Source organism: Vipera ursinii (assembly GCF_947247035.1).
Source record: "Vipera ursinii genome assembly, chromosome: 1".
NCBI lineage: Eukaryota > Metazoa > Chordata > Lepidosauria > Squamata > Viperidae > Vipera > Vipera ursinii.
The window spans coordinates 288,162,668-288,668,961 of NC_139512.1; the positions used below are offsets into that span (position 1 = coordinate 288,162,668).

Sequence of the window (506,294 nt, forward strand, 5' to 3'; positions counted from 1 at the left end):
CATATGTGTATATACTGTATAGCTGCACAAATGGATATGGAGATAAATAGGAAGACAATAATTAATCTGCGGGTGGCACAGGTAGGTTTAGTTACAATGCAACTCCTCCATCAGGGAGAACCAATATCCATAAACAACTCCCAAGCACCAAATGAATTAACAGAATGTGGCTTAGGAAAAAGAGATATGACTGTGATGCTAATAAAATTTGGAAGCATTCTAGAGACATTTGTAGTGTCTAAAAGGATACCCCTTAATGGCTCAACTTTTGTCCCTGTCCTCTAGGCCTCCCTTGTACTCTGTTAATTAACATAGTGTTACTGTTGGTGGAATGTGACTCCAACAGTTGGAATGGTAGTGGAAAACTCACACTGAGACAAGGATGACTTCTCCCTGCAAGAGCAGATCAAGAAACCTTAGCATGGCTGATACTGGCATTACAGATCAAAGTGCAAGAAGCATGAACCCGCAGGAATACACAACAGTCACATTATCATTTATAGGCATAGAGGACACCCACAGAATTTGTGAATTTGTGGTTAACTGAGGAGACTAAGACAGAATTATAAAGGCCATTTACAAAAGATCAGAGCTCTTTTTTCATTATTCTTGACTTGGCTTCTCCCAAACAACCTACCGAAAGTGTTATGTCACAGCGGCCATCAAGTCAGAGATCATCTTCAGCCTTCAGCTGAATGTATGCATTTGTTGAGGTTGACAGCCTGGTCTCTTGAAGGGCAGAAAAGTAGCATATCACTTATTTTAACAAAATATACTTAGCTTTAGGGAGTTCCTCATCAAGAAGCAGATATCACATTACTACTCTCCTGCCAACATTAATCCATGGACACCTGCAGCAGAAACAATTTATGTCCCAGTTTGAGGTTCTATAAAAGCCAAGATCCTGCATTATCATGCGTTCTGCTACACAGGTCTGCACTGAAAGTGTGGACTTTTGCAAGAAGGAGGTGTTAGCAGAGCAACATCAGCAGATCTGCAGGGACTTATGGAGAAACCTCGTGGGCTGAGCAATTTCTGACTATGTCCCAATTCTATCCTTTGATTGAAAAGGCATCATTAAATATTATTTCTATTTCTAAATATCATTAAATATTATTTCTATTTTGATATCTATCATTAGATATCATTTCCTTTAGAAAGAGGCATAGGATGATGATCAGAGCAAAAAAACCTCTCCTGCCATTTGTTTGATAGGGTCTTTCTCCTCCCCAAATTCACACAATTCATTGAAGAAGAGTGAGGCAATGTACATTAACCTACTCCCACACTCTCTCCTCCCCTTGAAGCCACACAGTTCTTCACAGATTCAGGTCAGGATATCTGCGTGTGTTTGATAAGCTCAACAGGTCAGATTCCAAATCATGTAAAAACATCTGACAGCCTTCAGCAAGAAATGTGAAACTTTTTTTTCCAGAACATTGCTTTTAGACATACAAAGCTTGCAGGGGAGCCTGTTGATAAAATAACTTCATTGGCTCCCTGACTAGTACAATCCAGGTTCAAACTGATAGTATGGATATAAGTTAAAAGTAAAGATTCCTTCAAGCAAAATTCAGCTCTAGTGATTATAGAGGCACTTAACTTATTTTGGATGATACCATAAAAATAATTTGCAATTTGTTTTTCCAGAATTCATTTTTTTTTCAACTTCCCAGGCCTGGGGTTCCTTGGTGATTTATCTTTAATTACTCAGTCTGCCGAAACTCACTTAATTTTGAATCCAGATCAGGATGCTCAGGTGCTTCCACCTGCTGAGAAAGCCTTTAAAGAATATGAGACCAAATTAACATCCAAAACATCTCAGCTCAGCAGCTATAGCAAGTACCTGCTCTCTGTACAGAAGCAATTCATGCTATGCTTCTCCTGCCGTATGGAACTATCTCCCCTCTCCAATATGCTACAATAGAATGCTGGTACTTAAAACTGATTATTTTTTTATTATTATTCTGTCACATATTGTCGAAACTGCTTCAGGGTTTTTGACAGACATGTTTAAATGCATAAATAAAAAGTAACCCGAAGAAACAGCTACTGCTGTGAGGAGAGTAGTCAGACAAAACCTTTACTTGGTTTACATTCATAAATTAGTTATACGTAAATACTGAACAGTCTGAGTCTTGTTACAAATTACAGCTCTCACATTTTCAGTCTTTTAACAATTTTAAATCTTCCAGTGTTTCAACCATTTAGCTTAAGATCTAAAAAAAAACCAGCCATCTCTTGGTGCTGAATGATATTGAAATCATATCAATATTCTATTTTAGAATATTTGAGTAGTACTTTGTGAAAGGCAGTCACTGGATTTTCAAACAGATCATATTTCCTATGATTTTAATCAAAGCAGACATTTAAAATTCATAAATTGGAAGGTGAAACGAAATGCCTCTCAGTTATCATTGAAAACATAAATGGAGTGAATCTTTTCACCTCAGCTCTATACAGAATACTTAGGTTTAAGTGTACCAGTTAACCTGAGAAATAAATACAGGTGAAATTATTAAGAATCAGAATCTATTAATGATGTAAATAAAAATCAATGCCAGCTTAATGGCATGAAATAAAGTTACTGAAAGTATAGGGATAGGATAATGAAAAATCCTCACTTTCTTGCCTTACAAATTTCTTTACAGATCCCAACTGCTAAAATAAAGTACCTCTTTAAGAAATGTTCCCATGGAATGCTTAGCCAACAAAAATCTCTTTTTAGCTTAAATATCTTATCATTCTTTGGTTTTGCACTTTATAAAGCATTGCAGTTTCTCAAATCAATACTTTACAGTCAGGAAAGATTAAAAGTTAATAAAAAGGAGATTATGGCATTATTACTGTGTCTTGTTCTCATAGGTTGATAGAATAATTTTCACAAAGTTTTTTGCTAATATACTTTTTCTGGAATGTTTCTTGACTTCATTTTTTATTAATTTCCATTTGATCAATGTGTGGTGTACATTTATCTGATTCACCATTGACTTAAAGGTCCAGGTGCTCAATGCAATTTAAGGGCTTAGAATGAATTTCCAAACATTTTTATTTATTTACCAAGATTGTACGTTTGGATGCTATTCTACCTTTTAAGGACTGTAAAGCTGGCAGATTGACAGGTGAAAGAGAGCTCAAGTACATATGAACATTTTTCCCTCCAAAATATAGTATTTTCGTGGCTTTTTCTGCTTCAAATACCGAAGACACCATCCTGTATTTTGCAAATGCAAAGAAATTGATTTCTCCCTTGTAATAGGACACTTGAAGATTTGAGCACAGTCAGAACCAGTGATTGAAAGTGGCTAGGTAGTATAGCAGCAGGTAGCCACCTGGTCACAAGAGCAACTACCTACTCAGCAGCTCATTACCAAAGAGGGAGGGCAGAGGCAGCAGTTTGGAGAAAGACCTCAGCCTGGAGGTGGCCTGGAGGCAAAGGGCATGAGTTCCTAACCTGAATACAGTATATCTAATCCAGATTGCTTTCCCACAATGAGCGTGTCAAATATGAACAGTGTTCCTTCAGCCCTTCTCTTCTAAAATTTATTTCCCAAGCTCTGGGCCATGACATATATACAATCTGAATAATCCTCCTGGGACTGGAGCTATCACTTGTTAAAAAAATTGGGTTATTGACTACCCTAAGTATCTTTTAGTTCACAACTTCAGCTGTTTCTGTCTTACATAGCTACAGCACACTTTCCCCTCCCTGTCTCTATTCATAGGGAGCTGCAAACAAAACCAGTTCCATCACACACATCTTTGCATTTATAGCTGAGCCAATGGATCGCTTTTCTACTTTCAGCAATTAAGTGTTTAAGTTAAAACATCCGATATAATGAGCCATGTAGTTTTGTTGCATGGAGGGCAAATGACAGAAATGGCAATGCTGAAAATAGGGTAAGAGTAAGGCTAGGAGTAGAGGGCACATAGTGGAGACTGGGGAATGTCCTGCAGATGCCTACCCAGAGTTTGCAATCAGAATATTTCAGAATTTGCTTGAAACACATAATTGCCCTTCGAATATTTGCAGTAAAAAGAATGATTTCCAATCAATAGAAGCACAATTTGCAAGTCTATAGCAGTGTTTTTCAACCTTGGCAACTTATAAGATGTGCAGATTTCCAGAAGCCAGCATGGGTTGCCAAAGTTGAGATACACTGTTGTAACATTTGCTAATAGCAACTATCTCCAAGTGTGCATTTTATATATGACAAAATCCATTCTGAGGATCTCATCAGAACATGGGTGTCAAACTCACCACGTCACATGACGTGTCGCGATTTATTCCAAAAAATTTTTGCATTGCCGGAACTGGGGTGGGCACGGTGTCTGTATGATGCAACTGGCCTGTGGGTCGGCAGTTTGATACCCCTGCTGTATAACATATCTCAGTTAATAAACAAAGGATTAAGATATGCAAGTCTCAATGCCCTTCCTCACTCAAACTTCCAATAAGCATAGGTAGAAATGCTGCTAAAATCTATTGGATTAGATCGTATTTATATAATGTGAATAAATGTTTTAAAAACATGTTTCATGGAGAAACAGCCCTTGTAACCTGTTTTGTGCCCTCAGGGATACCCATTTGGTACTCAAATGCAGTATAACGGACTACACTTCACTCATTCTACTTAAAACATCTGTGTGTATCAGACTAAACAATGACAAAACTGTATATAATGTGATTGAAATTGTATGAATATTTTTCAAGTCTTCAGGATAGTTAAAGTTTTAACTTATTTGAGTTAAAGTTCTCTCTTTTTTTGAAATTTTGTATAACTTGTTAAATATTGTGCCACTGTAACTTATTTTTGTTGCCATATACTGACACATGCTCATTTCTATATGAAATGTATTGATTATTAATTGCTTCAGAGGCAGCAATAAAACATTATTACAACATATCTGCTTTTCATTAAAATCCTTATTTAGAAGAAACAACATCTTAAACTTGGAAGACAGTCTGCTTGGTTGAGGATTTGTTTGTTTGTTTTTTACACAGTCCAACACTGATGATTCGGATTAGGTTTTAGCTACTGCCTTGAAAAAGGAATTAAGCATGTATATAACCTTATAATACCTGCAAGCAATAATGTAATTTCCAGGTCATGGGCAAATTAACCAATCACACTAAGCCTGCCTTTCTTAACCATGGTTTATTGAATGAGATAGAATAGTTCAATTGGAACATTGTGCTAGGGCCTAGGCCATAAACCACTGTCTACAAGACAAAATGGCTAGATTCACCCAACAGGCTAAAGCTATTCATACATCTATGAACCTAGACATTACAATAATATGGCTTTGCCCTTCAACATCTTGTCTCAAAGTCCAACCATCCAGAGATACATCATTTCCTATTCTTCATTCTGTGCAGCTACAACACCATCAATTTTACTCTATAATCAGAAAGGTGCTGAAAAATTCATTTCCATGATTGAATGTAAATTGCTGGACTAGGACATCTATTTTTATTTGTTTTTACCTTTCACAATAAGAAGTCATAAAGCTCCTTCAATAACCTCTTTGATTCTGACCTTCAACCTTTTCTGATGTCTTCACCTTCTGTGTTCTTCAGTATTACCAAACATATATTGTTTTCTACTCCAACATTTATTCAAGGGAGCAGTTGGTCTTTATTTGGCCCAGAACTGATTGGGGGATTTTTCTTATATTCTTGCATTAGCTGATATTCATACTGTAGTAACTATTTCCCAATCCATAATTAAAATATACCTATTTTCTATTATTATTATTATTATTATTATTATTATTATTATTATTATTATTATTATGTTTATTGTGTTTATTATGTTTATTATGTTTATTATGTTTATGTTTATTATGTTTATGTTTATTATTATTATTAGGTTTATAGCTTGCCTTTCCTCCAAGAATTCAAGGTGGTTACCATTCATTTTATCCCCATAATAGAAATTCTATGATGTAGGTTGACTGATTGATTCCAAGTCACCCAGAGTATTTCCACCAGGTAGACTAAACAGTGGAGTAATATCTATGTCTCCTTATTTCTAGTCCATCACCTTAAACCACCTTAACTAACTGAAACTAATTGAAAGACTTTTTCCAATCCAAATTTCATATTCTGCATTACCTATGGTTTGAACTTTCTGCTCGTAGCTGTCACTAAAATGGTCCTCATTAGATTATTTCCCTTCTAAACAAAAATATGTTTTGATCTACATATTCTTACAATATTAATTCAATATTGACCCAAGGAACAACTTAGACCAGATTTCCCCCAGCCTCCAGATGTGTTCATCTATAACATGACTGGTGGTCATGTTATTTATGGAATATGGAAGTTGTAGTCCAATGTATCTGTACAGTGCAACATCTAATTAAACAGCACTAAATTATGGGATTAGAAAGATGGGCATAAAACATGGCAATTGCTGGAATATTTTAATAGCTTTTTTATTCCTATGATAAATTAACAGAGATACAACTTTGAATGCCTGCCTGTGCTCTTCCAGTTCTAATATTTGCAATTCTGGTGACTCCTTATCCCACTTTATAGGAGGATAGTGTCACTTACATTTTCTAGGCCAGACCATAATGCCCATTGTGCTTGAAATGCTGGTAATATTTTATTCCAGAATTTAAACCATATGGTCAAGCATCAGAACCAGAGGACAGCCCTGATAGGTCATATAAACTAATTAATGGACCATTTAGTGCAACACATACTGTAGGCTAGATAGGCTGCAGCAGTGCCTGTGCTACAACCACAGTGTTATGATCTCTGATAATTTATGTGTTTGACAATGAAGGTCTCAGGCAATTAAAACATTCATTATTCACTGTGAAGTGTATCGCTTTTAAGACTAGGGGAATTTTCAACATATCCTATCAAACTACAAGAGCCACAAAGTGGCAACCTTCATTTGTGACATGAAGATGGACAGCAATACAGAAGTCAGACACAGTTACTTTAAAGAGTAAGACAGGTGATATATATATAGACATGCCCACTGGGGGGAAAAAACTTTTGTGAATTTAATTTTAGCCATACTATGCAGCTAAATAAAAGGGACGCGGTGGCTCAGTGGGTTAAGATGCTGAGCTTGTCGATCACAAGGTCGGCAGTTTGGCGGGTCAAATCCCAAGTGCCGCATAACAGAGTGAGCGCCTGTTACTCGTCCCAGCTTCTGCCAACCTAGCAGTTCAAAAGCACATAAAAATGCAAGTAGAAAAATAGGGACCACTACAGTGGGAAGGTAACAGCGTTCTGTGCGCCTTTGGTGTCTAGTCATGCCGGCCACATGACCACAGAGACGTCCTCGGACAAGCGCTGGCTCTTCGGCTTTGAAAAGGAGATGAGCACCGGCCCCTAGAGTCGGAAACGACTAGCACGCATGTGCGGGGGAACCTTTACCTTTACCTTAGGCAGCTAAATAGCATAAAAAATCTCCCATCAGAATACACAAGGAAATAAATTTACACCGCATCCCTCAAATTGCTGCTTTGGAGATAATTGTTAGCTATATATTATGATATTCCTCCAAAGTGAGAATGGGTGAGGGAATAATTTTGTCCTGAAACATTGTTCTTTCTATATTGTTAGGCTAGCTCCCAATTAATAAGCAATAAGGAAAAATAAATTATACTAATTGAAGTTGATATTGATTGTGAAGCCTGCCCATTTGCTGTGGAGAACTATTGAAGACATCCTTTGCGTTCTTGTACCTCTGATTCTATAAGAGCAATATTCTAGCAACCTTGGCACATTTCCCAGTGGGCCTAAGCACATTTTTCAGATTAGATCTGTAGAATTAAACTAGACTAAGTAGAAATATCAAAGTGTAAATATCAATGTGTCTTATCAAACCTCATGCCACCATTTAGGATATAAATAAACTAAAAATTGGGAGAAAAGCTATGTGCATACTGGAGTTCAATTAGGAAAAAATAACATTAGGTATACAGTGCTGAAGACCAGTGTTTCTCAACCTTGATAACTTTAAGCTCTGTCCACTTCAACTCCCCAAATCTGGTTGAAAAACACTGCATTAAACTCTTATTTGGAAGTCCCAAAGGTGTTGTTGGTTTTTTTACATGAGGCAATTGGACTTTCTTGTGTTTCTTTTGAAGATGTTTCACTTCTCATCCAAGAAGCTTCTTCATCTCTGACTAGATGATGGGGAGTGGAAGGATTTTGTTGCATGCAATATAATGCTTGTAGTGTAATATTGTGTTGCTTGCAATCCTTCCACTCCCCACCATCTAGTCAAAGCTGAAGAAGCTTCTTGGATGAAAAGCAAAACATCTTCAAAAAAAGACAAGAAAATCCAGTTGCCTCCTTAAAAAAAACACCTTTTGGACAATCATACCTGGATGACTGAGAACCTCCATAGACACTCTTATTTGGAAGGGCTTAATTCGATTCACGCTGCACAGTAATAGATCACGGACACTAGATGTCAGCATGAGAACATGAGAGGTTTCCAATCAACTTTGCTCTTTAAGCAACGCTTATCTAAGTTCCAAGATGAACTTGATGAAAATTCAGAAGCCTTGTTTTAACTTCAGCCACTAGGTGGTGGCAGCTGTACACATTATATTTTTATATTTTTCCACTTACAAGTTCAGGTAGTCTTCAACTTAGGGTCACAATTGAGCCTCAAATTTCTGTTGCTAAGTGAGACAAGTGTTAAGTGAGTTTTGCCCCATTTCATCACTTTTCTTGCCACTTTTAAGCGAATCACTGCAGTTGTTAAATTAGTAACATGGTTGTCAAGTGAATCTGGCTTGCCCATTGACTTTGCTGGTCAGAGGGTCACAAAAGATGATCACATGATCCTGGGATGCTGCAACCGTCATAAATATGAACGAGTTGTCAAGCGTCTGAATGTAAATCACGTGGTCCTGGGGATGCTTCAGTGGTCATCAGTGAGAAAAATGGTCCTAAGTCACTTTTTTCAGTGCCGTTGTAACCAAACAAACTGTTGTAAATCGAGGACTACCTGTGTTTCTACACATGCCAAAGTCTCAGAAGCAAAAGATATACCTTTTATCATACCGTAACAATCTCAGATCCTCATTTATATCTCCTTTCTTTCCAAGAAAGAAATAGGCACGTTGGTTACTAAAAAAAATATCATTTAGTGTACGATGAGAACATGACAGTAGAGGGGTAAACAACTACATATAATTCACAAATATTATATTCAAAATTATTTATAATTATTATAAATAAATAATAGTTACAATATTGTCAAAGCAATGCTTTATCAGAGAAAATGCTTTTTTGCTTCCTCATTTAAAAAAAACCTGGAACGTTTTTTTAACTAATGGTGCTTTTTTCTTTTCTTTTCTTTTTTATGAATTGGTCCTTCCTTCCTTCCTTCCTTCCTTCCTTCCTTCCTTCCTTCCTTCCTTCCTTCCTTCCTTCCTTCCTCTTTCCTGGTTCCAGTGTTTTTTTCACTTGTCAAACTTTCTACATAACTATTTCAAGATAAACTCTTAGTAATGCATACTATAATTTTATTTATAGCTCCCCCCCTTTTCTGGCATGATTCACTTTGGTTTACCAATAGTTTTTTTTAATCACAATATAAATTATCTTGGCTTAACAAGAAATGAATAACTAAGGAGAGGACACAACACCTTAGAGCAGTCATGTCAAATTCGTGACGTCACATGATGTTGCGCAACATATCGGGACACTTTTGCCATTGCCGGCAATAGGGTGGGCGTGGCTTCAGGATGACACATCTGGCCCGTGGGCCAGCAGCCTTAGAGAGCTTTACAGAGAGAAAATGATTAATTGTCTTCCACTCTAAGAAGAAACTTGGTGGGATGAAACCCACAAATGGAACTCACAGCTAGAGGGATTTAAATTATGTAAAAGAAACAGACCAAATAAAAGAGGAGGTGGAGTTGCTCTCGATAGAAGAAATAACTACATCTCTACAGAAATAGAGCATAACAATGATGAAAACTGTCTTGAATGCATTTGGGTCAATATAAAAGGGGGGGAGAATGACATTGCCATAGATGTATACTAGAGGCCGCCCAACCAAACAGAGGTAATGGATGAACTTTTTGCTAGTCAGCTAACTAAGGTATGTAGGAAGCATATCACAATAGTAATGGGAGACTTTAATTACCCTGACATCAACTGGGAGACAAACCCTGCACCAAGTGGAAGATCAAACAGATTCCTGACAAACCTAGCAGACAACTTTGTCTCCACAAAAGTAGAGAAGGGAACTAGGGGATCAGCCATATTGGACTTAGTTCTCACTAACAGAGATGAAATTATAGAAGGCACTGAAACCACAGGAACCTTGGGGGGGGAGTGATCATGCAATATTGGAATTCAACATTCTGGAAGCACAAGCAATAAAACACAGTCAAACTAGAGTCTTGGACTTTAAGAGAGCTAATTTCAACAAACTTAGAGAGAGCTTGGGAAGGATTCCATGGATGAGAATCCTCAAGGGGTAAACAACTCAAGAAGCTTGGGAAATTTTGAAAAGTGAGATTATAAAAGCCCCATCTAGCACAATACCAACAAAGAAGAAAAATAAAAGAAACCAGCATGACTTCATAAAGAACTCTCTGATAAATTGAAAGACAAAAAGGACAAGTAAAAAAAGTGGAAAGAGGGACACATAACTAAGGCAGAACATAAGCAAATAGCTGAGCCTACAAAGATGAAGTGAGGAAAGCTAAGGCTCAAAATGAACTAAAGCTTGCGACCAAAGTCAACAATAACAAAAAAAAAGCTTCTTTCAACATGTAAAAAAATAAACAAAAAGTTAAGGAAATGATTGATCCATTAGTGCAGGGGTGTCAAACACAATTTCATTGAGGGCCGCATCAGCATTGCGGTTGCCCTCAGGGGGCCGGGTGAGTATGGCCAGGGTGGGCGTGGCCTACTGGCTGGGCGTGGCTAGAGTGCGTATGGCCTACTGGGTGGGCGTGGCCAGTTCTACATCGTTCGCATCAAGGGTGCCTATGGGGGCCTGGGCAGGAGTGGGACAGATCTGAGGGTCTCTGGCGGAAGGAGGATCTCTGGGCCAGGGCCAAGGCAGTGGGGGCCGTTCCCTCACTGTTTCCAGGATGGCTTCAGGGGCCACATGAAACCACTTCGCGGGCCGGATCTGGCCCCCGGGCCTTGTGTTTGACATGTCTGCATTAGTGGAAGAAAGTGGCAAGAAGGTGACAAGCAACAGGGAGAAAGCAGAACAACTCAACTCATTTTACACAGAGAAAAAAAAACAGTCCAACCTATCAAAAACAGTACCATGAAAAACACAGATTAGAAACACAAGTTAAGATGGGCAAGAAAATGGTAAGTGAGCACCTGTCCACCCTAGATTAGTTCAAATCACCAAAACCAGATGGACTGCACCCCAAGGATCTGAAGGAACTGGCAGATATGATCTCAGAAGCATTGAACTATATCTTTCAAAGATCCTGGACCACTAGGGAACAACCAGAGGACTGGAAAGAGCTGAAATAGTTCCCATCTTCAAAAAAGGGGAAAAATGGATCCAGGAAACTGGTTGACTCAAGGTTGACTCAGCCTTCCATCCTTCCGAGGTAGGTAAAATGAGGACCCAGATTGTTGGGGGCAATAAACTGACTTTGTAAAAATGCCGCTTGGGGGCCCCCGAAAGCCCTAATAAGCAGGTATATACATAGAATGAAGGCTATTGCTAAGCACATTGTGCTTTAGATTGTAAGCCGCCCTGAGTCTTCGGAGAAGGGCGGGATATAAATAGGATTTAAAAAAAAACAAAAAACTACAGCCTGACCTGGGAAGATCTTGGAAAAGATAATCAAGCAACGAATCAGTGAACACCTAGAGGCAAACAAAGTCATTACCAAAAGCCAACATGGGTTTGTCAACAACAGATCATGCCAGACAAATCTTATTGCATTCTTTGACCAAGTGACAAAATTAATGGACCAGAGGAATGCTGTAGAGATAATTTACTTGGACTTCAGTAAGGTATTTGATAAAGTAGACCACAGTCTACTACTTGATAAGATAGAAAAATGTGGGTTAGACAGCATCACCACCAGATGGATCCGTAGCTGGCTGACCGGCTGTACTCAGCATGTGGTCATCAGTGGAACCGCATCTACATGGAGGGAAATGTGTAGTGGGGTGCCCCAGGGCTCTGTTCTAGGCCCAGTGCTCTTCAACATCTTCATCAATGATTTGGACGAGGGGATAGATGGGGAACTCATCAAATTTGCAGACATCAAGCTGGCAGGAATAGCCAACACTCCAGAAGATAGACTTAAGATACAGAAGGACCTTGGCTGTATAGTTGAAGCCTGAGGACAGGGATTTTTTAATTTTACTGATCTGTAAGTCACTCTGGGAAACTTTCCAGCTAAAAAATGAGATGGAAATACTTTGGATTGAATTAATATAGGTATGAACTAGGCTGAATTGCAATTGATAGACTTGAACATTGGGCGCTATCTAACAAAATGAAATTCAATGGTGAAAAAAGTAAGGTTCTACATTTAGGCAAGAAAAACCAAATGCACAGGTATAGTATAGGTCAGGGGTAGGCAAACTCGGCTCTTTTATGATTCATGGACTTCAACCCCCAGAATTCCTGACTCAGGAATTCTGGGAGTTGAAGTCCATGAGTCATGAAAGAGCCAAGGTTGCCTACCCCTGGTATAAGTGTTACCTTGCTCAATAGTAGTAACTGTGAGAGGGATCTTGGAGTTCTAGTGGACAATCACTTAAATATGAGCCAGAAGTGTGCTGCAGCTGCCAAAAAAAGCCAACACAGTGCTAGGCTGCATTAACAGAGGGATAGAATCAAGATCACATGAAGTATTAATACCACTTTACAATGCCTTGATAAGGCCACACCTGGAATATTGCATCCAGTTTTGGTCACCACAATGTAAAAAAAAAGATGATGATGAGTCTCTAGAAAGAGTACAGAGAAGAGCAACAAAGATGATTAGAGGTCTGGAGGCTAAAACGTATAACGAACGGTTGGTGGAATTGGGTATGTCTAGTTTAATGAAGAGAAGGGCGAGGGGTGACATGATAGCAGTGTTCCAATATGTTGGGAGCTGCCACAAAGAGGAGGGACTCAAGCTATTCTCCAAAGCACCTGAAGAAAGGACAAGAAGCAACAGATGGAAAGTAACCAAAGAGAGAAGCAACCTAGAACTAAGATTTTTTATGACAGAACAATTAATCAGTGGAACAATCTGCCTCCAGAAGTTGTGAATGCTCCGACACTGGAAGTTTTTAAGAAGAGACTGGACAGCCATTTGTCTGAAATAGTATAGGTTTCCTGCCTGAGCAGAGGGTTGGACTAGATGACCTCCAAGGTCCATTCCAATTTATTATTGATCATCGCATAGTCATCCAGATGTTCAGACTAGCATTTTTGTCTACCCATCGAGTCCTTACCAAGGACCTGGGATAGGCAGATGTGGATGTTTGATGGCATTACAAATATCGTCGCAGGATGGAAGCAGTTCCTAGCAAGGCCGCTTTTGCAATTGACTAATGGTGAATTTATCAATGCCAATGGTGTGCAAGTTGTTTTGGGATTGCACCCAAGGCGCCTATTACTATTGGTACTACCTTTGCTTGCCTTTGCCACAGTCTTTCTATTTCTATTTGTAGGTCTTCGTATTTTGTTATCTTCTCCAGTTCTTTCTCGTCTATTTGGCTGTCTCCAGGCACTGCCAAGTCCACTATCCAGATGATGATGATGATGATGATGATGATGATGATGATGACGATGATGATTATTTGCTAATGGCTTCTTCCACAAGCATATTTAAAAATTTGGTTTGTCAAGATGTTGCAGTCTACAATCAAACCAGCTTTGCTTAACTAATGGTGAGGACAAGTAATATTGCTGGATATGTTTTTTATGGTCTATCTGCTATTTACTTAACTGTTTCTTACAATGTAATACTATTAAGTGTTTTTAGTATTTTTGCTATTCAAGAATATTTAATAGAATAGAGCTTGATATAACAGCAATCAAGTTCTATCAATAGTACAGCACATCTGCATTGCAGCTGGGCATGATGTTCCGCATAGTATTAAAAACTGGTAGATTTGCATTCTTCTTCTTCTCCCCCCACCCTTTTTTTTGGGGGGGGGCTGTATAGTTGAAGCCTGAGGACAGGGATTTTCTAATTTTACTGATCTGTAAGTCACTCTGGGAAACTTTCCAGCTAAAAAATGGGATGGAAACACTTTGGATTGAATTAATATAGATATGAACTAGGCTGAATTGCAATTTTAGCATAGAGCTCTACCATTAGTTACCTCTTCTTGTATTCCAGGACCAGCTTGAATGTGTTAGTCTTCTGACACTTACACATCATAGATTAATGAAGGGTCACTTATGGGTTCTTTATGTTTTTGATTTGATGAAAGCAGTTGTGTTTTTGCCCTCAAGCTTTGCTGTTTTTGGTTGTGTGTATGATGTCATGACACATGTCCAAAAGAAGTATGTCATTATTGTTATGTACTGGGCTTGTGGTGTTACACCACATGCGTTGCTGGAGCGGCTAACTGCTCCCCAGTAACCTAGACTAGCTGTCTCCGGTCCTGTAATTGTCTAGCCCCAGGCAGCAAGAGTGGGTTCAAACCTATTGGCTGCTGCCTAGGGGCTAGACCACAGGTCTGCAACCCGTGGCTCCGGAGCCACATGTGGCTCTTTCAGCCGTCTCCTGCAGCTCCCAGTCCTCTGCCATGTGCAGTCCAAAAAAAAAAAGTGGGACTAAAAAAGTTCAACCAATCAATTCAAATATGCAGGGTAGGTGCATATCTCATTTTGGCTCCACTCTTCAGTCAAATCCTGTTCTGTGCATGCACGCATGTACGCACATGCGCACACATTTTTTGCAGCTCCCAGTTTTTCCTTTTGTGAGGGAACCGGTTCCGAGTGGCTCTTTCACTGTTTCAGGTTGCTGGCCCCTGGGCTAGACTATATATAGTGGCTGGTTGAAGCCCAAGCTTCAGTACAGTTCTAGCAAGAAAAAAGAATGAGTTATCTTGTACTCAGCCTTGTGTCTTCCTTCCTGCACTGTTAAGCTCACGACTTAACAGTGGAGACGAAGGTGGGATCCTGCTTCACCGATTAAGAGCTGAAGTCAATGAGGAGTCAGCAGCACACGCCGGAGGGAAGAGGCATTTCCCCCCTCTCTAGGCTGGCTAGTAAGTCACACTAGCGTTCTCACGCTCAGCGGATACATTCCCTGAGCCTAGAAGAAGGATCCAAAGATCACAGGAAGCTGAAGGAAGAATGCTGAAGTTTGGCAAATTAAAAGAATTTGACGTGAAGCATCCGGAAGAATGGCCATCTTACCTTTCGCAAGTAGAAAACTATCTGAGAGCAAATCAGATCACGGAGGAAGGCCTGAAGGCCACCACATTGCTTTGTGTGTGCAGCCCAGCAACCTTTGACCTGGCAGAGAATCTTTTCGCGCCAACGCCCATCGAAGCAGTGTCATACACAGACCTTAAAAAGAAGCTAACCAGGCACTTCCAGTCCAAGATGTCGGAGATGGTATGGTGATTCAAATTTGACCAAAGAGTGCAGCTACCTGGGGAGACAGCTTCGGAGTTCATTGCAGGCCTTTGCAAGTTCTCAAACTTAGAAGCACTACTAAGAGACTGGATCGTCTGTGGCCTTCGGGACAGAACACTTCAGCAGAGACTGTTTGCTAGACCCAACTTAATGTTTTCCGAGGCACAGGATGAGGTGATGGCTGACAAAGCCGCCGGAGCGCAGTGCAGACAGTTCAGTCTACCAAACCTTCAAAATTTGAAGATTTGGTCCATCTGGAGGTTGCCAAATGCGCTGGAGAACCGTCAGAAGAAGAAGAACCTGAGTTCAACAGACTTCAAAGGCAATCCAATACACAAAACCACAGAAACCACCAGCAAGAGGACGGTTACAAGACAGTTCTCTTACCAAGATGTAAGGGGTGCAGAGGCAACCATCTTCGCGTCAATTGCAGATTTCACTCAGCCACGTGTAGAGCTTGCAGAAGAACAGGCCACATCACGGTGGTCTGCAGAGCCCTCCAGAGAGACCAGCCACCCAAACGCCAGTTGGAAGAACCAACTAGGAGAGGTACTGGGGCCCAGGGTCCAGTTAGTGTGGGATTCTGCAGAAATCATAGAAGCGTATACTGCACCGGGGCTCGATGCCCCCTCAAACCCAAACTTAAGCTCTTGGTAGAGCTACAAGGAGTTACATGTAAGATGGAATTGGACTCCGGCTCTGCAGTCTCAATCATTTTGCAAGACACATTTGACTTCGTGTGTAGGTGTACTAACAATTGGGCTAAACTAAGACCCTCAGATATCATTTTAATGGATTTTCAGAATGCTCACATTAAAGTTAAGGGTGAAGCTACATTATTGGTAAAATTTAAAGGGTTTCTGGGGCACCTGGATGTAATAGTAGTAGGGGGCCAAAGAACAAGTTTTATTGGACTTGATTGGTTTGATGCCTTAGGTATTCAGATTACTGCAATAAACCAGACACAAACTGCAGACCTCATGTCAGTGTGTGAAGAATACGCGGATGTATTCGATTCAACCCTGGGGACATACACAGGCCCACCTATTTCTTTTAAGTTAGATTCTAACATTGTTCCAATTAGGGTTAAATCTCACAGGGTCCCCTTTGCCTTAAAACACAACATTGATTCTGAAATCAATAAGCTTGTAGAACAGGTTGTGTTACAGCCTGTTGATGGGGGGGAGTGGGAAACTCCTATTGTAACCCCACTGAAGTCCAACGGGCAAGTTCGCATTTGCGCTGATTATAAATGCACATTAAATAAGGCCCTCAAGCAACACGCTTACCTGGTTCCTGTAGTCAACCATATTTTAGCCTCCTTGCAAGAGGGAACCATTTTTGCTAAACTTGATTTAACACAGGCCTATCAGCAATTTTCGGTTGATGAGGCCACAGCCGTGGCTCAAATGATCATGACTCACAGAGGGGCATTCAAAGTTAAACGCTTACAGTTTGGAGTCAGTGTTGCACTGGGTATTTTCCAAGGGATTATGGAACATACACTTAAAGGCATCCAGGGCGTCTGCCCTTATTTCGATGATGTTCTTATTGCAGGGGAATCCCAGAAGTGTTGGCCAGAAGGCTCAGGGCTGTTTTGCAGAGGCTTCACGAAGCAGGCTTCAAATTAAAAAAGAACAAGTGTAGCATTGGGGTTTCATCAACAGAATTCTTGGGGTTCCGAATTGATGCTAACAGCATTCACCCTGCTGATTCTAAAGTGAAGGCCATTAAGATGGCTCCTAGGCCCAAATCAAAAGGAGAGCTTCAAGTATTTTTGGGTCTCCTAAATTTTTATCATACATTCCTACCGCATAAGGCAGCAATAGCAGAGCCCCTCCACAGGCTACTTGACAAAAAAGCTCCTTGGAAATGGACTAATTTACATGAAAAAAGTTTCCAGGACTTGAAAGCACTACTGTCTGAAAAATCCACTGTAACAGTTTACATAGAGTCTAAACCTATATGTCTTGGATATGATGCATCTCCCTATGGGGTAGGGGCAGTCTTAAGCCACATAGAGAAAAATGGGAATCAGGTTCCTATAGCATTTTACTTAAGGACCTTGTACTCTGCTGAGCGCAACTATACCCAGATTGACAGAGGCCCTGGTCATAGTTGCTGGAATTAAAAAAAATTCATGATTACTTATATGGCAGGGATTTCACTGTCTACACTGACCACAAATGTCTATTGGGACTGTTCACAACAGACAAACAAACCCCTTACATACTATCTCCAAGAATGTTGAGATGGTCTATTTTTCTGTCTGTATATAAATTTAAACTAATTCACAAACCAGGGAAGGAAATGGGCCACGCTGATGGCCTCAGCAGACTACTACTGCCACTAATGGATCCAGATCCAGCTCCTGCTGCTAGAATACTGTCCATACAGGACATACCTGAGTTTCCCCTCCATGCAGGGGACATTGCTGCTGAAACTGCCACAGATAAAATACTTAATAGAGTGTTGTCATGGGTATACACTAGCTGGTTGGAAAAAAGTCCAGGCTCTGAATTTCAAAGTTTTTTTGTCAGGAGACATGAGCTGTCTGCACATAAAGGGTGCATTTTATGGGGGAACAGAGTCATAATTCCCACTTCCCTTAGAAACAGGATCTTACAATCCTTACATGAAGGCCATCCAGGCATTGTCAGAATGAAAGCCTTAGCCAGAAGCTACATTTGGCACATTGTTACAGGTAACTGGAATCACAGATTGGCATATTTTTTTTACTCTGCCAGCATTCTACATCCTGCACGGCCACAGGTAAAAGTCCTGCAGAACTACGTTGGGGGAGGCGTTTGATTACTAAACTGGACAGGTTGCATCCAGACAGAGCGGCAGCAGAATCCTCTCGACCAAAACCCCCGAGGGGGCTGCAGGGCCAGGAACTATGGTCAAGGGAATTTATGGGTTCCTGGTCAAATAACCAAGGCATCCAGACCCCTATCTTATGAAGTGGGGTTGGAGGGAGGGCGAGTTGTAAGAAAACACATTGATCAACTCAGGAAAAGGTTTCCAGAATGGCCACTAAGTGAGGACTGCATCATAAGTCCCTCCCAAGGTCCTCAAACTTGCGGCCAAGCCAGCCCTCACTTGAACCACCAGGGTTTTTCCTTCTCAGTGGAGATGGAATCTGAGGAAGAACCAGGTAGCACGGTTGTAGCACGGTTGACAAAGCGAGCCAGCCAAACCTCAGCAACCGCTGTGTCTACTCTGCAGAACAGACTGACTCTGGGGTGGGCCAACCTGGTGAGGCCAGCCAGAGCGTTTCAACTCCCCTTGACACTGGAGCACAAAGGGACATGGGTCTACCCAGCCCACTGGGTAAGCTGGTAGACCACAAAGTGATAGGAACTCCAAGACATTCCTCTAGGCCACACAAGCCTCCTGCGTACCTCACAGATTACATTGTACAATAAAGTGATGCATAGTGTTGTAAAACTGTACCACTAACTATAGAAACTTGTGCATTGTGAAACTGCCATTACTGCAATGTAAGCCTGTTCATGAGACGTTGTTTAATCTCATTGTGGCCACAGTGAACTTATTATTATTTATTATTTTTATTATTATTTTATTATCACTACAGTTGTATGTGAGTTGATTAATAAGTCTTGACAGCTGTCAAGACTAAATCACGGTTGTCATAGTCTGATCTAAGGGGGGGACGGGTGTTATGTACTGGGCTTGTGGTGTTATACCACGTGTGTTGCTGGAGCGGCTAACGGCTCCCCAGTAACCTAGACTAGCTGTCTCCGGTCCTGTAATTGGATAGCCCCAGACAGCAAGAGTGGGTTCAAACCTATTGGCTGCTGCCTAGGTGCTAGACTATATATTGTGCCTGGTTGCAGCCCAAGCTTCAGTACAGTTCTAGCAAGAATAAAGAATGAGTTATCTTGTACTCAGCCTCGTATCTTCCTTCCTGCACCAAAGAGCTCACGACTTAACAATTATAATGGCACATTATTATTTTCAGCAACCCATTAGAATACCCTTTATATGTAGAGGGTATATTTAGCCATGAAAACCAGCTGGGTGACCTTGGACCACTCACTTTCAGCCCAAGTCACCTGATGGGTGTGTTGCTGTGAGGAAAATAGAAAGGAGGGTGTGTTGGAAATATATGCCACCTTGAGTTATTTGTGAAAATGATAAAGGTGCAATGCAAATAAATAAAACAGAATAAAAAATATTACTTTGTGTGGGTATCCTGGGCATGGAAAGTCACTGGGTGATTATTTGGGGCTTGCCTTTCTTTTTCAAAGCAAAATAAGTTTCAATATAGCTGTTCTGGGGATAAGATGGAGACCCTTGCTCACACTATGTAAACTGCAATGAACTCCTAGTGAAAAGGCAAAGGTTCAGTTTAAATAATAATGACAATGAGAAGAAGGCCTGGCAATGGCTAAAAGCAGGAAAGACAAAGAAAGAGACAGCAGGGCTAAATCTAGCTGCAGAAGATCAAGCCTTAAAAATAAATTCATACAAAGCCAGAATTGAGAAGACGGCAACAAAGAGCAAATGCTCTCATTAGCTGCTGCAAGAAAATCACACAGACTGATTACAAGTAAAGGTCTGGCAAAGTAGTAACAATGGTATATTGGAATATTTGCACGAAATACAATTTGCCTGCAAGCAAGAACTGGTGAGACCACATAATAAAATAGTAAAAAATGAAGAAGCTAAAGTTCTTTGGGACTTTAGAATTCAAACAAACATTTGCCACACAACACCCCAGACTTAACAACTGTTAATAAGAAAGGCAAAAAGTAGTGAAAGTTGTGATACCTGGAGATAAACCTCAAATAAAAGTAAAGTGACTGTGGTAAAAGAAAGCAAAGGTAGTAGAAATACTAATAGGTGTCTTGAATGAATCCCAGAAAATCTGGACCACCACTTGAACACCATCAGCATTGACAAAAATCATAGTCAGTTACAAAAGGCAGCTTTACTTGTAACAGTTACATGCTATGCCAGGGGTCTTCAAACATGGCCCTTTTATGACTTGTGGACTTCAACTCCCAGAATTCCTCAGTCAGTCTTATGATGACATAAGACCCCTGTCTTTATGTCATCACACAACAAAATCTGCCTATTACAGATCCTTGAGAAGGACGCAACAGGTGGACAAAAATGTCAAATCTAATCTATGTGACCAACCACATTAATATAGACATGCTAGTTACAATAGTTATTTAAAACAAATAGGGAAGCACTTTTCAATGCGATTCAAATGAACTTCCAGAAATGCAATTGGAAAATAAAAATCCAAGCAGATGTTTCAGTTGGCTTCAGTAAAGTGTGTGTTCTTTGTTCATAGACCCTTTTTTCCAAATCTGTCATGATAGTTTCATGATTCTGCACCAAGTACTGGATGTTTCCAAATCTCCATCACCACTAAGCAAATTCAAACTGGCAGGTACAGCTGCATGCTACCTATTTCAACTCTGTCACACGGCAACATTTACGACTGAATTTGGTGCAACAAATCTCTAGGTACAGTATTTAATACAGAAAAAATTAATACAGAAAAAGAGTGCCATAAACTGCCAGGAGAGAATACTTGCAAATATAACTTCATAGTTTATGAAGGAAAATAATTCTTGCTTTTTTAATAACCATAGCTGATGTATAAAACAAAAAAGTATTAAAACTTTTGTATATCAAAATATAGTTAATATTGTGATCTATGGATCTGTTGTGATCAATGAAATACAGGCAGAATGAACCTTGTTTTTTGCATGCTGCTTTTTAACAATATACACACAAGGTAAAATTAGGCTATTGCAACTATTTGGAACAGGGTGCATCTCATAACAAAGATAGAAAATAAAGGCAGAACCTTATTAAATGTATAGGAAAGTTATATAAGTGAGGGGGAGAATTATCCACATGGAAACAATGATTGACATTCTTTTGAACATTAGCATATTGCTTAGATGAGGCATGGATTCTCAGGGGGCCACTGGTTAGGGTAATCGCATCTATGTTTTCTTATTCATCTCTTTTTCACAGATGGTACATGTCTCCTAAGAGACCAAGTACAGATGTGCAACTCCAATCTCTTAACTCTTTCATAACTAACCATTCCTTTTAGTATTAAAAAGTCCTATTCTTCGCATCAGTATCAGAGGCCATTAGTAATCAGCTGGGGCTGAGGGAGGAATATTTTTCTAGGGCTGACTCACCCTCCCACAAGGATAGCAGCATGATGAAACCCTAAGGGACTGAAAGAGGATTGATTGCACATCTCCAGATAAGAACCATCAAGAAACAAGTTATATGCTTTCTATTTTATTTCTGCATTATTTCAATTTGCTATGCATTGCTTTGGAACAGTTTCATCAAAAAGTGGGATAAGAAATAATAGAATAATAAACATGGTGCAGCTCTTTCCCTGAGTCCATACATCATACCCAGCTATGAGTTCTTTAATTACAATTTGCTACATAAACCACAGTTGATAGCTTTATACAATATGCTGAACCATAACACATGAACTAAAACCATCTGTAGTCCATCTTAGAGATGAAAAATTGGGCTGGGTGACTTTAGGCCAGTCACTCTCAGCCCAACCCACCTCACAGGATTGTGGTTGTGTGTAAAGTAGGAGGAAGAAGGGACATGTTCATCATATTGAGTTATTTATAAAAATAATAATGACAGGATAAAAATCAAATAAATAATAATGGTTGGGTTCCTACATTGGGATAAGGAAGGCAAAACCAATCAAATTACATGATGATTTAGCTCAATCAAGTCTTAGTAACAAATTAATCCAAATCAGGATTAGGAACATGTTTGAAAATTGTCAGGCTGTTACAAGCTTGTGAATGGTTACAAACACTAATGTTGATGGACCCATTATCAAATTCTGTGATTAATTTTGAAAAGGGAAAGGAAAGGAAATGGGGGGGGGGGAAATAAACAGTGAGCCTTTGTGAGTGCTCCAAAGTGATTAGAAAGCTGCATCTCTTGACTTCAATGGTTCTATATAAGCTAACACAAAGAAAAGTTGGAATACACTTCTCATGCCCATCTGCCAATTGTTCTACACTGTTTCCCTTAAATTTCATGTGGCCGGGCTTCTCCATAAAATTCAATCAATAAGGGAGGATTCTGAATCCACTCCACCAGAACCATGGAATTCACAGATTTCCCACCCAACTTAGCTCCATTTCTTACCTTGACATGGGAGGAGACCCACAGAATAGGTCAGTTAGATCAGGAGTCCCCAAACTCTGATCCATGGACTGGCACTGGGTCACAGCATGCCAGAAACCAGTCTGTGCAAACAAGCAAAGCCCCATCTGCGGGATGTAAGACAGTACATAAAACCACACCTCCTCTGGTCCACAAAAAAACCCCTCTCCACAGAACTAGTCCCTGGTGCCCAAAAGGTGGAGACCTCTGAGTTAGATAAAAATCTTTGTTGCAGGCAAAACTAACACCAATATGAAAATACTTGTATCCTACTTATAGCAAGAGCATTTGACTGATTTTTATGCCCTCAGTAATTTAATCTAATTTTCCACCCACTTTCTCATGAATTAGCAGATTCTTGGTATGACAGTCGATGGTCTTTAAGACAAAGATTTTATGCTTGCATAACTTCCATTGCTGGGCCTAGAGTTGCTGGCTTTCACAGTCTGTCAGCATTTATTTTAGGGGAGATCATATTTTGATGAATTTGGCTACCATATGAACTTGTTTAAAAAAAAACTAGATTTCCAGGGGTTGAATAATTCCATTCTTTGACAAAGTAGCTTCCAAATCTAATTTCTTAAAATGCTTTGGAGTATGAGGTTGGAAAAGGACAGAAGTACTCTCTAGGAGATGAATATAACCTGTGCCAGAGTGTTAATATCATGTAAATTATGACGTTGTCTAACACTTCTTCTCTTTATTTAAGTGAAATGTCAACATATTTCTTCCTTTCATCATTACAAATATATAGTTGATTTCTGCTTGGGCTGTAGCAAATAGGTATGGAGGGAGCACCCAGCTTCTTTTTTTTCTCCTTAGGTCTTAATTGTTTTAAAAAGCATTAAAAGAATCATGCTAGTTCAGAGTAACTGGATAGATTCTGCAATCACAATGATTGGCACAAGCTATGTGGATAATGAGCAGAAAGAAGGGAATGGTACGTAAAGCAGGGTGCCACCGGTCAGAGAATGTCGGCTGGTGGCCCCCAGGGGGAGGGCCTTCTCTGTGGGCATTCCGGCTTTATGGAACCAGCTGCTGGTCAAGCTCTGGATGGCACCGGACCTTCGCTCCTTCCGACGCAGTCTGAAGACCCATTTATTTGAACAAGCTGGCCTGGCCTGATGGGGGATGTTAGGGTTTTTAATGGGGTTTTTATACTGTTATTGTTCTTATCTGGGCGATTATTTAATTCTTTTTAATTTTTGTATTCTCTATTTATATGTGCCCTGTTCACCACCCTGAGTCCCTTGGGAGAAGGGCGGTATACAAATACAATAAATAATAATAAATAATAATAATAATACAGCAAACAATGCAAAAAGAAGAACAACTCACATGCTAACAAGCTGGGTAACATTGACAACTAATTGATTTTCCTTCCCTTTTATCTTCAGAAAGTGGCAAAAGTTAACACACACAACCCCTTTTGTTTTGTTTTGTTTTGTTTTGTTTGAAGTCCACACATTTTAAGGATGCCCAGGTTCAGAAACACTGGTCTAACCACAAATGTATTAAAAGACGCCTCAAATACTGCAGGGCATGCTACTTGTGTGCTTTATACCTATAGTTCTTATCCTTCTTGTTGTTGTTGTTGTTAGACTTTTATCTTGCCTTTTTAATATGCAACTGAAGGCAGAAAACATGCTTAATGCTTCTTCCTCTTATTTTTCCTCACACCTCACAGTGAAGTGGGTTGAAATAAAATCATATAGAAGTAAAAATAGGACAATCAACAGGAGACATAACAAAAACTTATTGAATAAAAATATACAGCTGTTAAATGGATGCTAAAAATAAAATAACTATTATCTACAGTGTATTTTTTTGTTAACATGATGAGTAGTCTCATTAATATGCTATATAAGCTGTCATTTCTAATTTAATATTATGTGTGAACCAAGCTACTAAGGCTTCCAGAGTAAAGTATGGCTAAAATAAACTCTGATCTGTGAACTATGTTTCTGTTGGTAAAAGAGCCAGTTTGGTCTAGCAGTTAAGGCATCAGGCAATAAATTAGGACAGAGCTTTTCAATCTTTTCACCAATTGTACCACTTTTAGGATATGGCAATATTCGAGTACCACCTAGCAAGGTGTCAACAATTTGCATTATGACTGTTCAAAATTTCAATTGCACTGAAGTGACTTCTTACCCGTTTTCACACTTATGACCATTGCAGCATCCCCAGGATCATGTGATATATATTTGGATGCTTGGCAACTGATTCATATTTATGATGGTCACAGTGTCCCAGGGTCATGTGATCCCCTTTTGCAAACTTTTGACAAGCAAAGTTAATGGCAGGGCTGCTGGTGGCCAAGTGCTAAGGCATGACTTCCTTCAGACCCTCCCTCCCTTTCTTTCCAATCTCCCTCCCTCTTGTCTTCTTTCCTGTTTCCCTCCCTCCGTCCTTCCCTGCCTCCCTCTTTCTCATTCCCATCTCCTTCCTTCTAAAGGAAGAATTTGAAACCCATGCCCATATTTTCCCTCTTCCACATAATTATCGAAAAAGGAAAAGCCTCCAGAGACAGAAAAGACAAGCCAGTGAGGGAACTAGCTTAAAAAGGCACATTCCCCTTTAAGAATTAGCTACTGGCTAGAAGAAAAAGTTAAGGAACCGGCACTTAAGAAAAAAAAACGGAAAAAAACCCACAAACGTTGCAAGTACTGGGTGGTGGCTAAGGCAGCCTCCCCAAATGGCTCCATTCATAAGTAAATGAATGCTACAGGCAAAATCCATTCAGGACAAAAATACTTCAAAATCCCTTGCAGCAAAACTTACAGCTACCAATAGCAGAGCAATAAAATTAGAACCAGTAACCCCTCACCCCAAAATCCAATATGAGCCATCAGCTACAATAGAAATTGTCAAACACTCCTTAAGAACACAAAGCCCACATTGCACAAATCCCAGAACTTCAAAGTCACAAAATCACTCTCCCAGTTTGTTGTTCAGCTGATCCAGAACTGAACTGCTGAAATGGTACTTCACTTCTGCAAATAAACATCTCCTCTTGAGCAGCCAGAGCAGCCAGCTTCCTCTCGCTTATTTCAAATGGCGGTGCTTCATTTTTTTTTTCTTTTAAAGGTATAGCCTCCCGGCTGGAAAGCAAGCCCCCCCCGTTTTTCCTTCCAACACTTCCTTCCTTTCCATTTCCCTCCCTCCCTCCTGTTCTCTACCTTCCTCTTTCTCATTGCCATCACCTTCCTCCCTCCATGCCTCACCTCCAGCCAATGCTGCCTTTCTTCATTCCTCATGGAGGGCAACACCTCCCCTGCTGCATTTCTTGCCTGTTTGTCGCTGCCACCTGTCTGCGTGCCCGGCACTGATGACTGCCACAGAAGTTGTAGATCAGCTGTTTGATCTCCTCTCCTCTTTCCCTCCCCTCTTCCTTCTTTTCCCTTCAGTGCAGCTCCAGCTGACTCATCTTCCCAATGCTGCATCTTTTTCTCTCTCTCCCTCTCTTACCCAAACTGCCTCCTTTTATAGCCTCTCCAATCTCCATCCCCCTCCTTTCTCTTCTGGGTGAGCCAGAAGTGCCGATCCTGGGGCCTTTGCCTCACCCCAGCCACCCTGCAGCTTCTGAGGACTCACTCACAGCAAGTCCTGAACAAGCGGTTTTGGCTTGTTCTCTCCCCTGCTTCACTTGGCTGGGCTGGGCAGGACCAGATACCACCTGCCAGGTGCCAATGTACCACCACATACCACCAGTTGAAAAGCCATGAATTAGGAGACTAACAGTACTAATCCTGCCTTAGATATGAAAAGCAGCTGGATGAGTATCTCAGCTCAACTCAACTGACAGGGTTTGTGTGAGGCAAACAGAAAGAAGTATTACCGGTATATATGTCCCCTACCTTGAGTTATTTATAAAAATAAGAGAATGAATGAATGAATGAATGAATGAATGAATGAATGAATGAATGAATGAATGGTAGGGCAATGTAGAGGGCAAAGGAACAATCTGAATGACAGGAGGAAGATTCTATGTGCTCCCTGAGTTTGTTTTCTTGCAGACATTTCATTATCCAACTAGGTAACATTATCAGTGGTGATGATGTTATCTAGTTGGGTAATGAAACGTGTTCAAGAAAACAACCAAAACAACCAAATTAGGGAGTACCTAGGACCTCAACAGTTCAACCTTGAAGTAGAGTAGAGAAAGAAGGCAAAGGTCAGATAAAAGGGGCCTAAGCCCAGACTAACAAAGGAATATAAGTAAATGTCTCAGACAGTTCCTCCCCCACTTGTTCACATGAAGATAAGGGAGGGAGGGGAAAGCACATACAGATTTTCAAGACAATTAGTGCAGTTTTACAATAAAAGTAGCACAGACGTACATGGCTTTGATTTCTTAGTCCAATCTACCTTGAAGGACTGACATACAATGGAAAAAAAATGGTGATCTTATTAATAATTGGATCTTAGAAGTCAGCAGAAAATCACTGGGCCAAGACAAACTGAACAATCCTACTTTGTGGCAAAGGATGGTATTTTTCTTTTATCTTCAAGAGATCTTTAAAGGCTAGTGCAGTCTAGTGGTTAGAATATTAGGCTGATAAGTAACTTGAGGACAATCAGTTTCTCCCAGCCCTACTCAACTCACAGGGCATAAAATAGAGAATCTCAAATAAATTGTTCTGAACTTCTGAAAGAAAATTTGGTTATAACTCTAGCAAATTCAAAAATAAATATTTTTCTTCTAGGACGCCCTACCAGGTACAGCACTATTAAGGTATAGTGAGAAAATCCAACTTGTTGGATTCTCATGGCTGGGCAGTGTTGGCCTCTGACCTTTTCCTGAGAATTTTAGTTTCCAAACAGACTTGAATGTCCAAGTGTACCAATGAAAGGCAAGACAAATAATATTAACATATTCATTCATGAATGCTTAACCAAGTGTACCGAGTCAATTCACTCAACTGGCTTTATGCAACACAGTGAACCGTAAACTAGCCAACTGTTTGTGCATTAAATACAATTAACTATTGTATTTTCTGACTTGCAAGTTCTTTTTATAGCTTCATGTCAATAATGTCAATAGTTTTAAAGATCTAGAAACAGCAGGATGTGTATGTTACTACATAGGCAACAGTTAGTGAAAACCTACTTTTAAAATAAATTGTTATTGCATCATCATGAGAATCATTCAGGTGATACTGATGTTTTTCCCCAATTAAATGATAGCATTTCTCTAAAAGTATTTTTAAATGTGAATTCTGTGGAAATGTGAATCAATAAGATGCACCTGATTTCTTTGCTTTTGTATTAGATCAAAAATGACTTATATCAGTTCCCTTTTTACCTCGGCATTTTTCTGACTTTGGCTGCAGGAAACCTGAAGAACAAGTGACATTCACTGTGTTCAAATGAGACAATTGCCCATGGTAAGTCAAACCATATTTAGCAAGTTGTCTTGATTTGCATGGTATGCTGAATGCAGTACAATATTCTCTGGAATTGGCTCCTTGTGAATCAGACTGCCCCTAAATATGATATAATAAATTCCTGAGCTGAAACTAGTTTTAGCATTATAAAATAGAAATTTTCTATTTATAATAATTTAAAAACCTCGACTCAGAGCAATAACCTCTACTATGATTAACAGTTCAGACAAAGACAATCATATCAAGTCTTTCTTTAATATATAATATGTTTCCTAATTATAAAGTCTTCATGAGGAATGTCATTTAATCCTGCCAATGTAAATTTTGCCATTGTTTTTGGCATGAATTTATTAAAATATTTATTATTAAAGACTGTTTCAGATTGTCACATGAAATTACATATAGGCCTTATTTTTAAAAAACAAAGGAGAGTTCTAATTTGACTAATATCTATCAGAAAAAAAAGAAAAAGATACCTTACATTTAAAGCAAGTTGTTCTTTGATAACAAAAAATACTAAACAGAAGCTAAAGAAACCACAGGTGAGTTTACAAACAACATTATCCATTTTGGGTTACAAGATTCTACTTAATTTAAGAAACAATGTGAAGATTACTACACCTTAATATATTGTATGCACTTGTTTGCTCATGCTTTACTTTTTTTTGTATGAATCAACTGATTAAAACCAGCTAATTGTGGTTTATTTAATAAAACATCATGAGGAACTCCGCAGCCTAACATAGTAAGGAAAACAGCTGCTGATAAGTGAAAAACTGCAGATGTGTTTCCTTTGGTGCAGTCTTTATAGCCTATTTTGGTAGTCTGCACTTGCTACAAGTAATTAGGTTGTGAGAAGTGTGTGTGTGTGTGTGTATTTGTGTGAGGGTGGTATCCATCCTACTAAGGAATTACTTGAGTATCCTACTAAAATATCTGCTAGAATCTAAGCATGCTTCAAACCTCAAACAAATTTAGCTAAGTATAGCTTTTTGCTGTATTTGGCTAATTTCTATTTTTAGTGCTTTGTTGCTGTGCTGTTAAATTCATTTCAATGTGATATATGCTTGCAGCATTTTTTCTTTTCTACCTTGTGTTTTTCCTTTCTTGATTACTGGGTAATAAGAAAGTTAATATCTAGAACTATGAAAAAGGAAGCTATGTTCAAAGCAATGTTTGTATTATTTTGGCTATTGGCTCATAATTGTTTATACTATAGGGAAAGTGTGGGTCTGCTTAGGCTTGGCTTCATTCCAGGATATGCTGGTTTACCTATCCCAGGTGAAGGCAACAAAAATGACGAAGCCTTTTCCTGTTCCTGCTCACTCCGGGAAAGGGCAGTCCAATCTAAAGTAAAAATGACCAGAAGGAAGATTACTACCTCTGGGTTGAAAGGCAGAGCTGTTTCTGTGAAAGCCCCTTCAACATGTAAGTTTGATGGAATGATGCTTCTCTACAGTTATACATGTGTATTCTGAGAGTGAATTTAAAGGATTAAGTGTGAACCTGTTAAGAACCAAGAATATGTTTTTGCCGAACATTACAGTGGTACAAAGTTTTTCATTACAATCAACAGAAAATATTTAACAAAAAAAGTTGAGAATTGGGGGTACTGTTAATAATATTCTTTAAACAGAGGGATTAGGGGAAAAATAAACCTTTTCTTCATTCCATTCCTTTTGTGTTTCACTTGGTATTGATGTTTTCCTAAAATTCATCTCCCCAAATGTTTAAGAGAGCAGACCCTCTCTATGGCTGCCCAATGTTATCTGTGTATAAATGCTATGGTGTAACTGAGGCTCCAGTAGCATCAGTAATTTAGAATTAAAAGTTATTTAGTTAAACTAAATAAACTAAAAAAAGGTTTCAAATGTTCATTTGAATAATCTTAAGCAAGCTTGTTACTATTGATGATGAGGTATTGCAACATATTTGCTGCCTTTAGTTCAGATCTTCTCTTAATGTCTATTGATAGCTAGTATTCCTAGTTGTCTTCACCAGAATCCCTATTTTCTATGATCTGATTCACATAAAAACTTTATTAGGATACATTTTAATCATGCTTTGTTGAATAAGCCATTGTGGCTTGTACATAATGCTAACATAAAATTGATGTTTTATAAATTACACTAAATAAGAAATAAACAAATAATATTGGTGTGATTTGTGAAAAAGGCTATTATAATTTGTACTGAGAAATATTGCATTTGCATAGATCAAACTAAAGCATAATAATTTTTGTTGCATAAGATTTTTTTTACTCAAACCCACAAGAGATGCAAGACTTAGGAGTGTGGATGTTTCTTAGTCTTCGTGTTAAAGAATTTGTCTTTGGGGATTTAATGGAGGGAATTGGTAACCATGACCACCATAGTTAGCTGATATCAAGAGAGCTTATTGCCCAAGAAAAGAAGCACCTGTTGGTAGAATATTTATATACTGTATATCAGGGGTCTTCAAACTTGGAAACTTGTGGACTTCAACTCCCAGAATTCCTCAGCCAGCCTTAAGTCTTAAAGTTAAGACTTAAAGTTGCCAAGTTTGAAGACCCCTGCTGTATATGATCCATCTCTACTCCTCTCTATTTGCTCTATCAATTTGGAATGTTAAGAGTCTACTACTATGCTGAATATCAAAAGGTCATAGCTGTTGATTGTTCCTTCAGTTCACTCCAGTTTAAGTTAGGTAAAAAGTAACTGTTGAGGTCCCATTTCTGGTTTTAAATCCTTGACTGTAAGTTCACAGTAACCCAGGGAGATAAAAGTTTAATTTTTTGCTCTCAGCCCTTTTGTTTCAAAAGAGAGTAGTCTTTCTACATGGTTGTGTGCGTATTTCACTGGAGTTTTTAAAAACCAAAATCTACCCAAGTGAGAACCTTTGTATTTATATTAATATTTTAAGCTTGTGCTCACATAAGCTTTGATTCTAACCAGTTATTCAGAGGGATCTTAACATCAAATTGATATTTTATGCTTGAGCCTTTACACAGCTGCACACAATAAATGCAATTAATCAGCTGATCCAGAAATCATCTCCTCTTTTACTATTGCACTTCTTAAGCATTTCTACTCAGAAATAGTCTGACATTTTTTTCTTCAATGAAAAAGTAATTTTCAGCTTCAAAAACCTGTCTTCCAAGGCCTCAGTTTGTTTATTATGTAACTTTACTGAAACAACATTGATTACTCTTCAATCAACACTTACAGTAGTTTAGTAAGGTCAATTGAAAATATACCAAGATTGAGGATATCTGTTCACTTCTGCTAACTAGAAAGCTATATAAAAAGAATAGGCCTTTCTCTTGCTTAGTTGCTGTCTCTTGACAAAATATCAGTTAAAAACAAAGCATAAAATAAAATAAAATAATCAAGTTTACTTTTAAGGCTAAACCTTTATAGCTGGATATACATGCAAGTTACTGATCCTGTGTCATAGTGTAGATGAAATCTCGACTCTCAGGAAACCACCACCACCACCAAAAAAAGACCTGGTATTGCATAGAAGCCTTAAGTCAGGGGTCTTCAAACCTGGCCCTTTTATGACTTGTAGATTTCAACTCCCAGAATTCCTCAGCCAGGCATGCTGGCTGAGGAATTCTGAAAGTTGAAGTCCACAGGTCATAAAAGGGCCAGGTTTGAAGACCCCTGACTTAAGTGGTCACTGCCTTTTTTCTGGTTTTGAATGTTTTTATGATCAGTAGTCTTCACACAGGACTACATTATTTTATTATTTCTATTTTAAAGCCTATGCTTTCTACACTAACTCGGTGCTTCTTATTACTAGGAAATACATATCATGTTAGGATAGCAGAAGTAAATTCCATTTTAGGCATTGTGCAAAGCAGGGCTCCTGAAAGTTGTTTAAACTAAAAGTCCAAGATCATTGAGCTGCCCTACTGTCTGTAGATTTACTTTAATTTCTTTAAGCTATTATGCTAACATCAATTTCAGATAAAGTTGCAACTCTTTAAAATCAGATTTCAGAAATCAGCACATTTTATGATTGGTAAGCAGTGTAACTTATGAATTTGCAAATAGTAAAATAATATTAATCTGCAGGATGTTCATGTATATTGATTGGAGGTTTTGTATTAACATTTTTATTATATGCATATTTATAGCAGCGTCCTATTAAAAATGCATATTTAACAAAAAAAACCAGCCTCCTATTAAAAACTGGTGTCTGACCCATCGAAGTCAGGAGAAATGACTCTAAAATGGTCAAAGTGAGCATGGATATATTTTTCAAGTCTGCTGCTAAACATTTTAAAATTCTAAAACTGGGTTTTTCTACCAGTTACAACTCTCAGGAAGACTGCTGTAAGATAATGAAAGAGATAAAGTTTAGTTTGATTTGCATGTCAAGTTTTGTTTTTTCTTTTTTTTTCTTTTCAGATACATTAATTTAAAATAATGTAATTCACAATAAGCAATATCTGACAATGTGGTGTTTGTACAGGAAGGATGAATATGCACAATTATATTTAACAAGCCATATCAAACTTTAAATGTAGCTTTTATAAAGCTTGTGGAAGCAACACAGTATTGTTAGTGTGGAAATCTTTGAGATGGACCTTATTTTCGATATTTTTTTTTTGGTTCATGTTGGTATCATTTATTTTTGGTACCAAATATGCTTATTCTCTCTCATTTTTTAAGGGATAATGAGTGTGTGCTGAATATTGATGAGGCTTTTCCCTTGGAGGATATCACTATTCATATCCCCTTGGAATACAAATGTCTTTCTGAGTGGTCAGTTAGACCAAACCCCTCAGTAATCTATAGCATCATTAACCTGTAGCACTTCTTCCAAGGAACTATTGCACACTTAGATGCTGCTGTTTATATATTTAAAGTACAGCACTGTGTGTCTCCATGTGTGTTAGAATTGGTATGTTTGTGTTTCAAAGGGAGAAAATAAATGGAGAGCTGATTCTCATAAAAGCAAGAGGAAATTAATACTGTTTACAAAAAAAAAAAAGCTTGACTGAATTAATCAATTTAACTGTGCTACAGAAAGCAACATAATGTCCCAGATTTCCTGTTGAATAACCAGAAAGTTGGTATGGATCACGAGGTTTAATATTGTTTTTTGTCCCCCTTTCTTTTTTGTCCTTTTCTTCCTTCTCCTCTTTCCCAACACCCAATTCCAGGAAAGGGAAGTGTTGAAGCCCTGACTCCTGAGGCACTCATGTCACAGACTGACCTGCGAGTTCACAATGCAGGAGACAGAGGCACTGGGAAAGAAAGTTCCTGCTCTCCAGACACAATTCTTTCCATCTAACCAGAGCGAGAGCCAGGAGGGGAGCCGACGAAGGCTGAAAAGGCAACGATACCAGGAGCTGCCATCGGAAGGAGCTGTCTGCATCTCTCAGTGCTCTACTGAGCATGTCTCAGAGGAGCCTTATGCTGGCAGCACATTATGCAAAAAGGCAGCTCGAGCAGCCGAGAGAGAATCAGAGCAAGCCTTCGCTTCCCTTGCATCACCACCGGTCGAAAACAACCCTGGATTACTTGAGAGGGCCTGCCTGCCTGCCCAGGTGAACGAAGCCAAGCACCATGGCTTGATTCCTGACGCTGCCCGACCGCTGAACACCATGGGGAACCAAGATGGGAAGCTGAAGAGGAATGCAGGTGATGTACACGAAGGCGGTGAGGATGCTTCTGGGCCCAGGGATGCTGAGGGCACAAAGAAAGGAGGGGGGAACAGAAAGACCCTGGGCAGGCACGGGAAAGGGGGAGAATCGAAGAAGAAGGGCAAGTGTGAAGCCAGGCCATCTGTGTTTTCCAATCTGCGCATCAGGAAAAACCTCTCCAAGTCTAAAGATGGAACCAGCAGCTCGAGAGAGGATGTTTTAGAAAGCCAGGCCGGGCACACAGGAGAGCTAGACAGTGCTCACTCCATTCTCACCAAAACTCCTGATATAAGCATTTCTGCAGATGAAGGGGGTCTCTCAGATACCGATGCAGAGCATTTTGAAAACACAAATGAAACTCGCCCTGCAGCTGCCGAGCCACAAGATGGACAAAGAACCAGCTCCGGCTCAGATACGGATATATACAGTTTTCATTCAGCCACCGAGCAAGAGGATTTGCTTTCTGATATTCAGCAGGCAATTAGACTGCAGCAGCAGCAGCAGCAGCAGGGGACAATTAACATTGGAGCTGAGCAGCAGGGCACCAAAACAATGGTCCTACACATGGCTAATTCTCAAGCTACCCCATTAGATTTTGAAAGGTTTCTTTCACTCAGCAGTGACAAAGACAGTAGCCCGGATACCGAGCAGCCAATCTCTGCTAAATCAGAAGTCACAGAGTATGGCCCAAGCTGTCAGCCTGAAGTGTCAGAAAAGGCAAATGGAATGGGGCACTCCTGCAGCAGTGTGTTTGAGATGCAGGGAGCACCAGAGCAATTGCCAGCAGAAGAGGAACAACCCTCTGGGGAAGGAAGGGACCTCTTCTCTACTCCCAATGCTGCAATTACAGAACAAGGGACTCTGCTGGGCAGTTCGGTCTTTAATTTCCCACCCCCGGCAGGGGAGTCTGAGACCGAAAGAGTTGCTGTTGAAGGTACAGGTGGCAGAAGAGAGGCTGAGCTGGCAGAGGCAGGCGGGGATCAGGTTGCCGTGGCCATTGACAGGAAATGGAGTTTGTCCACTAGCAGAGAAGCCACGGAGGAGGACTTTTCTGTGGAAATGAAAAATGGGGCTTCTTCCTCAGAGGATGTCGCCAGCAGTCCGGTGCACACTCCGAAATGTTTTAAATCGTACCCTTTCATCAACCCCTGCTACGTCAAAACCACCACTAGGCAGCTGAGTTCTCCGAACCATTCGCCCGGCCTATCCCCCTCGCAGAGCCCCCTCTTTAAGAGGAGACGGGAGCCCTCTCGATTGAAAGAGAAGGCACCAAGCAAGAAACAGAGATCTGCCAGTTTGGCAGGGGCATTTAGCCGTTCTGCAGACTGGACTCGTGAGGTTTCAGATCAGTCCAGTGAAATAGGTCAAAAGTCAGGCTCTGCGGATTTTTTGGAGCACAGGCAGACCAGAGATGGTATCCAAGGGGAAAGAGTGCCTTTGAATCATTTGAGAAAGTTTTCAGGCATGTCACCACCTACTGATGCCTTCCCTAATGTATTTCGAGGTAAGTGTCCCATATAAACAAACATTGCTGCAGCTTCATCTCTGAAGCAGAAACATCTAATCATCATCATAACTTCTTTTCTCTTGTTGGTGTGACTTCCATTTACAGCTCAGCTGAGATTCCAACCTTTGCAAATGAGTACGGGAGTTCTGTATTTCCAGTAGAAATGAGTGTAATGTTTGTTGCAAAATTCCTCACTAAAGCATGTTAAAAATACTCATTAGGCAAGTGATATAGTACATTATAAGTTGTATGCATCAAGGCAAGTAAATATAATTTCTAGGTTTCTTTGGGCCTTTCCAGACCTACTGTCCTCTAGATATATTGGTGAGTTCATAATGGCCAAGGATTCTGGTCCTGGGGAACCATGATGTCTCAGGAGTCTTGGGAAATGTAGTCTCAACCCAACTAGAGACTTTCACTTTGGAAAAGAGTGAGCTATTGTGTCCATAGAACAACTTGTTAATAATGATAATTTATTTTCTGTATTGACTGTAATAGGCAAATACTTTGCAGTTTTGATAGATGTTTATTATATTCTGGATCTTTTGTAAATTCATTTTAAACAGGGATTCCTGAAAGTGTAAAAGTGATCACAGTTAGCCAATATATTAATGGTTTAATCTAGACAGAAGCCTAACACTTCATCTGCTGAGCCAATCTGGCCTTTTGCTGCCACTTACACAAATAATATATTTCTAAAGTATAATACATTTTATACCTTATTGCTTTCTTACCTCTTTCTTTTAATACAGATCATTGTTACCTTTAAAAAAAAGCTAAAATAACAGCAAAAGGAAATTAATAGTTGTACCCAAGGCTGGCCATCCATCCATCCACTGATATCATTTCTGAATCAGGGACCCCTACCAAGTTGAAGAGGGCACTGAATCTCCTCCAAGCTTACAAAGGTTGAGGTGCTGGATCCCTCTCTGATACCCACCATCTAACAGCTACTTTTTCTGTCCCAAATACCTCTGGACCTTGCCTACATCCAGCATTCCTTGTGATCTGATTGCAATGCCCATGAAATCTCTACAGAGGATCAGAGAAAGGAAGAGACCAAGGCAGTTGAGTCCAGCACTTAATTCTGCGCTAGGTTTAGGTTTAAATAGTGCTTATTGGATAGAGGGTGACAGGGACCTCCCAATTCCCTCCACTTTTTCCAAAGCCAGGACTGGTAATGGATAGTGATGTATTAATAATCATAATAGTAAAGTTGGAAGGGACCTTGGAGGTCATCTAGTCCAACCCCCTACTTAGGCAGAAAACCCTATACCATTTCAGACAAATGGCTGTTCAGTCTCTTCTTAAAAACTTCCAGTGTTGGATCATTCACAGCTTCTGGAGGCAGGTTGTTCCACTGTTTAATTGTTCTAACTGTCAGGAAGTTTCTCCTTTGTTCTAGGTTGCTTCTCTCCTTGATTAATTTCCATCCGTTGCTTCTTGTCTTGCCTTCGGGCGCTTTGGAGAATAGCTTGCCTCCCTCTTCTTTGTGGAATGTGTATTCTCACATTCCTTTCATGACTCTACTAGCACTTCAAGGACTTGTGTGTTGAGGAAAGAATCCAAAGACATTTTGGTAAAAGAAGTAATGTTGCAATAGCCTAGCTCTGTACCTGTCAGGCCAGCTTGTATTTTTCATTTTTTTTTAATTTTTATTTTAATTCCATTTATATCCCGCCCTTCTCCGAAGACTCAGGGCGGCTTACAAGCTTAGCAGTAGCCTTCATTCTATGTATATGCCTGCTTATTAGGGCTTACACACACACCACAAGCGGCATTATTACAAAGTCAGCTTAATTGCCCCCAACAATCTGGGTCCTCATTTTACCTACCTCGGAAGGATGGAAGGCTGAGTCAACCTTGAGCCTGGTGGGATGTGAACCTGCACTAATTGCAGGCAGCTGGTGTTACTTAAGGAGGCATTAGCCCACTGCTCCACCAATATTGTAGTGCTGGGGGCAGTAAATGCTATATTCCACTATGGTAGGATCCTCACTACTCATCCAAACATATTGCATATTGACACCAATATTGGGTTTCTATTTGTGTGTTTTTTCAATCTAGCTTTTTATTCTGAACATTATCCATTAGGCAACATGTGGTTTTTAAGGTGCATTCGACACTTTGTTAGGCCACATTGGCTCATGTTGAATGCACCTTAAAAACCATATGTTGTCTCCTTATTCCAATCACTTGCAAAGTGTTCAATCAGTGAATGAGTTGGTTTGCAATAAGGAGAATTCCCCAGATAGAAGTTCTTGATATCTTCAGGACTGCCTTCTCCCAATCCATCCATCCATCCATAAGGTCTTGTAGAAGATCTTACTTTAAGTCCCCTCATTTAATGACTGCCATTTTCAAGAGCCTTGGAGATGTGCCTTTTCAATCACTGTCACTTGTCTTTGGAGTAGCATTTCCCCAAAGTCCAAATCTGCTAGGTTTTAGAAAGGCCATCCAAATCTGTTTTTTTTCCCCAATGGACCTTAGGGGAGGGAAGGTTGTGAATGTCTCCTTTTGTAATCTGAAGTTTATAAGGGGATTCATAAGACTTATCCATACTATAAAGACATTGCCTGAATTTGTACAAGATTCTAGGCTATGATTATTGACAAGTTAGTGAGCCATATGAAGACAGCTACATAATGGTAAGGAGTGTGTCTTCTTTAAAAGTATGAGTCACACACTGAAACAATCACATTATTATCATAAGCTGAGCTTTAGCATGTGTGGAAGTTTATTAAGCATACAGACATAATGGGTAGAAGATAACGGGTAGATTAGAATTAATAGATAATGGGGCTGTTCAATGTTGCACAGGGCCCTGTGTAACAGCTGTTTAAGATAAGATAAGATAAGATAAGATAAGATAAGAAGATAAGATAAGATAAGATAAGATAAGATAAGATAAGATAAGATAAGATAAGATAAGATAAGATAAGATAAGATAAGATAAGATAATCTTTATTGTCATTTTTTTACTGTGGGCACAATGGCACACATCAAAAATGAAATTTAGTTGTCCGCTCTCAAAGTGAGACACATACATGACACACACCTAAAACATACTACATACAACATATGTATATACCCACACCCCTATATATACATAACAATAAAATATTAAATACTGTCCAACTTGAATATATAATGGAAGGTGGAAGCCTGAGAGTTCAAAAGGTTAATGCTGTATGGAATGAAACTATGTTTGAATCTGGATGTTCTGCTACGGATACCACGAAGCCTCCTCCCAGAAGGTAACAAGGAAAACAGGTTGTGAAGAGGATGAGTAGTGTCCCAGATAATCTTATGGACCCTGTTCAAACAACGCTTCTGTGCTATGTCCTGGATGGGAGGGAGGGATCTGCCAATGATCTTTTCAGCCATCCTCACCACTTTCTGCACCGCCTTCCTGTCTGAAGCAGTGATGCTTCCAAACCAGACTGTGATGCTGTATGACAGGATGCTCTCAATCTTAAACTTGCAATCTTAAACTAAATAAGCCTTCTGCTGTAAGTGTGTAGGTATCGAGGATACCTGTGTGAACCTGGAAGAGGGGGGGAAAGGTTAATTTAAGGATTTTCAGACAGGGACTATATGTATATGCCCCAATCTGAAGTGTTGCCTACCCCTACTACATCATTGCAACTGCTTGAAAAGAAATCCAAAAGAAATGTAAGTTTGAAAAGCAAATCTTGATATAGGTTAGAATTTGGCATACAGTAAATATGTTGTGGCAAAACATATGCTAGTATCAAGGAGAGTAGCAACTTCCTGACAGAACAATTGATCAATGGAATGACTTGCCTCCAGAAGTTGTAGATGCTCCAACACTGGACATTTTAAAGAAGTGATTGGACAACCATTCGTCTGAAATGGTATAGGGTTTCCTGCCTGAGCAGTAAACCCTATACCAGAGGGTTAGACTAGAAAACCTCCAAGGTCCCTTCCAACTCTGTTATTCTGTATCCTGAATAAAAGTTGCAGAATAATAAAAATCCCAATCAAAATTTCTAGTCATATAAAATAGTTGTCTCTAGAATCTCAGTATGAATCCTTATTCTGGGATTGCTTTCCCAGCTATCAGCCACCACTAAAGTCCAATCCTTCAGCTTACTTCTTTTCATTTTGGGCTGTGATTGATTCATCCTATTGCTTCCACATAAGGAGGCCAGAGAATGGACTAAGCAGGGATGGCCTGGTAGTTTAACTTGTGGGTGACAAAAACTCCTTCAGCACTCAGAAGTTTGCATAGATCATTCAGTTATTTCTTCTTAACACTCTCTCAGACGGAAAATGTTCAATTTTAATCCCAGCAGATGTCTGTTAAGTAGGGAGACCTATTTTCTAAGATAGCTGACTCTCTTTTCACTCATAAAAAGTCTTTGATGTTTTGAATTGAGCCACTAACTTGTATACTTTGCATTTTAAAAAGCTGCTTCACTATCCCTGCTAGCTTTTGTCATGCTAAAAAAGCATTAGCACAAGACATCTCATGACTACTTCACTTTCAGGCTTTTAATCTACTTTCTTTTCCTTCCAAAGTTTCCCTGTTTCCAGCCCCCACAGCCCCACCCCCCCACCCCCACCCCCACCCCATCTGACCTAATCTCAATGGAAAACTATAGTACATTGTCCTTTGCAGCAGAAGTTCTGTCCTCTACAATAAATAATTGTGAAATAAATAATTATAAATAATTAAATTAATTAATTTTGACAAGAGGCTGATTTGGCTTTTCAGGTTATTTATTTTATTTATTTTATTACATTTATATACCACCCTTTCCCGAAGGACTCAGGGCGGTTTACAGGGTGATTAAAAACAAAAATACAAAAGTTAAAAACAATTAAAAAATTATATCCGTCCCTGAACAAATAAAACCCCAGTTAAAATTAAAATTAAAATTCTCAGCCTGGGCCAGAGAGCTCGAAGAGCCAGGTCTTCAGGTCCCGGCGGAATGAATGGAGGTCGGGGGCAGTCCTAAGCTCCACTGGCAGCTGGTTCCAAAGGGCAGGTGCACCCACTGAGAAGGCCCTATCCCTGGGTGTCATCCGCCAGCAATCTCTTACCAGTGGCACCCTGAGAAGACCCTCCCTGTGGGAGCGCACAGGACGAAGGGAGCTTGATGCTGGCAGCAGGTGTTCCCTCAGATATCCCGGACCCAAGCCATTTAGGGCTTTATAGGTCATCACCAGCACCTTGAATTTCACCCAGAGGGCAACCGGGAGCCAATGCAGCTCGCGGAGTAGAGGTGTTACATGGGAGTATCGGGAAACCCCCATCACAACTCGCGCGGCCGCATTCTGCACCAGCTGAAGCCTCCGAGTGGTCCTCAAGGGCAGCCCCATGTAGAGAGCGTTGCAGTAGTCTAAATGGGAGGTCACGAGCGCGTGAGTGACTGTGCGTAGGGCATCTCGGTCCAGATAGGGTCGCAACTGGTGCACCAGGCGAACCTGGGCAAAAGCCCCCCTGGTCACAGCTCCTATATGGTCATCAAAATTGAGTCGTGAATCCAGGAGGATGCCCAAGTTGCGAGCCCTATCAACGGGGGGGTAACACCTCACCCCCCCATCGTTAGAGGTAGAATAGTCTGGTTAGCCTGAGATGCCGATATGCACAGCCACTCAGTCTTGGCGGGATTGAGACGAAGCCTGTTTCTCCCCATCCAGACCTGGACCACCTCCAGGCAACGGGACATCACGGCAAGGGCATCGCTGGGTTGGTTTGGGGTGGAAAGAAAAAGTTGGGTATCATCAGTGTACTGATGATACCCCACCCTGAAACCACAAATGATCTCACCCAGCGGCTTCATATAGATGTTGAACAGGAGGGGCGAGAGAACCGACCCCTGAGGAACTCCACAAACGAGAGGCCTCGGGGCGGATCTCTGCCCTCCCGTCAACACCGACTGCGAACGGCCCAGGAGATAGGAGGAGAACCACCGTAAAACGGTGCCTCCCACTCCCAACCCTCTGAGACGCCACAGTAGGATACCATGGTCGATGGTATCAAAAGCCGCTGAGAGATCTAATAGGCCCAGGACAGAGGAACAACCCCTGTCCCGAGCCCGCCAGAGATCATTCACCAGCGTGACCAATGCCGTCTCCGTGCTGTATCCGAGCCTGAAACCCAATTGGTATGGGTCCAGATAATCAGTTTCCTCCAGGAACAGAGGAAGCTGATGCACCACCACGCTCTCAACAACCTTCGCCAAAAAGCGAAGGTTGGAGACTGGACGATAGTTATTTAAAACAGCCGGGTCCAGGACAGGCTTTTTGAGGAGGGGTCTCACCACCGCCTCCTTCAAGGTGGCAGGAAAGACACCCTCCTTCAAAGAAGCAGTTATTACTGCCTGGAACCAGCCTCGTGTCTCCTCCCGGGCCGCATAAACCAGCCAGGAGGGGCACGGATCCAACAAACAGGTGGTGGTGCTCAGCCTCCCCATAATCCTGTCCACATCATCAGGGGAAACAGGATCGAACTCAGTCCAGATAACATGCTCAAGACCATCCAATTCCTCCACATCAGACTCTGCCCAGTCAGAGTCCAGACCGGTCCGGATCTGAGCGATTTTGTCCTCCAGATGATGACTAAACTCCTCGGCTCATCCCTGTAAGGGATCCTCCCTCACCTCCTGGTTAAGTAGGGAGCGAGTCACCCTAAACAGGGCGGCCGGGCAATTATCTGCGGACACGATGAGGGCAGCGAAGTAATTAGACTTCGCCGTCCTCATCACCGCAAGATAAGACCTTATAAAGGTTCTTAACTGCAATCAGTCAGATTCGGATCGGCTGGACCTCCAACCGCTCTCTAGACCCTGTCTCCTTTACATGACGCCATTTTGCTAAAGACAAGATGAAGTTTCCCTATACATTCCATTATAGAACACAAACAGTAGACCCAAGGGAATCATTCAATATTTTTTTTGAATAATTTTCTTAAACATTAGAATTTCAATGCTGAAAACTAATGCAAATTAAACGAAAGTTAGGGGGGAAATGTATGTGAATGGAAATTTTGGACATTTAAAGGTAATTAATTTGGGGAGAATTATGAGCGAGAAGAATGATTTGAATACCGAGGGGAAATTAAGCTTAAATAAGAATTTTGAAAACAGGACATATAATGACTTAACAAGATGACTTTTACAAATATACTTGAAATAAAAGAAAATTAGAAAGAGTAAAAGGTGCAAAGGGAAAAAAGGGAAGATGTGAAAAAAGAAGAAAAAAAAGGAATAGTAAGAATATTGTATACATATGTTTGTGTTTTTGTGTGTGTGTGTGTGTGTGTGAGAGAGAGAGAGAGAGAGAGAGAGAGAGTCTTCCAATCTTCATCACAAGTATAAACAATTTTAGTAACTTTTGACCTCTTAAATTCTAATATTCTTTCTCTAACCTATAAGCAATCTATAAAACACCATCATTTCAGTGCTGGTCTTACCAAAAGTCCATTAAGGGTTATCAGAAATAACAATATATCTACAAATATGCTCCTTTATTGGGAACAATATATCTATTTTAATCTTGGTCAAATAAACTAACTTTATATTCCTTCCTTTTAATTGCAGCAATCTTAATCCTTAGTCTACTCAAAAATGTCAAAGAACTTGATTTCTTTTTATTTCTTCTTTATCCCTTCTGACAAGATTCTTCAAAGCTTTAACAAATCTCTCTTGTTTGCCCAATTTTGAAAAAAATATCCAGGTCACTCTCTTGGTTTATTGTTTGTATGTCCCTTGTAAATATTAAAATATCATTTGGTTTCTTTTATATGTACATTGTAGCATCTTTTTCCTATGCCATTTTTGTAGCCTGTCATTTGTAAATCCATTTTCAATTGAGCCTCTGTCTTGTTAGATAAAACTTATTCATCTCCCATAATATCTTTTAGACACAGTCTATCCATAGAGGCATATATCACTATTAACATTGTTAATATTAATGTCTGACTTCATTTTTCAGAAGTGTCCTTCAATTTTTTCATTGGTAGAATATTTTGTGCCATTCTATTCTCCTACAAGAGTCACAAAACCTCTATATGTTTGAGGCTAGTCATTTTTTCCCCTCAAATTGATATTATGGTTAGCAAGCTGCCTCTAAAATCTTTAGGCCTACTAAGCATCCCTTTATCCTTGCATTCCTTCACAAGCAGGTACAAATGATACACATTATTTGTTTTATATCTTAAGCTCTTTCTGCCGTTTGTGGAATGACAGACATTTCAGAGTTTGTTGCTAAGATTTTCTTTGGTCAGAGGTCATACCCAAGGTTTTTGGCACTAAATCTGCCATCTTCACATTTCAATCCAGTTGCATAGCATGGCTTCTGGTTTCTTTGCCATCAGATAAGGACTTCTTTATGAAAAGTTGCATTGCTTTGTGTGCCTTGCTATACCCTCAGCTCTGAGCTCTATTTTAACCAATAACTGATTGATGATCTATCCCTATTCAGTGTTTAAAGGTCTCAGCTTGATCTCCCTTCTGTATCCATCATCACTAAGACAACCACAATTGAACTAAGTCCAATACCAAAACCAGGATTTTGGCTTCCTTGGTTGTACTATAGCAGATAAGCTATCTGGCAGAGACACACTGATTATTTAAATGAGAAGAAGAATAGCTAGATTCAATGGATTCCAAGTGCAAGGCAATGCTTTCACTGCACGCAATTGACATTTTCTATTGCACATTTTATAGAGTTTGCTTTGCATGTGTGATGAAAAATCTGCTTTTGCAGTTGCTATATGTAATTTGAAGCATCTCTGTTCAATTTATCTGCTTTTCCCCATGATGTTGGAATGAGCAAATAGTGGCCTAGTTTGCAGTGCTTTATAGCTGGGCTTTCTGCCATGTTACTTTTAAAATAGCCCAGCCCATGTGTTTCTTTCTGGGTAAGGCTTTTCTAAACCATGACGTAAATGGTAATGAACAGCTGCAACTGCAGTTTTTAAAGGATGTTCAACTAAGGTGTGGATTTATGTAACTATGCAAGTGAGATATATATATATATATATATATATATATAAGCTCTTGCCTATCTTGCCTTCTTATATATATATATATATATATATATATATATATATATATATATATATATATATATATATATATAAGAAGAAGTGCTGATCAGCTGGAATGTTGCAGCATCTCCAGGGTCTTGTGATTTACATTCAAATGCTTGGCAACTGATTCATATTTATGATGGTCACAGTGTCCCAGGGTCATGTGAAGTGACCAAAACCTGCTGCAACCACCCAGCAGAGGGAGGGAATAAAAACCAAACACCCCCCACCCCACCCCCACTGCCAATCCTCAACAGAAATGCTCACAACAATGAAAACCTTGGACAGGAGGAAGAGCGCCACTGGGTGGGCAGGCAGGTGTCTTGCTCGGCTGTGGCTTGGGGGGCACTTTTTTCAGTGCCATTATAACTTCGAACAGTCACTAAGTGAACTGTTGTAAGTTGAGGACTACCTGTACTTCATCACTTTTTTCCTTTTTTTTTTTTTGGTCATCAAGTTTTTGACACCTTGCTATGCGACTGGTGGTACTCAGATGTTGCCATATCCTAAAAGTAGTACAGGGGGTGAAAAGGTTGAAAAACCCTGGCATAGAGAAGATATGTTTAGAAAGAAATATTTTTTTTCTTTTTTTGAATAGCTAGTTCACCAGTCAGCCTTTAAAACCAAACAAAAATAGGGCTTAATAAGACACAAAATTAGCTATTCTAGGAAAATATATTCATAGTTTTAAAAATACTGATAGGTTTCAGGCTGGTGACTCTTTCTATGCTAAAAAAAGATAACCGCTCTGCTATTTCAGCAGTGCTATCAACAGAAAGCATAAAAGCTGCTATTAAAGCTCATTATAAACCCTTGCTCAGTTGGACATTTGGTCCACCTTCAACAAGACAGTCAATGAACTATTGAGGTTAATGTAAAATAATCTTAATGCTCTGTCTCAGACAGGCAGAAACACTCCAGGCACATAAGAGGGAAAATGTATTTTGAAAGTGAAACAGAGAAGCATGTCTTGAAGTCACTTCCAAGGTGAATGGGGGAATTAATGGCATGCAATGTCATCCATTCCTGCCCTCTAGAAATGGTCCCTGGCTAGTTTTAGCAATAGTCCCTTAAATATTTTACCAGTGACATCCCATTGAAGTGTTAGTGGTACTAGCATGGCAATTCACATAGGAATTATTTCATGTGAACAAAAATAAGAGGAGTGCTAATTAATAAACTGGAAACAATATGATGGACTTGACACATTCTTAGTTACTGTGGGGAGGGTTAAGGGGATATGTTAAATCACTGCAGCAATTCCTTGTAAAGAAAATTAATTTGTATCCTAAAGTTAAATAACGGTATGGGCAGTTGTGGGGAAAAATAGGAAAAGGAAGTGCTGCCTTCAGTTCCTGAATAAAAAGAAATATAAATCTAATAAATGGATACTTCCTGTCATCTTCCTGTGAAGATGGAAACATTTCCCTTCATCAGTCCAGAGAAGCCTGGCCTTCTACCCACCACTTCCGAGAACCCTTCTCATCATCAACACTGCCCCCCCCACACACACACACCTGAGTCCACTTGCTTCTCCCTTTCCTGGCAGCTGCTGTCAGGTGCATCCAGTCAATGTGAGCTTCAGCTAGAAAGCTAACAAAAGCAAGCTTTCTTCAGGTTGACCAGAAACAGGATCTGCTCTTCTTGGGGGTGGTGGGGAGGGGAGAGAGAAGACCAAGCTTCTTGCGAGTAGAGGGAGTATCAGGAGGCCCATGTGCACCACTGACCCTAGCCAACTGAGGCCTTCTGGTCTGCAGTAGGTTTCTTCAAGCCAATGGGCATAGTCCACTGAAGCCTTCCAGGCATGGTGGGGCAGAGGAAAAGCTTCTGACAACCACAACAGGGCAAACTGGGATTGTGTCAGTGAGCAAGGCACCTACGTGGATTACATGGGCTCACTTGTGCACATAAGTCAAGAAATACCTGTATTTTCCCAGTTTGGGCAGTAGACTCCTGAATTTTTTTTTCCTTTCTCAATGTTTCTTTGCATTTCTTTTACTAAAGTTTAAGCTGTTTTTTGTTTGTTTGTTTGTTTTAATTAGGACAAAACTTCTGCTTTCTAAGTGGCTCCACTAGCTTCCTTTGTGTCTCCCCTTCAGATCAGCTGTCATCCATAAACAGGGATGGGGAAAAAGAGAAAAGATTTGTCAGGCAGGCTCAGCCACCAACTATTACAAAATGTGTGTCTGTTCTGCCCAAACCATACATAACCAGCCCTTGTCTGGGGAGTAACAGGTTTTCCTAGTGGATCACAAACTGGACAATATTATACAAACATTTCTTCAATAATTACAAAAATATTTAAAAAAAAAACAGGCTGGGCAACATTTAGTCTTGGAGAAGTAGACCATACTATTGGATGAATCAGCTGCTTCATTGTTTTTATCACATACAGAGAAGCCATTGAAAAACCTTAAGGTCAAATCCATCAGAATGACTCTGTGTTTCTATATGCAGATGGTAAATAGTATTTATTTCCTGTTCTTTTTATATTTAGAATTATAAATATAAAGCAAGTAGGGATAAAAGAAGGTATTCAGTTTGCCTCTTATTATCAGTTCTCTGGGTTCTAGAGCAAATCAAGTATCATCAACCACAATATGTTTTTTGTTTTAAAGTTGGCAAATCAGTTGTCACTATATCCCTTAGTAATCAGACTTTAAAATCTGTTACCAATCTTTATCTGGTGGGTTTCTTTCCTTGCCAATTATCCAATGTAAGGCAATGACTGTGAGATGGGTTTTAAAAAATCTTTATATAGTATTTATTCAGAGTTGAATGATTTGACTATTAAATGCAAGAATCCTTCTGTGAAACCAGGTAAGGGCAGAGAAATTAATAGAGAATACTCATAATGATTGAAAGATGTTCTTTTTTTATATATATTGTCTTGAAAACAACCAAGAGAGTTAGAAGGGTTGTTTTGGGCAAAAATGTAACAAAAATAATATACCGGTACATTGTGTTGATTAGGAAAGGCACATACAAACATTTCCATTTTTTCTCTCTTTAATTTCCTATATCATAAAAGGAAAACTCCTGTTTTTCACAACATATTTAACATCTATGTGTTTGGCCTGGGACATTTCTGTTCAACACAATTTAAAAAATTTACTCTCTGAGATGTGGAAGTAAAAATACAAAGAAATGTTTGCTACAGCTTGAATTTTACAGTATGTATTACTTTAGTTAAACAGATGCAGCTATAATTAAACAGATGTTCCCATAGGTTCGCCCATCCATCAAACAGATGGTACATTTGTCCCTTAATTGTATGCTGAACTTCTGAATGTGACTGCTATTAACACTAGAGAAATACAGAATGGTTCTGATATATTTTACTGTGCTTTGTAAAAACACACTGGTCCTTTAAAAGGTAAAAGGTAATTGCAGTTCAGTCTCCTGAAGTTTCTAACAAATTTGTATTTTAGCAAAAAATGGATCAAATCAGTAATTGCTCTGAGTGGTATCAAACTGACATTCTTTGGAAACTTTTACATAAATGCAGCCATTCTTAGGAGTCTGGCAAAAAGTCAAAAATGCTGTATTGTGGCCAGATTTGCATACTAAATTTGTGAACAGAGTTGTACAAAGGATTTACTTGTTTAAGAAATAACACTGGCTAATATATGTCTTTCAGCAACAGCCAGAATTTAGGTGTGAAATTTGGATAGAAATATGTGAGTTCATGGATTTAGAAGTTAAGTATGCTGTTTGCTGGATATGACACATCCATTTTCTCTTTTAATGGCATTTAGATTCTTTATTTCAGCTTGAATAAACAGTTGCGTCATATGATCACATTACTGAACAAAAATAAAGAAAAGGCTGTTTGGGGCTATTTTCAAAGAGTTTATTCTTCAAAGCTGAATTATCCGTCACAGCTATTTTTAAAAAGACAGAATCTGGGGATGGCAAGAAAGAACATGTTTAGTCATTGAGGCTATTCTTTAAATATTCTTCTGGTTCTTTATGAGGGGAAGAAATGTAACACATTCAGTGAAAAATGAGGAAGTTATACTTTCATATGCATTATATTATCCGCTCACATAAACTTTAACATATTGACATGTTCAAATCCGCTCTTAGGAAAACAACTTGCTGTGGAGTCAGTGCTGTAGAAAGATTTTTGACTTCCGCTTGTTACATAAACCAGCATTGTACAATATTGCCATTTCCTTGGAAATTGTCCAAGGAAAGCATCTGCCCTCAGTCTATTCAGTCTCTTAAAACAACACGTGGAATGAGAATAAAACTCAATGGACCTGAGGGTAGCCCAGCATCCTCTGAGGGGAAGATTATAACCAAATGAACTTTTAAAATCCTAAATATTCTATATTAAGCTTTGGCTTGTGGTCTCTTGTAGTAGCCATTTGAAGATACTCCTTTACATCCTATATTGAAGGAAAGGACTACTAAAGAGCTTTGCACAAACCCTATTTTCTGTGTGGGGGGGGAAACTCTTCTTCACTGAAATTGAATTATGCTTTATTGCAGACATGTCAAACACAAGGCCCGGGGGCCGGATGCGGCCCTCGAAGTGGTTTCATGTGGCCCACAAAGCCATCCTGGAAACAGTGAGGGAACGGCCCCCATTGCCTTGGCCCTGGCCCAGAGACCCTCCTTCTGCCAGAGACCCTCAGATCTGTCTGACTCCTGCCCAGGCCCCCATAGGCACCCTTGATGTGAACGATGTAGAGCTGGCCATGCCCATCCAGTAGGCCATACGCACTCTAGCCACGCCCACCCAGTAGGCCACGCCCACCCAGGCCATACCCACCTGGCCCCCTGAGGGCAACCGCAATGCTGATGCGGCCCTCAATGAAATTGAGTTTGACACCCCTGCTTTATTGTAACCATGGCCATCACTTACAGTGCAAAACCTAGAAGTGGAACATCTTGGTATCTGCTCCACATAGCATCCAGTTTTTCCCACTGTATTTTTATTTGATGGAGAATCTTCTTGTAACTTTTGGTATGATATAATGGCATGGGATTTTTTGTTTGATTTATTTAAAAAGTTTGAAAAAGTACAATAATGACTTGCTGTATCAAGTTAAATGGCCATGTCGAATTTTACCAGGTATAAACCATATTTTCTGATTATGTTGAAAGACAGTAAAAAGGTACATAGAGCATGATGGATAAATGTGAGAATAAAGGGAGAAATCTTGAAATTGCTTTTTTATTTTGAGAGAAATTCAAAGGAGTTTAAATATGAAACTATTCAAGAGAAAGACTTATAAATTTGTGGAAGTCTGGTTTCTGTCTTCTTTAACATGTGGCTGACTTCAACAATGCTGTTCAGATTATTGAATTTAGTTCATTGACTGTATGATTTTATTAAGATTGATATCATATAACTACAGATCAGAGGACTTCTGCAAATCATCAAATAAAAGAATTACACCTGTAAGAGTTTATTTATTTATTTTATTTTATTTTAATTCCATTTATATCCCACCCTTCTCCGAAGACTCAGGGCGGCTTACAAGTTTAGCAGTAGCCTTCATTCTGTGTATATGCCTGCTTATTAGGGCTTTCACACACACCCCCAAGCGGCATTATTACAAAGTCAGCTTAATTGCCCCCAACAATCTGGGTCCTCATTTTACCTACCTCGGAAGGATGGAAGGCTGAGTCAACCTTGAGCCTGGAGGGATGCGAACCTGCACTAATTGCAGGCAGCTGGTGTTACTTAAGGAGGCATTAGCCCACTGCTCCACCAAGGCTCTTTGTGCAGAAGAAGAAAATAAACACACAAAATTATGATTAATTCAGAATGAATTAGGCAAATGAGATTCTTTACATAAAAAGAGTAAGTTTAAGTTAAGTTTATTGAATTTCTATAACGCCCTTTTCCCATAGGACTCAGGGCGGTTTACAAAGTATTTAAAAACATCAATACAATACAAAAGTTAAAAACAGTTTAAAATAATTAAATTTGATCCCTGAAAAATATAAAACCCCAATTAAAAACTCTCAGCCTGGGCCGGAAAGCTCAAAGAGCCAGGTCTTCAGGTCCCGGTGGAATGACCGAAGGTCGGGGGCAGTCCTAAGCTCCACGGGCAGCTGGTTCCAAAGGGCAGGCACACCCACTGAGAAGGCCCTCCCCCGGGGAGTTATCCGCCGGCAGTCTTTTACCAGCGGCACCCTGAGAAGGCCCTCCATGTGGGAGCGCACAGGACGAAGGGAGCCATGTATTATATATGTTAGTTATAAAAGCCAAAGCTTTATTTTTATAGATATTTATTTTATAGATATTGGCTGTGAACATTTCATTATAATGTACATATCTTGCATGATAAACGTCAGTCTCTAATTGGGGGACAAAACTCCCTATCCAAAGCCCTGAACTCAATAGACAATGCTGAAACTAAGCTTGATGGACCAATGGTATAACTTGTTCTTGTGTTGTTGCTTTTCTTGGTATTATTCTATATTGCCTTTCTACTAATATAAATGTCAATGGTTAGCAAAAAAACAACACTAACTGGATTACACTAACACAAGACAGCAGACAACTGAGGGCAAATCACACTATATGCACATTCCAATTAGTGGTGAGATTCAAATATGTGAACAACCAGTTCTCTGTGTGGATGCTGCTTCCAGAAGTCCATTCTGGGCCTGGGCAACAAAAAATTAGCTACCGGTTCCGGTAGCCGAAGTGGTGCAAACTAGCTGAATCCCACCACTGATTCCAATTCAATTTGATTCAGGTGACCCTGAGGGCACAGCTAAACCCCCCAAGTGGCTTTAAATTCTCTCAGAGAGAGTGCTAATGATCACATGATTGCAAAGAAATAAAATCTTCCCACCCCACCCTCCATCCTATGAGAATCTATCCTTCCATCTGCCCAGCATCCAGTCTTAACTGTCAGTACCTATCCTTCCATCCTCCCATCAGAACTGATGAAGCTTCTTGGATGAGAAGCAAAACATTTTCTTCTTCTTCCTCAAGGGAAAAAAAACAGTCCAGTTACCTTTTGAAAAATGTACCTTTGAATCATTCCAAAACAGTTAACAGATGGGCTCATCCAACATCTTAGTTTTTGACAGTTTTTTAAGACCTTACCTTAGAAAAGACCAATATAAATATAGACGTTTGGCTCATAGTGATTTCAGTTTTACTTCTGATTATTGGTTTTATTCTGCTTATCATTTGCATTTTTAATTCCTATAAGCCACCCAAATGTTATGTGCATAGAACTAAAGGAAAAAATAATAATAAATAAAACCCTTGCTAAGAGAGCTTCTTGTATTTATATAATTCAAGGACACTCTATGAACCAAGGCCTATAAATATCTGCAGGTCAAACCCAAAGTGATTATTGAGGGGAAAGAATGAAGTATTACCATGAAAAACTGCCCTAAGAGCTTTTGAGAATTAGTTAATTCTTACCTATAAAGCCCTACATGGCTTAGGCCTGCGATATTTGCAGGACTGTCTGCTGCCAGGAACGTTTTCCCATCAACCTGTGCGCTCACACAGAGAGGGCCTCCTCAGGGTGCCGTCGGCCAGACAATGTTGGCTGGCGACTCCCAGGGGGAGGGCCTTCTCTGTTGGGGCACCTGCTTGGTGGAATCAACTCCCCCGGGAGCTCTGGATGGCCCTAGACCTTTGGTCCTTTCGCCGTGACCTTAAGACATATCTTTTCCAACAGGCAGACCTGGACTGATGATAATGGGGTTTTTAATTATGATTTTAAATGTTTTTATTGGTTTTAGTGGGACTTTGACACAATTTAATTCTTTTTTAATATTTGTATTCATTTGTATTTTATTGTTGTTAGCTGCCCTGAGTCCTTCAGGAGATAGGGCGGCATACAAGTCTCATTATAGATAGATAGATAGATAGATAGATAGATAGATAGATAGATAGATAGATAGATAGATAGATAGATAGATAATAGATAGATAGATAGATAGATACAGCAATAGCCATCAGATACAGTAAAATTTAGTATTGGGATCTAACATCAGTGTAACTGCAGAGATTTATTTACTACTTTGCAACCAAAATAATTATCATTGTTTAGCTGGCAAGGAATTATTCTTAATTTCTTATGAATATGTACTTCTGACAGTGCAGGACACTTCAAATACAAGAGAAATATAAAAGCTCTTTGTGTGAGAGAGGTTTAAGATGCTAATTTACATGGTAATTGCAATCATCTCTTGATGTTATAAATATCTGTATGGCTGTTCTGTTAGTACATGGAATGAATTACCAGAAAAGAATTGCTCCTTATACGGTCTAATAAAAAGGAAGTAAGCAAAGTAATATATTGAAGCAAAACTTGAAATGGACAGCTTGAGAATAGGATTTTCCTAATTCAGTGCAATTGCTATTGGTTATTACAAGAATTGTCTCAGATTAGTTGATTAAATGCCATTAATTCCATGTCCACTTTTAGTGACTGTATAGACCAGACATGTCAAACACAAGGCCCGGGGGCCGGATCCGGCCCGCGAAGTGGTTTCATGCGACCCGCGAAGCCATCCTGGAAACAGTGAGGGAACAGTCCCCACTGCCTTGGCCCTGGCCCAGAGACCCTCCTTCTGCCAGAGACCCTCAGATATGTCCCACTCCTGCCCAGGCCCCAATAGGCACCCTTGATGCCAACGATGTAGAGCTGGCCACGCCCACCCAGTAGGCCATATGCAGTCTAGCCACACCCACCCAGTAGGCCACGCCCACCCAGGGCACACCCACCCAGCCCCCTGAGGGCAACCACCATGCTGATGCGGCCCTCAATGAAATTGAGTTTGACACCCCTGGTATAGACATACTTTCTCCAAGTCAATATGCCAACAATCTAGCTGTCTAGGTTTCTTCAGTAGTACATTAATTGCCTTGTAATGAATCCATTCATCTTGCTGTTAGGTGTACTTTTTTATTTTCTTCCACTTTTCCCAACATTATGAAGTTTTCAAGGATTGAGACTTCAGGTAATATAATCAAAGTATGATAGTCTGAGCCTGATAATTTGTGCCTTGACTGAGAACTTTGGACTGATTTGTTTTAAAAACTATTTATTTGTTTTTTCTGGTTGTGCTTGGTATACTTCAAAACATTTGTATTAAGAGGCTGGCAGGCTCTCTGGACCAAATATCTTTTCTGCTTTCTTGTACCTTTTTTGACAGCTTCTATGTATTAGTGCTATATTGAATTTATGTGCACATGCAAGCATAAATTGAACTTTCTGCTGTTTTTCCAGCAAAATCAGACTAATCCATTTGGGTAAATTGAGGTTTATTTATAAAAAGATCGGCAGACTGGCAAGTTAGCAGGAACCACATCATGTTTCCTGGGGGGAGGCTCAAGAATGTCATTTGTTATTTTTGCACTTTTAAACCAACACATCTGATTCATTTTCCTAGATTAGTAGGTAGGTTAGAGAACTTTGTCAGATTTTGCTGCTCAAAATCCTCCAACATTTGTGCATATTTTTTTTTAAAAAAATATTTATTTTACTACTTATTAATTAATCTAACTTATATGGTCATCTAACTGGACAGTACAAGACAGTGCATCTATTTAAGCACACATATTTTTAAATGTTGCTTTTTGTTAAGATGGTCAAGGGCAGGGGTAGGCAACCTCGGCTCTTTTATGACTCATGGACTTCGACTTCCAGAATTCCTGAGTCAGATATGCTGACTCAGGAATTCTGGGAGTTAAAGTCTATGAGTCATAAAAGAGCCAAGGTTGCCTACCCCTGGTCAAGGGCAATGAAGTTAGATATATCATTATATGTCAATTTAAACAGTTCAAGTTCATCGAGAGCTAAAATCCTGGCAGAATTCTATTGCAGTGCAGAAAAGGCATCCTCTGGTAAGTTGTTGCTACCATCCAACTGCTCACTTCTAATCATACTCTTAAGAGCTTGGTAAGCTCAGAAAATGGCTGGCCAGTAGAAGAAAGTTGCCCCCTATAAGAACAGTAATATTTTGTGATAATTATACTTAACTTCTTTCTCTTCTTCCCCCACATTTCACTGCCAGGAAAAACTTTTGGGAATGTGTCTATAAATAAGCTTGATGCTTCTTCCAATAAATCTTCCCAGATAAGCGGTAGGTTATAGGTTAAATGCTATTTTACATTTAAGAATTTATCATTGTAATGAAGAATTTAAGTCTTAGTACCCTGTGAGCTGGCAGAAATTTAATTAAGTTATGAAAAGACAACGCTATTTGCTGAGCATTCACATCACAGCGCAGCAAGCTATGGAATAGCTTGTACCAGTAGCTAATATAATCCTCCAGTCTACATCCATGTGCCCATGATGCATGCAAGAGATATAACTGAAGTGAAGGACCCCCACATGGATGATGCAGCAGCCTTAGATCCCCAAATTTAGTACTTAACTCTCTGAAGTTGCTTCTCTTAAAGTAGCACATATTGTACCAAAATGGCCTATCCAAATCCAAGAAGGTGTTATCTGAATCATAGTGGGGCGATGGTGTTGATGCTTATCAAATGGAAGCTATTTGAAGAGGGGCTGTATTCACATGTAGTATCTGAAGAGTTATAGATAATATTTTCTACCTGTCAGATTGTGTGCTTCACAGATGATGATAACTCTAGCCTTCATTCATTCACTTTTCCTTTTCCTTCAGGGCGAACTCTGCTAGAAAAGCTCTCCAGTCAGCAGGAGAATGCACCCCAAGAAGAAGCAGAGAAGCTTTGTTCTTGGATCATTGCAATGGGTCTTTTGCTCCCCTTCAGTGACTGCTTCAGAGAGCCAAGTAGTCAGAATGCACAACAAAGTGCACCAGCGTTTGATGTAAGCCATACCTTAAACTCTTGTTTCTATTTAAGAGATTTTATGACAATTTGCTCTTTTTTTCACATTTCCTTAAGTAACTCTTAAGCTATTCATTTTGGGTTGTCATTTAAATGTCTATAAGATACCCTATTTTTTAAATTTTTATTTTGTACTATCTACTCCTACTTGAAACCAACGTAGTTTTTTTCCAGCACAAATAGTCCTTGACTCACAACTGTAACTGAGCCTGGAATTAGAGTTGTAAGGTGTTATTATTGCATGTTGAGACATCATACGATCAGACCTGATTTTTTGACATTTTTATAGCAGTCTTTAAGCAAATGCCACAATAGTTAAACAAGTGCTGTGATTATTAAGCAAATCCATTTTCAAAAATGGGTGTTTTTGTGAAAAACCAGAAGTAAACACCAGAAACTAGCAAAAAATGTCACAGATCATGGTTACATAACTGCAGGATGTAACAAACAATCAGAAAAGGTGACTCAGCTGCCAAGTAGCCCAAAATGCAATTATAAAATTATTTTATAATTTTATAAAATAAAATAAATAAATAAACTTGACTACTGATACCAGTATGTGTGTCTGTGCAGCTGTCGCAAATTTGGAAATGGATCCTAAATAGTTCTGGGGAGGTCCATCCTATCTTCAAAAGTTCACTAAGTGACTAGACAAAAGTTGAGGACCAACTGTATATTAATGTATACTAATGTATATTATTGATTGATTGATTGATTGATTGATTGATTAGATATGCCATCAAACAAGGGTCAACTTTACCAATCACAAAAATAGGTTTTCTCCAGGATGATCTGCTCCCAAGCCTTTCCCACCATTCTAGACTTTTCCAAGAAGTTAGGTCTTTGTATAATGTATCCGAAGTAGGATAATTTGAGCCTAGTCATTTGTTCCTTAAATAAGAATACAATTATCCATTTGTTTGTTTTCTTGGTTATCCGTGGTATGCTTGGCAGTTTTCTCCAACAGCAGCATTCAAAAGCTTCAATGCTGTTTCTATCCTGCTTCTTCAGAGTCCAATTTCCATTTCCATAGGAAATTGTTGCCTGCACAATTTTGATCTTTGAAGGGATAGACACATAACACATAACTTGTATCTTCTAGAGGTCTCTGAACTTCTTTGTTAAGTTCTTTCCTAAGATCTTTATCTTTCTTGGCTTGGGCTTCTTATCTTGGCAATTTCTACAATTTGTTCTAACATCCAATCTGCTTTCTCCTCTTTCAGCAGTCTCTCTTTATATTCATAAAATTTCATTCCATAGTTTCTCTGGTTCACCATTATTGACATACGGGACCAAGTGATCCTTTATGTTTTCCTTGAAAGGGATAGGTATATGCTCCAGTAGGTATATACTGTGGAAACTGGTTGGCTTCCTTCTGCTTTAGTTTTATCTGGAACTTGGACATGAGCAATTTGTAACCTGTTCCATAGTCAGCCCCTGCCCATATCTTAGTTGTTACAGTTAATCTGATTTCTGTGGACTTTGTCTGGTGTTGTCCATGTATAGTTATGTTTAAAAACAGTGTTAGCAAGAAATTGGCAGATATTAACAAATTGTTCTTCTGCTTTATTTCATGTTCCTAGGCCATGCAGTCAATTATATTTAGTAAATTACTTAATAAGTAATAAATAATTACTTAATAATTAAATGGAAAAAAATAATTATAAAGTAAAGATTACAGACATATCTGAGGCTATCACAACATTTTGCAGTGGTACCTCTCAATGCACTCCTTTTAGAAATCTCCTTAGATGTTATTTCAGGTAAAATGAGGTTTGGTAGTAGGTGTTGTAGTAGTAGTAGTAATAGTAGTAATAGTAGTAGTAGTAGTAGTAGTAGTAGTAGTAGAAGAAGAAGAAGAAGAAGAAGAAGAAGAAGAAGAAGAAGAAGAAGAAGAAGAAGAAGAAGAGGAGGAGGAGGAGGAGGAGGAGGAGGAGGAGGAGGAGGAGGAGGAGGAGGAGGAGGAGGAGGAGGAGGAGGAATACAAGACCAGGCTCTGTCATCAACCAGTCAATTTTACTTATAACATAGATTCCCAGATATATACATCTGTGCCATCTGTTAATACAAATAGAACAAATCAAGACATATTTGTAGAAAATGCCCTACGAAAAGCAGTCTGTATGTGCACACCAAACTTTATTACATGAATTCAAGCTCAAAAACCAACCATAGCTGGCACAGAGAAGTTTTTTTAAGTTATTACATTTGGCAGCAGGTGTCTATGGGTTCTGTTCATATTTTTAGGTCTATTTCATGTTGAAATCCTATAATGTGCTGGGAGATGAAGGCACATTTCTTTTTTGAAAGGCAACCTGAATCTCAGGATCCATGTGGTGTGCTCACATTCTGCATTCCTGCCTGAGAGACACATACGTGAGTCATGGTATTCTCCTTCTAATAGGGGATTTTATTGACAGGAACCTGTGACTCATCCCAGTTTCCCTGTCAGCTGAGTCACTGGCAGACTCTGAGTATTATCCAAGAGACTTCATGTCTAAGGAACAGCATCCACTTTTCTGAACATTGAGCAAGAAACTATCAGTGTTATGCACGTTGAAGGTTTATGTCCAATTGCTTGCAATAAGAACAAGTCTGCAGCAAGAGCATGTCTGTTATCTTGCCTTTCTTTGCTCACAAATAGCATGGAATGGAACTTTCTGGATATGTCAAACCACCGTACAGTACTTAGGCCAATGTAGGCCCATGCCTATTTAGGGTTCTGTTCTAATATTTTGAAATATTTCCTTACTTTGGAGATAAGCTGGGATATTCTGAGATACTTGATTTTGCAAAACTTCATTCTACTCTCAGTTTGCATTCTTTATATTAGGTATCAAAACAAATTTTGGGAAGGCTTTGTGAAGTAAACATTTTAGTAGAATGCACTGCTAAATTTTTCTGAAAGGAAAACCTATTATTTATTAATCAAAAATAAATGTTTAAAAAATCAGGGAGGCTTTTTGGAAATGACATTGTTCTTCTGTTATACCTGGCACTTTTTATTATTAAAAAAAGAACTGGAAAATATTCAAGAAAATTCAAAGCAAAAGAAGAGAAAATAGAATTTCTGTAATATCTGTCCTTTAATTTCTCATAGTACTTTATATTTCCTTCCTTCCTTCCTTCCTTCCTTCCTTCCTTCCTTCCTTCCTTCCTTCCTTCCTTCCTTCCTTCCTTCCTTCCTTCCTATTGCTGACTAAAAGTCATTGTAAGTTCCTTGCAACTGTTTCAAGTGATTAAGTTTGAATTGACTTAATTCAATTTTTATCACGTTAAAATTTTAACTCTTAAATTTTCCTTGTTTGGGGATTTTCCAAGAGCTGATAGCTGTTGTGAACAGAGAGTGCGATGAGTTAAAATATCTATGTTGATGCTAACTGCGCAGTAAGATTTTAGTTGCTACTTACTTATTCATAAGATGAGTCTGCCTACGTCAGTATAGAAACAAACAAGATAACAGCAGTCCTATAATTCAGCTTGGAGGGCTCATCTGGTTTGCTCTTAATGTAAGTACTCTACGGTTTTAACTGATAACATTGTAGTTAACAATGAAATTTCCTATCAATAGGAAGTAACTGTTTTGTAAACTAGAACAGAGGTAGATCTCTGAGAAAATTAGAACTGTTTGGGTAAATGTAATGGGAGAAAGCAGTAGCTGTATTGATTTGAAACTGGATGCACTCTTCAGATTCTGCAGGCAAATACTGTGCCTCGCCCTTCTAAGATAGCTCTGCAGTTTTAAACCAGAAGTAGACATCATTGTGAAAGAGGATATATTATATACATTTTGTCAGCAGCTGTTTACTGAGCAATTAACTTGCAAGGCTAGTCTGCTTAATAACAGATGAAAAGTTTGTATAGTTATAATTATTGTGTTATTATTGTTATCGAAAGTTTTAAAGAAAAACTGGATGGTTCATATATATTCAGTAAATTGTCAGTAACAGTACAGACCTTTTTTTCCCCTTGTAAACCAAAATGACTTCTGCAGAGATATTCAAAGGTAAACTTCTGTCTGATTTATCAAGATAAAGAACGGAAAGGAAGACATAATATATAAATTTCATAGTTAAATTTACAATTTAAGGCTATATAAAAATATACCATAGCTATATTGTATTAAGAATTAATAGTTTTATTTATTTATTTATTTTCAGCAGCTATGCGGGATTTTGTTTCCAAAACTTTTTGGGTGCACGAGCATGAAAGAGGTTTTACAAAGTATAAAGGTTACCATTTCCAAATACCTGCCAGTGCTGCTGGGCAAGGAAAATAGAAATGGGCTATCATGTGAATTTCAAAGATGACTTTATAATTTCTTCCCAATTAATCCCAGATTAATTTATATAACCCTTTAAGATATCCCAAATGCAGGATTGTAAAAAGGGAGTTTTTTAAAGATAAATTTGAATATAATTTCAACTGATCTTTCCTTTCTAGTAATCTAATATACAAGGTACTTGGGATATAACAGTCACATTTTCAGCAATTATTACAGAAATGATAATTATTACAGTTTCAATACTTTTTAAAGTACTTATAAGTTTATAAGTGCTTTACAGTTTTCAGCATTGGTAAGTTAAATTAACAAATCTTATCATGGCAGCTTCAGCAAACAAGCTGACCAATATTACACCTTAGTCTAATCTCAAATATCTGTAGGCCAAATTCTAAGATAAAGTTGTCATTCACAATTTACATGCTTTTTAAAGGACAATAAAGAGTTCATTTTAAATTTTCTGTTCCCAAGGTATTGTTCCATAGCAACATGAGGATGGCACCGTGTTTATGAACTAAATTGACTGGGCTGACAAACAACCCAAGCCAATTCCTTTAGATGCTTTTCAGTTCAGTGTATGCCATTCCATATAAAACAATTTAGTTTTAAATGTTAAGGTATAAGTCCTCTACCCTGTTCACAGGTAATTGGGATTCCCCTGAAGTCTTTCTTTGTACAAGATCAAGATAATTTTGTTTGTACAATTAAGTTCTCCAGAAATGTTGACTTAAAATATTTCATTTAATATTCTGATGTTATTTATTAGGTAGATATAAAGATTAACTTTTTAATACTTCTAATTCAGCAAATATAGAGCCAAGATTTTTCAAGAATTTTTTTTAAAAATAAATTGAAATGATTTCAAGGTTTCATGAAGTAAAATGTGAAAACAAAGTCTGGAGTAGCACTGCATTGTTAGAGAGAGATAATAGCTTTGAAAATGCATAATGTTGGTATTTTATTTTGGTCTTGAAAATACAGCAAGATCAACTTTATACTTGGGCAGCAGTCAATCAACCCACTCATTCGTCAGATTACACGGAAGGAAGATTTCCAGGGAGAACTCCATCAGTGTGGCCAGCACCAAAGCCTCCAGATGAAGAACTGAAAGTGCACCATATAAAGAAAGGTAAGTGGATACCAGGACATGGAAGTTATGGTAGTAACTACCAAATCTTTAAGCCTGTATTTAAAGCCAATGTTTCTATTAATTGGAGGTCAGAAAAAAAAGCCAATTCTATCTCAAAAGTTCTTCCTGTGAAGAGCAATATGAGGAAGGAATGCAGTGAATGCTGCTTGGAGCTTCTGAAAGTAAGGCACCACAAAAATCAAATAAAGAAAAGGTGGAAAGTAAGTTTTGTATTCACACACTCCAGATCACACAATATATTTTACATGACACTGTGAAATTATTTTCCCAAATTTCCATTATAATTTTCCACTGGGTAAACACTGTTAATTTTGAAGCTTCAGCAAAAAAAGTTCATTTTAGGGAGAAGATTGAAGGGTCTTAATAGCAATTTGCCAATTTTCATTACTTTTAAAAAAAAAAGTTTAAAATTCTTCCCGAGTTTATTTGCAAAACAACATCAACACAACAAAATAAAAACCAGTATATTTGTCACTGATGCACTGACAACCTATCAAGAAGTAACAACTTATTGGAGGGTGGTTAATGGAGGAGGGTGGAGCTGAGTTTCCCCAATCCTGTTTCACTGTTCAAACTATTGTACCTATTCGGCTCTTACTATTCATGAGCAATTGGCAAGTTTGTTTTATCTTTCTCCATTTTGATTTTATATTGATGTCCTGTTTGCCTCTAAAACTGGTAAATTGCTTGAGGTGCAGTTAGAGGCGGGACAGGGCAAAAGAGAAAAGACTTGAAGAAATGGTGAAGGAGAAAATGATGATGTAATGATGAAGGTAAAGTTGAACAGAACTTTTAAAAAATTATATATTTAAAATAATATATCAGCAGTATCCCCCTGGGTAATGGATTTTGGGGGAAATGATTTTGGCATTCTTTCTTTCTGCTTCCATTTGGAGGAATAAATGCATTTTAGAGTAATATATACAACAATGATTCAGGTAGATTAATTTCTGTGAAATGAGTGCTGTGCAGAGCAGCAAACAGGATTGAAAGTAGTGACTTTCTGCTTCAGGTTTTGTTTGTTTTTTATGATATTTTTGAAGACAAGTATTGGACTTTTTATTTCACCTTTCCACCAAGTGGTATTTTGTGTCTGGGCATCCCCATATTTAGTGGCACTCAAAGGCTTCAAAAGGTTAACTATCTCTGATATGGAGGTTGAAATCGTCATATGATTTGTCCCATGTTTGGGGCCTAGCAAGGTAATCTAAATAGTTAACAAGCATTTGACACATATCTCCCCTTGCTTCTCAAGCTAACAAAGCGAGAGAGATCCTGTGGCCTAGAGGTGAAAACAACTGCCTAATGTGCAATCAGCCCAGGTTCGAATCTCAGAAGGGTATGGCTGACTGATGAAAACTAATAAGTTTGAAATGCATATCAGTCTCCCTTAATTCTTTGTTAGCAATTTACACAAATATGAGCTGTCACCGGTGTGACTACTGCCTGTCGATGGCCTTCAGGATAGGCTGAAACAAAAAATAAAGATTTGTCCCATGTTTGGGGCCTAGCAAGGTAATCTAAATAGTTAACAAGCATTTGACATATATATATATAGGGATAGGGCCTTCTCAGTGGGAGCGCCTGCCCTCTGGAACCAGCTGCCGGTGGAGCTGAGGACTGCCCCCGACCTCCAATCATTCCGCCGGGGCCTGAAGACCTGGCTCTTTAAATTGGTTTTTAACTTTTGTATGGTTGATTTTTAACTCCCTGTAAACCGCCCTGAGTCCTCAGGGAAAGGGCGGTATATAAATGCAATAAAATAAAAATAAATTATATATATATATATATATATATATATATATATATATATATATATATAATTACACTATAAATTTTATAGAGACATTAGTTCAACCTACATTGTGCTCCTAATAGATAAATTCCCTGGGAGGCTAGATACATTTTACATGAATCTTCTCCTTTAGGATTTAAAATATTGTGCATGCAGTGGGTAATTTTTATGTGGGTGCAGGAAAAGTAACAAATTATTGTTTAAAATATTACCGTACATTTGGTTTGATACATCTTAATCTGATTGTTGGTGGATATATCATTTTTATTCTTACTTTACATCTGTTGCTGTTTTAGATTTATCATCTGGGTATCAACAATATTAACATAGCAGAGTAGACTAGACCAGAACAGAACAGAACAGAACAGAATAGAATAGGAAGGGACCTTGGAGGTCTTCTAGTCCAGCCCCCTGCTCAGGCAGGAGAACCTATACCATCTCAGACAAGTGACTGTCCAGTCTCTTGCTGAAAACCTCCATTGATGGAGTGCCCATGATTTCTGGAGGCAAGCTGTTTCAGGTGCTTTGGAGGATAAGGTGACCCCCTCTTCTTTGTGGCAGCCCCTGCTGCTTCCTTTTCTTCCTGCCCATAGTCAGTGTGTGAGGTGGATGGCTGTATAAATTGTACATACAGTATAAAAAAATATTTTAAAATAATCCTGGATAAAGGATCCTAAGAACAATCAGTACTGATTTATTCAAAATATCAAATCTAATCCCTCTCTTATCTCAAAACTAGACAAACAATATTTCTCCTTGGCATTATTTATTTATTTATTTATTTATTTATTTATTTATTTATTTATTTATTTTATTTTATTTTATTTTATTACATTTATATACCGCCCTTTCCCGAAGGACTCAGGGCGGTTTACAGGGTGATTAAAAAAACCAAGATACAAAAGTTAAAACAATTTTTTTAAAAAATATATATATATTTGCCCCTGCGTAAATAAAACCCCAGTTAAAATAAGATTAATCCTCAGCCTGGGCCAGAGAGCTCGAAGAGCCAGGTTACTTTGCTTTAATTATTAGTTAAATAAGGGGGAGTCCCATTCACACAGCTTGTTCTCATTCTTGGAAGACTTTGAGAGGGACACACCTGCAAAGTTCTCACTTTGCAAAATGAAACTTTGTTTTTATTTATTCTCCATAAACTTCATGCTCCCATGATAGTATATAGGCTTCCTGTCTTCATTTGCTGAAATTACAGTATAGTAATTAATCTGTAAGAACAGTAAAAACTTTTTGTTGGAGTTGAAGGGGAGAAAAAATATCACTGAAAAAGTTTATCTATCTTGAGACAGTTTTCATTTTGTACAGGTAAGGCTCTGGCCTATAAAGACTTTCAACCTTCCACCTGAAGTTTGCCATACCTATGTGTCAGTCTTCAAGTCAATCTTACCTCCTAGTGATTGCCTAGACAAGTCCTTGCAGTTTTCTTGACAAGGGTTGTTTTTTTTAATAGTTTGCCTTGTCCTTTTTCTAGGATTGAGAGTATGTAGGATTGAGAATGTGTGAGGGGTCCAAGGTCACCCAGCTGTTTTTGTGCCTAAGGCTCACCTGATACCTTCACTACTGTACCAGCTCGGCTCTGTACCATACCTGGGGAACTGTTTATTGAGTAATGCACCTGTGCTCCTGACAACTAGGAGCTTTTAGCTTTTGAATTGCTTTGCCCTAGAACAGCGGTAGGCAACCATGGCTCTTTTATGACTCGTGGACTATGCTGGCTCAGGAATTCTGGGAGTTGACGTCCATGAATCATAAAAGAGCCAAGGTTGCCTACCCCTGCCCTGTTTCCATTTATATTTAAAAGAAATACTCAAATGTCTTTGAGTAAATTTGTCCAGTTATCTATTTAGGCTAATTAAAGTGAAATTAATCATCTACAAATTCTTTGTATCCAAATTTGTGCATGTGTGTATATATCATACAGTATGTACCTAGGCTAGCCAGAGAACAATATTGAAAATATCAGGTTAAATGGAGTGGAACATAAAGCAAATTACATCATTGTCATCATCCTTCCTGGAATTTTTTTTCAACCTGGCAGACCATATCTACAGTATTTGTTGTTGCTTCTCCATGTACAAATTGGGTAGGTGTTGCTACACTTTTAATAGTTTTAGGAGGAGAAAAAGGAAGATCAAGATCCTCTTTTCAGTTTTATTTCTGATTTCTTTTCCCCATAGCTACTTAGACAATCAAGAGTAGCTTGGTAATACAAACTGGATTTGCTGCCCAGAATCAATTGGATTAGATGAGTGGCTATAGAAATGGAAAAAATAAATTGTTAAGAAAGAATCATACGGTATATTGATTTATCTCTTTAGCTGATATACTACACTCCATGGGCATTGTTGTTTTAAGACTGCTGTCAATGCTGCTAACATTGGATGTTCCCGCTTTGACACTTTGACAACTGATGGAAATGCAGCCATTTTCTCTTCTCCTTTTCTATGCTTTTTCTTGCTTTTAGGAATCAAGTACAGCAGGGAGGGGGGTTCAAATGAAAGCTCAGCTAGCCATAACAGTAACACTGTGATGGGAACCCAAGGACAAGCTGATAATGCTTTAGCGGGTTGAGGAGCTCAGGAGGAAGCACAAGCTTTTAACTAATTGGAGAATGTGATTTATGACAGTTTATTGAGGGTGGGAATTGTACTTTGTTACTTTGTATCTGGGGGAAGGGAATTTAGTTTTTGGGTTCAACTATGTAGTGCTGATACTTTGTTCCCCGAATAAAATGTTCTTTAAGGAAGAATTTTGCCTTGATGTTCTTTTGGTGGGTTTCATCTATCAGAACCATGACAACTGCAGTGTAGATGTTCCTGCATAGAAAGATAAAAAACCTCCTTTGTTCTTGTTAGTTGTGAAGTCATGTTCAACCCATCATGAACCCATGGACAATGTTCCTCCAGGCCTTCCTGTCCTCTACCATCTTCTGGAGTCCATTTAGGCTCACGCCTACTGCTTCAGTGACTCCATCCAGCCACCTCATTCTCTGTCATCCCCTTCTTCTCTTGCCCTCAACCTTTCCCAGCATTAGGCTCTTCTCTAGTGAGTCCTTCCTTCTCATTAAGTGGCCAAAGTATTTGAGTTTCAACTTCAGGATCTGGCCTTCTAAAGAGCAGTCAGGGTTGATCTCCTCTAGGACTGACTGGTTTGATTGCCTTGCAGTCCAAGGGACTCGCAGGAGTCTTCTCCAGCACCATAGTTCAAAGGCCTCAATTCTTTGGCACTCAGCCTTTCTTATGGTCCAACTTTCACAGCCATACATTGCAACTGGGAAGACCATAGCCTTGACTATACGCACTTTTGTTGGCAGGGTGATGTTTCTGCTTTTTAGTGTGCTGTCTAGATTTGCCATGGCTTTCCTCCCCGGGAACAACCGTCTTTTAATTTCTTGGCTGCAGTCCCCATCTGCAGTGATCTTGGAGCCCAGAAAAATAAAATCACTACCTCCATTTCTTCCCCATCTATTTACCAGGAATTGAGAGGGCCAGATGCCATGATCTTGGTTTTCTTAATGTTTAGTTTCAACCCAACTTTTGCACTCTCCTTCTTCACTCGTAACAAGAAGCTCTTTAGTTCCTCTTCACTTTCTGCCATTAGAGTGGTATCATCTGCGTATCTTAGGTTGTTGATATTTCTCCCAGCAATTTTAATTCCAACTTTTGATTCATCTAGCCCTGCCTTTCTCATGATGTACTCTGCATATAAGTTAAACAGGCAGGGTGACAGTATACAGCCTTGCCGGACTCCTTTCCCAATTTTGAACCAATCAGTGGTTCCGTGTCCAGTTCTCACTGTTGCTTCTTGACCTGCATATAGGTTTCTCAAGAGACAAATAAGATGGTCTGGTATTCCCATCTCTTTAAGAACTTGCCACAGTTTGTTGTGATCCACACAATCAATTGCTTTAGCATAGTCAATGAAGCAGAAGTAGATGTTTTTCTGGAACTCCCTAGCCTGTGCCCTGCTTCATTTTGTACTCCAAGGCCAAACTTGCCTGTTATTCTGGTTATCTTTTGGCTTCCTACTTTAGCATTCCATTCCCCCATGATGATAAGGACATCATTGTTTTGGTGTTAGTTCTATAAGATGCTGTAGGACTTCATAGAACCGGTCAATTTTATCCTCTTCAGAACCGGTGGTTGTGGCATAGACTTGGACTATTGTGATAGTAAATGGTTTGCCTTGGATTCGAACTGAGATCATTCTGTCATTTTGGGGATTGTATCCCAGTATTGCTTTTCCTACTCTTTTATTGACTATGAAGGCTACTCCATTTCTTCTGAGGGATTCTTGTCACCCATTCCTGTCCATTTTAGTTCGCTGATTCCTAAGATGTCGATGTTCAGTCTTGTCATCTCTTGTTTGACCACATCCAGCTTTTCTTGATTCATGGATCTTACATTCCAGGTTCCTATGGAGAAAAAATCTTTACAGCATCGGACTTTCCTTTCACCACCAGATACATCCACAGCAGAGCGTTCTTTCGGCTTTGGCCCAGTCGCTTCATTCTTTCTGGCACTACTAGTACTAACCCTCTGCTCTTCCCCAGTAGCATATTGGATGCCTTCCAACCTGAGGGGCTCATCTTCCAGCGTCATATCTTTTTGCCTTTTGGTACTGTCCATATGTTTTTCATGGCAAAGATACTGGAGTGGTTTGCCATTTCCTTCTCCAGTGGATCACGTTTTGTCAGAACTCTCTGCTATGACCTGTGTGGCCCTGCACGACATAGCTCATAGCTTCATTGAATTACGCAAGCCCCTTCGCCACGACAAGGCAGTAATCCATGAAGGGGAAAAAGCTCCTTACAGTCTGGGAAAATCACATGTAGCCTGAGTGTAGCTTAAATCATTAGGCAGCTAACTGCAGCAGATGCATCCCTGATAATGTCACTATAGAGCTCTCTTCTTTACCTCATTATTAAGTACTTCAGGTTTTATGGTTGTGGGAATAGTGGAGATTTTTAGAATAAGCAATGGAGTAATTTAGGATGTATGGTCTTCCATGTTAATTTATATTACTTCATCACATAAGTGTTTGATTCTGCTGTATTATTATAATAGTTTCCAAAGAAGCATATATTCTTTTATTGCAGGCAAAGGTATATATTCTTGAATTCCAAAAACTAGAATATTTGTTACAATTGTTTCTCCCTTACAGTCCCAGTCAAGCAAGATTGTGTGTTTGTTTCTTCCTGAAATAGTTATATCATTCACTCCTATCCTTCAGCCCTTGTTGCTTGGTCTTGCCCCACATCATGTAGGTCGAACTGACTTCCCTTACTCTGGGGGTTAATGATATAGATCAGCAGTCCTCGACCTTTCTGACTCTGCAGACTGAGCAGTTGTGGGCAGGAGGGGATGGTTTCACATGCGCAATCTAATCCCACACATGCACAGATGGAACTTTGTGAGCTCACCCTCCGCTTGTCCAGACCGGTTCTCAATGGGCTGAAACTGGTAGTGGGTCACGGCTGGTACTGGGCCACGGACAATGGTGGGATTCAGCCAGTTTGCACCACTTCGGCATAACTGGTAGCTAATTTTTTGTTGCCCAGGCCCAGAATGGACTTCCGGAAGCGGCATCCACACAGAGAACCAGTTGTTCACATATTTGAATCCCACCACTGCTCTTGATGCTTGGCTGAGTTTAAAAGGTTTAGCTAACATATCGGCTATATCAGTAGAACAATGCTGTAACTTTATCAGTTTATCCTTTACAGCCTCCCTGACATTGCAATACTTTATATCTACATGTTTACTTCTGCTTCTGATGCGTTCTCCCATTGCCATTTTTATACACACAACATTGTCTTCAAATATTGTAGAGTGCCTTGTACATAAATATTTATTTATTTATTTATTTATTTATTTATTTATTTATTTATTTATTTATTATTGGGACTTATATGCTGCCCTATCTCCTGAAGGACTCAGGGCGGCTAACAACAATAACATACAATAAATACAGAAGTTAAGATAAAATTAAAATTAAAGGCCCCTGTACAATAAATTAAAATTAAAATAAATTAAAAATTAGAGTTAAAAAATTAAAACCATAAATTAAAATCTTTGTCAGTCCAGGTCAGCCAGGTGGAAAAGGAGTGTTTTGAGGCCGCGGCAAAAGGACTGGAGATCTGGGGCCATCCGAAGCTCAGGGGGGAGCTGGTTCCACAGGGCTGGCGCTCCCACAGAGAAGGCCCTCCCCCTGGGGGTCGCCAGCCGACATTGTCTAGCCGATGGTACCCTGAGGAGGCCTTCTCTGTGTGAGCGTACTGGGCGATGGGAATTCGTTCCCGGCAGCAGATGGTCCTGCAAGTATTCTGGGCCTAAGCCATGTAGGGCTTTAAAGGTAAGTACCAGCACCTTAAATCTCACCCAGAGGGCAACCGGTAACCAATGCAGCTCACGCAGGAGGGGTGTAATATGGGAGTATCGGGGTGCTCCCATCACTACCCGTGCAGCCGTACTCTGCACCAGCTGAAGCCTCCGGGTGGTCTTCAAGAGCAGCCCCATGTAGAGAACATTGCAGTAATCTATACGGGAGGTAACGAGTGCGTGGGTGACTGTACATAGGGCATCTTGGTCCAGAAAGGGGTGCAACTGGCGTACCAGGTGAACCTGGGCAAATGCCCCCCAAGCCACGACTCCAATATGATCTTCAAAACTGAGTCGTGAATCCAGGAGGATGCCTAGATTGTGTGCTCTATCAACGGGAGGTAACATCTCTCCTCCTATAACCAAAGATGGAACCTCTTGGACTAAACGAGATGCCGGTATGTAAAGCCACTCAGTCTTGGCCGGGTTGAGCTGGAACCTGTTCTTTCCCATCCAAATCTGTACTGCTTCCAGGCAACGGGACATCACATCGAGGGCATCACTGGGTTGGTTCGGGGTGGAGATGAAAAGCTGGGTATCATCAGCATATTGATGATACCTCACCCTGAAGCCACGGATGATCTCACCCAGCAGCTTCATATAGATGTTGAACAGGAGAGGTGAGAGTACCGACCCCTGAGGCACCCCACAACTAAGGGGCCTAGGGGTTGACCTCTGCCCCCCTGCCATTCCTCAGACAATGCTATGAATTCAGCTTCAGCAGTTGACAGTGCTACTGAAGGTTGTTTTCTGGATTTCCATCCAATTAGAGTGCCGGCAAACAATATCACAAACCCTGAGTATGATTTTCTGTCCCGCATATCATTTGCCCAGTCACTAGAATTGTAATGATAAGTCACCAGGTGGCCTTATTCTCAATACTAGGTCCATTGCTCCTATTAAATATCTTAATATTCTTTTAATACCCAACCAGTGTTGTTGTTTGGGTGCTGATTATATTTTATAAATACAATAAGCTATATTATATCTGGCCTTGATCACTGGGATAAATACAATAAGCTACCAATAGCTGCTTGGTATACTTCTTGGTCACATTCTGTGCTGTTTTCTCTTTCTACATCATTTTGGAAGCTTGGTGTCGTAGGAGTTAATACACTGTTACATGCTAATACATCGTACATTTCTAACAGCTGTAGAAACAGTAATGATTAGAATAGAACAGAAGAGAAGAGAACAGAACAGAATAGAATAGGAGCTGGGAGAGACCCTGGAGATCTTCTGGTCCAGCCCCCTGCTCAAGTAGGAGAACCTATACCATCTCAGACAAGTGACTGTCCAGTCTCTTGCCCTCTGGTGCTTTGGTGAATAGTTTGACTCCCTCTTCTTTGTGGCATCCCCTCAAATACTGCAATACTGCTATCATGTCTCCCCTATTTCTTTTTTTCTTTAGACTAGTCAAACCAAAATCCTGCAGCCGTTCTTCGTATGTTTTACTCTCCGGGCCTTTGATCATCTTAGTTGCTCTGCTCTGAACTTTTATAAATTAGCTTATTAGTTATATTGGGCTAAGTCTTATTTTCTCTACCTTTGATATAAGTTTTGATATGGAGTGAGTTTCAGCTTCATGTATATCTCAGCCTGTGTTCATGAAGTTACATTTCTTTCTTCATAAGCTTCTTGGGATGTGTAATATTTTGAATTGTCTTTTTATAATCTGCACTACTTCAGGCAGAGGGCTATTCTCTTTCAGCTCAAACTGTCTGAAATATTGTGTTTTCATCTTGATTGGTTAAAAATTGATTTGCAAGCTTCTGTGTTCTTGGCAGCTTTGTAATGATCTCCTTTCACATGGAAGGTCTGCATGTTAATACTTACAGTTGAAAAGCAGAATTACATGTTATGCTTTTGTTGCTTTATAATAAAGTTTTATTTTGTTTATCTCTTATGAGGAAAGAGATGAGGAAAGAAAGGGCTTCCTAACAGTGAGGACAATTAACCAGTGAAACAGCTCGCCCTCAGAAATCGTGGGTGCTCCATCACTGGTTTTTAAAAACTTCCAGTGTTGGAGAATTCACCACTTCTAGAGGCAGGTTGTTCCACTCATTAATTGTTCTAACTATCAGGAAATTTCTCCTTAGTTCTAGGTTGCTTCTCTCTTTGGTTAGTTTCCATCCATTGTTTCTTGTCCTACCTTCAACTGCTTTGGAGAATAGCTTGACTCCCTCTTCTTTCTGGCAATCCCTGAGTTATTGGAACACTGCTATCATGTCACCCCTTCATTAAACTAGACATACCCAATTCCAGCAACTTTTGTTTATACCGTATGTTTTAGCCTCTAAGAATCTTCTTGTTGTAAAACTTTAATCCCTTTCTTTAACCATGTCTCATTTTCAACTATGAAAGCAGCTCCAGTTCTCACTTTTTTTATTAATCAGTACAACAGGGTTATGTCTGATGCTTGATACTTCATCAGATGACCTGGAAAAGATAATCATAAATCCCTAAAACAAAATACACTTCCTATGGGAATAATTTAAGTAAGCCATCATACTAAGGCACTAAGTCAACTCATAAATGGAAGGAAAATAATACACCTTAAAATCAAAGAAATTTATGTGTATCTAGGAGATATAAGCATTTCAAATTAGTTTGATATTTAGAAGAATAAAAAGAACTTTTATGTTTACTTCCCAATCCAGAACCTGAAGTTGTTGCCGAAGCAACAGAGACAGAAGATACAGAGATTGTTCAACAGATACAGGTATGATTTTGCTAGCGGAATACTTAACTATAATCAAACTTTCCATATTTAAACTATTATTGCTAAAGACAACACTTTATATAAGAAAACTGATATGCAAGATTAATTTTGCAGATGGTAAATGGAAAACAAATCTCTTGCAATGTGCAAAGTACAGTCCTTGGTTATATTTGTTAGCATAACATAATTTGGTTTTAAGTTTACTCTTCAGAATCGGCGATAGTGCTAGGAATATAACTTTGGGCCAAAGTCCAAGCCCAAAAGCCTGGAAGGGGCCAAACCATGCTGAAAGCAATAGGAGGTGGGATAGCAGCCTGCAGCCGAATATCAGCATGTGGGCATCTTGACTGTCCATCTCCCCCTCCCTCCTCCCCCCACCCTCCCCCATGTTTCATCAAAAGAAGGTTAGCTTCATATACTTACAGTTACAGAGTCCATTTTACTGATTTTGCGTTTGATTATTCTACTCTATGATAGCAGTGTTCATTCTCAAGGAAGTTTGCTTAGCATCAGGGTGGTAGAAACAAAGTTCACTTTTTTGTAATCCCTGTATTGTGATGTAAATGAGTTTAAATAAAAGAAATCACCCCTGCAAATGTTTATTTTAATTTCTAGTCAGGCTTAACAAGCAGTGGTGTCATTGGTTCTGTCTTTTACTCATAGCATATTCTGAAGGAGAAACTTAGAATGGCACGATGAGCAGAGAAGATAATTGGGCACACATATAGCTCGTTTTACTTTATATTCTATCAAAACAATTATGTTCTAAACCTAAACTGAAATACAGTAGCTGCCTTATCATCCAGAATGTGTTAATGGCAAAATACTTAAGTGACGAAGAGTCTAAATATGTGAATGGTAATAGATGCTAAGGCAGTGCCTATTAGGAAAAAATATTATGGATTTGGGGCAGAAAAAAGGGTCTATCTGCCATTATTAAAGCAGTCCCTCTTTCTTCCATGTCATAAGATGTTGTGTTTGTGTGATGTCCAAAGCTGCCATTTCCAATCATGCACAACCTTAGAGGGTATTCTGTATATTTCTTTCATCCATTTTATAAAGCAGATTTTAAATGAGTTCTGTCTTTGTTTGGTGCTTCCCTAAACATTTATGGGCTGTACTTGCTAACTATCTTTACTTTGGCATTACCAATTCAATATTAACAGCAACTAGCTGTATATTTGAAAATATTTACTTCTACAAGCTTTTAGCTTTTCTTTCTAGCTTTCCCATCTTTTTGGAAATGGATGAGGTAGAGTAAAAAAGAGTGCAATGTCCAATAAATCTTTATAAAGGAAATTAGTGATCAGAGATTCAGGCAGAGTTAGTTGAGATTATATTCTTGAATGTGAACATTCTAAATCTGTATATACTTGTAATATTCAGTCCTATATCTGGATACCTAAAGCTGGGCACCAGCTGGCAACATGTTTGCATAGCCAGGGCTACAATGCCAAAACACCTGTTTTGGAGATGTCAGAACTGACCATTGTCTCAACCTCATACAGCTAGGAGGGATGTTCCAGAACTTGACTCATAAGGAACCCAGGTACAAGGGCAAATCTTATAGCCCTTTTTCCTGACTCCCATGCCCTTTGGAATGCTCATCCCACAGCTGGGATATTGAGGAAAAAGGAAATTGATATTTGTATTTACACTTATTGGAGAAAAAAAGGGGATTACAAGTGAGTAAACAGGCACACAATGGGGAAGACACATTGAAAGGAATGCTATAGTGATGAGCCATTTAGGGGGAAAAGAAAAGTCTTTAGTGTGAAACTGATTAGGAATTTGTCAGTTTTAGGCATAGCTGCCGCCTGCAGTAAATTCTAATCAACCAGTTAAGATCATAGAGCTGAACTTGTTAACTTGCAGCTAACACTTTTTAGGAATACACTGGGCTGCAGAAAAAAGCAGCTCAAGAATAAATATCTTGTTTAGGCAAGCTCACCATTCTTTCTGCAAGAGGAGAGGGAGGGAAAAAAGACACAGGACAATCTGTACTAACTGACTGTAATGGCAAACCTGTGACCAAGAGAGAGCACTCCAAGATCATAATTGTGGGCATTGGTCGTAAAGTTACTTTTTCATCACTTTCATAACTGCATATGGTCGTTGTCAGAGGTAGTCACTAAATGAAGACTACCTGTATATTGTTACTATTATTAGATACAAGCCTTATTATATACAAGCCTGAGGGCTCTAGAAATTAATGTGTATCTATGAAAGAGCCTGGGTCAAAGTTTGCAAGGCTGTACATATGCAAACCTATCACCATACATTTTAAAACAATTTTTTAAATGAACATGTTCATTTAGTCTCATGTACAATATCTGTTAATTTTTCATGAAGACTTTTCCCCACTTTTCCATTTTAAAGACAGGGGAAAAAACATTCAGATATCAATTACTGCAAGCATGAAATTAAGAGGGTGTGAAACATAGCCAGACAGGCAATAATTTGACTTTGTTATTTAATGCTAGATATTAAATAGGAGAAAACAATGCTCTAGGAGAAAAAACAGAACAGCAATTAGAGGAAAGTTCTTTTGAAGATTTTTCATTTGACTTGTGAACTATGGAATGTGTTAGAGTCTGATCTCTAATTACTTAGATAAATTTCTATTTCAGTCTGATGAGAAATAGTATACTGAAGGAAATGCATACATGAAGCTAGAGAAATTATTATGGAATGTAATCAATTGGATGTTCCTTGTAATAAGAGAGGTGAAGAAGATGCAGCCCAGATCCCAGAGATAGCACCATTAAACATCAAATATTGAACATTTCTTATTATAAATCTTTAATGAGAATTTCCATTGCATTCAGCTTTTCTGAATCATCTTATTCTCTGGACACAGTCGCATATTCCATAGTCACAGATGTGAAATTTAAAAACATTTCCTTTATCATGTAATTGCCCTCTAGAAATCACGATTTCATATTGGAAGCATAGGCTAAGGAAAAACATCCTTTTCCCAAAATTTATGCTCTGGTAAGCATAGGACCCTTTCTCCAGGACTAGGAATTTGAAACAGGGGTAGTTTGATACTCCTCCTGCTTCAATGGCTCTTGCCTTTCTTTTTTACACTATTTCAATTGACACAAGAGAGTGTTGCCTTTCCCACAGCATTAAGTGCTCTTACAATAGAGCAGGGGTGTCAAACTCAATTTCATTGAGGGCCGCATCAGCATTGCGGTTGCCCTCAGGGGGCCGGGTGGGTATGGCCTGGGTGGGTGTGGCCTACTGGGTGGGCGTGGCTAGAGTGCATATGGCCTACTGGGTGGGCGTGGCCAGCTCTACATCGTTCGCATCAAGGGTGCCTATGGGGGCCTGGGCAGGAGTGGGACAGATCTGAGGGTCTCTGGCAGAAGGAGGGTCTCTGGGCCAGGGCCAAGGCAGTGGGGGCTGTTCCCTCACTGTTTCCAGGATGGCTTCGTGGGCCGCATGAAACCACTTCGCGGGCCGGATCTGGCCCCCGGGCCTTGTGTTTGACATGTCTGCAATAGAGTGAATACCAATTTTCATTCTCCCAACCCATTTGAGTGAGTCCTGGACTTTCTGCAGTATCTACCATAGTCATTCTTGAATGAAAATTGGTGACTTTGAAATGGCCCCTTCCCCTTCTTCCTTCTCCTGACCAATAAGCCCTTTGTTCTCTCTTGCTATAGCAATAGCTATGGCTGAGCAGTTGCAGCAGAGGAATTGTATGCTCACTGGGGAGAAAGTTGCAAAGCTCTCCTACAACTCTGAAAAGAGGCCTCACAGTACACAGTTGTGTATGTTTTCACCCACCTGTTGCTCTTACTCAAGGGATTCTAGCAGAAATCTCTTGTGATCACACCCCTGTGGAAATCAGCTTCTTTTTAGAATTATGGATTTGAGAAATTTCCCATAGCAATCCTGCTAATAGGAGAAAAAATTAACCAAGGCTACTGACAATTCATTCAGTCTTGGTGGTTCTTAAAAGTATATCGATCAACATGGCCTCAGATGACAAAGCCAGCATCCTGACTGCTTGTTTTTTTTGCCTCTCTGTATGGATTGTTGTACATGTTATTTATCTAATTGCTGAGGTCTGGAAACGCAGTTTATTCTGGAAATTTATCAAAATATCATGTTCAGAGAACATAACAATTCTTTATTATTTTAGATCTTCCTTCTCCATAAGACAGACATTAGTCAATGCTATGCTATTTTTTGATCTTGGATACTTTACCATAGCCTTGGTGTTGAGTTACTACTGTGGATCAAAGATTGAGACTGCGGCTTGGATAGAACCTTGTGTTGGAAACAGATTTCACTATTGGAATAAACAGGAGAAAAGTTTAGAGTTGCAATGGAGCAGTTCTTCTTCCAGAGGAAAGATATGTAAATTTAGCATCGATGTTTGAACAATTAATAACTATAATGCAACTTTTTCTTCCACCATCCTATTAATTTTGAACACAAGATATACAGTATAGCACAATTAATCAAATAGAATAGTCTGATTCTGCAATATATAAACTTTTTATTGTTAAAGCTGTCTGTAATTGTATATTATGTAAATATTTTCCTAGGGGTCTTATTTTTTTAAGGGGAATCCCTGTATTATGTAACTGATATTTATTTTAGTTTTTTTAGTTGAGTCTCAATAACTTATATTTATCCTCTTAGTTATCCATATGGTGCTCTACAAATTCAATATATGTCCTGTGTATATGTGTGTATGTGTATGTCTCTGTCTATCATCTATCACATCATAACATTTCAAGTACATGTTAAGTTTGATACTGATTATAAATACGTATCCTATTGGAGCCCAGGGTTTCTCCACTGAAAACTGAACACAGACATATCTTGCAAGATTTAATGATACATTTTTCCAAGAATTTGAAAATAAAAATATTCACTTTGGAAATCCAGATTCAATGCTCAGTGCATTTTTTTAATACAATATGAAAAAAAATCCCAGGATAGTGTGGAAATCTTTTGATTAGATTACTATTTTTAGACTAAACTTGAAGACAGGATCTGTATTATTATTTTTTAGCACTTACTTGTATGGAACCTAAACCTATTAATCGTGATCATCTTCAACCAGACAAAAATTCATAATTTTGATTAGATTTGTGCCAAGATACTTTAAATGGGTTTTCAGGATGTTTCAGAAATATTGTATTTACTAGATGGCATGAAAATATAAATTATGTCTGTAGTGTTTTCTTTGTGCTTGTATCAGTCAAAAGCTCCTGTGGGCCTCTCCCCACTGCTAAATTGTTTTCTACCTAGGATTGTTTTGGCAGAACACTATACTTGCATGAGAACGTTTGTCATAAATGTTTATCAATCCCTATCCTGCTTTTCTAATTGGGGTCAGCTAAACAATGGCATTCTGAATTTACCTTATAACTAGCTTGAGCTGAGCAAAGTTTTGCTGAAGCTGCTCTGTGGAAGTTGTCAATTCATTCTAAATGCATTTGGGAACTATGAGTGGTGGGACAATTGTTGAATTTAAAGTAAATTGGGAATGTTTTGTAGATGGAGTGGATGGAGGTTTGATAGTGCTACACAACTGATTTGGGTTCGGTCTTCTGCAAAAAAGTATTTGTTCCTTCAGGCAATTGTAAAGAGCAAGTAAGGAGTAAGCCTATTGGAATATTGGAATTTAGGTAAAACATTTGATAAAGAGTATTGTGTAACATTCTGACAGCAGGCCATTGAAATATGGATTGCATAACAATTTTGTCATTGTATAACCTGTGTGAAAATTATACTCAGAGTGGCTTTTCCTCAAAGTGGAGTGATCCATAATAATAGACATAAGGTAACAGGTTCTAACTGAATGTTAGAAAACTCCTTAAAAAGAGGCATTGCAATTAGTTTCCCAGACAGGTAGTCATCTCCCTTAGTTGGATATATTCAGGCAGAAATTAGCCAACCATCTTTCAGGGATCCTTTAATTTGGATTTCTTCATGACCCCTTCCAAGAGGGTGATTCTTTCAGGAAAAATAACCTTTCCATCAGGTTAATCATTGTACAACTCAGGGATGCTAAGGGTTATTAAGCAAAGACAGAAGATAACATAAAGCCAGGCATTAATTTCCAAACAGAAAGCATGAGATAGGTAAAAGGCAGTAGATAAGCTGTGGGCAATGAAAAGAAACAAGAAGCCAGAAATGACAATTATAAATAAAACTGTCAGGCCAGCAAGTTTCAAATAGACTTGAGGAGGAGGAAGAATCGGGTATCCTTACAAAGGCTCATGGTATTCCATGGTAATTATGATGATTGTGCTGTGCTTCAGATTCAAAAGTAAAAAGTTGCCTTGAGCATGCAGGAGGCACCTGGTTGCCAATTTTTAAAGTGATGTCATTTACCCAATATTGTATAAATACTTTAAGAAGTTGTGGGCAGCTACTACAATTGCACCCCTGCATGTTTTAAAGTACTTTTTTTGCCTTCCTGCTGAAGCATTGTACAGCCCTAAGAGTCACTAGGCTTGCTAGAAAGCTTTCTTGATAGAATACTACCAAGATGTTTTAATCTTTAATGTGATACACATTATGTAAATTTAGTATTTTAACCTAATATTTGGAGCTATAATTTAGAAATAATTTCTTTAGATGTTTCATCCTATTTATTTTGTGAGGTCAACCTTCTTCCTTAAGATTCCTGAGACCAACCTAAAACCAAGGCAAAACAACAGAGAGGGCCACAATTTAACAGAATATATTTTCAATAAGTGGCTTTCTGTAGAATCTCTACTCAGGCACTAGGTGGCAGTTGTACATTTCAAAATAAGTCTTGCAGATCCAGCCAAGTGTTTTTCTCCTATCAAACTTGTTATTTTTAGTGGAGATATTTATTTATTTGAGACAGATATTAGTGGTTGTCTGAATTGCTGCAGTGGTGCCTCCATTATGTCATCACAACTGACCAGCTTTTCTTGAAGTCTTATAGCTGTGTAGTCCCACATATATTTATTGCCCTTCATGGAATAAGGTCTGAGAATACTTTGTCCCATAATACACATTGATTTGTTTACTTAACTGTATTTAAAATTACTGGGCTGGTGATTTAATGTTTCCTTATACCAAAATAATTAATTATAGACAACAGTAAATATAATCAACTTGTCATAGAATTTTAAAAGAAAGGAACTTTTTTTTAATAAACATACAAATTGTAATAAAAACACTGCACTTAAAAATTGCATCAAAATGGAGACCAGCCACTTATAATCCCCAAAGCCTTTTAAAGTAGGGAAGATTTGGGCCATCTTACACAAAGCAATTGAGGGAAAGCAATTTGACATTTATGGAACCCCCCAAACATATTCTCTTTCTCTTTATTTTTAATTAAAGGAGATGAAGATTCAGCAAGTAAACAGTTTCATACAGGAAAAGCAATCCTTACAGCTTGAAATTAAATACAGGTTATGTGAATATAAGGATCTTACTAGGTTTAATAGAGCTATGAGTAAACAGAATCCAAATATTGTAAGAAATCTCGATCATGTAGGAACTTTTTACCATACATCTCAAATCTGAAAAACTCCATATGCTATTCCATGTTTGCAGTGGTGCGACTCAGATATGTGAACAACTGGTTCTCTGTGTGGATGCTGCTTCCAGAAGTCCATTCTAGGCCTGGGCAACAAAAACTTAGCTACCGGTTCCGCTGAAATGTTGCGAACCAGCTGAATCCCACCACTGCAAGTTTGAGATGTAGGAGGTGATTTTAATTTCATACACTGATGATAAAAAGCACTCAATACTTAATATACTCAATGTTTACAGAGTACCAAAATAAAAAATAATTTATTCCATAAGATTTGTCCATTTAAAAAAAACATTATTTTAAGGGAAATATTTTCTTTCTTGTAACTGCAGTGGCAATATTTTACTATCTTAAAAGATGGATGCAAATTATGTAAAGTATGAAAGAACATATTTTGACATACAAACCAGGGATTGTAAATTAGATTCTATTAGGTGTAATTACTTGAAGAGCTATAATTATATTGGAATAGCTGTCCTCTTTTGTGCCAAGGTGTTTGTGTTTTCAGTGAAACTTTCCTTAAAAAAAATTGAATATAGGAAGAGGTCTTTGTATATAAAAAGCTATAAATACATTTATTATCAAGGTCCCCTGAAATACGTTAAAATGTGTGTCTGTGTATGTGTATGTGTGTACAAAATATGTCCTTGAGGAAAAAATAATTGTACAATAATTAGTTTTTCCTATAATAATAGCCTGCTACTATAAAAACTGGTATATTGCATTTTCAAGAGGAATTTTCTGTGCATTAAATTGTTAGAATTCAGTTGCCCAATGGTAATTGTTATAAATACAGTTGGAGAACTTGAAGAAGCTGATAGAGATACAAAAAAATTCTCAAAATGTTGTTTTCCATTTGGAGGGTTTATTTTTAAAGAACTTCTTGCCCTAGATCATCTCAATCCTAACAAGATATGGCAATAAGTAACAACAATAAATTGCTAGATTTCTAATAGCTGTATCTGAGTGTTATTAGATATCTGTATATTTGTTTTCTTTTGGTGTGTGTGTTTTAATAGTTCTTAAAATAGCTCGTTCCATGAAATATGAATTTTTCCAGAAACTGACATATAGGAAGTGAATTTTGGGTTAATGCAAAACTGATGGGTGCCATGTTGCAGCTGTTCTATATTTTGCATGGATGCAGATTGAGATGTTGTGAGGTTTCCCATCTAAATATTTCTAACCATTATTTTGAAGCTGCTAACATAGTTAACACGAACAAATTCATTGTTACATGTGTAATTTGTTACATGTATTGGGGTTTTTATTGTGGATTTTTATATTATTCTATTGTTTTATCTCGGGCTCCTATTTAATTCTTTTTTAATTTTTGCACTCTGTATTTTTATATGTGCCCTGTTCACCGCCCTGAGTCCTTCGGGAGAAGGGCGGTATACAAATATAATAAAATTAAAATAAATAAATAAATAAATAATTCATCTTACCTCCAGATTTTTTAGGAAACGTGTTTAATAATCCCTGCCTATTTAATTCATATAACAACAAACTTGAGTTATGGCTCTAAATCGTTCACTGAGCTACTGTATATGGTCAGGTTGAGACTTGAACCTGCGTTTCTCTGATCATACTCCACCACTTTAACTGCCACAGCGTACGGCCAATGGCCGTTTCTTTTATTTATTTCCTTTATTTATCAAGTTTATCTGCTGATCCAATACTGCTTACTATGAGGGGGTTATATATCCTGTCTTTTATCAACAATGTTAAAATGAAATATAACAATTCATCTAATAAATGTATTAGCCACAAAACAATAACATTTATTAATAACAAATCCATCACCATTGCAAGAGGAAACAAACTCATAACATATCCATCCACATGATTTGTTGGACAGTCAGGATGCAACTACCGTAAAATTTAGCGGGGATGGGGTCAGTCAGGTGTTGGAGGGAATTTTATTCCAGAAAGAAGAGCTTCATTTGAGAAGTGAGTCCCCAATTGAAAATACAATTGTAGATGGCAATTCCCCAAAGAGAGAATCTAAAGAGAGCCCATTCTTTTTTTTTATTAAAGAGTTTTACAAAAAAAAATTTACAATGCATATCCCCAAAACCCACCCACCCCAAACCACCCCCTTCCCCCCCACTTCCCAGAGCTGAATACAGGGTTATAGATATAATAATCATATTCTAACTAAGATTATCCATTATAAAATTAACCAAATTCATAGCTTTAACTCCCCTTTAACATAGATATATTCAAATTATTAAAACATAATAATAATAACTTAAACAAAAATATAATCAATACTAATACTAAAATTAATAACAATCTAAAATCTACTCATAAGCTAAATGGAACTTTTTAGTCCCATATTTATTCTAAATATAATCTATCCATCTCCTCCAAACTGAAATATATCTTTCTTGTGAGTGATCCTTCAAATAAGCAGAAATCTTAGACATTTCTGCAAGATTGTACCCATTCTTCTATAGTAGGCAAACTATCCTTCTTCCAATATTGTCCCACCAGTAACCGTGCTTCTGTTATCAAGTTCAGCATCAAATTGATTTCTTTAGTATCACAATCTATAACAATACCCAATAAAAACAATTGTGGAGAAAACTTTATCTTTCTCTTAAAAATCTTTTGAATGTTCCACCAAATTTTAATGCAAAAAGCTTTTATATTTCTACAAGTCCACCACATGTGAAAATAGGTAGCATCTAAACTACCACATCTCCAGCATTTAGACTGTAGGTTAGGATACATGTTAGACAACTTTTTGGGATCCAAATGCCATCTATAAAACACCCATTCTTCTTCATTTTATTGGACAGATAGGTTCAATATGGAGTACCTTAAGTTCCAAAGATACCCAGATCCTGAGTCACAAAGGGCTTTAATACTAACAATCACCACCATTAATCTCTCCAATTTAATTTTTTTACTTCACTTCTTAGCCTGAAACCAAAATGCTGTTGGGATTTCTCTTTGATTTCTGCTTTATAGAAATCAGAATTGTCAGCTTTGATTTCAGTTGACCTGAAGGAGCAGAAATAATAACACATCTTTTCTACTGGCTACAAAATTCAGTTTAAAAAGAACAATGCTTTTTACTCAAATTGGGCTTTACTTTCTACCTGCTGAATCCAATTTATATAATTATGGATAGAGACATACTGTACCTTTGATTTGATTTGCATATAATAAAAACACGTTAGCATTTATTTTACATTTTATATTTTGAAAGTTAAATTTTTCTAATCAATAAACATGAATGAATGGTATAATATTTAAATTAGGCAGATTATAGCAGAATAATTCAGTGTGAGATTTTGATGAATTGATAAGGCAAAGGAGATGATATATATAAATTGAAAAGGGAAGGGATGATTTAAAAAGTAAATAACAAATGGGTAATGTTAAATATTAGCTAAAGAAAATATAATATCAAAATGGCTAGTTTTTATTATTTTGTAAAAGTAAAAAGTTGAGGTTTGATGTTGATATTCTACTTTACTGCACCAAAGGCAGTCGCCTTTTTTTCTTTTTTCTTCCTTATCTCACTTCTCCACTCCCTTTCCCCTTCCCTATCATTTCCGCTATTTACTTTTGTACTTTCATTGTATAGCATATTATAAACTAATAAAACTTTTGCCTAAAAAAAAGAAAATATACTATACTGTAAATCATGGATACCTCAGAATCATTTATTATAAGAGACATATGTTCCTAATATTTCTTTATTAAGCCTTCATGATGGAAATAATAGTAGTAATAATTTCCTTTCCCAGAGACACTGGTAAATCTCTCTGGAAATGGACAAACATTTTGGCAGTCTTAAACTCAACCTTAAAGTGTTACTGAGATATAAATAAATCTATCAAGGGGTGGAAGGGCTTGGCAAGTGAAGAGCTCAGAAACAATGTCTTTCGGAAATTCTGCAGATTTACAAGTTAGGCAGTTCTGAACTATTTGCAGGGCAACTTAAAGAGAGCCCCAATTACTTCAGCCACTCTGTATGCCTCTAGCCCAGGGGTAGGCAACCTCGGCTCTTTTATGACTCATGGACTTCAACTCCCAAAATTCCTCAGTCAGAATAGCTGACTGAGGAATTCTGGGAGTTGAAGTCCATGAGTCATAAAAGAGCCAAGGTTGCCTACCCCTGCCCTAGCCTTTCCAGTGAGTCCATCATCTAGTTGTACCATGTAAAACCATGTAAAAACACAAGAAGGGTTCTGCTAAAGCGGGCCTATGGCCAATCTTATTAAACAGTCCATGTGACCCACTGGCCCAACAAGTTAAATTGAAGGTTATCGGTCAAATGATAACTCTGCTTCCATTAAAGACATTAAGAGTAAACATTTTTTTAATGTAATGCCTTCTGGCTTATTGGGATGTTTTACAATTTGTAAAAATTCACCATAAAAAAAAAGAAGTGACACAAAAGAAGTGATCATTGTAACTTACCGTCACTGTAGTGTTAAAATTACCATGAGATTTCTTATGATGAATCTTGATTCCAACCTTCATGTGTTAAGGTCTCCTGTAGAACTTAAATTACAACAAAGTTGCAAAATTCCTAATCTGGGTTAAGGATCTTTCAAAAGAAGAGTTCATCACAACCAAAAAGGATGAGAAGAGGGTAGCTTTCTATTGCCTTTGCCACACGTAAGAATTAACAGGTTAGACCAGGGGTAGGCAACCTCGGCTCTTTTATGACTCATGGACTTCAACTCCCAGAATTCCTGAGCCAGCTTGGCTGGCTCAGGAATTCTGGGAGTTGAAGTCCATGAGTCATAAAAGAGCCGAGGTTGCCTACCCCTGGGTTAGACTAATGGAATAACAGAGCTAGAAGGGATCTTGGAGGTCTTCAATCCGTTCTTAGATTATAAAAAGAATAGGCTACCTTGCTTCTTTGCTCCTCATCTACTTTTCAATACAGAAAGATATAAATTGTTATCTTACTTTATATAGTTATCTGCCTATAAAAAATTTACAAGCTACTTAACAGTGAAAGGCTCTTGGTGTTCTCTGAGCTTGGTTGTTTTCCTGCAGATGTTTCATTAACCAAACTATGTAACATCATCACTGCTAGTAAGGAATGGGTTTTGGTCTGTTTATATTCTAATAGCTTTCTATGTCATATGAGTGGAAGTATTCTTGGAGGTTCTTTGGTTGGATTGTTTACTGTTAGCTTGATGGCAGTTCCTTGATTGGAATATTGTTTACTTCTTGATTGTTGGTCTGATGTTTATCTTGGAGTTAATCTATGCCAGGGGTCTTCAAACGTGGCCCTTTTATGACTTGTGGGCTTGAACTCCCAGAATTCCTCAACCGGCATGCCATTCCACCTCTGGCAATGTGAAAAAAGTTGCGATACGTCATGACACATCACGTGCCGCGGCAAGTTCGACACCTGTGGCATAAGCCAAAATGTCAACAGGGACTAAATCTAGGACATCATAAATTCAGACATGGAATTATCATTTCTGTTTTATAAAGAAAATATATATCATTACATCCCCAAACTGGGGAGTATTAATAAGTAAACTTTACTGTGAAATCTATTCATTTTCTATTTAGGGTAAAGCCTGATTATACAATTGTGGCCAAGGTAGTTTTGCTGCAAAATTTGACTTTACCAACTGTGTTCAGTTCTTTCTTGGATTCAAGAAACACCTCTGTTTGACTCTAAATGACAACTATGAATTTCTTTTTATTTATTTTTTTAGAGCCTGATTTTATACCAAGAGGAACTTAGTACACTGTCCGTCTTTAATATCATTAAAACACAATCTGTAGTTGTACAAAAAGGTTATGGTTCCATGCTTCCATGCAATACATCTGTGTTATGTTTAGATTAGTTAATTATACATAGTATATAGTTAGTGATACACAGTCTAGTCTAGTGTAAGGATGGCATGGAATTCTTAAGTGCCATATTAGAGGGAAATTATTAATCCCTTTCATGTCACCTTTATAAACAAATTCTAGATTTCATTGAACTACAAGCAAAAATGCCATTAATTTATTCTGCAAAACAGATATATTTGCAGGTATTTTGTCCAGTATTTCACTCTTTATAAATCTTTGCAGAAAATGCATTTTTAATCTTAATGTGTACCTGAATGAGAACTTTCACTTTTTTGCATATGTGACAGATTTGTGGTATCTTATATAACAGACTAAAAAGCTATTGGATTACTTAAATCAAAATAATCTGCTTTTCCAAAGAGAAATAAATCAGTTTAACTTTTTGATTATACAGTATAAGTGGGTATTGAATATTATTGCTGTTAAACTTTAAAAGACTTTGATATCTGCAAAAGAGACTTAAAATCAACTTTAATTTTAAACAGACAAGAGAAACTGTCTTCAATCAGAAATACCATCTTTTATGTGTCTTATTGTTTAATAACAATTTCTTCATGTTGGAATTGGTTTGTACAGATGTTATAAAATTAAAGGATATAGTCAATCCAGTGTTTTCCTCTTTGGCTAAACTCAAAGGAAAAATTCTATCTTTCCACAAATGAGATTTTTAGATAGTATAAACTGAATTATTCTTTTTAGTGACATTCTAAACGTTATCTCAGAGACAAGCCAATTTGTATGGAGAAGGGTACTGACTTGTTTTTTCTTGAAGCAGTTCTTTCATCTGCTCAGTGGATGGATAGATTCAGAAAAATTAAAAGAGGCAGGATGTTCTCTCTGGGGGGAAAAAAATCTTGGAGAAGATTTGGGACTAAAAGTATTTTCCAACCTGTTCCCACCCCAAACATTTTTTACTAAACTTTTATAAGCATATTTTAAATTTGATATTTATCTCAATATAATATGTGTTCAGACTGATCTGATGTTTCCATACTTGGCTTGCTGTTCTGATGAATCAATTAATAGATTGAATGCAATTGTGTGAACTAGTGAACTTCAACAGAATTTGATTATTAGCAGATGTGTGCAATGGCCTTCCTTAATTGTTATATAAGACATCCATTTCTATCATGTACTTAACCATGCCATAAATACAGTATTACTGTCCCTTAATTTAATATCCATATTTTTGCCTACATGGACATTTCTGGGTTTCTGGTTTGGCACTTCAAACGGCGAGACAAATTCTCTGCAAAAAAAGACAATGCCTTGTGAAGGAGCCTTTCTGTCTATACAGTGCCTTTGGGTTCTGTAGAGGTCTCCTACTAGCCTGATTTTGTCTCTACTTCTCCAGACAAGCAATGATCCAACTTCAGTTCTTCTTAAGAGTTTGTGTGGCTTTGGAAGGATATAAGACAAACAAGCATTAAAAACCACAGTAAATGAAAGCACATAACTTTTGTGTTTCTGGCATGTTCCAGTGACATTAATATTGCAGAGACTGACTGTCCTTATGTCTCCATATCAATGGATCATACACCATTCTTGGGAGGTTTATCTTGGATACTTTTTTTAAGTATACAAACAAAGGATAAGCAGCGTTTGTATTCCAGGCGTGTATTTTGTCTCCTCTGTCATTTTGCTGTTCTTTTCATTATCATTCTCTCCCCCCTCCCTTTCAGAAATAATGATGTAAGTAATGAGGGGGCATACTAAACATTTTTTTCTGTGTATAATGTAAAAGAAATTCCATCATTAATGTTGATTGTTTATCTCATTTATTACGTTAAATTGAAACTGTCAGCCCATAAACATTCTTGTCTTTGAAAGCATCCTTCTTTGTTAAATGAATTCCCATAAGCCTGTGATTTGCTTATAATTTTGTGGTTATGAATTCCGGAAGAGTAATCATGTACGTCTGCAGCACAAAACATGCTGTGGTGTCAAGCCCAACTTCTGTCAAATTGGGATGAAGAAGTGAGGGCAAAGTTGAACAAAAGAAAGAGATAGATACTGGGAGAAGCAGAAGCAGAATAGTAATGTTGTTTGGTTTAACAAGTAGATACTGTATAATATGCCTACTGTATAATATGCTAGAGTAGAGGCCCCCAACCTTTTGGGTAGCCGGGACCGGTTCCATGGAGATAGATTTTTCCGCAGACGGAGGGGGCATGGCTTTGCATGCTGCCAGCATCCTGCAGATGGGGCTTCACTTGTTTGTGAAGCCCGGTTTCTGGCATGCTGTGGACCAGTGCCAGTCCATGGACCAGGGGTTGGGGACCCCTGTGCAAGAGGTCTTCAAGAAAGGGTGGACAACCATTGGTCTGGGATGGCATAAGGACTCATGCCTTGGGCAGGAGGTTGAACTAGAAGACTCCAAGTTCCCTTCCAGCCTTATGCTTCTATAATTCTTAACACACTGTGTGTGTGTGTAGGGAACATTCTCAAGTTCTCTGCTATCCAACTATGGGTAGTGATGATGAAACTTTTGCAAGTGTTCCTTCAAACCCAGGTAACAAATTCATTGGTATGGAACAGGTACTTGCTCTGAGGAAAAGTTCCAGCCATACCTGCCACTACTCTTAGTGGATAGATCACCATGAAGTTTGCTACATATAAGAAACCTTATATACAGAAACCTTATGTGATCAAAGGAATATGTGAACAAGTTGTGATCAGCTACTTTCACATGGGTTTTGGTAGGGAAAAAAAACCCAGTACAGTTAACTACTATCTTACCAGGAGCCCTGGTGGTGCAGTGGTAAGAATGTAGTATTGGAGTTCTGTTTTGATGGGGCTTAAGGTTAACTCAGTCTTCCATCCTTCTGAGGTCAGTAAAATGAGGACCCAGATTGTTGGGAGCAATAAACTGACGTTGCACAGCTGCCCAGAGAGTGCTGTAAAGCACTATGAGGCACAGTGGTGGGATTCAAATATGTATGTAAACAACTGGTTCTCTGTGTGGATGCCACTTCCAGAAATCCATTCTGGGCCTGGGCAACAAAAAATTAGCTACCAGTTCTACCGAAGTCAGCTGAATCCCACCATTGATGTGGCGGTATATAAGTCTAAGTGCTGTTGCTATAGCTATTTCTGAAATGCATGCTACAGTGAACAATGGTCCCTACAACGCTGACCATTTCTGCTTGTAGATGTTACAGAATGGGCTTGATTTTTCTGAATCTTTCATATTACACCAATCAACTTTATAATTAGCTGATGTTTCTTCATATTTCTTATTTTGTGTGTCTTTAAAACAAAGTGATCATCAATGTCTGTACTTCTTCCTCAAATAAGCAAACAAAGCAAATGCAGCAACAGAAAAACATCCATGATTTTAACTGGAAATTTAATGAATGAATAAACTGGCACAAAACGTAATTGGAGAAACAAACTAAGTTACCCTTTAGTCTCTTTCCATTGTACTGCTTAGAGCTGTAGATAGCTCTTTTTTGGCTTTTTCAAACATCCCAAATCAAAGTGGCTCCAGTGGTAAACACAGCCTTATTTTAGCATTCTTGTGGCCTGTTATTTGCTCCATGGGATTGATCTCAAGTAGCTATTGCAGCCTTGTTAATCAGTCAAAATCAGCTGTACCTTTATGGAAGAGCAATGCAGGTCTTTTCCTATTATACTCTTCCCAGATTTGATAGTTAATGTTTATGCATTGGTGCTCTCTATTAAACTTGGTGAAATCAGTCACAGCGAAACACCAAAGACAAATTGCATTACATCTGTTGTTCTGATATTGTGACTGAATTTGGGGTGAATATGATCAGGAAGGTGAAGGTGTTAAGAACAGAGCAGTCAACAACATTCTAAGCCACTTCCCAACTGTTTCCTCCATAGGGATGTACTGTAATAGGGAAATTTTTCTAGTTTTTTTTCTTTGCAGCCAAATCTTGTCTATTTTTGAAATTATTTTCCAGGTTTCCTAGCTATAGTAAATTTAATTCCCTTCTATTTTACTTTTGGAGGGCTAATAGAATAGAATATATATCCCTTCAGATAATTTTTTTCAACGTTTAATTGGGTTGGAAAGAATAAAAAGATCTGGAAGAACTGGGTAAAACATGCACAGAAATTGTGGCAAGACAAAGTTAAATTCAACATTCTGAAACGGTATATTTAAGCATACATATCTATATTATATTATCTATAACATATCTATACATGACCCATTTGCACATGACTTATTTTTTAAAATAAAAGTGTGAAATATAACCCACTCTGAGTATTTAATAGCATTAAGGCTTTCAGAATGCATTAAAATATTCACACGCTATATATTATCTTTACATGGTTAATCTCTGTATACATCAGGCAAAGGTCTTATTTTCTTTCTGCATGTTGACTCTCCTTTCCTGTTTCCTAGGAAAATGTTTCAATGAAATCAGAAATGCGGGCAAATGAAATTCAGCGACTTGAGCAAACCATACAGGATTTAAAAACCAAAATTGCAGAGCTAGAGAAACAGTTTCCAGCAACTGAGGTGTTGGTTTCAAGCAGAAGCGTGCGGAATGAGACAGAACAGCCAACTCATGAAGGATTACCTAACAGAGATTTTCAAGAACATGAGTTGTGTGCTCTAGTTAAAACTATAGCTGCAACATCTGTGCAGACATCTCCAACAGATGACTGTTTAACACACATAATGCCTTCCGACAATACACTGCCACAAGCACCTCCCCACCTCAAAGGGGATCCAGGTCAAGGGCCAACTCAACAGTTGCCAGCACTTGAGCCACAACCCACCTTTTGCTCTGAAATAGCTTTAGTTCTGTCACCAAAACGGATTTCAGTACAGCTGGATGCTTTTCAGGAACAATTGACAATGCAACAAACTTCATGTTTGCTTCAAGAGGAATCTGTGCCATCAGCTCCCCATCTTCCTCTGAGTATGGAGACTGTAACATGGAATGAGCATTCCCCATCTTTACCTTCTCTCATCACTTCTGCTCCTCTATCTACTGACACTGGAATTTCCCTGCCTGAGGCAGGCACCCCATTTTTATCTTTATCAGTGTCACCTTCCTCATCCCTCTCTGCCTCAGGATATTTAGGGTCCTCATCTGACATAGTACCAACCTCTGCTTCATCATTCCCTGCAAAAAGGACTTCTTCCCCATCATGTCTGACAGGAATGGACATGATACCACCTATCCCTTTATCTCCTGCAAGAATCTCATCTATGCCACCTTTGCCTACTGCTGGACTATCTACTGAGATTCCATCTCCACCACCTTTTCCTGTAACTGGAGTCCCACCTCCTCCACCTTTGCCAGGACCAGTTACTTCCTTTTTGCCCAGGATAGTGCCACCTCCTCCGCCGCCACCCCCATTGCCAGGCATGGGAGTTCCACCTCCTCCGCTGCCACCCCCATTGCCAGGCATGGGAGTTCCACCCCCTCCGCCCCCATTACCAGGTATGGGAATGCCATCCCCTCCGCCCCCACCTCCATTGCCAGGTATGGGGATGCCACCTCCTCCGCCCCCACCTCCATTGCCAGGGATGGGAGTTCCACCTCCACCCCCGTTGCCAGGTATGGGGATGCCACCTCCTCCACCCCCACCCCCATTGCCAGGCATGGGAGTGCCTCCTCCTCCACCACCACCACCACCACCTCCCCCTTTGCCAGGCATGGGAGTGCCACCCCCTCCTCCACCGCCCCCTTGGCCAGGTATGGGGGGACCTCCTCCTCCTCCTCCTCTGCAAGGACTGACAGTGCTGCCTCCTCCACCTCCTTTGCCTGGGGCGGGAGCTCCTCCTCTACCTGGAATAGGTGTGCCACCACCCCCAGCTCCTAGTCTTCCACAAGTGTCTGGGTTTCTTCCTCCTCCTTTGCCAACCGGTTTATTTGTAATGGGAATTAACCAGGAAAAAAGTAGCAGAAAGCATGCAATAGAACCCTCTCGACCCATGAAGCCTCTTTATTGGACAAGAATCCAGCTTCATAACAAAAGGTAACAATATGTTAAAAATGTTGATCTCAACCTTTTGAAATGCAACATCATTTTCTCTAGAACTGTAAACCCAGTAAGCCATTTGTATGTACATGGTTCTTTCTGTAGCACTATAAATTCAGAACTGTAGCTTAAAATGCCTTTTCACTGTATTGGTTTTTAATTCTTTGTGAAACAACTGTTGGGAAGAAATATTATCCTAATATTTTCTAAAGGTAAATACTACCATGTGGTATAATCTTACCACATAGTTCTTGGCAGGATAGCACTTATCTTTCCAATGCAACAATGTGTATTATTATCCTGTCTTAATCAAATGTAATAACATGGGTATGTTTGGATTATTTTTTTCATGTATATCGGCTTTTCTCAAGGACCAGTTCATACTCATCATGCCTCAGTACTAGATTCCTTTGGGGGGGTGGGGGGGTTCTTACCTCTTTCTACAGTCATATGAAGATAACCTATTGTGAATTGAGGTTTATGTGTGCATGGCTAAACTTTAGCAGACCTAAACACATGTCCAGATGGTGGGTGGAAATGAACCAATAACAGACTTGTTCCATGAACAATCTGGACAACTCCTCCCTCCCACAAAAAACCCCCTTATTACCATCACTTGTCTGAAAATATCCAAAAGTTCCCATGGGTAGCAAGTTTGAAGATTGACACGGGAAGACAAATGTATGCACACAGTAGAGAAGCAGAAGTGTTTTGGAATTGCTAGAAGTTAGCTTGAGTGAACAAGGATGTGTTCTGTTTATACATTTTAGATCTGGTGCTCACTTTGGGATGCAGTGTTTTTACCTCCAAATGAGAAATGACAGATATTGAATAAGCTGATCTGTTTTTGAATTTCACTCTCATGAAGAAGACCAAGTGGTTTTAAGGAAAGGATAATTTACACATGCTCAAAAGTTTACTACTGTTTTATAAGCTTTATATAGCTTAAGGAACAAATCTGTGTTATAGGCCTCCATAATACCAAACTTTGCATCATTGTGTCATTTTGCAGAAAAAGCTTTTTCTGCGTTAAGGCTTTGGAATAATAAAATTTCACAGACTTGTTCTATAGGGATGGAGAGCAACTTCAGTGAGGCTACTTGAGACGGGAGATTTCAGATGAGGGCTGTACGTGATAGAATCTTGTACCTTCTATTTCTTTTAGTGGCTTGTTGATTCTTGGCATTTCTGAAATGTAAATCTCTCATCCACTATCTAAGTGGAATTTGTGCCCTCAAATTAATATTTCTTGTGCAAAGTAGAGAGCCAAGCATATTTTCAGAGAAATCACCCAGTTTTTAACTTACATATTACCCAGTTCTTTACTTTCACATTAAAAATAAGCTCTAGGCTTATCAAGAGAAAGTAGAAAGTCAAAAGGTCTGAAGAGGAGAATTAATGGCCATGAAAAGGACATTGTAGCTCCTAATGTGGGTGGATAAGGCTATTACAAGGCATGGATGGTTCTGTATATGACCATGGTATAATGGGTGAATTTTCAAAATGCTTCATTAGGTGGTGGTGGTTGCTGCTGCTGCTGCTGCTGCTGCTGTTGTTGTTGTTGTTGTTGTTGTTGTTGTTGTTGTTATTATTATTATTATTATTATTATTATTATTATTATTATTATTTGGAGAAACAGTAAACTGAAGTGAGAACCAATTTGGATTTCCCTTTCTTTCTGCCCTGGTTTAATTTACTACTATGTGCACAATTCCCTTTCCCCATTTTTATAAACTGTTGGCAAGCTCTCCTATATCAATTTTATTTTCAATGGGATCAAAGATAAAGGTATAACTGTGCTAGGAAAATCTCAAGAAATTGGGAGGCAAAAAATCCTTGTTACTCAATATGATTTTTTTTTCAGATATAATCTGTGAGCTATGCACTAGTTGATGGTGCATATTGAAAGTTATAGGAAGTCTTAATAGTTATCATTATCAGACAATGCTTTGGGTAAAGCTCATGCTATATTTTCTGAGAGTGTTTTCTTTTTGTTCCTCTCCCTTAATTATATTTTGGCTTACTATTCCACATATTATTTTTCTCAACTATTGTAATAAGCATGGTAAGCGACCTTCAGTATGAATCTGATAATTTATAAATTATAGCATGTATATCTATTATCTAAATATAAATATAGATCCCACTGAAAAGTACTATTTATATGTTGTGCAGGAAATTGGCAGCATATTTCTTTTATGAATCAGAAAGTTTCAATATTTTTGTAGTCCATTTTCAATTGGAAAAGTGAATGTTAGCAGTGAAACTGATAATTCATCTATCTTCATTCCACCATTTTGTGACTATTTAGTCTGATGTTGTCCTACATAGGTCTTTTGCTTAACTTTAGAGATTCTAGTGCTTCACTTGTGTGGGAAAAAATTGAAGAGCCTTCAATAGATTATCATGAATTTGAAGAACTGTTTTCTAAAACAGCTGTTAAAGAGAGGAAGAAACCTATTTCGGATACCATCACCAAGACAAAGAATAAACAAGTGAGTATTAAATTGCATTTTTCTTTAGTGGGAATTGGAAAACTTTGATTAAGTCTACTGGAAGACAGCAAGCATGAACAGGAGATCTGTGAATATCTCTTGACTGCTTCATGCAGCAGTCTGAAGGGAGAAGGATATACATTCAGCGGAAACAAATGCTTATGAACAGTGCCATATTGAATATATGTATTTTTTTAGAAATGGAGAAGAAATGTTAAAATTAAAAATAAAATGTACAGGGCAGAACAGAGAGAAGATATGATAGGCTGCTCAATATATAATAGCAAAAGATAGGCGAGGAATGGAATGGAGAGGGAGATGAACCTCTTTTTGCATTGGTTCTTGGCTCTAATCAGCTTCAGGGTACTCATGGATAAACTGAGAATTTATTGAGGCTTCTCATAGCATGGGCAATTGAATAAATCTTGGAAACTAATAATAATTCCACAGTTTTTCCTGCTTTTAATTGTTGGAAACTATTAATGAAATATTTATATTTTACTTGATTTTGGTTTTAACTCTTAGTTTGAGTGCCAAACTTTAGAAAGAAATGGTGTATAAATCTATAAATCTTTGCTATTCAGACTTATCAATGTATTTAGTCTTATTCAGGATTTAGTTAGCAACTAGAACGTAAGGTGACAATGTGTAAAGAACTAAGAATTCTCATTTTTTACTTGATTTTACTATTGTTAGACAATTGTTGGTCAAAAGCACTTTGCATATAACACTGATATAATTACAGTTAGTGGAGAAACATAAAGTAACATTATACCAATAGATGAAAGAGCTGAAGGATCAAGCTGAGGAGAGATTCTGCTGGAGAAAATCAATGAGATTTTTAAGAATCAGCACTGACTTGATGACACATAATCAGCAATCACGTTGATAGATTGCTTGAACAATTATATTCTTCTTTTTGAAATACTATTTTCCTTTTAATATTCTTTTCTCTTCTCAGACTTAGAATATCTTGTGACTGCTAATGCCTGTTCAAGGGATCAGGCAGATGACCAGTTTTCTATCTAAGATTATCTTAATTGATCCAAGGCCATTCATAGATAATTTACATCTAAATGTTAGAAACACAGCAAAAAAATATCTTTTGTGTTGAGTTAACATTTGACATTGTAATAATATATATGGTGAAGTGGAATTCTTGGCCAAACATAGTGTCTGGCTTTATCAAGGTGGTAAGCACATCATTAAATGAACACTCATGGAATTCATTAATTTTGGGGACTGGGATTTCTTTCTAGGAATTCTAAATTATAAAGATGCTTATTTACATTTATGCATTGAAACTATAGAACAACTGGAAATAGGAATCAGAATGTAGTATTTCTGTTTTTTTAACATAGAATTAAATAGGAATTCCAACTAATATGAGCATCTATACTTCCATTAAGTACACAACTGACATTGTTAGAACAGTTGCTGAGCTTTCAAATATATCTGTTTGTGTAGAACTCAGTTTTGCTTTATAGAGTTTTTTTTAAAAAAATATAGTATTAAATAATTTATTAATTAAGAAAGGTGCATTTTTCCATTTCATTTATGATAGGGATGGCTGTATATTCAAATAAGTGTGTGTAACATTTTAAATTTTATTTAACATGAAATTTAGAAACACAAACTTCTGCAAACAATAAAATGATGGCTACTGAGTTGTGTTTTGCAAACAGTGATTAAATAGGCAGGCAGTAGTTGTGGTTAAACATTAGGGGCTGTGGTTTCAAATGTCTGGCAGGATCTGTTTTCTTTTGCAGTAGTAAGCATTTTATTGTATTATTTTAAAGCGTATTTTTAAAAAAACTTGGAGCAGAATATCCTGAAAGGTCTCTAAGAGGACATGTTTTCTACAAAACAGGTTTATTGAAAATGTAATTGAGTTCTGATAAAAATATGAATGTGTGTGGGAATATGGCACTGAGGTACAATACAGGTAGTCCTTGACTTACTCCTACTACCTAGATAGTACTAGGTGACAACATCTAAGAAAGAGACCTGGAGCAGGGATGCTCTATCCAGCTTGGTAGAGTAGGCAGATACCCTCAGGGAAAGGTCTGTGCCATGCAGATCTTTAAGAGTAATAACCAGTCCCCTAAACTCCACCCAGAAAGAAACTGGGAGCCAGTGCAGCTCCTACAGCAATAGCAGTTGTAATTTCCAGCTGTTCTTTAAAAGTGGTCCTATATATAGTATATTACAGCTATTTAACCAGGAAATAACGTAAGGCATAAGCGACTGTGAGCAAGGTCTCCTGGACCAGTGTTGAGCAGAACCTGGCAGACAAATCTGTGCCAACTGCTCATTAACCATGCAAATAATGCACTGGAACTATATTGAATATCTTTTTTTAAGAAAAAAGATAACAATAATAATAATAATAATAAGTTGGAAGGGACCTTGGAGGTCATCTAGTCCAACCCCCTGCTCAGGCAGGAAACCTTATACCATTTCAGGCAAATGGCTGTCCAGTCTCTTCTTAAAAACCTCCAGTGTTGGAGCATTCACCACCTCTGGAGGCAGGTTGTTCCACTGGTTAATTGTTCTAACTGTCAGAAAGTTTCTCCTTAGTTCTAGGTTGCTTCTCTCCTTGACTAGTTTCCATCCATTGCTTCTTGTCCTGTTTTCAGGTGCTTTGGAGAATAGCTTGACTCCCTCTTCTTTGTGGCAGCCCCTGAAATATTGGAACACTGCTATCATGTCACCCCTCACTCTTCTCTTCGTTAAACTACACATACCCAATTCCAGCAACCATTCCCTATATGTTTTAGCCTCCAGCCCCCTAATCATCTTTGTTGCTCTTCTCTGTACCCTTTCTAGAGTCTCAACATCTTTTTTACATCGTGGTGACCAAAACTGGATGCAGTATTCCAGGTGTGGCCTTACCAAAGCATTGTAAAGTGGTATTCCCTGACCATTTGTCCTGTAAAGAAGTCTGCAATCTGATAATCACTCCTGTTATAGTCATAGAAATAATAAAGTTTATAAAGATTTTCTGCTATATCTTTTACTAGTAAAGTCCGGATTCTTATGCTCTAATGAGCACCTTGGTTTTCTAAGCTTAATCATTTTTAACATTTGCATATCACATTTACAAATATTGATGCTGTATAAATGGTCAAGATATTGGCTTGTTCTTTTCTAATAAAATGCTCCAAAGGAAGAATGTCTAACAAAAACAGTACTGAAAAAGTGATGAAATGAGTCACCACTTTTTGGAGAGACTTCCCCATCCCAGCCATAATTCACCATGACGGTACCATGAGGAAAAAGTTGATCCACTATATTTTAGATGTTGCCCTGGATGTTCAGAAAAATACATATGGGAAAGAGTGGCATGTTAAGATATATGTTGTTTAGGATTCTTGATCAAAACTAAAACTCCAAACTCAGTTGTAACTAATGAATTTGGAATATGATACTAGCCTTCCCCACCAATTCAGTGTGGTATAAACAGGGGCTACTTTTTGTAGCAAAAAAGGACATTATAATGGTACAGTGGTACCTCAGTACTCATCATTAATTGATTCCTGGAGGCACGATGAGTACTAAAAACAATAAGTACCAAACAAATTTTTCCCATAAGGAATAATGTGGTGAGTCACAAAGCAGCAGACATCAACAAGTTCTAGCTAGTCCGTTGAGTATCAAACAAATGATGAGTACCAGGGCAAAATTTTCAAGCATTGAGTACCAAATTGATGAGTTTCAAAGCAGATGAGTACCAGGTTACCTCTGAATTGCCATATTTCAACCTTAAAGATGTGATTAAAGATGAACTATTGCTCACAGTTCTTGCGTCAATAAAATAAACACTGTTTGCTGGAGAATATGCATGGGAGGTTGCCCAGTTTTCTTTGTGATGGATGGGATGAAAATCCTCATGTATACAGAACAGTCTTCCAGTCATAGATAGTAATTAGGAAACCTTTAGTATGCAGTAGTATGAAACAGTTCATAATCCAAAGTATCATTGCATTCAGCTCTATGCATATAGAGCTAATACCAAGCCTAATAAGAAAGAACAGTAATTCATGACAGCTGAGAAAAGGAACATTTAAATATTGCAACATGTCAAGGGAGGCATCACAACAAGAATTAAATTTTAGATTTAGAAGGGGGCCGCAATGCCCACCCCTGTGTGCATTAGTGTTTTTGGCATCATGCCTTTATTTCTATGTGATATTATTGCAAAAGGCAATACTATAGTGTTGTGGATGAGACTTTTAAAGATTTCTCCTTAGGATTTTTTCTATCACTGAGTGAAATGCTGCTAGTTTTGTAACTAATAATCAGCTATGTTTAGTTTTTTACCTAAACATAGTTAATGATATTCTGCACAAGAAATTTAGTTTAAAATCAGAATTTGAAAACATTTCTTCACTTGCTTTGGGTATTTTTAAAGCTGAGCATTCTCTGATTGTTTCTAATTAGTGAAATGTTTAAATCTGTCTTGCTCTGTCTCTTGTTGTAGAACATGATGCTTATTTTTACTTATTATTGTATATGTGAATCTAAACAATATGAGAAATCTTTCATCCAATGTCATACAAAGAAGCATTAACAAGAACAGTTCTATATTAATTAGGGATTAGTTCTTTAAAACAACACATGTAATGTATTTCTTTTATCCAGCCAATTGGAATGCTGCAATTTTAATGACAAAAATACGATGAAAGTTTGCTTCAAATACAATTTGAAGACCTCTGTATAAAAAAATGTCACATGAGGCAATGGATATTGGGTAGGGTAAGATGGTAGGAAAAGAGAACAAAATGTTAGGAAGGGCCATTATTTTATTAACAGTTCAAATTTAGAATAGAGAGTAGGCATTCATAGACATAAGAGTTAGATGCAGTACCAGATAAGCCATAGAAAAATATTTGTTATCATATAATAACACTAACTGAATTGCAAAGAATGGAAATACATTCTTCGTTGCTGGAAAAAAAATTCAAACTAAAATGCTGCTTACTATTTGGGGGTTATTTTAGTCACCACTGTTGAAACATTTGGTAGTAGGTAGAAGAGAAAAAAAAGAAAAAAAATGGGACCAAAGTACTGTTTCCAACTAAAGGAATGTTAACTAGGCATAAGTAGTGGGACTGGCTGAAAGGCTTTGTGGGAGCCTGCCCGGGGAGAGCTCGGACAACTGCTGCAGGTTTTGGGCGCAGTGGGCATGGATCAGGCAGAAGGAAAGAAAAAAGAGGAAATAAAGGTGGTGGGGTGGTTGCTGTTGTTGTTGTCAGGGAGAGACCAGGTGAAGTCAGAGAAGGATTTGAGGTTTTAGCTGATCCCTCTCTTTGAAAGAGAGGGAAGGAGAGAGTGAGAGAGAGTGAGAAGGTGGAATTTTATTGCTTTCTTTCACAGGGGGGGATATCCTGAGCGGAGGAGGAGAGAGAGAGAGAGAGAGAGAGAGAGAGAGAGAGAGAGAGAGAGAGAGAGAGAGAGAGAGAGTTGTTGGGGTTGCTAAATTCAGATTTTAACAATAAAGAAAAGGGGAAGAGTCTGTGAGTGACAACAGAAGAGAAAGAGGCTGGTCGCTACTGCTTTGGAGACTAGCGGCCACCCGAACTTTGATTACTGTTACTTGTACAAGTTACAGACATTGTGGCAGTTGCTCTCACAGGGCAAGCTGTTACTGCAGAATGCTGACCATCTTTGTTCGTGCTCCCAGTGCTGCCTGGAGCTGGGGTTTTCCCCACTCCTTTGTTTCCAAACAGTCACTTGACTATTGCTGCTATGACTGCTGGGGGCTGTTGAACCCCGCCAAGCATTGACTATCGGGGTTAGGGGCTGGTCATCTTCATTCCTGAAAGCCCCCCCCCTTGATGATGAGAATCTGCTACCTCCTCGCTTCTTGTGAGCTCTCGCTGAAAAAGACACTTTATTAACACCTCGAGAGCGCAGCTACTGAGTGCAACGGAGGGCCTGGGCTTTGGCATCCTCTGAGGGGGTAATGCTACATGTGGGGGCTCATCCAAGATTCCCTTCCTTCCCCCCCCCTCTTTAGCAAGGGAAGGTCAATCTCATGTAGGGATATGAGGCAGGCGAACAGAATGGACTCTAACATGGCTATCAGGTGGTGCAAAGAGCAGAATAGTGAAGTAAGGATGAGTGTAGTAATTGATATTCCTGGTGATGTTTGGTCAGAGGAGCGAATTTTACAGATATTGAGGGTTCTTGTCCTGGATCAGAGGGTATATGTGATAGATATGAGGGTGATTCCCCCCATTTTTATGTACTGCTGGAATGGAAGAAGAGTATTCCGGAGTGCTTCCAGGTTGAGAGTTTGCAACTGACAGAAGAAGTCAGAGTAAGGGTGATTCTTCCGACTTTATGGGGCATACCTTCGACCAAACCAAAGAGAAGTGTGCTTCCTTACCCATCGGGATAGCGGAAGCAAGGTTCACACAGGCAGCGGGAAGTTTGACTTCCATCCAAAATCTGATGGGGGCGGTTTATTGCATAGGAACTGGATATAGGAAATTATGTACTTTTTCAGGGATGCAACTGGTGCCAGAAGAGGAAGAAGAGTATGAAGCTTGGAAGGAGCAGGCAATACAACAGTTGAGGAGTGGGATATACTGGACACCCAGAAAAGGCAACGAGTTAGAGAGAGTTTAAAGGGCCCTACTGCAGAAGCTATTAGAAGTTTAACATTGAGCCGGGGACATTTTACCTTATTGCATGATGAATTTGCATCAGCTGAGACAGTCTCTAGCTTACTGTTTCATTTGGAACACATGTATCAGAAGAGGGGTGAGAAGCTGTCTGAATATATAAGGTGCCTGAATAGACTATTATATCAGGTTGTGGAGGGGGGGATTAGATCCAGCTGAGGTGGAATAAGCCAGGATAGAACAACTCTCCTGGGGTGCTTGGGCTTTAGACCGTGTCTGGAAGCCGAAGCACCAAAGCTAAAGGGAATGCTTGGGAGTCAAAGCTAGAGGGAATGTTTGGGGGTATCACAAGCTTATAAGGAGAGTGCGGGCAACTGAGGTAGTGGAGGAAGCTAAGGAGGTGACAGGCGAGTTGCCGGTGGGATGGCTTTTACGCACAGGAGTGGGAAAGGCTAGGGAGAATGATGATCGGTTAACAATGTTGCAAGCCCAGATACTGCATTTAATGAAGATAATGGCTTCCTGGACAATAATGGGTGGCCTGCCCCCAAACGGAGGTTGGGCTGGGCCAACTGATGGGGGAATGGGCCCATCTGCCCTGGTTAATAATTCAATGAGACCAATGGTTTATTACAATTGTGGGGCTGTGGAGCATTATAGGCATGCATGTACAAAACTGTACAGAAGATCAGGGAACCCAGTGCAGACAGGAAACTGTCAAGGGCCCCAGTGAAGGAGCTAGCTGGGTGCCTGGTGATAACAATCAGCCCCGACAAGGAAACCCTCATTGAAAATGGTAGTGATGGGAGTACCCCCTTTAGAGAGGAATCTCCACCCCCTTGAATTGACAAGCTGGAGCCATGGGGCCCCAGCAACAGTCTTTGGAGAATCAAGTGCAGATTGTTGAACCAGACACTGGGGTTCCTACTACTGGGGTTCCCTGGCAGCTGGTGGGCTCTTCTCCAATGGTGTCAATGCAGGTGGAAGTTAATTACACTAAGGCCCTTTTCGATTCGAGTGCGCAAGTCTCATTATTATATAGGGATTTTATGACAAATATTTGACATATATGCCCATACAGGAATTGATTGATTTGAAGATAAGTGGTATTGGGACTGAGAAATTTCTCTATGATGGATATTTACCTGTATCGTTAACATTTGGGCCTTCTATTGCTGGGTATACGGAGACCTTTGAGACTCTGGCTATTGTGCGCACTTGTCCCCCAGGAGTTAGTCAGGGTTCACTGATTGTGGGGATGAACACCTGTTTGGTTAGGCGGTTACTCACCCCAGTTGTTCCCTTGGGGGATGACCCAATAGGAGCTGGTCATCTTCGTTCCTGAAAGCTCCTCCCTTAACAATGAGAATCTGCCAGCTCTTCACTTCACGTGAGCTCCCGCTGGAAAAGACACTTTATTAACGCCACAAGAGCACAGCTGCTGAGCGCCGCAAAGGGAAATGGAGCTGGGAGGGCCTGAGCTTTGGCTGCCTCTGAGGGGTAACTCTACACATACTTAGGATGTCTCTGTTTTCACACCATGCTCAGGTTCACGGATTCATTCGTTCATTCATTCGTTCATTCATTCATTCATGCATTCATTCATACTTTGTATTTCTAGACTGCCCATTTCCTTCAAAGAGGTTTAGGCCCTTGTCTTTTTTTTTCTTTAGATATGTACTTTACATCGTTTACATTATTTTAAAACCACGAAGGTACTTGTTTGTCTATTAAAGATGTTAGAGTCTAAGTCCAAGCAAATCTGAGCAGCATTGTCCATTAAATGTCTAGTATAACCTTTTAATTAAAAAAAATAGAAAACATCTCAGGGACTTTTTTTTTGAACAGGCTAATGAATACTTGTTTAAAAAAATCAGGGAAGATTTATAAGATGGCTTGGTCAACCAAGACTTAAAAGTAGAGTACACTTACATCTGGTTGCCATTACTGGACTTTTGCTGACAAAGATTAATTGACACAGCATTTGGACTTTGCTTTTCTTGTTTTTCTAAGAGATATTATGTGTAGAAGAAAGAATATGTGTCACTTAGAGATGGCGATAAGCTATTAAAATTGTTATTATCTGCTGGAATGAAATGGAAAACTACCTTTTCTTTTTCTTTCCCTCTTTCTTCTCTGTTCCTTAGTCACATAGCACCACCACCACATTTCCCCCCCATCTTTTTTGTACTTTTCTGTTTGAATTTTTTGTAATTTGTATTGAGATATATATATATATAATAAGGGAAGTGGTGGCTCAGTGGGTTAGGATGCTGAGCTTGTCGATCAGAAGGTCAGCAGTTTGGCGGGTCGAATCCCGAGTGCCGCGTAGCAGAGTGAGTGCCTGTTACTCGTCCCAGCTTCTGCCAACCTAGCAGTTCAAAAGCACATAAAAATGCAAGTAGAAAAATAGGGACCACTACGGTGGGATGGTAACAGCGTTCCATGCACCTTTGGCATCTAGTCATGCTGGCCACATGACCATGGAGATGTCCTCGGACAAGCGCTGGCTCTTCAGCTTTGAAACGGAGATGAGCACCAGCCCCTAGAGTCAGAAACGACTAGCACGCATGTGCAAGGGAACCTTTACCTTACATAAGTAAACTAAACTTACAGCCCTGTGACCTACTTCTGAGCTTCGATGTCATATCCCTCTTCACCCAAGTGCCAATCAAAGAAGCCTTGACAGCTATCCTAAATAAATACAACCCCCCAAAACACATCCTAGATCTGACCAACCACTGCCTATCAAACACATACTTCATCTACAATGGACAAAGATACAAACAAATGGAAGGAGCACCCATGGGATCACCCCTTTCACCTGTCATCACAAACCTCTACATGGAACACTTTGAAACCCTTGCTCTAGAAAAATCCAACCACAAACCCAAACTCTGGCTCAGATACGTAGATGACACCTTCGTAATGTGGCCACACGGCAAAGAAAAACTGGATGACTTCCTCACACACCTCAATAGCCTACACCCCAAAATACAATTCACCATGGAAACAGAAGCTAACAATCAACTTCCCTTCCTTGATGTCTTAGTCTACAAGAAATCCAACGGCTCCCTAGGACACACTATCTACCATAAAAAACCACACACAAACTGCTATCTGAACGCACTCTCACACCACCACCCAACACAGATCAACTCCGTAGCCAAGATACATCTCCAGAACAAAACACCTAGCTGACAAACAACACTTAAAAACTGAACTACACACTCTCACTAATGTACTAACAGCCAATGGATTCCAAAGAAACATGATTACCAACTTAATCCGAAGGGAGACACCCACAAAAACCCAAGACAGAGAACAAGAAAATGGCAAAGCCCTCCTCCCATACTTAAAATGGACCACAGACAGAATCAGCAAGATCCTTCAAAAACACAACATCAAAACAGCATTCTACACAGACAGAAAAATATCCACCATCCTAAGAAACTCCAAAGACATAATTGGGTTAGAAAACCAAGGAGTATACAAAATCCCATGCCCCACCTGCCCCACCACATACATCAGACAGACCAACAGAGGAATAAGTGCATGCATTGAAGAGCACAGGAACTCACTCAGAAAGGGAGAACAAACTTCATCCCTGTTCCAACACTTTAAAGCCACGGGACATGAAATTGATTTAAAAAAAAACCAGAACTATCGCCAAAATTGAACATTTTAACAACAGAATAATCAGAGAAGCCATCGAGATAGAAAAACGCCCCCACAGCATGAACAAATGAGATGATACCTCTTGCCTACCAGCCATTTGGAAACCCACCTTGATTGACAGACGAGTCCCAACCACCAAGAATGATACCAGACCCAAACTCATGATAACATCACATGACATCACCACCACACAACCATTCAAAAAGCAAATCCGAACCCACAATGATAACGACGCACAACCACAAAACAGAAACCTAACTACAGCTGCAACATCAGCCACTTTAAACCCCTCCAAACCACAAAATAAGCAAACTGACACCCACTATAAAAACATGGCACCACCGCAAACACGGAGCCAAACAAAAGCAGCACAACTCACCAGTTCAGGTCTAAGGCTGGCAGCTGAGACCAGCCCATCCACTCAAAACACATCCCCACCCAATCAGAACACAGCCCCCATTCAAAACACACTCCCACCCAATCAGAACACAGCTAACCCCCCACCCAATCAGAGCACACCTCCACCCACAGAACACACCCCCTCTGGCAGTTTAAAAAAGAAGAAAAAACAGCCACTACCACACACTTCTCCCAGAAGAACAAAGCTGAAGCCTGAGGATGACGGATGAGATTTCGTTGAAACGTTGCCCTGATACCTCCAATTCTACGTGGGGAAAAAACCCGAATGACCAAATGTATATATATATATATATATATATATATATATATATATATATATATATATATATATATATATATATATGTAATTATCTGAAAAAATGATAGAAGACACACATCAGCAATTCACTGCTGCAACTGGAAAATTATTACATAAGACTGTTAATTGTTGCTCGTTGTTTTTCTTGGCTGCTCCAGTATATATGTTATTTGTACTTTTCTAATACAGTTTTTATCTTGTTTTTAAGTTTTATTAGCCACCCAGAGTCAGGGATTTGAGAGGGGCTTCCATACAAATTGAATAAACAAGCAAGCAAACCATTTCTTTGGCTATTCCCATGTACATAAATGTGATTAATTTTAATGACTGGAGAGACAGCCAGATGCAACCTTAGCATGTAATAATCAGTTTAAGTTTGTATTAGAATTCCTGTGAATTCTATCTAACATTTAGCAATGGTAGGAAAAGCCCAGGGCATATGTGTCAATGTTCCAACTCTTAAAATGTTAAGATTTCACCAAAGTTATGTGACAAATTTTAAATTGATACCAAGGAAGAAATGAATTTTAAAATTCCATATTCTGACAATTATTGCAGCTACAATAAATATTCTTTGTTGCTACAGAAAACAATCTATACTATCTTAGCCTGAATGTAGAATTTTGAAGTATGAGAAAAGAAACTCTCATAAGGTTAAGGTCACTATGTTAGAAAAATTGCATCATTTAACCTATTAATGCATTAATTGATGATATTTTTATTTTTTTAAAAAAATGTATTATGTAAACTAATTTTAAAATCGTATATATAGCTAGGTAATATTTATAGTATGTGGATAGCAGGTGTCTACAGACGTATTCATTTGATGCTAAGAATGCTGGTAGTTGTACTGATAGTTGTACTGAAGGTACCAGAGTTAAGATGACACTACCTGTGATGGAATGTGTGCTTGGAGAAATAGTGAAGAGTGGTTTTGGCAGAACAGAACTTTCCCAGGGAGTACATTCCATCAGAAAGAACTCAAGTTAAAAGACTGAGCAGTCCTGAGCTGGATGGGCGAGTGCAAAGCCACATCCTAAAATCTTTCAGGCTATACAGTGAGGCTGTACTGTATCTAGTAGTTTAGAAGGTTATGGCCATGGTAGTGCAGTGATTAGAATGCAGTATTGCAGATTAACTCTGCTGACTGCCAGCAGTTTGATCCTAGCGGGCTCAATCATCCCATCTTTCTGAGGTCAGTAAAATGAGGACCCAGATTGTTGGGGGCAATATGCTGACTCTGTAAACTGCTTAGTCTATAAAGCACGGTGAAGTGGTACATAAGTCTATGTGCTATTGCTATTTAGTCTGGCAATATTCTGTCCATTAGGTGGAGCAAAACAAGGCTTGGAGATTGGCTGGATTTATGCATCGTGCTAAATCAGATTGTTTAACCATGCTTTATTGAACAAAACACAGTAGCCTATTTAACATGTAACACTAAATCACAATGTTAAATTCACATCTGTTAAGCCAAAGCAAATACACTTCATTATGATTAACGTTATACAAATGTAGAACATTGGTAATAAATTTGGGGGAATATCCATTTAGGGGAAAAAAAGTACTATGTGCCCATTTTGCCAGATTTTGCAAGCCTGAGCACAAGTATTTATATTTGTCATTTTGTATGTTACTGTTACATTGTAAACTTTGAGTTGTTTTATAAAATTATAATCAACTAATAATTTGGTTAGTTAAAATGAATAACAGTTCTGAATTACTATCTCAATTACTATCTACATTTACATTTCTTCCCAAAAGAATTTATTTCAAAACAAATTCTGCAGGAAGTTGCTATTATTTTAGAGTAAAAGGATGCGCTTTCTTTTTCTCCAAGTGTTTAATTATATAACATCTGCATTGCATTATGTCTCCTTAAGTATTTGACTCTTTTTGCCTGTGTTATCTGTGCGAGAACAAATTTGGCATGTCGTTTGTTTACTGATCAACAATAAGGGCCACTCAACATCTAGGAACTTGGTCATAGAAGTTAATGTTCTGATAATATCTCGGGCTTCTTTTATATTTTTAAAAGTTGTTTTTAAAACATTGTTCCAAATTCTTAACTTAAAAAAGGAGATCTGTATTGTGTCTGAGATGGTTTGATCTTGAGGCGATTTGAATAGCAAACTTTTATAGTTGCTCAGTTCAATGGCGTCTCCCGTCTGTAGCCTGTAGGCTTGTGTTGCCACAGTTAATGGCTTTGTTTCATTTCTAATTGTGGGAACAGCTTTAAGCTTTATGCTAATATTCATATTTTGAGAATTAGCCATGTATTGTTGCAGCCACTGTGCTGGAGGAAAAATGATACTGTAGTATTCATTCAAAATGTTTTTAATTTCAGGAAACATTTAACATTATATTTGTTGGTGACAAAAGCAATTACTATTCTACAAAGAGGGTTTTTTAATTAATTAGGCTTATAAAACTTTTTAAACAACAGATGAGAACTAAACATATACAGCTTAGTTTGTATAGTTTTATAAGAGATCTTTTGCTATCCACATATTATTTTATGTCCTATAAACAAAAGGTTTGTTTTAAGAAATGTTTTTGGCCTTCAAAGAATATGAGAATTTTATCTTCACTCTATTGAATAATTATAATATATCACTTTTTAAAGAATATAAAAAGCTGTTTTATGCCATATCAGGGTTTTATTTTATTTTATTATTATTTTATTTTATTTTATTTTATTATTTTATTTTATTTTATTTTATTATTTTATTTTATTATTTTATTTTATTTTATTTTATTTTATTTATTTATTTTATTTATTATTTTATTTTATTTTATTTCATTTTTTTATTTCTTATTGTGTGGTGTTAATCTACCCAGTATTGTCTTTGCTGATATTTGTCATCTTTCCTATTACCTGTTACTGCATTCATTTAAATGGGGATGCTGGAGACTGAAGGTGGGATCTTCTTGAAACAGTGCAGCTGTTGCACAATTGCACGGGATAGCAGCCCATGTCTGCATCAGCAATAATGAGAAGCAATAATGAGGAGTGCCAAGAACTTGTAGAAGGCTGCAACTATCCAACCCCTAAGATGTAATTTGTCTCCTCTCTTTATGTTTTTATGTGTGGCGTAATTTTTCCCCCTCCTTTATCTAATGAATTTTATTTTATGTATGTATTAAAAGCACCCAAAGATGTAATAGTAAAATATATTTGAATTTTTTTGGACTGCTTTAGGCTGAAAGGTCACCAAGCTTGAGCTTTATTAAATTATCACAAGGTATCATTTCTTTTGGTTTTATTTGCATGTTTTTGACAATTCGTCATCTTACTGTTTGCTTTCCTATTATTCCTGCTTTTTCTTCATTGCAAGAAAATAGAATTGGACAGAGCAGTTGAGGACCACACGTCCTTGCTCAAGGCAGAAATCCAAATTAAACCATTTTGGACAGATAGCTTTTTCAACAAACTTGATAGGAGAAGTTGAATAGAATCTGTTCTAGTATGAACTGTTCTTACTGTTCGGAAACATTTTAACCTTTAAACATGAACTACTTCCTACAATTTAAATCCTTTCCTTTGTCCTGGAAAATAGGTCACAGTGAATAGTTCTTAACCTTTTGTGTGACATCATCTCAAGTCTTTGAAGATTGCTGTGATAGCTTCTCTCAGTCACCTTTTCTAAACTCATCCAGCACCAGTTTTTCAGAATCCTCTTTCAAATCTGGTGCCCCCAAATGAACACAGTATTTTAGAGAGACTGAAGCACATCAGCGTTGACAATTTCACTTTTCAATCTGTTATGGAGGATATGGGTTCACTTAGATCAACTCTTACCAGAAGCTACTTCTGAGCACAGTTGTGTGATTATAGCTGTTTCTCTACCACCATTTGCATATTTCTGCTTGAAAGTGTTTGAATTCAAACTTTAACTACTCTAGAATGAACAAGCCCTCTCACTGACTGATGATGTCTTCTATGAACATTTTGTTTTAATGGACTCCAGAAAGAGCATAGTACTTGCTCGCTTAACATAGCCACTGAATTTTTAATGGAAAAGAAATCATTGCTACATTCCTGTTTACTAACCATTTTGGTACGTGTTCACTCACGGTTGGCAGCCTCATTTAAATTTAAGAAATGTCATGTCTGGAAATGATTTTTGTATCATATGTTATCTCTTCTCTACTAGTGAGCATCTTTAACTCCGGAGCTCTAGGCAATGTTGTTATATATTTGTAATTTTTTATTTGATGTCAATTCACAAGAAATGCTTATCCAACTACTAGAATTCACATTTGGTTTTTCCTTTTCCTTTTTCTTTTTTTTAAAAAAATCATGGTTTCTTTCCCAGTTCTTAATCTTAGCTGTTCATAATTATCTACTTTATTTTTCCTTTGAAAACATTTGTACATTTGTCTGTCTGTTTCCTTTTACAAATGGCCCAGCATAATTATTAAACTACATTTAGAAATATACTACTTCCAACAAATAAAATAAATGTGTAACCCTAAAACTTCTTGTAAAAATAAATCCTTCATGTTTCTGAAAATATGTCAGTGGATGCTCAGAAGATAGCGTCCTTGAGGTAAGCTAAACCTCAATACTTGTGCTCCCAAACACATTTATCAGGAAGAAATGAAAGCCAGGGATTGGGAGATGGTGCTATGCCGATTCATCTCTGCCAATTTTATTTTTTATAGCTGTCTTTCATCTTGTCCTTCCATAAAACATTGAAGACATAGCTTTTTTCCATAGACATTTGGGTTAGATGGAGAGAAGAGTGTTGTTGTTGTTGTTGTTGTTGGTGGTGGTGGTGGTGGTGGTGGTGTGTGTGTGTGTGTGTGTGTGTGTGTGTGTATTTAATGTCTGGGGATGTCATTTATCCTTGGGTACTGGGAGTAATATGTAGTGAGGTTTTCTATATTTTAATCTTTGTAATCCATCCAGAATCCCTTGTATGAGATGGCTGGGTATATTAAATTAAATTCTCATCTGAGTGCAATGGGCAGAAGGAATAATCCTGAGAAACAGGAGGAAAAGCGCACTATCAAAACAACTGTAAGATAAAAGAAATCTGAGTCTCAGGCAGAAATGTAACTTGAGAAAGTGTGGTCTTATCTAGCCAGAATGAGTATCTCTGTCTCTTTTCTTCAATTTCCCTGCTCTTAGCCATTGGTGAGATCTTGTTATCTGGTTTGCCTAGTTGTTGTATTTTTAATCTATTGGCCATGTAATAGTTTGCCCAGTGCTTTTTTTTGTAAAAGAAAAAGGTGCCGGAACTCACACATGTCATACAACCTGCCTTGCCTACCCTATAAGGTTCCATCCAAAAAAGGTGCCGGAACTCCGTTCTGAGCGTTCTATGAGGAAAAAAGCCCTGAGTTTGCCTTACCTGGTTCTCTTTTCTCCTCTTCATTCAGTCTTTCTTGTAGGCCAGTTTGGTCTCTTTGGTATTTTATAAATCATCATGATGCTTCAGTGCATCTTCTTCACTGTCTTTCAGATATTCTTCCACTGACTTTTTAACTTCTTCCACTGTTTGGTGTACTTGCAACAATCCAAGCCCTCCAATGTTCCTTGATAAATAGAGTCTGTCAACCCTGCAGTGTGAATGAAGGCTATGTTTCATTGTTATTATTTTTCTGGTCTTCCTATCTAGGGCTTTTAATTCTGCTTGAGTCCAGTCCACTTTTCCAGCTGTATATCTTACGACTGGAACTGGCCAGGTGTTAATAACCTTGATGGTATTTCCTTCACTAAGTTTGGATTTTAAAAATTTTCTTCATTCTAATGATATACTCACTTCTAACCTTCTTCTTGATTTCAGTGTGCTTGATGATATTGGCTTGAACAGCTGCCCAGGTATTTGTAGTTATCTAGATTCTTGATGTTATTTCCACAGAGCATCTTGATTCCTTCAGTTTTCACTATTTTACCCCTTTTGATGATGAGGGTGGCACATTTCTCAGTCTAAACTCTATTGCAATATCTTTTGCAACCTTCTGACAAGCAAAGTCAATTGTTATTCACTTAACAATTACAGTATTTTACTAACTTAACCACTGCAGTGAGTCACTTAATATCTGTGGCAAGAAAGGTTGTAGAATGGGACAAAACCCACAGCAACTGTCTCGCTTAGCAACAGAAATTTTGGATTCAATTGTGGTAATAAGTCGAGGAATACCTGCATATGTTTTTTTTAAACTTCAGCTTTTTTAATTCTTGTTGTTGTTAGTTGCAAAGTCATGTCCGACCCATCGCGACCCCATGGACAACATTCCTCCAGGCCTTCCTGTCCTCTACCATCTTCTGGAGTCCATTTAACCTCATGCCTATTGCTTCAGTAACTCCATCCAGCCAGCACATTCTTTGTTGTCCCCTTCTTCTCTTGCCCTCAACCTTTCCCAGCATTAGGCTCTTCTCCAGTGAGTCCTTCCTTCTCATTAGGTGGCCAAAGTATTTGAGTTTCAACTTCAGGATCTGGCCTTCTAAAGAGCAGTCAGGGTTGATCTCCTCTAGGACTGACCGGTTTGATTGCCTTGCAGTCCAAGAGACTCGCAGGAGTCTTCTCCAGCACCGTAGTTCAAAGGAGGTGGATAAGAATTATCCAAGCTGCATTCTCGTTATATTTCTTTAGTTGTCCCACAGCTGCAACCAGAACTGTACTGTTTCTTTTTTGTCAAATGTTCACTGATTTACTGCAGTCCCTCCATTAATGGGTTGGTAGAAAAGTTACTGATTTGATTGAAACTGGAGATTCTACCTATAGCATGCAGTTCAAGCTTCATATCTGCTGATCTTCCTGACTGTAGCAGTTATTTGCTGCTTTATTATTTCTGTGCTTTCTTAATTTTACTTGTTTCTAGGTGATATTTCTTGATCAGGTATTCTTTGGTCATCTTCTTCAGCTTCTTTTCTTTCATCTGTTGTAGTTTACGTGCATCTGATCTTAGTTTGTTTATCTACTTTTCTAGCTTTAACTTCCATTTCGGCAGTGCAGTGTTTGACTTTTTTTAATGTTTGTTGATTTTGTATCCAGGGTATTAAATTATACCTACAGCCATGCTGTATATTAGTTGGCTTGTTACTTACAGTGACCTGCTGCTTATACTTGATGTTACAATACAGACATCTTTTAATACTTGTGTTAGCTGTTTCTTTAGGGCAAACTTCAATACACACAACATTCTGTTGTTTTTTGTACTGATTGATCTGATCAGTTATTCTTTGTTTCAATTCTTTAATTCTTTTTACTTAGAAAGCTATGTTTTTTCTGAGGAGAGGGCAGAGCAGAGGGTGCCTGATTTGGGCCAGCATGATGATGATGATGATGATTGTTTTTTTGTTTTGTTTTTTGTTGTTTGTTTTTTTATCCCATTTATATCCCGCCCTTCTCCGAAGACTCAGGGCAGCTTCTATGTATATGCCTGCTTATTAGGGCTTTCGCCCCCTCCCCCCCAAGCGGCATTTTTACAAAGTCAGCTTATTGCACCCAGCAATCTGGGTCCTCATTTTACCTACCTCGGAAGGATGGAAGGCTGAGTCAACCTTGAGCCTGGTGGGACTCGAACCTGCACTAATTGCAGGCAGCTGGTGTTACTTAAGGAGGCATTAGCCCACTGCTCCACCAAGGTTGATGTTACATTAGCCAAGAGATTGCAATGCTATTGCAGAGTATCAGTTTGACTGCCAATGTACTGCCAAGGTCTGTTGTAGGACACACTCGCACATTTCCCATGGTACACATTAGGAGGGCAAGCTGGTCTTGCACCAGAAAAAGAGATGAATGGCTCCTCCTGCAGAAGCATCCTAAGACCCCTCCCTTCCCTGGAGTTGCCTCATAAATAGGCGCCGTAAGTGAAAAGGGTAAGAGCTGGCAGGAATCTGACATTGATGTGCTGGCCTCTGCTCCATTAAGTGACTATAAATTACTTAATTTGAGTCAAACTTCATGTTGCATATTATATTAATTATAGCAATGCTATTAACTTTCATATTTTATACAATGTATATACTAACCATGGAAAATCTCCAGAAGCTCCTGGGATTCAATAAAATGAATGTCATTCTGTCTCCATTATGACTGAAATAAAAATCAACTCTACCATTAATTGCATTGATATGTAATGCAAATAAAGTTCTACAGTAGGGTGAGGATTTGTTATTAAAACAATGGCAACAGAAAAGATTTAACTCTCTGTTCCATAACTGGCAAAATTGCTATGAAGAGGTGGTGCTGAAGATGCTATTTATATCTGTGTAAGTTTGCACATTAATTATTTTCATATTTAAGCTTCATAGCATGTAATGGAACTAACTTTTAGATGACACATATATAGAATTGAACTCAAATTGTGCATTCTATCTATGCAAGGGGACCTGTAAAACACAAGGTGTGGGAGAACTATGGTAAATTATGTGGCCAGAAGCCTGGTTACATAGCCAGAGAAAAGAGAAAGTATTATATTAGCCAGGAAAATTAAGGGTGGAAATGAAAGCACAGAAAAAAAAATTACTGGGGAGATATTTGGATAAACAAGGAATAGATATGAACTAACTACCAGATTTTGGGTACTCTTTAGAATTAGAAGAAGTATGGAATACAGATCTGAAGGAAAGAAACAGGCTAAATTAAGCCCAAGCAAGATAGAGTTGCTGTTAAGGTTATCTATTGACAGCTATTTAAGAATAGGCTGATATAAAGCTGGCTTAACTTTACTTACTTGGTTCTCATCTATAGTTCCCAATGATACTGGAGGGCAATATTGAGTAGGCTGCCATAAGGCTGAGTCCTGGGTTCTCTTCAATGTGTGGATTAGAAAATACAGTGGCACCTTCATACTCAACTTCTTTGAAACTCATTGAATTTGGTAATGAATGCATTTTGATATGAACATTTCGTCGCAGTACTTATAGTTTGCTTGGTACTCAATGCACAAGCTAGAACTTGTCAGCATCAGCTGTCTTGTGACTCTCACTAGATTATTCCTTACGGGAAAATTTTGTTTAGTACATATCAGTTTTGGTACTTATCATGGCTCCCAGAACTAATTAATGATGAGCATTGAGGTACCAATGTAGAAGAGATTATTACCAAATGTGAATTAAAAATTCAGTGGGATAGCTGTTACTGTAGAAGACAGGAATAAAATTTGATAGTTTACAGAAACGGGCTGAAAATAATTAAATTCAACAGATTAAATCCTTTTGGGAGAGAACTAGTATCCAGCTTGGCCATTGTATCTGGCTTTCCAATAGTAGTTGTAAAAGATTTATAGAATAATAATAATAGCTGGTAATAGATTAAGAATTGGCAGCAGATTGAGATGAAATTTTAGACTGTACTGTGTTTACAGATCAGTAATTTCCAAATAATAGAAAATAATAGTTCTGCTTTACTCCGCTTCACTCTGCGTTAGTCAGACTGCATGTTGGATATTGTGATTAATTTGGGGCACTAGACTTTAAGAAAATTTCAACTGAATATACCAGATTCATGGAATCATAATAAGGGTGATCAAGGGATTAGAAACTATTATAAAATATTAAAAGATAGGAAAGGCAGATCATCAAAGTTGCTGATAGTATTCTTCAGCTACTTGAAAGTTTTCTTAAAGAAGGAAATCAAGACTTACTTTCCATTCTCCCATAGCAAAGGACACAGAGTAATGGATTTAAGTTATAAGAAGCAAAATTCTGAGTGGATCACAGTAACTTCTTCCAGCTCTATTATTCTATGAAAGCTACATTCAACATGAGGGTATTTGAGAAAATTCTTTAGAAATTGATTTTAAAAAGTTCTTGAAAATATAGATAGCAAAGAATAACATGTGAATTATATGTTGCATGAATATAGATCAGATTTACGTATGCTGGTAGTGGAGTCCTAACTGAATTACAATTTCCATCAGTCAGTTATATTAGATTGATGAGGCACTTAAATGTGGGTAAAATATTATTTGAAATATATTGATTCACCTCCCAAATTATTGTTTACTTGTTTGTTTATTATTTATTATTTACCTGAAATATTGATTGCTACTCTTAATTCCAATGAGATCAAAGCAGTAATAGAAGTATATTTTCATCTTGTGGAGGTTTTCTTTGTAATAGAACATTTAGCAATTTCTTTAATATATTATGCACACATTTTCTTCACAAAATTAAAAGCTGTCAGATGTATTATTAAACTGAGTCAGTAACCATCATTTTACTATAATTTATTCAATATAATTTGTGTGTTACAATGTTAATATATATTGCTAGTCCATGTATGATAAGCCGTATGCTAAATTAATAATAATAATAATAATAATAATAATAATAATAATAATAATAATAATAATAGTACAAATTTATGATGTGAATGCTGGGAATGCATATTTGCTAGCTATTATTTGCAAAATAATACCTTTCTCTTTTCCTTGACAGGTTGTCAAATTATTAAGCAACAAAAGATCACAAGCAGTTGGTATATTAATGTCCAGTCTTCATTTAGATATGAAAGATATACAGCATGGTAAGCGAGATACATTTTTAATTAAGTGGCTTCTTATTTTCCTCTTGAAAATAATTTCTTGGTGTTTTTTTTAAAAAGAACTTTACATTTTACATTTAATTAATATATCTAGATATTTCAATTATCTTCAGTTTATCTCTGAATCTACCTCTTCATGACTAATTTACTGATAATAAATAAATAATTTATTTATTCTCTGATATGTTTCCCCCTGAAATGAATAGTGACTGGACCACAGGACAATATTTTCTTCAGTTTGTGCAGGAGTGATTCCTACATAAAACACAGCATTGCTGATTGCAGCTTTCAAGAACTAGCACTGGAATTTAAAAGTCTGGTGACTTTTAATTATAATTATCATTTTGCCATTTAAAACTGAAGTTTCATTTGCTTTATTTTGCAATAAATACTTTTAAAATGTCCCGAAAGCATGATTTTGGAAGTTTGACATCAATATGCATTTTTGGAGATGTCTATAATTTCTCCCTCCCAACTGACATTAAAGCTAGCTTTGTAAAAAGGTGAAAAGTGGAGCTATATTTATATTTGGAGTATTCCTCTTGCCTCTTAAGGCCTTATAATAGATTTAAAGCAGATGGAAGAGAGCTGCATAGTGCTAGCTTACCTATTAAATAAATATGGTTTCAAGTATGTTGCAGACTTCATAAATCATAAAAACATCTTTCTGGCTTTTCTAACCCACCTATTTTTATTGTGAATTCTATTTGCTTTTCTTTGGTGGAATAAATTCAACAGAGTGCAAATGTTAGTGCACCCTGTCAGTCTGTGAGCAATTTTTAATTACAATTTAAGTTTTTCTTATGTTGTTTTCATGGTTACTAAACTTCCTCAAGTTGAAGCATTTAGGCTGGTAGTCATAGATCGAGGCGCCAGTACTGGCGCCAAGAAGTACTTGGTATTTCTAAAACTGGCAGATGTAGTTCAGTTAAGTCATAGAGTGAAATCTGAAAACAATGATATGGTCTTTCCTTCAGTCAAATATTCAGCTTGGTTTGAGTTAATAATGAGAACCTTATGAACAAAGGAGTCCGCCTAACATCTGTGTCTGTGGTAAAGCCAACACAAGTTGATTGAAAATTTGCTTGCTTAACATGCAATGCTAACAATAATATGGCATGAATGGCACTCATTGAAGAGGTTAGGATTAAGTGCAAGTAATTGTTCTGTCCTACGAAATTTCCTGCAGTGTTTTTTCCCCCCTCACTTGAGCTTAGTACTTAGCTTTTGGTCTTGATGGGCATATTTAGGAAGAACTTTTTTTTAATTTATGTTATTTATTTGTTTAATTTTGTTAAATGGAGTGCAGCAGTAATACAAGGCATTTGACAAGGACTGTTCACAAGCTGGATTTCTGAACATAGAAAAATATACGGACTGTAAATGAGAAAATCAATCCCAAACAAATTTATCCATTTTCGTGTGTGTGTGTGTGTATACACATATATACATATACATACACACACACATGTGCGCACACACGCACACACATGTGCGCACACACGCACACACAAAGAAATTAACCTGGCATATTTATAGTTTTATAGCTGGAAGATTCCTCCTTTCCCAAAAATTTCAGTGCAGAACTGCTGTTCCTGATCTAAACCAAACACTACCTGTAACTGCATATATAGAGATAAATGAGTATCCATTTATTCTTTTCCTCACATTAATTTTAAAACTGGAAGGCTCTGAATAATTTCATGCCACTGGAGATGTATTTAAATATCCAACCCTGCAAAGTAGGACAGGCTTCCAGACCCTTTTGTTCTGTGTTTCTGAGATCTTGTCATTCACTTGCTCAATGTGAACCCACCAAAGTGCAAACTGAACAGCTGCATTTGTGAAATATACTTAGCTCTTTCTTTTCTACACTTTTCTATTCTTTCCTCAAGAAGCAGGTAAGTGTGTACAACCAGCAATCCAACCTATGACTTAAGACTGTTCCACCAGGCTAGGCAAAAACACAAAATCAACTCCATTTACAGTTTAAATAAAATGTAGGTGTAGATTTTGCTAACTAAAATTTTCTAGACTTTGCTGTGTAAATTCATCAGACTGTTTAATCTATAATTACACTTATAGCCTTTTGAAACTAGTTTATCCAAGAAAAGGCATTCTAGTTAGGTGAGAATACAGCAGGAAGGAAATTCAATTCATATTGGAGGTCATGTAGTCCAACCCCCTGCTCAGGTAGGAAACCCTATACCATTTCAGACAAATGGCTGTCCAGTCTTTTGTTAAAAACTTCCAGTGTTGGAGCATTCACAGCTTCTGGAGGCAGGTTGTTCCACTGATTAATTGTTCTAACTGTCAGGAAGTTTCTCCTTAGTTCTAGGTTGCTTCTCTCTTTCCTTAGTTTTCATCCGTTGCTTCTTGTCCTGCCTTCAGGTGCTTTGAAGTATAGCCCTCCCAGGGAAGGCCTGGGATGTCACATCAAATTATAGAAAAAATATCCCCGCTTGCTCTGCTTCTTGAACAGTTTGTTAGCTAAGACTTAAGGTAGTTTGGGGAAAATAGTGAAAGACTGTAAAAAAAATTCAAAGAATGGGTATGGACAGTGTTTCTAAGGTGTTTTGGGAGAACAACAATGTATTCCTAATAACATGAAGCTGTTTTCAATCCACTTGTTTTCATTGGTCAAATCAGAACAGAAAAACCGTAAGTGAAGAGAAAACGCTAGCAGATTCCTCTTCAGGTACCACATTGAAGCAATTAGAAAACAAAGGACTAGAAGGCTTTTAGATGAAAGAGGACATGTTTAAATAAAATAAAAAATCATTAAAGGTACATCTACCTTTGCCAATATACAGTACTTTTGTGAAAATGAAATTTCAGTTTATATTCCAATCAGAATCATATGGGGTAAATATTATTCCAGCTCTTTCCTTAACAATTCCCCCCAGACATTAGCAAAATATGTCATCGTATAACAATATATACTTCCTGCTTAGGTTTATAATTGATGTTTTAAGTGCTGGGAAAAATTACAAGTATTATTAACACATGTCTTATTATTTATTGGATCTGCTTTTTAAGGAATGTCATGTATTCCTTATTTTAAAAATGTTGGTGTCCTATCATTCTGAAAACATTCATATTGGCTAGGAAACCTTCAGTCGCTCAAAATTGGTCCTATGGTATCTTTTCTCCCAGGCACAGGATCTGAGGATAAGAAGTTTATGCCTTGAAATGTCTGTGAATAAGCCTTATTAATAAACTAATCCAACCCATTGCCTAAGGATGAGGCTGAACGCGGGTCATGCCACTGAAGGAAATGGCTTTGAAATTGCTGCATGTTTTCATAAAGCAGGCAATTAGAGGTAAACAGTAGTTAATGCTGAACATCACATTTTCAGCATTTCATGGTGGGATAGGATGAAATCTTTCCCTGAAGATTTTCAGGGATGAGTAGAATTTGAAGAATGCTTAGAGCGCAGCTTTATCTTTGTAATATTTGTTTTATAATTGTTCTACACCTATATATAGGCAAACAGAGTCTTGTGAAAATATATAAACTCCTAAAGAACAGCTGTAAAACAACTCTGTATCAAGTTCCTAAGGAGTCAGCATTACAGGAACCAAAACTGCACCTCAATTCCAACTGAGCTCAGCTCCAGCTGAAAACTCCAAGTGTTTTCTGAATAGCCAATTGTGAAACTGGTTCCACATCTTTTCACTGAGACAATATTGTCATGGGGATATTTGGGTCAGGAGATTTGTCTAGATTTTAAACTGAAGGAAAGTGGAATATTTGATTATCTCAGAGTTCTGATGCCTTTTAAATAGAAGATGGGACCACTGTGTGTGTGTGTGTGTGTGTGTGTGTGTGTGTGTGTGTGTGTGTGTGTGATTATAGGATCCAAAGAATTTCAGGTCTGATTTGCTACTATTGCTACTTCTTCTGGGACTCTTTCCACCTTTAAGAAGAAATACACAGTCACTAAATCCTGGTTAATAACTGTGGAACATGTTTTCATTGAGGCTATCCCTGTACTTTGTTCTATTCAGTTTTCCCTCAATCCTGACCAGCCTCCCCATCCCTGCTGCTGAAAAACACCCCCACAACATGATGCTGCCACCACCATGCTTCACTGTTGGGATGGTATTGGGCAGGTGATGATTGGTGCCTGGTTTCCTGCACACTTAATGTTTGGAACTGAGGTCAAACAATTCAATATTGGTTTCGTCAGACCAGAGAATCTTGTTCCTCATAGTCTGAGAGTCCTTCAGGTGCTTTTTTGCAAACTCCAAGCAGGCTTTCATGTGTTTCGCACTAAGGAGAGGCTTCCATCTAGCCACTCTGCCCTAAAGCCCAGATCAGTGGAGGGCTGCAGAGATGGTTGTCCTTCTGGAGCTCTTTTCCATCTCCACACAGGATCTCTGGAGCTCAGTCAGAGTGACCATCAGGTTCTTGGTCACCTCTCTTACTAAGGCCCTGCTCCCCCAATTGCTCAATTTGACTCGTCAACCAGCTCTTAGAAGACTCCTGGATGTGCCAAACTTTTTCCATTTGGGAATTATGAAGGTCACTGTACTCTTAGGAACCTTCAGTGCAGCAGAAATTTTATTGTAGCCTTCCCAGATCTGTGCCTTCCAATAATCTTATCTCTGAGTTCTGCAGGCAGTTCTTTTGATCTTGTGGCTTTTGCTTTGTTACAATATGCATTTTCAGTTGTGAGGCCATGATTTGGAAAGGTGTGCGCCTTTCCAAATCATGCCCAATCAATTTAATTTACCAAAGGTAGACTCCAATCAAGGTATAGAAACACGTCAGCAACTATCAAGAGAAATGTGAAGCACCGGAGATGAATTTCAAGTGTTGTTGCAAAGAATCTGAATAGTTATGCCAAAGTGATATTTCAATTTTTTTCTTTTTAACAAATTAAAGACATATCTAAAATTCTGTTTTCACTTTGTCATTATGGGGTACTGAGTGTAGATTAATGAGAAAAAATGAATTTCAACAACTGTAAAATCAGGCTGCAGCATAACAAAAATGAAAGAAATCTGAATACTTTCTGAATGCACTGTACTGTATTGCATCCTCATCAGATAAACTATATTACTGATGGATGTGAAGTCTTGGCTCATGAAACATTCTAAGACATTGGCTGGATTCTGTTAAAATGGGGATTAAATGGGGCATTGTGCCATATGGAAAATTCATGTAAATAGATTATTTTGTGAATCCATATAGATTATGTTTCTTTGTTATTGTATTTCATAATAAAGGAAAATCTTTCTTGTTCATTATCATTTTAAAAATCAAAAAAAATCTTTTTTAAAAAATGTGACTTCAGTAGTTACTTTTATTGAGTATTATTTATCTCTCATTAGACTGTCCAGCTGTAACACCCAATAATGGTCACCCAATCATGGTATTATATATGTAAATGATGGGGAAACATACCATTCTAGTCTGGAGAACAGATGCAAATTTAAGATACAGTAGATCCATCTGAATAGATGTGTGCAAACCAGTTAAGATTGATTCAAGGTTCAAAGCTTGCAAATTCTGATTTGAATTTGAATTTCAAAAGCACCCAGGCTTTATTTCAATTGGTGCAAGATGTGATTTGATAAAGTTTCAGTCGCAGCATTTATGGGGGAAGCATCAAAACGCCTGCAGCTGTTTTAGTTTTTGGCAAAATAGGAGAAAAATGGTATATGTTTTAGAAGACTTTAACCCTGTTTAGTTTCAGCCAGATAGCTTCAAGGATTTTGCTACAATCAGTTTTTAAATCATTTTCTCTTCATTTTCTTTAAGGTGGAAATAATAATAATATCCAAATCATAAAATAAATAAGTAGGAGGGATGCGGAAAAGAGAGCATAACAATTTTGCTCAGTAAATAGTCTGTAAATGGATGTGCACATTCCAAACATGATTCGGAAGAAGCATTTTGAATCTTGAGCAAATATGGCTTGTCTTTATTATTCTATTAATCATTAAAATAACACTCCCTATACCCGTAGGGGGGGGAGAGTCCATTTGCTTTAAGGAGTTTTTCTCAAAGGTGCATTTTCAAAAGGCAACTGGACTTTTTTTTTTGATTGAAGATGTTTTCCTTCTCATCCAAGAAGCTTCTTCAGTTCTTCTTCAGTAGAACTGAAGAAGCTTCTTGGATGAGAAGCTAAATGTCTTCAGGCAAAGCAAAGAAAGTCCAGGTGCCTTTTGGGAAAAAAAAACATCTTTTGGACAACTGTGACTTGGATGACTGAAAATCTCCACAGACTTTAAGGAGCTGATTCAATTTATTTGAAGGTGCCACAGGTTTTTTTTCAGGCTCATTGGACCAATGTGGAGAGTGTCCAATTTCAACTAAAAATAAAATTTTCAAAAATTATTGCAAAAATAAGTTCTTGCTAAAGACTTAAAAGACCACCATCTTCAGGCTTCTAATCTTTTTTAAGCTAATAATTTGTTGGCACAGTTCATTGTCCATTTTCTGGGATTAAAACATTATTTGCTGTTCTTCACAGTAAATAAGGCTCTCACTATAAGACAAAACAAAGACCAAAAAAAGACTATTTAAAATTCTGTTTTGGTAAAATTGTAAGAATGAGAATAGAATTAAAAATCTGAACAGCTACAGACTACTTCACAGAGCTAAATGGAGTTATAGAAAAGGATAGAATACATAGTATCCAGTGGTGGGATTTAGCCAGTTCGCACCACTTTGGCAGAACCGGTAGCTAATTTTTTGTTGCCCAGGCCCAGAGTGGACTTCTGGAAGCAGCATCCACACAGAGAACCGGTTGTTCACATATTTGAATCTCACCACTGATAGTATCTCCTCATGTAAACCTATCTAAAAACAGTCTGACAGATTAGTGAGATACCACCAATAGAGCAGCACTCCCCTAAATAATAGAATAGAATAGAATAGAATAGAATAGAATAGAATAGAATAGAATAGAATAGAATAGAATAGAATAGAATAGAATAGAATAGAATAGAATAGAATAGAATAGAATAGAATAGAATAGAATAGAATTCTTTAATGGCCACACAAGGAATTTGTCTGCAGTACATAAGATCTCAGTGTACATACAAGTAATAGTGATAAATCATGACCATAAACAACATAAAAATACATTCATCAAAAATCATAAAATACAACACTTCATCATAAATCTTAAGATGCAACCCTTAGTGATAATCATAGAATACTAGCTAAGCAAACATAAATCATACTAAGATACTAAAAAAATATAAATTGTAAGATGCAAGCAATGAAGTTATAGTCATAAGAAGATAAGGTTACATAATAGTAAAGATGAGGAGAATAATAGTAATACAGCTTTACTAAGTAGTTTGACAATGTAGGAATTAGTTGTTAAGCACAGTGATGGCATGGGGAAAAAACTGTCCTTATGTCGAGTCATTCTGGTGTGCAATGCCCTATAGCGTCCTCTTGAGGGAAAAAGTTGAAATGGTTTATATCCAGGAGGTGAGGGATCTGTAGATATTTCCACAACCCTTTTTCTTGCTTGTGCAGGATTCAGGTCCTCAATGGAAGGGAGGCTGGTAGTAATTGTTTTTTTCTGCAGTTCTAACTATTCGTTGAAGGCTGTGTCTTGTCTTGTTTGGTTGCTGTGCCAAACCAGACAGTTATAATGGTGCAAAAGAAAGAGTCAATGATTCCTCTGTAGAACTGTATCGGCAGCTCCTTGGGCAATCTGAGCTTTCTGAGTTGGCACAGGAAGAACATTCTTTGTTGTGCTTTTTTGATGTCATTTTTGATGTTAGGTGTCCATTTTAAATCTTGAGATATTATAGAACCTAGAAACTTGAAGGTCTCTACTGTTGATGCTGTGTTGTCTAGTAATGTAAGAGGTGGTACAATAGTAGGGTTTCTCCTAAAGTTGACTATCATTTCTACAGTTTTGAGTGTGTTCAGTTCAAAATTGTTCTGGCTGCACCACAAGGCTAGTTGTTCAACCTCCTGTCTATATGCAGATTCATTGTCTCAAGTGAAACCAATCACTGTTGTATCATCTGCAAACTTTAGTGTTTTAACAGAGGGATCTTTTGAGATGCAGTCATTGGTATATATACAGAGAAGAGAAGTAGAGAGAGCACACAGCCTGGGGGGGGCTGTGCTAATTGTACAGGTATTTGATGTGATTTTGCCTAGCTTCATTTGCTGCTTCCTGTCTGTTAGAAAGCTTATGATCTGCTTATAGGTGTGATCAGGCATGGCTAGCTGATTTAGTTTAGTGAGAAGACTATCTGGAATGATGGTATTACATGCCCAGCTGAAATCTACAAAAAGGATTTCAATTCAATTTTGAATTGATCGTTTGAAGAGCATTGGTGATTTGTTTGATCATTTGATCAAATCTCCTCCAAAATGAATTATCCCTTTGAAGTTTTTTAAAACAATTATAAATGAACTACATTTTAGTGATAATTTTCAGTTGTTTCATGGTGACATGAAATAAGTGAATGCAAAAAAAGAATCTGCCTCTTTAGCATATGTCTGGTAAAATGGTAAAATTGTCCTACAGCTTCAGCCCCAGGAAGCTATCATTAACTTCAAATCCTACTATAATTAGCTCTCCAGTGATTATTTGCTATAAAAAGCAGTTAATTGCTACTCATGTCCACAACAAATCTAATCAATGTAATGTGTTTGCCTTCATCATTGCAAATTTAGCTGATCACATAATTTCATTGTTACATCACCATCTCATTTCTATTGCTGCAAGAATTGGGTTGGAGGAAGAGGATTTGAGCTTATTGATTTTTATTGTATACTCCATATAAGAATGTTACTTCACTTCCCTGATTCTCTGAAGAGCATGATTGTCTACATCAATAAACCATAGCATCTAAAGCTTTACAGACAAAGGCTGCCATGCGAACTGGACCCTTGATAGTGCAGAATACTCAAATTGACTTTTTTTAATTTATGTTATAAGTGAACTGTGCAATAAGTGATACAGCTTCTTTGGCGTTACTGAACAGGACTTTTATCTGCAATCATTCTGCTGTGAAAATAGTTTGTACTGTAGCAAAAATATTTCTTAAGGTGTAGGCACCATTTTTGAAATACTAGTTCTGATCATCCTTAAATTGATCCATCCCATTGAAGGGCATAGTAGCCGGAACATTTTTAAGAAGCCACACGTAATTGAAAAGTCTCTCTCCCATAGATAAATAAAAATAATAAGGAGGATCGTGCTTATTCTCCTACTAGCACTGGACACACTGTCTCTCTCCCATATGGAAATAGTGTCAGCTCAAAATGATCTCTTCTGAAAAGAAGCAGAGAAAGAGGGGAGGGTATTAAATACTTCGTTAACTTTGAAATTTTGGATAGCTTTTTTTTCTCTTTGCTTCTACTATTTATGCTGTGCCTGGATCAAGGTTATTGCATTTTCCAAACAAGCATGTCTTAAGATAATTTAAGAAAGATTATTTCCTTAGTAAAATGTTACTATTATCATCACTGTTACATCTGGACAATATCATTATGGCGTCTTCATTACTACTATTGGTTTGACACCCATTCTTTTGTGGGAATATAAAGTGCAGACGCTTTTTGGTTAAACTTTTGACATTATGATTAAAAGACATTTTATGCTTATATTGAAGCCAGCTTCTCTATTCATTTCTAAGCAACAATATTAAAACTGAAATGTTTATGCATAGATTTTGGTATACTTTTATTAAGTATTTTCTAAGACACTTTTTTTTCCTATTTGCTATAAAAATTGCGAAGGATTTAGGGTGATGCAAGACACCAGAAGGGACGCAGTGGCTCAGTGGGTTAGGACGCTGAGCTTGTCGATCAGAAGGTCGACAGTTTGGTGGGTCAAATCCCGAGTGCTGCGTAACAGAGTGAGCGCCTGTTACTCGTCCCATGTTCTGCCAACCTAGCAGTTCGAAAGCACGTAAAAATGCAAGTAGAAAAATAGGAACCACTACGGTGGGAAGGTAACAGCGTTCTGTGCGCCTTTGGTGTCTAGTCATGCCGGCCACATGACCACGGAGACATCCTCGGACAAGCGCTGGCTCTTCAGCTTTGAAACGGAGATGAGCACCGGCCCCTAGAGTCGGAAACAACTAGCACACATGTGCGGGGGAACCTTTACCTTTACCTTTAAGACACCAGACTTAACATAGGGAGATTATCTGAGATCCTGAAAATAGCTCATTCTAGCAATAGCAATAGCACTTAAACTTATATACCGCTTCATAGTGCTGTACAGCCCCTTCATGGATTACTGCCTTGTCGTGGCGAAGGGGCTTGCGTAATTCAATGAAGCTATGAGCTATGCCGTGCAGGGTCACCCAAGATGGACAGGTCATAGCAGAGAGTTCTGACAAAACGTGATCCACTGGAGAAGGAAATGGCAAACCACTCCAGTATCTTTGCCATGAAAACCCTATGGACAGTACCAAAAGGCAAAACGATATGACGCTGGAAGATGAGCCCCTCAGGTGGAAGGCGTCCAATATGCTACTGGGGAAGAGCAGAGGGCTAGTACTAGTAGCGCCAGAAAGAATGAAGCGACTGGGCCAAAGCCGAAAGGACACTCAGCTGTGGATGTGTCTGGTGGTGAAAGGAAAGCCCAATGCTGGAAAGATTTTTTCTCCATAGGAACCTGGAATGTAAGATCCATGAATCAAGGAAAGCTGGACGTGGTCAAACAAGAGATGACAAGACTGAACATCGACATCTTAGGTATCAGCGAACTGAAATGGACAGGAATGGGTTAATTTAATTCAGATGACCATCAGGTATACTACTGCGTGCAAGAATCCCTCAGAAGAAATGGAGTAGCCTTCATAGTCAATAAAAGAGTAGGAAAAGTAATACTGGGATACAATCCTCAAAATGACAGAATGATCTCAGTTCGAATCCAAGGCAAACCATTCAATATCACAATAGTCCAAGTCTATGCCCCAACCACCAGTGCTGAAGAGAATGAAATTGACCGGTTCTATGAAGCCCTACAGCACCTTATAGAACTAACAGCAAAAAATGATGTCCTTATCATCATGGGGGATTGGAATGCTAAAGTAGAAAGCCAAAAGATAACCAGAATAACAGGCAAGTTTGGCCTTGGAGTACAAAATGAAGCAGGGCACAGGCTGATGGAATTTTGTCAAGAGAATATGATGGTCATAGCATACACTCTTTTCCAACAACCCAAGAGACGGCTCTACACATGGACATCACCAGATGGTCAACACAGAAATCAGATTGACTATATGCTCTGCAGCCAAAGATGGAGAAGCTCTATACAGTCAGTAAAAACAAGACCAGGAGCTGACTGTGGCTCAGACCATGAGCTTCTCATTGCAAAGTTTAGGCTTAAACTGAAGAAAGTAGGGAAAAGCACTAGGCCACTCAGGTATGAATTAAATCATATATCTGTTGAATATACAGTAGAGGTGACAAATAGATTTAAGATATTAGATCTGATAGACAGAGTGCCTGAAAAACTATGGACAGAGGTTCGCAACATTGTAGAACAGGTAGCAACCAAAACCATCCCAAAGAAAAAGAAATGCAAGAAAGCAGATTGGCTGTCTGAGGAAGCTTTGCAAATAGCTGAGGAAAGGAGGGAAGAGAAAGGCAAGGGAGAAAAAGAAAGATACGCCCAATTGAATGCAGAATTCCAGAGAATAGCTAGAAGAGATAAGAATGCCTTCTTAAATGAACAGTGCAAAGAAATAGAAGAAAACAATAGAATAGGGAGGACCAGAGATCTTTTCAAGAAAATTGGAGAGATGAAGGGAATGTTTCATGCAAAAATGGGCATGATAAAGGACCAAAATGGCAGGGACCTAACAGAGGCAGAAGAGATTAAGAAGAGGTGGCAAAATTGCACAGAAGAACTATACAAGAATGAGCTTAACATCCCTGATAATCACAATGAGGTGGTCACTGACCTCGAGCCAGACATGCTAGAATGTGAAGTGAAGTGGGCCTTAGAAAAGCTGGGCAACAACAAAGCTAGTGGAGGTGACAGTATTCCAGCTGAGCTATTCAAAATCTTAAAAGACGATGGGAGGAAAGCCATGGCAAATCTAGACAGCACACTAAAAAGCAGAGATATCACCCTGTCAACAAAAGTGCGTATAGTCAAGGCTATGGTCTTCCCAGTTGCAATGTATGGCAGTGAAAATTGGACCATAAAAAAGGCTGAGTGCCGAAGAATTGAGGCCTTTGAACTGTGGTGCTGGAGGAGACTCCTGCGAGTCTCTTGGACTGCAAGGCGATCAAACCGGTCAGTCCTAGAGGAGATCAACCCTGACTGCTCTTTAGAAGGCCAGATCCTGAAACTAAAACTCAAATACTTTGGCCACCTAATGAGAAGGAAGGACTCACTGGAGAAGAGCCTCATGCTGGGAAAGATTGAGGGCAAGAGAAGAAGGGGACGACAGAGAATGAGGTGGCTGGATGGAGTCACTGAAGCAGTAGGCGTGAGCTTAAATGGACTCCAGAAGATGGTAGAGGACAGGAAGGCCTGGAGGAACGTTGTCCATAGGGTCGCGATGGGTCGGACACGACTTCGCAGCTAACAAAAAAAGTGCTTTACAGCACACTGTAAGCTGTTTACAGAGTCAGCATATTGCCCCCAACAAACTGGATCCTCATTTTACCGACCTCGAAAAGCTGGAAGGCTGACTTAACCTTGAGCCAGTTAGATCAAACTCCTGGCTGTGGGCAGAGTTTGGCTACATTCTAACTACTATGCTGCCATGACTCATTCTATGCCGACATAGAAGTTGCATTGATTCACTAAGATACCCAGATATACCACATCATTCATAAAAATAAACATCTGTTCCTTTGTAGACTAGCGTGGTTCAAAAATGGAACACTTTGGTTTCTCACCAGAACTGGTTAGCATTTGTAGATGAGCTTGAACTGCATGAGAGGCAAAGCCTTCCAAGTTAGAAAGCTTCCGTAGAAAGCATTATTTTTATATAATTGTTATTAATTGGGCAGTAGTAGTTCTTTGCTTTTGTATCAGAATGTGATTAAATTTGCAACAATCTGTAGATATGCAAGCCAAAATTCAGAAAGAATAATTCAGTTGGTTTCTACAGATAGAAGGGAAGCTTATACAGTAAGAGAATAAGGACAATTCACTACTATATGATTGCCATGAAAACTATATGATTGACTCTGACCTATATTAGCTTTTATTTGAGAAAGAAAAAAAGACAATGGACAAATCCCATTTGCCCATAAACTATTCACTCTGGCTATTTCTGTTTCTCTCTTTTAAATTTTACTTCCGGCAAAAAGGAAAAAAAACACCAAACTTTTGAATTTTTGAAATAGACAAGCCCAGCAGTATTTAAAACTGTATTCTGAAGGCTATTCTAAATTATTCTTGAAAAGTGGTGACAACAATAATGTAGTACATTGGTTGTATTGAAAAATATTGGGGATAAGAGTTTCATTTTGATAACATGGTTTCCTTTTGAGCGAAGAGACTATGAATAATGTGAATCTCAAAAAAGGTTGTATAAATGTTTTTGCATTTTAATTTGTAATGATTATAATGTAGAGCAGAATATGCTACCAGTAGTTTGTAGACAATTAAATTTGTTTTGATTCCATATGTTTATCAGGATTTTAATAGATTCCTCAAGATTCTGTCTGAGAAATTTGATTTATTACTTTAAGATGCTCCAAAATTTGGTTCCTGTTGTCATTTGTTTCATAGCAGCATCAAGAACATGCATACAACTTCTTTTGATATTTCAAAGATTTTCAAGCTTTTGACAATGGTTTATTTAAGGGAGTATGTTTAAGTTAATAACTAGTTTTGTTAAACAGCATTTTTGCTCCCTCATTGTTTATACACCAATGAAATTTTAAAAAATTAAAAGTTGACTGCAAAACAATATTTTCCATTCTGTTTTAAATTATAATGTTTTTTGAACATTAGAATGAGATGGATTATACTTTGCACATGCTTTGTATACACAAGTTCCCAGCTGGTGAGTCCAGCTTATCAGGAAAAGCTGGAGAATCTTCATGAATAGCAGCTAACTAGGCAGTATTAGCTGACTCAGTCTCATATTTCATAAGGCAGTTTCCTGTATAATTTGTTACTAATTTTAACTTCTCTATAGTAAATCTAACAATTTGAAAGCAGAGGCACTCTCAACAATTTGAAAACACAGACTAAACTAATCAACAAAAGAAAACACAGATATAATAACAATATTGAAGGATCAGCACAACTACAAAGCTTTAGCAATTTGCACAAAAGCACAAATGTTAAAAGGCCTGGAAATTATGTTATCAACAAGACAACTCCCCAAACACTGACTTGTTCTATTGCTACCATTAAAATATAGATTTCTCCTTCTACCATTATATTATAGTAATTGTTTTGACCAACATTCATACCCAAAAAATCCACAATCCTTGCTGTCTTGATACATTTCAAATACTAGAAATATAGCTAAGGAAAACATACGCCAGTCCACTCACTTTTGATTTCACCCCCAAATTTAATTGAAGAGAACATGTGAGTTTCTGTTTCGACTCCTGAGTTATATTTAGAATGGCAAGGTAAATTTAACATCTTTTGATCATTCTCTGTGATGTTCAACATTTTTTAAAAAGTACAATCATTTTTGGTTGCATTAACCATATTTTTTTTCATGGTATAGGAAAAACTTTTCATGTTTCTTAATGCAGAGCTTCCCAAACTTTAGTTCAGTTCAGAGTGTCCTGTTTTAACAGCTTTCCTAGACCGAAACTATGAACTACTTCGAATTAGCAGTTTACGATTCTATAGCAATCTTGGGCACCACGGTTCACAGTTTGGAACCACGGACTTAATGAAGCACTCCGCTACCTCACCAGGAGAAGAAAGATACGTTTGGTTTAAATAAGTTCACACAGGTGCTACATTCACATACCAATGAACTCCAAAGCATCCTTTCTCCTTTTTATGAAACATACTGCAATTCTGTTTCTACTCATAGAGAACTACTATATATTATCAGTGTGGACTGCTGTAATCCATTAAGGGACAGATTTGATAGATTTGGCTTTTTCTGGATTCTTTCCTTTAAAAATATATTTGCCCATCCATCTAAGATCCTCATATTTTATTCAGCCTGTCTCTATTACTTTACAAATTTAAATAAATATGCCTAAATAATTAAGATAAGCACTGAAGAACTTAGTATGGCCCATATCAATAAAACTTTAAAAAAATAGAAATGCAACAAAATCTCTCTAGATTAAACAGTCTACAATACTAATCATGTTTGCATTTAAACATTTTATTCTGAAAGAATTAGCGCACAGGGGTCTTTTTTTTTCTTTCCCCCAGACAAGAAGGCGACACACTGACTTAAACAAAATGTATTTGTTCTCTACGAATTTAACTTCCACAAATTTTATAAACAAACTGTATAGGTGTATGAAGTTTTGGCTGATTTAATCAGTAACTTATGTCTTTGAATTTATATAAGCTTGTTTACTCAAGATGCCTGCATTGGAAATGTTTATACTAAAAATACCTTTTATTTTATAGCATTTTCTTTAAAACATATATCAGTATAACATTATTGCTATGGATAAGAATATAATGGTCATGACACAATACTTTATAGAACCCTTTCCTTTTCTACTTATATATACTGTCCTTTGTGAAAAGCGAATATTTAAGAAATATGCATAGGTCACACACATAAGATTGGACATGGAATCAAAATCTCCCTCCTTCAAATCCATGCATTTCCAAATACCAGGAAAAACATAATGCTAATGCTAATATTATTATTTTGCCCATGAGTTTCAGTAGTTTATGGTCATGATACTTTCCAACCCAACAGAACATTGAAAACACATTATGTAGAGGGTTGGAACTCTCTCTCTCTCTCTGTCAGATTGTGTGACACTCCAAATTGAATAAAACAGATTTGGGATGTGTTTGTATGTATAAAAAGAAGACAGCAAAAACAAAATCAGTTTGACTTCAAAAATCAATATGATCAGACTAAAGCATGTGTGTGTGGGGGGGGGGGAAATCTTTCCATATTTACCCAGTTCATTACTATGGGAAAGGTAATGGGGCATCATGTTGGATTGTTGGCAGCTGCTGTATTTTAAGGCCCCTCCCTCTGGTCACATGAAACACACAGAGAGTGATCACATTTCTTTATTTCACAGAATGAAATGGTACCTGTGACCACTGTTGATAAAGGGAATAGAAACCATGCTCTGTATGCTTTTCCCAACATGGGATGGGATAGGATGGGGAATGTGACAGACAAATAAATCTCTCTACAAATATATACCGTACAATACTGTAGCTCTGGCCTAGAGGAAGAAATGGGAAAATAAAAAGCATGAGAAAAAGAATATTCCCACCTTGATCTTGTTGTCCTTGAAAAGGAGGTAGAAAAAGGTTGTGACAACCTTTCAAGATTGTCATAATTTACTTGTTAATATATTCTTCAATAATAAAGCACCCTTCCTGGAATCTTTGTGGTGACATTTTCTTGGCCTGGCCTGCCACAAAGGACTGATTTTTTTTTTTACTAAATACACAAAAATGTGAAACTACAGCTGCCAGTTATTAATGTGGGCCTTCATAAGCATCAATTTCTTCTCAAGATCCTAGGATGTCATAATAGATCAGTGATTTTATATGCAGATCTGAGCAGCAAGGATATTTGTAATTGACAAATGAAATTTTGTCTATGTGCAGATTTTCTAAATGCCATCCAAGATTTTTTTCATAGTGGGCTGGTAACCACTGGGGCCACCCCAGCTGGTTTATACCATAGTCTTTCAATTTACAGATCATAATACCATGTGATCGTCTCCAGTTCTTTTGTCTTCTATTCTACTATCTCCAGGTATTGTCACATCAATTATCTGCACTTTCCTCTTTTCAACCAAGTTAAATCTGGTGTGTTATGAGCCAGGTCTGTGTTCCCACCAATTTTTCCTTACTGGCAAATAACTTTACAAATGTTCCAGTGAATCATTTTGGTGACTGTGTTATGTCATTGTTTATAAGTTTGTGTGATCTGCTTGCACAAGCTGTGTGTGCGATTTACTGTTTCTTCTGCCTCTTTGCACAATCTGCATTTTGAATAATTTGATGATTTTTCAGTTCTTGCCTTGATTGAATTAGTTTGAATAGCTTGGTCTTGAACAGCCAAAAAAAATATATATCAAGCCTTCAATTTCTTTTTCTGATATTCCAGTTGTAAGCTATTGCCAGGTTTTACTTTATCCACTTTCCCCTCAATCTTTTGTAGAAATAGACTATGTAATGCTTTTCCTCGCTAGCACTTCGTTCTTGTTTTTATTACATTATTTCAGTATTTATGTCTGTTTTCAGCACATCCAAGTTCCAACTTTTTAACTTGAATCAGTGCTTGTTCCTGAATGTTTTTATGTAATCAACCAATCAACCAGTGCCTGCTTTTTTACTTTGATACAGGTAGTCCTTGATTTATGACCATAATTGAGTCCAAACCTACTGTTGCTAAGTAAGACATTTGTTAAGTGACTTTTGCCCCATTTTACATTTTTTCTTCAGACAGTTGTTAAGTGAATCACTGCAATTATTAAGTTAGCAACATGGTTGTTAAGTGAATCTGGATTCCCCATTGACTTTGCTTGCCAGAATTTCACAAAAGGCAATCATAAGCTGACTTTGTCAAAAAGGCCGCTTGGGGGGGGGATGAAAGCCCTAATAAGCAGGCATATACATAGAATGAAGGCTATTGCTAAGCACATTGTGCTTTAGATTGTAAGCCGCCCTGAGTCTTCAGAGAAGGGCAGGATATAAATGGGATTTTTAAAAAAAATGGCCCCTGCAATTGCCAAATATAAGTCAGTTACCTAGCATCTCAATTTTGATCACATGACCATGGGGATGCTGCAATGGTCATAAGTGTGAAAAAAGTCATAAGTTACTTTTTGCAATGCCATTATAACTTCGAACAATCACTAAATGAACTGCTGTCAGTCGAGGACTACCTGTAGTTTGTCTGACTTGAAGTAAATCTCTGCCTCTATTTCTGTGGGGCAGGTATTATCTGTCAATATCAAATCAGGAATGTAATGCAGAGTGAATTGTTATTAGGTATATATATATATATTGATCCAAACAGTCCAATCACTGAAAATGGGATTCATAGGAATGACAAAAGAAAAGGGTAATAATGAGTCAGCCTGGAAGATGCCTGTCCTAATGTTAACATTAGAAGCTATTGTTAGAGTTTTCATTTCCAACCAACAATTCTGTCTTGTACTGCTTCTTTATTTTTTCTATAAACATGTTTTACTGATACCAATTGTTTCAAAGCATTTGATGATCCAACTATCTAGCAATGAAGCAAAAGCCTTTTAAAATCAATCCAGAGCATATATAAATTGATTTTGCAATTCTCCCAAATCGTTTTATCAGTCAAAAGTTGATATTTTTGTGCCTCTGGTTTTCTTTCTGCCCCCTTTCTGTTCTCCTGGAGGGTTGTTATTTTCTTCCAAGAAATCTTAGATGTTGTCCGCTCTTACGCCTGTGAGTAATTTAAAAATGTAGGCAAGCATGTTATAAGCCTATAATTTCCTATTGTTGTCCTTTTTGCTGGGAGTTTTGCCAATTATTAACCAATTGCTGATGTCTTCTTTATGCAATACTTCATTATTTTTAATGTAATACTTCCTTATGTCCCTGAATACATGACATAAGAAATCATTTTGGCAAAGAATATATATAGCAAAAATGACATTTAAGCCAGCTATCAGATGATATTACCATATTGAAAGATACATGAACTAAAATATGAATTTTGACAACATTCCCAACAAATTATGTCACTATTATTAATTATTTAAAATAGAGGAAGAGGGCAGGAATAAAAACACTTTGGACACATTTACTTCTCTTTAAGTGGAAGCTTTAATAATCACTTTAATATATCTAGATTGTTAGGAAAGTATAATGTTACATGAACATATAACCCAAAGTAGTGTACATACAGTACATACCTATCATAGTATCTTTTTTTCAAGATCAGCAACATTATGCAAAGTGTAGAGAAGGAGAAACAAACTCTCAGTAAGTCAATAAAGACATGCCATAAACAGAAAGGAAACAAATGCAACTACTTTACTCCTGGAAAAGAATACAGCTAATTTTGCTTCCACTTGGAAACCATTACTGATCTTTGTGCTTGAAGTGGGGGGAAAAATGAAAGTTTGACTTTGGGTTTTGCTCATTAGATATGTTTGTTGTCATGGAAATGGCTAGTACATATTATTATGTAAAAATAAAAAAAGTTGAGGCTGCATGTTATTATTTTATTCTACTGTGCTAAAAAGAGCTGGAAGTCAATGCTTTTCTTTCTTTTCTCCCTTTTCCCCTACATGTTTTCCTCTTCCCTTCCCTCCCCTTTCCCATTCTTTTCATTTTTCTTTGTATTTTACATTGTGATAAACTAATAAAAATTGGAATCTGAAACTAGCTTACTCCCATACTTTTCCATACTTTTCCATCCTTGCAAACCATTCCTGTATATATACACTTTTCATATATAGTATTACCTTTTCATTCTTGAAACATATTGCTTTCTCAAGATCTCATCATTTGCCTCCAATCATGACTTCCTCCATTTTCTCTTTCTTCTCAAACCATTCACTCTTCCTTTATAGTTCTGTTTTGCAATTCAGTCCTTATTCCTTCTCTCCATATCACCAAACTGACTCAAGATAGTTCTTCCAGACTTCTAGCAGCCAATGAACGTGCTAATAAGTTACATATCCTATCTAGCTGGTGGGATATAGGTAACAATGTGTGTTGGCCTGCAAGACAGCCTCCAAATAAGAAAAACTTGCATGAAATTCTCTAAACAGGCATAGGATAAAATTGGCTTTCATTTCACTCAAAGAATGCTGTGTCATAAATGACCAGGATTGTCCTCAACTGCTGGCAGATAATATTGGGTTGAGTAAGAAAATGACCAAAACACATTATTTCATTTCCGTGCTACTAAAAAGCTGCTAGTGAGAGTAGAGTTATGCATAGGTTTCCATGAAGCCTCACATAAAGGTTGCTGATGTTTGTTCTAAAATGTAGAGTTATATGTAAATTTGTTCAGTTTTTTTACCTCAGCTTTCTATTCTGGCAAGTACAAGTAATCCTTGACTTACGACTACAATTGAGCCCAAGTGATAAATTTGTTAAGTGAGTTTTGCCCCATTTTACAACATTTCTTGCCACATTTGTTAAGTGAATCACTGCAGTTGTTAAATTAGTGACATGGTTGTTAAGTGAATCTGGCTTCCCCATTGACTTTGCTTGTCACAAGGTTGCAAAAGGTGATCATATGACCCCAGGACACAGCAAAGGTCATAAATATGAACCCATAAATATGAGCCCATGAATTCTGGGGGGCAAGCTGTTCCACTGGTTAATTGTCCTCACTGTCAGGAAGTTTCTCTTTAATTCCAGGCTGCTTCTCTCTTTGATCAGTTTCCAACCATTGTTTCTTGTCCTGCCCTCTGGTGCTTTGGTGAATAATGTGAGCCCCTCTTCTTTGTGGCAGGCCCTCAAACATGGAATACTGCTATCATGCATCACATATTTCTTCTTGTCTTTAGACTAGCCAAACCCAAGTCCTGCAGCCGTTCTTCATATGTTTTAGTCTCTAGATCTTTGATCATCTTAGTTGCTCTTCTCTGAATTTTTCCCAAACATCTCAACATCTTTTTTCTGATATGGTGACCAAAGCTGGCTGCAGTATTCCAGGTATGGTCTTACTAGGGTTTTATAAAGCTGTACTAATACCTCGCGTGATCTTGATTCTATGCCTCTGTTTATACAACCCAGGACAGTTACTGTTTTTAAGCCAGGTCTTGCCCAATCTGTACTTGTACCTTTCATTTTTCCTACCTAAATGTAAAACTTTGCTTTTCTTCACACTGGAACTCATTTTGTCGGATAGGACCCATTGTTCAAGTTTGTCAAGATCTTTTGGGATCCTGAGTTTGTCTTCTGGGGTGTTGGCTACTCCTGCCAACAAATCTGCAACAAATTTGCAAATCTGATGAATTCCCCTTCCATTCCCTCATCTAAGTCATTGATGAAGATATTGAAGAGTACTGGGCCTAAGACAGAACCTTGTGGTACCCCACTGCTTGCTTCTCTCCATGTGGATGTAGTGCCACTGAGGACTACTAGTTGAGTACAGTTTGCCAGCCAGCTATAGATCCATCTGGTGGTGATGTTGTCTATTCCACCTTTTTCTAGCTTACCAAGGAGTAGGTTGTGGTATACTTTATCAAATGCCTTACTGAAGCCTAAGTATACTACGCCCACAGTATTTCTCTGGTCTATTAGTTTAGTCACTTTGTTGAAGAATGAAATAAGATTGGTTTGGCATGGTCTGTTTTTAACAAATCCATGCTGGCTACTAGTTATAACTTCGTTTACTTCTAGTTGTTTTCAGATCTGGTTTTTTTATTATCTTTTCTAGGATCTTCCTAGGTATTGATGTTAAACTGATTGGTCTGTAGTTTTCTGGGTGTTCCCCCCCCTTTCTTAAAGATGGAAACCACATCAGCCCTTTTCCAATCCTCAGGTACTTCCCAGGTGCTCCAGGATTTTTGAAAGATGTGGTGCAACGGTTCTGAGTTAACATCTGCCAACTCCTTCAGAACTCTGGGATGTAATCTGTCGGGCCCCAGTGATTTATATTCATCCAGGGGGGATAGGTGTTCTCTTACCATGTTCTTGCTTCTTTTAATTTTTGTTTCTAATTTGTCTTTTGAAGTGTTTTTTTTTGGTATGTTGGGGTATAGTTTATTTTTGTGTGAAGAGTGATGCAAAGTATGAGTTAAGCAGCTGTGCTTTCTCCCTGTTGCCTGTTATTTCTTTGCCATCTTCTCTCTTTAGTGAACCTACAGTTTCCTTGACTTTTTCTTGTTAATATGTTGGAAAAAACTTTTTTTTATTATCAATGATTTCTGTTGCAAGTCTTTGTTTATTCTGAGCCTTTGCTTTCCTGACTTCATCTTTGCATGTTCTGGCTGTCTACTGATAATCAGCCTTAGTTATGTTCTCTTCTTTCCATTTTTTTTATTTGACCTTTTTGTCTTTCATTTTGTCAGAGAGATCTTTGTGCAGCTATGCTGGTTTCTTCTTGAACTTCTTGTTTTTCTTTTTCAATGGTATTGTGCTAGTATGGGCTTTTATGATCGCATTTTTCAGAGTTTTCCATGCTTCTTGGGTTGTTTTCCCCTTTAGGATTTTCATCCATGGGATCTTTCCTAGGTTCTCTCTGAGTTTGTTAAAGTCAGCTCTTTTGAAGTTCAAGACACTGATTGGATTGTTTTCTTCTGCTAGTGTTTGCATTATATTAAATTCCAGTATGACATGGTCACTTTTGCCCAAGGTTCCAACAAATTCAACTCCCTCTATCATTCTTCTCTATTAGTTAGAATTAAGTCCAGTATGGTTTTACATCTAGTTCCCTCCTCCACCTTTTGGATGACAAAGTTGTTGGCTAGGTTAGTTAGGAATCTGTTTGATCTCCCGCTCACTGCACAGTTTATCTCCCAGTTGATATCTGGATAGTTGAAGTCTCCCATTACTACTGTGGTATGTTTCCTACATACATTTGTTAGCTGGTTGGCAAAGAGTTCATCTATTTCTTCTGATTGGTTGGGTGGCCTGTAATATACACTTATGGTAATGTCAGGTTTTTTTCTCTTTTATATTGACCCATATACATTCTGGAGAGATTTTATCTTGGGTCATGTGCATTTCTGTAAATATGTAGTGTTCTCTTACATATAATCCTCTTTATGTAGACCTGCTTCTTTTGAACAATTTGTATCCATCCATCAGTCCATTCCATTCATGAGTTTCATCCCACCAGTTTTCTGTAATGCCAACTATGTCATACCCTCCCTCATGTACTATTGCTTCTAGTTCGCCCTCATTGTTCACCAAGCTTTGAGCATTTGTGTGTGTATATATATATATATATATATATATATATATATATATATACATACATATATATATATATATATATATATATATATATATATATATACACATATATACATATATACACATATACATATACATATACATATACATATACATATACATATACATATACATATACATATACATATACATATACATATACATATACATATACATATACAATATATATATATATATATATATATATATATATATATATATATATATATATATATATATATTAGCAATTAAGACTTTTATGCCTATTTATGGGCATGTTTCCTGCATCTCCTGATTGCTGTTTGGGTTTTTCTTTTTTCTTGTCTCTGCCTAACTCATTGTTTGATTTGTTTTCTTGGGATTTATATTAGTTTTGGGTTCTAGAAATTCTAAACATTGGTCACCCTCCCCCCTCAATTTTCGTTTAAAGCCCTCCTGATGAGTTGGGCCAGTCTTTTTCCGAGTACATTTTTCCCTGTTTTCGTGAGGTGAAGCCCATCCTTGCCATGAGTCCTTCACATAGGAAATGCAGTTCATAATCCAGGAAACCAAAGTTTTCTTGGTGACACCAACCCTTTAGCCAATTGTTTATTTCTAGAATTCTTTTTCCCTTCAATGGGTGATGGCCTTTCATTGGGAGTACAGATGAGAACACTACTTGTGCTCCTAGCTTCTTACTTTATTGCCTCGTTGTAATCTCTCACTATTGTACTCAGGTTCTTTGTTGTGTCATTCGTCCCAATGTGGAGGAGAAGGAAAGGGTAGTAATCAGTTGGCCTAATTATTTTGGTTAGATCCTCAGCCACATCTTTGATTTTTGCTCCAGGGAGACAACATACCTCCCTGGATTGTATGTCCGGTCTGCAGATGGATGATTCCATTCCTTTGAGGATAGAATCTCCTATTACCAACACTCGCCTTCCTTTTTGGGGGGATGCAGTCTGGGGTGCTTTTCTGTTTATCTCTGGTGTGTTTGTTGATGTGACTATTTTAGGAATATTTGAAGTTACTTTTTTAGGAATATTTGAAGTTGTTTCTTTGCTAGGCGTATGCATGTTTTCTTTGAGGTTGTGGGTCTGTGTGTTTCCATCTAAGGGGAGAAATCGATTGCTCAGTTTTAGTGGGGCTGCTTCTGGTTGGGTTGGATTGGGCAGAAGGGTTTTGTTATTTGTATGCTGCTTCTTTCTTTGAGTATTGTGTTTCCTTCTATGTGTGACATACCTCCACTTATCTTCCTCCAAGGGTTTATCAGTAGGATCAAATCCTCTGGGAGTTATTTGTTCATTAATTGGTTCGGTTTGTGTACAGCTTTCTTTTGTAGATTGAGGTTTCGCTAGAGTTGCCTCTAAGTTCCTTACTTTTTCCTCCAGTAGTTTACATTTAATGCATGTATAGTTTGGGTGTTCTTTGGGCATAAGCATATACATGGAACATGTATTGCATACCTCAATAGTATCAGTCACCTGTTCCATGAGTTTGTTGTTTGAAAATATCTCTTTTTGCTTTTTGCCATCTGCTGGTGGTGGTCTACTGCTATCAATAGCACTTGGTCTGCTGCTGTCTGTAGGCCCTGGTCTACTGCTGTCTGTAGTGATTGGTCTGCTGCTGTCTGTAGGCCCTAGTCTACCACCATCCATAGCACCTGGTCTGCTGCTGTCTGTAGCACCTGGTCTACTGCCAGTTGCAGGCCCTGGTTTACTGCTGGCTGTAGAATCTGGTCTGCTGCTGGCTGTAGCCCCTGGTCTACCTCCATCTGTAGCACCTGGTCAAACAGCAGGACAGATTTATAATGAAAGAAGTTAGGAGTCACATTCTTACTCATGTAGGCCTTTAAATTAATGTCTTAATTGTGCCAGAGAAACCATTGGCAAACTAAAAATCTTTCAGTAGTATGGCAACAAATTGCATTTTATTTCCTGGTGATTATTTTCATATTTGTGCTCTTTTTGTGTGCTATAATAATATGACGTTATAGAGGAGTTGTTTTTGTTGTGCTTTATATCATGGTTTGAAATGCAGGCACTGGCCTGCATACCTGTGCCACTGAAGATAGACAGACCTGGTACCATTGTACCAGACCAGACCTTCTCTTATCTCCCATAAGTATTAAAACAAAAGTGTTCTATTGCTTTCCATCTCCTTCTTTGGTAATCTTAACAAGCTTCAAAAATGTAAAACAGAAGCTATGCTATATTTCTTGTTCAGTAAAGTTAACATTTTTGAGAGGATTTTTGAGCTCCAAGATGGAGTTTAGAAAGAATGCAAAAGCAGTATGCAATGTCTTTTTTTTTTAAAAAAAAGTTGTATTCAAGTGTACATTCCATAATGATCATAATCAGGGCTTTTTTTCTAAAAAAAAAAAAGGTGCCGGAACTCTCATCTTGTTAATCTTTTATTTATATAATTTTATTTATATATTTATCTATATAATTAAACAATTATATATTCAATTCTTAACATACATTTAATTTATTGTATTTAAGGCAAATGTTCATAGAAAATTCCAAACTTTTGTCCAATTCTCGTCTGGCAAATCTTCTTCTCCTTTCCTTGCTCTTAGTATCTATGGCCGAATGTCGTCCTCTGAATAACCACAGATCAACGTACTTTGAAGGTTCGAAAAGTCTCAGAGGTGGTCTGACAAGTTTGATGAACAAAAGTGCTGAAATTGTCTTAGTCTTTAACGAAACTCTTGTTGGGGTGACAATTAGATTCATCTGTGAAAACCCACATTCACATTCACTTGAAGAAATAGGAATGGTATTCAGAGTCTGTATCAAATGCAACAGTTTTTCTGGATATGTCTTTTCGAGAATGTATTCATGGAATCCACGAATCATTTCTCTTTCATTTAGTTGCAGTCTGACTGATAAGTTTCTAATTTCCACTTCTCCAAATGTCAGTTGAGTATTAACATCTTCAGGCCAATGTTTTTGATCAAGTACACGAGACCAATACGCCAACTCAACGTCTTTGCTATTAAGTAATCTTTTTTCAATTGACTCTTTCAATTTTGTATAAAATATACTTGGGTCAAAGGGAGGATCCTTTTTGAATCTCTTTTGTGAAGTAAAACTCCACGAAAGCGAACATCACTTACAGCAGCAACAGCACATTTATAATAGGGCCCAAAGTTCTGTCTTTCTTCAAAAACTTGTACCAGTATTTTTATTTTCTTATTTGCCTTATACAAGTCGATGTTGCGGTCCTGTAGATCCAAACTTAAATCTGACAATTCTTGGAGAGCGTCACACATCAATCCTAGATCCAATAAAAATTCTGTAGATGTTATTTTTCTTTTCAAGCCATCATAAGTGCATTTATCATTTTTATCTCTTGTAGGATCATGCATTGCTTGTTCAAAATGATACACAAGGGATTCAAAATTATTCCATACAGCCAAAAGTTTACGCAAACTGGATGACACCCATCGGGTACTTAAAATTCTTCCAATTTTCAGCAGCTCAGTCCCCAGTAATTCTGTACATAAATGCAACTCTCTGCTATTCTTTGGTGAAGCATGGTATATGACATATAGTTTATCAATAAATGATTGGAATCTATTTATTCCTGAAGTTTCCTTGGCAGCATCACCTACTGATAATTCTAGTCTGTGATTAGCACAATGCCAAACTATAATAGAAGGAAAACGTTCTGACAGCAATTTTTTCACTCCACTTTTACATCCCATCATCACAGCGGCGCCATCGCATGCCAGAGAAATCAAATATTTTTTTCAAATAATCTTCTGCCATCCCATAAGAGTAAAGACATTGGAGTAAGGAATCAAATATTCCTTCTGCTGTTACTTTTTCAAGTTCTACTAAGTTTTTTTTTACAGTGGTTTTACAGTGGTTCTCCTCCTATCTCCAGGGACGTTCGCAGTCGGTGTTGACAGGAGGGCAGAGGTCGACCGTGAGGTCTCTCGTTTGTGGAGTTCCTCAGGGGTCGGTCCTCTCGCCTCTCCTGTTCAACATCTATATGAAACCGCTGGGTGAGATCATTCGTGGTTTTGGAGTTGGGTATCATCAGTATGCTGATGATACCCAGCTTTTTCTTTCAACCCCAAACCACCCCAGTGATGCCCTCAATGTGATGTCCCGTTGCCTGGAGGCGGTCCGGGTCTGGATGGGGAGGAACAGACTTCAACTCAACCCCGACAAGACTGAGTGGCTTTGCATACCTTCATCCCGGGTCTATTCGGATATTCCATCTCTTTCTATGGGGGGTGAATTATTACCCCCTGTAGATAGGGCTCGCAACTTGGGAGTCCTCCTAGATTCACGGCTCACCTTGGAAGACCACATAGTGACTGTGACTAGGGGGGCTTTCGCCCAGGTCCACCTGGTGCGCCAGTTGCGGCCCTATCTAAGCCGGGATGATTTATGCACGGTCACTCATGCGCTCGTGACCTCTCGTCTAGACTACTGCAATGCTCTCTACATGGGGCTGCCCTTGAGGACCACCCGGAGGCTCCAACTGGTACAGAATGCAGCCGCGAGAGTTGTGTTGGGAGTCTCCCAATACTCCCATGTTACACCTCTGCTCCGTGAGCTGCATTGGTTGCCAGTTGTCTTCCGGGTGAGATTCAAGGTACTAGTAATGGTGTTTAAAGCCCTACATGGCAGGGGTCCGGAGTACCTCAGGGAACACCTGCTGCCGGCATCAACCTCCCTGCGCCCTGTGCGTTCCCACAGAGAGGGTCTCCTCAGGGTGCCACCGATCAGAGAATGTCGATTGGTGGCCCCCAGGGGGAGATCCTTCTCTGTGGGCGCTCCGGAACTATGGAATCAGTTACTGGTAGAGCTCCAGATGGCGCCCGATCTTCACTCCTTTCACCGCGATCTGAAGACGTTTTTGTTTGCACAAGCCGGCCTGGCCTGATGGGGGATTGGTGGGGTTTTTATTCTTGTATTTTTATTGTTGTATCTTTGGGGTTTATAAATGTAGCATATTAATTGTTTTAAAATCGGGCAATTATTTAATCTCCTTTTAATATTTGTAACTTTGTATTTTATTCTTGCCCTGTGAACCGCCCTGAGTCCTTCAGGAGAAGGGCGGTATAGAAATATTAATAAAATAAAAAATAAAAATAAGTACAAAAACAAATTTACTGGTTAATTCATTCCCATACCTTCGATACAGCATTGAACAAATACTATGAGGGTAGTTTTTTTGCTTATTTTGGTTGATTCATCAATTATCAATGAAATTTTATTATTGGATCAAACAATTTCTTTAACCACAGTTTTCCTCATTTCTTCACTTATATGATTAACAATATATAATCTTAAAGGGCTTGCCATTGTGATAGAAGACTGCTACCACTGCTCCAGGGTTTGGCTAACTTAAATATGCATAGCATAATTAGATTTATTATTGCTGCTAAAGCTATGGGTTATGGATTCACATTTCCCATGGATTGTCTTCTGTCCATGAGAGGGAAGCTTGGTAGATTCTAAATTTTATAATTTTAGTTATTCCTTCGTGGCAGGGTATATATGAGAACAAGCTGCAAAGGTCTTTAAAAACATGTTTCTCACATATTTATATTTTTGAATCATAAATATTAAATCTTTTTTCTTTCCAATGATCCAAACTAATGCTTTAGAAATATAATTTCCAGTTTTAGCTACAGTAAACAAGCAAATTACACTAAAGCTAAATTTAACGTTACTTGTTAAAGATATTTACTATATTTCAGAATTAGTATTCTTTCAGTCACAATCTTATTCCTATTGAATTTGGCTGATTTTAAAATGTGATGTAAAATCATAAGCACATAAAAAGAAAACAGAAGAAACAGCTGCAAATTAACTCAACAGTTCTATGCTTAGCAACATTTCCATTTAATCAAAGTCCTTGCTCTTTCCAAATCTATTTCAGGGTTTACTTTCTATATACACAAACAATGGGAAATGAGTTTCTGGGCTGGTTCAAATTTTTTACACATTCCAAAAATTTCAGATAATGTATCTGTTCCATTTAAATATAAAAGCATGATAGGCTCTGTATTTGTACAATGGCTGATTATCTCAGTGTGCAGAAACGTGGATAACTACAAACAGAAGTTGCAAGCCCTCTCCTTGACTTCAGAGTCATCCTGGTGAGATAGTCATCATATAAATTTAATAAATAACTTTTTTTTCAAATGCCCCTATCAGGAATTGAATTTGAATAAAGTTTCAGAAAAGCAAATGTTCTGTGCTGGTGGTACTAAGCTCCCAAAGATCTAGCATGGGATAAATGAATTCTTCCTAATAAAAATAACTTCCTGCCTTTTTCTAATAATCATTTCTTCCCTACAGCAATTTGAAAAGTAAAACAAAGTGAAACAAACCACTACTCCCTCCATGCAGAGAAAATTTCCTTGACTCATACTTGGATATCCTATTTGCAAATAATATCTTACTTACCTAATTGAGATGGTGTAGTTGGGGAGCAGGGAGGAGTGCAAAATTCCTGCCTTTGCTGCAACTTGCCTGTGCAACAATTGCCTGCCGGGTCTTTTGGCAAGCTCAGCAGCAATTCCTTTTGGCTTCCAAAAGCCAATAGCATAGCTGACTCAGGAATTCTGGGAGTTGAAGTCCATGAGTCATAAAAGAGCAAAGCCTGCAATAGGCTTAGGCCAGTAGCAGCACAGCTTGTGCAAAAGCTTTTTTTTTTTTTTTTTTTTGCAAAAAAAGGTGCCGGAACGCCGTTCTGAGCGTTCTATGAGGAAAAAATCCCTGATCATAATTTATCACGTGTATGATACTTTTGTGGAGATAAAACAAGTTTAAATTGTTCAAAAGAATTGCAGAAAAGCTTATATACAAAAAATAGCCTTTTAACAGAATTCACTAACAGAAGGCATTACTTTGCAGTATTTGTACAAGTATTAATAGGTTGGAAACCAGGAAGCTGTGGGTTTTAGAACTTAAAACATATAATTAAGGTCCCTTCCAAGTATATGTTGGAGGTCTTCTAGTTCAGCTACCTTCTCAAACAGGATACTCTATATAATTTCAGATAAATGGTTGTTCAGTTTCTTTTTGAAAGCCTCCAGTAATGGAGCACCCACAACTTCTGAAGGCAAGCTGTTCCATTGGTTGATTGCTCTCATTGTTAGGAAATTTCTCCTTCTTAGTTCTAGGTTGCTTCTCTCCTTGGTTAGTTTCCACCCATTGTTTCTTGTCTTGCCTTTTGATGCTTTGGAAATTAGTTTGACCCCCTCATCTTTGTAGGAGCCCCTCAAATATTGGAATACTGCTATCATGGCTCCCCTAGTCGTTCTTTTCATTAGACTAGACATACACAATTCCTGTAACCATTCTTCATATATTTTAGCCTCCATCCTCCTAATCATTCTTGTTCCTATTCTCTGTACTCTTTCCAGATTCTCTCTCTCTCTCTCTCTGTCTATACACACACACACACACACACACACAAACACAAACACACACACTGTGGTGACCAGAACTGGATGCAGTATTCCAAGTGTGGGCTTACTAAGGCTTTGTAAAGCAGTACTAGAATTTAATGTGATCTTGATTCTATCCCTCTATTAATGTAGCCTAGGACTGTGTTGGCATTTTTGGCTGCTGCCACAAATTGTTGATTCATATTTATTTATTTTTGCTGCACGCTATTCATGTTTATTTTTAGTTGTAAAAGCTGCTTGAGTTAGTCATTCTTTCTTTACCCAGGCCATCTCACCCCATTGCGTTGTTGTGGGGGAAATAGGAGGAAAAAGTATTATGTATGCTGACTGCCTTAAGTTACTTATAAAGGGCAAGATAAAAATTGAATAAATGAATAAATGTTTGGGTTCTGTTAGCATTTGATTCCTTTTAAACTGACTACCCCTGCTGTTTCCAGTTTTCCTGAAATCTTGTAGTCCTTTAAATCCTTGTGGATAATGTTATCTGCACAAGCTTGTTATCTGCAAGCTATTGTTCATAATGAAGTGTATGGTTAACCATAGACAATTTCTCCTTACTGAAAATAGGAAATGTCAATGATCTGTATAATAAGGTATATTTTCCTCTTCCTGGCCCCCTTCCCCATCTTTATAAAATCTTTATTTCCATCTCTTAGGCTTTGCTTATTATATTTGATACATGGGGGCCTTCATTTGATTAAAGTTGTACTTAGCTATTCTAGGTAGATGATTTGCTTTGATTTATAATATGAAATTCTACTGTGGTACATTATGATATTAATCTATGTTGCTATTCAAATGAGGCCATCTTATTTGTTGAAATTTTAATGCAGTTTATTTAGTTTAAGGACTAGATGTTTGATTTTGGACAGCTTTTTAAAAAATAAAAGTTGACTTTTACTATTTTCAAGAAGGAAAATAGTTAAAACGTATGTCACAGGGAACTAACTTTTAAAACATTTCATACAGGTGTATAAAAAGATAGGTTATTGGTAAACAAAATGTTTTGTGAAAATAGGTAAATGAGAAAAGGAAAGAAGTAAAAACAGGATAAAGCATTTGGGAAAAAAGAAAATTATTTTTTTAAGACTCTGGAAAAAGAATATATCCTAAAAAGAAGAAATGTTGTTTTCATCTTTTTCAATTCTTCCCTACAATCTTTAAGAATGCACTGGACTCATGCAATCAAGATCAACATTTCCTTATTTATATAGTCTTTTATTATACTGTAACTAAAGTTATATTTCAGACCTGTAGGGAGAAAATGTGATGAGTCCCAGACACTGGATTTTATCACTAAATGCTTTACAGCAATGAAAAACAAATGAGCATGAATTATATTGTCTCTAATCTTGAGGTGTATACACAAAATCATTCAGCAACAGAGAAAGATACTGATTTATAGAGGGCAATGTAATCTGTTGTTAAGTTTTTGTCAGGAATTGTCAGAGGAAATTCTAGCTAAGTTTTGCTCCAGGTCAAGATTTGCCTTATAGGTATATAGATTAAATAGAAAGCAGAAGAAAATGCTAAATAGAAGAAAGAAGAAACATGAAAGCAAATTGCATTGTAATCAAATGACTGACTTTATACCTTTGGGGGGGGGCTGGGTGTATGGCATTTAACTGAAGTCAGAAAAGACATCAGTGTTATGTATGGATGGTTTTCAGAGTCAAAAAATTCATACTTTCCCCTACCCACCTTATGATGGTCTATGACAGTGGTTCTCAAACTGTGGTCCATGGACCTCTGGGGGGCTGTGATGTCATCACAGGGTGTCCCCAAAGGCTTGAAGAAATGCTATGATTTAAATCTTGAGTTAAATCTTGGGGGTCCTTGGCCATGGTCCAAGGCCACAAAAGGTATTTAAAGGGGCTTCAAGGTGAAGAAAAGATTGAGAACCACTCGTCTACGACAATAATAAAGATTTGATTTGATTTGATATTTCTCCTCTATGTACAGAATACTTAGGGTAAATTAAAATTCAAGAATATAACCCACATGGACTCGGTAGTGGACTAGTACCTCGTCCCTGTTCAGGATGTTCTGTTCGCTTGGGAATTTCTAGATTGTGTCAGCTTTAATTAAGCTCTTTAAACTTTGTTTTAGTAGTTAATTTGCAGGTATGATTAAGTTTACCCCAGACCTGACGTTCTGATAAGATGTAAAAGGTGAAACCTATTTTAAATGAATTAAGAACTTTATTAATGACATCACCAAAAATTTTATAGGGTATGTAGAAAGCTTGCCACATGGATAATTTTGTTAAAATACAGTTGTGGACTTGGTAAATTATAACCAGACATGGTATGTGAACTTAATAGAGGCCCATTTCAATATCTAAAGAAAGAATGGTTTTCCTTAATAAAGATAAACCAATATTTTTGCAATTGCCCAATTAGACAGTCTGTTCTGGCATCATGTAACCAGGCTCATGGTTAAGAGACTAGTATACCTGCTTCTCTGTCTGAATGTTTTCCGCCTGTGAGAAGTCATAGAAATTTGATCTCCTTTCTTTGCTAGAGATTTCTATACATTAAAAACTAATTTTGCTTTCTTGATTCCTTTTTAAGTAGCACTAAGATAAACTTCTGAAATCATTCTTAATAAATTCTGTCTTACCAGCCTAAATCCTTATATCTTTGCTATTATTAAATATGATACCTGCCCTTCCTGGTTAATTCTAAATGAAACTTTTCTTTTGAAGTCATACTTATGGAGCTGTTTGTGTAATGACTAACTACATAGGTTGTTTTAAGCAAACTTATATCTGTTACATATAAGTTGGGTATCCGGTCGGGTTGATCCATGGATTAAACACTTAAAGGCTGAAACTCAGCTAGAAACAGATCTCCTTTGCTATAATGTGTACTTTTCAAAGTCAGACCATCAACTCCGGTGTAAAGTATATTGTTACCATTTGACTTTTTCTGTGACATGGGTAAGAATAAGCTCACCACAGACATGATTGTGGGGGAAAGATGACTTGACTATATTAAAATGTGATGCCAGGTTCCACTAGTCTTCTGTCAGATGGAACATTTTCTTCAGGCATTAATAAAGTTTAATCCATTAAGCTGTATGACCAGCAGGTCATTTTTTATGCATAGTTTTTTCTTGAAATGTAATCCTTCTTTTTATATATTTTTGTTTGCCTTTTTCATAGCTGTCATGAATTTGGACAACTCTGTGGTGGACTTAGAGACTCTTCAAGCCCTTTATGAGAATGTGAGTATCAAAACAAAAATGTACATGCACTAATTATAGTTTACAATGTTTGCCAAAAAAAATGGCAGAATCACAATTATGACTGATTGTATTGTTATGGTAGAACAATATCACAGTGACAGTTAAAAGGAAGAAATATCCCTGACTATATTTCTTTGTTAAATTTGTTGTTCCCATTGAGCTAGGTGCCAGTTTAATACCTAGTGCACTATTTTCCATTCTGACTGTATGGCAGAAGAGTATACAGAATTATATTGCATAAATGCTTGCATAGTGCCGGCCTTGTTTCAAGCCTCCTCAAAGAGATTATGGACCTTTGGATGTCTTTCTAGAATCCATATGATGCTTCATTATAACATGTGATATCATATATTGAAAAAACATCGTGATAAAATATATTTATACAAAACAAATTTTGATTTATGCTTATTTGTTAGTGAGTTTTTATTGCAGATTAACTAAGTTACATTATAATTTCTTGTACTTTTAAAAAATTTACTGTAACAGGTTTTTTTTTGGTGAGGTCAGACAACTTTACTAATTAATTTTAAATTAGTGGATAAGGAAAATGCTGTAGACATAGTATACTTGGACTTCAGCAAGGCATTTAACAAAACAGACCATAGCCTACTTCTTGATAAACAGTGCAATAGAACTACTTCTACATGGAATGAAACATGCAAGTTCTGTGCTCTGTATAATTTATTGAGCTCTTTAACATCTTCATAAATAATATAGATAGGATTGGGTAGCAAGGGAACTCATCAGATTTTCAGATGACACCAAGTTGGGGGAATAGCTAACATTTAGAAGGTAGACTAGACTAGACTAGACTAGACCAGACTAGACCAGACTAGACCAGACTAGACCAGACCAGGCCAGACCGGACTGGACTGGAATGGACTGGACTGGACTGGAATAGAATAGAGCAGAATAAGCTGGAAGGGGCCTTGGAGGTCTTCTAGTCCAGCCCCCTTTCAAGGATCTTGACAGATTTTAACACTGGGCCCTGTTCAACAAAATACAATTCAGTGGTGGGAAAAGCAAGTTCCTACACATAGACAACAAAAATTAAATACACAGGTATAAAATAGGTGGTGCCTGGCTCAACAGTAGCAACTGTGAGAAGGGTTTAATGTCCTAGCAGACCACCACTTAAGTATGAGCCAAAAGTGTACAACAGCTGCCAAAAAAGATAATGCAGTTCTAGGTAGCATCTATTTTTATTTTTAGAGTATATCCTCTTATCCAGATGAGCTGTATATAATGATGAAAACTTTGGATTATGTACAATTCATTAAATTTCTACTAAATACTTTATCATGCATTTCTATTTAAAGCAACTCCAAGAGGTTCAAACACCTACCTAATTAACTCATCTATTGAAAAAATAAACTCAGCAACAACTCTGATATTCTATATATATTATAAATATACTTGTTTAGATAATTGTTTTATTAATTTTCCCATAAAGAGTGTTAAATGGTGAGAACTAAATGGTTCCTGTTCTCCTTTGTATTTGACCCCCAATTTCTAATTCAGGACATGATGAACTGCTTATTTGAATTGATTAGCTTTTAAGCAAAACTTAAGTTAATTCACTCTCCCTTACCCATAATTACATTTTAGAATAAGTTGTTCCTTATTCTAAAATTCTTTATTAACTTACATGACCTTTTCTGTTATTTTTCACACACTGCATTAATTGTAAGATCAGAACATTCTTTTCACTATATAGTTAAAACATTGCAATGCAAGTTCTCAGATATTCTATTTGATGTCTGCAACATATGGGAGCATTTGTTTTATGATCTTTCTTCAAAATGTAATCACTTTTTTTGCTGATTACATATGTTTGGCATGGTGCTTTTCCTTCGAGATGTGAAAGAAGTTTGGGCAGCCTCCAAGTCTAAACACACCCTAATTTCAAAAGCCACAATCCTGAGGCTCAATTCCTGTTTACTAAGGAATTCAAGTATTGTTAGACTGCATAGTTACTGAACATATTGTAGTCCTTTGGTCTGTTATCCTGCAGCAAAGGACTCTAATTTAGGCTTATTAATCTATATGATTTTGAGACAGTGAATATATTTTTATCTAATCATTACACAAGTATTAATTTTCCACAGTTTCTATTAAGTTTGTCATTTGAAAAAAGTAGACTATCATTTAGTCAAGGAGAACATTGTTACCATTACTTTCCTTTGATGAAGTTTTATGTGTATTGAACTAATATTTAAGATGGACAACTGAGTATACACATTGTCGTATTTCAATTGTATAATATCTTTCCTTGGGCTCAATCTAGGAGTCATCCTGGATTCACAGCTAAGGCTTTTGTACAGTTTCATCTGTTCAGCCAGTTGCACCCTTTCCTGGATCAGGAGTTTTCCAGATGGTCAGTTATGCCCTAGTCCTTTCACAGTCATAAAATTGCAATATGCTGTACATACAGTGCCACTGAAGACTACTTAGAAGCTGCAACTGATTGAGAATGCAATGGTATTACCAGTGCTGGGCCTGCCCTTGTATGCCCATATGATTCCATTGCTCTACAGACTGAACTAGTTGCCACTGAAGTTCCAGGGATAATTCAAGGCATTGATATTGTGCTTTCTTTTATGCCAGGAAGGACTTCGTAGGAGGATTATAGAACAAATTTGTTCATCCAGTAAGATCAGAATTGGTGCAAATTGAGTCCCCTCAATCAAACAATGTCATTTATCAGGACCCAGCAGACCTGTCTTATCTGGATTAAGATTCCCACAGAGATCTATTTGGCCCCCACCATAATGATATTCTACAAGTTTTTAAACACCTATTTGTCCTTTCAAACCTTGAGTTATTATTTTTTGATGTTGTTGTCCTATTTTAAATGTAAATGACTCAGAATCATTTTGGAGTTGGATGACTTCTAAAATACATAAGCATCTGAAAAAAAACCCCTCTCTTTTCCCATTGTTAAAATGGTTTGACATTTTTTAAAATTATTATTACTTAGGAAACTCCCTATAATTTTAAATGCATGTATGCTCACTGACATTTTACCTACCGTGATATTACATACATTTTAATATTTTGATTGTTGATCATTTTGCTGTTTTCTTATTTTCAAAAGCATTTGGGGAGTTTTAATCATACAATATGGGTAATTGGCCATCTTTTTACTATAGTAGGCTTTACAAAGATTAACATAAATCCTAGGATTTGCCCAAACATTTAGTCATCTGTAGAAACATAAGAGTGTCAAATGAATGCTCGTCCAGTTAAACTAAGCTGTCATTCCTTCTACTGTTTTCTCTCCTCAATGATAAAAAAGAATAATAATGCATTAAATGACCACTGCTGCTTCTTTACGACTAACTAAACTAACTAAATTCCAGGTGTCTAAATAGCCAGTTCATTTTGGTTAATGAAAGAAATCAAACTATTACTAGCTTCTGATTTTTTTACTTAGAAAGCCAATTATATTAAATAATCAACTTGCTATGATTTCATGAACTGAGATGTCAGAATTAATGAAAGATTATAGATAAAGCAGTAGAGGAAGAATTCATGTTTCATGTTAACACAAATTTTATTTTATTTATTTTTATTTTATTTACTTATTAGATTTTTTTTGCCACCCACTCAAGGCAACTCTGGGCAGCTACAGCAATAAGAGCCAGTAAAATCACAAACAAAAAATTTCTAATAACAGTAAAGATTACAATTAAAAATATGGAGAATGAAGGGAGCAGGATGCTCATGGGGGAGAAGACGGGTCTTCTCTTAATTTGTCAACCACTTCCAGAATGATACACCCCCATTGGGCCCCCAAGCCAACTGGCGAAGCCAGGTCTTCATGTTAATTCATATTAAATTTGCACTACAGCATCTCAGCTGAAGAAGAGCATTGCATCTTCTAGACAGAAGAGAACTAAGACAATGAAGTAGTGGAAAAAAGACAAGAAATAGATGATGGTATTGTTATATTATTGAAAAACATCAATTAATCATTCATTTGTGGTCTCTGGAATGAATATGATAGAATTACACAAGGAAGTTCTATATATTTGGGGGGTTTTCCCACTAGCCACTGATTATAATAAGAATTCTCAGGAAAAGAGACAGTACCTGTAAGTACAATGCAAACAGACTTGCTGCATAGATGTAGGTGTCAGCCCTCCAAGGCAAACCAGACATGAAATATGACAAGATGAACTAATTCTATTTTATTGTCAGGCTGCTTAACAGAATCTTGCAAGTCTGAAGACACAGACTTCCTTCCTCCACTTTTAACTACTTGATCCATTTGGGCAGGTCTTTCCTGAGTTCCTTTTGCAGACCATTAAGTGATTGTGGGACCCTGCCTGTCTTGTCTGATTGATTTCTCTACTCTTTCCCCAGGGTCATTCATACATTCCATTACAGTCAGAAAGAATATTTAGCCTTGAGGTTGCAAATTTGTTTCTCATTTACAGTGCTTTATTTCTACAGCTTTATATCTTGTTATTATAAATAGTAGGTTTATTATCCTTATTTATAGTCAGATCAAACAGATCATGGGAAAGGCAAAAAGAAGAACAAATCAGGTTGAGACTTTGGTCATAATGTCTATTCCATTTCGATTATGTATGTAATGAATTTGTGTGTGTGTGTACAGAGAGAGAGTGAGTGTGAGAGAGTATTTGGGGTAAGATAATGTGTTACTCTTTTTTATTAGTTTCCTTCACTAAACTGTATTTATTACAGTCAGATAAGGGGGTCAGCCAAAGAGAAGTCCTGAAATTGGCTTTGTTAGTCACAGATATAATTCTGCTGCAGGAGATAATACCTGTAAAGAACTATATCTTTAAGAACAGCCCTAGATTTATGGACTCTGAAGACTGCCTTCCAAGATGTTTTCATCAAAATGTTTTGGTTTCTAATGTGAAGTATAACAAATAGGAAACTGTAAAAGAATATACAGTAATCCTGCATTCTGTTTGTTCTAAATTATAATTAGTTTTCACCCAGCAGGTTTCTATTTAACTTATTTCAATGTATCATTTCAAAGATGTGTCAAATGTAATCAGGAGCTAATGAAATTTTATGTGAACCATCTGCTAAATATTCCTTTGATACATTGTCTTTGAGGGGAAAATTCCTCTTTTTTATTTCCTATATATACAGTGTATAGAGCTTGGGGTTTTAAAAGGAAAGAAGAAAGGAGTGATATGTAGCCAAAATTATCTTTAAAGGGTTCTGTCTTGTTACCCAAATAATATGTTACAAAATTCTGCTTGCATCAGAAAGATCCAGTGAGAATAATAAGTTATCTATTTCCTGGACATGTTCATATTAATGCTTAGAAAGGACTAAAATCACATTTTCTGCCATATCCTAGACTGCTTTTGTTGTTGTACAACACGCACACAGGTATCTTCTCAAATAGTGCCTAATACACCCAAATCCCTGCATCAGGGAGGTTTTCTGGCTCACACTACATTAGATGCCATGTGGAAACTTGTATTTGATTTTAAGACTCAAAACTAGACATATTTTACTAAGAGATTAGAAGCCTTCGAGATGTTTGCTTGTTTTTCTCCCAAATAATGGTATAAACAACATTTCCACCATGATGTATGAATATGTAGTAATCTAACTGATGCAGAATAATAACTTCCAAGCCTACTTGTTATTGTTCGTGACACTGATCCGAATCAGAGGAGAGGAATGCTTAATCCTTTGCCATCTCACCAAAGCTTCATCCAGATATGTTGTAATCAGGAAATAATTAAAGGTTTGAAAGCTAGGTTTTTGTATTGTGCACATCAAAGGCGAAATGAGCTTTAGTCTCTTTCAAATCTCATCATTTGTAAGAGCCTGGCTGGGTCTTACCTAGTGCACAGTTGGTAAGAATCCAAATAGTAAGGCATGAAAACTATAATCCACTATTATTTGTAAGAGATTGATACTCAGAATCATATTGTGTTGATTATGGAGTTAGTAGATAAGTTTTGTAATCATTGGACACTAATTACATTTAGCTTTGGTCAATTTGCTGTGGTGTCTGTTCACGATAGAGCTCATTGCAAATTCTGTAGTTGAAACTTAGGCGCCTTTGCAAATCCTATAGTTTAACTGCAAGTTTCCTCTAAATTCTCACCATTTAGCTTCACTGAATATCAGAATTTTAGCATTATAAAAGAGAGATAAAATTATTTCCCAAGTCTAACCTTTGCTTGGATAAAAGTCCCAGATTCCTTCAGTAATCCAATATAGAGAATAGTTCTTCAGGCTCAAAGACGACACTCTGTTGTGCAGTTCATCTGTGGACACAGAGGTAACTCTTCTGCCCCAGTCTGGAAGTCCAGAATTTAGCACAGTGTGGGGCCCTGGAAGCAGTAGTGGGATTCAAATATGTGAACAACCAGTTGTCTATGTGGATGCTGCTTCCGGAAGACCATGCTGGGCCTGGGCAACAAAAAATTAGCTTCTGGTTCTGCCGAACTAGTGCGAACTGGCTGAATCCCACCACTGCCTGGATTTCCATTTTGTAGTAACCGTGGATATTATTTTAAGACCACTCAAGGTTTTCTATTAGTTTTTTGTGGCATCTTTTTTCAAAGTTGGTGGCGTCTTCATAGCACAGGGATTGCCAGTGGCTTCCATCTGCAGTTATAGCTGCCAGTTCCCTTGGTTGGATGTCACAGTGGTGTACAGTTTCTTTTACAACTTCTTGGTAGTGCTTGAGTGGTTGACCTTGAGGTCTCTTCCCAGATTACAGTACACTATGCAGTAACTGGTGAAGCATACATTGGTTATCCACTCTGAATACGTGTCCACCCCTTCTCATCTGGGCTTTGATAATCAGTGTCTCAGTGCTGGTGGACTTTGCATAATACAAGACATTTAGGATAGACTGGAGAGCAAACCTGCTTCACACTTCAGACAAAGACATATAAATGGCCCTACAGAAAAGGGGGTCAGGCTTTGAACTATCACCTCAGCAATGGACAATCCTGGATAGGATTTTTACCACACACAGAGTCTGCTGGGACTCTCTGTATGAATGGGGCATAGTATCCTCCCCTTAGTGTGACTTTGGGATCCCACATCAAATGGTAGGTCACATCATGATCAGCTGTAAGCTGAGGGTATGTATATCGGTCTAGTATTTGGTTTTTTTAAATATAAACAATGCTGCGTTTCAATGGTTAGATGGCCTAGATGCTGATATTTGAACATAAATCTTTTTTAACATTTATATTTACTGGATTCAACTAGTCCATATGTGATATGCCGTGGGCTAAATAAATAAATGCAATTATAAACATGATATCTTTGAGCTGTATGAAATAAATTTGTAATACCGGTCTCTTCTTGGGCCCTTAAAATATATCTGTTTTGGAAAATAATGAAAGATTGATTGGTGTAATTTAATTTCTTTAGATATGTTTATTAAGGGGCCTGACATTTCTAAGACTGTACTGTATTTATAACCAAACCTGGTGGAAAGGCATGGATAGATACTAATTTATAGAGATCCTGTTGGTTGGTTGCATGGCATGTTATAGGGAATATGGTTCTCTGGAGCCATAGATTTTTCCCCCCTATTTTTTAGTATAAGCTGCCGAGAGTCCCCAACTTCCACTGGCTGCCCAGTACTGAGCCATGACCTGCTTAGGACTGGGCTGCAGAAGTGGCAGGCGAATGTGTGCATGCACGCAGTCTACTTATGCAAGTAGTGGGTGAGCATGCACACAAAAAGCTCCATTTGTGTGTGAACAGCAGTTGTGGGTGCCCCCACTTGCGTAAATGAAGCTGTGCATGCATGTGCACTTGCCTGCCACTTGCATGGAACCATCCCCTTCTCCCCTCTCCCTCACCAATCTACAAAGCCAGAAAGCATGGGGGACCACTGGCCTAGAATCATAGAGCTGGACAACATTTGAATTGAATAAATAAACATTTATAAGCAAGCAAGGAATGCCTTTTTGACACAGGCCTCTAGGGAATCAGTAGACCTGTTATTTTGCTTACTCTGGAGACTTTCCAGGTCCATATACATTAGAAGCAATGCCGTCTTCCATTAGCCTGGATTTTCAACGATAACTTGCCTTTCTCTCCTATTATCAGATGCCCCATCCTGGGAACTCCTCTGCATGCATAAAAAAAAATAACAGAGGGAACTACAGAACTGAATAATATGTCATTTTAAAGAACCTATTTCATAAAGGGCATGCCTCTGTCACTCTTTTTGCTTACACGTGTGCTGCTTGTTCATTTTGTTCCAGATGGGGATTTGGGCGAGTGGTTCATTGTTCAGAAATTTGCTTGATCTTTTGTAACTCTACTTTTGATTGGCTACAGTAAACCTCAGAAAATCTAACAAGATTTGGACAGCCACTATAGAAACATGGATTTGCCAAAACATCCTCAAGCATTAATTTAGCATAATTTTTCCCATGTGGCCTGCAGCTCTTGGACCTCTCAATCTGGCAAAGTATCTCCCCCACCCCCACCCTTACCACATCCCAGGATTGTGTCTTGCATGCTGATAGTTGCTGGCAGTGACATTTAGTACTCTGTGCAAGTTTTCAGTGTCTGATTTCTTCGTGAATAACTAATGCACTGCTGTAACTATGCATATTTGGGAAAATAAAACTATCGCTGCTCTAACGCAGAGTCTTGAGCAATTCGAATATTTTATATTATATTAGAAATCTGACACTTCTACACCATAAGGTTTTCAAATATTTTGTATTGGGTATTGGGTATTATTCAATTAATTTTCATAAATAGACCCATTATGTCATTTGTAATCTAATTATGAACATTGTCAAAGTCTACTACCACAGTTCTTACTTGTTCTTCAGCTTAGAATTAAAACTCAGTTGAAATATCCTTCTCAGTTGTTGTTGTTAGTTGCGAAGTCATGTCCAACCCATCGCAACCCCATGGACAACGTTCCTCCAGGCCTTCCTGTCCTCTACCATATTCTGGAGTCCATTTAGGCTCACGCCTTCTCAGTTAGATGCTAGAAATTTGCTGTACAATATTAAATTGTGCAAAAACATTAAGGATTTTGCCACAGCTTCCTTTTTTAATGCGTAAGTCATAAGGTTGATAATTTAAGAGGTAGGACTATGGGGAGAGCCCAAGCTATGCCTGGATTTCAGTTTCAGAAGGAAGGACATGTTTATATAAGCATTAAAGTTCTGTGAAGGGAATTCCATTCAGGAAAAATTGTTTGAAAATACTTCAGTCTTTAAAATAACAATCGCTGTCTCTGAATCCAACCCACCTCACAGGGAAGGTGTTATTGTGGGCAAAGTAGGAGGCAGGACCATTGTAGTATGCACATTGCCTTGAGCTGTACAAAAATAAAGGTGGGATGTAAATACATTAATAACATTTATTCTTTACCCAGAACAGAATACTGCTGAAAGAAAATAGCATCTCCTAATCATACCTGTAAAGCAGTCATTTTCAATTTGGTATATTACAGATGATAAACTGTAGACTGCTTTAATGGAATTTTCATTACATTGCTTTGATCTCAAAATAGATTTTTGTGTAAAAAATACATTTTGGTGTCCTTTGTATACAGTTAGTTGGAGAGACAAAATCAACTTGTTAATAAAAAGGGCAATTAAAAATTTCTACAAAAATCATCCACTACAATTTTGGATTCAAATTACCCTGTCTATTTCTGTTTAAATGGTGCCCTCTAAACAGATTGAATCTCCCATAACTAAAGTTATCTTGAGTGTGGATTGAAAATAACTATGCCTTTCTTTAAAAAGTTTTTCTCTCCCTTTTCTATTGAAAAAACAAAAAGTGGCTTTGTAGTTCACATATATGCATCAGCTTAATCCATGCTCGAATAAAATGACTTATTGAAAATGTTTAATATCATAGCTATGTAGGTTTTTATTTAGTGATAGTTGTCTGAATAAACATTTCATGTCTAACATTATTTCATGACCTAAGTTTATTACATGTTTATGTTAAATATTGAATAACTTTCTGTATAAATAATTAAAATAAATTGAACTAATTATAAGTGAATGGTTATAATTGAATTGTAAGCATTATTTAATTTCCTAGATAATTAGTTATGCCTATGAGTATGTATTACTTCTATTCACAATTTTCTTTATATTTGTGAATCTTTTTTCAAGAGAGCACAATCTGATGAACTGGAAAAGATAGAAAAGCATGGCAAATCAAGTAAAGAAAAGGAGAATGCTAAATCTTTGGACAAACCTGAACAGTAAGGATACTGTGAACCATCTACACTAGTTGGAAAGAGTCAAACTATTAACTTTTTAGTTCAGGTTCAGATACAACACACATTGTTCGAATTGAAACAAATAATTAACCAGTTCAGTACATGTAATAGCCATAAGGTTCAGTTCCACTTTGTTTGAGAAAACTGGATTACGATGTCCTCGTGTTATTCTGGTGGTTTGCACAATAGTGGTGTCCTCCTATTTTCCCAATTCTTCTTCCAGTAAATAAATTCACTACAAGTCCTTTGGTTTGTTTGCTCCTCCCCAGAAAGAACTATTTGCTTGTTCTTCATGAGAATAGGTTTAATTTGATCATTATCCCTGCTTAGCTATTTTTCCATAACCTTGATACTTCCTGGTCTCTTGCACATTCTTTGGATTTACATCTTAATCCCTACTTCAAATGAACTCAGTCTAGCTTTCTGTGTGTGTGTGTGTGTGTGTGTGTGTGTGCGCATGTGTGTATAGTAACTGCACTTACAGACATAACATTTGATAGACACCAAAATATATTTGATGTCACTTTCCTTATAATGTTAATTCATCTCCCGAGCTCCCTGATTATATGCTAAAAATAGGTGAGATATCATGTGAAATAGCTGAAATCTTGCAAGTTCTCACCTGTTGCTCAGGATTTTTGTTAATCGAATATCCCAGGACATTTAGTGTTAATTTATATTTTCAGGCAAAGATGTATGTATATGTATGTGTATATGTGTGTACTTTTGCACTGACCAGTCCTCTATCAGGAGGGAGAAGTAAGATTCTGCAGCAATCTCTGATAACTGTTCCCATCCTCTTCAAGAAGTAGTATATAAACATGCACAGACCCCAAGTATACTAATTTATCTTTTTATCTATTTTTTTTTCTACTGCTGATGAGTGAAACACATTCAATATCTGAACCAAAATTCTGAGTCCCAGTAACAGGATAGCAGTATTAGTCACTTTTTTGAGGACCTAAATCATTTCAAGGGACTTGTATTTTAATGGATCTTCTCTTTTCCCACTGTCTTCTTTTTCTTCAAGACAAGTGTCAGAACATTTCTCTGTTGGGATATCAGTGTCCTTATGGGAAATTAAAATGACAGTCAGACACTATTTGCAAAACTGATGTTTTTTCATTGCTTAGTAGTGGCTAAAGTGAGTTGGTAAGGGGTGAGAGGTATCTGTATCAACTGGAAGTCTCATTTCAGGTGGAAGACTTCTAGGTAGCTCCAGAAGTTCCACTGCCAGTTTCAGAGAAGGAATGGAACTCATTGTTCTTTAGTCTTGTTGTGTTCAGAACCATTTAAATACCCCTTGCCAGTCCTTTGTTACCCTTCCCCCTATGTTTGGGTTTCACAATCATAGAAATAATCTGTTCTCATTCAGAACAAACAATTTTCATTATTCATTGGTTTAATTGGGAATGATTTTAGACTATAATTCTGAACCTCTTTTTGTGAAAAAAAATAAAAGATAAAAGATAAAAATAAAAGAACCAAGTTCTTTTAATAGATCTCAGTCATATTTTTCCTTAACGCCTCCAGGTTTCTTTATGAGCTTTCCCTGATTCCCAACTTCTCTGAACGAGCCTTTTGTATCCTGTTCCAATCAACATTCTCTGAAAGCATTTCCTCTCTCCGAAGCAAACTTGAATTGTTGCAGAAACTGTGTGAGGTAGGTTCTGGACCATCTGATGCAAGGCCTAGATTGGCTGATATTTAATCTTCATTATTCAACAATACTCATATTTCAAAAGTTTTATTTATTTTACATGCTCATTAAATGTGAAGGATAGCAGTCCTGCTGAATGGAACATTTTATGATTGTGCTTCAAGATCAAAGTAAATCTTAAGATTTGGCTTTCATTGCTGAAGTATAACACCACAAGTCTATAGCCAATGCACATCAACCTCTAGAGAATAATATACCTTCTTCCTCTGCCAAAGCAAAATCTTCGCTCTTTGTAACAGACACTGGCTTCCCTTCAGTATTTCCAAACAAACACACATTGACTTTTTTTTCTTTTAGAAGTGCCTTTGTTTCTATAATAATATCTAATAATCAGCCCATTGTAATTTTGACAGCATTGGCAACAGCAGCAATCTCCCACACTTAACTTTATAACAATTAACAAATATTAGTTAATATTACAGAGGCTATATAATCTTGAAGATAATTGCTATAACTTCAAGATTCTTCTTCAGTCTCAACAAATCATAGTTGCTATTGACAATGCTGCAAAGATGATTTTGAAACTATTGTGGGAGGAGGGTATATATAACACTCCCCCCTTTTTTCTCAATACTATCAGCTCCATGTGAGGCTTTCATAGCTGTAATTCTCCATAGGGAAAAGTTTGCAGGGCATTGATGGATTGCTTTAAAATGTTCAGTTAAAGACATGTTGCTCAGGAGACTTAATAATTTCTCACTCCCCAAACTTCATTGCCTTTTTACAAAGCTTGTGACACGCTAGTTTGCAGCCTGTTCTGCTACCACTGCTGTTCTGCTGGAACCAGTTTCCTCCTATTTAAGGCTTTCTGCTTATGTGGTTGCAGCCAATCAGAGGTCAATCCATTGATGAACATTTTGCTGCCATTGTCCCATATAGTCCATGGAATTTAACTGGAAGCAGTGTCACTAAGGGAATAGAAAGTCCGTTGCATTCAGTGGTGGGATTCAGCCAGTTCACACCACTTCGGCAGAACCAGTTGCCCAGGTCCAGAATGGACTTCTGGAAGTGGCATCCACACAGAGAACCGGTTGTTCACATATTTGAATCCCACCACTGCTTGCATTGTATTCCATCTGAAATTTTCATTGGAGCCCATCTAGATGGCCTTCCCCAAAATATTTAATCTGTTATTATCAATTTTAATGGAATGGGAATAATATGCAGAGCAATAGTTTAGTTTTAGTTTAGTTTTATTAAATTTTTATACCGCCCTTCTCCCTAGGGACTCAGGGCGGTGAACAGGGCAGATAATAAAAGTACAAAACTACAAAAGTTAAAATAGAATTAAATTAATGCCCAAGATAAAACAGTAAAATATACAAATATTTAAAAACCCAAATTAACTCCCCATCAGGCCAGGCCAGCTTGTTCAAACAGGTGGGTCTTTAACCCGCGCCGGAAGGAGCGGAGATCCGGTGCCATCCGGAGCTCCACCGGCAGTTCATTCCATAAGGCCGGGGCGCCCACAGAGAAGGCCCTCCCCCTGGGGGCCACCAGCCGGCATTCTCTGACTGGAGGCACCCTGAGGAGGCCCTCTCTGTGGGAACGCACAGGGCGGAGGGGGGTTGACGCCGGCAGCAGGTGGTCCCCGAGGTATTCCGGACCCATGCCATGTAGGGACTTAAAAACCGTCACTAAGACCTTGAACCTCACCCGGAAGACAACTGGTAACCAATGTAGCTCGCGGAGCAAAGGTGTAACATGGGAGTACCGGGAAATAGTGTATCTATTTTGCTAAGTAATTGAGTCAATGTTTCCCATTTATGTATTTATTTCCCATTTATGTATTTATTTCTATCCCACTTTTTCTTGAAGGAGAATATGAGGCTATCCAACTTTTTATCCTCATACTGTTAACAATATAGCCATTTGTTCTTTTTTTTAAAAAAAAAAAGTGTACTTTTTGCTCATCAGGCTTTTCATTGCTGTCAAGAATTCCTATGCCTTAAGGAAAGGGTAGATCTGTGCCCCCTTTGTTACAAAGCTCTGTATTTTTCACATTTGCCAAATCACGAATATACTTTATAAAATTTAATTTGAATAGTTTAATTTTTCCAGATGCCTTCTTCCATTCAGAAACCTTTGCACTGATTATAGGGATCAGCCTGCATGGTTCTTTCAAATATTTCAGTGCCAGGAAGATTAACTCATTCTCCTACAACTGCTGCTTGTCTCTGCTCACTCATGTTCCACTGTCTACTTAGTAGTTTTAGGAGGTTGGTGTATGGGAAAGGCCTTGGGAGACTGGGCTAAGAGATTCTCCTAAGCGAACAGTTGAATAAGAGACAGCATGACCTACAACTGGATAGTGGGATGGGCAACAGGCTCAGAAGGGTTCCTCCCTTACTTTCTTGAGTTGTAAAGAAAGCAGGGGGAAAGGTTGCAAGGTTGATGTTGGTCTCACGGAGTAAACCAGATGGGAATCACAATCAGATGAGCTAATTATACTTTATGGTAAAGCCAAATTGACAGAAACTTTCAAGTCTGAAAGTACACCTCTCTCTTCCCTCTCCCATCTTGTTTATAATCCAAGCAACTAAGGAAGGTTTCTTCTGAGTCTCTTGCTTCACCCATGTCCATTTGTGAGCTCTGCTGTCTCTTATCTGACTGTTCCCCAGGCAGCATCTCTTGGCTCTGTCTCAAAGTTCTTCCCCAGTTCCATTACGTTTAATTAGTGCAGCACTTCCTGTGTCTCTTGTACGATGGTTTCATGTCAAGGGATTATTGTGTGGGTTCTGGGCCAAGCTGATCATGCTAGAATCGTTCAATATTAACTTAAAGAAATTTGAGCAAGCTTTGGCAAAAATTGACAGGTACCTGAACTTGAATATCTCTTACTCTAAACTATAGATCAATATTTTGTTTCTATTCCCTTAAGCAATGTTAGAAAAGCCTTCCTCTTATGGTATAGGTGGGGAATTTATGTCGTTGCAAATCCTGCTGAACAACAACTCTTTTCCACCCTGTCCAATGGTAGAGTACTTGAACAACATTTGAAAAGTCATAAGCTCCCCAGCTCTGTGCTAATCTTAAAATAAAAACTACTTTTAAGTTCGAAGCTCACAGAGTTAATATTCCTGCATATGTAAATAGTACTTGGGTATTGGCTTGAAGAGTTCCATAGCCCCTTTTCCCAAGATATAAATTTCTTTGATTTTTTTATTAGCGATACATCTACATAATAGTAAGAAATAATAATAATAATAATAATAATAATAATAATAATAATAATAATAATAATAATAACAATAACAATAACAATAAGTTGGAAGGGACCTTGGAGGTCATCTAGTCCAACCCCCTGCTAAGGCAGGAAACCCTGTACCATTAAATTAAAAATGTAATTATTACTGAAATTTTAGAATTTTTATTACTTTGGAATCACCCCGATGTGATTATGAAGTATTTAAAATTATATTGCTTTCAACTGTTTTGACAACTGCTATGTGTTTGCACACTTTTTATTAGGTAAAATGAAATGTTTCTAACATGTTCTGTAGTAACCTATCTGCATCTTGTTTCCCTAGATGTTGAAAAGTGGCTCAGGAGTTATGCGAGTTCTAGGCTTGGTCCTGGCTTTTGGGAATTACATGAATGGTGGAAATAGGACAAGAGGACAAGCAGATGGTTTTGGATTAGACATACTTCCCAAACTCAAAGATGTCAAGAGTAGTGTACGTTTTATCCTGCCATGCCTTAATTTAACATTATGCTGCATTGCTTTATTAAGCCTGAAAGGCTCATGGTTACAGTGCTTACAGTGCTCTGGTGATGCATTGAAAAAAGTGACTTAAGATCACTTTTCACACTTATGACCAGTGCTTTATTTGTAAAAGAAAAAGGTGCCGGAACTCACACATGTCATACAACCTGCCTTGCCTACCCTACAAGGTTCCATCCAAAAAAGGTGCCGGAACTCCGTTCTGGGGCGTTCTATGACAAAAAAAGCCCTGCTTGTGACCATTGCAGCATTCCCATGGTCATGTGATTTACATTTGGATGCTTGACAACTGACTCACATTAATGACCGTTGCGGTGTCCCAGGGTCATGTGCTCACCTTTTGCGACCTTCTGACAAGCAAAGTCAGTGGGGAAGCCAGATTCACTTAACAACTGTGTGAGTAACAACTGCAGTGATTCACTCAACAAATGTGGTAAGAAAAGTTGCAAAATGGGGCAAAATTCACGTAACAAATTTCTCACTTAGCAATATAAATTTTGGGCTCAGTTGTGGCCATATCTCTAGGACTACTAGTATGCATATTAGGAGGAAAAAAGTATTAAAAAGGATATATACCAGGAGATGTAACAATGATCAGTCAGTTTTGTGCTATTTTTCCTTCCAAATTTGTAAATTCATAGTGATATAGATTAAAATAAACCTGTGTTCATGGAAGAAACCTGAACCTGACAAATTAATCTATCACTAAATCCTGTTCATTGTCAGCACATTGGATTACCACTTCTAAAATTCTGATATTTCTCCTATTATTAATATTGAAAAACAAACATATTCAGCGGTTTTAAAACTACATATGTGTTCTATTTAATAATGAATGTATATAACATCTCGGTAATCTTCCCATTGTTTGCATATATTTTCCTTTTTGGTATTTCAGTAACAAATTTTTAAAAAAAAACTGGGTAAAGGCTCAGAAAGAGGAGGACCTTTTCGTTTCAACATTTCCTAGAATTCTTGCCTACACTATAGAACTAGCATGTCGCCTTAACAATGATAATTTTAAAAAACCTCTATTATCTATTGCATAAATGCATGGAAGGCTTTTGATTTTGTTCTCACTTCCATTTTGGGCTTTCATTTGCTTTCTTGCATAACGCAGGCAGTCCGTACGTAATGGTGGTGACTGGCAACTCTATCCCTAAGCGATCTCATAAAGTGGGGTATCACATGACTGCACCAACTTACAACAGCAGCTCCAGCAATTCTGATTGCTACCATTGAACAAATTCCACATTATAGTTAAGAGCATTGTCACATGATTACCATTTGAGAACTGCTGCCGGTTTCTTTATTGGCTTTGATGGTTGGAAGCTGGCAGTGAAGATCACAAAGGTGATAACCAATAGCAATAGCACTTATATACCATTCCATTGTGCTTTACAGCACTCTCCAAGTGGTTTACAATATCAATATATGGCCCCCAACAATCCGGGTTCTCATTTTACTGACTTTGGAAGGGTAGAAGACTATGTTAACCTACAGCCCATCAGGACTGAACTCCAGGCTGTGGACAGAGTTACCCTGCAATATTTTTACCACTGCAACGTCAGGGCTCCTCATGTGAGGGCGGGATGCTGCCACCATCATAATTGCAAGATGGTTGCCAAGCACCCAAATCAGGATTACAGGACAGCAGCAACAGCTACTATGACAAGTCATGAGTCTCCTCATTCAGCACCATCATAACTTTGAATGGCCGCTGAAGGAGTGGTTGTTATCCAAGGATCTGATCCAAATGTATACAAATAGAAATTATTTGATCTAAATGTCAATATATTTCATATCTAAATGCTATTTAATTTTGACTTTATACAGGATAACAGCAGGAGTCTTCTGTCGTATATTGTTTCATATTATCTGCGTAACTTTGATGAGGTAAGTATGAACTTCCATTTTAACCTTTTTTTTCTTTTAGGATAGTTTTTGTTTCTGTCATTTAATATAAATACTTTTAGTGAGATCTAGGAGGGTGGCTTCTTGAGGAAACAAAGAATAAAGAAAGAAATCCTTTCATATGCGCTCAAAAATCTGCTTTTTTAACCTCAGGCTTCATTTCTCAACCTCTAAGGAAGGTGTTTGAAGGCATAGGAAGTGTGCAGTATGAAGGCGAGTTTAAAAAGTGTTCCATTTCATGTTCAGGTGTTTCTTTCACAATATTGGATGTCATCTCTTTATCTTCTGGTTCCTTAAGATTGCAATGAAGGCAGTTGATAAATCTGGTTGTTGTTTGCTTATGGCTTAGATCAGTGTTTCCCAACCTTAGCCATTTTAAGATATGTGGACTTCAATTCCCAGAATACCCCAGCCAGCATGGCTGGCTGGAGTATTCTGGGAGTTGAAGTCCACACATCTTAAAATGGCTAAGGTTGGGAAATGCTGGCTTAGATACTTTCTAAAGTGAAAGATATTCCTAGCATATGCTCAGTAGTATCATTGGCTAAAATCTATCAAAGGAAAGCAAAACTGACCGGATTTTGTGTGTGTGTCTGTGTGTCTGTGTGTTTCTGTGTATGTATCCTGCCTTTATTTTTATCAATAATTCAGGGTGACAAACATATCTAATACTCCTTCCTCCTATTTTCCCCATAACAACAGCCCTGGGAGGTGAGTTTTGCTGAGAGAGTGACTGGCCCAAAGTCACCCAGCATTAGGCAGGAATAAAATTAACAGTCTCCTGGTATCTAGCCTGGTGCTTTAACTTCTATACCAAACCAGCTCTTAAGTTTGCCACTGAATTGCTATTTCTGACATTTAAATGGCACCCAATCAAGAACATTCCCTTTACAGATTATACTATCACTAATACAGAAATTTAGCAGAGCCAAAAGAAAAGAATGTGAAGGCAGCTGGTTCCTCACCCCTGCCTTAAACGATACTTGCTCTTGAATCACTTCGGTAATATAATGAATGAAAGAAAGAGAAATATATAGTTCTTGTCTCAATGTTATATTATCTATTTATATTATCTATTATCTATTGCCAGGATGCTGGAAAAGAACAATGCATCTTCCCTCTTCCAGAACCGCAGGATCTTTTTCAAGCTTCTCAGCTAAAATTTGAAGAGTTCAATAAGGATCTTCGCAAGCTGAGAAAAGACTTGAGAGGTAAAAGCTTTCTGATACTCCTAGTCACTTTGTTTTTTAGGTAGACATGGGAACATTCTGGCAAATACCTCTAATCTGTGCCACCAAGAAGAAATAGCAATGAGAAAGCCACTGTGAGAGACAAATTCTCAGATACAGAAATATATCAGACCTTAGGTTGCATTTTGAATTATATTTAAAGATTCAGATAGATTTGTCTTAAGAAAGGAAGTGGGAAAATTCAATTGCAAATCTGAAATGTATCAAATTTATTTAAAATATGTAATATATAATACATATATGAATATTGTATATAAAATATATTTTTAAATATATATTTTTTTTCTCAAAGCTCAATGTTTGAGAAATCAAATTTCATCTAGGAATTGCTGAAGATTCTTCCTAAATAATCAGTATATTCCTAAAACAAATTTCAGAGACTTCTTAGGCTACATCCTGTGCAGAATTACCCAGAAATTGGTTTCATGAAACTCAGAAGGATTTCTGTCCATATAGACATTTATACAATTCTGTTGCTAAATTGCAAAAATACCTTCCACAACCATGATCCACCAAGGTTTTTGCAAGTTTCTGCAACCTATCTGGAAATCCTGGGAGATTGGGCAAAGAATAGGAAAATTTGAAAGCGCTCAGTTCAAATCTCATCTTTGCCACAAGTGTTAGTTTCTCTAAGGCAATTTGCTATTGTTCTGTCTAGCACAGGGCAGAAAAAACATAGTCCTACAATGTTTTTCTTTTTTATCTTAATTGTGTGGCAAACACAGTGTCCAAATCAGGAAGCTAGGCAGCCAGGCCTGTTTGGGTCAAGAAACTTTAAACTTCCTTTCAAGAAGGGAACGTGATAGCCTTGGGCTTTTTCTGTTAAAACGTTAGCCAAAGGGTTTGTGGAAATGTTCTCTCTTTATTTTAGAAACATCTCTTCAGTGGTGTGCATTCTGTTTGATTTCCAATGCATCAGTTAAATACCAGGAGAAGTTTTAGGAAGAATTCATCCCACCTTTTTCAATGCAGTTGTGATTGATGGAAGGGGAGAGGTCAACGTGGAAAGATTGTAGGAGAAACTATCCAGCCAGTTGCTCTGCCCACAAACATAGTGAAGAATTTTGTCTCCTGATCTAGTTCTGTTTCTAAGCCTCACCCTTCTCTGCAGTATGCTAACGCTAATATGGAAATACTAATATTGGCAGGTCTTAAGGGCCTATTGTAAGGTTTGTAGATATGTAATACTATATAAGAGAAAGAGAAAGAGAGGGAGAGAGAGAGAGAATGAATGAGACTGAGAGAAAGAATGAGGGGGGGGATGTCTCCTGCCAAGAAAGCTGATATAAAATATACTAACTTTTTCCAGATGTCAAAATTAATATCTTTGGTTCTAGCCACTTTCCCTAAACTTTCATTTCCATTATATAGGCAAGCCCTAATTTTCTGGGTCCCCTGGGATTTAAACTAAGACTGATGATTCACACAAAAACTCCAAAAGGAACTGTTCATACTGGATAAACAGGCTTTAAAAATAGCGGAAGTACCATAATACAGCAAAAGCAAAATACATAGCGGAACAAAATATCAACACTTTTGTGAGCATGTGTGTGATATTGATTGACTAATACAGTAGATATTAAAAAAACATGCTAAATATAGTGGCTAAAAAGCAGTTTTTGCTTTGGGGATTGGACTAAATTAATACTGTGACAGCAGTGACTGATCAGAAAATAGGTTTTTGGAGTGAAAATAAATAAATGTATGAAAATGTAAACATAGCATAAAGTTGCTATAAACAAAGGTAAATACCTCCAAGCTGGCTGGAGAATTCTGGGAGTTGAAGTCCACATATCTTCAAGGTGCGAAACAATGCCAAGGTTGAGAAACACTGCTGTATAGCATTAAAGTTAAGGAAAATCTCCCGTAGTTAAAACCTGCCTTCCTGAATAAAGAACTGGATGGAATGTAAACCCCCAAATTGTCCTTCTTGGTGGTAGCCCCAAAGCTTTGAAATCCCTTTCCAGCAAAGATGCTCTTCTTTTAGCTTTCCACACAGTTGTCAAGGCAGTCTTTTTTTTCAGTAGCCATTTGGAAACTAATTATTAGCACTTCATTTGAGGTTCAGTTTGAAAAGCAGTTTTTTTTAATAATCTGTATGAGAGACATCCTCATAATGATTATGCTTTAGCATACACATTGTGTAATATAGACATCTGTAAACCACCTGCAATCTTGGGAGCTTGATCCTATAAACAAATAGACTTAAATGGATGAATTCATGAAATAGCTTTTAAAAACAAGAAATGAACTCTCCTGACAACTCATCTCCCTTTCTTTGAATCTTTTCACCTTGTCTCAGCCAGAAATAGGCTACCTACCCTGCCTTAAAGACCATTTTCTAGAGAGCCCCAGTAGAAAGGGAGGTATCTTTCTCAATGTTGCAACACCTCTCTTTCTATGGTGTGGAACACTTCTATGGAACACTGTGCTGATACTAAATCCCTGTGTTATAATGAAAAGTTGTTAGTAAGGTTGATCGTTACAGGACTAGCCCTGCAGTTAGTGTATTGAAAGTCTTGGAGGATAGTACTATTTCTGCCACTCAGCTGGCCCTCCCTCCTCTAATGGATTTTTCCAAGGGACATGGGAGAATGTGACCAGCAAGGCCAAAATGTAAGTCAGATCACTATTGCTGTATGCACGATGAAGGAATGCATTTCACTGGAATGTCTGAGCTGCCGCTTTCCTTCTGGAGACAAGACAGAAGCCAGACCAAACAGAAGGGTAAGACAACATCGTAAGTCACAAGACAGCTTCTGGCTCAGATTAGAGACAAAGGAGATGGAACTGATTTTCTACACCCAAGGCTTGTATACCAATTAGATTTAGGGGTGCGAGCATAACGTGCATGATTATTGAGTCACCAATAAAAAAAGTAAGTGGTAAAAGGGATAATGGCACTAATAGATGAAGGATGTGTACTGAATGATTTCCAGGTGTTGTGTTTAGTTTAATTTAGCTTAACTTAGTTGACAAACAATTTGCACAGTAGGGCTGCCCATCTCACAAAGGTGACTCTGGGTGAGGTACAGAGCTTAAAACCAAAAACAATGACACATTTCATTAAAAAAAACAAACCCTACTATAATGTATTCCTGGGGTCAAATATAACATTGTCTTTCAAGCCACTGAAATAAAACAGTAAGATAATAGGACTTGCCTTTCCTCCCAATTTTAATCTTATGGGAAAATCCAAATCGTTTATTACCTTGTAAAAGGCCAGTAGGGTTGTGGGCCAGCTGGCTCCCTCCGAAGGCTGTACCATAGGGCAGGCACAGCATCAAAAAGAACATGACCACTAGGGAACACAAAATAATACTAGTTAATGTGGATGTGACCAGGAGTGTTGGTGCAGCTGCATATTTTAAATGCCTGCTACATATACAGCTTGTATTTCTGCCCTCCCAAATTAAATACATACATGGATGAAACAGTTTCTTCCTGTACCTAAATGTGTCAATAACTTGTGTCAAAAAATTGGTACAACTAATATTTGCTCAGTGGGCAGTTTTCACTTCAGTGGTGTCCAATTCTCAGACACTGCCTGGACTAGTCCCTGCAGTTTTCTTGGCAAGATTTTTTGGAAGTAATTGTCATTTCCTCCTTTCTGGGACTAAGAGAAAGTGACAACTGCGAGGTCGCTCAGCTGGCTTTGTGCCTAAAGTGGGACTAGAACTCACAGTCTCCTGGCTTCTAGCTTCATACATTAACCACTACACCAAGCTGGCTTTCAAACAAACCTATATTATTTTTGTAATTACAGTATTTACTTTATGGTACATAATCAAGGGGATATCTTTTGTATACATAGGGCTGAAAAGGAGAATTAAACTGAATTTCCTTAAAAGGAAAAACCATTTTACATTATTTTTAAAATAGTAACTGCACAGATTCCACACCTTAATTTGTTTGCTTGTTTTGTGAGAAGTATGCACTGAACTTAGTTAATTCAGGAGGAAAAAGACATAAAGAATATTAAATAAAAAAACATTAATTTTAGGGTGGTTTTTTTTTGCAAGATGTGGGCAGCTTTCTTATACTTTAGAATATGGAGGGTTTTTTGTTTTTTTTTTGTTTTTTTTGTTTTTTGCAGTTGAAGTAACAATTTCTATAATATTTCTTCTTCAGCTGTCATTAGTTTCTTTTCCATTTGTTTTAAAGCTTTATGTGGTTGAACATTAATCTGTTATGTACCAGACAGACATTCTAATAAACAAAGGGTCTGAGACAGCTCAGGATTTTATTAATATATCTACCAGTTTGGCTCCATTAATTGCCCTTCAATTTCACAGTTCTCTAGGATCCTCAGTTGTGCCTTTCTCAGTTCCTTGACACGGCATTTCTTAAGCAATCTGATCTGCTTTTGATCTCTCCTGATTGTCACCAGAGTTTCTTGCTATAGTTGTGCCAAGCTATAACTTTCAATAGGTCATTCATTCCACATTCAAAATATTAGTACTTGCTACAAGACTTAAAAATCACCTTGCTGTCTTAAAGAGCATCGAGTAGCTGGGTCCACTGAAACAATACAAGAGTATTTTACATGTAACATTTATATTGATTTCTGCAATGCTTCATCCCTCCAACCACATTCACACACATAGACATATTTTAGAACTAACTGAAAATAGAAGTTTAATGTGTACATTTTCAAGAGACTTCAGTTCTAGTTAGGAAAAAAGCTTTGCAAATATGCACATCTACCCAGAAGTAAACCTCTTTTAAATTAAGATAGACCTATTCCCAACTTATGTCAGGACACAGTGCTGGACAAACTTCTTTTGAAAGTTCCTGCAGCATAATCCTAGTTTGGGAAATTTAATTTTGAGTACTCTGAAAGTCTCTCTTTGCTTGATCATAATATTTTTATTAAATATTTAAAAACATAACATGGAAATAAGACTGATGGCAATGAGATATGTTATTATTATTATTGCAGTATTATCAAATTTATTTGCCACCTATCTCACAGTTCAAAATGACTTGGAGTGGCTTATATATTGTTTTTCAGGGTTTTTAGCAAGACATACATACAGATATAGGGCTTAAGGTAATGAGCTAACAGGGAAGCCATGAGTTCTAGTCCTACCTTAGGCACAAAGCCAGTTGGGACAACTTGGGCAGTCACTCTCTCAACTCTAGAATACAGTCAATGGCTAATCATTTCCTAAATCTTGCCAAGAAAACTGCAGGGACTAGTCCAGGCAGTTCCTAGGAGTCAACAGGGGGATAGCTCCCCCGCGTCAATAAAAACATCAATATCGGTAAGGAACAACTTACTAGTTAGAACTTAATGTATATTGTGGAAACCTGTTTGTTGCACTGTTTAAATCATAGCAGACAGTGATGGAAACTTTAGATCAGGCATCTTCAGCATGCCCCCTTTGGTGCTAAATCATCTGTAAACAGCTCAGGTACAAAATGATTTTTAAAAAAGAAAGAAAGAACTTGTCATCTTATAATATTGCTGGGAACAGTTATTCTGTTGAGATTAAAAGAACTAAGTGAAACAAACTGGCTCAGATTAGCCACAGTTCAGTAAATCAAATTCCAACTGTAACAAAATCCAAATTTGAATCTATAAAGATTTTACTTTTACACGTAACTTTAAACTTAAGAAATTATAAATATGAACTTCAAGTATGTGGAAAAAGGCATAATTTTAATATGTTTTTATACATTCTGTCTTATTCAGTGATAATTTATAATTACCTAACTATATTGACACCATGCCATGATATTACTTGAATTACTCAGATTTACTTCACAATCTACAATATGTGCTCTAGTGCTCTAGTTCACAGTCAACATTAGGAAACAGTTTACCATTAAAAAATGTAGATTATAGGTAGGTTAAAACATAATTCCCTACAGAAAATGTCATAATTTTGTTTGAAACTTTATTTTTAATTTTCTGCCATCTAAGGTTTTTATTTTTCCTAGTATACTTTCTACAGTTATGCCATAAATATGCCTGTCTCTTATTTTACTCTGAATGGGTGTGATTAATGAATGTGCATGTGTGTGTGCGTGCAGGTTTTAAAGCACTATTTCTCTACCTCAACAACTTTAAGATGTGTGTCGGGGAGGGGGTGGTAAAGTCCACACGTCTTAAACTTGCCAAAGTTGAGAAACATAGTTTTAATGGGAAAAATTATACAATTGAGAAGTGGCACATCAGGTGATCTATCAGCTATATAGAAATACAAAACAAACCTTCTGTCTAACCAAGGTCAGTAACCCCGATAGAGGGCAGTGCAGAATCACTCTTAGGAACCTCCATGCCATGCCAATCCTAAGCCACTTATGTAGACCTAAGTTGCAGAGTGACAAATAAAGACACTCCAAGGCTGTTCTCCTGTAGAATGAGAAACAGCAGCACATGAGAGCTGCACCTTTGGGTGTGATTCAATTTTAAGGTAATGAGGCTATTCAAGTCCTCAGTGGTTTTCATGACTGCTGCTGACCCATTTCATAGAAGGATCCTGTGGCCAGCTCATCATCCTTGCTGCATCCGCAGACAGCAGTAGTCTTTGCAAATATGGCTGAAAGGGTTAATTGACTGAAACACTGCTGTATCCAGACTTCTAAACTGAAACCATATGTAAATGAAGGGCAAGATTTCATTCAGTCTCTGAGTCACATCTTACAATCCTTAAAGCTCCAAACAAGTCTCTTCTGGGAGAGGGTTATGAAGCCCCAACAGTCATTGGCCTAAGTCAGAACAATCCTTTCCCAAAACAAGTAGCTAAAAGAAGAAGGTGTATACTCACAGTTAAATGTGATTTCCCCTTCTGATGTTACACTGCAAAATATCTTTAAAGTTCCCAACTTTTATCACTTCTGTATGGCAGTGGGATAGTCAGAGCACTTGAGAACTCTCTTGTAGAGAATATTTTTAAAGGCATACGTCTATAATATATTAATAAAAATAGTTTGGCAGAATGTTTAGAGCAGGAAATAAGATGCATTCATGATGCACATAACTCCATTTTTAAAGTAGAGGGACAATTCATGTATTGAATTTGTAAAATTTGAATTTATTTTTAATACATTTTCCGGAGGTGTAGTAACTTAGTATTATAATAGTCTCTCTTCCAATTTCAGGTTAAAAGAAGTTTGGCTGAACTTTTATAACATTTTCACCCTTCAATATTAATATGACCTATATTCTAATTGACTATGATTTGTTGCTGTTGCTGTTTGCTTGTTTTGTTTTTGCTATGGTTTGACAAATTATTCAGTGCATATTGGACCTTTCCCATGTACCCAGAAGCTTGGAAATGAGCTGTTCAGAATAAAATATTTGGAGAAAGAGACCTGCCCTTTCGTGGACATCTCATGCTATTTTATCATACAAATGGCATATTGTTAGCAGAAGCGATAGCAGATTTGGAATCCAGATACATATCTGTATGTGTTTGTGAGTTTGAATTCTATAGGTGCCACATCCCTTGTGATGCTGTAAATTAAATTGAATCCACTCATTTTGTCTTCAGTTGGGCAAAAGAGACGATGGGAGATTGGTACAATATAAAATATTGATTCTAATTAATTGTTGTTGATAATAACATCAATATTTCCTCCTATACCTCAGTAGCCAACATCAATATTTCCTCCTATACCTCAGTAGCCAACATCAATATTTCCTCCTATACCTCAGTAGTCAGCACTCTCTTCCTCCCCCTCTCTCTCTTAAACTGTCAATGGTTCATTCTTTACTCTAAACATGTACATTTTGTTTTCTACTTTCTGCTCTTGAAGTCAGAAAACAGACTGGTTTTCCCTGAAGAGACAACAGAAGTCAGTGAAACCACATAAGCGATCAAAACAAGCTTATATTGCACCGCAGCTCCCCCACTTACTGTGTAATTGGCCTAACATCACATTTGTTTAGACACAGAGCCTATAAAGACTAAACTTGGTAACCATGAATGGTCTCATTGAGGTCAATAGAATTTACATGGTAGGGTTGTTAAACATGTTTACAAGCGTGTGTGATCTGAGCCTTGGTAAATTATTGTAACTGAGTAGAGGATTCCACAAAGTTTAAAAATAGTTTTGGCTATCTGATTTGCACTTGTGGATGAATTTTAAAAGCTTATCCTTGAAAGGCAGATGCAGTATTGTGTGTGTTTTTTTTAAATCTCTTCAAGCAGCAAATGTTAGTTAATTTAAAAAAACAAAACAGGTTCACCTATTAAACAAGTCTTACTACTTTCGGAAAGACTTCTGGCAGTTTTGCTTTAAGTGAATGTTCATTTCCCAATGTAATTTTAATGCACTGTACCTAGGTCTGATTCAAAAACAATTTTATTTTCAAAGCCATGTCATTGATTTTATATTCATGTAAAAACAATGTTAAGGAATTAAATAAACAAATAGCTGCAGTACATTTTAACTCAATTTCCTTTCATTTTTATTGGAAGTATTTCTTATAGAATGTCTAGCTATTTCTAGAGAGTGTCAAGTTGAGAAAAGCTACCTTAATTCCTTTCATTATTTTTTAAATTTGTAAAAATGGGGTTTTACCACAAAATGTTGTCATTTTTTTTCTAATTCCAATTATTATAAGTTTGAAACTTTAACTGCCATTCTGTCAAATTTTTCTATTTGTTCATCTGAACAATGCCATCAAATTTTAGAACCACATGTGAAATAAAATCCACAACTGTGTGCCCCTATAGTTAAGATCACTTCTTTAGATTTTACTTTCTTTAACATTTTAATTTGAAGTTTGAAATCAAGCATAACCATTAAATTCTCTGAGCTCGATAACCTGATAAATACATCATCAGCAATTGTTTTTTCAGATGTGATTTGAAATAAAAGGTTAAAGTTACCCACAACTTTGCAGACCATTCTACATTTTAAAGGGCTTTCATAATTTATTCTGCTTTTCTCTTAAATGGTGAATGTCAGTTACAGTTCACAAGAGAATTTTATGGGTTTATCATGCTCAGAATTTAAGATCTTAAGGTGTTGGATCTATAATGAGAAGACCCAGATTGAATACTTTGGTGATCATGGAACACACTGGTTATTTTGGACCATTTATTATCACTTGCCATAACTTGTCCATGTGGTGGCTACTGGGGAAAAATGGAGTAAGAATACTATGTATACAGCTTTGAGTTTCTCAAAGAAAAGCTATAAATCTAACAATGTGTTAAATCTATAACCATAAAAGATAAATTATTCAGCACACTTTAGCTTGGATTTGGAAATAGCCAATGAAATTCAATACTTCTTGTTTGCTTGTTTTGACAAAGAAAGCAATAACAACATATAGATGCATTAATTTGCATATTAAACAGCTGTTCTTTGGCCAATACATTTAAATGACTTTCAGATTTGCTACTGGATTCTGCATGTGTATGCATCCATAATGATGCTAATTTTGGGTTGCATCAAAAAAGCAAACAGCAGATCAGATATTGCTACTGTGATATTGCATGCTGATTTTGTTTCTAGTGAGATACATTTTTATTCTACATATGTGGCATTGCAATGATAACTACTGAAGTTGTATTCCTGTACATTAAAAATTACATTTATATAGATTTCCATGACCAATCATATGAAAGCTATCATTAATAAACTTTAGCCAGTCTAAGTGGCAGTAATCCAACAAAAACAGGTACTTTTTCAGTGAGAAATCAGACTTTGTAACTCATCCTAGATGTCCACTGGGATCCAACACAAGTCTTACCTTTTCTTTATAATGAATATTGTAAAGCAACATTTTATTTCAAATCCTTATGTTCCTTTAATTTTCAGCATGTGAGACAGAAGCAGGCAAAGTTTGCCAGTTTTCATTAGAAGAACACATCCAGCCCTTTAAAGACAACATGGACAAATTCATTAGTCAAGGTAAATAATGACTAGTAATTTAATCTTTCCAAGCTTTATCACAAGAATGTTGTAGAAACAATATTTAGACATGGTGAATGACGTGTCTATTTATTTTGGAGCCATAGAAATGTGCAGATTAGCTTAATCAGAGGGTTTCTTATTTCAAAATAGCTTACCTGTTCTGTGCTCCCTTTCTGAATGTTATTAGTGGCCATTGTTCACTAAGAAAGTTTTCTGAGTTCATATTCTGTGTAGGAAGCAATTTTCCAACATTTGTTTCTTGACAGTTTCATAAACTGGTGCCTTGACTTGTGTCCAGATACATGGTGATATTTTTCAAAGGACCTATAAACTTCTGGGTTATTTCATTTGCAGATTGCCTCTGGACAGTCATATGTTTTGGAAACAAAATCCAAAGCATTTTCTAAAAATGTCCAGGTCACGTTCAGGAAATATAAAAAGAATTGTGGGTTTGTAGGACATAGTTACTTTTTCACCTTCATTTCATTTTTTTTTTCAGTGATTGATCTTTATCATGTTTTTGTGCAGGCACAATATTTTTTGGGTTATTACATGCCTACATAAATACATGCACAAATACCCACAAATTATTTAAAGAAAATAAAGGACCTCTTCTTTGGAACTAAGTTAGAAAGACTTTCTAGTGTCTTTAGTAGTGATGTACCATGAAATTTTTAACAAATATACAAATATCAGTATTCTTCCAATCCTGAATCTTCATGGACTTCGGGGGAAAAAGTCCAGATACAGATGATACAGATAAAGGCCTTTCTATAGCAGGTCTTTCAAAGAGGCATGCAATTGTGATAATGGAAGATTTAAATTATACTGACATCTGCTGACTCTGCCAAGAATCAGAAGACTGACAAATAACAGAATAATGGAGTTGGAAGCGACCTTGGAGGTCTTCTAAGCCAACCCCCTTATCAAGCAGGCGACCCTATAGCAGTGGTGGCGAACCTATGGCACGCGTGCCAGAGGCGACACTCAGAACCCTCTCTGTGGGCATGTGCACCATCACCCCAGTCCTTCCTTTCCCTGCAGCCCCCTCCTCATCAGCAGCCCCACCAGAGAAGAGTTGCCCATGGGCGCAGACCAGCACAGCCAAGAACATGGCAGCTGGGCAGCAGGGACAAGACTGTGCCCTCACACCCCGTTGCATGCAGATGATGCTGCGGGGTGCAGATGGAGGGCATGTCCATCATTGTAGGGTTGCCTGATCAATCTGTGGTGGGCCACGGAGGTGGTGGGTGGCCCAGCAGGTGGAGTGGGAGGGGCGGAGTGACAGGGGCAGGGTTTTTTTGGGCACTCAGTCTCTAAAAGGTTCACCATCACTGTCCTATACCATTCCAGACTAGTGGCTGTCCAATCTCTTCTTAAAAGCCTGCTGTGAAGGAGCACCCACAACTTCTGAAGACAAGCCATTCCATCAGTTGATTGTTCTCATTTTAAAAAATTGTCCTTAGTTCTAGGTTGCTTCTCTCCTTACAGTCATTAGTTTCCATCCATTGTTTCTTGTCTTGCCTTTTGATGCTTTGGAAAATAGGTTGACCCTCCCTCTTTTTTATCACTTTTCGTGGCCCTTAAGTTATTCAACAGTTCATATAATCTGAGTTTGGGAATAATTCCTGGTTTCCCTGCCATGTAGCCTTTACTGTCTGCCAAGGCTCAAAACTGATTTCCATGCTTCCCTTTACTTATCTGTCACAGTAAAGAAACAATAGGAGCCCCAATGGAAGGAAAGTGTTGTTTTTTTTCCCAATTGCATCATCTCTCCATCTGATTTCAACTCTTTCCCTGGCCTCTTCTCCTCCCAGTCCCTTAGAAACATTCCTCTTGGCAGTTTTTCCCACCTGGAAAACTCTGTTAAGGACATGGATGTGCTGCTTGGAAAGGGAAGCAGTGATCCTATATACATCTTTCTGGTCAGCTAATCCTCCCCTGCAGATGTCATTTCCATTTAATATCTTTCCCAGCAGAATATTAGTAAAAAAAATATGCCATTTTAGGAGATGTATGGCCAAAAACTTCGGTTAATTTCTGTAATTAAAGTAACATTGTATACCTTGGAATATAAAATCCTCTCATTTTTATTTGGCTGGACCAAATTCAAACGTGAAAGAGTTTGTGTAGGATTTCTCTTTCTCACTGAGAATTTGATAGGCTTTAATTGCAATAGGTTTTCTATGGTCATTTGTTATCGAGGTCGATTTAATCAATGGGTTGCTTCCGCAAGACTGGACACATAAAGACAATGTAGAAGAAGCAAAACAAGGAAAGCATGCAGAGCACGGCTTCTGAAATTCTTTCCAAGCCCTTCATAGCAGGCCTGCCTAGGATTACATGATCAGGAGGGAGGAGGGCTTTGGAATGGAGCAGCCAGCAGCATTCCAAGTTGCTGTCCAACCACTTCTCCCATAGGAGTGAATGGGGGGGATCTCTGCAGCCCCTAACTGGATCCAGTTCATTTTTTGAACTTCAGTTTCTTTTGCTGGCGTCTCCTCCACACAAAACTAGGACTTGCTCTTTTTGCTTAGGGGAGATTTATCATGCTGACAGACTGACAATTAGATTTTGAGCACCTTGATGGCATTTTTTTCCAGGGGAAAACAAATAAAAAGGGCAACGTTAAAGTTTTTTTTTTGGTACAGGATGCATTCAGGAAAAGTTTTCAAAACAATTTTTGAAGTTTAATTTCTTAAAGTTAACACCGAGTATGTAGTTCTCCAATATGGAATTCATGGATTAAATGTTTCCTTAAAAAAAAAAGCAAATCAAGCTCTTTACTTTTTTTTGATATACAAATTCTTCTGATCAATCTAGCTTTCTTTGAATTGCCTCGTCTATTGGTTGGAAGTAGTTTTGCAAAAATCTTAAAAGAAAAGGATTTTTAGGACGTAAGGAGTTGGGTTACAACTAGCAATAACAACCACTGCCTTGAAAATAGTTTGCTTCCAGATATGTTGATGAAGCCTCTCAGTCATCCAGGTCTGGCAGCTGGACTTTGTTTCCAGATAACCTTCCAATCTAATGCAGTCTCAAACCCCACATATTTAATGCAGACATAGTTCTAAGTCGCATACAAAATTATCTGTTTTATAAACTTGTATATAAACTTTATAAACTTCTGTCCCAAAGGAATCTTGCCAGAACTGGAATTATTTTTGCCCCAGATATCTGTTAATTCCCAATAGATAACCCTATAGGGAAAAATTAGGGCTAGTATACCTGGACTTCCAAGTATCTGGATTGCCATTACATGATACATGATGGAGTTTCCACTTTCTGCCATTTTGATTATCTTTTTTGGCAGTTCACACAAGGCAGCAAATTGGACTAGAAAGCCTGCCAGGTCCCTTCCAGCCCTATGATTCTAAAATTAATTTTATATCTAGTTAAATGTTCTGTGTTCTTCCCTTTTGATATAGTTGTATTAAAGTACTAAGAATAAAACGTCCTAATTAAAATAAGAAAAATTTCTAAATGTCTGAGTGCTAGAACTGTAATGAATCATATATATTCAAGGAGTCCTCAATTTGCAACCAACACTGGGACCACAACTTTGGTTGCTATATGATGCGGTTGTTAAGTCATCACATGATTTTACAAACATTTTCAATCTGATTGCTAAGTTAATCACATGGTCATTAATGTATGTATTACATATAAATCCACTGTAATATACAGTACATTGCTCCATGTATTGTGCAATATTTTAGCACTCATATTTAAAGTGCTGTATTAATTTTAAATGTGGAAATTTCACATTATTCATCCTGCAGAACTTTAACCAATTATCCATTTTTTAAAAAATGAACTGTGTGAGATGTTTGAAATATGGACAAATTTTACCATGTAAGCATTCCTTAAATGTAGCAAAGAAACAAGGAAAATCAAAATCAGTAAACATGCAGAAATATTCAGACTAGGAGATGAAAAGATTCTTGCTGCATTCCCTCTGTGATTATTCATACATAGTTTAATGTTTAGTTACTCTTAAGATTAAGTAGACTAACAGTATTCCAGACATCAGTTGATTCCAGTTGTCATCGATGCTAGTCAGCATGGCTACCTAACAGAGATGATGGGAGTTACAATCTGAATTCATCCGGAAGATTGCAAGGTCTCAGAATGTTTTCTATACCTTTGTGTTTAAAGAGAATGTTGATTTCTCCTTTTTTATTTTAATAATGGAATTTTCATTCTTTGAAAATGAAGGTTATAAGGAGACTCAGGACTTTTTCAGGACACTTATACAAGTTATTCAACAGATGTGTGTAATAATTTCCTTAACCTAATTAAAAACATTAGTAAAAATAAGATTTGGTTTCATCACTATGGTGAATTCTTTATATTCCATTGGAGAGCTTGGCTTCTATGGACTCGTTCCATACATGTTGTAAGAAAAGAAGCAATCTTTAACCTTTTTCTCATTAATTTGATGTGTCACTTTTTCCATCCATAGTGTCTTTCTGAATCCAGTCCTTAGTTTAGTCAATGAGACAGCTTTTTCATTGAGAAATAATTGTCATTCTTACAGTTGAAAGCTCATGAAACAACAATGAAACTTTTGGTCTCCAAGAACATTCAGCAAAGCCACTTTTGGCTCTAATGCAGAAATTGCCTGCTATTTTGTTTTTTATTTTATTTATTTTTATTTTAATCCCATTTATATCCCGCCCTTCTCTGAAGACTCAGGGCGGCTTACAAGCTTAGCAGTAGCCTTCATTCTATGTATATGCCTGCTTATTAGGGCTTTTGCCCCCCCCAAAAGCGGCATTATTACAAAGTCAGCTTAATTGCCCCCAACAATCTGGGTCCTCATTTTACCTACCTCGGAAGGATGGAAGGCTGAGTCAACCTTGAGCCTGGTGGGATGCGAACCTGCACTAATTGCAGGCAGCTGGTGTTACTTAAGGAGGCATTAGCCCACTGCTCCACCAAGGCTCTTTATGCTTCATGCTAAACATACTTTCTTTCAAGATACCTATATTTCAACAGTTATTCATCACAAGCCTTTCCAGTATCAGTTGTCTTTATAAAGAGATGAGATCCAGTAGCTAAGTAGCTAAGCAGCATGAATGTGGCAATGAGTGTCAAAAAAGGTTGGCTGTCTTTTCTCTAGTTATTTGTATACATAGCTTTGTGTCTTCTTCCCATCTCTTGCAAAAGTAAGACATGTGCCATAGGACTGTTGGTGGCAATCACTCATCTACATTGGCTCATTGGCTTCTCATTTTTCTGTATAATATTTTGGACTTGTTAGTACTTGTGCAGTTTTTACCTACAGAGAAAAAGTATTTACCCACGTTCTCTGTTTCTTCTTCCACTTTTACCCTATGTCCCACACAATAATAAAGAGATTGACAGTGCTGGATACTGCTCTCATATTCTAGTCTTCCTCATCTCCAAGAGACTTACTCTTGAAAAGAATTTTTTAAATGTAATGTCCTAAGGGGGGAAAAATAGAGATAAATCTTTCGATCATAGGATTGAAAGAGACATTGAAAGTCTTCTAGTCCAATATCCTATCTAGTGCAGGAACATTTGGCTGTTTTGCTTGATTTCACTTTTTATGGTATAATGTTTTATTAGTTTTAGCAAACTAGTTGAACAACATTCCATGATTAAAAACTAAAATTCTAAAGTTTGTATAAATCACATTAATACAAGATTATACATTCTTGGAATAAGCAAGAATGAAAAAAAATGCTGCCAATTCAAGTGGCTCCTTCAGAACCAAACAGGCTTGGCAATGAAGTATTTGGTACTCAAAAGACTAAACCTCTGGTCCTGGGAACCGATCCAGATGGGATCCTGCAACATTATCCTGTGACATGTATAATTGCCTTCATTCTAGGTATTCATTTATGTCTTATGTCTGTAGTGACATTCGCTAATGTACCTTCCTATACAAGGAATTTTTTTAAACAGTCTTTCAACAATTGTATTGATGCCAAGGAGATGCACTGCTTTTGTGATAAAGTTAAGCATCTGTACTTGAGGAATAGTTGCCATTAAGCCTTTTTTTTAAAAAAGTATGCCTCTGCTCAAAGGATAATTATGTAATGGTTTACCCAGTTCAAATTTATTTGGCTCCAGGCCCAATTTTGGTTAATGTTAAATTGCAGACTTGGAATGAAATGAAATGGTTGTGAAGCTAATGTTATGTTTCTTCTGCTGTCCAACCCCAAGAATCATGTTTGTGAGGCTTGACTTAATTGAGTTTAACATTGACTATTATTGTGGATAATTTAATGGGAAAATTCGGTGCCCTGTCATCAAACCCTATGTCTCCATGGGTTGTAAAGCCAATATGATGAAAATGTGTGGACTCATACATCCAGACTACCTGAAATTTGGATCTCATTTCCATGAATTAACAAAGCTTTCTCCTTCTCTATCCCTTGTCAACTGTTCTTAGCAACAAAAAGTGGTCAAGTTTCTATTTATTTTAAAATCTTGGTTTTTAAAAGTGGATTTAGTCATTTTTCAATTTCTCTTAAGCATTTTGTCTAATGATGGGGTGTTGAGATGAAGATTGGTATTTGAAAAAAAGAAAACTCTAGGTAGTACTAATAACAGAGTGGTCACTTTAAACTGTTACAGACAAGTGCTACATTCATACACCAGCATGCTCTGAAGCAGCTTTCAGAGATCAAATTCTAAGCATTACACAATCCTAACAACAACAACAACAAAATCATTGAAGGAAAATGACGAAGAGGTCAAAAACCTCTGTGAAACCTTATATTGATATGATGTAGACCTCTTCAAGATTAAGTTAAACTAACACTTAATTTAATTTAATTTAATCTAAGTTTTAATGGTAGGTATAGTAGCTGAACTTTGATGGCTCTGATATTCTGTTGTCCTATTTAGTTTAACCATTTCTTCAGGTGTCTTGGAACAAATGTGCAGCAAGTTCTCACTAACTGCAGTCAGCATATCCATAAGCAATATTTTTCAGCAAACTTGATTTTAATCCTTTTATTCAGTTTCTAATCATTTTTATAATTCTTAAATAAAAGGAAAAATAAACCTGTCCAGACTGACTTTTTTCCTGTTTTTATAAGCAGCATGCTTCGCCCATCTCCCTGTATCTGAGGACAAATGAAGGATCACTTTCCCTCTTCTCTACTGATACACAGAGAGTGCCCTATGCTGCCCATATCATAGGCCCATAGATGCCCACAACATATACTGGAGATGGTGGGGAGTGTAGAATGTGCAGTAATTAGCAACTTTCTTTTTGTTCCATGTGGAATAGAAGCTAGTGAAATTTTCCAGAACTGTGTTTTATTATTAAAAAGAAATTCAGTTTGAGACTTGGGGGGGGAACCTTATCTACCGGAATTTGGGGGAAAATTGATTGGCTCAATCCTGTCTATTCTCAGTATAGTGAATTTGGCAGAACTGAAGACTGGGAAAGACAATGAAAGTTGAAAATGGTATATAAAGATTTGGGGGCAATGGAGTAAAACCCTTATATGGAAGTGCCATCGGATATACTCATTCCTACTGTGAGATCAAGTTATCTTAAACTGTTTCTAAATGTATTAACTCTACATTTCATTATTTTAAGGTCAAGGCCAAGCTCATAGACTCAAGAATCATGTAAAAAAACAAGAAGATAATAGTTTTCTCCCCCAAAGGATGTGCAGGAGAACTTATTTAATAACATCACTGCAACATTTTATCTATAACTTTATTTCTGTTTGTTACTTAGCTAAAACTGACCATGAGATGGAAGAAAAATCTCTGGCAGAGACGCACAAAAGGTGAGATGAACAAGTTTAATTTGAAAAGGTTTCCTTCAGTATCCAAATAGTTATATTTTATTCTAGATAATGAAAGTAATCTTAAAGGGCTATCATGCAATCGTAGCTTATTTGAGATCTTTGGGTAGCCAATTTTCTCATATATTATTAAAGCTAGAAGGTTTAGGCTTTTGTTGAAATTACTACCTCACTATACAAAGAATTCAAATAGAGTGGTTGTTTGCTTGAAATTGTGGGAATTTTTCTTCAGACTAAAAACAGATGCATTACTCTCATTCTGTATTTTGGGCTCCCCACTACATACAAAGGAAGGGAAAAAGATGGTACTAAATTATTAATCATGCTGAAAATTCAACATTGCTTTAATGTGTCAAATTAAGTTTGCAAAGAAGCCAGTGCTGTCTGTCTAATTCAGTAATGATGTAAGCATTAGCAAGAACTGAGGCTTTGAAGTTTTTATAGTTGTTATTGCACAATTTCTTTTCTCTTCATTTTTGCAGTTTTCTTGCTAATGTGGCTTACTTTCAGAACTGGTTGTAGTAGCAAATGGAAATTTTAAAAAAATTTCCATTGCTATTAAAGCCAAATCTTAAAATTCACGTTTTCCAAATCCAATGGAAATGACAGAACTGCCAAATTTTGAATCATGGCTTTACAAAATTAAGTATTTATATATGCAATTATCTACTGCCTAAGAACAAACAGTTTCTAGAAACATTAGGAACACTAGAGAACATCCTGAGGGGGAAAAAAACAATTTATTCCTACTATAAATATCCTAATTAGACTAGGAATGTTTCATTGGATTAAGTAGCTTTGAATTTACTCTGGTTGTAGCTGTGATTCCCCCCCCATTATTTGCTTTATATTCATTAGTAGTTTAAATACCTGAGTGCTTGCCTCAGCCTCCTTCTCACCCTATGAGAGGTTGGAGAAGGCTGAATCTCAATATTTTTTTTATTTAAGTGTTCATTTATTGGGTAGACAAACCTAAATAACTGTTAAACTCTACCAACTACTTAAAAAACTTTACTTAGAGCAGGGGTGTCAAACTCAATTTCACTGAGGGCCACATCAGCATTGTGGTTGCCCTCAGGGGGCCGGGTGGGTATGGCCAGGGTGGGCGTGGCCTACTGGGTGGGCGTGGCCAGCTCTATATCGTTCGCATCAAGGGTGCCTATGGGGTCCTGGGCAGGAGTGGAACAGATCTGAGGGTCTCTGGCAGAAGGAGGGACTCTGGGCCAGGGCCAGGGCCAAGGCAGTGGGGGCCGTTCCCTCATTGTTTCCAGGATGGCTTCGTGGGCCGTATGAAACCACTTTGCGGGCCAGATCCGGCCCCCAGGCCTTGTGTTTGACATGTCTGACTTAGAGGAATTGTATGAATAGACACAAGGAAGAAACTGTGTGGTCTTGAAAACATGGGCCACAGAAAGTCTTTGAGTTCTTATATCCTTGATTGATTATAGTCACATTTTTGCAGATTTAGAGTTGCCTTCAAAAGATATGCCTTCCATGTGTAACGAGAACTGGCTATTAGAATACACTAAAGGAAGGGGAAGAGAGAGGTCGACCTCACCTTTTTTATATGAGGATATTTCAGTTATTGCCTTTATAAAATTCTTGCAGTAGTGCTTAAGAATCCGTTAAAGCATCTTTAGATGGACAGTTAGGCAATCTCCAATTTGCCAGTATTTCATTGTTGTTTAGAAGTAGCCATGAAATAGGAGATTGATTTTGGTTTTCTATTTCTAACCATCTACTTTGCCTTTTTTTAAAAAAAAAAGTGAAATCATACTATTGACAAGAACAACATAACATGCTGTAATTTTCTAAATGCTTTAGAATGTTATCTTACTGAACTCTGATAAATCCATTGTTATGTGATCAATGTCTAAATACATAATAGGATTCTGCCAGCTCCCCTTGTTCCAACTCATGCTCTCCCCATATATTTCAGATAGTAATTCAGTTTGTTTCTAGAGCAGATTTTAAAGATACAAAAAAAAAGGAATTTCTCTGTGGAAATTAATTCACAGAAATATACCTTTGGATTCCATCCTATAATACACATGTATGCAACTGAAACATTTAGAGAGAGAAATCTTCCACAGATTGTAAAGCAAAATACATCTCATCATGAATAGGCTTTTTTTTAAAAAAATACAACTATCTAAATGTTTAGCTTTCTGAAATTCTTTAGCATTTCATATTGCCAACCAACAGAAGGGCAATCTGTTAGTAAAATAATTTTCTTTGTATATTATATGGTGTAGAAAAATACTTCTTTATATTGCCAGAGTAAACTGGGTTGCTTTTTTCTTCCTCTAGGGTATACGTGCTGTTAAAATTTTATTTACCATTCAAACGATGTCAATGTCAAAGACATTTTTGGGTGGAGGGTGAGAGGAGAGCTCAAGAAAACTAAATAAATAAGAGATTAGTTGCATTCTGCTAATCATGGGTAAAATAGCTAGGCACTGGGTGAATAGACGAGTTACTGCTAGCTGCAGTGATGGATTAGCTTAAGCACAATTAATGTGATTTAATGTGATTGGATTTTTCTTTTTGAAGTGACTATGTGCCACAGAGTGTCTATGTCATGATTAGATGTCTTAGAATGACAAGGAAACATCGATTCATTGTTTGAAATGGAAAAATAGTTTTACAACGCTGCCTCTCTATGGCATTGTAAAGCCAAGCAGTCATGAAAGAAAATGAAATAGCTAAAAAAATCTTCAAGTGGATACTGTTTTAAGCACAATGCTTCTAGAATAATCTTATTGTTTATCAGATGAGCTGAAATGGAAAATTAATCTTTCACACTTAATGAAATGGTATGTCTAACCTGTGGATTCTATAAAATCTCCGGCTGTTCATTTGTCAGAAGTGAGATGTTTAATAGTTTCTGAAAGGCTATATACATTTTTATTTATTTATCATATTTAGTGACTTTAAGAACGACAATGTGTGAAGTGTTTATTCAAGAAATGGGTTTCTGGCATACGAGCAAAAAGAAAAGTGAAATGTTTACTTCCCAATAAAAGCACATTGTGTGATCTCTGGGTAAGGATCCTGAGACAAGAAAAAAACCACACCATTCTGTGTTTATCCAGTTTACACAAGCAGACAAGGAAGGCTCCAGCCTGTTATTAAAGTTGAAGTGATACAGCCCCAAACAATGACGTCAGTCCCTGAATAATATTGATAAAGTGCAAGAGCAAAAGATATGACACTTCCCAATTTCAGCTTTCATGGGCGGTTCTCAAGAACCCATAAAATATTTGACACAGTCAAGTGAAAAATACAGCTTGCTTCAAAAGGAGACGCAAGAGTGTCTCAGGCATAAACATTCACAATTTTCATCAAGACAGAAAGTCTTTTCTCAGTCATTCTATGTGAGATCCTTTTTTTAAAACAAAAATAGGATTGGCATGGGTGGAATCTGCTATCTTTTGTAACAAAAATATGCGTCCTTTTGCTCAGTGAGAACTCAACTGCATGAAACTTGATGTGTGCATAATCAGCACCATTTCTCTCATTTTCGGGGGATGTGTGTGGAAAGACAAATCCCATTTTTAGGGGAAAAAATGAAAAAGTCTCTGCTTTTCTTCTGGATAGCTGAGGTTTTCAACATTCTGTGCAAAAGCTATGTAAGTTTTGGCTGAAACAGTTGGAATCTCAAATTAAGGTAACATCTGGCCTAAAACATTTTTTTAAAAAATCACTTCATTTGTCTATCTCACTTTCTTACTTACCCCCTAAATTTTAGATACAGCTAGTTGTCGACTTATAACCACAATTGGGATCAGAACTTCCATCATTAAGCCATGTGGTTATTAAGTGAATCACAGCCAATCTTGCCATCTTTTTTGCCATGTTCATTAAGCATTTTACACAATTGTTAAGCCAATCCAGGCTTCCCATTGACTTTGCTCATTGGAAGCTGCCTGCAAATGGTGACAATGTGACCCCGGGATACTGCAACTGTTGTAAATACATGCCAGTTGCCAAACATCCAAATTTCGATCACGTGAAGAAGGGAATGTTGTAGCAGTCATAAGTGTGAGGACTGATCATAAGTCGGTTTATTCAGCACCGTCTTAATTTCAAACAACATTAAACAAATGGTCACAGGTCAAGGACAGTTACTTCTATTGTTTGAGATGTCACTTATTATTTGAGCTTCCATTGTTAAAAAAGAAATTTGAAAGTAAACATTTATCTGTCGTGGATTCTGTCTGGAAAAAAAATTGAAGAGTCTATATCTGATGGAGACAAAGAGGTAGATGGGAAACCAGGAAAATGAACACAGACACCAGTATGTATATGGATACATTGCAAAGTCAAAAGGGAAGCTCAGATATATATTTCAAGGTGAAACATGGCATTGTGTGTTGCATCTCTGTGTGTCTTGAAAGCTTGTATTTCATAGTATTTTTTTTCCAGTAATCATGATGAATAATTTTGCTGTCCTAGACATTCTTTCCTATGCATTGTTTCTGTGCATGCTTTTCATTTTATGTGCTTCACTATTTTGTGCAGTTTTAGAACTAACTATAGCTATTATTAATTGTAATGCACATACCGTATGTTCTTTCCTTGGCATTTGGCTGATATATAAAACATATACTATAATGGCCAATTCTGAAAAATTCATGATTATATCATAACACAGTCTTTTAGGTATCTCTTCGACTGATCGTTTAAAATGATATGTGAATATTTTCCCATATCCAATGGTTAATAGGAGGTGCTTCTAGTTTCTTCCTGAGATTGATAGGCTTGAGCACTAACATGGCAAAGTATCTTCATTGGAGTTGTTGTCCTTTTTTTCCTCAGCTGGTCTGTGATGCAAATGCACATTACTCTGCTGGAGTATAGGAGCAGTAGCTGTGAGCTTCTGGTAATAGGAGTGGAGGCAGTCAGTTGTACTAGCAACAAAGCTTTAAATCCCTATTTCGGATATACAAAAAACCTAAAATTACCAATATTTATTTATTACATTTAATATAGCCATTATAAACTGTTTTCATGCTTATTCCATGTTATTTTTGTGATACTCTTGTCTATAAAAGAAAGAAATCTTAATATAGTATCTGAACACAGTCAACACTTATTTTTGGAAATAAAATTCAAACACACAGGCTTGATAAAGAGTTGGTGTTTGAAACTTCACTATAGTTCTCATTAAAGGAACTAGAGGAAGCTTTATTTAAGGAAAAAATGTCCTCTCCCCCCCCCTTTTTTTTCATATTGCACCATCCAGGAAAGTTGCTTCATGTAGTTGGTTTGGGGGCTTTTAACATCTGCTGCTACCAGTGAACTTTGTGGAACCCACAGACATCTGCTATGTCTCATTTGCAAGGCACTACTGGAATAAAATCACTCAGTTTTGTGCTGATGTGGTTTGCCTCAGTTGATGCAAGTGCAAAGGGGCATTCAAGGTCCCATCTACAGTGCTTCCATTTTGTAGAAGTAATTTCAGCTCTAGAGATCCAAGTGTGTGAGCATTCAGCTCCACGTCTTCCCAGCTTCTATTTCTACCTGTTACAGCCAATTTGATCTAACTATAGGGACACGGTGGCTCAGTGGGTTAGGACGCTGAGCTTGTCAATCAGATGGTCGGCAGTTTGGCGGGTCGAATCCCGAGTGCCGCCTAACAAAGTGAGCTCCTGTTACTCATCCCAGCTTCTGCCAACATAGCAGTTCGAAAGCACGTAAAAATGCAAATAGAAAAATAGGGACCACTACAGTGGGAAGGTAACAACGTTCCGTGCACCTTTGGCGTCTAGTCATGCTGGCCACATGACTACGGAGATGTCCTCCGACAAGCACTGGCTCTTCGGCTTTGAAACGGAGATGAGCACCGGCCCCTAGAGTTGGAAATGACTAGCATGCATGTGCAGGGGAACCTTTACCTTTTATAGGAGACTGACAGGATGGATCTAACCAATAATGCCAGATATCTTGAAGGAGATATGTGTTCTTCAGAAAATGCGCTCTGATCCTTTGATTGTTGACAATCTCTAGAGGTCTGCAAAATGACAATAATTTATCTCAGTGAAGAGTGGAAATAACACTGAATGACTTTTTGAAGTACCTTTTCTTTTCCTTGCCTTGAAACTTTAACCAGCTATTCCATTAGAGTGCAGCTTTGGTTATTCTCTTAGACCACTAGGCACCATGCTGTTCTTCTGTAATTCAGAACATTTTGATACTATGGCCACACATGGAGTATAGCATGGGATAATCATACCTCTTTCTCAGGGCAGTTAAGCTACGATATCTCAAGAACATTGGGAAATATGGATTTAAGCTATCCAACTTTATTTCCCTGACCTATTTGTTTTATCTGTATCAAGAGAGTCTTTGCAAGATCAGAATCTGAAAGTGGTATTCACTGGAGGAGACTAGTGAGTTGAGGGTGAAGTTCAAGAAGATGGAGGTATTTTGAAAATGTAGTTATTCTGTTCATGAACTGGAAATGTTATATGCCATGCATGATATAAAAGAGCCTTGGTGGCACAGTGGGCTAATGCCTCCTTAAGTAACACCAGCTGCCTGCAATTAGTGCAGGTTCGCATCCCACCAGGCTCAAGGTTGACTCAGCCTTCCATCCTTCCGAGGTAGGTAAAATGAGGACCCAGATTGTTGGGGGCAATTAAGCTGACTTTGTAATAATGCCACTTGGGGGTGTGTGTGAAAGCCCTAATAAGCAGGCATATACATAGAATGAAGGCTACTGCTAAGCTTGTAAGCCGCCCTGAGTCTTCGGAGAAGGGCAGGATATAAATGGAATTAAAATAAAAAATAAAATAAATAAATAAAAATAAATATTTTTGGAAGTACAAGTGCCTTCTGCAGCAAGATACAAACGGATGTCTAGTATAGTCTAACCTTATATCACTTCAGTCCAGGTTACCTGCTGGATGACATAGTCCCATAAAACTGAAGCCTGTCTCTTCCTTGTTACTGTTTAGAACAGCAGTCCCAACCCCCCAGGCCATGGACCAGTACTAGTCCATGGTCTGTTGGGAATCAGGCCACGCAAGTAGCGGGAGAGCACACAAAACTTCACTTGCATGTGTGCAGAAGCTACGTTGTGCATGCAAAACCATCCCTTCCCCCACACATACACCAGCTGCTGCCACCGCTGCCGCCACTACCAGCCCATGAAATCAGAAGATGACTGAAAACACATTTTTCTCCAATCCTTTTAGAGTATTAGAGGATTTTTTTTTATACTGAGAACTTTGTGCTTTTAATATTTAGTTTTTTTGTATATCACTCTGTATGATTTCTATACAAGTGTCATATGAACCTAGGAAATAATCTCAACACTAAATTAGTAAAACGTACTGCATTTGGGGCTAACCATGTAGTTGGGCCAGAGACTGCAACCAGCGCAGAATGCTACAGCTAGGTTTAGCTAGGTTATTAAATAGTTAGATTAGTTACTAAATTATTCTGAAAATATTGTATTGACTACCAGTTTTCTATCAAGGGACGCGGTGGCTCAGTAGGTTAGGACTGAGCTTGTCGAGCAGAAGATCGGCAGTTTGGCGGGTCGATTCCCAAGTGCCGCGTAACAGAGTGAGCGCCTGTTACTCGTCCCAGCTTCTGCCAACCTAGCAGTTCGAAAGCATGTAAAAATGCAAGTAGAAAAATAGGGACCACTACGGTGGGAAGGTAACAGCGTTCCGTGCGCCTCTGGCATCTAGTCATGTTGGCCACATGACCACGGAGACGTCCTCGGACAAGCGCTGGCTCTTCGGCTTTGAAACGGAGATGAGCACCGGCCCTTAGAGTTGGAAACGACTAGCACGCATGTGCAGGGGAACCTTTACCTTTACCTTACCAGTTTTCTAAATCCATAGAAAGACCCATACTGCTTAGGGATTGAAGAAATAATAATATGTCCTTTTCTTTAGGTATCCACCTGTCAACTAAGATTTAGCAGGAAATGCCTCTTCAGAGTACTACCTTGGCTTGGGATCTACCCAGTAGTGGCATTCAAATATGTGAACAACTGGTTCTCTGTGTGGATGCCGCTTCCAGAAGTCCATTCTGGGCCTAGGCAACAAAAAATTAGGTACTGGTTCTGCTGAACTGGTGTGAACTGGCTAAATCCCACCACAGGATCTATCATATAGTGATCTAAGAAAGGCTGTTCTGAATACAATTGTCCTCTTGTAGAATACCCTCCTCCTACTGGTCACAAAGATGCACTCCAACCTGCACTGTGTACTTCTGATTTATACATCAGCATTTGTTTTCATGTTCAGAAATTTCCAATACTTTATAATAGCTTTTTTCTATACACAGAGATATATAGATATTAGATACGCAGTCACATACACATACTGTAGCTTATAGAAAATAGTTTGACATCAGATTGGGTGAAAAAAGTTACTTGAAAGGAACTTTACAAAGCAAGCAAAAATAATTTTTAAGAGCTTCATAATCCAGTATGTTTATCAAAATCTATTCTTGTCTATGCATAGATCAGACCCAACGCCTTCCAATAGCAATTGCGGTGGTGCAGAATTTTGCAACTTTCCTGGAGATTTCACTAGACTGATCCCTTAATAAAATACTTACAATCCCTGATTGCGGCCAGCCCAAGCATCTGCTAATAAGGGGAGAAATTAGCTCTGCTTGCAAGGTAAGGTATAAAGGGCAACTCAATAGAACATACACAGCTGTCTCAACCTCTACTTCCAAGCACATTGATAAGCGTTCCTGGTAAGGGATGTTATTATTCATAATCTTTCAAGGACTATCAGATCTTTCCACTGTGAATGCCCTTCCATGAGGAACAGATACAATATTATAAAGGGATGTTGCCATGTTTTCTATAGCGATAAAAAGTTCAAATCTACATACATCAAGCACTCTCTGCTTAACTTCAGCAAAGATCACGCACACACAAAAATGAATCATTTGCCTAATATATATATATAAGCAAATATATATATATATATATATGCCTTGCTTAAGATGTCCCATGTCTTCATGGATTAGGCAGATAGATATGGGGTCTTCCTGTGATGGTATCCATTTTGCATGGGCCAGGGATCAGTACAGGGTAATTTTACATTCTGGATATCCCATATACCTTAAAATGCAGTGCCTCTGAAATGAGTACAGCATTCTCAAGGGATATTTAACAACATTTCAGTAAGAAATTGTCATCTTTACATGAGAATTTGGGGAGGGGGGTTATTATTTAAAATTCTACAGGCACGGATCCAGAACCTGGGGGGGGGGAAGACGATTCCAAGCCTAGATGTTCTCTTGGCATTGCCTTTTGATCCTTTCTGGCACAAAATAATCCTCTTGCACTTATGTACCTAAAGCGTTGCTAGTAGAATCTCTTCCACGTTTGTTTTCCTGGGGGGGAAAAAATTATCCTGTTTGATTCTGCTGGATTTCGTTCCACTAATTGTTCTGGAATTGAAGCCATAAAAAGCAAATAGCAAGGCACTATTAAAGAATATCTCAGTCTTGAATATGGGGGATCTGAGGCACTTGGAAATCCTTGCAGGAGATATTTAGCCTCTGCCCTCCATAAACAAAATAGCAGTGTGAACAACCAAAGGCTCGTTTTTCTAAGCAGGATTGAAAAGTCAGGCTAGCTGAAGCAAAGCCTCTGACCTTTGCTGCCTCTATTAATCCCCAACATCGACCTCCCCCACCTTCTGTGTTAGTGGTGGAAACATTGTGTAATTCCGATGTTCTAACCCTCAAGATAAGCATCTAAGCTAAGAGCTTTCAACCCCCTGCACTAGCTTTGCAAAGACTGCTCTTCATTAGGAAGTGTCCTCACCAAAGGGACAAGAATGTAATTAGCAAACCCATGACGAGAACTGGGGAGTTTGGTTGGCAGGTTTTTCCCTCTAATTACACCCTTTCTACACCCTCCTAGCACACACTTCAGCAGTTTTCAGCCCTTGTACTTGGGAAATCATTGACCCTGGTTTGTCCTCCTCTTTGCCTTTTAAGGATTTATATTGAGCATTGGTTGCAGTCAATAAATAGGATATGTTTATAATAATATAATATAAATAATATATAATATATTGCCATTTTTAAAAATTTGCCTTTAGGGGTTTTTTCCCCTTAATACTTGTGTTATTGTCAGAAATCTCTTTGTTTAAGTGGACTTCCTTTGATCGATTGCTCCTCAATACATTCCTAGTTTAATGAGTTTCTAAACTTTAAGTTGCTTCCCATTTGCCCACCTGCCGGCAGTACAATGTCCAAGAATTCACAGGACAGATTCTTTTATTCACTGCAAGACTCATAGGAAGACATGCTTAGGAAGGAAAGGATCCTTTAAAATAGGTTTGGGGTTTTACAGAGCTATAAGTGAGAAAGAAACACCTCATTGTACAAACAGGAGGATAATAAAATAGCATTTGAAACCATCTGAAAATAGCTCTTGAAAAGCTGTGTCTTATTCTGCAGCCTATATTTGTTAAAGATGTTTCTACCCTGCTTTTTTTACCTTGAAAAGAGACTTCCAAAACAGCAAAACAGTAAAATTAGCTATTAAGCAAAATAAACAATTTTCCAAAACTGAATATAATTAAACCTGAGATTAAGACAGAGAGAGGTAGAGATATAGACAGAAGGAAGAAACAAGTTAGATTATAACAAAAGCCAAAGTAAAAAATATCTCACAGCTGCCAATTGTTTCTGCACCAAACCTGGAGAAATAGCTTGATATACTGTAACTGTAACAAAACTTAGGGAGTGCCTTTTTAAATACATATGTTTTTCTGAATTTTTTTTAATCAATCACGGTTCATATGCAGCTCTGCCTAAAACTAATGCTTAATTGTTTGCTAAAAGATACTCCCTCGTTAAACATGTAAATTTACATAGAAAAATTAGCATTCTTAAACAATCTGGTTAGCAATAGAAACTTTGTATCTTTAAGTTATTAACATTGGTAAGGTTCTTGCTCAGAATGCGTAGCTTAAGAATTAAAATGTCTGTAAATGTGCAGAATTCTTCTCTAATTATAAAGCTTATTTTAAAAAGCGAATGTATTTCCCTTCAAATTCAGTATTAAGATAGATGCACTCTCTATCTATATCAGAACTAGTTGTTTTGAAGATAGTATGCCAAACCTTGCATTCACTTCTCTATTTACTTTTCTTTCTTTTTCTTTTTTTCTTTTTCTTTTGATAAATGAATGCTGTGGAGTTGGTTTAATCACCATATATGGGAAACTTTCTCAGAACAAATGGAGGTGATTACTTTAAATACAACTTGCCTGCGCTCATTTGATAAACAACTTAATTCCTAGGAACCCTGCTTCTAAGCCTCCTTGTATTCCAATCCCTATTCTCCATATTTGTATATAAATGATATTTGTGTATTATTTTTGACAGCGTTCCAGTATATGATGTTTTGCATCTTACAAACAAAGCTCACTTTTGCAGAAGCGACCCAGCTGAGGACTTGATTATTTCTTGTAGCTGTTTAGATAAAGGAATTCCGTTGGCAGTTAAATGTCTCCGTGTGTCTGAATCAGCTTTCTCTTGGTTCCCAGCAAGATTAGCAGTGATCTGTGCAAAAGCCTGCCTTTTACCCCCTTTTGATCACATAGTATTCTTAACAAAAGCTTTCATGTCTCCCGTAAACGTTAGTGCTATTTATCAAACTCATCAAGCATTTATTTATGAGAATTTCAATCTACTCTGGCTTCTCAATTGTTGAAAAGGCTTGAGATGGAGAATTATGGTTTATTGTTATCTTATATTTAAACATAGAGCCTGGAAGGACTGCTTTGAATGTGATGCTTTTAATCTTATATATCCTTGGGTAAATGCAGTGTTGTTTTGTGGCCCTAGCATATCATTCCTAGGTAGTTCCAGTTGCTACGTATATGATGGTGTACAACAAATATGTGAACATAAGGTATTTGTGGGAGAATTTGGTGATATTTAGTGCTTCCTCTTTCTGAATGAGCTGCACATTGATTGCAATGGCTTTGAAAAGACCTAGAATATTGTCCTATCTCAGGAGTTTGACTCAGTCTGGGAGAAAAAATTGTTTTCACCTGTCATAAATCAAGGCTCCCTCTTTGACCAAGTTTTATCCTGTGTAAATCTGCCAGCTATCAGATGACAACAAAAGTAACAATGAAAGATATCTTCCTTAAGGTCTCCTTTAATACAATATTCTAGAACAAGGGCTTCATAATTATTTTGGGGATGATTTGATTTGATTTGATTGCAGGACCTTTTGCCGATTGCTAGATTCAATCATTATGTGGCATATTTTTATTTCATAAGAAGGATACAACTGTTCAGCAATCCTCAGTTTTTAAGGCTGCTGGCCACATTTGGAATGCCAAAGGCATGTCGAGTGTTCATTCATAAAATAGCTGACATAAAGAATGGGGCTAGTTCATTCCCAACAGTGCCTGTCATGGTGGCTTTGTCACCAATAAAGAATTCATTGACTAGAAGACAAACTGGGTAACACTAAAAAAAGCAACAACCAGTAAGTTGCCCAAGAATAAAAGTAAAAAGTAAAGCTGGGATCTGAGCTTTTCTCATGTTCATATCCACAAAACTAACAAAAGAATAATTTCATAGAGAAACAAAACCTAATATGTGTTTGTATAGGCAACAAATATATAAACAAAAATAATAATAAAAAATATCTAATAACATTTGGCCAATAAAGAATTCTATTCTATACAGGCAACAAATATTGCAGATGCATACATATTTTTTTTCCCTCACAAAAGATTGCTAGTTTTTTTCCTATTCAGTGTGACAATTTCTTTTTATTTTTAATTGATTTTTTTAAAAAAAAATCAGGTGGAACAGGCAGCCAGATAAAAGTATATTTGGTGTCTTTGCTGTACTAGCCATGAATTAAAATTTCCCTAAAAAGCACAACAGCAATCATGACATACATTGTAAAAAGATGGTTATGCTATGAAAAAGTGAATGGTAATAGCAATTTGGTTTTCTTGGTTTTCAAAACTTTTCCAATGAAATTTTTCAATGCAATTTTGCTTTCGCAATGTAAAAAAAGTATCATCTCTGTATGAGAGAAGCAGATAAAATAATGTTAAATAAATAGTTGCTTTCTTTGTTTTCTTTGATAGCTTCTTGGAGACTGCAGCATATTTCTGTATGAAAGCAAAAATGGGTGAAAAGGAGGTTTCTTTGAATGCTTTCTTCAGTATATGGCATGAATTCAGTTCTGATTTTAAAGAATTTTGGAAAAAAGAAAATAAACTTATTTTGCAAGAAAGGTAAGTAACATCTAATCTGCTTAAAATTGTTAGAATACTTTGGGAATTTAAGGCGGGATATTCTGACTGAGGGGAGGAGATTTCTTTCTTTTTTCATGATTATCTTATACACCTAGTCCTCGACTTACAACCACAACTGAGTCCAAAATGCCTGTTACTGAGACAGTTGTTAAGTGAAATTTGCCCCATTTTACAACCTTTCTTGCTACAATTGTTAAGTGAATCTCTGCAATTGTTAAGTTAGCAATACGGTTCTTTAGTGAATCTGGCTTCCCTATTGACTTTGCTTCTTGGAAGATTGCAAAAGTTGATCACATGACCCCGGGATGCTGCAGCCATCATAAATATGAGTCAGTTGCCCCAGGTCTGAATTTTGATCATGTGACCATGGAGATACTGCAATGGTTGTAGGTGTGAAAAACAGAAGTCAATTTTTTCAGTGCCATTTTAACTTCGAATGGTCACTAAATGAACTGTTGTAAGTCAAGGACTACCTGTATTGTGACTGTTTACAGATAGACAATCTGGGTTTGTAACTCAAGAAAGCAATGTATAAATATGAAAATAAAAATAAATAATAATGGCTAGTAGGCTTAGTGCCCTTTAGATTCTGTCACTATGAAAGCAGTAAATGTACCCAAGCATTTCAAATTCTAGCCAATTTACTAGAGTCTAGTGATTTTTATGTTAAAGTCTCCTTCATCAAAGATTATAGTGGAATTTATACGCTCTCTGTTACGCTGCTATAGAACATGTTGTACTTCTTCTTACAACATCATAATATTGCTAAATATCTTGGCAAGATATTACCCTGAGATAAGATTCCAAAATACTGCTGTTTATACCTGGAATATATCAGTGTAAATTTGTCTATTTTTAAATTTCTCTTTGCTATGTCTTTTCCAAGATTTTCTAACTTTATCACACTGTGCCATATATCTTAAACCTATTATATTTATTTTAAACTTATAATTAGTGAAAGTTGAGGAGGAGGGGGGGAGGAGGAGGGGGGCGGAGAAGGCTGGAAACCATACCAAAACTCCAGGGGTGCACACGGTCTCCACCTTCTCCTCTTAAGACTATTTGCTACGCAGTCTACTTTGTACTGCAGACCAACAGATATAGAATGGACAAGTCTGTGTCATGAATAAAGTTACATTACTGAAGCCTGTGCATTTTGCATTAATTGATCTGTTAGTGGCTGATTTACTGAAGTGATTAATTCCCTTTTGACAATTGAAATTAACAACTCACTGAAGAGTTGCTCAAGTACATAGACAAAAAAAGCAAGTCAAGTATTGTGCTAAACTACCAAAGGCTACAATTATCTCAGTGTTCATGTACTCATTGTTAAGACAGAAAAGTCAACCATTCTATCCCTAAGCAATTCAAAATATTCTTTAAATTGCCAGGAATATTTTTAAGTTGAAACGTCCCAGTTCGTTACATTTAAAAATGAATACTTGGATGAAGCTTTCCAATTTAATCTTTATATATATATATAGAAAGACTAAGCTTTTTTGTAGAAAGAAAAAGTGGAATAAGTCCTCCTACATGTCTATTACTAAATGTTTTCTTAATTCACCATCAAAGGGAGCAGCTTCCTCTTTCTATTTTTGAACAGTGGGAATAGACCAGGCAAAGAATATAAAGCATCTGTTCTGCTGCCTGAATGTATCAGCACCAACCATTCATGGACAGCACTCTAGGTGATTTGCAGCCTTTGCTCGGTTCATTTCCTCAACAGCATAAAACATAAGTAAGCTTATGATAATTATTTTGTTTTTACATTAAGAATCTCGGGATGCACTGGCCCCGACTTAGCAAAAGACATGGTCTCAGATTTACAGAATTCCAAGTCCAAAATATATTTTGAATTAGCAAAACTCAAATAAAGCTTTCAGTTGCTGTGCATCCACATTCAATTCCAGTTGCTTCCACCACAACTTTTATCATTTAAGCAGAACAGTTTTGGGGGAGGGAGATCAGTCATTATTATTAAAATAATTAGGAACTGTAAACCTTTGCTAATCTATTGCAAATCACTCAGATCTCCCAGTCTATCACAATTTATCTTCTGCTCCCCCAACACAAGCAATTCGAAGCAATAGATGTAAAACAGATTCATGTTCATGTTACATCCAGTCATATTATTTCAACCTTTGTGTGTTTGTGTGTTATTTTCATTGACAGTGCTATTTTGAACTCAGAAGAATATAGAATCCTCAGTACAATAACATTCATTTTAACATTTTTTATCTTCCGTTTTACTACCATATTCCATCTTATGGTTTATAAAAGCTTCCTATGGCTTATAAAACTACAACAGTGAAATTTTACTGATACCAAAGATGAGGATATAAAGGGAACAATGTGGCCCATATCAATTGGAAATCAGTATAAAGTTATTTGGACACCAAAAAAAAATGGTTAACAAAAAGTTCTGAGAGCATCTGTCAAAGATGATTAAAACAGATCTGAGCCTGGTGCCTTTCAGATAATTTTCAATTCCTACAGTCCATGAATAGAAATATTTTGTGGGCACCAGGTTACCTGAGGCAGATGGCTCTTTTGTATCTATTTGACTTGATTTTCTAACCTATCATTATGTTCATATTTCTTCTATGGGGAACTTTTAAGAAGAGTTCCAGTTATTCTAGTACAGAAGGAATAGGGAAAAGCCTTGAAGGATAGGAGGAAAACTGGGGCTTGGGCCCATTCCAAGAAACTAATTTGATTAAATGTGTCATTCAGGCTCTTCCCCAGTTCAGATGAAGATAAATTGAGGGAGGGGAGGAAGCACATTCAGACTTGCAAGATTCTATAACTGTAGCTGTTACAATAAAAGTAGTCCTGACTGCTAAGGTACTGGTTCCAATTCTTTTAGTAGTATGTATTACATTTCATCCCAGAAATGGAAGCAAAGAATTAATGGCATGAGCTTTTACTAAATCCAAACTTTGAAGCTTTATTTCACAGTATCAATGTGATGATGTATTTTGATAATTTAGAAGAATCCCAAGCTAGTTTTTAGCAAAACATGGACATTTTCTCATTGACATCATATCCAAATGTTGCACCTGCTGTCTGCACTTTAACTTTGCTCTGGAACCTTTGACCTTTTTCTCTTTTCCAGAATTTTATTTTAAATGCAGAGGTCTTTTTTTTTAATGCAGTTCACAGTGGTATGCACTGAATCTTTGAGTAACCAGATATTGCTTGCATGAACAATGGCTTACATTCCAGTCATTCATAATACATGAGGGTATCCAAAGGTTTACTTAGCTCAACACTGACAGCAATGGAGTGTGACTGCACTCTGTTCTTTTAGTAGTCATCATTCTTCTTCACTTTTGGCTAAGAGAGATGGCAGGAATCTTAATTGCTCATTCCAAGGTTTCCTAACCTCTTTATCCTCTACCATTTCTCTTGTGTTTTAGGCAGGGTGTGAATTGAAAGGGAAAGATTTTATTCCTGAAATGAACAGCATATCTTATGTCTCTGGAAGAGGGGCACTGGCAAAGGAGCAACAGCATTTCTGATCCCATTTTTCTTTGTAGCAGAAGAAGCATATGTGCTTGCATTTTCTCAGTACTATTAAATGTTATCTCTGCTACAGCAGAAGAGTTAGAAGATTCTAACTAAAATGCTGGGAGCACAACATATTTTGTGGGCAAAATGTGGCATTAATACATATCAGTCCTTAGGCACCCAAATAACACATTTTAGAGAATTTCCTGTAAAGGTTCCTATTTTATTTTATTTTTATTTATTTATTTATTTAGGTCATAACAGCAATTTACAATTGTCTTCTGGTTGAGACTTCTGCATTTATTTTCATACCTTATGCCACGTACATACTGTATTATTGTGGGGGGTTTTTATTTCAGTATAGGAGAGCCTAACAAAAATATATTAACAATACAGAAAATGCACTCTTTAAACATTAACTAGAATAATTTTAAGTACTTTCACAAAGTATTTTGCAGATCTTTCAAGGAAGCAGTAAGTATTAATGGCAACCATTGGGAGACAGATCGTCTCACCAGAATATTCAGACTTGTCTTGCTGAAAAATTACTGAAGGAAGATACTAAAGGAAAGCTATCCATGACTTAATGTTAATATATAATGAATGTTTAGATAATGAAAGGGAAGTAGCAGAATCATTGTACTGGAGAGAACTGACTGTAATAAGAAAGTGTTTGAGTTTAAGAAAAAGTAAAATTTAACAAATACCTAGTTTGGACTTGAAGTAGATTTTAATAAATACAGAATAAATAATGCTAAGTAGTATTCCATGACAAGGAAAAACTAGTAGGAAAAAAGAGCTGTAAGGGGTAGAAATTCCTAAGAAAGGAGGAATTAAACTAAATAATTCCTGTGGAGGAGAAAAACAGAAAAGTATCAAAAGAAGTGTGGTTGACTGAAGAGTTCAGTGATGATCTGAAATTTCAAAAGAATAAGGATGTCTCCAAGGAAGATTATAGAAAAGTTGGAAGTGTAAATGATAAAGTTCAAAATGACCTAGACTGGTGAAGGATGCTCAGAATAACTACAAGGGCTTCTTCAGATATGTTCAGGGGAAAGGAAAAAAAAAAGAATCTGTTTAGTGAAAATGTCGATATGCGAAGCTAGCAAATAACACGGAAAAGGATAAATTGCCCTATTCCTTTTTTCACTCAGTCTTCTCTAAAAAAAATAATGGGCATGTATCCTAATAGAAAATTTGAAAGGAGAAAGTTGAGCAACCAGATTGACAGAGTTATGGTCAGGAAATTTTTATTTTCAATGAGTTCAAGTCTCCAGGGTTAGATGAATTCTAACTCTAAGCACTGAAGAAATCAGTAGAAATATGGTTTCCAAATTATAGGAAGCGATGGTCCTACTCTGTTCAACACTGGTCAAGCTCCATTTCAAGTATGATGTCCCCTTCTGAGCACTAGGGCTGAAAAAAGAATGAGATCAAAGGAAGGCCAAAGGTTTATCAAGAAACTAGAAGCTAAGTTCTAGAAAAAGTAATTGAAAAGACTTGCATGTTTATGCTGGAAGAAAAAAACCCCTGAAGAATGTTATAATAACACTGTTATCAGAAAAGTGAATGCTAGGATTTGTATATTGTCATAGATCACAGAATCATGGGCTTAAATCACAAGAAAACCTATTCCAATTGAATGTTGAAGTTGCTACCAAAGACCAAAATCTAGTTTGCCCAGAGAAGCAGTAGACTTTCAGTTATTAAACGAGATCAATAAGGCTAAATGGTTCTCTGTCAGAAATATCTTACTTTAAACTCAGAGTCACTCTGTGAGTGAGATGGACATGTCTCTATATATCTATTTCTATATATCTCTTCTGCATCAGGCAAAATGCTAGACAATGCCTGTAATACTGGTAATATCTTCTTGGTAAAGAAATATGTTTCTGCCTGGCCTCAATACTAATTTAATGTAACCGAATATTATGACAACTATGAAAATAGCACTGTTTCAGATATTTAGGGTCTAGGTCAATCTAGATGTAATATGTAAAGCAGTTCCTATGAAGGCATCCAGGACACTGTCTAGCCTAGCTGTATATATTCCTTTAATTACATATTGAGTTTGTAGAAAATCTGCTGAGGAAAGTGTGCTTGACCCATCAGCCACTTCTGGGAACTCACTGTACAGCCTTTGTTTGGATCCCAGACAGCATATAATGATTCCTTTTGGGCAAGATGTTCAGGCAGGTAATGCTTAGTTGAGTTAAATTTTTGGCATCCCATTTCAATCTGATCCCAATCTGATTAGATACTTTTGTCTCTGAGCATCCAGTGAAATTGTTTTATATTTGGAATATGTATAAACCCAGTTTATATCAGCCAAAAGACAGATAGCTGATTTGTATTGGTTGAAACATTTTATTTATCTACAGGAGTAGTCATATGTACAATATGTTGTGATTATCCAGATTTAGCATGGATTACTTGGGTTAGTTATAACTCTCCCAAAACATTTGCAATTAGATTAACCAAAGCTGATAAAAGCACCAGTATTTTTAGTCATGATGGTAGATTTAAGATAGAGAATGTGGAGACTTTATTGAAGGTCTTGTTAATCTCCTTTTTGAAACCTTGTCTTCTCATTTCTGCCTTGTTAAGGTAACTGCACCAAATAAAGTGAAGTCATGGCCATAATATTTTTGTAATGCTTGCTCACTAAATGGAAATTATACAGGCTTTCTCTTTCTCTATATCTACACACAATTCTTATCTTGTACTAGAGTCCAGTTTAAAAAATTTTTAAAGCTTGAAAATCACTAATTTTTCCCAATTGTATATCCCTATATGTAATGCAAATCACGTTTCACCAAGTCTATCACAGATTGAATTAAAAGTATCCAAATGGCTTGCACTATTGACTTCCAAAATATCAAGCCCCATGATGTGTTTGGGACTAGGCTCTGCTATAAAAGTTGCCCACTTTTGCAGGAATAACAGTTAAGCTGGCACCTGGTGTGTCATGTTGTACTTCTAGATGAAAGCGTAGATTCTTGGGCAATATGTCTCCACAGCTCATTGATCTCCCTCTGAAGAAAGGCTGGTATGTCTCCCTACAGATTACTCAGCAGGATGATTTAAAGCTTGCTGTTGAACGATTTAAAGTCTGGCATTGTGTAGCTATGCATTGCATAGGAAGGAGCATGCCGGTAAGCTGTCACTGCTACTTCCAAAGAAGGGCATTAAATCTTGTAGCATGTGCTCTCAAAGAGAAGTCAATGAATTTGACTTGGGAACAAGACACCTGGAGACAATTTCATTCTTGGGAGAACCAAAAGGCAGAAAAGGTTGGAGCCATGGCATATCCCCCTGCATATACTTGGGTTTTACCTACAAAATCAGGAGAAGCTAAAGTTCTTAATGCTGAGAACTGGGTGTTTTCTTCCTCATCAATTGTTTCCATCCCATTCTGTGCATATGCCTGTTTCTCTCAATATACCTCCACAGCTTAACAATTTCCATGTTATGCCCATTTCTTCATTCTGGACCCTGATGCCTAGAGATTTATTTTTTTAATTTTAATTTTAATTCCATTTATATCCCGCCCTTCTCCGAAGACTCAGGGCGGCTTACAGTCTAAAGCACAAATCAATGTGCTTAGCAAGCCTTCATTCTATGTATATGCCTGATTATTAGGGCTTTCACCCCCCCCCCAAGCGGCATTATTACAAAGTCAGCTTATTGCCCCCAACAATCTGGGTCCTCATTTTACCTACCTCGGAAGGATGGAAGGCTGAGTCAACCTTGAGCCTGGTGGGATGCGAACCTGCACTAATTGCAGGCAGCTGGTGTTACTTAAGGAGGCATTAGCCCACTGCTCCACCAAGGCATACCCTTGACATACCCTTCCTTGAAGTCCCACCAATAATGGTTGCTGCTAATTCAAGAGCCAAATTATCTTAGTAAGTCAGAGTTGACACCAGGTCTTCCAGCACTTTGCATTAATTTAAAAGCAGCAACCTCTTCCCTCTGAACAAGATTGGAGTCGGGTGGGGGTGGGATGGGGGTTGAATCATGCCAGTTGGCCAATTTAAATTCTTCCCACCTGAGTTGCTGCATTTAAAAAAATCAAACAATTTGTTTGTGGTTAGTCATAGTGAAGGAAGGAAATATTATTAATAAAAAAATATATGGTCTGCTGATGGTCTGCTGGAATGCAACCTGGCTTAATCTTTAAGTTATAAGTGCAAATTACACTGTTTGTGGATTTCAGTTTAAAAGCTGATCTTCAATACTCACTGAAAAATGAGAATTTCTATGCTATAAATCTTGGGAAATCAATACAGAATATTTTATACCTTCATCTTAAAAAGCAAATGCAAATTAAACTGGTGCTATGTTTTAAAACTGCAATAATTAGGAAATTTGTTTTCTTTTTCCAGAAAGTATTAAATTAATAAGTGGATAAATGCCACACTAGGGTCTTGGAACTAAAACAAATCGTGTGTGTGTGTGTGTGTGTGTGTGTGTGTGTGTGTTTAAGAAAGAATGGGAGCTATTCCTTAAAGTCCTCCTGAGAGGTCTGTGGCTCTGACACCTTCATCTCTCAAGCACACAAACATTCCAGGCTTGCCAGTCTGTTGAAATTAGTCATGTATGACTAGACTCGGGCAAAGTGTAAAAGTATCTGCTCCAGGCCTACTTGGAGCCAGTCGGAAATGAATCTGTCTCCCAGAGATACTTCTTCAGACAAAATTATTAATGCTTAGTCGCATGGGAAATGTCTTTTTTTCTGGCTGGGTTGAAGGATGGGAGAATTTCTCCCATGATAAGGCCATGATCAGCTGGGTGTTTGGTAGAGAAATAAGATAAAATGTTGCTTCAGGGAAGTCTGGTTTCTTTTTCCTCTTTCTATCTTGCTCATCTTGCATGCTTTTTTCAGGCTTAATCACAACCAGCATTTTGCATAAACTTTCCTGACAATAAATAAGAGGTATGGTGGGGGGGGGGGAGAGAAACCAAGCAACTTCATTATGGTGGAAACAAGGAACTGTGTTATTTGTCCAGATTAATCCTCTGAATTTATTCAACTCAGAATTTGAAAATGTTTTGAATAAAAGGGCTTTGTAAGCAGCTTTAAGAGCTGTGGCAGTGCAGTGGTTAAAATGCAGTATTGCATTTTAATTCTGCCCATTGCCAGGAGATCGATCCTGAGAGGCTTAAGGTTGACTCAATCTTCCATCCTTCCAAGGTCAGTAAAATGAGGACCCAGATGGTTGTGGGCCATAGGCTGACTCTGTAAACTGCTTAGAGAGGGTTGTAAAGCACAGTGAAGCTGTATATAAGTTTAAGTACTAATGATATTTAAACATTCAAAAATATTCTTAAGTACTAGGCATGGGTTCTGTATACATCTTTGTCTACCTACATACATGTGTGCACACAAATGAAGTATGTGTGTAGGAATATGTTGTGTCATTTTTCCAATTACTTCATTTGAGTGTATGAAAAGTTAAAGTGCCTTATTTATATTCACTTTATTTTTCACCCCAGCTCTTGAGTAACAGAAAGTCTTGTGCATGGAGGTTTATTTTCAAGCTGGGAGGGATAGCTAGTTCTAAATGCCTTTCCTTGATCATAAAATGTTGAATGAAAGCAAAGCTTGCAACATAAGGAAAATGTTAATATTTAACAATGTAAAAATAGAACCTCAGGTGTCAGACTTTTATCAAAGCATGGGTGCATATACTCTACTGAACAGGCCTTTGAGGTATAATGCTTTACATTCTGATATTGGTAGTTCCAGTTATCTATCAACACTGATAGAATTCATTTCTGCTCATCACTAAGTTTCTCTCATTTAATGCATTATCCACCATGATGTCAGGATCTTTCCTGACCCAGTCAACCCTAGGCTCAGACTGCATGTTAAAGTAATTTGCTTCAGTGTGCATCACCTTCCAGAATGGTACATATCGCTGTTTCCCTTACTTCTACATAGTGGTGGGATTCAAATATGTGAACAACTGGTTCTCTGTGTGGATGCTGCTTCTGGAAGTCCATTCTGAACCTGGGCAACAAAAAATTAGCTACCAGTTCTGCCAAAGTGGTGCGAACTGGCTGAATCCCACTACTACTTCTACACCATGTACGTCTTGCACAAATCTCTCCTGGTCTCTCCTATCATTAATTCCTGGTCTGTATTTCTTTTGCTCAGTACCGCAAGGAATTCTCTTAAATGTAGCCCTATAAGAAAACTAGAAATATTGCCCTTTTCTCAAATGTGTGTACTGAGTTTGTGTGAGGATAATAGAACCCACCACACTGATTACCTGTGGTCTAGAAAGCAGTAGCACAGTCTCCTGCATTCAGTTACTTCAGTAATCTAGTAACTGTCACCCACAGTGATGCGGAAGTGGAACCTATCACTTCCAGTTTAACACAAATCTCTCTTTGATACACAGAACAGCTCCCTTCCCTCTGCCTAGTAGGTCTGTTTGATTTCTACCCAGATATAGCTTATTTGGGGGTTCCCTTGATTCCAATAAGGGTTTTTTTTTGTTATTTTTATGTTTTTATTTGACAATAATGTCCAGCTGTTCATCTTGAAGAAGAGATGCCTTACATTAATGTAAGGGGAAAATTATATGTGCTCTGTGTGTCTGGGGGGGGGTCATAAATAATTAAATCTTGGACTTTTAGACTAGCTAACATTTCCAAGTGCACATTCATTCACTTCTTAATCCTACTTATCCCAAATTTGACCAGAAATATTTTCATTTGGATTCCCCCAGTATGATTCACTTTGAATCACCTCTTGCTTTTCTCCATAGGTTAATTTAATGCTCTCTATGTTATTTATATTGATCAATGATCTGGCTTTATTTTGGATGAAGAGATGCTTTCTGTTATGTATTGGGCTCAATTGTAATACCACGTGGTTAGCTGGAGCAGCTAACGGCTCTCCAGCAACCCAGACTCCAGGTCTCCAGTGCTGCTATTGGCTGTCCCTAGGTGGCAATGGTTGCTTTAAGCCTATTGGCTGCTGCCTAGGGGCTAGGCTATAAATTGCTGCTAGTTGCAGCCCAATTCTCAGTTCAGATCCTGCAAGCAATAAACCATGAGCTTTGTTGAACTCACTTGCCTCGTCTCCTTTCCTGCACGAAGAACCCGCTACATAACACTGGCGATGAAGGTGGGATCCTGCTTCCCAAAAAGAGCTGAAGTCCACTAGGGGAGAGGCAGCTCACGCCTGGAGGGAAAAGGCATTTCCCACCCCCTACGGTTGGCTAGCAAGCCACACTAGTGACCATGTGCTCAGTGGATTCATTCCGTGGGCCTTGGGAAGCAGGATCGGAAACTGCAGGAACCAACCAAAGACAGAATGCTGAAGGTTGGAAGACTTTGTGAATTTGACGTCAAGCACCCAGAGGGATGGTCTTCCTACTTGTCCCAGGTAGAAAACTACCTCTGGGCAAACCAAATCACAGAAGAGGGGCTGAAGGCCGCGACGTTGCTCTGCGTGTGCAGCCCAGCCACCTTTGACCTGGCCAAATCCTCTTTGCTCCGACACCGCTAGAGTCAATTTCCTACACAGACCTCAAGAAGAAGCTGGGAGAACATTTTCAGCCAAAGATGTCAGAGATTGCCTGCTGCTTCACGTTTGATCAGTGAGTACAGCAACCTGGTGAAACAACATCAGAATTTATCATGGCCTTGAGGCAGGCCACACGCCTCTGTAAATTTTCGAACCTTGAGGAGCGACTGCGAGACCAGCTCGTCTGCAGCCTGCGGAACCGAACACTCCAACAAAGACTTTTTGCCAGACCAAAATTAACATTTTCAGAAACTCAAGACGAATTTATGGAAGACGAGGCCCCCGGGGGTGCAGTCCAAACAGTCCAGCCCACCAAAACGATGAAACATGAAGAAACAGTCCACCACGAGGACGCCAAGCGCTTAGAGGAGTCTTCGGAGAAAGAAGATCCTGAAGTCAACAAGCTTCACAAGCAAACCGACGTGCAGCAACAAAGCAGAAAGCAGCAAGAGAACAATTACAAGGCAGTTCTCTTACCTAGATGTAAAGGGTGCGGCGGCAACCATTTTCATGCCAATTGTAGATTCTGGTCAGCCATGTGCAGGGCCTGCAGCAAGACAGGCCACATCTCAGCAGTCTGCAGATCTCACCAGAGGGACCGGCCACCCAAACACCAGTCAGAAGATCCGACCAGGAGAGGTACCAGGGCCCAGGGTCCATGTAATGTGGGGTTTTGCAGAAGCCATAGAAGTGTGGCTACAAGGAGCTACAAGGAGTCCCATGTAAAATGGAGTTGGACTCTGGCTCTGCTGTCTCCATTATTTCCCAGGATACCTTCAATTTCGTGTGCAGGCACAGTAACAAATGGGCCAAACTGAGGCCCTCAGACATAATTTTAACTGACTTTCAAAATGCTCAAGTTAAAGTTAAGGGAGAAGCCACCATGACTGTAAAATTTAAGGGGTTTTATGGGCACGTGGATGTCATAGTAGTAGGGAGCCAGAGAACGAGTCTCATTGGACTCGATTGGTTTGATCCCTTAGGCATTCAGATTACTGGTATCAACCAGACACAAGCTGCAAACCTCTTGTCAGTTTGTGAGGACTTTGCAGACATTTTTGATTCAGCCCTAGGAACACACACAGGCCCGCCTATCTCATTCAAGCTAGACCCCAACGTAGCTCCCATTAAGGTTAAGCCACGAAGGGTCCCTTTTGCCCTCAAACATAAAATTGACTCAGAAATAGACAAACTTGTAGAACAGGGTGTTTTACAACCAGTTGATGGTGGGGAGTGGGAAACTCCTATAGTCACCCCACTTAAAGCCAATGGGGAGATTCGTATATGTGCAGACTATAAATGTCCTTAAGCAACATGCAACCCTGTCCCAGTGGTCAACCACATTTTAGCTTCCTTGCAAGGGGGTACTATTTTCGCTAAATTAGATTTAGCACAGGCCTATCAGCAAGTGCCGGTTGATGAGGCCACAGCCATGGCTCAGACGATCGTGACTCACAGGGGGGCTTTCAAAGTAAAGCGTTTACAGTTTGGAGTCAGCATTGCCCCAGGCATTTTCCAGGGGATCATGGAACACACACTTAAAGGCATTCAGGGCGTCTGCCCTTATTTTGATAATGTTCTTATTGCTGGGGAATCTACAGAAGTGTTAGCCAGCAGGCTCAGGACTGTCCTACAGAGGCTTTGCGAAGCAGGCCTCAAATTAAAAAAGAACAAATGTAGTATTGGGGTCCCTTCAACAGAATTTCTGGGATTTCGAATTGATGCTAACGGTATTCACCCTGCTGAATCCAAAGTGAAGGCCATTAAAATGGCTCCTAGTCCTAAATCAAAAGGAAAGCTACAAGCATTCTTGGGTCTCCTCAGTTTCTACCATGCCTTTCTGCCTAACAAGGCCACATTGGCAGAGCCTCTTCACAGGCTCTTAGATAAGAAAGCTCCATGGAAATGTGACCGGCATTCATGAAAAAAGCTTCCAGGACTTAAAGGCACTCTTGTCAGATAAATCCACTGTAACTCATTTTAGAGAGTCTAAACCAGTCTGTTTAGCATGTGTTGCATCTCCTTAAAGCAGACATGTCAAACACAAGGCCCGGGGGCCAGATCGGGCTGGCAAGGTGGTTTCATGCGGTCCGCGAAGCTATCCTGGAAACAGTGAGGGAACGGCCCCCACTGCCTTAGCCCTGGCCCAGAGACCCTCCTTCTGCCAGAGACCCTCAGATCTGTCCCACTCCTGCCCAGGCCCCCATAGGCACCCTTGATGCGAATGATGTAGAGCTGGCCACGCCCACCCAGTAGGCCATACGCACTCTAGCCACGCCCACCCAGTAGGTCACACCCACCCAGGCCACACCCACCCACCCCCCTGAGGGCAACCGCAATGCTGATGCGGCCCTCAATGAAATTGAGTTTGACACCCCTGCCTTAAAGGGTGGAGGCAGTTTTGAGTCATTTAGAAAAGAATGGAACACAGGTCCCTATAGCATTTTATTTAAGGACACTGTCCTCTGCTGAGCGTAACTACGCTCAAATTGACAAAGAGGCCCTAGCCATTGTTGCTGGAATAAAAAAAAATTCCATGACTATTTATATGGCAGGGACTTCATGGTCTTTACAGACCACAAACCTCTGCTGGGACTTTTCACAACAGACAAACAAACCCCCCACATACTTTCCCCAAGAATGCTGAGATGGTCTATTTTCTTATCTGCATACACTTTTAAATTGGTTCACAAACCTGGTAAAGAAATGGGCCATGCTGATGGCCTCAGCAGACTTCCACTGCCACTAATGGAACCAGACCCAGCCCCTGCAGCCGGAATTCTGTCCATACAGGACCTGCCTGAATTTCCCCTCCATGCTGGGGACATTGCTGCAGAAACAGGTACAGATAGAGCACTTAGTAGAGTGCTTTCTTGGGTACACACGGTGTGGTTGGATAAAAGCCCAGGTTCTGAGTTTCCGAATTACTTTGTCAGAAGGCATGAGCTATCAGCCCACAAGGGATGCATATTATGGGGAAACAGAGTCATAATTCCCTCTTCCCTGAGAGACAGTGTTTTACAGTCATTACATGAAGGCCATCCAGGCATTGTCAGAATGAAAGCTTTAACAAGAAGCTACCTTTGGTGGCCTGGCCTTGACAAGGACATTGAGGCACAAGTCCATGGTTGTTATACATGCCAGCAATCTAGGCCTGAGATGCCACATGCCCCAGTTCACAGGTGGGAGGAAATGCACACTCCCTGGTCTAGAATTCACATAGACTACACTGGGCCCTTTCAGGGACAGCTCTTTCTCATAGTGGTGGACAGCCACTCCAAATGGCTGGAAGTAATTCCAGTTGCAAACATGAGTACTGCTAGGACCATCCAGGTGCTGAGAAAACTCTTTGCCACACAAGGGTTACCAGATGTCTTAGTTTCAGACAATGGGGCCCAATTCACTGCTGATGAATTTCAGGCTTTCCTCAGAGCAAATCTTATCAGACATGCAATGCATGCCCCCTTTCACCCATCCACTAATGGTCAAGCTGAACGTATGGTGAGGACAATGAAGGAATCACTCAAGCGCATTGTAGCAAGTGACTGGCATCACAGATTTTCTACTATGCCAGCATTCTACACCCTGCACTGCTACAGGCAAAAGTCCTGCAGAACTGTGTTGAGGGAGGTGTCTGATCACTAAACTGGACAGGTTACATCCAGATAGAGTGGCAGCAGATGTCTGTTGACCAAAACCCCCTAGGGGGCTGCAAATGGGCGATTGGGTATGGGCCAGAAACTATGGACATGAGAATCTGTGGGTTCCTGGTAAAATTACCAAATCATCTGGGCCCCTATCTTATGAAGTGGGGCTGGAGGGAAGGCGAGTTGTCAAACGCCACATTGATCAACTCAGAAAATGGTTTCCAGAACAGCCACTAAGCGAGGACTGCGTCATGAGTTCCTCCCAAGGTCCCCAAACTTGCAGTCAAGCCAGCCCATACATGGACCCTCAAGATTCTTCCTTCATAACCAATGAGGAATTGGGCATAGAAGAGGGGAGTCCAGAAATGCAACATGGATCCCCTGAAGGAGCAAGCCAACCAGATTTCAACAACCGCTGTGCCTACTCTGCTGATCAGTCTGACTCTGGGGTGGGCCAACCTGGAGAGGCCAGCCAGAGAGCATCTAATTCCTTTGACTCGGGTGCATCAAAGGACAAAGGGTCTACCTGGCCCGATTTGGTAGACCACAAAGTGACTGGAACTCCATGGTGGCATGCAAGCCTCCTTCTTATCTTGCTGATTGCATTGTAAAATAAAGAACTATAATGTTGTCTGTACTGTAACTCGTTGCTGTACTGAAAACTGGAGTTATGATGTTAACTGTCTAGTGTACTGTCAATGAAAGCCTATTCATTCAGATGCTATGATGTTAACTGTCTAGTGTGTTGTCAATCAAAGCTTATTCATTCAGATGCTATGATGTTAATTGTCTAGTGTGTTGTCAATGAAAGCTTACAGTATTCATTCAGATGCTATAATGTTAACCCTTGTAACTTGTATTGTGTTTTTTTTTTTAATTTAAGGTTGCTATTATGTTAAGTCTTGCTAATTGTATTAAGGCCAACTATTGCTTTGATGTTGTCTGATCTAAGAGGGGAGGGGTGTTGTGTATTGGGCTCAATTGTAATCCACGTGGTTAGCTGGAGCAGCTAACGGTTCTCCAGCAACCCAGACTCCAGGTCTCCAGTGCTGCTATTGGCTGTCGCTAGGCAGCAATGGTTGCTTTAAACCTATTGGCTGCCGCCTAGGGGCTAGGCTATAAATTGCTGCTAGTTGCAGCCCAATTCTCAGATCCTGCAAGCAATAAACCATGAGCTTTGTTGAACTCACTTGCCTCGTCTCCTTTCCTGCATGAAGAACCGGCCACATAACACTTACCTTGGTTGTGCACAATTAGATTGTCCCAAAACATTTCCCTTAAAGCTTAGCCAGCCCAAATCCTAACTCTTGGAATCTTGTCCTCACAATAGAGCTATTCAGTTTTCCACTTAGGATAATACCTAGCATTTCCAAGGAAGTCATCTTGGAAATTCTGGAATTTAATTTTATTTAGCATTTTGAATTTAGCATCAGCATGACAATGATTAGTGTATTCTTCTTAATCAGTTATAGTTTATGCCCACATTCCATAGTTTGTATATCACACATAAAAGAAAACAATATTGAAATATTGATTGCACCTTTGTGACTTTAAAAACTTCAAGTCAGAGGTTATTTCATATCAATATTAGTAATGTTTGTCATTAGTAATAAAGTGGCCACAGCCTTTCTGAGATCATCACCAAATAACCTACTGCTACCCTTCAAAAAATTGGAAGGCTAAATTACATTTAGACCCTGCCTAATGTTGTTTGTAAGGAACATTTCCTTCTTCCTGTGTGTGATGGATTCCTTTCCAAGACTGTCATCTTCCATAAAACATAAATATTGCCATCTTGGGAGTGGGATGTCTCTACTACAATCCTGAAGGTCCCAGGCATGACTCTTTTGTACCTCTGTTAGCCTTTGGCTTTAGATGAACAAACATGTTGTTGCTATGGCTAAGAGGTTTCATCAAGTAGGTCACCTAAAACTTGCATCTTCTGCAAGCTTTTATGTCCCTGGCTGTTTTCCTCAGCCATTGCTGCAGCCAATATAGATTAGGGTTTAAAAAACAGGAATGTGGTTTAACTACTGGGTTGTGTTGCGGTGAAAGCAAACACAATCAAAGTATGCGCAGTTTATTGAAGTTTTGTTTGCATCCATGCCACAGGCATCTTGTTTGGTACTGGGAAACCATCATCTAAGTTATCTCTCAAACACAGCCTATAATGATTATTTTCATTAATTTTATTGTTTGTGGCTTTGGACTTTTCTCAGCATTTCAGTCTGAGGGAAAATACTCTTGCAAATAAATGCTTTTATTCAGATTTCCCCATCACCATCTGCTCTGAACAGAAATCAGAGAAATAACTTCTCTTGCTGCAGTTTTAGTAGTTTCTTTGTGTATGTGTTGGATTGGAGTGGAGATTTTTCCATCTAAACAAGCTTTAGACAGTTTCCAGAAATGCTAGCATGTAGCCATACTGTCTCCTGAAGTGCTCTGTTCTTTCCCTTACAACTGCTAACAAATTGCCTGCATATCGGAAGGAATGAGCTTGTAAGTCCAAATCACTGTATGAGAAGAATGGTAAGGCCTTGCCAGAGGAAAGACCCTCCCATACACACACACACACACACACACATACATATACATATACATATAACCTCTGTGTGTGTTTATGTATGTATGTATATGTATATGTATATGCAGTGCTTTTTTTGAAGAAAAAAAAGGTGCTGGAACTCACATGTCATTCAACCCACCTTGTCTACCCTACAAGGTTGCATCCAAAAAAGGTGCCGGAACTCCATTCTGGGCTTTCTATGACAAAAAAAAGCCGTGTATATGTATATGTATATTATACCTTGAAACCAAAATGATTTAAGGATCTGTACATAGGGAGTCTTTATACAAACATACAGACACACTCATACAAATACACATACAGTGAAAGATCTATTTGTAGTTGTGATATAACTGCAAATATGTTGGATTTAGGACCACAGCTTGAAGTCCACTGTCAAGCATGGTGACAATGACTTAGGGTCACTCACTATCTCTTCCTACACATGTGATAGGTGGTTGTAGGAGAAATTGGAGAAGGGACTGCTTTGGGACAGTTTAAATTCCTGGAGGAAAGCAGGATATAAATCTAACAAAGCTCAGCAGGATATCAGTAGAATGCTCTTCATTTTGGCTCTCCAATTTTCTAAGAGTCTAAAGTATATTTGTTTGGGAACATTCTAGATTCTTCTTGAGCCAACTTCCACATGAAGACATAGCCAATTATTACAGTGTTACTTGTTTAAATTATGGAAATTACATTTTGCCGTATGTATCTACAGTTTTCAACAAGCAATTTCTGGGTAGCTGCTATTTTTCTATTCAGGCTAAAAAACAGATCATACTAAACCAATCTTATTTCATTCTTTGATAAAGTGACCAAATTAGTAGACCAGCGCAATGCTGTGGACATAGTATACTTAGATTTCAGTAAGGCATTCAACAAAGTAGACCACAATCTACTGCTTGGTAAGCTAGAAAAGGGTGGAATAGACATCATCACCATATGGATTTGTAGTTGGCTGACAAACTGTATTCAACAAATAGTCCTCAATGGTACTACATCCACATGGAGAGATGTAAGCAGTGGGGTACCACAAGGCTTCATGTTAGGCCCAGTAGTCTTCAATATCTTCATCAATGACTTAGATAAAGGAATAGAAGAGGAACTCATCAGATTTGCAGATAACACTAAACTGGCAGGAATAACCAACACCCCAGAAAACAAGCTCAGGATTCCAAAAGATCTTGACAAACTTGAACAATGGGTCCTATCCAACAAAATGAGTTTTAATATGGAGAAAAGCAAAGTTTTATATTTAGGCAAGAAAAATCAAAGTTATAAGTACAAATTAGGTGAGACCTGGATCAAAAACAGCAAATGTGAAGGGACCTTGGAGTCCTAGTGGACAATCACTTGACTATAAGCCAGCAATGTGCAGCAGCAGCCAGAAAAGTTAATACAATCCTGGATTGTATAAAAAGAGGCATAGAAACAAGATCACGTGAAGTATTAGTACCGCTTTATAAAACCTTAGTGAGACCACACCTGGAATACTGCAACCAATTTTGGTCTCCATACTACAAAAAAGATGTTGAGATCTTGGAAAAAGTTCAGAGAAGAGCAACTAAGATGATCCAAGGCCTGGAGACTAAAATATATGAAGAATGGCTGCAGGACTTGGATTTGGCTAGTCCGTAGAAAAGAAGAAATAGGGTTGACATGATAGCAATATTCCAAGCTTTGCGAGGCTGCCACAAAGAAGAGGGGGTCAAATTATTCTCCAAAGCACCAGAGGGCGGGACAAGAAACAATGGCTGGAAACTGACCAAAGAGAGAAGCAACCTGGAATTAAAGAGAAATTTCCTAACAGTGAGGACAATTAACCAGTGGAACAGCTTTCCTTCAGAGATCAGTGGAGGTTTTTAAGAAGAGACTGGACAGTCACTTGTCTGACATGGTATAGGTTCTCCTGCTTGATGGGGGGGCTGGACTAGAAGACCTCCAAGGTCCCTTCCAGCTCCTATTCTATTTTGTTTTGTTTTGTTCTGTTCTGTTCTATTCTACTCTATTAATTCTACAACTATTAATTTTACAGTAACATAGAGCAGCTACAGTAACTATTAGGCTTTTTTGGTGCCTATTAGGATTTCCTTGATGGTATTTTCTGATAATTTATATTTTGCATAGTAACTGGAGGGTTGTATATTGAACTTGTCCTACAACAGTCTTGTAGGATTATTGACTTGATGAATTAATGTATTGCAGACTTAAAGAGGCTGAAGAAGTATGTAGACAGAAAAAAGGAAAATCACTTTACAATATAAAACAAAAGCATGATTCTGGAATTGTAAGTATAATTATTCTTAATATCTATAATTAAATGTTAAATGTTAAACCAAGATGTAGAAAATGAATGCAAAAATAAAATAAAACGAAGCAGATTGCTAGATTTAGCCAATAGTGATGGTGATGGCAGTAGACTATGCACCAAGTAGCTTGTTGTAGTCATTTAGCCATAATGCAAGATAAATGGTTTGTTTTAAGCATCTGGAGATTATATCTTGGGAAAACTCAACTTCATATCCAAATAGTCTGATTTAATTGTATTTTGATCTTTGAGTGATAGAAAAATTGTTCCCCCTGGTTGTTTATCTTGTTTTGGGCTATTAAACAGCAAACCTTACTCTGTGACATTTCCCTGGTAACTACTTTTTTAACTATACATTATCAAACACACATTCACTAAGGATGTAGGTCATAACCACTTCGATGTGCAGGGCTTTTTTAATGTTTTCCATTGAGAGATAAATGTTTAAATGTGTTTCATGCATGCACAGAAGACTTTTGATCTTATAAGGTAGCACAGTTATTGCTCAGGAGGCAGAGTTGGCTTAATATTGTATGTATCAAAGTTACTGAACAGATACAGGACTGTGAAAATAAAGGGATAACCTTTGGATGATATTACAGGTTTCTCAGTGTTTATGAATATGCTATGAAATGCTAACTATCTTCTTGCTCACTCTGTTCTGTGTCCTTCTTTTTCAGAAAGCAAAGATAAGTATGAAAATATGAGAGAAGAAAGACTTATGTCTTTGTATCCAGACTCAATAAATTGATCATGCCTTCGGAGGTAGGGGAAAGGAAATATTACCGTTCAGCCAATTTTTTTGTTAATTTTCTTGCATTTTGTTTCCTGTTTACACTGACTACTATGAACATTCACTGATAAACAGATTTGCACGATGGATACCCAGTAATGGAAGCCATTTGATAGCTCTCTCTTACAGGCACCCCATACACTACATTCTTTTCCATCCAAACATTATTTTGCAATTTATACAGTATAATATTAATAAAGACTAAAGTAGTCTGTATAAGCAGCAGTATTTCAGTATGTCTCTAAACATACTGAAAACTTTATAAGCATCTAACTTCATATAGATGTTATACTTCCATTCCTGCAGGATTTTTTTTCCCCAAAGCAAATTCATTGCATTTAGATTAGAGAGAAAGTTACTTCTCAAGAACTCTTTGTATCCATTTCATATTGACCTTGTAAGTATACTCTGAATTGGTAAAAGTGTTTCTTTTACACTCTAAGCCAGGGGTCTTCAAACTTGGCCCTTTTATGACTTGTGGACTTCAACTCCCAGAATTCCTCAGCCAGGCATGCTGGCTGAGGAATTCTGGGAGTTGAAGTCCACAAGTCATAAAAGGGCCAAGTTTGAAGACCCCTGCTCTAAGCCATGGTCTCCAAAGTTACTTCATTGCCTCCTTACAAATATATGTCATAAATATGACATTCAGCCCAGCTATTATAATTGACAAAGTTGATCGTGATTTGCTGATATTAATGAATGGACCAAAACAAAAGGGGGAAAACCCAATTATAGTTAAGCACAGGACTCACTTGGTAGATACCAAACAATCTTGGGTATATCAATATTATATTGATTGAAGAAACTGTTTGCAGAGTAACAGGAAACTTGTTTAGACTTTCTATCAAGCTCTTGAGTAAAAAAATTAAAGTAGTAAAGTTCTTTCCCTTTTCTTATTCAAAATTATGAAAGATTATTAAGAGCCTTGGTTTTTCTGGTGATAAAGCAAAGATTATTACTTCTGTTTGATCTCACATTTTATTAAGTACTTGTATTACAAAAAGTACGGCAGATGCAATTGTTTTGCAATCCTTCTGTCTCAATTGCTAAAAACAATTTAATAATTGGGCAGATTTAGTTTACCACATTTTCTCCACACTTTCTAAGAGCAACTTTTTAAAAGATTAAAAAAGCCAGAAGTAGGGAAACAATGTATATATCTCAATGCCTCTTAGCATAGAAAGTGCTAGAGTGATGCAATTTCTAAGTTTTGAAATATTTATTTTTCTCCATGTAACCCACTATATGATACCTGGTTGTCCAGAGATTAATTTGTGATTCCAGGAATCATAAGGGCTGCATAAAATATGACCTCAGGAATTGAATTTTTAAAATACCAATCACTAAAAAATATATTTTTCCTCCACTGGGAAATGATTTCCTGTTACATAATCAGCTTGAAACTCTATCATCTTTTAGGATAGCCCCAAAACTGCATTATATGATCCAATAGCATCAGGAATAAGATTATTTCTTTGGGAAAGGGAAAAAGAGAAGATTGTTACAAAAAGACCTATCAAAAGCAATTAAAGAAGTAAAGCATATTTTAATAGCACTGATTAAAACTCATGTTTATATTTATGTAATTTATAGTCTTTTGCTGTTTCTGCATTCTTTTTTTCATTTAAATACATTTAAAAACATTGAAGCATGTTTCTGTTTTGTAGATATCCTGTTCCCTTCAGTATCTACTGTGTGTATATTGCCATTCTAAACTGAATAATGCTACACTTAACAAAGATCGCTATGTGCAATATTGTATTTAGTGTTTCTATTTCAATTTTTTTTAGAATGTTAATTTATATGAAAAATAAAAGAAATAATAATATCAGTGTTGTATTATGCATACAGTACTTCAGTTTTTGTGGCTCTGAGATGATTAACAATTACTCGATCGCAAAAAAAAATGTATTTTTTATTTAAAAAATTAAAACTTCCTCTTTTGAGAAATGTACAATATAATCTAAAACAGCACATAAAGTCAACATCAAGGGAAGAACCAGAAGAGAGATATGTACAAAGCTTTCTGGCTCAATTTGCCATATTGTTCTCAACCTATTCAGACCTAAACCAGGGGATGTTCCTCTAGTAATAACAATAGCATTTAGACTTATATACCACCTCAGAGTGCTTTACAACACTCTTTTCAGTTTAGTGTAGTAGCATTATTTGCAAATTGAACCCAATAATCTGGGTCCTCATTTTACCAAGCTCAGAAAGTTGGAAAGCCGAGTCAACCTTGAGCCCTGTCAGGATTGAATGCCAGGCTGTGGGCAGTTTACCTGCAATACTGCACTTTAACCACTGCACCTCTAGCTCTCTTCTTAAATGACCATACCTCATTTCTCTCAGACATACCTCATTCAGGAAATGCATCCTGCTCTGGATTATTGAAACCTACTTAATCCCATTTCCTAGACTGAAACTGGTGTAAGAAGTTGGTATTAGCAGAATGCCTGGAGCATATTGTCATTGTTGGTTTCGGACAGATGTGAGAATTGTATCCATTTTGGTTTTAGTCCCAACCATTAATGAAATAGGGATGCCAATAGGATTTAACTAAGGTACTGTGGACTTTTACCAGAAAAAAGGAATCCCATTTCTAACATCTAAACAAGCATTACATTGGAAAATAGCATCCTTTTCTGCTTTTGTTGATTGGTTGCAAATAATCGGTGTAACATGGCTTATTTTTTTAAAAAAGTGCCATCTTATGACATTCATCTGTCCTTTCTTCAAATGAATGCATTTCATGATTTAGTTTTGTTAATTGGTTTCTACTGACTTTAAAGGCTAACTATATTACAGTATATTGCTTTCTTATCTCACCGAAGCTATGTATGGTGCCAGGAAAAGAAGCCTTAGAACAATAGGCTGGGGGTAAGAATTAACTAAAGGTTATTATCACAAAGGTGCTTCTCTTCCAAGAAGCTTCTTCAGTTCTGACTGAAGAATTGTTAGAACTGAAAAACTTTCTTGGATGAGAAGCGAAACGTCTTCAAGCAAAACGTCTTCAAGCAAAACAAAGGAAGTCCAGTTGCCTTTTGAAAAAGCACCTTTGGGACAACCATGACTTGGATGACTGAGAATTTTCAAAGACAATTAGAGGTGATGGTTTTATTGTCACTAGTTTGGGATGTGTAACTTGCAGTATATTCCTGTTTGCAAGTAACTTAATCTCCAGTTCTTATTCCAAATCATTACTGTCTACTAAAAATTCCAAAATGTGGCTATTGTAAGAATATCTTACAGTACAACATTTGTCAATTGAAAGCCTACCCAAGACAACAAGCTGGGTTATCTTTGTATTGAGTATTATCTGTGAACATGACAATTTATAGCTGACGGATTAATCTATCTACCACCAGATGGCAGACTAATGTCTTAAAAGTATTAGAAGCTTTGAATTAGCAAGAAAAATGGTTTATCTATCTCTAAGCTTTGTATCATACTGAATAGCATTACAGCCAGTAGCTCAGACTTTGTCATCTTCCTACATTAATTTATGTGGTTCCCATCATTCCAATTCCAAAGGCCGTGTTATTTGGACCCATAGGAGCTATTGTAACACAACTGGAAAAGATGCTGGGTTGAATAAAGTAGCAATAGTAGTTCCTTAATAATTTGATGTTATAACGTCGAAAGAAGAATACCATGCAATAAGAATACCATGAATACAGGGGTTTGTAGTGGTTTGGGAAGAACATAGTGATTTTGATTCAGCTTTAACCAAACTAATTTAATTTAATCAATGAGCTCAAAGTTATGCTTAGGAATGTGTCTTACCAGTCTAGCTCTTATAGGCCAGACTGAGTGAAGCAGTCATGATGATTCCCAACACTAGGCATCGATTGGTGTTTATAACCCCACTTGCTGCCTTGTCTATAAAAGGTAAAGATTCCCCCGCACATGCGTGCTAGTCGTTTCCAACTCTAGGGGCCGGTGCTCATCTCCGTTTCAAAGCCGAAGAGCCAGCACTTGTCTGACGATCTCTCCGTGGTCATGTGGCTGGCATGAATAGATGCCAAAGGTGCACGGAACGCTGTTACCTTCCCACCTTAGTGGTCCCTATTTTTCTACTTGCATTTTTATGTGCTTTCGAACTTCTAGGTTGGCAGAAGCTGGGACGAGTAACAGGTGCATTGACAATAACTCATTAGAACTCAGGAATTAGGCTAATCCACTCTCTTACTGGGCAAGATTCAGCACCTCTGCCAAGCAAAGGTGGAACAGCCAAAAGGAAAAAGCTGTTCACATCAGGACTGGCTGTTGCCTAATTTGGATGATGACTCTGGTTATAACTAAGGTGAATTGCTGTGATTTGAGTGGATCACTAGAACTAAAATTGAATCCAGTTCAGTGCAATTTTTATGGAAGAAAAACTTCATGTTAAGTGTCTCTACTTCGTGTTAGAGTACCTGTTTGGAGCTGAACATTATTGATTTCCTGAATTAGACCACTCTTGTGTTACGGATATTGATAGAATATCCTTGTTAATATTTTTTGGAACATGTTTAATTTTGATCCCAAAACAGAAGTCTGTTCCAATGGTTACCTATTTATTGTTCCATGTTATTTTTTTTTGGGGGGGGGTAATATCGCTTTGACACCTAGTCCTACACCTTTCACTAAAAATAATATATAGAAAGTTGCAATAGTTGAGATGTTAGAAAGTAAATTCAGTAGCTCAATTTTAGTAGAGTTGTAATGAAGGGTTTCCTTCATTTACCTTAAAATAATACTTTCATATGACAACAGCTCCAACTGCTTATCAAGAGTACATTAACGCTAACTTGGGGTTACATTAATGTTATGTTGAAGTTTGTGTACTTACAACTATTCCTTTGGAGTAGAACAATCATGATACCTTTAAATTCACTTTCATCCATTCCAAAACATCAATCAATAAACCCAGTTTATTTAAAAATTGAGGTTTTATATATATTATACATATACATACATTGCATTGACAAGGGACCTTTCATTTCTGATATGCTGCTCAACTACAACCATACCCTTGGGGTTGATGACATGCAATAAAACTGGAGAGTTAAAAGTTCTCTCTCTATAACAGAAAATTGGAAATTAATTGTGTCTATTACATTCACAGTTTCCATACATATAATATCAGAGTGACAGTTTTCACTGGTTATTTTCAGCTACACGTATGCTGCTTTTATCTGAAATATTCTATAATGGCTCTATATTTTAATTGTTTCATATTTAAATTAAGTGGATGAAGAAAACTCCCTAACAAAGGTTAAACTTAAGCTCTACGAATATATATAAGAAACAAATATACAAGAATTCCATATATCTCTAGAGTAGCTTTTTTCTATAATTTAACAATAATATGCCTAAAAAAATTGTTATATTTATAACATTTATTCCACTTCATTTTCATTTATGAAAAAATTAAATAGTATGAACTATTACAACATTAACTCAGCTCTTATAAAACAACCCAAAAAGCATTACCCTATCATAGCAGGCCTGGTTTGTTTGTAACAGACTGACAAAGAGATCCCGCTAAATATTCATCCTACATTATTGCTTGAACAATTTTTTTTTTACCAATTCCTAACAATAAGAACCAAATGTTCTTTTTCTCCAAGAAGCAGCTTTCTTGGGCAGCAAGCCTATACATAAAAATACAGCTATCTTAACTAGATCTTCCCTATTATCTTTCATAGCAATCGTAAGTTATGATCATTATACCAGCAAAGCAAGCCCCATTCTTCTTTACTGTACTTTTTTAAGCATGATATTTTTCTTGCGTAACATCCAGGGATTGAATTTCAAGGGCCACATACATACCCAATCCCCTCTTCCTGTGCCAAGTCCCATAACTGACAAGCCTAATGGAGATCAACCTCTCAGAATAACCTGTCCAGCATAAAAAGAGAACTATGCCATGAACTCTTGAGGTGGCATCAACTTGCAGCTTTGAGAAAATAATTGTTCAAGCCTTTCTGATCACACCAGGAGGAAACTAGTAGCAAAAAATGAATTTGACCATTTGAGTACTTTGGCTATACCTATCACAAATGCAAACTTCAAGCCATGCAATGGGGGTCACCATCAGAGTTACCCAGAAATTTTCTAAGGAATCTAAATGGTAACTCCTCGAACATGCAAAACCCTAACATGCAGCCTTGTATTAATTGGGTTTATCAAGTCCTTTCTTACATTTTATCCTATGTAGATGCAATTTTGCATACAGAAGAGTTAATTTAAAGAAAAAAATGTATTTGCTGCTTGCTTAAACACAATATTGGTCTCCTTCACAAATGTAGTCATTAACATAGAGGGAGATAAATGCACAAAAGTGAGTCTAGGGAAGGAAATTTAACACTAGCAAAATCCTGTGGGCTGTGAGGGATAATCTGCTCTCCTATTTAAGATTTATCTGAACCCTTCAAACATTGAGTCATCTCACAAATTATACACGCTTATGTCTATATTAAAAAGTTTAACAATTATTTCCAATAATATGACAAATGAGACATTGCTGTAGCATTCTGCACTTGAGACAATTTAGTTGAAAATGGGTATAGATCCACTTCAGCCTCTTCATTGGAAAGTGCAAACTGATATATCCACGGAGGAGAAGGCTGCTTAAAAGGCACACAAAAGTCTTATCAATCAAGACAGATCACTGCTTCCCTTTGCTGTTCCTAGCTGTATCCATTCCACGGAAGACAGGGATTAAGTAGTCAGAAATAAACCAAAATGTTAACCAAGACTGAGATAGCAAAATGACAAATACTTCATTCAGCCATTATTCATCCATAAGCGTGAAGTGAAAGCCAAAACGATTTCCACACAGTGGAAGGAAGCATTAATTACTAATTGATATCACTGGCCACTTTTACATCAGACAATGATTTCTCACTTAGTGGCAACCCCAGTGGTCCAAGAGCTGTTTGGGTAATATGGACAGCATGTTCTGATCAGCTGATAGCAGCCTTTATTTCCAGTAGGCAAACAAAGCATAGGACGCTGCTCTAGGAATGTTCCAAAATTAATCAAGGAAGAAACAGTCAACCCGCTGCCAAGTCTCACTTTTATTGTTTGCCTGTACTGCTTAGGTTCACCGACATACATCGGCATTGCTTGACTTTCTGGATCTTCTTAAGTCGAAAAGGTGGGTCCAGTCCAGGGCACTCTAGCTCCACTGTGAAGGAGGTGACCTTCTGAGGCTTGCAAAAGGCACATGATTGGAAAGACTCCTCCTCTTTTTTTACATGCCGGGGGATATAGAAGGAGTTGCACTGGCCATAGCAGAAGCGGTTTATAATGGTGCGGCTAAGACAGCCCTCCTCACTGACCGTCTGCCGTAAGGGTTGGGTTTTGCACCAGTCACTTTTCAGATATTTCCTCTCTGTAACCACCAAGGCCTCCTGGCTGGAAGCCAGCACTTCTTTGTTCAGATGTGGCCGCCGGTCAGAGTTATTACTTCTGCTGCCTTTGTAAGGGGAAGGTATGGCTCCTGCAGGACGATTTTTCCTGGGTTCTATCACTTGAACCAGAGTGGACATGAGAAACAATGATAAAGCAAGTTTCCAGATCATCCTGCAATAAGATACCAAAACAAGGATACATGTTATCCCTCTAGAAAAAAGTCAAGACCTTATTTCAAAATGTATCATTCTAAGCATTCTAATTCTGTGAGTCTTATTCTGCACTTTCAATGAGTTGTTAGGGAGTGTTAGTACATAATTCTGAAATAAATAAAAATTGAAAATGGAAGGACAGAATTGTGCATCTTTAGGACTTTTTTTTTAAGCTGACTTTACTTCATCAACAGCATTACTAATATATCTGTCTGCTTTGGAGGACTCTTGTTTCAATCCAGACATCACCCAAAATTTATTTTTGTTTTATTTATTAAATTTATTGACTTCCCATCTTACCACAGAATAACTCTTAGTAGTCCACTTCCGTTCTGGAATTAAAATTTTGAAAATATCCATTACACATTCATAATTATAATGAACCATATACCTGGCTGTGTAATTACTTTCCAGTTAAACCAACTTGTGACAAATGTTTTCATTAAATATCACACATGTAAGAAAGTACCATTATAATGTACAGCTGCCCTATAAGAGATTGTAATCAGCAAGGCTCCACCCCCTTCCAAACAGAGGGGTTAGACAGGGCTCATTATGAAGGGCTCATTATGAAGGAATGGGAGAGTAGAGGAATGATTAGTGCCTCTGAAGTTGCTTACAAATGATTACAAAAGAGGTTTGCCACTGCCTTCTTTTAATATTTCTCGATCTCTAGTGATTTCCCTTCTAAGTATTAACTTGACCCACATAAATTCAATCATCTGATGTTAAAATGCAGTCAGTATAATTTCTTTTTAATTTCTTTTAATTCTGGAGGCAAACAATGGGAATGGGAATGGGAATGGGAATGGGAATGGGAATGGGAATAGAATAGAATAGAATAGAATAGAATAGAATAGAATAGAATAGAATAGAATAGAATAGAACAGAATAGAATAGGAATATTAGAGGTCTTCTAGTCCAGCCTCCTGCTCAAGCAGGAGAACCTATACCATCTCAGACAAGTGACTGTCCAGTCTCTTCTTAAAAACCTCCAGGTTGCTTCTCTCTTTGATCAGTTTCCAGCCTTTGTTTCTTGTCCTGGCCTCTGGTGCTTTGGAGAATAATTTGAGCCCCTCTTCTTTGTGGCAGCCCCTCAAATACTGGAATACTGCTATCATGTCACCCCTATTTCTTCTTTTCTCTGTACTAGCCAAATCCAAGTCCTGCAGCCGATCTTCATGTTTTCAATACCATAAAATATTTTGGACCAGTGAAGAGGACATGAACACAGAACCCATATGAAGCTCTTTAAAATTACTCATTTTGGGGGGGGATTGTCTGTCAATGATAAGGGAAGCTCTGAAGTCCCAGGAAGAGACACAGCTGCTTTAAAGAGCTGCAGAAAATGTTCCTATCTTCTCCATACCACTTTTTTCTGAATTCTTTTCAAAGTGTCCCAGGGCCTACTAGGCATCCTTTGGGGGCCTAAGAGCACATTCATGAAAACATACCTTAGGAATCGGGAAGAAGAGAAATACATATGATAATTTTTTCCCTACTTATGCAACCATGCAATGTTATCTTTTCACTTCCATACACCAATATCTGCAACATATAAAAGGACAAACTTACGACTCTACAAAAGCCATAAGCATACGTAAGATCGCCTTCTTCTTCTAGTATTTTAATTGATCTTATAACCAACAAGGAAGGTTTTTTCAGTTGCTTTCTGGGAAGAGAGGAGACACCATACCAATTATGTTTCTTGCCCATCAGTTAATTGTCAAGACTGATTGTGCCCAATGTTAAGAGGGACAGGATGGACAACTTAAGAGCATCCTGGTAGAATCCATCTGATAGAGCCCAGAACTGCCTTGCCAGATATCTGTCTTACCCCAATTATGAAATGAACAGAATTAAAGTTACCAGGACTCAATACAATGCAATTTGGTCCACACCATTCTTCCCAAGTATAATAAGAATGATGCTTATACAACAAATATATCCAGATGCTTCAAGCAGATTCTATTAGTTAGAATCACTTAAGTTGTACCCAAACAAGTATCTGTCCTAGGGCTTTCCTTCTGACCATCTGCTATGCAGAGACTGGATGAAATGATTCTACATCATAAAACCAAGAATGGTCACTGATTGCATAATTATAGAATTCAGCAGCACAAGCACAAACCAGCCTTAGATACAAGATTATTGTGCATTTGGGAAGGGGGATTATTTTGCATATGGAGTTAAGTGTGTAAACTGGTTGACACACAGAAGAGAATGTGAGTTTAACTTAGGATGTGAACATTTTGAAGCTGCTTACCTAAGCAGAAAACTGATGCCAAAATCTTGAGCCATTCACGTTGACCTTCTGGAAGTAGAAGGGAACTATCGTCTTAGTATCCTGCAAAGGATACAACCATTAATAAAAGATAGTGAACACAGCTTTTACCAACACAATTTTCTGCGCAATTTAAAGTATACATTAACTTTGACTTATCCTGAATTATGCTTATTCAATGATCTTAAATCCTGAAGATGTTTATTTCTAACTGTTGTTGAATCAAAATCCAGCAGAAATTGATGAGCTTCTCTTGTAAATAAGAGTGCTGAGGATTGCAGCAAAATGGAAAATGATTGTCTCCATCAAAAGATTCCAGCCAGTCTTCAGAGGAGTCATAGCACTCTACTTGACTAACACTCAGTTATTGTGGCCAAAGCCACTGGATCTCAGCTGGATATGCAGAGGCCAAATTCCTTTCCAATCAGCTAATCACAGCCTTCTCTGGAGATGCAACTGAATCTAGTATTATTCCTTTCCTTCTTTGTTGCCAGACCCAAAAATACACAAACAATGAGTCAGAACTTCATCTGAATCAAAGCTTATTTAATTATTCTACATTCAAATGATTGGAAAACAGATATACATCATTGCTTTGGATATTGGGCTTTCCTACTTATTCACATGAATCCAAAATCCAATGCCTTTGTACAGATTCCTGTAATGAAATAATCCTTCCCTCCTTTTCTTTCTAGCGACAGAGCAGCATTTAAAAAAGTATTATATTCATTTGTCCCATTCTATATCAGATTCTAAACATTCATAAATTTTTTGCCTATCTGTCTATTTCTCATAGATATCTTTGTTAACAGTTTTGCCTAACAAAAAGCTGGGCTACTGCAATTCAGTCAACATAGGACTTCCCCTGAAGACCATTAGGAAGCTTTAGCTGGTATGCCATGAGGCAGCCTGGATAGTTATTCCAAAGTTCCCCCACATAATGCATTTTCTTTGGTAGCTGAACCAACTGCACTACACTCCTCTGGAATCTGTACTGATCCCCAAATTCAAGATGCTGGTTATTTATTTTAAAATTCTATGTGGCTCAGGATCCCGATGTCTTTAGGACTGCCTTCTCCAAACTAAAACTATCCATATAATAAGACTGAAGAGAGAAAGCTTGTTGGGAGTCCCATCAAGCCTTCTCAATACTGGTGGAACTGTGAAACTATTTTGCCCCCACATATCTGGACTACCCCCTTATTGCTGGACTTTAAAATGGCCACAGAGAAACCATTTGGGATGAGAACTAGCTACCCATCCATCCCCTGTTGGCAGGGTGTCTTTTGTTTGTGGTAATCTACTGGTCAATCTGGTTTTACTCTTTTTAATCCCTGTTGGTGAATATCACTCAATGTCTCCAAGCCACTGTGGACAAAAGTGCTGGATCTCAAAAGTAAGTTAGTGATTTATCTTAGGTTGATTTCAAAAGAAAATGATTGGGAGACACCCATAGTTGGCTGAAAGATGAGCAGCTATATTAATGTTTAAAATAAATGCAATAACAAAATATATGTGAAATATATGAATATATTATTTTAAATTTTAATGGTGAAATCAAGTCCTCCTAGAACTTTTGGAAGAAAAATATTAGAAATTCTGGGTAAAATGAAAGAGTACAAATCAGGAAAGGACAAGAATTTGCCAATATAGTTTGAAAACAGAATCAATAAAAATCAATCAATACAATCTTTATGAAAATATGATACTATCAATAATTAAAAGAACACACACATTGCATACAAGAAATGCACACGGTGCAAATGCATTTTAATAAACTTATAATTCATAGCAAGGAGAATAAAAATTAAAGCAATTATTTTAATACCAACTACAGATGCATTTGGATTGTTGGATTATAAAGACAAACATCTGTACATGAGGTGACATTTTTAACGTCATCTCATGTACAGAGGTTGCCAAGGTAATGGTTATCAATGCAGTTTTAATACTTTTATTGTCTGAGAATTCTTGAACTCCAATGTGAAAGTAATGACTGTCTAGAAAAGGTATCTTGTGAATGAGAAACCACTGAAGAAATCAGTGCTGTTATGCTGTTCTGACTTTTTTTTAAAAAAAATGGAAGAATACTTAGGAAGAAATATTTTTAAAACTACCAGTATTGTATTAATATGATAGAACTGTACAAAATTATGCAGAATGTGGGAAAAGCATCTATTTGTTTTTTCCTCGAAGAACTGGGGGCCAGGATCATCCCATGAAGTTGAATGATGAAAAACTCATAATAGATAAAAGAAAGTCAATTTGCTAAGACAAAAATGTAGTGATGCCTCCCACTTGGACAGCTTTAAAAGGATTAGGAGGATTAGATTATCACTGGCTACCAGTCATGATGACTCCAGATTACCTTCAGAAGCAGTAGGCCTGTGATTGTCTGTTGCTGGAGAACATAAATGGGAGATTTCTGCTATGTTCACATTCTACCTGCACGTTTTCCACAGGCATCTGGCTGCTGCTAGCTACAATTGGTAGACATATCAGACAAGACTTTGAGTCCGGTCCTACTACTATCATTGCTTTCCTTACATTAGTGATCAACAACTGGAAGCAGTAGAGATTGTGCAGAAATTCCACATTCTCACAATTAGCATCAAAGGGGGGAGCTTAAATTTATAATAGCCTACAACAGAGGAAAAGGAACGTGGTGGCTCAGTGGGTTAGGACGCTGAGCTTGTCGATCAGAAGATCAGCAGTTTGGCGGGTCAAATCCCGAGTGCCGCATAACAGAGTGAGTACCTGTTACTCGTCCCAGCTTCTGCCAACCTAGCAGTTCGAAAGCACATAAAAAAATGCAAGTAGAAAAATAGGGACCACTACGGTGGGAAGGTAACAGCATTCCGTGCGCCTTTGGCGTCTAGTCATGCCGGCCACATGACCACGGAGACATCCTCGGACAAGCGCTGGCTCTTCGGCTTTGAAACGGAGATGAGCACCGGCCCCTAGAGTTGGAAACTATTAGCACGCATGTGCGGGGGAACCTTTACCTTTACCTTTACAACAGAGGAAAAGTGGCATACTGATGTATAGAAATTACCAAGCAGAGCCTATGGGAGTATCTCATGGGAATACAATATCAAATAATACTATAATGGTCAAGAGGAAAACAGTAAGTACTTTCTTTGTATGTCTTTTTGGCAAGGATTCCTCTCTGTTACCTACTTGCCAAAAACCAAACTTAGACAATTCTGCATAAACAGCAAGCACTCTTGCTTAACATTTAACAAAAACTACTGTGATTCAATATTCAGGTTATACAGGATATAGAATAATAAAGAGTTGGAAGACCTTGGAGATCTTCTATTCCAATCCCCTACTCAAGCAGGAGACCCCACACCATTTCAGACAAGTGGCTGACCACTTACAAGTCTCTTCTTAAAAGCCTCCAGTGATGAAACACCCACAACCTCTGAAGGCAAGCCTAGCTTAATTCTCTTTTGATTTTGTAGAACTGGAGGTTAGAATTTTATGAAGAGTTGGGGATCTTTTAGACTTTGCTTTACATTAGTTCTGAAGGTGAACAAAGAACAAAATAAATACCCAGGAAAATGCACCAGTAATATCTATCAAGTCCAATGACTCTTTTGATCATTCACACTAAAAAGCAAGACCGTTTTAGAAATGTTAATATTACAATTTGAGATTCTTCCTCATTCTAACTTTTACCAGATCTCAGAGTACTACACCAAAGTCCCAGTTTCAGGATTGATGAACATCAGTCTTTTAGAAAGGAACTGACATGAGTGAGATCAATGAATTTGGACCTAGCTTGAGAAGCAGTATTTGCTCCCACACCAACACCTAATGACTAGACAGCATGGGCCTTTGCAGCATAGGGAGAATAACCAACTCCTGACAACCACTGTTCAAATATTAGAAGAGTTAAACAGACCTGGCAGACAGAATTGGCAGCACTGTTTCCTAAAGCGTTACAATTACTAGGTAAGGCTGACAAACATATCTTTATCGTGTTGTTATTCAAAACACAGTATTACACTTCAAAAATACCTCAGGCTTTCCTTTAAGACTCAGTATTGGCAGCTGTCCAAGTTACAGGTCAAGTCTTCCAATACTCCTTGCCTGAACTGTAAGGATTTAAAACAGTCACACACACAATGTTCAGCCAACGCAATAACATTTTAAATGTGGTGAACTGAAGATTAAACAAGTTTTACAATATAACTTTTTGGCTCCACACAACACCATAGTCCATCATGTCCTTACTTGCTAAAAAAAATCTATTGGCCATATTATGACATGGATTCTATAATAATTAAAATGCTGCTGAAGAATGTTGCCTTAATATTTATGTAATGTCTAAGTTATGTATTATGTAATATGCGAAAAACTGCCAGAGTTCTCTTGTGTAAATCAATCTTTCCAAATCTGTTAAGACTACAATTCCCACAGCCATCAATTCAAATGACTAGGAATTATGGATGATGTAGTTCCAACAAATTCTGGGAATATCAGCTTCGGAAGACCAAAGTAGAAAATGTTCCCATCTAGCTGAGTTATGAAACAAATGCACCCCCTCTTTATTTACTCCATATTGGGGGGGGGCACAGGGGGATGCTTTCTGCTGGTGACTGATCATGCCTTATCCTGGTTCAACCTTATGATAATGGCTTGTATTAACTGTTTCTGTTTCAATCATGGTTTTGATTTAAAACAGCCTTCCCCTGACAGCCTTCCTCAACCGTGCCCATGCTGCTTGGGTATTTTGGGTGCCGTAATCCCAGCATAACTGCCTGATGGAGGAAACTGCATTATATCAAGAAAACCAGAGTCAACTATTCCAATGCTGCTGAGCTTCTGTTCTCTCCATAGGCCTCTTGCTAGGACAGTGTATTAATTTAAACATCATCTGACCTAGCTAGAGGCATAAGATCATTTTAATTTCATTCACACATTGCATAAACCATTGTTTATTTAGCTAGAGAGATTAAATAGAATGCACTAAACCATAAATTTATAAAGTCATAATATCTGGCTTCATACCACACACTAAAACAAAATCAAACAAAGTACATTAAGGTTCAGTATAGTATGAGGTCCCAGTCTGCAATTTGAAACTCATCTATACTTTCTTAGCTCTTAAACCCAAAGCCTTTATTTATTTTCTTGTGCAAGCAGGCAGCGCTCTTTCCCCAAAAGTGAGAAATCAGACCAAAGAGGTATCAAGTGAAAATGGTTTGGCGAATACTCCTGTAATGTTTTAGATCTTAGTTACAAGCAGAGCTTTCAGAAAGGGCCATCAAAATAGTAATTTGGGAGAGGAGTACTATAACTGCGGTTGATAACTGAAGAGCTGGCGAATGGATGGATGCATGGCATACTCCCTCTAGTCTCTCCAATTCAGAGCTATATGCAGCAGATCTCTAATTGCTACAGATACAGACACAGCACTGAATCCCAATTAGTTTCCATAGAAACTAACATTTCAGGAGGGGAAAAGAGATGTGAACCAAGGACAAAAGCAAAAATAAGCAAGTTAAACAATATGTAGTGATACAGAGTACTATAAAGTTTTTATTGGCACATTTGAAAAAAAAATATGGCCAAATAAGCAGCAATAAAATGTTATTCCATAATGAGCACTTTTTCTCCAGTTTTGTAGGAAATAGAAAATGTCTAGGAAAGAAAAAGCAAGCTATTTCTGACTACACTTGTTTATTACATTAGATTAAATAGGTTTGGAATAGCTTTCCAGATCTCCTGGGTGTCTCCTCAGTGTCCTCTGTGGAGTGATAGCCCAACACATTCAGAGGGGAAAGGTTTGTGAAATATTAGTTTAGAAAACGTCTTCAGATACACCGTACCTTTCCTTACAATGATTTAAAAAGTTAAAGAATCATAAGGCATACATCTCTTCCTGCAGATACACAGGCAAAAAAGATAAAACAAATGAGAAAACATATCTGGCTATTCCTTCTCTAACCACCCATACTGACCCTTCATCTCCACTTACCCATTCTATTGTCAGATAGTTGGTTTTTGATGTTCTCTAAATTTTCTAGATGTTTTTCACCTCTTTTCATCTATCAAAAATGCAGCACTGTACCCTCTTGCGTTCTCCCTTGTCCTTCTTTTCACTTATACAACTTTAATACGACAGAGGTAGATTAATTCTTAAAGGAAAAGCAGGGAAGGGGCACAAGAACATCCCTGATTAAATATTCAGAATTTTTAACTTAGCCACTAGACAGTCTGTTGGCTGCAGCTCTTCAGAGTAAGCAATTTATTTTGCTAAGAAGAGAACTGGTTTGTTCAGCTCATCCTTTATTAAATGAAAGAGCACTCACATTCAGAGAGATCTACTCCTTCGGAAGCAAATGAAGCAGTTTAGATTTGCTATGATGAAATCCCTATTATTTTAAGGAAGAGTAATTGTTTAGTATATTTTATGAGTACTTCAAAGTAGAAAAGGGGGGGAAGACTTCATTCAAAATAAAAAAATAGACTGATTGGGGGGGAAAAAACTGCCCAACAGAAGACAACATTGCCTGTGCATCCGCACAAAGTTTTAAGAATCAGGTGAAACTAAACAGACATCTGGAAGATGGGGTTTATGACACTGAACTTCAACATTTCTGGATGACAATAATCCAGAAAAGAATCTGTTAATATTAACATAATCTGGTAATAATGACTCCTTATAAAATTCATATACCTTAGCTCTATATATAGATCTAGTTATCTATATCTAGATACTGATCTCATTTGACTCAAGATATTTAAAGCTACTATTGAATGAAGAACCATCAAAGATCAGCTGTTATTTGTGTTCATTTGGCTGATATGAAGGTATTTTAAGAAGGAATCTTGCAGGACTCCTAATAAAAATGACAAAACTATGCACACAGAGATCCTGCTCCATTTATCTCCATGTATGTCTATCTCATCCCCTCAGCTTTAAAGCCTATGTTAGTTTTGACTTTCACTGTGCCCCTTTTACCTTATCATGTAAGTAAAGATACACAAACGTTGTTACTGTATGTAGAAATGAACTTTGCATTGCTTTGGGAAAAGTATATTCTATCTGTCATGCAACTGAGTGCCTTTTTCATACCTAGTACAAGTATCAATTTTTTGAAGTGCAACTCCTAGCAATGTGTTAATGCGCACACATGTGCAGGCATGCACCTAACATAGCAATGAATTTATTAGACCAGAATACAAAACATAGTGAAGCAGAAGTAAGATCTACTGAAGATAACATTAAGCTTTAGCAAAGATCTTCTTCCAGACAAATGCAGCCCTTCACATTAAATAATTTTGCAAAGGACAGTTACCACTTATAGTGCTAGAGAGAAGGAAAGCAACACTTATGTTTGATATTGTTGTTTTCATTCTGATTTCCTATATTCTATTTAACAGTAAAACATGAATGCATTGTTCGTGCACTGACTTTACTTCTTGTGAAACTGAAGTCAGTATTTTAGTTACTGTTCCTGCCCTGAAGTGGAAAAAATCCCAGAGGTTTGTTCCACCTTTCCTAAATCACTATTTATTATCCTATTGTTTTTTTAAAAAAAAAACCTGTAGCACTTAAGAGTGGAAGGAAGAAAGAATTTCCTCCCCAGAGAATAGAGTTATAACTGGGAAAGAGTGCGGGGATAGGCTTTATTTCATATATCAGTGTATTTTTATGACTCACCCAACTTACAGGAATGCACATTTAAAAATGAAAACTTCTGTTGTATTTCCTTTCCAATCTCAGACATTAACTATGTTTAATGTTCCACACAAAAGCACCCATTTAGATTTATGAACATAATAATCAAAATCAATTAAGATATTAGCACCTTGGTTTAATGGGCTCTTACAAACTTTGTATCATGGCATTCAGTCTCTTCCCCATGCCATTCATTGCAATTACTATAACCTCAAAGTTTTCCATTCACCATACTTTCCTATTACTTGGAAAAATGACAAAATCTGAAACCAATTTCAAAACATGGTTTAACACCCCATCTCATTCTGAAACTCGTAACCACATTTTCCTAATTTGGATGTAAGAAAATGTTTAATTGAATATTTCCTGGCATGTTACAATATTCTGAGAACAGAGGGGAGGACAACAGGATGAGGACATAGCTAGTTATCTAAAAAGTCTTATTCAAGTTGTGCGTGGTTTTTTTTTAGAAATATCCATGTTTAATTTTAGCATAAAGAAAGGTTTTATCAGGATAAGACTCAAATAAAACCACATTAGCTTGATGCTAAACCCTTTCTTCTGATCTCATGTAACAAAAGTCTATGTATTGATTACTGCTTTGCTCTTTCACTGCAATGACTGTGGTGTGTTTTTTTTCCCATTCATCTTAGCAAATGCCGTACCAGGCAAATTGTTTAAGCAATGCAGAGCTCACCCTAATCTTCCTTGGTGCAATGCAACCCCCAGTACAAATGAATAATTTAGTAATGGTACCACTGGGCAGTAATTACGGCTAATCTATTATGAGCTATAGATCTATTATTAGATCCTGGTTAAAATGAAAGAGTACATGAGTCAAAAGTATAACAAAGGGACTGATTTTTGTGAACAATTCAAGAGTGCACTAGAAATCAAATTAAAAAAAAAATAAAACCATTTGATTTCTCTTCTTATATAAACTGTTGCCAAACTTTACAGGAGGAAAATGTGAGCTTACTAATGAGAGGTATCATAGGTGAATTGAAGTGCACCTTTATATAGCTGTGAAAATTTTCTGTAAGACTGTATTTCAATGTCTGTTACTTACTTCCCTAGGAACACTTAACAGTGCACATTTCCCAGTTGAAGTATTCCAGGATATATTACAAGAATTTAAGAATTTGCCTTACATTAAAGGCTTACCTACACTTGCCCCATAGTTAGGATGGTATCTTCAAAGCAGTATCATGGCACACTTCTTCTGCTTCTGAATACATTTTTCCCTGTTGTAACCTCATGTAGTATTCCTATACAATTAGAGTACAGCATATTACTTTCTTGCAGGCTAACTACATCAATTCATTGACTATTTCAAAGAGGAAGGAATCTCTGGACTATTTGGAAGCTTACAGTAAAACCCTTCTGTGTCTCTCAGGTGACTGGAAAAAAAGTGATATAGTTTGAATGAAACTAAAAAAAAAGAATAAAGCAATATTATTAAGGTTCAGAGGAAAAAAACCTACTTTCAAAAAAGTTTCTCCTGGGTTTCAAATCAGCAACCATAGTCAGGTAATTTTTATTATAGATTTTAACACAGGTAAAAGATAAACGTGAAAATAAAGAAACATTAAGAAATAGGAGGGGGGAGCGCAGAAAAACAATAGAAAAAGATATATAAAAAAACGACTTCCAATATTCTTCACTGCTGTTACAAACGTATCTGTCCCGCCTCCTTAAAACTACATGATTCATTTTTCCTTTCTAATCAGCTCAAATGAGCAACCTTTGATTTATAAGGCAAGCATTATAGTAGGGTTAGGTTGTACTAGCTGTTCATCATAACCACATAAAGTTTGTCACCTCTTAAAGCAGAGGCCCCCAACCTTTTGGGCACCAGGCACCAGTTCTATGGAGAAAGATTTATCCAAGGACCAGAGGGGGCATGGTGTTGTTGCTGCCTGCATCCCGTAGATGGAGCTTCGCTTGTTTGCACGACCCGGTTGCGGCAAGACTGGCATGCTGCGGCCTGGTGCCAGTCCACGGACTGGGGGTTGGGAACCCCTGTATTAAAGGAAAGGCTCATAACTAATTGAAACATCCATAACTAGCTATAATTATCTATCTACAGTATTTATCTATCTACAGTATCTGTCTATCTATCATATATGCAGTTGTCTATCCTTTCTGAAGTTTGATTTACTTATGCGTATCTTCATCCAACTTTTGTTGTTCTTTTCAGTAACATTAGAGACGAACACTGTTCAGGAAGTGAGGCCCACACTTCCCCCCGCCATATATGTGCTGAAGGTAGCGTTCAAATAGCACAATTACATTGTCGCCCCAGAGTCACTTTTGGTGAGATGGGGCTTGCTATATACAGTACATTTGATTAATAAAATAGTTAATTAAATAATACATTTAGTTAAGTAACAGTCCCATAGGCAGGGCAGTGATTCAGAATCATCATGTAACAGGGAAGATATTGCTATGAATGGTGAAGGGGAGTCAATTTGGAAAAATGTCTCTTTACTTTTTTAGATTTATTAAGCCAATTTATTGGCCTACATACTGTTCAGAAAATTATTATTATTATTATTATCAGCAGCAGCATCTTGGGGGTTTTGGTCATAAAAAAAATACATAAATTACCAAAAAATATTAAGGAAATGCAGGCAGAATCTTCTAGGAGAAAAATAGTAAATCAATACTTGAGAGAAGGTAGATTTTTGACTCAATAGAATTTTAGTGTGCTCCACATACTCTCTGTATAATAAAGAACGGTGATATGTAGGTTTGCAGGAATCTGGCTCAACGGGGTACATTACATCTTACAGGCTGGTTGCTCTGCCTCAGTGAGGCCTGTTGACTAAGTATCCAGGCAGGAATTTTCTCATTTAGCAAAGGGGTCCATTTTGTCAGTTGGATATGGCATAGGCTCATTTATTATTTAAAGGAGATACTTCAAAGATTCATCAAGGCAAGCACTCAGACAGAGAGTCAAGATAGAAAGAGAAAATCCTCATTTTGTTCACTGGAATTTTTTAATAAAAGATTGGAAAACCATTTGTCTGAAATGTTACAGGGTTTCCTGCCTAAGCAGGGGGTTGGACTAGAAGACCTCCAAGGTCTATCCTATCCTATCCTATATCCTATCCTATTGCAGAGGACATGGGATTCAGAAACTTGCCAGAATATAAACCACTCCAGGAGAGAACAAATGAGATGACCTATCAATTGTGCTGGCAGAAAAAAGAGTGATCTATCTTCCTAGAAAGGTTTTCCATCCATTCCACGTGGCTTGGAAAGGCTCTGTATGAATAAGGAAAGGAAATTCTTGATGCTTACAGAATGTTCTAATATGCCCTTAAATCTTGTAACACTCAATAAAAGCTAGAATCTAATTACAACCAAAAGATGATTTAATTTCAAAGGAATGATGATGATCCTGACACTTGACTTTGCTGACAAGCCCAACCCAAGAGTTTGCTTTTTATACACCATAAAAAAGTGTGGATAGTAGACAGGTAGTCCAAGTTTAGCAACCAAAATTGAGACTAGACATTAAGCAAAGCAGTTACTAAGTGAAACATCAACTGTGCTTATGATCTTACTTCAAATTTTCTTTGTTTTACAGACCTGCAAAGATTGTAAATGCAAGGATTGGTCACAATGTTGTTTTTTCATCACCATCATAACTATGGACAGTCATTGTACAAGGTAGTCACTAAACAACGGCTACCAGTACAAGGTGAATTAGATACACACTGATAATGTGCCATTGAAATGATATAAACCTTGATGCAAACAAAGTCATCACTAAACATCAACATGGGTTTGTCAAAAACAGATCATGCCAGACAAATCTTATTGCATTCTTTGACCAAGTGACAAAATTAGTGGACCAGAGGAATGCTGTAGATATAATTTACTTGGACTTCAGTAAGGCATTTGATAAAGTAGATCACAACCTACTACTTGATAAGATAGAAAAATGTGGGTTAGATAGCATCACCACCAGATGGATTTGTAGCTGGCTGACAGGCCGTACTCAGTGTGTGGTCCTCAATGGAACTGCATCTACATGGAAGGAAGTGTGTAGTGGGGTACCCCAGGGCTCTGTTCTGGGCCCAGTGCTCTTCAACATCTTCATCAACGATTTGGATGAGGGGATAGATGGGGAATTCATCAAATTTCAGATGACACCAAGCTGGCAGGAATAGCCAATACTCCAGAAGATAGGCTTAAGATACAGGAGGATCTGGACAGACTCGAACACTAGGGACTATCTAACAAAATGAAATTCGATGGTGAAAAAAGTAAGGTTCTACATTTAGGCAGGAAAAATCAAATGCACAGGTATAGTATAGGTGGTACCTTGCTCAATAGTTAGTAACTGTGAGAGAGATCTCGGAGTCCGAGTAGACAATCACTTCAATATGAGCCAGCAGTGTGCTGCAGCTGCCAAAAAAGACAACACAGTGCTAAGCTGCATTAACAGAGGGATAGAATCAAGATCACGTGAAGTACTAATACCACTTTACAATGCCTTGGTAAGGCCACACCTGGAATACTGCATCCAGTTTTGGTCACCACAATGTAAAAAGATTGAGACTCTAGAAAGGGTACAGAGAAGAGCAACAAAGATGATTGGGGGACTGGAGGCTAAAACATATAGGGAACGGTTGCTGGAATTGGGTATGTGTAGTTTAATGAAGAGAAGGGTGAGGGGTGACATGATAGCAATGTTCCAATATCTCAGGGACTGCCACAAAGAAGAGGGAGTCAAGCTATTCTCCAAAGCACCTGAAAGCAGGACAAGAAGCAATGGATGGAAACTAGTCAAGGAGAGAAGCAACCTAGAACTAAGGAGAAACTTCGTGACAGTTAGAACAATTAACCAGTAGAACAACCTGCCTACAGAAGTGGTGAATGCTCCAACACTGGAGGTTTTTAAGAAGAGACTGGACAGCCATTTGCCTGAAATGGTATAGGGTTTCCTGCCTGAGCAGGGGGTTGGACTAGATGACCTCCAAGGTCCCTTCCAACTACTTCTTCTTCTTCTTCTTCTTCTTATTATTATTATTATTATTATTATTATTATTATTATTATCCTCTTCCTCAAAGCAAAGAGGCAATGCATTTACCTCAACAAAACACTCCATCTTTCAAGCTTCCGCACTGCTGGAAACATTGGAAGCCATCTCCTCACAAACCTCTCTAGCAGTACAGTCAAAAGGCTGTGAAGAGTCTTCTTGCAGCCATCTCCACAAATATGTGCCTGTGGCTTTTATTTCAGGAGGAGGAAGAGAAGTGACTCCTAATCAGCCAGTCAGCTACACACACAACTGCTGAAGGAGATTTCCAAGTAGGGGCTGTGCCTGTGCAAAAGCCTCTTCCAGCTTTAGGAAGTGCCAGCAGATATTGGAGGGGCTGTGAAGCACAGAGAAGCAAAGCCACATGGCTGCTTCACTTTGTTCTTAGGAGCCATGGGGCGCCATTACATCTCACAGCGACTTTGAGTGGGTGCTTCATTTGAATCTTCATCAGACCAAAGCACCTCTTCAAAGAATTCTGCAGCTCTTTTGGATATTCTCACAGTAAGAGGCTTTTTTAAACAACACACAACAAAACTCTAAAATCTGGGCATATGACAAAATTGCCTCACCAGCAAGGCGTGCTCTCTAAGAGTAAAGGAAGAGGACCCACCAAGAAATGAAACTTGTAACCTTACTTAATGTAACATCTATATCCCTGAACCCCTTATATTCTGTAATAAATTAGTCGCTCCCACGATCAATTTCAGGCCCTTCTTCACTCTTTGTTTTTTAAAAACCCGCACAACAGAAGATGGAATAATAAATGCTGTATTCTGCAGTAATGAATCAAATAATTCTGCTTTACCTTGCAGAATGCACCAAATTCACAGTCCCTTTGGCAATGATCCTGTTTTCTTACAAAAAAGACAAAAGAGTGACCATCCACAGTGCTTTATAGCTCCAGTTCTAGAAGGGCTACAAATTAGCATTAAAAAAATGAATTTGGGTATAATGGCTACTGGATGGATCATGTGTTCCTTCCCCTTGAGAATACTTATAATGGGAAATAGACTTCATTTCCTTCCTGGATTCATAGCAAAATTAGCACTTGCTTCGAATAAACGAGCAGAACAGAAGGGAATTTTAATTAAAATGATAAAGGTAGGAGTAGAGAAACGATGGAAGGAATTATTTTCTGGTGCATTGGCCTATTGAATAAATTCCTATATTTTTTTAAAAAAAATACATTTTTCAACTTGGTTTTTTTTACAAAGCAGGTCTGCCTGGCAACCGCTGAAAACAAGTTTTTCCTCTTCCAAATCTTGGTAATCATGAAATTACCAATCAGTTTGGAAAGTAAAGAACATGTTCACAGAGAAGAGAAGGAATAGTATGTAGCCAAAGTAGAATGGAGAGTGGATGGAAGGCATCTTTGATAGCTTTCTTTATACTTGTGAGCAGCAGTTGTAGTCAAAACACACTCCTTACCTAGACAGTAGTCAGCATCCAGAAATAACAACGAATTAAAACAACCCCTAAATTATGTACAGTTTGTGTTCAGAGGGTTCATTTTGCTCTAAGCTATGTCCAGTATTCCACCCATTCCCAACAGATAGCTGAAAATGTGTCTTGCTTGAGCACTGGGTATGTTCGCTTTTAAGAGAATAAGCCTAAAGGAATCCAGATGGAATGTCCTATATGTGCCTTATTAAAACACTGATATTTTCTTGATTAAGTTATCTCTGTAAAGAGGTTTTTGCAAATATGTGTGAGAGAAGCTTGGGTAAATATATGTGAACTCTGGCTTCAGCTTACAGACACATTTTAAAGTCAATCAAATGAGTTGATAGGAAAAGGTGACCTCCACTGAAAAGGAGAGCTTGGGTGATTATTATTAGAATTATTTGCTATTAGTTTCTGTTAAGGCTGGACTACCTAGTAATTTAGGGAGAAACTACTTTCACTCCTAGTCAAATTCTGAATTCTTTTATTTCTCAGCTTATTTAATTATTATTTAATTAGGTTGGGGATTGGGAATCCCTCTAATGGTGTTTCAGTTACAGGGATTCTCCCAAAGATACCTTTGCAAATGCAATAAATACTGTGCATACTGTACAATTATTGCAGTTCGCATCCCACCAGGCTCAAGGTTGACTCAGCCTTCCATCCTTCCGAGGTAGATAAAATGAGGACCCAGATTGTTGGGGGCAATAAGCTGACTTTGTAATAATGCCACTGGGGGGGGGGGGCGAAAGCCCTAATAAGCAGGCATATACATAGAATGAAGGCTATTGCTAAGCACATTTGATTTGTGCTTAGATTGTAAGCCGCCCTGAGTCTTCGGAGAAGGGCGGGATATAAATGGGATTAAAATAAAAATAAAATAAATAAAACAATGTTATGATAGAAATTGTCCTGGAATATATAAATAGAACTTTCACAGAAATTTGTACTTTTCATCATTACAATGAATTTTATGGACTGCTCCCTCATAAACTTCATATCAATCCAAACAGATTATAGTCATAAGACCAAAGAGCCTGTTTTTCTATAGTGGACAACTACATTTCAGTGAAAAGCCCATAAGCATAATGTGAACTCAATAGAACTTCAGGGCCAAGAAAAACATACTTGGAAACTCACCCTATCAGATCCCCTCTTAATATGGCATCTCACAAATACTTCCTTTGCAGATCTGGGAGAATCTGCAGCTAGAGTAGGGGGTGGGGTTAAGAGACTGGCTAGCTTGGGATCTCCGCAGGGGAGGAAGTGGCTGAGACCTGACTCCCCCACCCCAAAATCCTTGGAGCCTGGTTCCCAAGAGAGCATAGCTAGTCTGATGAGATTCTTGTAACAAGGCAAGTAGCAGTAAAGAAACTTCGCTCATAAGCTCACGGTGTCGTTCTGGTTCCTTGTTCCTAACAGCAGATGAAAATGTACAAAGCCTGCTTGGTGACTATTTGAGACAAGGAGGAAACATTTATTCTTTCTGCCCCTTAAAAAATTACCATCTATCATTGGGGAATAAATATATAATATAGTAAAAGGAAGGACAGAATTATGAATTAATTGATTTTGTAAAACACACAAACACTCACAGACATATATAGTTAAGAAGTACAAAACAAGTATTTATCTGACAGAAGTGCAGTATGTATGTAGCTCAGGATGAACTATAGAGTTTTTGGTGCTCTCTGAACTTGTTTGCTTGTAGATGTTTCATTACCCAATGATAACTTTGAAAGATGTCATATTAAGAGGGAATCTGGTATCACATAAGGTAAATTTCTAAGTATGATTTTCTTGGCTCTGAAGTTCTCTTGAGTTCACATTATGCTTGTGGGCTTTTCATGTACATGTAGTTGACCACTGTATGCTAAACACGTGGGTCTGTGAATGCCTTACACTATACAAAATCAACTGTGGGAACTGTGGAAAATAGTGCTGGAAGCCAACTCAAGACAGCTTGCACAAGTTACCATCAAATACAGCGATGCACTGTTCCAACTGCTGATCTATAGAAGCAGGAATCTACTACACTATTTATTTATTTATTTAATTAATTTATATACCGCCCTTCTCCCGAAGGACTCAGGGCAGTGTACAGGGCAATGCAATAAAATACAATATACAAAAATTAAAAAATATTAAATACTACAGCCCTATTCAATAAATTAATACAAAACTATAAAATAAAATAGACAGGACTCAAGGTGCAGACTATGAAGAGAGACCTCAGAGACACTCCAATACATAGTGTAAGGATGTAAGATGCAGGCAGGAACAGCATGTACCAAACAGCACAAAAAGCAGGCTTTGTGTACAGAACTATCTGCACAACACATAGGCTAGATGCTCCCAAGTCTAAATGGGAGATACTACAGAAGCTCATGAAAAATAACAGAGATAAGATCCTCCAGGACTTCCAGATTCAGACAGACAGGTAAGTACTGGCCAATCAACCGGACATCAGGAAGAAAAATATGAGAAAATGGAGAAATGGCCAGGGCCTAAAGAAGAACTAGAGAGGATGTAGAAAGTAAAAGCTAAAGTGGTCCCAATGGTGGTAGAGAATTCAGGTCTCTGACTCCTAAGTTGGGAAATGGCTCCAATAGATCTCAGAAAAATATCTGTCCAGAAGAGGGCAGTGCTAAGATACTGTGCAGAACTCTCAAACTCTGGTAAAGGACCCAAGACTGAGAAAAGACACATACCACCCATAAGGGTGAGAAGGGAATTATATAGTCAAAAGGTATGAAACAAGTATTTCTCCAGTGGAAGAAAATAGATATAACTCAAGGTTGAGCTATGAAGTTTTTGAGGCTCTCCGAGTTTGATTGTTTGCTTGCAGATGTTTCATTATCCAAGAGTAACTTCAGTGCACTTAGGAAAGAGCGCACTGATGTTATCTAGTTGGGTAATAAAACATCTGCATGCAAATGATCAAGCTCAGAGAGCACTACAAGTATTTCTGACGTTTCATATATTAGGACCTTAGAAAAGGGCGTGTGTAGGGCCACATTTACTGTTTTCCAGAATTTCATATTACATGCAGCAACCAAGAAGCAGACAGGGAGGACAGTCAAGCATCATAACTTGACTATGGATGGTTGAGAAAGAGGGTTAGCTCTCATTTGTATGCCCCCAACCGTTTGACATCCAAATGCCAGATGCTAACAATCTGCTTCCACAGAAGAAGCTTTCTTTTGTTTTTCTCTTTCTTTCTTCATGTAGACTTTTCTCATCTAATCTTCACATACAATGGTCACATGTAACACCCAAGAGCAATCGACTGGCCCTCCAATCTCCCAGTTTTCAGAGAGGCAACTATATGGGGACAAAGTTGATTTCTAACAGGAGGTTTGTTTTGTAACAAACACAGCTGTTAAAAACAGTACTTGCAAGACTTGGGCTCCTGAACTTTATGAGAATGAGGTCAATACTAAATGTGTATGGAGAGCCAGATCATGGTTGTCAGAAAGGTGCTTTTTCAAGAGGTAACTGGACTTTCTGAGTTTTCCTTGAAGATATTTTCACTTCTTATTCAAGAAGCTTCTTCCGTTCTGTCAGCCATGAATCCAAGATGATCCTGTCATGGATCTGCAGTCCCAAGAATGACAATGTCAGAGCTGATTGCAAACCTCTGTACACAGACAGGAACTCTTATCTTGCTGTGATTAAGTTTCACACATCCAGCCTGTAAAAGTCTCCAAAAATTGGTTCAAAAAATTGATGGCATTGTTTTGCCATTGCCGGCAATGGCATGAATGCGGCTTCCACAGGACGCGTCCAGCCCATGGGCCAGAAGTTTGACACCCCTGATATAGGACAACCTACCATGGTCAACTTGCCGAGGGACAAGAGTTACACTGATATCAAAGAAATGATAGACTGGAATCACCAAAGAAACGGTGCAAAAGGAGGGGTAAAATGACATGTGAATGACAAAAAATAACTAAATAACTAAATTGTTGAATTGTCCTGTGCCAAATTGACCATGGCAAGTTGTCCCATTCCATGATCCTGTGTACATTACAGTATTGTTATTTTTTTAAAAAAAATGTGAAGTACAATGACTGAGTACCAGTCTGGAGTACAGGTAGTTCTTGATTTATAACCATTCGTTTGGCAACTGTTCAAATTTACAACAGGACTAAAAAAATACTATTTATGATCAGTCCTCGCACAGTCACAGCATCCCCACATTCATGTGATCAAACTTCAGGCACTTGGCAACTGGTATGTATTTATGGTTGCACCATAAATGGTTGCACCATCCCAGGGTCATGTGATCACTATTTTCAACCTCCACCGCCAGCTTCTCACAAGCAAAGACAGTGGGGGAAGCCAGATTTGCTTACTGACAATTATTCACTTAACAACTGCAGTGATTCACTTAACAACCATCTCAAAAAGGTCATAAAGATGGGTGTGACTCACTTAACAACCACCTTGCTTAGCAATGGAAATTCTGGCAGATATTCTGAAATCAGGCTTGATCCTGATGACTGCATTAATAAAGCCAAGTAGTTTTCTTGGCAACAATTTGACTATGGTTTGCCCACTGCTTTATTCCAGAATGATGTTTTGATATTGTTGGTTTGTCTTGTTTATTTCCCAGTCTAGTCTACAGTTGTAGAATTTCCGTTGAAGTATTAATCAGTCCTAACCCTGCTAAACTCCTAAATCCAACAAGTCAGCAGGTGCTGCCATCCACAACGCTAGCTAAGAAGTTGTATTAAGATGTGACCCAAAGATAATCAGCTCTATAAAAGTCAGCAGGAAAGGAAAGGTTATTTCATTGTCAAAAATAACATACAGTATGAAGAAATGAAATAGGATAAGAAACAAAATTCAAAGAAGATTTTCTCTCCATTAGTGACTCTTAACCAGCTTATTTATTTAATTAATTTAGAGTTTGCCTGGCTCAAAAATTATTCTGGGCAGCTTACAACTAAGAATATATATGTGAAGCATATGACAGATACAACTAAAGTGGAAGAGCAAAGTATTCAAAACAAGTCCAATCAACTCAAAACAGGCAAATGAACAAGAGGAGGGTTCACAACCAATCACCCTGTTTGAACTCTGGGAGAGTAACCAAATCTTCACTACTTTCTTTAAACATAAGGGTAGGAGCTACACCAATGGCAGGATCATTCCCAAAGACAAGAATTGCAATTCCTGGGTCTTATAAGAGGACTTTTTTTTTCATTAACAGCCATTTGCGTACTTAGCCTAAAAGTTTGCGGAACCTGTAGCTTTCCAAATATTTGATGATTTATTTTATTTTTTATTTTATTTTAATTCCATTTATATCCCGCCCTTCTCCGAAGACTCAGGGCGGCTTACAAGCTTAGCATGATGATATATTGATATCATCATATATATATTGATGTACTGTGTTTCTACAATAAACTCTCTGGTTTACAAGTGACAACTAAAATATTTTTAATGTATATAATAAAAATATCTTCAGTAAAAAAGCTAATTAAAATAGAAACTAAAAAATCACATCAGCAGAAAATATTAACTATCACAGGAATAAAATAAATGATGGCAAACTTAGTTATCAAATGCTCTCTGTTATTTTCAGGGGTGATGTTAGAGAAAGTGGCAATCTTATTTATACGATATTGCATAAAATCAGGGCCATGATTAAGACTTTGCACTTCCTACCCTTGCTCTCTGCAAATCACAGAAGTGGAAAAGCAGCCTTTCCCAGAATGTTTGTATAGGATGGGTTGATTCACCTTGAAGATGCTTCTGAAAGTGCCTAGGCTATTTAGGGCTTTATAGGACAAAATCAGTGAACTTCATTGGTAGTCAGTGCAGTGTCCACAACATTGGTATTACATGTTCCTATAACCAGCATATCCCAATGTATAGGCTGCTGCACTTTGACCAATTGTAGTATTTGAGTAGTCTTCAAAGGTAGTTCCATGGAAAGCTTATTGCATTAGTTTAAATGTCACTGATGCAAGAACTTCTTATTCCAGTTGTTGCTGAGTATTTCAGAAAGCTCTGCTATGGCCAATGGGAAGGGATACTGGAAATTGTAGTTAAGCAAATCTGAAAAATCCAGATTCTAACTGGACTTAAATTTATAATTCCCTTTGTTGGCTCTCTTCATTGTTTTAAGTCACTGAAATAAATGCACCAATTGTTATTTGATAGAAAAGCAATCTAATTTTCTATAAGAATAAGTAATGTTCCCAATACAGGAACAAATCCAAACAACATAATACCATCTGCTACATATTAAATTTCAGTCCTCAAGCAAACCCAGAAATTTTGCTAAAACACTAGTGGTTTCTTTTTGATAGTTTGATATCATTAACTATTCTTTCCTGTTATTACTACATATATTGCCTTCCTACCATCAGAACAAATTTCAAGGTAATTCTATTATATTCTTCACAGCTTATTAAATCAGCTGCTCTAAGCTAAAGATCTTTGCTTATTCAATTTCTCAAGTATTTACTCCCATTCATCTTGGCACATGAACAGTGTGCCATCCTGTGCTATGTTTTTAAATCTGAGAAGCAGTAATCTGACCTCTGACTTTGTTCTTTAAAAGTACTCTTATACACTGCATGATTTGGCAATCAGCAATACACCCAAGTTTTCAGAAAATTCTCTTTCAATTAGACAAGTTGCCAGTTTTAGAAATGCAACTGAATTATAAGGTTCTCCATACATTCCCAAGATTATGGCTACTTACACCAGTTACTTTTGTTTTTGAGACTCATTGTTTATTACTTTCTGTCCTTAAATATTAACCCGTCATTAGTTCCAAGAATTAAATAAAGTTCCTGGAAAGCAACAATAAAACCAGGATAATTTCACAGGACTGAATAAAATGACATGTTACAAATTTCAAACATAATTTCCCAACCTTTGTGAAATCTGGCACAATTATAAAGGGCTGGCTATAAATGTCCATATGATGAAGACTGAACAACCAACAACATGAAACTGTAAACTTCCCAATACTGCTGGGCAGTATCCACAAAAGTACAATGTACGTTTATCAGTTTTCTCTTGTGTTTAGTTTGACTTCCAATGTTCCTTTAATTCAGTCATAGTAAACATACTGCTGAACTCCCTTGAAATAATACATTTTACTTGTAAAGAAATGATGGCTAGGTCCAGGACAGTGTTATTTTCCAATGAGACTTCAAAACTTCAAATGTCATATTATTAAAAGAAACAAACTTGATTTATAAATGTTGGATTTAGATTGCCTATAATAACCTCTTCAGCTGAAGTCCTCAAATTTTTCATGAATTTATCTTAGGCCAGGGTTCTCCAAAGTGATCAATATTAACTCTCAAGGGTCAATAGGACTACCCAAGGGGTCAACAGAAATATTCTTTCTTTCTTTCTTTCTTTCTTTCTTTCGTTCTCTTTCTTTCTTTCTCTTTCTTTCTTTCTTTCTCTTTCTCTTTCTTTCTTTCTTTCTTTCTTTTCTTTTATTTATTTATTTAATTTGTATACCGCCCTTCTCTCAAGAGACTCAGGGCGGTGAACAGGGCAATACATAAAAATTAGATACAAAAATTAAAATTATTAAAACATGATTAAACAATGCCCATAAATAATACAAATTTAAAATTGAAGTCATTTATAAAAATCCCACCCCGTCCCATCAGGCCAGGCCAGCTTGTTTAAAGAGATGGGTTTTAAGATCGCGCCGGAAGGAGCGGAGATCGGGCGCCATCCGGAGCTCAACCGGAAGATGGTTCCATAAATCCGGTGCACCCACAGAGAACGCTCTCCCCCTGGGGGCCACCAGTCGGCATTCTTTGACCGGTGGCACCCTGAGGAGGCCCTCTCTGTGGGAGCGTACTGGGCGGAGGGAAGTTGACGCCGGCTGCAGGTGCTCCCCAAGGTATTCTGGACCCATGCCATGGAGGGCTTTGTAGGTCATTACCAACACCTTGAACCTCACCCGGAAGACAACTGGCAACCAATGCAGCTCGCGGAGCAAAGGTGTGACATGGGAGTATCGGGAAACTCCCAGAACAACTCTCGCGGCTTTCTCTTTCTTTCTTTCTTTCTCTTTCCTATCTATCTATCTATCTATCTATCTATCTATCTATCTATCTATCTATCTATCGACAATGTTACACTAGTCAGGAGTCTACAATGCTAACACAGAGTAGTTATTTGGCTGCCTAAGACTGCTAGCCATTCAGTTCCCGCTTGACTGAACCTGAATATACTGGATATAAATAGTCTGAACCTGGAAGTGTAGTGATTTACAACTAAAACTCATTCTCCAATCAAATATCAAAGCCCTTGTTGTCACTCATCAGAAGCATCCTTCCCATTAATGATAAATGTATGTTAAATCTTATATGTTTCATATTTAAAATATGTTTTATGGTTATTATTCATAGTGCTATTAAAATTACATTTATTAATTATATTCAGACAGTATAATTTTGGATACCAATGAACAATCTGAAATTTCATAAAGAGGTTGATGAGCTGAAGAGTTTGGGGACCCCTGTCTTAGGCTAACTCTCTTAATTGTGCCATTATTCAATCTACTAGTTTGATCAAAAGAGAAAAATGGAGAATTTTCAGCTCCTGAGTCTTTCATTACAGTCCTATCTATACTGGATATTCAGTATAATTCAGGTTGTGCAGAAATATGCCTAAGATTACTCTGGAAAAGTAACATTTCAATATCACTTTTGATTTTAAAAAAATACTAAAAATTTGTTGGGCTCAAACTGAAATGGCCTATAAGCTCTGCAAATAAATATATAAATTTGACTCAAGAGCTCTGACATCTATATGGCATGGTTCCTCCTCTTTCAAAAAACACAGTGGCTGTGCGACTACAAAGAATTTAACTGAAAAAGCATGTGTGGAACTGAATTTAGAGGCATCATGGGTGTTTTGGTAACACCATTCCAGCCTCTATATAACCAGGCAAAAGTTTACAGGGTTTGTTTAGAGTTGAGTTAATCATAGTTTTCCAACAAGGAAAAATAAGAATACACAGGTTTAGAAAAATATTTAAATTGAAGCATAAGGAAAACAATATGGATAGAGATTTTATTTTGCCACAGTAACAACCCTACACATGGTATCTCAGTAAATTACAAAATAATAAATACCAGACCAAATTTGGAGAATGGTTAAGATGCTGGCCTAGAAACCAGGAGACTGTGAGTTCTAGGTTTCTCTTAGGCATGAAAGCTGCTGGGTAACTTTGCGCCAGTCATTCTCTCAGCCCAACCCACCTCAGAGGTTTGTCATTGTGGGGAAAATGGGAGGAGGCAGAGGTATTAGGTATGTTCACTGCCTTGAGTTATATATTAAAAAGATGGGATAAAAAACCCAAACATGAAGGGAAGCATATGAATCAGCTTGCTCAATACATAAGCTTAAAGGTTCCCCTGTCAAAAGATATAGTGATATCCAATAAAATGATCCACAGATGGTAGCCACCAATTACTTATATAATTGTTGTTGACTTCCTACAATAGGTGTATCTGTGCTGAAGTAAAGACAGCCATCCTGAATGTTTGAAGCCACAAGGCAGACAGATTCACAGGATTTGTCTTGAGTTTCCTGCGGATCTGCTAACTAAAGCAATAAGGAGCCACTGAAAATCTCCCTGGTGTATTTAAGTATTTTTATTACTACTGCCTGTGTGCCCCCACGTATAAGACATAGAAAAGGAGGAAACTAGAGGCTTCCTTTTACTAAGGAGCTTCACATCTTTCTGTTAACTGCAGTTTATCAGATGTGCAGCTAAAACTTTCCAGGTTATTTATTATAAGAGGGGTTTTCTCCAGGGAAAAGACAGAATTGTCCGATACTGATAAAATTGAAGACTGAGAACCCACTCTTCATCAGAGAACCCACTCCTTCCTTCATCAAAGGGATCTTAAGGAAACCCAGTCAAGATTTGCATATTTTCTCATTACACAATTCTCTGAATAAATTTAGCAATTATATAAAGCAGAGTTAGCAATTTCCAAAGTGACAGCTGAATTGATCTGTTGGAACACAAAAGCACTCCACTGGATAGTTTATGTTGTCCTGTCAGGATCATTCCTTTTCCTTCTTGAAGGTCCTTCATCCCTAAGGAACAGATTTTGAGCGGAGGAAATAAGTACAAGAACTGCAGGAGGAGACATTTGTAAAGGAAAGATTCATCCCTTTCTCTCAGATTATTTCCTCTCCTCAACAAAACTTGTCTTCTGCAGGACTCTCCCACCCAAAGGAAACAGATTCAACTTCTATGGTATCACAAAACTTTTTACTATTGTTTTATAAGTTGTTTGTTCTAATTTTTCTAAGTTATTTTCTCTTTATTTTTTTAAGTTTTAAAAAAATAAAAATCTGTTGCTAATGCAAGTTTCTGACATCATTGATAGATGGACAGACTATAATTTAAATAACTATTTTGAGAAGATATAAAGAGCAACGACACTGTTAACATAATTGCTATATGCTAAATATTTAGCATTAGCATTTAACAAGACTTCTTCCAGTGCTTCCCTGAATAACCAGCTCTCCTTAGGAAGCTGACTCTTGAAAACATCAGCCAAGGCTCTTTACTCACCTCCAGTTTTAAGTCAAGACTCTCACATTGTTTTCCGAAGTATATCCAAGAGCTTCCAAAATGTTACATTACAAATATCCTACCAGTCCAATGCTAAATAAAATCATTTATCTAAGTAATGTTTTCTAGTTATAAGTGTAGTTGTAACAAATATGTCCCATGTTCCCCCAGATAGCTTTGGGAACAAGCAATGTATTCAAAAGACTTACATTAGAACTTTTGCATCTCTATTCCAAAGGCAGTCCTACTGAGTCGAAAGCAATTCACCTTCTGAATTATTTATTAAAAATGCCTTTGTTTTTAAACTTATTGAATTTGACTCCAACTACTTGAGTTGGAGATTCATATATGACAAATCAGCAAATCTTACAGTCAAAGAATTAAGCATATTAAGAGCCAGCTTTGCAGCTCTTTAGCAAAAAGCAAATATAAGTTCAAAGGACAAAATATATATGCTCCCAGCTGCAGTATCTTTCATTACACCTGAAAATGCTTGGGCTCAGGAGTAAATTTCAACTTCCAGCCCACAAGTTTAAGGTCTATGGATTGGGTTGACCCATTTCCTTATCAGCCTTCATTCAAAAGTGCTTTCTTTGTTTCTACTTTCAAGTTTATAATAAACAGATAACAAAAGGAGAAAGGCTAGAAAAAATATACCCACAGAGGTTAAAGAAAACTACATTTGCTTGGTTTCAGTCCGCGCAAAGCATACCAGAACAATGATTTCAACAATATTTGTTTCCTTACCTTATTCAACATGTTAATAAAGAAAATAAACCCTTGCAAGGAAACACAGTGCCTGCATTGTATTTGTGCTGGTGGGAAGTCAAGAACCCGAACGGATGTTAGATTTCATAGTGAATTAGCATGCAGCAGCAGCAGCAGCACTGTGGTCTGATATGCAAAGTGCTAATTAAGGCCCAGAGTGGACCATGCACCTGTTGCTATTTGATTCAGAAGGCATTGTTTGGATTCCTGTAGATTTACATCAAAAACCATTTACTACAGTGATTGGGACTGGCTGGAACTCAGGTTCAACTTACAGTATTCAAGAGGCTTTCAATGTGAGTGCTTGTCCACATTCCCATCCTTCTCTCCCTCCTCCCTCTTTTCTCCTTTAAGAATTTTGCTTTCTTGAAAATAAAGTCAGGCTACTAATTTTATCCTCCCAAAATCTCCCGAAGAAAGCTATGTAACTTACTTGCACACTCCTGCACTGAAATTAAAAAGTGTCTCCAGGTTTCTTCTGTACGTCGGCTTCCTAAATTTTTATATGAAATTTAAAAACTATAGATCTCCAAATGTGTAGGTTCAATTTAAAAGGAAAACTTTCCTCCCCTAGCAAGGATGAATTTCTATCCCTGTAACACTCCTGGTCAAAATAAAGTCACATTCCACGTTTCAAAAGGATATGGTTATAAACTGGTGTATGTACTTAATCTTTTTTTTCCCCTCTGGGTTTTTTTTTTTTAAAAATCCCGATTTAGAATTAATTACGCTAAACCAGGCCTATCCGAAATCATTTAATCCTTAAACCGGGTTTATCCCAAAGTTCAGAAGAAGAAGAAAAAAAAGTGAAATACGGCATTTATAAAAGCTTTAGCACCAAGTTTTACACACGCAGCAAACAAGAATGGTCTTCCGCTGCGGAGCACACTCCGATCCACCCCTTGCTTCCAACAAACCAGGATGTAACGATGTGGTTACTTAGAACGTACACGCATCTGCCTGGTAATTAATTATCTAGAACCCGTAATTTTGATTTGAGAAACGTAAAAGCCTTGAAGGGCAGGGCAGTTTATGAGCAGAAAGCGGACTAGGATACTACGCTATCTATTAAAAAGAAAAATACAGGAGGGGGGGGAAAGGCGAGAAAGAAAAAAAAAATACCGCTTCTGACCCTTCCTTTCATTGGGGGGGGGAGTAAGAGAGAGAGATTCCGACGCTTTCGAGAATGTGCCCACGCGCGTCTCACGCCTGCCCCAAAGAAAGGAAAACGGCCCGCGTCCGCCGGCGTCTTGTTTGCCCGGCTTCCCCTCCAGCCCCTAAAGGCACCGCCGACACCTCCAGCCCTTCGGACGGCACGGCTTCTTTACCTGTCAGCTGCCGAGGCGGCCGCCGGCCCTGGCCTTCTCTTCGGAGCGGGAGGGGGGGGGGGAGTCGAGGGAGCTGCTCGCTGGGTTCCTTCCAACGCCGCGACGTGCCTTTTTTTTTTTTTTTTGCCTTCAGGAGGACGGCGGTGCCACGCTTCGCAGCCAAAGCGGAGAGCCGTGTGTGGAAAAGGGGCTGCTGCTGCTGCTGCTGGCGGGAAGGCGCGAGGGAGGCTTTTTTGCTCTGACTCCTCTGGGTCACCCACCGCATGGGGATATTACCGAAGGCTAGGCTTTCTATTGGCTCCGGTCACCAAACAAATCACACTCGCCTCCCCTTTCGAGCCGCTCGGCGCTCCTCTCAAGTCCCTCCCGCCGCTGCTTTCTGCTCAAGGGGGTTGTTTCTCCTCCAAGGCTTGCAAACGCTGCAGCCGCCCTCCAGCCGAGGCGCGCGCTGCTTTTTTTTTTATTATTATTTTTGGTCCTGGGTCCGGACTCTCTTTTCTGCGGATTTGCAGGCTGGGCTGCAAGGTTGGGTTTTTATTCACCTGCAACCTTAGGAGTGTCTTCCAACCGTTGGATCCGCGAGGCTCGCCTCGAAAACCAGTAGGGCCCCCTCCCCAAATCATTTCCGTCGTCGTCCTTATCCTCAAACCGCGGGCCGTTGAAGAGAAATAGATACCTGGATTTAACTAAAGCCAAAGGTTTGCCCGAAAGCTTTATATATATATATATATATATATATATATATATATATATATATATATATATATATATATATATATATATATATATATATATATATATATATATATATATATATATATATATATATATATACGGTACATATATATATACATATATATATATATACATATATATATACATACATATATATATATATATACATATATATATATATATATATATATACATATATATATATACATACATATATATATATATATGAATTCAGGAAGGGGTGCGGAGACTGTAAGCTGGCTCTTGTCTGTGGTCTGCGAAAACTTCTGTAGGTATCGGGGGTGGATGGTGGTGGAAATCATTTCGGAATTTACTGCATCAGAATTAACAAGGTGATATAATAGTGTGATATGGCAGGACGTCGCAACTTACTTTAGGATCCCGAAGTCTGAAAGCCCCAGAGGAAAATGTCAAGAGCTGATACCGGTACAAGTTTCCTGGCGGCCTTTTCAATTGTTCCTCTACATAGAGCTTAGGCATTTGCAATAGAATGCATTGTTCTATATATGTGACTAGGAGTGTGTGAGAGAGTTTTGGGGAGCATCGATCAGAGAAGCAAGATTGATTCAATTTTAGAAGGATGCAGATAAATCAATGTATTTTTTGAGTGGCCAACAAAAGAAAAGAAACTCCGTTTAATATGTCTAATTCAGTCTAGGAAAGTGCAGGTTAATGAAAATGAAAACGTGCTTTTATATCATTAATTTGAAAATACTGTTGAATATATAACTTGCAGCATGTTTTCCAGAAACATGCTAAACAGAGGTTTTAAAACTATTTCAGTCTGAGGAAACACACAGAACCCTTGGATTCCGTAAAACGTAACCCTGATAGAGATATGTCAGCAACCCGATTTGCTGACCTGAGTTACATATAATACTAAGCTATAATGGCACTGTTTGTACATTCTCATAATATGTAGTGTGATGGCCAAATTAATTTGTTAGCATTCAGTATTATATTAACAAACTACGATAGCAAAAAAATCCTGGCTTAGTGTTACTTTGCTTAATATTTTATCAGTTACATGTCCAAGCACATTCACTTTGATGTGTAGCAGGTAATAATAACATCTTGTCAACCTTGTCTGTGCTTAGAGGTTAAGCAAAGTACAGGTAGTCCTTCATTTAACAGCCACAATTGAGCCCAAAATTTCTGTTGCTAAGTGAAACATTTGTTAAGTGAGGTTTGCTCCATTTTACAACCTTCCTTGATACAGTTGTTAAGTGAATCACTGCAATTAAGTTAGTAACACGGTTGTTAGATGAATCTGGCTTCCCCACTGGTTTTGCTTGTCAGAAAGTTGTGAAAAGTGATCACATGACCCTGGGACACTATAATCGTTATAAATGCAGGCCATTGCCAAGAGTCTGAATTCTGATCATGTGATCATGGGGATGTTGCATTGGTCATAAGAGTTCTGTGCTGTTGTAACTTCAAATGTTCACTAAACAAACTCTTGTAAGTCAAGGACTACCTGTAGTAAGGTATGGCCAAAATCAGAATTCCCAATTCAGGGAATTCCAAGGCTAGACCGGCAGATGGAGTGAAGTAGTAGCAACCACTTCTCCACTGTAGCTTTCTTTACAATATGGGCATCCAAGAAGTCACCCACAATGAAGCTCAACTCAAAATAAACTTCATTGTTCCATTTCAAGAGGCCCTGGGTGTGTAGAAATAATTGATAGTTTTCAGGTGCTATGAGATTGTCTGCCTCAGTATGGTGGCTGCTTAATTATCTAAGTAGACTTCTTAGTGTGAGCAGTTTTTAGGAGTCAAGAGTGCCCACTTACTGAGGTCTGCACTCTGCTGAAAACACTGTACAGGCATGTGAGTGACCCCAACAAACCAGGGGTGAATGGAGAGGAGGAAAAGGCTGTTATGGCAAAAACCAAGGCAGGTGAAGATTCTCAGTCTCTCCCCTCCCACTTCTAGTCAGTTATGTTTAGAACTGCCACTCAAATAATTCTCACAATGGCTGAAGGTTGTGTAAGCTACATTTTGGACTTAAAATACCCTGGGGTGGGAGAGAGAAGCTTGAGGAGAGTTCCCCTAAAGGAACTAATATAACCCCCCACCCCCAAATAATCAGAAGGTTGAATGAGAGACTTTTCCCTCACTGTGCTGTCTAGTAAAATGAGATGGAGCTTTTGTAAGACTTTCAGATCTGCATTTTACCAGAGTGAAATGTTGTAGAAAGCCCTGGAGGAAACAGATTATCCCCCGCTATTCCAGTCAGACATCAGGCCTAGATAAGACACAGAGATAGCATTAAACATACTTGTGGATTATTTCTGATAGGACCAAGATAGTAGTGTGATCCTCCTGGTCCTGCTTGATCTCTCAACAGCTTTCAATACCATCAGTCATAGTAGGTTGAGCTGAGCTGTTTCTAAGAGTAAGGAGTCTATGGTTTTATGGTTCTCCTCCTATCTTAAGGAACAGGTCCCATTAACAATGGTAAAAGAGAAGAAACTGGGCCGTATACTCCTCAATTTTGGGCTACCATGGGACTCAATGCTCCATACTCCTATTCAAAATCTATTCAACTAATAGGGAAGACAGTGCGTCAGACAATCTGGTCAAATTTTGTTACAACTTTGATGATGCTGAATTTTACATCTCAACCCTGGCCAAACAAGTGATATTTTCAATTTCTTGTCCAAGTATGCAAAGAGTTTCAGAACAGGATGGGAAAGAATTAGTTCTGAATGGGGTTGCATTCTCCCAAGTAGAACTGATTTGCAATTTGGGATCCTCAAGAAGCGGGTGACAACTATGGCCCAAGGTCTTTGCACAGTATTAACTCATGCACCATTTGCAACCTTTCCTGGAATGGGAATTTTTACTCAATGTCATTCACACCTTAGTCTCAACTGGACAGCCTCTCACCTGGACAATTGTCGTGTGGTTTCTGTGGATTTCCCCTCAAAGAGCATTCAGAAATTACAGCTGGTACAGAACACAGCAGTTTGAATTATGTGTACACCTGGAGGCGCCTACATTATACCTACTTTGAGACCTGCACTGGTTGGGTTTTGGGTATAATTCAAGGTGTTGACTCTCACCTTTAAAGTCCTTCAGTATCTGGATATTGTCCTGATGACTTCTGTCTACCTGATAAGATCTAGTAGATTGGGCTCTTTACATGTCCTCTTAATTAGAGAGTGTCAACTCTCTAATTATGGACACAGACATGACTTCTCACTCACTGTCTCCTTCTTTGGAGGAGTACTTAGCATATTCAGAGAGCCACCTACACCTTGGTTTTTAGAAAATCAATGAGGAATTGATTGTTCCATCAAATTCAAACACTGAGGGCAGAGCTGATGTAACTATGACTCCCAAGGATAAATTAGCTTTATTAAGTTTCTAAGTTTGAAACTCAAATACTTTGGCCACCTAATGAGAAGGAAGGACTCACTGGAGAAGAGCCTAATGCTGGGAAAGGTGGAGGGCAAGAGAAGAAGGGGATGACAGAGAATGAGGTGGCTGGATGGAGTCACTGAAGCAGTAGGCGTGAGCCTAGATGGACTCCAGAAGATGGTACAGGACAGGAAGGCCTGGAGGAACATTGTCCATGGGGTCACGATGCGTCAGACAAAACTTTGTAACTAACAACAACAACAATCTTCTAAGTGTTGAGTCCTAGCTTTTTTTACAGCTGCTTACAATGTATGGTTTTAGTTTATCTATAAGACTGTAAGTAACAGAAAAAGTAAATTAAAAGTGTGGGTTTGGTGGAATAAATACAAGCACACTGTGTAATGGTGTATATGTGTATGGGGAGGGAGGGGAACCAGTGCTTCCATCATATCAGTTTCATAGAAACTAGTCTTCAGCATATTATGTCTTTTCTATACACAAATGAAATGTTGATTAATGTGGGATATAATTTAGTGAGGAATATTTACTGAACATAAAATTGTATGAAGTTGACATTTCAATCTTCAATCAGAGAAAACAGTCTCTCAACTCTTGTCAACTCCCGGTGTCAAACTGCCGGCCCGTGAGCCAGATGCGTCATGGCGAAGCCACTCCCACCCCATTGCCGGCAATGGAAAAAAAGTTGGAATACGTTGCGACAGGTCACGTGACGTTGCGAGTTTGACACCCCTGACTTAGAATATATCATTTAAATACACAGAGTAATTCATAAAAATCTGTTGGCAAAAATCTGTATAAGTTTCTGCTCGATATATTCCATCCATCATTCTAAATAAACCATCATTAAGTTCCTTCCCAAACCTTCCTTTTTCATTTTTGTCTGATTCATTTGACTGTTTTCCATGTGTCTGTTTCATTTGGGTCTGCTTTATTGCTTATTTAATCTTTTCATTTAGAATTATAATGACCTTCCACAAGTTATTGTAATCCTATTAAGAACACGGGTATTTCAAAGTCACTTGACTTTGCAAATATTTTTATTTGCTCAATTTTCTGGCTTATTTGGGGGCCAAGCAGGGATGAAGAATCCTCACTCCATGCCCCAATTTCGCAAAGGAAATTGTCATTTTTCATTCTAACTGGGCAACAAGTTAAATGAAAGAATGGGGCTTTGATATCTGAGTCAGAAAGCAAGTTGTTCTATTAATGTAGACACAATGATGTCCTGTAGCTTTCTTTCAGCTAGTGCCCTCCATATATGCCGGACATAACTTCTGCCATCTCCAGCCAGCTTTCCTAAGCTAAATAATTACTTTCCAGCATTATATTTCCAACTGTTTTATATATCTGTCTTTAGGAGAGAGAGCTAAAGTCGGTATAGTAGTTAAGGTCCTGGACTAGGAGTGAAGGATTCAGGTTTCTACTTCTCCCTTAAGCATGGAAGTCTGTTGCATAACTTTGGCCACTTGTTTTCTCTCAGTCTTAGACTGGGATTTTTTTAAAAAAATCTACCAACTTGCATTGGACCAGCATAGTAAATTATCAAACATAATCTTCAATGAAGAGATTTTCACCTCGCAATGTACAGTATACACCAGGGGTGTCAAACTCAATTTCATTGTGGGCCGCATCAGCATTGCGGTTGCCCTCAGGGGACCAGGTGGATATGGCCTGGGTGGCGTGGCCTACTGGGTGGGCATGGCTAGGGTGCGTATGGCCTACTGGGTGGGCATGGCCAGCTCTACATCATTCGCATGAAGGGTGCCTATAGGGGCCTGGGCAGGAGTGGGACAGATCTGAGGGTCTCTGGCAGGAGGAGGGTCTCTGGGCCAGGGCCAAGGCAGTGGGGGCCGTTCCCTCACTGTTTCCAGGATGGCTTCGCGGGCCGCATGAAACCACTTTGCGGGCCAGATCTGGCCCCCGGGCCTTGTGTTTGACATGTCTGGTATACACGCATGAATAATATATATACATAAACACATTAATGACGCAGTTAATGTTTTATTTAGGTTTTCTTCCTGGGCCATTTTGCCAGTCTAAATCATGTAGCCCTCTCAAATTTGAAGTTGGGATATTTTTTTTATTTTGACAGGAGTATAATGCGTAGAAAAGGGTTAAATGTCCTCTTCTACTCAGCCATTTCTCCAATTCCCAACCATTTAATAAAGTAAGGTATAAAGAAGAATAAAATAACAATATTGATAAGCTCCCTCAAAGTTATTGTTTTATGCTCCATATAATTTGATCTGCTGTAATTGAAAGAGCTTTACTAAGTAGTTAAAAACCTTCTAGCCAGTTTCTTGCAAGGTACCTGGAAACTTAAGTTTGACCATCAGTTGCAGGGGAAAATGAATGCAAAGTGCTATGAAGAACTGTTAAAGAGCTGTTAGAAATGTCTAACTTGGAGAAAGGAGATATGATAGCAGGCTTCGGATAGCTGAAAGATTGACAAAGGCAGACAGGAGAGCAGAGATATTCACTCTTTTCCAGGGAGCAGGACTGGATCAATGAACAGGAAAGACACACACACACACACACACAGATTTCAGCTGACTAAGATAGTGAATCTGTGTAGCTGTGGGCAGCCTTTTGATTGAATGGAGGCCTGGAAAGCCATCTAGTAGACATAGAGTAGCAGCATCCATCATTACAGAACTTGCCTTGAGAATGGAGTTGGACTACAGTAGAACAATGGTAGATAATCCACAGGTCACATGCAGCCCTCAGCCCATTTTTATGACCCCTGGAATCCCTCCAGATATCTTTCAGTAGGGTCTATCTTTTAATTGCTAGTTTTACAGACTTCTCTGTTAACTCCAGCTGTTTACTGCCATCCTCTGTGTTGGTTACATGTTAACCAAGAGCTAACTGAAACTATTTTGGAAGACCGGATTGGTATTAGGTGCTTAATTCTAGTTAGTGTGAAAGAAGCAACCAGCAAAGTTGGTCATCTGGTCAGTCTTAAAGATACTGGAACTAATATCATCTCAATCCCGTTGATTGATTCATCCTTTCCTATAGCTTAGCCCTATTGATCAGTGGAGGAATTGAAACAAAGCTAACTTGATTCTTGTGACTTTGAATCTTCTGTTGTTTTACAGTCCATTAGGATTTTAATCCATGTAGGTGGAATAAAATGGTGGTTATGTTGAAAACCAGTGAGTGTGCTAGGCTTTCAGATTTGATCCTTTCTTTTTTTATCCTTCACTGTTTGCAGCACTGCCCAAATTAATATGTTCTTTCCCACTGTCATCTATCTGTAGTAATCCCCATCAATAATTCCATAGTTTGAGTGACATAACCTCTAAATCCAGGTTTCTGTAGTATTAGTGAGAGTTCTCACATTCCATCAAATAAAGCTGGGAGTTGTAGCAGGCAAGTAGTTATATTCTCATTCCCAAATACATTTGAATGAAGGAGATATTTTTTTTTCCTGGCAGGATTATCTTGGTTATGTTCATTGCCTGGGCAAAGGCACACAGTTACTATCAGTGTGGGGTTGCTATTGTGTTGCTTAGGCTCAGGGTTATACAAATTAAACTTAGAATTTTGTCCCAGTGCTAAGAGGCCAATTAAATAAGAAGCCAAATTAATGTCTAATGTAGCCCTCTATCTAATCATTCTCTTATGTTGCACTAGAAACAATTCTGCATTTGCCATCAAGGTATGGAGTGCAGAATAAATTGTGCCTCCATAATAGAGTGTTGTACAGTCTTCACAATGTTTGTTTACTTATTTGGTCACTTGATTTCCTTCAGATTACATTCTCAAGTTTAGATGGGTATTTAAGGTATATATTTAGATATCACATTCATTTATTACCAGTGCATACCTAAAATGAAAAGTATGATGAAGAAGGGACTGCAGCTGCAATACAATCGAAACCTGAAGCTTCTTTGCTCTCTGTCTAGCCAAAAGGGAAGTACTGAAGAAATCCTTTCTGGGCCTGCCTGCCTTGCAAGCTTTTAGAACGGGAAAAAAAAAGAAACTAAACAGAAGCTGTAACCAGTCAGTGTTTGGGTTCCCAGGGTAATACTGATAAGGGGAAGGGTTATCTTTGGTAGCTTTTGTTGTGTGGCTGTGTGCTCCCTGGATATAAATTTCATTCGGTCATACGTTTCATTGGCATATACACATTCTGCCAATGAATTCTTAAGAGCCCCATTTTGTTCACTCCTCAGATGTGATCCAGAGGGAAGAGGGTTACTCTGGAGAAAATTGTCAGGGATAGGAAAAAAGGGAAAAGGATAAATGAACTTCATTATACATTCTGTTTCCATTTTTCTTTGAAGTCTTTGTGGTTTGATGAGTTTTGAAAGTCTAGACATTTGTCATGTTTTGTTTTGTTTTTTGCTAAGATGCAATAGAACTTTTGGGAAAAATTTTAATTACATTGTGACCCTAAGATAATGTTCTGTCTGGAGAAAGTGCAGAAGAGCTTTTTTTTACCCCTTGTGCCCAAGCATTGCACGAGCAAGTGAAACTAAGGCTGTAGATCTAAACATGCTTAATGGAGAGCAAGTCCATGGAGTTCATAAGACTTACTTCTAAATAAACATGCTGGTTCTGCTCATACAGTATATGCATAGCATGAGAATATTATGGGACCCTATGTAGCCTAACATTGTAAACATCTTAGTGGACCTTTAGGGAAGATCAGTGGTTATCTCCACTGCTGTTCTGCTCCTTTGGACCCACAAGAACTTTCATAATCATGAAAGAGCCTCGTGAAAGTGCGACTACTTCTAAGAGTTATTTATGAACCACTTGTGTAGTGCAATCCACTTAACTTCAAGAGTACCACTTCAGTGTGAATTGCTCATTAGCTGGCCCATGGTTTTTCCCCCCTTCCATTCACAACAAGCATGAAAATGTTCCTGCTGAATGTAAATATGTTTAATGTTAACACTATCAAATTTTGCTTTCTGACAGCATATTAAGTCAAAAATTATCTTGTCAGATATATTTGATTATATATTGATCCATAGGGGACAATAATGCAAAGACATGTTATCGATACCAGTTTTCAACCGTTCCAAAGATCGCCTAATCCTAATTAAAGATCTGTATTTGAGGACTATCGGGACTAGGACATAAAGAGAACAAATTCCTTCCATAATCCAAGCTATAAAGAACTTTGGGTCTGGGTTTGGCTCTAGTCAAATTTTAGCAGAAGCCCCACACAGATAAAGAAATGGCTGCTTGACAGCAAGATCGTCTTTCTGTAATGTTTGCTATGGACATGGGATAATACTAAAACAACTTCTCCAGAACTGCTTTCAACAGAGACATACATGCTGGTTGCAATTATTCTAGCAGGCAATTCCAGAGAATGTGCCCTTATCCTGTAATGACCCTACAGTAGAGTTTCTACCCATCAGACATTACAGGTTGTTCCAGACACTGGCTTGCTTTGAGCAGACCCACTGAAACAAGCAGGAGTTCCTGAGGGCCGATTGGTTACATTTACATCCTGATTTTTTTCTAAGAACTCACAAGTTACTTACATGGGAGATAGAGAAAATTCCCTGATTTTATTCCCACAACCACAACCAGTAAGGCTGAGAGAGAATAATGGGACGAGTGTCTTTCAATGACTTCTGTGCTGAGCCAGGACTTGAACCTTGGCTTCTCCAATCCAGCACCACAGTCATTACCCAACTCTAGCCATGGATTCAAAATTACTAGTTTTAAGCTCTGGTTTTTTGTCCTATTAAGATACTTACTTTTCTGTAAGTCCATAAAGCAGGAGTGGGCAATATATGGCCCTCAGGATAAACCCCCTAGCATCAGGAGATGTCTAGGCCCAACCTAGACAATGTTTTGAAACAAGAATGCCACGCTACCGTGGCATGCCACTTCTCTGTAAATTGTTCCTTATTTTCCTGCATTACCCCCCAAAACGTTTCATCAGATATTCTGTTAAACACGAGTTCATCCTTCTCCAGTGTGGTGCTTTCCAAATACGTTAGAATTACAGTTTCCAGAATTTCCTGCTAATATGCTGCCAGGGAAGTACTGCGCTTGTACTCCCAGTCTACACATCTGGAGGACAACCAGCTTGTATTCCCATTGCTGAAATGTGCAGATTAGGAGAATGTATCAAGGAGAATGCAAGGAAATGAGTCTGGCAAAGCAAGAGGATAAAAGTAGCTAGGGAGAGTAGATGAAACTTAACGAATTATAAACACGGTATTATTTACTGGAACGGCACAGTAATGTTCTTATGTCACTCCAATGGCAGCTTTATGAAATCTGGGGTCCATGTGGTAGTTCTTTAATGTGTATATCAAAGTTCTAAAAATATGGTGAAATATTAATACCACAGATGATGTACTTCAGATGGCTCGTCTAATTAAACATTAAAGATATAATTTAGCAAAAGTTAAGTATGCTTGAGCATGCTTAACTCTCATCTTGACATTGGCTCATCTGGAACCTCTGCATCCGCCTTTTCTGGACTGTGCCCAAAATGGACAGCATGTGCAGCTCAAGGCCTCCATCTGCAGATAATGATTGAATGATGAGTCACAAACAGCATTACAAATGGGAGTTCATGAAAAGGACCCATCCTCTGGCAAGAATTTGTGCTCCTTGCTTTCATCCTTATTTTCTTGTCTGTGGAGTCCTGACTCATTCTATTTTCAGACAGTAGGTAGGTCTCTGAGCTATTCATTAAAATAATACTGAAATTGTGACCCACATTCCCGATGGGTCAACATTTGTATGACGGATAAATTAGCAGGATCACTACCAATTCAGAACTTAATGAAAAAGTTCTTATGAGCTGGATTTAGCTTGGAGGTCATATTTGGTCCACCTGTGGGTAAACCATTGCCTTGGATTTCTGGGTGGAAGAGAACACCAGGATATAGGATCAAAAAGTCTTGGTTTGCTATCCTAAATTGAAAGTTTGGTCGGAGTTTCACTGTTGAGTTTGATGGACTACTTTCCACTTTTTGCCCTTTTTCAAAGATGCATTTGCCTATGGATATATATTTCTGCTAATGTTTTAGATTGTACATCCATATACAATTTGTATAAATTATTTAGGTAGGGCTGGGAAATAGACCTGATTTTGGCTTATAGAATAATAGAAGAGCTGCTATCATCAAAATGCACCCATTTTCAGCATCTGTTGAGGATTATAATATAATTATTAAAGGTGGATGTCATTTCCGACTCCCATCCTGCTTTAATATGGAGAACATCTAGGACTTGAAATTGATGGGACTTTGCTGTAACTCAGACAACTAAACTCTACTGGAGTTCCTGAAGACATACTGCATTCAGTGGGAAATATAACTTTGGGCTGGATAATTTTTTTGTATAAAGAAGACCATTTTTAATTAGACTAATTGAAGAACAAGAGTCTTACTTCCAACACAACAACAAACATACTAATATTCATGAAGGAAACTCCAGAATAATGAAGCATACTGATTATGTCATCCAATAAGCAACTTTTTTAAAAAAAAATCAGCAAAATGTAAGGAAACTAACTATACATAAATAACATTTAATATTGATGAAAAGCTCTTACAATCTCTAGCAGGGGTCCCCAATCCCTGGTCCATGGAATGCCAGCAACCAGTCCACAGAAACAAGCAAAGCCTCATCCACAGGATGCAGGCAGCACACAAAACCATGCCCCCCTGAGGGTTGGGTTGGGTTGGGAAGGGGGTGGGTGGGTTGGGAGGGGTTGTTTTGTTAAAGATAAAATGTATTGAAAAACTTTTCAATAAAAAAAACCATGCCCCCCTCCGGTTTGCGGAAAAACCTCTCTCCACGTAACCAGTCCCTCCCTGGAGCCAAAAAGGTTAGGTACCTCAGAGTATTGTAGAATATTGTTTTATTTGTTGCTTTTACCACCAATGAACCTATTTAACAAATGACTTGCCAGAAGGTTGAAGAGGAAGAAAGTAAGTATTTTTTATTTATTTTTTTATTTTAATTCCATTTATATCCCGCCCTTCTCCGAAGACTCAGGGCGGCTTACAAGCTTAGCAGTAGCCTTCATTCTATGTATATGCCTGCTTATTAGGTCTTTCACACACACCACAAGTGGCATTATTACAAAGTCAGCTTAATTAATTACACATTTTTATGCGTAATTAATTAATTAATTACACATTTCAGTGGATTTTATTTTATCAAGCCAGTAAACATAGTAACTTGTGAATATAAGAACAGCAGTATTATATTTTGGTAAAATTCCCCAACCTGGTGCTTTCTAGAGATGGGTGGTCTTCTTCTTGACTTCCAAGCCATTTTATTACTGCCTGGGAATTCTAAGCGTTTTAGTTGAAGACTTCAAAAGAACAGCAAGTTGGTGAAGGTTGTGTTATAAAATCAGTTTCTGCTTATCTTGCCATCTAGTGGTCACACGTACAAATCCTTTTTCTCTGTTTCTCTTTAATGCAACAAGCAGCTCAGGACTTTCAACCTGCACTGTATTTATGTTTGACAAAATGGGACAAGGGTGGAGAAATGATATTCATATTTAGTGAAGGTCAAAAAGCTAGCCACATCTGATGTCTCACAATAGCTATGACTCTCCTTAGTGATGGAGTACCATAGATAGAGTGTTATGAAAAGAAGATTTGAAAGAAAAATTTGAAGAGAAATAATACAGATGCCAAATGTAAAATCACCGCTGATCTTCTTAACCCTTTCTTGCCTGGGATAGGAGTTGATATGTTGGTAGGTGGCATATGTCATATTTTACTTTCATTGTGACAGACACTAGCTTAAGCATAGGAATGTAGTAGAATCTATGATGATATTGTGTGCATACTGCCAAAACAGCCCGAATGACACAAGTTTTGTAATTTGTACCACCATGAGGTGATGGGTGCATGTGATGTCACTTGCCTGCTTCTCTTGTGAAGATCTATGAGTTTCGGGAGAAGGGCGGTATAAAAATTTAATAAATATAAATATATAAATATAAATGAACTTTCTTGAAACCAGGTTGTGCTGGGTCATTGTACAGCCTGTATTTTGTGCTATGTTAGCTAAATTCCTAACCTGGGGCCCTCCATATATGGTGAGAGTATAGATCTCAGAACTCTGAGCTAGTATAACTCAGGGACTGGACTTCCTTGAAGGCTGGGAGTTGGGGAATGCAACCTTAAGAGCCTTTATATACTCTTCCACAAATAACTCAGAAATGCAATGAAAGCATAGACTCCCCATATGATGGCTCCAAACTATGCACTTGAAGTATAAAATAAGTAAGGCAGCTAGTTATCACCCAGGTATTGTGTAAGGTGGGATTCCTGAATCTTGCCACTCTCCTGAAGAGAGTTATGACCATCAGTTCTCTTATAAATAATGCTGCTCTCCGATATATGTTTGTGCGTCTACATATATACACAGTTCTTGTAACCCACATACTTCTTCTCATAAATATTTTATTTGACTGCAGCTTCATCTCAATTATAAATGTTTAAATTCTTCTAATACTTTGGCTGCCCTTCTAGATAGCTATGCTGATGGGTTTTGGGTTTTTTTTACCTTTCATGCCACTAGTTTTTTTTTTTTTACTGTACTTCATGACGGGTTTTTTTGTTGTGGGTTTTATTTTTGCTATTGTTTTCTGAACAATTTGGCCCCTCTTAGATCTGCAGGCTTGTCCAACAACACCTTTCATGGGTTGCAGCCTCTGTGGTTCACAATTTCATCTACTATCTGTTTGCTTTTTAAATTATCTTTGCATCACTTCAGTGGTATTGGGGCTATCGGAGACTTTCCTGATGGAGGATCAAAGCAACAGTTTTTTCTGGCACATTTGGAATAAACCAGTGCTTTATTGTGACTTTCATAAATTAAATGCTGTTCTCACCTTTTTTTTTTTTAAAAAAAAAAGCTCTTTCATTAGATAAAGAAGAGGTGCACAAACAATTGAGCTTTTAAATTCTCATGAATCACTCTAAGCCAGGGCTGTCCAAACTCGGCAAATTTAACTCCAACTCCCACAATTCTTCAGTGAGCAAGGCTGGCTGGGGAATTCAGGGAGATGAAGTTCACAAGTCTTAAAGTGGCCAAGGTTGGACACCCCAGCTCTAAGCCATGATTTGATTTGTCAGCCTTTAGCTTGAGCTGCTGTATGAATCCAGTCAGTGGCTTCTCCCAGTCAAGTCAACCCAAACATAAGTATTCGTGTTGCATTATAAAAAAAAATGTTCAAAACCTGCAGCTCTTTCCAACCTGGCACTATCCAGGTTTATTGCAGTTTCCACCCTAGTGTTATTGTCCAACTATGCATGGTGAAAAATGAAGGTCACATATCTGAAAAATACATTATTGGCAAAAGACAATTTAGAATATTTCTTTTCCTGTGGGTAAGGGGATGGTCTGGGAATGTGCTGATTCTTGATTAAAATGTGTAAATCCTTCAGGGGCATCTATAGGGAGGATGGATCCAAAATGCCAAGATAGTGGTCATAACCATGCAATTGAAGTCCTGTCCTTTTTTATACAGTAGTAAGATTCATCTTGGCTTTTATTTAATTCTCCCTCCTCAGCAGATGTCTCTAAAGTCCCTGGTGTAAATTTGGCCACACAAGATTGCTTTGGGACCTTAATTAGACTCACTGCCATTCTTTGATCAACATTAGTTTAATAGTAGCAAAACTGTATCATCTTTTCTTAGAGTTTTGTTTGATTTTTTTTAGAAAGAAATTAGAAATTTCATTTTTCATTATTGGAAGTGGATGATCTAAGCACATTTTTTTTAAAAAATGCTATAGGTTGAAGAAAGATGTAAGGATTAAGGTATAAGTTTATATAAGAGTAAGTAGAGAATGCAAGGTGATCCCTTGTAATTTGTCTCCCTTTACAGGCACATGAATCGTGGCAGGATTTCAAAGAGCACCTGAAAGTCCTGGCTCATTCATGTTCATATCAGCATTCAGTTGTGCGTGAAACAATAATGTGAGAACAGGTAAAAATTTATTTACCGTAAATAAACATTTAACATGCTATTGACTTTTTAAATTTTTCTTTAAAAAAAAAACCTTGTTATTTCTGGGGATCATCACAGCAATTATACAAGGTTGGGATCAGGGCCAATCTAATCTCTGGGAGGAGAATGGTCCATAGGTAGGGATCACAGAAGAAAAGGCTTTGTCTCCTGGATGACATCCGTAACAGATGGAGCAAATGGAGCATGCTTCTCCTCCTGATCTTTTGGATGTAATCAATGTAACCCTGATTTAACTGGGTTCTGCTAGCGGTAAAAAAGTCTTTCTTGGGTAAGACCAATCATGTCAGCCGGTTATGCCAACTTTCTTGACACTCCAAAAAATTCATTAATTAGAGGCAGCAAAGCCACACTGCCCAATAAGGTAAATCAACTATTGATGTTCCAAATCCAGCAGAGAACAGTCAAGAATGTTGTGGGTATCATCCCCTAAGAAGGTGCATCTGGCAGGACCCAGAAGAAGGGCCTTCTTTGTGGTGGCTCCCTCCCTCCCTGCAGAAATTAGACTGGCCCCCACATTGACAGTCTTTCATAAGGCCTTGAAGGCCTGGGGAACCCAGAGTGTGAGTGAATTGGAGGCAATATAAATTTTCTAAATAAATAAATAAGCTTTGCCAACGTGCCAAGTCTGGAACCTCACCAATCTCAACAATGACCCAGTCCTTTCTCAAAGGGCCCAGACCTGTCCATTAGTTTTGCCTACCTTCAAAATTCAGAATTCAGAGCCAGCAAAGCACACCATCTCACAAGAACTATTTGATTTGGCTACATGGCACTGCAGAAGTAGAAAAGGAAGAGCTTACATTTAAAAGAGGTCTTGACTTTCTTTCCCATTTTCATTCTTTCTAAGCGGAATGGGATGCTTTCTGCAATGACTCAGCATAAATTAGATTCTTTGCTAGGCATCACTGCCTTGAAGGAGGTGCATGGAAAGTATTTAAAATATTTCATACAGTGAAAACTTTTGAAGGTTTCCAGCTGAAAGTTGGCAAGGTTAATCTACTGTAAAAGGTTTACTATCCTAATTTCATCCTGGTCTACCAAAAAATGAAGCAGCTGGAATAAGATGTTATCCGGGTAGACTTCACTCATGCAGCTTTTCTGCTCCAGAGTAACTTTTCCAAACTAAGATACTGCAAACTAATATGAATTCCTCCTAAATATCAGGACAGTTGCCCAAGCTGACAAGATATTTCAAATGTTTTAGCTGGTGCTTGGACTGCAACTGCACTGATGGGGATTTGTGAGGGATCAGTTATATAAACTTTTCCTAAGTCAAAACGCAGTAAAGAAATCAGGCAGGCTTCCCGTGGTATACAAGAGTCCATTGGTATTTCAGACTGAAGCAGCCAGCATATAATGTCCAGACAAACCTATGGAACTTATTACACTCATGAAATGGTGTTTAAAACTCACTGACCTAGAATATGATTTTCCATTTTACAGATATAGCTCTAACACACCATTTCCTAAGTAGACAATACCAGATCCTTGAATCATTTATTCCACCCAGATCACAGTGAACCTAACTTATGACATTTAGCCGTATGTCTTTCCTGTCTAAAGTTTTCAGTAAGATAACTTTGGCTTTGAAAGCCAAAGCAAGCAATTCCACACACATAAACACATTTCAGAAATCAAGTAACTAGACCAAAATATATCCTAACCAGAGAGCCTCCTATTATTCTTTTAGGAACATCTACAAGCACCTCAGTGATAGTAACACTCCATGCACTGGTTCCAACTAGTATTCCGGGTCCAGCTGCTTTTCATCTTGAGGCAGTATACAGTCCTTGTGATTAGTACTGTATTTATAAAAAATAAAGATGCAGAACTTGAAATATTATGCAGAATCATTAAAACATCAGCAGAAGAAACAGTGGAAAAAAGGATTTCTCTGATCTCCAGAACCCTAAGAAACTTTCCCACTAAGTCAGCCTCTGATGACTAGATGAATACTCTACATTATATCTGTGAAAATGCCTCTGTCACCTTCCAGATGTTTCCCCCCCCATATCCCAGACTAATTTACAGACCCGTAGATTATTTGCTAATCCATGAAGTTCTAATTCGAGTTTAATTTAGTTTAGTGCAGTGCAGTGCAGTGCAGTTCCACTCTTTTAAGTCACTAAGAACTAAAGTATTCTTAAGTACCAATATTCTAGATATCTCTATCTCTTTCCTAGCAACTTGGCATTTGTATTTTGCTCTTTGGTCCAGAATGAGGAGGCACCAATAGTTATTGGCAGTTTTTGATATGCCTATGTAATATTGTTTCTCCACAGGCTACCTGGTTAGCTGCATGCTTTTAGATATAATTCAAGATGCAAGTTCTGAGTTACAAAACCCTTCATAGCATAAGGCCCAGTTGTTTACTGGACTGCCTCTCTCGCTTTACTTCTGATAACATTTGACAGGGTGTGGGCATGTTCCAGGTCCCGTCACTTGAGCAGTGTCATTTAGTGGGACCCAGGAGATGTGCCTCCTTTTTGGAGGACAATATTTTCCTTTTTTTTTCTTCCATTTTCACATCACTTGCCTACCACTTTGTCAGTTAGAATAAAGGCAAATGTGGGAAACAGGTAATCTCCTTCATTGGTGGTTCTTCACACATAGCTTAAAGAATGTCTGTCAACTTGTGCTATCTTTGGGGAAAATATTAAGACATACCTGATGAAGTCAAACCCAATCCTGCCATCTGCTGGACTGATATGTTTCTGGCAGTATACACTTCAAACCTGGTTCAGAAAAATAACTGGTTTATGATTTGTTGTTTCTCCAGACTTCATGTGAGTGCAACTTTATCCCCTCTATTTATGGAAACAGCTTTTTTCAAGACTTCCACGTGCAGCTGCATTAAGAGTTTCTTTCAGTGGTTTTTTTTTATTTGCATGTGGAAGTTTGCATAGAGTTGGGCTACTTTAATTTTTTTTAATTCCATTTATATCCCGCCCTTCTCCGAAGACTCAGGGCGGCTTACAAGCTTAGCAGTAGCCTTCATTCTATGTATATGCCTGCTTATTAGGGCTTTCAACCCCCCCCCCCAAGCGGCATTATTACAAAGTCAGCTTATTGCCCCCAACAATCTGGGTCCTCATTTTACCTACCTCGGAAGGATGGAAGGCTGAGTCAACCTTGAGCCTGGTGGGATGCGAACCTGCACTAATTGCAGGCAGCTGGTGTTACTTAAGGAGGCATTAGCCCACTGCTCCACCAAGGCTCTTTATAAAGAGTAGACTCATTAACTTGGGAGTCATTTCTGAATGATCACAAAAATAAAAACCATACTGAAGTGCACAAATGGAAAGGAACTTATCCAAGCAAACTCCAATTTCTCTCTCAGAAACTGTGTGTTGAACTTGACTTTTTATCTTTTTCCCAGTCGTGAATGGGAAAGGATATCTGAATTCCCTATTTGGTGAACAAACATTCAACTTGATAAGCTGAATGTGGGAACTAATTTCCACAACAACTTCAATGGGTAAGTTCAAGGCTTAAAATGAGCCATGGTTCCCATGTGATGAGATCTCAATGCGTTTTGCCTGCTAGGGTTCAATCCTGAAACATGCCACCAAACATATGCAGAGTGCCTGTCCTTAAGCAGTGATTGAATGCCATACCATTTTATTTTGTGTAGAATTTATAGTTACTTCAGCAACTCCACTTGTGTGAAAATCAGTGTGCGACTTCTAAATGCACGCCTATATGCACATCTATTCCACCTACAGAAGAGAGTAGGAGGCAGGAAAGGATTATTTTTGTTTACTGTATATTCCACTTTTATTATTTTTACAAACAAGGTGGCAAAAATTTCTAATACTCCTTCTTTCTCTTATTTTCTCCACAACAACAACCCTTTGAGGTTAGTTGGGCTGAGAGAGAGAGAGAGTGACCTAGCTGTTTTTCATATCTAAAGCAGGTTTAGAACTGACAGTCTCCCAGTTTATAGCCTGGTGCCTTAACTACTAGACCAAACACACACACAGAGAGAGACACAGACACACACACACACACACACACTCCATCTCTCTTTCTCTCCCCTTGCATCATGCCTTAACAAATTCAAAAGGGTAATCCAATTCCCAAAATTCCATGAGTTGAAATCCACACTTCTTAAAGTTGTCAAGGTTGAAAAATACTGATTTTACACCATAGAATTGGCATACATAATGTGCTGAGCCATACACTCCTCCCCCCCCCCACCAAGCCAAAACAATGATTTGCAACTGCAGAGGCAGAGTTCATTCCACATGTTAAAGCCAAACCCATGTTATGCTTTAATAATGTGGGAGTCCTGCCATAATGTGGTTGCCTTGATTTAGGGCTTAATAGGTTATGCGATCTCAGCCTGGATTTCTACATTAGATGGCAGAGTACAAAAAGCAGAACCAATCCAAGGGCAAACTTCTCTTACGGTCTTAGTAGCAAGACATGCAGGAGGATGTAGCATTTAATATATTAGGGGAGTAACTGTTTATCAGCATCAAGGTCTCAGTTTATCTCTTGCAACCATTGGGTTCTGTCTCTGAATGTTTTCATCTTGTCACTAGAATCTCCATGGGTTCCCTCACATGTATATGTGCTTGCAGGAGGTTACAAAAGGCTGCAATATTTCTGAGATGGCTTTCACAATTACACAGTGGGAGTCATTACAGGAACTTTGCTATGAGTTGTGAACATAGAGATTGATCTCAGTAGGACAGTGTTATTAATCAGCAGAACAGCTTGCTGGTGATTGAAAAGGTGCAACATTAATCCAAGAGAGAACTCATCACACGTGGAGAAGATGATTTTGTTTCTTCCTTAGAAGATAGGGAGAAGAATCCACAGGGAAAGAGAAACAATACCTGTTTTGAGTTAACCTACACTGGATATTGATCCGAAATGGTTTTAAAGTGAGAGGAGACAAATAGCAATTTACTGGTCAGAGGTCCTCAAAAATTTTGTTGGCCATTGTGCATGGATTGGGTAAATGTGTGTACCACTGAGTTTATTCTGTGACTGAAAAACACTTCTGAAGCTATTATTTTGCAACCAAAGGCTGAGTGCATTTGAAATAATCTGAAATTCAAACTGGTGACTGAAAGATGTATTGTAACTTTTGAAAATAAAATGTTTTCTATTAAAACTACAATAATTTTTCCAGGACATAAAGTAACTAAATCACAATAGTCAATATGCTAAAAAGAAAATATTGACCTGTCCTAATAGAACCCCATAGAGTTGGGTTGATTGATCCCTACCTTTGATTTTTTTTTCCAACTAATTCTAAGAGGGTGTAATTATTCTTGCCTCCTTGAAAATATTTACAAATCTATAATTTTTTTTAAAAAAATTAATTCTAAATTTTCAATATTTTAATTTCTATATACTGTTCTTATTTATACTGCCCAGAGTCCCTCTTTGAGTGAGTTGGGTGGTTCAGAAATATGAAATATAAATAAATAAGAAAAAGAGAAGGGAAACCATTTATTTTTAAAGTCTGTACTGTCCTTATTTATTTTTAAGAATGGTTTGCTTAAGTTTGTTTCTGAGCAGACATATATGATTGCACTGCAAATTGGGTAAATCTAATTTTATTTTAAAGAACCCCTGTCTTTCCCCCAACTCAGGCAAATAAAAATTTCAAAAAATGTGAATAGAATGTACTGTAACTTGTACAGGAAACCAACTAAATATTAAAGAATGGGTTTAATAATGTGAGCAAATTCAAAATGACCTGGCAAAAAGATCAGAGGATGGAAGAAATGGGAGCTTTTCCATTTTCACAAGTCACTTTCTCTGACAGGAGGGGAAAAAATATATATAGTCAAACTGTTATAAAGTTTTGACTGCAAACTGATTTGGTATAAAAATCTGGTTTCTGTAGAAATAAAAGCTTACTGAGCTTCCAAAACTGCTTTTCTGCCATCAGGCAAGGGAAACAGAGAAAGCCCCAAAAGGGAAGAGAAAATTGTCAGATGAACATTGTCTTTTCTTTGTGACTGCCACATATTCTCTTGTCTCATAAGAGTAGCATGGAGAGCCTGCGCGCTCTTCTCATTACACAGGGGTCCGGGAGAAAATTGTAAACCAAGATGAATAGTCAAACCAGGTTGTTTCACATTCTTCTGCTGTTAGATTTTGACACATGATGGGAAAAGTCAAAATCTATGACTACAAAAATGTTTACAAACTGGGGTAGAAGAGGTGGAGGAGACCCCCCATTAAACTGCAACAGGTGAAGGTGTTGCCAATAAAGGGATGAAATGAGGGTGTCCTTGATGCTGTCTGAGCTTGGTTATTTTCTTGCCGATGTTTCATTGCCCAAACTACATTAACATCATCAGTGCTAGTCATTTCACACGCAGATGAAGGCACAATATGTTAGCAAATATAGATATGTGTAATGAGTCAGAGTAATTGGGGGCGGAGACACTGTTGAAAGCATTCCTTTTGCACCTTGTTTAAATTCATTCTCTACCTGCTGATAATTACCTATAACTTCCTCCTAGATGCCTTTTAAGTTGGTTAATGTAATTGTTGGCCTCTGACCTTAACTGGAGGAAAAAATTAAAACTAGCAAGAAAAGAAGAATCAGTTGGTGGGAACAGGCAGATTAAGTATTCAATCCATGTTGAAAATGCTGGGCTGTACAATATTTTATTTATTTATATTCTACTTGTATTATTTTTACAAGTAGTTCAATTTTGCACCATCAACAGTTTTGGAATCCCACCTTCCTTGAGTGATCTGTAGCTTTGCCCTTATGCTCAGGATCCTAATGTTACTTCAGATGTATTCAATGTATTTGGAAATTGTACAGCACCCTCACAATAAAAGACTTATTCTTTTATGCATCATAAACCAACCAATCTAAGATTGTTACTCTAAATAATATGGATGACCCAAACTTTGTGCATTATTGCTCTCTACTGAATGTCCATATCATGAACATAGTCCCAGATATGATTGTCACATTCATACATTTTCTGAATATGAAACAATAATTGGAAGCAGCAACCTTGAATTTTCTTAACAAACAGTTTAGAAGTGGGGGGGATCACTTTAGGAGTTTTTTCATGGATGGTTTTCTTTAGCTTTTCCTAGTAATTTGTTGTTTTCTAAAAATGTGTCCCTCCACAACCTTTTAAGTGACCACCATACAATTTGTTTGCTAGCATTCTGAGAACTTCAGATTACACTGATTGTATGAGCATCTGGAAATTATCACATACCATTGTTGGCAGAGAACCTCTGCAGTTCATCCAGCAGGCTTTGAGAAAGTCTTGGGTAAGAAAAACATCTCTTTTACAAGACCATTTGGGAGAGTTTAACATAGAGACACCAGAAGGAGACATTATAAGGACAGAAATAGATTCAAATGCACACTAACAGAATATTTCCATTTGGGATGGCAACCTCATCCTTTACATCTTGATCAAGAGATTCCTGTTCTGTTCAGGACCTGCATGGTCCAATTATAATATGAACCTTAATACTGTTGTAGATGCTGAAGCATAATTTTGCATTGCCCAATTAACCACTTAAATTGTGCAATTGAACTGGCTTAACTTTTAGCAGTTGCTAAATCAATTCCTATTGCTATAATATTTATAATAAAATTCTAGGAGCAGGAGCTTTCCAAAGCAAATGAAATCAAGGAAGCAAAACTGAGTTGATTCCAGACAAACATATCTGCTCCTAACCATAGTAATGCCAAAAAGATGAAACAAGCATTGTGACATTATAACACATGCTCTACCCTTTCATATTTGCATTGGATGTTTTATGCAAGTACATAATTGCAAGTACATAATTGACGGAGTTTGTGTTTCTATATTTTGTTACTTGTCTCTCCTCCCACCATGCTGGCAGATGCTTACATTTCTAGAACCCCACAATTGTCACTACGTGTGTTTTTATCATATTGTTGACAGCTGCTTTCCTTACTGTGATCCATTTCAGGAATGAGGTTTAGTGTGGCCATTACTGAAGAAAATGAACTTATGGCCAAAAAGTTATTGGGGTTAAATACTTCTACCATACCTCCAAGTTGGCTTATATATTCTTTCAGGAGATGGTGCTAAAACTTCAACTGAGAATGCCAACATTACTGATGAAAAGAACCTTAACTAGTATTTTTCTGGTAGCATACATATAAAAAAAGAAAGCAGAAGTGGGAAAGTCAGTAGGCTTACAATACAGACACAGCAATGTCAGGCTGCTCTGTAAAATTTCATAGAAAGCCACACAGTAAGACCTCATCTTACAGACAGAAAGCATAATGTATAATGAATCTATTTTGTCTTTTAATAAATTAGCTTAGATTTAGACTTTGAAGAACAGTAATTGGATAATTTGAGGGTCCTTAAATAAAATAGTTGCATCTCAAGCTTCCAAGGCTTGAGAAATGTTTTACATCAAGGTGAACCTATAGCATCTATATCCAAATCCTGAAACTAAGCATTTTTCTGTTCATTACAATAGTTAACCTCATTGGGATGGATGAAAAAATCTGTACAATGAACATTACACTGGAATTCCAATGAAAATAAAGGTTGAGTAATATGTGAATAATCGGGAAGGGGAAAACTTTTTAATGTAATTGATCAATCTCTTTCCCTTTTTCCTGTTTATAATCAAATCATGTTCTTCTCGGTCCTCTTGTTACTGTTGATGCAACTCCAAATAGTGAATAATTCAAAATTATTTTGAATTATTTCATTTGTGTCAAGTCAAGAAGTTTAAGTCTACCAAACAGAAGAGATTCTGCATATTTTAATGAAAGATAAAACAACAATATAAACATACACAAATTTACAGAGAAAGGATCAGTTTTAATACATTTGGAATAAAAGGATTTCTTTTTTCCCCCTTAAAATATGGTATAAAAATAAATGCAAGAAACATTAACAGAATTTACAGACAACAGACAAAGACACAGACTTTCTTTCTTGATGTGAATACATCTGTGAGACAGAACCTTCTGTGCTAATTTATTGTGCAATAGCTGTGATGCCATATTAGGTATATTTATTAATATATTCTCTTTTTTTACATGTCTTCCAGTTTGTGAATGACAGCACTGTAAATAAACTGTGCCTAACAGAAGCTTTTAAAAAAATGTACTGGAAATTGCAAAAAATAAATAGACACAGATCCAGCTTGATATGAAGGCGAAAGTGAGCAGAGAGTTTTCAAAATGGAGGCATCAAAAGGTTACAGTAGTGAGTTCCTTGGAGTCTGTAATGCCTTGATATACACAAAAGAAAACAAGTCAGGTCCTTGCTCATGCAACATTTTGTTCTATTGTCCTCTGATTTCAGGCAATTAGTGAACTACGAAGTATGTATAATGACTGAGTCTGCTTCCATGCTACAAGATGATCTTTTTAGTAGGACTGCACTAGACTGGTTAATCTCTTTGATGCGAGCGATTTCCCCTGAGGAAAAGATAGAAACAAACAAACAAAAGAAAACAGAAGACAGAGGCATGTTCACTGAAAACCCAGTTCATTACCAAGCACCTACTTGTCCAGCTAACATTTTTCACATGGTGACCTTATTTATGGGATGCCTGTCCTTGGGTTCTATCAGATATTTGATGGTTGCAGTATCAAGCAAGAGATTCATGTTATTTCAGGCACAACTGGATAGGTGGAACTTTGGATCACCTCAAATGAGAGGATCCACTGGAACTGGTTCACCAGCTTCCAATCTTCATCAAGGGAATTAGAACCAAATGCAAAAATCTCAGGGGAGATACATCTGTTTTAATCAATACAGGCTTGATCACTGTAAAGATATGCAAGTTCAGTGTTTGAAAAAACACCACTCTGTTAAAACTCACATTTTATCCAGTGGAAGCCATTAAAATTACATTCCAAAAAAAACACATCCAACTTCACCTGCACATTTTCAGATTTTTCATTATCTCATGTTAATGTCCAAATATCAGGTTCAATGTTCTGAAGACAGCAATGGCGATCTAAGCTTCATTATGAAATCCTGAATTTTAATGCAATGAATTGAAACAATCAAATGGCTAATTCATTATGCACTATTGCTGAGATGGGTTACATTTTAAATGCAATCTATCATTTATATTGGTGATGATAATTAAATGCGTACAAACCTCCCAACATCAATTTTGGATTGTTATAAAATCATCAGATCTCATCTTTCTTTTCTTTTGATAATTATCACCTGTACATATTAGCAATAATGCCAAGAGGCCATATATTAATGACATCTCGATGATACAGCAAATGGTTACTATGCTGAGAAAAACAAAGTCATTTGAATTTCTCATATGATGTGGAATGTAGAGCTGAGAGCAATGGACAGCACCAATTTATATATTTCTACAAAAACGCAGAGGTTTTGCAGTTCTAAAAATCAAATGTTTCAGAGTCATTGATGGAAATTATTCAGGTAGTTTCTACAACTCTCTTTATTTTCTCATTTCTACCCTAGGTATAATTACACTAAAGTTTTTTGACACTGAGATCAACAAGACAAGTGAAAAATTTGAAGCTACCAGACTCATTTCACAAATTAACTGTCCACATTCAAATTATCTTGCAATGTCAAAAGGTAACTCTAGGGAGATTCATTTGCTGTTAGCATGCTATGTCAGCTGGTAATGCTATCTACCAAACTGCCTCTCCAGATAGAGTTGTGTCTGGCTATTATAATAGTAGCCAACTGGTACAGAAGCCCAGTAATCAGAGAATGGCCATCAGTATATACAGTACAAATAGGTCTGCAAAGAAAAATAAACAATAGAAGGACATTTAGATGAAAATGTCATTAAGTTCATTGAGCTGGACTGGGGTTTTTTTTATAAACCTAGTTATTTGAGGTCCTCATGTTTCTTAGCACTTCATGATCAGTAGATTGATTAAAGGAAGAACACACTGTTAAATAAAAAGGACACAATGCCTACTGACATACATAGTATTAGAAGGATCATTACCAACATCTTTTATACTCCTCAATACTTTCTTTCTCAGTGAACTTCTGCTGTTGATCCATTGCTAGAAACATTCTGTAAGGAAAACCTATTGGAGCTTATGTATTTGATACATTAATTTTAATAAGAAGATGGAGTTACCATCTTAGAATTTCTCATTGAATTAGTTCTTCCACTAGCATAAAGATACATAATTTACATTTGGTTCTCTCATTCTGACAAGCGAAGCAACTGACTAATATAAAACTCCCAGCAACCTACCCTTTCTACTATCCTTACTGTCACATCTCATCAAATCCCAATTATACTTCTACTGCAGAAACTGGACATTCAAAACCTGTTCTTAGTAGTTCCAGTAAGTCTCAATAGAATTAATAGCTATTTTTCAGATTTCAGATAGACTTAAGCCAAGAAAGGAAAAATAGAGGAAGTTTTGTTACAATGGCGCAGCGGATGTGTGGTTATGGCTTTAAAAACTCTCAAAGCTATTGCCAAAGAGGATATTTTTAAAGTTCAGAGACGACAATCTTCTATTTGAGACTTGGGCTTAATGAATTCACGAGTTAGAAATTCTCAGCAGATGATAGCATCTGAATTTCTCGGGGTTCAGAAGCTAAACAGAATTGTACCGGGTTAATATTTAGAGATCTTCAGACAACACCAGGTACCAGTAAAGGATGTCTTCTCTAGGTTACTTTGGGGATTGGAAAAAAATATATCCCTGAAATAGCCCATGGCAAACTACTACTGCACTGCTGCCAAATAAAGCAAGTCACCAGGGGTTGAATTTGACCCGAAGGAGATCATTTTATAGTTATAATAGAGAGTTCAGTTACACATCTACAAATGTGCTGCTTTTCTAGATCCTTTTTGCCCCCAAACAATAACAGAATTCACAATGTAACATGCTGTGGTGAAACCACCATGCAAAAATAGGGGTTTTTGTTTCAAACTCTCCACTATTTTTGTTGTTGTTTATTTGGCTGATAAGCAGGGGTGCAATTCTCAAACAATTCTTAGTGTCCAGTTATTTAAAAGTAACAGGATCTGGATGAGAGGATTACGAAGTCCCAAATGCAGTAAATTCTTAAATTTATATTCCATTCTATTATTATTACATTAGACTCTTTCCCCCTAAATATCAACTTCTAAATCACATCCCCCAAATATCTAATTTTCCTTGCAAGCTTTCAAAGTACTCCAGATCATACTGTTCATGACAGAGAGATATACTATGTTGCTATGGGGTTCTTATAATTATATTAAAAACATTTGAAATCTTGCTTAGTTAGAAATTAGTAAAGGAATTGGTTTATGAAGACACAAAAAACAAAAACCATGATCTTTGCTGATGGTCTTCATAAATGGTCACTTCAGTACACACAGCTTTGTTAACTGACTGCAACAGCAAAAGCCACAATACAGCACACTTATGCACACTCACACACCACTCAGCGGACAAGTCAACAAACTGGAGTAGAAGCCAAGATCTTTCTACCTCTTTTCATAACAGGTTAGTGCTCGCCCTCAGTGTTGGTGTACAGTTTTTATGGCAGGGGAAAATTGGGATGTTTCTGCCCTACAAAAATAAATGTGTTTAATGCTTTAGTTTGAACCTGTGCAAAGGTTGAAAAATAAGATTCAAAGGCATTGGCACACACATATTGTTAAACAAACCCAAAGACCCAAGTCTTAAAGGTGGCTTTGATCAGAAAATGTAGAGTGAAATGGATCCAGTCTAATAACATTTTATTTGTCATATTTTGTCACTTAAAAGGTTTCTGGGACAGCATCGAGGTGGCATTGTTAAGCAGCTTCTTTGATAGTGCTGTTTAAATTATTCCCAGTCATTTCACCAGGGCCTGACTTGTAACATCTCCTGGTAGCTTGAGGTCAGCGTCAACAAAACCCACATAATATCAGAGGACAATCTGTCAGTCATAAGGCTCACAAGTTTACAAACTTACCACATTTCGTGTGAATTTCTCAAATGATGTTCGGCGATCCAGTGTATTTCCCAACTTGTGAAAGAAAAAAAATATAAAGGGGAAACAAAAGCAAAAGAAGCAAAAAAAAAAAACCATGAAAATAAAAGCACAATGAAGCAATGGTTTGCTATAACACAAAGGTCTTAAAAAGAAACCCACAACACAAAAGCAAGTGCAGAAGATGAAATGCTCATAGAAATAGAAGGGGAATAAATAAATTTCCCCTCACAATTTTCCCCTAATGCAGAAAGATGTATAGGTTGCCCACCTGAACATAGTCTTAGGCATGCAGAGGAACATAGAGTAGCTGGAAGGGGCGGGGCAGAGAGAATCACACTTGGCAACCAGAGCAGTTGACCCATGCTTCATCCTCCCCACCCCACTCCTTACATGGATGTCTGCCTGGGTCAGCTTTGACAGTGCTGATTCACTGGGTGAAGAACAGCACTGACGTACAAGATCAGAGGTTTGCTTAGAATTAACTGCCAAGCTGATCAAACTGAGATAATACAAAACAAAACATGAAATTGAAACAGGACAAGAAGCCCTGCACATTCTGCCAATTACGTGACCACTTACACAATCTAAGAACATGAACTATTTAAAAAAAAAAAACTAGCCCTCTTCTGTTTAAGAAAGATCTCCATTTATTTACTGCATTAATAGTACCTCAACAGTGAGGAGTGGTGTTAATTTTAAATAGTTTTCAAGGCACACATGCTATTAAATGTTAGGGCAATGCATTGCTTTAAGTTCCTTGTATCCTTTTAAATGCTAAATAGCACAAGTGGAGTGATCTAGATCAGGGGTCCCCAACCCCCGGTCCAGCATGCCAGCAGCCGGGCCACAAAAACATGCAAAGCCCCATCCACTGGATGCAGGCAGCACGCAAACCATGCCCCCTCCGGTACGCAGAAAAACCTCCACGTAATCAGTCCCCGGTGCCCAAAAGGTTGGGACCTCTGATCTAGATCAGATCCCTGCTGTACAGGGAGTTGGTTTTTTCTCTGCTGCCACAAGCCCAACAAGAAGCCTCACCATGTTGCTATTAGGTCCCAGAGCCAATACAAACTTTGAAAGGGAATTTATTTTTGTTGTATCCCTAGTTGATGCCTTCTCATACTTGCTGTTTCGATAGTTTAATTTTGTTTGTTTGTTTCCTAATGCTTTTAACCTTTTAAAGGGGAGGAATATGAACTAACTACAAAACTGGATTATGAATCTGCACTATTGGTTTTCTTATCTTCTGTCTTTCTAATTTTACAGACCGACACAATAGATCATTCCTATGCAAGCATTATTCATTAAATTCTACATATAGCTAGAAAACCTGCTCTCCATGGTTTCTACACCATTTTTTCCCCTACTGGATCTTTGTACATTCAGCACAAGGATCTGAGACAAACTACTTAAGTACCTTATGTTGAATCCAGAGATCTGATGATTATGAGCTCTAAACTAACAGAGTTAACTGAACTTCCTTTTAAGATCTCCATGGAGTGTGGACAGAAATCTACATATACAGATGTACAAGATTGGTGGAAGCAGACTATCCATTCATACCCATTCTCCACAACCAAGCAAGTTCTGTCTGCTCATCCATGTCATTATGGTATTTACTTCGGGGAGCTTACACAAAGGAGCATCCCAGTAGATGGGTTTAGATCATCCAGTAAAGTAAGTAATAATTAGTAACACAGACCCTGGATGACATCTGTGGTCTTCCAAAATGAATAGTCACAGTAATAATAAATATTTTGAAGAAATATAAAAAGTCAAAACCTTCCCAACATCAAACTTCTCAATCATGGAAGGTCTTGGTTCTCCATTAACACACATTATGGAAAGATCTGAAGGAGGTCTCATCTTGTTTGGCTGTGTGCAGAAACTGTCCATGACCAGGACAGTTAAGATAGAATATCTAATCCCAGATTCTTCTAAACCACATAATCTATTTTCAGAGTTTTCTTCTCAAAAAGGAAGATCACTGATAGGGTGGGAATAGTGGCTCGGGTTACCCACTCCTACCATATCACTAGAATTAGGGTAGCCAGTTATCTAGACTTATGCAGAACAATCTGGAGTTTTTGAAGATTGCCCTCTGGAGGATTCTTTTGCATTTGATTTTGTTTCTGTAACCATTCTGGTAGGGTTACTTACTCTGAGCTGCAAAAATCCATACAACTGCTAGATGGCAGCAAAGACTTAGGGTTTCCTTTTGCCACCTAGTGGTCTGTGTTTTTGCAATCTAGATCTGCTAGCCCTACTCTCCAGATGTCTAACAGGATGTGAGATCGAGGCAGTATGAGTACAAGTCTCGGGCATGAGACCGATTTGGTTGTCTCCAAGAAGTTTTTGCATTGGTGAGGCAGAATAGTCCAATCAAGACAAAGGTTGGAAAGGCAAAGAAAATGGCTGAGTATTAAGGCAACTATTTCTTCTTTCTTTTGGTGGCCAAAAGTCCCACCAAGAATGAATGGGGAGAGGAGAGGATAGAGAAAACAAAGCAAGTACTGAGAGTGTTTATGGAGATTCTCAGTCATCCAAGTCATAGCTGTCCCAAAGATGCTTTTTCATGAGGCAACTGGACTTTCGCTTCTCATCCAAGAAGCTTCTTCAGCTCTGACTGGATGCTTCTTGGATAAAAAGCAAAACGTCTTCAAAGAATAACAAGAAAGTATTGTTGCCTCGCAAAAAAGCATATTTGGTACTACTGAGAGTGTTAGAGACAAATGTGTATGGGTAAGAGTATGTAAAGAAGTGTGGTAAGTACACATTTAAAATTATTTGTTATGGCTATATTTTGGGAACATTAAGCCCACTGTCTGTCCTTTCATTGTGTTCTCCTTTCTTACTGTCACTGTCTACCTTTCTGAGGACATTTTAGTGGCCACCCTGACTGGAAGTCTTTTTTTCAGACACAGATCCTGAACAAGACTAACAAGAAAACAGAACTCCCACTAACCAAGGATTTACCTCTCTAAAATTTTGTGTATTTATTAGGTATGGATTGAGTCTTCACTGAACTTACCTTTGCCTAGAAAAAGCTTAGATGAAACAAACTCAGGGTTTGTAGCTTTATACAATTAAATTATATCTGCTGCAAAGTAAGAATCATACTACATCAACTATACTTATATATCTTTCTAAAACCTTTTGACCTGCTCTTATCTTTTTCTGAGTTATAGTCCTACAATGCCTTTCCTAATGATACAAAATGAATGTCAACATGAAATTAATTTGCTCATGCAAAGATGCAAAATGAATATAGGCATAGATCCCACCATCATTATGGGATGCTCAGATTGAACTATACTCTTCACGTACCAGATATACAGCTCATTTACCCAAAAAGAGAAAGTACGATAGACAGGAACCACTGCTGAAAGAACGGAAATATGCAGAAAAGATGAAATAATACCTTCTTCTTGGCCTGCAGTAATTCCTGGTAGGCACTGGATCGTATAAAACGTGGATATGAATCACTTTTCATCAATTTGTAGATGTGCTCCTAAAGTAAAAGAATATAGAAAAGTTTTTCACTTTTGAAATCTGATCTTATTTAAAAAAAAGAAGAAGAAACAAGAAAAATAATGCCGATTATTGTGTACATGTTAAATTCATTCCTAGGGCAGCTTAGAAATCTGGTTCAGTTAACACAGTGCTTATTAAATGATTTCTAATAAAGTTGCAAACTTTAGGGTTTTCAATTAAAGAAATTAGCAAGAATTGACATCAGTCCAAGCGTTATGAGAGTCTTCTGCATAAACTAGTTTACAAGGAATTTGTTTAAGCAAAAAGAGGCTTTGAATGGCCATTTATCTAATTTGCATGAATTAGTCCTTTTATACCTGCAGTGCAAAAATGTCAGATACCCAGAGTTTTGGCTCTGTGACATTCTCAAAATAATGATTGTTTAAGGAAAATCTTCAAACAAAAGAGATTCTTGCCAGATTGCTGAGTTTTGGACGATCACAATCAGTTTGGTCTGATGCCTTATTGCCTTGTGAGTGAAACATTAATAATGCTGAATATTTGGTTGAAATCTTTGTTATCTTTAGAGGAGCAACTATATGGGAGGAGCAAATGAATCCTTCACAGACAAAGAAAAGGTGGGAAGTGAGTGCTTTTTGAAAGCAGACAGAGACAACACAATGTGACACGGAAGACCAAGCCAGAGCAGAAGTTTGGAGTTGGAAATTGGCTAATTGGAAATCTCTCTTGGGCAACCTGTTGCAGGGCATTCAGTTACAGGCCTTCGGTGCTCTGTGTTTCACTTATAATAAACCAAATAGTATTGCAAACAAGCCTCTCCTAACAGGGGTGAAGAGTTGTTTTGGATTTCATATTTATTTATGTTTTTAATTTATATAATTTTATAATTGTAAACCACCTAGAATTACCGTGAGGTAAGATGGGAGGCCTATGAATGTTATAAATAAATAATAAAGAATTAATTAATTAATTAATGTTCATTTGGCTTATATTTTATTTATTTAATTTAATTTTTATACCGCCCTTCTCCCAAAGGGCTCAGGGCGGTGTACAGGGCAATACAATAAAATACAATATATAAAAATTAAAAAGATATTAAATACAATAGCCCAATTTAATAAATTACAAAACGTTAAAAGACCCCCAAACCCATCAGACCAGGCTGGCTTGTTCAAATAAATATGTTTTTAGGTCACGTCAGAAGGAGCGAAGTTCGGGAGCCGTCCGGAGCTCCACCGGTAAACGGTTCCACAGGTCTGGCGCGCCCACAGAGAATGTCCTCCCCCTGGGGGCCGCCAGTCGACACTCTTTCACCGATGGCACCCTAAGGAGGCCCTCTCTGTGGGAGCGCACTGGAAGAATGGAAGTTGATGCCGGCAGTAGATGTTCCCGTAAGTAACCCGGACCCATGCCATTTAGGGCTTTATAGGTCATAACCAGCACCTTGAATCTTACCCGGAGGGCAACTGGAAGCCAATGCAGCTCACAGAGTAGAGGTGTTACATGGGAGTATCGGGAAACTCCCACCACCACTCGCGCGGCTGCATTCTGCACCAGCTGGAGCCTCCGAGTAGTCCTCAAGGGCAGCCCCATGTAGAGAGCATTGCAGTAGTCCAAACGGGAGGTCACGAGTGCATGAGTGACTGTGCGCAAGGCAAATAAATAAATTTATTTCTAAGTTTACTTACTTGTACTACAGCTAATATTACCCTGAGTGATACACATCATAAAAATATAAATGAAATTCCACATAAATTAAAAAGTAATAATCTGTGGCAATAGGGCATTTTTCTCAAGCACATGTCCTAGATGGTTGAAAAGGTCCCCAACCCATGTAAGCTGAAGGGAACAAAGTTGTCCTCCCTTGGGGCTGACCCCGCAGACTTGCTTCACCCTCCCACCACCCCAAAAAAACCTTAGACTTTTTCAAGCGGAAGAAAAAAAAATTATTTTGTACAAGTTTTGAATGCTGGTGATGATTTGGGCTACTTTTATTTTGGAGATTTATATACATATACACATTATATGCTTATTTATATACATATACATACACATACAGTACACATACATATATGCACACACATATACATACATACATTGTTATTATTGATACATTTGGGTTTCTAGTTTTATGGGTCTCTTTTTAATGTCATTGTTTTGTAAATTTGTTATGAGTCTCTGAAATGAGTAAGTACTCAGAGTTTTGTATAATTATAAAATAAATAAAACAATCCAGTAACATAAACAGAGGTTAAAAGAAACATCATAATGAGATGGAAGGAAAGACTGAGCAGGAGGAGAAAGATACAAAATATTCAAAGACTAAGAGCTTTTTCTTTTTTTAAGTATTTCCCTGGTGCTGAAAAGATAACAAATGATAGGGCAATTTGGAAATGGCTACTGAAAAGTCTTCCTCCCAAGTGGTCATCCGCTAAGTTAATATTTGAGGATTTCTACAATCTTTAAAGGTGCAACAGGATTAAAAAGTACATAAAAGACTTCTTCATTTTTAAACAGTAGCACTTCTGTTTAGACAGCTGCCAGCTGATATTTTTCACATAACACAGCTACCAAAAGAAGCGTGCTCAAGCACATAGCTCACATCAGCCTACAGTCCTAAACACAGAGCTGTATCTCAGAAAAACAAAGATAGTAAAGTGTTTCTCAAACCTGACCACTTGACATGCTGGCTGAGGAATTCCAAGAGTTGAAGTTCATACATCTTAAAGTTGTCAAGTTTGAGAAACACTGCACTATCCAATCACTTCTGCTTATGCAAACCTAGGAGACCAACAAGACAGCTGGTATAGAAAATATGTATATAGACAGCCATCTAGTGGCGTGAAAAACTATTAGCATTTTCTGTATAGATTTTAGTAAGTAGAAAAGTTCAGATGCATTTTTAAATAATCTTGTGTCACTCTACATTTCTGGGCCTTGCCAATAAGATGCAGGCAGCTGCAGCCAATGTCTCTGGCCAATTTTACTGTAAGTTGAAAATAAAATTCAAGACATTGGACAGCTGCCTGAAGTTCAACTACTATAGTTAGGAAATGCACAACTAAGTTGATTTAGTTTATACATTTGGAGAAGATTGAATTTGGGTATATATTCTCCAATTCATTTGAGGAAATAAATATTTTTAGTCAAAGTGATTTGGGGTGATTTGGATTAATTAAGTAGCTTGCTTTCTATAAAACAACTATTCAGTTTGCATCTGAAAACCATGTGAGTACACTACAGGTTGTATATTTTGAAGTCAGGTCCTACCTTTTCCTTGTAGTCAGTTTCTTGCGCATGTAGCATCTTGGGGTAGAACAGCCCAACATTTTTATAGGTAATCCCAGTGTCAAATAAACATACCGAGTCCAAAGCAATATATCCCAATTCAAGGGAACAATTTGCTAATAACATGTAATATTTTGGATGAAAGACCATCTATGAAAATTGACTTTTTGTAGAAAATTTACTTCAGTGCAGATTAATATGTTGTCAGGCCTGCCAAGCTCAGCTTGGCGCCTCAAAGGCATCCTGTCATCAAAGGCTGGAAGGGAGAGGGAGGATAGATGGGCAATAAAGCTGTGTGTGTGTGTGTGTGTGTGTGTGTGTGTGTGTGTGTGTGTGTGTGTGTTTGTGTGTGTGTGTGTGTGTGTGTGTGATGGGAAAGAGGGAGGGGGGAATGATAGGTGATCAAGACCATAGAAGCTTGGAACCAGTTTGCACCAGAATCCAAGACCAGGCACTCTGCGAAAGAATGTGGATTACCCCAAAACACCTAAGCATTCTCAAAACTATTTGGCCATTTCTGATTGGCTGAAGATGGACTGGTCATGAGGGGAGGGCTGGGATGAGGGGAAACCTTTCTGTATCCTTTGAGCACGGGAAACCCAGAGCTTTACTGCGACCAACATCTTTTTAATAAAAGAACCTTTCACCTCAACCAAATGGAGCTGAGGGTCTTTCTATCCTAAGGGTTCAGATTGGGACAGATCTGACAGATGTAATGTTGAGCCAAAGAGAGCATTTGTCAAGATAAAAGGAAAGTGTTGTTTCACTTTAAATTACATTGAATTATTTCATCAAATTCTTCCCTAGCCAGAGGGATTCTCAGAGGGATGGGGCAAACAAGTGACGAAAAGAGCACTGTGGCATCTTGACACAAGCTCCATCATGTGCATAAAAAAGCAGGGCTTCCCTTAGTACAGAGGTGTCAAACTCAATTTCACTGAGGGCCACATCAGCATTGTGGTTGCCCTCGGGGGGCCGGGTGGGTATGGCCAGGGTGGGCGTGGCCTACTGGGTGGGTGTGGCTAGAATGCGTATGGCCTACTGGGTGGGCGTGGCCAGCTCTACATCGTTCGCATCAAGGGTGCCTATGGGGGCCTGGGCAGGAGTGGGACAGATCTGGGGGTCTCTGGCAGAAGGAGGGTCTCTGGGCCAGGGCCAAGGCAGTGGGGGCCGTTCCCTCACTGTTTCCAGGATGGCTTCAGGGGCCACATGAAACCACTTCGCGGGCCGGATCTGGCCCCCGGGCCTTGTGTTTGACATGTCTGCCTTAGTACAACACTACTCTGCCTTCATCATACTTTCACCTTCTGTTGTATTAAAAGTTACAGTTTGGAATTCTGTGGCCATTCCCAAAACTTTAGGAGCTGACTTGCTGCTTAGGATCAATGTGCACCTAGCTGAAAGGGGAAGGGGGGGGAGTTGCACTATGTTTCCATTAGTTACATAGTTATTTCTAGAATGTAAATGAAACTTAGTTAGCCTATAAACCACAGTAAATGATATGCTTATTAAGAAACTTTATTATTAGAGATTTTTTTCTTGTTGATTCAGAGAAATTATATCTTGGATTGATTGGCCCAAACCTATTTTTAATTAGCAGCAAGTTATTAAAACAGGATTTAAGCTGAATTTCTAGGATATTGCATGCATATAGTGCTCTTTGTTAAATATAAATCTGGAATATTATTAAAAAAAGGAATGGTAAAGCCAGAAACAGTTTTTCACACCCCTATTTCTCCACCAAGACACTGGAATACCTCGGGGACCACCTGCTGCCGGCGTCAACCCCCCTCCGCCCTGTGCGTTCCCACAGAGAGGGCCTCCTCAGGGTGCCTCCAGTCAGAGAATGCCGGCTGGTGGCCCCCAGGGGGAGGGCCTTCTCTGTGGGCGCCCCGGCCTTATGGAATGAACTGCCGGTGGAGCTCCGGATGGCACCGGATCTCCGCTCCTTCCGGCGCGGGTTAAAGACCCACCTGTTTGAACAAGCTGGCCTGGCCTGATGGGGAGTTAATTTGGGTTTTTAAATATTTGTATATTTTACTGTTTTATCTTGGGCATTAATTTAATTCTATTTTAACTTTTGTAGTTTTGTACTTTTATTATTTGCCCTGTTCACCGCCCTGAGTCCCTAGGGAGAAGGGCGGTATAAAAATTTAAAAAAAAAAAATACATATCTGTACAAATAATTCTACCAACCTGAGCATCGCCAAATGTATATCGCCCTGGTTCCTTCACATTCTGTGTGGTTTTGTCATAACTTTTTGAGTCTAGATTAATGGCACTTGGTGCTCCAGGGGCCAGGAATTCTTGCCAGATTTCCTGTACTCTGACAGGAACGTCACGAATGGGTCTCTTCTTCAGACCTTCCACCGCTAACCAAAACCTAAATAAGAAAATGGGTAAACAGTAGTAATGAACTGGATATTGAATCATCTTGAAAGGTTGGTTTGATTTTTAAAGTATCCCTTTAAAAAAGTACATGTAAAAGCCTGAAAACATTGCCTCATCTATCCGAGGTCTCATTTCACTTTAGTGTGAGGTAGATGAATCCAGCCATTTCGCATCCACATTTATGGTTGTTGGGTTTTTTTTTTAATTCAAAGTTCTTGTCCATGTTCATATTACTTCTGAGATGTTTCAAAATAACTCTAAATATTAACTTAAATACATGTCTAAAGTATCTTTTTTTCTCAAAAATTTGATGGATAAAAAAGGAACTAGAGTAAGGAACTAGTACATTTTGTACAGACTTGTCAGAATTTGCAGTGATTGATATCTGCTACTATCTTACTCTTTGAGTTCAAAGCAGCTGAACATGTGTCTCCAATGTCAGGGCAACTGTATTTAAGGCACTGTTATTTTATTTATTAGGCATATCTTGTGGACAGAGACAGGAGGAGGAGAAAAAGGATAAATGACAAAACCCTGCACTGTTGTGATTCAAGTTCTATCCCTTTTATATGTGCATCATGGTGGCACATGTTGTTTTTGCTCAGTGGTGGGATTCAAATATGTGAACAACCGGTTCTCTGTGTGGATGCCACTTCCAGAAGTCCATTCTGGGCCTGGGCAGCAAAAAATTAGCTACCAGTTCTACCGAACTGGGTGCAAACTGGCTAAATCCCACCACTGGTTTTACTATTTTAACCAAAATAACAGAACCTATCAGTGCTGTGGTTGTAGATATGGGAACTAAAGGCAATATTGGCTCATTTTGTATTCAGTGACCCCTTTCAGTAATCTATCATCCTACTTAAAAACTAAGAGACATGACAGTATATGGTCTAAAAATGGAAAAATTGTGATATTATAATCATTGTGGCATTGTAGATAGCCATGGTTTTAAGTACGTCCATAATTAGTCACAACACTAAACAGAATTTATCAGTATAAGAGAGGTACTATGTTTGATTAGGGACGTGGTGGCTCAGTGGGTTAGGATGCTGAGCTTGTCGATCAGAAGGTCGGCAGTTTGGCGGGTCGAATCCCGAGTGCCGCGTAACAGAGTGAGTGCCTGTTACTCGTCCCAGCTTCTGCCAACCTAGCAGTTCGAAAGCACGTAAAAATGCAAGTAGAAAAATAGGGACCACTACGGTGGGAAGGTAACAGCATTCCGTGCGACTTTGGCGTCTAGTCATGCCGGCCACATGACCATGGAGACGTCCTCGGACAAGCACTGGCTCTTTGGCTTTGAAACGGAGATGAGCACCGGCCCCTAGAGTTGGAAACAACTAGCACGCATGTGCAGAGGAACCTTTACCTTTTACTATGTTTGATTTGAAAAAAATCCTCTCTATAGAGTTTTCTTTAGGATTCTAATCTGATTTGGCAAGAAAAGATATATGAAACATCAGAGTCAGACAGGAATGTGTGACAGGAATCTAGTGATGGGTTTGCCTTCTTTCCTCTTTCCTCTCTACTTCTATTCATGGAAGACAGTGTGGTCAATTTTCATCATCCCTTTAGTTTTCTGCAGCCTTCTGTGATAGATGTCATTTTAATCCCTAGATAAGTACATCCTGCATTATATGTGTATGTGTGCAAGATGAGAGCCAGTCTGGTGCAGTGGTTAAAGCACCAGGCTAGAAACCAGGAAACTGTGCATTCTAGTCCTGCCTTAGGTACAAAAGCCAGTCACTCTCTCAGCCACTGATGTCAGACTTAGTCGACAAGCCAGTCGGTTAATTCCTGTTGCAACCTTTGATCTGAAAAAAGCAGACCCTGAACTTGTGGAAAAAACATGGAGAAGGAGGAAGAGGAGGAGGACAAAATAAATCCTTGACTATCTGTGGTCAGTGGGACATCAGGTGCTAAGAATCAATGTACCTGGATTTATACCTTTAACATTCTAACCCAGGGGTGGGCAACTATGGCAACTTTATGACCTATGGACCTCACAACTGACTCAGGAATTCTGGGAGTTGAAATCCACAGGTCATAGTTGCCCACCCCATCCAAATAATCTTCAACACTTCACAGACTAGAACAGATATGTCAAACACAAGGCCCGGGGGCCAGATCCGGCCCGTGAAGTGGTTTCATGCGGCCCGCGAAGCCATCCTGGAAACAGTGAGGGAACGGCCCCCACTGCCTTGGCCCTGGCCCAAAGACCCTCCTTCTTCCAGAGACCCTCAGATCTGTCCCACTCCTGCCCAGGCCCCCATAGGCACCCTTGATGCGAACGATGTAGAGCTGGCCATGCCCACCCAGTAGGCCACACGCACTTTAGCCATGCCCACCCAGTAGGCCATGCCTACCCAGGCCACACCCATCTGGCCCCCTGAGGGCAACCGCAATGCTGATGCGGCCCTCAATGAAATTGAGTTTGACACCTCTGGACTAGAAGAAGCAATGAAAAATAAGGCTTGCCCTCTTGCTTATTCCACTAAACCAATGCACTGACTGTAAGGAGTATGTCATTGGATTAAAATTCTTTGGATTAAGTAATTGACAGTTTGGTCTGGTTTAGAAGAGAATAATTACTCTTGTGCAGAAAACTGTGCAGAAAATCACAGTATAAACAAGTCAATATTTAAATATCTATTTAAATTATGTAACAGGATAGTTCACACCAAAGAACAATTTCTTTCACATAATCAACCTTAAATAACAGCTCACAAGGATAGATCAGTAACAATATTCAGTCCAGGCATCTGATCTCTCTTTGACTCTCTAACATGGAGTATTCATCAAGCGAGAGATCTCTTCCTCTTCATCCAGCTGGCCTTTCAATAAGGTCACAATTTATGTTCCTCCTAGTTCGGAAGGAAAGAAGGCTACCTACACCACTGGCACTTTCAGCAATGCTGTGCTAAGAGTATTTATCAGGTATGGGGGACAGGTTTGGCCTTTTTTATTTTGCATCTTAAGAAATAGATACCCACCTACAAACAAAATTCATGCTTAACAAAAATTTATACCAACAAAAATTCAGCAGTAGTGATCGTTCATGCAATGGATTGTGGCTGTAACATTTATGGTTAAAGACACTGTAAGATAATAGTGGAGATATGGGAGCTGCATTTCAGTATAGATCATGGGTTCCCAACCAGAGGTGCTCACACAACCCCTGGGGTCGCGAGATGATATTCCAAGGGGTGCGAAAGCTTGGGTTTTCATCAAAATTATAAGAAAGAATGCAGACAGGTAACAGGTACTTAAGGATACCACTTCCAGGCTTCCTATGGTTTTTGCCATGTCTGCCTGATTTCAAAGCATTTTGTGGCAAGAGAATCAATGTTTATTTACTTTTTGGCAGAGAAAGCAACAAGAATGATTAGGGGGTTGGAAGTTAAAACATATAAAGTCGGGTGTGAGTCTCTCTTTTTGAGATGCGGCCCTGGTGCGCAGTTGGGCTTGCTGCTGGTGTACCTTTCGCCTAGTCACGCAGCAGCAGCCCTGCCTGAGCTGCTTGATGTCCTCTCGGGGCTGGTGGTTGAGTTCCCGAAACTTATAGTTTTGGGGGACTTTAACCTACCATCGCTGGGAGGATCATCTGAGTTAGCTCGGGAGTTCATGGCCTCCATGACGGCCATGGACCTGACGCAAGTAATTACGGGACCGACTCATGAAGGAGGCCACACCCTTGACCTTGTTTTCTTGTCTGGACGGTGGTTAGATGATCTTGGTGGGGGCTCTCCAATTATTATGCCCCTGTCATGGACCGATCATCATCTCCTGCGGCTGGTCTTCCGTTTTGCCACCCCCCGCCGTGGGGGTTTGGAACCACTCAAATGGTACCGCCCCAGACGCTTAATGGATCCCCAAAGGTTCCAGGCGGCGCTGGGGTCCCCACCTGCCTCCCTCACTCACAGCTCGGCCGAGGCCCTAGTGGAGGCCTGGGAAAGGACGGCCACTGAGGCTCTTGACCGAGTTGTACCCTTGCGGCCCCTGACCCGGCGCAGATCCCGTCGGGCTCCATGGTTCTCTGCGGAGCTCCGGGAGATGAAGCGTCGGAGACGGGGCCTAGAGAGCGGTTGGAGGTCCAGCCGATCCGAACCCGACCGATTGCGACTAAGAGCCTATATTAGGTCTTATCTCGCTGCAATTAGGGAGGCGAGGTCTAACCACTTCGCCACCCTTATTGCGTCCGCAGATAATCGCCCGGCCGCCCTGTTTAGGGTGACTCGCTCCCTCCTAAATCAGGAGGTGAGGGAGGATCCCTTGCAGGGACGTGCCGAGGAGTTTAACCAACATCTGTCGGACAAAATCGCTCGGATTCGGACCGGTTTGGACTCTGACTGGGCAGAGTCTGACGATCAGGACACGGGTGGTCTTGTCGATATCATCTGGGAGGAGTTTGATTCTGTAACTCCGGAGGAAGTGGACAGGATCATGGGGAGGCTGAGCACCACCACATGTTTACTGGACCCGTGCCCTTCCTGGCTGGTTTATGCAGCCCGGGAGAGGACACGCAGCTGGTTCCAGGCAGTTATATCGGCCTCTTTGAGTGAGGGTATCTTCCCCGCCGTCTTGAAGGAGGCGGTGGTGAGGCCTCTCCTCAAGAAGCCTGCCCTGGACCCGGCTGTATTGAACAACTTTCGTCCTGTCTCCAACCTTCGCTTTCTTGCGAAGGTTGTTGAGAGTGTGGTGGCGCATCAGCTCCCTTTGGTCCTGGATGAAGCGGATTATCTAGACCCGTACCAATCGGGTTTCAGGCCCGGGTACAGCACGGAGACGGCATTGGTCGCGCTGGTGAATGATCTCTGGAGGGCTCGGGACAGGGGGCATTCCTCTGTCCTAGTCCTATTAGACCTCTCGGCGGCTTTCGATACCATCGACCATGGTATCTTGCTGCGGCGTCTCAGGGGATTGGGAGTGGGAGGCACAGTTTTACAGTGGTTCTCCTCCTATCTCTTGGGACGTTCGCAGTCGGTGTTGGCAGGGGGGCAGAGGTCGACCGCGAGGTCTCTCATTTGTGGAGTTCCTCAGGGGTCGGTCCTCTCGCCTCTCCTGTTCAACATCTACATGAAGCCGCTGGGTGAGATCATTCGTGGCTTTGGAGTTGGGTACCATCAGTACGCTGATGATACCCAACTTTTCTTTTCGACCCCAAACCACCCCAGTGATGCCCTCAACGTGATGTCCCGTTGCCTGGAGGCGGTTCGGGTCTGGATGGGGAGGAACAGACTCCAGCTCAACCCCGACAAGACTGAGTGGCTTTGCATACCTTCGTCCCGGGTTTATTCGGACATTCCACCTCTAGTTATGGGGGGTGAACTATTACCCCCCGTAGATAGGGCTCGCAACTTGGGGGTCCTCCTAGATTCACGGCTCACTTTGGAAGACCATATAGGAGCCGTGACTAGGGGGGCCTTCGCACAGGTTCGCCTGGTGCGTCAGTTGCGGCCCTATCTTAGCCGGGACGATTTATGCACGGTCACTCATGCGCTCGTGTCCTCTCGTCTGGACTACTGCAACGCTCTCTACATGGGGCTGCCCTTGAGGACTACTCGGAAGCTCCAACTGGTACAGAATGCAGCCGCGAGAGTGGTGTTGGGAGTCTCCCGATACTCCCACGTTACGCCTCTGCTCCGTGAGCTGCATTGGTTGCCAGTTGTCTTCCGGGTGAGATTCAAGGTACTGGTAACGGTATTTAAAGCACTCCATGGCATGGGGCCGGAGTACCTCAGGGAACATCTGCTGCCGGCATCAAGCTCCCTGCGCCCTGTGCGTTCCCACAGAGAGGGCCTCCTCAGGGTGCCACCGATCAGAGAATGTCGATTGGTGGCCCCCAGGGGGAGATCCTTCTCTGTGGGCGCTCCGGAGCTGTGGAATCAGCTACCGGTTGAGCTCCGGATGGCGCCCGATCTTCGCTCCTTTCGTCGCGATCTTAAGACATTTCTGTTTGTACAAGCCGGCCTAGCCTGAGGGGGAGTGTTGGGGTTATTTTATTTTTGTTTTTTTAACTTTTCTGGGGGTTTTTAGTGTTGTATTTATACTGTTTTAATTAGGGCAATTTGTTTAATCTTTTTTAATGTTTGTATTCACTATTTTATTCTGCCCTGTGAACCGCCCTGAGTCCTCAGGGAGAAGGGCGGTATATAAATGTTATTAAATTAAATTAAATTAAATAAAGGACAGTTACGGGAAATGGGTACGACAAGTTTAATGAAAAGAAGGACTGATAGCAGTGTTCCAATATTGGAGGGGCTCCTACAAAGATGTCAAACTATTTTGCCTAGCACCAAAAGGCAAGTTGAGAAACAATGGATGGAAATTAAACAAAGAAAGAAGCAATCTAGAGCTAAGGAGAAATTTTCCTAACAGTGAGAGCAATCAACCAATGGATCAGTTTGCCTTCAGAAGTTGTGAGTGCTCCATCACTGGAGGCTCTCAACAAGAGACTGGACAACCATTTATCTGAAATGGTATAGGGTCTCCTGCTTGAGCAGAGGGGTTGGTCTAGAAGACCTCCAAGGTCCTCCCCCCTCATTATATTATTTTATGTTCTATGTTCTATCTCCTATGATTTATATTGGAGTTAATCGCATATTGGAACGAAAATGGACAATGCAAATAATAATGAAACACAACGACAAAGCTGAGACCAAGAGTAGGAACAAGTCAAAGAAGCATCAGAAGAAGTCTGAGTCTCAGAGGAATAACAGATGCTCCAAAGAACTCAAATAGAGGAATTGTTGCTGCAGACAAAAATGGCAACTGAGTCACGCACCTTCTTATTTTTCAATAAATATGCTGCTTTGGATTTGGATAAAGAGCTGTCATGCCTAGAGGACAAGGAACAAGTGGAAAATAGGGAATAACCTAAGGACAAAAGGGCAGAGGAAGATAAATTTACTTTGAGAAATACATGACATGGCAAGAAGCACTATCAAAAGATAAAGGAAAAAAGAACCCAAGCCATAAGATATATTATAGGAACGAAAGTAAAACAGAAAAGAACTAATCAGTGTTCCTCTTTGATTTTTGGCTAAATTTTGTTGGGCTTGATCTTTATTCTGTGTCTATAAATATATGGCATCGATGCAGAGTGCAGAGAAGACTGACAAAAATAGTGAGATTTGGAGGCTCAATCCTACAAACAACATCAGTTGAAGGAACTTGGTGTATTTACCCTAAAGAAGAGAAGGTTATGGAGAGACATGTAGCCATTGTCCAATATATGAAGGACTATCACAAGGAAAAGGGTGTGGATTTATTTTGCATAGCAACTGCGAATATGACGAGAAGCAACAAGTGGAAGCTTTTCAGTGAAGATTTGAAATAAGGAAGAATTTCCTGACTGGGAGAGCCATTAAAAAGTGAAACTGTTTGGCTCCTGATGAGGGTGGAAGTAGTCAAGAAAAGATTGGACAGCCATTTGTCTGGCATAGTATGAAAAGTCTCTAAGAATGTGTTGCAGTCTATGTGCATCTGGTGTGGTATCCATACAATTATCAATGTGGATCAGCAAATTTCAAATCTTTTATGACTCCATTCTACAAACAAATCATCTGTATTTCTACAAATTTCTGTTTCCTTAAGCTGAAAATTCATCTCATAATTTTTACTACTCGTGTGAATCCCTGAAAGCTCAAAAGATTTTGTAACATTATATTAAAATAATGTATCTGTATTGTTTATTTATTAGTGCAATAAAACTTTTATCTACATCCTTAAGAAATTGCCCTTCTATTGCTAACATCTTTAGAAAGAAAAAAAAAACAAGGAAGCACCCAAACATGCATATCCACAGGGTTGATATTTTAATTCAGCTACAGCTCCTTCTACTACATTAAATGTTTCTCTCCTGTCCAGGATTAATCAGCAAGACAAAGTATATGTTCAATAGCCTCACCCTTTGGCTGTTATCTTCCTAGGGAAATGTCTTGATTTTTTCCTTGAAAACATTTCACTTCTCATCCAAGAAGCTTCTCATTCATGAAGCTTTGTAATAGATGAGTTGCCAAATGGATGATCAAGATTCCTAAAGGTAAAGGTAAACATTCCCCCGCACATGGGTGCTAGTCGTTTCCAACTCTAGGGGCCGGTGCTCATCTCTGTTTCAAAGCCGAAGAGGACATCTTGTCCGAGGACATCTCCGTGGTCATGTGGCCGGCATGAGTAGACACCAAAGGTGCATGGAACGCTGTTACCTTCCCACCATAGCGGTCCCTATTTTTCTACTTGCATTTTTACGTGCTTTTAAACTGCTAGGTTGGCAGAAGCTGGGACGAGTAACAGGCGCTCACTCTGTTACGCGGCACTCGGGATTCGACCCGCCAAACTGCCGACCTTCTGATCGACAAGCTCAGCGTCCTAACCCACTGAGCCACCACGTCCCTCATAGACATTCCTAGGGAAATGCTATTTCAGCCAGATCACCCTATACTTAATTTTTCTCTAGAATTAGTAAATTCCTTTTAAACGGGGAATAGAAAGAAAGTTGGCTTTACAAAGCAGGTAGCAACGTTGACCTTAAATACATGAAAATCTGCTCTTCTTTTATTTCTCCTGTTCTAAGCATCAGAAAAAAAACAATAATAATGCAGCAGAGATTAATACAATTAACATGATGATAATGATCACTGGCAAAATAATCCTTCTTCTCAGGAAGGCTGAGCAATTCCCCTCTGACAGATTGCTTACTGGTTATACTCCCCTAACTGGGAACAGAGAAGTGGAAACCTCACCGATGTCTTCCCAGAAGGGATTGTATAAGCTAGACCAGATGTGCAATTGGACTCCTGCTGTTGCCTCAAGAGTAACAGCAGGTGGGGGAAGGTGAGGCCTGCTGAGCACACTGAGGAGAAATAACAGATTCATTCCAGGTATAAGATGTCTCCTTAGACAGCCCAGATATCAACGAGTGGAGAAAAAGGCTAACCTTAAATTCTCTGAACTAAATTCAGACTCCAGATATTTGAGGAACTGTTCTCTTCCTACTGGGTCTTTCAGAGCTTCATCCATTCCAAAGCCCCATCGCTTTACTCTTTGCTGATTTGGCTCTTTGCTGAAAGGAAACAAGCAAACAAACAATCCCTCAGACTTGTTGAAGTAACTCAATTGGCCATGTACCTGCCTTGCTAGTGGGAGAAGATGGTGCAGGCCATGTAAAGTAACCTAATCACATATGAGGCTACTTGAACTGCATATTAGTTTAACTGCGGTAAATGTGTGCTGCACTACAGCTATGGTACAGGAAGATATCTAAGGCTTTTTTTCATGCTAAAGTTCGAAAAATGTTAATCTCCTAAATAGCATCAGTTCAGTTCAGCATTTCGGCCAAGAAAAATAATCCCATTAGTGTATTTGGTTCCACTATCATTAGGCTCTGTCGTTAGCACATTCACACGGGTAGTTATATGGAAACTGTACTATTTTCAGCATGGTGCAATTCCTCCACCACATCTGTGTGTGTGTTTTTTCTCCCTTGCTTTACACTAGCAAGTAATCCTAATGAGAGAGCATTGCTGGATAACATGCACAAAAGAGAATTTAGAAACATAAAACCTCAGTCCCTGCTATAATCCTTGATTGTCTTTGACTAAGGAAAACCTTTACCCGGGGAACATTGTGGGAAAAAATATTATTTCTCCGTCTTTCTTGCTATGTGATTTTTTTTAAAAAAAAACCTGATGCTCCTGAATATCTGTTATTTATTTGGGGGGGAAAAGACCAAATTCACCCCCAACATACCTTGCTTCTGTTTCCCAGAAAGTAGTATCATCTGACAGCCAAGGATTAGAAGGATCAGGTGGCATCAGAAAAGGGTCGTATTCCACATACTGCTCAGTATAAGCTAATAGACTGGAAAAACAGAATCCGCTAACATTTTTACAATGCCTTTATTACATAGTACAGTGTTAAGAACCTATTTTTAGAAAGAAAGGTCCTTTGGTGCTAAATACATTTTTTTCCCCTGTTATGTTGGAATCAATCATTTAATAATTGCCTTCCTTCCCCTCGCCATTTTTCATGAATACAGAAAATGGCAGCTTTTGACTTTAACCAAATTCGCGGTAATATACATACCTTTCTGCAACTTTTGACATTTTTAACCGATGTCTGTCTAGCTGCATTTGCCCATATTTTATCTATGAAAGGCAAAAACAAACAACTGATAAACCAAGTCTAAGGTTTGAGTAAACAGAGACAAATCTGGCCTAAGAAAAATGGAGCATTTTGTATGAACTCATGCTAAGCCATGAGCCCTTACGCACTGAGCTGTTTATAAATTCAAGAGAAGGCACAGTCCAGCTCAGGTAAAGATTTCATAACAGTACAGTCACAGTCAGTAACATTGAAAGGACTTTTGCCATTATATCTAAAAGGATGTGGATTTTTGCAGATCCAGATCCTTAAAACTCCCAATAAAACAAAAAGGATACAAATGGATAATTTTGGATAATTATTTTATATTTAGGATACAAATGTATTTAGTTTGGGGTAATTAGATTGTCATCAATCTAACCAGACCCCCCCCCTTTCCCTACCCCTATAGTCACACATACAGATGTGTTCCATAATATTTATTAAAATCAGGATTCAAAGCAAGTCTGAGCATAAAAATCACTCAGAAGTTCAAGTATGTCATACCCTAAAATAAGATCAACAGTCCACATTACATTGCACCTCATGGAAAACTGTTGAAATATTGGGTTTGCAATAAAACATGCACGGTTCATAAAGATTTTCCATGAGAATAATTGGGGCAGATAGAATTCTCATGGCTGGCAGAAGTAGTAGTTTCACCTCATCCTCAGTCCTCTCCAGTCACATACCTTGGAGTTAGGACCACTATGCCAAGTATGAGAGAAGCAGAATTAAGTGAGGGAAGCACAGATTGGAAATAGAAGTATCTATCTAAAGAGCCCTGGTGACACAATGGTCAAATTGCAGTATTGCAGGCTAACTCTGCCCACAGCCTGGAGTTCGATCCTGACGGGGCTCAAGGTTGACTCAGCCTTCCATTCTTGAGGTCGGTAAAATGAGGACCTAGATTGTTGGGGGCAATATGCTAACATTAAAAACCAGTCAGATTGCTGTAAAGCACAATGGAGCGGTATATAAGTCTAAGTACTATTGGTATCTATTAGAGCACAGGTGTCAAACTTGCCACTTCATGTGACATGCCGTGATGTATCGTGACTGCAGGCTGGTAGTTTGACACCCCTGTATTAGAGAATAGCATTATTTCCCAGGGATTTATTCTTGAAATGCAATAGATAGCTAGATAGCTAGACAGATGATAGATGATAGAAGATAGATAGATAGATAGATAGATAGATAGATAGATAGATAGATAGATAGATAGATAGATAGATAGATAGATGATAGATAGATAGAAGAGAGTTGTGTTTGTGTATAAAGCATACATACAAGCACACACACACAAACACACACACACAGCTATTTCTATCATCCACTGAAATTCACTGAAATCTAGAGAATATAATAGATCAAAATTATAACCTTTAATGTTTTTTAGAAAAATGAATTTTAATAAGAAATGGAAGCAACTGGTGATGGTGGTAAAAATGTAGCATCTTGCACTATATTTAAGCGTGTTGTGAATCAAACCCTGAAAACAATGCTATTCCCAGATGGACATTGCTTTTCTCTCTCTGCCAAGACTCCTCTGCACATACCAATATCAGACTGAGATCCTGGGAGCCCACTGGGATTAGCCAGTATGGATCTGAACTGCTATGTATTCTGACAGAATGGAGCATTTCCTTCAGTTCTGACATTTTCAAAATATTCCAGGCATTCATTTAAAGTAATACATAACACATTTTATAAGCAAGCTAGTTTGATTTTTCAGAATGCGGTATGTTCAGCATTTATTTTTGTTACATGGATGACTAAATCAAATAAATATAGTCTCACAGACCTCTTGACACAATTGCTCTTCTGTGGGAGGTTTTGTTTCTGGCACTGGTGGGTGTGTAGGACTATGACTTCGAATATCATTCTGTAATCCATAAACAGACTACACATAAAAGCAAAAGAGAGATGTTAATACAACAACAGAGTTTTGCTATGCCTAGGCAGTTCCAACCGTGGTCATGAGGAAAAGCATTTAAGTCAACGGTTACTACTACAAGGAGTTCCAGAAGGTTCAGCGCTCTTCTCTATATTGCTCAACATCTACATGAAATCACTTGAAAGAAGTCATATGTCATACTGGGGTGAGGTCTTATCAATATGTGAATGAAATTCAGGTGTACATTGCTACCTTGGACCAAATCAGTACTAGTGTAGAAGTCCTGAACTTCCATATCAGAAGGCTGTGATGAGGCAAAACAAACCCTGGACAGAGTTGATCTTCATCAGTAAAGAACTAGATAATTCAGAAACATCGGCCCTGCATTACTCTGAATAGGGTTGTGCTTCCTCTGAAGAAGGTGGTTCATGACTTGAGGCCTTCTTGTATTCTCAACTCCTGCTGAAGCAACTGGTGAAAGTGTGGCCAATGGCACTTCCACTCATGATGTTATCTAGTTTGGGTAATGAAACATCTGCAAGAAAACAACCAAGCTCAGAGAGCACCAAGAACCCCTCTTTTCAACCCTGAGCTGCAAACATTCTCCTTTATCGGCAAAACAAGTATATCACAGGGAGCTACAAATGTATGTGAGAATTATATTAATATTAATTATTGGTAGAATGGTGAAAGTGAAAAAGTGAACACTCTAGTTTAGTTTAGTTTAGTTTTATTTGATTTCTATACCGCCCTTCTCCCTAGGGACTCAGGGCGGTTCAAAGGGCATATATAAATAACGATACAAAAGTTAAAAAGAAATTAAACCAGTGCCCAGTTAAAAAACAATAATACATTACTAAAAACACCAATTTAAAAACCCATAATCCCCCATCAGGCCAGACCAGCTAATTCAAATAAGTGGGTCTTCAGGCCGCAACGGAAGGTTCGGAGGTCTGACGCCATCTGGAGTTCCACCGGCAGTTGGTTCCATAATGCCGGAGCGCCCACAGAGAACGCCCTCCCCCTGGGGGCCACCAGTCGGCATTCCCTGACCGGAGGCACCCTGAGGAGGCCCTCTCTGTGGGCACGTACTGGGCGGAGGGAAGTTGACGCCGGCAGCAGGTAACCCGGACCCATGCCATGTAAGGACTTAAAGATCATGACCAAGACCTTGAACCTCACCCGGAAGACAACTGGTAGCCAATGCAGCTCGCGGAGCAAAGGTGTAACATGGGAGTACCGGGAAACTCCCAAGACAACTCTCGCGGCCGCATTCTGTACCAGTTGGAGCCTCCGAGTGGTCTTCAAGGGAAGCCCCATGTAGAGAGCATTACAGTAGTCAAGGCGAGAGGTCACGAGCGCATGAGTGACCGTACACAGGGCATCCCGGTCCAGATAGGGCCGCAACTGGCGCACCAGGCGAACCTGGGCGAAAGCCCCCCTAGTCACGGCCACTATATGATCTTCCAAAGTAAGCCGTGAATCTAGGAGGACTCCCAAGTTGCGAGTCCTATCCACGGGGGGTAAGAGCTCACCCCCCATAGAAAGAGATTGAACATTTTGAATGTCCCGGGATGCCGGAATGTACAGCCACTCAGTCTTGTCAGGGTTGAGTTGAAGTCTGTTCCTCCCCATCCAGACCCGAACCGCCTCCAGGCAACGGGACATCACGGCGAGGGCATCACTGGGGTGGTTTGGGGTCGAAAAGAAAAGTTGGGTATCATCGGCATATTGATGATACCCAACTCCAAAACCACGAATGATCTCACCCAGCGGTTTCATGTAGATGTTGAACAGGAGAGGTGAGAGAACCGACCCCTGAGGAACTCCACAAACGAGAGACCTAGGGGCCGATCTCTGCCCCCCTGCCAACACCGACTGCGAGCGTCCCAGGAGATAGGAGGAGAACCACTGAAGAACTGTGCCTCCCACTCCCAATCCCCTGAGGCGCCGCAGCAAGATACCATGGTCGATGGTATCGAAAGCCACCGAGAGGTCTAATAGGACTAGGACAGAGGAATATCCCCTATCCCGAGCCCTCCAGAGATCATTCACCAGAGCGACCAATGCCGTCTCCGTGCTGTACCCGGGCCTGAAACCCGATTGGTAGGGGTCCAAATAATCCGCTTCATCCAGGACCAGAGGGAGCTGATGCTCCACCACACTCTCAACAACCTTCGCAAGAAAGCGAAGGTTGGAGACTGGACGAAAGTTGTTCAATACAGCTGGGTCCAAGGCAGGCTTCTTGAGGAGAGGTCTCACCACCGCCTCCTTCAAGACGGTGGGGAAATAACCCTCACTCAAAGAAGCAGATATAACCGCCTGGAGCCAGCCTCGTGTCCTCTCCCTAGCTGCATAAACCAGCCAGGAAGGGCACGGGTCCAACAAACATGTGGTGGAGCTCAGCCTCCCCATAATCCTGTCCACTTCATCAGGGGTCACAGAATCAAACTCTTCCCAGGTAACATTGACAAGACCGCCCGTGTCCTGATCGCCAGATTCTGCCCAGCTGGAGTCCAAACCGGTCCGAATCCGAGCGATTTTATCCGACAGATGTTGACTAAATTCCTCGGCACGACCCTGCAAGGGATCCTCTCTCACCTCCTGATTAAGAAGTGAGCGAGTCACCCTAAACAGGGCGGCCGGGCGATTATCTGTGGACGCGATGAGGGTGGAGAAGTAATTACACCTCGCCACCCTCATCGCTGTGAGATAAGACCTAATATAGCAGACATGTCAAACACAAGGCCCGAGGGCCGGATCCGGCCCGCGAAGTGGTTCCATGTGGCCCACAAAGCCATCCTGGAAAGAGTGAGGGAACGGCCCCCACTGCCTTGGCCCTGGCCCAGAGACCCTTCTCCTGCCAGAGACCCTCAGATCTGTCCCACTCCTTCCCAGGCCCCCATAGGCACCCTTGATGCGAACGATGTAGAGCTGGCCATGCCCACCCTGTAGGCCATACACACTCTAGCCACGCCCACCCAGTAGGCCACACCCACCCAGTATGCCACGCCCACCTGGCCCCTTGAGGGCAACCGCAATGCTGATGCGGCCCTCAATGAAATTGAGTTTGACACCCCTGTAATATAGGTTCTTAACCGCAACCGGTCGGGTTCGGATCGGCTAGACCTCCAACAGCTCTCTAGGCCCCGTTTCCGACGCTTCATCTCCCGGAGCTCCGCGGAGAACCATGGAGCTCGCTGGGATCTGCACCGGGTCAGGGGCTGCAAGGGTACAACCCGGTCAAGTGCCTCAATGGCTGCCCTTTCCCAGGCTTCCACTAAGGCATCCGCCGAGTTGTGAGCAATGGAGGCAGGTGGGGACCCCAGCGCCGCTTGGAATCTATCAGGATCCATTAAGCGTCTGGGGCGGTACCATCTAATTGGCTCCGTACCCCCATGGCGGGGGGTGGCAAAACGGAAGACCACTCTAGTGGTTTATTTGCTGGTCTCTGAATAAAGATTTGATTGATTGACAAAAGTAAGTTGAATGGGGTGGATGTGTAAAAAGAACAAGAGACGGATGAAGAATTAAGGAGAGCTAAATGAATTCCAGTTGAACAAAAATGTGAATGATCAGAAATCAAGAAGTACATTGAGGTGGTTTGATCATATAAACAGAGTGAATGAGGATAGTAAAGTAAACAAATGTTTAAAGATAGGGTGAATGGATTGAATAAAGTGGAAGACTGAGAAAGAGGATGAAGAGTTGGATGAAGGCTTGAGACAGAAAGAGAGTGGACGTTCAAAGAACAAAGAGCAATGTATAAAGCAGGGGTCTTCAAACGTAGCCCTTTTATGACTCATGGACTTCAACTCCCAGAATTCCTCAGCCAGCCATGCTGGCTGAAGAATTCTGGGGCTTGAGGTCCACAAGTCATAAAAGGGCCATGTTTGAAGACCCCTGGTATAAAGTAATGAATGAATGTAAGGGAAAGAAGTATAGTTTGCAGGTTTAGAAAGGTATATTGAATGGTATTGGTATTAATAGATTTAAGGGGACCTCTTTTCCCTATTTCATATCTTAAAGCTATCTGGCTTACTGTTTCTTACTCCTTCTCTGTGCTTTGTACATTACTTACATCAGAAGGAAACAGTTGCTGGTTAGTGTGTGGGGGTAATTCTATTTATCTAGAGATCCAGAAACAGCTGTTGTGTTTGTGGGCTAATTTTTTTTAAAAGTTACAAGTGCTGTGATGGCCTATTATTTGTACACATTTTCAGGGTATGCCAAACATTTGAGATGTGACTAATTCTTGGCACAACTCTTTTACAAACACAGCAGCCAAAATGTCATTATAACCTACTGTAACAAAGCTGATTATTGGCTTAAACACTAATATTTTAACTGAACCACATTGCATTTTGGATTGCCATCTTATTTCATTCAAAACTGTACCATACACTGAAATTCTAATCTACTAACAAATTCTAATATTTGAAAATGTCACCACTTTTTTTATTCTCAAGTTGGATAGTTTTGTAGTCAGGACTGGGAATCTAATTTAGCTTAAAAAGGATGATTAGTTGTCCTTCAAAGACTAAATTAAGGACCAGTTCCTCTGCTGCAGTTATGTAGCCATATTGTTGGAACTCACACCTGCTATATTTGTATAATTACTATTGCCAGAAAAATTTCATGAATACCATGACTAGAAATATCCATGCTGTATCTGGCCAAGCAGTTACTAGCCATATCAGGACTTGCAATTCCCAGTGTTACAGTAGATGTTCATGATGGCGTCATCCATCGTTAACTAGATTTGTTCTTGATGAACAGGATAGAGGTGAGAGTTGAGTCACAAGTGCAGAAACCATTTATTGAAAGGTCATGCACCAAAGTTGCATTTGCTGTCACAGAAGTGGATGGGATGGCTCCTACTGTGACCATCCACTGCAGTGAACGTTATTTGCAAAAGGGTTGAGTTTGCTAGAAGAACTGGCAAAGGTCTGGAGAATATTTTTTCTAAACATAAAAAAAATCTAAGCATTCATTCCATTAGAAAAAAAAATATTTGTTACTAAAATAAATCCAAACCTGTTTCCATTTTTAAAAGAATTTTCTATCAAGGTATACATACCCAGAACTATTATAATGGATTTCTTCATTATAAGGGAAAGCAAAATATGCTTATATGTAAATAATTACTAAAGATAAGGACATACCTTCCTTGTTTTGTGAGGATTTCTCATTCTTGAAGACTTTTTAATATCAACTTCAGTCGTATTTACACATCCAGGCTAAAAATATAATGTAGATAAATGTGATTGCTTTACATTAGCATTTGAATTTTAAAAATTCAAATCCAGCATTTATCCTCTGTGTTATTCTAAAATGTATACACAATTACAACAGGCACTATTGAACAAAGGGTTTTAATGCTCCATAACTATCATTAAAACTACAGGTGGTCCTTGACTTACAACTATTAATTTAATGACCATTCAAAATGGCACTGGAAAAAGTGACTTATAAACAGTATGTGCACTTACAACCATTACAGTATCTCCATATGTTCATGTGATCAAAATTTGGGTGCTTCACAATTGGCATGGATTTGTGACAACTGCATTGTCCCATAGTCATTTGACTGTCCTTTGTGATCTTCCCAGACAGCTTCTGACAAACAAAGACAATGGCAGAAGCCAGGTCTGCTTAACAACATATGTTATTAACTGCAAGTGATTCACTTAACAACCAGGGCAAAAAAGGTAGTAAAATTGGGTGTGATTCACTTAACAAGTGCCTTGCTGAACAACCAAAATTCTGGTCTCAGTTGTGGACATAAGTTGAGAACTACTTGTATATACATGTTGATTGTGACCAGTTCTTAACCCACAAACAAATTAAGATATTCTGTTTGCTTCTGTAATTTGTTAGAATGGTTTCAGCTAGTGAATGGTCTCAAAAACTCAAGCTGTCTTCACAGAAATTTTCTAGGTGTCATTAGATTTCACTTCCCACGATCCCCGTACATGTAGCCTAGCAAGCAGGCAATATGATCAGACTTGGCCATTGCAGTAAACATCTTATATAATTATCTATATAAAATTACCCTTCCTGATGGCATGTTGTGTGCATGTGTGTTTGTGCACCTGTCAGTATGTACACAAATATCCAAATATAAATAACATTCCTATATCAATTACTGCTTATATCATAGAAACCCAGTGTATTTCTGCGCTTGTTTTAAAAGTAGCTATCTCATCTACTGTAAAACAAGAAATACACTTGATTCACTGGATGAATAAATAGAGAACAGAGGTCCAAGAGCAAAAGAGTTTAAGGAGAAATCCCTTCCAAACTTTCCCTCACTGGAAAACCTGAGAAGGGAGCAAGAAGAATGGAAGAAGATGAACAACAAAAAAGGCAAAGTAAGAGACCTCCTGCAGATGGTGTCTTACAACATGAAACTGAAGTAAGTTGTGGAGTCCTTGGTGCTCTCTGCGCTTGACTGTTTGCTTGCAGATGTTTAGATAGCACCAGGGCTTTTTTTCTCATAGAACGCTCAGAACGGAGTTCCGGCAACTTTTTTGGATGGAACCTTGTAGGATAGGCAAGGCGGGTTGTATGACATGTGTAAGTTCCGGCACCTTTTTCTTTTACAAAAAAAGCACTGGATAGCACTGAAGATGATACCACAGTTCAACCCTGAGCCACATACATTCTCTTCTGCTGGCAAAACTGAAGTTATATGGAAAGGAATCTGTAGCTATGACTTCAGGCAAGAACATAAACATGCCACAAAGCTATGCATGCCACGTGGCATGTTCATGTTCTTGCCTGGAAACCTATCTGGCAAATGTTTTCAGAAAATACAAAGTGTCAGCTCTACTTGAGGAAGTAATAAGAACTATAGCAACACATGGCCATACTTCAAGCTCATGAAGTTAAAGGATTATCAAACAGTCAAAGGAAGTGCTACAACATGAGCTGACAGAAGAAGCAACTCTCCATAGGGAAAAATAAACAAAGGAATTGTCCCTGTGGGTAAGCATGATAAGAAAAAAGCAAGAAATCGCTAACACCCTAGGAGACAGAAATACAATTTAAAATTATTTTGGTAAGGTAGAGAAATAGGTAAAAATAAAGAATGAAATGCAAGAAACTTCAAAGCTCTTCCCACAGAAATCAGATGCATAGGTGTAGCATCTGGGATGCATAATTTGGTAATAAAGTGCTTATAACAATTTTGGAATAATATTGACTGCAAACCAAGTGCCAACACCAGGATCTAGCTGCAAAAGGGTATGTGGAATTTTGGACCATATGAACAGTATAATAGTTTCAAAAGCACAAGAAATAATAGTTGTATTTTATTCTGCATCGATCAGATGCCAGCTTGAGTTTTGTGCCTAGTTTTTAGCACCCTAGTTTAAGAAGCATTCAGACTAATCAGAAGAGGTTCAGAGAAGATCAGTTAAATTAATCAGGGAGCTAGAAATTAAGTTATTTGAGGAGAGTGAAAGAACTGGAATCTTTAGCCTGGAGAACAGAAGGTAGATGAGGGACACGATAATATTCCTTATATATACAGAGAATAAGGTAAAGATGTGTCATTGTTCTACATCCAAAATATGGAAGAATGAACTTCAGCTAATTCTAGATTCAGAATAGATTCTGACTGAATAAGAGGTTTTAAAAATTCTGACAGTAAAAGCAGTCTGACAGTGGGACCAATTACCCAGAAACTGACCTTATCTTCACTGGGTGTGTTCAAGTAGAGTCTGGACAAGTTTCTATTAAGAATCTTTCATTAACTTTTGGCATTGAGGAAGATGGTAGACCTGAAAGCCTAAAAGGCCCCTTCCAACTTCATGATTGTATGATTAAATATTTTAATCAAATGGCAAATAAATATAGGGCTATTGATCCACTGCTCCAATCATAAAGCATCTGTTTTTCATTTTACAAGCATGGTTTTGTAATGACTTTATTGAATTTAATTAAATCTTCTTGTTGCAATTGCTGCTTTATATGCCAGTGGCTCTGGGGAAAGTTTTGCAAACGAATTTAGACACTCTGTGAGAGAATGTCACAGCCTGGATATGGTATGATTTTAAGTTAGTTTTGCCCTTAGCATCATTGTAAGTTTTATAGTAAAATAATAAATATACATGCTACCGAGTTGCTGGTCCCAATAGTGGAGGACTACCTATACGATGCAACAAACCTCCATACTTATTCACATATATCTTTCCCTCATAAGTCTTACATTCACATAGAAACATATAACCTCCCACTCATATGAAAATTATATGCAGGTAGATAGACACACATCCTTGAACACAAACATCTCTGCTCATTATCATATATGCTTGTTACTTTATAAAAGTAGAAGTCTTGAAAAGAGAGTTAACATATATAGGCCATTACTTTTTAATCTTTTACTTATACTATTCTAATTTTATTAGGACTTGCATATCTTCCGTCTCGCTCAGTCAAATGAGCTTGTTAGTTTTGTGCATGAATACAGAACAGGATGACTGGCATCATCCAGAGGGACTCTTTTAGATCCAGCTGATCTTGGAAATAGTATCTAATAAAATAAACATGTTTGTAAACATGGAGGTCATGCAGTAGAGTTCATTCAAGACAATCCCACCTCCCCAATGCATGATTCAGGATACAACTTGAATAACTAAGAATATTTCCTCAAAATTACAAACAGTTCTGGTATTTCTCAAGCCAGCTATATTTAAAAGCCCAGGAACCTGTCACAGTCCAGATAATGTTATTGGGAGTACAAAGAATCTTGCTCTGCAGTTTATGTTTTCCTCAAACCCTTTACTCACTCCTAATTTTTTAATGCTGTAGTGCTCCACAGGCACCGCATGAAGCATTTTCCTTCCTTTTCTCTAGCTATTGTAACAATAGTTATATAGAGAAAGGCAAAAGAAAGCTTTCCCTCCCGTCTTCCTGCCATTTCTTCAACAACAATCAAGGTGCCAGAGACCCTATAAAAAGATAACTCTATTCCTAAACCAATTAAACCACAAACCAACTCTCAAACCAACCAAATCTCTCCAAAATATTATAAGTAAATCAAAAGACCCATCAACCCAAGAAGAGAAACAGGAATGAACATAAGGTGTAAGGACTATAACGGCCACTATGTAGGTCAGACAGGCAGAAGACTAGCAGAGTATATCCATGAGCACCAACTAGCAGTCAGAAGATGCAATGAAGACTCCTTAATCTTACAACCCGTGGACAGACTCAACCACAGTTTCAACTGGGAATGTGTGAGCATCTCAGACCAAGCCAAGTCAGAAATGCTAAGGAATTGCTGGAAGATTGGCATTCAGATAAATCAGCCATCAATACAAACAAAAAATAAACTATATTTACAGACTATTCAAAAGAGATAACAAAAAGCTAAGAAGTAAACAAAAATACTAGAATATGTCCCCTCCAGCAGCCAAAACCCAAATTAGGGGAATTAATACCAGGTAAACAATCAAGTGGAAAACAGCACCCTAATCAAAGAACTACCAAGGAGAAAATTACACCCCCACTAAAACTGTCAAGGCAAGCTACTGTATATAAACAGAGGGCAAATGCCACACTCACTGACAGTAATGATGTTACCTAAACTAAGCTATAAAACAACAGGCTCAAAATTAAGCACACCACTTAGTCTTTAACTCAGTATTGTGCAAACACTGCCAGTGCACAGTTGGAAGAATGAGTTCTTTTTCGTTTCAGATTATAATTGAACTGAAGCAGAATTCAAATGGCAATATGCTTGCTTTGGATTAGGTGTGAACAGGGCTTTTTTTCTCATAGAACGTTCAGAACGGAGTTCCGGCACCTTTTTTGGATGGAACCTTGTAGGGTAGGCAAGGCAGGTTGTATGACATGTGTGAGTTCCAGCACATTTTTCTTTTACAAAAAAAGCACTGGGTGTGAACATTGCAACTTCCAAGCCAAGAAATTGGAAACAGTGATGTAATAATTATAAATAAGCTTATAGATAATGAGTGCACTCCCTGTTGGGAATGCAGATGGTATTTACTGAGAATTTGGTGTTAAATTAATCCTATGACATCCACATTAATCCATATATTTCCCATCTTCCTAGGTATCTACAGTGAACTGTGATGTTAGAACTATGAAAACAGGACAAAAAAGCAGGACAAGAAGCAACGGATGGAAACTAATCAAGGAGAGAAGCAACCTAGAACTAAGGAGAAACTTCCTGACAGTTAGAACAATTAACCAGTGGAACAACCTGCCTCCAGAAGCCATGAATGCTCCAACACTGGAAGTTTTTAAGAGGAGACTGGACAGCCATTTGTCCGAAATAATATAGGGTTTCCTGTCTGAGCAGGGGGTTGGACTAGATGACCTCCAAGGTCCCTTCCAACTTTATTATTATTATTATTATTACATAAGCACAAAATATAAAAGCACAAACTCCACCCCTAGGTATTTACATGCTGACAGCTGATGCAGGTAAATAAGACCTGTGATATCATGATGTACTTCTTGGGGGTCAGTAAGTGACTTGTGAGTGTTTGTGTCCTTCCTTCATTTATTAAAAAATTCAATTAATTTTATTTTATTGATTTTATATTGATTTAACATTTTTGACCAGGGGCAACTTAAAGCAATTATTTCCTATTTTAATCCATCCTATTTTGAACCATCCAGAGATAAGATTCTTCCATCCCTACTTTTGGATAGGGAGGCACTGGCCCCAAAAGACCTGGGGTACAATCTAGGAATCCTCCTAGACCAGGGGTCAGCAACCTGAAACAGTGAAAGAGCCACTCGGAACCGGTTCCCTCACAAAAGGAAAAACTGGGAGCCGCAAAAAATGTGTGCGCATGTGTGTACATGCACACATGCGCAGAACAGGGTTTGACTGAAGAGTGGAGCCAAGGCAAGATATGCACCTACCCTGCATATTTGAATTGATTGGTTGTACTTTTTTAGTCCCACTTTTTTTTGGGGGGGGGGACTGCACGACAGAGGACTGGGAGCCGCAGGAGACAGCTGAAAGAGCCACATGCAGCTCCGGAGCCACGGGTTGCAGACCTGTGTCCTAGACTCACAGCTCCTGCTCAAAGAGCACCTGACAGCCAGGGCTAGGAGAGAGTTCAGCCATTTTTTACTTTTGCGCGCCAGCATCACTGCATTTGTGAATCTGAACTTACTTCGTATAATCAGTCAAGAGGGAGGGAGGGAAGGAAGGAGGGAAGATTATATCTCCCAATTTCTGAATGTAAGGTAAAGTATTAATTTACATACCACTGGCCGGTGTACATCCCAGAATGCTCTCTCCTGGCTGTCAAGGATTTTTCTTTCTATCTTATCCCGTTTCTTGTCCACTCTGTAGATGATGAGGCAAATAACATAAAAAGATAAGTTGAAATGCCTTGAAAGACAGCAGGTGATGAATTTAGCAATAAAATGTCTTGGCTACTCACTTGGCTTGTGCTTCTGCTTGCATAAAAATAAATTCCCACTTCCGTGCAAATGCTCGTTGCAACCTGGCCAAGCTTTCCTGAAAACACACCACATATTAGCAAGTTGCTTCAACAGGAAGAACTTTGGAGAGCTTAAAATCTAGATTCAAGTCATTGCAATTTTCTTCTGAGATTTCAAGATTCCAAATAAGGGTTGCCTGAGCAGGCTCTGACCTAGTTAGTACATTGATGGGACACCACCAGAAGGCAACAGTCATCCATTCCAGTGGCAATGTAAAGAAAACTAGATGGATATACTCATCATTTAAAAAATGAGAAGCTATGTCTTTGTTCACTGAAATGTTTCAGTTCATAGACTCTATATTCCCCAGGCATTCCTTTGTGCCTGTCAAATTTTGCCTTCTCTCCCCAGTCCTAAATGAGATGGGAACTTGTTTTCTTTTGTTAATGGAAAATTTGCTTATACATTCTGCGCATCCATGCTCTCAAGAGAAAAAAAATGGATCAAGACAAATGTTGATCAGTTAATATTGGTTTTTCTCCCACATATCAGACCTAGTTCTAAAAATTGTTATGTAAATAGGCAAATATTGTGGTCTACTTCCAAGTAAGATGCAATAATTCTGTTTCTTCAGATCCATAACAAAGCACTTTCCCCCTCCCACGGTGGCATGCTATAAATATATAAGTTCTGAGCACTAAATGCATTTTTTGGGATAGAAAAACACACTGTCCCCTATTTGAAGTGTGGGTGCAACCTGTAAACAGATTAGTAGTAAAATAAAATTGCACTGACTTCCCAATCTACATTCTTGCAGTGGAAAGGGAAGAAACTCATATTAGACAGTGTAAGTAGAGCATTCAGAGTTAGCTTTTCTCTGATGAAGCTTTCTGAGTTAGACTCAATATAAAACAAAGCAGGTTTATGTACACGTGGAACCCTTGGTTATTACCAATGTTTCTGAACATTTTAAAGATGACTTCATAGGGACGACTATAAGTCTTCTGCAATTTAAGTGAAGTGACCTTGTCATGATGCTTTTCAATCTTTGGAAGATAATGTTATGCCATAGACTTTGCCATTCTTTTTAATGTACTTGTTTCAAACTGTGAAGCTCCAATATCAATGCCTGCCTGCAAGTTGAAGATCCCTAATAACTATTTTTCAAGACCAGGATTCTTTCAAGGGCTTTGCTTTTGTTTCTGGCAGAGTCTCCAAGTCTCATGACCCAATTTCCAAGTCTCACATCTAGGAAAGGTTCCAGGTACTTACTGCTTCATAGTCTGCTAGCTCAAGCCGTGCTTTGTTTTGCATCGTTCGCTTGCAGAGGTAAACCGCTGGAACACAAAAAAAGAATCAATCATTTCTTGTTATCTCAGATACTATCTCAAAGCCCAGACATCAAGACCTAAAGACTTAATGTATGTTTCATTGAGTAAAAGGGTTCTGACCATCACAGCTCTGCCTGTGTTTCTTTTCAAAAGAAGATAATCTGCCCCAAAGCATTAAAATGCAGTAGATGTCAAAAGCAACCAGCCATTATATACACTCTGTCTATAAATTAGTGATCAACTAATTTTTGTTTGTTTGCTTTTGTGTTTGCCATTTACTTAAGAAAGAATGCACTGCTACTAAACAAAAAAAAAGAATTACAAAGTCTGGCAAGTTTACAGCCTATGTCTGGAGGTGACTTTGAAACCCAAGGATGGCAAGGGTGGAAACGTGTTTGCCACTTGGAGCGTAGGAATTCAAATTGCTTAAGAAATAAGTGTATGCTATTGTTTATGATGTTCTTGTAAGAGTTAATGTTTGGTGCTCCTTCAGCCTATTTCCTTTCAATGTATACTGTTTTGTGGTGCAAAGCTCCCCCAGACCAATAAAACCTTGGAGAGGAGAGGAATATGCTTACATATTGAAACAGGACATTAGTAAGTACTTCACGTAGACAAACTTGTCCACAAAAATAATTCTGGGTCCTTTGACAACATATTTCCTATATAAGGCTCCAAATCAATGTTCTTCAAACTTGGCTACCTTAAGATGTGTGGACTTCAGCTGCCAGAATTCCCATGCTGGCTAGAGAATTCTGGCAGTTGAAATCCACAGATCTTAAGGTTGCCAGGTTTGAAAAACACTGCTCTAAATGCTTATCTAAGAAATGTAGTCAGGACAATTTAACAAGTTGATTCAGCCAAGAAAAAAGAAAAGAAAAGCAGGTACATCAGGGGAAGAAAAAAAACCTTGAATTTCTCTGTAATAAATACGAACTTCTGCCAGTTTTCTTATCTGGTAACTCAAGTTTAAAGGAGGACAAAAATCAGCCTGCTGAATGAAACAGCCCTGTGCTGTTTTCTCTATCCTTGGCAAATATTCAAAATGTAATAGAGTAGAGTAGAGTAGAGTAGAGTAGAGTAGAGTAGAGTAGAGTAGAGTAGAGTAGAATAGAATAGAATAGAATAGAATAGAATAGAATAGAATAGAATAGAATAGAATAGAATAGAATAGAATAGAATAGAATGGAATGGAATGGAATGGAATGGAATGGAATGGAATGGAATAGAATAGAATAGAATAGAATAGAATAGAATAGAATAGAATAGAATAGAATAGAATAGAATCTGGAAGGGACCTTGGAGGTCTTCTGGTCCAGCCCCCTGCTTGAGCAGGAGAACTTATACCATCAGATAAGTGACTGTCCAGTCTCTTCTTAAAAACCTCCAGTGATAGAGCACTCACAATTTCTGAAGGCAAGCTGATCCACCGGTTAATTGTCCTCACTGTTAGGAAGTTTCTCTTTAATTCCAGGTTGCTTCTCTCTTTGATCAGTTTCCAACTATTGTTTCTTGTTTTGCCCTCTTGTGCTTTGGAGAATAGTCTGACTCCCTCTTCTTTGTGGCAGCCCCTCAAATATTGGAATATTGCTATCATGTCTCCCCTATTTCTTTTTTTCTTTAGACTAGTCAAACCAAAGTCCTGCAGCCGTTCTTCGTATGTTTTTATCTCCAGGCCTTTGATCATTTTAGTTGCTCTTCTCTGAACATTTATAACTTAGCTTTTAACTAAGTTTAGTTATATTTTCCATGTTGGGCTCTTATTTTCTCTACCTTTGATATAGGTTTTGATATGGAGTGAGTTCTACCTTCAAGTATATCTCAGCCTGTGTTCATTAACTTATATTTCTTTCTTTATTAGCTTCTTGGGATGTGTAATATTTTGAATTGTCTTTTTATAATCTGCACTACTTCAGGCAGAGGGCTATTCTCTTTCAGTTCAAACTGTCCGAAATATTGTGTTTTCATCTTGATTGGTTAAAAATTGATTTGCAAGCTGCTGTGTTCTGGGCAACTTTTTAATGATCTCCTTTCATATGGAAGATCTGCATTACAGTCAAAAAGCAGAATTACATTTTATGTTTTTGTTGCTTTATAATAAAGTTTTATTTTGTTTATCTCTTATGAGGAAAGAGATGAGGAAAGAAAGGGCTTCCTAACAGTGAGGACAAGTAACCAGTGAAACAGCTTGCCCTCAGAAATCGTGGGTGCTCCATCACTGGAGGTTTTTAAGAAGGGACTGGACAGTCACTTGTCTGAGATACTATAGGTTCTCCTGCTTGAGCAGGGGGATGGACTAGAAGACCTCCAAGGTCCCTTCCAGCTCTATCTATTCTAGGGCTGAGTTCTCTAGCTGTCACATCTATATGACACAAGGCTAGGTAGCTGCACTGTCTCTATTCTTTCATTTTCTGTATTTTAACTTTTAGTCCTTAGAATGAAACAGGAACCCTACCTGTTACTGATACTAGAATTAGGGTGTGGGTACCAGATGAAATGCCTCTCTGGAAGATAGGGGTAGTAGCAAGAATTCCAAAGCAGGTGGGGCATCAAATGTGAAGATCAGAGAACCTCCAAGAGAGGAGTTTTGGGACTCCAATCTTTTACCCTGCAAGCTTTAGCATTCACTAAAGAAATGTATACATAGTCCTCCGTCAATGACTGCCCTGTTTAGTGACTGTTTGAACTTCCTGAAAAAGTAACTTTATGACCAATCCTTGGTGCAACATTCCCGTATATACCTCATGTGATCATCACTCAGGGGCTTTGCAACTAGTCGGCATTTATGACTGTTGCAGCATCCCAAAGTCCCATGATTGCCATTTCTGAGCTTCACATTTGGCTTCCAACAAACAGAGTCAATGGAGAAGCTAGCAGTAAAATTGTAAGTTGTAGTCACGCGATGTCTCATTCAACAATAATGGGGAAAAGTGACGTCTTATATCTGGTGTGATCATATGATGTCACACTTATTGTGTTACTGAGCCATTGTGGTCATTAAGGACTACCTGTATTTCCCAATCAATTCTGTCAAATTGATATAAATTAATTTAGCAGTATTTTAATATTGTCAAGCAAATTAATCACCAATGAATTTATCAACAGGGTTCTAGAAAAATTAAAAATATTATATTGTAGGTTGAGCATCCTTGCTCAAGCTCAGAAAACCAGCATATCTAAAGCAAGTGTTGATTCCAATCCTATGATTAAAAAAACTCAAACTTAATATGTAGTCATACCAGAACTATTCTGGCTTGATCGCCTGGCATGAGGAAGATATCCACCTCTTCTCCTCTTCCTACTACCACCACATTTAAAACTGAACACAAATACAACCAGCACTATGGTATTCTGACAGTGGAGCTGTGATGGGATAATAAAGGTCATTGCATTTGTCTATCAGGGGAAACACTGGAGGAGCATCACAAGTGAAGCCAGTTAAGCGCCTGGAAAACTATCAGTTCCCTCCCCAAGGTTGGTGAATCCAGTTCATTTTTGTACTGATGGCCTTCTTTTCAACTACACTTAAAGAGCTCCTCCTTTCAAGCTATACTTAAGGAGACTGTACATATTCTTTTGCAACCTTTTAGTGTTAGACTATACATACGAGGGCAAATCGGAAATAAACCTCCATTTGAGCATGTGTGAGAAATAGGCAGGGATAGCAACACCCATCCTATGGTGATGTGCACAGTTCAATAGGTAGTGAGGAGTGGAAGGAGAAGGTTGTGTTGCAGTTGACTTGTCTGCTAGAACAATTGAAAATGAACCAGTTTTTTTTAAATGAAACAGTGGCTTGTGTCGCACTCTTCAACGATAATGTGCCTCACAATGCTGTTAAAGGGTGGCTTCATTCCCGGAGAAGGGCGGGATATAAATGGAATTAAAATAAATAAATAATTTTTTTTGCAGAAGGAATTTCAAACCTTGTAAGACGTTATGACAAGTTCCGCAATATGAATGGTGATCATGTCAAAAAGAAATGTAATGCTGTAGTTTTCTAATGTATATAATACAAGTTCTGTATTTGTGAGTGTCTGTCATTGATAACCAAATGGAGGTTTATTTTCAAATTGCCCTCATAAATCGTTTCCTCTTATCATTGGCCTCCTAGCTAGAACTGGAGACTCCTGAGTTGCCTCTGCATGTTGACCATCCTTGACTTAATATTTTCTACTTTCCAAAGAAATAAAAACAAAATATACCACTCGTAATAAGGTGGAAGGAGGAAAAAGTATGTCTTAATTTCTGAACTGCGAAACATTCCCTACGGATGAGCAGCCCTGAAATGTTAATAAAACAAAAAATGAAGTGTGATTTACTGCCTTCTCTCTATTCATGGAATGTTAATACTTACAGTAAAAGACCAAATGTAAAGCAGCTTTAAAAAGAGACACAAATGTTTATTTCTTATGCAAACCTTTTTAAGGCATCCTGCAGAAATAGTGTTGTGTCTGAAATATACACTGATTACTCTGTTTTTCATTAAGCAAATTATATATATTTTCCCCTATTTCAAGCACAGAGGAACAACCACAAATGCATCCTCTTCCTTTGTGTTAGAATAAATTTATTAAACATTATAGTTAAATAGATGAAAACAAACACAAACTACATAAAATAAAATAATACAAATTAGAAAGTGCATAAAAATATTATAGACAGAAAAGAAAAAAGAGAAATATATAAAAAATTATTTCCCCTTCATCACAAGTATAAACACTTTTATCAACTTATCACCTTCTCTTAAAATATAAGAAATAATCTCTGCATCCCATATCACTTTCTTAACTATTAACAGATCATTATAATCTTATTGTTCAGTCCTGATCAGCAGAAGTGGATTATCAAAAATAACAATGTTTCTGTTTTAACCTTTATTAAATAAACTCACCTTTAGTCCTTCCTTTTACTCTTAACAATCTTGATCATTAATCCCTTCAAATAAAGCCCTTGAACCTGTTTTCTTTTTGATTTTTCTTTATTCATTCTCACAAAATCCTTCAAAACTCTAACAGATCTCTTTTGTAAATCCAACATGAAAAATTATTTGAGTTTATCTATTGGTTTACTATTTGTTCATCCCTTTTAATTATTAAAACATCAGCTGATTTCCTTTGTATATCCAATATAACTTCATTTTCCATATCATTCTTGTAGCTTGCCATTTTTAAATCTAATTTCAAATCAACCTTGTCTGGTAAAAATTGTATCTCTTCCATGACATCTTTTAAAAGCAGTCCATCTATAATGGCAGACACGTTTAAAATTAAATTCTGGATCCATTCCTTACAACCATTCCTTACAATAAATCCAAGATTAAAATATTTTGCTTCATACTGTATTAGTAAATTTTCCTTTAATTGTAATTTTTAGTTCCTTCTGGTTTCCTCTAGTATCCAGTGTTCAAAGTCCTATACTATTATGCTTTCTTTTAGGAATTCAAAACAACATTTTCTGACAGAAAGTATTCTTATGATTAATTTCAAAACCTTATCAAATCTATCTGGATCCTTAGCACAAAATCAACATTCTAATCAATATTTTGCTGTTTATTCCAAAAAAAACAGGGTTTCTTATGTCCTTAAACTGATCTTTAATACTTACTTTGTTAAAAGATTAAAGGAAACTCACACATTATAAAATTTGTTGACTGAAGGGTTCTTAATAGCTGAAAAGCAGCTGAAAAGCAGCTAATAAGCATTTTCCAAAATTAATTAAAATATAAGGCTCAGCAGAACTTTGTGTCCATAAGATTAGATTGCAGGTATGAGCTTGACAGAAATCCCTCAACTCAGACCCACACAATCACAGTGAGTATTCATGATAAATTAGGTGCCTCCAAGGGAGCAGAGAGGGAACTGCAGTGAGATTGGTGGCCAGTCAAACCTTTCTGGATAAAGGAGAGATCATGAGATTGCCCACCTGCATTCTGGATAGCTGCTGAGTAAACTGCAGGAACTGAGGTTTCTCCTTCCTATAGAAACATACACTTAATTGATGTCAGCTGAACTAGATTCAGTGAAGTCTTTCTGCACCTGCCACAGCAGACTACAACTCCTGTAACTCACATCTGCATGATTACTGGATTATATTTAAGAGAAAGGATCACTTCATTCAAATGAGACAATTATGCTAGGGAAAGTGCTAAACTCCCTGCTAAAGCTTCAGCTACCATTGCTACTGCAGATATAGTTGTTGCTGAGATATAGCCTTTTTCTCCATACCACAATTGTCAATGGGGAAAAAGACATCATGAGGTAAGAATAGGAAAGGACAGGAGACTTTATTTTGCCAAGTATATTTAGATACACAAGGAATTTGTCTCCGGTGTAGAAGCTCTCAGTGTATATGCAAAACAACAGAGTAATAATAAGCATAATGATCCAATAAGAGGAGGTAGCAGAGATGAGAAGGATAATAATACTCAGTGCTTTTTTTGTAAAAGAAAAAGGTGCCGGAACTCACACATGTCATACAACCCACCTTGCCTACCCTACAAGGTTCTATCCAAAAAAGGTGCCGGAACTCCGTTCTGAGTGTTCTATGAGAAAAAAAGCCCTGATAATACTACAGCCATACTACATGGGTAAATATGCTTAGACATATGACAGCACTTTGGCAATTAGGTGATCAGCAGAGTAATGGCAGGAGGGGAAAATGTCTCTATATCTAGTTGTTTGGGCTTGCAATGCCATGTAATAGTGTTCCAATGGGAAGAGGTGAAACAGTTTATGTCCAGGGGTCTCTCTATATTTTTTCAGTCCTCCTTCTGACCCATGCAATATACAGGTCCTTAATTTTTGACTAAAAAAAATGTAACAGGAAAAGCAACAGAGATAAACAGTGGAACATTTGTCAAATGCATTAGACAGAAAATAAAATTAACATCCAGAATGCCAACATCAGTGGCAGTTCTACACACTCCTGTTGTTTCCTGATGATTAGTGAACACCTTCCCATTTTGGTAATTATTATTATGTACACAAAAATGTGAAATTATAGCTGCCAGTTCTTAGCTGGTGTTGGCTTTTATATGCACTGAGTTCTTCCCAAGAACCTAGGATGCCATGACACCCAGTACGTTGATAATCACTGAGACCACCATGGCTGGTTTATGCCATAATCTTTCAGTTTCAGTTTTCAGATCTTTACACTTTGGGATCTCCAACTCTTTATCTTCTACTCTCCTGGTATTTTAGTATTATTTCTTAATTTTGCTGATCAGGTGATGTCTCACATGGTGAATTCTGAACTAAATATATTTCAATCTGCTGAGCTGTCTTCATTTCTATAATTTTAAAAATATTTTTATTTATTTTTTTATTATAATTTTGGAAGAGTTTAAATGATAGAAGCCTTTCTGAATGTGTTCCACCATGTAAGAGGAAGCTATAAATCTCTTAAATAAACAATTCAACTTTTTACATTGAAAGTTGTAATTTTTCTTCTTGCATGCTGCATCTCTGTCATTATTTAAGAGCTAACTGGACAAAATTGCTATTGTTGAACTTATTGCTTTAAAACCTTTTCAGAACTCATTACAATGTAAGTTTCAGACAGTCTGCTGTAAATAAAGTCGTCGAATTACCCTTAAAATTATTTAATTCTTCCAGGATTCTTGAGGGAAAACATTTCAGGAGAAATTGTTTTTTTGTCTACTTTTTAATTATGTTTAAGATGTGTGGACTTCAGTTCCCTAGAATTGGGAGCATGCAGACACAAATCCATACCAAATAACATAAATGTGCTATCAGGATTCAGGTTTTTTACAACCCATCTGGTAGACAGCACTTGAGGGAATGTTGCAGTAGAAGTTTGGGCAGCCATCATGGTATGGATCAAACATGATTTTTTTTTGTATTTTGTTTTAAATCAAAACATGCATTTAAAAAAAGGATTCTGATTCTTATAGAATTGTAAGCATGAACTTTTTCCATGCATTGCCCTGAAGCTGATGGATGGATTTGTACAACATGGGAGACTAAGATGCAGTTGACTGGTTAGCGATTCATTTGTTGTTATCAATCTGGACACCACTAGATATGCAGACAGAAACTTCCAGAAATAAATATTCATACTTTTGGAGGATAAAGTGGATATGTATGAATACAAGCAATGAAACTGATAAAGGGGGAGATCTTGTAATAGTATATAGGAATGACTTTTGGAGACAGAATGAAGAAACTCAGACTGGCCTATAGATAGATAAGAGGCAGCTGAATCTGCAGAAGGAATGAGTACATGGCAAAAATCTCAGAAAGGACACACTTAATTTCTGGGATTGCAAAGTTGAAAAAGGATAGCCATACTTTTCAGGTTTTGAAATTCTGTTAAGTAACATTAAAATAAAGATACAGCTAATATTCCTGGGTGTGCTTCTTGCCTCAACTATCTGGCAAAGCTACACTTGACCTGCAAGTTTGTCATATTTCCTCAAGTATATCCTTAATGAAATAAAGCTGATGCCTACTAGGGTTTAGCCCAGGGGTAGGCAACCTCAGCTCTTTTATGACTCATGGACTTCAACTCCCAGAATTTCTGAGTCAGCATAGCTGACTCAGGAATTCTGGGAGTTGAAGTCCATGAGTCATAAAAGAGCCAAGGTTGCCTACCCCTAGTTTAGCCTGTATGAAAGAGAGATAGTGAAGGGAAGAGCTACTAAACTTCTCCTAGTCTAGGGCAGGGGTAGGCAACCTTGCCTCTTTTATGACTCGTGGATTTCAATTCCCAGAATTCCTGAGCCAGCATGCCACAAGTCATAAAAGAGCCAAGGTTGCCTACCCCTGGTCTAGGGGAAAGGATTGGGGCAACACCAGTGTAATTTTCCGTGGGCATGGGACAAAGAAGGAAAGAATCCTCACTCAAGGAGAAATGACTTGCAATTGTCTTAAGATGAAACCCTCATGGCTAAGAAGGACAGGATCACATGTAGTTCCACTTAGACACAGAGCTAACATTATGAAAATATGTATTAATGCATTCATGGAACTGAATGACATGATGAAATGAGAATTATTAAAAGAAAGTTAACTTTGCTATATTGCTAAAATGTAATATGGGTCTTGAAATAGCAACTGAGATCTGCATGCCAATATGTAATGCTTAAGAGTGCACTGAACTTGGCCAGATAAAATTTTATTTAAATACAGATTGAGCTGCACATGGCTATTCATCATTACATTGCCACTTGTCTGAAGCCAGAAAATGTCATATTCTGAACAATTCCTTATAATATTAGCTATCCAGAGCCTGAATAGTTGTTGCATTTTTGCCTTCTGGTAAAAGGCAAAGTATATAACTTGATTTATAAATAATTACAGCTGAGCCATAACAAACAAACAAAGAGTGATCTTACTTGAAAGGTTATATAAGCCAACACTGATGTGTATATACAATATCCAAACTAGGGGGAGACAGTCCTACAACTGTGCAGAAATAGCAGTGAACTGTAATTTTAATGTGACATAATGGGAAAATATTGATTATAGAGAGAGTAAATGGAGTAACTATACTGGATTTAGTCTGAATTACCTTTAATTTAAAAACAAAGGTAGTTGTCCTCCCTCCATGTCTTTGTTCTGGCTACACTAGTTTTTTGAAGTATGGCTCCTGACACATCCCTTTATTTATTTTTAATTTTATTCATTTATTGGCCCTCTAACACATCCTTTAAAAGTTAGGTGTCTTTCTCAGACCCTGAAAAATTATTCACTCCTGATATGAATGCAAAGAGAGCCCAGCGTGAAATCATCTGGCTGTGCATGCTTACCTTGAGCTCCTATAATAGAAGCCCATAGAGAAAGAAGCACCGCCTGGTTTTTTTGGGCAGGCCTTGAAACCATCCAGATAAACACCATACAAGTGGGATAACAATCTGCAGAATGGTACTGACTCAATGTTTGATTGTTTTCAGAGGAAGAATGCAAGAATGCTTCTCTTTAACAGATTTTACACACTAGTTATAAAGAAGAAAAATAAGCAAAACAATGTAAAGCACGCGGAGGGGATTCCATTTTGCTCCTCCTACTGAAGTTACTACATCATTGCCATAACTTTGCAGCCCTTTGAGGTGGAAAACAATAGCTTTGAAAAATAAAAATCAATACCCACAAAGAAGTTATCTGCCCTGTCCTAGAAATATAAGCAAATTACATCAATAATTAAATAAATAGGTTGCGCTGGACTGTTGTTATGTAAAGCTAAGAAAGGCTGCTTCTAAAGAAACAGGTGATGTATAGATCAACTGATGCCAAAGATGCACTCTGTGCACTGCCCAATGATATCCTGTCATCCCAAATTGTGATATGCCAATATATATTTTCAACTTGCACTAAGGAACATATTAAATGGGCTTCTTGACATTGTTTAGTAAAGTTACAAGGATGCACATATACACATTATTCCAGCTGCATACCAAACATGTGTACTAGACAAGGAGAACAAATTTATATGAAAAAATAAGATTATACTGCAGTGTGTTAGAGATTACTCTAATATTAAGAAGTTCTACAAAGAAACATATTTTAGATTCTGGACTTTTTTTCTAGCAACAAATTATAAATACATTCCAACACAACAATTGCTTTTCAGATTCACTTGGAGATGTTTTGCTTTCCCCCTCTGCTCTGCTGTCAGCGACTTAATTGTAACTTCAAGCTCATCAAAGCCATATGTTTGTTTTTATTTTAGCATGTCTTTTTGGCCAGGAGAGACCAGATAATTATGAGATTCCAAACTATGAGCAAATAAGTGGACTAATTATACTTTATCTGTATTTACTTTGCAGGAAACCCACAGCTTTCTATATATAGTGGAAGTTGAGTCAGAGATAGAATACTAGACATTATTTCCATTAAAACAATTATATCCTACTAAATTTTGACCAGGTCTCTACTCCATCCAGTCATCATTATCTTCAAATGTGCATCAAAGGACAAGAGTGTATATTGTTTTGAAGAAGAAATGATCAACCAATCCAAGGAAGTCAGAGTTTTCTAATAATCCCCATGAGCTGTAAAACTTAAGAAGGCTTCCTTGAGGAAATTGAAAGCTTGTTCTAATGAGAAACACCCAAAAGAAGCACAGAAAAAGTGTCAGGAGACATTAAGGAATGCAGAGACAGGAACAGAGACAGAGACAGAAACAAACAGAGCGAGTCAGAGGGATGTGTGGTTAAAAAAACATAAAAGGGAACAGTAAGAACTTCTTTAAATACATACCAAACTGAAAACCACTTCTTTACATGGTGCATTAATTTATTTATGGAATGGCCATTTAATATGGTCATTCCATAAATTAATGGATGGAATAGTGGCACCATGCATAGTGTTAAAAGAAACTGGATAAATTCATAGAAAACCAAGTTTGTCAAGAGCTATCGGTCTTGAAGACTGTGTTACATTGGGATTGGGGACAGCATGTCTCCAAAAAACAGTCTCAAAGGAATGACTGTGGAAGATGAGTGATGTCTCTGTGCAATGTAACACATCCAAGTATGGGCTATGGTAGATTGGACCCCACCATGGTGGGAAAGTCATGTGTTATAGACTTGCCCAGGATGAGCACCACTGGCTTACTGGTCTTATTAAATGTGTTTTATATATAGCAAAATCACAGACCTAGAAGACAGTTGAAGAAAAAAAAGGAAAGGGGGGGAGGGAGGAAAGGACATATTGGAAAAGCCAGTTTAGTGTAGTGGTTAAGTGATCAGGGTAGAAACCATGACTGTGAGTTCTAGTCTCACTTTAGGCACAAAATCAACTGGATGACCTTGACACAGTCACTCTTTCTCAGTCCTAGGAAAGAAGCAAGGGCAAACAATTTTGGAAATCTTTCCAAGAAAACTGCAGGGGTTTGTCCATGCAGTGAAGAGGAGTCCACACTGACTCGAAGGCACACACACACACACACACACACACACACACAAATACAAATGGTTTTCAAAGCTGATCTCAGCCACCTGCTTCCTCCAGCCCAAGGTCTCACAAACAGATACACAGAGCACTTATTATTATGGCTCATTGCACAGTCAGCCAACTGTACAGACTGGATGTGGCATTTTTATCCACTTATTGAGTCCTTTTCCCAAGGACTTGGAATATGGAGATGTGGATGGTATTAAAGGTATCGTCACAGGATATAAACTGTTCCAAGTAAAGCGGCTTTTTTGCAACTGACTGATGGTGATTTTGTCAATGCTGATAGCATTCAAGGGGGGCTTTGGGATTGCACCCAAGGCACCTCTTACTATTGGTACTGTTTTCTTTTGCCACAGTAGTTCTACCTTTCCCCCCCCCAGGTCTTTGTGCTTTGTTATTTTCACCAGTTCTTTTTCTTCTCTTCTGCTGTCTCCAGGTATTACCACATGCACTATCCATATTTTTTTTCATCTTTCTTATTGACAATAGTTAGGTCTAGAGTGTTATGCAGCACCGTTATCATTTTTATTAGCATTTGTATTTTATTTTTTAAAATTTGTATGCTGCCTGACTTCCAATTCTGCATGGTTCTTAAATTAAAAAACAATTTTAAAAAATCAATAAAACAATATAATAAACAAAAATAAAAGATCCAATCTGGGTCAGTCACCGGGACCAGAGGTTTTTGTCTTCTGAGCTTTCGGACTGGTGCTGGAGTCCATCTCCAGGGAACCTCTCTCTAGCAGAGTGTGTGCTGTTCTGTGTGTGGTATTTATAGTGCCTGTTGTAAGTGGCTTTTTAGATGTTGATTGGGGTATGTTGATGGCTGGCTTTTAAGTCATTAACTGTCTTTGGCTTGTGCTGCTTAGCCCTCGCCTTCTAAGTACTTGATAGGCAGGTGGTAAGTCAGCACTCCTGTTGACTGATAAGGGGCCTGTTTCCCAGGCCTCAGTCACTTCCCTGGCTGTTTTTGTGCTTGGCTGTCCAACATTCAACTTTGCAGTGACTGAGATTGTTGGATGAGCAGGCACAAAAACAGCCAGAGGAGTGATTGAACTGGAAAGCTCGAAAGACAAAACCTCTGGTCCCATTATCATGGAACATGTATATTTGCCTTCATTCTTAAAAATAAAAGATGGCCAAGTTGCAAAAAAAAAGGACTCACACAAGCTGAAAGGGAAATTTAATTCACCTTCACTAAGGGCCAAAGCAAAGCAACCTCAATCTAGCCCATAAAATAAAACAGAATCTATTTCATAACTAGCTTCGCTGATCCCACCTTTCTATCTAAATGCAAGTTACCAGACCATCTACTCTCAGCTGCACTTTCCTCTTATTTGGTTTGTAGCCAGATTTGAAGAAGTGGATAACAAATACTCAGGACAATGGCAAAGGAGAGAGACTTCCTGCCTGTGAGTTACTGAGTTCTTCCTCACCACTTGATTTTCCCTGCCTTCATTTTGATCCGCCCATTAACCCTTAGAGAGCTTGGATTTCTGAAAGTACAGTAGAATTCCTCTCCCTTTATCCCACTCTGTCTCCTGCTTGCCAGTACCACACAGACAACTGGTTGGCTACAGTGGGAAACAAAATGCTAGACTAGAATGGACTTAATATGATCCAGAAGGATGGCTCTCATATCAATATGTACTTAACAGGCTTATCTGTGACTGTTGGGATAATAATCAGTCCCAGACTGCCCAGGCAGAACTATCTTGCTTTATATGCAGATATTAATCAAAGCAGCATTAAATGATATGTTTCAAGTAATGTATCACTTGATATCACCTCAGACAGAGCTTGTTCATAACCTTGAGATGAAAATCAAAGAGTGACTCACAAATGGGATGAGGGACTATTTCCAAATCAGTTCTAAGCAGTTTGAGAGAGAGAAAGAATTCCTTGAATTACAGTGGTTAAAAAAAGAAAGATAAATGTGAGATTGACCATCCAGTTTCTGTAAATGTAGACCCTCTTGGGATTAACATTTCATTATAATGGGCCAGCTTCCAAAGAATGCAATCCTATGCTATGCTTCCTACTTTGAAATCTGAGTCCTGATGGAAACATGCACATAGCGTTGTTATTCAATCTCATTTTTACTGCTTCACCCTTTAAAGTTCTAAAATGGCTCTGAAGTATCTGTGTGGCTAGCAGTATTAATTCCTTCCCTGTAACTTTACTCCATGTTATTCAGAATATGCTTTTCAGTGATGAATTCTCGAAGACAAGGAAACACTACCTTATGTTAAACAGTTGGGTTCCTTTCTACATAACAAAAACAACCAGAATGTGCCATTCTTAATGTAGTCATGTCTAATATAGTTAACATGTGAAGCTTTTCATGGTGTGGAAGTCAGTTTCTAAAACACAGGAACCACTGATTGAAAGATTATTCAGGCTGTGCAATAAAAAAAAATAATTTAGTAGATTGAAATATTATATCCCATGGAAAACCGTACGCACAGGTGCTTTGCACACCACTGGATGCCATATGTTTTGATGCATTATCTGCTAAAATAGTCTTCCCTATTGGGTCCACGGAGGGTTATGGGGTCAAAATAGGCAAGTCATTGCAGCATTAATGTTAGATTCAGGTACAAAAGGGATGTCGGTTAGATTGCACTTGTCCAGCTGCCAATTTATCCAAAGCAAGTACCCTTGTTGCTGCGGGCTCCCTTCAGATATCTTAAGTCTATAACATCCCCCTTCAGACAAGGAGTTAGGGTAAAAAATATCTCCAAATGTCTTTAGATACAATGATCTGGAATTTGTACAGAATTTGGATCTGAAGTAGACAAAGGTGCTTCAGAGTTTGCAAAGTACCCTTGCTTTGCATAGGGTGGCACAGAAAAATACATTGTGAGTTAAAGAAGAAGCAATCCTATGTATTTTCCTGAGCAAAGCCAGGACAAAGCTCTAGTTTTTTTTAAGAAGCACCCAATAGGTGCAATAAAATGTCCACACCACATCCAAAGTATCTTTGTCCATTTTGAATCTGAATACTACACACCTCCACTCGAACAAAATCACTTCAGGACAGTAGTACACAGTCTGATGGCTCAAGGACGCATGCATCTTTTAGAAAACACCCTGCCCCAAATTAATGTCTTATTATTTTAATGGATTGAGAAAACAAAGCAATGAAATATATGGGAAAGAATTTAACCTTAACTGATTCCAATTTTGTAGTTGTCCTGACCCTCTTAGTACACCACTGACAAGCCAAGTCCTCTGTCTTGAATATGGTTTCATAACAATGTTTTAGGGAATGAAGTAAGGAAATGACATAACACCTAGTCAATAAAATTGGCACTATATGTAAACAATTAGTTTTCTGATACCAGGACCAAATTTGGGGCAAATGACATTGGACATTTATTTATTTGCAAGTGTCTGCAGAAGGCCTAGGTTTTCCAAATTAAACAGAGTATTGTTTATGTGAACTTTCCAACAGGATTTTCCAACTAGGGATAAGGTGAGCATGGGCTGAAGAGACATAACCTGAATATATTCTTAGTGTTTTATCAACCATTCTAATCATGCTGAATTTTAATGCTCTGACACTCATATTTTCAAAGTTCCCTGAAAATTTTATTTTTTTACTTGACTTCCATATATATATATTTAGAAACATTCTTGATTAGTAGCCATTTGCTTTTTTCACTGCAACTAAAGAGAGCATATTGAAGCAAAGAATAACAGTGATCATAGTCCAACATGAATGGACAAGAGTGCTATATAGGTCTACAAACAATTACATGTAAGAGTATTTTAAGACACAATCTGCATTTTATATTGTTAGATGAATAATTCAATCACTTTGTTTAATATATGTCATGGTAAATGTTTAGTTTAATGTATAGAACCTTTAATCTATAATTATATCATAAATATTATTGCAAACAAAATTAGCAGACTGTAAGAACATTGTATTACTGAATGAACATTTTTATGGTTTCCTGTAACTAAATACCTACCTAAAGAACTATTAATGCCTAAATAATATAAGTAAGATATTACCACATGGGGCCCATGTATCCATGACTACATTCACATAACTTTTTGTTTGACCAGCCCTGAATTAGTTTACAGCTTTGGTCCTTGTTGACCTGTTGCCTGTCATAATATAAATGTCAGATTTGCAGTCTCTGAGTCTTCTTCTAAATAAATGTCAGTAGCTTTGCAAAAGGAGATGCATTTTTTGTATTCCCAGTCAATGCACAGATTTGACCTCTGCCTTAATAAACTTTGTAAGCCGAAGCCAATCTTCAGCTCAACATTAGTAGTTCTTGCCTTAGGTTTGAAAAATACAACTAAGAGTTGCTTAATTATAAACTGTAAATTAACAGATTAGTCCATTCACTGCAAGACTCCAGACTGAAAGAGGTGAGATGCACACTGACCATAATCTGTATTTTCCGGCTCCCAACAATTAGATGGCCAAAAATAGGGTGTCTGCAAAACAAAACAAAGAAAAAATTGGACAAAGGAACACACGATACATATTCTGAATGTCAATTTTTGAGTCACTGCAAGTGAGATGGGCAGCTTTAAAATATGATAAAATTAGCTATTCTTGAGAATCATTGATTGAATAAATTTGCATGTTTGAATAGCTGTGTTAATTAATTAATTCCATTCAATTTATATACTGCCTTGTTCCCAACAACTCTTTTTGTGTGACAATGCTAAGGCTTTGGATTTTTGATGTTATTGTTGTTGTGTTGGGAGTTTTAATGCTGTGGGTAGGGCATTAAATGCAAAAACAAAATCTTCTATTAGCACTCCCCATTCTGAAATTGTGCAAGTAACCCAATATTAAGCTGAAATCAGTTTTTTCTATAAACAAGAATTCTTGATCTTTTCTAAATATTCTGAACTGTTCTTGAATGCAAAGGCTTGCCTTGACTGTAATGAATAGCTTAAAACCAGGTTTTAGTTGCATAATTAAACTCTGTGGCTCACCTGTTTGTCAAAAGGCCCTAGCCTATGTCTGGAAGTTGAGTCATGCCAACTTTTTGGTTTGAAACCAAAAAAGTTGCCATGATTTAACTTCCAGACAACTCTTTCTAGGTGATGAGAATCTTCACAGACATACCACCCTATACTTCTTTCATACAATTAATCTAGCTATGGATTAGAAGAAAGAAAACAAGCTGTAAATTATCTATATATTAAAATGAAAATAGTGGTGCTGCTTATGAAAGGCCAAATACTTCCCCAATACTACTATTTCCATAATTCACACCCACTGGCCATATTTTCTAGAAGTTCTAGTGATTATAGATCAGATCATTTAGGAAGCATCAAGGGAGGGGAAACTATTACATTAACATAATATTAAGAGACTCTCTGTGGGGAAAAGGAAAATATCTCTATCTGACAGAATGAGGAACATATTGATTAGACCATCACTTTATGAAGGGAATTGCTTACTGTTTGGGGTGAATAACTCCACTTCTAATCGTTAGTTAAGGTTTAAACTAATGTTTAAACACCTCTACTCCGTGAGCTGCATTGGCTTCTGGTTGCCCTCCAGGTGAGATTCAAGGTGCTGGTGATGACCTATAAAGCCCTAAATGGCTTGGGTCCGGGATATTTGAGGGAACACCTGCTGCCAGCATCAAGTTCCCTTCATCCAGAGGGTCTTCTCAGGGTGCTGCCGGTAAAAGATTGCCGGCGGATAACACCCAGGGGGAGGGCCTTCTCTGTGGGTGCGCCTGCCCTCTGGAACCAGCTGCCCATGGAGCTCAGGACTGCCCCTGACCTGCGTTCATTCTGCCGGGACCTGAAGACTTGGCTCTTTGAGCTCTCTGGCCCAGGCTGAGAATTTTAACTGGGGTTTTATTTTCAGGGATAATTTAATCTTTTTAATTGTCTTTTAACTTTTGTATTTTATATTGGTGTGATTTTAAAATGCCCTGTAAACCACCCTGAGTCCTTCGGGAAAGGGCGGTATATAAATCTAATAAATTAAATTAAATTAAATAAATTAAAAAACAATGCTGTAAAAACTTACTTGGAACCGATAAAAGGTACCATCATCCTTCAGAGTTAGAACATGGTCTGAAATAGGGAAGAAATAACCATGGGCTGCCATAAGTGTTCCCAAATGAAGGGCTTCCACTATACCAGAAGGAGACAAAAACATTGTGATGTTTTATTTTATGCATTTTTTTTCCTACTTGAGAGATGTTCGAACCCCTTCTATGGTAGAACTTTCATGTCAGTGACAAATTGGCTGATGAAATTATCAATTATAGGAATTATAGGAAATTATAATAAATTATAACTGAATAAATTATATAAATTATAGAAAAGAAATTCATTCTTACAATTGATAGCAATGATAGTATTAAAATAAAAGCACTTGCTATCACTGTGCATAAGCCATAATTATGCAATGATGTCCCATGCAAAGACATTCTCATGATGACATCATAAAGCATTTGTTGTCATTTGCCCTTGCTCTCATGTCAACACCCTTAATCATGAAAAAAAAATATCCTTGTGTTTACCACGTATTAAGAAGAAGAGGCAACAAGAGAAATCAAACATTAAATTGTATTGAATTTAGATTGGGATAACTCTATTAAAGAATGTTTTTTTTATTTTTCTGCATTAAAAAACTTGGACATCCTAACATAGATAATGGAATGTTTATTTACCATCAGAACAATAAGCACATTATAAAATCAAACATTGCTATTCCACAGTAACAAAGTGCTCTAAGAATAGATTTATATAGGTAAAGCCCATTCTGCAGTCAATTAATTGGTTTGATATTCTTTGAATTTGAGTCTATTGGGACAATCCATTATAATGTTCATTATCACATAGTTGCTCTTTATAGGTTATTTAAAGAAATCCCTCATGGATGACCTTAACTGTTATAAACCTGCTGCAAATCATCACGAGTACAAGGGGGCTTCAAACATGACCCACTTATTAAGAGGCAGAGTTATATAATAGTGAAGTGGTTAAACATGGACTGAAGAGATCCATTTTCAAGTCCCTCCTCAACTACAAAGCTTACAAGGTGATTTTAGATCAGTTATCTTCTTTCAAGGTTGTTCTTGTAAGGATAACATTAGTGTATATTGCCATGTGCTTCCAAAGAAAAAAAATGAATGCTGATGACAAGGATACAAAAACATTAATAAGGCAGTTCCAGGCAAAAAGCTTTGTGATGATAACACAGCTTCAGCACAGTTCTAGGCTGCATTAACAGAGGGATAGAATCAAGATCACGTGAAGTGTTAATATCACTTTACATTGCCTTGGTAAGGCCACACTTGAATACTGCATCCAGTTTCGGTCACCATGATGTAAAAAAGTTGTTGAGACTCTAGAAATACTGCAGAGAAGAGCAACAAAGATGATTAGGGGATTGGAGGCTAAAACATATAAGGGAACGGTTGCTGGAATTGGGTATGTCTAGTTTAATGAAGAGAAGGATGAGGGGCTGCCACAAAGAAGATGGAGTCAAGCTATTCTCCAAAGCGCCTAAAGGCAGGACAAGAAGCAATGGATGGAAATTAATTAATTAAAGGGAGAAGCAACCTAGAACTAAGGAGAAATTTCCTGACAGAACAATTAATCATTGGAACAACTTGCTTCCAGAAGTTGTGAATGCTCCAAAACTGGAAGTTTTTAAGAAGAGATTGGACAACCTTTTCTCTGAAATGGTATAGGGTTTCCTGCCTGAGCAGGGGGTTGGACTAGAAGACCTCCAAGGTCCCGTCCAACTGTGCTATTCTGTTTTGATAAAAGAGTAACTCCAAGGAGTTACATGAGGTTTCTTCAGCAGTCTTTTATACTAAGAGCATATTTTTAAAAATTACTATCAGAAAATAAGTTGAATGCAAAGTACTTCGACTATTCTGGCCAGTAATCTTGGGGACACCTTACTGTTCTTTTTAATAGCAAGCTTAAATAGTCCCACTTAACAAAATTAATGCATATGCAAGAAACTTGTTCTTTTTAGTTACTACTCCCAAAAATGGATTTAAAAAAAATGAAAACTGAGTCTGAAAGAATGTGGAAATATGCCACAGAGCCAGTCTACTTTGTGTCCCCTCCATTTTGACCTTAAGCCCAGGAGAAAGAAAGCTATGAGTAACTCCTTTCTTCTAAAGATGAGATAGATAGATAGACAAATCCGGCTGGTATGTACTGCATGGGACAGGAGCTTCTCCCCCATTTCTACTGCCTCTCCCTCCCATACAGTTCCATCTGTTTCATCAGGGTTTGTAGGAAGAAGAGTTTGGGAAAAGAATTCTCATCTCCTCCTCATCTACCACCTCCTCTTCTCCAAACCTGTCTGGGCATACGGAGAAAGTCCTGCCAAGTTCAGTTGTCACCCCTTTTGAGAGGGCTTAGTGTGGGTAAAGAGACAAGAGGCACTGGGGGCGCATTGCTGTGACAGTTGAGACGTTATTGTGAATTAAGCAAGCAAGCAAATAAACAAACCATAACACCGAAATTATAAATACTGTACATGCATCTAGAGTGGAGAGTCTGTTGTATATTTTTTTTTCCTCAAGTGATGTAAAGGTTAGATTTCCTACTGCCAATTTCAGCTGCACCACTCAATATCGGGGAAATTTGTACAGAAGGGGGTTGTGACCCATCTCCATTGTTCCTGAACATGAAATCTGCAGGAAGGCAGATTCTGACTGAATGTTAGAAAAAAAAATCCTAACAATACAACAATGGAATCAGTGATAGCGATGAGCATCCCTTCACTGGATAGTGAAGCTAGATTTATGCCAGAGATGCTTTAAGTGAAGCCTCTGCATTAAGCAGCAGGATAGACTGAGTAGCCTAATGCCTTTTTCCCTTTAGGATTCTGTGACTTATCATCTTGATGATAGCAAAGATGATTCAAGTTTGATCCCAGGTATCTCAGGAAAAGAAGACAGTTCACTGTCTTTTGATGATGATGAAATGAATTGCCTAGTACAGCAGCTTTTCTCAGCTTCATGATCTTCAGCCAGCATAAGTCAGCAGTGAGAAATAAAAATTATTGTTAACAAATTTCAAAGGATGGATAATCCTAAAACAATCCAATACAAAGTTCGTGTCAGATTCCTTTTTTTTCTTTTAATTTCTTTTCTAGATTACAGGTAGTCTTTATTTACTGAATGCTTCATTTAAAGTTAAAGTTATGGTAATGTAAAAAAAAAAAAATTAAGCTTTGCAACCAACTTTACTACCATTACAGCCAGGGCTTTTTTTCTCATAGAACGCTCAGAACGGAGTTCCGGCACCTTTTTTGGATGGAACCTTGTAGAGTAGGCAAGGTGGGTTGTATGACATGTGTGAGTTCCGGCACCTTTTTCTTTTACAAAAAAAGCACTGATTACAGCATCCCATTTGATCAACATTCAGGGGGCTTTGGAACTGGCACACATTCACAACTTTATTTGTTTGCAGTCACAGACCAAAGTACAAATACAACAAAAGAAAAAAAACATGGAGAAAGTAAAATCATAAACAATTGGACACCAGAAGCCTTGGCTGAGGGGAATTACAACATTCTCCTCTAATAGTTACAGCTCTTAAAAAAATTTACAGACCTGAGAAGTAATATATGAGGAGCCATCCCCTAAACAATATAAGACCAAATTACTAGCATTGGGACCAGAAGGGTCTATTTTAAGGAGAGACAGTAATTTAGTTCTGCCTGCGTTATACATAGGGCAGTATAAAAAGACATGCTCCACAGTTTCAACCTCAGCCCTATCACAGGGGCATAATCACTCGATAATCGGGAGCCTCTTAAATCGCCAGTCGAGTAGTGCTGAGGGCAAGACATTGAAATGGGCTAGAGAGAAGACTCTCCTATACTTGGGGATAGTTAGAGTGTAGAAGTATGAAGCCATCCTCAGTCCATAATTATTAGATTGGCTGAAGATCAGAGGGGAGCAGGTTTTGTTAGCTCTGGCTCTTAAATATTGCAAATCTATGTCTACAAGCCATTGGACTACCCTAGATTGGGCGTCCTTAAGGCCATAATCTCCCAAGGCATCACCTGAAAAACCTAGCAAGTGGAGTTTCTTCGTCAGCTCCCTCTCCCAACGAGAAATATGAGGGTCAGCAAACACCAGGGAGAGGTGGCTACCAGGGACTGCCGAGAAGAGCACCCGAAACCACCATTCAAAGGTGTTGATCCACGCCATGCATTCAATTGAACAAATGCCCAGTTCCAGGTACATTGGAGCAAAGCCAACACAGGGAGGGAGACCCAGAAGTTTCCTAAGAAAAACAGCCTGGGTTCTTTCAGTACAATCCTTGAAGCCGCGTATCCATATGGGAATTCCATAAAGAGTTTGGGCCAAGGTTTTGTCTTTATATATACACAGAGCAGAAGGGATGAACTGGCCTCCTTGGGTAAAGAAAAATCTTAGAATCTGCTGATGGCTACAGGAGGCCGAATTCAGCACCTGGGTTCAATGTCTGGTCCAAGTGCCTGTATTCTGAAATTGAATACCTAAATACTTGAAGTGGAAGACCTGCCTAACAGCATTACCATTAATAGCCCAGTTGTATAACTTCCGGGCTCTAGAGAACACCAATACTTTAGATTTGTCGTAATTAATGGACAAGTGGCTCTCAGCACAGTAGGACCCACATGCAGAAAGTAATCTTTTCAGTCATAGTCTTGATAGTGATAGAAGGACCGCATCATCAGCGGAAGAAGAGGAGAAGCGGAATCTTTGTAATTGACAGCTTTGGGACATGGGACTCAATACGTCCAATGTAAGAGGCCAAATCAGATAAGAATAAATTAAACAAAAGAGGGGCCAGGACACAACCCTGCCTTACTCCGCTGTTGGTCCCGCAACAAAAGTTAACATAATATACACTAAACTGGTGGTGGCAAACGTATGGCACACGTGCCACAGGTGGCATGCAGAGCCCTCTCTGTGGGCATGTGCACTGTCAACCCAGTCCAAGGCCTTCAGCTGGGTTTTATAAAACCTTTTCGATTTAGGCCTCTGCTGCCGTATGCAAAAAAAAGGTCAATCAATCAATCAATTTCAACTTCTCACAGGGAAAAAAAAGATCTTGCAAAGTTGGAATTGATTGATTGAACTTTTTAGTCCCACCCAGTCTGCCATTACCACCGCAGCCACACCCACCCAATTGGCCATGCCCACCCAATTGGCCACACCCACCAAATGGGCCATGCCCACCCAGCACCCAATGATACCTAAGTGGGTTTTGGTTGCAGTTTGGGCAGGCGGTCTCTAAAAGGTTCACCATCACTGACTAAACAATGTATTTTCTCAAGCATCAAGATCCTAAATCATTATAATCTTTAATCTCATTACTAAAGCTTGAAGTCCAATTTTCAGGATAAGTATTTTTGAGATAGGGCAGCTGGCAACAGGACATATTCTTTATTTGTGGAAAACACTCTCAAAATCTCAGGAACAATTCAATTTTATTATATATGATTTGCATAGTTGCACTCATGCTCAAGGTTTATTTCTTACCGAGAGAGTGTTGCATTGTATCAGAGAGACTGCAACATCAAAAGGCCTATAAGCGTTCCAAAACAATGAAATTACTATTATGGTATATTATTGTGTTTATAAAGCCAGACATGCAAAACAGCCAGAAAAAACTATGACAGTGTTAAAGGTCCCTAAATCAAGTTAGACAGGGTAACTCTTAGAATTTATTCTAAGACGACTAAGCAAGAAAGGTAGAAGTTGTCATACATAATGAAGAGGGAAAGATACTACTTTTCAGGCCCTAAAACCAAGGGTCCTGCTGGCTGCTTTGGAGCAGAATATTGTTATTGTTGAATTTACCAAGTTTGGATGCCTGGATAGGAACAAAACAGGATGGGATGATGATGAAGTCAAGAATGAAGAAAACTAAGCTTCCACTCTACTGTTATTACATAATATTTGTGAATCATTAAAATACAATTTTCATTTGTTCTTGGGACCTTTAAAAATAGCTCCAGAATAAGTGAAAAGGTGGGATAGTCAAGGAATATTTGTGTTTTAATAATGGGGAGTAGCTTGCTAATTATCAAGCTTTCTAAAATGTAACTATTACTAGTGTGTATTCATCCATCATTTAGATTTTTTCCCTAGTTAATCTCAAGAAACAGTAGAAACCTGAGTCTAACATGAAAATCCAGATGTCTGCTTTTACCCCACATTTACCCCAACAGCACTATCACAGACCCCAACAACTTTGCACACAGGATTAGAGGTAATGTTATCTGCTCTTCCTTTAAGTCATCATGAGTTACAAGGTCAAAGTAGTATCAGAATATGTTAGCTTCCAAGGATGTTCAATTATAGATCCCTAGGTATCATTCTGGAACCACAAAACGGTAGAGCAAGGGACTGTGGAACTCACACACATCAAAAGGTTTCAGGCTGTCTCTGAACACACAATTAACCAACACAATGGAAATTTAACATCTCACAATTACTAATTAATGAGATATTTGTAATTGGCATCTTGTGTAGTCTACTACTGCATAACTACCCTTTCTCCCCGTCTTTTGCTTCATCTGAATTTAAATCCCTGTTGTTGTTTTTAGTTGCAAAGTTGATTGCAACTAAAGTTGATTGCAGTGGATCACGTTTTGTCAGAACTCTCTGCTATGACCCGTCTGTCTTGGAGGGCCCTGCACGGCATAGCTCATAGCTTCATTGAATTACCCAAGCCCCTTCACCACGATAAGGCAGTAATCCATGAAGGGGATTTAAATCATACATCAGTTTAATACTCCATGGATCTGACAATGTGAGCCACAGCTCATAAAAGCTTATGTTTTTTAATGAGTTAGTTTGAACAGGTGTCAAACCTCCTTCTGAATTTAGGCATCTTATCATGTTATTTAACATGGTCTTCTACAACTTTGGGTGACCCACCTTTTTGTGTTATTAGAAAATTTATTAGAAAATTATCAAGATTTTTTCCCAAAGAAATTCACCTGCCTCATCAACTTACCTGTACTGTTGATACAGTATGATATATATTTTAATATTGGCCCTCCATCTTTCCTGTGGTGTTTTTTGCCCCTAGCTAATCAACAGGAGGCGATATATGACTGGTTTCATTCTTAATGAATTTCATCAGATACATAATCAGTTTTAGACATCATATAGTCCAACTTTCTTTACCAATAAGTAAGTGGCAAAAATACCACAGAAACATATACAGTAAATGCACCCACATCCCTGTGTGGTGGGTGGGTAACAAGATTCACAGAATGTGTAGCTTAAGTTCATGACATGCATCAACTTGTTTCTTTAGATTGGCAGCTTAAAATAAGGAAGATATACTGTTATTCCTCACCTCCATCTTTCCCTGCTTATAAAGTCAGTTATATATTTGACACATACATATTTGTAGATTATCCTACAGAATTGCTCTGTATTTTTAATATGCAAATGGAAGAGTTTAGATTTCACCTCTTGTAATGTTTTTACAGTTTGTAATATGTGGAATCATATCTTAAAATTAAAAGTCGCTATAATAGAACATAGACTAATAGAGAAGTCTTCTAATCCAACTCCCTGCTCAAGCAGTAGACCCTATACCATTTCAGACAAATGATTGTCCAGTCTCTTTTTGAAAGCCTGCAATGATGGACACATTATAATAATAATGAGAATTAAAATAATGCCCAAAATTAAAATAATGCCCCAAAAAAACCCAGGTCATAATTGTATGCAAAGGGAAGTTTGAAAACTACAATTTTAATAGAACGTGAGGAGAGCAAAGGCCTTGAGCTGGGTTATATGGGTGGAGGAATATAGCTTCCTTGCTATTATTAAGGAGCATTGATTAACATCCATGTGAGGAACTAACTGCTCTTTCTGGAGAACTGGGATCCTAGTGCCTTCTATTTGTTACATAAGATGCACAGTCATTTTCCTGAAAGCAACTCCAATACAGTTGGCATTTTTAATGATGTAACCTTAAGGTAGGAAATGATCATGCATGTGAGTCATTTTAACACAACAAAAGTTTTAAGGATTTTCATTCTTCTGCTATAGGAACCAATTCAGTAGGCTTTATCTTTATGCTATGAACACATGAAGCCACGTGCAGCTTGAGAAAATGTATTAGACAGCATAATCCCCATTTTCTTACTGAGGAAGAGTTTGAGAATAGGCACTAATTCTCCTATACATCATTATTAATTTATTCACTTTAAAATATTTGAAACTAAAGCTTCTGTTCTCTTGTCATATTACGACACGTGTCTCAAGACAATGAAGTAAAAATCAAAGCAACCACATTTGAAAAGTAAAGTTAAGGAAGTTTTGAGGGCATAAGTAAGACAACCTACATCTGAACTATATAAATCTTTTATATCTGCTAAATTGGACATTCATTCCCTTATACACTTGATACTTAATACAGAATACTGATTGAACTGCATAAATCAATTGGCCTTTAGAATGAAAGAGTAAACAAGTATTATTTCAATTATTAAGGACATTAAGTCCAAAGTATATAACCAGCATTTTTATATACATGACATTGAAGAGAAGGGCTAACAGGGGCATTAATATAATCCTGTAGGATAACTCCATTTTGAAAATTGCAGGTAATTTATTTTTCATGCATTGGCTAATAGGGATAAAACTGCAGAATGACAATATATGCAATTAAAACATATTTTGATCTCACAATTTGTCTAGACACATTAGCAGCATCTATTATCTTAAATTACTAATAGCACTGAAATGTGTTTTGGGGTTTTTTCTCATCTGTGATATTTTTAAATAATCAGTTAAAGAATATTGTTACATTGAACTTTAGCTGTTTGCAAGAACATTGGATTAGGAAATTGGCATAACTATACTAACTGTAATTCTAATTAACCAATGGTCAAAGGTTTTAAAGAATATTAAATATGTTTTTAGGTGAAGCCCTTGATGCTCTCTGAGCTTGGTTGTTTGCTTGCAGTTATTTCATTACCCAAGTAAGTAACATCATCAGTGGTATCTGGTAAGGAAATGTCTGTAAGCTAACAACCAAGCTAAGAAAACTCCAAGGACTCCACAGTTCAACCCTGAGCTATAGATATTCTCTTCTATTGATTTTTTAGGAGTTAATGTGACTTGAATTCAACAAAAATATTTTTCCTAATTATTAATTACCTCAGAGAGTTGAGGTGCCAACTTTATTATGCTCAAAATGTAAATTGATTAAGAGGACACTTAATCCTGCAAATATAATATGGGTTGCAGAACTGAAGATGCTTTTGTTTCAATCACCCTTTGAAGCTGGGTTGATTTTATAGCTGGGAAGCTATAAAAATGTTTTAAATAAAATTAATAAATGAAATAAGCCCTGGGAGCACCCAACGTGGCCTCTGTCTGTCCCAGAAAAAAGATCCTACATTTGTGGAAGGAAGAGGAAACAGTCCTTAAAAATCAACGGTGGCCCAGTCCTACTCAAAATGCCTTTGTCCAAGAGGGCTTTTAAAAGCTTGCAAGCATTTAGAAGAAAAGATTATTTCTCTGAGCACATCTGCCCAACACCTTGCAGTGTCTTCATAAGGTTTTTTACTTAGCCATCATTACATCCTTCAGAAAAGCACTGAATACTAAGGCCACCTGCCTCCAATCATCACTAAGGAAATCCTTAAGAATGGGATGATGCCCCCAAAAGTTAAGATTGATTTGAGAGGCTTTGTATATGAAATCATGTTTGCATTAATAACAGTGGTGATGGGAGATAAATTAATCTACATGGCCGCAAGAGATTCCAATTTCAAATTAAAGGAGCTATCTGTGATACACAGAAGTGGAGTATTGAAGTTTTAAAATAGTATCTTTTTGAAAAAGTTTCATAGCTCTAAAATTTTCAGTCCTTGCTCCAATTCTGTCATAAACTGGCATAAGAACATTTAGTATTAGCATATAATTAGAAGTATAAGATTAATTGAATGATATTTTTAAAATGATTAATACCACAATCTGTACCGTTGATGTCCCAGATGGTGCTTCTGGTACCTAATGATAGAGGTTTTTAGGTCTTCGTTCACCTGCACCATTGATGTATTGGGACACGTGTGCAAGATAAATGCAACATTACCAGCTAAAATATTGAAAGCTGAATATACAAGCACAGTTACAGGAACTACAGCATGCATTAACAAGTGCAAACTATCTATGCCGTTTCAAGTAAACAAATAATATGACAATAGTTAGCATGCAATACAGACATATTCTACTATTTTTATATAGATTCCCTTGCTGTGGGATTTTAGAAGAGTTAAAACAAGTGCTCCAAAACTACATCATCATCATCATCATCATCATCATCATCATCATCAGAAGAAGAAGAAGAAGAAGAAGAAGAAGATGGAAGGCACCTTGGAGGTCATCTAGTCCAACCCCCTGCTCAGGCAGGAAACCCTATACCATTTCAGGGAAATGGCTGTCCAGTCTCTTCTTAAAAACTTCCAGTGTTGGGGCATTCACCACTTCTGGAGGCAGGTTGTTCCACTGGTTAATTGTTCTAACTGTCAGGAAGTTTCTCCTTAGTTCTAGGTTGCTTCTCTCCTTGACTAGTTTCCATCCATTGCTTCTTGTCCTGCTTTCAGGTGCTTTGTAGAATAGCTTGACTCCCTCTTTTTTGTGGCAGCCCCTGAGATATTGGAACACTGCTATCATGTCACCCCTCACTCTTCTCTTCGTTAAACTACACATACCCAATTCCAGCAACCGTTCCCTATATGTTTTAGCCTCCAGTCCCCCAATCATCTTTGTTGCTCTTCTCTGTACCCTTTCTAGAGTCTCGACATCTTTTTTACATCGTGGTGACCAAAACTGGATGCAGTATTCCAGGTGTGGCCTTACCAAAGCATTGTAAAGTGGTATTAGTACTTCACTTGATCTTGATTCTATCCCTGTTAATGCAGCCTAGCACTCTGTTGGCTTTTTTGGCAGCTGCAGCACACTGCTGGCTCATTTTAAAGTGATTGTCTACTAGGACTCCGAGATCCCTCTCACAGTTACTACTATTGAGCAAGGTACCACCTATACTACGTATACCTGTGCATTTGATTTTTCCTGCCTAAATGTAGAACCTTACTTTTTTCACCATTGAATTTCATTTTGTTAGATAGCGCCCAGTGTTCAAGTCTGTCCAGACCCTCCTGTATCTTAAGCCTATCTTCTGGGGTATTGGCTATTCCTGCCAGCTTGGTGTCATCTGCAAATTTGATGAGTTCCCCATCTATCCCCTCATCCAAATCGTTGATGAAGATGTTGAAGAGCACTGGGCCCAGAACAGAGCCCTGGGGCACCCCACTACACACTTCCTTCCATGTAAATGCAGTTCCATTGAGGACCACACACTGAGTACGGCCTGTCAGCCAGCTATGAATCCATCTGGTGGTGATGCTATCTAACCCACATTTTTCTATCTTATCAAGTAGTAGGTTGTGATCTACTTTATCAAATGCCTTACTGAAGTCCGAGTAAATTATATCTACAGCATTCCTCTGGTCCACTAATTTTGTCACTTGGTCAAATTTTGTCACTTTTTCATATTTGTCCTGTTTTCTTCATCTGCCATACACTGTAGCAATTATTAAATAAAAATAGGATAAATATCAACATTTGGAAAGGTGGAGAGAAGCCCATATTCCCCACACTGTTCAGCTATGAAACTTAGACTTTAGAGACAACAGCTTATTCTTGCTCTCTGCTGTGCATGTCAACAAACCTGTCTGAGTTTGCCCACTTCCTCTCTTAATTACTTCTGCAAATGGCATGTAAGTTGCTTTTAGGATACAAAGAACCTTCAGAAGGACAAGTTTCATTATGCTGAGCGGGTCACCTTCAATGCTCAGTGAAAGAAGTTTCATGTCAGTTTAAGCAAAACATACTTAATCATCATTCTTAAATTATCTTTTAATTTAACCATTTTTGACAGAATAAAATGGGTGCTGTGTAAGACACAGCCATGTACCTCTGCTGAAGATGGAGCATAAGAGATTAAGGCCTACAAAGAAAACACAAGAGTTTCTCACTTGGGCTATAGTATTTCTCTCCTAAAAGAATACAAAAAGACTTCTTGCTCCAATCCTTCTAGTTGTAGTGCAAAAAAGAGCAGCATCACTTTAAATTAAATGTAATAAATGCAAGCTATATGAATAACAAGAGTTATATGTGCTGCTAACACATTCACACCATACAACAGCATTTTAACAGTGTGAAGATGAGATCTCTCAATTCTGTGTCCTCAAAGGCAGCAAGCTGTGAGGTACTATCACCCCTGACATTAAAAGCACCCAGTCTGCTCAACTGCTAGGTGCTTTTGCAAAGGATTTGAAAACATGTATCTCCATAGCCAAAGGAAGCAGCAGAATCGATAGTGCCAGACACTGTGTGGAATTCACACCAGTATCAATATCTACATTCACGTCCACATCTACATCTACATTTATATCTTATGTGTGAGAGAGAAAGAGAGACAGAAACAGAGAGAAAGAGAGAGAGAGAGAGAGAGAGAGAGAGAGAGAGAGAGAGAGAGAGAGAGAGAGAGAGAGAGAGAGAGAGAGAGAGAAATGTTTTACAAAGTAGTTTGCAATCTTTCTCTTAATAGCCAGAACAAATTTTACAGAGGCCAAAAAGTTGTCTGCATTGATAAGGGCTTAAACCTACAGTAGTTCTCTAACCTCAAAAAAACGCAAGATAGTATTGACCCTGTACCCATGAGAGAGCTGGAATTATAGAAATATTACCATGCTAAATGTCTGAAAAGGTAATACTGTTTAATATTACAACTTGGGTTCACATATATATATTCCGCTATATTCAAAAATGCTGTAAAGAGAAAGATATGAAGAAGAAATTGTTGTCTGGAATGTATAGTCTCCTGCCTGAGTAAGGGGTTGGACTAGAAGACTTCCAAGGTTCCTTCCAACCCGGTTATTCTATGTTTATGTTCTACATTCTATGTTCTACCACAAGATGCTGTTAGATTAGTGGTACAGTTTAAATTCAGCTCTGTTTTCTTGCCTTTCTCAGTCTGCTTTTTCCCCTTCTCTCTCTGTACACTGCATATTTTCCGAATTCAGAAAACCATTTTCTGCATTAGAGGGGGGGGATCCTGAGAGCAGTATTAAACTGAACAGTGACAACACATGTACATTCTTCAAAATCCCAATAGAACAACAATCTTCATCACTTGCTTAAAACAGTGTAACTTAATCTCACCTCCTTTGCAACAATCAGGGTGCCGCTACCAAAGATGCCCCATTTTTAATTCCCAACAATCTAGTCTAATTAAAGATTTTCCAGTGAGGATTGTAAATTACGGAGTGTCTATGCAGATTCTCAGTCATCCAGGTCATGGTTGTCCCAAAGATGCTTTTTCAAGAGGCAACTGGACTTTCTTGTTTTTCTTTGAAGATATTTCACTTCTCATCCAAGAAGCTTCTTCAGCTCTAACTGGATGGTGGGGAATGGAAGGATTTATATTCCTTGCAGACAGCTGGTCATTTGCATTCTTTTAGAGGGTTGTTGAGGCCCCTTGGAGGTTTATCTAGGATTTGTGCCAAAAATGAACCACAAGCTTGAAATTATGGCTGCAGAAGTTTAGTTACTGCAGTTTATATGAGGTGTAGTTTCAGAATGTTTTCAAGGGCAATCCCGTGTCCTACGTTCTTCCTAAATAAGAGGTGATTAAGGTATGAGTCATTGTAGCCAGATCTCTTTTTTCCTCAAATAGTGCACAGCTGGCAAACTGGATAAAGCTGTGCAAAGGCGTTTTCAGGCATTCTTGCTATCTGAGTCCCTGCCAAACTATTCAGAATCCTAATTCATGTGCAAATTGGAAACCTAATCTTTCAGAGATACTGCTGCCCTAACTTGAATGGGTTGGATTCCTCACCACCCTATTAGATTGTCTACTGATCAAGAGAATTTCCTCCATGCCTGGGTGAACTTCACTTTCTTCCCCATATCCAATGCATCACTGCACTGATGGTACAGTTCAAAGACTCCACCTTAGGCTCCTTAGCATCATTTCAGATGATACAGAATTTGATGTTATTCAGTGCATTCTTATGATTTAATCCCTGATCTATGGATAACATTCCTCACTCAGTGTCTTCATGTACACATTAAAAAAAAGTACAATATACACCGTAGATCTAAGAAACCCACAGGATAATAGCAAGAGTTTTTACTGCATCATCTTCTGGAAGAACTGAAAAATAGTGTCCACAACTACTATCAATAACAATTCTCAAAAAGTTTCTAGTCACTGGTTATATGAATTGCTGTTGAAAATTCCATTAAAACCATGCCCACTTCCCAGCACATTCTGTCTGTAAAATATCTATGGTTCTTTTTACCCCAACAGTGAGCTAAAATTCAAATTGAAGAGTTCTGTATGATCATACTCAAAGAGAGTCAGTTTGGTCTAGTAGTTAAGATTCCAGGCTAGAAACTAGGAGATCATGAGTTCTTGTCCACCGTAGGCATGAAAGCCAACTGGGTGACTTTGGGCCAATCACTTCCTCTTAGCCCATCTCACTTCACAGGATTGTGGTTGTGGGGAAAATAGGAGGAGGAAGAAGTATTAGATATGTCCTCATAAAACTAATAAAGGCATGATGTAAATAAATGAGAAGATTAAGATATGGAGTGATTCAATATAAGACAATATAGTAAGAGAAAATGGAATGGAAATAAACAATGGCAAAAGAAGGTAGAAACAATATTTTTGTCTTTTTGCTAATGATCTCCAGGAATGGACTCTGGAGAACAGATAGAGGCATATCTAAAATAATGTTTGTAACATTCTAGTTTTCTTTTAATTTATAGGCCTGCAGTACATATAACAGAATTTTCTCTTTTGAAATGTTTCTTTACCCTTTCCATTAGCAGAAATATTTGATGAATGGATTGGAAACTCTTTGGATCTCATATGACAATTTTATCTTTAGGGGACTTATTTTCCAAACATAAGAGGTTTGATTTTACAACATTATTACATTTTACAAGTTAGCTACATTGTTGTTGCTATTTTTATATTGAATATTTCTCTTGTCCCTATTTTAATCATGACAACATAAAAAATCCCAAAGTACTTTGAATGATTAATATAGTATACATTCAGTGATTGCATCTTTATCTAACCCATCCTCACTACGGGATGGGATGGGAAGACATACTAGTAAGAAGATTTTCTATGGTCCTTCAGTTATCAACTTGAAAGGAAAGTGGGACAGAGTTGCAAACAACCACTGAGAGAAAAGATTCTGTATTTTGATCTTTTCATAACTTTGTCCTTTCGTATGGAATATTAATGCTGGGAAAGATCGAGGGCAATAGAAGAAGGGGACGACAGAGAATGAGGTGGCTGGATGGAGTCACTGAAGCAGTAGGCGTGAGCTTAAATGGACTCCAGAAGATGGTAGAAGACAGGAAGGCCTGGAGGAATGTTGTCCATAGGGTCGCGGTGGGTCGGACGCGACTTCGCAGCTAACAACAACAACAACAACAACAATGGAATATTATATAAAAGAGAGAGCTAATTTAATTGACATAATTCATGAGTGAGGAGCATTTTAAAACACAAGCTTTCATTATGAACAAGCTCTAATGGACCACATTCTGGGAACTGGAAGATTTGAAGACAAGAATGGTATGCTTCTTAATATGGAGTCAACCCAAAATCCAGAATCCTCAAACCCTCTGAAACAATATTCCATGCCATGACTAAACAATCATAAAGAACAAGTTTAAAAGATTTGCAGGGACAAAGTGGAAGGTGATTGATAAATAAAAATGTTGCATTTACCTGGATCTTCTATCATCAAATTCTTTGTTAACCACTGAACAATGTCTGAACCTAGAAAGAAAATTATAATATCATTAAAATGCACTTGCTGAAATTAGCCACATTTTCCTGTCATTTTAAAAGTAAAGCAAAAGTTGCCTGTCCCAATAGATTTGTTTATTAGTATATAATATAAAGATGCAACAAGTGAATTCTAATAAAAGGTAAAGGTTCCCCCGCACAGGCGTGCTAGTCGTTTCCAACTCTAGGGCCGGTGCTCATCTCCGTTTCAAAGCTGAAGAGCCAGCACTTGATCCAGGACGTCTCCGTGGTCATGTGGCCGGCATGACTAGACGCCAAAGGCGCACGGAACGCTGTTACCTTCCCACCGTAGTGGTCCCTATTTTTCTACTTGCATTTTTACGTGCTTTCGAACTGCTAGGTTGGCAGAAACTGGGACGAGTAACAGGCGCTCACTCTGTTATGTGGCACTCGGGATTCGACCCGCCAAACTGTCGACCTTCTGATCGACAAGCTCAGCGTCCTAACCCACTGAGCCACGACGTCCCTGAATTCTAATAGCAGTTTAATAAACACTACGAGTGTTAGTATTTTTTAAACAATAATCCCTTATTGAATTTGCCACCCGCTGCCCTGAAAAACGTAGTCTCCCATAGATTGAATGGTTTATCACTATGAGATAGGGAACGGCCTAGCCAGTCTTCTGAATTTCTCCAGACTGCTGGGGACACATCAGTGTTGATTTTGGAGGTGGGGGCTGCCTCAGAGAGCAGAAGGGAAAATCCCTTTAACTGTGGAAGCACAGTTAAAAACTGAAGAACAAACTTTACATATTATTGAACCTCTTGCACATGGAACAGTTGAAACAAATAAATAAGAGAAGCCAACCTCACTTTGCCCAGGAAGGATAAATAATTACTAAACTAATGCTGAAAAAAAATGTTATCCAATAATCTAACTTTTATTTATTATTTATTTATTTATTTTAATTCCATTTATATCCCGCCCTTCTCTGAAGACTCAGGGCGGCTTACAAGCTTAGCAGTAGTGAATCACATGACTATGTCTCTGATCATGATGATTAATCCTTAGCAGCAATCTGTGGAAAAAGACAGTCTTTCATTTATCCAATTCCTAAACTGTTTCAGGGTATTTAATCCGGATCACATTTTACCTTATTTTACTGGACTTCAATTCTTCTCTCCTATAATGTAGGCTGTGTTGTACAAATGTGAAAAAGTTGTCTTTAATAAACTATAGCAAATAAAGACACCTTTGAATTGTGCTCAGCTCCTAGTGATAAAGAGGTTGTAATATTAACATAAGGTTATATTAGGTTACAATAACAGAATTGTGCTAGTCTGAAAGTACATCTCTTCCTCCTCACCTTCATAGGCCAAGAAATCAGAAATGGTCTCTTCTGAGACATTTGCCATGGCCTCATTCCTTTACATCTTTTTCACTGGAAAACTCAAATTTCACAGACGTCATGAAATATTCTAGCCTGTTTTCTCATATATCTGAGATTTTTGTCTATGTATTAGCAAACCATGTAGCCTGGGATTAACAAAAAGCTCATTATCAAAATATGTAACAAAAACCTGGTTAAAAAACTGTCCCCAAATTTCCAAGTCTTCTTTCAGTTATACTCTAATTCAAACCCTGATTATGTAACAACACTATAACTAAGGCAAGAATATTATGTATTATTACTACATTGTTGCAAAAGGGCCTACCATTTCACTGAAGATAAGATAATCTTTCCTTCAAGGCACATACTTGAAAGTTATGATTTATTTTTACAACTATAATTTCTGTAATAGCCAGGGAATAATAATAATAATAATAAGTTGGAAGGGACCTTGGAGGTCATCTAGTCCAACCCCCTGCTAAGGCAGGAAACCCTATACCATTTCAGACAAATGGCTGTCCAGTCTCTTCTTAAAAACTTCCAGTGTTGGAGCATTCACCACTTCTGGAGGCAGGTTGTTCCACTGGTTAGTTGTTCTAACTGTCAGGAAGTTTCTCCTTAGTTCTAGGTTGCTTCTCTCCTTGACTAGTTTCCATCCATTGCTTCTTGTCCTGCTTTCAGGTGCTTTGGAGAATAGCTTGGCTCCCTCTTCTTTGTGGCAGCCCCGAGATATTGGAACACTGCTATCATGTCACCCCTCACCCTTCTCTTCATTAAACTACACATACCCAATTCCAGCAACCATTCCCTATATGTTTTAGCGTCCAGTCCCCCAATCATCTTTGTTGCTCTTCTCTGTACTCTTTCTAGAGTCTCAACATCTTTTTTACATCGTGGTGACCAAAACTGGATGCAGTATTCCAGGTGTGGCCTTACCAAGGCATTGTAAAGTGGTATTAGTACTTCATGTGATCTTGATTCTATTCCTCTGTTAATGCAGCCTAGCACTGTGTTGGCTTTTTTGGCAGCTGCAGCACACTGCTGGCTCATATTTAAGTGATTGTCCACTAGGACTCCAAGATCCCTCTCACAGTTACTACTATCGAATCAACTTATTGTATTATTTTTCACAACAATGAGAAAGCAGAGAACTAAATGTATTTCTTGTCCCCATTCATTTAAAATAGTGTGTCGACACACCCTAACATTTGTCCCTACATACTTGAGGATATATCACAAATTGAATGGTTGGTTGTTTTCCATCTTCCCACTGATTAGAAAGGATACTTGAGCTAAACTTATCTTGCTCTTGTCTAAAACTCTCCTTCAGTACTTATTTTGAAAAGGCATCAACTTGATTACTGGAGATGCTGAGAACACTGAAGAAGAAAAATGTTTTTTTTATGAACAGGTACAATGTTTCTGCAGCTTTAAAGAAAGATTTTTTAAAAAAGAACAGTATTTTTTAAATAACTTTTTGTTTTTGGCTAGATCTAAAGTGTTAAGACACATCAATTAGTCCAGAGTTTGCATGTTTATTTTTAGAATATGTGCTATAATTTCTTTTTTCCTCAGAGGCGGCCCAACTCTTCTGTGCTAACTGAGTGCAAATTTTCACAGCTAAGTTGCAAAGAACTTAGCAAAGGAGAGGTGTGGGTAGCCTGGGAGCCACAATAACAAACTACATTGCAGAGGCTATTCTATTAGCCTTCATTAACGGTGTTAAAACAGTGCCATGTTTTCACATTTTCTTCTGTTTTCTCAAGTTGTATCCCACACATAAACTAAACTAATCTTTCTCTAAAAAGCATCAGTAACACTCTATAATTTGCACAACAATAACCCCTTCCATAACACACTAACAACTGCTTGTGACTGTTAATGTTCCTAAAACAGGGAGTTTTAATCATTCAAGGATAACTTAATAAGTGCCATTTTCACTGATAGCTCATCTTATGCCAGAGCAAATTCCAAATGACACCATCCATCTATCATAAAGGAAGATACATCAATGAAGACAAACTTTATTAATAATCAAATATTCAAATATATCACAGAGTAACTAATAATTAGGATTATTAGTCATTAAAGGCTGAATCTATCAGGCCAAAAATTTATTCATCTACCCTGCTCTGATGACCAGAAGTTCTGAGAAGATTTCAGAAACTTACATATTAAAAGTCTGTGTTCTATTACTGTGGTTTTCATATTACTAAACACCTTTCAATTATTTCTTACACTTATGTTTTTATGTGTCTTTTATGTTTTTATGTATCTTCATTTATATTTCTCTTTTGGCACTTGCATTGCATCCCAGATAAACCCCAGAGCATCCAAAGGGCCATTTGGTGTCACTACAGCAGGGGTGTTAAACTTGCAACGTCATGTGACATGTCGTGACATACCACACCTTTTTTTTCTACTGCCGGCAATGGGGTGGGTGCAGTTTCAGCAAGACGCATGTAGTGACAATACAGAGTCATTAAACTCAATAGTACACAGATTCTGGATGCTTTACAGCTGTGGCAGAACCATCAATGATTATATATACTACCTGGATTTGCATAAAAGGTTGCAGCATCTTTGGAAATGGAAGCAATTTTTTATTGGAATGGAAGAATAGTTTTATAATTTTTGCTATTTTCTTGACTCTTAAATTTAAGAAAAGGTGATAAGTATAACAAAGATTGAAATTTTTTAAATATAGAATGAATCTGGTCAATTAGTCAATTTTCTTGTATATACATTTTTGAATGGTGTGTAAATGATGTTTATCTCTATGTCCCTGCTGATGGGTTATTTGTTAGAATGTCAAGCTTCCAGGAATTCTCTCGAGTTTTTAGATTTAATTTAGTCTAGTTTCCCAGGTGAAATTATGGTTGACTCTGTCGATGTGTTGTGAAATTAAGACATTTTCATAGCTTTCTCGTTGTTAATTGATGTTTATTGTATGAACTCTGCTAGTGTTCTGCCACTTGATATCGTGGCTGTTACAGTGCTTACAATGTATGCTGTAGATGATTCATTTTTTTCTTCTTCTTGGGCTGCTGAGTCTCTTGGTTTACTTAAAATGTTTTGGAGGGCTTCAGTTAGTCTGTGTGCTACAGTGATGCCATGTGGTTGTAACAGTCTGTCAATTGTTTCTGAGAGGTAAATGATGTATGGCAGTGTTAACTTTTTCACAGCTTCCATTGGTTGTGCTGTAGTGCATTGAATGGTGAGGCACTTTTTCATGAAGAATCTATTGGGCCTGAAATGTATTAAGGATTATTTATGTAAAATCACTGAAATTGGATCTTTGGGTCAGTTCTTTTCGTTTTCTGCAACCAGTGATATACTTGTCCCTACCACCACCACCCAATGAGACAATATTGACAAGGTTTCCAACACTGCATGCCACTGAGTTCAGTGGATCTTAACTGCATTGAAAATATGATCAGTATAGAGCAACATGTATGTGTCTGTTAAGGAGTACAAGTTTACAGAATGGCTAGGTTAACTGTTGTTTTAAACCATTCATTTGTGTCCGACTCTTGGCAAATTTATAGGCAAGTGCTCTCCATGTTACCCTGTCAAGCATCTTTGTATCACTTTTAAAGTTAGCAAGCCAGCATGCTTTCTCCTTGCCCCTTCTTCTTGTTCCACTAACCATTCCTAGCATCATGGACTTCTCCAATAAATTTGCATGCATGACATGGCTAAAATAAATCGGACATAGTCTTTGATTTTGGCTTCTAGTGATGTGTCTGATTTTTTTTAATGAGTCAACATCTCTCTGTTGGTTTTTCTGGCTGTCCATGGTACATGCAATAATTTACACCAGCACCACAGTTCAAAGGCATCAATTCTTCTTCAATCAGCCTTTCTCAGTGTCCAACTCTCACCCCCATGCCTCATTTTAGGGAAGACTATTCTAAATTGCCTATGATTTGTATCAATATCAATATCTCTGCTTTTCCCAATCATATTCAGGTTAACCATTGCAGTGTAGCCTAAGGTTGTCCTGCATTTGATTTCAGGGACAGAAGTGCTATCATAAACAATTTTTGATTGAAGGAAGATAAATCCTTAAAGCCGTTCAGTTTCCTCCTTAGGCTAGGTTAACACAGCATGATAAATTGTAGTTGGCTTACACATTTTGTACATCAGGCAAAACTGGCTAGATTTACAAATCATGTTAAGCTCTAACAAGCCACATGGCAGGATTTACTCGCTTATTCTACTTCCAGTATTCCTATTCTGAAATGTTTTTCTTTAAAAAAAATAAAAATAAAAAAAAGCAAAACGGCTTACATCCGGTGAAAGGGCAAGCTTAATCAAACATAAAAACAAGAACATTGTTGAAATAATAAACGTTTCAACCAAGAACCACAGTAATTAATGAAGAAAAATAATGAGCCTGGTTAGAGGAATGGATGCATGGGGAAAGAAAAATTTCAAGGCCGTACTTTGTTTCATGCACAACAGGTGAAGCCAAATCACATTCTAGCTTCCAGTATTAACTAGACCAGGGGTAGGCAACCTTGGCTCTTTTATGACTCCTGGACTTCTGGGAGTTGAAGTCCACGAGTCATAAAAGAGCCAAGATTGCCTACCCCTGAACTAAACTGAAGGAGAGCTGCAGTTTTGACTAATTCATTTTCAGGTGGCTTTAACTTGATTCTAATTTTCTAGTCCCCGATGGAGACTTACTTCCCTTCTTAAAATAATGCCTACAAATCAACACAACCTTTTGCACATTTTTCGTCTGTTGTTTTGCAAAACTGGAAAATTTTCCATCTCCCACCCTCATTTTAAAATGTACTGACCTCTTTATTATTCTGAACCAGAGATTTTGTGGCTTGATATTTAACACTGTGAGAGCATTTCAGCACTAGCAATATATAATGTCACTCAGCCATCACTGGGGCAACATATCAGGAATTAAGATTTATGTTGCTTTAATGATAGCTGAATGGCGCCATAAATTCCTAGTGCAGAAATGCTACACCATGGCCATTTCTATACAAGTAATTTATAGCATCTTATAGCATCGCTACCAATTCTAAATTGCTGAAACCCAGATCACCATTGATATACAAGGCTTTTTGTTGCCATTTAGTAGCCAATTGAGTGATTGCATACAAGATTTGGTAACCCTAATGATCCAGCCACATATCATTAATGTATCATTAATAGAGATAAAACTTATATAGCCACAATAATGACTGAGTGACTTTCTAAGATGTTGTAACATATTAATGAAGAAATAGCCCACCTACCATACCATATCCAATCTGGAAATGTGTAAGGACAAAAATTACTGCAGTTGACTATATTACTATATGAGTCATATATATTTTTAATTTAGTATTTACATAAATATTTAACTATTTAAATTAGTATTTAAATAAGGCTCTCCAAAGCTTCTGATATTTTCAGATAAATGCCTTTCAAGGGTAAGTGTACTTTTAGTGTTAATATAGGTTATCTCTGCTCACAATTATCATTATTGTTGTTGTTGTTGTCATTGTTGTTGTTATTTTATTAGACTTCTATGTCTCCCATCTTTTTCTCTATCCATCCCATCTCAGCACTTCAGTTTTGTCTGTTTTTCTGAATTGCATTTTGATAGTTTGCTGATAAAGAAAACATTGTGCTTGATTATATTGAGTAGAAAAGAAGGCCAGGACAAGAACTATTGAGTTCTAGGTGTATGAAATAAAGTGAAATATTTTTGAGATACTGTTGGAACATGTGTTGTTGGAACTAGCACCGGATGTCAGCTTCAATGCATGCTATGTGCAGTGGTGGGATTCAAATATGTGAACAACCAGTTCTCTGTGTGGATGCCACTTCCAGAAGTCCGTTCTGGGACTGGGAAACAAAACATTAGCTACCGGTTCTGCTGAACTGATGTGAACTGGCTGAATCCCACCACTGGCTATGTGCATGCAGAGTATATTTGCATACTATGCAACATCATATTTGGTTTTCCCTTAATGTTTGTGAGGGAAGTCAGCTCCCCAGAGAAGGAAATATTAAAAGTGCAGAAAAATAAATTTCCTAAAAAGAAATTGAAGAACCAGGAAAGCATGCCCAGTTTTCTTAATAGTCTCAAGTCTCCTTCCCCCCAAGCAGAAAACCAGTTCTATAGACATGCAAATGTGAGCCATCAAGAAGGTTGGAGCTAGACACTTAGGAAAGACAAAGACATACACCAGCCCCAGGGAAGCAGGGGCTGGGACATACCCACAACTATCAAGATTCCTAGAAGGGCACACCTGGACTAAGGACAGAATACGTGAGACAGGAAATAGCCTCAAACAGGAACCAGAAATAACTCCAAACAATACAGTTCAGGGGGTATAAAAACCCACTACCCACATGTGGTCAGTCCTTTTTCCTGGATCCATCTTCCTGTCTGGCTTTCCTCTGCAATAAACTGTAACCCTCTTCCCAAAGCAGTCTCCATGTTGTTTATCCCCGGCTTGGATGGAACCATGATGAAGACTTTTCTTCCTACATGTGAAACTAGCCGCTATGGTTTGTAACTCATGGTTTATGACTTAGCATAATGTGTGAACCCAGACAAGTTTTGTTTACTCAATAGCTGCTCCATAAGCAAACTGTGGTTTCATGCAATGTGTAAATCAAGATGATCCCCCCCCACACCCACCATACAAGGCAGAAATCTATTCCTCCAATTTTAGCAGTCAGATGAAGCCATCACTTTGATACTAATACTTAAGTAAGATTTCTTGTGTTTGGGGGGGGGGTGGAGGTTTGGCCCATCCCCAGTTTTCTGTTGAGTCATTTCAAGAGCGCAACAACTTTTTTCCCCAGCTTGTTATTTTGAATAAAACTACACAAAACTGGGATTTGGGGCTGCTTCTTGATCTTCTGAGCTCCAGGTCCTAGCTTTGTGTTTGTTTACTTTGATGTAAGAGTGAAAAGCAACTTCATAACTATCCCATTCTTTGTATTCATACTTAAACGCCTCTGTGGTTATCTACAACTCACTGAAATTAATGATACCCTGTGGATTAGAAAAAGTCTCTGAAGTGCTGTTCATGTTTTGCCAAGCACTTGGAAATAATTCCAAGTTCAGGGAAAGGCAAAAGCACTGAGAACTACTGCACGGTTTGGAAGAGATATGAGGGTATGTACATTGTCTTATTCTTCTGTTTTAGATAGCCCATCTCTGCAGGATTGCCAAGCACAGAAGTTTGTACTAATGGATTCAAATCCAAACCAGAGGCATCCACCAGAAAGTGGCAGCCAAAAAACCCAAGGTGATTGCTTCAACCATGAATGACACAAACAAAAAATGATTGTACAGTCACAGCCACCATCTTGATTTTTTTTTAACCCTTCCTCCCTTCTCACTGCATGGCAAACCCTTGAAGTCAGCCAGAGAGGGCTCTCTTCACATTACTGCTTCCTCATTGATTTTATTCCAGATATCTTTTGTATAGTTTCCCTGTAATGGAAAAATTATTAAAGTGCAACAAGACAAGTGCAAAAGATTAAAAAAGTTGATAGGAAGAGATGTCTTCAAATTGAAAAAGAGTGTGGAATTTTTAAAAGCCTTCCTCAATAACATTCTTCAGGGGAATAGCTTCAATCAGCACCTAAAGGTATAATAGTAGATACTGCACTAATATGGGGTGGAGGAGTCTTCCAAAGAGAAAATAGTCCTGGGAAAGCCCACCAACAAGTGCATGCAACTTGACACTCTGTAAGAGCTATTGTACACACAATAGGATCTGCTTTGATAATCTCAGTGTCTGCCCTTGATGATAACAATTGAAGCAACCTCAAAGATTGCCCATTGTTCAAAGCTTCATGTGCCCAAAGTAAAACCTTCAACTAGGTCTGCCAGTCTGAGGTAAAACTTACAGTCATTGTTTACTCAAGTAACTCAATTTCCTGGGATCACACAACATCATAATTAAATAAAAGGTTGGGACTATGCAACATTTCAGACTAAAATGTGATTGGCTAATCTCTGGACCAGTATGTCATACAAACACCACTTCTGAAAAATCAGACACCGGACATGCCAGAAATCTGTTTAGAATAAATGAAGATGGATCCCTTGAGCACTGGGCAGTTACTCAAATTAAGCAACAAAGCCCCAAGGTTGCTCAAAAGCACAAAATAATTCCCTTTTAACCAAGGTGAAGCCAAAAAAAACAAAAAGAAACATAAGAACCGAGGGAAATAACCACACAGATTATATCTGATAGCTTCTTCTCTTAGATAAGCTTTTTGTAGTAAGGAAAGAACAGGTTTTGAAATGTGGGGTTAAGGCACATACAACTATCCCATCATACATAAACAGATATTCAACCACAGTTCTAAAAATTGCATGTAAGTACATATTATGCCAATTACGTTACCAGTGGAAATTAAAAGGTTAATAGAATAAATACATAATGGAAACTAACTAGATACTCTCTGAAAATATAATTAAGATCTATCTATTCAATTATTTTTAATTCTATTCTGTTAGTAAGACAGAAAATCTTATACATTCAGAATTGAAACCAGTACCCACTAGACCAGACATGTCAAACACAAGGCCCGGGGGCCAGAAGCGACCCGCGAAGTGGTTTCATGTGGCTCGCGAAGCCATCCTGGAAACAAGGAGGGAACGGCTCCCACTGCCTTGGCCCTGGCCCAGAGACGCTCCTTCTGCCAGAGACCCTCAGATCTGTCCCACTCCTGCCCAGGCCCCCATAGGCACCCTTGATGCGAACGATGTAGAGTTGGCCACGCCCACCCAGTAGGCCATATGCACTCTAGCCACGCCCACCCAGGCCACACCCACCCGGCCCCCTGAGGGCAACCGCAATGCTGATGCGGCCCTCAATGAAATTGAGTTTGACACCCCTGAAATAGAGGGCATAGCTATCTACTAGTCCTTGAACCAGCAGAAAAGTGCATTGTAATTAAATTTGCTACCTGGATTGCTGATCCCTATTTGGCCACAGTAATGAAGCTAGTGATAGGAATTGTCCATACTTTTTAAATAAAGGACAAATTGGGGAAAGCAATTGCTGGATTCCCCCAACTTAAGCACTATCAATTGGTACAAAAGCAACTAACAATAACTTTTCTTAGCATTCAATGAGATGCAAGCAAGATCAGGTGGGAGTGCTTGAAACTAAGTGTCTGTCTACCTGTGCAGTTGCTCAAGAGTTGCAAATGCAAAGGTGCTCAGTGTCCATAAGTGGGCTACTTCTGAGCACAACAATAAACCCCAAATAGGCCTGCTGACAGGGGCAAAGGAGGATGAAATTGGAGGATTGGGCTGCATTCTTAACATATGCTGGGGGAAAAAATGGTAATGTTGGCAGCAAATCTAGTTCGTCCTTCTAGCTAAGAGCACCCCAAAGTAGCCTGTGGATAGCCATGGTTCCAGAATGTACTAGGTAAAACATCACTCTCTCAAAGTAATAAAAACATAAAGCCCTTATTGGTAGAAGGTTGTTTTTTTACTGTAATGCACTCAGTGTGATGCACATTTTGTCGTAATGCACTGCATGTGACAGTATGAGTGACATTCAGCTGGCAGAATCCCGATTGCTGCACAAGGCTAATTCTCTCTTGACACACTCTTTCAAAAGAGCACTTGTTTATAAGATACTCACATCGAACCTGGCAAGCATTTTGGAAAGCACTGGTCAGGTGTTATGTGAGAAGATGCCTCTGTGGAAACCAAGCATCCATCTGTCCTTCAGCCAAACTAAAATGGCCAAACTCTGACCCTAACCTAGCAACTGCTGAAGAAGATCAAGTCCATAATAATCTATTCTAAAGTAACCAGTAGGAGCTAGAAATGTTTTATCCAAGACTGTATCAGCAACAGCATAACTGATCATGTATCCTAGTTCCTATCAGCCAGAGAAATTACATCAGGAGAAAGAAAAAAAACACTGTTTTAAAACTGAAACAGCTAAAGATAAATGTAAGTTGCTTTAACTGCTGAATTAGATTGAATGAAAAAGTGTGATTCTAATCACAACTGAGATAGTTATTTAAATAGGCAATGTTTACTAATGTAAATGGTCATTTGGCATTTCTTAACCTTTACATGGAATTGTTCTTTTTCATTTAAGGATAATTTGACCATATCTATTATTTACTCTCTCTCTCTCTCACACACACACACACACACAACACACACACACACAACACACACACACACAACAAATCCATAATGAAAAAGAAAATATTTCTTTGAGACAAGTTTAACTCTAGGTGATTCCATGCCCATCATTCTGCAATTCTTTGGCAACAGCTTAGAAGTGGTTTTCTATTGTTTTAGTTTTTACACCATAAATATATAAATTTGTATCTTTTCTGTTAAGGAAAAAAGGGAGAATCTTTCTACCCATGCATATGAAGATATTTAAAATCTTGATACCTATATATTGCTTATAGTCCAAAATCTAGAGTTCCTTTTTGCATTACTGATTACAACTGCACTGACATTTCTTTCCAAATTGCATTAAGCAGTTTTTAATATTAGCCCAATCACTGATCAAGAAATCACCCATATTATTCCAAAATAATAATAATAATAATAATAATTGCTGTAAGTATGAAAGTCTCCCATAATAAATTGCTGTAAGTATGTAAGTCTCCCATAATAAAGTTATCCTGTTGGTTATTACAAGGTACTGAAGTATATCTCAATACCTTATTTTAAAGCTTTCTTCTATATATTATACAGGAATGAGATACTCACAGAATAACAGAGTTGGAAGGGAGTTTGAAGGTCTTCTAGTCCATCTCCAGCTTATGCAGGAGACCATTTCTGACAAGTCATTGTCCTATCCCTTCTTAAAAGCCTCTAATGATGGAGCACTCACAACTTCTGAAGGCAAGTTGTTCCACTGGTTGATTTTTCTCACTATCAGGAAATTTCTCCTTAGTTCTAGGATGGATCTCTACTCAATTAGTTTCCATCCATTGTTTCTTACCTTGCCTTCAGTTGCTCTGGAAAATAGTTTGTGGTAACTTAGTAAGTGTGTATACCCAAATCTGGAGAAGCTCCACACTTACATTTCCAAATTGCATGGTTATAGGAGGACATGACAGTGACTCTATCCTTTTCCACAAAATTAACTTCTGTGGAGATGACTACATATCTTCTGCCCAATATGACTGCACACCAGGTTGTTACAGCATGGATTAAATTAGGCAGGGATTAAATATAATTCATCCCTGCAGTACCATTCTCTGTTTCTTTATTGGCTTTTAATAATCATAAACACTTTGATAATTTGGCATGGTCTGATTTATTCTATGTTATATATAAAATATAAAATAGAAGCATTCATTGCAATCCTGGAACGTCTTTCTACAACTCCCGGGCTATCCTCCAAATTAATGGATGCAATTCAGTTCTTATTGGCTCAGTAAAATGGAGCAGATAGTGTTATCCGCTCCAGCATTGCTCTGCAAATGGAGAGAAACTAAGGGTTTGTCAACTGAAGCACAAATTGAATTTGTTTATGATGGTATAATCTTCTCACCAAGACAAGATTTATCTCACTTTTATATAACTATTTCTTTTCATAGGGTGTTCAGGACTTTCTGTTACTAAAAATAATTTGTTTGCTAGCTACCCCATTATCATGCTCAAAAATGTCCTAGAATTAGATTCTGGAGATCTCAAATACCTTCTTCCAAAAGACCTATGCTGACCAGTATCTAGAAGATATATTTCATTACAAAAGACATAGATTGAAATGCTCTGGCAGAAGCTGAGTTTGTCCCTGCTGGGATATGATGCTTTAATTAAAATAACAATCTTACTACTTTGTTTGTTTCCTCATTACCCATGTTTCCATCAAATACCAATTCAAAAGAGCATTTCTTCTAAAAAAAAAGGGCTAATCGGGGGAGTTGCCTCAACATTCTGGCTCAGAGAAATATTTTTTAAATATTTTATTACACATAACAAAATCAATAAAGTACATTTATAGAGCTGTCTTCTATATATCTTCAAAGAACTTTAAGAAAACAAGGGAAGAGAGTCTTGCTATCCCAAACTAGTGCTGTATCTCTTATCTAACTAGATTTGTAACAGAGATTGATCTTTGGTGTCCATCTTGGTTTTGATCGATTGAGGATTTCACATTATGTTTTTAATCATTTAAAGAGGAGTAAACTAGATTTGTGACAAATATAACATCCAATTTTGCTATTCAGTAGATACACACTGATTGACTTCATAGATTACATCAAGCCATAGTCTATGTATTACAAATGGTGGCTTTACCCAATGCAGTAGCCAACAACCTATGAATAAAGCACTACCCAGTAGTTGACTATGTTTTGGCATGTTTGTTGTATGAATCCAACCATTTTGAATTATAAACCATGTTTTTTAGCTTAGTAGTCTTTGTGACTTAAGCCAATGGTTTCTAATTTAGGGCAATATATAAAATAATTAGGCACATAATCACACGATTTAATAATCTGATCTACAAAAGTTTATGTTGTAATGTATCATTCAGTCTCATACATACCTAGAAGATTTAAATATAAAGGCCTAAAACAACTGCCTAATGTGCAATCAGCCCAGGTTCGAATCTCAGAAGGGTGTGGCTGACTGATGAGAACAAATAAGTTTGAAATAGCTATATCAGTCTCCCTTTAATTCTTTTTTAGCAATCCAAAAAAAATTACGCAAATAATGATTGTTGCAGTTGCAACTACCGCCTGTGGATGGCCTGAGTTTGGGCTGATACAGGCAAAAAAAGATTTGGCCTGTATTTGGGCCAGCAAGGTGTTCAAAATACTCAAGACATATCTCCCCTGCCTCTTCCCTCCCCGATGCAGCTGACAAAGTGCGAAAGAGCCTGTGGCCTAGAGGTTAAAACAACTGCCTAATGTGCAATCAGCCCAGGTTAGAATTTCAGAAGGGTGTGGCTGACTGACAATGAGGTGGTCACTGACCTCGAGCCAGACATCCTAGAATGTGAAGTGAAGTGGGCCTTAGAAAAGCTGAGCAACAACAAAGCTAGTGGAGGTGACAGTATTCCAGCTGAGCTATTCAAAATCTTAAAAGACGATGCAGTAAAAGTGCTACACTCAATTTGCCAGCAAATTTGGAAAACTCAACAGTGGCCACAGGATTGGAAAAGATCAGTTTACATTCCAATTCCAAAGAAAGGCAGTGCCAAAGAATGTTCAAACTATCGCACCATTGCACTCATTTCTCATGCTAGTAAAGTTATGCTTAAAATTCTACAAGCTAGACTCCAGCAGTATGTGGATCGAGAACTACCAGAAGTACAGGCAGGATTTCGAAGAGGCAGAGGAACTAGAGATCAAATTGCTAACATACGCTGGATCATGGAGAAAGCTAGAGAGTTCCAGAAAAACATCTACTTCTGCTTCATTGACTATGCTAAAGCCTTTGATTGTGTGGATCATAACAAACTGTGGCAAGTCCTTAAAGAGATGGGCATACCAGACCATCTTATTTGTCTCTTGAGAAATCTATATGCGGGCCAAGAAGCAACAGTGAGAACTGGACACGGAACCACTGATTGGTTCAAAATTGGGAAAGGAGTCCGGCAAGGCTGTATACTGTCGCCTTGCCTATTTAACTTATATGCAGAGCACATCATGAGAAAGGCAGGGCTAGATGAATCAAAAGTTGGAATTAAGATTGCCGGAAGAAACATCAACAACCTAAGATATGCAGATGATACCACTCTAATGGCAGAAAGTGAAGAAGAACTAAAGAGCCTGGTGTTGCGGGTGAAGAAGGAGAGTGCAAAACTTGGGTTGAAACTAAACATTAAGAAAACCAAGATCATGGCATCTGGCCCTCTCAATTCCTGGCAAATAGATGGGGAAGAAATGGAGGTAGTGACAGATTTTATTTTCCTTGGCTCCAAGATCACTGCAGATGGGGACTGTAGCCAAGAAATTAAAAGACGCTTGCTCCTTGGGAGGAAAGCCATGGCAAATCTAGACAGCACACTAAAAAGCAGAGACATCACCCTGTCAACAAAAATCCGTATAGTCAAGGCTATGGTCTTCCCAGTTGCAATGTATGGCAGTGAAAGCTGGACCATAAGAAAGGCTGAGCGCCAAAGAATTGAAGCCTTTGAACTATGGTGCTGGAGAAGACTCCTGCGAGTTCCTTGGACTGCAAGGCGATCAAACCGGTCAGTCCTAGAGGAGATCAACCCTGACTGCTCTTTAGAAGGCCAGATCCTGAAGCTAAAACTCAAATACTTTGGCCACCTAATGAGAAGGAAGGACTCACTGGAGAAGAGCCTAATGCTGGGAAAGATTGAGGGCAATAGAAGAAGGGGACGACAGAGAATGAGGTGGCTGGATGGAGTCACTGAAGCAGTAGGCGTGAGCTTAGATGGACTCCAGAAGATGGTAGAGGACAGGAAGGCCTGGGGGAACATTGTCCATAGTGTCGCGATGGGTCGGACACGACTTCGCAACTAACAACAACAACAACAACGTGGCTGACTGATGAGAACAAAAAAGTTTGAAATATGCAAAGATATATATATATATATATATATATATATATATATATATATATATATATATATATATATACTGTACATGTATGTATTCCTGTAGAATTGTTCACATTCTAAAATGCTATATTTTTTATCATTTGATTGTCCTGAATCTTACAGTGAAGCAATTACAGCCAATGGAATGTGAGGTGTGTTTTTTTTTAAAAAAAAAACACTTGTAATTTCTCCTATTTATCCATTTTTTCTTCTTTTTCTTCATTTATCCTTTAAAAATTTATTTTTCCTGTAGAATGAGAAGTTGAAAAAGTAACAAAGAAGGAAGCAAAGGCAGGCAGCTTCCATTTAGTTGCAAAAAAAGATAGATATGTCTGTCACCAGGATTAAGTTTGTAGGTGAAGTCTTTTCTTTTTCAGCATACAATCTACTGCAGCTCCTCTATATTTATAGCTACCACTATGCCAGAGCTTAGGAAAGGACTGAGCAGAGGACAAATCATATATACCTGACTGCCAGAATGAGATCTTCCCACTGATCCTCCTTTACCTTTCATCCAGAATGATTACTTAAACCTCTTCCAAATGAGTTGCCTTCCAAGTAACAGAGAATTACATCTGTCTATCATTCATTCCAGAAATAAAACTAGATGGAGCCACAAGCCACATGAAGCATAAATCCTTCCAAATAAATACCATAAATTGCCAGACAGCGTATGAAAAATGACTGCACTAAATGCTATGTCTGAAACATATCTATTGGTAATCCAATAAAAGTCCAAACTCTTTTATGTAACACAAAGTATAAAAAAAGGTTTAGTTACATTCCATTGCAACTAATTCCTACAATAACAGTAAATTATAACCAGTAAAAAAATAATACTGTTTGCAGCTACAATAAGAAAATAAATAAAAGACTATGTATATTTTTTAAATGTTATCTCTGCACTTATCAGCTTGCCCAAAGTGTCAGACTGAAATAAGTTATGCCTGCATTTGAACTGTTTTGCAATTCACATGCATTCAGGTTTTACAAATTCATTGCAAGTAATGAGAAATTAGATAAGAATAAGGACAGGACTTTTCTGGTCTGGAGAGAAGCAAGGGGAAGCGGTATAGATTTAATTTCATATGGCAATTTATGGATAGCTTTTTTCATTTCTATGTGACATTTTTCTTTTCCGATGAAGATTTTGTTGTACAAGTCATATTCCATATTTTCTAGGTTTTGCCGCACAATATTCAAGGCTGCCAGCTAAAGGCTTGTTTGACAACAATGGTTATGAGATATGATTTGATTTTCCATTCCCCATCCCCACAATCTTAAATTCAAGACCAGATCGTTAGGACAAATTGATGACATGAGAAGGGATGGGGCAGCACTGACATTTGTGAGAATAGCAAACTTCTTCTCCTTTATCCATGATTATCAGGAGACAATCAGTACACATTCCTTAGTTTTCTTATTAAATATATAGAATGATATATATAATTTCTAAATCATATCCCTGATGAATATACAGTAGATTTAAGGAATTAGATCTGATAGACAAGAGTGCCTGAAGAACTATGAACAGAGGTTCGCAACATTGTACAAGAAGTAGTAACTAAAACCATCCCAAAGAGAAAGAAATGCAAGAAAGCAAAATGGCTGTCTGAGGAAGCTTTGCAAATAGCTGAGGAAAGGAGGGAACTGAAAGGCAAGGGAGAAAAAGAAAGATACACTCTATTGAATGCAGAATTCCAGAGAATAGCTAAAAGAGATAAGAATGCCTTCTTAAATCAACAGTGCAAAGAAATAGAAGAAAACAATAGAATAGGGAGGACCAGAGATCTCTTCAAGAAAATTGGAGAGATGAACGGAACGTTTCATGCAAAAATGGGCATGATAAAGGACCAAAATAGCAGGGACCTAACAGAGGCAGAAGAGATTAAGAAGAGGTGGCAAAATTACACAGAAGAACTATACAAGAACGAGCTTGATAACCACAATGAGGTGGGCACTGACCTCAAGCCAGACATCCTAGAATGTGAAGTGAAGTGGGCCTTAGGAAAGCTGAGCAACAACAAATCTAGTGGAGGTGACAGTATTTCAGCTGAGCTATTCAAAATCTTAAAAGATGATGCAGTAAAAGTGCTACACTCAATTTGACAGGAAATTTGGAAAACTCAACAGTGGCCACAGGATTGGGAAAGATCAGTTTACATTCCAATTCCAAAGAAAGGCAGTGCCAAAGAATGTTTAAACTATCGCACCACTGCACTCATTTCACATGCTAGTAAAGTTATGCTTAAAATCCTACAAGCTAGACTCCAGCAGTATGTAGATCGAGAACTACCAGAAGTACAGGTAGGATTTCAAAGAGGCAGGGGAACTAGAGATCAAATTGCTAACATATGTTGGATCATGGAGAAAGCTAGGGAGTTCCAGAAAAACATCTACTTTTGTTTCATTGACTATGCTAAAGCCTTTGATTGTGTGGATCACAGCAAACTGTGGCAAGTCCTTAAAGAGATGGGCGTACCAGACCATCTTATTTGTCTCTTGAGAAACCTATATGTGGGTCAAGAAGCAACAGTGAGAACTGGACATGGAACCACTAATTGGTTCAAAATTGGGAAAGGAGTCCGGCAAGGCTGTATACTGCCACCCTGCCTATTTAACTTATATGCAGAGCACATCATGAGAAAGGCAGGGCTAGATGAATCAAAAGTTGGAATTAAGATTGCCAAGAGAAATATCAACAACCTAAGGTATGCAGATGATACCACTCTAATGGCAGAAAGTGATGAGGAACTAAAGAGCCTCTTGATGCAGGTGAAGAAGGAGAGTACAAAAGTTGGCTTGAAACTTAACATTAAGAAAACCAAGATCATGGCATCCAGCCCTCTCAATTCCTGGCAAATAGATGGGGAAGAAATGGAGGTAGTGACAGATTTTATTTTCCTGGGCTCCAAGATCACCGCAGATGGGGACTGTAGCCAAGAAATTAAAAGACGCTACTCGGGAGGAAAGCCAAGGAAAATCTAGACAGCACACTAAAAAACAGAGACATCACCCTGCCAACAAAAGTGCGTATAGTCAAGGCTATGGTCTTCCCAGTTGCAATGTATGGCAGTGAAAGTTGGACCATAAGAAAGGCTGAGCACCAAAGAATTGAGGCCTTTGAACTATGGTGCTGGAGAAGACTCCTGCAAGTCCCTTGGACTGCAAGGCAATCAAACCGGTCAGTTCTAGAGGAGATCAAATCTGACTGCTCTTTAGAAGGCCAAATCCTGAAGTGGAAACTCAAATACTTTGGCCACCTAATGAGAAGGAAGGACTCACTAGAGAAGAGCCTAATGCTGGGAAAGATTGAGGGCAAGAGAAGAATGGGACAACAGAGAATGAGGTGTCTTGATGGAGTCACTGAAGCAGTAGGCGTGAGCTTAAATGGACTCCAGAAGATGGTAGAGGACAGAAAGGCCTGGAGGAACGTTGTCCATGGGGTCGCGATGGATTGGACACGAATTCACAACTAACAACAACAACAACAATATAATTTCTCAAAGTTTATATTAGTTCTTGGTATTTTGTGTAGAACCCAACTGAAACCAATCGCATTCAGCTTTTCAACACCTTATTTTTCCTTTATCCTTGATCACCAAATTATCATACTAAATTATTTCTCAAACCATTTTCTTTGCAAGTACATAATGGAGGTGGTTTTATTATATCAAGGACAAAGCACAAAAAGCCATACATTCTATTGCCAGAATATTTTGTTTTCTTCTGCATCTTGAATTATTCTTCCACTCATGGCAACATTGTTTTAATTTAAAGAATATTGCTGCTATGGCACATTGAAGAACATGGAAGTCAACTGGTCTCTGTTCATAGCTATCTTTGTCCATTACACTGAAAATGGGTTAGATTTATATGAAAACTCCTCCTTTCCCCAAGATCCTGAGTACACAGTGATGTCAAGGTTGACCATGTTAGCAATTAACTGTCATTAAGAGATTTATATCTTAAAATAGTTGTCTGAAATTTCAGGCACAATTTGATTCAGCAAGCTGCATTAGGAAATATAATGGTTAGGCTATGTAGTCATTCAATAGCTTTTATTGTAGTAATAAAGTCTTGCTTTTTATCATTTTGTTGGTCAGTACTGTTACCATACTGTTTGTTGCATCTCAATATGTAGCTGCCTAGCTAAAATGCCAATATCTCAGTGTCCTTCACTTTAAATATCAGTATAGATTCTTCAGATGTGGTCCTTTGAGAGTAAAGCTACTGTACATTTAAAAGGGTTTTTTTCCCCTGAAGTTCTTACTTGATGGTGGAACCTGATGAACACTATAAACAAGCAATGCAAAACAGACATTTGGAAAAATAATAAAACAATAGATAACTTTTCCATGCTTTCACCATGATCCAAAGCTTATTAGTGCCCTTCACATGACACTAGAGAAACTAGTTTGTGACCAGAAAATCCAGGCATAGCACACTTTTTAATCTATGGTGGCCTACCAAGAGTTCACACAATGACTTCATCTTGGTAAGTCACAAACTGACAAACTGTCTTAGCTAAATGCAGGTTATTCTATTAGCAAGTCATTCTACTGATGTTTTGACTGAATTCTGAGTTCTAAATAACCAGCTTCCCACCCACCCACCCGCAGACCTTCTTGGTTTACACATGAAGAGGCAATGAATGAGGACTAGTGGGTAATATTAAGTACTGGGGGAACAGAACAGAAAACACAAACTATGGAGCAACATAACAAAGTGAAGCACTGTTCTGAAATCAGAATGGGAGAGGAGGAGCAACAGAGTGGTTTCAGAAGTATTAGTCATAAAAAACATAATTCACTCTCTCTTTTCTAAATGATAAAAAGGGGATAAATATTTTCATTATGCTTCTCTATTGAGGAACTCAGACTTCCCTCCCCTATACACACTGCCATTAAACCCCACAGTTTTGTCAACTAGTCCAAGGATACCCAGCAGGTTTTTTTAGAGAAAGAGGTCTTGAACCTGAATCAATTGAATTAGAAGCCCTAAATCTCTAAAGTCTCTAAAGTCACAGAACAGATGGGTCTATGACAATTTGCCATGGCCAACTCATCATAGGACAACTCATTACACCAATAATAAAGAAATGGTGGAACAGAATCATTAAAGAAAGGATGCAAAAGGAGGGACAAAATGAAATGTGATTGACAAAAATTAAAATATTTTTATTTATTTTAAATAATTAAATAGAATTGTTAAATTGTTCCATAGTGAGTTGTCCCATGGCAAGGTGGCCATGGTGAGTTGGCCACAGTGAGTTGGCTGTGGCAAGTTGTCCCATTCCCAAACAGATATCCTAGAGTGGCTAGTTTTGGGGAAACGTTACTTCTATACAGTTCTTGTTATGGGACAGTATCTACCATTCACAGGTAGATACTGTCTCATAACATCTAAGCAGACTTATGAGGGCTGCCAACTCTCTTCAGCTTTTCAGTACACTGGCCTGCCTCCATCACTTGTGACTTCTCATGATCTCAGCTTCCATCTGCTTTTTTCTAATCTCTTTTGCTCACCTGTTGACTTCTCACTGCCTGTCTGTCACCCATCCACCTATCTCCCCAATGCTTTTGCAAGAATCTACCTTTGCTTACTAATGTTTGGGAGCAGCTGCGAATCAATGAGCTACAGTTCATAATCTGTTCCAATATGCTGCTGCCCTAGTCCTTGCCCGAAGTAATTGCAGTTGGACTGGCAATTAATTGAGATCTTGTAACTTCTGCATTGCTATGAGAGCAATCTAAAGTGGCAACACCTTGTAATAGTTTCAAGAAAAAGTGGCTTGAAATGTTAGCTAGAATACTGAAACACTTAACACATACACCTCTAATTATATGGTCTAATCCCTGGCTAAATCTGGAAACAAGGCTGATTTTCTGCTTGCTTGCTTTGACAGGTTTCTTCAGCTGCATGGGCTGTGTTTCCTCTGAAGCTAATTTTATATGCTCTCATAGGGAAAGGGTTGATGAGCAGTAAGATCACATGCTTTTCTGCACAGGACCGTTTGCGTGAATTCTTGGGTCTTCTTCGGGATGCTTCAGATGGACCCTATGGGAAACCTCTGCAATAAATGAAGCAATAGGTTCCCCAGTTCCGGAGGCTGGGTGGACAGAAGCAACCAAGCCCCAAAAGTATGAGTTACCTTGTGTAAGAAAGAACATCATGAAATAACTTTTTCATGAATGAAGGTGGATATACATATCCCAGGATAATGTTGCAGGATCCCATCTGGGTCGGTCACTGGGAGGAGAGGTTTTTAGTCTTCCAAGCTTTTGGACTGGTGCTGGAGCCCCTGGCTAGAGAGAACTTCCCTGAGCATGGGCTTCAACACGAGTTCGAAAACTCAGAAGACAAAACTCCGGTCCCAGTGACCAACCCAGATTGGATCCTGCAGACAAATTTTTGCTGTAAGCTCGAAGCCTGCAATCTAACACTTCTGAAAGAAGGTGAAGGAACTAATGTAAGAAACGAGCTCAAATAGTGTAGAAGAATTGGGAAGCAGAAAGGAAATATATACGACATAAATCAGGGCAAATGTCAGGAGGAATAAGGTACAAGTAGTACCAAAGGAACACCAGAGCAAAATGGTGCAATCCTGTGCAAATAAAAACTTGTGTTTTTTTAAAAAAATACTTGGATGATCCTTAAATTACTGGGAATATTAACTGAAAGAATTAATATATAACCAAAGCATCTGGGAAAGATTCTTTGCATTTATTCATTTCCACAATCATTCTGAATAAGAGCAGTTTATCTGAATAGCAAGTACTTAAAATTTCAGAGTATTCTGAAAGCATCTTTACTGTCCTAATTTACTTACTATTTATTTATTTATTTACCTAATTTACTTACTTTTGTAGGTAACCAAGCCTACCTGGGTTGCTGAAATAGCAACTTACAGTGCCACATTGATTTATTTGATCATTATTTATGTATTATCAAATCAGTGTCAACTCTTAGTGACTAGATATATTCCACGTAGACTACTGTGCTACATGCCTGTAGTTTAATGTGTAGAAAACACTTACCAAATTCAAACTACTGGGAACTGCAAAATCAACAGGGTGACTCAGCCTTGTACATATCATGAGATAGGGAACAGATGGCAGAGAGACCAAGATACACCATTTACCTAGAAACACTGAATGTGTTTCTATATCTGCGGCTGACTCACAAATTCTTTGTGTTTTGATATTCTTCAAAGCACAGAGCAAGTATTAGTTTGTAGTGATTTTAGAGATGGCAAGAAAGCTAGCTTAAATGTAGCAATTCTTATGTATTCTTACTAGATCAGAAACTTGAAGGTTTGCAGTTGCAGAATAAATCCTTCCTTCCTTCCTTCCTCCCTCCTTCCTCCCTCCTCCCTCAGAAACCCTCAAGAACCTAAACAAATATCTACATCATTGTATATTTTTATGGTTCACTTTCCCTCAAGGTAAATAAAAATGAAAAAAAAATGACTTTTTATTGTTCATGATGTTGCAAGCACTGCACCCATTTCCATGGGAACAAGCTGAGCTAAAGGTTCTCATTCAGGAAAAGGACAGAAAATGTGACTCAAACTTAATCTCTCCATCAATGAAAAAAATAGCCCATTGTAGACACACTCCATCTCTCTGTCTTTAGATTTGAGCCAATAACGGTCCAGAGCAGCTTCTAAAATCCTCTTTGCCATCTACTAGCCATGACTTGCTGCAACTAAAAAAAAACCTACTTGAAAGCTGGTGACTCTCTCTAGCAAGAACAGGGTGGAATTTAGTAGGAGAGGAAATTTGAAGGTTTATTTATACTCAGTGAGGCTTAGGTAGAGGCCTGCAGGAAACAAAGGTCTGGAGAAAATATTTAATACAATACACACAGATGGAAGGGATGTCAAGTAGTTGGGCCTAAGAATTCAAAAAACCCTAGAAAACCTAGATAAAAGTAACAGTTGGCAGAAAATGATTCATCGGTTGTGTTTTTATTAATGCTGCTTGTTCAATTGTCAATAATTCTATATCTGCTACAATTATCTGTCTTTCATTGCTGTTGGTTCAAAGGATTTCACATTACAAAGCACTAGATTTGAAATGGATAAAATCCATTTAAATGATTGGGGAAGGATGAAATGAACATTCCAAAAATAGTAGCAATTCTGATTAATTTTGGGGAATGCTGAATGCACCTTGAGTGGTGTATAAGTCTGCATTCAAAGAAAGGCATTAAAAAGGAAGCAAAAGCCAAGCCAGGAATTAAAACAGATTATTTTGGAAATGGCCACAAAAGGAAACAAATGATTTGAGAAGTAGCCCAGACAGTATTCAACAGTGCTTTAAAATGCTATTCAGATCTTAGAGTCATGCAGTTAGTTGCCATTAATTTATTCTCCACAATCCTTCCCTCATTGCTGTTATAAAAATTAAAATCCTTCTTATCTTGCTAACTTCAATGTTATGTTTATAATCTAGTATCAATTTTTCCAAAACTACTTGGGGCTGGTTATACTGGTGAAAAGGGGAAAGCTGGAGCCAATTTTTTAAAATGTATTCTTAGGAAAAAGTAATGTCCTTAGTTTTTTTCTCAATCCTGATTTTTTGGAGGGCAGGGAGGGATAGAGAGTTTCTATTCAATAAATAATATTTGCAGTGTAGCAGGAGCTCATCACTTAGGGCAAAGACAGGGAACAATGGCCCCTTTATGACTTGTGGACTTCAACTCTCAGAATTCCTGAGCCACCATGTCTGGCTCAGGAATTCTGCGAATTGAAGTCCAAAAGTCATAAAAGGGCCATCGTTCCCTACCCCTGACCCAAGGATTCCTCAAGTAGAGAGAATATGAATGGAGATGCATGTCATCTGAAAATGTCATAGGTATTTCCTCTATGTCATCATAATTTATTGAAGAGTGATGGGTCAAGGACTAAATCCAGAGGTTCGTTTTGACTTAATATAATTTTGGCAACTATATGTTGAAGTACTATCTTGAGATCAAGAGAGAAAAAGTAACTTTAGATACCAGAAATCATTGAAGGGAAAGCTTTAGTCCTTTTAGTTAGGTTAATTCAAGAAACAGGCAGTACAGGAAATCCAAAAATGCTACTCTATTGTTGTAGAGTATGGTAGTATAATCTTGAAACTTGCCCAAGTTCATCTCTACCCCATCCTATACGAAACAAAACCAAGATGGAATTATGCTAAACTTCTTTCTATGCTTGCTTCAATCTCAGGACTTGAGATTTCCAGTCCAAGTCCTTCCTTAGCAGCTCTTTCCTTTTTTATGCCTTCCCCAAGATCAGTCCTAAATTCCTTTACAGAAAGGTTTTTACTGGCTTGTCAAAGAAATGGATCTGTAGCCGATCTTGGAGACATCTTGTGAAAAAGAAATTTCAAAAGCTTCAAAGAAATTCCACATTAATAACTCACTAGTAGAGGAGAACATATCTCAGTTCTCAATTTTCTCTACTAATTTTTGGCATTAAACCCCATTAAACAATGTCTCTGTGAAACTTGTTTCCCTGATTGTGCTTTTCAGTTGAAAGGCTTAACAAATAATCAATGTAACTTAATTAAGAAATCATGGTCAAAATGAAGCATGGCTTAGCACAACACAGAAAGATAACAACAGAAAATGGAGAAACATATTGGTAGCAAAACTAGTTTATATAACAAGATACAACAAGTGAACAAGGTCTTATAGCAGATAAGATAACAAATAATGTAGAGACACAGTTGGCAATTTTTTATTTATTTATTAAATGTATATGTTGTCCATTTCAATATCCAAAGAGACTCTGGTGGCTTACTTAGGACCTAAATTTGTTAAAGAGTCATGGCATTACTTGTCTCCCAATGTGCTATATGTTATAAGTTGGAATATTATATACAGTGCATTCAGACCCCCTTCACTTTTGTCAATTTTGTTATGCTGCAGCCTGATTATACTGTTGTTAAAATTCATTTTTGTTCATCAGTACCCCATAATAACAAAGTGAAAACAGAATTTTAGAAATGTCTGTAAATTTGTTAAAAAGAAAAAAAAATGGCATAAGTATTCAGACCCTTTGCAACAACACTTGAAATTTAGCTCCGGTGTCTCCCATTTCTCTTGATCGTTGTTGACATGTTTCTACACCTTGAATACCTTTGGTATATTAAATTGATTGGACATGATTTGGATTGGCACACACCCCTCTATAGAAGGCCTCACAGCTGACAATGCATACTGTAGCAGAGTAAAATCCATGAAGTCAAAGGAACTCCTGCAGAGCTCAGAGATAGAATTATTGCAAGATACAGATCTGGGGAAGGCTACAATAAAATTTCTGCTGCACCAAAGATCCCTAAGAGCACAGTGGCCTCCATAATTCTCAAATGAAAGAAGTTTAGTACAACCAGGACTCTTCCAAGAGCTGGTCGCCCAGTCAAACTGAGCAGTCTGGGAAGAAGGGCCTTAGTAAGAGAGGTGACCAAGAACTCAATGGTCACTCTGACTGAGCTCTAGAGATCCTGTGTGGAAGTGGGACAGAGTTCCAGAAGGACAATCATCACTACAGCCCTCCACTGATCTGGGTTTATTGGAAAGTGGCTAAACAGAAGACTCTCCTCAGTACAAAACACATGAAAACCTGCTTGGAGTTTGCAAAAAAGCACCTGAAAGACTCTCAGACTGTGAGGAACAAGATTCTCTGGTCTGATGAAACCAAGATTGAACCATTTGGCCTCAATTATAAACATTATGTTTGGAGGAAACCAGGTACCACTCATCACCTGCCCAATACCACCCCAACAGAGAAGCATGGTGGTGGCAACACCATGCTGTGGGGGTGTTTTTCAGCAGCAGGGATAGGAAGACTAGTCAGGGTTGAGGGAAAGCTGAATGGAGCAAAGTACAGGGATATCCTCAATGAAAACCTGTTCCACAGTGCTCAGGATCTCAGAATGGGCCGAAGGTTCACTTTCCAACATGACAATGGTCCTAAGCCCACAGGCAAGACAAACACAGGAGTGGCTTAGGGACAACTCTGTGAATGCTCTTGAGTGGCCCAGCCAGAGCCCTGACTTGAACTCTATTGAACATCTCTGCAGAAATCTGAAAATGGCTGCCCACCGATAGTCACCATGCAATCTGACTGAGCTTAAGATGATTTGCAAGAAAGAATGGCAGAAATCCCCCAAACCAAAGCTTTTTGCATCATACCCCAAAAGATTCGAGGCTGTAATTGCTGCTGAGGGTGCTTCAACAAAGTACTGAGTGAAGGGTCTGAATACTTATGCCAATGTGATATTTCAGTTTTTTTCTTTTTAATAAATTTACAGACATTTCTAAAATTCTGTTTTCACTTTGTCATTATGAGAGTGTAGATGAATGAGAAAAAAATGAATTTCAACAATTGTAGAATCAGGCTACAGCAAAGCAAAATTGACAAAAGTGAAGGGGGTCTGAATACTTTCTGAATGCACTGTAAGTGTAGTGTTGTCTTATTACAATAAATGTGATGTATAAAAATGTCATAAATCTTGATATCACAAGTGACCTTATTAAAATATGCGGAGAGGGACTTTAACCAACCAAGACATTAGTTTCACCACAGTAAATTATAATGAGAATTTGTTTAGTTTTGGATTAGCCAAAGTATGAACAGTTCAACAAACCATAGTACAAAAATGGCTTAATAGGATGCAGTTAACACAGTGCCACTGATCTTGAAGTAACTGTTGTAGAACAACATAATTTTTAAGCAAGTTTTAATGGGAAACAGTTAAAATACATATTCATCAAGTTCAAATGATGATTCAAATTTCTCATCCCTGATCCGAATAGAAGTAGGTCAGAATCTTACATTGAGGTTAATAAGATCCATGTTTCAAGTCTCCAATCACCTACAGAATTCATTAGGTAATTTTGAAATATCTCAACCTGATAAAATGAGGGATGACTTTATGTATGCCACTTTGGGTTTTCAGAAAAAAAGCAGCTGTAAACAATATGCACAGAGAGAGACACATGCACACACTTAAAATGTAGAGATAGAACTAATTAATTAATGAAAACAGCTGTAAGAAATGAAAAGTAAGGCTACCTTATCTAAAAAAAAATTAGTCTTGGATACAATCTTTAAATCAGAACAATTCATACGTGGAAAAAAATCACTCTTGAACAACAATTGAAAGAAGATCACAGATCTGCATGAATTACACATACTGTATGCCTTTACAATATCTGAACTACACCTCACTAGGGTAAATCGTGCAACATATGTTTTCCATAAGTATTACTGTAAAAATGTCAGTACACATTTTCTGACATCTGTTTTTTCCCAGCAGCATTGCATGATGGACAGAGTTCGCAATTCCAATATATAAGAAGCTAAAGGCTACATCAGAATCAAATCCATCACCATCTACTGGATTATATTGACACTTTACTGGACATCTGAAACCTTACCAAATTCTTTAACCATACATCAAGAATCGCTAATAGTTTAACTATTGTCTTCCTGCTATTCTATGTCATTCAAGCAACAGGGCTCCCCCCTCCCACAAATAAGCTTAGTCAAAATGCCAAACACTGTGACTGAAATCAGAATCCCAAAATATTTCTGTCAATCTAACAACTATCCATCTCAGAACAACAGAAGTTACATCTATTAATAAGCATGTGAGAAGAATTTTATACATTAAACTATTTTAAAATGTGATGTGTTTAAAGTGATGTTATATAATTAAAACCATAAGTCTTTCCTTAGGTGATTTGGGGACAATCACACTCTCTCAGCCCAACTCACCTCAGTTTGTTGTTGTGAGGAAAATAGGAGGAGGAAGGGGGTAATCAGGTATGTTCGTTACCTTGAGTTATTTATAAAAATAATAAAGGCAGGAAAGAATTTGGAAGTGAGTAGAGCAATGGTTTCCACAGGTGGTGGATATCTTTTTTTTAAAACAAAAGTTTCTCAAAAGTTAACTCTGAGAGATTGCCACCCCTAGCAGACCCATGCTTGACTTCTTTAGCCTGTCCCATTTAGTGAGCTGAATAGTTTAGTAAGAATCTTCTCTTAATCCCAGCTCTTGAATAACTTAAAAGCAAAAAACTAAAGCTTAGAAAAGAAGAGAACAAAATTGTCTTCACCCCACCAAAACATAAAGGACTACCTCAAATCTTTTCAGTTCTTAAGTGGAAGAAATTTTAAATTTCTTACCTGGAAGAAATTTTAAATAAGAAAGTTAATTTCAAAACCAAAAATAATATTATAAGTCTTTATTTGAAAAAGGAAAAAAATAAGAAAAACAATGAAAGGCTGTGATCACACTTTATATTCAAGCAAATAAAATCAGTTTAGTCGGTTGTGTGTCGCTTTTCTGAATAAAATATAACGTAAGTTGCAAAATATTGAGGAAAGAAAAAATCTGAAAATTTATGCTGATCACCTTAATAACTGTTGCTAGGCAGACAGCAGTGTAATCAATATAACACTTTTATGGGAATGAGTTCAATAAAAGCCAGTCTCTTAGGGTCTGTAATAGCATAGTGTTCCTCATTATTGCAAATAGTCTAGCCAGAAAATTAATTTGTTGCTAAATCTAGACTCCAGAAGAGGGTAGAGGACAGGAAGGCCTGGAGGAACATTGTCCATAGGGTCGCGATGGGTCGGACACGACTTCGCAACTAACAACAACAACAAATCTAGCTTCTTAACAATACTAATCTTAACATTTCAAGAAAGTCAGTACATTCCAACCTGGTAGGCTTTTATTAAAAATGCATCCAATAACAACAAAAGTCTGTGAAATGACTTAATTTAAAAAAAGAAAGACTGGAGGAATACAGCATTGAGATGTTTGCAACCTGACTGGTTTCAGCATTTGACTGTATTCCAAGTTCACCCACAGAAGTGGCGAGATGCTTGACTAGAATCCTAGTCTGAAGTTATAGAGCCTATTTGGCAATGTGAGGTTTTCTTGTCCTTGAATTATACTGGCAGCAAAAAGGGGAATCTGGATAACTTCCAGCATGTGCTTAGAGAATCTTTTCCCAAAGACCAAACTCTTGGAAAGATTGTAGGAGTCAAAGTCAACAAACCTGCAGAACAGTAGGTTAAATGTTGACAAAACACAAAAAAGGGTAGAGAAAATGTTGAGGTAAAACAAATCAGGTAACTTTTTGATTACCACCAATAGATTTTACAATATAATTCCCAGAAGTGATATCCAAAGCTATTGTATATTACAATCTGAATTAACCAAAGATGTGACTTCACTATAGATAGCTTAATCCATACTGAAGTTGTCTGATTTAATTCAAATGTAGACTTTTCCATCTTCAAACCATTAATCTGGAAAAAGGATCCCATTAAATTTCTTGATCCTTTACCATCTTTAAAAACCATTCACTAAAATTCACCTCACTAAAAGATGAGGATAAAATAAATCAGGATATATAACTTTATTTAACAAAATAGATCATGCAGAAACATCTGACAAGTCAGCCATATTATAAAGGTTGTCTCTTTCCTCCTGAGCCTTTGATTAATTCTTCAACATTTAGGTCCAGGTATGAAAACTCAAGTAAACAGGAAGAAATAAAGAGGTCTTTGGGAACATGTTTATACAACTGCTCTTTATCGCATTTTAAACATTAAAAAACTGTGCACCCTTCTACACTATTTTTATAATTAACACATCTGACTTTCTTCCCTTATCATTAGTTTAGAAAATTCTTTCTGTAATCACAGAAAGAATGTAAATCAGGGGTGTCAAACTGCTGGCCCATGTGCCAGTTGCATCATATGGAGGCCGCGCCCACCCCAGCTCCAGCAATGCAAAAAAGTCACGATATGTCGTAACATGTCATGTGACATGGCGAGTTTGACACCCATAATGTAAATCAACTTGCTTTCCTTATTACTGATACTCATTTTCAATCAGTGTCAGACAAGAACACATCTAATCTGCAATGTGATTATATCTGATTCTGTCAAATGATGACAAATATGAATGGCAGATCCCTATCAGGGAGCTTCTGGACTCCAATTATACCAACTCACTAGATACTTTATATCTTCAGATTTGCTACCGATTTTTTTTGGCAAAGATAAAACAGTTCAAAACAGAGGCACAGAATATTGAATACCATTCAGTTGTTTAATAACATCACTAGCCAAAAACAAGGTAACATTTGCATTTAATTTCAGTTCTGATTCAAATGAAATAGAAATTGTTCCAGGCCAATAAAAGTTCAGGAAACACATACCAATTGCTTACATTCCAGTTCCCATTATAATACTCACTTTGCATAATAAGAGTGGGCAAAGGCAGCTATTAGGGTTACAATCAAGTGTGTGCAATACATGCCATGAAACGTCCCACTGACAAATCGGTTTCTGTGTTTGTGTGTATCTGTGTGCATGCACGCACATACATATGATTAATTATGACTATAGCCAAGCCTGAAATACACCCCTCCCACAAGTTCTTGGGTTTTCCTGTATTCTTGAAAAAATGAACTCTGATTTACATGTATAATAAATAATAAAGGCTCATTCATCAAACCCAATCCACCAATAACTTCATTCTTGTTTTTCTATAAAAAATCATTAATCTGCACAAACCATCATGTAATAAAGTTATGGCTACAGAAAAGATATCAGGTTTATATAAAGTTCTTCCTCTAGTTCTCTACCTGGCCACAGAACAGTTGATTGACCTGCTAGGCACTGAAGCACCCTTCTGTCAACTGGCTCACAAAATTCCAGAAAATGTAACAGTTGACTCTTGCACATCACTCGACTTCATGAATGTCAAGGCTTGGCTATATCTTAGTGTCTTTATTGACAAACCATGGAATTATGGACCCTAAAGAAGGTCCCTGGCCAACAATCTGCCAATGCAATAAGAAAAATGCAGTAGAGCTACTTCACTTCTCTCCTTACCACAATGTAGCCTTTATATTGAGCTCAGTCAGAGTCATTTCTAGATTTTCTCCACCATTGAGTAATGTCTTCTTCATCACATCCCAGTGTTCCCAAGTAAAAAACCTCTAGAACAGGGGTGTCAAACTGCCAGCCCATGGGCCAGATGCATCGTAGCGAAACTGCGCCAACCCCATTGCTGGCAATGGCAAAAAAGACATGATATGTCATGACACGTCACATGACATTGCAAGTTTGACACCCCAGCTCTAGAATGTTCCAGTCCTTTTCATTCCTTACTCAACACCTTGCAGAGAAACTCTGCACACCTCTTACTGCTACTGTTCTGTGCGAAACACAGCTAAGCTACATTAAAAAGTAAGTCAATAAAAGTCAGGAACCAGGATGAGTTCTTGTTATTAGCTATTAGTTGGAGCAGTATTGGACACAGGGTGAATGCTATTCCAAAACAGTGTTAAACAGTGTTAAACCTATGTTCAAAAGCAGTCTCAGTCACATCTGACAAGCAGAAGAAAGGTCACACTATGAAGCAATAACAGTGATATTTAATATTAGTACAACTAAGGATGATATGAGTCTGTCACTTTAGGTAAGATCTGACATCAGATTGCGGCACTGTTATGTTGACATAGCTAAATAGGCAGGGCATGTTTATGTTGTGAGGAGTCCTTGGTGTTCTCTAAGCTTGACTGTTTTCTTACAGATATTTCATTACCCAAACTAAATAATATCATCAGTGTACTAATAATGCTACATAGTTTGGGTAATGAAACATCTACAAGCTCAGAGAGCACCAAGGACCCCTCATTTCAACCCTAAGCTATAAATATTCTTCTCTATATTTATGTTGTAACTACATGCAGGTGAGGAAAGTTCATTGCTTCTGACCATCAGTACCTTGTATATGGCAACTTTAAGCCTGAGATTTGAAAATCCCATCCCCCTCCCCGAAAGCTCAGTTACAGGCCATTAAAGGGAACTTGGTGAAGCGGTCCTCATTAATGAATAGATTTTTAAGAAATCCTGCTCTTCTCCATAAACTGGCATTTCTGCACCAGCTAAGCTTGCTTTTTTTTTCATATCAGCACTCTCTACAACAGGCAGGACTTGGCTTCTTTCTTAGAATAAGTAGGGAACAGTCCACATCTTGAGGAGATATCCAAGAATGTTTCCCTCAAGAGATATTTGTCAATCAAATTAAAACAAGATGTACCGGTAATCTGTTTGCCAAAAATTCAGATTATGAAAAAGATACAAAATATTTGAATTGCAAAAATTTGGGCAAAGAATTTATTTCAGCAGGAGTCAAAAAGGAGTGAAAAAGAGAAATAGAGTTGTATTGTAATTAAACCCTCAGTTATGACCCCAACTGACTACTGATTATTATAGTAAAGTCGGGGTTGAAGCCATTTTGCATGGGGCCAGGACTTTGATAATTGAAATATATGCTCCAAGTAAGGATAAGGTAACATTTTGCAATGAATTATGGATTAACTAATATAATTATATTAGTTAGTTAACCATATGGAAATTGGGGTTTAATGGAAGATTGGAATGGAATAATTTGTCCACAAAAAGATAAAACTTCTGATAAAGATATTAAAACGACTCAAGTTAAATTAGCAAAAAAAATCTTTAATATGATGGAAAGTTATTTTTCTGAAAGCCATAGATCTTTTTAAAGAATCTGGATGTTTTAGATAACTAAGAATTTGCTTATTCATAAAATGGAAATACTGCAAACAATAAGAGAAATGGAAATAAAAATTAGTTGTGCAAAACAAAAGTGACTGGACTGGATCCTTATGGATTTTTTGCTGAAAAGATAAAGAAAAAAATGAGCTTCTGTGATTTATAAGTTTGATAGTTAGAAACAATAGCTAATAGAAGAAAGAAATTGTGATGTAACTTTAGAGAAAGAAGGTAAAATCTAAATGCATTTAAATCTATTGTCAAAAAGATCAGAGGTTGCTTCTTTGTAATCTTGTCTTTTTAATTTATTTTTATTTTTCTATTTTCTGAGGAAGAGACGCTTGTCAATATTAATCTTCCAGGAACACATGGCTTCTTGAGAGCTCCAGATCTTCTTCCAAAGAAGAAATTGCTGGGGGCAGGGGAAGCATAGTATCCAAAATAATGTGCTAACACAGGATGGAACTTACAGTATAAACTACTAATCCAAATTAAACCTTATTATAAATTACTACAGACTTGTAGTAATTATTTTGAGTCTTGCCTGTACTCATTTTCCATTTTAGCATTGTTCACATGTATTTTTTCCAGTACTGAATAAATCACAAGATGTATTTTGAATCTTACCAGAGAAAACACTGGGAATCTTGGAGAGAAAGCTTTTGACTGTGCGAATAGGAATCCCACTTTTCTCATCTTGCATACGAGCTATGACATCTTCCATCTGGAGAAAAAGGAACAAATAAACATATTATGTTCTTGAGTAGTAAACAGACTGGATGAGTCTTAAGTTGATCTAATTCAGTACCCTGTTGCCACAGTGACCAAACTAAATGCCTAAGTGAAGAAAATAACCTCTGATATTGCAATTATATGTAGCTTTCTTAAACAGTAGCTACTAATAGCTAAAATAAGACCATCTAAGTTAGAGGCCACCATCATCTCTTTTGGCATCAATTCTAAGATAACTATTTTCTGTATCAAGAAACAATTTTTTTATCCTGAATCTTAATTATTCATATAGATTGACTGACAGTAGCTACATTCATATCCTACATTTTCCCTTGAGAGCTTAAAACAACATACAGCGGCGTCTCCACTAAAATTAATCCTCATGCTATTAATGCTGTGAAGAAAGCTGTAAAAAAAACCTAAACATAAAGACAGTAACTTGACCAAAGCAACAAGTAATCTCCATGGTCAAATGTTGACTTGAATCAGGATTTTCCCAATCCAAGATCTTAATGACTATATTGAAACAGATCCAAGACTTTAAACACTATACTGCCAATTAACACTCAAGGTCAAAGCTCTTATGAGAACTGTCCATAAATACAGCTTTGATAATACTGTAAACTGAAGGAAGAGACAGGAATGAGGTTAAGGACAAAGTTTATTTACTGAGCTAATCATTTCATCTAATGTTGTCAAAAAGTATTCTGTACCCAACATTGTTTTCAGCTTCTCCACAATTAATATAATAGCACTTAAACATACATACATCCTTCTTCAAAGTTCAATATATTGAATATAGTAGTAAGCTTTTGTTGATTAGTTAGTAAAACAATTGTCAGCTGAGTATTAATAATTTTGAGTACATCTTTACTGAATTCTTAAATGACTTGCTCATTCATATATAACTCTGGCACTGAATGTGGTACATATGGCTCTATTTCTGTGATATCACAGATTGGGAATGTTGATTATTTAATGCTACATTTTAATCATTTAAACATAGCATTTTTGACACTTGAAACCTGGAAAATTAAAATTTCTCATTAAAGGCCTGTGTTAGCTTGCAGAGTTTGTTGGGGGGAAATAGAACAGAAAAGAATAATAACTTTATTGTCACTGTGAATGTATACTAATTGGCATACATTAAAATGAAATTTCATTGCATACAGCTCTCAAAGGGTCACCACCTCCAATGTAGACTACATAAATATGACAAAAATAAATAAATACAGAACTATGCATATAGGTAAAGGTAAAGGTTCCCCTGCACATGCGTGTTAGTCGTTTCTGACTCTAGGGGCCAGTGCTCATCTCCGTTTCAAAGCCAAAGAGCCAGCGCTTGTCCAAGGACGTCTCCGTGGTCATGTGGCCAGCATGACTAGACGCCAAAGGTGCACGGAACACTGTTACCTTCCCACCGTAGTGGTCCCTATTTTTCTACTTGCATTTTTACATGCTTTCGAACTGCTAGGTTGGCAGAAGCTGGGATGAGTAACAGGCGCTCACTCTGTTACGTGGCACTCGGGATTCAACCCGCCAAACTGCCGACCTTCTGATCGACAAGCTCAGCGTCCTAACCCACTGAGCCACCGTGTCCCATATATTATGCATATACCCACATATATTATATGACACTGAAAAACCACAATCTAGTTTGCATTGTGTATACATGTGAAAAATGAATCTTGCGAGTTTACCAGATGGATGGCAAAGGGAACAAAGCTATTACAGAATCGGGTAGTCCTGCTAGAAATACTTCGAATCCTCCTCCCAAAGGGGAGCAACAGAAACAGACCATAAAGTGGGTGTGTGGGGTCTCTAACAATGCTTTGAGCTCTATAAGCAGATAGTGCTTATAAGCAGCATCCTGAATATCCTGATCTTATGTCAAAAACAGTCCGCTTTCAAGGTACATTTGAAAAATGGAAAGTATGAAAAAAATGAAACATGACTTATCTTTAAAAAGATTTTAATTTAAATGACAGCTTCCCGGAAAGTATTCCAATCTCTATTGCATGTTGTTTGTATGTGTATTTTTGCAGACATGTCCCTGTGATATGGTTCAGTCTTCCTTTCTGATCAAGACAAAGCAGCCTTCTTTTAAATATAAGAGAACGAAGGATGTTCCCTTTTCACTCACACTCACATATCCATAATGACTGATAATATTTCATTTAAGATTTCAATGTGTTTTTATATTAATATACGGGGGAGTCAAATGCCAATTGAAACTATGTTTGTACACTTTGCAAATAATTTTGAATCAAGTTGTAAAACCCTGCGCACCCCATTTCCAAAGGAAAGATTGTATCTTTGAGCAATACAGCCTTCTCTTCTCATAGTCTCTAGTTGCCATTTTTCACACTTGGTCAAAGCATTCACTTATTTATAGTTTCCTGTAACAAATTGTTCTCCAAGTGGAGAATACAAGTGAACAAACGAAGATTAAAACAAACTTAACCCATTAACATAACAGCTAATTTTAAAATCATGAAGAGCTAAGACCATTAAAAGCATCAATATTATGTATTCATTCAGCTTAAGGATAATTCTATAAACCTGAGGATAATGCAGATAAAACATGCAACTTTATGATTATAAAATCAATTAAACACAGAATGCTGCATAAATTGCAATATATGAAGCAGAGACTAAAAATCAGGGTAACAAACATATAAAATATCCAGGCAGGCTAGAAACAGACTAAAATACAGACCAAAAATAATAATAATAAAAAAACAGTTCAGCAAGAGCTAAAATATATTTCCTGACAAAATTAAGGTCTTCTAAAACCAAATGCTGGGGAGGAATATAAATATGCAGAGTTTTAAAAGTGTGCATTTCCACACCAATGTCTCAGTTTGGAGAAAGTATTCTCCCCAAGGTGATTTCATAAGAAACTAGTTCAGGCCTGCACAGCATGAGGCCTAAAAACAGCCCTGTGCAGCCCATCAGTATATTTTTAAAACTCAATGAATCCAGTACCACAAATATCACAACCATCATCGTTGGTGCCTCAAAATGCATGCTGCCAAGCACCACCAATGCCTACAGAACACAAATAGAGACACCATTTTGACAGATGCACAAACTATTCTCCCATTTTTCTCTTGAACTCCTTCAAATTTAGACTCTCAGTAAACAAGCACTTCATCTATAAATGCTACTAGATAACCTGAAGGGTGCTCATTTCAGAAATATTTCCTTACCTAAACAGAGAAACAAAATGACTTAAGGGGAGGCAAAAAAAAAAGCATTGGGAGCAGGAGCAAGGAAACTGCGAAACCCCATTAAGTTTCCTTGTGAGAATTTGGTAGGACGCATTGGAAATCTCCCTTCCCTTCTCTTCCCAATAGACAAGTAAATTACTACTACTGGGTGGAAGAGGGAGCCAGGGATTGCAAGAGAGTAGCACTGAAGCAGCTACAACTTCCCCTAATTTTATTCCCTCCAGAGCCATGGGTCCCAGATGTTAGACATATTCTGTACCTTGGTTCAAACATTGTTGCCTATGATGCACCGTTTCACACTATTAAAGATCATGATGAGACCTTTAGTTGTATATAGATGTCTCTTTCTTGAATTTATTTTGCATTACAAAATTAAATCTGAGTTCACAGAAACCCATAACTGTATTGCCAATTGATGAAATCCCAATTTTTTCTGCGTTATTCCATGTACCTGAAAGGAATATTATTTTACCCTTAAAAAAGTTTGCTTCCTAAAGAAACAATTAGCATCTTTAAATTAACTAAAGGTGTAGTAATAGGGGGCACATTCTTTTCCATGAATAATTCATCTATCTTTTTATCAAAACTGTCCTAAATTTTATCCTTCTTTCAGATAAATGCAGTGTACCTGAAAAAGGTATTTTTTATTCAAATGCAAATAATTATGTTCTCACTAACATAATGTACTAAAGCCATAATATACTAAAGCCAAACTTTTTCTACTAAAGCCATTTTCTGCTCTGATTGCCTAGCTCACGGGTAGGCAACCTCGGCTCTTTTATGACTCATGGACTTCAACTCCCAGAATTCCTGAGCCAGCCAAGAGCCGAGGTTGCTTACCCCTGCCCTAACTAGAATCTGTTGCAGCTGAATTAGGATAAAGCATTGAAATACTTGTCAAGTTTTGACTGAACAGGCAAGTGTTGTTTTCTAGCATGGTTGCCTCTCTCCCTGAGAGGCCATTGTTGACTTCGGAAACTACAAAGTAAAGAATTAGCTCCTTAGCTTTGCTTCAGCATTTCCTATCTAGTGGTCTGTTTATCTCCTATCAGTATCATCCAGACCAGCTCTGAGAATGCAATATTGCACTGTGTGTTGTTTTTTTTTTAAAAAGAGAACAAATCCAACTGTGCAGAAGGTGCAAAAGAGCTGCCATGGGGAGGAAGAAGAAAATCATAGTTCTGAAACCAATAAGGGAATTTGACATTTTCAAAATGGGGAGGGGGGAAGTATCACTGAGAAAACAGCAGTCACAGAGATACCACAATACAAGCCAAAATGCTCGAGCAAAGATCCAAAATGCGATATGCTCTAATTTGTAACATTTTTGTGAGATGGGGAGTTGAATTGAAAAATCCTAACATTTATTAGCAAGCTAAGTGTTTTATAAATGACCAAATTTAATTTGAATTTCTCTCATTCGTTGCTAAATGTACACATTTACCAGGATAAGCTAATAGATATCGTGTTTTATGAAGAAAATAATTGAATCTCAAGGTGTTCATTTTTTATTAACTGCATATTACAATCAAATGTTGAGAGAGGATGTGTGCCTCTCTAAGGATGGCTGAAAGATGTTTGGTTTCAGGGAATAAATTCTTTTGATACTATTCAGGTATTCTGTTTTCAGATTTGCACTCCTGTTTGTTCAATACGCCTTAAAATAACTCTGAAACAAAACACAAGAGACCCTAGCTTACATAACTTTTTTTTAGTAAAGGTAGCTTAAGGTCCACATAACATTTCAAAAGTTTTTCCATTAAAAATAACTTGAGAAAGTATCCCCCCTCTGCTCAAAAACCAAGCTGAGTGGATAGATGTTTTTCAGGAAGAGGAAGATTAAGAATAGGAACACTGTAATCTATGCTCTACAAGGTAACTTGGGCCCAAGAGGAAAAAGGAAAAAACAAGATACATAATTTGAACAATACATGAAGAGACATGAAAAGAAAAGAAAGAAATGGCCTCTACCTTTTCTGGTTTAGGAGTTGGCACAATTTGTAGGTGTGATGTACCTAAGGTGTCCCATGAAAATATTAATAATTGTTGGAAATCAAGGGTCCCATTAAGTCTTACTACCTGAAAGCAGTAGATATTACAGTATTTTCACCTAAAATCTCCATGTGAAATTACCAGAATATTATGAGATTCTGACAAAGGTTGGTCTCATGTTCTCTGAATAGCAAAATGGGTCATCCCCTTGCCATGTGAACTGAAAAATTCAGCAGCTTAAGTTTATTTTGTCATTAATTCGGTCTTTGTTCAGTTTCCCAAGCCAAGCCATCCATGAACTGTCTGAATTTTGTTCTCTGACAATAATGGGGTTATACCAACAAGCCCAAGCTTTGAACCCAGGCAATCAACTGAATCTCTGGGCAAAGCCCATGGGTGTTGAATCATATGTATCCAGGCTCACTCCATGATACAGTGATGCTGTGTGCATATTGACTGTATATAAAGAAGCAGAGGTTGGATTCAATTTGAGGTTTTTTGCAATCTGAAAGGGGCTATTCTGAGCTTATTGTGGCATTATTTAATAACAAGGGGGAAATCATATGAGAATGTGGCTATAGGATGTGAGAGAATGTATAGACCTCACTGTGGGGAAAATACTTGTCTCCTTTTAGACATTATACTGCTAAATCAAAAGAAAGCCAATATCAATATCTGACTCATTCTGCATCCACTATCCACATCCATTATGACTCTCCTCTGTTATGCCTGAAGCTTTCCCAGAAGGAGTACTTCAAATTATTCAGTTCATAGTCATGCAGAATCTAAATTATCTTTGTCTGTGCATAAAGACATAAAAAGTGCTTTATTTGGAGATCGGTCCATTTAGTATTTTCTGCATTAGCTGGCAGTAGCTCCCATGAGATTCAGAAAGGATTCCCCCACACTCTTCCACCAAGAAGCCAGAGAATTTGCTCAGGATCTTTTGCCTTGGAAAGGATGTGATCTACTCTGAAGCTCAAATTATCAGTTACTAGAGAGTTTACAATTCTACTTATATTTGAACCTGGAACGTAAAAGAAATCCACCCTCAAAATATCTTGAGCCACCTATGTGGACTTTTTCATGCCAGGGACACAGCAGCCTAAATCAATGGTTGTTCTCTGCTGAAGAATTTTGTAAAAAAAATTGCATTTATTTTGGAAAGCTGCATATAAAACAACAGACAAATTATAGGGATCAGGAGCTATGTACAAATTAAATATAAAGATGTAAACTGAGGAAACAAAATCCAAATTTTGTACAACAGTTGTATTTTTAGCATTAAACAAGCCCAATTCAATAAAATGACATAACATGTCACTGTATGCAGCCCTGTCACTGATCAAAACACTTAGATTTTAATAAAAGTGCCTTAAGGTGTTTCAATTTTTTTAAAACATAAAGTTTTATGATGATTTGTATATCTCATTTTAACCCAGGAGCTCTGTGAGTGGGCAAATGCATGTCACAGGTGTTGTTCTCAAAGGAACATTTGGGATAATGGTACTTTATAACATGCCTGCTGTTGAGAATGTTGCAAGTTAGGGGAAAATCTGATTTGTCAAAAACATCTATTGGAAGTGGCTTGAAAAACAAAAATCGCTGTAACATTTATGACTGAAGCTCATAAGAGCTGGACATAATAAGAGCCATTGCAAATGCGTTCAAGGCCTTGGAATAAATATAACAACACTGATAAAAAGTTTGCCTTTAAAATAAATCACTGTCTCCTGCTTCAAAACTGAACAAAGGGTATAATACTAGATCATAGTTTGATCATAAAATAACTAATGACTTTTATGGTTTCCTTTGGATGGAAGCAAAAGGACTCTCATTCTAATTCAAGTTTCCTGAATGTGAGTCCTTTGAAAGCAATGAAATTTTCCTTTTGAATAAACATATAGGGTTGCTCTACAATAAAACATGAGTCTTCACAGATCTGATTACTCTACAAGTACAATATAGGCTGGATCCTTTCACTGAATACTTCATTAGAGAGTTGATGTGAATTTTGACATAGCCTTGATTTATGATGAATGTGCGTAGCTACCATCCAGTAGTAAATACCATTGTTGTACCTGGATGTAGGGTGTGGCTTGTCAATGATTGGCTGTGTCCTTTTGCTGCTGTAAAATCTAAATGATGGGTCTTGAGTGGGGTATACTAGAACATCATGTAGTAATAATAATAATATTAATAAAGTTGTAAGGGACATTGGAGGTCATCTAGTCCAACCCCCAGCTCAGGCTGGAAACCCTATACCATTTCAGACAAATGGCTGTCCAGTCTCTTCTTAAAAACTTCCAGTGTTGGAGCATTCACCGCTTCTGGAGGCAGGTTGTTCCACTGATTAATTGTTCTAACTGTCAGGAAATTTCTCCTTAGTTCTAGGTTGCTTCTCTCCTTGACTAGTTTCCATCCGTTGCTTCTTGTCCTGCTTTCAGGTGCTTTGGAGAATAGCTTGACTCCCTCTTCTTTGTGGCAGCCCCTGAGATATTGGAACACTGCTATCATGTCACCCCTCACCCTTCTCTTCGTTAAACTACACATACCCAATTCCAGCAACCGTTCCCTATATGTTTTAGCCTCCAGTCCCCCAATCATCTTTGTTGCTCTTCTCTGTACCCTTTCTAGAGTCTCGACATCTTTTTTACATCGTGGTGACCAAAACTGGGGATTTCTATATAGTTATTTTTTTAATTTTTATCCACACATCTAATAGTCCCCGTCCAATATGATGATTCTGGAAGTACTGATGAGCCTTATATTTCCCAACCCACATTACGGCATGCCACCCTATTTGCATGTTGTGGCCTTCTAATGCTAGTAGTCTTCTGTTCTTAAGTGTATCCAATCCTTTATCCATAACGATATTGCCGCTTGATAATATTTTTCCCAATTCAAGAGGCCGAGCCCTCCTCTTTCCTTTGCATCCTGTAATAATTTTAATTTAATTCTTAGTTTTCTACCTTGCCAGATAAATTTGGATGTAATTCTGTTTAAATTTAAAAAAAAATCCTTGCCTAATTTAATTGGTACACATTGGAATAAAAAGAGTAATTTGGGAAGTATATTCATCTTGATTGTCACTATTCTCCCCATAAAGGAGAGCTGCAAGTTTTTCCATCTGTCTAAGTCTGCTGTAATTAAGTCTATTAAGTCTATTAATTTGTCATAATTTTTTCTTTTAAGTGTAATACATCTTGCCAACAGTTGGATCCCCAAGTACCTTACTCTTTTATATGTCTGGATGTTAATTTTTTCTACTACTGTAGCTCAGTTTCTTGTAAATTAGACATGCTTTTAACTAACATTTTAGTTTTTTCTTTATTAATCTTCAACCCCGCAACATCTCGATAATTTTGTGCTTTGGAAAATAGCTTGACTTCGTCTTCTTTGTGGCATCCCCTGAGATATTGGAACACTGCTATCATGTCCCCCCTCATCCTTCTCTTCATTAAACTAGACATACCCCATCCCAGCAACCGTTCCTTATATGTTTTAGCCTCCAGTCCCCTAATTATCTTTGTTGCTCTTCTTTGTACTCTTTCTAGAGTCTCAACATCTTTTTTACATCTTGGTGACCAAAACTGGATGCAGTATTCCAGGTGTGGCCTTACCAAGGCATTGTAAAGTGGTATTAATATTTCACGTGATCTTGATTCTATCCCTCTGTTAATGCAGCCCAGCACTCTGTTGGCTTTTTTGGCAGCTGCAGCACACTGCTGATTCGTATTTACCGGTAAGTGATTGTCCACTAGGACTCCGAGATCCCTCTCACAGTTACTACTATTGAGCAAGGTACCACCTATACTATACCTGTACATTTGGTTTTTCTTGCCTAAATGTAGAACCTTACTTTTTTCACCATTGAATTTCATTTTGTTAGATAGCACACAGTGTTCAAGTCTGTCCAGATCCTCCTGTATCTTAAGCCTGTCTTCTGAAGCGTTGGCTATTCCTGCCAGCTTGGTGTCATCTGCTAATTTGATGAGTTCCCCATCTATCCCCTCATCCAAATCATTGATGAAGATGTTGAAGAGCACTGGGCCCAGAACAGAGCCCTGGGGCACCCTACTACACACTTCCCTCCATGTAGATGTGGTTCCATTGAGGATCACACACTGAGTACGGCCGGTCAGCCAGTTATGAATCCATCTGGTGGTGATCCTGTCTAATCCACATTTTTCTATCTTATCAAGTAGTAGGTTGTTAAATACTTTATCAAATGCCTTACTGAAGTCCAAGTAAATTATATCCACAGCATTCCTCTGATCCACTAATTTTGTCACTTGGTCAAAGAATGCAATAAGATTTGTCTGGCATGATCTGTTTTTGACAAACCCATGTTGGCTTTTAGTAATGACTTTGTTTGCCTCTAGGTGTTCACTGATTCATTGTTTGATTATTTTTTCCAGAATCTTCCCAGGTATTGAGGTCAGGCTGATAGGTCTGTAACTTCCTGGATCCATTTTTTTCCTTTTTTGAAGATGGGAACTACATCAGTTCTTTGCCATGTCACTTCAAATAGGAGGGAAAAGTTGGTGTATGAGATGAACTAATTAAAAAAATTAAAATTTCCAGTCCAAAATTTAACAAGAGGCACACATAATCCCCCTCCATCGTGCCCTTACCACTAGTGTCCATTCCCAGTTTCAAAACTGACAATATAAAAAATTGAACTCTTATGAAATTGAAAGCTTATGACATGGTGTTATATTTAAGATGCTTAACTCTATTCCTCCCTTAGGCTTAGAAAGCATCTGCATGACTTTGGGCCAGTCTCACTCTCTTGGCACAACACCCCCCCCAAAAAAAATGTTGTTATGGGGAAAACAGGAGGAGGAAGCATTATGTACATCACCTTGAGTTATACAAAATAAAGTTGAGATATAGGCCTAATTAAAAAAAACATATCCTACCATCCACTAATGCATTGTTTTCTTAGATAATAACACAATTCTGGCATTTCAACAAATTGTTGACTATGAAAAGAGAAAAGAAGAACATTTATAAAACAGCAAAGTACCATAAACAATGCAGAATGCAGATTTTAAAGAACTCTAGATGTTTCCAAAGATGTGGACACTACCAAGAAGTTGGTCCAAGAATAGTGAATTTTGACCCTAAACTTAGAGCTTGTCATCAACCATATTCCATCATTCCTTCCTTCCATTATGAAGTGATCAAACATTCCCTGAAGAATGTAGGTGAAGAAGAAGGAATGAAAGCATTAAACATCACTCGTTTAACTTATCAGAAATTATTCCATGTTGTTTTGAGAGACATGCAATCTTTCTCTTCCAGTTATTGATCAAACCCAGATTTTATCAAACTTACATTACATTTAACTTATATTCAAGTTTGAAAAAAATATAAACTGGCATCAGCCATACTATGTAATAGTATAGTCCATCAGTCGTACTATTATCAATTGCTGTGCAAATGCATGATCGGACTTCTGTTTATGTTTTGATAAGTACTTACTCATTAATGCTACTATTTCTGCTTCCTTAATAACTGCTTCTAAGATGCAACTAGTGGAGCATTAAAAATATTATGCAGAAAAAATGGTTAATTAAGGAGGCTGAAAAGATACCTAAATAAGGTTACAAAATGGACCTAAGAACTGAACACTTTTTCTTCAGTAAGTTCATTCAAGAGCCTGCCTTAATATGAGGAATTTGTTCTGCTTTTTATACCGGCAATTGTATGCCTTGTATTTTCTTTTTATTCTCCCAAAAGATATGTTTGATTTCTCTATTCATAGGCAAGAACAAAGCTGCCATGTGCATGAATTTCTCTAGCCACAGTGGCCAGTCTCTCTTCTATACGCTCCTCTAGGCTATGTGAATATGTTATTCCTTGAATGAATTGGCTTGAATATACACCTCAGAGGTTTCCTGGCAAACAAGCCTGATTTTACCAGTTTTCAAAAGCAAAACTTTACTTCCTGATTCCCTACTGTTTCCAGTCCTGATCCAAAGGCAATCACCATGACTTCTCCTAGAGTTGCAATTACAGTGCTTAAAGTGGCTCAGCTGAGTTATCATATCAGCACAGGCTTCCCATTCTAGGCAAACAGATGTTGGGGATTTGTCATACAAATTAATCCTTGGCTAGTGCTGTAATATGCAAGACGAGAATTTTATTATAGCTGGCAATTCTTTGGAGTTGCGAATTTCTCCACATACATTTCCCCCTTTAATTGTGCAGCTGGCTGTATTTTTTTTATTTAATTTTAATAATTTGAATAAGACAGAATTCAAGTTATTCATAGCTCCAGTTAAAACCTGGAGGAGAATTAGACTTGTAAAAGAAAAGAAGAGTAAAAACCAAGAGCTGGTAAAAAAAAAAAAAGAGCCCATATGAAGTAGACCTTTTTGACCCAGTCTCCCAGTGTCAATACAGCTGATCTTCAACTTACAACCATTCATGCAGCAACCTTTCCAATGACACAGAACAAGGGAAACTTACAATAGGTCCATCCTTCAAGGAAGACTAAAGGAATATAAGGAGATTTACAGAGAAATTGAACGGACTCGTATTTTCAGGAAGGAAAAGGGAGAATTTCTACCCCATACTGATGAGTTGAAAGCCCCAAATACGGCATACACTTTTTAAAAATTCTCCCTCACTTCCTAGACCAGATGTTTTAAGACACGTGACCAACCGTTAGCAGGAAACCTTGATGATATTTAGGCAATGCATAACATGTGACAAAAATGATCTAGTTATTATCCCGCATCTTTAAAGGTAATGGTAAAGGTTCCCCCGCACATGCGTGCTAGTCGTTTCTGACTCTAGGGGCCGGTGCTCATCTCTGTTTCAAAGCCAAAGAGCCAGCGCTTGTCCGAAGACGTCTCTGTGGTCATGTGGCCAGCATGACTGGACGCCAAAGGCGCACAGAACGCTGTTACCTTCCCACCGTAGTGGTCCCTATTTTTCTACTTGCATTTTTACGTGCTTTTGAACTGCTAGGGACGAGTAACAGGCACTCACTCACTCTGTTACGTGGCACTCGGGATTCGACCCGCCAAACTGCCGACGTTCTGATCGACAAGCTCAGCATCCTAACCCACTGAGCCACCGCGTCCCCATCCCGCATCTTTAGTTTTTTGTAAATTATCAGTCTTCCTTCACTCTGGCCTCTGTTTTGACTATTCTGATAGCTAAGAGATGGTCCAGTGGAGCATATTTCAAAAACAGCCCTTCTGAGATTGACTTCTGTGCCTGAAGAAGAGCTGGAGAGTACTAGAGGACTAGAAAGTACAAATTGGAGATCCTCGATGGTGCAGCCAATGAAAGCACAATTGGACATAGCCGCTACAAAGAGGAACTCAAGACTGCTGGTACTGGAATTGCTTAAAAGTTTGTTCACAAGTATCTACTGTATGTACTTTATCGGGGGGGGAGACTTCATTTATGCCAATCCAAAGGGAGACTTTAGGTCCCACAATACTCTTAAGAACATATAGTCTACAGTACTACAACAAGATGTCCTAGAAGGCTGAATGAGAATTTATTTACAAATGACTTGTTTTTGCAGAAATGTACAGAACATATGAAAGAATTTTTTGTCACAAATATGCATAAAGGTACCTCGATGGAAATGGTTTGGGATGCTAGTAAAGCCTATATGAGAGGGGTTTTGATTTATATGAATAATGCTTATAGGCGTAAGCAAATGCAAAAACATTTAGATATTGAGGAAGAGATTAAAACTAAGGTAGTTTAGAAGCTACCTATTTTCACATGTGGTGGACTTGTAGAAATATAAAAGCTTTTTGGATCAAAATTTGGTGGAACATTCAAAAGATTTTTAAGAGAAAGATAAAGTTTTCTCCGCAATTGTTTTTATTGGGTATTGTTGTAGATTGTGATGTTAAAGAAACTAACTTCATGTTGAACATGATAACAGCAGCATGGTTACTGGTGGGACAATTTTGGAAGGATAGTTTGCCCACTATAGAAGAATGGGTGTTTAAAGTTTCGAATCTTGCAGAAATGTCAAAATTTTCTGCTTATTTGAAAGATCATTCACAGGAAAGATATATTTCAGTTTGGAGGAGATGGATAAATTATATTCAGAACAAATATGGGACTAAAAAGTTCCATTTAGCTTATGAGTAGATTTCAGTGGGAGATTGTTATTGGTACTTTGTTTGTAGTTATGTTAAAGGGGAGTTAAAGCACATTATGAATTTGGTTAATTGTATATTATGTATAATTTTTATTTAGAATATGATTATTGTAACTATAATCCTGTATTTAGCTCTGGGAAGTGGGGGGGAAGTGGGTGGGTTTGGGGTGGGAGGGATTTGGGGATATATTGTAAAATTTTGTTTTTGTAAAACTCTTTAATAAAAAAAAAGTTGTCCTAGAAAATAACTTTAAGGAGTTTTGAATAACAATAGGGAAAAGATTAAATAAAATAAGAAAACAAAAAACAAGGAAGAAAGTGGAATGACAAACAGCTCTTGCATGAATGTGTTAATATTGTCATGATCAGAAGGAAATTCAACAGCTACAGCGCTCGCAATAAACAAATATTGAAACTCTAGAAGGTGGCAAATAAGGGTCAGCACTGGCTGATAACTCATATACATTAATCATCTGAGAAATGTGTTTAGGAGGTAGCTTTTGTCTTTCTTCTTAATAATTGGTTACAGTATTCTGATATTGTACTACAAATAATCATGTGGTATAATGCTTCTATCCTAGTACTATATGAGGATTAGCACAAAAATCAGAGTAAACAGATCCATGCCAGATTGAGCTCAAGTCATGCAAATTTGTTTGTCATTTGTATTGTCTAATAGCATTATTTGAGCCGGATGGACTGATTCCTGTTTCACCAAATTAATGGAGGCTATTTTTAAATAAAAATATTAACAGTGAAAATGGAAAGCTCAATATAAATCAGTTGCCAGGTAATTTCCTATTTATCTTCCCTGTCCAGTTTGCTTTGTTGATTAATTGATCAACAGCTTTTTAGAATCCAGTTCATTAAATCCTCAATGGTGTGCTCTTTTTAACAAGGTGATTATTATACCTAAAATTCCTTTAAAAGGGAAATATCTGCTATAAGAATTCAATCACAACTAGAGACATATTTTCAACGTTAGCCATTTTTTTCAGAGTCTGCTATTTATTGGTGTTCTGAATGATCTCCACTCCCTCTTAAAACAGATAAGACACTCCATCTCGTGAACACCAGGGACTTTAATGTATTTTTGGTTTGGGGCTAAGTTAGTTTAAAACATGTTACAATTTATTGTCTGAAATGCAGCCTGTTTAAAATAAATGCAGCTTTCTCCATAGATGTATAAAAAAATAGGTTCCTTCATATTTCTCAAGCAAAATGCTGTACAATTTTTATTACTGGTTTCCAGGTTAAAAATGTTTCTCTGTAATGCCTGCTTAACACAATCTTTGAAGGACTGTTCTGGACTAACCTATTCTTCTCAGACTAACATTTTGCTTTTGTTGCTATAGATAGGTTGGAAAGATTAAACCCTTTCAATATTAAACTGTTGTTCTACTTCCAAAACCAAATGTTTTGCATTCAAAAAGTATTTGAAAAATACTGAATGTATTCTCTTTCAAGTAAATATCAGAAGCATTAATAGAGTGAAGCGTGTAGTGCAACTATCAGTAAATTATTTTATATCCAGAAGGCTTGTTTTCAGGTAAACAAGCACAGAGTTGCATATTTGTAAGAAACAGATAACCAAACAAGTAGGGTTTTTTAAGATATGAAATTACAAAACTCTAATTGTATAGCTCTGTTTCCTTCAAAGGTCAATACTATTCTAAGTTCTTCATGTATCTAATGCTATTCAGACAGTGCAAGGGGGAAAAATTTCTTAATATGCTTGCTGAGACTGTGGAAGCCATTTAGCAAGATCTACCACTGCCCCTACAGAGAAGATGTATGGCTTCTCCTTTTGTACTCCCCACAGAAGTATAGTAACAGGAAACCATCATTCATTAGTGCTTTCTCTCCTGGCACTTCCACCATCTATGTAAAGGCATTTGCAGATTGTGTTTGTTCGATAGAGACAGATACTATATCCTCATTAGACATATTTCTTGGATCCTTTGGTGGAGGGCTAGGGTTACTAAAAATGTCATATATAAAAGGATAGCTTTCACTGTATCATACCCCAGGACTATCTAGTATTTTGCTATCTGCCAGACAGCAGTTTTCCAGTGTTTCAGAAAGAGACGTGGTCTACTACCTTATACCCTTGACTGAATCTGCAGAGTGTGCTCTGACACTAAACTACCATCCCTTTCCATATGAGGAAGCAGGAAAACTGAGAAAATAATCATACAGCCACTCAACTAGGGCAAAAATCACAGTACAGTGGGCAAGGAACAGAAACACCCAAAAAACAAGCAAAAAGGAGAAAAAAACAGTCAATCAGAATAGAGCTTGAAGGGACCTTGGAGGTCTTCTAATCCAACCCCCTGCTCAAGCAGGAGACCCTGTACCACTTCAGACAAGTGGCTGTCCAGTCTCTTCTTAAAAACCACCAGTGATGAAGCACCCACAAGTTCTGGAGGCAAGCTGTTCAATTGGTTAATTGTCCTCACTGTTAAGGAAGTATCTCCTTAATTCCAGGTTGTTTCTCTCCTTGATTAGTTTCCATCCATTGTTTCTTGTATTGCCCTCTGGTGCTTTGGAAAATAGGTTGATTTCCTCCTCTTTGTGGCAACTTCTCAAATACTGGAATACTGCTATTATGTCCCCCCAGTCCTTCTTTTCTCTAGACTAGCCAAACCCAAATCTTGCAACCATTCTTCATGGTTTAATCTCCATGCCTTTAATCATCTTAGTTGCCCTTCTTTGCACTTTTTCCAAAGTCACAACATTATTTTTTTTGTAATGTGGTGGCCAAAACTGGATGCAGTATTCCAGGTGTGGCCTTACCAAGACTTTATAAAGCGGTACTAATACTTCACGTGATTTTGATTCTATGTCTCTGTTTATACAACCAAGGATTGTATTAACATTTTTGGCTGCTGCCACATATTTAAGTGATCGTCCACTAGGACTCCAAGGACCCTCTCACAGTTATTGTTTTTGAGCCAGGTTTTACCTAACCTGTACTTGTACGTATGTTTTCTCCTGCCAAAGTGTAAAACCTTGCTTTTCTCCACATTAAATTTCATTTTGTTGGATAGGGCCCATTGTTCAAGTCTGTAGATGTAGCACCATTAAGGACCATTGAGTATGGTTTGCAGATAGTTACAAATCCATCTGGTAGTGATGCTGTCCAGCCCACATTTTTCTAGCTAACCAAGAAGTAGGTTGGGGTCTACTGTATGGAATGCCTTGCTAAATATACTATCTCCACAGCATTTTGCTGGTCTACTAATTTAGTCATTTTGTCAAAGAATGAAATAAGATTGGTTTGGCATGATCTGTTTTTAACAAACCCATGCTAGTTTTTAATTTTTAATTTAATTTTTAAATGTCCTTTGTTATTAATTTAAGGCCTACTCAGAACAAGATAAATTGGTTTACTTAATCATGCTCCATAATCTTCTGTTTGGATTATTGCAATGCCTTGTAGCTGCTGCTTTTGAAAACAGTCCAGAAGCAGAACTGCAAGTTGAGTAAATAGATCTAGACCAGGGGTGTCAAACTGCTGGCCCGCAGGCCGGATGCATCATGTGGAAGCCACGCCCACCCCATTGCCAACAATGGCAAAACCATCCCGATACATTGTGTGACGTCATGTGACGTTGCGAGTTTGACATGTCTGATCTAGACATTTGTCATCTAGCAGCCTATTTCCAGATCGAAATCAAACACTGATTTTAAAATATCAATTTCTAAATGGCTTAGGTCTAGTTAATAATGGAATATGGAAAGGGTTAGGGTTAGGGTTAGGGCTAGGGAAGGGAATATGGGAAGGTCTCTTATATAGATCCAGGCAGTTGGTTTAATTGGTCCCTATTTCCAGGATTTCAGAGGAGAAACCTTCCCAGCTACATCTGGAAAGCTGTGGATGAAACCTGTATTCAAAAAATCAGTGTTCTGGGGCTTTCAATTTTGTGTCATAGTGAGACGGATGCCGGAAGGCAAGGCTCTGCCTTCTGCGTCCGAGTTTGCACTGCTGGGAGCCCTGAAAAGGGCCTAAACTCACCCTGAAGAGGCGATGAAGAAGGAGGGGTGCCTGGTCAATCACGGAGAGATGGTGGTCTCTCTGTTCGATCCAAGGAAAACCCTCTAAACCAGCAGGGGAAAGACCAGCTACACCTCAGCAGGCAGCCATTAGCTGCTAACAACCAAAGAACAAAAGCTTTAATTAGCATGTCATAAACAGCATGTTTGGATTGGGTGAAAATATTGATCCTTTCTTTACTACTTTACAACTGAATTTCCTGGGAAAGACTCTCAAGAAGCCTAAAACCTCTGGATGTGAACAGAAGCAGCATTTTAAATTTGTTGTGGGGGGCAGAAAAACATAATACTGAAATGAAAGTAATACAAAACTACAGTTTTGATAAATCTGAGACCTGAGATAATTGTTAAGATTTTCTCTTGGGGCAAAAATATTATTATTGAGGTGAAATATAAGAAATATAAAAAATCAACCCTTTGTTTTAAGAGTGGAAAATGGACTTTGAATGACATGTAGTAGTGGATTTAAGTACAGCACTGTAACTAGCTCCTTGGCTGCTTGGTACATCTGGCAATAAAGGAAAATATTTTGGCATATTTATCATCCTGACCTTCTTGGACTATAAATATCTACTGAGCTTGGACTTTTAATCTCAAGAGCTAGTGGGAGAGAAAGAAAAATTTGACTTTTGAATATGTCTGGATGCAGGGAGATTGAGCATTTTGAACACTTGGAACATTGTGGACTACAACCTTGCTTGACTGATAATTTTCAGGATACTTGAGACAAACGGATTGGATTATATAGGCTATATATAAAGACCAGAAAACTAGAGGAAATCTTGTTCCACTCTTACGGAGATGTCCTCGGACAAATGCTGGCTCTTCGGCATTGTAACGGAGATGAGCACTGGCCCCTAGAGTTGGAAACGACTAGCACGCATGTGCGGGGGAACCTTTACCTTTACCTTTATTGTTTCTCTGTGCTCAAGAAGATTTGCTTGCAACTTCTTTGTACTCTTTTCCTGCAGCAGTAAAATTTTGTGTTCCCCCCCCCAGGCATTGTAATATCTGCATTTTTGATCTAGAAATCTGTTTATATCTTGGTTATGTTTTATTACTTGCTGCAGTACTTTATAATGCTATTATTATAACCCATCCAGAGAATATTATTATTGCTTCATAAAAACATTTATAATTGCGAAAATAAGTACTGTATATGGAATATTGAAATTCAGGACATATTTTGCCCTGTACATTTCCTGCAAAAAAAGTGGGAGGTAGGATAGTGTATCTTTTTCCTTCATGAATCCTCTTCTTTCTCTCCTTTGCCTGTTATGACCTGCAAGATTCCAGCAAATGTTTAAATACTAATAAATGCACATTTATTGTATTGATTTATTATCTATTTATTGTATTACTTATTGCATCTTGCCATCTTTGTTTCAGCCTGCCTTCCTTTTCTTCCACAAATCTCTCGTCCAATGGCTCCACATTAGTCCAGAGGGAAATATCATGAGGTGCCCCAGATCTCTGTCCTGAAGTCTCTGCTTGTTCATTGGTTTTATCAATGAGCTGGATGAGGAAGTTGAGTTATTAATTCTAATTCTGTAGATGAGGCAGAGAAATAAAATAATTGATGAGAAATAAAATAATTTAGAGCTCTACATAAGTGAGCTGAAATGAGTGGGATGGAGTTTTCGAGAAGGAAAGGTAAAGTACTGCATCTGAACAGGAAAAATGAAAGGCACAGGTGTAAGATGGGGATCTGCATATCTTTATTTTTTATAATATTTTATTGATTTTCTAATTTTACAATTAAACATTTAAAAAGCAACGTGGTGACTGGGTAATCAATGATTCCATAACATACATAAAACTTTAGCACAAATCTCGTGTTACCACATCAGGTATTTCCTCTCTTTATCCCTTAATATGTACTATGTCATATTGAATTAATATAATTCTTATTGTTTTCAACTAAGTAAAACCATCTTTGTTACATTTACCAATAATTTTGAACATATACATATCTTAATTGTGTTTACATTCAATCTTATATATATCAATATCCTGTTGTAGCTTTTTCCCCAGGCTTTAATTTCCCTTCAATATTCAACTTAACATTTGGTATGTTATAGTTTCTAAGCTTTAGGTAACTACAGTTTCCCTTATTTCAACTTCTACATTTCTCCCTTTTTATAACAAAATCTAATATTCTAAATATACATCTTATTCTATTTTCTAAAAAATATTTTTTTTCACCATACTAAACCAAAAATCTATTAATCTTATTACACATCTTACATATTCAGTTATAATATTACTTTATTTTCTTAAAAAAAATCTATATTTTACCATCTTCAACCTTCTAATCAATAGTATAAAATCCCTCCTAATAAACCCTAGTTTCTTTCAGCCTTACCTTGGCTTTTTTTCTTTGCCAAATAACCATCTATGTCAGTACTTTTAATTCATCAAACAATTCTCCCTCTATTATTGTGTGTATTATTTTTTGGAAGAACTAGCCCCATTATATTTCTTTGATCACCTCCCCATTATTCCAGTTCCCCACAGTTGTCCTAATAAGTTTATCTTCCATTCAGTCTGTTCTTCTTCTTTTTCCTCAGGTTTCTTCTGATTTATGAAAAAAAAATATTTTCCATTTTCAATGTTGTCACTCTCTTTTCTAATTTCCCCATTGGCTGGATCTGTTGGTCAGTTGGGTCCTCTGTCTTGATATTTAGTTGTTCCATTTCTCCTGTTGCTTTCTGCATAGTTGGGTCTTTGGTTGTAGTCAAAATCTGGGTCTGCATATTTAAGCTGGCACCTTGTTCCTTTATGTTGTCTCTTATTTTGTTACATGCTGAAAGAATGGTTTCATGTATTGATTTCAACATAGAAAGGATTTTTTCCTGATCTTCATCCCTATTCTCTTGATAATGTATTAAATTAAGGACTTATAGTGAAAATTGTTTGGCAGGTAAGAATTTATAGTCCAAAGTATTCCATCATCTCCTATAGTAACAAAGACTTCTCATGTAAAGAAATAGGAAAACAATTTCCCATATATAATTCTGAAAGTCAATAGAGGTTTATCTTCATAATTCAAATAGGCCAGATAAACTGCTTTGCGGTTCCTTCTTTACAGCTGTGTTTCTCACAGGTATGTTAATGTTGAGGGGTTTTTTTCTAATTTCTGGGCTTCCAGCCAAATCTCTTTTAGTCAATAACAAATTGTAATAGCATATTTCACCACAAGATGTCACCAATGCCATTTAAAACGTTTTAGATCCCAAGTTTTAATAATAGTTTTTCAGGGTTTATTTCTTTTCTTTTTAAATAAAAGTCAATATCTCCAGTAAGAATAGGAAAACTTTTAGTTTCTAAATTTCAAAGCTATACGCATCCAATTAAATTAGAATTGTTCTTATAATTGCTCTTTTCCCATACGTAGTCAATTGCCGCTTTTCTTAGAGGGTGGGGTAAGAATTCCCTTCCCTCTATCCTCACAGTGGGAGAAATACTTTGGGCAGCTTTTGCAGGAAAAATATTTTAAGTCTTAAAGAGAAGATCAGATCTCACCCAGTTTCATCCACGTTGCTTTAAAGGTGCTTGGTTGTAGTTTTGACTTTGGCTGTCAGCAGCTTAATGACGAGCCATATTGCTATCGCTGGTCTTTTCCCCACCATTTTGGAGAGCTGCCCTGGATCAAGCAGAAATAGGGGTCCTCTCCTTGCTCATCGCCCCTACAGGGTGACTTTGAACCCTTTCCAGGGTCTCCCAGCAGAATAAACCAGACACTGAAGATAGAGCTTGCCTATATGTGTCCACCAGCGCTGCGATGGCAAACCGGAAGTCTGGATATCTTTATTAACAATCAGCTCAGGTTTATAGGAATGCAAGCATGAAGCAAATTTGATGTTGATGTTACCAAGCTAAAAATAGGAAGACCATGAGTTCTAGTTCTGCCTTAGGCACAAAGCCAGCTGGGTGATCTTGGGCCAGTCACTCTCTCAACTTCAAGCGCACTGCCCTAGGAAGTAGACAAGGACAAATCACTTCCAAAATTTTGCCAATAAATCCCAGTGACATGTCCAGGCCATTGCTAGGAGGCAAGACTTATCTGAAAGCACACTTTTCTTCTTGCATTAACAGTCCAAACCAAAAGAAATAAATGTACCACTCTGGACATTACCACTCTGGTGATAAGATCCCATGTTATGCCCAGTCATGGACACCACAGTTTTAAAGGGACAGTGGCAAATTGTTCAGAGGAGCACTACCAAGACATATAGGGTTTGTAAATCAGGGCCTATGAGGAACAATGAAAAGATCTGGGTATGTTTGACCTACAAAGGGCATTAAAGACAGATGAATGAGAAGAGTTGGAATCTTCATTTACCTAACGAGTTGTCTTACCCTTCAGGGAGAATGGACATTTTTTACAGTATTGCTCCATGCAGAGAGGATTTATTCTCCATACCACAAAGGGCAGAACTAGAACTACTGGCTTAAAATTATAAGGAATGTTCCTCCTAAACATCAGGAGGAATTTTCCTGTCTGTACAAACTGCTGGCCAGTGAAATAATCTGTCATAAGAAATGGTAAATTTAATCTGAAATGCCTTTTTTTAGTACATTCGAAGCAGTGGTGGGATTCAGCCAGTTCGCACCACTTCAGCAGAACCGGTAGCTAATTTTTTGTTGCCCAGGTCCGGAATGGACTTCTGGAAGCAGCATCCACAGACAGAACCAGTTGTTCACATATTTGAATCCCACCACTGATTTGAAGACTATAAAGTGACCAGAGCTCACTTGTTCTCCTCTCTTCCCTCTCTGGAGTCACCAATTCTCATTTTCAAAAATGAGATTAGATTTTCCCCTCACAGATGGAACAGTCAAGCATCTAATTTAACCTTATGGCATCCTAAGCAGCAAAGCCATGCAGCTGGCCAGTCAATTATTGTTGCCATTTTTTCCAAAGTAATTGTGCACTCATGTGTAGCCTTGAATATGCATGTCTACGCTTATTAGCACAAAAGTATTAGAAAAACAGAGAGGTTTCCTAGAAATAAGTCACCTGCTGCTGCAGAGACTGGGGCAGATGTGATTGCTTATTTTCTTCCAACTTACTTACTCCCACCCAACACAAACAGTAAACTGCAGCTCATGATAAATAGATAACTTATACAGTGGTTAAATATATGGGAAGCAAACTAAATATGGCAGCTATTTTGGTCATTGATTCAGTGTTGGTTTCAATCAGAGTAATCATGTGCAGCCTATTTACTCTGAAATGCTTGACATGCTTCATTCATGCAATTCTCTTCCTCACTTAGTGATTGCAACTATCATTATAATGGCCAACTAGCATGTGTAAACCCAGAGAGGCCACCAACAATGAAAGGAAAAGAGGAAACAGGGATTCAACAACCAGTTTGGAAATCAAACCAGGTTTAAAGCTATTATTCTGAGTGATCTGCTGAATAAAATCTGGCTGGCACATATTCCCTTAAAGCAACACACATTAAGCACTTAGGGCAAGGGTGTCAAACTGCTGGCCCATGGGCCAGATGCATCATAGTAAAACCGTGCCCACCCCATTGCCGGCAATGGCAAAAAAGTTGTGATACATTGCAACACATCACATGACATTGTGCATTTGACACCCCTGACTTAGGGAATCTTGTGTTTTGTTTTTCATTTCATACATGTTATATGAAGGACTAACTCTCTGGAGGAGGCTCTAATGCTAAGAAAGATAGAAAGAGAAGAGGCCGGTCAACGGCAAGGTGGATGGACTTAGTTAACTGATGATGATTATACCATTGAAGACCTGAAAAAACAGGTCAGAGACATACCATCATGGAGAAAAAAAATGACCTTGTGTAGTTAACTAGGAGTTAACTTCAATTGGATGGCACATAATCAATCACCCTGTAATCCTTAGATTGGGGGGAGCTGCTTCCAATTCCTGTTGTATGAAAACAATATGGGAAGAAAGGTACATTTCCTTCTCCTGCTTGTAATATAATCCAGGCATCTGGTGGGCCACTGTAAGAAATAAAATACTAGAGTAAATAGGTCTTGGTCGCAGATAGCACAATACTGATAGTAATAAGAATACTTTGGTTGCTTTAGTGCAGGGGTATCAAACCCGACTGCATTGCGGGCACTGATTTGCAGTGATTCTAATCCTTCTTACTAAAATATTTTCACAGGGTCATGCAGAAGAACTATATTTAATGCTTAGATCATGGGGCATAAAAGTGTATCAGAATGCTTTTCTTTAAAAAATGAAAATGACTTGCAAATCAAAATTTTGTTGTTTAAATTGAATGAGGACTGAAGGTAGTTTGCAGATATTATTATTATTATTATTATTATTATTATTATTATTATTATTATTATTATTATTATTATTATTATTACTATTACTACTACTACTACAACTACAACTACTATTATTTTTTCTGATGGCATATTATACCAGAAATCCTTACCTTTCTGAAGACTTTCAGTTTAATATCCTACTTACACTGTTGCTTTAGTACTGATGGCCAGAATAGAAACCCAAATTAGCTCCATGAATTGTTCCATATATGCATTTAGAAATGTATGAACATATGCCCTTGATTGTCATACATCTACAGTAACTCTCACATACCTGTCAAGATTAGATACATCTCAGATCTGAACAATAAGATAATACACACTGCACAAGCTGTTACTGAAATACTGAGAAAACCCAGCAGATGGTTGAAATTGCTGAATACTTACTATTAGCATTGGAGTGCAAGGACATAATAGTTTATGCAACATTATATCAGATTTATGTAACATTAATACTCCCTTCGTTACAACTACTGTGATATAGTAATTAAATCGCTACCTACTGTAAGTACAGGGATTGTTCCAAGTTTAAGTCTCCAGCAGACCTGGTACTTACTAACTAACTCTTCTAATTCAGCTGAATAACTGAGTAGAAAGATAAAATAAAAATGTGTGTCTTCAGTACTCAAGACAGCTTTAGTTAAGTACTATCCCACATTTCAGATGACCTCCAAGAGTTATGAAGATAATACAAGGGAGACCTTAGTATATACAGCCTTAGCCTCCTAGAAAAAAGGTGGTATTCATATACTGTATGTAAATAGATCTTTTTGGAAAATAATCCCTCCTGTTGGTTTCAATTAGTGTAAGAGAAGAGGCAGAGCTTGCAGGCAGAGTCAACAGAGGACTCAGCCTAGAATCATATGTTCACAAATGTTCCAATTCCAGCTACCCTTGAATTCTGTTAACTCTTGTCTAGCACCAATTTAGTGGTGACTGTTAGTTGACTAGATTGTTGTGTATACTAGGGAATAAATCTTCTTAACCGAAACTTAACATATGGTGCTGATTCTTCATACCTGACAATTAGCCCCTAAGGATCAATCAGATCTAGATCTAATTCAATTAAAAGTTAGTACAGTATGTTAATTTTTCTTGACCTGCAGGAGGAACAAGAGAAGAGTGATCAGTTGGATTCTCCTGAAGTTCTTGAAAGCTGTCATTACTATTAACTTTGGGGTTGTTCTGGATGAGTGTCTTAGTTGGGTATAGATGGTTCCACTCATTGTAGTAAAGAAGCATTCTGAATATTACTACCAAAAGTATTTCAGAATTTATGAAAAAAATTACAAGAAGTAGCTACTTAACATTTAAATATTTCCCATGCCAGAGCTAACTATTTAGTTTTGACTCTAACCATAATATAAGTGTGGTCAAACATAACAGTTTTTACCACATTGTATAAATCTAAAACAGCGTTCCGTGCGCCTTTGGCGTCTAGTCATGCCGGCCACATGACCACGGAGACGTCCTCGGACAAGCGCTGGCTCTTCGGCTTTGAAACGGAGATGAGCACCGGCCCCTAGAGTCGGAAACGACTAGCACGCATGTGCGGGGGAACCTTTACCTTTACCTTTACTATAAATCTAAAAGGTTTTTATTTTATTTATTTTTTATTTATTTTATTTTATTTTTATTTTATTACCATGCATATTAAAATTATGATGTATTGTACGGAAATTCTTTTCTAATGGTTTCATTGATTGATTGATGGCATTCTGCTGAGAAGACTAGAAGGCTGCTTGAGTGAAGCAATCTCTTAAATCACATCTTTTTCACACAAACAGTTCTGATTTATAAACTGCTCCTTCATATGCTGACTTACTGTCAGCAAGTTGAGATAATTTAGCTTTTTCACTGCTTCAGAGGAAATGATTATTCAGAAAAGGTAAATTATTTTCAGAAGTCTGCACGCTAAATAACATCTGCCTGTAGAAAATGATTAGCAAAAAAGACTGGTAAATTATCTGAAGACAGTAAGGCAGGACATTAGCAAATAAACAGAATTACGTGGAGGGTGCTAGTAAAATATTGAAAGTATGATTTCATTTCAGTAATGTCCCATGCCGAATCATTTTGTATAGATATTAGAAATGCTCCTTTTTTCAGGTTGATTATCAGTAATTTATGTATAACTCTCTTAGAACACTGTATGCTAAGTATGTAAGTACCACTGCTTGATTCCAGGAAACAAGAAGAACAGTATGAGAGATTGTGATCTGAATATTTTTAAAGCACTCTGAAAATGCAAAATTAAATGTGCGTTGCTCTTCATTCTGATATTATTTATTAATGTTAATTATATTGCCATTACAAATCACCAGATCACAACAACTTGCAACGGTGAAATAGCATGTCTCCATGAAAAATTATACTAATTTAATTACAGAGAGAAGTTCCTTTTAATGCCCATGTTCCCAAGACAGATATCTTAAAAATAAATATTTAAATGCTAATCAAAACCCAGAGCCATCCCCATTCCTATAGGCATGCAGCTTAATCCATTTGGAAAAAAACAAGGATGGGCAGCCAAGAGACCGTAGACTTTTATGTCATCCACAATAGCACATCACCTAAAATGGAGAGTCCATTGGTCTCTCCAAGATCAAAATTTTTATCAAGGTAGGCATGGAACACTAATTTGCTTCTAGCCATTTAAATCAAGAACCGCTGACACTTTTTCAGACTGTGGGCTACAGTTACCCATTGACCAGAAAGCTTGGACCATATTTTCAGAGTAGGCAGGGCCAAACTGAAGAACTGGATTGAATAAGGATTTAAAAACAACTTAATTTAATTTCCTTTACATAAAATTAAAAGTATAAATAAAAATTAAATAGTATCAATTACAATCACACCTCTCCTCTTTATGTCACCTTCAAAGTTTCAGTTTAATGACAAATTCAAAAGTAATTTTCTAATTAGTATAATACTGAAATAAGATAAGGGGGGAAGCATTTAGGCTGAAGAGTGAGGAGTGGCTGACTTGTTGAAGCTGTAATGTCACATATGTATGTGGGAGGTGAACTGAAGGAACAAAATAAAGAATAATTCTTATCTTGATATTGTTGTAGTTTTTGCAGCATAATGTATAAAGGCACGAGAGCTTTCTAAATAACCTTTATGGTATGCTTTAAAACTGTCACGTGTATTTAATAGCATTGATCCTGTGAAATACTAATAGTACTCTATAAAGCCTTAGTAAGACCATATCTAGAATACTGCAATCAATTTTGGTCTTCACCCTATAAAAATATGTTGAGACTCTAGAAAAAGTGCAGAGAAGAGCAACAAAGATGATTAGGGGATTGGAGGCTAAAACATATAAAGAACGGTTACAGAAACTGGGCATGGCTGGTTTAGTGAAGAGAAGGACCAGGGGAGACATGATAGCAATATTTGAAGGGCTGTCACAGAGATAAGGGGATCAACCTATTTTCCAAAGCACCTGAAGGCCAGACAAGGAATAGCAGTTGGAAACTGATCAAGGAGAGATTCAACCTAGAACTAAGGAGAAATTTCCTGACAGTTAGAACAATTAATCAGTGGAACAACTTGCCTCCAGAAGTTGTGGCACTTTCATCACTGAAAGCTTTCAAGAAGAGACTGGACTGCCATCTGTGAGAAATGGTATAGGGTCTCCTGCAGGAGGTTGGATTAGATGACCTATAAGGTCCCTTCCATTATTCTATTCTATTCTATTCTATTCTATTCTATTCTATTCTATTCTATTCTATTCTATTCTATTCTATTCTATTCTACTCTACTCTACTCTACTCTACTCTACTCTACTCTACTCTACTCTACTCTACTCTACTCTATTCTATTCTATTCTATTCTATTCTATTCTATTCAGATGGTACTAATGAATTTAATATAAAAGGACAATTCCTTAATTGTCACAGGTATTTCCAAGAATTTACATTTGATAGGCATGTAATTTTCAATGCAATTCAGTTGCTTAAGTAGAAGTTTAATGGTTGTTTTTAATTTCTCCTACTGTCTTCACAATTACCTTATTGCTTAAAATTTTATTTTAAATTTTAAAAAAATATTGCAATGTATTTCTTTACCAACTATTTTGACCAATTGTTTCTGTTACAATTATTACAAACTGCTTTAGTTTTTGTTTAAACTGGAAGTGCTATATAAATATTTAAAATAAAATAAACATTAATAAGACTAAAGGAGAGGTAAGCCTTATGATTTCTGATGCCTAGATCAGTTTTTATTTTACAACATGAACTAATGGGGTTTTTTTGTACAAAGTTGAAAGAATGTCATAGAATATAAACCTAACAATATTTTTAGAAGCTTCTCAGGGAGAGATCTGTCCTACGGAATCATATGACCTTTACTTATTTATTTTTTTTACAATATAACACACTTCCCCATTCACACAGACAGTGGCTATTGTAAAAAATACATTAAGACCTAATGTATAAAGCACAGAAACAAAAGAGAACAGGAATGAAGATAGAAAAATATGTTTGAAATATGCTGTTTCTGCTACAGTACCTCTGCTTTGGATATAAGTTTCCTGTATTAAGGTTATTGTGGAAATCTCTCTATTTGTCTTTTGGTAGCTGATCATGTTCTATTAAATGAGGGTTCTTCAAACTTGGCCCTTTTATGACTTGTGGACTTCAACTCCCAGAATTCCTCAGCTAGGCATGCTGGCTGAGGAATTCTGGGAGTTGAAGTCCACAAGTCATAAAAGGGCCAAGTTTGAAGAACCCTAATTTAAATTATATATCAGTGGTAGGAATCTAACAAGGGATCAGTAAAAAAAGACCCCTTGATCACAAAAACCTGATGCTTAAAGAATATCCAATGGTTTGAAAAATTTACCTTATTTTCAATATTTGATCATTGCCAGAAGTCTTAATTGCAGACTGTTTAGAACTCTTAAATGTATATTGATTATACAGTTTCCTTTTTTCTTGAAAATCCAATTTCATTATTATTAACTTAATTGTATGACACAACACGGATACTCGCGTGAAGATTAGTTTTGATCAGAATTCAAGAAAAGTATTTTCTTTGGAGTAAATTCTTTTTTATCTCCTGATTTTTTTTTTCTTTTTGCACGTAAAATATAATTTAAAAAAAGGAAACAGAAAAAAATCCTGACCAGATTATAGAGAACGGATGCTTGAATTAAATATCCAAGCATGCGATTTTGCTTGCAGTGTTTTTATTTATTTATTTAAGGTGAGAAAATATAATTTAGTGCATGCAAATTGTCATAATGATACCAGTTTGGGAGGGGGGGTCACAATTACTTATAAATGTGCTAAATAAACAATGGGAAAATTAAATGAGTTTTTAAAATAGGTTTATATGTCTCTGTGTATAAAATATCATTCTCAATTCCGAAAGTCATGCTGGTATAGTCATTCAAAAACCCCATAAAAAACAAAAGATGCTAAAACTTTGCTTTTTAGAAAGCTATTTCACTAAAATGTTTTCATGAGATTGAACAGCTATGCAGATCACCTAGGTACTGTATAATGGAAGTTGCAAAAAAAAATCATTAACCTAAACAGACTGTGCAGGTAGACCATCACAAAATACCATTTATGTAACTCATTAAAAATGATCAGTGAGGCATTCTAGAGCCACTGAGATTAAGAGCCAGCTTGACTGTCTGTTCATAGCAGACTGCATCTTATGCATCACAAATCTTTTGGGCCCATTTGTCAAAAGTGCTCCAAGAGCAACAATGTTTAGGAGAGGCAACTGAGTGGGAAGTTTGCAGTTATGCTCAGCTCTTGTTCTGCAGCATTTAGATGACAATGTTTGGTTTTATATTCAGCAACCATCCAAAGAGCAAACCTCAGATATAAAGCTTCATGAGGATGCAATTGTGCTTAAGTTCACTTGGGTGGCAACAATTAAGTTAAGCTAATGATTTATTATTTTATTTTTATTTTTATTTTTTTTATTTTAATTCCATTTATATCCCGCCCTTCTCCGAAGACTCAGGGCGGCTTACAAGCTTAGCAGTAGCCTTCATTCTATGTATATGCCTGCTTATTAGGGCTTTCACACACACCCCAAGCGGCATTATTACCAAGTCAGCTTATTGCCCCCAACAATCTGGGTCCTCATTTTACCTACCTCGGAAGGATGGAAGGCTGAGTCAACCTTGAGCCTGGTGGGATGCGAACCTGCACTAATTGCAGGCAGCTGGTGTTACTTAAGGAGGCATTAGCCCACTGCTCCACCAAGGATCAGTTAGCTACCTCTTGCATATTATTTGTTATAGGAATCCTTATATGGAATCACAGACCTTGTGGAAGTATAGGAATAATGCATTTGGGCAACAAAAAGATCAGCTTCACACTCTGTTTAAACACAATTTGACTAAGTCATGGTTCGCTGGATCAACAACAGGGCAGGCCAAAACCAAATTACCGGTAATAATATTATGGCTTGAGGTGACAGGAGAACAAAACAATTATCCAGAATCATCATTCACATTGAATCAAATATGCTTATTTGCAGCTTAGACTGTTGAGCAAATCTAGTTGCAGTACTTGTGTAAACCATGGATTATGATTTAGCATGATCTAAAAACACAACCAATCATGGTTTATGCCATGATGACCATGAAGTTTAAACCTTGTCCTATTATATGGCCTCTTTTATCTTATAGCATTTAGATGTTAAAATGGGGGGAAATTCTTTGTTCTTAATTCCCTGGAGTAATAATTATATCTGTTACTATTATTAATTTAAACCATAGTTTGTGGCAGCTCTGTGAATGGAATCCAGTCAAATCATTCTATTTGCTCATGCTCTGACTTACACACTATAAAGGTTAGACATGTAAAACTGCATGTATTTCACCATTTGTTCAAATCAATATTTCTAACACATCCTCATGAGATACTGGGTTTGCAACTCCTTGAATTCCTAGCCAGGATAACTATCATACCAGGAAGCAACCAAATTAGTTGAGAAGTTCACATTAATTTCATTTAAAGCCTGAGTTTATATAGCAACCAGATTTCATGTCAATAAGAACAGAAACCGAGGACTAACAAGAAAGCGGGCTCAGCCAAGCCATCAATGATAGTAATGTCTGCAGCTTTTCGGAGAAGCCAACAAAACACTTTTTTTTTAATTAACCAGTTTTGCCTTTTTGCATCTAGAGAGGCTAAACTTGTGGCATGTAATTAGAACAATGATTCTTGCAATTCACATTAAAAAAACAGTGTAAACAACGCCATGATGATAAAACAATGACAACAATAATGCGTAGAAGCAGCAATCTATTCATGTTTACTGATCCACTTGCAATGCTACTGTTTAAAAAGGAGGTAGAGTTCATTGGCTGCCCAGCACCATCAGTTCCTGTAGCTGCCTGACTGAAATTCTTCCTGCTGTTCCACAAACCCAGTGGAGTGGGAAGAGAAGAGAGAGAGAGAGAAGCAGAAACAGGATAGACCATAAATTTATCTTACGATAATGTGGTTCCCAGTGAAAAAGCACCAGTGTTACATACTGGACTGAATTAATCAGAATTGTTCATCTGGTACAAATAGTACATTGGTCATATATCTGTATGTATCTGTGCTCTTCCTATAAATTATTCGCTGATTCTTCTACCATAGAAGCTTTTTATGTTAACCACCCCATGCAAGAAATTTGCAAGTTTGCAACCACACCTGTAAGAGGAAATGATCGCTTTTTATTCTGGGTAAGCAAATCAGTCTAGAATCAAAATTCCTATTAATTTTGAAAAATTAAATTGATTCAATGGAGAATTTCAAACTGATCTGACTAATGATCTATTTCAGATTTCCAAATAATAATGGGGAAAATGAATTTGTACAAATGAAAAAAGCTGTCAGATCTCAGCATTCTAATTCATTCAGTGCTCTCCTGTACAACTGAAATTACTGTGCCAATTCAAAGGGATCACATTTGAACTGATTCTTTGAATTACATGTTCATTTAACCTTACTTTGCATGCCTGGAAATAGGCTATTCCAACAAGTTGAAAAATAGACTGTTTAATAGTTAATTTACATCCCAAACACATCACACAACATTGTGTGAGATAATTTCAGTGAGATTTACTGCCATATATTATAATTAAGATATGTATCGTACTATTCCAAATTCTTAATCTCAAACTATTTATATTGTCTGGCCTTCCCCCATAAATAATCCCTAGATCAATGCTGTATGTGTATGTGAGTGTTTTACTTTCAAATCATATTTTCTTTTATCATAGGAATGAGCAAACTAGGCCATCAGTTCCCTTTCATTCCAGTCTCCTTTTTTGTATCCATTATACCAACCTCAGATTGCATCCTCAACATTTGGTACTTACATATTTATTTTAAGGGGGGAAAAATAGGCATGGCATGCCCCTATGGGGCATTAAAAACTGTACCCACCCCCACTTAAAAATGTCCAAACCATCATAAGAGGACCCCCTCTGTTATGTATGCAGGCATCTGCATAGCAACAGCCATCAGGGGGCGTTGGCCTGGACAGTTTCGGCGGGAAACCTAGGGCCAACCCCACTGGCTGTTAGCTTACCTGGCCAGGTATATAAGGAGGCCAGGTAGCCCTCATTCCTCAGTTCACTTCCCCTTCCAATAAAGAGCTGAACTCACACACCGGCTGGCGTCTCTCTTGCGTCGGACCCACTACACAATACCCTCCAAAACAAAACATGCCCAAACAACCCCACATACTCAAGTAACATATCTTCAACACTAGGTAGACTCTCCACAGGTGCTGGAGGTAAAAATACCATAGCATAGCATTGCACAGCACAACATATAAATAGCAAATATGCATCACCCACCAGGAAAAAGAATCATATATTCTAATGGAAAAATTTTTTCCAGTTAGCAGGGAATTTAAAATGCCTTCTACAAAGGATATATCTGTGTTTATACTCCTTGGCTTAGCCAATTGCAGGCAAAGACAACTGTTAGAGCTCTAGGATTGTATTGGTAATTCTGAGAATATTTGGTTGGCATTCTCAAAAATGCTATCGGACACACAACATGGCTGCCACATAGGATAATCAGTTACCAAACATCCATTTCATAAACATTAAACCAGCCTCAGGATGTTCTCTATCACCCATGTGGGGTCCAGAGGTCTTCCTATAGATAAATATGGTTCTAATGTCTCACCCAGGCAGTGTTACCAGACATCTGGTATAAGGAGGACATGTCCTCCTTTTTATCCTCACATCCAGCAGGCATAGCCATAAAATCTATTATTGTCTGACTTTTTTAATATTTACTCAGTTTCTCTTCCTGAGCAACTTTTGTGACATAGTGCCTCTCTAATAAATATTAACCACAGCTGAAGCTCAGCTGTGAGACCTTAATTAGTACTGTCCCTCACACCCTTGCCCTGCTGCCTGCCAGCGACAAGACTTTAATCAGTTACACGCTGAAGGCTTTTTTTTTTGCCTGCTGACCACTCCAGCATATTTCTGAACTGAAAAACTAGTCTTCCTGATGCTGTAAAAATTTCGTATACATAGATTATTTTTTTGCAGTTAATTCACTGTACATTTTGTTGCAAAATTAAATAGTTCCCCACTTTAGAATTCCCTACTTTTCTCTGAAATGATACTGTCCATTCCTGAGGACTTGAGTACCACATTCTGTTGTATTCTGCTGATGTAGCCCACAAATGGGCAAAGTGCCACTCCCTCCCAGCAGGAGAATAAAATAGCTCATTTTTCAATGCTCTTTTTTTTCAAATAAAGGTGGGATTGGATGAACCAGGCCTTTGGGAGACACACCATTTCCAAAATTATCCCGCTGAAATTCAAAAATTTTGCTTTTTAGGAGGTTAATGTGTGGAAATGGGCTTGCTTCCTAGACGCCTCTGACTCATATTCCCACTATTCAATCCCTCCAAAAATGCAAAGAAATTGACAAAATCACACCATTTGCAGTGATGTAACAATGCCAGAAGGCCTTCTCTGTCTTTTCAGCTGTCCAGCTCCTGGCCAGCAAACAGTTCCCCACCACTGCCAGTGTAAAGTTCATGCTTTCTGAATATGCTTAGTTTTCAGTAAGATATCCTTCCATCCCCACAGCAAAGTGATAACATAGAAACCACAAGTCAGTTTTTTAAAATCAGAATGTCACTCTGTAATCAAAATACAGCCAGGTTAGGAATGCCCCAGTTTAAGGATGACCCATAAAGAATGGAGTTTAAGAAAACATTTAAGATAAAGAACACTTAAGAATGGAGCATAATGTAGCAAAATTTGAGTTAAATACATAATACATGATACAAATACATAATGATTCAAGTTAAATACACAGTGGTTCAAATTTATTACACAACTGGGTCCTTAACATTCTTGTTTAAAGGGGATTTTTTTGTGCAAGTCAAACCAGAAATTTTGCTAATTCCTCCCAACCAAATCAAAAGGTCATAATATTTATGGACTAGTGTCTATTTTTTTTACTTAGATCATGGCATACATATGGAGGTCTCAACATGGATTATGAATGTTATACATTCATATTTGGATTATTATAAGGCTACCATATTTGGACTGCAAAACTCAGATGACCAGTAAGAGGCAGTGAAGAATAAGGGTTTTCTCTACCTCCCTGGTGCCATAGAATGGTCATCTGGAGTTTTGCAGCCTACAGAGAGACGGCCCTAATAATTCATTATATCTTGTTCTCTTATTCTTTTCCTTCTCTCCAGGTAGTGCATTATATTCTGAAACATTAGAATTATATAAATCCTCAGACCTTAAATTTCACTAATCTACTTGAAGAAACAAAAAGACATTTGCTGATTTTATCACGAGAAAGATACAAACTTCATGTTGTCAAGAGAAAGCTCCTTAATTAGTGCTACCATTGGTGAGGTGAAAGAGAGTCAATCTTTAATTTTATCAATAGGTTTTTGATATTTTCATATGTCCCAATTTTCAACCCAGGATTTTTATTTTTTTGGTAATTTTTAAATCCAGCTTCTCGTAATTATATACCTCAAAGCAAGAGAACAATTTTCTGCTGAAAATCTATGATTATTAGGTAATTTACTAGACTTGCATGTTTTGTTCAGCTATGCAAACTTTCAATTTCTTGATTCCACTAAAGAAACCTTGAGAGCTAGACTGGTGTTGTGGTTTAATGCACCAGGCTAGAGACTGTGAATTCTAATCTTGCCTTGGGCAACAAAGCTAGCTGAGTAACGTTGGGCCAATCCTAGGATGAGGGCAGTAGCAAACCATTCTGAAAATCTTGCCAAGAAAATTACATGACAAGAACAAGACAAAATCAAGTGCACACACACACACACAAAGTTTGCCTCTTTTTGCTAAACTATTCAGAATCTTTCAAAATTTTAAATGCCACCCGTAAACACTAAAGCAACACCAGTAGCTTGAAGACCTATACACATTCTTTTAAGGCAGAAGTTAATAAACTTTCCAGAATCTGGATGACAGTGTTCTTCCCCTTCCTCAGAGGCTCATAACATCAGCAAACAAAGAACCAAATCCCACTAACTAGCAGAGAAAGAACCTTGCTACCTTGGTCCTGATATGAAAGTTTCTGATTTGGGACATAAAGGCTCCTACATCCCGAGGAACACCATCAGCAGTTAGGCAATAACAAGGGGAAGTACAGTAATACCTGCTTGCCAAAAGACGCATCTCAAAAAAACAGATAAAGGAAACTACAGATCAGTAAGTCTGACATCAATACCTGGGATGATTCTGGAAAAGATGATCAAGCAACAGATCTGTGAACACCTAGAAGCAAGCAAAGTTATAAACAGAATCCAACACAGGTTTGTCAAAAACAGATCATGTTTCTTATTTCATTCTTTGACAAAGTGATTAAATTAGTGAACCAGAGAAATGCAACAGACATAGTATACTTGGATTTCAGTAAGGCATGTGACAAAGTAGACCACAACCTACTTCTTGATAAGCTAAAAAAATACGGGATAGACAGTGTTATGTATTGGGCTTGCGGTATTACACCACGTGCGTTGCTGGAGAGCTAACGGCTCTCCAGCAACCCAGACAGGCTGTCTCCGGTCCTGCAATTGGTCAGCCCCAGGCGGCAAGCACGGCTTCAAACCTATTGGCTGCCACCTTAGGGCTAGGCTATATATTGTGGCGGGGTGCGGCCCAAGCTCAAGTACAGTTCCAGCAAGAATAAAAGAATGAGTTTCTCTGTACTCAGCCTTGTGTCATCATTCCTGCTCACCAGAGCCCACGACTTAACAGACAGCATCACCACCAGATGGATTTGTAACTGCCTGACAAACTGCACTCACTGTGTAGTCCTTAATGGAACTACATCTACATGGAGAGAAGTAAGCAGTGGGGTACCACAAGGTTCCATTTTAGACTCAATATTCTCCAACATCTTCATAAACAATTTAGATGAGGGAATAGAAGGAGAACTCATCAAATTTGCAGATGACACTAACAATTTCTCATTTAGAACTTAAGGTTTTTTTTTAACTCCTGCACCCACCCTTCTGTTCCCCTATACATAAGTCACTGTGTCATACTACCCATCTTGTTTGGGGGCTGCAATAATAATTGCACTCATGAATAAAGTATGTAAAGTCACCATGAGAATAAACATTAATATGCTTCGTTGGCTACAAAAACAAAGGGCTGCAATTACTGTGCTGACAATAAATGTGGACAATAAATACATGCCCCTACATCATCTGTTCAGTGACCCATACAAAGAGTATCATTCTATTTTGGCTTATGTTTCTTCAACTACAGCTTCAACTGCAGGGCAAACAGTTTTTAAATTGAAGAAGCTTCCAAAAACCATTCTGAATCTGTGGCTGACCTGCTGAAATATGACAATAACAGGATCATCTTTGGATGAGACTCAAAAGGCATAGCATCTCATAAGGCATAACATCATGGATGCTCTGCACCGTTCCAGTAGCTCCACAGCTGTATGGTCTCATGCCTTAATTTTTGTTCATCAGTTAAGCTGATTTATTTCTCATTCAGCTGCAATATGCAGTATCTAGAATCATATAAAAATCTCTCCAGAGTTTGTGATATATTATTGTTTCACTGTGCTTCCTGGCCTCTAGCCAACATTACTCTATCCCTCTCGCCCCCAGAGTTTTAGCATTATTTTCCTGGTGTCTCCAAGGGTTCTAAGTCAGGGGTCCTCAACCATGGCAACTTTAAGACTTGTGGACGTCAACTCCCAGAATTCCTCAGCCAGCTTTGCTGCTCCTTCCTGCAGTCCTTTTAGCAGCAAATGTTGAGGAAACTGCCTGGTTGCAAAAATGCCGTTATGTATCTTTACGGTCAGCACAATTTTTTTAATGCAGATAAGCCTAGTTTGTTCACAGTCTGAAAGTTTCTCATCACAGTTCAGAAAAGTCTGGAAACATTAAATGAATTGCTATGGGGCATGCAGCTTGCAAATATGCCTAGGAATGTACTGGATTCCACTCCCTAGTTCTGCAAGGGAGCCTTTCAATCTAGATCCCAGCATACCGGCAGGTAAATTTTGGGAACTGAAGTCCAGTTGCTAAGGTGGAGAAACACTGACCTAGATCCTCCTCCCACATTCTTGGAGAGTGCTTGTTTGATATGCTGCCACCATTTCACTTTGATTCTAGAGAAAGTCCATCTGTGCATATTGCTTCTGCGGAGGAAGAAAGTGGGGGAAAGCCTGCAGTTTAGCAACATAGAGTTTTCCTGTCAGAATGCAAGTAGTGCTTCTACAAGAAAATACAAGGCTTTTATTGTGCAAGTTAAGGCCCAGGAACTAAATGAAAGTTGGTAGAAAAGGACAAGGAAATAACATGGCTCCTGCAGCTTTAACTTAGTGACACTCTTCCAGAAAGGAATACTCATTCTTTCCCCACATACACCCACACAAATAATACAGGTGAGGGGGGGAAGAAGAGACAGGACTTTGATCAATCCATAAAATTACTTAACAGACTCTTAATCCCTGTCAACTATTTCCTAGGGGGCTATTTTTTTCTAATTCTTCAACTATTTTATGAGTTAGGGCAGGGGTGCTCAACCCCTGGTGCATGGATGAGTACTGTGCCGCAGCATGCCAGCAACTGGTCTGTACAAACAAGAAAAGCCCCATCCATGAGATGCAGGCAGCACACAAAACCACACGGCCTTCGGTCCATGGAAAAACCTTTCTCCATGAAACCAGTCCCTGGTGCCCAAAAGGTTGGGGACCTCTGAGTTAGGGCACTTTTTTCTTACCTGTCATACTCTTTTGTGGAGCTGCCTCATTCCCCTTTAAAAAATTACCTGAGACAGAAATTGTCCTGCTCCTTACTCGTTGCAGGAGTTGGACTTCCCCAACATGGGATAAGGTCTGCCTACTTTCTAGACCAGAGGTGAGGAACTATGGCCCCTCTATGACTTGTGGACTTCAACTCCCAGAATTCCTGAACCAGCCATGCTGGCTCAGGAATTTTGGGAGTTGAAGTCCACAAGTCATAAAAGAGCCATAGTTCCCAACTCTAGACCAACAGGACCAGATATAAATGTCCTTTTATTCATTTGTGTCTGGACTTTCAAGCATAGGATTTTGCACTCTTCATTATAGTAATGTAGAAACAAGACAATGGGGTAGGTGGGGACCCTCGCAATTTACCTAGTTTATATTCCTCATCCCTTGGAGGGATTTTTTTCCATACCATTATCCACAATAGCTTAAAGGTCAGGGTGCAGATTGGTTAGCACTTTTTTTCCACTCTCCTGTTTGTCAGCTGAGAGTGAGCATTAATTGACTGTTTTCAGCACTGTAAGGACAGCTGGAGATTGCTCTTAACTGCTATGGGAAATACAAATGGTTTGGTGTGAAGGAATCTGCAGACAAATGGGTTATTTCTGGCTGTAGGTCACTGCTGATCTATGAATCTGCTGGTAGAAAAAAGGTAGATTGGTCTATGTCAATTCTTCTTCTCATTGCAGTCCCCAAATCTGATTTGTTTTGGAGGAAAGCAACAAAAAGGGTTATAGAAGAAGAGAGGAGTGATGGACATTACTTCATCCTTTCGGTTCTGAGTGGAACTAGATAAAGAGAAAGTGGAATCAACAGATTGGAAAACAGATTGGACACCAAAAAGGAAAAATGGAGTAGAAATGAGAAGAAGCAAATGTATTTTAAAAATAAGCTTGGTTTCATGATGGCTAGAGAAACTTAAAGAAAAATTGTCACTCGCTATAGCTTTATACACTTTTTGACCTTTATTTTATGTGCCTATCAGGTTCAGATATGTTATAGTTACTATAACATACTAGCTGTAGCATATCTTTTGTTCAAAATAACTGATTTAATCAACATTTTCCTCAGAAATTTCATTATTCAAAAGAAATCTACTGAACAAAAAAGGTAGAAATGTGAAATGTTCTTAGAAATAAAATCTTCAATATAAAATATAATTTATTTGAGTCTTCCTCTACTATGTGTTGGATGGTAATCACATTCTCTTCAGCCAATATAATCACAGGACTGGGTATTATGGTACCTGTTGTCCCACACTATTAAAGTTCACCATGCTGAGGTTGGCTGCCATAAAAATGGCTCCTTTCTCTCTGTTGCACCTCGATGTACAGCTTCAACAAACCTTTTGGTTCTTAAATTTTGCATAATGAGCTGTTTTGTAGGTGGGCTGAAACAAGCTGATAAACTTGACCATTTCCCCCCCCCATGACTTTCCAGCACATTTTCTCACTTAGTGCTTTGCGTGTAAATGTCATCATTAGCACTTGATGCTATAGCAACAGGAATATTTAGGAAATGATTTCAACTCAATATTACAGGCATCTATTAACTAGAAGGGGCTATCTGTAATAAGAGGACAGATAGAACTATTTAATTTTATTAAAGCCATGCCTTTTCTTATTATGCTAGCTCGTCATATTTTCACATCAATAAATAACCATATGCTGTGATTAGCTCTGAGCAATATCAAAGACCCTTTGTCTCATTTGATTAAACTTTATTTAAATGCTCTGACCTTTGATTTTTTTCATATTGCTTTCACTACTATGATATGTTAGCCATTGTACATGATGATTCATGGCTGATTACAAACTGAAAACAGCATGCATATTACCCCTATCCCTGCCATAATAAAGGCAAAAGCTACTGACTTCAAATCAGCAACTCCAGATCCCTCACTTTCTCACTCTTTAAATCTATTCACCTTTTTTTTCCACAAGGGAACAAATACAAAACTCTCATGCAGGTAAATGGGATTTAGCAGCCTTGGTGGAGCAGTGGGCTAATGCCTTCTTAAGGAACACCAGCTGCCTGCAATTAGTGCAGGTTCGAGTCCCACCAGGCTCAAGGTTGACTCAGCCTTCTATCCTTCCGAGGTAGGTAAAATGAGGACCCAGATTGTTGGGGGCAATAAGCTGACTTTGTAATAATGCTGCTTGGGGTGTGTGTTAAAGCCCTAACAAGCAGGCATATACATAGAATGAAGGCTACTGCTAAGCTTGTAAGCCGCCCTGAGTCTTCGGAGAAGGGCGGGATATAAATGTAATAAAAATAAAAATAAAATAAATAAAAATTTGCAATAAGTGGTTGCCATGTGAAGGGCCTTCAACCACTGTCCCTTGCTTTTTTTGAAGTCAATCACTTCCCAAGACTCTGTGCTCCCAAATGATTAATTACTATTTTAGAGTCACCAGACATGCTTAGTTTTCATCAGGCTATTTTGCCCTCTTGCAAACCTGAGCACACTGTATCCACAGGTTGCTTTCTCCTTTGGCTGGCTTTGCCCTGATAAACATAGATCAAAGTAGAATATAAATCCAATGTCTTAGCAACAATCTTTTAGCAATGCCAGTGAGGAGAGCCTTTGTAGGTCTGGTCTTGACAATCTCCAAGAATCCCACTGAGATTTAAGAAGTTCTCCTGCTAAGTGTTTTACACTGACAGTTAAAGACTTTTCACCTCAACATTTTCCTAATTGTCTGGGCAATCATCTGCTATCCTAAGAATGGTTGATGTAGTTTTTTAATGTTAATTTTATTTCTTTACTGAAAATGTAGACTATCTTTTAGTAAATTGGTCTGATACTTTAGATAAAATGAACCCAAGAATATATTTTTTTAAAAAAAATGAGCACTAAATTTGAGTTGAAATCGTGAAAGAAAAAAAATGGAACTGTATTTGCCATGACAACATTTTATTAATATAAAACTATTGACTTCAAAGGAAAAGGCAAAATAAGGGAAGAAGTGGAATGGAAACAAGAAAGAAGATATATTGTTAATCAAAAATTTCCATAGCTATCAGGACTCTTCAAATATGAGAGATGAATTCAAATAATCGGAACTTGATATAGTCCATTTCAGTTATTTGGAAAGCATTGCAAGTTCCAAACCAATAAAACCTCAAAGGCTTTGAGATCTCATGAAAAGGAACAAAAGTAGGCTTAAGATACAGGAGGATCTGGACAGACTTGAACACTGGGCGCTATCTAACAAAATGAAATTCAGTGGTGAAAAAAGTAAGGTTCTACATTTAGGCAGGAAAAACCAAATGCACAGGTATAGTATAGGTCAGGGGTAGGCAACCTTGGCTCTTTTATGACTCGTGGACTTCAACTCCCAGAATTCCTGAGCCAGCTGGCTCAGGAATTCTGGGAGTTGAAGTCCATGAGTCATAAAAGAGCCAAGGTTGCCTACCCTGGTATAGGTGGTACCTTGCTCTATAGTAGTAACTGTGAGAGGGATCTTAGAGTCCTAGTGGACAATCACTTAAATATGAGCCAGCAGTGTGTTGCAGCTGCCAAAAAAGCCAACACAATGCTAGGCTGCATTAACAGAGGGATAGAATCAAGATCACACGAAGTATTAATACCACTTTACAATGCCTTGATAACGCCACACCTGGAATACTGCATCCAGTTTTGGTCATCATGATGTAAAAAAAGATGTTGAGACTCTAGAAACAGTACAGAGAAGAGCAACAAAGATGATTAGGGGACTGGAGGCTAAAACATATAGGGAACCGTTGCTGGAATTGGGTATGTGTAGTTTAATGAAAAGAAGGACTAGGGGTGACATGATAGCAGTATTCCAATATCTCAGGGGTTGCCACAAAGAAGAGGGAGTCAAGCTATCCTCCAAAGCGCCTGAAGGCAACGGATGGAAACTAATCAAGGAGAGAAACAACCTAGAACTAAGGAGAAACTTCCTGACAGTTAGATCTATTAACCAGTGGAACAACCTGCCTCCAGAAGTGCTGAATGCTGCAACAGTGGAAGTTTTTAAGAAGAGACTGGACAGCCATTTGGCAGAAATGGTGTAGGGGTTTCTGCCTGAGCAGGAGTTTGGACTAGATGACCTCCAAGGTATTATTATTATTATTATTATTATTATTATTATTATTATTATTATTATTATTATTATTACTATTATTATTATTACTATTCATTAAACATGAACCTCAGTCAACTGAACATTCAAAACTGACTGGCACTAACTGACTGGCACTAACTGACTGGCACATGGGTTGCTGCCAGCATCCTAGGTATCAACCAGGTATCTCCTTAAAATGTAAGATGTTGCGAGTAGCGCAGTTTTTTGTAGCTTTGCTGGAGTTATTGCAGAAGCTGAAATTTCTTGATGTATTTTGCAAAGTTTTTGGACATAGATGATGATGATGAGGAGGAGGAGGAGGATGATGATGATCTAGGGATCTCATTATTTTAAGATAAATCATCTCACTGATTACACTTTAGAAGAAGACTTTGCCAAAGGAAAGATTTTTGGGAGGAATTTTGTGGTAATGTTTGCTAGCCACATAGAAACCATTATTACATGGGCACCATTCTTTCTGTTTCTGAAGAAAGAAAAACAGCAATAAGACATGTTGCAATATTTGCATTTTTTTTACAAATATACCAGCTGAGAAAGTGACACCTTGCCTTATTATTTCAATGTATGTCCCTAGGTTCACTCCTTCCAATGAATGAGACTTTCAGAACCTAGTTAGCCTCAAAAGTCTGTAAGTTTCTTTACAGACTAAAATGAAACCATTTTCTTTACCTAAATACAGGAATTTTCTTGTTTTCTTGGCATTTTATTATTGATTTTCTGTTTTACCCTACAGGTGGAACTGCAGATGAAGGAAAAAATATTATTAAATATATAATTGTTTTGGACATTAGGTAAGTGATAATTGTATTGTGCGTTTATTTCTTCTCCATATGAAATTACTTTTTGCTGATAGACCATCTAGACTACCAACTTTGTTGGGTCTTTTTCTTTTTTAAAGTCTGAATACAAAAGGTAAAAGGTAAGTAACAGCCAGGCACAGAATGACTCTCAAAACTAAAATGGCACTGTTTTATCTCAAAGTTCCAGATCCCAATGTTCAAAAATATAGGTATACCAGTATACAAAAAAAAAACCATCCACTCACAGATTAACAACAGCTAGGATGTTCAGGAGAATTAACAAAGCATGTATAGGAAGAAGGAGAGGGGATGGGAGGGAGGAACATCACTAGGGAATGTTTAATGTTTGGAGAATTGAATTGCTGATCCCACTTAAGAGAATGAAGAGGAAAAAATGGAGTAATGGGTTTGGTTATCCTGAGAAATTACCAGTTATGTCTATTGGACCACCTGGAAACAGGCTAGGTTGCATTCAGACTGGCTCCAAAACCTGAAAATTCTTCCACTGTCTCTTTCTTACATACACATCTTACTTCCTTCTCCCGTTTACTGAGAAGCAATAAGAATGAGTTATTGTGGCTTATAGTACACATTTTAGAGCCAGTCTAACTCCCCTTATCACACTATTGCTGACTGTCAAGAGCCCTTCAATAGGTTTGAGATTGCATCAGAGTGACTCATGCTAACACCAACCACAACATGAACTGAGAGTTCAATAACTTAAAGGTAATTCTCAAAAGACATTCACATCGACGTCAAACTTTTGCCAATGTAAAATTCAGTCAAGAATTCAAACTATTGAAAAATGTAACCTATTTATCTTCTGCATCATATCTGTTCTTCTTTGGCTTATAATATTTTTGTGCATTTATATATTATCTGTGGCCAAATATAAGAGCTTTTTCCAGTATAGTATAATGTTGTTTTTTTAAAAAAATGAAAGATTTAATTGCTTGGGAATATCTTATACAAATAATTTTTTAAAATTACAACTTGTATAAGGTTGCAACAGGATGCTTACCATTTCACTTAATAAGGGCTTGCCCTTGAATTATCGCCCTATCAGCCTGCTAAGAACAAACTGAACATCAGACAACTTAATAGAGAATTGATTATTGCAGAGTAACATCATATAGGAATGAGCTTGCTTCAGGGACTGATGATCAAAGCTCAAAAGAGGGTAAGAGATGTATCTTGCCTCCCCCACAAAAAATATTCAATTTTATAACGTGATAATGCATTATCATCCACCTGCAAGTAGTTCAATCATAGTCCTTACGTATATAAACAACTTTGCTATTCTATTTACTTCTCAGAAGGGCTTGAGGTAATGAGGCTCTCACACTGTATTATAGAGAAGACAATGTAACCATCAATTGTGTTGTGTGTGGTGGTGGGAAGTCATGAGGTTCTAATCCAATAGAGTATAAGCAATGGTATATACCTTTTTAACTTGTTCCTCACTTTATATTAATATATTGAGTTAAACTGAGTAATAAATTCATATTGCTTTGCAATTAACTTCTTAAATTACGGTAAGCTAAATAGAATAATATACAACAATGTGCTACATATCAATACAGAACTCAACAGCTGATCATTATTCTCTATGAAAACCTCCATTATAACCTTTAATGGTAGAATGTTAAAAACTCAAAATGGTCTATACATCCTTAATATTAGAATCCTCCACCAAAAATCTCATGTCTTTTTAATACAAGATTTTTTATAAAGCTTATCCATGCATAACATTTCTGTGAAAACTGCTTAAGGAAATTAGAATCTGCTTTTATAGAGTAACAACCAACTACAATCAACTTTAGGCTGTCACCCTGTTAACTGTTCCATGATCATTTTTACATGAAACCGATTTCCATTCAACTTGCAAAAATGATCCATGCATGACAAAAAGTAAGGGCAATATATATGGCAGAAGTTTATTTTAATAAGACATGGCCACAAATTGTTTCTCTAATACACTTGCAACCATTCATTCAGCAACTATCTGTAGTTACGATGGTAATAAATGGTGGTTACCACTGGTCTTTTGAATTCCCTTTTGAACTGGCGCTTCTTGCACACCCTTATTTTATGACCATATCACTTAGCGATGGAAACCCTGATCTCAGTTGTTGTAAGTTTTAATTGCATCTCTATATAATGAAAATTTAGCAAGTCCTTTAACTTTTCTTCAGCTCAAAAGCAAAGAAAGACATTTACTTCCCAAGCAATGAAAGCATCTGATCAGACATCATGAGTATTCAGGGCACTGCTATGGTGGAATTGCTCAAATTTCAGTGCAAAAAGCAAAGACAACCAGGAAAAAGCTGACTGCAGTTTGACAATATTCCGAATCATGATTTTGTGTCAATGCAGCACAGTATCAGGATACTGAACTGGTATAGTTATCGAAGACACATAAGCAATTGTTGCAAAAGATTGCTCACCTTGAATCAAGGTGGATCACCTTGCTCTGTATTGATTGGCCTCAGCATTTTAGGCCTTTTCAGATCTTCCTGGATATTTGAACGTTTTGCATGCAAGGCATCTGCTCTTCCACTTATGCTGTTATTTCCCTCCCTCCTCTTCCCCCCCCCTCCATATAAGGATGAGAAAAGATGTCATAGCGCAAGTGAGAACTGTAAATATGGCCTGAAAAGTGCTTACAAAGTGGCAGCCATTAGATTTAAAATGAAGTGGAAAGCAGATTTATGAGTCATGTACAGAAGTCAAAGAGGCATTATGATTGCATATAACTCATACATGCAACTGAACTTATTATCCTTTGTTCCACTATATGACACACCAACAGAATCAAGCAACTAACGTTCCCAATGTTTAGGTGCTCTCTAAAAAAAGGAAACATTGTGTATTTGAAGTTTAATTAAAGGTAGTCGTTGTGCTTTTCTTTGGTATCCAAAGGTAAAGGTTTCCCATTCAGTCATGTCCAACTCTAGAGGACAATGCTCATCTCTGTTTCTTAGCAGAGGGAGCCAGCATTGTCTGAGGACACTTCTATGGTCATGTGACCAGCATGACTATACACTGAGGCACACAGAACACTGTTACCTTCCCATCAAAGTGGTACCTATTTATCTACCTGCATTTGAATGCTTTTGAACTGCTAGTTGGGCAGGAGCTGGGGAGAACTAATGGGAGCTAACTCCATTGCACAGCGCTTGGGTCTCAAATCCAAGTTCAGTATCTTTAACCACTCAGCCATCACAGCCCCCTTTGCTATCTACTGTATATTGCTTTCTTCCATCTGCGTCTGGGGCATTAAACTTTTTTATTATTCAGAATTGTTTTGTTTATTCTTTCCCAGGCACTATTTTCATCACATTTCAGCTACACAATATAGGAGTCAGTTTTAGATATATACAGTATGTGGCCTGCTTTATGCACATTCAGAATAATATAAGATACCCTGCTACAAGCTGTGATTTAGGTCACTAGGGAGTGTAGAGGATTAATACAAACCAATTGTGATACATTTTAACTCTAGATCAACTTAAAATATCCTATACTCAGGGATTTTTTTGTCATAGAATGCCCAGAACGGAGTTCCGGCACCTTTTTTGGATGGAACCTTGTAGGGTAGGCAAGGCGGGTTGTATGACGTGTGTGAGTTCCGGCACCTTTTTTTTCTTTTTTGTTTTAGAAAAAAAGCACTGCTTATACTCAAAGCGAATTATTGTAACACCATTAAGAATTTTATTTATATTGGCAGAAGCATGACGTTTTAGAACTGGGAATATGTGGAAATGACTTATAACTCTATCATTATTGTAAAGCTGGAATTATTGATATCTGGCCAAGGAAAGTCATGCTGGCTGGAGAACTCTGGAAAGTGAAGTCTACACATCTTAAAGTTCCCAAGGCTGAAAAACACTCGTGTAATATAACAAAGTTGAGACTGGAGGTGGCTGGGAGATACATGCATGAAATGGAGTCAATATCTGTTAGATCGGGACCTCATTGAGCCAAAACAACATTTGTTCACCTGCCATTAGATAGTCTGTTGTGGACTGTTTCTTACCCTCTCGTCCCACCTTCAACCCTTCTCCTACAGTTTTTATTTTACAAGATAATAGTAATTACAATGAAAAGAAGCTAGCAGAAAAAACTAAAAAGGGAAAGGAGGGAAAGAGTTATACAAACATTCAAAAAAAATCAAGCTTCCATATAATTTATTTTCAAATGGTTAACTCTATTGTGCCCATCAACCATTAGAAGATAATATTTGTCAAATGGGCACTAAACCTTGAGAATGTCATTGCAACTGTATCAATGTTTGTTCACCTGCTGCAGAACTTTTGTTTAAACAGGTATTATTAAAATACTGCTTCTTAGATTTGATAATGTTCGTAGGCTACACACAAACTAGGAGGGCAAATGGGACAATTTGTGTGGGCCAGATAGTATATTATATTTACACTTTGGAAAGAATAGTTTTCTTTCCCCACCCCACCCCCCCAAAAAAATTTCTCAGATTGATTTGCATTCAGACTGGTAACCACATCCCCACTGACTACTTTCACTACAAGTAAACAGTCACAAACAATCATTTGCCTGTGCTAAACTCAAAGGGATGTTTTACCAATTTGATTTTAAACAAACAGACCCTTCCAGGTGAAACGATGCCCTCTTCCAGGCACTGAATGGAACTGCTGCACAGCATCAAAGCCAATGCTTTGCTGGGAAGAACAGAATCAATTTCTATCAAAGGGAAACACGTCACCATAGCACTGCAGCTGGTTGAATCAAGGAGTGCCTTGATTTTCTGGGTCACGGTGCTATTTCGCACTCCAGCAAAATTGATTGCAGTACTGCCTCACACTCATAGGTTCCTAGAGATCCCAATCACTAGGCCTCAGTACAACCAAAGACTGAAACAGGGTGTTGTCCACAGAAAGCATATTTGGTTAATTTGACTCTGAGATTGGCACCTGTAAAATAAATGTTACTCTCAGCCTTTATCATGCGCAGTTTGAGGTCACTTTTGCCCCAAGTAAAATGAATTTATTAACTAGGCCAAGCTTGCACAGCCAAAGTTCATCTGGCTGGCACAAACTGTAATATGATATTACCCATAATATCATAAAAGTCTCATCACAATTTACTCCTTGGGAGGAGAGATGGGCAGAATATATAATTATTCAGAATGCATCAAGCAGTGTTCCTAATTACAATTCTTATTCACAGTGGTCAAATATTGCCTGTTATATGTTTGCATATATTTTAATAAATTAGCTAAAATCCATTTTAAGAAGAAATGAACTTACAGAGTCTTGAGTGACTTGGTGTTTTCTATTGTTACAAACCCATTTGAAAAAGGAATTCTCATGGGCATCCAAGAACCAGGCAAATGACATCCTGTGTGTCATAATGTAATTGTACAAATGACACAAATGAAATAATGTGTATCATTTATGCATAATGCTGCAACACAAAGAAAGACTTTGCATGCTTAGACGGCACTGCTTGGTTCAATATCTGCCCTTCCATAAAGAGATAGAAAGGAAATGGATTTTGCCAGAGCTAGAAAAATGATGGCTTCCATCTGTCACAGAAGAAATGATGGGGTCAGTTTAGAAGCCAAAAGCCTAAAAGATAAATTATTAATTAAAATAGATATTTCATCCAGTTATGGTATCAGTCTTAAGAAGCACCAAAGTCTCTCAAACAATATTCAGGGAGAGAAAAAGAGATGTGACACAGATACTTGGGGTATTTAACAATTTTGTGCAAGGATGAACTAGTCCTATTAAAAGACAAGTGTGAGGCAGGTAACTCAGGTAATGGGTGCCAGGCAGTGCATCCAAATGAAAAGCTAAATATATCCCACTCAGGTGCAATAGAGAATTGTGTCTAGTACCACCAAATAGAAATACATTTTGGTGGGTGTTTATACATGGAATAGAAGTGTCATCTTATAATACAGACATGTCAAACACAAGGCCTGGGGGCCGGATGCGGCCCGCGAAGTGGTTTCATGTGGCCCACGAAGCCATCCTGGAAACAGTGAGGGAACGGCCCCCACTGCCTTGGCCCTAGCCCAGAGACCCTCCTTCTGCCAGAGACCCTCAGATCTGTCCCACTCCTGCCCAGGCCTCCATAGGCACCCTTGAAGCGAACGATGTAGAGCTGGCCACGCCCACCCAGTAGGCCATATGCACTCTAGCCACACCCACCCAGTAGGCCACGCCCACCCTGGCCACACCCACACAGTCCCCTGAGGGCAACCGCAATGCTGATGCGGCCCTCAATGAATTGAGTTTGACACCCCTGTTATAATACATACATGCAGAAATAATATTTTGGTCTATCCTATTTATTACTTATGTCTCATTTTTCAGGATAATAGTTCTAGCACAGTAGATGAGTATATAGAAAATTGCAAGAAAAAATTAGCTATTATTTGGGAACAAGTAAAGTTTTAAGCTCCTACCCACAGTGCAGTTGGAGGAATGTAAGGAGAGAACAGAATAGTCAGCTGAGCAGGCTTCTAAAACAGTAGGAATTGTCACCTGCATTCTGGTCTTTCCCATAGAGATCCTTCCCAAGGTCCATTGAGGATAACAGGCCTCAATGGGAGAGAAGGAGGGATGGAAGAATCCAGCTAAGTGGTCTTTTGGGATGCTTGTCATTTGCCTTTTAGATACTACAGCAATTATTCTCTATCACAAGGAATTAACCTGAAGAAAGGGAACATCTGTAACAAATAACAGACTTTCATATCACCATTAAGAAACTCAGGTACCTGGGAATTTAGTTAACAGAAAACATTTATTTAAGAATAATTAACTTCCTATTTGATATTGCTTTAATGAACATTAAACTCGGCATATCAAATAGTGGGAGAGACAAATAACTAACTTTATATGGTCTGATTAAAAAACTGAGCATCAGGTTTAAGATTTTACAAACTTTGGAAGTATGCAGTGGATTAACACTACCAAATTTCAAATCAAATTATCTAGATAACTGCTTAATCTGGATTCAGATCGGACTGAATCACTTTATCACTGGGTTATTTCTATTGAGCGAGTAAGACTCTCAGATATCTTTGGTTTGATAGAAACAGAAACTCATATCACCTCTCAGGCTCAAGGAATCAAAACAACCATGAATAGGCCAAAACAGTTTATTTATCACTGATCACTTATATTACACTTGCCAGACTAGCTGTAGAGCATGGGTGTCAAACTCCTCACATCATGTCTCAAAATATTTATAGCAAGAGGCCAGCACACCATCTGAACCATGTGCTTTCCTACTTTAGCATTTTTATTGACATCACAAATGTCGCCCGTTGTTATAAATCCATTCAAATATCTCTCCGATTCTTTGTCATTTTTGGCAAATTCCATTTATGTAAATATTCATCCATTTTTTTCCTAATATCTTGAACGTTATATAGAATAGAATAAAACACTTTTCATGTATTTGCTTTATGGAACTTTAATATCATTTTATTGTTGTTGTTTCTTTTGAACTGTATAAATATATTTCCCTAGTTTATTTGCAAATTCAAATTTTCTTCATTTTGCATAATTCATCTTTATTTGCATCTCTTCCCTGATACCATAGATAATTTACCTGTACAGAAACTTAATTTGATGGGTAATAGTTGTCCTCTCTGGGGACTTTTTAACTCTTCCTTTTTTTTAATCTCAAACATTATTACTTGTATTCCCTTTTGCCTTTTCTTGTTAAATTCACTGTTACATTGCATAAAATATTCTCTTATAAAAGGTTTGTTTGCATTTCAAACTGTACCTTTATGAAGATTATTCTCAAACAAATTATTTAAAACTTGTTTTGGCACTCTTCCACTATTCTTAATTTTTTTAATTTTAATTCCATTTATATCCCGCCCTTCTCCAAAGACTCAGGGAGGCTTACAAGCTTAGCAGTAGCCTTCATTCTATGTATATGCCTGCTTATTAGGGCTTTCACACACACCCCAAGCGGCATTATTACAAAGTCAGCTTAATTGCCCCCAACAATCTGGGTCCTCATTTTACCTACCTCGGAAGGATGGAAACAACATCTATTAACGTAACATGTTACATTATAAGGAATTATGTTTGTTATCTCTTAATGTTACACATTACTAATTGAGCTACACTTTTTAGATCTACATACCAAGTTATTTAATAGATTTGTTACACATGTGGAGTGCTCTGCATGTATCTCTGGATGACTGAGTTACTAGAACGGAGACTGAAAGTTGTCCTTCTATGAATTTTCTTAAATGAATAATTTTCTATTTAAACCTACTTATGGATAGTTTACTTCCCTACAAGCAGTCCAATAAAATATCCCACATCCACATTATTCAATTTTAATGGTTATTTTTTAAAAAAAATCAAGATGACTGTCAATAATGGCTGTGAATAGCAAATCACAATAACAGGTGAAGTACTTAGATGAAATAAGATAAGATTCAGAATTGTGCAACATTTTGAATTCAGTGTCAAAATGATGCCTCAAAATATGTGGGAGCATGAAAGTAGCACCTCTCTATAACTCTTTAGAGAAGCTGCATCTTTTCCCAGGATTAGGCAACTGCCCATTGCAACTGTCACAATATCTCTGTAAAGACATGGCTGTTTTAAAGGGTTGCAGGACAGTGCTATAGCAATAGCACTTAGACTTATATACCACTTCATAGTGCTTTATAGGTCTCTTTAAGCAGTTTACAGATGCAGCATTTTACACCCAACAATCTGGGACTTCATTTTATCGACCTCGGAAAGATGGAAAACTAAGTCAACCTTGAGCTGATGAGGATTGAACTCCTGGCAGTTGGCAGAATTAGTTTGCAATACTGCATTCTAACACTGCATCACTGTGCCTCTTATCAGTACCCCTTGTGTTCTAAAGCATTTTAATCAAATCCAAAGCATTGCATAAAACATACCTACTTGATAAATCATAGCCATTATCTTGATTAGATCACTTGATAAAAATAATCCATTATCCTGGAATGTGCATTTACTGATTTTTCCCCAAAAAATATTAGTTCATAATCTTTCTCACCAACAACTTCTAATATTAGAGTGGTAAGCATCTGCCATTTAAAGTATTAGCTTAAAAGTAGAACCAGTTTATCTTCAAGAAAAATGTAGAGCTTTGTTTCCCACCTCAATAAACTCCTGATTTCAACATTGGATATTTCAGCATATAACTCAACTTTTCCTGATTAAAGTGATGAAAATAAACCAAGACCATTAAAGTTAATTTTACCAATGCTCTTGGAACTGAAAATAAAAACTCAAAATTACTTCAAATTTTAATATATTTCTTTTCAAGGGAAACATTTGAGTGAGCAGTGATCGTCAGTGTCACTTTAGACAGATATGGGTCGTATCTTTGGCAATAGTTGTGCTTTCCCTTAAATAGATATGTTTGATTACTTGCAAGTAGATCTTTTGAGAATTAGGCAACTGTCATAAAATCCAAGGAGCAATAAAATAAACTGTCAGCTTCAAGGACTTTAAACATCTCAGCCCCACAGGAATCACCAACGATCTGATCATCTGAAAATGGTGGCTGGAGGGTTCAATTAGTGCAGGGGTCCCCAACCCCCCAGTCCATGGACTGGTACTGGACCGCGGCATGCCAGCAGCCAGTCTGCACAAAGAAGGACAGCCCCATCCACAGGATGCAGGCAGCACACAAAACCACGCACTCTCCGGTCCATGGAAAAACCTTTCTCCATGGAACCAATCCCTGGTGCCCAAAAGGTTAGGGACCTCTGAATTAGAGGTCCTTTCTTTTGTTTTTCAGAACAACTTTTCCTTCAAAGCAATAAACATTTTGAAATGATCATTCTATCATATTCTGAGTAGAATTTTTATAAATGCAAGTTTGAAAAAAAACACAGGAAGGAAGGAAGCTCCTGCCAGTTTCCATCGACAGTGGCAGCTGCATGCTGAAGACTGCCAAAGCCTTTGGCTTCCCTGGAGCCTATGGAGCTTCCTCTAGCTTAGCCAGATGAGATTCAACTGCAATGTTAATAGGGATACAGCCAGACAGAACCAAGAAGAGAATTATAATCATCCAAAGAAATGGCTTTTTCTGTGAATCAATCAAGTCAACATTTTAACATCATTCAGAATGATGGCTACAATAAAAAAACACCATTAAATAAAAAGGCTGGTTACAATAGTACTCTTTCTCTCTAAAGCTATGTAAAAACAAAGCTTTCGAGCTATCCTGGGGTGGAGGTGGGGCTGTCATCCAGATTTTTGCTGCCAGATTTGAATGCTACATTAGTGGCATTCAGCTAACTATCTAACATACTGTATTTCATCCACCTTTTTGCTTGCAAGCTGCAAAAGCACAGATGACCACTAGATGGCAAAAGTGTTTTTGAATCTCTTTGCTACCATCTTGTGGGTGTCCAGGCTGCATCTAGACGAAAGGAACAACAACGGCAACAACAGAAACAGCATTCTATTACTACAGCTGAAGAACCTACTTCTACTGGAGCAGTGGGAGGAGCGAGACCAAAGAAGCAGACGCTTGTGGATTTGCAGGATATACTTCAAAGGCTTCAAGTAGCAAAAGATGGCGACAAAGTTTCTTATCCAGAATGTTAATGGTGTATTCACCACAAAAGAGAAAGAAAATATTTTAGTATCTGGAACAATTTAAAAATGATGTTATATTTGAGTATCTGATCAAAAATATTAGGATTTGAAACAGTTAAAAAGATTAAATATTTAGGGGTGTATCTATCAGTTTTAAATATGAAATTATATAAAAATAATTATGAATTGTTATGGTTAAAAATATAAAAGGAAATAGATAGTTGGAGGAAACATGCGATAGAAATGTGGGATTTAAACATGATATGATTTTATATAAAGAAATTCTTAGATTGGAATGAAACGTATGGTTATTAAAACCATTTAATATTTTAAAAGAGGAGAAGATAGTATAAATTTGGTATTAATAGGGGTAGTCATTAGCTAGATGGAAAGAAGATTAAAAATTGGTATTTGGAGGTGTGGTTGTGATGATGTAACGTATTATGTATGGGGTATTTGTGTAGATGTTGAACAGGAGAGGCGAGAGGACCGACCCCTGAGGAACTCCACAAACGAGAGACCTCGCGGTCGACCTCTGCCCTCCTGCCAACACCGACTGCGAACGTCCCTGGAGATAGGAGGAGAACCACTGTAAGACTGTGCCTCCCACTCCCAGTCCCCTGAGACGCCGCAGCAAGATACCATGGTCGATGGTATCGAAAGCCGCCGAGAGGTCTAATAGGACTAGAACAGAGGAATATCCCCTGTCCCGAGCCCTCCAGAGATCATTCACCAGCGCGACCAATGCCGTCTCCGTGCTGTGCCCGGACCTGAAACCCGATTGGTACGGGTCTAGATAATCCGCTTCATCCAGGACCAGAGGGAGCTAATGCGCCACCACACTCTCAACAACCTTCGCAAGAAAGCGAAGGTTGGAGACAGGACGAAAGTTGTTCAATACAGCTGGGTCCAAGGCAGGCTTCTTGAGGAGAGGCCTCACCACCGCCTCTTTCAAGACGGCGGGGAAGCTACCCTCACTCAGAGAAGCCGATATAACTGCCTGGAACCAGCTGCGTGTCCTCTCCCGGGCTGCATAGACCAGCCAGGAAGGGCACGGGTCCAATAAACATGTGGTGGTGCTCAGCCTCCCCATGATCCTGTCCACTTCCTCCGGAGTCACAGAATCAAACTCATCCCAGGTGGTATCGACAAGACTGCCCGTGTCCTGATCGCCAGACTCTGCCCAGTCAGAGTCCAGACCGGTCCGAATCCGAGCGATTTTGTCCGACAGATGCTGGTTAAACTCCTCGGCACGACCCTGCAAGGGATCCTCCCTCACCTCCTGATTTAGGAGGGAGCGAGTCACCCTGAACAGGGCGGCTGGGCGATTATCTGCGGACGCGATAAGGGTGGCGAAGTGGTTAGACCTCGCCTCCCTTATCGCAGCGAGATAAGACCTAATGTGGGCTCTTAGTCGCAATCGGTCGGATTCAGATCGGCTGGACCTCCAACCGCTCTCTAGGCCCCATCTCCGACGCTTCATCTCCCGGAGCTCCGCAGAGAACCATGGAGCTCGACGGGATCTGCACCGGGTCAGTGGCCGCAGGTGTACAACTCGGTCAAGAGCCTCAGTCGCCGTCCTTTCCCAGGCTTCCACTAAGGCATCTGCCGAGCTGTGAGCAAGGGAGTCAGGTGGGGACCCCAGCGCCGCCTGGATCCTCTGGGGATCCATTAAGCGTCTGGGGCGGTACCATTTAATTGGTTCCATACACCCACGGCGGGGGGTGGCAAAACGGAAGACCAGCCGCAGGAGATGATGATCGGTCCATGACAGGGGCATAATAATTGGAGAGCCCCCACCAAGATCATCTAACCACCGTCCAGATAAGAAAACTAAGTCAAGGGTGTGGCCTCCCTCATGAGTCGGTCCCAAAATTACTTGCGTCAGGTCCATGGCCATCATGGAAGCCATGAACTCCCGAGCCAACTCAGATGATCCTCCCAGCGATGGTAGATTGAAGTCCCCCAAAACTATAAGTTTCGGGAACTCAATCACCAGCCCAGAGAGGACATCGAGCAGCTCAGACAGGGCTGCTGCTGCGTGACTAGGCGAAAGGTACACCAGCAGCAAGCCCAACTGCGCACCAGGGCCGCATCTCAGAAAGAGAGACTCACACCCGACTATCTGGGGAACGGTGGTCTCCCGCGGACACAAGGTCTCCCTCATAACAACAGCCACACCCCCACCCCTGCCCTGAGCCCGAGGCCGGTGCAGAACCCGGAAACCTGGTGGACAAAGGTCAACCAGAGGAATTCCGCCCTCTGGGCCCAACCAAGTCTCCGTGATGCAAGCCAGGTCCGCCTGCTCACCCTCGACCAAGTCGCAGACGAGAGGAGCCTTATTAGAGACAGACCTGGCATTCAAATAGACCAGCCGGAGCTCGGGAGGCTGCACACCCTCACTCCCAGGACCTCGGGGTAGAGCCAGAGGGTCGGAGTGCCCCACCGCTTGTAAGCAGCGGAGAGGCCTTCCCTGAGATCGATACGGCCCTCTGCTCCTACATCTGCTGCCATTCCCTGATGTCGTGGGAATAGGTAGCCCCACGACCAGCCCTGGAGCCCCGGAGGTAACCGACCCCCACTCCTCCCCCCTGCGATCTACATCGGCACTAGCCAGAACAGAGGTTGTTGGATCGCCCCCCTTGTCCAAACAACCAAAAGAACCCTCCCACCTCCCTAACCCCCTAAAAAATTTTGACAAGAAAATAATCAGGGGCCTCTTGTTAGGTCTACGTCGAAGGCCCCTACCCGTGCCCAGCCAACTCTCAGGGTCCCAATAAATGGGCCCTTCCTCGAGGTTATAATCGGCTGGCAAGGCGGGTCGCACCCAGGAGGGGGGAGCACCCCTGAGGGCGAACAAGTCCGTGGAAGAATATTTAAAGGAAGGCATAAATAGCAGTCCGGATCGCAGGCAGTCCATAGATAATAGTCCGTGAGCAGGATCTGTTCAGAGGAGGTGTCCCAGGCCTCCGTCCAGCCGCTGCCACTCAGCTGGATAAACCCCCCAGGCAGGCCTACGACCGTCCTCTCACGACGGCCGCAGAGCCAGTTCTCAGGGGGATGGTAGTCTGGAGCAACCGCTCTGGGTATAGCATGCCCCATAGAGCTCTCACCTCTAGGGGCAGCAGATGTAAGTTCAAGCCATCCTCTCACGATGGCTAATACCCAGAGTTGTCTGTCCTTTGGGGGTGTAAAGGGCAATGCGCGGTCGATTGTAAAGGCAGAAATAACAAACCATCATAGTCAATTCTGCTAACGGCCAGGTCCCCCGTTGTCCCGCCATTCCTAGAGGTTGTAACTGACCACCACTCCATGGGCCCTCAGTTCCATAATTATTAGGGCCTTCCAGACTGTGGTCAACAAAGATTGACTCCCCCAGGTCCATTAAGTTCCCCGGAGCCCCCTCGAAATTCCGAGACACCAGCCAGATCACAACAAGTGTGTTGGGGAGCGCCGGTCTTCCAGGGTCCTTCGAAATGACCCAGGTCCACAAGGCTCCACTGGGCTCCACCGGGATCCACCGGCTAGCCCAGGAACCTTCAGGGCCATCAGGAACAATGGGGGTGCCAACCCATCTGGGATATGCAGAACCAACCGGGGAACCGGCGAACCGGCCATAACGCCATCGCTGAGTCATCGGAGCCGCTGGGTGAGATCATTCGTGGTTTTGGAGTTGGGTATCATCAGTACGCTGATGATACCCAACTTTTCCTTTCGACCCCAAACCAACCCAGTGATGCCCTCAACGTGATGTCCCGTTGCCTGGAGGCGGTTCGGGTCTGGATGGGGAGGAACAGACTTCAACTCAACCCCGACAAGACTGAGTGGCTTTGCATACCTTCATCCCGGGTTTATTCGGACATTCCACCTTTTGCTATGGGGGGGTGAACTATTACCCCCCGTAGATAGGGCTCGCAACTTGGGAGTCCTCCTAGATTCACGGCTCACTTTGGAAGACCATATAGGAGCTGTGACTAGGGGGGCTTTCGCCCAGGTTCGCCTGGTACGCCAGTTGCGGCCCTATCTTAGCCGGGATGATCTATGCACGGTCACTCATGCGCTCGTGGCCTCTCGTCTGGACTACTGCAACGCTCTCTACATGGGGCTGCCCTTGAGGACCACCCGGAAGCTCCAACTGGTACAGAATGCAGCCGCGAGAGTTGTGTTGGGAGTCTCCCGATACTCCCACGTTACACCTCTGCTCCGTGAGCTGCATTGGTTACCAGTTGTCTTCCGGGTGAGATTCAAGGTACTGGTAATGGTGTTCAAAGCCCTCCATGGCATGGGACCAGAGTACCTCAGGGAACATCTGCTGCCGGCATCAAGCTCCCTGCGCCCTGTGCGTTCCCACAGAGAGGGCCTCCTCAGGGTGCCACCGATCAGAGAATGTCGATTGGTGGCCCCCAGGGGGAGATCCTTCTCTGTGGGCGCTCCGGAGCTGTGGAATCAGCTACCGGTAGAGCTCCGGATGGCGCCCAATCTTCGCTCCTTTCGTCGCGATCTCAAGACGTTTTTGTTTGTACAAGCCGGCCTAGCCTGATGGGGATTGGTGGGGTTTTTTATTTTTTGGATTCTTAATTTTATCTTGGGGTTTTATAATTGTATACCAATTGTTTTAACTTGGGCAATCATTTAATCTCTTTTTAATGTTTGTATTTAGTATTTTATTTTGCCCTGTGAACCGCCCTGAGTCCTCAGGGAGAAGGGCGGTATAGAAATATTATATTATTAAATTAAATTAAATGTTAGAGCTTTTTAGAGAAAACAACAGCAGATCCTCAAAACAACATCTGCAAAGGAGGACAAATGTGTTTCCTGCTCTTATTTCATAACACAGCATTAAACCCCATGTTTTAGGGAGTGGTTATTAATTACTGGATATCTTTAAAAATGTAGTGGCATATCCAATTAGGAACTCAAGTTTCTTTTTATATTCAGATCAAGAGATCTGAAAGAATAGATGAATATTCAGTTTCATGTGAAATAAAGAACTGCTTCACATCTTACTACCGCCTTCTTCTTACTTTGCAGTGATGAAAGTATTTCAGGAAACTCACGTACCCAGCATTGATTCACATCCTTGTGCATAGTGCCCTTAATTCCTGCAATTGTCACTCAGTAAACATTTTCAGTTCTGTGTCAGACAACTCCAATATATAAAGCAGTTGGTTAGCAGAATCACTATGTCCTATTCCTTCTGTCATCTCTTAACAGCAATGGTTATGGAGGAAGCCAGCTTTAATCTGATTTGTTATTTGTATTTGTGTTACAGGTAACAATTTTATGAGAAAATGAGATTCTCTTTTAGTGCGTTTCAAAACCACTTGACCTGCCATCCTTCAGAGAACTGCAATATCTGGGCTTCAGAAATCTTTGACAATAACCAGATGACAGAAAACAGTCATACAGAATTACAGATCCATGCTCAGTTTCACAACATTTAAAGCATTTTTCAGCTATTCACAATCTGATTTTATGAAGCTGTATTAATTATGACCAGAGTGTTTATGCTATCACAGATCAATAACCATCCTGGTTATTCTTGTAAATTTTCATTTATTCGGGCCACCTTTTAAAAAAAAACTGCATATGCTGAAAAGGTAGCCTATATCACATTCTCTTGCAGCTTTTTCACTTTTGATCACTTCCATGAACCTGAAAAGGTATAAATAATTAAATAAATAAAATAATGACTTAGAAATTAAGAAGCACACAATTGTAATGTCATAGAAAAGAGTAACCCATTGTGCCACTTTTTTCCTCCTAAGTTTTCCTACAGCATACTTGGGAAAAATAAAGCAAACATTTCTGAAAGCACTCTGAATTAAAAAACAACAACAACATTGGCTTATAAACCAGTAATAAACTCACTTGCTTTTCCTAACTGATGGAACCCACAGTGAGAACTGACCTCCTCCTTGCTCATCTCTGTACTTTGCATTGATCTCTACAACACAGTCCTTTCAACAGTTCCAAGAAGGCTCCACACCCATTTGCATCACTCAGGTTACCCTGATGGCACAGATAAACCTCCAGTTGGTCTTAATGCCTTGCTAAAAGAATGCAAATGACCAGCTGTCTGCAAGGAATATAAATCCTTCCGTTCCCCATCAGTCAGTCAGAGCTGAAGAAGCTTCTTGGATGAGAAGTGAAATATCTTCAAAGAAAAAAATGGAAATACCAGTTGCCTCGTGAAAAAGCACCTATGGGACAACCATGACCTGGATCACTGAGAATCTCCATAGACATGGCTCTCTTAAGTATTCCTAAATTAGGACGTATAATGTTGTCAATATTTATTAATCCGACTTCCTCCACATTCTTGTAATTGGAAACCACTAGTTTTCAAAAGCAGATTTTGGCAGCAAAAGCTATATAATGTAGTTAGTTAGTTATAGTTTATTTGATTTATATACCGCCCTTCTCCTTGGTAGGGACTCAGGGCGGTTCACAGGGCATATATAAAAAGAAAGACAATACAAAAATTAAAAAAGGATTAAACCCATGCCCAATTAAAAACAGTAATACAAATTTAAAAAAAACAATTAAAAACCCATAATCCCCCATCAGGCCAGACCAGCTAATTCGAACAGGTGGGTCTTCAGGCCCCGACGGAAAGTTCGGAGGTCTGGTGCCATCCGGAGCTCCACCGGCAGTTGATTCCATAATGCCGGAGCACCCACAGAGAAGGCCCTCCCCCTGGGGGCCACCAGTCGACATTCCCTGACTGGCGGCACCCTGAGGAGGCCCTCTCTGTGGGAACGCACAGGGCGGAGGGGAGTCGATGCCGGCAGCAGGTAATGTAATTCAGTATATTACTTTTTTCCCCAAAGAAGCCAAAAATAGATACAGGGCATTAAGAAGACATCAAAGTCTATTCTTGTACTTTGAAAAATGCTGGGAACTGAAAGCCCTCAGCAAAGGAAATCAACTCAAAATGCCATAAGATAACACATAATTCTATTTCTTTCCCTGGAATTCTGGACTGTAATTTAACTACAAAAGCTGATGTCTCTTGTAAGATGAAAAAAAGGAAAAAGGACCTATAAATAAAATGCTATATTTATTAAACAAGTTTCATGAAACACCAGCTTTGTTGCTTTGTGCCTATTTGTCCTTTGTGCCTATTGTCCCAGTATGAAAAACTACCAAAAGTGTTTATTTCAAATATAAAAGTAGAACTGAGTAGGCTTCTTTGGGAGAATTGTGTCAGTGTTAAAATTGACTAATAAACATTACCTTCAAATAAGGTTTAGTTGTCCTTAAACTTATCAAATCTCAGACAGGATATTTGTCATTACAGCAACACAGTGGCGTAGCGTGGGGGGTGCAGGGGGGGCGGCCGCACCGGGCGTAACATCTGGGGGGGCGCGCTCGCACTCGCAGCTCTCTGCCCCTGCCTGGCTCACTCACTCTCTCTCACTGCAGTGCTGGCTGTGCGAATCCGATCCGAGCCGCCGGGTCGCCGCCCACTGTGGAGGGGGGGTGCCAGGCGTGCAGTGCCTTGCCCCAGGTGCTGACAACCCACGCTACGCCACTGCAGCAACAGCCAATATTCATTGGCAAAGCAAGAAACAAATTCCAATTATATTCTAGACCTAGCTTTCCCCACCAAGTGCTGTTCATATATCTTAATCTTCAGTTCCCTTAAGTCTTGGTCAACACACGGAGTGTTAGAAATATGAATTTGTACTGTTAACTACACTAGTTTCTTTCACGATTACAAACCATTCTGGCCTGCTACCTGAGAACAAGTGTGTTGCATTTGGTCTGAAATATGTTCCAGGCAAAGGTTGTTTTGTATAGGACATCTAGGATCTAGGATCATCCTAAAACCAGTTTGATCTAGTGGTTAAGACACCACTAGAAATCAGGATACTGTGATTTCTAGTCCCATCTAAGTTGGTTGGGTGACTTTAGGCTAATCATTGTCTCTCACACCTATTAATCTCAAAAGGTTGTTATTCTGGAAAAAATAGGAGAAGGACGGAATATCAGATATGTTCGCCACCTTGAATTATTGTACTGTTCACTTCTAGCTATTGTCTGCGAAGTGAAGAGACATGCCATTTTAACCTGTTATTTTTTTACATTAATGAAATCTCAGATATCAGTTAGTTTGGGCATTTTCATCTGCTTAGTTTATTGTTTATATTTGCAAGACCCCTATTAAAAAGGTTCTCCGAGTGTTGAACAATTATTTAAAAGCAGAGTGACAAAAAACTTTTTAATTTAATTGAAGCAGAAAAATGTAACATTCAAGAGAATGTTTCTCTGATCCATTTGCTCGAAAATGCTTACTTGAAGTTTTTTGCCATTGTTTTATCTATGTTGTACATAAAACTTCCATGCTGAATACCGTATGCTTGCACTGTCTGAAAAGGACAGAAGCTGGGTCAGCAAAGGGCAAAAATGTCTACACAGACATTTCAGGGCAAAGAGAACTTCACTGCACTGTGTTCCTCCTGAAATGCCTTTCTCTGCTTTAGAAAAACACAGCTGAATAAGTATATAAACAGAATTCAGAAGGTTTTAGTTTCATCAAAATAGATAGCTAGAAAAAAGCATAACATGACAGAAACTTCATCAGCTTCTATCACCTTCTGAAATAATTTCACTGGCAACTTATCTATACAGAATGATTTTTTTAAAAAAAAAAGCTGGCATAAAATAAATCTAGAATTGCAAATGCAGAATTTCATATGACTGAGAATACAGACTGGGACACAGCACAAGGTGCTTTATATAGGGTCATATATGAGGTGGACAGGATCATGAGGAGGCTGAGCTCGAGTTTTGATGGGAGCTTCCCGATACTCCTGTGTAACACCTCTTCTCCGTGAGCTGCATTGGCTTCCGGTTGCCCTCCGAGTGAGATTCAAGGTGCTGGTAATGACCGATAAAGCCCTAAATGGCTTGAGTCCGGACTATCTAAGGGAACACCTGCTGCTGGCATCATCTTCCCATCGTCCTGTGCGCCCCCACAGGGAGGGCCTTCTCAGGGTACCGCCGGTTAATGAACGCCGGGGGGTTATTCCCAGGGGAAGGGCGTTCTCTATGGGTGCGCCTGCCCTGTGGAACCAACTACCTGCAGAACTTAGGACTGCCCCCGACCTTCGCTCATTTCGCCGCGACCTGAAAACTGGGCTCTTCGATCTGTTTGGTCCAAACTGTGGGATTGTTAATTTAACTGGGTTTTAGATTTATTTTTTATTTTTTTTATTTTAATTCCATTTATATCCCGCCCTTCTCCAAAGACTCAGGGCGGCTTACAAGCTTAGCAGTAGCCTTCATTCTATGTATATGCCTGCTTATTAGGGCTTTCACACACACCCCAAGCGGCATTATTACAAAGTCAGCTTAATTGCCCCCAACAATCTGGGTTCTCATTTTACCTACCTCGGAAGGATGGAAGGCTGAGTCAACCTTGAGCCTGGTGGGATGCGAACCTGCACTAATTGCAGGCAGCTGGTGTTACTTAAGGAGGCATTAGCCCACTGCTCCACCAAGGCTCTACTCTTGGGGCTTGAATTTAATTTAATTGTTTTATTTGTTTTCAATTTTTTGTATTCATGGTTTTAACTGCCCTGTAAACCGCCCTGAGTCCTACGGGAATAGGGCGGTATACAAATCCAATAAAATGAATAAAATAAATAAATAAATAAATTTGATACTACTGTAACTGACCTGGGCAGGACTACAGGGTGTAGTCTTTTTATTGAAAACCCAAATGTTAAAGAAAACACAGTTTCAAAATCCTGAGGAAATTCAATTAGAATATAAAATCAAGACACTGACTGTTGGATTCAGTTCCAAGGAATCTAATGAGACTTAATTCCTAAAGTGTTCAGGCTAAACAAGTCTGTGGGGTCCTGGGTGCTCTCTGTGCTTGGTGGTTTTCTTGCAGATGTTTCATTACCAAACTAGGTTAACATCGTCAGTGCATAAAACCACTAAGCTCAGAGAGCACCAAGGACCCCACAGTTGAACCCAGAGCTATAAATATTCTCTTCTATTAGCTAAACTATGAGGGAATAATAATGAACTCAGTGGGAATTAAATTGAGTAGATATTGTTAGGATTGTACCATAAATAAGTACTTGTTTATTCACTTGTATTTCTCCTTTATTGTTTTTACAAATAACTCATGGTGACAAACATATCCAACATACCTTCCTTCTCCTATTTTCCCTACTACAACAACTCTGTGGGGTGAGTTGGACTGAGACACAGTGACTGGCCCAAGGTCAAATGCACAATAGATCTCATTTTCCTAAATGTATTTTCCAATATTTCATATTTGGACTAAATGTTCCTTATTTTTTTCTGTATCCTTCATTTGCAAGGAAGGGGGAATTGTCTTGATGAAAGTATTTTAGCTGCTGATAAAAGCATTTAGGAGCATTAAGAAGAAGAAAAAAGTCACCTTTATGAAAAACAAGATACTTTTATTCTATCAATAAAAGGTAAGTATCTCCATGGTACTTGTTCATTTCAGCACAGGAGTTTTCCACAGACACTCTCTCTCTCTCTCTCTCTCTCTCTCTCTCTCTCTCTCTCTCTCTCTCTCTCTCTCTCTCTCTCTGTGTGTGTGTGTGTGTGTGTGTGTGTGTGTGTGTGTGTGTATTATAATATTTTATTAATTTTCCAATTTCACATTTAAGTATTTAAGAAGCAATGTGGTGGCTGGGTTAATCAATAGTTCAATAACAAAATCTTTAGTACAAATCTCAAGTTACAACATCAAATATTTCCTCTCTTTTTCCCTTAACATTTACTGTCTCGTATTTAAGCTAATACAGTTCTTATTATATCAACAGTAAAAACATCATTATTACATTTATCAATAATTTTAAAGCTTATACATATCTTAATTATTTTTACATTCAATCTTCATAAACAATCCGTATCCTGTTATGAATTTTTTCTCAATTTTTAGTTTCCCATCAATATTCCAATTTAATATTTAATATAATTTAATTTAATCTTTGATATTTATAATTTTCAGGTTTTAGGTAACCAAGATTTCCCTTATCTCAATTCATAACAGAATCTAATATCCAAAATACACATTTTTATCTATTTGAATATAATCTTGTTCTATTTCCTAAAAGTTATCTATTTCCCACCATATTAAATTGTCTACTTAATAATACAATATCCCCTTTAATAAATCAAAACCATTGTATATATTACCTGGGTTAATAAATTAAACATATTCATAATAATAATTATTTTTTTCTTTCAGGTCTAATTTTTAAATATTAAACAGATAAAATCCTTATTTTCAACTAATTTCCAAATATTTTAAATCTAATGACCAGAATTCCCCTTATCTCAACTTCTCCCTTTAACCCTCTAATTAATAATATGAAATCTCCTCTAATAAATCAAAACCCCAATTTTCTTTAGCCTTATTTTGTGTTTTTTTCCTTTGCCAACTAGGCTTCAATATCAGTTCTTTTAGATCTTCAAATAGATCTCCCTCTATTATTATATATGTTATTTGAAATAAAGGAGACCATTTAATTGCCATTTTTTTTGAAGGACTAGCCCATTTTTATTCATAAAGTTGTCTCCCTATTATTCCAATTCCCCATAATTGCCCTGATATATTTATCTTCCATTCAATCTTCCATTCAATTTTTCTTCCATTCAATTTATCTTCCATTCAATTTATCTTCCATTCAATCCATTCAAGCCTCGGTGGTGCAGTGGGCTAATGCCTCCTTAAGTAACACCAGCTGCCTGCAATTAGTGCAGGTTCGCATCCCACCAGGCTCAAGGTTGACTCAGCCTTCCATCCTTCCGAGGTAGGTAAAATGAGGACCCAGATTGTTGGGGGCAATTAAGCTGACTTTGTAATAATGCCGCTTGGGGGTGTGTGTGAAAGCCCTAATAAGCAGGCATATACATAGAATGAAGGCTACTGCTAAGCTTGTAAGCCGCCCTGAGTCTTCGGAGAAGGGCGGGATATAAATGAAATTAAAATTAAAAAAAATCGGTTCTTCTTCTTTCTCAAATTTCTTCTGATTTATATAGAAAGTCTTTTCCATTTTCAATGTTGTCACTCCCTTTTCTGGATTTTCCATTAACTCTTATTTATTGGTCAATTGAGTCCTCTGTTTTGATATCTGATTGTTTCACTTCTTCTGTTATCTTCTGCATTGTTAGTTCTTTGGTTGTAGTCAAAGTTTGGGTTTGTGTATCTAAGCTGATCTTTTATGTTAGGTCTTATTTTATCACAAGCTGAAAGAATGGTTTCATGTATTGCTTTCAACGTGGAAAGGATCTTTTTCTGGTCTTCATTCATCTCTTTTACATGTTTATAAATAGTCTTTATAGTAGAAGTTGTTTGTCAAACAAGATTTTATAGTCCACGGTATTTCATTATCTCATACAGTAACCAATATTCCTCAAATAAAGAGATAGGAAGGCAACTCCCCACATATAACTCTGAAAGTCAGTAAGGGTTTGCATTCATAGTTAAAGTAGGCCAGTTATGCTGCCCAGCTGTTCTTTTACAGCTGAGTTTCTCACAGGTGGTGCCAAGGTCAGAAGAGTCTTATCTAAGGTCTGGGCTTCAAGCCAAATCTCTATTAGGAAATAACAAGTTGTAATACCAAACTTCACCACAAGATGTCACCAATGCTATTTAAGGTTTTTTAAGTCCAAAATTTTTATAATCCTTTTTCCACTTTTATTTCTTTTTTGTAAATAAAAGCAAAAGTCCCCAATAAAAATAGGAAAACATTTGGTCCCCAAGTTTCAGAAGCATATCAATCCAATTAAAGTTGTTCTTTTAATGCTTTAATTCCCCTGGGTAGTCGGCCGCCGCTATTTTTAAGAGGGTGGGATAGAAATTCCCTTCCCTTTTTCCTCACAGGGGGAAAGATACTTCAGGCAGCTTTTACAGGAAAAGAAAGTACTTAGGGTAAAGAGAAGATTGGATCTGACCCAGTTTCATCCACGTTGCTTTTGAAGTGCTTGGTGGTAAGTTTGACTTTGGCTGTCTGCAGCCTAGTGACAGGCCATATTACTATGGCTGGTCTTTCCTCCACCAGTTTGGAGGGCTGCCCCAAATTGAGCGGAAGGGCTGCCGCCCTCCAGCGATCAAGTGGGGTCCCCTCCTTGCTCGTCGCCCCTACAGAGTGACTTTCAACCCTTTCCAGGGTCCCCCAGCAGAGCAAAACTGAATGTAGAAGATGGAGCTCGCCTTCCAGGGGCCACAGCGGCCACAATGGCAAACTGGAAATCCTTCCACTGACTTTTTAAAAAGAGATGAAATGGCTAAAAAAAAATGCCAAATCATTGGAAAAATTGTTACAAATGTCATCTGGCCTTTCCATATGAGTTGTCCCAAAAGTCTTGTGTATTTCAGCTTTTTTGCACTATTCTTCATGGAGGAATGTGTGATATACAGTAGCAGCCACAAACTCTATTTTCTTCACATCTTCAGTTCATCACACCAACATCCATGAGTATTATAAAGCAGATCCTCACAGGTAACAGATCTAGCAATACTCTCGTGTTGAACTTCCACTACATGTGGAAGGATGAGTTGGAATGGTGCTCCCCCCCAAAAAACATTACCAACAAAAAGACTCTCTGAATATTAGATATATCTGGGTTATATGCCTGACATATCTTTACTATGTGAAAAGCAGTCCTTGTATAGATCCACAACTTCTTTGCAGCAATGTAGGAATGGTTTCCTGCTGTCTCCTTTGGGGAGTTGTTGTTTTTCCCCCCTACTTCCTCATCTAGTCTACAGCCCTGGCATTTCTTGCTGTAGTCTCTCAGCCAAGTACTATCCAGTACTAGCCTGACATAACATTTGAGCTCAGACAAGATTAGCAGGGGGCTACCATTTATTAAAACAGGGTGACATCTCCTTTGAGATGAGCGCAGCTCCAAGGATTTCATGTAACTTTCTTGGCAACAGACCTCTCAGAATGCTTTCCTTTATTTCTCAGTCTATCTTACAGGTTGAGGTTAAAGTTAAGGTTAAGGTATCCCCTGGTGGTCCCCATCCAAGTATTAACCAGGCTCAACTCTGAATAACTTCCTAGCCAGGCAAGTTTGGGTAAATGCAGCACCTGCTAAATTATACCAAGAGCATATTTGGTACCCACAGTGGCCAGCTAGACACATTCAGGGAGCTCATGAGCCAGCCTTGAGGACAACATCCTTAAGTGAGCAATACCAGTTACTTGTGTTTCTTAACAATTGTTATTCAGAAGCATACAGCCTTTTAATACTGAAGAGAAAGTGTAGAAAGCATGACCAGTAGTCCTTAATTGCCTTATCATCTGTAAATTTCCTTCAGTTCCTTTGAAAGTGATTTAAATTGCTAACTACTATTAAGTTGTAATGTATGTAGTATAAACTAAATATTGTTCTGTTTGTTTTCCATCTTCCACCATTCAGGTTATTTGAATGATCAAGGTTCTAGTAACATACGGCAAATATTATGCAAATACCCTATGGATTAAATTATAATTTAAAATTATAAATTAATCTTATTAAAAATTCAAAGGGATTGTCAAAGAATTGGGTGAACCTGAGTTCATATGGCCTTTATTAATTCTTTGCTGCTATCCCATTTGGAATTCCACATGAAACCCTGTTTTTAAGAATAATTACCACTCAACTGGAAAAGTGCAGAACAAGGCAATGAAAATAATCCATGTATTCAAACCCTGCTCTACAACAAAAAGTATTTACACCTGGATAAACTGGGGATGGGGGAAACTACTGAAATATGAAACTATGGATAAAATAGAAATATTAGAATTCAGATTTATCCAATTGCTTTTATTGGCACTTACAATTTGGAAAAAGGGGACAAGAATATTAGATCACATAATGTACTAGAAACAATGGTGGATAATAACTTAGGAAATTGCCCTTAAAGAGTTGAATGGTAAACATGTTTATTAATAACCATTCAAAATACTGTACTTTTTAAAACTGGTATACCAAACAAAATGGTCTGATATTCTCAAATCTGTTTTCTCATGTTCTTTGAAATTGCTTTATCTACATACTAAATACGGGGGGGGGATTCTATCACATTGGTGGCTTGTATTATTTCACTTGGAAATAGAACTAAAATTCAAGGGAAGTAAGTAGTATCCAAAAGTAGAACATTATTTTCCTAAATAAAAACTGTCACGTGTAATCTGAGTCATTTCTATGAACCTAAGTGAACCCAATTGAAAAGGAAAACATATTAATTATTGTTGTTCCCTGCTTTAAAACAAGTAATATTGTATATTCGTTCTGCTTATACAATATGCAATGTAATTAGGTGGGGGGGGGAAAGTCCATACAATGCGATATATACCTGTGTACCTGACAGTATGTAGATATATGTACGCCTGTTAACATCTAGTTAAATTCTGCAAGCAAGTTTGCTCATGTTTTATAGCTAAAAATGAAATCCACAGGAGTTTCAGGAACATCAGTTTAATTTCATCTTGCCTGTACATATAAAAAGAATACAATCAGGAGAATTTAACTTGTGAATGGCATACTTCACAATTGCAAATGTCCTAAAAGGTATTAATTGGCTGAGAAAAAGATTTTACTATGAATGCAAATGCACTATAATGCAAGCATTTCTTTTCATGTTGATTAAATTATGGCTAATTATGACTCATTCACAATCAGCAAGGAAACTGGGTTTGCCAGACTTAAGCAAGAATACATTTTGAATTGTAATTCATTTTGCATGTATGGCTCATTTAAATTTCTGATTAAAAAAGCAAGTATACACTGGGTTAAAAATAAATGCATGGAACCTGACCATGAACTAAAGCCATAGAAGAGAAATATCATTTGTTATACAATAGGCTGAATATTGGCTATGGGCCAGTTCTCATTTTTGCTTCTGTTGCCTGATGGCTAAACATGAATAACTTAAACAAGTGAATAAGGCAGTACAGATACAAGATTTCTAATGAAATATTCATTGTGATCACAAGCACAGCAGCAGATAAAATACTAAGTCCAAAGTTTTAAACCAGGATTTGTTAAATGCAAAACATAATTGCCTGGATTCAACTTGCACTGAACACCATTGCAGGGTTGAGTTCACATATTATGCTAAGGGTTAGTGAGAGCAAAGAAACCAATTTTTGACCCAGTGCAATTAATAAAATCCAGATAATGCTTTTTAGATGAAGTAATCCTGATTCCATCACAGTAATTACTGTATAGCACAGAAAATCAATGACACATTTGTATATGGACATCAGACCTATGCTTTCTCTTCCTACTATCACTCAGTTTTGGTTTTGCTTTGGCAGAGGAATGTCAGGAATACAGTCAGGAAATAAACATCTGATTCATTTGTTTCATTTAGTTCATTCTAGGACTGCCAATAATGCTGACTTCCCCACAAACTGAAGTTACTAATTTGAGGCAACCAGTCTTCCATCATATTATGGTTTTTGACATCTAAATTCAATGCCTATTTGTAACAGATAGAAGCAAGTAGAATACAGTAAAATAAAACAGAGTTGCTAGGTCTTTAGGCCACCTCTGTTTTCATCTCCCTAACACAGGGGTCGGCAACCTTAAACACTCAACGAGCCACTTGGACCCGTTTCCCAGAGGGGAAAAAACACTGGGAGCCGCAAAACTCTCTCTCACTCGCACGCAAGGGGGGCAGCTTGATTATATAGAGAAAAAGAGGCTGCTGTGCATGAGTTCTCTCTCCCTCCCTCCCTCCCTCCCTCCCTCTCTTTCTCTCCCTTCCTCTCTCTCTCTCCTCCTCTCTCTCTCCCTGTCTCCAATCTTCTGCTCACCTGGCAAGCTGGCTTCACACTGTTCTTGGACAAGCTGACACACATTCTTATTGGGCTGGCTCTCCTGCCCTGCTTTCTGCTGCTTCCTGCTTCCTGTGGAGATGCAGCAAAGGCAGGAACCCCACCCAATTAGCTTGTCAGCTTCTCGGAGAACACACACACATACACACACACAGAGAGAGAGGGAGAGGGAGAGGGAGAGAGAGAAGGGAAACACAAGTGCCTCTCTCTGTCTCTGTCTCTCTCTACAAATGGTGGAGGACTGGGAGCTACAGGAGAAGGCTGAAAGAGCTGCATGCGGCTCCAGGACCACGGGTTGCCAACTCCTGCCCTAGCAAAAGCTGTGAGCTGAAATCTGCTGGATTATATAACCTGTTTCACAACTCTGATGACTTTAAAATGGATGGTTTTCAATTCCCCATGCTGGCTGGGAAATTCTGGGAGTGAAAATCCACCCATCTTATAGTCATCAAGGTGGAGAAGAACTGATCTAAACTATGCAAAAGTGGCTGAGTACATTATATAGGCAAATCTCAAAGTGAAACATGTGTTCTGCTATCTCTCAATGGAATGACATCCTGACTGTTCACTAAATACTGAACTCATTCATACAATCAAGAGTAGTCAGGAATCGTTCATATCTGCTTTCTTACCATTTATGGTAAAGAAAACACATTTGTTGCCCATTGTACACATGGGTAAAAAGCTGTTAAATACCCTCATTCTTATCATCATATTCTTATCATCTTTAGGATGATAAGAGGTATAGTCCAATATGTTTGAAGAGCACCAATTAGGAAAGACAGTTAAACAACACCCTGGTCGTAATTATTTAGTATTCAGCTGCAGAATCCATTCACCCCATTTCAGTCTGATTAAACCCCATATGAACGCCTATTTCAGAGCCAGCAGAGGTCCCTTACTTGTACTTTCAAAGCCCTGGATGACTTTGCCTCTTATTCCTCTGCTCTTATATCCAAAATATGCCTTTGTATCTCATTGTTTATGTAAATGTCTCCTGTACTATCAGAAAAACATAGCTCTTTCCCACTCTGCCTTATAAATTGGGAAGTAGCTGTTTGAATATAGTACTTCTATGATACCAACTCAACTTCTCATTGATCCACCTTTGGATCAAACCCATAAATCTCTGTACTCTACTGTAACTATATCTCCAAGTCTAAGCAAGAGGAGTTGAAACAACTGAATTTTAGGGCTTTATGCATAAAGCTCTAAAATCTTTCAGACTGATATTCATTCAGTGTTGTATTAAGTGTAATGAATTGACTCTTTAAAGCAGCCACCTTGTTTTATGTTCACATGGAAAAACAAGGGGCATTTTAATGAACAGCAGAGTAGTCCAGTACTTTTACAAGGTCTGAATAGCAACTCCTCAGTCACTTTCAAAGTATGCACATGCATTCATTTATTACATTTTTAAATCACCAGCAATCAAAGTCAGAAAGGGGCAGCATTCATTTAATTAAAAACTTACAGATAAAACAGCAGCCAAACAAAGCACATTTAGAACTACAAATAGTATCTGCAGGGCTTTTTTGTCATAGAACGCCCAGAACAGAGTTCCAGCACCTTTTTTGGATGGAACCTTGTAGGGCTGGCAAGGCATGATGTGTGTGAGTTCCAGCACCTTTTTTGTATAATACAAATAAATAATATAAATAAATAAAAAATAAAAATGTTTAGCTTTTCTCCATTTTTTAAGATCATTTTGTTGGATATGAAGTTGTAACCTCTGGGGGGAAAATTAGATATAAATTTTGAATACTAATATAAGTCTTAAAATATAGATAACCATGGCAGCATTCCAAAATAACTACATCAGGGGCTAACTGCTAAAAATGAATTTCTCAGACTGTCTTATATGGAAAACTAAGCTTAGGAGCTATTTATGGAACAGATTAATGATCTTTCTAAAATACCAGATTGTTAGCTTTTCCATTTTAGTGGTTAAACACTTTAATTGAAGGGGGGAAAACTCTCTTCAGAAGTACGTTTTGAGATGAGCACATTTATTAACATGGCACATTGGTAATTTCAGTTATCTTGCCCACACAAAATCTTTCAAACCAAATAATGATCTCTAACTTCAAACAATTGAGCACCCCTTTTTATTCTACCATTTCAGCACAAATCCCTGTAGAACTATGGAAATAAATTATTATAATTTCAGTCTTAATTATATGAATTACTAGTATCATTTTTGTTTCCATAACATCAATCGCATCCGCATTCTGAAGGTGAACACACATACATAAACCTACTTTAGGTACCACATATTACACAAAGTGAATGTGCTATATTATGAGATGTAATGGTACAACATTTTGAGTCTTCATTTTTACTCCAATGAAATTGTCATGCAAAATTACACATCTACATGTACCATATATAGATTCAAAATGCATGGATGTGGTTGTTCCTTTTGATCTATTCTGAAATAACATATACAGATCCATTCTCTAATGTTACTTGCCAATGGATATTACCTGTTTATTTTCATGTAGTGCCAATATCAATAATTTTGTGGTCAAAAACCACTCAGCTGGCACACATGACAGATCCAGATCTGCTCCCATTCATCTATCACCATCTTGTTTCTATTGCAGAATAATCTTTATTTGCACACTACATTAACTAGGTCACGGGGCATGAAGAACACTGAACCAGTTGACCAAGTCAATTAAACCTAAAGGAGTTAGAATTAGCCTTAGACAGACTTGTCTGTTTGGGATTAAACTAATTACCCAACCAACAGTGCCACCTGAATACTGACTAGAAGGTTAATGAATTTCTCCTCATTTATAATCAAAATGAAGCTCTAGAGAGATCCCACAAAATGTGATTCTTTTAGGCGTACCATCTCTGTGCCCAGTTTGATTTTTACTGCCCTTGTAGGAATAGGTAATAATAATAATAATAATAATAATAATAATAATAATAATAATAATAATAATAATAATAATAATAAGGGCAGAAACATGTGTATTCAGTATGGCCTGTATAATTATCTACATTTGTTTAATCTATTTTAAATAAGAAAAGGTGTCCAACAATAGAAAGGAAAATGAATCTCTTAACCTTCTTGGTAACATTTGGGGAGACTGTAAATACAGCAATCACTTTCAGCACATTCCCAATTGTGTTAGTGGCACATGGACTGGAGGTAGGTAAATTGGAGGGGTGATTTTTGGGTGAACCAACTTATAGCCAGCAATTATTTACATTTGTTTGTCCAGATACTGTAGGTACGATGATACACTGTCATACTTCACTAGATTACACAATAACTTAAATTAAGATGCATCATCATCATTAAATTATGACAACACACTTCCAAAACAGTTCTAATAACTTGTATTCTCTTTTTTGCCAGTGATAAAGATTCATAGATCAATATCAGAGTCTCCTATCTTCCATTCATTTCTTAATTATCTATCATTAAATTAACTTATTTATTTATTTGTTTGTAAGAATATAAGAATAATCAAGTTTGATAATAATAGAAAGATACTTTTAGGTCTGGATATGTAGTATGGAGTAACACAATAGAGATTATTAAAGAATGGAGAGAGTCACATTAATTATATATCAAGGAGTTAATTTTGATGTGAAGAAAAATTACAAGTCAAAGGCTGGCCTATTTCCTTCAAGACAATCTCCCAAAGTTCCAGAAAGTTTCTCCCAAACCTTTGTTATTCATAGATCATAGGCCCTAATTAAATAACCCAGCCTCGCACACTTTCAATATGGTGGGTCTTTGGGATCTTTGTATGTGTATATGAATGTTTTTGTTTTCTGAGGTTTTCGCGGGTGCCTGTATGTGGATCCTTGGTTTTTCGGGTTTTTCCCCGCGTAGAACTAAAGGTGTAGGCGCAACGTTTCGACGGAATCCCATCCGTCATCATCAGGCTTTAGCTTCCTTCTTCTGGGAGAAGCATGTGGCTGTTTGTTCCTCTTTTTTTTTTATGAATGTTTGTATATACACATACATGCAATTAGATGTTTAAATCTGCAAAATGGTACGTTGAGTTACAACGATGTTGCTTTGAAAATGAAAATACAGCCCTGAAACCTAGGTTGAAACAGAATTGCTAAATTAAAACTGGTAATGGACAATGAAAACACATTGTAATTCGTGTATGTGACAACAAAAGAAAAGATATGTACAGTTGTGGCTTCCCATTTGTCATTGGTAAAGATATTTCAGCCTGGTTATATTCTTGCTGTGACACTTTTTAGCTGTGCCTTTTGTTATTTTATTTTAACAGTTCAGTATCTACCCATCTCAAGAAGTGACTCCAATATTAAATATAAGAATATTACAATAAAAATTACAAAAATTATAAACTATAATGGTATGCGGGGACAATCTTGGGAGACAGGAGAAAAAGATACTGAAGGCACAGCCTGCAGTAGTATAACAGACAAAAAAACGAAACCCAGAAAGGAACTTCCCTTAATTTCTAAGGCTGTAAAAAAAGCTGGCAGGAAATTTGTATAGTTAGACTTACAAGATTAATGTCAGCCTTCCCAGAATCATGACCAGCTGAGCTAGTTCTACTTTACCATAAGACTACATTAACAGACTCTTCCAAATCAAGCAACATTACAACAATTGGAACAACAGTTCTCAGAATACCTAGTCAAGTAGATTTAACGCTCAATGGAAAAGAATATCAGCAGCTGAGGACTGAACTGTGAAATCCTTGGTGCTTTCTGAGTTTTCAGATGTTTCATTATGCAGTTGGTCAACATCATCAGTGTGAGTGATCATCAGTCTGATGATGTTACCTAGCAGGGTAATAAAATGTCTCCAAGCAAACACCAAGATCAGACAGCACTAGGACTGCACAGATTTAACTACAGTATACTGACAGACAGTGCATATTAATATGTTTAGGTATTGCCTTGGTGGAGCAGTGGGCTAATGCCTTCTTAAGTAACACCAGCTGCCTGCAATTAGTGCAGGTTCAAGTCCCACCAGGCTCAAGGTTGACTCAGCCTTCCATCCTTCCGAGGTAGGTAAAATGAGGACCCAGATTGTTGGGGGCAATAAGCTGACTTTGTAATAATGCCGCTTGGGGAGGGGGGCGAAAGCCCTAATAAGCAGGTATTTACATAGAATGAAGGCTATTGCTAAGCACATTGTGCTTTAGATTGTAAGCCGCTCTGAGTCTTCGGAGAAGGGTGGGATATAAATAGGATTAAAAATAAATAAAAAAAATAAAAAAAATTCCTGTTTTGCCATGGTTTTAAGAAACCACTAAAGGACTGGGAATTAAAATATGTTTAAGGTGACTGATTTCTATAGGTTTATGTTTTCTGTAATGTTGTTGCCTGCGTACTCCATGGCGGCAAATTCTGTGTGAACCAAGGCCAAAATTGACAATGAAGCTATTGATGGAACAAATAAGGGCAACCTTGCCATTAAATATCTAAAAATCACAAATCGGATCTCATAATTTTCAGGGGAGTAAAAAGTCACTATAGAGCTACACTAAAGAAGAAAAAAACAGTAAAAAGCTATATCTTGGTATCCAAAAAATACCAGTCCCAAACTCCTAACTTGTAGGAATTATAGTTTGCCTGCCCATATTCAATTCTGCAATATCTGCAAGTACTATATATGGTATGGAAGGAATAAATGAGATTTCCAGGCAAATTATCCTAGCATTTAGCAACGTCATGATTCCTAGAACTTAGTCCATTTTTAAATACTCGAAAGAATTTAATATAAAATAAAAGAAATAGTCTTAGGATGTTTATGTCCTTCCAAATTATGAGCAAAGAAATAACGGTATCTTTTGAAAGACAGAATGGGCTTATCTTATCAGCTTGATAACATTTTATCAGAGTAATGCAACTGTTGTTCTCCTCTTTAAAAGAAAAACTTATCCTCCAGGCACAATCCTCTTTGCATCCAAACATCTTCAGCTTTGAAATAAAAGTTTATCTAATGTGACATATACCAAAACAAGGCTTTTGTGTGCCTCAACAGGGATTTGGGAAGGTTGGTTAATGCAAGTAAGAAAGCCCTTTGGAAAGAATTCCAGCTGCTGCAGTGCCACACACCCAGTTGAAAGCCCCTGAGAAAATAGCAGAAGCAATGGATTGCAAATCAGGGCTAATTCTGGCAAGGCCCCATTACAAGTGGCAGTGTGATTCTAAATGTTCAGTAATGGAATAGAAAGATAGGCTGGTTTTTTTGCCATCAGATAGATATAATATATATTAAAATTGCTGCAAAACTACGGCATAGTTTGATAAAACTGATAGTAAAACTGCCTGATAGTAATTCAGTTCTCAAGAAACTATATTGCACTCACAGGCATTGGCAGTTGCATTTCTGTGCAAAACAGAAGAACTGCATTCATATTTTCGAAGTAAATGATAAATGTAAACTAATGACGCAGAACCATTCTCTCCCAATGGGGCTTCTCCCAAGTACAGGTGGTCCTCGACTTACAACAGTTCATTTTGTGATCGTTCAAAGTTACAATGGCACTGAAAAAAGTGGCTTATGGCTGTTTTTCACACTTATGACCATGGCAGCATCTCCATGGTCTTATGATCAAAATGCTTGGCAATGGACTCATATTTATGACAGTTGCAGTATTTCAGGGTCATGGGATCACCTTTTGAGACTTTCTGACAAGCAAAGCCAATGGGGAAGCCAGATTCACTTAACAACTGTGTTACCAACTTAACAACATCAGTGATTCACTTAACAAATGTGGCAAGAAAAGTCATAAAATGGGGCAAAGCTCACTTAGCCAATGTGTCACTCAGCAACAGAAATTTTGGGCTCAGTTGTGGTCGTAAGTAAAGGACTACCTGTAAAAAAATGACAGCACAAGAGATCTTGGGTGGGAGATGAGCATTGTGGGGAGATACATATTCATTTTCTGCGCATCCTTTCTGCCACTGATTTTATTTATTCCAAATTTTCTCTTCCTCCCCCACAAACATTAGTTATCCAGCAGGTAAAACTCCAGTTACAGGAATTCTTTAGCTCTTCAGACTTAGGGAGACTGGTAATAATTACTTGGACCTATCAGGTATGACGGTGGTTCATGGCCACATATTTAGTTCTCCAACATGCACTGCCTCTGAAGAATGTTCATAACCTTCAGTTGCTTCAGAATGATGTATCAGAATGTTAACCGAGGTCAGTTATGAAGTATACATGACTCCAAGGTTGCCTTCTAGGACCTGTAATGCTCTACAATGCTCTGCATTAATTGAGTCCATTTACCTGAAGGAGCAACTCCTCACACCACAGCCTGATATGCTTTGCAATATTTTGAAGGTCATTTTAAGTTATTTTCCTGAAATGCACTTGATAAAGGTTTCAGAGAGAATTCTCCTGTGCAGCTATCAACCTTTCAGTCTGAGGAAAACATTTTGTGAAAACTTTGGCTCCAGCAACCAATCAAACATACTACTGGAATGGAATGCTGTTTTGGCTCCTATTGCTGGTGCTTCCTACAAAAGCAAAACACAGGCATGACAGTTTTTCTATCCGGAGGTCCTCGAAGGTGATTTGATTCCTTATTGGAATACCTTTCTCTTTCCAGAACAACATTTTCTTATCTGCCTACCAGTTGTCCACCAGCCTCTGAGAGTGAAGTTAGAATTGAAGAAGACCACCTCAGACTGTTTTTTTTTTTTAAGAAAGAAAATCTACCCATTCATGCCAATAGCAATAATAATTTATACGTGGCACAAACAAAAGTACAGTTAACACAGTAATGTCCTCCAAAGTCAAACACATCTCTCTCTCAGGTCATGAGGAGCCAAGATATATCAAAATGCTATACATATTTGCAAAACAATCAATATGCAAGCACCAAATTCACGATAAATACAGTACCATCATCAGAGGCAATCCGATCTATCTGAATGGATATTTGTGTATTTCCATACAATTTTTGTTTGACTGAGCATATAAAGATGTGCAAATCTAGGCATATTTACTTAGAGGTAAGTCCCTGAGAATTCCCTTTGTATTTCTTAGCAGATTTGTGAAAACTGCCTTCATGGATGAAAATTAGTTACATACATACAGTTACATACCAATAGCAATCCCATTGTTAATTGACTACCTTTTTGTTCTATTTTGCTTAATGTGAGCACAACTCTGTTAGCCTTTCTATAAAAATTACATAACAGTATGACCGTTGATGTTTTAATTTGGATTGGGAATGTTTTTGTAACAACATATTTCAGTACAATCCTATGCAAACATTATCGACATAGTATTATCAACTAAGTTAAACAAGCTATTGTGGAATGTATGACACCATCACATGTAATCTGGTCAAGCAGATGAATTGGTTCTGATAATATGGATTCTGGCTCCAAAAGACAAATTTCCCAGGTGTAGAACACAGTAACAACTAGCACAACCATCCAATGAAAGTTTATCAGAACAAAATACTGATGAAGGATAACATACACAATTTGAGATGCATAGGGCTGCAATATGTAGAAAAGCTGTTGGATAGCAGGTGCCCTGGCACTAGTAAAAGGCTTTTCAATAAGAAAGCCCTAGTTACATATAATTAGTGTTTTAAAGTTTGTTTATTAAATATAATTCTTATCACAATGATACTATTAAAATCCTATCTGTAAAAACAGGATACAAGCTATTTCAGATATTTTCTCTGCATTAACAAAATATACTTAACTTCTTTGCTAATCCATTGTTGCTAGTGAGAGATATTTTGTACATAATTTAACCAAACAAGCTAAATTTACATATCTGTCTAAACCCTCCTCCCCATAAAATGAAATTTAACCAAACCTAATAAAAATGTGCTAACATAGTTATTGGTTTGATGTTTTAATGGTATAGGACTGAGTAAAAATGAGTGGCATCAGCACAAGAATTTTGAACATGCACAAATTGTTTTAAAAATAAATATCTTTTAGTCCTTTTTTTTCAAAAAAGGTTAGACTGAAAATATTTCATAATCATCAGCCATAGATACATTTTAATGCCATATATTTTCATCTATTTAATATATATCTTACATCAGTTCCCAACAAAAGGAGTTATATTGGAGTTATGATTTAAAAAGTTCTTTTGAAGAATACAAGGGTTTAGTGAAACTGAGACTGTTAAGATGTTCCACTTCTTCTAACAAATTGAATTTTCTGTCCAAAAAATGCTTTTGTCATTCCCATAGTTCATAGATGAATGAATAAAATCAAGAATTTCAACATGGCTGTTTTCTCCCTTTCCACTGTATGCACCACTCTGATAAAAGCTAAGCAACACAGACGTAACATTATGTTTAGCTTTATTGATTGAAACTTGGAGTGACTGATTGAAGCCTGATATGTTTCATACTTGCTATATGCCAGTCACTCTCTCTCAAACCTATCTACTCACAGCATTGTTGCTGTGGCATTGGGGAGGGGGGGGGAAAGACACCTCTATTTCTTTGGGCTAAGTTCTCAAAAAAGGCAGAAGATCAATGTAATAGATAAATTAATCATTATTGTACCATATCCAGTTGCCTACCTTTCTGTACACCAACATATTTGGGGATTCATCAGCTACCCCATTGCTGCTCTGTCCATAGTTATTTCCTTGTGCCATGTCTTAAGGGCTGGGGGTTGTGGTAACTTTTTTGCAGAGCAACTAGCCTCTGTGAAGAATGAAAGTTATCTCAGTCAAATATTCTTTGGTAAGCAACTCCTCAGTCCGCAGTAGACAGCTCTAACTTTCTTCCAGTTCCTTAACAGGAAGTGTCCTTTTTCACTCAGCCCTGTGGCCCTGCCCCAACTCCTGCCTTAAACCAACACAGTAATTTCCTTCCAGCACCATCCAGCGGCCACTGGAAGTTTCATCTTGCCACTCCATTCTTGACTAAACCAGCAGACTTTGCTTGAATGGCCATTCAGGAGTCCTTAGCATCAACATCCTAGAACCAGCATCACAGTGATGTAAGCATCTTTTCTAGCAACGGTTGCTTCCCCCCCCCCTCCGCCCGCAAAGCAAAACTTCCCACTGGACTGCAACCTTCGCCCTAGATTTCAGCCACTTCCTTGCAGCTTTATTCAAAGTGGACCTACTTCTGCGCCACGTTAAAAAAAACAAAGAAACGATCCAGCGCCTTTGACTCTGCGACAGTCAGCCACGTGTCTGCTTTCAAATCCACACCTTTCCTTCCCAGGACCAACCTGAGGACCCGTTCTCTTCCCCCTTTCCTCTTCCCCTTTACTCTTCAATCACCCGGCCGCCTCAGCGAGGCGAAGCCGCATTCTGCGCCTCGCTCTTCTATGAGTTGGGAGAACCCCGACTCGACTCTTAAGAGCGGCCCTGACCCCCCCCCCTCTAAGCCCGAACACAACACAAAGGTTGCTTTGGCAGTCCTGGGCTCGCAGGTTCGGTTCCACGGTGGTCCTCAACAGCTCTCCCCTTCCTCCCGCCGCCTCCTCCTCCTCCTCCTCCTGGCAGCAGCCTTTTTGAGGCGGGCGTCTGCCTTTTTGCCTTTCGGCAGCAAATGGCAGGCGCGAGATTGTTTTGCCCGGCCAGGGAAAGCGGAGAAGCTGCCTGGGATTTCAGCACCGCGGACAGTGCCTCGGGCACCTCCTCCTCCTCCTCCTCCTCCTCCTCCTCCTCCTCCTCCTCCTCCTCCTCCCGCCCGCTGCTGGTTTTCCCAGCCGAAGGCAAGCCAGCCAGCCAGGCAAAATTCCCCCACTTCCCGCCGCCTGGCGTTATTTACCTCCTGGGCCAAGGTCACTCGGCGCACAGCGGCAGCTCTTTTCTCCACGCCTGCTTGGACCACCCAGCCAGCCCCGTGCAATTAGGGCTCAGCCGGCAGGAAACCAGGCTTGTTCATCACACAAGCAGCGCGCACACACACACACACACACACACACACGCGCCGCACTGCTTTGCTCGCGCCGCCGCCGCCGCCGCTCCTCCGGCGTTTGCAACTCCCTCCAAGCTTCGCTGAAGCGGAGCCAGCGGCAGCGGCGAGAGCGCTTCCCTCCCTCCCTCCCTCCCTCCCTGGGATGGAGCGAGGCTGTCCGTCACGTGGGAAAACGGAACGTCAAAGGTGCCGCCGCCGCCGCCGCCGCCGCCGCCGCCACATGGCAACTGCGAAAAGCTCCCTTTTTGCGCTCGACTTTCCCGCGGGGGTGGTGGGATTGGACGGAGAAGGTGGGCGGCAAAGAAATTGCTGACATCGACTCCGGGTTGGGCAGGAACCGGGACGGTGATTTCGGCAAAATTAAGGCATCGGGGGTGGGGGCGGGGAGGGGGGAGAGAAAGCGAGAGAAGCCTCTGTTGCCACCTGCCTTCCTTTTAAACTAGGGGTCTTCAAACTTGGCCCTTTTATGACTTGTGGACTTCAACTCCCAGAATTCCTCAGCCAGCAAAGCTGGCTGAGGAATTCTGGGAGTTGAAGTCCACAAGTCATAAAAGGGCCAAGTTGGAAGACCCCTGATTTAAGTGATAAAAGAACATTTGCAATAAATAGACAAACCAGCAACTCTAGGGAAAAGTCCAGTGCAATAAAGCTGGCTGAGGAATTCTGGGAGTTGAAGTCCACAAGTCATAAAAGGGCCAAGTTGGAAGACCCCTGATTTAAGTGATAAAAGAACATTTGCAATAAATAGACAAACCAGCAACTCTAGGGAAAAGTCCAGTGCAATAAAGCTGGCTGAGGAATTCTGGGAGTTGAAGTCCACAAGTCATAAAAGGGCCAAGTTGGAAGACCCCTGATTTAAGTGATAAAAGAACATTTGCAATAAATAGACAAACCAGCAACTCTAGGGAAAAGTCCAGTGCAATAAAGCTGGCTGAGGAATTCTGGGAGTTGAAGTCCACAAGTCATAAAAGGGCCAAGTTGGAAGACCCCTGATTTAAGTGATAAAAGAACATTTGCAATAAATAGACAAACCAGCAACTCTAGGGAAAAGTCCAGTGCAATAAAGCTGGCTGAGGAATTCTGGGAGTTGAAGTCCACAAGTCATAAAAGGGCCAAGTTGGAAGACCCCTGATTTAAGTGATAAAAGAACATTTGCAATAAATAGACAAACCAGCAACTCTAGGGAAAAGTCCAGTGCAATAAAGCTGGCTGAGGAATTCTGGGAGTTGAAGTCCACAAGTCATAAAAGGGCCAAGTTGGAAGACCCCTGATTTAAGTGATAAAAGAACATTTGCAATAAATAGACAAACCAGCAACTCTAGGGAAAAGTCCAGTGCAATAAAGCTGGCTGAGGAATTCTGGGAGTTGAAGTCCACAAGTCATAAAAGGGCCAAGTTGGAAGACCCCTGATTTAAGTGATAAAAGAACATTTGCAATAAATAGACAAACCAGCAACTCTAGGGAAAAGTCCAGTGCAATAAAGCTGGCTGAGGAATTCTGGGAGTTGAAGTCCACAAGTCATAAAAGGGCCAAGTTGGAAGACCCCTGATTTAAGTGATAAAAGAACATTTGCAATAAATAGACAAACCAGCAACTCTAGGGAAAAGTCCAGTGCAATAAAGCTGGCTGAGGAATTCTGGGAGTTGAAGTCCACAAGTCATAAAAGGGCCAAGTTGGAAGACCCCTGATTTAAGTGATAAAAGAACATTTGCAATAAATAGACAAACCAGCAACTCTAGGGAAAAGTCCAGTGCAATAAAGCTGGCTGAGGAATTCTGGGAGCTGAAGTCCACAAGTCATAAAAGGGCCAAGTTTGAAGACCCCTGATTTAAGTGATAAAAGAACATTTGCAATAAATAGACAAACCAGCAACTCTAGGGAAAAGTCCAGTGCAATAAAGCTGGCTGAGGAATTCTGGCAGTTGAAGTCCACAAGTCATAAAAGGGCCAAGTTGGAAGACCCCTGTAATTTAAACGAAGCCTAATCTGGGCGCGGAACGCAACGGGAAATTAAGCCGATCTGCCTCAAACCGGCTTCGAAAAGAGACCAAACGGGCCCTTGAGCCCGATTAGAAACCTAGTTCAGAAAAGCCCTCCACGGGGCATCGATTTTTCTCTAACTGCGGCTGACAGTGATTACGAAGTTCACTTGGCAGGAGGGGTGGGAGAGCTGGTGGAGCGAAGCGTGGAGATACCGTAGGCTGGAAACGGCTGTGGACACCAACAAATAAAACCCAGGATTCTGAGAAAACTTGGGAAAGTGTCTGAGCCAGATTAGCGAATAAAATCAAAACATTTCATTGCAAATAAACGTATGGCGGAGAATGAGATTTACCGTGTAAATGGAAATGGCATTTAGATGTATATACTGCTTCACAGTGCTTTAAGCGGTTTACACAACCAGTATGCCGGCCGACCGACCTCGGAAGGATAGAAGCCTGAGTCAACCTTGAGCTGGTGAGTCTCGAACTGCCCAACTGTCCGTGGAATTAGCCTGCAATACTGCATGCTAACCACTGTGCCACCACGCCCATCATGATAGTAAATAGAGCAGGTGTCTTCCAACTTGGCCCTTTTATGACTTGTGGACTTCAGCTCCCAGAATTCCTCAGCCAGCCTGGCTGAGGAATTCTGGGAGTTGAAGACCACAAGTCATAAAAGGGCCAAGTTGGAAGACCCCTGTAATAGAGTAATGAAACTCTTGTAGAATTCCTTGTTATGATAAGGGCTGGTGGTCTACCCCTCCCCGTTTCAAATCCTCTGGTCAAAGGGCATTGTGATAATATCACAACTTTCCCCTAAAATTAAGAATCCTGGCATTCTAGTGATTAATGTGCGTTTTTATCCCATAAGCCTCCATAATGGATCAGTGTCCATTAAATGCATGAAACGTTATGTCAAGGAACAAATACTAAAAGCTCTCAAAATGTGGCTTACAAATCACTAAGTGGGCTTTGGATGATGTATGCTTAGTGAACTTGATCACCTCCCCTCTCCCCAGGGATGAGGCAGTTTTGACCCCAGCCTGATTTTCAAATACAGTAATGAGGTTCTGGCCCATAATTCATTATTTTCATAATAAAACATGGAGACAATATATTATTTATCAAGGAACTTCCTAATAGCCTAGACCAGGGGTAGGCAACCTTGGCTCTTTTATGACTCGTGGACTTCAACTCCCAGAATTCCTGAGGCTGGCTCAGGAATTCTGGGAGTTGAAGTCCACGAGTCATAAAAGAGCCAAGGTTGCCTACCCATGCCCTAGACTAAGTTGCACATTTTGTTTTACATTTTGAGTGATTGTTGAATTATGTTCACAAACATTGGAATCTTTTTTTATTATTATTTAGGAGTCATGGTTATTTCAGGCTGGGGATGTCACTAAGACAATTATATTGAGAAATTAGAATAGTAGTGATATTCTTGATATAAAGGATTAGATTCACTACGTGCATAATTTATCTGGTTTTGAAAAGGCAACACTAAAATATGATTCAGTATGAAGTTCTTTGGCATAGTTTTTATGACTTTTTAATGTTAGCATGCCATTTTTTTAATTGTAGAATTCAAAACTGGTTTGAAATCTGATGAAAATATTTGATAGAGAGAGAGAGAGAGACAGAGAGACAGAGACAGAGAGACAGACGGACGGACAGACAGACAGACAGACAGACAGATGACAAATATTTTCCCCTCTTGATAATTTTTATGGGGTGGTATTGTTTGGTTTTTTTGTTTTTCATGAATTAACTTGTGTTTTCCTTTCTCATTCTTTATTTAATTTTATTTATTAAGATAAATTTGGGTTATTATGTTATATGAATCATGTTTCAACTTTGAAAGCAACCAAAGAGTAAGACCATCAGACTTTTTCAAATGTTCCCTGGGTGGGAGACCAATTTGAGAGCCTTTTATTTATATAAGACTCGCTTATTGGTCTAAACCATGGTTTCTTTCAAGAAAGTTAATGAAAAAGAACCATAGTTGATAATGGAAAAAGATATGTGATGTTTTAGCAAGATTATATTTTATGACCTACATTTATGAGTAAAATACAGTATCTTACAGGATTCATTTCCATGTCATGTCTTTGCCCTATGCAGAAATGCAGTCAGTTGTGGAATAGTGGCTAGACCCGTGGCGGCGAACCTATGACACGCGTGCCACAGGTGACACACAAAGCCCTCTCTGTGGGCACACGCACCATCACCTGAGTCCTAGGCCTTCAGCTGGGCTTTATAAAACCTTTTTGCTTTAGGCCTCCGCCGCCGTGTGCAAAAAAAAAAGGTCCAATCAATCAATCAATTTCAACTTCTTGCGGGAAAAAAATCTTGCAAAGTTGGAATTGATTCAACTTTTTAGTCCCACCCAGTCTGCTGTTACCAACACAGCCATGCCCACCCAATGGGCCATGCCCACCCAATGGGCCACACCCACCCAATGGGCCACACCTACCCAGCACCCAACAATACATAAGTGGGTTTGGGTTGCAGTTTGGGCACTCGGTCTCTAAAAGGTTCACCATCACTGGGCTAAACAGTCTGACCTCTGGTTCACTTACCACTCCATTAGTCTAAAATATCTCAAAAGGGTGATATGTCACACTGTCTTAATTCCTGTGAAGCCAGATATACTTCAGTAAGACATTGGCTTCTATACCAGCTGAGATGCATCTAGAGCTTTTTTTTCCTTACTTTATTTTTGTTCCATTCCCTCAAGAAAAACAAAATAATATTATGTACTTCCAATACAGCCATTCTGTACACACAGATTCCTCCCACCCACCCAAGTATGGATTGTGAACCCACCTATTCTTGAACAAGACCTGGGCTTTGTAATGATACGCTACCTATTTCAAAAGATTTTACTTTGTTTTTAAAAGATCCTTGGCATGGAGTGAGCAAGTAGCTAAGATTGGCTTTTCCAGTTTAGACTTCAGTTTGATTACCTACAAATAAGGTCAATTGAATTCAATGAGATTTAACTTAACCTGTTAATTTATCCTCTCTGTAGGTTAATAATGTCACGTAGCATCTTTTATACAATTTCTTAAGAGTAAGCTTACTGGACACTAAAGTACTTGCTTTCAGGTTAAGAATTTCATTAGGAAATGAGTAGAGCTGCAACAAAAGGGGCAGTTCAAGATTTTTATTTATTAAATTTATATTTGTAGATACAAGTTGGAGACGTTAAGCAACATTTCAAAGCGATAGCTCCTATGTCTCGTTTTTAAATAATAATTTTCAAGAGGTAGACGATGTTTAGAACAATTTCAGGCCTTCTATTTTAGTATCTAGTCAACACAGCTTATTGATAATAAATCCAAAGGTAGAGGTGTCTTATTAAATGTTTAAAATAAACACATTCTTCCAGAACAGGGAATTTTGTTTTCAAAGGACGCTTATCTTTATTATTTTAAATGTTTCTGTAACTGATTTTCTCCAAAGCGGCAAAAGAAAAACAAAATAAACTTCTTTAATGTAATTCCCACAAACCCTGATCAAAGGTTAAGATCTACATCTCTCTTACTGAATCAGCAGCAATAGCAAAATTATCATTATTGTTATTAGTTGATGCCTTGATTTAGATCCAGGCAATGTGTGCAGTGACATGTTATTACTTGCACTGCATGCTTAAAACAGTAATTATTCATGCTGCTAAAAATTACTGTTTCCAAAACCAATCAGAAGTTTACTTATATTATTAGATTTTATTCCAAAACTAATTATTCCCTTTCAGCCCTCCCCATCACAAAATATTTATGTTTACAGAAAAATGCCTTTATTTTCCTTCACTCACTCTCTGCAGGAACCCTTTGTGTTGAGTCAAGGCAAACTGCAGTAGCAAAAGAGAAAAACACTGTCACAGAACGATTTTGGAGTGTGGATTTCTTTCTCCAACATGATCAGCAGGCATGCAAAAGTGTCCTAGATGCCTGGTATGTATGCATGCATGTCTATAGTTTAATGCAACTTAATTATAGGCATTGGGAGTTTTAAATATCATAATCTTATTTTCAAATGGCTTATAGTAGCAGAGTTTTTCTGTTCCATGTTATTTCCATATTATACAATTGTGGGATTGTTGCTCTTGGAACCATTAGCATTGGTGGAGAAGACCTTAAGAAAGTAGAGCAATTCAAGTACCTCAGCTCCCTCTTATGCAGCAACAGTGATAGCTTTCCAGATGCCAGTGACCGTGTCAAGACCACCTGGATGAAGTGGCACCAGGTGACTGGAGTCCTGTGTGATCCTCAGTTGCCCTTACACCTCAAGTAAAAGACTTACAGAATGGTAGTGCATCCAGTCACCCTCTGTGGATCAGAGCATAAGCAGGCCATACATGTAATGGAAATGCAAATGCTCCAACAGTGCTTTGGACTGATGTGATTTGACTATGCTATGAACAACGACATCAGACATTGACTGGGAGTCATGCCAATCATAGTGAAAATACAGGAAGGAAGATTTAAATGGTACAGATACATTGTATGCAGTAAAGAAGACTTGGTGGCAGGGACAGCGACATGTCTGGACCCTGATGGCCAGCGATCCCAATGTAGACCCAAGAAAAGGTGGATGGATCACATCAAGGACATGAAATATGTGGGCGTCGCTCCTGGAGATGCCCTGGAGATGGCTTTGCTGACAAGTGGACCCTGCCATAGTGCGAGGAGGAGGAGGAGGAGGAGGAGGAGGAGAAGGAAAAGAAGACGAAGACGAAGACGACTACTACTCTTGGATTGCTCACAAAACTGATTGTTCTTTAATCCATTTGGTCTTGAACAGGTGATCAAATATAACTGTTAAATGTCCTAAATGACCATATGGTTATTTGGCTATCCTACAGAGCAGAGTTTCCCAACCTCAGACTTTAAGATGTGTGGACCTAAACTTCCTAGGCATCCCCAACCAGCATTTCGAGCATATAAATACAGATTTGAAAATCCCCATCCCAGTCCATTTTGCATCATTGTTTCTCCCCTCCTTCCTGAAATCCTTGCTCTCCAAAAGATGAAGGCCACATCTCGGCCATCAAAGAATGCTGTTCCTTTTTCTAAATAAATGAATATATACATACCTATATATCCAGCATTATATGATATTCCCTTCCCTTCCAGGGTAGAGCAGAGCAGAGCAGAGCAGAACAGAACAAAACAGAACAGAACAGAACAGAGCTGGAAGGGACCTTGAAGGTCTTCTAGTCTAGCCCCGTGCTCAAGCAAGAGAACCTATACCATTTCAGACAAATGGTTGTCCAGGGTAAACAAAACAAGAGTCAGAAACAGTAAATAAAAAAAAATTAAAGGAATGACATAAGAAGTAAAGTTTAAGTTATGCCAAAAAAATTAACTAAGCCTCTCCATACCTTTCTATTCTTGGAAATCAACCACTACATTCACATACTGTTTCATAATTTGCCTTTTGTTCTTTTGCACTTTTTCCTTTTCAGAATCTGTTTTTGAATTTCATCCAGTCATAACTTTCTTGGACATTGTCTTGCATTCATTCTTCATTTATATTTTTGTTTTGCAATTTGACTCACGTTCATTTTCTCTGTAGGACTAACCTCCCTCAAAATACTTTTTTCTTTTGTCCTGGTCGTCCAGTTTTGTACACATGTCAACACTGCTAAGATATCCTACTCCACTTACTTTTGTTTCTCCTGAATACATCCAGCTTTCACTTCCATATATCCGGCTTCCCCATTGACTTTGCTTGTCAGAAGGTCACAAAAGATGATCACATGGCCCGAAAGGACTGCAACCCTCATAAATATGAGTCAGTTGCCAAGCATCTGGATTTTGATTACGTGACTACAGGGATGCTGCCATGGTTGTGAATAAAAAACAGTCATAAGTCACTTTTCCAGTGCCTTTGTAACTTCGAACAGTCACTGAATGGACCGTTGTAAGTCAAAGACTATCTGTACATTAGGACTGTCAGCTTGGTTGAAATCCCTCAGCTCCTAGGCACTCAACTCACAAGTCAATTGCAAAAATCTGTTCCTGCTGTCTCTTCAGGAGTAGCAGTTGTCTCAAGGGTAAATAGGTGATGTCACTATCTCTGTTCAGAAAGATTATGCCAAGCAAAATTTGGTGTCTGGCCATTGATTTGCTCCAAAATCCATTCCCACTCTTTCAGGGACATCTAGTCTGCTACAGTTCCTCATTCAGAAGCCTATTTTTTTCCTGGCAATCTGATATATTCACTGTCAGATCCATAATCTCATTGTATAGTATAATCTACCTAATATTTGTTATAATTTATTTAGGTTCTGGGCCAACAATGTGACATTATCTGCATGGAAAAGTACATTTCAATTCCATTCAATATGTATTTGTCATCATCACAAACATTCTTGTACATTTGTCCATAATTACATTTTAATTATTCATATTAAAAAATATTGCACACCTTGCCTTAATCACCGCTTAGTATTGAACTTACATTCAATTTATTCTTGTGATTACTTTATTTACATCAAATATCACATGTTCAGCCACCGATTATCAACTTTATGCAAAATATTCCATAAGTTAAACCTATTCACTTTAGTGCTTTCTCTATATCAATCAGTATAGCATAAACTTTTTACTCCCACTCCTATATTTCTCTATAACCTGCTGAAAAGCAAAAATATGTTATATGCATCACCTGCTTGGCATAAAGCCACCCGGCACTTCTCAAATGTTGGTCATTGACACCCCTTATGTTCTTACATACCTGCAATGTTAGAGTGATTTCAATATTGAAAGGCAATTTAAATCAGTCAGAGAAAGATCAGGATTATGTAAAGAATCAGAATACATTGAATGGGTTCTAAGATTAACATTTGGGTGTTAATGATATTCATAAGCAGGGCTTTTTTTCTCATAGAACGCTCAGAACAGAGTTCCGGCACCTTTTTTGGATGGAACCTTGTAGGATAGGCAAGGCAGGTTGTATGATATGTGTGAGTTCCGGCACCTTTTTCTTTTACAAAAAAGCACTGTTCATAAGTGTCAAATTTGGAAAGTGAAATAGGAGAAGTGTGATACTAAGAAACTCTCCTGTAATCTGTGACTATTAATAACGACTTCCCCAGTTGTTAGGGTTTTTAAAATATCATTCTCTAGACTCATAAAATTTACACTTTCTTGGCATAGAAAGAAAGGCTTTGCTGCAATGACCTAATTAATGAATACATAAAATCATAGATCAATGTACAGAACTATTGAAGAAAGTTCGACTAGGCCTTCAAAGACAAGTCAATGCTCCCATTTCACAGGAAGTAAGATTTTAAAAATAAAAAGGAAAAAAGATCCCATTGAATTGTGCAGCTCCTCTTCATGATAAAGAAAGATGCAAGATGCATAACTGGCAGAAAAGTGAATCAAGAGACAAGTTTGTCTACAGAAGATAGCTTTGACTTTAAAAGAAGATCAAAGCTCACCCAAGTGCTTTTATGCTAGAATTAGAAACATGGTCAAACAGGCCCCTCTGGTGAGTAAAATTATTTTTTTTAAATAGAGAAAGATGGTACTGCAATTGTTATTTCATCTTTTTAGTTTGGTTTATGTCTTTGCGATGCTGAATATTTCTGGCATTTGTAAAAGTCCCAGTGTCTCTGGAGGCTGTCGGGGTCTGGATGGGGTGAAAAGGGCTCTGATTCAACCCTAGCAAGAGTGAGTGACGGTGGGTATTTGGACACACAAGGGATAAGATTTTTGGCTATGTACCTAGGCCTGGGATTCCGAAGATGTCATGGGCCCATTTCTTGGTTTTATTGTTAAATCGGTCAATTATCTTTGCTGCTTTATATATTTATTTTGGATTGTTTTCATTGGTTTTAACTGTTTTATTATTTTAGAACTGTAAGCTGCCTAAGAGTCATTTGGTTGAGATGCTACACTGTAGTACAGATTGCATTCGCATCTCCCTGGATGAGACTTGGAGCCTTACAATAAGCATTTTAGTATTGTGAGGGTATATTTCATGTAATATACTAGTTGAGCCAGATGATTGTCCTGTCCTGTAAATGTGGGCTGAAGGTGGAAGCTTTTATCAAGAAAACAGCAACAACAGAAAAAACTAACCATAATAATAATAATAATAATTAATAATAATTAATAATAATAATAATAATAATAATAATAATAAGAAGAAGAAGAAGAAGAAGAAGAAGAAGAAGAAGAAGAAGAAGAAGAAGAAGAAGAAGAAGAAGAAGAAGAAGAAGTTGGAAGGGACCTTGGAGGTCATCTAGTCCAACCCCCTGCTCAGGCAGGAAACCTTATACCATTTCAGGCAAATGGCTGTCCAGTCTCTTCTTAAAAACCTCCAGTGTTGGAGCATTCACCACCTCTGGAGGCAGGTTGTTCCACTGGTTAATTGTTCTGACTGTCAGGAAGTTTCTCCTTAGTTCTAGGTTGCTTCTCTCCTTGACTAGTTTCCATCTGTTGCTTCTTGTCCTGCTTTCAGGTGCTTTGGAGAATAGCTTGACTCCCTCTTCTTTGTGGCAGCCCCTGAGATATTGGAACACTGCTATCATGTCACCCCTCACTCTTCTCTTCCTTAAACTACACATACCCAATTCCAGCAACCGTTCCCTATATGTTTTGGCCTCCAGCCCCCTAATCATCTTTGTTGCTCTTCTCTGTACCCTTTCTAGAGTCTCGACATCTTTTTTACATCGTGGTGACCAAAACAGGATGCAGTATTCCAGGTGTGGCCTTACCAAAGCATTGTAAAGTGGTATTAGTACTTCACTTGATCTTGACTCTATCCCTCTGTTAATGCAGCCTAGCACTCTGTTGGCTTTTTTGGCAGCTGCAGCACACTGCTGGCTCATATTGAAGTGATTGTCTACTAGGACTCCGAGATCCCTCTCACAGTTACTACTATTGAGCAAGGTACCACCTATACTATACCTGTGCATTTGATTTTTCCTGCCTAAATGTAGAACCTTACTTTTTTCACCATTGAATTTCATTTTGTTAGATAGCGCCCAGTGTTCGAGTCTGTCCAGATCCTTCTGTATCTTTTCTCCTATCCTCATATAAAGACTGCCAGTCTCAGGGCTCTCTAAACATAAAGAAATACAAGGAGTTAAGCGGTGGGCTTTGAATAAGAGAGTAGTTTGGATGGAGAAAGACTTTTAAAATTCCTAACTCTCCCCCCCCCCCCCCCGCAGCTGTTACAAAATCCACCTTGTTCACTTTGAGCTGAAAAAAAGCCAGGTCATGTGGAAGCTCAATATTACAGCACCTAAAGATGTGGGATTTTTAATATGGGTTTAGCAACCATATGTAGACATTGGTCTACTAATGAAAACACAAGTGGAGAGTCTTTCAAGAGCATCCTTTCAATATTTTGAAGAGAGATGATCGTGGCAGCCAGACAGAGGGAAACCCTATATAACCTCCCTTTTTTAGAATCAACAACTTTATACATGCTAATTCATTTTCAATCGCAGGGCCGAATTCTAAAATATGTAAACAATGACTAATAAAGGCCTATTGTCGATTGTATAAAATCCTGTCTTCGGATCCCTGAAACTGCTGCCCTTCTCTTGCAGATAAAAGTCCATTATTTAGGTTCTTCCGAACGTCTCCCCAAGAGAGAATGGGCAAGAGCTTGGCTTCAGTCCTTATAACGCGCAGCCGCTGCTCCAACTTATTTTACTTTCCTTGTCTTTGCTGATTGGATGGCATTCCTTTCAATCTCGAAGCTATCTACCATTCGGAGAGTTATAAAGCGAGAGAGTGTAAATCTGTTATATTAATGTCCTGCCTCCATGTAGTGGGGTTTTACATGATATCCTTCCCCCTTTGGGGTGGGGGGTGGGAAAATTGATCTTTTTTTTTTTACGTAGTGCGTATATTTCGTGTATTTTTCAGCTACACTGATAATTGGAAGCACGTGGTGATCAATATAGCATTTCAATCCTAAAGAAATCTTCAGAGTCACAGATCTGCCGAGTCACTCCGCCTTTCTCTTTCTGGAAAACTTAACTTGCTCGAGGAAAAATCGGGAAACAAGTTTTTTCCCGGAGCCCCGAAAAAATGCTGTTAAGTGATATTATTTTTTAAAATAATACCAAAAGAAAAGCAACGATGCTGCAAGAAATAGTAGAGCTCCTTAAAAGCCCTTTGGAAATCACGTTTGTTGACAAGACTAGTTATGATTGGGTTGGAACGAGCAAAGCAAATTCAACCTGAATTAGTTATAAAATGCAGAAAAGCTCTTGCAGATAAATTGAATATACTAAAGAAATGGAAATATTTTATGTCGTTTCTCATGTATCGTTTTATTAAATGGCTGTGGAATGCAAAGCTAGACCAAGAAGCGCTTATTATTAAAACGATAAATTCCTTCTCTTTTCTTCTCTTCTCATTTGGATTCTACCTTTTTCATTTAAGATGTTCTGATTTGCGAGTTGGTATTCAGAACCAGTTCGGTGTAGCACTTAAGAGACTGTGAGTTCTGGTCCTCTTTAGGCACAAAGCCAGCTGGGTAACCTTGGGCCAGTCACTCTCTCTCACCCCTCAGAAGCAACCAAGGAAAAACCACTTCTGCAATTTTGCCAAGAAAACTGCAGGGACTAATCCAACTAATCATCAGGAATCAAGACTGACTCAAAGACACACACACATACACACAGACTCAACTCACTGCTTGTTCAGGGCTACTCAGCTTTGTGTTTATGATGGCATGTTAGCCTTAGCCTTTAAAAACTGTAAGCCAACTCTGACTCCAATCCTCTTGTATATTTTCTCCTTACTCTTCTTTTTAAATCCACACAAGTACTAATTTTTTTTAAAAAAAATTGCACACCCCTTTCAAAGCTGTTAGTGGGGAGGTGAGGATATGCTACTAGGTAATGTCTTGGTTTTAAGCAGAGAAGAACTGTGTACTATTCAAATGTAGCTGGGCTGCAATTAGTTTTTATAAATTCCTTGGGAGGAGACTGCAAGACAATGGTTTCTGGTAGGTTTTGAGTAAAGAAAGGCAAGAGAATAACCATCTTGCTCTAGTCAATGCCTTTAAAAGGATGGTAAGTTTCTAATCACATGTCCAAATTGCTTAATTATGTTTCGACTATGAGGACTTTGGATCGACAAGTCTGAAAACACTGGATGACCCTATCTTCAATCTTTAAACAAAAGAAAAATTTAACTATAAACTTAAGAACTTTCAAATAAATAGAGTTAATTAAGATTTCGATTTTAGAAAGTTACTAGATAACCTGTGACCACTTGGGTTATCATTTCAGAGATATTTCCTTGCCTAAACAGAGAAACAGAATGACCATCCATAGGCAGGCAAAATTTAGTGGGAGCAAGAGCAACTTCCAACTTCCTATCGCTTCCCTGTGGGAGACTGAAAGTGAGTATTAGAACTCTTTCCTCCCTCCACCTTTTCTTCCTTTCTCCCACTTCCTTCCTCGTTCCTTTCCTCCTTTCACCTTTCCTCCCTCCTCTTTCCTTCCTGCCTGCCTACCTGTTTGCCCTCCCACCTTCTGTCCCTCCCACCTTGCTCTTTCCATCCTTCTCCCTCCATCTTCCTCCTTCTTGTACCTTCCTTCATTCCTTCGTTCCTCTCTTTTTTCTCCTCTTCTCTCCTATTCCTTTCCTTCCCTTTTGTTCACTTCCCTCCTTTGCATAAGCCAAGGATTGTGTGTTCTGTGTGCTTTTTTTAACCAGCTTGCTACAGATTGAAGAAGTCCTTGAGACATGAATTGTGTTGGATTGTAAGCACTACAAAATATTAGGCTCACATTAAGGGATGTTGGAGGGACGCGGTGGCTCAGTGGGTTAGGACGCTGAGCTTGTCGATCAGAAGGTCGGCAGTTTGGCGGGTCGAATCCCGAGTGCCGCGTAGCAGAGTGAGTGCCTGTTACTCGTCCCAGCTTCTGCCAACCTAGCAGTTCGAAAGCACGCAAAAATGCAAGTAGAAAAATAGGGACCACTACGGTGGGAAGGTAACAGCGTTCCGTGCGCCTTTGGCGTCTAGTCATGCCGGCCACATGACCACAGAGACGTCCTCGGACAAGCGCTGGCTCTTCGGCTTTGAAACGGAGATGAGCACTGGCCCCTAGAGTCGGAAACGACTAGCACGCATGTGAGGGGGAACCTTTACCTTTACCTTTAAGGGATGTTGAGGCTACGAATCAGTAGCCTCAGTAGTAATCTCATATTTTTTTGAATTTTGATATATAAAACTCTAGATCCATTGTGTTAAACCAAAAAAATGGCAAATAGAGAAAATAGTAACACTTTCCCAACTTGGTGTCTCTGGACATTCTTGCTGCAGAAGATTATGGCTTTAGTTCAGCACTGCTGGTACAATATGTTGTGCCATTTATACAAAGAAATAAGCATATTTCTTAAGGTGAGGATTCAGCAAGAAGGTTCTTGTCTATGTCCAGTGGAAGTTGTGTTATGACTCAGTTGTATTCCTAGCAATTCACTTTACTAGATTTATTCTGAAGTACTGTAGTTCAAACATTAATCTTTTGAGGAGAAAAAACACCCTATGTGAGTATGATTTAGGAACTTTAATACCATTGACAGTAAGTTGTACTAAATACTGTACAATGGTAAGTTGAATGCTACAAGATGGTAATTCTGCAGTTAGTTGTGATCCTTTTGATGTTTCAAAGACAAAGTTGAAGTATTGTCTTGAATAAATAGAAAATCATCATAATGGCTTTTGTTTCTTTTTGCGCTAAGCAACACTACAGAGGATAAATCACTTTTTAAAATTCAGTATTGTCAGTAAAATCCCATAAGCGCATCTTTTAAAGCCCTTTTATTGTTTGTTGTATTCATTTTATAGAGAAGAAAACAATATGTTTCATTCATCTTTAAACTAAAGACGGGGGGGGGGCTCTTTATAAAATGACTTTGCAAACTTTATAGTACAAAACAATACCTTTTTTTGCAGCCTTAACACTTCTTATTCAAAGTAAGTTCTATAGAATTGCAAAGCAATTCATAAGTAAGAATACTGGAGCTTTGCAGGACAATCCTGTATGTGCTTAAGTTCCTCTAAATCTCATAGAATTCGGAGGCATTAAAAGCTAGTTGCTTGTTTGTTTAAACAAAAAGACCCCTAATTTTAGTTGCATCCCCTTTTGATTTATGTTTTTCTATATTTGAGTTTTTTTCTTTATAAAGAGAAACAAGACTGAATGGCTTTGGGTGCTTATGGGATCTTCCATCTGTAGTCCAGAATGGACCTGCAATTCCTCCACCTGGGGCACGTGTGTGATCTGGTTGGAAAGGTCATCCTACACTCTCCATTTTGGTTCAAGAAGTAAGTGACAGCTGTATTCAGAAAGGTCTTACTAGGTGTTCCCATTCCTGAATCAAGAGTCCTCCTTCATGGTTATTCAGAGCTTGGCTACCTCACAGCTGGACTACTTCAATGCATTCTACAGGGGACTGCCCTTAAGCATCATTTTAGAGATAAGTCTAGAATGCAGCAGCACCAGAAATGTGTAAAAATTTTCAAGAACGTCTTTGAGAGAGGAAGAGGACAGCAACAGACTAAACAGTGGTCAGGTAAATGGCAGCTTAGCCTGCAGAAGGAAGAAGGGACCCTTCATAGTTCCTTGGATTGTAAAGGCAAGAGGAGAGCAATGTACTTTCAGACTTACAAGATTTTATGACTGAAACCTTACAATAAAGGCAGTGTTAGTACCATGATCAGAAGTGTTATGGTGCTTCTTGTTTGGACTACCTCTAAGGGCTGGTATCTTGCAGCTGTCCTTTGGAAGAGTATTCCTTTGGAGATCTGTATGACTCCTACCTTGCCCGCCTACAAGTAATCATTAAATACCTCTCCCCACCCCAGGCCTGTGATTAGATGGTTGGGGCTTGGATAGGTCCTCTTCTAGTTGTGGGTGTCATGGAATTATGTTTTCATGATTCCTCATATGCCACTTTTTGTTCTACATTACATTATGTGTTATTTTATGGCAAAAATATTTGAATAACCCTAGTAGCCAAGACCTGTACAACTCTGTAAAAGAAACCATTTGTTCTATTCGGAAATAATAATTTCACTTGGTTCTCTCCTCTTCTAATTTGAACTGTTTTACCCTCATCTTCCTTGCTCTACAATTACTAGAATTCCGAGTCTTAAGTACGTTTGTTTCTGTTCTTCTTTAACAGTATTTCTCCATTTTAGATCACAATGCTGCAAACATTGACATGTTTTCGCACTGACAATGTAAGAGACAGCCTTTTGTTTAAACTGCTTCGCTTTGAATCTTGCAGGAGGGAATTTTCTAACAAGATAAGAAGCCGGGGTATAGAATGGGAGGAGAGACCTCATATTTGAAACTAATTGGTTAATGTGATTTATGACTTGTAGATAAGGGCAGGGATTGTGTGTGTGTTACAATGGATTTGGGGGGAGGAGATTTCAGATTCTGGCATCCCTCCATGAGTGCTGATGTTTTGTTTCATTACTAAGACTTTTTAGATAAATAATATGTCTGCAACTTGTTTGATTTGTCTTATTCATTGGAACCATGACACATTAGTTCAGATAATATCCCAAATAATTTATTGATTATAGATTGAAGCTGTATCCAATAGAGCAAAATTTGCATCTGACAATATTTGATGATCTCTACTCTGGGCACTGAATTTATGTATGAAATTGTTATCCCAACAGACACACACACACACCTCCGGCCTTTGACCGATATACTTTGGTTGTTTCCAATTTGTTCTTTCTGAGACAAAAGCTTTGTTAGCTATAGCTTCAACTTCTCAATCCGCATCAGTCACAAATTTTCCTGCAGACATATACTCAGGACTTGTGATATCCTTCGAGTGTCAGAAGAAAGATGGAGCTTGGGGTCATCTGTTGCTGAACCCAGTATTAGAACAGAGAACAAGAAGCTTTTAACATTTCTTCATACTATAGACCAGGGGTCCCCAACCCCTGGGCCATGGACCGGTAACAGTCTGTGGCCTGTCAGGAACCGAGCCACACAGCTGGAGATCAGCTGCGGGCAAATGAGCAAAACTGAAACCATTCTTCCCCCGTCTGTGTAAAAATTGTCTTCTGCAAAACCAATCCCTTTTGCCAAAAATGTTGGGGACTGCTGCTGTAGACTATCTGTAAGTTGAACTTGACCTTTTCCTGACCACAGTAGTAGATGGAAGTCTAACCCTGTTCACGTTATTTATGTTGGCTGCTCAACGGCTGGATAGAATAGATGATATAGTCAGTGCATAGTCTCCTGGAGATGTTCGTCAGAAATGGTCTGGAAACCCAGAAAACAGGAAATCTCAGAAAACAACTTAGAACCGTAAGTTATGAGAAGCATTTCAAGTGCATACACTTTAATTATCTGAGATGTTTGAATTGTCAATTTGGGTATTCTTTCCTACTTCTTGCTTTTTCTTTTCAAGTAGATTTTTAAAAGCCTTGCCTGATTTTTTTTTCCCCTTGAATACAGTGTGGCAGTTCACATGATTAACACTTCCTGCCATGCTCAAAACTGTGAAGCATATTTGAAAATAGATTTTAATTAACATTAGCACTTTCATAATTAGTGCTGGCAATAAACTGCCTCTTGGCTGACTCAAGAAAATTCTAATTATTTACAATGGGCTCTTTTCGCTGTTGTATTGGGTAGAAAGTTAGATGGAAAAAGTAGCACAGGTAAACATATACCATAGCGTGGAAAGACAGTTGTGAAAAAAATGCCATGTCCCGGTGGGCCCAGGTTTACTCTACTATGTCTGTACAGGAATGAGTAGTAGAATTACTGTAATGGTTTTCAGGATAATGTGATTTTGAAAGATGATAGATATGGCTTGCTCTGGACAAGACACTTGTAGGCCCATTAGGGGCATCACAGACTGTATCTTGGCTTTGCTGTCTAGGGAGACAGGAAGAAGACAGGGAATTCTAGTTGCCTTTATATGTTATTTCTGTGAAGAAGCTCATACAGCATCTGTAGCAAAAGCTGTGCTAAATAAAGATCGTGTATTATAACAGTCGAGCACTCCAAGAAGTATATACTGTATATTCAAAATAGAAATCATTATAAAATATAGCTTTCCCTGACAGAAAGGGAGTGGCTTATATATTAAGATCCAGATATCAAGGCCCAAAACTGATATATCCATCTCTTAACTTTGCTCTCTAAAAATGTAAACAAGCTCCCGCTAGGCCACAATGTTTGTCTGTTGGGTGTATACCATTGCCAGTTATTACTAGTGCATACCTAAACTAAAATGATTTTTAAAACTGGGAGAAGGAAAAAATGTAATAATTGCTTCCCTGACTTGTTGAAGATTCAAGCTTCTCAGTTATTAATGAAAAGCCTTACCTCCCTGCCTGGTGACAACAAAGCTGATGGAAAAAAGCTCAAAAGTCTAATCCAATAGGGCAGGGGTGTCAAACTGCCGGCCCACAGGCCAGACGTGTCACAAGGAAACCGCGCCCACCCCATTGCCGGCAATGGGGGGAAAGCTCCGATACATCGCGAGTTTGACATGTCTGCAGTAGGGGATAAATTGGTTCCAAGTGGAAAATTTATTTATTTATTTATTTATTTATTTATTTATTTATTTATTTATTTATTTATTTATTTATTAATGAGACTTATATCCCGCCCTATCTCCCGAGGGACTCAGGGCAGCTAACAACAACAAAAATTAAAGGTCTCTGTACAGTAAATTAAAATTAAAAATTGAAATAAATTAAAGATTAGAGTTAAAATTGTAAACATAATTAAAATCCCTGTCAGTCCAGGTCAGCCAGGTGGAAAAGGAGTGTATTCAGATGCTAGTATTTCCATCCACACATCTCAATAAATTTTGCTAAAGAAAATTCGGTGAGAATCTTGCTTGGCTTTGGGAGCAGTAGTACAGTAAGACCTCTGCAGCCGTTAGGAAAATAGGCATCGCTTGACCAAGTGGGGCACTGAATGTCTGGGGCTGTTTCTACTTTATAACATTAGCCTTTAATTAACCTTGATGAAAAGTCTGAAAAGAAAAATTGGAGCACTGGACAGAGCAGAGCCTCCTTCTAATAGGCTTCTTACACTGTAGGCTAAATGCATCGCTTGTCATCTCAATATGTCAAGGCCTTAAATCAAAGCCTCTTAAGAGGAAGGCAAAAATAATAATGACATATCATTTTATCCTCAAAGTGTTTGTCAGTAGCTGACATTTTGCCTAAGCCTAATCCTCGAGGGTGGTATAGCGTATCTTATCTGGGGACCAAGCTGTTTGGCATTCAAGCATCATCTGAGACTAAATAAAAGCATATTTGCACAAAAGCAAGCCTGCCGTACGTTTTACACTGGTGATGGAATTGGTTCGCTGGCTTACAAGGAGAAAGATAATGAATATGAAAATATTGCAGAAAAAGCTTGTCCACTATTTCCTGTGCATTCTGGTTCTTTAAGTTTCTTAACAGGCCAGGATGTTTTTGAAAATGTGCAGTTTTTTTTTTAAAGATCATGATGAAAAGGAAGAGAATTCAGGGCAGGATTTTGCAAAGAAGAGCAAGCTCATTCAGATGGCAGGTGAGGATATAATAAAAGGAAGCCCTGACTGAAGGACTTAAGGTCTTCCTCCCGTGAAAGAAAAGACTGTTTGCAAAAGAAACTAAGCATATCAAATAAGGAGGGCCGGGCCAGGTGCTTTCTAGACATCCTTCCCCACATTTTATTTCAGAGGTGAGGCTTCAGTCAAGTCACCCTTTCTTATTGCCTCAGAACAAATCTATCACTTCATTTGTTTTGTGTGTGTCTTTGGAACTAGGGCATGAAAGTACCTTTCTTTTTCCTGAACTGCCAGCATACACATTTCAGAATAACTGTATCCAAATTCTATATTCAACAGAAAGGTGTCAGAAGAATTTGTAAGACTGAGAACGTATAGACATTTTCATAAGATCATGGAAATTTCAAGAGAAAAATGAGTTAGAATGAAGCTCTTTTTTCAAACAGTGTCCGCACTGTATCATTATCTTTGATGATCGTCCACAATGAAACTGTCTTATTTAATGAAGGGATGGTGTTCTATGAAAAATTCCCCACCCTCAGGTTCTGATGCAAATTATTGGTTCACCATTTTGAGGACCTTTCCTTTTAAACTGGGATGTTGGAAATTAAAACCAACACTGCAGAGAGATCAGGAAAATAGATAGGTTTGTCTGCCTGAGTGTCTTTCCCAGGCATCTAAATATCATTGAATTTTAGATTTAGATTTTTTAGATTTTATTAGATTTATATACCGCCCTTTTCCCATATGACTCAGGGCAGTTTACAAGGTGTTTAAAACATCAATACAATACAAAAATTAAGAAACAATTAAAAATAATTAAATTCAATCCCTAAAGTAAAAATATAAAAACCCCAATTAAAAACTCTCAGCCTGGGCCAGAAAGCTCAAAGAGCCAGGTCTTTAGGTCCCGGCGAAATGAACGAAAGTCAGGGGCAGTCCTAAGCTCCACAGGCAGCTGGTTCCAAAGGGCTGGCGCACCCACAGAGAAGGCCCTCCCGCTGGGTGTTATCCGCCGGCAGTCTTTTACCGGCGGCACCCTGAGAAGGCCCTCCCTGTGGGAGTGCACAGAACGAAGGGAACTTGATTCTGTACATTAAGACATAACCTGCCTCCAATCACAGTGTGATTTGCCCTAGAATTTTTTGCCTTTCAAACAGTTTAATATTTTTACTGCTTTTCTTGTCATAGTTATTTTTCTGGATGTTTCTAAATAATCAGATAAAATACTGGAGGACAAATTGAAGATGTGCTATAAGCAGCCAAACAGGCGATTGATTTATGTAAATGTCTTAGTTTTCACTATTTGCTCATCATTAGAAACAATTTTCTTTACCATCTTATGCACGTTTCTGTCAAGAGTATGGAGATTAAATGGCTATTCCAATAGTTTAATTTTGCTAATTGATAATAAAATATACAATTTATCAAGTTTTGCTCTACTGGGTGAGACGGGTTAATCGAAAACTCTGAATCAATCACTCTGGCTCACCTAGGCTCATCCACGTGTCTTGTTGGCTGTAGTATGAAAACACCCATCAACCATTTATGCAAAAGACGCCTTTACAACATTGCCTGTATGTCATCATCAGCTCACTATTTTGACAGCAGCCTAAGAGGTCCTGAGATGAAAGTGGCATATGCCAACAGAGAACCTCTCATGGAACTTTAAGGACAGATAGTGGAGGAACTTGGAGGCTGGTGATTGTGCTAGGATCCAGTTAGCCTGGCAGTTTGCTGTAGGATTACCCCTCTTATCTAAACTGTAGACTCTATGCTTACATAGTCAATGTAACTGTGACATTGTAGAGAGTAGGAAAGATAACTTTTGATGGAAATATGCAGAAATTTCCTAGGCAAAAGAGACTGAATTTTTTTTTTTAAAATCCAGAATGAAATAACATTTGGAAGCACCTCTAGCAGATGCCTCTCTACTTCACTGGTGGAAGGAGTCCAGCATAATCAGACCTGCAAGCGTCTGTTATAGCTAACTTCAATAAAAATAGATTTAGCATTCCAATAGAGTTGATTTCCTGCCCTGACTATGTCTTGTTACTGTAGGCAATCTATAGATTCAGACATACAGTATGTACTTTTTTGTGGCCCTTGAAGGCTCCCCTGACCATAATTGATGAAATGGAATGGTTTCCCTGATAGGCTCAAAAGTTGACTCAGACTTCCATCCTTCTATTCTTCTGAGGTTGGCAAAATGTGAACTCAGATTGTTGGGGACAATATGCTAATTTTTTGTTGCCAAGGCTCAGAATGGACTTCTGGAAGCGACATCCACACAGAGAACTGGTTGTTCACATATTTGAATCCCACCACTGTATAAAGCACTCTGAACTGGTATATAAGTCTACGTACTATTGATATCTTAGTGCACTTCAGAATTTGTACTATAATTCCTAGAAGAGCTACATCACATAAAAAAGAACAGATCCAAAATACTTGAAAGAAATAAGCTTTCCCTATATTTTTGATGTCTTCACCTACATTAAGAGCCCCCCACCACCAAAAAAAGTTATTTATGAGTGAGGATGCTATGCAATAAATAACTCAGAAGAACTGTAAATATACAATGGATTTCAGTGCTTTTGCACAAGTATGTCAGTCTCTTCTGCTAAAAAAATTGAAGACCAGTAATTATATCTTTCAGCTTAGCTGCCTGATCAAACTGTTCTAATGTAAGTATTCCAAACAGCAGCTGCTTTTCAGTGCTTTCCTGTGCGTCTGGCATTCAGGACATCCGGCTAAGCCTTCTGATATTCTGTTCAAAATATCAAGGAGAGAAACATGGGATTAATCATGACTGAGCGATAGTCAGTAGAGTCAGGAGGATGGAAAAAGTTTGCCATATGTGCCTACAATGCTTTGTAGCTATCATATCAAACTTGATCTATATTTGAATGAAGGATATCAAAGGTCTCCTTTTTTTAATATACCAGAGACCCTAAGAATGCATTAACCAACCAATGGCCTAATACTCTGCAAGCAATTAGTTTAAACATCTGGCCAGAGCTATGTGTTCTCTTCACAGAAGAGACATAGAAAAAGGGGTTCAGTGTCCCCACTCACTTTCAATTACGGCCACTGCCTACACTGGCATGTCACCATCAAAACATTTTTCCTCCAATCCAGAGCAAAAAAAATGCTCATCCCTGCATTAAAACTTAATAATAAATTCCTAGGACAACTACATATTTCCATTGCAGAACATTCTAATTTCTTTGGTATTGGATAAGTCTACTTGTTACTGTGGTAATATAACTTATTTTTAACATTTTTGTGCCAATATTAAAGCAGCTAAACATCGTAACAGAGACTACCACAGAACCATTGCTTTGGGAACAACCATTTGAAACAGTGGTGGGATTCAGCCAGTTCACACCATATTGGTAGAACCGGTAGTTAATTTTTTGTTGCCCAGGCCCAGAATGGACTTCCAGAAGTGGTATCCACACAGGGAACCGGTTGTTCACATATTTGAATCCCACCACTGATTTGAACTATCAACCCCATCCTCAGCACAGACATTCTACTCAAAGCATTAATCTAGCATCTGCTTGGACATATCCAGCGTTGGGAGCCATCTCTCTGGATAATTGGTTTTAATGTTAATTGTTCCTACTATTGTGAGTTTTTTCTTAGGAATCTGACTTACAATGTTGTATAAAGGATGGAAGGCACTTTGGAGAGCCATATAGTCTAACCCTTGCCCACTACAAAAATCCACTATTAAAACACCAACAACAGATACCTATTCAATCTTTGTGTAAACACATCCAATAAAGAAGAATCCTCCTAAGGTAGTCTATCACTGCTGCAAATGGACTATTTTCCTTCCTGAGTTGCCCAATTTACAAGTCGTGATGGGTTTGCTTGCTACAGGTGTCTTTGCAACCAGTGAAATATTTACACATACCTGCAGTTCTGATGGAAGTGAATATTTGTAGCTCAGGGGTGAAATGTGGGGTCCTTGGGGGTCTCTGAGCTTGATTGTTTTCTTGCAGACATTTTATTACCAAACTAGATAACATCAGTGCTCTGGTGATGTAACCTAGTTTGGTAATGAAACATTGGCAAAAACACAGCTAAACTCAGAGAACACCAGTGACCTCACATCTACAGTTTTATTAATCATTGGAGAAACCATGTGGACAGCTTGACTCCAACACCTCCACAGGTACTTGAATATCCTCAATTCATTTCTGAGTGTTTTTTTTTCTGATGACCAACCAAAGTCTACTTCCTTGCAATTTAAATCCATTATTTCTTGTCCTGACCTGTGGATCAATTTTGGACAATTCTGCCTCTTCTTCTACATGACAGCATTTCAGATGTCTAAAGATAGCTATCGTCTCTCCATAGTCTTCTTTTTCCAGACTAAACTTATTTGTCATCTCCAACTCTTCCTCATTGTGATGGAATGCAGTGCTGAGTCACAGAAGGGAGTGGATCTTTCCCAAGGAGCTAAGAGGCAAATCAGCCTGGAACCCTTGGCATTCAAAAAGAGGCCCAAAGTGGACTCTGCCTACTCTTTTACAGAGTATATCTAATTGTTATGCAGATTGTGCTTTAGTCTGGCAAGATTCCTGTCTATCGGCAACCAACAATGAAGAAATTACTCTGAATAAATCCTTGTATCTTTCTTGATTCCTTGGGAACATATTTTAAGTTTTTGGCAGTGAATCTTCTCATCAGCTCTCTCTTAGGTCTTTTGTTCTCCAGAAGATTCAAACAGGAATATCGGTGGACCTTTGTTACAATAGAACAGCAAGTACTTTGTGGATTATTCATAGATATTTTGGGAAACTACAGACTTACAAACCTTGTAGGTGTGATCACACCACTAGACATTTTTAGAAGTTTACTAAGAATGTCAGCACACAAAGAATCAGGCAATCCTTTGGAAGAGTGGTCAGCAAATTGAAGCCCCATGGCCCATACAGTTCTTAAACTGGGAATTTATAAGTCTGGTATCTTCTCTAAATATACAGATTTCAGCTGTCTGACATTTTAAATTAAGAAAGACACAAAACTATAATGTAAAACTATAGCAGATTTACCAAATTTAAAAACAAAGGAAAAAGCCAAACCAACACCACCACCACCATCCCAGGCCTAAAACAGCAGGAAATATCCTTTAAAAATTCCAAACCTACTGATAAATCAGGTAGCTGATTTCTTTCTTTACAAGATTTACATCTTACTTTTTGCAGTGAGTTCAAGCCAGGAAGTACATAATGCAGTTTAGTACATAGTACTTCCTCCCCTCTTTTTTCCCAAAAGAATGCTGTGAAATAGATAGAGCTGAGAGAGCAATTGGCTCATAATCTCTGGATGAGCTTCTGTGATTCACACGGAGTTAGGATCTAAAATGAATATGGTTCGAAAGACATGCTTCAGCTTTGGAAATGTGTCCACAAAAAGATTTTGTAATAGATGCACCTCATTCAGGATTAATTAATTAATTCCTGCCTGAGCAGGGGGTTGGACTAGATGACCTCCAAGGTCCCTTACAACTTTATTATTATTATTATTATTATTATTATTATTATTATTATTATTATTATTATTATTATTATTATTATTATTATTATTATAAGCTGCCCCTACTATTTGTCCCAGTGAAAAACCCTGCAGATGAAAGTTTAGACCCTAAAATTCCAAAACATTGTTCAGTGCCTCTGTACAATGCATTCCTGTTGTCTTCAGAACACAACCTGATTCTACGTTGTCCTCCCTTTGAGGAATAAGAATGATCATCCCCTTCTAATCTCTCATCCACTTAAACAGCTTAGATTGTCAAAATGCAACATTTCAGTGTTTAGGGAATATGACAATCAATAGCCTTGTAATTAATTTCTTCCTTCAAAACTCTTGATAAATCAGCATAATGAAACCTCTGTTTAATTGAAAAGCAGGTTATAAATCTGATATATCTCTTCTCTGTCGTTTTGATGCAAATGCTGCCTACGAGGAAAAGCACAAAGCTGACTTCGCTGGTTTCTGTTCTTCAAGTCCAAGGATATTTTTTTTAAAAAAAATGTATTTACTGTAAGTGGTGAAAAATGGAACACTACAGCTCTTTCAGCTTGAATAATTCAGAGAGGCAGCTTAATATTAGAAGTGGGTTTTTAAAAAGTATCTTCCACAGTCTTTATCAGATTTTCCCAAGCTAATACCCTCCAGATATGTTGGGATTGCATTTCCCAGAACTCATAATCAGTGTGACCTTGGTCAAGGCCATGAGAATATATTTGGAACTGTAGCACTTTTTTATATCAATATTATTGAATTGCTGCCATCTGTCTTGCAAAAATGTGTGTATCAATTGGAAAAATTATTGATAAGTATTGGGCACTTTACATCACTTACTGCTCTAAATTTTCTTTTCTGAAAACACAGATGAAATCTTTTTCACAAGCAATGTGGTATCAGGTTAATTAGAAGTCATCAAAGACTAAAATCAATGAGCACACTCAATCACTTCCTGGTGTTGTCGCGCTGTTGACGTAAGGATTTAATGTAGAAAATGAAAACATGCATCAGTAAAGAATCAATGGCAGTAAACTAGAAAAAGCATGGATAATTGTTTTCAGAATGAATTGCTCCAGTCTGAGGAATAAAACCAAACAAAGTACATCATCATCAGAGCTTAAAAGTGCTATTACGTTTAGAAATTTCTGCAGATAATTTCAGATAGAAACTGAACTGGTGCTGTCTGTAGGATTCAATTTTTTAAACAGAAGCCACACTTTCAACTATATTCATCCTTACAAAATTTGTAATTAGAATGATATGAGAGGTGAGGGAGAGATATTTAAATAACAGTAAGTATAATTTGACATAACCACAGACAACGTATGGACATGACCTAGGCCAGGGCTGGTTAAACTTCTATGAACTCATGATCCAGTGAGAACAGAAGCTTTGAAAGATCAAGATGTACTTTTTCCCATTGCTCATAAAAAGAAGCATTGTTTCCTTCATTCCATTTAGATAGAAGGCTGCGTTTCAAAGTAATAGAAAGGATGTAGAAGAATACCCACTTAAATTTAACAATACTGAATTTCATTTTTAAAGGATTGGGCTCTTTTTGTGTGTCAAAACTATGTTTCTACCTTTCTCTAGCTAAAGGACAATCATTGTATTTTTTTTATCCTTGCAAGCTGCCTAGAGTCATGTATGTGTAGGTGGCCATAGAAACTGAAATAAATAAATAACAACAGGATTGGTTGATGGATAGCTTGAGAACAGTGTGCAGATATGGACTCCTCTGTAACTATGTGGATAAAAATATAACCTGTTGCTAGAGCTGCATGCACATATCCATGTAAGCAGTGGCATTTGTGGCATTTCACCTAAGATGGATTTTAGACCTTAAGTTGATGAAAGACGCCATAAACTTATTTCTGGGTTTGGTTTCTTTCTTTCACTTCCTATTATGTTGTGATGTCTAAATCTATGGAAGGAAATAAGAACATACACGCTGTGGGTTGTGATTGATCATAAGGGAAGTTCTGCAATTCTTAGAACAAGAAAGATGGGGGGAAAGTATCTGCCTTTTTCAACAGTTGTCCTAGAATCCTATAGTTGTAAGGGGCCATATAAACCACTGAATCTAATCTGCTGTTCCATTTATCTAATCCACCATTTTTCTGGGATATTGGTTCTAGGATTGTGCAGTTTTGAATCTCAGTTGAAACAGGTGTTCCAGAGGAAAGATGTTTGCACATTCTGAATCATTTTTGGATATCACGTACCAAATGCTGCACATTGATGCCACAGTTGAACTGCTCTTACATTAGGATTTTTTTTTCCTGGCTTGTATTGTATTGAAATTTTATGGAATAGGGTTTCCTGCCTAAGCAGGAGGATTGGACTAGAAGACCTCCAAGGTCCCTTCCAACTTTGCTATTCTATTCTATTCTATTCTATTCTATTCTATTCTATTCTATTCTATTCTATTCTATTCTATTCTATTCTATTCTATTCTATTCTATTCTATTCTATTCTATTCTATTCTATTCTATTCTATTCTTTCACTCCACTCCAGTTCCATAAATCTATTATACCATGTTCTGCAATTTGGAATGACAGAGAAAAGGTCTTGACATTCTATATACTATCCCTTCAGGTGTTTGAACAGTGTTATCAAATGGCCACTCAGCCTTACCAAAGGTCCCAGTTGTTTCTGTCTCTTCATAGGACTTAATCATCCTTGCTATCCGTCTCTCTTTCTCTGAATCTTTCCTAAAGTGGGATACAGCCAAAGCAGAATAAAACACACTGTATGTCAGACATGTCAAACACAAGGCCCGGGGGCCAGATCCGGCCCGCGAAGTGGTTTCATGCGGCCCGCAAAGCCATCCTGGAAACAGTGAGGGAACGGCCCCCACTGCCTTGGCCCTGGCCCAGAGACCCTCCTCCTGCCAGAGACCCTCAGATCTGTCCCACTCCTGCCCAGGCCCCCATAGGCACCCTTGATGCGAACGATGTAGAGCTGGCCATGCCCACCCAGTAGGCCATACGCACTTTAGCCATGCCCACCCAGTAGGCCACGCCCACACTGGCCATACCCACCCGGCCCTCTGAGGGCAACCGCAATGCTGATGCGGCCCTCAATGAAATTGAGTTTGACACCCCTGCTGTACGTGTTGCCAGATAAGTGAATAGGGAACAAATTGAATATTCATTGTATGATCTGCCGCCAGTCATGATTCACAATATAAAATAAGTGATTTTAAAAAAATCTTTTCCTCCCATTTTTGAAAGAAAAAAAAGATAATTCTAATCTGATGAGAATAATTTATGAGCTAACCACAATATTGACCACAATATTGACAAGTCCTGGGACGCTTTATTTCACTGGGTTTCTGTGGAACCTATCTTGATTTTGTCCTTATCCTATGAGTGAGACAAGTTTAAGACATCTTTAGTAATACCAGTTTTAAAATAGGTTTGTTCTTAGGATGATAGCAACCAGCAACAGTTTAAAGTGCAATTTGCTACACTTCCTTATCCAGAGTGCTAGGTGGCATGGTCAGTTCACCCATCAGGAGAAGATGCTGCCTGCAGGTCAGTTTGGGACCTCCAACCCTCTTAGTCCAGGGCTCTCTCCTCTAAGTCCATTACTTTTTCTTTCCACAGCTTCAAACAGCTGATTGTCAGGATGAAGATGAGAGCTGAAGGGGAAATAATGTTAATGTGCGAAAACTCTTATCTCAAAACAAGCCAACAGACAACTGTGTTGCCAGTGCAGATCCACATGGGGAAGCTCCACTCCAACCAATCAATGCTAAACCCAATGCCCCATTCACAAGATGGTGGAAATCTGCCAACCATTTCTCACATTCACTATCTTGGTCCAAGTTTTGGCAAATGGCTAAATGCACAGGTCTAAGATCCATCAGAACCATATAGCAAACCACAGCAGGATTGTTGTGACTGTGATTGGTGGATTGTTTCCAGATGACACTAATAAAAGGGAGCAGCAGGAAAGCCAAAGAATATAACCAATGGCTGTAATTAACACAGTCTGCAGAACCTAGATTAGTCTATTACCATCTAATGTCAAGCCAAGATAGACGCTTTAGAGACAAGATAGACACTGACATTGAGGAGAGCAAACTTTAAGCTAATAAAGATTTGTGACAACCCGAAGATGGATGGAGAGTACAAATAATCCTCGACTTACAACAGTTCATTTAGTGACCAAAGTTATAATGCCATGGGAAAGTGACTTACGACCATTTTTCACAATCACAACATCCCCATGGTCATGTGATCAAAATTCAGATGCTTGGCAACTGACTCATTTTTATGACGGTTTCAGTGTCCCAGCGACCTTCTGACAAGCAAAGTCAATGGGGAAGCCAGACTCACTTAACATTCATGTTACTAATTTAACAACTGCAATGATTCACTTTAAGGGACGCGGTGGCTCAGTGGGTTAGGATGCTGAGCTTGTCGATCAGAAGGTCGGCACTTTGGTGGGTCGAATCCCGAGTGCCACGTAACAGAGCCTGTTACTCGTCCCAGCTTCTGCCAACCTAGCAGTTCGAAAGCACGTAAAAATGCAAGTAGAAAAATAGGGACCACTATGGTGGGAAGGTAACAGTGCTCCGTGCGCCTTTGGCGTCTAGTCATGCTGGCCGCATGACCATGGAGACGTCCTTGGACAAGCGCTGGCTCTTCGGCTTTGAAACGGAGATGAGCACCGACCCCTAGAGTTGGAAACGACTAGCACGCATGTGCGGGGGAACCTTTACCTTTACCTTAATGATTCACTTAACAACTGTGGCAAGAAAGATCATAGAATGAGTCAAAATTCACTTAATAAATGTCTCACTTAGCATTTGGGCTCAATTGTGGCCATGCATCGTGGACTACCTGTACTATGGTAATTCCACCCTAGCAACTTACAGTTTCTCTCAGAGTGATCTAGCTACTACTGCCAGAACAAAAGTAATGATTGCAGGCTTCAAATCACTTGTGATATTTGGATGATGTTATAAAGACACTGCGTGTTACTAGTGAGAAATTGTTCTTTAACTCAGCAGTGGAGAAATGCCTCATCTCAGAGGTCCCCAACCTTTTGGGCACCAGGGACCAATTATGTGGAGAGAGATTTTTCCGCAGACCAGAGGGAGTGTGGTTTTGTGTGCTGCCTGCGTCTCATGGATGGGGCTTTGCTTGTTTGTGCGGCCTGGTTGCTGGCATGCCGCAGCACAAACCGGGGATTGGGGACCCCTGCCTTATCTCACAGGCTAATTAGCTGCTGCAAAGAAGTTCAGGATCAGCACAGCCTAGGAAGGAAACTGCACCCCTTTCAGTCTGGCCTTAGGTCAGGGCACAGCACTGAAATGACATTTGTCAAACGGGATGGTGGAATCATTTTAGCTCTCCTGGCCTTCTCAGCATTTTTCAATACCATCAACCACAGCATTTTTCTGGACCATCTTTGGGGTTAATAAATAAATGTTATTGCACTGAAGTCCATATTCTGAATGATAAGCCACCATACCTGCCCTTTTCAGATTAAACCCCCCCCCCAAGAATAATAGTTTCAAGTTACATGGTTACTTCCAGCAGAAACACTTTGGCCTTAAGAACCTGTGCTGTACAATAGTTCAACCAGTGGGTTCTCTGTTGCACTGAAGATGGAGATGTTTTCAAAACATACAGGGTTTTAAAGAATTTAGATGCGTGTGTGTGTGTGTGTGTGTGTGTGTGTGTGTGTGTGTGTGTGTGTTTACAAATGTGTTGCATCTGGATTTACATGTTTTGTCTTGGTGGTATCTTGGTGTGTGTAAATTCTTATTTACAAAAAAGTTTTTTTAACTTCCTGGTGCCCGATCATCTGGGAGTAAAAATCTATGCACAGAAATCTTTAAATAATGTCAAGAAATGTGATGAGTCTTCTAAAGGAATTAGGTTTTAGTCCCCATGGAAAGAATCATATATTGACACTGATTTTCCCAGGGTCCAATTACATTGGACACATTTATCAACACTTTTCCTGTTTGTTTGAGTGGGTGTTGCTTTTCATTACTGAGACAAGTCTTAATTTTTAAATGTTTAATTCCAGCAGGATCTAGCAACCTTTCATAATCAAAGTACAGCCGTTAGAAAAGGCTTTGTTTTGTTTCCTTTTTATCCTCTGAGTTGGTCTCCCTTGATTTATTAGAAAGACCAATTGGATCCCAAGAAACATGGATTGTTATTTAGCAGTATTACTCAAAAGGTTTGCACTGATAATGTTTGTAAACATGTTTATGTGCCACAAGTGATACTCTAATTCCAGTGTGCTAAGTGTCAAATGCACCATTTTTAATAAAAGCTTACTAAAGACATGAAAGCATGACAACATTTTCCCAGTGATAAGACTGGGAAAAACAACTCTTTCCAACTGACTTACTCTAAAGCTCTGCTTGGGGTGGGTAACACAAGCATAAAGTAACTTTAGAAGGTTCTGAAACAAGATACAACTAGAATAAGGAGAGGGGTGGGTGTCATGAGCTTACTAGCTTATAGCTATGTTGATTATATTTTGGAAGGACCTAGCTATAATAAAACAGCCTTTGCAAATCTCTCCAGAACATCAAGCTATATAAAACTAGCAATAGCAATAGCATTTAGGCTGTTATACCACCCCATAGTACTTTAAAGCACTCTCTGGCTGATTTACAATGTTTTGCATATTGCCCCCAATAATCTGGGTCCTCATTTAACCAACCTCAGAAGAAAGGAAGGCTGGGTCAACCTTGAGCCAATCAGGATTGAACTCCAGGCTGTGGGCAGAGTTTGCCTGCAATACTGCATTTTAACCACTGTGCCCCTTGGGCTCTATTTAGATTGTAAACAGAATCAGGGAAATGAGTGACAGTAAAGTTCAAAATGTCACCTTTAGCTACAGTCTGAAGATGGAAATGTGGGAGGATGTTTGCACCAAGGTTTTCTCTAGCACTGACAATATAAAATAAAATCCAGAGACTGTGTTCTTGGACATTTTTTCTTGAGAATAAGTCCATAGTATTCAGAATTCGGTGGGTTTTGTTCTTTCAAATAAACATGCACAGAATTAGGTAGCATGAATAAATTTACAAGTTGGTAGTTAGGTTTTTCTTTGGCCTCGGTACAAGTATTTTTCCATGAGATATCTGACACATTTCTTGTGATGTTTCACTCTTGTACAAATGTGTATCTTCCATCACAAGAATCATCCTGGCGTCCAAGAGTTCTTATGCTAGGACAGAAGGATGGCATGGATGTTTTTTGTTCTTTTGTGTGCTGTCCGCTGTTCCAAAGTAATCGAAAGAAACTGGAGTGCAGTGAATGTACACTTGAATTTCTTACAAAGCAGCCCTGGCCTTCATCTTTTAAGAGCACGTTGGTACTCTTGAAACCTGGCTGCCAAGACTGTGCAGGTTTTCCTATTTACTGAAACAGCTATAATCTACCAATTGAACAGAACAGTTCCTGCACCCTGTGCAACCCTGAATGCTCCCTATCACCCCTGCTTACCTTTGACTTTTTCTGGGCTGGCAGGCATACTTCTGAACAGTGTAACAGTAATAGCGTTGGATGGAACCTTGGAGGTCATCCATTCCAACCCTCTGTTCTTGCAGGAGACCTATACTATTTCTGATAGATGGCTGTCCAGTCTCTTCTTAAAAGCCTCCAATTTTGGGGAACCCACAATTTCCGAAGGCAATTTCTTCCACTAGTTAATTGTTCTCACTGTTAGGAATGTTCTCCTTAGTTCTAGGTTGCTTCTCTCCTTGGTTAGTTTCCATCCGTTGTTCCTTGTCCTGCCTTGACGGTTGCAACCACTGGTTGCAACGGTCATGTTTATGAAAGCATATTGGGGCCACTGAGGGCCCAGATCCATTCTGACAAATAAAGAGTTGACCTTGTTTTGCAGGATGCTAGTTTCCTTTAAAAAAAGAAGCAGGGAGCCTGGTAGGAGCCAAAGAAGTGTCTACATGCAGAATCGTGTTGATAATCCAGGTCCACAGGAAGTATAGCTATCTATTTCTCAAGTTGTAGACCAGGGGTGTCAAACTCAATTTCATTGAGGGCCGCATCAGCATTGCGGTTGCCCTCAAGGGGCCGGGTGGGTAAGGCCAGGGTGGGCGTGGCCTACTGGGTGGGCGTGGCTAGAGTGTGTATGGCCTACTGGGTGGGCGTGGCCAGCTCTACATCGTTCGCATCAAGGGTGCCTATGGGGGGCCTGGGCAGGAGTGGGACAGATCTGAGGGTCTCTGGCAGAAGGAGGGTCTCTGGGCCGGGGCCAAGGCAGTGGGGGCCGTTCCCTCACTGTTTCCAGGATGGCTTCGCGGGCCACATGAAACCACTTCGCGGGCCGGATCCGGCCCCCGGGCCTTGTGTTTGACATGTCTGTTGTAGACATTGCAGAAAAGAACGCCCAGCTTTTTGTCCATATACAGCACTCAACGTATGGAAACCTGAAAAGAAGGAAATTCATATGATTGTCTGGGACTTAAATAAAAAAAAGTGCACTTTACTGAGGGGAATTTTAAGTGGACTTGGTTTTTAAGTCTATGTTTAAGTTACAATCATTTTTTAGCATTTGCGTGCGACAAATGCTATCTCAAAAGGCATCTACCATTCAGATTCATTTGTAAGAAGATTCCATAATCAGTTACGTCAGTCTTCACTTAGTGGATGTTTGGTGGCAAACCTAAATTTGGTTAGTCATGATATGTAAATATATCTTGTATTGTTCCATTTCTTTAAGAATGTTCAGGCATGAAAACTGTCTGCTTTTTAAACAATTCATGAAGTGCATTTCTTCCCCTATAAAATAAAAAGGGAAACAGTGTGCAAGGAAAAACAGCCAGACAAGTCAGAGTTCACGGAGCCAACATTCCATTTTTAAGTCAGTCAGTTCCTATGGCAAGTTAGACAGTATCCAAAGAAAAACGATAGATAATTCTGATGCTTCCCTCCTTATAGCTCCTCTTAGGTTTTCAATATGTAACTGTTCTTTGGAAAAAGCCCTTGACCCTTATTTCATTCAGCAGCTGCTTTTTTTCAGATACCCAAATATCTAGAAAAGAGAAATTGGGCTACCATGTTATATAGTCCAGAATGCTTCTGGACAATTTATTCCATTTTTATTGGGAATAAAAGAATAATGAATTTCCAAAATACATTATAGATGTTCACATGCTCACTAACCTTATTTACTAGAGAGGGTTCCAATTTTTAGTTCACTGGGAACCATGTCCGTCATGAAAAGCTTAGGGCGTTTTTTACAATCTGATACTCTCCAGAATATGTTGGAATTGCCTTGGGAAACAGATTACTGTTTTATGAGAAAAATAAATTGTGCATAGCATGCACTTGACCCTCCTTTCTCTTTTAATTTATACGAAGTATATTAATCTCTGATTCAGATTAGAGCAACTGCATACAGAACAAGAAATCTCAATCTTAAAAATAAAGTTACGGTACTATGTTTAAAAGCCCTACCCGCAACCTACCAACAGCCTATTGAGAGTTTAAAATTATAAAAAACGTCAACAAAGTGTCAACAAAGGCTTTTTTTCTGTTATCAAAATAGGAACACTGAATTTTGAAAAGGATTTGCGTTGTAGATTTCCTTCCCTCAGGTGCAATAAACTAGGCTCCTATAATGCATTTATGTTAGAACTGGGGGAAAAATGCACATATAACATTTAATCTGGGTTCATTTAACCCATCAACCAGTGTTATCTAATTTGTAGATTACACTGACCCTTTTCTGTTGGGCTATATATCCGGGTACAGCCCACAGGGTTGGTATTGATTGTGCCTGTGAAGATCTTTGATGGGATTGATAGGTGTGGTATGACTCTCCTGGTCTTACTTCATCTCTCAGTGGTATTTTTCTAGACCATCTCCAGTTTGGAACAGAGGGTTCTCCTCCTTCCTATAGGATGGTTCCAGTTGATGCTGGCAAAGGGAAGGGAGATCCAGCCTAAAGCCCTTGCTTTGTTAAGTCCCACAAGATTCGACACCCTCTTAATACTTATTCAACATCTACAGCCCTCGGTAATGTTATGTGTCTGCATGGTGTAAGGTGTCATCAATATACCAGTGATGTTCAGCTCCATATTTCAAACTCTAGCTCACAGGTGTCAAACTGGATCGCATCACATGATGTATCATGACATATCGTGATGGTTTTTTGCCTTTGCGGAGCCAGGTTGGGCATGGCCTGTGCATGATGCATTTGGGCTGCGGGCTGCCAATTTGACACCTCTGCTCTAGCTGAACAAGCCAAGCTGCGGAAGTCCTGTCCTGGTGCCTGAAGGTTTTACATGTCTGGATAGAAAGGAAGAGGCTTAAATCCAACTCTAGGAAGCCCAAATATCTGAGCCCTCAAGGACTTGCCAGTCACAATCATTTACCATCTTTTTGTTCTTGATGGAATTGCACTGTCCCAAGAAAAAATTGTATGCAATCTGTTGTCAATGAACAGGTGGCAACTGTAGTCAGAAGGGCCTTTGTAGAACCATCTTGTACACCAATTGCATCCGCCCCTGGATCTGGGTGCTTTTCTGTTTCTCATGCCTTAGCCACTTCCCATTCAGATTACTGTGATGTTGTCTATTCAGAGGTACCCTTGAAGGCTACAAGGAAGCCACAACTAGTCCAGAATGCAGCCATGTGAGTAATTATGGCACTTCCCATTTTGACTACTCCACTATCAGACTTCTCCAAGAAAACCTGAAGTAGAAACTTTTTTTTTGCACACATCCAACATGGTTTTATCAGAACTGAGCAGAAATAAATTGGCAAGGATAAATTCCCTTAGGTAAGAATGGTGGTATAGTAGTAGTTTTCCACATGTCCCTATTCGTATTGTTTTTGTCGGAAATGAAGGCCTAATCTAAGCTACTTCCTTCTTAATGTTGTCCTTAATGCATGTTGTTTTCTGTAAGAACCTTTTACAGTACCACTAGAGGGAGACCCTGCACTTTGGTAAATACTGAAAGTATACCATAAGAACTTAAATATTCAAATTTAGCAACACCTTTGTAGTAATCGCATATAATAAGGTTTTTACAAACTGGTGTCCTTTAATTAGGTTGGCTGATAGTGAGAACTGTAGTCCAATTATGGCAAAAAAATGCTACCCATAATGTCATGACATGTCAGAAAAAACAGGAAAACTGAAAAATATCTAGAAAGCAATTGGTTGGAGAAGGCTGAAGGTATGTTGACAAAATTGTAAGTTAACACCAAATATTCCATTCCTATTAAAATGATTGTCCCATTAACCTGGAAGACTTTGAAGGAGAAACATCAGCTTGTGCTATGCTGATGACACTATTCTGATACCCAAAAATGCAAAGGATCTGCAAGCCCTAGTACAGGGGTGTCAAACTCAATTTCATTGAGGGCTGCATCAGCATTGCGGTTGCCCTCAGGGGGCCGGGTGGGCATGGCCTGGGTGGGCGTGGCCTACTGGGTGGGCGTGGCTAGAGTGCGTATGGCCTACTGGGTGGGCATGGCCAGCTCTACATCGTTCGCATCAAGGGTGCCTATGGGGGCCTGGGCAGGAGTGGGACAGATCTGAGGGTCTCTGGCAGGAGGAGGGTCTCTGGGCCAGGGCCAAGGCAGTGGGGGCCGTTCCCTCACTGTTTCCAGGATGGCTTTGCGGGCCGCATGAAACCACTTCGTGGGCCGAATCTGGCCCCCGGGCCTTGTGTTTGACATGTCTGCCCTAGTAAGAAAAGGCTTGTGATGTTTTGGGGTAGATTAACTGCCTTTACATTTGGTGGAGATTGCCCAGAGGAGGAATATATCCAGATGCATTGTCAAGCACCAGGTTAATTTTAAAAGGAATTCTTTTCCCCCCAAACAATATTCCTTTATTAGGAGTATGAAAAAAACTCATAAACTAATCCTTGAAAAGGACTTAAATCCTCCACGCCTTCCGAATGGATCAATAATGAACAGGTAGAATACGCTTCCTTATGTTTTTGAATGAAAGTGTCTACTCTGTTTTGTGGATCAGAAACGTCTTCAGCTTGAATCTGGAGATATTTCTGTCCAACAGAAAAGTTATTCTGTCCTTGAATGCTTTCCTAAAGAACCCACCAAGTATGGTTTGCAGGCATTGCTTTTACCCTCTTTGTGTATTTAGATCCATTCTGGAATTTCAGAATGGGACAACTCAGAAGGCCAGCTCACTACTACTGAGTCGCCTCTCCAACTCACTGTCAAGTTATAGCAGGACAATGCAACATGGCCAGTTCACTGGGGGCAACTCGCCATGAGCAGCCAGAGGGACAGCCAGGCAGGAGACCGAGCAGATGGGCAGAGTGGCAGCTGAGGGCTTCCCATTTTCACACTGCCCGCCACTGTCACCGCAACACTAACCTCCGGGCTGTTCAGAGTTCAGGCTATTTGGTGGTGATGGCAGTGTTTGTACCATTCAGTGGTGTCGGTGCCGCATAGCCTGAACACTGCTGCCGCCAAATGGTCTGAACTCCAAATGGCCCAGAACTTGAGAGCGTGAAAATGGGAAGCCTCTGGCTGCCACGACTGCTTTACGCTCTGCCTACCCACTCGCTTACCTGCCTGGCTCTGCCTCCAATAGAAATCCCAGCTGCCACTCTGCACTCCACCCATTCGCCTGTCTGTCCTGCTCTCCCTCTGGCTCTCTCCTGGCGAATTGGCTATGTTGCGTTGTCCTGCGATGACTTGGCGGCAGTGAGTTTGCAGAGGCGACTTTGGCAGTGGTGAGCAGTAGCGATGAGCTGGCTGCGCCAAGTTGTCCTAGACACCTGGAATTTTGTTCCACAATAACTGTTTTGTTCACATTGAATATCTATTCAGGGAAGTAATTCTCTGTCACGATTTCATCAAGCTCACCCAGGAAAAGTTGGACAGCTTCTTTGTCAGTGGTTGGGGTCTCACCTGATGAATGTATGCCACAATAACAAAATCTTTGCCAAAACCACACAAGCCAGCCACGGCGGGAAGTGTTGTGATTCAGGGTCAGCCTGTGGGTTCGGCAGTTGGGTCGGATGACTCAGAGGAGGAGGGGGGTGTTGCAAGAGCTTGCTGAGGGGGTTGAAGAACTTGCTGAGGGGGTTGGAGAGCTTGCTGATGAGAGCCCTCAGCCAGGCCCCTCCCACTTGGTCACGACAGAGACCCAGCTGTGTGAGCCTGACAGCGTGGATGAAGATGACCCACAGCTGGCCCTGTTCAAGGACGCCCGACGCAGGAGGCAGTCAATCAGGAGTAAACAGAGGAAGGCAATGGGGCACCTTGGAAGGAGGCAGAGAGAAGCCACGCCCTGAACTGTATAAAAGGGGAATGCGTGGGAGGGCTGGTTTGCTGAAGGCAACCGCTTGAATAGTTCCTGTTTCATAGCTCCTGTTTCATGGTTCGTGTCTTGTTTTGCTCTGTTTTATGTTAATAAATTTGGCAGGCTTAATTCCAGCCTCTTGCCGTTTGTAAAGGGGTTGTCCCTGCCTTTTCTGCAGAGCCGGTAGCAAGCTGGTACAGAACAGGAAGTGAGTGCTTCAGTGCACTCCTCACCTGCTCTTTCTTGCAGCATTGTGAAAATGCTATGTGCCTTAGCCTAAATGAGAAGGCTAATTGGATTCCTCTTTGTATTTGATCTTCAATCTAAAGTATAAGCAATATTTCTGTTTCGTGGATGAGCCCTGTACAGTGTCTGAGTGCTGGAACTCAAACCATCTCTAGCGTCATTAAGCCACTGAGCCGCTGCATCTCCATAGGAAGGGATTTAAAACTCATAAAAAATAGTTTGCAAAGTTAAAGATCAAGAGTTTAGAAAATAGATAGATGATATATATTGCTTCACTAGCATTTTAGCTTCAAGTTGGGTCTCTGTGATCTGCATGAACCAATCACTTTCTCTCACACGCAGACACCATTGCCACACGTGCAAACAAAAGAAACACTCAAGAGAAAATACAGCCTCTTCTTTTTGCATAACTCAGTCATTTTCTCTGTCATACAGAAATTATTGCTACACATTGAGATTAGGCAAGGCGAAGGGAGGGTGGGAAGGAAGGAAGGAAGGAAGGAAGGAAGGAAGGAAGGAAGGAAGGAAGGAAGGAAGGAAGGAAGGAAGGAAGGAAGTCCTACTCAAGGGTTAGGAAGCAAATTATTTTTTTCTGGATTCAGCTGTTTGAGGAAAACAAACAGCTGACAGTACTGTACAATACTGACAGGAATCCAACTTGAAGTACTTCCATTATTCTAACATATTCTGTCTTCATATACCAATGTACTGTAGAGATAAAAT

General features: G+C 38.4%; 3 protein-coding genes across 15 annotated transcripts; 1 reads left to right on the plus strand and 2 right to left on the minus strand.

The window, feature by feature from the left end:
• Positions 1 to 33,395: 33,395 nt before the first annotated feature.
• Positions 33,396 to 219,190, plus strand: FMN2 (formin 2; the record flags this gene model as incomplete). The annotated part of the gene is made up of 18 exons (XM_083348703.1): positions 33,396 to 35,316; positions 55,010 to 55,176; positions 60,460 to 60,607; positions 71,482 to 71,543; positions 89,312 to 90,900; positions 93,255 to 93,399; positions 114,827 to 114,914; positions 148,540 to 148,601; positions 158,753 to 158,844; positions 160,396 to 160,525; positions 164,113 to 164,259; positions 166,143 to 166,202; positions 167,311 to 167,431; positions 177,254 to 177,346; positions 185,079 to 185,130; positions 198,266 to 198,415; positions 217,911 to 217,992; positions 218,694 to 219,190. The coding sequence occupies 18 exons, from the start codon at positions 33,396 to 33,398 to the stop codon at positions 218,718 to 218,720; spliced, it is 5,136 nt and encodes a 1,711-aa protein (XP_083204829.1). The 3' UTR covers positions 218,721 to 219,190.
• A 4,728-nt stretch (positions 219,191 to 223,918) lies between these two features.
• GREM2 (gremlin 2, DAN family BMP antagonist) lies at positions 223,919 to 255,794 on the minus strand. 2 transcript variants are annotated; one of them, XM_083348273.1, is made up of 3 exons: positions 255,587 to 255,794; positions 228,689 to 228,769; positions 223,919 to 226,381 (listed from the first exon to the last, which is right to left on the minus strand). In XM_083348273.1, the coding sequence occupies exons 2-3, from the start codon at positions 228,721 to 228,723 to the stop codon at positions 225,874 to 225,876; spliced, it is 543 nt and encodes a 180-aa protein (XP_083204399.1). In that variant the 5' UTR covers positions 228,724 to 228,769; positions 255,587 to 255,794; the 3' UTR covers positions 223,919 to 225,873. The 2 variants fall into 2 exon arrangements, with proteins under 2 accessions (XP_083204399.1, XP_083204400.1); XM_083348274.1 differs by lacking the exon at positions 228,689 to 228,769.
• Positions 255,795 to 280,089: 24,295 nt separating this feature from the next.
• On the minus strand, positions 280,090 to 465,687 carry RGS7 (regulator of G protein signaling 7; the record flags this gene model as incomplete). Of its 12 annotated transcripts, none has more annotated exons than XM_083349934.1 (17): positions 280,090 to 280,140; positions 283,640 to 283,693; positions 287,082 to 287,171; positions 292,640 to 292,826; positions 301,773 to 301,898; positions 302,585 to 302,695; positions 302,921 to 302,982; positions 304,782 to 304,880; positions 310,040 to 310,114; positions 316,131 to 316,212; positions 316,310 to 316,386; positions 317,583 to 317,647; positions 333,969 to 334,020; positions 335,585 to 335,691; positions 351,385 to 351,435; positions 385,583 to 385,679; positions 465,610 to 465,687. In XM_083349934.1, 17 exons carry the CDS (start codon positions 465,685 to 465,687, stop codon positions 280,090 to 280,092), a joined length of 1,464 nt encoding a protein of 487 aa, XP_083206060.1. The 12 variants fall into 12 exon arrangements, with proteins under 12 accessions (XP_083206060.1, XP_083206062.1, XP_083206065.1 ...); XM_083349930.1 differs by lacking the exon at positions 280,090 to 280,140 and adding an exon at positions 283,177 to 283,251; XM_083349936.1 differs by lacking the exon at positions 283,640 to 283,693.
• Between the last annotated feature and the right edge of the window lie 40,607 nt (positions 465,688 to 506,294).

What these genes read in the sequence shown, in the direction of transcription:
- GREM2 (XM_083348273.1), bottom strand. Translation starts at nt 228,723, where the DNA reads ATGGCTCAAGATTTTGGCATCAGTTTTCTGCTTAG. An exon ending in GGCATCAGTTTTCTGCTTAG is followed by an intron (nt 226,382 to 228,688) that starts GTAAGCAGCTTC and finishes ATCTTATTGCAG; the next exon opens with GATGATCTGGAAACTTGCTT.